This window comes from Scyliorhinus torazame, chromosome 11 (genome assembly GCF_047496885.1).
Source record: "Scyliorhinus torazame isolate Kashiwa2021f chromosome 11, sScyTor2.1, whole genome shotgun sequence".
Taxonomy (NCBI): domain Eukaryota; kingdom Metazoa; phylum Chordata; class Chondrichthyes; order Carcharhiniformes; family Scyliorhinidae; genus Scyliorhinus; species Scyliorhinus torazame.
Window position 1 is genome coordinate 189,520,866 of NC_092717.1, and position 576,716 is coordinate 190,097,581.

At 50.2% G+C, this 576,716-nt stretch overlaps 3 protein-coding genes across 6 annotated transcripts; 1 reads left to right on the forward strand and 2 right to left on the reverse strand.

The window, feature by feature from the left end:
• Nucleotides 1-108,176: 108,176 nt before the first annotated feature.
• snap47 (synaptosome associated protein 47) lies at nucleotides 108,177-152,692 on the reverse strand. Its single transcript, XM_072468186.1, has 5 exons — nucleotides 151,918-152,692; nucleotides 148,251-148,788; nucleotides 136,345-136,844; nucleotides 124,693-124,805; nucleotides 108,177-110,452 (listed from the first exon to the last, which is right to left on the reverse strand). Exons 2-5 carry the CDS (start codon nucleotides 148,748-148,750, stop codon nucleotides 110,306-110,308), a joined length of 1,260 nt encoding a protein of 419 aa, XP_072324287.1. The 5' UTR covers nucleotides 148,751-148,788; nucleotides 151,918-152,692; the 3' UTR covers nucleotides 108,177-110,305.
• A 563-nt stretch (nucleotides 152,693-153,255) lies between these two features.
• On the forward strand, nucleotides 153,256-178,662 carry jmjd4 (jumonji domain containing 4). The gene is made up of 6 exons (XM_072468189.1): nucleotides 153,256-153,820; nucleotides 167,695-167,860; nucleotides 171,604-171,729; nucleotides 173,897-174,164; nucleotides 175,396-175,542; nucleotides 178,303-178,662. The coding sequence occupies exons 1-6, from the start codon at nucleotides 153,565-153,567 to the stop codon at nucleotides 178,612-178,614; spliced, it is 1,275 nt and encodes a 424-aa protein (XP_072324290.1). The 5' UTR covers nucleotides 153,256-153,564; the 3' UTR covers nucleotides 178,615-178,662.
• On the reverse strand, nucleotides 168,527-357,160 carry LOC140385732 (ALS2 C-terminal-like protein). Of its 4 annotated transcripts, none has more exons than XR_011933430.1 (28): nucleotides 357,056-357,160; nucleotides 308,682-308,886; nucleotides 306,589-306,694; nucleotides 293,953-294,139; nucleotides 292,010-292,075; nucleotides 288,523-288,688; nucleotides 285,285-285,413; nucleotides 276,467-276,577; nucleotides 275,230-275,300; nucleotides 269,168-269,234; nucleotides 261,420-261,622; nucleotides 246,182-246,361; nucleotides 244,194-244,289; nucleotides 242,539-242,700; nucleotides 235,038-235,149; nucleotides 229,465-229,542; nucleotides 227,553-227,683; nucleotides 214,157-214,390; nucleotides 199,674-199,758; nucleotides 198,147-198,304; nucleotides 193,157-193,213; nucleotides 192,568-192,744; nucleotides 188,587-188,629; nucleotides 186,570-186,631; nucleotides 186,057-186,206; nucleotides 184,223-184,319; nucleotides 182,371-182,647; nucleotides 168,527-169,288 (listed from the first exon to the last, which is right to left on the reverse strand). XR_011933430.1 is itself a non-coding variant. In XM_072468188.1 (27 exons), the coding sequence occupies exons 2-27, from the start codon at nucleotides 308,820-308,822 to the stop codon at nucleotides 182,591-182,593; spliced, it is 3,012 nt and encodes a 1,003-aa protein (XP_072324289.1). In that variant the 5' UTR covers nucleotides 308,823-308,886; nucleotides 357,056-357,160; the 3' UTR covers nucleotides 179,587-182,590. The 4 variants fall into 4 exon arrangements, 2 of the variants coding, with proteins under 2 accessions (XP_072324289.1, XP_072324288.1); XR_011933431.1 differs by having other exon boundaries at nucleotides 168,527-169,291; XM_072468188.1 differs by lacking the exon at nucleotides 168,527-169,288 and having other exon boundaries at nucleotides 179,587-182,647; nucleotides 246,182-246,247.
• Nucleotides 357,161-576,716: the final 219,556 nt, after the last annotated feature.

The following is a 576,716-nucleotide window of genomic DNA, read 5'->3' on the forward strand; positions in this document are numbered from 1 at the left end:
GATGGGTTCTGAGGCCGAACTTTGTGTGAGCATTTGGCCTCTGCCTCCAGTCACATGTTCCAGACACCTCACTGCTTTCAGATGTTTGATTGACATTTCTTGAACCTTCCCTCTTCTGTTGTGCTTTTGGTTCTCCTCAAAACCTACACCACCATCTTTTAATTTTCCCTTAGTTGTGCTCAATGGTAGTGTCTTAAAAGAAGTGGCTAATGATATAGTTGATGCGTTGGTTTTAATTTATCAAAACTCCCTAGATTCAGGGAAGGTTCCATTAGATTGGAAGATTTATTCAAAAAAGGAGGGAGACAGAATATAGGAAGCTACAGGCCTGTTAGCTTAACATCTATCATGGGGAAAACTTTAGAAGCTATTATTAACAAAGTTATAGTAGGGCATTTGAATAGGTTCAAGGTAATCTGGTAGAGTCAACATGGTGTTGTGAAAGGGAAAACTGGGGCTGGATTCTCTGCTTCCTGACTCCAAAATCGCATTTGGCGAGGGGGCGGAGAATCACTTTCGTGATGCTCCGCCCCCTGAAAAGCGACGTACTCTAGGAATACGCAGTGCCACGTATCCATGGCCTCAGGCCATTGCCTGAGGCCCGCCCGCAATGCTCCGTCCCTGACCGGCCGAGTTCCCGACGGTGTGGGACACGAGCGGTCTCACCCGTCATGAACATAGCGTGGCAGCTGCGGACTCAGTCTGGCACTGCCACAGTCAGGGGAGGGCCGATCCGCGGGCGGGGGGGCTTCATTTGGGGCTGGGGGCACTGTGGGCAGGCGATCCTGGGCGCGTGCGGGGCCGAAGGGGGTACTATTTTTGCGGCCTGGGTCCGGGGGCTGAGTCTGCCATGAAGCGTGGCACGGCAGCTGCAGGCCGCCGCCGTGCGCATGTACAGCCACAGACCTGGAAGTGCTCAGGGCCCTACCGCCAGCTAGAGCTGAGAGCTCTATGCTGCCTCCGTGCTAGCCCCCAGCAAAACGGCGAATCAGTGGCCGTTTTGCACCAATTCTCCTGGCGTAAAACATCACCGTTTTCACGCCTGCATGGGGACTTAGTCTCCCAAACAGAAAATCCAGCCCCACGCTTCACCAATTTATTGGAGTTCTTTGAAGAATTAACATGGTCTGTGGATAAAGGGGAACCAGTTACTAAATTTGCTGATGACACAAAGACAGATAGGAAGGTAATTTGTGAAGAGGACATAAGGAGGCTACAAAAAAGATAGAGAGGTTAAGTGAGTGGGCAAAGATCTGGCAAATGGGGTATAATGTGGGAAAATGTGAAATTGTCCAATATGGCAGGAAGAATAAAAATGAAGCATTTAATCTAAATGGTGGGGCATTGCAGAGCTCTGAGGTGCAGGGGGATCTGGGTGTCCTGGTGTATGAATCACAAAAGGCTAATATTCAGGTACAACAAATGGTTCAGTTGTACAGTGCATGAGTGAGACCACACCTGGTATTGTGTAAAGTATTGGTCACTTTATTTAAGGAGGGATATAAATGTATTGGAAGCTGTTCAGAGAAGGTGTACTAGACTAATACCTGGAATGGGTGGGTTGTCATATGAGGAAAGGCTGGACAGGATAGGCTTGTATCCACTGGAGTTTAGAAAAGTAAGAGGCAACTTGATTGAAACATTTAAGATCCTAAAGTGGAGAGGATGTTCCCTCTTGTGGGTGAATTTGGAAATTGTGGTTACTATTTAAGAACAAGGGTCACCCATTTAAAATGGAGATGAGGTGTATTTCTTTCTCTCAGAGGGTCGTGAGTCTTTGGAACTCTCTTCTTGAACAGGTGGTAGTCTTACAACACCAGGTTAAAGTTTAACAGGTTTATTTGGAATCACTAGCTTTCTGAGAGCAGCTCCTTCATCAGGTGAGTGGCTAACCTTAGGATTCCTATCCACTCACCTGTTGAAGGAGCCCTACATAAGGAGGCTTCTTACTGTGCTCACCCCAGTCCTACGCTGGCATCTGTACAACATGAACAGGTGGTGGAAGCAGAGTCTCAATATTTTTAAGGCAGAGGTGAATAGATTCCTGGTAACCTAGGGGGTGATAAATTCTTGGGGGTAGGCAAGATGCTGACTTCACGGGCGAAATTCTCCAATTTCTCCAAAATGGCGCCAATCAGACGGGCATCGCGCCGCCCCAAAGATGCGGAATGCTCCGCATCTTTGGGGGCCGAGCCCCAACATTGAGGGGCTAGGCTGACGGCGGAGGAATTTCCGCCCCGCCAGCTGGCGGAAACGGCCTTTGTTGCCCCGCCAGCTGGCGCGGAAATGACATCTCCGGGCGGCGCATGCGCAGGAGCGTCAGCGGCCGCTGACAGTTTCCCGCGCATGCACAGTGGAGGGAGTCTCTTCCGCCTCCGCCATGGTGGAGACCGTGGCGGAGGCGGAAGGGAAAGAGTGCCCCCATGGCACAGGCTCGCCCGCGGATCGGTGGGCCCCGATCGCGGGCCTGGCCACCGTGGGGGCACCCCCTGGGGCCAGATCGCCCCGTGCCCCCCCAGGACCCCGGAGCCCGCCCGCGCCGCCTTGTCCCGCCGGTAAGGTAGGTGATTTAATTTACGCCGGCGGGACAGGCAATTTATCGGCGGGACTTCGGCCCGTCCGGGCCGGAGAATCGAGCGGGGGGGCCCGCCAACCGGCGCGGCGTGATTCCCGCCCCTGCCTAATCCCTAGTGCTGGAGACTTCGGCAACCGGCGGGGGCGGGATTCACGCCAGCCCCCGGCGATTCTCCGACCCGGCGGGGGGTCGGAGAATGTCGCCCCAGGTTACTATCAGGTCAGCCATAATCTTATTAAATGGCGGATCAGGCTAGATGGGCTGAATGGTCTAATCCTGCTCCTTGTTCATACAGAATCATTTTGTTTGACAGTATGAAATACTCAGTTACGAGCAACTGAATTAGAGACTGGAATAGGCAATTTAGTGCCACCAGCCTGTTTAGCCATTCGTGGAGTTCATGGCTGACCTGTTTGTGGCCACCAGGTATAATCAAGGTTTACCTGAGGATACCATTTTTTCAGCTGTTCTCAGAATGGGAATGATGCCACCTGGGCTGCATTCATTGCTGATCCCTTGTTGGCCTTGAGCCTATCAAGGGAATGGCATATGTTTGGTCGGCTTCAAGGGAAACAACAGTTAAACATGAGTCACACATAGGCCTGAAACACAGTGGTAAAACACTTGGGATTTCTATCAACAATCCAGAGCTTCTCGATGTCATGTCTGCCGCTGGTACTAGCCCATAAATTACCAGGTGTGATTTCATTTTCACAGCTTGGTTAGTGGCATTTTGAATTCTTGCCCCCTATGATCCGAGTCCTGTTTTACAACCACTACCTTGCTTCCATCAACTGCCCCCTCACTCCCAACCCACCCTCCCCATCCCCCCTTCCACCGCTGCCACCCCACCTTTTATCCTCCAGTAAACAACTTTCACCAGGTTCCAGGATTTTTTTTTTAGCTCTGCACCGGAAGGATTAACAATCTCCACCCCTCACACCTTCCCCGTCTTGTGGCCTCTCAAAGGGAGGCTGCGCCATCTACCCCAGAATTACAACAAGGTCTGTGGTTTGCGCCAGTCTGTTGGGATGCCGGATGGGATGAGGGTTCAAGCTCATTTCACTTAAATTACAGCATCCCTCAGCTGTCTAAGAAGCAATTGTACCATCTCTTTGGGTTGGAGTCAAAACCTAATTCTCAGAGGTGAGAAGGAAAATTGTAACACATTGCATCACCCCAGTTTCCCCTTTCTCCCTCCTCGTAACTAACATTTCTTTTCGAATTGGCTGAAATTTAAGAATGTCATTCTTGAGTTTAGATATCCTTTAAAAAAAAACGAAACTTATGAGTAAGAGCTGGAAAAACCACGGGGTTGGATTCTCCATCAGCCAACGGCAAAATCGGGAAATGCGATTGGGCGGAGAATATCTTCCAACGGCAAAATCGCGGCAGGCACCAACTTGACACCAAATTGCGATTCTCTGTCACCCTGTAAATGGCATAAATGCACCGTGCACTGCGCGGCATTTAAACGCTGTTTGCATCTCATTAGTGGGCCCTCACGCGATTCTCCGCTGCCGATGGGCCGAGTCCACATGCGCCCTCAAAAATCGTGAACTTCGCGTGGTGGCTGCTGAGAGAGAGAGAGAGGAGGTAGGACACAGAGAGGAGGGACTGCGGGCTGCCAGCCCAGACACTGGCCATGATGGCTAGAGTGCGGTGGGGGGAACAGGTCAGGCCCCATGGCACAAGGGTGGTGCCATTATTTAATTTACTTTTTAATAATCTTTATTGTCACAAGTAGGCTTACATTGCAATGAAGTTACTGTAAAATCTTACCAATGACCGAAGTCAGGCTAACTGGCCTATAATGTCCCGTCTTCTGCCTCCTTCCTTTCTCAAACAGCAGTGTTACATTAGCCACTTTCCAGTCCTCTGGGATCGTTCCTGCCTCCAGTGATTCCTGAAAGATCACCACCAATGCCTCCACAATCTCCTCAGCTATCTCTTTTAGAACCCTGGGGTGTAGTCCATCGGGTCCTGTAGGATCTGCAATTCCCAGCGGCATTCCCAATGTGGCACAGAGAGGGACATCTTCAGGGAGTCCTTGAAATGTTTGTGTAGGGTTCCATCTACCACTGGTCAGTTCTTCATACAACATGATATTGGGCTGGCGACTGTCATCCATCTGGGCAACGCGACCTGACCATCGTAGTTGGCTTTGCAGGAGGATGGCCTTGATGTTGGCTTTTCAAGGATTTCAATATTCATGATACAGTCCTGCCAGTGTATCTTAAAGATGCTGTGGATGCAGAGCTGATAGAAGAATTCTAGAAGGTGTACATGATGGCGGTACAGGAGCCAGGACTCAGCGCCGTACAGAAGAGTGATGATGGCTTTATACATTTTGAATTTGGTCTGTGCTCTGAGGCTGTGGTTGTTTTGCGGAGTCTGTAAAATGTGCTATTTGCTGTTACAAGCCTTTTGTCCACTTCCTTGCAAATGGTGGCATCTACTGAGATGATGCTCCCCAAATAAATAAATTGCTTGACAACATGCAGAATTGTTCCCTCAATGACGATACTTGGTGATCTATATTCCTCTTGGGATGCAGGCTGAGGCAGGACTTCAGTTTTTTTAAAGAGTTGTGCTGCCTCAGACAAACATGAAATTAAATTAAATGAAAATCGCTTATTATCACAAGTAGGCTTCAATGAAGATACTGTGAAAAGCCCCTAGTCGCCACATTCCGGCACCTGTTCAGGGAGGCTGGTACGGGAATTGAACCTGCGCTGCTGGCCTGCCTTGGTCTGCTTTAAAAGCCAGCAATTTAGCCCCGTGTGCTAAACCAGCCCCATGCTGTCATAGGCTGCAGGCCTGGCTGAATGTGGGCCAGGAGAGCACCGTCATCAGTGAAGCGATGTTCACAGAGTTTATCTTGTGATTCTGTGTAAGCCTGAAGGTGCTTGAGGTTAAAAAGACCTCCATCAGCCTGGAAGCAAACGTTAACTCCCCCCTCAAGGTCTTCCACTGCCTGCCGCAGCATCATGCAGATCAGGGCCAGGGGACATAGTGAAATGAGTTCCTAACAAAAGCAAGTCCTGCAGTGCTGACTAGTTTCTTCATAAAGGAACTCGATCAGCTCTAATGAAAAATCGGTGTGAAGGTTATAACAATAACAACTTTCATTTATATAGCATCATTAACGTAAAATATCCCAAGGTGCTACACGGGATTGAGATTGGCCAAAACATTGACAGGTGACCAAAAGCTTGTCAAAGGCGTAATGAATTGGTGAAAAGGTAGGGATAATAAGTATGTACTTCAATTGGCAGGATGTGACTAGTGGAGCCCCCAAAGATCTGTACTGGTGCCAGAGCTTTTCACTAGGCCTATAAATGAGTTAAGTAGAGGAATAGAGAGCCATGCATTCCAATTTGCTGACGACACAAAGTTAAGCGGCATAGTGAGTAGACCAGCGGGGAGCAAAAAGTTGAAAAGTAAGATTTTGGATGAAGTAAGTGAGAAAAACTGGCAGATGGAGTCCAACATGGAGGAAGTGCGAGTTCATTCACTGTGAACCGAAGAAAGATACATCAAAGTACCGTCCAAATGGGGAGAAGCTAGGAATTGTGGTGGAGAAGAGAAATTGATACATGTACAGAAATAACTAAAAACCAATGGACAGATACAAAAATAATATTTTAAAAGGCCAACGGAATGTTAGCCCTCATCTCGAAGGCGTCGCAACATAAAGAGGAAGCGATTATGCTACAGTTATATATAGCACAGCAGTTAATTTGGAACACCGCAACACAGGAAAGATATATCAGTCTTAGGGGTGGGGTGCAGTGCAGAATGATATTTAGAGGATTAAGTTATTAGGACAGATTGGGAAGACTAGATTTGTAGTCCCTTGAAATTAGAAGATTAAGGGGTGAGAATTTTAACAAGTTACAAGATACAATAGGTTAGAAAGAGAGAAATAATTCCCTCTCGTGGGGAAGCCCAGGACAAGAGGTCCATAATATTAATATTATAGCCAGGCTGTTCAGCTGTGAGGTCAGGAAGTATTTCTTCACATGAAGGATAGTGGAAATCTGGAATTTGCTCTTCCGAAAAGTTAGGTCAATGGAAAGTCTGAGTGGGGAGATAATCTCCTATGAGGGTCAAGGTTAAGTAATGGAGATGTGAGAATAACTTTGGAATTTTGCTTAACCACCTTTAGCATTTAGAAAAGATTATTCTTTTATTTATACAGGCTTTCATCAAGTCATCCAAAAATATCTGTCACTGCATACTAATGATTTATTTTATAGTGGGAACACAGCCCACAAACAGCAATGAGATAAATGGCTAGCGGATTTATATTATGACGGTGGTTGAGAATACAAAGGTAGGTCAGAACATCAGAGGAACAACTCTCTGCTCTTCTGTAAATAGTGCTGTGTGATCTTGAACAACTATCTGAAACAGCAAACAAGACTTCAGGTCAATGCGTCCTCGCAAAGTGCGCACCACTGGCACGGCAGAAATCCCTTACTGCTGGAGTGTCAACCCTGGATTATATCTTGATATAGAACTCGACCCCACTATTATAGGGAGAGTTCTACTAATTGAACAAGACTGATGCCTCAGGGGATTTATGACAAATTTTTACTCAAGATTAATTGGCTGGAATAGAACATAAGAACAGAAGAAGTAAGGGCAGAAGTAGATCATTCAGCCCTCTCAGGTTGTTCTGCCATTCCACAGACTCATGGCTGATCTTCTATCTCAATTCTACTTAAAAGTTTCAATATACTCAATGAATGAACATCCAGGCTTGCTGGGGTTGTGAATTTCAAAGATTCATAACCCTTTGAGTAAGGAATTTCTCCTCATTTCATCCTACATGGCTGAACCCTCATTTGAGACAGCAATTTCTATTTCTAGACTACGCTGCATTCTTCCAAACTCAAGGAAATATATGGCCAGTCTACTCAATCACTCCTTGTGGAATAATGTCCTTCTTGCAGCAATTAATGTGTTATACAACCTCCAAAGCACATGTATCCTTCCTTAAGCAAGGAGGCCAAACTGCACACAGTGTTCTAGATTGTGGTCTCACCAAGGTTCCATATAGTTGAAGTAAGACTTCATCACTATCATACTCCAACCCTTTGTTGTAAAGGCTAATGTACCATTTGTTTCTGTAACTGCTAGCTATACCTGCATCTTAACGTTCTGTGATTCATGTACAAGGGCACTCAGAATACCAACATTTCACTGAGAGTTCACTAAAGACTAAATTAGTCATAAGAACATAAGAACATAAGAACTAGGAGCAGGAGTAGGCCATCTGGCCCCTCGAGCCTGCTCCACCATTCAATGAGATCATGGCTGATCTTTGTGGACTCAGCTCCACTCTCCGGCCCGTACACCATATCCCCGAATCCCTTTATTCTTTAGAAAGGTATCTATCTTTTTCTTTAAAACGTCTAAAGAAGGAGCCTCAACTGCTTCACTGGGCAAGGAATTCCAGAGATTCACAACCCTTTGGGTGAAGAAGTTCCTCATAAACTCGGTCCTAAATCTACTTCCCTTTATTTTGAGACTATGCCCCCTAGTTCTGCTTTCCCCGACCAGTGGAAACAACCTGCCCGCATCTATCCTATCTATTCCCTTCATAATTTTATATGTTTCAATAAGATCCCCCCGCATCCTTCTAAACTCCAATGAGTGCAGTCCCAGTCTACTCAACCTCTCGTCATAATCTAATCCCCTCAACTCTGGGATCAACCTAGTGAATCTCCTCTGCACTCCCTCCAGTGCCAATATGTCCTTTCTCAGGTAAGGAGACCAAAACTGAACACAATACTCCAGATGTGGCCTCACTAACACCTTATACAATTGCAGCATAACCTCCCTAGTCTTGAACTCCATCCCTCTAGCAATGAAAGACAAAACTCGATTAGCCTTCTTTTTAAAAAAAATATATTTTATTCAAATTTTTTTCCGGCCCCAAAAAAAGTACAAAAATGTTTCCCTTTTACAACAATAAAACAATATAAATAATAATGACCGTTTTTAACAAATAAATAAATAATATATAAACTAAATGGCAACTGCCATAACAAAATATTAACTCTCCCAAATAATAAAGTCAAACAAGCCAATGTACATGTCCAAGTAAAAATATCCATACAAAAACACCCCTGAGGACCCACCCGAGCCCTCCCCCCCCCCAACCCCCCTCCCCCCCTGGGTTGCTGCTGCTACTTTCCCACTTCCTTTATCGTTCTGCGAGATAGTCAATGAACGGTTGCCACCGCCTGGTGAACCCTTGAGCCGAACCTCTTAGTGCGAACTTTATCCGTTCCAGTTTTATAAACCCTGCCATGTCGTTTATCCAGGCCTCCACGCCCGGGGGTTTAGCTTCCTTCCACATTAACAATATCCTTCGCCGGGCTACTCGGGACGCAAAGGCCAAAACATCAGCCTCTCTCGCCTCCTGCACTCCCGGCTCTTCTGCAACCCCAAATATAGCCAACCCCCAGCTTGGCTCGACCCGGACCCCCACCACCTTCGAAAGCACCTTTGCCACCCCCACCCAGAACCCATGCAGTGCCGAGCATGACCAAAACATGTGGGTGTGGTTCGCTGGGCTTCTCGCGCATCTCCCGCACCTATCCTCTACCCCGAAAAATTTACTGAGCCTTGCTCCCGTCATGTGCGCCCTGTGCAAGACCTTGAATTGTATCAGGCTAAGCCTGGCACACGAGGACGAAGAGTTTACCCTGCGTAGGGCATCTGCCCACAGCCCCTCTTCGATCTCTTCCCCCAGCTCTTCTTCCCATTTTCCCTTCAGCTCATCCATCATGATCTTCCCCTCGTCTCTCAATTCCCTGTATATATCTGACACCCTACCATTGGGCAGCACGGTAGCCTTGTGGATAGCACAATTGCTTCACAGCTCCAGGGTCCCAGGTTCGATTCCGGCTTGGGTCACTGTCTGTGCGGAGTCTGCACATCCTCCCCGTGTGTGCGTGGGTTTCCTCCGGGTGCTCCGGTTTCCTCCCACAGTCCAAAGATGTGCAGGTTAGGTGGATTGGCCATGATAAATTGCCCTTAGTGTCCAAAATTGCCCTTAGTGTTGGGGGGGGGGGTTACTGGGTTATGGGGATAGGGTGGCGGTGTTGACCTTGGGTAGGGTGCTCTTTCCAAGAGCCGGTGCAGACTCGATGGGCCGAATGGCCTCCTTCTGCACTGTACATACTACTACTACTATCCCCCACCCATGTTCCCGAAATCATTCTATCCTGAATCTCCTGCGTCGGGAGCTGCGGAAATTCCCTCACCTGTTGCCTCACAAAAGCCCTCAATTGCATATACCGAAATGTATTACCCTGGGGCAACCCGTACTTTTCCGTCAGCGCTCCCAGACTCGCAAACGTCCCATCTAGGAACAGATCCCTCAGTTGCACAATCCCTGCTCTCTGCCATGTTCTAAATCCCCCATCTATTCTCCCCGGGACAAACCTATGATTATTCCTTATCGGGGACCGCACCGTGGCACCCGTCATTCCCTTATGCCATCTCCACTGCCCCCAAATTTTCAGCGTTGCCACCACCACTGGACTTGTGGTGTATTTCTTCGGGGAGAACGGCAACGGCGCCGTCGCCAATGCTTGTAGGCTGGTTCCTTTACAGGACGCCATTTCCAGTCTCTTCCACGCCGCTCCCTCCCCTTCTCCCATCCACTTACACACCATTGAGATATTGGCGGCCCAATAATAATCACTTAAGCTCGGCAGTGCCAGTCCCCCCCTATCCCTGCTACGCTGCAAAAAACCCCTCCTCACTCTCAGGGTCTTCCCAGCCCACACAAAGCTCATAACACTCTTCTCAATTTTTTTGAAAAAAGCCCTCGTAACCATCACCGGGAGGCACTGGAACACAAAAAGAAATCTCGGGAGGACTACCATTTTGACCGCCTGCACCCTGCCCACCAGTGACAGGGACACCATGTCCCATCTCTTAAAATCCTTCTCCATCTGTTCCACCAATCATGTTAAATTAAGCCTATGTAGGGTTCCCCAGTTCCTGGCTATCTGGATCCCTAAGTACCGGAAATCTCTTGTTACCCTCCTCAGCGGTAAATCATCTATTCCCCTGCTCTGCTCCCCCGGATGCACCACAAACAACTCACACTTCCCCATATTCAATTTATACCCCGAAAATTCCCCAAACTCCCTCAGTGTCCACATTATCTCAGGCATCCCCTCCACTGGGTCCGCAACATACAGCAATAGATCATCTGCATACAATGATACCCGGTGTTCTTCTCCTCCCCTGAGTACTCCCCTCCACTTCCTAGAGCCCCTCAGTGCTATGGCCAGCGGCTCAATTGCCAATGCAAACAGTAACGGAGACAGGGGACACCCCTGTCTTGTCCCTCTATAAAGACGGAAGTAGTCGGACCTCTGCCTGTTCGTGATCACACTCGCCACCGGGGCCCTATATAGCAGCTGTACCCATCCAATTAACCCCTCTCCAAAACCAAATCTCTTCAACACTTCCCATAGGTAGTCCCACTCCACTCTGTCAAATGCTTTCTCAGCGTCCATCGCCACCACTATCTCCGCCTCCCCCTCCGGCGGGGGCATCATCATCACCCCTAGCAGTCTCCGTATATTCGTGTTCAGCTGTCTCCCCTTAACGAACCCAGTTTGATCCTCGTGAACCACCCCCAGGACACAATCCTCTATCCTTGTCGCCATCACCTTGGCCAGGAGCTTAGCATCCACGTTCAGGGGGGAAATAGGCCTGTAAGACCCGCACTGCAGCGGGTCTTTTTCCTTCTTTAAGAGTAACGATATCGTCGCCTCCGACATAGTCGGGGGCAACTTCCCCCTTTCCCTGGCCTCATTAAAGGTTCTCGTCAAAAGCGGGGCCAGTAGGTCCATGTATTTCCTATAAAATTCCACCGGGAACCCATCCGGTCCCGGGGCCTTCCCCGCCTGCATGCTCCCAATCCCCTTTACCACCTCCTCCACCTCAATCCGTGCTCCCAGTCCCGCCCTCTCCTGCTCCTCCACCTTCGGGAATTCCAGCCGATCTAGGAAATGCATCACTCCCTCCTTCCCTTCCGGGGGCTGAGCCTTATACAGCCTCTCGTAGAATGCCTTAAACACCCCGTTCACCCTCTCCGCTCCCCGTTCCATCTCACCTTCCTCATCCCTCACCCCACCTATCTCCCTCGCCGCTCCCCTCTTCCTCAGTTGTTGGGCCAGTAACCGGCTCGCCTTCTCTCCATACTCATACTGTACTCCCTGTGCCCTCCTCCACTGTGTTTCTGCCTTGCCCGTGGTCAGCAGGTCAAATTCCATATGTAGCCTTTGTCTTTCCCTGTACAGTCCCTCCTCCGGAGCCTCTGCATATTGCCTGTCTACCCTCAGAAGTTCTCTCAACAGTCGCTCCCTTTCTTTGCTCTCTTGCTTCCCTTTATGGGCCCTTATGGATATCAGTTCCCCTCTGACCACCGCCTTCAGCGCCTCCCAGACCACTCCCACCTGGACCTCTCCGTTATCATTAAGCTCCAGGTACCTTTTGATACACCCCCTCACCCTTAGACATACCCCCTCATCCGCCAACAACCCCATATCCAATCTCCAGAGTGGGTGCTGCTCCTTTTCCTCTCCTACCTCCAGATCTACCCAATGTGGAGTGTGGTCCGAAATGGCTATGGCCATGTACTCCGTCCCTGTCACCTTCGGAATCAGTGCCCTTCCCAGGACAAAAAAGTCTATCCGTGAATACACCTTGTGAACATGGGAGAAAAATTAAAACTCCTTACTCCTAGGCCTAATAAATCTCCAGGGATCTACTCCTCCCATCTGCTCCATGAAGTCCTTAAGCACCTTGGCCGCTGCCGGCCTCCTCCCGGTCTTAGACCTAGACCGGTCCAGCCCTGGATCAAGCACCGTATTGAAGTCTCCCCCCATTACCAGCTTTCCCGCCTCCAGGTCCGGGATACGCCCCAGCATACGCTTCATGAAGTTTACATCATCCCAGTTCGGGGCGTATACGTTCACCAGAACCACCACCTCCCCTTGCAATCTGCCACTCACCATCACGTATCTACCCCCACTGTCCGCCTCTATGGTCTTTGCCTCAAACAGTACCCGTTTCCCCACTAGAATAGCCACCCCCCTATTCTTCGCATCTAAGCCCGAATGGAACACCTGCCCCACCCATCCTTTACGTAGTCTGACCTGATCTGCCAGTTTCAGGTGCGTCTCCTGCAACATGACCACATCTGCCTTTAAGTTCTTTAGGTGTGCGAGTACCCGTGCCCTTTTAATCGGCTCATTCAGCCCTCTCACATTCCACGTGATCAACAGGGTTGGGGGGCTCTTTACCCACCCCCCCCATGTCGACTAGCCATCCCCTTTTCTAACCCAGCTCCTCAACCGGTTCCCACATACCCGTATATCCCACCGACGGTGCTCTCCCGTCCCAACCACCCCGCCCCATAACAGCTCCCTCTTCCCCTTAGCAGCAGCAACCCATTTAACTCCCCCCCCCCCTCCGCTAGATCCCTTTCTAGCGTAGTTGCACCCCCCATGTTGCTCCCAGAAGTCAGCAAACACTGGCTGACCTCAGCTTCCCCGTTTGTCCTCGGCCCCTCATTGTGCGAGGCCCCCTCCTTCCTGCGTCCCCGTTCCCGCCACAATTACCATAGCACGGGAGCAAAGCCCACGTTTCCCACTCGGCCCTGCCCCTGATGGCGCAGTTCCCTTCTCCTCCCCCTTTCCTTCCCACCGGCGCCCACAGTTCCCCATACTACCGCCCCCCCCCCCCCCCCCCCCCCCCCCACGAGGGGAAAAGAGAAAAGTTACAAAATTGAAAAATTGAAAAAATTCCCCCCCCTTCCCTTTCCTCGTCCCACATAATCACCCCACCACTTTATTACAGAAGCTTTTTCTCTCGCCAGACTATTCCAGCTTCTCGTCCACAATGAATGTCCACGCCTCTTCTGCCGTCTCAAAGTAGTGGTGCTTCCCTTGGTGTGTGACCCACAGTCTCGCCAGCTGCAACATTCCAAATTTAACCTTCTTTTTGTGGAGTACCGCCTTGGCCCGGTTGAAACCTGCCCTCCTACTCGCCACCTCCGCACTCCAGTCCTGGTACACGCGGATCACCGCGTTCTCCCACCTGCAGCTCCGAGTTTTCTTCGCCCATCTTAGGACCATCTCTCTGTCATTGTAGCGGTGAAACCTCACCACTATGGCTCGAGGTATTTCTCCTGCCTTTGGTCTTCGCGCCAGAACTCGATAAGCTCCCTCCACCTCCAAAGGGCCCGTCGGGGCCTCCGATCCCATTAGCAAGTGAAGCATCGTGCTCACATATGCCCCGACATCTGCCCCCTCTGTGCCTTCAGGAAGACCCAAGACTCTTAAATTCTTCCTCCTCGAATTATTCTCCAGGGCTTCCAACCTCTCCACACACCTTTTGTGCTGTGCCTCGTGCGTCTCTGTCCTTACCACCAGGCCCTGTATTTCATCCTCATTCTCCGCAGCCTTTGCCTTCACGACCCGAAGCTCCAACTCCTGGGTCCTCTGCGCCTCCTTTAGCCCTTCAATCGCCTGTAGCATCGGGGCCAACACCTCCTTCTTCAGCTCTTCCACACAGCGCCGCAGGAACTCTTGTTGCTCCGGGCCCCATACCAAACAGCCACCTTCCAACGCCATCTTGTTTCGAGCTTCCCTTCCTTGCCGCTGCTCCAGTGGATCCACTGCAATCCGGCCGCTATCCTCTCCTTTATCCATATTTATCCGGGGGGATTCCCTCCTATTTCACCGCACAATGATTTTGGCCGTTAAAAATTGCCGTTGGGGCTCCTAATAAGAGCCCAAAAGTCCGTTTCAACGGGAGGTGCCGAAACGTGCGACTTAGCTGGTCATCGCCGCACCCGGAAGTCCTCGATTAGCCTTCTTAATCACCTGTTGCACCTGCACACCAACTTCATTCGGAGCTGAGGGCAATATGTGTGGGCAGTCCAGGACGCATGAGCGGCCGATGCGAGGCACTATTTCGGCAGCCCAGGTCCACGGGCTGAGTCCACCATGGAGCAAGGCGTGGCCGCTGGAAGCCGCCGGCGTGCGCATGCGTGGCCTCTGACCCGGAAGTGCGGGGCGCTGTATCGGCAGCTAGAGCTGCGAGGTCTATGATAGCTGCTTGCTAGCCCCAAGCACAACGGGGAATCTGTGGCCTTTTGATGCCATTTTTCCTGGCGTTAAAGACCACAGTTTTCCTGATGGCGTGGGGACATAGTCTCAAAAATGGAAAATTCAGCCCCATGTTCTCCTCCTGGTGGATGATCACTGTAAATGCACACTGTCGCTGGGAGCGCCGGTGATGATCTATTCTGGACATGCAAATAGGCCAGCACACAGGCAATGTGCAGATGCACATTTGATGCCCCGTTGACGTCTGATTTGCTGGGGTCAGGATTAGCCCTTGGAGTCTGTCAAGCTGGAGCAGCTTTTCATTCTTCCACTTACACCACTCTCTCATTCCAGCAAAATGATGGCGACATGAAGAGCTGAACCTTGCTTCCTGGATGTTGGGACAGAAAGACTGTTGGTCGCCATCGAGGGGAGGATGGGCACCCTCTTCCCCAGTATGGGGCGGAGACCCAAGCCTACTCTTCCCAATCGGGCTTGGGGTGAGGTGGCCATCAATGCTGCCAGTGTGACCAGGAGGACTGGTACGCAATGCCGTAAAAAGGTGAACTACCTCCTTCGAGCAGGTAGGGTGAGTAGCCAACTCTGTGCCCCAGGCATCACTCCCATCCCTCAGCCTTCACACCTGCCCCTAATCTCCTAGAGGCCAACAAGACCCAATCTGTCTGCATTTCCCTCACGGCCCACCCTCCATGGACGCCCAAAACATGTATTGCCTCCTTGTCTAGGAGCCATGCATGCACATACCAACAGCTACAAACCCCCCATCAAACCTGCATCCCAGCGTCTCAATGTGTCCCTTTGGTGTCTCCAGGGATAAAATGGCTCATAATCGCCGGGAGCAGAAGGAGACCGGAGGGGGCATCCTGGACCTACGAGTCCACAACCGGTTTGAAGAAAGAGAACTCCAAATAGCCAGGGAGGCCGAAGAGAGGGCAGTGGCTGCAATTGAGTTTGGTATGAAGCAAACAAGTGGGAGGTCAATGCAATGCAGATGTCCTGGGAGCAAGTGAGTCTATCATGTCCCATAGACCTGTCCTTCCTAAGACCTTAACCCTTGTGTTTTGCCTTGCAAGATCACCATCAGACCAGGCCAGTCCATCCGGGTTTGCTGCCGCCCATCAAGACCCTCAAGACACCCCGAACATGACTCCGGGGCAGACACCGACATCTCGACACTGCTATCATCTGCACCATCACAGAGACTGTCACCTCGGTGGGTAATGTTAGTGATCAGCTCCTGGGTCACCCTCTGGTAAGCACCACACATATCCTGCAGCATATCAGGTGGAAGCAGGGATTTCCGAGGGCGCAGAGGGATGTGGGGCTCTAGGCCGCCCATGACACAGGACTGTCTCACATGCCTACATTCTCACTGGGAGGTTGCAGGGCATGGGAACAGCAGTGTGAACCCACATTGTATGACAGCATTCCCAGTGATTGAGCCCTAACCAATCACCATCTCCCATCACCAACACCCCCCCCCCCCCACCCCCAATCCCCTCCCCGCTCTTCCCCTGTCATTTTTGTAGACATGGGAAGGAATCGCCAGCGCACATGCAGGGATCACCCAGGGGGACAGTAGACAGGAGTCAGACTCTGTCAGACTCTGTCAGACAATGAGAAGCACCAGAGCTCATCTCACAGCGGGTCGTCATCATCCTCCATCTCACTGATACTGTGATGATGCTGGTATGACCCTTGGAGGGGTGGGGGTGGCCTTGTGGTAGTGGCAAAGAGTGGAAGGCTAGAGGGAAGGGGGAGTGAAGGACTAAGGGAGTGACAGGTGAGAGGTTCAGGGGAAGGTGGATTATGTGTGTGGTTGGGGGAGTGGGTGCATTTCAAGTAGGTGGTGGGGGGAAAGAGGTTGGACAGGGCGGCAGAGCTGTCGATGACCAGGTCTCCGAGTTGGTAAATTGGTAGGTGATACGGCAGCCCTGGGTCACATGTTGGGTGCCCTGCAGTGCCAGCTCCAGCTCCACTCCCAGTTCTTCCTGGAAGCCCTCTTCATTCTCCTTGTCAGATGAGGCCTATCATTCATCCTCCTCCTCCAGCATGTCGCACCTCTACTGTGCGATCCTATGGAGCATGCAGCAAACCACTCTGATGCTCGAGAGCATCTGGGTATATTGGAGTGCCTCACCAGGGCAGTCCAGGCATTGGGAGCACATCTTTAACACAACAATGCACCGCTCAATGATGCTCCTGGTTGCTGACTGAGCCTCATTATGACAGTTCTTCACCTCGGCCTGGGGTCTCCTCAGAGGCATAATTAGCCATGACCTCAGAGGGTAAGGCTTGTTGCCCAATAGCAAACCCCTCACCCAAGGGAGCACCTCGAAAGTGCTGGGAACCAACAAGTGAGCCAGGATGTATGCGTCGTTCACTCTGCCTGGATATCAGGGGTAGACGTGCATGATGTTCAGCTGGTGGTTGCACACCAACTGCACATTCATGGAGTGGAACCACTTCCTATTTATGAAGGGCAACCCCTGTCGTGCCGGTGCTTGGAGGGTAACATGCGTGCCAGCGATCGCCCCCTGGTCCTGGGGCATTCCAGCAATGGAGGCAAATCCTGTAGCCAGGACACACTTGTGGGCCTAGTCCAGGCTGAAGGTGATGTATGTAGGTGCCCGGACGCAAAGGGCATCCGTAACAGCGCCCCATGTGCAAGATCTCACACAGGTCCCTACTCGAGCCCTGGAATGAGCCAGAGGCATAATTCCGGGTGACCATCACCTTGATAGCCATGAGATGCGGGTGTCCTCCTCCATCCCCCCGTCGTGTCAGGTGCGCCACCATCTGGCACAGGTGGTGTATTCTCTCCCTGCTGAGCAGGAGTCGGCAGCAGCACACGTGGTCCAGCAGCTTCTCAAAGGACAGGCGGCAACAGTATACACATGGCCTGATGTGGCACCTCCTTCATTCCTCCTCCTCGGCCTGATGGTCTGCCATCACATGAGGCTGTTACTCTGAGAGGGGTTGTGTGCAACGGAGGGTTCCAGCGGCACTGGTGCATGTGTCCATTGTTTGGGGTGAACTCTGCTGATCCCCTGCTTCCCCTGCTGTGGGGCTGAGCTTCGAAGGGGTGCAGTGAGCAGTGCCAACACCTAATGGGCCAGTGATTGAGCATGGCCCCACCCATCCCCTTGATTATACTGCTGGGATGTGGGTGTGTCCAAATGGGTGGTTTGCAGCTTGATCAATGGCCCTCAGAGCATTTCCAGGACCCTGTGAGCAGTCAGCAGTGTAAACTGCCAGGAGCCTTGAAATTGCAGCTATGGGGTTGGGTTTAAATGAATGTATAGCAGCAATGGGGGTCTCAGCCAGGGCACGCCAGCCCCGAGTGGGGAACCCCAAGTCCACACACAAAGTTGTACCCCACTACACCCAGAGGTCCAGACATACACCCCCCAGAAAGCCCGACAAATTTCCAAAGTTCACTAGCTCCCCTCATCGGCCATGGCGCCTGGTTCACCCTGGTAAATACTTGCAGGGCACCGGAGCATCGGAACGAACGCCAATTCGTTTTTAGCCCATAGCTCGATTCTCTGCTGAATCAGGAAACCCACTGCCGATGGCGGAGAATCCACTCCATGGTCTGTGAAAGGAACTTTATAGGTCTCGTGGAGATGGCTTTTACTCTACCCACCTGGCAGAAACCAGGCAGGTGGTTAAAATTGGCTGAGCCTTACCCAAAGGTGTTGGCTTCGTTCCAGCAGACTTTTATTTTAACCTCCTATTCTGAGCAGCTGTTAAGGATGGCCTCTTTCTTCAAATATGCAGATCGGGGTCATAGAACATAGAACATTACAGCGCAGTACAGGCCCTTCGGCCCTCGATGTTGCGCCGACCTGTGAGACCACTCTAAAGCCCATCTACACTATTCCCTTATTGTCCATATGTCTATCCAATGACCATTTGAATGTCCTTAGTGTTGGCGAGTCAACTACTGTTGCAGGCAAGGCATTCCACGCCCTTACTACTCTCTGAGTAAAGAACCTACCTCTGACATCTGTCTTATATCTATCTCCCCTCAATTTAAAGGTATGTCCCCTCGTGCTAGACATTACCATCCGAGGAAAAAGGCTCTCACTGTCCACCCTATCCAATCCTCTGATCATCTTGTATGCCTCAATTAAGTCACTTCTTAACCTTCTCCTCTCTAACGAAAACAGCCTCAAGTCCCTCAGCCTTTCCTCATAAGATCTTCCCTCCATACCAGGCAACTTTCTGGTAAATCTCCTCTGCACTCTTTCCAAAGCTTCCACATCCTTCCTATAATGCGGCGACCAGAATTGCACGCAATACTCCAAATGCGGCCGCACCAGAGTGTTGTATAGCTGCAACATGACCTCATGGCTCCTAAACTCAATCCCTCGACCAATAAAAGCTAACACACCGTACGCCTTCTTAACAACCCTCTCAACCTGGGTGGCAACTTTCAGGGATCTATGTACATGGACACCAAGATCTCTCTGCTCATCCACACTGCCAAGAATCTTACCATTAGCCCAGTACTCAGTCTTCCTGTTATTCCTTCCAAAATGAATCACCTCACACTTTTCTGCATTAAACTCCATTTGTCACCTCTCTGCCCAGCGCTGCAGCTTATCTATGTCCCTCTGTAACTTGTAACATCCTTCCGCACTGTCCACAACTCCACCGACTTTCGTGTAATCTGCAAATTTACTTACCCATCCTTCTACGCCCTCCTCCAGGTCATATATAAAAATAACATAACAGCAGTGGCCCCAAAGCAGATCCTTGTGGTACACCACTAGTAACTGGACTCCAGTCTGAACATTTCCCATCAACCACCACCCTTTGTCTTCTTCCAGCTAGCCAATTTCTGATCCAAACTGCTAAATCACCCTGAATCCCATGCCTCCGTATTTTCTGCAGTAGCCTGCCGTGGGGAACCTTATCAAACGCTTTACTGAAATCCATACACACCACATCAACTGCTTTACCCTCATCCACCTGTTTGGTCACCTTCTCAAAGAACTCCATAGGGTTTGTGAGGCACGACCTACCCTTCAAAAAACCGTGTTGACTATCTCTAATCAAATTATTCCTTTCCAGATGATTATACATCCTATCTCTTATAAACCTTTCCAAGGTTTTTCCCACAACAGAAGTAAGGCTCACTGGTCTATAGTTACCGGGGTTATCTCTACTCCCCTTCTTGAACAAGGGGACAACATTTGCTATCCTCCAGTCTTCTGGCACTATTCGTGTAGACAAAGATGACTTAAAGATCAAGGCCAAAGGCTCAGCAATCTCCTCCCTAGCTTCCCAGAGAATCCTAGGATAAATCCCATCCGGCCCAGGTGACTTATCTATTTTCACACTTTCCAGAATTGCTAACACCTCCTCCTTATGAACCTCGAGCCCTTCTAGTCTAGTAGCCTGAATCTCAGTATTCTCGTCGACAACATTGTCTTTTTCCTGTGTGAATACGGACAAAAAATATTCATTTAGCACCTCTCCTATCTCCTCGGACTCCAAGCACAACTTCCCACTACTGTCCTTGACTGGCCCTACTCTTACCCTAGTCATTCTTTTATTCCTGACATATCTACAGAAAGCTTTAGGGTTATCCTTGATCCTACCTGCCAAAGACTTCTCATAGGGTCCGATGATGTCTTCAGGCCTCAACTGCAATTTAAGAAAGCATACCTCTGCAACACAGCCCATTGCACTCTAACCTCATCTATTCCATTGATGAAAGCTTTGGCCACGGTTTTGTTTTATCAAGCTATTTCTTGGACACTGGTCTCGCAGTCTCTTGTCTACAACGTCATCACTCCCATTATATCCTATTTTAGAACTTGCTGATCACACACCACTACTGCAACCGCTTCTAATACAATATACTAGCTGTACCCAGTGGTCTGCTTGTATATCATGAACAACCTTCTCATTTTGTGGCAAAGTCATCTACATTCTACTCTCTCCATAAATGCCTCACTTTGCTATTTCTACCCATAAAACCAGAAGACATAGGAGCCGAATTCTGCCACTCAGCCCATCGAGTCTGCTCCATCATTCAATCATGGCTGATATGTTTCTCAACCCTATTCTCCTGCCTTCTCCCCATAACCCCTGATCCCCTTATTAATCAAGAACCTACCTATCTCTTAACAACAATGAATAGGCACTGCCACTTATAAAATTCTGCAGTAACCCCAAGTTTTTTTGAGCACATTTTGAATTATCTCATCTAACTCTCCTAAGCAAACTAGAAAGAGAGGTGGCAAAAGCCAGTGAGGTCCTTATTTAAATATGATAACTGGACACCAATTATTGCACCAGGGCCCCAATGGAATATTAACTGGATGCCTGTGCAAGTGAACGGCCTTAAGTTCCGAACAAGCCAATGTAGCTAGAATAGGAGTTGGGGACTGAAGAGGCACCAGTAGGAAATTCAATTTACTCTGTGTTTCCTTGTGGGGCTGGTGGAACAGGCACCCTGGGTCGCGCGTGGAAGGTTTAGCCCTAGGCTTCTTCCTTCTCTCCCAATCACAGAGTCGTCCTGAAACCCCATTCAACCACTAACCTGACTGTGGGAGATTATTCTTTCAAGTTCTTGGCCTTCTCCAGTTCAAGAGATGGATGGACTCATGCAGATGAAATCTGGGGATTAAAATCTCCCACTATCATGAACTGGACAGTTTGTGGACAGTTCAGTTCCTGTCCACATTCCCCCAGTTAAAGTTGGAGTTCAGGGTCCTCTTCTTACTCTAAAGCACTCAGGCTCCATTTGCTTCTTTTAGACTTTCAATCTTCACTCGCAAGCTCCCTATCTGTACTCTCTCGAGCTGATAGTTGTCACAACACACATGCTCCCTGTGGTAGTCACCACTTGATGCACGATCAATGACCACTAAAGCGAGTTTGTAGTCCAACTGAAGGCTTTAATAAGCTAGATATTTCCCCCAGCAGCTCATGGCATGGCATGGCAACGTGGTAGAGTTAGTTAAGGAGGTACCGTAATACCTCCGTACAGCGTTTTGTAACTATTTACAATTCAAAATCTATTTACAATTAATGATTAAAATTTACAATTTAAATTGAAGCGATCAGTCGATCGGGGGCCCTGGTCGTCCTCTGTTATCGTCGGAGATTCAGTGGTGATTCCGGTGGAGGCTCGGGCGCCTGTGACTCCAGGAACGTGGCTTCGATCTCCGTGGCAGCTTCGACACCCCTAGACGGCGCTGGTGGGGAAAACGGTTGACCTGGGAAGGGAGCGCCTGCGGGGTGCGTCGGTGGGTGGGGGGGCCTAGACGGGGCCGGTGGAAGGACCAATCCTCCTGTAAGGTGCCCTGGTGGAGGGGAGGGTGGGACTGGTGGCTGGGGTGGTCGTGGGGCTCCGGCGGGTGCCAGGTCTTGTAGGAGAACCGTATCTTGTCGGCCGTCGGGGTACGCACGTAGGCGTACTGGGGGTTAGCGTGGAGAAGATGGACCCTCTCGACCAACGGGCCCGACTTGTGCGCCCGCACGTGTTTTCGGAGCAGGATGGGTCCGGGAGCTGCCAGCCAGGTCGGGAGCGAGGTCCCAGAGGAGGACTTCCTGGGGAAGACAAGGAGACGTTCATGAGGTGTCTGGTTAGTTGTGGTACAAAGCAGTGACCGAATGGAGTGGAGGGCATCCGGGAGGACTTCCTGCCAGTGGGGGACTGGGGGATTCCTGGACCGTAGGGCCAGTAGGACGGTCTTCCAGGCTGTTCCGTTCTCCCTCTCTACCTGTCCGTTACACCGGGGGTTGTAACTGGTCGTCCTGCTTGAGGCGATGCCCTTGCTGAGCAGGAATTGACGCAGTTCGTCGCTCATAAAGGAGGACCCCCCCTATCACTATGTATGTAGGCGGGGTACCCAAACAGTGCAAAGATGCTATGGAGGGCCTTGATGACGGTGGTTGCGGTCATGTCGAGGCAGGGGATGGCGAATGGGAACCGGGAGTACTCATCAATCACATTCAGGAAGTACGTGTTGCAGTCGGTGGAGGGGAGGGTGCCTTTGAAGTCCATGCTGTTCAAAGGGACGGGAAGCCTTTATCAGGTGCGCTTTCTCTGGCTGATAGAAGTGCGGTTTGCACTACGCGCAGATTTGGCAGTCCCTGGTGGCTGTCCTGACCTCCTTGATGGAGTAGGGCAGGTTGCGGGTCTTGACAAAGTGGAAAAAGCGAGTGACCCCCGGGTGGCAGAGGTCCTCGTGGAGGGCTCGGAGGCGGTCCACTTGTGCGGTGGCACATGTGCCGCGGGACAGGGCATCAGGAGGCTCGTTTAGCTTCCCGGGACGATACAAGATCTCGTAGTTGTAGGTGGAGAGTTCAATCCTCCACCGCAAGATCTTATTGTTTTTTATATTGCCCCGCTGTGCATTATCGAACATGAAAGCAACCGACCGTTGGTCAGTGAGGAGAATGAATCTCCTGCCGGCCAGGTAATGCCTCCAATGTCGCACAGCTTCTACTATGGCCTGGGCCTCCTTTTCGACTGAGGAGTGGCGGATTCGGAAGCATGGAGGGTACGTGAGAAGAAGGCCACGGGCCTGCCCGCTTGGTTGAGGGTGGCTGCCAGAGCTACGTCGGATGCGTCGCTCTCGACCTGGAAGGGGAGGGACTCGTCGATGGCGTGCATCGTGGCCTTTGCAATGTCTGCTTTGATGCGGCTGAAGGCCTGGCGGGCCTCTTTCGACAGGGGAAAATCTGTGGATTGGATCCGGGGATGGGCCTTGTCTGCATAGTTGGGGACCCACTGGGCATAGTAACTGAAAAACCCTAGGCAGCGCTTCAGGGCCTTGGGGCAGTGAGGGAGGGGGAACTCCATAAGGGGGCGCATGCGTTCAGGGTCGGGGCCTATAACTCCATTTCGCACTCCATAGCCGAGGATGGCTGGGCGGTTGGTGCTAATCACGCATTTATCCTTGTTGTATGTAAGGTTAAGGATCTTTCCGGTCTGGAGGAATTTTCGGAGGTTGGTGTCGTGGTCCTGCTGGTCGTGGCCGCAGATGGTGACATTATTGAGATACGGGAATGTTGCCCATAAACCGCACCGGTCAACCATTCGGTCCATCTCATGCTGGAAGACCGAGACCCCGTTGGTGACACCGAAGGGAACCCTTAAAAAGTGATAGAGCCGCCCATCTGCCTCGAAGGCAGCGTACTTGCGGTCACTAGTGCGGATAGGGAGCTGGTGGTAGGCGGACTCAAGGTCCACCATGGAGAAGACCTTGTAATGCGCAATCCTGTTTACCAGGGCAGATATGTGGGGGAGAGGGTACGCGTCCAGCTGCGTAAACCTGTTGATGGTCTGAATGTAGTCGATGACCATCCTATGCTTCTCCCCGGTGGTCTTTACCACCACTACCTGAGCTCTCCAGGGGCTGTTACTGGCTTCAATGACTCCTTCCCTCAGTAGCCTTTGGACCTCTGACCTAATAAAGATCCGGTCCTGGGCACTGTTCCGTCTGCTTCTGGTGGCGGCGGGTTTGCAATCCGGGGTGAGGTTCACAAACAGGGGAGGCGAATAGACCTTGAGGGTCGCGAGGCCACAGACAGTGAGGGGGGTATAGGGCCGCCGAATTTGAAAGTTAGACTTTGGAGATTACACTGGAAGTCTAAACCTAGGAATGTGGCTGCGCAGAGGTGGGGAAGGATGCAGAGCCGGTAATTTTTAAACTCCCTTCCCTGGACTGTGAGGTTTGCTGCACAAAACCCCTTTATCTCTACTGAGTGGGAACCGGAGGCCAGGGAGATTTTTTGATTAACGGGGTGGACGAGGAGAGAACAGCCACTTACCGTGTTGGGGTGTATGAAGCTCTCCGTGCTCCCAGAGTTGATTTGGCAGGACGTCTCGTGCCCGTTGATAAATACAGTTGTTTTAGCAGTTGAGAGTGTTCGAGGCCGGGACTGATCCAGAGTCACCGAGGCTAATCGCAGCAGTTGAGTGTTCTCTTCAGTCAGTGTGTGGTCAGCCGAGCTGGGGTCCTGGGGGTTCATCCAAGATGGCGGCTCCCATTGGTCGCACATGGCTGGGGTGCACAAAATGGCGGCGCCCATCCCTCTAACGTGGCGTCCGCGGGACAAGATGGCGGCGCCCGGGGGCCGCACGTGGCCCTGGAGTAGGAAGATGGTAGCGCCCGCTGGCCGCCCAGGGACCGTGGAGAGGTTTGTGGTGGCGGTCCACATTCGCCGCCGGAGACCGCGGCAACCGCAAGGGACTGGCATACCCCCACGAAATGGCCCTTTTTACTGTATCCCCTGCAGGTGAATGCGCGGGCCGGGCAGCGTTGGCGGGAGTGCTTGGCTTGCCCGCAAAAGTAGCAGCGGGGCCCCCCGGGGTTGCCAGACCGCCTTGCAGCACAAGCTTGTGGGGGGATGGGGGATGTCTCGGGGCCGGCTGCAAAGGGGTCCCCAGGGGGCTGCCGCGCGGTCGGGAACATAAGCGCGGGCGTTTCTGGAGGCCACATCCAGGGAGCCTGCAAGGACCCGTGCCTCCTAGAGACCTAGTGTGTCTCTTTCTAGCAATCGCTGGCAGATTTGGGAGGATAGCATACCTGCCACGAAAGCGTCCCGGACCAAGAGTTCAGTGTGTTCGCTCGCCGAAACTTGCGGGCAGCTGCAGTTTCTCCCCAACACCAGGAGTGCATGGTAGAATTCTTCCAGCAATTCCCCAGGGGTTTGTCGCCTCATTGCTCGCAGATGTCGGGCGTAGACCTGGTTTACTGGGTGAATATAATGTCCTTTTAGCAGCTCTATTGCTGCATCGAAGTCTTCCGCTTCCTCGATGAGGGTGTAAATCTCCGGGCTCAGCCTTGAGTGCAGGACTTACATTTTCTGTTCTCCCATGGGTGTGTTTTCGGCCGTTCCGAGATAGCCTTTAAAGCATGTCAGCCAGTGCTTGAAGGTTGCCGCTGAGTTCGCCGCATGGAGGCTGAGTTGCAAACACTCCAGCTTGATTCGGAGCTCCATCCTTTTTAAAACTAGCTTATTAAATTGATGCACAATCAATGACCACTAAAGCGAGGTTGTAATCCAACTGAAGGCTTTAATAAGCTGGATGTTGCCCCCAGCAGCTCAGGTACAGAATGAAGGCTGCTGGGGCGGCACGGGCTGTTATACCCCACCTAGCAGGGCGGTGCTACCATAGATCTTGACCAATAGGAAGCATACAGTTTCTACCAATGGTGTTCCAGCATTACCAGCATTCCAGTAATACCTCTACTACCATACCACTGTTGTATTATATTGTATGTATGGGTATTACGGTAAGGCCCCTGTACTACAGGTACGGGGGTAGATCCCTGCCTGCTGGCTCCGCCCAGTAGGCGGAGTATAAATGTGTGTGCTCTCAGAACAACAGCCATTTCATAAGCTGCTGTAGGAGGCCACACATCTCTGTGTAATAAAGCCTTGATTACTTCTACTCTCGTCTTGTCGTAATTGATCGTGCATCAATTTATTACACAGAGATTTTTCAGAGATGGACCTCCGCATCAAGCCGGATCGCCTGCAGCTGCATCCTCAAGCAGACAACGCCAAAAAGGACTTCCAACATTGGCTAGCTTGCTTTGAAGCATACATCGGGTCTGCACCAGACCCAATCTCAGAAGCACAGAAGCTCCAGATTCTATGCACGTGGCTGAGCTCCAACGTTTTTCCCCTCGTCCAGGGCGCGACTACCTACGCAGAGACGATGGCGCTACTGAAGGAGACCAGCAAGATCTACGCCAGGCCTGCGCCACGCGGCCGCCAACCAATCCCGGGGGACCCAAGTGCTACTTCTGCGGACAGACAAAACACCCCAGGCAGCGCTGCCCGGCGTGGAGCGTGCTCTGCAAGGCCTGTGGCAAGAAGGGATATTTTGCTGCAGTATGCGAGGCCCACTCAATCGCTGCTATTGTCCCGGCACCCACCATGTGCGGCCAGTGGGCGTCGCCATCTTGCTTGCCTCAGAACCAATGGGCACCGCCATCTTGCCTGCCCCAGGACACCGGCGGCCAGTGGGTGTGGCCAGCGGCCACTTACCCGCATCAGGGCCCCTGCTCGTCGGGCACCTCATCGGGCTGCTCATCGCCTGCAACTGCCAACGACCAGCCGCGTCTCGCCTCGGTCACAATCGACCAGTCTCGACCGCACAACCTCGTGACCGCTTCAACAAAGGTGAAGGTCGACGGGCACGAGAAATCCTGCCTTCTGGACTCCGGGAACACTGAGAGCTTCATCCGCCCTGATACAGTAAGGCACTGCTCCCTCGCAGTACACCCCGCTAACCAAAGAATTTCCCTGGCCTCCGGATCCCACTCTGTGGCGATCCGGGGGAACAGCATCGCCACCCTCACCGCCCAGGGCATAGAGTTCAGCGGCTTCCGGCTCTACGTCCTCCCCAACCTCTGCGCTGCCTTGCTACTCGGCCTGGACTTCCAGTGCAACCTCCAGAGCCTAACCCTGAAATTTGGCGGGCCCCTACCACCCCTTACTGTTTGCGGCCTCGCGACCCTTAAGGTCGATCCGCCTTCCCTGTTTGCAAACCTCACCCCGGATTGCAAACCCATCACCACCAGGAGCAGACGGTACAGCGCCCAGGACAGGACCTTCATCAGGTCTGAGGTCCAACGGCTGCTGCGGGAAGGTATCATCAAGGCCAGCAACAGCCCCTGGAGAGTATAAGTGGTAGTGGTGTAAACCGGGGAGAAAAACAGGATGGTCGTTGTCTACAGTCAGACCATCAATCAGTACACGCAGCTTGACTCGTACCCCCTCCCATGAATATCTGATATGGTCAATCAGATTGCACAGTACCGGGTCTTCTCGACAGTGGACCTGAAATCTGCCTACCAGCAGCTCCCCATCTGCAAGGCGGATCACCCATACACTGCGTTTGAAGCAGACGGCCGCCTTTCCCATTTCCTTAGGGTTCACTTCGGCATCACCAACAGGGTCTCAGTCTTCCAACGGGAGATGGATCGAATGGTTGACTGGTACGGGCTGCGGGCCACTTTCCCGTACCTGGACAACGTCACCATCTGCAGTCACGACCAGCAGGACCACGACGCCAACCTTTCCAAATTTCTCCACCCCGCCACACTCCTCACCTAACTTACAACAAGGAGAAGTGGGTGTTCAGCACGAACCGATTAGCCATCCTCGGCTATGATGTTCAGAACGGAGTTCTAGGGCCCGACCCCGATCGCATTATGGAACTCCCCCTCCCCCAAGGCCCTCAAACGATGCCTGGGGCTCTTTTCGTATTACGCCCAGTGGGTCCCAAACTATGCGGACAAGGCCCACCACTCATTCAATCCACCGCTTTCCCATTGATGGCCGAGGCTCACCAGGCCTTCAACCGTACCAAGGCCGACATCACCAAGGCCGCGATGCACGCGGTCGACGAGACCTTCCCCTTCCAAGTCGAGAGCGATTCATCAGGCGTCCCTCTGGCCGCCACCCTCAACCAGGCAGGCCCGTGGCATTCTTTTCCCGCACCCTCCATGTCTCCAAAATTCAGCACTCCTCCGTCGAAAAGGAGGCCCAAGCGATCGTTGAAGTGATCATTGGAGGCATTACCTGGCCGGCAGGAGAGTCACTCTCCTCACTGACCAACGGTCGGTTGCCTTCATGTTTAACAACACACAGCGGGGTAAGATCAAAAATGATAAAATCTTGAGGTGGAGGATCAAGTTCTCCACCTATAATTACGAGATTTTGTATCGCCCCGGTAAGCTCAACGAGCCCCCCGGTGCCCTATCCCGAGGTACTTGTGCCAGCGCACAAGTGGACCGACTCCGGACCATGCACGACGATCTCTGTCACCCGGGAGTCACCCGCTTTTACCACTTCATTAAGGCCCGCAATCTGCCCTACTCCATCGAGGAGGTCAGGGTTATCACCCGAGACTGCCAGGTCTGTACGGAGTGTAAACCGCTGATGCACAATCAATAACTCTCGAGACAAGGGGAGTCATATCTAATCGGCTTTAATCAGCTAGAACTGTACCCAGCAGCTTCGATACAGAAAGTGAAGGCTGCTGGGACGGCATGGGTTGTTATACCCCGCCTCTCAGGGCGGGGCTATGTACGTTAGCCAATGGTAGACTCCTAGGTCTAGCCAATGGTCATTCACCTCTCAGGTACTGCAATACCTGGTATTACCACAACCGCACTTCTACCGGCCAGACCGTGCGTGCCTGGAGAAGGCCTCCCGCCCCTTTGAACGCCTCAGCGTGGCCTTCAAAGGACCCCTCCCCTCCACCGACCGCAACACGTACTTTCTTAATGTGGTCAACGAATATTCCCGATTCCCCTTCACCGTCCCATGCCCCGATATGACGTCTGCCACCGTCATCAAAGCCCTCAACACCACCTTCGCTCTGTTCGGTTTCCCCGCCTACGTCCACAACGACAGGGGATCCTCATTTATGAGCGAGAAGCTGCGCCAGTACCTGCTCAACAGGGGCATTGCCTCGAGCTGGACAACCAGCTACAACCCCAGGGGAAACGGGCAGGTGGAGAGGGAGAATGGGATGGTTTGGAGGGCCGTCCAGCTGGCCCTACTGTCCAGAAATCTTCCGCCCTCCCACTGGCAAGAGGTCCTCCCTGACGCACTTCACTCCATTCGGTCGCTCCTGTGCACCGCGACCAACGAAACCCCTCATGAACGTCTCTTTGCCTTCCCCAGGAAGTCCACCTCCAGGGTTTCGCTCCCAACATGGCTGACAGCTCCAGGACCCGTTCTCCTCCGCAAGCTCGTGCGGCTCCACAAGGCGGACCCGTTGGTTGAGAGAGTACAGCTACTCCATGCGAACCCGCAGTACGCCTACGTAGCGTACCCTGACGGCCACCAAGACAGTCTCCCTCAGGGATCTGGCACCAGCTGGGTCCCCACACCACCACCCCCCCCCCCCGCCCCGGCGTACCCCACCACAGCTCCCGCTCCAGGACAATCCGTCCCACCCTTGCTCCCACCCGGGGATAAAGAGGATTTCGACACGCTCCCGGAGTCACCGAAGACCAAGCCGACGCCTGAGTCGCCACCAGCACTGCGGCGCTCTCAACGACAGATCAAGGCGCCCGATCATCTAAATTTGTAACCTTCTCTGTAATTTTAAAACCAATCTGTATGTATATAGTTTCCCACCACCCCCGCTGGACTCATTTTTAACAGGGTGTAAATGTGGTAGTCACCACTGTTGTATTATATTGTATATATGGGTGTTACGGTAAGGCCCCTGCCAGCTGGCTCCGCCCAGTAGGCGGAGTATAAATGTGTGTGCTCTCCGAACAGCAGCCATTTCGTAAGCTGCTGTAGGATGCCACATATCTCTGTGTAATAAAGCCTCGAATACTTCTACCCTCGTCTCGTTGTAACTGATAGTGCATCACTCCCTATCTGCTTTCCTTTCTCACAGGTTCCTGGACCTATTTGCCTCCTTGAAGTCTCTTCTATCCAACATCAAGCTCACTACGCATTCTCCCCACTCCTTTTTTTCACTTCTTTCTTTCAGTCACTCAGTTCTTGGTCTCCTTTTCGCTCAGTCCTGTCTCCCACCGGACTCCAATGCTCTATTTCCCTCTCATGAACCCCATTTGTTTCTACCCTCTCTTGGGCTCCTCAGTACTTCCTTCAGGCTCCCAATCTGTTCTTTTCCCTCTTGAGGCCTAAATCTATTTCAGATTCCACATCCCTTTCCCAAGTTCCCAGTCTCCTGGTCTCTCTTCTGCTCTCATGTTCCCACTCCTCTGTCTAGTTCACAGTTTCCTGGTCCCCTTCTCCAGACCCTCCTCTGCCAATCCCCCCCCAAGATTTCTCTCCCACCTTCCAACTCCTCTCAATCTTCAGGCCTCTTTTTTCCTCTCAGTCTTTTCTTCTCTGTATAGTTTCCAGTCTCTTTGATCAGTACCCCTTTCCCATTGTCTCCTCCCCCCCCCCCCCCCCCCCCCATCCTCCCCTCCAAGCTTCTCTTGGCCTCTGGGTCACTTTTTGCCTCAGTCTTCTCTCCTCCCTCTGGCTCCACTCTTCTGTTTATGTGGAGTAGGCTGTCGAACCAGTCAGCACATATAAAATACTAATTTCCTGCTCCATGGGAATCTGTGATGCTTGGCAATTAGAGGCTTCTTTCCTTTTAAGTGGATCAGTAGGAAAGGCTTTTGCAGGCCCCTAGTTATGTAACTTAGTGAGGTACCAAGTGGCTGCTATGGATGGGGGCCAACAAGCACCAGAGGAAGAAAGGAGAAAACTCCTTTTCGAGCATAATCAATCTTCAAAACACATCTGTGTGAGAAGCAAAAATGAGAAAATAACACCAGCGGTGAAGTGACACAATGTAACATTCTTCACCCCAGTTAACCCTCAATTCATACGCCGTAAAAAGGAAAAGCAATTTCGGACCACAACTGAGATCAGAGGCACCAAATAAAACAAGCCTCTCTTAAGTCGTCACTTCCAAACTGGCTGGGCGTTTTCTTTCCCAGACTTGTCATTTTGTAAGGTGGGAAACACCAGGAGTGGAGGATAGGAAGCTAGGCCCAAGGGTTGAGTTTGGTTTGGCACAGGCTGCGTGCCTCCCATGCTCTCAGGATCAAAGATTTCATCTGGAAAATTTGAAAAGCATGTGGAATCATAGCAAGCATCACCAGGAAATGATGTTGAGGCAGATTTCAAGATTTCCTGTTTCACAGACATAAGGGCTGACCTTTTGGGCGCTGACCGCCTGGGGACAAACGTATCTTTACATGTTTAAGTGTTGAGATATCCGACCTCTAGAGGGTTTCATCTCACTGTTTCCACTTCGCACAGAGACAACTAAGATATTTTTCCATCCAAGTGTTCACTGACTATAACATAATTTAAAAGGAAATTAGACAAGTATTTGAAAAGGAAGGATACAAAAAGGATATGGAGAAAGGGCAGGGGAATAGGATTACTAATATTAGTAAGTGGGATATTAAAGATTATGAAGAGTGACAAGGAGAGTGAGATATGTATGAAAGGGTCTGGGGAGTTAGCAGAAGAAAAGGAATAGATTAGGTGTGATAGTATAGTGTATGGGAAGTGAGTAGGAAATGGAATTTTACTGGGTGGGATATCGAAGTGAATGTGGAGTGAACAGGGGAACAGATTAAATTGGGCGGTGAGTTTAAGAAAGACACCGGCACAGACTTTACATGCCGCTGTTTCTATATGGTTTTGAAGATTTTTTTTAAATTGGGGAGATGGCAAGACAGGAATCTAGAGAATTCAGGGGTCAGGACTGTAGTAGCTGCATGATGGTAAAGCAGAGTCAGTGGGAGAAAATGAGAAGCCCTGTGTTTTGGAGCAGAGAACCCTTCTAGGCATAATAACTTCAGAAACATTGGAATAAGTAAAGGCCATTTGGCCCTTCAAACCCCGTCCTTGCACAGTCCACATGGACTTCCCCATCCTCCCCACCTTAACAGTCTTCTCCTACCCACTTCAGGGGCAGTTAAGAATAAATCATATTAGTGTGGGATTGTAGTCGCACAGAGGCCATACTAGTGAGGATTGAGTGGACAGCTGGGTTTTTACAAAAATATCACAGTTCATAGATATCATAGAACATACAGTGCAGAAGGAGGCCATTCGGCCCATCGAGTCTGCACCGACCCATTTAAGCCCTCACTTCCACCCTATCCCCATAACCAAATAACTCCTCCGAACCTTTTGTTTTGGACACTAAGGGCAATTTAGAATGACCAATTCACCTAACCTGCACGTCTTTTGGACTGTGGGAGGAAACCGGAGCACCCGGAGGAATCCCAGGCAGACACGGGGAGAACGTGCAGACTCCACACAGACAGTGACTCAGGCAGACAGTTGCAGGATCACTTTTACCGAGATCAATTTTTCATTTTCAGATATTTTTTAAACTGAATTAGAATTGTCAATTTCTCATGGTGGGAACTGAACTCATGTCCTCTGGATTAGTAGGGGGCAGGTCAATCTATTAATGTTCACCGTACTGTACCCATCAGAATTTGAAAACTATTCTGGAGTCTCCACTGAAACTCCTCAGGCTGGGTTTTCCGAGCCTCCGCGCCAAAATCGCGTTCGGCGTTGGGGCGGAGAATGAGCATTCGCACGGAAACCGTGACCAGCATGCGCAATCTACGCGGCGCAGGTAGGGGGCCAATGACAGAGCCCCCCCCAGCGATTCTCCACACGCAGGCCGAGTTCCCAATGGCGTGGTTCAAACCACGTACCGGCCGTCGGGAACCTCGGTGGCAGCTGCGGACTCAGCCTGTGGCTGCCCTGGTTTTGGGGGGGGGGGGGGGGGATCATTCACCGGGGGAGCGATCGGGCGGCACTGATCCGCCGGCGCACGCGATTTCGGGGGGGGTCTACATTTTCCATGACGGTCCGCGGTGCAAGTCCGACATGCCGCACGGGGCCGCCACCGCATGCTGCCGCCATGCGCATGCACGAACTCCCGACCGGAAGTGTGGGGCTCCGTATCCGCAGCCAGAGCTGCGCGAAAGACTCCAGGGCCCTTCTATTCTCCTGCAAGTAGGAGAATCGCTCAGGACTTTCTTAACGAAAGTCCAGAGTGAAACGCCAGCGTTTTGATGCTGACGTGGGGTCATAGCCCCATTTTTGGAGAATCCAGCCCCATGTCTTCGTTCTCAGTTCCTTAAGTCTCCCCCTGTAGCCCTGTTGCCTAACCCTTGGTTTTGGTTTGGTTACCCTTCGGTGTACCCTCTCTAAACCCGGGTTTTTTCACATTATGAACATAAGAAATAGGAGCAGGATTAGGCCATTCGGCCCCTCGTGCTTGCTCCACCATTCAATATGATCATCTCACTTTTTGTGTTTCGAATTTCCCAGTCCCAACTATCTCTGATAACCTTTGATTCTCTTGCCTAACAAGTACCTATGTACCTCTGAGGTAAAAATATTTTACCTCAGATACGTGGTTTGAACCACGCCGTCTGTCATATGCGCTCTAAACCTGGGCAGTGACCTCTCCATTAAGACACAAAATCAGTCAGAACGTTACGGCTATCTATTCACTAATATTAGTCATGCTTCAGTAGAAACTCCACACTGTTCCGTCAAACATTCCCAGGGAAGGTACAGCATTGGATTAGATACAGAGTAAAGCTTCCTCTACACTGTCTCCATCAAACCCTCCCAAGACAAGTACAACACAGGGTTAGATACAGATGGAAGCTTCCTCTATACTGTCTCATCAAAGACCCCCGGGCGGCTACAGCATGGCGTTAGATATAGAGTAAAGTTCTCTCTACACTGATTCCATCAAACATTTCCAGGGCAGGTACAGCACGGGGCTAGATATAGAGTAAAGCTCCTGTCATAATATCCACTCATGTATATAATGAGATACAGACAGGCAGTGACTGCCACACAGAATAACCAATAAACACACAGGACAACAATCACCAGACAGGACACTGCAGGGGACACCACCACTATAAAACACACGAGGCATCAAGATTCTGCCTCTTCTCACTGGATACAGCTACAGAGATAGGGTGCACAGTGCAGTGAGCACCGTCTCCATGTGACAGAGAGCCAGACTGGTCAAGCCAGATAGAGGTTAGCAGTTTAGATTAATAGAGTGTCAACCACAGCAGATTATGTACAGCAATCAGCAGGTTCAATAAAACAGTGTTGAATCATCTCCTGTGTCGGAAGCCTGTTCCTCGTCTTACTGCATCCAGTTGCAGTCAGTGTTAAACCAACTCATATAACACATCAGCTCCCTCTACACGATAGAACAGTGGTTAACGCTGTTGCTTCACAGCGCCAGGGTCCCAGGTTCGATTTCCTGCTTGCGACGCTGTCTGTGCGAAGTCTGCACATTCTCCCCGTGTCTGTGTGTGTTTCCTTCAGGTTCTCCGGTTTCCTCCCACAGGTTCCGAAAGACATGCTGTTAGGTGAATTGGACATTCTGAATTCTCCCTCAGTGTACCCAAACAGGCGCAGGCGTGTGGCGACTAGGGGATTTTCACAGTAACTTCACTGTAATGTAAGCTTACTTGTGACACTAATGAAGATTATTATTATTATTACACTGATTCCATCAAACATTTCCAGCGCAGGTACAGCACGGGGTTAGATATAGAGTAAAGCTCCCTCTACACTGCCCCCATTAAACACTCCGAGGAGGTGGCTACAGCATAGAGTTAGATACAGAATTAGATGCAGAGTTAAAATCAGTCTACACTGTCTCAATCAAACACTTCAAGGACAGGTTATAAACAGAATAAAGCTCCCTTCATACAATTCAAATGGTTCAATTTTTACTGAGAGTACTGCACAGGAGTATTGCAATTCTGTGAACACACTCTCAGGCTAGCAGTCATTTATCCAATCATGTAAAATGATACATTTATCTGTATCGGAATCACTCCTGAATGGAATGCAACAAATACACACTGTTGAAATGGGAAGAGCTTTACAGTTCATCTCATCTCACTCCACCTTCTTGTCAATGTCCACCACACCCTTTTTTTATCTCATGGAATGCAGGTGTCGCTGCCAAGGATAGCATTAGTTGCCCACCGTTAATCACCTTTAAACTAAGTGGCTTGCTAGGTCATTTCAGAGGGCACATTGCTGTGGGTCTGGAATCGCTTGTATGCCAGACCGGGCAGTAAGTATGGCAGATTTCCTTCCCTAAAGGACATTAGTGAACCAGATGGGTATTTGCAAAAATTTGATGATAGTTTCATGGTCATCATTACAGAGGCTAGCTTGCAGCCACTATCTCTACAGCATTGTTGAAGAAAGAGACATGTCGAAGCCCCTTGACCTGCACCCACCAGGACACCATTAGTTGGAAAATTTGGTACTAATCAAAACAGTTATGGTAAGATGATATCAGACCAATTGTTAAACTGGTTCGAACTGGTATAAGCCAAAAAATATTTCCCACAGGATGAGTGATACCGAGTCTGCTGATCTAGGCGAGTTGGGTCACTGTCATTTTTGATGGGTTAAAGTAAAAGTTGGTCAATTAAGGCAACAAGTCTCTTCTGTACACAAACTAGACATTCACCTAATCATAACAAAGTTTTGCCAATGCTAGAAATCTGAAATACAACCTCGGTCACATTCCTGAAATTTGGGTTGGATTCATGTCACAAAAAAGTTGGGAATGGGTCCAGGACTTGGCAAAATTGAGACTGCAGTACCCAAAATTTGTATTTATCGCTCTGAAAGATCCCCATACAATGTCCCACAGGCGAAAATAACGTTGGTTGAGGTTTCGGTCACAAGCACGTCCTGTGATGTTGCGGTCACCATTAATATGCCTGGGGTAATTTGCATTTAATGTCACACAGTATTTTTGTTGATTCAGGTGGGTTTTGGAAGATTTTGGGATGCCCCCCGTAAAAGAGACTTCAGGATTTTGAGGGGAAACCTGCTGAAGATTCAGGAACATTCTGACAGGTAAGTGTGAACTGTTTTGATGTTCAAATGTCATTATTATACGTTGTCTTATGAGTTAGATGTGTTTTGACTACTGTGATTGATCATAGAGCTCTGTGTTGAAAAGTTAAGTTGACTATTACATTGACCAGCATCATGCAAGTGTTGAGATGCGTTAGAGTACTTTTTACATGGGGAAAGGTACTACTATGCATTTTAACCAGTATAAAACAGTGCTTAGGAACCCTCCTGTCATGTTCAGCACAGTTATTCAAATGACCAGAGTGCTTTCACTTAGAAATAAAAAATTATGGTGCTTAAATTTGGAAAAAAAGCAGCTCCACTCATTTGATTGACAGGCCATCTGCTGTGAAATAGAAAACAGACCATCTGTTCTTTGAGTTTCAATAGGCCCCACAGTCTGGAGTTACAATGCTTTGTTTTGGGAGCTGATCCCATTATGAATGTGTGGCTGAGTTTTAAATGGTGTTGAAGGTCTTAGCTCAGCAGCTTGTTGTTTAGACAGGAGGATTGAGAGCGTGGTTGATTTGACAGTTTAAAGAGCTTATAATGGATTTATCTGTATTTGACGTGGTTTCGGAATAGATGTTTGTTTTCAAACTTAATGACCACGTAAAGGGGTCTATTTTTCAGAGGTACTGGAGTTTTGATTCTGCGCAGCGTGAATAGCCTTGTGTTTGATTGAAATTATTTTTAAATTGTAAGAGCTTAAATTGAACTTAGGCAAGAGCGAATGTTTCCCAGTTAACCCCCCTGGGAGGCGAGCTCTATTCAGGACGTTAACGTTTCACCTTTCTAAGACACGTTTTTCACTATCTGGGGGCCCAGGTAGCCCACAATTTGGCCTCAATTCATAAGTTATTCTGAATTCTCCCTCTGTGTACCCGACCAGGCGCCAGAATGTGGTGAGTTGGGGCTTTTCACAGTAACTTCATTGCAGTGTTAATGTAAGCCTACTTGTGGCAATAAAGATTATTAAAATTAAAAGTTGAACTACACAAGTCTGGTTAATAGTATCGAAACAGATTTGCAGAGTGGAATGGCCTACTAAAATGAATGTGCTCCCAAGGTTTTTAGTTTTCTTTCAGTGACTTCCCATTTTTTTCCCTTAGTCCTTTTTTTTAATGAAGGTCAATAAATTGATATCCTCTTTTATTTGGGCGGATAAAAATTCTAGAATCTGCAGCATTCTGCTACAAAGGGACAGACAGTTGGGGGATTGGCCCTCCCCAATTTACAGGTTTGCTAAAATTCAAAAAATACTGTTGTGGTCCCGAATCTATCTGGGGACAGATGGAGGCTTGGTCCTGCTCTACTTCTACTCTTCTTGCCATAGTCACTGCACCGTTGCCCTTTTCTCCTGCTAGATTTTGGTCAAACCCAGTGGTGGTGTCCTCTCTTAAGATTTGGAAACAGTTTAGACTGCATTTTAAGTTCCTTTTCCTTTCTTCACTAGCCCCTATTTGCAACAATCACCTTTTCCTGCCATCTGGGTTGAACCCAACGTTTAAATCTTTGGAAGTGAAGGTCTGGAGCAGTTTGGGGACTTGTTTGTGGAGGGGAGGTTTGCCATGTTTTAGGGAGTTAGCTAATAAATTCCAGTTGCCCAACCCAAGTCTGTTTCGGTATTTTCAAGTTTGCAATTTTTCGCATAAGGCTTTTTCTTCCTTGTCTCTGGCGCCACGTTCTTCCTTGATGAGGAGGATTCTGTCTCTCTAGCTCGGCCTGGTTAGGGGTCTGTTTTGGATCTGTATGGCCACATTTTTTCATTGGATTCTGCTCAGTTAAGTGGCATGAGGGTGAAATGGAAAGTGATAGGTGCCCCATTCTTACTGATAGTATTTGGAGTGACGCCCTTCACAGGGTTAACTCCACATCATCATGTGCCTGGCTGAGCCTAATTCAGTTTAGGGTCCCACACAGGACACACTTGACTAGGGCAAGGAGAGTGTTTTTTTTCCAGATGTAGAGGGTAGGTGTGACCACTGTTCTCTTGGCCTGGTTAGTCATACGCATATGTTCTGGTCCTGCCCCAAACCCGTAGACTCTGTGCTTCATTTTTTAATACCAAGTCGGAGATGCTCCATGTAGATTTAAACCCGTGTCCACTGGTGGCCATATTTGGTGTGTCGGTTTTGCGAGTGATTCGGTTTCGGGTCGAGACAAATGGTGTCACCTTTGCTTTGATGAAAGCCCGGACGCTTCGTTGGAGGACTCCCACTCCACCCAGTGCCTCTGCTTGATTGGGTGACTTAATGTAATTTTTGCATTTGGAGAAGGTCAAATTCACCATCAGGGGGTCAGTGGAGGTGCTTTATCTAAGACGGCAGCCATTTATTTCCTTTTTTAAGGAGTTAGTCACCGTCAGTTGTTAGTGGATTTAGGTTTAGTGTTTAAGTTAATTATGGGTTGTGTGTGTTTGTTTTACCTTTATATTTGATTGTGCTTTTTTCTGCCTTTTGTATTCGTTTGTTCTAGTTTGTATTGTTTATTGTGAAAATATTTGAATAAACATTTTTTTTTTAAAGATTGTAAGAGTTTTTGTAAGTGCCAATTTCAAAGGCTTTCCATTGCTAATACATGGCTGTTGAGATCACACAGACTGGATACTGGGTGAGTGGTTATGCAGGACACTTGGTGGATATGGAGTATAAGGGACGTGGGATTGTGTGGAGTGCTTGAGGATTAGGGGGCATAAATATAATCTGGAGACCATGAACGATGTCCCATGGCATTATGTTGGGCCCTCTAACCAGCCTACCTCAGTGCTTGCAAGGCTTCCTTTGTGTCTCGGGTCTACCTAGAGAGACAGTAGGCCCAGGCCGTTCACACCCATGTCTCTAGGAGATGTAAATATGGTGGGATGGGGAGAGGTGATGGTTTCGGGTTGGTGAAGTCGGGAACTATCGTGACTCGTATTTTCCAAACCAGAAATGAAAATCCAGGCCTTTAACTCTGTTTTTCTCTCCACATATGCCACCAGACTTACTGAATTTTTTCAGTATTATCTGTGTTTATGTTTACTTTATCTCCTGTTGTGTCAATTAATTTAGTCTTAGAGGTTTTGGGGGGGGGGGAGTTAGTATTTCATAGAATGCCTGCAGTGCAGAAGGAGGCCATTCGGTCCATCGAGTCTGCACTGACCAGTCGAAGGACCACCGTATCAAGTCCAAGTCTCCTGCCCTTTTCCTGTACCCTCACCCAACCTTTGAACGTTAACGGGTACTTTTTAGCACGGCCAATCCACCTGACCTGCACATCTTTGGACTGTGGGAGGAAACCGCGCACACACGGAGAGTAAGTACAAACACCACACAGACAGTCACGCGAGGTCGGAATTGAACCCACATCCCTGGTGCTGTGAGACAGAAGTGCTAACCATTGTGCCACCATGCCGCCGGTCAGATTTGTCAGCTTAGTGCCAACAGCACAGGTTTTGACCCAATTCCAGCTGAAGTAAACTCAGGGCCTAGCCTCCTCACCCTACATGTAGTAAAACTCATGGCACTTTTCTGAGACTCAGCAAATAATCACCAAGAATTTGGGCAGAGAGAACTCAAGATGAAGAACGAGTTTTAAGGCAAATATACATAATTTTAAAATGACCAAAATAGAAAACTATGGTACGAAACTATTAATTCAATAGTCTACCGCAGATTGTGCCTCATTTGACCAAAGCATGCTTTGCCAATAGAGGGCATTAAACACAACTGGGGTTCCTGCATCCTGATCAAGCACACTGTTAGGGGGGGGAAGAGAGAGAGAGCTTTAAGCATGAGTTCCAACAGGATACATCAGTGCAGTACTCAGTGCCAACATTGTTGGAAATTATGTCAACTGAGAGTTAAATCCTTACTGTCTGTTTGAGTGAACGTGAAAGATCCCCATGGCTTTTCTTCATAGGAAAACAGTGGAGTTTTCCAAATATCCCAGGCAGTATTCAGCCCTCAACCCATGCACCAAAAACAGACTAACAGATTATTCATGGAGTCATAATGCAAAGTAAGTTCTTCATCTTAAATCTCTATGATTCATAATGTCAAACAGTTGGTTATAAAAATAATCAGTTGCACATTGCTTTAAAAGTGTTTTCAAAATTCTTTCTAAAATGGCCTGCCTAACATTTATCCCTAAAGCAAAACCACTGAAAAAAAACAGATTATCTAGTCATTATCCCATTACGGTCTGTGGGAACATGCTATGTGTAAATTGGCTGCCACATCTCCCTACATGACACTTCAAAATACTTTATTCGCTACATGGTGCTTTGAAATGTCCTGAGGCCATAAAAGGTGTCACAGACGTGCAAGTCTTTATTTTTAAATCTAAACAGCTTCCTTACAAGCAAATAGTGGGAGTGAAAGGAATAAATTTGGTCTACGCCAGGAATCAAACAGGGGAGCAGTCTGTTTTACATTGTGATCCATTTTTCTTTCCTTCGATGGACAAGTAGCTACAATACCTGATTCTCTTATTGTGGGCCTCATTCAATTTGATGTGATTATACAGTAAATGAAGAGATAACTGCACCTTGAGTCCCCTATCCTTCCCATCCAAGTCCTCTGTTTATTGCATCAGAGATGCTGCTCAACAGCTCCACTAACAGCAGAAACATTTCTGCTGATTATTTTTATCCTGACATCTGTTATGGTGACAGATTAAGCAGTATTACTGTACAGGATTAGGCCACCCCCTCAGTGAATAAGTGTAAGATTTTCTCGGTAAAGCATTCAGACATAATGTTGGATCACAGCTGGTCCTAACAGTTTCACTGGTGATTGCACTACCCAGTTCAGTGCTGAGCCATGTTCAATATCTGGTCTGAACTGAATTATCTGATCTCAGTTAAGGAGGGAGTTGGGACACGGCCAACTGGCACACACCTTTTTGAACTGAAAAGTGGTGTGCGGGAAAAGTTAGCTAGGATCCCTCTCCCCCGAGTACTATGATGTAGGCCCCCTACATAAGATGGGAAGATAAAGTCCTGTTTCAATTCCATCCATCCCAGCTCACCCTTCCAACAATAGACTCCCGATGTTCATTGACTGTCGCATTTCAGAGATGGAACTTACTCCCATGGAGTCTTCTCCCAGCACAAGCTAGGACCACCAGTAGAAGAGGGAAGAAAATTGAAGATAGAAAATGTGAGAAAACTATGGCTGTTATGTGGTGATAAAACACAAGAAGTTGTACAATGTGGGAAGAATGTCATATTTCAACAGAGAGTTTTTACAGTTAAGCGTTGAGTCATAAATGCAATGGGTGTAGCTGGAAATACAGGGCTGTTTGTGCGGAGGGAAAGGGAAGGTTTGAGTCGGGGAGCTGATAATTATATGAGTTCAATCAATCCAAGGGTGTTGGCTTCCAGCATGATATCATCAAGTTTATGTAACCATGGTGGTCTGATACCTTCTACCCTTAAAATAATGATGTTATCATCAATTAACATTGTTTCTCGTGTTTCTGTTAACTTGATACTGTGTTTAATTCCAACCATGCTACCTAATGACGAAGGGTCTGTCTGGAAACAGTGCAGCTGTGGCTGGGAAGCCACTGTGATTCCTCAGTCCCAGATGTTAATGTGGTCAGTTAAGAGTTCCATAGTTTCTCAGAGTTCCCTAAAGCAGTTCCTATGGGATGTGTTGGTTATCTCCGTTTCCTTTTCCCATTTTCCCTGCCCCTCTCTTGAATGTGTCAGTTGCATTGCAGAACAATTCCACAAGTGCCAGTCCTCGAGAGTCTTACATTTTGCGATAAAGTATAGGAGTAATTTGGGGCAGGGCATATGTGTTTGGAAGGACCAGGTGACTTTAAACCTTTGGTTTCCAAAGCTGTCCACCACTGACATCACCTCTGGGTCGGTCGTAGACTTAATTGTTAGAGGGTGATTGCAATAATTAGTCAACAACTCCATTACTGCATCATGCACACACCAAGATAGTAAAAGCTGATGATCTCAGTGTCATTTGTCTCAGTGGCAACACTCTGTGCCCTGAGGCAGAAGCTGTGTGTTCAAATCCCACTTTAGAGATGTCAGCACATAATATTGGCTGATATTCCTATACAGTACTGAGGGAGTGTTGAAGGTGCCACTATTGGATGAGGCCCCATCTGCCTTCTCAGGTGTACTTAAAAGATCCCATGGCAGCATTTCACAGGGGAATCCACCCCAGTATTCTGGCCAATATTTATTCTTCAATCACCATTAAAAAAAACAGACTATCTGGTCATTATCAAGTTCCTATTGATAGAATCTTACAGAATTTGGTTAGATCTAAGCAGAGGTTATATTTTAAAGATACCGCATTGATTGTGAAGTGCTTTGGGGTATCCTGAGGTCATGAAAGGAATTAAATAAATACAAGTTATTTATTTTCCTTCACGCTGCCCAGGGGAGGGTTGAACAGTTGATAGATATTCATTGGCAGCCTGCCGACACCTCACTGTGAAGCTTCCACTCACAACAGGCCTACCTCTCCAAGTTCCAACAAAGAACCTGGTCATTTTTCAATAGCAACCCGGTAATTACCTGACTTAGAAAAATAAAGCACAGGTCTTAATTTTGAACAACACAAATAATTTTATGAAGCAACGTAGCTCTGCAGAAGGTGCTGTGGGTTTAAGTAACTTGAGCACTTTCCAATTCAAGGACCTCATGTCAACATGAAGTGCTCACAAGAAAGAGATAGGTTTTGAGGAGAGTTTTGAGGGAAAGAACACATAAGGCAGAAGAGTTTAAGGATGGAATTGGACCAAATAGGATGAAGGTGGATAAATGTAATTTCCACTTGGGGAGGGGAACATACAGGCTGCTAGCATCAGAGAAGAAGAAGGGTTTGGAACTTAGGGGAAAACATAGTAAAGATATTCCCAATTGTTCCATTTTAGGAACAATGCAAAACCTTCTCATGGTAAAACAGCAGTAGACAATGCATGCACTAAATGCCCACTGTTACGTTTTTCAGCATTGCTGTGTTCAATATTCAAGACAATGAATAGAATAAAGATACATGAAGAGAGAACACAAAGGCACATACAATATAATATTTTCTAAATTGCCAGAAGTAGTGTAGGTTCAAAAAAACTCAGGAACCCATGTACATAGGTAAAATGTCATAGCTGGGTACCAAAAATAATCATGAAGGGTAATACAGAGGAAGAGAAATTATGCTATAGTTATACAAAACCCGGGTTAGACCACACCTGGAGTACTGTGAATAATGCTGGGCACCACTCATTAAGAATGTGGTCCAAATGTGCCCAAAGATCCGCGGGCTAGGTGGATTGGCCATGCTAAATTGTCCCGTAATGTCCAGGGATGTGCAGGTTCATTATGGGGTGATGGGGATAGGGTGGGGTGGACGGGGAAGTGGACATGAGTAGAGTGCTCTTTCGAAGAGTCGGTGCAGACTCGATGGGTCAAATGGCCTCCTTCTGAACTGTAGGGATTCTATGATAACATTTTGAAGAGATTTATAGACAGATATTTTAAATTCTCTGTGACAGGGAGCAATTAAAGATCAGCAAACTAAGAGGCGATAGGTGACCAGGACTGGGTCTTGCACAGGAATCAGGCTGCAGAATGTTGGATGGGTTTGGACATGTATAAAGTGGGGATTGTGGGGGAGGGGGCTCTAGGAGACCAATGATGAAACTAAGCCACGGTGACAAAAGTGCAGTTAAAAGTTTAAGCTGCAGGAGGGATGAGAAAGGGCAGAACAGGGCATGTTTGCAGACGTAAGCAGACTTGGTAGTGGATAGGATATGAAGTTTGAAGCTCAGTTTAGGATACCAGGAAGCAGCAGGCGTGGTGAAAGCGTACATGGGAATAGACGCAGAATTAATGTCAGAAACAATAATAGTTGATAGTTGGATTCTATTTTCTCAAAGGTCAATTTGGGAACAAATAAAAAAGAAAATTACAACACAGGAACAGGCCCTACGGCCCTCCAAGCCTGTGCTGAGGGGTGTCCTGAGTCTCGGGCAGGGGCTAGTGTTCGGGCTACTCTCCCCATCAGTGCTTGGCTGTCTGGGGGACACCGGCTCTGGCACTGGCTGGGGCACAGCGCTCCGGATGGACTGGCCTCATCTCCGGCAGGTCCTGTCAGACACAAGACGACATGTATGATTAGACAGTGGGCTGGGGGATGGGGGGGGGGGGACCCTGGAGTGAGGGAGATGGGTGGGGTGGGGAGTGACGAGGCTGAAGGGAGTGAGGGGTGTGTGGGTGGTGGGGGGGGTGAGGAGTGAGGGGGGTGTGGGTGGCCTTGTCCTGGGGGGGGGGGATGTGACAAGCGGAGCTCCCCAGTGCAGGACGGGATCGGGATGTCATTTGTAAATGGAATCGCGATCTCCCGACCCCCCGATGCAACCCCCCAATGCACCCACTCACCTGCTGGGGGGTCTTCAGGGCCCCCCACATCCCACCACATATGGGGAGGGTACCTCAGGAACGATCCCCAGCACGGGCACAATGTCAGCTTGGCACTTCCGGCAGGAAACTGATTCTATGGTGTCAAATCTCAGAGGTATACCATGTATATGAGGAAAAGGAGAGGGTAAATAGTGAAACTGTGGGTATAGGAAAGGGCACAAATCATTGGGGACGGAAGGGGACCAAGCCATTGTTGGCAGAGGTAAAGGTGGAAGGGGGACCTGCAAATCTATCATAGAGATGAGGGCATATTGTAAAATAATGTTGAATGTCAGGCAAAGGCAAAAGAAAGAGAAAAAGCAAGAGTAATATACCATAGTCTTAGAGTATGCTCCTAGTGACTTTGACTAGGACAGTTTCAATCCTGTGCATCAACCAGAGGTGATATTGAAAGAATTCATAAAAATCATCCAGCCGTCCAGCCCTGTGGTATAGAACACTTAATGGAAAATAAACAGATCCTTATTTGAAAGGAGAAAAGAAAGACTTGCATTTATATAACCACCATTCATGTTTACAGGATGTCCCAAAGCACTTTACAGCCAATGAAATACTCCTGGAGTGAAATGACTGGGTAGGAAATACAGCAGCTAACTTGTGCCCGGCACATTCCCACAAAGACCAATGTGACAATAACCAGCTAATCTGTTTTGTGATGTTGATTGATCGATAAATATAACCAGGACACCAGGCATGTCCCCTGCTCTTCTTTGAATTGGTACCATGGGATGTTTTGTCTTCATTCTAAAGAAGCAGGCAGGACTTTGCTTTAATGTCTCATCTGAAAGCTGGCACTTCCAGTAGTCCAGCACTTCCTTGGCGCTACTGGATTGTTAGCATTTTCGCTGAAGTCCTGGAGTGGGGCTAGAACCCACAACCTTCTGGATAATGGGTGAGAGGTCTACCAGCAGTGCAGTGGTTAGCACTGCACAATTGGCTAATTTTAGACTATCAACCATCAGCCTGTGTTCCTTTCTCCAATATTATCACAAACAATTGGATTGGATTTCTTTATTGTCACAATTACCGATGTACAGTGAAAAGTATTGTTCTGCGTGCAGCTCAAACAGATCATTCCGTACATGAATTGAAAATACATAGGGCATACATAAAATACACAATGTAAGTACATAGACAGAGGAAACGGGTGAAGCATACAGGAGTGTATTATTACTCGGTAGAGAAGATGTGTGAAGAGATCAGATTAGTCCATAAGAGGGTTGTTTAGGAGTCCGGTAACAGTGGGGAAGAAGCTGTTTTTCAATCTGTTCGTGCGTGTTCTCAGACTTTTGTATCTCCTGCCCGATGGAAGAAATAGGAAGAGTGAGTAAGCCAGGTGGGAGGGGTCTTTGATTATACTGCCCGCTTTCTCAAGGCAGAAGGAGGTGTAGACAGAGTCCATAAGACTATAAGACATATGAGCAGAATTAGGCCACTCGGCCCATCAAGTCTGCTCCGCCATGCAATCATGGCTGATATTTTTCTCATCCCCATTCTCCTGCCTTCTCCCCATAACACCTAATCCCATTATTAATCAAGAATTTATCTATCTCTGTCTTAAAGACACTCAATGATTTGGCCTCCACAGTCTTCTGCGGCAAAGAGTTCCCCAGATTCACCACCCTCTGGCTGAAGAAATTCCTCCCCATCTCTGTTTTAAAGGATCGTCCCTTTAGTCTGAGATTGTGTCCTCTGCTTCCAGTTTTTCCTACAAGTGGAAACATCCTCTCCACGTCCACTCTATCCAGGCCTCGCAGTATCCTGTCAGTTTCAATAAGATGCCCCCTCATCCTTCTAAACTCCGAGTACAGACCCAGAGTCTTCAAACGTTCCTCATACAACAAGTTCTTCATTCCAGGATCATTCTTGTGAACCTCCCCTGGACCCTTTCCAAGGCCAGCACATCCTTCCTTAGATACGGGGCCCAAAACTGGTCACAATACTTCAAATGGGGTCTGACCAGAGCCTTATACAGCCTCAGAGGAACATCCCTGGTCTTGTATTCTAGCCCTCTCGACATGAATGCTAACAATGCATTTGCCTTCCTAACTGTCGACTGAACCTGTACGTTAACCTTAAGGGAATCGTGAACAAGGACTCCCAAATCCCTTTGTGCTTCTGATTTCCTAAGCATTTCCCCATTTAGAAAATAGTCTATGCCTAAATTCCTCCTTCCAAAGTGCATACTCACTCTTTTCCACATCCCCATTCTCTGCCTTCTGCCAGTCAGCCAATTCTCTATCCATGCCAGGATCTTTCCCTGAACATCATGGGCTCTTAACTTATTTAACAATCTCCAATGCAGCACCTTGTCAAAGGCCTTTTGAAAATCTAAATAAATCACATCCACTGGGTCTCCTTTGTCTAACTTTCTTGTTGCCTCCTCAAAGAACTCCAACAGATTTGCCAGACATGGCCTCCCTTTGATGAAACCGTGCTGACTCAGTCCTATTTTACCATGCACTTCCAAGTACTCTGTGATCTCATCTTTAATAACGGACTCTAAAATCTTACCAATGATCGAAGTCAGGCTAAACGGCCTATAATTTCCTGTCTTCTGCCTCCCTTCCTTCTCAAACAATGGTGTTACATTAGCCACTTTCCAGTCCTCTGGGACCCTTCCTGCCTCCAGTGATTCCTGAAAGATCACCACCAATGCCTCCACAATCTCCTCAGCTATCTCTTTTAGAACCCTGGGGTGTAGTCCATCCGGTCCAAGTGACTTATCCACCTTCAGACCTTTCAGTTTCCCCAGAACCTTCTCTTTAGTGATGACCACTGCATTCACCTCTGCCCCCTGATTCTCCCGGAGCTCTGGCATCCCACTGGTGTCTTCTATCGTGAAGACTGATAGAAAGTAATTATTTAGTTCATCTGCCATTTCTTTGTTTCCTATTATTACTTCTCCAGCCATGTTTTCCAGTGGTCCAATGTCTATTTTTGCCTCTCTCTTACCTTTTATGTATTGAAAAAATCTCTTCCTATCTTCTTTGATATTACTAGCTCGCTTGCACTCATATTTCATCTTCTCTCCCCTTATTGCTTTTTTAGTTGTCCTCTGCTCGCTTTCAAAGGCTTCCCAATCCTTTGGCTTCCCACTAATCTTCACCACTTCGTATGCTTTTTCTTTTGCTTTTATGCTATCCTTGACTTCCCTCTTCAACCATGGATGCCTTGTCCTCCCCTTAGCACGTTTCCTGCTCCTTGGGATGAATTTCTGCTGTGTCTCCTAAATAACCTCCCAAAACTCCTGCCATTGCTGTTCCACTGTCTTCCTTCTTGGCTCCTTTTCCAATCAACTCTGGCCAGCTCCTCCTTCATGTCTTTGTAGTTACCCTTATTTAATTGGAATACCGTTACATCTGATTCCAGCTTCTCCGTCTCAAACTTCAGGGTAAATTCTATCATGTTGTATCGCTGCTCCCTAAGGGTTCCTTCACCTTAAGATCCCTAATCAAGTCTGCCTCATTACACATCACCAAATCCAGAATTGCCTTTCCCTAATGGGCTCTACCACAAGCTGCTCCAAAAAAAACATCTCTTAAACATTCCACAAATTCCTTTTGTTGTGTTATGTACTCTGGGATAACACAGGCTGCAACTGGATGCAGCTTTAACCAAAAGATACTCCAGACCTTGAAGTTAGTTCAATCTGATTTATTGAACCAGTAGCACAGTTAGCACAGTTCTCTATGAGTTCGACTCTCTGCTAACCTAAGTGTGGTTACTGTGTCTGACTGGACCAGACTAGCTCTTAGCCACGTGCTGGAGGTGTGATACTGTAAATACACCCTGACTCACTCTGTAAATGTTCATCAGTGGAAAGAGGCGGAGTGTGAGTGCCTCGTGCCTTTTATAGTGAGATACCACCCCTAAGTGTCCTGCCTGCTCATTGGTCATGTCTGTGCTCTGTGTTCATTAGCTGCCTGTCTGAGCCTGTCTGTATATCATTATCTGCATATCTGCATATGATGACACCTTTTCTTGGGATCCACTACCAACCTGATTTTCCCAGTCCACCTGCATACAGAAGTTCCCCCATTTTTATTGTGATATTGCCTTTTTTACATGCTTTCTCTATCTCCTGATTTATTTTCTGCCCCACATCCTGATTACTGCTAGGGGGCCTGTACATAACTTCCATCAGGGTCTTTTTACCTTTGCAATTCCTTCACTCTACCCACAGAGCTTCTGTACCTTCTGTCAATGGATGGGAGGTGGGTTTGTGTGATGGACTTGACGGTATTCATGACTCTCTGTAGTTTTGTACAGTCTTGGGCCGAGCAGTTGCCACACCAGGCTGTGATGCAACCAGATAGGATGCTTTCTGTGGTACACCTGTAAAAGTTGGTAAGAGTCAATCTGGACATGCCAAATTTCCTTGGTTGCCTGAGGAAGCATAGGCGCTGTTGTGCTTTCTTGGTCGTAGCATCGACATGGGTGGAATCAGGGCAGATTTTTGGTGATGCGCACACCTAGGAATTTGAAGCTGTCAGCCATCTCCACCTCGGCCCCATTGATGAAGACAGGGGTGTGTACAATATTTTGCTTCCTGAAGTCAATGACCAGCTTTTTAGTTTTGCTGACATTGAGGGAGAGATTGTTGTTGTTACACCACTCTACTAGGTTCTCTATCTCCCTCATGTATTCTGACTCATCGTTGTTTGAGATCCAACCTACCACGGTTGTGTCATCAGCAAACTTGTGGATGGAGTTGGTGCCAGATTTTGCCACGCAGTCGTGTGTGTATAGGGAGTATAGTAGGGGGCTAAGTACACAGCCTTGCGGGGCCCCTGTATTCAAGACTATCGTGGAGGATTTGTTTTTGTTTATCCTTATTCATTGTGGTCTATGGGTCAGAAAGTCGAGGATCCAGCTGCAGAGTGAGGAGCCAAGTCCTAGGTTTTGGAGCTTTAGAGCATAGAACATAGAAAAATACAGCACAGAACAGGCCCTTCGCCCACGATGTTGTGCCAAACTTTTGTCCTAGATTAAGAACAAATTAATCTACACCCCATCATTCTACCGTAATCCATGTACCTATCCAATAGCCGCTTGAAGGTCCCTAATGTTTCTGACTCAACTACATCCACAGGCAGTGCATTCCATGCCCCCACTACTCTCTGGGTAAAGAACCTACCTCTGACATCCCCCCCTATATCTTCCACCATTCACCTTAAATTTATGTCCCCTTGTAATGATTTGTTCCACCCGGGGGAAAAGTCTCTGACTGTCTACTCTATCTATTCCCCTGATCATCTTATAAACCTCTATCAAGTCGCCCCTCATCCTTCTCTGTTCTAATGAGAAAAGGCCGAGCACCCTCAACCTTTCCTCATAAGACCTACTCTCCATTCCAGGCAACATCCTGGTAAATCTCATTTGCAACTTTTCCAAAGCTTCCACATCCTTCCTAAAATGAGGCGACCAGAACTGCACACAGTACTCCAAATGTGGCCTTACCAAGATTTTGTACAGCTGCATCATCACCTCACGGCTCTTAAATTCAATCTGCTAATGAACGCTATCACACCATAGGCCTTCTTCACAGCTCTATCCATTTGATGGACAACTTTCAAACATCTATGAACATAGACCCCAAGATCTCTCTGCTCCTCCACATTGCCAAGAACCCTACCGTTAACCCTGTATTCCGCATTCATATTTGTCCTTCCAAAATGGACAACCCCACACTTTTCAGGGTTAAACTCCATCTGCCACTTCTCAGCCCAGCTCTGCATGCTATCTATGTCTCTTTGCAGCCGACAACAGCCCTCCTCACTATCCACAACTCCACCAATTTTCGTATCGTCTGCAAATTTACTGATCCACCCTTCAACTCCCTCATCCAAGTCATTAATGAAAATCACAAACAAAAAAAACAAACAAAAAAAATAAAAAAATCACAAACAGCAGACGACCCAGAACTGATCCTTGCGGTACGCTACTGGTAACTGGGCTCCAGGCTGAATATTTGCCATCCACCACCACTCTGACTTCTATCGGTTAGCCAGTTCGTTATCCAACTGGCCAACTTTCCCACTATCCCATGCTTCCTTACTTTCTGCATAAGACTACCATGGGGAACCTTATTAAATGCCTTACTAAAATCCATGTACACTACATCCACTGCTTTACCTTAATCCACATGCTTGGTCACCTCCTCAAAGAATTCAATAAGACTTGTGAGGCAAGACCTACCCCTCACAAATCCGTGCTGACTATCCCTAATCAACCAGTGTCTTTCCAGATGCTCAGAAATCCTATCCCTCAGTACCCTTTCCATTACTTTGCCTACCACCGAATTAAGACTAATTGGCCTGTAATTCCCAGGGTTATCCCTATTCCCTTTTTTGAACAGGGGCACGACATTCGGCACTCTCCAATCCCCTGGTACCACCCCTGTTGACAGTGAGGATGAAAAGATCATTGCCAACGGCTCTGCAATTTCATCTTTTGCTTCCCATAGAATCCTTGGATATATCCCATCAGGCCCAGGGCACTTGTCTATCCTCAAGTTTTTCAAAATGCCCAACACATCTTCCTTCCTAACAAGTATCTCCTCTAGCTTACCAGTCTGTTTCACACTGTCCTCTCCAACAATTTGGCCCCTTTCATTTGTATATACTGAAGAAAAGTACTCGTTCAAGACCTCTCCTATATCTTCAGACCCAATACATAATCTCCCGCTGCTGTCCTTGATCGGACCTACCCTTGCTCTAGTCATTCTCATAATTCTCACATATGTGTAAAAGGCCTTGGGGTTTTCCTTGATCCTACCCGCCAAAGATTTTCATGCCCTCTCTTAGCTCTCCTAATCTCTTTCTTCAGTTCCCTCCTGGCTATCTTGTATCCCTCCAGCGCCCTGTCTGAACCTTGTTTCCTCAGCCTTACATAAGTCTCCTTCTTCCTCTTAACAAGACATTCAACCTCTCTTGTCAACCATGATTCCCTCACTTGACCATCTCTTCTCTGCCTGACAGGGACATATATATCAAGGACATGTAGTATCTGTTCCTGGAACAAATTCCACATTTCACTTGTGTCCTTCCTTGACAGCCTGTGTTCCCAACTTATGTACTTCAGTTCTTGTCTGACATCGTATTTACCTTTCCCCCAATTGTAAACCTTGCCCTGTTGTATGCACCTATCCCTCTCCATTACTAAAGTGAAAGTCACAGAATTGTGGTCACTATCTCCAAAATGCTCCCCCACTAACAAATCTATCACTTGCCGTGGTTCATTACCAAGTACCAAATCCAATATGGCCTCCCCTCTGGTCGGACAATCTACATACTGTGTTAGAAAAGCTTCCTGGACACACTGCACAAACACCACCCCATCCAAACTATTTGATCTAAAGAGTTTCCACTCAATGTTTGGGAAGTTGAAGTCACCTATGACTACTACCCTGTGACTTCGGCACCTTTCCAAAATCTGTTTCTCAATCTGTTCCTCCACATCTCTGCTGCTATTGGGGGGCCTACAGAAAACTTTGATATGAGCAATAAATAAAAGTGTTCAAAAGAAAATAGAAAACATAGACAATTGACTTTAATGACCCTATGATTTTTCTTCCTCTTTGTTTGCAGTAAAGTTATAAGATTACATTCAATTCCAGGAGAATCCTCAAGGTTTGTAACCCTTGCTTGGGTGCAAAGAAAGACAGTGAGCAGATAATTGGGGGGAGGGAGGGCAAAATTCTGGCCAGATCTTGATGTTCCAAGGTGGGTGGTGTGTAGATCAGAGTCATATGTCTTGGAGGCCCAGCTGGGAACCGTCACTTGAAACAAATTTTGAAATGAATGTCATGAGAAAGTCGCTTTAAGAAATGTTTGACTGCTCATGTTACTGCAGTGATGTCAGAGAGTGGGTGGAGCTGAGCTCTGGTTCTGCTTTTTAGTTTCACTTTGAGAAAAGCTTGGGTGTATCTGTCTTTTTGGTTTTGATTTTCAGTGTGTTGCAGCTGAAGTCAGAAAAAGCAACTGTACTGTTGATCTCTCTCTGCCATGTAGGACTATCTCTTAATCATTTGGTGAATTCAGAATTATAATTGTTTTCAGCTCGTCCGGGATAAAAGTCTATCTATTGGATTGGCTTAGTGAACTTAATGACAGTGAGGGGTGAGCATATTGTGGTTGCATTTCAGGTATGGTATTCTAGTTTAAGAAGGGTGTGTGTTGTGGACAATGGCTCTTTCAGAGGCTCTGAAGTTTATTGGAGTGGAGACGGTCACACACAGTACCTTACGGACAGAGACTAAAAGCAGACTGTTAGATTTGGCAAAAACATTGCAGTTAACATTACCTGACAAAATGCTAAAATGTGAGATAATTATGGCGGTGGCTAAGCATTTAAAGTTGCCTGAGATACAGTTTGACTCATTGAAAATGGCAAAAATTCAGTTACAACTTAAACAAATGGAACATGAGAAAGAATTAAAGCAGCTTAAATACGAAAGAGATAGAGAGGAAAAAGAAAGAGAAAGGGAGATACAGATCAGGGAAGAAGATAAAGAGAGAGGGTTTGAACTTCAGAAAATGACCATGAAATATGACAGTCAGTTGAAATTGGCGGGCATAAAGGGAAACGTACAGTTGGATGATAGTGATGAGGATAGTGAGAAAGAGCATCTAAATCAAAGGCGTGGTGGGGATCTATTTAAATATGTCCAAGCATTGCCAAGGTTTCACGAGAAGGAGGTAGAAGCCTTTTTCATTTCATTTGAGAAGGTGGCTTAACAAATGAAATGGCCACAGGACATGAGGGTATTACTGATTCAAACAAAGCTGGTAGGTAGGGCTAGTGAAATGTTTGCATCACTGCCGGAGGAGATATCTGGGACGCATATGAACTAGTGCCTGAAGCCTGCAGAAACAAAGGTTTAGAAATTTAAGGAAAGAATTTGGTCAAACATACATGGAGTTTGAAAGGCTCAAACAGAGTCATTTTGAGAGGTGGATAAGGGCTTTGAAAATAGACCAAATGTATGAAACTCTCAGAGAAATTATGATTTTGGAGGAGTTTAAAAATTCAATTCCTGATGTAGTGAGAACTCATGTGGAAGAGCAGAGAGTTAAAACTGCGAGAGTAGCAGCAGAAATGGCAGATGATTATGAATTAGTCCATAAATCAAAGCTTGCTTTCAGACATCAGTTTCAGCCTATGAGGGATAGAAACTGGGGACATGAGATATACTCAAGTGGTAGAGGTAAAGGTGATCTGATGGGAGATAATAAGGAGAGTGTACCTCAGACTAAAAATGAAATCCAGGAGGGTGGAAAAGAAATGAAAAGTTTCAAATGTTTTCACTGTAATAAACTAGGCCATGTAAAGTCACAGTGTTGGTTGAAGAAAAGCACTGGGAAGGCTGACATGGTAAAACAGGATAAGATAGTGGGGTTTGTTAAAGTGGTGAAGGAAAGCCCAAGTGAAGCGAAGGAGGTGCAAAAGATTGTACAGCCTGATCAAGAGGTGATTGATAAGAAGGTGCCAGATGTCTTTAAAGAATTTACTTATGTGGGTAACGTTTACTCATGTGTATCAGGAGGAGCAGGTAAAGAAGTCACAATTTTAAGAGATACGGGAGCTGGTCAGTCTTTAACGGTAAGAGATGAGGAGTTATGTAGTTTGGGACGAATGTTGCCAGAAAAGGTGGTAATATGTGGAATTCAGGGTGAGAGGAATAGCGTTCCATTATATAAGGTAAGGTTGGAAAGTCCAGTGAAGAGTGGTGAAGTGGTAGTAGGAGTAATAGAGAAACTATCTTGTCCAGGAATTCAGTTTATCTTGGGTAATGATATAGCTGGATTGTAGGTGGGAGTGATGCCCACTGTGGTTGATAAACCAGTGGAAAATCAGACAACTGAAGTGTTGAAGGATGAATATCCTGGGATTTTCCAGATTGTGTAGTAATAAGGTCAAAAAGTTACAGGTTAAAACAAGAGGAGAAATCAAAGAGTGAAGATGAAGTTGAAGTGCAACTATTAGAAATGATTTTTGATCAGATGGTTCAAAAAGAACAAGAATGGTTGGAGGATGAGGCGGATATTTTTAGTTCAGGAAAATTGGCGGAGTTACAACAGAAAGATATAAAAATAAAACGGAGGTCTCAGACAGCATACACGGAAGAGGAATCTGAGTGTATACCAGTGTTATTACCGTAAAAGTGATGTCTTGATGAGAAAATGGAGACCTTTACATATGCAGGCGGATGAAAAGTGGGCAGACGTTCATCAAGTAGTATTGCCGGTAGGGTTTAGAAAGGAGGTGTTGCGAGTTGCACATGAGGCACCAGTGGGAGGTCATTTGGGAATAAGGAAAACTCAAGCTAAAATCCAAAAACATTTTTATTGGCCTGGACTACATAAAGATGTAGTTAAATTTTGTCAATCATGTCACACACGTCAAGTGATAGGGAAACCTCAAGCAGTGATAAAACCAGCGCCCTTAATACCCATTCCAGCATTTGAGGAACCTTTTACAAGGGTCCTAATTGATTGCGTAGGACCGCTTCCTAAAATGAAAAGTGGGAATCAATATCTTTTGACTATAATGGATATGTCTACTAGGTTTCCAGAGGTCATTCCAGTACATAATATTACAGCTAAAAAGATTGTGGAGGAGTTACTTAAATTCTTTACTAGATATGGACTACCCACAGAAATACAATCGGATCAAGGATCAAATTTTACCTCAAGGTTATTCAAAGAAGTTATGGATAGCTTAGGAGTAAAACAATTTAAATCAATTGCATACCATCCAGAATCACAGGGAGCATTAAAAAGGTGGCATCAGACATTAAAGACAATGTTGAGGGCTTATTGTCATGATTATCCAGAGGATTGGGATAAAGGAATTGCATACTGTTTGCAATTAGGGATGCTCCTAATGAGTCAACCAAATTTAGTCCTTTTGAACTGCAAAAAACTGGGCACAGGTGACAGAGGCGGGCAGCATCTTGGGCAACATTGTCCGGACAGGCATGCAGTGTCTGAAGAAACTCCACAACCTCCTCAGGGGGCCAGGGTGAGTTGGCTGCTTCGTGCTCCTGGCACTAACCCCGCTCCCCACACACACCTGTAATCCGGCCCCTCCCTGTAATCCGGCCCCTCCCCCCTGGGAGACGGCTGAACCCCCACCCTGCCCCACAACCATTGTGGGTGGGATTCTCCTTGCAATGTCTCGCAGTGAGCTGCTTTTCCAGCACTGCATGGCCAGAAGATCGGGGCCGAAGTCAGTTAGTATTATATTCATGGAGTTTAGAAATTCAAACAGGATTAGACAGGATAGATTCCGAAAGAATGTTCCGATCGTGGGGGAGTCCCGAAATAGTGGTCACAGTTTGTGGATAAAGGGTAGATCTTTTAGGACTGAGGTGAGGAGAAATTGTTTCACCCAGAGAGTGGTGAATCTGTAGAATTCGCTACCACAGAAAGTAGTTGAGGCCAAAATGTTGTTTAATTTCAAGAAGGAATTAAATATAGCTCTTAGGGTTAAAGGGATCAAGGGATCTGGGGGGAAGGCAGAACCAGGGTACTGAACCTGAAGATCAGTCATGATCATAATGAATGGCAGAGCAGGTTTGAAAGGCCGAATGGCCTCTTCCTGCTTCTAACTTCTATGTATATAAAATCATAGAATTTACAGTGCAGAAGGAGGACATTCGATATATCGAGTCTGCACAGGCCCTTGGAAAGAGCACCCTCCACCATATCCCCATACCCAGCAACTCCACCTAACCTTTTGAACACTAAGGGGCAATTTAGCACGGCCAATCCACCTAATCTGCACATCTTTGGACTGTGGGAGGAAACCGGAGTACCCGGAGGAAACCCACGCACACACAGGGAGAAGTGCAAACTCCACAGACAGTCACCCGATGCCGGAATTTAACCCAGGTCTCTGGAGCTGTGAGGCAGCAGTGCTAACCACTGTGCCACCGTGCCGCCCATGTTGATGAAAATTCTGGAATTGTTTAAGGACAGTTTGATGCTGTAATTAGATGAATGTAAACATTCCTGGACATATGACCTAGTGTGGGCCAAATGCCACTTTCCCATCTAACTACCACATAATCACAGATAGGAGCCAATTTTAACTTTGAGAATGGGGGTTTTTGAGCGAGTTTAAATCTTGACCATCAGGTCTGAGAGGCCAGGAAGGGATAAACAAGAAAGAGTTAGAGGAACTGGAAAATAAACATCACTATAAACAATTAGAAAAAAAGGTTAAATGTTAAATGCAAATCACAAAAGCAAACTCCACAAATGTAAATGAAAATACAAGGCAGTACGAGGGTAAAGCAAACAGAGATAAAAGGAATAAATACTCAACAGGGGTGATTGAATGGAAAGGTTTCTAAGTGGGGTAGCGAGCGGAGTGGAAGCCCTTCACTGTTGATGTCGGGCACTCCCAACCTGCCCGATGAGCACAAGGTGACGCGTGCCATCCACTACCCACATACCTGGGGCATCCCGGCAATTTGGAGAATCCTGCTGCCTGGGAATCCTGTTGGGTATGGTCCATGTCAAAGTTTATAGGGTTGGCTGCTCGGGCAAACAGGACATCCATAACCTCATGGATGCACTTGTGGGCTGTGGCTTGTTGAATGCCGCACAAGTGATCTATTTAGATTTCCAGAAGACCTTTGACAAGATGCCGCATAGGAAACTGTTAAATAAGTTAAAAGCCCATGGTGTTAAGGGTAAGATCCTGGCATGGATAGAGGATTGGTTGACTGGCAGAAGGCAGAGATTGGTGATAACGGGGTCTTTTTCAGGATGGCAGCCGGTGACTAGTGGTGTGCCTCGGGGTCTGTGCTGGGACATCAACTTTTCACAATATATATTAATGATCTGGAAGAAGATATTGAACGCACTGTTGCTAAGTTTGCAGATGATACAAAGATTTGTAGAGGGACATGTAGTATTGAGCAGGCAAGGGGGCTGCAGAAGGACTTGGACAAGCTAGGGGAGTGGGCAATGAAGTGGCAAATGAAATACAATGTGAAAAAGTGTGAGGTTATGCACTTTGGAAGGAGGAATTTAGGCAGAGACAATTTTCTAAATGGGGAAATGCTTCGGAAATCAGAAGCTCAAAGGGACTTGGGAGTCCTTGTTCACGATTCCCATAAGGCTAATGTGCAGGTTCAGTCGGCAGTTAAGAAGGCAAATGCAATGTTAGCATTCATGTCAAGAGGGCTAGAATACAAGACCAGGGATGTACCTCTGAGGCTGTATAAGGCTCTGGTCAGACCCCATTTGAAGTATTGTGAGCAGTTTTGGGCCCCGTATCTAAGGAAGGATGTGCTGGCCTTGGAAAGGGTCCAGAGGAGGTTCACAAGAATGATCCTGGAATGAAGAACTTGTTGTATGTGGAACGTTTGAGGACTCTGGGTCTGTACTTGTTGGATACTAGAAGGATGAGAGGGGATCTTATTGAAACTTACAATATACTGCGAGGCCTGGATAGAATGGGCGAGGAGAGGATGTTTCCACTTATAGGAAAAACTAGAACCAGAGGACAGCATCTCAGACTAAAGGGCCGATTCTTTAAAACAGAGATGAGGAGGAATTTCTTCAGGTGGTGAATCTGTGGAACTCTTTGCTGCAGAAGGCTGTGGAGGCCAATTCACTGAGTGTCTTTGAGACAGAGATAGATAGGTTCTTGATTAATAAGGGGATCAGGGGTTATTGGGAGGAGGCAGTGGAATGGGGGTGAGAAAATATCTGCCATGATTGAATGGCGGAGCTGACTCGATGGGCCGAGTGGCCTAATTCTGCACCTATGTCTTATGGTCTTATGGTCTAAGTCCCCACTCAAGCCCTGGAATGATCCCAAGGCATCATGGGCTGACGGGCACCAGGAGTGGCTATCCTCCTCCTCCACATGGTTCCATGTCTGCAAGACATGGCACAGGTGCCGCAACATCCCCTTGTTGAGGCAGAGCATCCTGCAGCACACGCTGTCCATAATCTGTTTGAAAGACCAGTGAAGCCTCTACACCCTGGGCCATTGCTTGCTTCCCCCTCTGGGTCCCTCCCTGGCCTGATGGGCGGCCGGCACCTCAGGGTGCGGGTTGGGGCCCTGCACATGGCCCGCTGTCTCGCGTCTCTGCCGCTGCTTTCTCCGGCATCTGGTCGCCTGGTCTGCCAGCAGCACTGCGAGTGCAGCTTCTGCAGGGTCCAAGATATCATCCATTCGGCGTAATATCTGTAAGGAATTGGAGAGGGTGTAAGACTGACAACCAGCGGTATCTTCCACTGCGCCGCTCCGTTCCCACATTCCCCCAACCCCAACGTCTTCTAACTTGAAGGTGGTTTGTGGAGGAGCTCTTGTCAAGTGACACTTAAACCCGAAACACTTCTTCAGTGTTTCCCTCTTTCCTCCTCTAACCAAAAAAACAAACAACCGCTGTAAAGATCAAGAGGAAGGCTCAAGGGCAGGTAGAAGTAGAAATAAGTTGAACCGTGACGTCACAGCCTGCAGGTAAGGGATTGGCTGGTGACTGGTAAGTAGTTTTTATTTTATTTTCCCTCAGGTGTTATCGTGCGGGGCGCAGAGGTTGCTGAGTGAGTGCTTGCTGAGAAGGGGAGTGAATAACAGGTAAGCTCTTTCTTTTTCTTTTTTTATCTATATGGGGATGGCAGGGAAGGTAGTGCAATGTTCCCCCTGCAGAATGTTTGAGGTGAGGGACGCCGTCAGTGTCCCTGCTGATTTCATCTGTGGGAAGTGCACCCATCTCCAGCTCCTCAGAAACCGCATTAGGGAACTGGAGCTGGATGAACTTCGGGTCATTCGGGAGGCACAGGTGGTCATAGATATAAGCTTCAGGAATGTAGTTACTCTGAAGAATAAAGATAGATGGCTGACGGTGAGAGGGGCTGGGAGGAAGTAGTCAGTATAGGGATCCCCTGTGGTCGTTCTCCTTAGGAACAAGTATACCGCTTTGGATACTGTTGGAGGGGGGGACTTACCAGGGGTAAGCCATGGGGTACAGGTCTCTGGCACAGAGTCTGTCCCTGTTGCTCAGAAGGGCAGGGGGGAGAGGAGCAGAGCATTAGTCATTGGAGACTCCATAGTTAGGGGGATAGATAGGAGATTCTGTGGGAACGAGAGAGACTCGTGGTTGGCGTGTTGCCTCCCAGGTGCCAGGGTCCGTGATGTCTCGGATCGTGTTTTCGGGATCCTTAAGGGGGAGGGGGAGCAGCCCCAAGTCGTGGTCCACATAGGTACCAACGACATAGGTAGGAAAAGGGATCGGGATGTAAGGTAGGAATTCAGGGAGCTAGGATGGAAACTTAGATCTAGGACAAACAGAGTTATTATCTCTGGGTTGTTACCCGTGCCACGTGCTAGCGAGATGAGGAATAGGGAGAGAGAGGAGTTGAACACATGGCTATAGGGATGGTGCAGGAGGGAGGGTTTCAGATTTCTGGATAATTGGGGCTCATTCTGGGGTCGGTGGGACCTCTACAAAAGGGATGGTCTACACCTGGACCAGAGGGGTACCAATATTCTGGGGGGGGAAATTTGCTAATGCTCTTCGGGAGGGTTTAAACTAGTTCAGCAGGGGCTTGGGAACCTGAATTGTAGCTCCAGTATACAGGAGGTTGAGAGTAGTGAGGTCATGAATAAGGTTTCAGAGTTGCAGGAGTGTACCGGCAGGCAGGAAGGTGGTTTAAAGTGTGTCTTCTTCAATGCCAGGAGCATCCAGAATAAGGTGGGTGAACTTGCGGCATGGGTTGGTACCTGGGACTTCAATGTTGTGGCCATTTCGGAGACATGGATAGAGCAGGGACAGGAATGGTTGTTGCAGGTGCCGGAGTTTAGATATTTCAGTAAGCTCAGGGAAGGTGGTAAAAGAGGGGGAGGGGTGGCATTGTTAGTCAAGGACAGTATTACGGTGGCAGAAAGGACTTTTGATGAGGACTCGTCAATTGAGGTAGTATGGACTGAGGTTAGAAACAGGAAAGGAGAGGTCACACTGTTAGGGGTTTTCTATAGGCCTGCGAAAAGTTCCAGAGATGTAGAGGAAAGGATTGCAAAGATTCTTCTGAATAGGAGCGAAAGCAACAGGGTAGTTGTTATGGGGGACTTTAACTTTCCAAATATTAACTGGAAACGCTATAGTTCGAGTACTTTAGATGGGTCCGTTTTTGTCCAATGGGTACAGGAGGGTTTCCTGACACAGTATGTAGATAGGCCAACGAGAGGCAAGGCCATTTTGGATTTGGTATGGGTAATGAACCAGGACAGGCGTTAGATTTGGAGGTACGTGAGCACTTTGGCGATCGTGACCACAATTCGATTACGTTTACTTTAGTGATGGAAAGGGATAGTTTTCAGGGCAAGAGTTATATCTGGGGGAAAGGCAATTATTATGCGATGAGGCAAGACCTAGGATGCATCGGATGGAGAGGAAAACTGCAGGGTATGGGCACAATGGAAATGTGGAGCTTGTTCAAGGAACAGTTACTGCGTGTCCTTGATAAGTATGTACCTGTCAGGCAGGAAGGAAGTGGTCGAGCAAGGGAACCATGGTTTACTAAAGCAGTCGAAACACTTGTCAAGAGGAAGAAGGAGGCTTATGTAAAGATGAGACATGAAGGTTCAGTTAGGGCGCTCGAGAGTTACAAGTTAGCTAGGAAGGACCTAAAGAGAGAGCTAAGAAGAACCAGGAGGGGACATGAGAAGTCTTTGGCAGGTAGGATCAAGGATAACCCAAAAGCTTGCAATAGATATGTCAGGAATAAAAGAAAGACTAGGGTAAGAGTAGGGCCAGTCAAGGACAGTAGCGGGAAGTTGTGTGTGGAGTCCGAGGAGATAGGAAAGGTGCTAAATGAATATTTTCTGTCCGTATTCACACAGGAAAAAGATAATGTTGTCGAGGAGAATACTGAGATTCAGGCTACTAGACTAGAACGGCTTGAGGTTCATAAGGAGGAGGTGTTAGCAATTCTGGAAAGTGTAAAAATAGATAAGTCCCCTGGGCCAGATGGGATTTATCCTAGGACTCTCTGGGAAGCTAGGGAGGAGATTGCTGAGCCTTTGGCTTTGATCTTTAAGTCATCTTCGTCTACAGGAATAGTGCCAGAAGACTGGAGGATAGCAAATGTTGTCCCCTTCTTGAACAAGGGGAGTAGAGACAACCCCGGTAACTATAGACCAGTGAGCCTTACTTCTGTTGTGGGCAAAATCTTGGAAAGGTTTATAAGAGATAGGATATATAATCATCTGGAAAGGAATAATTTGATTAGAGATAGTTAACACGGTATTGTGAAGGGTAGGTCGTGCCTCACAGACCTCATTGAGTTCTTTGAGAAGGTGACCAAACAGGTGGATGAGGGTAAAGCAGTTGATGTGGTGTATATGGATTTCAGTAAAGCGTTTGATAAGTTTCCCCACAGTAGGCTACTGCAGAAAATACAGAGGCATGGGATTCAGGGTGATTTAGCAATTTGGGTCAGAAATTGGCTAGCTGGAAGAAGACAAAGGGTGGTGATTAATGGGAAATGTTCAGACTGGAATCCAGTTACTAGTGGTGTACCACAAGGATCTGTTTTGGGGCCACTGCTGTTTGTAATTTTTATAAATGATCTGGAGGAGGGCGTAGAAGGATGGGTGAGTAAATATGCAGATGATACTAAAGTCGGTGGAGTTGTGGACAGTGCTGAAGGATGTTACAAGTTACAGAGGGACATAGATAAGCTGCAGCGCTGGGCTGAGAGGTGGTAAATGGAGTTTAATGCAGAAAAGTGTGAGGTGATTCATTTTGGAAAGAATAACAGGAAGACAGAGTACTGGGCTAATGGTAAGATTCTTGGCAATGTGGATGAGCAGAGAGATCTCGGTGTCCATGTACATAGATCCCTGAAAGTTGCCACCCAGGTTGAGAGGGTTGTTAGGAAGGCATATGGTGTGTTAGCTTTTATTGGTAGAGGGATTGAGATTCGGAGCCATGAGGTCATGTTGCAGCTGTACAAAACTCTAGTGCGGCTGCATTTGGAGTATTGCGTGCAATTCTGGTCGCCGCATTATAGGAAGGATGTGGAAGCATTGGAAAGGGTGCAGAGGAGATTTACCAGAATATTGCCTGGTATGGAGGGAAGATCTTATGAGGAAAGGCTGAGGGACTTGAGGCTGTTTTCATTAGAGAGAAGAAGGTTAAGAGGTCACTTAATTGAGGCATACAAGATGATCAGAGGATTGGATAGGGTGGACAGTGAAAGCCTTTTTCCTTGGATGATGATGTCTAGCACGAGGGGTCATAGCTTTAAATTGAGGGGAGATAGATATAGGACAGATGTCAGAGGTAGGTTCTTTACTCAGAGAGTAGTAAGGGTGAGGAATGCCCTGCCTGCAACAGTAATGGACTCGCCAACACTAAGGGCATTCAAATGGTCATTGGATAGACATATGGATGATAAGGGAATAGTGTAGATGGGCTTTAGAGTGGTTTCACAGGTCGGCGCAACATCGAGGGCCGAAAGGCCAGTACTGCGCTGTAATGTTCTATGTTCTGCCATCCGACACGTCCTACCCAAACACCCCCCCGCTACAACGGGAGCCCCTGCTCACCAGATCCCATATCTTGTACCCCAGACACCACACGTAATGTTACTGAACCGGGCACTGGTCCCCTCCCTGGTGCATATACAAACCCTCTGTTCACCAAAGTGTCCCCGGTGCTGGGGCCCAACCCCTGGCTATTCAGATGTTGGTCGATGCATCCATGGTGTTGCCTCCTGCAGTGTTCAGACACAGTTGTCCAGGCATCACGGTCTGATGGGGATGCCAGGCAATAACTGCCATATACTTCATGGCACACACGCCTGCGCACGGGAATTCTCTTGGGAGCTGTGAAGTGCTCACTTAACTACGATTGCCAATTCCCAATTATCATTAGCCTGCAGCCACGCGGCCAGAGGCCTCCGCAGTCAATGGTAGTTCTGGGTGGTCAGTGGGGCAGACAGCCAGTGGCTGGGATTGCCCCCGGAACAGGAACACAGGATCCAGGGGGTGGCATAGCGGACCCGTGGGTGCTGAGACACCCATAGCCCCTCACCACTGGCTATGGACAGGCACCACCCTCCGGATCCGCACTCCCCTACCATGGATGCTGGGACGTCCCGACCTAGAACCCCCCCTCCCCCTATCCCCCAACCCTCCACCCCACCCCCTAGCCTCCCCGAGCACCGAGACAGCTACCCTAGTACCCCTGGGCTCAGTACCTGGGAGCGAAGATAGCTACTCATCTCCTTGGATCCCCAGAGCAGCCCTTCCACCAGCTTCACGTTTTTAAAAAGGTGTTCTAATCAGCGCCCGCGTGACCACTTGCTGGGGAAACGGCTAGATCACGGGAGGCCATTAGCTAGGGGGTCGCTCCCATTAATTGTATAGAGATTGGCTTTAAGTGGTGATTACTGGTTTCTTGCCACGCCAAAGCAGGTTCTTGATTTCGGCAATGGGAGTGGGCCGGTTAGATCGCAAACCGATTGGCTCCCAGTCCGGCGACCTAACAGCCCCATTGCGCTCTCGCTTAAGCGTAACATTGCCACTAAATCACACCCAATAATTGTGCCTACACTCACATTATCTGGTCATTATCACATTGCTGTTTGTTGGACCTTGCTGTGCACAAATTGGATACACCATTTCCTACATTACAACAATACCTACACTTAAAAAGTGCTTACTTAGATGTAGTGTTTTGAGGTGTCTGGCAGTCGTAAAAGACCCTCGACAAATGCAAGTTTTTGTTTTTCTTTACAAGCACCCGGTAGGACACAGGGAGATTGAAACTGATTTATGCCAGTAACATGGAACAAAGCTGATAATGAATTGGCACATGGTATGCCTTGAAGTTGTGAAAGGTGCCATATAAATACAAATGCTCCTTTTATCAAAGACTTTTCCATTGGTTTTGCAAGTCACAAGATGAATGCTTGATCTGTGCTGGATCACTGATCTCTTAGGAGCAGGAGGTTGGTGTTCAGTTGGCCTCAGTGCGAAGAGGGGAAAATATCTACCTGGTTTTCTTGATCATTTCAGAATGACAGTAACTTAAAAGCAAATGTGTGCATGACATAGAGGTGGGATCAGCCTTGGTTGTGATTCTCTTCACAGTCGAATAGTCTGTACACACTAACAATTTAGGTTCATGAATTAAAAGTGCCCACTTTGTGAGGTATGCGAGGGGTCGTAGAACCTGTGGTGCTGTACCCTGATAAAAAAAAAGGAAGCCACACCTTCAGGAGAAAAGATTGGAAAAGTTGTAAAATGTTCTTACTTAAATGAAAGAGAAGGAACTTATAAAACAAGAGAAAGCCTGTTATAAATTTGAGTCTGCTGTAGATACATTCTCGGAATCAGTGGTGTCACTTTCGCCAGTGTCTGAGTGTTTTACTTTCATGGGAGTTGATTCATAGTGACCTATATACACTTATACAATAGTGAGGCCCAGGGGTGTAACAATGAGCCTCCCTCATGGTCTGAAACAGATATCCGTGCCTTTTACGCATTTATTCCTTCAATCTCTTCGAAGGCAGAGCAAGTTAATACTAGGTGAAGCGAAGCTTGCATTCGGGTTCCTTATTCCACAGTAAGGTGTACAGTCAGAACAATAGTTATAATCCGATTCCCTGAGATCAATCAGGAAAAAACTATTTTTCTGAATGATATCAAGATAACTAACATGCCATGCCACACATAGTACTTAACCTAAACAAAGTAACTACACGGCATCCTGACTTCCGTGAGCCTGCTATCACACCTCAAGCTGTTATTTCTGGTGCAAAAACCCGACTGACTCCCAAGTGACTGACATTCTGCTTTATTTTCTAATCCCTTCCAACACCTCAAATGAGCTGAATTTTACCACGATGGTTGAGAATCCAATGGCGGGACCATTTTTGGGGCCCATTTCCCACCTGTTTCTGGAGCAGGCCCACAACAGGTGAGAACAGTGAAGAATGGCAAGAGTGGAGACTAATCATTAATCTAACAATTACCAAACTGTCCTAATGCCCCTGCAGAGCCTGTACATTCTGGGTCAAAATGTTGCTGATTTTGGGGCTGAGCTGATGGGCATAGTGTAAAATGAAGTGTTTGTTAACCACTTAAACCTCATCACCAGGAACCCTTCATGCAAACCTTGGCATACGTGTTTTCACATCTGTTTGGTGTAAACTGGTCAGTGGGAAAGAGTGGACATGCTCTCTATTTAATTCTCTATTCAAAATATTTAATTAAATTGCAATTTTGCGGTGTTTAGAAGATTTTGATATATATCTGACGGTTTTGTTAAAATAAAATGTAACAAATTATTTAACAAAATATTGAATGGTTTTATCATAATGAACTTTATTAAAAAAAGTTAATCTGAAAATTATTGACTGCAAACCAGCAATGGTCTGACCTGGAGGTGGATGGGTGCGGACTGGTCTTATATATGGCTTCTCTGGGTCTGTTTATTTTCTTTTTAAAAAACAGTCTTGATCTGTTGCTGAGCTTGTTCCAGATTGAGGGCTTTCCCTGAAGTGAAAGATCCAGCAAGACAAGACACCGGTGCCCCCTCGTGGAAAAGAAATGCATTTGAGCAGAGAGTGCACTTCTTTTTTTTTAATTTTAGAGTACCCAATTCATTTTTTCCAATTAAGGGGCAATTTAGCCACCTAGCCTGCACATCTTTGAGTTGTGGGGGCGAAACCCACGCAAACACGGGGAGAATGTGCAAACTCCACACGGACAGTGACCTAGAGCCGGGATCGAACCTGGGACCTCGGCGCCGTGAGGCTGCAGGGCTAACCCTCTGTGCCACCGTGCTGCCCTGAGAGTGCGCTTATCTACCGACTCAAATGATGTGCTTAATGGATGGAAACAGTGATTGAGGACAAGTGGATTGTTACTACAGTTTGAAACCGTGGAAGAAAGGCAAGTATGAAGAATGAGTCTACAGGTTAAGTATTGCGCCAGCAAGGTAAAGACAGGTGTACTATTTGAAATAAAGAACGGAATGAGGGCAAATGAAACACAGATTAATGAGAGAGATTTCTTCCTTTGAGACACCTTTCGAAGGTCAAGTCTTAAACAGTAGAATGAAGAAAGGCTTAATTACGTGCCTATTGATAGATTATTTGAGTTTGGCAGATTGGAGAGAACCAGTAATGGTGCATGTAAAAATAAATAAACTTCGAGTACCCAGTTCATTTTTCCAATTAAGGGGCAATTTAGCGTGGCCAATCCACCTACTCTGCACATCTTTAGGTTGTGCGGGTGAAACCCACGCAAACACGGGGAGAATGTGAAAACGCCACATGGACAGTGACCCGTGGTCGGGATTGAACCTGGGAGCTCGGTGCCGTCAGGCAGCATTGCTAACCACTGTGCCACCGTGTTGCCTGTGTATTTTTTTTATTCACAGGATATGGGTGTCGCTTCTAGGCCAGCATTTATTGCTCAGCCCTATTTGCCCTTGAGAAGGCTGCCTTCGTGAATCAGTGCAGTCCATGTGAAATGAAAAATGAAATGAAATGAAATGAAAATTGCTTATTGTCACGAGTAGACTTCAATGAAGTTACTGTGAAAAGCCCCTAGTCGCCACATTCCGGCGCCTGTTCGGGGAGGCTGGTACGAGAAGAGGAACATGTGGCAGAGGAACACCCACAGTGCTGTTAGGAAGGGAGTTCCAAGATTTTTCCCGAGTGACAGTGACAGAACAGTGAGTTGATTCCAAGTCAGGGTGGTGAGTGACTTCGAGGGAAACTTGCAGGTGCTGGTCCTCCCATGCATCTGCTGCTGTTGCCCTTCTGGATGGCAGAGATTGCAGATTTGGAAGGTGCTGTCAAAGGAGCCGGAGGCAGTTGCTGCGGTGCATAATGTAGATGATACACACTGCTGCCACTGTGCATCAATAAATGTTTACGTTGGTGCAAAGGGTGCCAATCAAGCAGGCTGCATTCCCCCGGGTGGTGTCAAGCTTATTGAGTGTTATTGAAGCTGTGCTCATCCAGTCAAATGGAGACTATTCCATCACAATCCTGACTTATACTTTGAAGATGGTGGTCAGGCTTTTGAGAGTCAGAAGGTGAGTTACTCACCGCAAGATTCCTAGTCCCTAACCTGCGCTTGTAGCCATCATATTTACATGGCTCATCCAGTTCAGTTTCTGGTCAGTGGTAACTCCCAAGACTGTCTGTTCAAAATCTATCCTATTTAACATAGTGATTAGTGCCACACAACACAATGGAGGATATCCTTACTCTGAAGATAGGACTTTGTCTCCACAAGAACTGCACAGTGGTAACACCTACCACTACTGCTGGATAAATGCATCTGTGACAGGTAGATTGGTGAGGACAAAGTCAAGTAAGTTTTCCCCTTTGTTGGTTCCCTCAACACCCGCTGAAGATCCAGTCTAACAGCTATGTCCTTTAAAAACTGGCCAGCTCGTTCAGTAGTGGTGCCAGCGAGACAGTTTTGGTGATGGACGTGGAAGTTCCCCACCCAGAGTACATTCTGCATACTTGCCACCCTCAATGCTCCCTCCAAATGATGTTAAACTTGGAGGTGTACTGATTCATTAGCTAAGGGGGGGTGTCAGTGCGTGGTAGCCAGCAGGTTTCCTTACAAGTGTTTGACCTGATGTCGTGAGGCCTCATGGTGTCCGGAGTCAATGTTGAGATCCCCAGAGCAACTCCCTCCTGGGTGTATGCCACTGAGTCTTCACCCCTGGTGGGTCTGTCCTGTTGGTGGGACAAGACATACCCAGGGATGGTGATAGTGGTCTCTGGGACATTATCGGTACAGTATGATTCTGTGTGTATGACTATGTAAGGCTGTTGCTTTACTAGTCTGTGGGAGAGTTCTCCCAATTTTGACACAAGCCCTCAGATGTTAGTAAGGAGGACTTTCCAGGGTCGACAGTGTTGGGTTTGCCATTGCGTTTCTGGTGCCTTGGTCGATCCGGGTCGTCCGTCCGGTTTCATTCCTTTTAGACTATGTAGCTGTAGCTGTTTGATACAAATGAGTGACTTGTTAGGCCATTTCAGAGGGCATTTAAGAGTCAACCATATTGCTGTTGATCTGGAGTCACATGTAGGTTGGGCTAGATAAAGACGCAGATTTCCTTCTCTAAATAGCACTAGTGAACCAGAGGGATTTTGATGACAATAGTTTTGTGGTCATTATTAGATTAGCTTTTAATTCCAGATTTTTTTATTGAATTAAGTTAAATTCTACTAGCTGCCATGGTAAGATTCGACCTTTGTCTCCTGGTCCTCTGTATAACTAGTCCAATGAAGTTACCACAATGCTAACAGCTCCCCCAACTAATCAAATTTATGAATAGGCTCAATGTTACACAGCTCTTCTTTTCCGAGAGAATAGTGAGCCTCAGGAATGGGTTGTTTGTTGCTCCAATGTTTGTTGACTTCAAGAGGGAGCTGGACTGGTTCATGGCAGGGGAAGAGACCACATCACATGAAAGATAAATGGATTACCAGTTAACAATATGTTTTCCTGGAATGTGTTTGATTACCTGAGGATGTCAGAGGAGAATTTTCCTGAGGTTTTTCTCCACCCCTCACCAGCCCCAACTTAATGGCTCTGTTTTTAGTCTCACCCACGAGATCACGTGGTTGGGGTGACAAGGTTTAGATAGTTGTCTTGTGATGCTCCAGGCAAGTGTAGAGCAGGCTTGATTGGTCCCCAGCTGGTCTTTTCTTGCCTGTTGTTTCCATCAATTAGGAAATCTGAAGAATAAACCAAGTCAAGTCATGCTTAAGTGAAGCCATGGCTGGGTTCAAAACCCTGTAAACGTCTAAGCGGAAGGCCATCAAGAGTTCTGTAGCCTAGGTGGCTAAATCAAACTGAAGAATAAGACAGTGGGCCTGGTATTGTACAATAACTCTTCCTTTGAAGAAAGTGAAGATAGAGTAAAGAGCATGAATGTGCACAGGTTAGGGTCAATCTACAGGATTAACATCAGAAATTAAGAAGTAGGTCTATTTATTTTGGCACTTAAAGAAAGATGTATTTATTTATTTTTTGTTAATGTTTAATCAGCACTGGCACACACCCCTACCACTGAGCGCCTGTGGTAAAAGTGCTTTTCCCCAACTGAGTTCATTCCTGCCAATTTTAAGTATCTGTTTATATTTACAGGGTCAATAAAATGCAGAGGCAGAAGTTTCGACTCAGCAGTGAACAGAGGTCATCATTGGTTCCTTTGCATCTGGATAAGACTAGAGGATCCACTCAACAACCTTATTTTCTATAAGTTGTGCCTGTGCCACCAAGAAATAAGGTGTGTGTATGTGTGTGTGTGGGGGGGGGGGGGGGGGGGGGGCAGGGGGGGGTGGAGAGAGGAGGAGGGGGGCTACAGAAGCATAGTGTTTTAAATAATAAATCTGGAATAAAATTCTAGCCTCAGTAATGATGATCACAAAACTACTAAAAAAAAATCCTATCTGGTTCACTAAATGCCGTTTAGTGGAGGGAATGTACCCCCCTTACCCAGTCTGGCCTATGTGTGAATCTAGATCCACAGCAATGTGGTTGACTCTTAACTATCCTCTGAAATAGCCAAGCAAGCTGCTGGAACTGGGCAACCAATGCTGGCCTTGCTGGTGACACGCACATCCCAAGGCTGAATTACAAACAGTAATCTTACACGTTATTTCAGTACATTTTCTGCCTCAAGTCATTTCAATTCCTGAACGGAATGAGCTGTTCCTTCCAGACAAACAAGGTTTTCTTTTACTCTCGCTCTGTGCTGGTGCATTTTGTGCTCATCAAGGTTAACACCGGGAAATACCGCACTTTCCCACTTCATCCACAGAGTGTCAGGAGCAACCACTCCTGGGTCAGGTAGGAGGGAATATTGGAAGCTCCGTGACGGCTGTGTTTGAGAGAAAGGAAGGCTGCTGGTGTAATACAGACAACTGAGGATCTCTTTAAGGTGGATCGCCAACACCCGCATGCAAAGGTTGTTGGGGCAGAGAGGATTGGGTAGGAGCTTGTGGAGGGGTCCCACACTCAATTTGGGCCTGGGTCCTAGAAATAGAATCAACATTTCTTTTCAATTCTAAATGTTCGAAAGTGGAAGATCAGATTGTCTTGGGCAATGTGCCCAACTGCCCTTTGCCATTTTATAAATTTTTCTGAAGTTAAAAGGTTTAAAAGCCCCATGTATCAGCCCTGGGCTCAATTAATGGGCTGGGATACAAACACATTTATTTTTAAGTTTGATTTTCCAACCTTACCCTCCAACTATGCCAGTTCTAGTAATTTGTTGAATCGGTGCATTTTAATATAATGTTCTACAAGATTCTTGGTGGTGATTGAATTTAAAACTGCACTGTGCTCAGAGCAGATTTTGTTAAATGGCGAAAAGGCTGGTTTGCGGGTTGGAGACATGGGGCGAAATTCTCCCCCAACGGCGGGATGCCCGCCGACTGGCGCCAAAGCTGGCGCAAATCAGACGGGCATCGCGCCGGCAAAAAGGTGCGGAAGTCTCCGCATCTTTGGCGGCCTAGCCCCAACATTGAGGGGCTAGGCCGACGCCGGAGGGATTTCCGCCCCGCCAGCTGGCGGAAATGGCGTTTGTTGCCCCGCCAGCTGGCGCGGAAATGCGGCGCATGCGCGGGAGCGTCAGCGGCCGCTGTCAGTTTCCCCGCGCATGCGCGGGAGCGTCAGCGGCCGCTGAAAGTTTCCCGCGCATGCGCAGTGGGGAGAGTCTCTTCCGCCTCCGCCATGGTGGAGGCCGTAGCGGAGGCGGAAGGGAAAGAGTGCCCCCACGGCACAGGCCCGCCCGCGGATCGGTGGGCCCCGATCGCGGGCCAGGCCACCGTGGGGGCACCCCCCGGGGTCAGATCGCCCCGCGCCCCCCCCCAGGACCCCGGAGCCCGCCCACGCTGCCTGGTCCCGCCGGTAAATACCAGCTTTGATTTACGTCGGCGGGACAGGCAATTCCTGGGCGGGACTTCGGCCCATCCGGGCCGGAGAATCCAGCGGGGGGTCCCGCCAACCGGCGCGGCTGGATTCCCGCCCCCGCCCAATCTCCGGGAGCGGAGACTTCGGCGGGGGCGGGGGCGGGATTCACGGCGGCCAACGGCCATTCTCCGACCCGGCGGGGGGTCGGAGAATGACGCCCATGATTGAAGTCTCCATTATTTTTTTTAAATAAATTTAGAGTACCCAATTCATTTTTCCTATTAAGGGGCAATTTAACGTGGCCAAACCACCTAGCTTGCACATCTTTGGGTTGTGGGGGCAAAACCCACGCTAACACGGGGAGAATGTGCAAACTCCACATGGACAGTGACCCAGAGCCGGGATCGAACCTGGGACCTCGGTGCCATGAGGCAGCAATGCTAACAACTGCGCCACCGTGTTGCCACTGAAGTCTCTATTCTTGAACCAGTTTTGGGCTGTTTAAAGTGCTGGCCATGATCAGATGCAGTGCTGCAGTACAGTCTTGTTCCCAGAGGTTGAGAGTTCAGATCACACTGTGGAATTGAGTAAATCTGGTGATTTGTGGACCAACCTTGACCAAAGTTCTACATGGTTCACCAATACCTTTCAGGGAATCAGAGAATCCCTGCAGTGCAGGAGGTCATTTGGCACATTGAGCCTGCACCAACCCTCTGAACGAGCACCCTACCTAGGCCCAAACCCCTCCCCCCACAATCCCCGTAATCCCACCTGGAGGCAATTTAGCATGGCCAATCCATCTAACCTGCACATCTTTGGTCTGTGGGAGGAAACCGGAGCACCCAGAGAAAATTCACACAGACGTGGGAAGAAAGTGCAAACTCCACACAGACAGTCAAACGAGGTCGGAATCGAACCCGGGTCTCTGGCGCTGTGAGGCAGCAGTGCCACCGTGCCGCCCTGGGAAGGGAGTATGACACCTCGAGCTGGTCTGGCTTGCAAATGATTCTTGTCCCACATGAATTCCCTCACTCTCAAGAAGAGGCCTTACTCTGCCTTCTTAAAGCAATTGTAAATGGTCAGTAAAAATATGGATTTTACCAGAGTGTCAACCAAGAACAAATAAAAAATAATGCACTAATATTATAACCAGAGGCACAGACTAAAGATTTAATTGGGATGGTGAATGAATTTAAACAAAAAATATTGAATGTGTGGGACAGCACGGTAGCACAGTGATTAGCACAATTGCTTCACAGCTCCAGGGTCCCAGGTTCGATTCCCGGCTTGGGTCACTGTCTGTGCGGAGTCTGCACATCCTCCCTGTGTGTGCGTGGGTTTCCTCCAGGTGCTCCGGTTTCCTCCCACAGTCCAAAGATGTGCAGGTTAGCTCGATTGGCCATGCTAAATTGCCCTTAGTGTCCAAAATTGCCCTTAGTGTTGGGTTGGGTTATGGGGATATGGTGATGTGAGGTGTGGGCTTGGGTGGGGTGCTCTTTCCACTGGCCGGTGCAGACTCAACAGGGCGAATGGCTGCCTTCTGCACTGTATATTCTATGATTCTATGAGCAGAGTGTAAATGTAAATGCCATAATCCGAGACGGCTGTAGGCTGCTCTCCTTTTTGAAGTTGACCGGTGGTCATTTAACCTGCAGGTCACCTCACCTCAGACTAGGGGCAAGGTTGAGAAGGCAGGGCCTTCATGAATAACCTCAGCTGGTACAGGGATTGAACCCGCAGTGTTGGCGTCGCTGCGCATCATAAACCCGCCGTCCAGCCAACTGAGTTAACTGATCCCCCCCTCGAAGAGTGAGCAGAGCACTGAAGTAGATAGCAACAATAAATAGAGGATGGAATTAGATATTTGGCAGCAAAAGGGATTGATGGGTTGACGTGATAGTGTGATCTGCAGGTTTTCTGAAACTTTGGGAGCCGGCAAATGGACAACACAAATTTCTCAGAGTCCTGAACATTCCTGTGACTCCAGTTGGAAGATTGAGATACAAGAAATTAAAAGTGACAGAATTAGAAAAATGATTTCCTTCCAGGGATGGGTGGAGCCATTGACTCAAACCATGCGAATGGATGCATGGGCCATTTCTAGACAAAGAGAAAGAAGGAAATGGATGGATAAGTGGTACTCAAAACCATTGAAAAGAGACAGGCTTTGTCAAACTAGCAGTATTTTCTTGTTACCAAAAACATCTCATGAATACAGGAAATAGTTCCCAATAAAATATAAATCCTCAACCTGACCAATATCTAATTATGAAACTTTAATAAAAGAGGTTCTGCAATAGGAATTCAGCTCTCCATCTACTCTGGGAACTGCTTCGATACTCCTACCAGGGCAGGCTACATTTTCCAGAGCAGGGGCGTCATTCTCCGACCCCCCAGCGGGTCGGAGAATGATGAGGGGGATGGGGGGGTCCGTGCCGGGGAGGGGGATGGGGGGTCCGTGGCGGGGAGGGGGATGGGGGGGTCCGTGCTGGGGAGGAGGATGGGGGGGGGGTCCGTGCCGGGGAGGAGGTTGGGGTCCGTGCCGGGGAGGCGGATGGGGGGTCCGTGCCGGGGAGGGGGATGGGGGGTCCGTGCCGGGGAGGGGGATGGGGGATCCGTGCCGGGGAGGGGGATGGGGGGTCCGTGCCGGGGAGGGGGATGGGGGGTCCGTGCCGGGGAGGGGGATCCGTGCCGGGGAGGGGGATGGGGGGTCCGTGCCGGGGAGGGGGATGGGGGGTCTGTGCCGGGGAGGGGGATGGGGGGGTCCGTGCCGGGGAGGAGGATGGGGGGGGGTCCGTGCCGGGGAGGAGGTTGGGGTCCGTGCCGGGGAGGGGGATGGGGGGTCCGTGCCGGGGAGGGGGATGGGGGGTCCGTGCCGGGGAGGGGGATGGGGGATCCGTGCCGGGGAGGGGGATGGGGGGTCCGTGCCGGGGAGGGGGATGGGGGGGTCCGTGCCGGGGAGGAGGATGGGGGGGGGTCCGTGCCGGGGAGGAGGTTGGGGTCCATGCCGGGGAGGGGGATGGGGGTCCGTGCCGGGGAGGGGGATGGGGGGTCCGTGCCGGGGAGGGGGATGGGGGATCCGTGCCGGGGAGGGGGATGGGGGGTCCATGCCGGGGAGGGGGATGGGGGGTCCGTGCCGGGGAGGGGGGTGGGGGGTCCGTGCCGGGGAGGGGGATGGGGGGGGGTCCGTGCCAGGGAGGAGGAAGGGGGGGGGCCCGTGCCGGGGAGGAGGTTGGGGTCCGTGCCGGGGAGGGGGATGGGGGGTCCGTGCCGGGGAGGGGGATGGGGGGTCCGTGCCGGGGAGGGGGATGGGGGGGTCCGTGCCGGGGAGGATGATGGGGGGGGGCCAGTGCCGGGGAGGAGGTTGGGGTCCGTGCCGGGGAGGGGGATGGGGGGGGGTCCGTGCCGGGGAGGGGGATGGGGGGGTCCGTGCCGGGGAGGGGGATGGGTGGTCCGTGCCGGGGAGGGGAATGGGGGGGTCCGTGCCGGGGAGGGGGGTGGGTGGTCCGTGCCGGGGAGGAGAATGGGGGGGGCCTATGCCGGGGAGGAGGTTGGGGTCCGTGCCGGGGAGGGGGATGGGGGGGTCCGTGCCGGGGGGTGGGATGGGTGGTCCGTGCCGGGGAGGGGTTGGGGGGTCCGTGACGGGGAGGGGGATGGGGGGTCTGTGCCGGGGAGGGGGATGGGGGGTCCGTGCCGGGGAGGGGGATGGGAGATCCGTGCCGGGGAGGGGGATGGGGGGTCCGTGCCGGGGAGGGGGATGGGGGGTCTGTGCCGGGGAGGGGGATGGGGGGGTCCGTGCCGGGGAGGAGAATGGGGGGGGGGGGTCCGTGCCGGGGAGGAGGTTGGGGTCCGTGCCGGGGAGGGGGATGGGGGGTCCGTGCCGGGGAGGGGGATGGGTGGTCCGTGCCGGAGAGGGGGATGGGGATCCGTGCCGGGGAGGGGGATGGGCGGTCCATGCCGGGGAGGGGGATGGGGGGTCCATGCCGGGGAGGGGGATGGGGGGTCCGTGCCGGGGAGGGGGATGGGGGGTCCGTGCCGGGGAGGGGGATGGGGGGGTCCGTGCCGGGGAGGAGGATGGGGGGGGGGGGTCCGTGCCGGGGAGGAGGTTGTGGTCCGTGCCGGGGAGGGGGATGGGGGGGGTCCGTGCCGGGGAGGGGGATGGGGGGTCCGTGCTGGGGAGGGGGATGGGGGATCCGTGCCGGGGAAGGGGAGGGGGGTCCATGCCGGGGAGGGGGATGGGGGGTCCGTGCCGGGGAGGGGGATGGGGGGGGTCCGTGCGAGGGAGGAGGATGGGGGGGGGTCCGTGCCGGGGAGGGGGATGGGGGGTCCGTGCCGGGGAGGGGGATGGGGGGGTCCGTGCCGGGGTGGATGATGGGGGGGGGCCCGTGCCGGGGAGGAGGTTGGGGTCCGTGCCGGTGAGGGAGATGGGGGGGTCCGTGCCGGGGAGGGGGATGGGGGGGGGTCCGTGCCGGGGAGGGGGATGGGTGGTCCGTGCCGGGGAGGGGAATGGGGGGGTCCGTGCCGGGGAGGGGGATGGGGGGTCCGTGCCGGGGAGGAGAATGGGGGGGCCTATGCCGGGGAGGAGGTTGGGGTCCGTGCCGGGGAGGGGGATGGGGGTGTCCGTGCCGGGGAGGGGGATGGGTGGTCCGTGCCGGGGAGGGGTTGGGGGGTCCGTGACGGTGAGGGGGATGGGGGGGTCTGTGCCGGTGAGGGGGATGGGGGGTCCGTGCCGGGGAGGGGAATGGGGGGGTCCGTGCCGGGGAGGAGGATGGGGGGGGGTCCGTGCCAGGGAGGAGGAAGGGGGGGGGCCCGTGCCGGGGAGGAGTTTGGGGTCCGTGCCGGGGAGGGGGATGGGGGGTCCGTGCCGGGGAGGGGGATGGGGGGTCCGTGCCGGGGAGGGGGATGGGGGGGTCCGTGCCGGGGAGGATGATGGGGGGGGGGCCAGTGCCGGGGAGGAGGTTGGGGTCCGTGCCGGGGAGGGGGATGGGGGGGGGTCCGTGCCGGGGAGGGGGATGGGGGGGGTCCGTGCCGGGGAGGGGGATGGGTGGTCCGTGCCGGGGAGGGGAATGGGGGGGGTCCGTGCCGGGGAGGGGGGTGGGTGGTCCGTGCCGGGGAGGAGAATGGGGGGGGCCTATGCCGGGGAGGAGGTTGGGGTCCGTGCCGGGGAGGGGGATGGGGGGGTCCGTGCCGGGGGGTGGGATGGGTGGTCCGTGCCGGGGAGGGGTTGGGGGGTCCGTGACGGGGAGGGGGATGGGGGGTATATGCCGGGGAGGGGGATGGGGGGTCCGTGCCGGGGAGGGGGATGGGAGATCCGTGCCGGGGAGGGGGATGGGGGGTCCGTGCCGGGGAGGGGGATGGGGGGTCTGTGCCGGGGAGGGGGATGGGGGGGTCCGTGCCGGGGAGGAGAATGGGGGGGGGGGTCCGTGCCGGGGAGGAGGTTGGGGTCCGTGCCGGGGAGGGGGATGGGGGGTCCGTGCCGGGGAGGGGGATGGGGGGTCCGTGCCGGAGAGGGGGATGGGGGATCCGTGCCGGGGAGGGGGATGGGGGGTCCATGCCGGGGAGGGGGATGGGGGGTCCGTGCCGGGGAGGGGGATGGGGGGTCCGTGCCGGGGAGGGGGATGGGGGGTCCGTGCCGGGGAGGGGGATGGGGGGGTCCGTGCCGGGGAGGAGGATGGGGGGGGGGGGTCCGTGCCGGGGAGGAGGTTGTGGTCCGTGCCGGGGAGGGGGATGGTGGGGGTCCGTGCCGGGGAGGGGGATGGGGGGTCCGTGCTGGGGAGGGGGATGGGGGATCCGTGCCGGGGAAGGGGAGGGGGGTCCATGCCGGGGAGGGGGATGGGGGGTCCGTGCCGGGGAGGGGGATGGGGGGGGTCCGTGCGAGGGAGGAGGATGGGGGGGGGTCCGTGCCGGGGAGGGGGATGGGGGGTCCGTGCCGGGGAGGGGGATGGGGGGGTCCGTGCCGGGGTGGATGATGGGGGGGGGCCCGTGCCGGGGAGGAGGTTGGGGTCCGTGCCGGGGAGGGAGATGGGGGGGGTCCGTGCCGGGGAGGGGGATGGGGGGGGGTCCGTGCCGGGGAGGGGGATGGGTGGTCCGTGCCGGGGAGGGGAATGGGGGGGTCCGTGCCGGGGAGGGGGATGGGGGGTCCGTGCCGGGGAGGAGAATGGGGGGGCCTATGCCGGGGAGGAGGTTGGGGTCCGTGCCGGGGAGGGGGATGGGGGTGTCCGTGCCGGGGAGGGGGATGGGTGGTCCGTGCCGGGGAGGGGTTGGGGGGGTCCGTGACGGTGAGGGGGATGGGGGGGTCTGTGCCGGTGAGGGGGATGGGGGGTCCGTGCCGGGGAGGGGAATGGGGGGGTCCGTGCCGGGGAGGAGGATGGGGGGGGGTCCGTGCCGGGGAGGAGGTTGGGGTCCGTGCCGGGGAGGGGGATGGGGGGTCCGTGCCGGGGAGGGGGATGGGGGGTCCGTGCCGGGGAGGGGGATGGGGGGTCCGTGCCGCGGAGGGGGATGGGGGGTCTGTGCCGGGGAGGGGGATGGGGGGGTCCGTGCCGGGGAGGAGGATGGGGGGGGGTTCCGTGCCGGGGAGGAGGTTGGGGTCCGTGCCGGGGAGTGGGATGGGGGGTCCGTGCCGGGGAGGGGGATGGGGGGTCCGTGCCGGGGAGGGGGATGGGGGATCCGTGCCGGGGAGGGGGATGGGGAAACCGTGCCGGGGAGGGGGATGGGGGGCCCGTGCCGGGGAGGGGGATGGGGGGTCCGTGCCGGGGAGGGGGATGGGGGGGTCCGTGCCGCGGAGGAGGATGGGGGGGTCCGTGCCAGGGAGGAGGATGGGGGGGGCCCCGTGCCGGGGAGGAGGTTGGGGTCCGTGCCGGGGAGGGGGTTGGGGGGTCCGTGCCGGGGAGGGGGATGGGGGGTCCGTGCCGGGGAGGGGGATGGGGGGGGGGTCCGTGCCGGGGAGGATGATGGGGGGGGGCCCGTGCCGGGGAGGGGGATGGGGGGGGGTCCGTGCCGGGGAGGGGGATGGGGGGGGTCCGTGCCGGGGAGGGAGATGGGTGGTCCGTGCCGGGGAGGGGAATGGGGGGGGTCCGTGCCGGGGAGGGGGATGGGGGGGTCCGTGCCGGGGAGGAGAATGGGGGGGGCCTTTGCCGGGGAGGAGGTTGGGGTCCGTGCCGGGGAGGGAGATGGGTGGTCCGTGCCGGGGAGGGGTCGGGGGGTCCGTGCCAGGGAGGAGGTTGGGGGGGGGGGGCCCGTGCCGGGGAGGAGGTTGGGGTCCGTGCCGGGGAGGGGGATGGGGGGTCCGTGCCGGGGAGGGGAATGGGGGGTCCGTGCCGGGGAGGGGGATGGGGGGTCCGTGCCGGGGAGGGGGATGGGGGGACCATGCCGGGGAGGGGGATGGGGGGTCCGTGCCGGGGAGGGGGATAGGAGGTGCGTGCCGGGGAGGGGGATGGGGGGGGTCCGTGCCAGGGAGGAGGTTGGGGGGGGGGCCCGTGCCGGGGAGGAGGTTGGGGTCCGTGCCGGGGAGGGGGTTGGGGGGTCCGTGCCGGGGAGGGGAATGGGGGGTCCGTGCCGGGGAGGGGGATGGGGCGGACCGTGCCGGGGAGGAGGATGGGGGGGGGCCCGTGCCGGGGAGGAGGTTGGGGTCCGTGCTGGGGAGGGGGGGGTCCGTGCCAGGGAGGGGGATGGGGGGGTCCGTGCCGGGGAGGGGGATGGGAGGTCCGTGCCGGGAAGGGGGATGGGGGGGTCCGTGCCGGGGAGGGGGATGGGGGGTCCGTGCCGGGGAGGGGTTGGGGGGTCCGTGGCGGGGAGGGGGATGGGGGGTCTGTGCCGGGGAGGGGGATGGGGGGGTCCGTGCCGGTGAGGAGGATGGGGGGGGGGGCCATGCCGGGGAGGAGGTTGGGGTCCGTGCCGGGGAGGGGGATGGGGGGGGGGGTTCCTGCCGGGGAGGGTGATGGGGGGGGTTCCATGCCGGGGATGGGGATGGGGGTTCCGTGCCGGGAAGGGGGATGGGGGGGGCCCGTGCCGGGGAGGGGAATGGGGGGGGGGATCCATGCCGGGGAGGAGGTTGGGGTCCGTGCCGGGCAGGGGGATGGGGGAGGGGGGTCCGTGCCGGGGAGGGGGATGGGGGGGTGGGGGTGGGCCGTGCCGGGGAGGGGGATGGGGGGTCCGTGCCGGGGAGGGGGATGGGGGGAGGTCCCTGCCGGGGAGGGGGATGGGGGGGTCCGTGCCGGGGAGGAGGATGGGGGGTCCGTGCCGGGGAGGGGGATGGGGGGGTCCGTGCCGGGGAGGAGGATGGGGGGGGGAGGGTCCGTGCCGGGGAGGGGGATGGGGGGTCCGTGCCGGGGAGGGGGATATGGGGGGGGTCCGTGCCGGGGAGGGGGATGGGGGGGTCCATGCCGGGGAGGGGGATGGGGGGTCCATGCCGGGGAGGGGGATGGGGGGTCCGTGCCGGGGAGGGGGATGGTGGATCCGTGCCGGGGAGGGGAATGGGGGGTCCGAGCTGGGGAGGGGGATGGGGGGTCTGTGCCGGGGAGGGGGATGGGGGGGTCCGTGCCGGGGAGGAGGTTGGGGTCCGTGCCGGGGAGGGGGATGGGAGGTCCGTGCCGGGGAGGGGGATGGGGGGTCCGTGCCGGGGAGGGGGATGGGGGATCCGTGCCGGGGAGGGGGATGGGGGGTCCATGCCGGGGAGGGGGATGGGGGGTCCGTGCCGGGGAGGGGGATGGGGGGGTCCGTGCCGGGGAGGAGGATGGGGGGGGGGTCCGTGCCGGGGAGGAGGTTGGGGTCCGTGCCGGGGAGGGGGATGGGGGGTCCGTGCCGGGGAGGGGGATGGGTGGTCCGTGCCGGGGAGCGGGATGGGGGGTCCGTGCCGGGGAGGGGGATGGGGGATCCGTGCCGGGGAGGGGGATGGGGGGTCCATGCCGGGGAGGGGGATGGGGGGTCCGTGCCGGGGAGGGGGATGGTGGGTCCGTGCCGGGGAGGGGGATGTGGGGGGTCCGTGCCAGGGAGGAGGATGGGGGGGGGGGCCCGTGCCCTGGAGGAGGTTGGGGTCCGTGCCGGGGAGGGGGATGGGGGGTCCGTGCCGGGGAGGGGGATGGGGGGTCCGTGCCGGGGAGGGGGATTGGGGGGGGTCCGTGCCGGGGAGGAGGATGGGGGGTCCGTGCCGGGGAGGGGGATAGGAGGTCCGTGCCGGGGAGGGGGATGGGGGGGGGTCCGTGCCAGGGAGGAGGTTGGGGGGGGGGGGGCCCGTGCAGGGGAGGAGGTTGGGGTCCGTGCCGGGGAGGGGGATGGGGGGTCCGTGCCGGGGAGGGGAATGGGGGGTCCGTGCCGGGGAGGGGGATGGGGGGGACCGTGCCGGGGAGGAGGATGGGGGGGGGGCCGTGCCGGGGAGGAGGTTGGGGTCCGTGCTGGGGAGGGGGGGGTCCGTGCCGGGGAGGGGGATGGGGGTCCGTGCCGGGGAGGGGGATGGGAGGTCCGTGCCGGGAAAGGGGATGGGGGGGTCCGTGCCGGGGAGGGGGATGGGGGGTCTGTGCCGGGGAGGGGTTGGGGGGTCCGTGCCGGGGAGGGGGATGGGGGGTCTGTGCCGGGGAGGGGGATGGGGGGGTCCGTGCCGGGGAGGAGGATGGGGGGGGGGCCATGCCGGGGAGGAGGTTGGGGTCCGTGCCGGGGAGGGGGATGGGGGGGGGGGTTCCTGCCGGGGAGGGTGATGGGGGGGGTTCCATGCCGGGGATGGGGATGGGGGGTCCGTGCCGGGGAGGGTGATGGGGGGGGCCCGTGCCGGGGAGGGGGAATGGGGGTGGGGATCCATGCCGGGGAGGAGGTTGGGGTCCGTGCCGGGCAGGGGGATGGGGGAGGGGGGTCCGTGCCGGGGAGGGGGATGGGGGGGTGGGGGTGGGCCGTGCCGGGGAGGGGGATGGGGGGTCCGTGCCGGGGAGGGGGATGGGGGAAGGTCCCTGCCGGGGAGGGGGATGGGGGGGTCCGTGCCGGGGAGGAGGATGGGGGGTCCGTGCCGGGGAGGGGGATGGGGGGGTCCGTGCCGGGGAGGAGGATGGGGGGGGGGAGGGTCCGTGCCGGGGAGGGGGATGGGGGGGTCCGTGCCGGGGAGGGGGATATGGGGGGGTCCGTGCCGGGGAGGGGGATGGGGGGGTCCGTGCCGGGGAGGGGGATGGGGGGTCCATGCCGGGGAGGGGGATGGGGGGTCCGTGCCGGGGAGGGGGATGGTGGATCCGTGCCGGGGAGGGGGATGGGGGGTCCGTGCTGGGGAGGGGGATGGGGGGTCTGTGCCGGGGAGGGGGATGGGGGGGTCCGTGCCGGGGAGGAGGTTGGGGTCCGTGCCGGGGAGGGGGATGGGAGGTCCGTGCCGGCGAGGGGGATGGGGGGTCCGTGCCGGGGAGGGGGATGGGGGATCCGTGCCGGGGAGGGGGATGGGGGGTCCATGCCGGGGAGGGGGATGGGGGGTCCGTGCCGGGGAGGGGGATGGGGGGGTCCGTGCCGGGGAGGAGGATGGGGGGGGGTCCGTGCCGGGGAGGAGGTTGGGGTCCGTGCCGGGGAGGGGGATGGGGGGTCCGTGCCGGGGAGGGGGATGGGTGGTCCGTGCCGGGGACACATCTGCCACTTGCTGGCACACCTGTCACCGCGTGGCACTGGCGGGGGACACCCTCTCCCCGTGTCCATCAAGGTTACGGTGGCCCTGAACTTTTATGCAACGGGGTAATTCCAGGCACCGAGTGGGAACCTGTCCGGCATATCGCAGACATCGGTGCATCGGTGCATCCGGGCAGTGACAGATGCCCTATATGCCATGGCGCACCGCTACATCCGCTTCCCTGTGGACTGGGCCAGCCAAGATGCCCGGGCCGTGGGCTTCTCTGCCGTGGCCGGGTTCCCCATGGTCCAGGGCGCGATCGATGGGATGCACGTCGCCGTGCGGCCACCTGCAGATAACAGTGCCGTGTTCACCAATAGGAAGGAGACCTATTCAATGAACGTACAGGTGGTCTGCGACCACCGCATGATGATCCTGCAAGTCTGCGCCCATTACCCAGGCAGTGTACACGACTCATACGTGTTGTCGCGGTCATCCATCCCCAGCATGTACGAGGGACGCCATCCCCGGCTGAGGGGCTGGTTGCTGGGCGACAGGGGCTACCCATTGCGATCGTGGCTGATGACGCCTATACGGAGGCCACGCAATGAGGCGGAGAACCGCTACAATGATGCCCATGTAGCGACAAGGGGAGTGATAGAGAGGTGCTTTGGCGTGCTGAAGATGCGTTTCAGGTGCCTGGACCTCTCTGGGGGCGCCCTCCAGTGTCCGTCAGATAGGGTCGGCCGCATCATTGTGGTGTGCTGCGTCCTACACAACATAGCCCAGCAGAGGGGCGATGTGCCGCAGGCAGAGGAGGGCGGGGTGGAGGAGCAGCAGGAAGAGGCGCAGTCCTCCCCAGATGAGGGGGATGGGGGCAATGATCAGGGCAGACGGGGTAGACACAGGCGAGTGGCTGTCCACCGTTACCGGCTGGCCCAGCGGGCACGGGACAGACTGATAGCCGCCCGCTTCACTGACTAGATGGGCGTGGGAATCGGGTAGTATGGCCACAGACCGCACACCATGGCAACAGCCAACCACCCACACCCCCCACCCATCCACCCACCCAGCACCCTCACCCCCCTCCCCAACCCCACCCACCCCACCCGCATGCACACCACCCCCCCCACCATTGCCGATCCACCTGCGGCACAACGGGCCGGGCTCACACAGTTGCGGGTGGACGCGTGTCTATTGCAGGCCATGGAGGATGATGACAACCCGCCCTGCGGTGAGCTCCTGGCTCCACATCGTTGGACTATGTCTGACCCATGGCCACAGTACCAGCATCCACCCGGACCATCCCTGCATGCGGCTGTGACACTGCAGCGCACGGTCCCGTCCTCTGCCCGGGGGGATGTTGATGGCGGCCCAGGGGGAACGGGGCAGACTCACCTGGGGCTGAGGTAAGACCACCCCTCACACACACACTTGCGCTCAACGTACATGACACCCCCGCACGCTTTGGACAGAGCACAAAGGCAGCTTCTGTAGGTGTAACATTGACTTTAATAACCAAACGAGTTCATGCACGTGCCCTAGCCCCTAAAACTCATCTGTGCCCTGCACCCGTGCCAACTTACTCAGTGTCTAATTGTTTGGCCTTACGGGCCCTTTGACTACGTCTACGTGGTTCCCCAGACGGTACAGCAGAACTGGAGGTGGACTCCTGTGATTCCTGCCCTCTGACACTGGATCCCTTTGGCGGCCGTTTCCTGGGGCGTCCTGGCCTAGATGGGCCAGGCTGCGGCCCGGGCGACTGGGATGGCGAGCTGCCAGCCTGTCCTGCCCGTTGCCCACCCGATGCACCTGGGACGGAAGGGGGGAGTCCGAGGTGTCGCGGTGTTCCGGGACCTCCCCTACAGGGGGAGCCGGGACGGACCACCCAACCTCCTCCTCCCTCGGGGTGCCCGATGGCCCCCAGGCCTCTACATGGGTGGGGGATGCGAACGGACTGGCAATCCGACGCCCCCCCGACATCTGGCGCTGCCAGTCCTGGAGGCCCGTGCTGGTATCGACAGGGGTCTGCAGGTTTGCAGCCATGGAGTCCAGGGGGTTGGCAAACCCTGTCTGTGACAGTGCGACGCCGGCTCGCACATGTACACTGGCGCCGATGCCCACAGCGATGGCCTGCAGAGACTGGGCCATGGCCTGCAGAGACTGGGCCATGGCCTGCTGAGACTGGGCTATGGTGTTGAGCGCCTCTGCCATCTGGCGCTGGCACTGGCTCATGGCCTCCTGTGAGAGGGCAGCACGGAAAGCACCAGGCCTCGCAAACCGTTCCCCATGTCTGACACCATCGCACCCATTGCCTCCACCGCGGACGCCACCCGTGCGGTGTCGGCCTGGGTGGCACGCATGACCGGCACCACTTCCAGCTCCTGGACGTGGGTGGACTCCTCCACCTGTGACTGCAGCCGCCGCAAGCCGGCCGTCACCCTCTTCGCTCGTCTCCGGGTCGGTGGTTGCATCGGATCTATGTGTGGGTGTGGAAACTCCAGGAGCCCGGGATCCAACTGGGCGGCAGATGTTCGCTTGGGCTGGGCTGCCCTCCGACCGCCCGGTCCCTCTGCTGCTCCTACCTCCACCTGCTGTACCGGGACGACTGTGTTGTGCGCACCAGTGAGTGTACCAGACGCCTCATCACTAAAGTGCCCAACCGAGGTGAGTGATTCTGCGATGGTGGAGGGTGTTGGTGACAGCAGTGGCGTTGTGTCGTGCTCTTCGTCCCACTCTGAGTCTATGGCACTTTGGGGTGGGGGTTCGTCTCCACCCATCCACTCTGAGTCACTGTCCGGTATTTCGTCTTCCTGGGTAGAGCTGTCCCGGGTAGGGGTGTCCTGGGCAGTGCTGTCCCGGGTAGTGGTGTCCTGGGTAGTGGTGTCCTGGGTAGTGGTGTCCTGGGTAGTGGTGTCCTGGCTCAGATGTGACGGGGGCCTGTGGCTGCCCCCCTCGTCGCTGGGTCGTCGCTCCTGCACGTGACGGGGGTGTCGTCTCCCTGTTGCTCCAGGTCTCTCCGTCTCCCGTGGTGTGCGAGGGGCATCCTGCGGGCGTCGCATGCTGGAGGGTCCGGGTCTCTCTGTCTCCTGTGGCCTCCGAGGGGCATCCTGCGGGCGTCGCATGCTGGAGGGTCCGGGTCTCTCTGTCTCCCGTGGTCTCCGAGGGGCATCCTGCGGGCGTTGCATGCTGGAGGGTGCGGGTCTCTCTGTCTCCCGTAGCCTCCGAGGGGCATCCTGCGGGCGGCCTGCATCTGCGGGGATGGGTACCTGGGCTTTTGGTCCTGCGATACACAATGAAGCATGCATGGTTAGACACGCAGGCAGTGATCAAGTGATATGGGGGAGGGGGGATATGGGGACGGGCTGTCGGTGGCTCACTTGTTAGTACGCCCCCGACCTCTGCATCAGCAACCTCCCGGTCGTCAGGTCCGCCAGCCAGTTCCAGGGCCCTTTCCTCGTGTTCGGTCAGTGGCCTCATTAGCGGGGCCTCCTCCAGTCCTCACATGCTCCCTGGTGTTGTGTGCGCGTTTCTCCTGTGGCGGGGGGGTGGGTGGGGGTGGTGGCAGGGGTAAAAGGCAACACTGTTAGGCAGGTATATGAATGCACGCCATCGGTTGCGTGTGCATTGCAGAGGTTAAGGTTAGGGCTGGATTCACTTGGGGATATGGGGGAGGGGGGATATGGGGAGGGGGATATGGGGAGGTGGATATGGGGGAGGGGGGTATGGGGGAGGGTGGATATGGGGGAGGGGGCATATGGGGAGGGGGGATATTGGGGAAGTGGGATATGGGGGAGGGGGGATATGGGGGTGGGGGGGATATGGGGGAGGGGGATATGGGGGAGGGGGATATGGGGAGGGGGGATATGGGGGATATGGGGGAGGGGGGATATGGGGGAGGGGGGATATGTGGAGGGGGGATATGGGGAGGGGGGATATGGGGAGGGGGGATATGGGGAGGGGGGATATGGGGGAGTGGGTGATATGTGGGATATGGGGAGGGGGGATATGGGGCAGGGAGGGATATGGGGGAGGGGGGATATGGGGGAGGGGGGATATGGGGGAGGGGGGATATGGGGGAGGGGGGATATGGGGAGGCTCACCCTGCCTGCTCTGACTAGGTCGTTCACCTTCTTGTGGCACTGGGTGCCTGTCCGTGGTGTCAGGGCCACAGCGGTGACGGCCTCTGCCACTTCCCTCCACAGACGCCAAAGGCCTTTCTCGCCAGCCAGCGGAGTTGAAACCACTCCGGCGCGGGCCTAGCCCCTCAAGGTGAGGGCTTGGCCCCGAAAGGTGCGGAGAATTCCGCATCTTTGGGGCGGCCCGACGCCGGAGTGGTTCCCGCATCTCCATTACGCTGGAACCCCCCCGCCCCGCCGGGTAGGGGAGAATCCCGCCCCTGATCATGAAATATCGGGCGCGATTCTCCGGCAAGATTTCTCATTGTGGGAGCGAGCGGGATCTGCCGCGAGCTTCCCGGCACTCGGCCTGGAGAGGCCGGCAACTGTATTCAACATTAATTGGTTCACTTAACAAGGTCTCACTGGCTACACGCCGCAAATAAAGGTTCGCTAACTGATTCACTGAGACTGCGCTCGCCAGCCACCCCCTCCCCCACTAACAAAGTTGAGCAGCACTTAAACAGCACTTGCCCAATTCAGTTCGCAGCCGAGATGACAGGCCCCTAGGTTTGGAGACACTGACCTGGGGAGGCTCCTAGATGCGGTGGAGGCCAAAAGGGATGTCCTGTTTCCCAAGGGTCCCAAAGGGTGAGCCACAAGGCAGCCAGTTCCACCTGGGATGAAGTGGCAGCGTCCATAAGCTCAGGCAGCGAGACCAGGAGGACTGGCCTCCAGTGCCGCAAGTAGGTCAACAGCCTACCCCAGGCAGCGCTGCTAATGTGGTAAATCACTGAACATACATTACATGTATTATGGTGCACTGCCATTGTACTACAGCTATTACGGTAAATCCCAGCCTGCTGGCTCCACCCAGAAGCTCTGTGTAAAAGTGTACGCTCTCCTGCACTGCCCCCATTCTTGGGTTCAGCTACAGGAGGCTTTACATCTAGCACAATAAAGCCACAATAGTTCACCATTCGTCTCGTGGTCACTGATGGTATATCAATTTATTGTGCTAGAATTTTGAAGGTGAACGTCTTACTCAAGCCGGATCGCCTGGAGCTGAACCCACATACAGCCGACGCCACAGCGACTTTCGAGCACTGGCTAGCCTGCTTTGAAGGATATCTCGGTGCATCCACAGAAGTCATCTCAGACCCACAGAAGCTCCAACTACTCTACGCATGGGTGAGCCCACAAGTCTTCCTCTTCATTCGGGACGCTCCCACCTACACGGAGGCGATAGAACTACTGAAAGGACAGCATATCAGGACTGTAAACCAAGTGTTCGCCAGGCACCTCCTGGCCACGAGACGGCAACTCCTGGGGCGGTCTCAGGACGATTTCCTGGGTGCCTTGCGGCTACTTGGCATAAACTGTAGTAGCCAGGCGGTGTCGGCAGTCCAACACACGGAGGTGCTGATCAGGGACGCCTATGTCACGGGCATTAAGCACAACTACGTCTGCCAGCGCTTATTAGAAGGGGGTACACTCGGCCTCACAGAGACAGTACAGCTCGCGAACTCCCTAGAAGTGGCCTCCCGCAACCTGGAGTCCTACACCTCCGACCGTGCGGCACCCTCGTGGGCGTCATGGGCCCTGCCATCATCCGACCCGGGTGCACCGCACAGCTGTGCCGCACGGCAGCCAGCTAACTCCGGAGGCCCCAAATGCTACTTTTGCGGCCAGAACAAACACCCCAGACAACGCTGCCCAGCACAGAGCGCAACCTGCAACAGGTGTGGCAAGAAGGGCCACTTCGTCACTGTCTGCCAGGCCCTATCGGTCGCTGCCGTTTCTAGGCCCAACATCGCTACCGCAACATCCCCCATGTGCGATCCAGGGGCGCCGCCATCTTCGCTGCCGCCCACCACGTGCGGCCTGTGGACGCCGCCATCTTGGATGTCGCCCGCCATGTGCGCCCCGTCAGCGCCATCTTGGAACGCACCCCAGGACCCCTGCTCGCTTGGCCATACACTGGCCGCCGATAACCTCCGCCACCGCCGACCAGCCCTCCCACCACCTTCCGCAGCTCGCCTGCATCACCCTCGACCAGTCTCGGCCCCGCAACCTCGCGACCGCTACAACGACCGTACGGATCAACGGGCACGAGACAACCTGCCTCTTCAATTCTGGGAGCACGGAGAGTTTCATACACCCAGCTACGGTATGGCGCTGCTCCCTCCCGGTTCTCCCCGTGACCCAGAAAATCTCTCTGGCCTCCGGATCCCATTCCGTACAGATCCGGGGGTACTGCGTCGTGACCCTCTCGGTACAGGGCGTAGAGTACAGTAACTTCAGACTCTACGTCCTCCTCATCTCTGCGCTGCCCTGTTACTGGGTCTCGATTTCCAGTGCCACCTCCAGAGCCTCACCCTAAAGTTCGACGGACCCCTGCCCCCCCTCACCGTCTGTGGCCTCACGACCCTTAAGTTCGATCCACCCTCACTCTTCGCGAATCTCATCCCGGACAGTAAGCCCGTCGCCACGAGGAGCAGATGGTACAGTGCACAGGACAGGTCGGAAGTCCCAACGACTTCTGCGGGAGGAGGTCATTGAGGCCAGTAACAGCCCCTGGAGAGCTCAAGTGGTGGTCGTTAAAACTGTGGAGATGCACCGGATGGGCATCGACTACAGTCAGACGATCAACCGGTACACACACCTCGATGCGTACCCCCTTCCCCGCATATCTGACATGGTCAACCAGATTGCGCAGTATCGAGTCTTCTCCACCGTGGACTTGAAATCCACGTACCGCCAGCTCCCCATCCGCCCAGAGGACCGCCAATACACAGCATTCGAAGCAGATGGCTGCCTCTACCATTTCCTTAGGGTTCCCTTCGGCGTCACCAATGTGGTCTCGGTCTTCCAGCGAGAGATGGACCAGTACGGCTGCGGGCCACGTTCCCGTATCTGGATAACGTCACCATCTGCGGCCATGGCCAGCAGGACCACGACGCGAATCTCCAGAAATTCCTCCACACCACTAAACTCCTGAACCTTACCTATAATAAGGAGAAATGCATTTTCCGCACAACCCGCCTAGCCATCCTTGGCTTCGTCGTGGAAAATGGAGTCCTAGGGCCCGACCCCGACCGCATGCGCCCCCTCCTGGAACTCCCCCTCCCCCACTGTCCCAAGGCCCTGAAGCGATGCCTGGGATTCTTTTCATATTACGCCCAGTGGGTCCCTAATTATGCGGACAAGGCCCACCCACTCATCAAGTCCACCATTTTCCCCTTGACGGCTGAGGCCCACTGGGCCTTCAACCACATTAAGGCGGACATTGGCAAAACCACAATGCACGCAATCGATGAGTCCCTTCCATTTCAGGTGGAGAGCGATGCATCGGACGTGGCCCTGGCCGCCACCCTCAACCAGGCGGGCAGACCCGTGGCTTTCTTTTCCCGCACCCTCCATGCCTCCGTAATTCGACACTCCTCTGTCGAAAAGGAGGCCCAAGCCATTGTGAAAGCTGTGCGACATTGGAGGCATTACCTGGCCGGCAGGCGATTCACTCTCCTCACTGACCAACACCCGGTTGTCTTCATGTTTAGTAACACACAGCGGGGCAAGATTAAGAATGACAAGATCTTGAGGTGGAGGATCGAACTCTCCACCTATAAGTACAAGATCTTGTATCGTCCTGGGAAGCTCAATGAGCCCCCAGATGCCCTGTCCCATGGTACATGTGCCAGCGCACAAGTAGACCGACTTCGGGCCCTCCACAATGACCTCCGTCACCTGAGGGTCGCCCGGTTCTTCCACTTTATCAAGGCCCGCAACCTGCCATACTCCATCGAGGAGGTCAGGACCTTGACCAGGGACTGCCAGGTCTGCGCAGAGTGCAAACCGCCCTTCTACCGGCTGGACAGAGCGCACCTGGTGAAGGCCTCTCGCCCCTTTGAGCGCCTCGGCATCGATTTTAAAGGGCCCCTCCCCTCCACTGACCGCAACGTGTACTTCCTCAACATCATTGATGAGTACTCCCGTTTCCCTTTCGCTATCCCATGCCCTGACATGACTTCTGCCACTGTCATCAAGGCCCTACACAGTCTGTTCGGTTTCCCCACCTACATGCACAGTGATCGGGGCTCCTCCTTCATGAGTGATGAACTGCGTCAGTTCCTGCTCAGCAAAGGCATCGTCTCAAGCAGGACTACCAGCTACAACCCCCGGGGAAACGGACAGGTGGAGAGGGAGAACGCGACGGTCTGGAAGGCGGTCCTGCTGGCCCTTCGGTCTAGGAGTCTCCCAGTCTCCTGCTGGCAGGAGGTCCTCCCCGATGTGCTCCACTCCATCCGGTCGCTCCTGTGCATTTCTACTAATGAGACCCCTCATGAACGTCTGTTTGCCTTCCCCAGGAAGTCCACCTCTGGGGTCTCACTCCCGACCTGGCTGACAGTTCCTGGGCCCGTCCTCCTCTGGAAGCATGCGAGGACCCATAAGTCAGACTCCCTCGTCGGAAAAGTCCTCCTCCTCCATGCCAACCCACAGTACACCTACATGGCACACCATGACGGGCGGCAGGACACTGTCTCCCTCCGGGACCTGGCACCCGCTGGTTCCCCATCCACCATCACCGCCACCCCCGCCTTTGCACCGTTTCCTCCCCCACCAGCGACTATCACCGCCACCCCCCGCCCCGGCGGCGCCCATCCCCCCACCGGCTCATCTACTGGGTGAAGAAGGAGAGGACAACACGCACCCGGAGTCGCAGGTACTCACATCAGCACCCACACCATAGCCGGGGCTGAGGCGATCGAGGTGGAAGGTCAAAGCCCCCGACAGACACGACCTGTAACTTCGCTTCACCCCCCGCTGGACTCTTTTATTTAAACAGGGGATGAATGTGGTAAACCACTGAACATACATTACATGTATTATGGTACACTGCCATTGTACTACAGTTATTGTGGTAAATCCCAGCCTGTTGGCTCCACCCAGCAGGCTCTGTATAAAAGTGTACACTCTCCTGCACTGCCCCCATTCTTGGGTCCAGCTCCAGGAGGTTTTACATCTAGCACAATAAAGCCAAAATAGTTCACCATTCGTCTCGTGGTCATTGATGGTATACCAGGTAAGTTGACATCACCCCTCCCTGGAACTTTCCCTCCCCTGTGACCAGCACTCCCTCCCACAACCCTCTATCTGCCTCCCAACCCACTCTTCACACCTCCCCTCCCTTCACCCAACCCTCCCATTACTCCAACCCTCCCTTCACATGCCCCCCCCCATCACTGTGAAACATGCGTGTGGCTATTGATGCTCTCTCTGTGTCTCTGCAGGAGAAGATCTCCCACAATCGTCAGGAGAGGGCCCAGACTGGCAGAGGGATGCCGGACATAAGAATCCTCATGACATTCGAGGAATGGGCCTGGAGGTGATGGGGTGGTCGAGGACTGAGCGCTCATCAATACGGAGGTCAATAAGGACGAACCTTGGTGGGAACCGTTAGTGGACAGGTGTCTGGGGAACAACCTGGTGAGCACCACACTGCTGTTGATGCACATCAGGTGGAGGCAGGAACACACAGGCAAGACAGCATTCGGAAGACTGCTGAATCCCAGGACCAAGCTGGGTCCCAGTCAGATGCTGAGCATGTGGAACAGGTTTAGCTGGAGCTGATGGAGACGATAGGGCGCAGCCTGGACATTCAGAGGGAAATGTCAGTGACACTCCAGCAGGTCCATAGCCAATTGGAGGAGTCCCAGAAGCTACGGACAAGGTGTGACACTGAGGCCAACACTGCTAGGGTGGCGACCGCAGTGGAGAGCCTGGTGCACAACGTCGGCACCATTAGTGAAGATGTCCATGGCGTGGCGCAGTCGGTGCCGGCCATGGCCTCGGGCCTCGGTCGACTGTCCGACTCGATGGGGGCATAACCCAATACTAGACTGACCTTGATGAGGTGCTGCGAGACATGTCCTGCTCTCAGATGGGAATGGCTGAAGCGCTGCGGAGCTGTCCCAGTCACAGCTGGGCATTGCCAAGGCGCTGCAGAGCATGTCCCAATCATTGAGAAGCCGAGGGAGTTGACACCTAGGAGCCGACATTGGGGAGCCGCCAGGGCTGGCAGAGCCAGATGATGCAGGAGCAGCCGGGACTCGGTCCAGCTTTCTCTCCATCCTGAGGTGAGCCCCATGGCCCAATGGGCACTGGCCAGGAGGAGGGGGCACTGGGTGGCAACATGGGCCCATCCGGTGAATCCTGTGAACTGGCGAAGGTGGCCACCAGCTCCCCCGAGTGCCACCCCTCTGATCAGGCCATGTCTCGCAGCCAGCACCCGGAACAGGGTGGGACGGCATGCTCCATCGACAATTACGCCCTCCGGCCCCAGATCCCCCATGGGACGCCCGTCATGGACATCAAAGTCATGGGACAAGATAAGCAGCTGGCTGCCTCCACCTCTGATGTGTATCCTGGGGACACTTAGACCTAGCGTTAGAGCAAGGAAGACAAAACATTGAGAGCACTGCGGGGGCGAGGGTGGGGGGTAAGGAGTGTTGTGTGCTTTGGGGCAGACGGGCAGGGACAGGGGTTACCCCCGGTACGACAACACATGGTGCATGGCAGACCCGCACACGTCTGCCCCTCCCCTGTGCCAGCCCAATACCCCTAACCCTTCTTGGCAAGCCCACCCCCAACCGTGCCTGCACCCTCGGTTGCCTCCCTCTCCCCCCCACCAAGCGCAGGAACAGCATGTCCAGTGCCCCCAGGCTCATTGCCTGTGAATGGAGATGGCTACTCAGCTCCTCAGGCCCCCCGCCCCCCCCCCCCCCCCCCCCCCCCCAGCAGCCCATCTGCAGGTTCATGTTTTTCATAAGGAGTACTAATCAGCACCAGCATGACCACTTGCTGGGGAGGCCGCTGAAGGACGGGACGCCGTTGCATATGGGGTGGTTCATTAAATGGAAATAGGGCTTAAGTGGTGATATTTGGTTTCTCGTTACGCCATGGCGAGATCCCAATTTCGTCTACGGGAGAGGGCCAGTTGCAAACGGCTTGCTGCCCAATGCGGTTCTCGTTTTCCGTTTCTCCCACTATTCACCAGTCTTGTTTTGCTCGAGTGAGAGCGCAACAAGGCGAGAGAATCGCGGCCATAGAGTCAGACAGGGAATTGCACATCCAACTAAAGAAGGGAAGATATACAGGGCTTTAGGGAGAGTATGGGTGGCTGGACAGGTCATTCAAAGAGCCAGCATATGAACAATTGGCAGAATGGCTAACTTCTGTGCCAGCAGATACCACGGCGGGCCGGCGAATCGCCGGGCAGGGTGCGAATTGAGCGACGCCGGTCGGCCGATTCTCCGGTGAGCGGAGAATCGGTGCCATTGGCGCGGGCATGGCACCGGTCGGAGGCCACTCTACGCGGCCCCCCCCCCCGCATTTCTCCGCCTGGAGTGGGCCGAGTGCCGCAAAGAAAATACAAGTCCTGGCGGCGCCGTCCACGTGGGGTCTTAGTCGGTGGGACCTCGGCGTGCATCCTTTCGGGGGCGGCCTGGTGGGGGAGGAGGGAGGGTCTGACCCCCGGGGGGGCCCTCCGTTGTGGCCTGGTCCGCGATTGGGGCCTACTGATCGGCGGGCCGGTCTCTCGGGCTGGGGGCCTATTTTGCTCCGCGCCGGCCCCTGTAGCCCTACGCTATGTTGCGTCGGGGCCGGAGTGGGGAAGGACGCCACCGCGCATACGCACAATCGCGCCGGTCGCAGCGCGCATGCGCAGACCCGCGGCTCCCAGTTGAGGCTGGTATCGGCAGCTGGAGCAGCGTGGGTCGCTCCAGTGCCGTGCTGGCCTCCTGTAGGGCTCAGAATAGCTGCTCCTGGGGGCCTGTTGACGCCGTCGTAAAACGCGACGGTGTCAACACTTAGCCTCAGGATCAGAGAATCCCACCCTATGATTCTGCGAAGAAAGGCCAAAGATTCCTTCAAGAACTCCCCAATAAGAAGTCCTCTGACATTAGCTGGAAGTTTATTCCATGTCCTGGTAAGTCTGTTCCTGGCATAGGTCCTCTATTGATATCAATGGAGATATCCTCAATGTTTGAAAAACACCGTACACTACTCTAGCTCTTATTCCCCCTCATTCACTTTCTCCACCAAATATCCACCCAATTCCCTGTTGAAGTTGTTAACACTATCCACCTCCACTGCTTCTTTGCATTAACCACCCTCTGTTTCAAGTCCAAATTGTATTTTCTTCCTTGTTTGGGTCCAGGACGAAAGAGTACAGTTTTAAAATAAGGCAGTAATGTAGCACAGTGGGCAGCACTGTTGCTTCACAGCTCCATAGTCCCAGGTTCGATTCCCGGCGTGGGTCACTGTCTGTGCGGAGTCTGCAAGTTGTCTGCGTGGGTTTCCTCCGGGTGCTCCGGCTTCCTCCCACAAATGCCGAAAGACGTGCTGTTGGGTAATTTGGACATTCTGAATTCTCCCTTCCTCTACCCGAACAGGCACCGGGGTGTGGCGACTAGATTTTCACAGTAACTTCATTGCAGTGTTAATGTAAGCCTACTAATGACAATAAAGATTATTATTATAAGATGGAGATGATGAGGTGTTTATTCTTTCCTGGAGTCACAATTGTATGGAATTCACCTCCTAGGTGAGCAGTGGAGACTGGGCCATTGTACACATTCAAGGCTGAATTAGACAGATTTTTAGTTACACAAAGGAGTCAAGAGCAATGGGGGGGGGGGCAGGATTTTAAGACCACAATTAGATTAGACATGATTTTATTGAAAAGCGAAGCAGGCTCAAGAATGGGCTACTCCTGCTACTATTTCTTATATGTTGGAGTCTGTGTTTCCTTTGAGGATTCTGCGCATTTATAATAGGATTCAGTTTACATTTAGCATGGAGAGTCTTGTACATCTTATTAAGATTTGAACCTTCTTTCCATCAGCATAAACATACACAATTTTCCAGGTTGTGGCATAATCCGAGATGAGTGGAGAGCGGATGTGGTGGCCTGGATGGGAATGGAAAATGTGCAAACAGAAGCTTTCTCCTTCTGGCGTGAATTTTAAAACTATATACAAAACACACTCCTCCCACGCTCCTCTCCTTTCACCATTCCTCAAGACTTTCCATCGTCTTTAAGCCAACTCTAGCATTTATGCCAAGACCATGAGCTTCAGGAACTGTTATTTGAGGTGGGTGCGATCTACCTACCGACTGAAGTAGCTCTGGTGCAAAGTCTGAATTTCCAAAGATACAGTGGCTAATCAGGTGACCATTTCCTGGAAGGAAATTTCAGGTAATAAGTTGCACCACAGACCTGTATAGCTTCAGGGAGCCTTTTTCCTGTCTCCGGAGCTCTCTGCTAGGCGGTTATAATCCTCACTCCATTCTTTGTGTGCTGACCAGTCAGTGGTTAAACACTCTGGGTTGGATTCTCCGCACCCTCGCGCCGAAACCGTGGCTGGCGCAGGGGTTGTGAATCCAGTTTGACGCCGTAATCGGGCCCGGCTCCTGTTCGGCGATTCTCCGGGCACCAAAAACCGGTGTCACCGCGGAGTACGCCACGCCGCTGGGGGGCCATTGCCAGAGGCCCACCCAGTAATCCTCCGCTCCCAACCGGCTGAGTTCCCACGGTGTGCAACTAACCACCTATTACCGGTTGGGATGCTCGCGTGGTGGCTGCGAACTCAGTCCGCGGCCGCCCTGGTCGGGGACGGGCGGATCGGAGACCAGGGGGAGCCTTATAGGCAGCCGGGGATTTAGTGTGCAGGAGTTGAGGCTCGGGCGCGCAGTTGATTGGAGGGGTCTCGCTTTCTTCAGTCTGGCTCCACGATCAGAGTCCGCCATGGAGCACGGCGCAGCCACTGGAGACTGCCGCCGTGTGCATGGCCCGGAAGTGCTGGGGCCCATATCTGCAGCAAAAGCTGTGAGATTCACTCCGGGTCCCTGCTAATCCCCTTCAGGGCTTGGAATTTGTTTAACTCTTTTGCAGGAATTTCAGGAGTAAAACTCCTCCGTTTGTACACTATCGTGGGGATCTCATCTCCAGAACGGAAAATTCAGCCCACTGTTCCTTACGATACTGGATCACAAAGGATAGACACGTCCCGGGTTTCATCCTGAAGTAACTTATCAGCTACATGAGAGCTCAGTGTCTCGGGATGCAGGGTCATAAACTCCTGGGTTTTTTTGCTCTCCAGTGATTTCTGCTGAAAAGTGCTAGTGTGTGGAAGTGAGGCAATGCCAGGATCAGGCTCAGGGTTTAATGGCCCTCCTAACATCATTGTGCAGGCTTGGAGATACAGAATGGTCACCTGGCCAAGTATCAGAGGATGGTCAGCCCTCCTAAATAGAGTTAGTCATGCAACGGCTTCGTCGACGTTAATAGTGTGTTACTACATATGAACTAGGAACAAGAGTAGGTCGCTCAGCCCTTCACACCTGCTCCACCATCCAATAAGATCAAGGCCGATCTGATTATAACCTCAACTTCTGGTCTAGCAAACTTGATACAGGGGCTAATAATCCACTAAGTTTAAATCCCACCACTGTAGTTTAAGAAATTGTATTCAATTTGAAAAGCAGAAAAGCTATATCTGTAAAAGTGACGGCAAAGCTGTCAGATTGTTGGAAAAACCCAACTGGTTGGAAAAACCCAACTGGTTCAATAACGTCCTTTAGGGAAAGAATACTGCCATCCTTACCCAGTCTGGCCTGTACGTGACACCAGCCCCATTATTTATTCTGCTTGATGCTAGCCCCATAAATTACTTGCTCTCTGAGGTGACCTAGGAAGTCACTCATTTGGATTAAACCTCTGCTCCGTGGGTCAAGAAGCCAACCCACCACCACCTTCACAAGGCAACTTCAGAGGGGCAATAAATGTTAGCCGTGCCAGCAATGAGAATAAATAATATTTCCTAAAACTCTCTTCCTTACAAACAGAAACACCAGAATGAACCTGCTAGACCAAGGTTGAAGGGGAGTGCCTGGGGCTCGCAGGGCATGGCTCCGAGGCTACCCTTGGGAGCATCTAATAAATCTTCCAACTATTTCTGTGTTCTCGAGACAGAGATGGAGTCAGCAGCCTTCCGCTGTACCCTGTTGCTATGCCACCCAGAACACAACACAGGGAAACTGTGTAAACACATGGGCAAGGCAGCCAGAGCAGCGACATTTAAAAACTTCCAATGCAACCTCTGTAATGTGGTTTGTAGATTTATTTCAGTATTTATTGTACAAAGCAAACACGGCACAGGCAGAGTGTACATTTCCATATAGCAAATCAGTAATACAGTACTGAAAGTAAGAGATTTAATAATGCCTGCTTCCCATTACAAACCTTTTCCTAAACAGAGAGAGTCTGTAGACAATTACCTGAAACCACTTGAAATTTGACTTCCCCTATCGTTATAATCAACGGTTGATCTTAAAGACCACACAAACAAAAAAAAAATTGACTGCGTATATATTTCCAGCTGAAAATCAGTGCTATAATTTGCAGAATGACCCTGTTTGGCAGGAGTTCTGTTTCCTTCATTGGTCTGCAGTACACTTCTCAGGAGCATCGAATACAAGTTAAGTCAGGGGTGTCCAAACTTTTATTTTTGCGGGCTGTATAGCATAGAGTCCGTTAGGCCACACAATAAGACTTAGAAAACAAAATGCCAAATCCAAGGAATAGGCATAAAATCAATCTCCCAGCAGCTTAGACTCAGGAAAGGGATTTTAAAACATTTCATTTTGTAATTAACCTTAACAAATGCTAATCTACCTCTGCGTACAAGATAAGTTACTGACTTAAGCTGTCTGAATTTGGTATGCTGCCTCAGGATTGCAGGTGAAACAGCATCAGATAGCCAGCGACCTTGGAGCAGAGACTCGCAGCCAGAAGAGCCAGGTGCCATGGGCCAGAGACTAGTGATTAGATAACCAGGGACCATGATGTAAAGAATCGTGGGGATATAACCAGGGACCATGGAGCAGAGAATCGTGGCCAGAAAACCAGGGACCATGGAACTGAGAATCGTGGCAGATAACCAGTGACCATGGAGAGAGAATCGTGGCCAGATAACCAGTGACTATGGAGCAGACAATCGTGGCCAGATAACCAGGGACCATGGAGCGGAGAATCATGGCCAGATAACCAGGGACCATGGAGCGGAGAATCATGGCCAGATAACCAGGGACCATGACATAGAGAATCGTGGCCAGATAACCAGGGACCATGGAGCAGAGAATTGTGGCCAGATAACCAGGGACCATGACATAGAGAATCGTGGCCAGATAACCAGGGACCATGGAGTGGAGAACCATGGCCAGATAACCAGGGACCATGGAGCGGAGAATTGTGGCCAGATAACCAGGGACCAAGGAGCAGAGAATTGTGGCCAGATAACTAGGGACCATGGAACAGAGAATCATGGCCAGATAACCAGGGATCACGGAGCGGAGAATTGTGGTCAGTCAACCAGGAACGATGGAGCGGAGAATCATGGCCAGGGGCGTCATTCTCCGACCCCCCGCCGGGTCGGAGAATGGCCGTTGGCCGCCGTGAATCCCGCCCCCGCCCCCGCCGAAGTCTCCGAAGGGAGAAAAGTCGGCGGGGCGTTAATGGCGCCGCTGCCGCGGAGAATGTCACGGGTCTGCGCAAGGCAGCCGATTTTCGGCCTGCCGATATTCTCCCTTCCGGATGGGCCGAAGTCCCGTCGACGTGATGACCGTTCACGTCGACGTGAATCAAACCTCCTTTTCATCGGCGTGACCCGGTGCTCCAGGCTCACGCCGACCAGCGAGGAGGTGAGTGACGGCCTGGGGGGTTGGCTCTGGGCAGGAAATGGTGTGGCCGCAGACTGATTGCCTGAGGAGAGGTGTGTCTCGGCTTGTGTGTGTGTGCGGCGGGGGGGGGGGGGGGGGTGGTTAGAGTAGGCTGGGCTCCGGGGGAGTGCCGGGAGGGGGTCCGTGCCGGGGTGGAGGTTGGGGGTTGTGGAGGGCGTCCGTGCCGGGGTGGAGGTTGGGGGTTGGGGAGGGGGTCCGTGCCGGGGTGGAGGTTGGGGGTTGGGGAGGGGGTCCGTGCCGGGGTGGAGGTTGGGGGTTGGGGAGGGGGTCCGTGCCGGTGTGGAGGTTGGGGGTTGGGGAGGGGGTCCGTGCCGGGGTGGAGGTTGGGGGTTGGGGAGGGGGTCCGTGCCGGGGTGGAGGTTGGGGGTTGGGGAGGGGGTCCGTGCCGGGGTGGAGGTTGGGGGTTGGGGAGGGGGTCCGTGCCGGGGTGGAGGTTGGGGGTTGGGGAGGGGGTCCGTGCCGGGGTGGAGGTTGGGGGTTGGGGAGGGGGTCCATGCCGGGGTGGAGGTTGGGGAGGGGGTCCGTGCCGGGGTGGAGGTTGGGGAGGGGGTCCGTGCTGGGGTGGAGGTTGGGGAGGGGGTCCGTGCCGGGGTGGAGGTTGGGGGTTGGGGAGGGGGTCCGTGCCGGGGTGGAGGTTGGGGAGGGGGTCCGTGCTGGGGTGGAGGTTGGGGGTTGGGGAGGGGGTCCGTGCCGGGGTGGAGGTTGGGGAGGGGGTCCGTGCTGGGGTGGAGGTTGGGGGTTGGGGAGGGGGTCCGTGCCGGGGTGGAGGTTGGGGAGGGGGTCCGTGCCGGGGTGGAGGTTGGGGAGGGGGTCCGTGCCGGGGTGGAGGTTGGGGGTTGGGGAGGGGGTCCGTGCCGGGGTGGAGGTTGGGGAGGGGGTCCGTGCTGGGGTGGAGGTTGGGGGTTGGGGAGGGGGTCCGTGCCGGGGTGGAGGTTGGGGGTTGGGGAGGGGGTCCGTGCCGGGGTGGAGGTTGGGGAGGGGGTCCGTGCTGGGGTGGAGGTTGGGGGTTGGGGAGGGGGTCCGTGCCGGGGTGGAGGTTGGGGGTTGGGGAGGGGGTCCGTGCCGGGGTGGAGGTTGGGGGTTGGGGAGGGGGTCCGTGCCGGGGTGGAGGTTGGGGGGGTAAGTCCGTGCCGGGGTGGGTGATGGGAGGGCAAATGAGTTGGTCCACCTGGCCAGGTGCCAGCCTCCAACAGTTGGACCCATGCGGTCCATGCCACCTGGCTGGGGGGAGGAGGGGATATGGGCAATGATGACATGTCGTCGTTCCCCTCCCCCCCACCAGGTCGTCATGTTTTCAGATCATCCAGCGATGTTGGCCGCCGTGGTGGCAGCCGCTCATGTCTATGTTGCCCTGGATGAGGAGGAGGAGGAGGAGGAGGAGGAGGAGGAGCGTGCCAGAGAGGCGGCGCAGGCTGCCGCAGAGGGGCAGGCGGCAGCCGCCCAGGCTGGAGGGACACCTGACCGACAGGACGAGGAGGGGGAGGAGGACGTCGCGGCCCCACGGCAACGGAGGTACCCGAGGGCGCCCCGTGTGTACCGGCCCCGGCAGTCATACCAGGACCTCACGGATCGGGAATGCAGGAGGAGACTCCGGATGAGCCGGGAAACCGTGGCACACATCTGCCACCTGCTGGCACACCTGTCACCGCGTGGCACTGGCGGGGGACACCCTCTCCCCGTGTCCGTCAAGGTTACGGTGGCCCTGAACTTTTATGCAACGGGGTCATTCCAGGCACCGAGTGGGGACCTGTCCGGCATATCGCAGACATCGGTGCACCGGTGCATCCGGGCAGTGACAGATGCCCTTTATGCCATGGCGCACCGCTACATCCGCTTCCCCGTGGACCGGGCCAGCCAAGATGCCCGGGCCGTGGGCTTCTCTGCCATTGCCGGGTTCCCCATGGTCCAGGGCGCGATCGATGGGATGCACGTCGCCGTGCGGCCACCTGCAGATAACAGGGCCGTGTTCACTAATAGGAAGGGGACCTATTGGATGAACGTACAGGTGGTCTGCGACCACCGCATGATGATCCTGCACGTCTGCGCCCGTCACCCAGGCAGTGTACACGACTCATTCGTGTTGTCGCGGTCATCCATCCCCGGCATGTACGAGGGACGCCATCCCCGGCTGAGGGGCTGGTTGCTGGGCGACAGGGGCTACCCATTGCGATCGTGGCTGATGACGCCTATACGGAGGCCACGCAATGAGGCGGAGAACCGCTACAATGATGCCCAAGTAGCGACAAGGGGAGTGATCGAAAGGTGCTTTGGCGTGCTGAAGATGCGTTTCAGGTGCCTGGACCTCTCTGGGGGCGCCCTCCAGTATCGGTCAGATAGGGTCGGCCGCATCATTGTGGTGTGCTGCGTCCTGCACAACATAGCCCAGCAGAGGGGCGATGTGCCGCAGGCAGAGGAGGGCGGAGTGGAGGAGCAGCAGGAAGAGGCCCAGTCCTCCCCAGATGAGGGGGATGGGGGCAATGGTCAGGGCAGACGGGGTAGACACAGACGGGTGGCTGTCCACCGTTACCGGCTGGCCCAGCGGGCACGGGACAGACTGATAGACGCCCGCTTCACTGACTAGATGGGCGTGGGAATCGGGTAGTATGGCCACAGACCGCACACCATGACAACAGCCGACCACCCACACCCCCCACCCATCCACCCACCCAGCACCCTCACCCCCCTCCCCAACCCCACACACCCCACCCGCATGCACACCACCCCCCCACCCCCAATTGCCGATCCACCGGCGGCACAACGGGCCGGGCTCACCCAGTTGCGGGTGGACGAGTGTCTATCGCAGGCCATGGAGAATGATGACAACCCGCCTCCGATGAGCTCCTGGCTCTACATCGTTGGACTGTGTCTGACCCATGGCCACAGTACCACCATCCACCCGGACCATCCCTGCATGCGGCTGTGACACTGCAGCGCACGGTCCCGTCCTCTGCCCGGGGGATGTTGATGGCGGCCCAGGGGGAAGGGGGCAGACTCACCTGGGGCTGAGGTAAGACCACCCCTCACACACACACTTGCGCTCAACGTACATGACACCCCCGCACACTTTGGACAGAGCACAAAGGCAGCTTCGGTAGGTGTAACATTGACTTTAATAACCAAAGGAGTTCATGCACGTGCCCTAGCGCCTAAAACTCATCTGTGCCCTGCACCCGTGCCAACTTACTCAGTGTCTAATTGTTTGGCCTTACGGGCCCTTTGACTACGTCTACGTGGTTCCCCAGACGGTACAGCAGAACTGGAGGTGGACTCCTGTGATTCCTGCCCTCTGACACTGGATCCCTTTGGCGGCCGTTTCCTGGGGCGTCCTGGCCTAGATGGGCCAGGCTGCGGACCGGGCGACTGGGATGGCGAGCTGCCAGCCTGTCCTGCCCGTTGCCCACCCGATGCACCTGGGACGGAAGGGGGGGAGTCCGAGGTGTCGCGGTGTACCGGGACCTCCCCTACAGAGGGAGCCGGGACGGACCACACCACCTCCTCCTCCCTCGGGGTGCCCGATGGCCCCCAGGCCTCTACATGGGTGGGGGATGCGAACGGACTGGCCATCCGACGCGCCCCCGACATCTGGCGCTGCCAGTCCTGGAGGCCCGTGCTGGTATCGACAGGGGTCTGCAGGTTTGCAGCCATGGAGCCCAGGGGGTTGTCGAACCCTGTCTGCGACAGTGCGACGCCAGCTCGCACATGGCCACTGGCGCCGATGCCCTCAGCGATGACCTGCTGAGACTGGGCCATGGCCTGCAGAGACTGGGCCATGGCCTGCAGAGACTGGGCTATGGCGTTGAGCGCCTCTGCCATCTGGCGCTGGCACTGGCTCATGGCCTCCTGTGAGAGGGCAGCCATTTCCTGGGCCACAGACGCCGCCTGCACGGAAGGCCCCAGGCCTCGCAAACCGTTCCCCATGTCTGACACCGTCGCACCCATTGCCTCCACCGCGGACGCCACCCGTGCGGTGTCAGCCTGGGTGGCACGCATGACCGGGACCACTCCCAGCTCCTGGACGCGGGTGGACTCCTCCACCTGCGACCGCAGCCGCCGCAAGCCACCCGTCACCCTATTCGCTCGTCTCCGTGTCGGTGGTTGCATCGGATCTATGTGTGGGTGTGGTAACTGCAGGAACCCGGGATCCATCTGGGCGGCAGATGTTCGCTTGGCCTGGGCTGCCCTCCGACCGCCCGGTCCCTCTGCTGCTCCTACCTCCACCTGCTGTACCGGGACGGCTGTGTTGTGCGCACCAGTGTGTGTACCAGACGCCTCATCACTAAAGTGCCCAACCGTGGTGAGTGTTTCTGCGATGGTGGAGGGTGTTGGTGACAGCAGTGGCGTTGTGTCGTGCTCTTCGTCCCACTCTGAGTCCATGGCACTTTGGGGTGGGGGTTCGTCTCCACCCATCCACTCTGAGTCACTGTCCGGTATTTCGTCTTCCCGGGTAGGGGTGTCCTGGGTAGTGCTGTCCCGGGTAGGGGTGTCCTGGGTAGTGGTGTCCTGGGTAGTGGTGTCCTGGCTCGGATGTGACGGGGGCCTGTGGCTGCCCCCCTCATCGCTGGGTGGTCGCTCCCGCACGTGACGGGGGTGTCGTCTCCCTGTTGCTCCAGGTCTCTCCGTCTCCCGTGGTCTCCGAGGGGCATCCTGCGGGCGTCGCATGCTGGAGGGTTCGGGTCTCTCCGTCTCCCGTGGTCTCCGAGGGGCATCCTGCGGGCGTCGCATGCTGGAGGGTTCGGGTCTCTCCGTCTCCCGTGGTCTCCGAGGGGCATCCTGCGGGCGTCGCATGCTGGAGGGTGCGGGTCTCTCCGTCTCCCGTGGTCTCCGAGGGGCATCCTGCGGGCGTCGCATGCTGGAGGGTGCGGGTCTCTCCGTCTCCCGTGGTCTCGGAGGGACATCCTGCGGGCGTCGCATGCTGGAGGGTGCGGGTCTCTCCGTCTCCCGTGGTCTCGGAGGGGCATCCTGCGGGCGGTCTGCATCTGCGGGGATGGGTGCCTGGACGTTTGGTCCTGCGATACACAATGAAGCATGCATGGTTAGACATCAGGCAGTGATCAGGTGATACGGGAGAGGGGGATATAGGGGAGGGGGGATATGGGGACGGGCTGTTGGTGGCTCACTTGCTCGTGGGGCCCCGACCTCTGCATCAGCAACCTCCCGGTCGTCAGGTCCGCCAGCCAGTTCCAGGGCCCTTTCCTCGTGTACGGTCAGTGGCCTCTCATCAGCGGGCCCTCCTCCAGTCCTCACATGCTCCCTATTGTTGTGTGCGCGCTTCTCCTGGGGGGGGGGGGGGGTGGTGGCAGGGGTAAAAGGCAACAGTGTTAGGCAGGTATATGAATGCACGCCATCGGTTGCGCGTGCATTGCAGAGGTTAAGGTTAGGGCTGGATTCACTTGGGGATATGGGGGAGGGGGGATATGGGGGAGGGGGGATATGGGGGAGGGGGGAATATGGGGGATATGGGGGAGGGGGGGATATGGGGGAGTGGGGGATATGGGGGAGGGGGGATATGGGGGAGGGGGGATATGGGGGAGGGGGGATATGGGGGAGGGGGGAATATGGGGGAGGGGGGATATGGGGGAGGGGGGGATATGGGGGAGGGGGGGATATGGGGGAGGGGGGGATATGGGGGAGGGGGGATATGGGGGAGGGGGGATATGGGGGAGGGGGGATATGGGGGAGGGGGGATATGGGGGAGGGGGGGATTTGGGGGAGAGGGGATATGGGGGAGGGGGGATATGGGGGAGGGGGGATATGGGGGAGGGGGGATATGGGGGAGGGGGGATATGGGGGAGGGGGGATATGGGGGAGGGGGGATATGGGGGAGGGGGGATATGGGGGAGGGGGGATATGGGGGAGGGGGATATGGGGAGGGGGGATATGGGGGAGGGGGATATGGGGAGGGGGGATATGGGGGAGGGGGGATATGGGGGAGGGGGGATATGGGGGAGGGGGGGATATGGGGGAGGGGGGGATATGGGGGAGGGGGGATATGGGGGATATGGGGGAGGGGGGATATGGGGGAGGGGGGGAATATGGGGGATATGGGGGAGGGGGGATATGGGGGAGGGGGGATATGGGGGAGGGGGGATATGGGGGAGGGGGGGATATGGGGGAGGGGGGATATGGGGGAGGGGGGATATGGGGGGGGATATGGGGGGGGATATGGGGGGGGGATATGGGGGAGGGGGATATGGGGGAGGGGGGATATGGGGGAGGGGGGATATGGGGGAGGGGGGATATGGGGGAGGGGGGATATGGGGGAGGGGGGGATTTGCGGGAGAGGGGATATGGGGGATATGGGGGACGCTCACCCTGGCTGCTCTGACGAGGTCGTTCACCTTCTTGTGGCACTGGGTGCCTGTCCGTGGTGTCAGGGCCACAGCGGTGACGGCCTCTGCCACCTCCCTCCACAGACGCCGGCTGTGGCGTGGGGCAACTCTGCGGCCGTGCCCGGGATACAGGGCGTCCCTCCTCTGCTCCACCGCATCCAGGAGCGCCTCCACATCGCGTGACTCGAACCTCGGGGCTGAGCGACGGCCAGCCATCAAGTCGGGTGTTGCGGTCGGCTGTTCCGGTCGGGTGGGGGGGGAGCTGCGCGGCCTTATGAGCCGTCACGCCGTGCAGCGCGTATGACGCTGCACGGCGTGAACCACTGCGCAAGCGCGGATCCCGTTACGTCGCTGCTGGCCCATTTCGGGCCGCAGACTATCGGCCCATTTTTATGACGTGACGCAAGTGGGATTTGCGCCATTTTTTGCGCCGATCGGCGGAGTTTCCGCCGATAACGGAGAATTTCGCCCCAGATAACCATGGACGATGGAGTGGAGAATCATGGCCAGATAACTATGGATGATGGAGCGGAGAATTGTGTCCGGATAACCAGCGACCATGGAGCGGAGAATCGTGGCCAGATAACCAGCGACCATGGGGTGGAGATTCGTGTCCGGATAACCATGGTCCATGGAGCAGAGAATCGTGTCCAGATAACCATGGCTGATGGAGCGGAGAATCGTGGCCAGATAACCAGTGACCAAGGAGCAGAGAATCGTAGCCAGATAACTAGTGACCGTGGAGCAGAGAATCGTGGCCAGATAACCAGGGACTGTGGAGTGGAGAATCGTGGCAGATAACCAGTGACCATGGAGCGGAGAATCGTGGCCAGATAACCAGGGACCATGGAATGGAGAAACGTGACTGGACAGCCAGGGACCATGGTGTGGAGGAGGATCATGGCCAGATTACTGTGGGCTTTCATGACTAGTGATCCCAGGATCCATAGGTTATGATTTATACTATGAACATGACCAAACTAACCCCAACTTTTAAATTGGATATTTCAACAATGATGTTCACAAGAATAGAAATGTGAACTGTGAGGAAACTTGTGTAGGTGCGCCCTGAACTCAAATATTTGGTTTAAACCAGGATTATTGGAGCTTCTCGCTTCACTGGACAGGTTCTAAATGAAAGGAGACTGGACAGCTATTAAGTTTCCCAGTGGCTGCTAGTCTACAATATGCTATCCCCATACAGCATAAATTGGCAATCTCACTCACTAAGGCCACAGGGTGTGGGGATATTGAAATGTCACAGTTGGTGCAAGGTGAAAGGATTCTTCTGAAAGTAGGAGTAAGGCACTTTGTTGGGCAGTGGTGGAAGCTTTACATATAAACTCTGTTATATATACAGGAAGGCCCACAGGCTGGACGTTTTACACTGCACAAGCATGTTGAGAACTAAAAATACAAAAAAAAAAAAAAGAGGTATTGCTATATGAATTCAAGAAGCTTGAGAAAAGCTTGCCTTTCCCCTTACTGTTGTGGCTAATTCTGTCGCTCAACAGATGACATACATAATAGACAAAATGGAAACATGGCTCTGGAGTTAGAAACAGGACTTATGAGGATTGAGATAGGCTGCCATCTTCATTCTTAAAGATAGATGGCTCTGAGGGAACATTATGTATCCCATGTAAAGTGGGAAAAAGAGTAAGCCTGGAACAATAATTTCACATAAGCTGGCTGCAGGACAAGACAGCACAGCAATAACATTCTGAACAAGGAGGTTAGGAACAACATCATGACATTTTTAAAAAAAATTTTTTTAGAAACAACAGTTTGTAATGGGTCCTCTGGGAAGTTGTCAGGGCTAGGACACAAGATCCATGATACACTGCCAGATGCTTTAATGCAAGTTAGTATTTATGAAGGCGGAGATCAATGGGGAAATAAGGTGCTATATCTATTGAATAAAGTGCTGTTGAAGACCAATTGGTCTTAAAAGTGAGTAAGACCCATGTATGTCAGTGGCACTTTCAGTAATAAAGACCTGAAATAATGGCACTGTAATATTTGCATGGGAATCCACTGGGAACTATTGCCAGTGGCAACTTTCTAGTGCACTTTGCAGAGTTGAAAAGCATAACCTCAGTGTAAATGTCCTGCTGCTCCAGGGAGAATGAAAAAAAAACTACAAGCTCTGCCAGGATCACATCATTATCCACTTTAGCAGAGAAGCTTTAGTGCCTCCCACTAGAAAACCTGACTTTTATATCCATGTTGTCTCTCTCTGGCTGCTCCATGCCTTCAGTCAAACCAAACAGTGCCTAAGAACACAAGTTTCCAGGGCTTCACCTATTTCAGTCAAAATCTGCAGTCTTTTCTCCCATCTGCAACTCCTTCTTCTCTCAAGACTTGTGTGGAGGGTAAAACCAATAAGAGCAATTGGTCCTCACTCTGAGCCTAACTACCCACACTCATTCATGATCAGACTCAACACATTGCAATGAATGAATAAGCAACGGATTCAATGCCAATTAATCAGTGTTCTATTCCATCTTCCAATTTGGAAGGGAATGAGAAAACGTTAATCTCAGAAAGGAAGAATATCAAGTGCAGCACACTTGAATCCCTGTTTAAAAAAAAAATGCCAATACAACAAACTAAAATTAAGCATTTCTATCTGTTGAACATTTCTGACATATCCTAGTATATTATGATTCACAACAAGCAGTCAGTTAAGAAAAGACACTTTAAAGTTATATAGGAGATCCCGCCAAATAGGTCATGCCAATGTATGTACATCCTCTCAGCATAGAAAAGTGATCCATTTATACTTGCTAAATTCAAAGTGGGCATTTTCAAAGACTGGGATACGTAGCCATCCCCGTCGGTTTTACTTCTTTTTCCTTTATATCTCCAAAGCATAGCTTCATGCACTCAAAGCAGTAGCTACATATCCATGCACAAAAGTATTATCGAGGATAATTATCAAAAGGATAAGATGTTAACTAGCATTACATTATATTGGGGTGTGAACATTATGCTTACAGCTTCATCAGTAAATCTTCTATGTATTGGCAACTTAGTTAAGCTTTTTAGAGGTTATGCACCATCCTAATGTTGCATTTGCAGCTAATGAGTGGTAAGAATAGGCAGCAAATTAACCCTATAAATAGAGAGTTCAAATATAGAGAAAATTCCCAAGAATATTAGACCAAAATTCAAATTCAGTGCTATAGAAAATACCCAAGCTGCCTTGGTGAGACTGTTGTTGATGCAGTATTAATATTCTGACCCTAGATATCACTAACATGCCAAGTAAATACTGCAGTGCTTAATTAGCATATTGGCACCCAATATATATGCTTGAAGCAATACATTTTAACTTTGTGGTACACTCAATTTTTCACGTTAAATTACCTACCTACTACTGTTGCCAGTGGCAGAGCTTTAATCATTAGTACTTCACCCTTGTGCTATACACCTCAAAACTCTCTCTACAGGTACAAACCAAGTTTCAAAAGGACACAATTGATAATTTTATTTTTGTTTTTCCCCCCCCCCCCCCACTCAGGTGGATAGTATGAAACTCGCAGATCATTTTCCGAAACCCTGGAAGCATTATGCTCACAGACCAGAGATATCTTGGGAAAGATAAGCATTATTAATACATTAATTGTTTGCTGCCAATAATCCATTGATGGTTGGCTGCTGAGGCTGGACCAGATTGCTTGTTCGATTTTCCTTGGTGAGGAGCATGCAAGTTAGGCACAGACTTGCACAAACTGCAACTGACAGGATGGCCAACAAACAGAACTCACCATATATTTGTGCTATCGTTCTTTCACACAAATTGTGTCCGTTACGACGGACTTAAACAAGATCCTCTGCCGATGCAGTCAGATTTTAAATCTAGTTATTGTCTTTCTCTCTTGAGCACACTTCCCATTATTCTAGCCCTGATCCTTCGCAATTCTAGTTCCGCCCACTATGCATGTAGCAATGACCAAAATTTCAAATCTCTCTTCCCTAGCCCCCTAAACGCAAGTCTTGCGACAGCCCCAATTGAAACTGCCCTCCAGGGATGAAATAAAAGAAACCACAAATGCAGGAAACCCGAAGTTAAAAGCAGTTCCATCAGAAACATTTTGGTTGATGTGTCTCATCAGAAAAATTAACCTCCTTTTCTCTTTAACAAACTGCTTGACCAACTGTGCATTACTGGCATGTTCTATTGATCTCTGGTGGATAGGATTCACCAGGAAACGCCTGAGGAAGAAGCAACAATATAGCATGTAGCAGTAGAATCTTTCCATGCTTTAAGCTGTAAGAAGACACTTTGCGGCTTTGCATGACTTTCCCTGCATGCTAAAGCTATGCCGTGTCAGCTGTAAATTTACAAGCAACCAGGAAAGGCATTCTCAATACAGAAGTAAACTGGCTCAGGGGCACTTCTATCTCTATTCCTTAAATAAAAGCCCATATTATTGCACTAATAAAGTTTTTACATTCAATTATGTTTTTAAACAAGCAATGTTTTACAGATTGCAAAGAATAGTGGCTGAATTTGAAAGTTTCTTGCAAGCTTTCCTACCATTGGCTCCACTTTTAGAGCTCGAAAGCAAGATGAGCATTATATTCTCAGACAGCTGCCATAGAAATGGTCTCCGATCGACAAGAGCATTTTCCTAGCCACTCTATGGATGTTGACATGTTAGTGGCGACGCCTTTCTAAGGCCAAGACAACAGAACTGCAGACTGGCCACAAGATTGTTGTAACAATTTATATGAAGTTTGTCAACTGCCCTATGCCAAGTCCAGACAAACATATCTTTCTCTTAAATCTAAAACAAACTGGCAAACCCAATTCACCACCATGTTGTTCCAGTTGCTTGAAGAATTCTCTCCAAATGCTGAGGTTCTGACAAAGAACGAGCCGCATTGTATATGACTGAGGGTTAATATTTGGTCAGCTCAAGTCCTACAGGAGTTTCCGCATTCGCCTGTGACTCGTGTTTATCCGGGATGTTGCCTGGTCCGTGGAGGAACTGATAACATCCAGCACTTCGTCTTGGCGTTCCAACTCAGTCTCAGTGTCCAGCGCAATACTCTTCAGCTTCCGCAGGATCTATAATGAAAGCAGGATGGAAGTGAGTTAATCCTGGTGTGCACTACTGACTGATTCAAGTTCTGTACACTCCCTTTCATTCCCTTCATACCCTACAGGAGCTGGCAGCTTAGTCTAATGCACTTAATGAGAAAACTACATGAGTTGGGGGTATTTAACTAAACATACAGTTGACAAGATGAGATTGGAAGAGGTTTCTAGAAGGTGGGGGAAAAATGAAGCCAGGTTTAGGAAGGCAATTCTAGAATGCAAGGCCTCGATGTTTAACAGAGAGAAAATACTCCAGACTGAGAAATGCAGTGTGTGCAAGCTGGAGCATAGATCTGGAGCTCCACATAAGCTGTACAGTGCCAGAGAGGGAGGAGCATTTTCCCAATATTTGCTACATTGATACAGGAACTCAGTGAGACTCAAAAGCTGCATAATTCCAGACAGTGAATAAACTGTTCACTTTTCCTACTATGCCTGAACGCCATAATATTCCAAAGCCGGTACGTTCAGTAGCAATTTGCATTTATCTGACATAAAAATAACTGTGACAAGGCACACCACAAAAACTAGGGAGCCAAAATGGATTCTAAAGCAAAGAACAAAATGATAGAAGGGCAGTGAAGTTATGAGTCCAATATGACGCCTCCTCGGAACTTACTCAATACTGCATCGCTTTCAATGGTTTTAGCAGTTTCAGAGTCATGTGTTCTGGAGCAGCCTTTCTCAATTATACTTTTCATTGTTATAATCAACATAATATAGGGTACAGCTCCAAATGGTGTTTGATATGGGGCCATACATATTTCAGATATTTCAAATTCCATTGGGGATTACTTCAGTAATTAGTTTCCAAGCAAGCATTGGCATACATACAAAAATATGACATGGCGCCGGATGTTTTTTGGGATTTTTTTATTGTCACGTGTACCGAGGTACAGTGAAAAGTATTTTCTGTGTGCAGCTCAAACAGATCATTCAGTACATGAAAACAAAATACATAATGGGGCAACACAAGGTACACAATGTAAATACAGAGTTGGAAAGACTCCGCAGACCTTTAAAAATGGTGGATGGGAATTGGATGCTGATGTCTCACCCCACTTTTTCAACAGCTGCAATTTTTGCACGTGAAAGGGGCTGGGCTTAGATCACACAGGAGAAAAGCCAAAACTCAGCAGGGCCATTCAAACTTTGTGCAAAGTTCAAGCATATCCCATTTTGGCTGTTGCAAATGACTTGAGTGTTGGAGTCACAAATAAATGCTATTGCAGCACAGAAAAGGCTGAACTGTCTTAGTCCGTTAGATGTCCAAGTTTTAAAAAAAAAATCTCCCACTTTTTAAACTGTAAATTAAAATTGACTCCCGCTGTTAAAAGAAAAGCCTGCTGATTTGACAGGCCAGCTGGTGAGTGGTTTTAATATATTTATTTGTTGACATGTCCTCAATGAAATTCATTATGAATGCTTGGTTGAATTTCAAAAGCTTTAATTATTGCAGCCGGGTGTTCTGAATCAGTTTGAATGATAGCTTAAATAGGTTGTTAAATGGTGTGAACCGAATAACCACTTTAGGAGATTTAAAAGGTTTCATGTTTTCATGAATCAGAGTTTTTTTTCACCTTCAGGTCTCTGTAGTGAGGGGTGGATTAGATTTTTAGAATTTTATTATTTTTATCTCCACATAACTCGACATAAGTATCTGCCCATGATGGATGCTGAATAAGTGACAAGTAGGCATGAGGAGTATAAGGGATCACAGGGATGGGAGGGTGACAGGTATTGGCATAGAAAGTAGAAGAGGCCAAAAGGACTCGGTGTGTGTGTGTGGTGGGGCTACAGGGCCTAAAATCTTCTCAACAATTGGGTCCAAGTCCCAGAGAATGGAGATATACCTTCTAACCAGCCCACCTCATCACCGACACATGCCCTCCCTCCCCACTTTCTCTCCCAAGCAAAAATCTCATGAATTGGGGCCCTTTTTACTGAGGGGAGTCCAGTGAGTTCGATAATTCCCAACTTGAACTACCCACCAAAATCCAAACCATAGGTATGGTTTTTTTGCTGCTTGCTGTCCAAATAAACACCTGCATTAAAATTCTATAATAGCATCTTAACAATAATTTGGGTAAGGTCCAGGATGTTTCAACAAGGAGGAGTAGAATTTAATTCCATAATTGAATATAATACGTTTGGTATCGAGCTTCATCACTGTACTGGAGGCACGGCTTGCTTTCTTAAGCAATGCAAAACCACTTGGAGTCAAGCCAGCATGTCATAACTTACTACGGTTTCAGTCAAGTGCAGGGTTCTGTTCACTTAAACTGCGCAAAGTATAATTATAAATTGTCTCTTGTCAAACTTCACTTGTGTCCTAATTCTATTTCAAATAGATTTTAGAGTGGAGTCATGTGAGAAAATATGAACTGAGAGAGCAAAGACCTACGTGAGGACATGAATGCCTAGTTCATCTGCTTTCAGTGGCAGTGTTCAGGGCACTGCGAGAATTCCGTGCAAAATGGCACCTGAATATCAAACTCAACCACTTGGACAGGTAGGTGGGGGTTTCTTCTCCAAAGGACAACATTCCTTTAGCACTACACGTGCCTTTAAATCAGAAGATGCAGGAGTTTAATCCGCAGTGCAAGATGTGATGTCGGCTGACACATGGCAGTGCTGCACGGAGAGAGGTACCATACATCTATCAGCCCCTTAGCTGTCGGATCCAGTGGTTCCGGTAGATGAAAAAGGACCCCACACTTGAAAACGAGAAGTTTCCCCAAAACCCTGGCCAACATTTCTCCGTAAAACAATACTATGAAAGAAAAGAGATTTGCTCGATAGTCTCTTTGTTGTTTATGGGTTCTCCTGCTATTGACAATAGCTGTCACATTTGCTTTCATAACAGTTACTAAACCTCAAAGTAATTCAAAGTAAGTCAAGTACTCGGGATATATTTCGGAGAAACAAGACTATAGAAATTTACAGAACAGGAGCCAATTTGGCACATCATGCATATGCTGACTCTTCGCTAGCACAATGAAAGACTAATCACTGCCTTGCTCTCTGCCTTTGCTTCAAATATTTGTTCTTTTCCAATAAAAACAACATCATGTTCTTTTCCTCAAATACTCGCTTTGGCAAATAATTCAATGCTCCAAGAGCACCATGTCAAAAATGTATAAATCTATTCTGCTTCATTAGCAATGGAAATATTAAATTAATGACCCTTCATCACTGCCTTCCCCAGTCAGATAGTATTTCCCAATTCACCTTATAAAAACTTTCAAAATCTTATTCAATCTCCTCCTAATCTTACTTGCCCCCCCAGTAATGCAGTAACAAACTTGAGGTCATCTATATTTTGGAATTTTGTCTGCCTGTAATATGGATGGCACGGTAGCACAGTGGTTAGCACTGATGCGTCACAGTGTCAGGGTCCCAGGTTAGATTTCCAGCTTGGGTCACTGGCTGTGCGGAGTCTGCATGTTCTCCCTGTGTCTGCGTGGGTTTCCTCCGGGTGCTCCAGTTTCCTCCCACAAGTCCTAAATTTGGACATTCTGAATTCTCCCTCCGTGTACCCAAACAGGCGCCGGAATGTGGCGACTAGGAGCTTTTTGCAGTGTTAATGTAAGCCTATTTGTGACAATAAAGATTATTATTATAAGTTAGCGCCTGTGGGGGTGACCTTTGGTTGACTGGAGACTGTTACATTTAGTCCAAAAAGTGCAGGTTAGGTGGATTTGCCATGTTAAAATTACCCCTTCGTGCCCAAAAGGTTGGGTGGGGTTACTGGGTTATGTGGATGAGGTGGAGGCGTGGGCTTAAGTAAGTGCTCTTTCCAAGGGCCGGTGCAGACACAATGGCCCGAATGGCCTCCCCCTGCACTGTAAATTCTAGAATTCTGTAAATTTTAGGATTCTCCAGAAAAGCTGCTATATTTCAGAAACTGCAGAGACCAGAATGAATCTACAATGAAAATCATTACAGACTGGAAAGCAGAAATCTTGACCTGAAAGCCTGGTTTGAAGAACAGCGTGCTGGAAAAAACATCTGAAACAAAGACTCTTATCTTTTACTTATTATTTGCACCCCTCTTTTCCCTTGAGCTGCGAGTCAGGGGAGCTGCGAGTCAGAGCGGAGATTTTAAAAGATCGCGGCCTAGTTTCGGGAGCCGTTCGGAGGAGGGGGAGCAGTCTCTGTCAGGGAGAGAACCTGAGAACATCTAAGACCCTCAGAAGGGAAGAAGGGAAGTAAGTGATTTTTACTCATTTTTACTTTTATACCTTTTTCAAATTGTGTGTGTCGGGGGGAAACTGAAGTGACATCACAGAAAAGCTGTGACCTGAGTGGCTGGTTGGGAATCTACACTAAATTAAAAAAATTAAGCATTGGTAACTAATTAAACATAATTACTTAATTATAATTTAGAGGAGTATCTAAGCCAGAGATCGGAGAGTACTATATTTAGCTTTCGCATTTATATTAGAAATCTAGTGCTAGGAAACAGATAGTTAACAGTAACTTTAAAAAATATATATATTTTTTAAAAATTTAAATTTAAATTTTAATTAATTGACGCAATGTCAGTTCGAGGGGTGTAGTGCTCTGACTGTGAGATGTGGCAGGTCCGGGAGGCTTCCAGCGTCCCGGATGGCTTCATCTGCAGAAAGTGCACCCAACTGGAGCTCCTCACAGACCGCATGGTTCGGTTGGAGCAGCAATTGGATGCACTTAGGAGCATGCAGGTGGCGGAAAGCGTCATAGATCGCAGTTATATAAATGTGGTCACACCCAAGGTGCAGGCAGAGAAATGGGTGACCACCAGAAAGGGCAGGCAGTCAGTGCAGGAATCCCCTGTGGTTGTCCCCCTCGCGAACAGGTATACCCCTTTGGATACTGTCGGGGGGGATAGCCTATCAGGGGAAAACAGCAGCAGCCAGAGCAGTGGCACCACGGCTGGCTCCGATGTTCAGAAGGGAGGGTCAAAGCGCAGAAGAGCAATAGTAATAGGGGACTCTATAGTCAGGGGCACAGATAGGCGCTTCTGTGGACGTGAAAGAGACTCCAGGATGGTATGTTGCCTCCCAATTGCCAGGGTCCAGGATGTCTCCGAACGGGTAGAGGGCATCCTGAAGGGGGAGGGCAAACAGGCAGAGGTCGTTGTACATATTGGTACTAACGACATAGGCAGGAAGGGGCATGAGGTCCTGCAGCAGGAGTTCAGGGAGCTAGGCAGAAAGTTAAAAGACAGGACCTCTAGGGTTGTAATCTCGGGATTACTCCCTGTGCCACGTGCCAGTGAGGCTAGAAATAGGAAGATAGAGCAGCTAAACACGTGGCTAAACAGCTGGTGTAGGAGGGAGGGTTTCCGTTATCCGGACCACTGGGAGCTCTTCCGGGGCAGGTGTGACCTATATAAGGACGGGTTGCATCTAAGCCGGAGAGGCATAAATATCCTGGCCGCGAGGTTTGCTAGTGTCACACGGGAGGGTTTAAACTAGTATGGCAGGGGGTGGGCACGGGAGCAATAGGTCAGAAGGTGAGAGCATTGAGGGAGAACTAGGGAATAGGGACAGTGGGGCTCTGAGGCAGAGCAGACAGGGAGAAGTTGCTGAACACAGCGGGTCTGGTGGCCTGAAGTGCATATGTTTTAATGCAAGAAGTATTACGGGTAGGGCAGATGAACTTAGAGCTTGGATTAGTACTTGGAACTATGATGTTGTTGCCATTACAGAGACCTGGTTGAGGGAAGGGCAGGATTGGCAGCTAAACATTCCAGGATTTAGATGTTTCAGGCGGGATAGAGGGGGATGTAAAAGGGGTGGCGGAGTTGCGCTACTGGTTAGGGAGAATATCACAGCTGTACTGCGGGAGGACACCTCAGAGGGCAGTGAGGCTATATGGGTAGAGATCAGGAATAAAAAGGGTGCAGTCACAATGTTGGGGGTTTACTACAGGCCTCCCAACAGCCAGCGGGAGATAGAGGAGCAGATAGGTAGACAGATTTTGGAAAAGAGTAAAAACAACAGGGTTGTGGTGATGGGAGACTTCAACTTCCCCAATATTGACTGGGACTCACTTAGTGCCAGGGGCTTAGACGGGGCGGAGTTTATAAGGAGCATCCAGGAGGGCTTCTTAAAACAATATGTGGACAGTCCAACTAGGGAAGGGGCGGTACTGGACCTGGTATTAGGGAACGAGCCCGGTCAGGTGGTAGATGTTTCAGTAGGGGAGCATTTCGGGAACAGTGACCACAATTCAGTAAGTTTTAAAGTGCTGGTGGACAAGGATAAGAGTGGTCCTCGGGTGAATGTGCCAAATTGGGGGAAGGCTAATTATAACAATATTAGGCGGGAACTGAAGAACATAGATTGGGGGCGGATGTTTGAGGGCAAATCAACATCTGACATGTGGGAGGCTTTCAAGTGTCAGTTGAAAGGAATTCAGGACCGGCACGTTCCTGTGAGGAAGAAGGATAAATACGGCAATTTTCAGGAACCTTGGATAACGAGAGATATTGTAGGCCTCGTCAATAAGAAAAACGAGGCATTTGTCAGGGCTAAAAGGCTGGGAACAGATGAAGCCTGTGTGGAATATAAGGAAAGTAGGAAGGAACTTAAGCAAGGAGTCAGGAGGGCTAGAAGGGGTCGCGAAAAGTCATTGGCAAATAGGGTTAAGGAAAATCCCAAGGCTTTTTACACGTACATAAAAAGCAAGAGGGTAGCCAGGGAAAGGGTTGGCCCACTGAAGGATAGGCAAGGGAATCTGTGTGTGGAGCCAGAGGAAATGGGCGAGGTACTAAATGAATACTTTGCATCAGTATTCACCAAAGAGAAGAAATTGGTAGATGTTGAGTCTGGAGAAGGGTGTGTAGATAGCCTGGGTCACATTGAGATCCAAAAAGACGAGGTGTTGGGTGTCTTAAAAAATATTAAGGTAGATAAGTCCCCAGGGCCTGATGGGATCTACCCCAGAATACTGAAGGAGGCTGGAGAGGAAAATGCTGAGGCCTTAACAGAAATCTTTGGATCCTCACTGTCTTCAGGTGATGTCCCAGAGGACTGGAGAATAGCCAATGTTGTTCCTCTGTTTAAGAAGGGTAGCAAGGATAATCCAGGGAACTACAGGCCGGTGAGCCTTACTTCAGTGATAGGGAAAGTACTGGAGAGAATTCTTCGAGACAGGATCTACTCCCATTTGGAAGCAAATGGACGTATTAGTGAGAGGCAGCATGGTTTTGTGAAGGGGAGGTCGTGTCTCACTAACTTGATAGAGTTTTTCGAGGAGGTCACCAAGATGATTGATGCAGGTAGGGCAGTGGATGTTGTCTATATGGACTTCAGTAAGGCCTTTGACAAGGTCCCTCATGGTAGACTAGTACAAAATGTGAAGTCACACGGGATCAGGGGTGAGCTGGCAAGGTGGATACAGAACTGGCTAGGTCATAGAAAGCAGAGAGTAGCAATGGAAGGATGCTTTTCTAATTGGAGGGCTGTGACCAGTGGTGTTCCACAGGGATCAGTGCTGGGACCTTTGCTCTTTGTAGTATATATAAATGATTTGGAGGAAAATGTAACTGGTCTGATTAGTAAGTTTGCAGACGACACAAAGGCTGGTGGAATTGCGGATAGCGATGAGGACTGTCGGAGGATACAGCAGGATTTAGATTGTTTGGAGACTTGGGCGGAGAGATGGCAGATGGAGTTTAATCCGGACAAATGTGAGGTAATGCATTTTGGAAGGTCTAATGCAGGTAGGGAATATACAGTGAATGGTAGAACCCTCAAGAGTATTGAAAGTCAAAGAGATCTAGGAGTACAGGTCCACAGGTCACTGAAAGGGGCAACACAGGTTGTCAAGAAGGCATACGGCATGCTTGCCTTCATTGGCCAGGGCATTGAGTATAAGAATTGGCAAGTCATGTTGCAGCTGTATAGAACCTTAGTTAGGCCACACTTGGAGTATAGTGTTCAATTCTGGTCGCCACACTACCAGAAGGATGTGGAGGCTTTTGAGAGGGTGCAGAAGAGATTTACCAGAATGTTGCCTGGTATGGAGGGCATTAGCTATGAGGAGCAGTTGAATAAACTCGGTTTGTTCTCACTGGAATGAAGGAGGTTGAGAGGCGACCTGATAGAGGTCTACAAAATTATGAGGGGCATAGACAGAGTGGATAGCCAGAGGCTTTTCCCCAGGGTAGAGGGCTCAATTACTAGGGGGCATAGGTTTAAGGTGAGAGGGGCAAGGTTTAGAGTAGATGTACGAGGCAAGTTTTTTACGCAGAGGGTAGTGGGTGCCTGGAACTCGCTACCGGAGGAGGTGGTGGAAGCAGGGACGATAGTGACATTTAAGGGGCATCTTGACAAATACATGAATAGGATGGGAATAGAGGGATACGGACCCAGGAAGTGTAGAAGATTTTAGTTTAGGCGGGCAGCATGGTCGGCACGGGCTTGGAGGGTCGAAGGGCCTGTTCCTGTGCTGTACATTTCTTTGTTCTTGTTCTTTGTGTTTGTTTATCGTGTATGTGTGTGTGTGTGTGTGTGTGTATTATAATATATATATATATGTATATTTATATATATAGGGCAAGGGTAAGTTGAAGGAACTAGGAATTCGATAATAGTTAACAGTTGTATTTGCTGCATATTTCATTATAGTTCTTGTTATTGATAAAAAGTAATTGTATTTAAATTTACAAACCTGGTGACTATAATTATTGGGCAACCAAGGGCAAAAGACTTTGGGTATTTTTATGAGAATTATTGGTTAAATCAATTGTGTTGTAACTCTGGGTGAAGGGGAGCTGGAATTGACCACGTCCTAACCTAAGGTGTCACAAGAGTAGTCCTTATGCTGGGTTTGCAGAAGTGTCCCACTTAAATACAAGACTCCAGTTTTAAATGGAGGTGAAGAGTGCTTCTCTCCATAATGAGGTCTGGTGTATCTAATGATTCTGAAAACTTGACAACTCTTGTAATCCTTCAATTATTCCGTGAGAGGAATAATTTACTGCAGCTCATCCCAAGATTTACAGCATATTAACAAAGTTTAGTATTGCAGCAGGTCTGCTTACAGAATGCATTTGGAGCCCCCTGGTGTCTGGTTTTAACGATTGCTTCTCCACAAGAGACGGATGTACTTCAGTGGTAAGAGGGGATGACACAGCTCAAAAGGGAATCAAAGAGCTGAACGGAAAGAATTAACTTGCATATATGAAGAAGCACCTTTCACCATCTCAAAGCACTTCACAACAAATGAAGTATAGTCACCGTTGTAATGTAGAGAAATACACAACATCTGCAGCCAGTTTGAATATTGCAAAGTGCCAGAAACTGCAATGAAATAAATCACTATCTAATCAATTTTGTTTATTTAAAAACCAAAGAGGTGTTGGTTGACATGTTTGCTGGAGACTTGACGAATGCTACTACTCTTATAGAAGCTTACAGCATAGAAGGAGGCCATTCAGACCTTTGAGGCTGTGCCAGCTCTTTGAAAGTACGATTTAATTATTTGCACTACCTGGTTCCTCTTGGAGTAATATCATAGAATCTTGCGCATTTTTCTGAGAGGCCAGATAATGTCTCATCTTTTAAGCAGCACGGTAGCACAGTGGTTAGCACAGTTGCTTCACAGCTCCAGGGTCCCGGGTTCGATTCCTGGTTTGGGTCACTGTCTGTGTGGAGTCTGTACGTTGTCCCAGTGTCTGGGTGGGTTTCCTCCGGGTGCTCCGGTTTCCTCCCACAGTCCAACGACGTGCAGGTTAGGTGCATTGGCCGTGCTAAATTGCCGTTAGTGTCCAAAAAGGTTGGGTGGGGTTACTGGGTTACGGGATAGGTTGGAAGTGTGGGCTTAAATGGGGTGCTCTTTCAAAGAGCTGGTGCAGACTCACTGGGCCGAATGGCCTCCTTCTGCACTGTAAATACTATGAGTTTTACCCAATGGCCTTTTGCTTAAAAATCACTCTCTGCTAGAATAAAAGAGGAAATGCACTTGTGACCAGTGATTTGTAAAAAAAAGAAACTCATATCAGCAGAATATCAGACATAGCTCACTGGTAATTCTTGCACCAAAGTCAAAATGTTGTCAGTTCAAGCCCCACAACAGAGACTTGAGCAAATAATCTAGGTTGACACTTAGATCAACAGTGACAGAATGCTGCTTTTGGATGAAATATTAAACTGGGGGCACTGGCAGCCCCATGATGGTATTAGGAAATCCTGGCCAATATTTATCCCCAGCCAGCCTCACTAAAAATGTTAACTTCACTGTTGCTTGTGATAACCTTGTTGGACACAAATTGGCTTCTGCCGTTTTATATAATACAACAGTGACTATGGCATGGTGGCACAGGGGTTAGCACTGCTGCCAGAGACCCTGGTTCGAGTCCGATTTTGGGTGACTGTCTGCGTGCAGTTTGCACTTTCTCCCCATGCCTGCTTGGGTTTCCTCTGGGTGCTCTGGTTTCCTCCCACAGTCTAAAGATGTGCAGGTTAGGTGGATTGGTCATGCTAAATTGCCTCAAGGTGGAGTTATAGGTACTGGGTGGGGGATTGGGCCTAGGTAGGTGCTCTTTCAAAGGGTCAGTGCAGATTTGATGGGCCGAATGTCTCCTTCTGCACTGTAGGGGTTCTATGATTTCAAAAGTCTTCATTGGCTGTAAAATGTTTTGAACGTGTTGAAGTCGTGAAAAGATGAAAGTTGTTTCTCGCTCAACTGAAGGAACAAGGCACATAGGATATCTATGGGGATTTTAACTGTTATCAGGTGTTCATTTGGTGCAGCAGCAATAGTCAAACTGAGTTAATAGATAGAAATGAGCGTGGCAGCAGGAGACTACTCGTACAGCATAGTACCTTTGTCACTCACTATCTAGAATCTCAGATGAAGCATGGCCACTTAAAAATGGTTTGAGAAGACAGTTCATACTTTAGGAGTCAATATCTTGAGGAGAAAGGTCAAATCACCAGGAACTCGTCACTGTCAACAAAAATTATTTTGAATAGGACGCAAGTTTGCACAAAACAAAAAACTAAGCACGAGTACAAAACACAGTCACACAAGAACAGCAACACATGGAGAGAAGGAACAGATGTTCAAGGATAGAAAAAGAGAATAGACAAGACAAAGAGCTCACATACTCTCTAAATCCACATTTGAAATTCTACAAGGGCGATGATCCTGTACGAGAATGAAAGGAAGCATACATGAAAAGTGACGAGCTGGTCATATACCTCGTTGTTTTCAAGATGCTGATGCACAATAGCTGCTGTATTTGTCTCCACATCAGGTCGCTTCCCATGAAGAATGTTTTTTTAAATTCATTCATGTGAATTGGACATCACTGGTTTGGCCAGTACTTATTGCCCATTCCCAATTGCCCATGAGGAGGTATGGTGAGTTGCCTCCTTGAATCGTTGCATTCCATGTGGTTAAGGTGCACCCACAGTGCTATTAGAGAGGGAATTCCAGAATTTTGACCCAGCGACAGTGAAGGAACAGCGATATATGTCAAAGTCAGGATGGGGAGCAGCTTGGGAGGGAAACTGCAGGAGTTGGTGTTCCCAGGTATCTGCTGCTCTTGTCCCAATGATAGCATTCATGCGTTTGGAAGGTGCTGTCTAAGGCACCTTGGTGAGTTCCTGCAGTGCATCTTGTATATGGTACACACAGCTGCTACCACTCTGCATCAGTGGTGGAGTGAGTAAATGTTTGCGGCTGGGGTGCCAATCAAGCGGGCTGCTTTGTCCTGGATGGTGTCAAACTTCTCATGTTTGCTGGAACTGTATAATCCAGGCAAGTGGGGAATATTCCATCACACTCCTAGTTTGTGCCTTGTAGTGTACAGGCTTTGGGAAGTAGGAGATGAGTTATTCGCCGCAAGATTCCTAGCCTCTGACCTGCTGTTGTAGCCACAATATTTATATAACTGGTCCAGTTCAGTTTCTGGTCAATGGTAACCCCCAGGCTATTGATAGTGGGGGGATTCATAATAGTAATGCCATTGAATGTCAAGGGCCAATGGTTAGATTCTCTCATGTTGGTTATTGCCTGGCACTTGTGTGGCACGAATGTTACTTGCCAACCCGAGCCAGGATATTGTCTATGTCTTGCTGCATTTGAACATGGTCAGTCTGAGGAGTCACAAATGGTGCTGAACATTGCAAAATCATCAGGGAATATTCCCACTTCTGACCTCATGTGGAAAAAAAAGGTCATCAACAAAACATTTGAAGATGGTTGGACCTGGGTCACTACCGAGGAACTCCGACAGTCATACCCTGGAACTGAGATGATTGACTTCCAAAAATCATAACCATCTTCCTTTGTGCTAAGTTTACCCCAATTCCCATTGACTCCAGTGTTGCTAGGCATTCTTGATGCCACACACTGTCAATTGCTGCCTTGATGTTAAGGGAAGTCACTCTCACCTCTAGAGTTCAGCTCTTTTGTCCATATTTGAACCACGGCTGTAATGAAGTCAGGGGCTGAGTGGCCCTGGCAGAACCCAAACTGAGTGTCAGTGAGCAGATTATTGCTAATTAAGTGTACTTGATAGCACTGTTGATGGCACCTTCCATCATTTCACTGATGTTCGAGAGTAGACTGTTTGAGCAGTAAATGGTCAGTTTGGATTTGTCCTGCTTTTTATGCACAGGAGATACTCGGGCAAATTTCCACATTAACGGTTGGTTGCCAGTGTTGTAGCTGTACTGGAACAGCTTCGCTCAGGACATGGAAAATTCTGGAGCACTATCAGCACTACTGCCGAAATATTGTCAGGGCATTTGCAGTATCCAGTTCCTTCAGCGGTTTCTTGATTTTGTGCAAAGTGAATCGAATTGACAGAAGACTGATATCTGTAATGTTGGGAACTCTGGAGGAGGCCAAGATGGATCATCCACTTTTCACCTTTGGCTGAAGATTGTTGAAAATGCTTCAGCCTTTATCTTTTGCACTGATGTGCTGGGCTTCCCACATCATTTGAGGATTGCAATATTTGTGCAGCCTCCTCCTCCTGTGAGTTGTTTAATTGGATAGCACTGGGTAGCACTGTTGCTTCACAGATCCATGGTCCCAGGTTCGATTCACGGCTTGGGTCACTGTCTGTGTGGAATCTGCACATTCTCCCAGTGTCTGCGTGGGTTTCCTCCGGGTGCTCTGGTTTCCACCTACAAGTCCCGAAAGACGTGCTGTTAGGTGAATTAGATATTCTGAATTCTCCCTCTGTGTACCTGAACAGGCGCCAGAATGTGGCGACTAGTGGCTTTCCATTGTAACTTCATTGCAGTGTTAATGTAAGCCTACTTGTGACAATAAAGATTATTATTATTGACTATAACATTCACGACTGAACGTTGCAGGACTGCAGAACATAGATCTTATCCGTTGCCTGTGTAATTGCTTGGATGTCTGTCTCTTGCTGCTTATGTTGTTTGGCACAAAATAGTCCTTTGATGTTGCTTCACCAGGTTGACACCTCATTTTTAGATATGCCTGATGCTTCCCCTGGCAGGACTCCCTGCACTCCTCATGTGAAGAATAAAGAGATGTTTTGATGTCCAAATAAAGTGCTATCTGAATATATGTATTTTAATATTTCATACGAGAAACATCATACAACTTTTGCCCTTTTGATCCAATGAAAGAGAGTGTGAGTGTGCAAGAGTTAGAGAGAGATTGAGACAGACTAAATGCATAAGCAGAAGAATGAAATAGTCTGCATAGGGGATGGAATATAGTGGTGAGGACTTTCCACTTATTGAAGAAACAAAATCACAGAAACACAAGCAGAGAGAACAAGTAGCGGGGAATCACACCTGCATTTCATCTGGTCACGGTCCATTACCTGGTTTATTTTGCCGTCACCTCTTTCTTATCTGGGTTAAATGTACATTTCTGAAAATTAATTACCACCAAAATTCTTTGAAAAAGTAACAATGAATGTACAATGCATCCAGTTACTTAATCACTAGAATCTTCACAAGCAATGAAGAGCCTGTCTATCATATTGCCCCTTAGTGACCAAAGATATGCAGGTTAGGTGGATTGGTCAGATAAATTGCCCCTTAGTGTCCAAAAGGTTAGGTGGGGTTACTGGGATAGGGTGGAGGCATGGGCTTAAGTAGTGCGGCCTTTCCAAGGGCCTGTGCCAACTCGATGGGTCGAATGGCTTCCTTCTGCACTGTAAATTCTATATAGTATTAAGCCCATGAATGAAAAATATCCATGTGGAATCCACTCACCTGTCTCAGCTCTTGGGCCTCAGCCTCTGAAACTGTCTGCTCAGACACTTGTTGGGATATCTGACCACCGCTCGCTGAAACAGGATGCATAACTCTATCCAGGAAACCAGTTGCTGCAGATATAAATGCAAACACAAGTCAGCTGCTGCATTTTATTGGGGTCAGAGTGTATCTGCATCACTCACTTAGACACAAGGAAGACAACCAAGTCCTGAAAGCCATGCAAAGAAAAACCAGGAGAACATATTCATAGTACTGATTTATGAGGAAAGGTGAAGACATTTGAAAGATAGTTAAGATTTGTGAGATAGTTAATATAATAGGAAGGTATTTATGAAACACCACTTCAGGTGAAACCATGGCAGGAGGATAGGAAGCAGTCTCAATCTCAGTCAATTTGCCTGTCACTGGTTTGAGTAGGGTTTACATAAAAATGTGATTGATGTACAATGGACAACTAGTCCACTGAATTCATGGAACTAAAACTCAAGAGATGTAAATTTGGCTGTCAGTTCACTTACCTATTTTGCACTTTCAGTCAAAATCTACCTCTATAGATACGCTCATGGTGTGATTGTACCTTTGAAAGTTAATGTTAAGAAGCAGTGTAAAAATGTCAAGGTTCTATTTAATTGCTCATAAGAGTATTAACATTTTTTCTTCAAACTTCACATTTTGTGCATTATCAAGGCTATCTCTACCAACAATATTCTCTCCATCTCTGTTTGGTATCTCCAGCCCCTACTGCTCTAAAATTCCCTTTCCCAGTTCCTTCCCACACAAACTCCAACTCACCCACTTCCTCACTCCTTGCTGATTTCTATTGGCATTGTAGTAAAATCGCAATCCTCACCTTCTATAATTTCATCCAGAGACTCCTTCTGCAACCGCCTTTGGTCCAACATGATCCTCCACCATTGGACATTGTGATGAATACCAGAAATTGTCATACTTTATAGTTTGTATTTTTGTAGGATTACTATTAAAACCTGGGTTAAAATGCTTACAAACAGTATGTCGGCCAGAGGTGCGATTTAAAGTAAGATAAACAATGATTTTTGCAGGGAAGTGTTTTGTTAATAGATATTAAAAAGAATATTACCTGTTTGTAGATAGAGAGCTAATGTAATATTGTAACAGTTTGAGCCTGGCTAAACAAATCAAGGCACATCTTGTAACAAGAGATACAAGAATGCTGTGAGCTTTGAGTGCAGCTGGTGTGTAGCTAATAGGAGGCGCCAGATCTGTCTGGACAAAGGACTCCCTCCTTCCAAGACTCAAAACTGAGCAGAAGGTTTTCAGCTTGGTCCCAAAGACAAGTCTCTCTCTCAAAGGACTCTGCACCAAGATAAGCAAGTAAAACCTGGTTGTTAACTTTATACATAAGTGGCATGGATTGCTTAAGTGAAATGTAGAGGCAGGTTTTAGGAAGCAAGTTAAGATATTTTACCTGTTAACCTGTAAAACTATTTCCTTATTTTTAAAGTGCTTAATTCTGTATTAAAATTAAAGTTTGTTTTAATATAAAAGCGGTCTACCGGTCAGTGTTATCACTGCAGTAGTGCAGTAACATTTTCTGAGTATTATCAAATGCAAATAGTTGGGTTCTAATCCAGGATCTTAACCAAAACAGGTTCTGGTCTGGACCTATAACACATCTATGCATTGTTCCTCTTTGCTAACTTTCTTGGTCTTGATGCATCTTACCCATTTTCAAAGTTCCACTGCTTCTATAACTAAGTTTTCAGTTACTCTTTCTCTTTCATGGATAGGCTCAAAGAGAACATGGCTTTATAGAAGATATGAATATGTAGAAGATATCATATGTATAATATGGAAGATATTATCCAGGATTCTTGAAACAATGGAAAAATCAAATCCTGGTCATGTTTTGAGATTGCCACAAACTCTAGAGCCAACAGACAAGTTAGAAAAGTGAAGATATACAGACAGTTTAGGTGACAACTTTACACTAAGTGTGGAAAGTGTGCATCTGGGAAACAGATTGTGCAGAAACATTCGAGGAAGCTGGGATACATGACATTATCTGCAGTTCAGCAAAATAGTTTTTTGGGGACAGAATACCTGGACTACAGAGTATTTCCTGATCCTGTATTTTCCCATGTACACTGGTTCCGAATGGCTCATCTCATAAGTCAATTTATGAAATTATCCGAATAAATGGCCCATATCTGTAGCCACCTCACAAAGAAAATTGATACCAATGGTTATAACTTCCCAAATCTATCCAGTAAGGGTTGTTTCTACAAATTCAAATCTATCCAATCCTGATACAAAGTCAGAGACAAAATTTCAGGGAAAGATTTTCCACCGAGAAATACAGGCGAGCCTCTGGCTTATCCCTCATTATTATGAGCAACTGCTTTGACAAAGATGTATCAGAGCAATACAATGACAAATTTTATTCTTCCAAACACTAATTGTGCTTGGAGAGAGTTTTTTTTGAGCGAGGTATGAAAGGTGAATTACCAGGTCTATTACTAAAGATGTTGATGATTATAAAAGCAATCTGAAATGAAGGTATATAAGCATCAACCAAAAAGTGATGTAGGTGATGTTTTCCCTTTGACAGTGAAACAATGATCACAACTGATGGGAGGAGGTGGAGGAAGGCAAGATGAACCTGATCTTCATAAACAAGTTTATCATTTCATAATCTTTCCCCAGATGACAGGTCACAGTCTACATACATACATACATTAGTCTCTCCCTGGGAAAGGATGTGCTTTACTCTAAAATACACTTTATAGACACTAATATGTTGATCCACAGATGCTAGGCATCCTTCAATAGAGTCTGAGCACCCTTTCTTCAGGTATCAACCCAAACAGTGACAATATTTTTTGCAAAAGAAAATTGGTCCCGACAACCTAATTCTCCACCTCCCTCAATGCAGGTCTGCCCGCATGCTTAAGTATGAGACAACAGTAGCAAAAAAGTGCATTGATTTTAAATCCTTGTGGTGTAATGAGTTAGATGGATAGAGAGTGCCTTGTTGAAAAAAGCCTACATTTAAACATTGCCACTCTCTGTTCTCCACTGCTTCCTTCCTGCCAATGGGCAGCACGGTAGCACAGTGGGTAGCATTGCTGCTTCACAGCTCCAGGATGGGTTTGATTCCCGGCTTGGGTCACTGTTTGTGTGGAGTCCGTCCTTGTGTGCGTGGGTTTCCTCCGGGTGTCCTGGTTTCCTCCCTCAAGTCCCTAAAGACGTGCTGTTCGGTAATTTGAACATTCTGAATTTTCCGTGTACCCAAACAGGTGCTGGAATGTGGCGACCAGGGGCTTTTTAACAGTAACTTCATTGCAGTGTCAATGTAAGTCTACTTGTGACAATAAAGGTTAGTATATTTATTATTATAAATGACCCCTCCCTCCAATATCAAAAAACTGGCCATCCCAGTACAAGTTTTATCAATATTTTATCAAAAATTGAACCTCAATGAGAAACAAAATATGGTCACAGAAGCTACTCTTCATTACTTTCAAAAATATACACTAAACCTTCTGGATCAGAAGGCTGTGCATTCAAGCCCAACTCCAGACATAACATTTTGGCACAGTACTGAGGCCTTTTCATTAAATATTAAACTGATGTCCATATGCCCTCTCAGGTGGATCCTATCACACTATTTCAGAGAAGAGCAGGAAAGTTCTCCCCATTGTCTTGGGCAATACCTGTCCCTCAACCAAGAGCACTGAAGCAAATTATCCAGTCATTACCGCATTGCCGCTTGTGGGAACTTGCTATTGACACATTGGCTTCCCTATTTCCTACAGTACAGCATTGGCTATACATCAAGAGTACTTAACTGGCTGTAGCCTTGATACATACCGAGGTTGTGAAAGGTACTACATAAATGCACATTCTTGCTTTCTCTTTATACTCCCCTACAGGATCATGTCTACTCAATGTGAACCAAACTCCTTTACTATAGAGTGGATTAAAAATGGAGTAACGAATGCGTGGCCTTCAAAGAGGAGATGTTTTGGGTATAGTGTAGACACATTTCCATGAAAGAATGGGCATCGAAAGCTAGAAGCCCCTGGATGATTAAAGATTGGGGGCGCGATTCTCTGGCCACGCTGTGCCGGAAAAGCATCTTGCTGCGGCGCAGTGTGGCCATTGAACAAAAGAAGAACAAAGAAAATTACAGCACAGGAACAGGCCCTTCGGCTCTCCCAGCCTGTGCCGATCCAGATCCTTTATCTAAACCTGTCACTATTTTCCAAGGATCTACTTCCCTCTGTTCCCCGCCCGTTCATATATCTGTCTAGATGCATCTTAAATGATGCTACTGTGCCCGCCTCTACCACCACCGCTGGAAAAGCGTTCCAGGCACCCACCACCTTCTGCGTAAAAAACTTTCCACGCGCATCTCCCTTAAACTTTCCCCCTCTCACCTTGAAATCGTGACCACTTGTAATTGACACCGCCACTCTTGGAAAAAGCGTGTTGCTATCCACCCTGTCCATACCTCTCATAATTTTGTAGACCTCAAACAGGTCCCCCCTCAACCTCCGTCTTTCCAACAAAAACAATCCTAATCTACTCAACCTTTCTTCATAGCTAGCACCCTGCATACCAGGCAACATCCTGGTGAACCTCCTCTGCACCCTCTCGAAAGCATCCACATCCTTCTGGTAATGTGGCGACCAGATCTGCATGCAGTATTCCAAATGTGGCCTAACCAAAGTCCTATACAACTGTAACATGACCTGCCGACTCTTGTACTCAATACCCCGTCCGATGAAGGCAAGCATGCTGTATGCCTTCTTGACCACTCTATCGACCTGCGTTGCCACCTTCAGGGTACAATGGACCTGAACTCCCAGATCTCTCTGTACATCAATTTTCCCTAGGACTCTTCCTTTGACCGTATAGTCCGCTCTGGAATTAGATCTTCCAAAATGCATCACCTCGCATTTGCCTGGATTGAACTCCATCTGCCATTTCTCTGCCCAACTCTCCAATCTATTTATATTTTGCTGTATTCTCTGACAGTCCTCCTCGCTATCTGCAGCTCCACCAATCTTAGTATCATCTGCAAACTTGCTAATCAGACGACCTATACCTTCGTCCAGATCATTTATGTATATCACAAACAACAATGGTCCAAGCACGGATCCCTGTGGAACACCACTAGTCACCTTTCTCCATTTTGAGACACTCCCTTCCACCACTACTCTCTCCTGTTGCCCAGTCAGTTCTTTATCCATCTAGCTAGTACTGCCTGAACCCCATACGACTTCACATTTTCCATCAACCTGCCATGGGAAACTTTATCAAACGCCTTACTGAAGTCCATGTATATGACATCTACAACCCTTCCCTCATCAATTAACGTTGTCACTTCCTCAAAGAATTCGATTAGGTTTGTAAGACATGACCTTCCCTGCAGAAAACCATGCTGCCTATCACTGATAAGTCTATTTTCTTCCAAATGTGAATAGATCCTATCCCTCAGTATCTTCTCCAACAGTTTGCCTACCACTGACGTCAAGCTCACAGGTCTATAATTCCCTGGAATATCCCTGCTACCCTTCTTAAACAAAGGGACAACATTAGCAATTCTCCAGTCCTCCAGGATCTCACCCGTGCTCAAGGATGCTGCAAAGATATCTGTTAAGGCCCCAGCTATTTCTTCCCTCGCTTCCCTCAGTAACCAGGGATAGATCCCATCCGGACCTGGGGACTTGTCCACCTTAATGTCTTTTAGAATACCTGAAACTTCCCCCTTCCTTATGCCGACTTGACCTAGAGTATTTAAACATCCATCCTTAGCCTCAACATCCGTCATGTCCCTCTCCTTGGTGAATACTGATGCAAAGTACTCATTAAGAATCTCACCCATTTCCTCTGACTCCACGCATAAATTCCCTCTTTTGCCTTTGAGTGGGCCAATCCTTTCTCTAGTTACCCTCTTGCTCCTTATATACGAATAAAAGGCTTTGGGGTTTTCCTTAACCCTGTTAGCCAAAGATATTTCATGACCCCTTTTAGCCCTCTTTATTGCGCGTTTGAGATTTGTCCTACTTTCCCGATATTCCTCCAAAGCTTCATCAGATTTAAGTCACCTAGATCTTAAATATGCTTCCTTTTTCACCTTAGCTAGTCTCACAATTCCACCCGTCATCCATGGTTCCCTAATCTTGCCATTTCTATCCCTCATTTTCACAGGGACATGTCTGTCCTGCACTCTAATCAATCTTTCCTTAAAAGACTCCCACATTTCAAATGTGGATTTACCCTTAAAGAGCTGCTCCCAATCCACATTCCCTAGCTCCTGCCGAATTTTGATATACTTGGCCTTTCCCCAATTTAGCACTCTTTCTTTAGGACCACTCTCGTCTTTGTCCATGAGTATTCCAAAATTTACGGAATTGTGATCGCTATTCCCAAAGTAATCACCGACTGAAACTTTAACCACCTGGCCGGGATCATTCCCCAATACCAGGTGCAGTATGGCCCCTTCCCGAGTTGGACTATTTACATACTGCTCTAAAAAACTCTCCTGGATGCTCCTTACAAATTCTGCTCCATCTACGCCTCCAACACTACATGAGTCCCATTCAATGTTGGGGAAGTTAAAATCTCCCATCACGACCACCCTATTGCTCCTACATTTTTCTATAATCTGTCTACATATTTGTACCTCTACTTCACGCTTGCTTTTGGGAGGCCTGTAGTAAAGTCCCAACAATGTTAGTGCACCCTTCCTATTTCTTAGCTCTACCCATATTGCCTCAGTGCTCGAATCCTCCATCGTGCCCTCCTTAATCATAGCTGTGATATAATCTCTGACCAGTAATGCAACTCCTCCACCTTTTTTACCTCCCTCTCTATCCCTCCTGAAGCACCTATACCCTGGGATCTGTAGTTGCCAGTCTTGCCCTTCCCTCAACCAAGTCTCCGTAATACCAATATCATATTCCCAGGTACTAATCAAAGCCCTAAATCCATCTGCCTTACCTGCTACACTTCTCGCATTGAGACAAATGCACCTCAGACCACCTGTCCTTTTGCATTCTTCATCTCTTCCCTGTCTACTCTCCCCCTTAGTCACATTGAATTTATTATCTAGTACCTTACTGGCTTTAGTTGCTGCCTCTTTACTGACCTCTGATTTCCTAATCTGGTTCCTATCCCCCTGCCACATTAGTTTAAAACCTCCCCAACAGTGTTAGCAAAAGCACCCCCTTAGACATTGGTCCGGGAAAGCCGGGAGACCCTGCTCCCGGGATCTACCTGGCTCGCAACACCTCGCAAAATTAAACGTAATCTCGCGAGATGATGCAAGTGGAATCCCACCCACAACGGGCAGGATCAGTTTTTGGCAAATCTGCATATTAGATCGAGGCTGTAAGCCTTACTCTAATCTGCAGATTCCCAGGTACCTGATGCTGTGGAATTCAATGCCTTTGCCATGGTTACCTTGGGCAAGCGCTGTTTGGTACTGGTCCCCACAAACAGGGACCACATGGAACAGCAATCGTGGGGGTCTCCAAGGGGATCATAGGTCCCCAGCTGCGTGCCCTTTGGGCAGGGTGGTGCCCTGGCACTACTGGCGCCACCTGAGTATCCTGGCACTGCCAAGGTGTTAAGCTGGCATTTTCTGCACGCGTACGATTGTGCCGGAGTTGCCCAGCTTGGAGGGGGTCTCAGGGATTATTTTGGGGGCCTTGGAGATTGGGTGCCATTTAAAAATGGTGTTCCGATCTTTTGCTACATCGGGGAATTCTGGCGAATGGGGCTCCTTATTGTAAAAAAACGGGGCTGTGTGTAGCCTTTGCCACGCTTTCCCCGTTCAGGCCCCTTATTCAACACGAGTCGCATGGAACAGCCATGTGTTTCTCGGGACTGCAAGTGCCAGGAAACAAATGGCTAAACGTGCACGCTCAAGGGCTTTGTTCCCTTTTGGGAAGATCGCGCCCGGAGAGATTAAAATGGAACAGAAAAAGATAGCTTATGATAATAGTAAGGATCCGATTTCAAAGATAAATATAAAAGCACAGACAATATCTAAAAGAGAAAATAAGAGGGCCAAGGGGAAGTGGGCAGTTAGATTAGACATGATGTGGAGATGCCGGTGTTGGACTGGGCTGGGTACAATAAGAAGTCTTACAACACCAGGTTAAAGCCCAACAGGTTAGTTTGGAATCACTAGCTTTTTGAGCTCAGCTCATTCCTCAGGTGAGTGACTCACCTGATGAAGGAGCTGCACTCCAAAAGCTAGTGATTCCAAACTAACCTGTTGGGACTTTAACCTGGTATTGTAAGACTTCTTACGGAGTTAATTAGTGGCCAACATAAAATGGAACAAAAATCCTTTAATAAACATTAAAATAGTAACAGGATAGTGGAAGGAAAGTGGAGGGGGAAGGGAAGAGATTGGAGGGGTAAGTTTTGGGATTAAAAAATAAAACTACTTTTGAAGGCCATTGGATATTACTAAGTAGAAAAGTCACGTGCTTGCTGGGAAAATCTTAAGGGAAGTAAATTTGTGTATGCCCACAATCCTCCAGCTATCCTTGGATATGGTGTGGTAGCAGAGGACTTGAGAACTGCGTTAATTATACCCCTGTTTACAATGGGGAGGGTTACACCCAGCCACTTCAGGCCACTCAGTGTAATGCCAGTGGCGGGGAAGCTTTCAGGGGCAACAATTCAGGGAAATATTAATTGGCATTTGGAAAAGAATGGGCCAATAAATGAAATTTATTAGAGCCGTGCTAAAGGCAAATCATATTTGGCTAACTTGATCAAATGTTTTGATGAAACAGTGGGGAGGTTGGATAAGGGTATTAAATTAAGGTTGTGTATACTGACTTTCAAAAGGTGTTTGACAAAGTACAGGAACCTCCCAGCTTTCGTGACTTCCTTGTTTGCGATTCATTCACCCGCACTAAAGCCTTTGTACACTTTATCACCAATTGCGTGAGCAATTGATCGCTTATTCACATTGTCTTTCCCCTCTCTCATTAAAGACACTTTATTCTAAATGAAATTTATTTTAATTTATTAATTCTATTCTGGATGAATGTGGCCGTGGTTGATGTCAGAGACATGGCAGCCATGGAGGAGCAGAGACCTTGGCACGTTTTAACAGGGAGATGATGTTAAAGTCTCTAGAACGGGACTCCTTCCATTAGTCCTGGCCGAGGACATTTAATTCTCTATTTTTAAGCACCTTTCCGAAAGGGAAGTGGTGCCTGCAATGGTTAAAGCTGAAGTGCACATCAAACTGAAAAATTCAACTGAAAATGTCTAAATCTCTTGGTAAAGAGTTGCAATGATGGCTTTGTTCAATTTTGAAATATTCACCGATTTGATTGTCTTTTTTTTTTTTAAATGTGACAACATCTGATTCAGTCGAACTTGGGTATGAGAGGAGGGATAATGCACAGTAGCCAGAGTGAAAGAGAATGTGCGAGATTCTCCGGACGCCCAGCTGCGTGGTTCTCGGTGGTGCGCTGCTCGCTGGCAGAGACAATGGGATTTTCCATTGAAGCCATCCCACACCACCAGGAAACCCACGAGCAGGGTTACATTGCCGGCAGAAAAAGAGAATCCCAACTGCTGGAGAATTCTGGCCAATGTTACTTTATCATTTTAAAATAAAAATATTTTGCAATTATCTGTTTTTAAATTTTACGTTTGTTTGCAACTTTGAGGCGATTCTGTTTTTCTGAAATGAGGACCATCTCTTTTTAAAATTTTCAATGCATATCTTCGATGTTAAAAGAGCTGACAAGTCCATAGTTGGATTCTTTTGTTACAAATCGGAGCTTAGTGGGCTCTCCCTGTCTGTCACATACTATAACTTTCTGTACAGCGACTGCACAAAGCAATGCTGCCTCACATTGCTGGAACCGATCTAATTTGACTTCGATTGTAAAGCATGTTCATCGTTTCTGATTTTGCCTTTTAAGCAGTTTCGCGTGAGACTTTATTGCACCACATGCTACACTTGTTAGCAAAATTAAAGCCCCTGGAATTAAAGGGCAGCGGTTGCTAAACTATCTAGGGATGGAAAGCAGAGTTATAGTGAACAAGTATTTCAGACTGAGGGGAGGTATATAGTGTTGTCCCTTTGTGGTCAGTATTAGGACCACGGCTCTTTTTGATCTATATTAATGACCCAAACTCCTCTTGCTTTAGGTACCTTGCGCTAATAGGCGGTTGCCGACCATAGACTTCCATTGGATTGGTCCAGGCAAAGTACTGCAATGGCTTGTCATTGCCTTTTGCAGATTGGCTGAGCAGGACTCTCTCCCTCACTTACCACCTCCCTGGACCCAGGTGTACAAAGCATAATTTCAAAGCTTGTAGCTTGTACAAAACTCAAAACTACAGACTTCAGGAGGGAGAGAGGGAGTGAGAGTGAGAGATGTGTGAAGTGATACATTTTGGTGTGAAGAATAAGGAGAGGTAAATATGAACTAAGTGGTACAATGTCAAGATGGTCCAGAAACAGAACCTTGGACAGGTGTGCACAGAAATCGTTAAAAGGTGATGGAGTTGAGAAGGCCGTTAAAAAAAAGCATATTGGATCCTTGGCTTTATAAATAAATGTATAAGAGTACAAAAGCACGCAAATTAATCGAAACTTTATGAAACATTGGTTCGCCCTCAGCTGGAGTAGCATGCTAAATTCTGGGCACCACACTTAGGAAGCGTGACAAGATCTTGGAGAGGGTGCAGAAGAGATTTACCAGAATGGTACCAGGGGTGAAGGATTTCAATCATGTGGAGAGGCTGGAGGTGAAGATTGGATTCCCTACAGCAGAGGAAATTTGATCAACGTGGCAGAAAGGTCACAAAAAGAGAGATTAGAAAAAGACAGATTAGAAAAAAAAGAATTAGATAAAAACGCTCTACCAAAGAGCCAACAGAGGCATGATGGGTAAAAGGGCCTCCTTTTATGCTGTATCATTTTATCATTCTGGGAATTTAAGCAACTGATAACACAATCTAAAAAATTAAAGTTAGAAGTATGAGGTGATGTTAGATGGTGCTTTTTCCATAGAAATAATCAAATTGTGGAATCAGTTGCCTTGGGAAGGCTGTTGATGAGGACAACATACAAGTTCAACTGACTACTTTTAGTCCAGGAAGAGCACAGTGGCCCAGTGGTTAGCATTGCTGCCTTAATACGCCAGACACCCAGGTTCGATTCCCATCTTGGTGACTGTGTGGAGTTTGCCTGTTCTCCCCATGTCTGCGTGGGTTTCCTCCAGGTTCTCTGATTTCCTCCCACAGTCCAAAGATGTGTAGGTTAGGTAGATTGGACATGCTAAATTACCCCTTAGGGTAAGGTTACAGGGCAGAGGATTGGGCCTAAGTAGGGCGGTTTTTCAAAGGATTGGTGCAGACTCGATGTGCCGAATGGACTCTCAGTACTGTAGGGATTCTTGTACTGTAGGGATTCTATGAATAAGGTAGAAGATCAATGGACTTTTTTCATATAAAATAGGTATACAGGATTAAGTCCAAGAGCTTTTTCCTTCTCCAAATATTCTCACATGTTCCTAGTTTGATAGTTACCTTTTATTCAGAAGTGCTATTGCACTGTGTGAACCTTTATACACGCAAGCAGAGTGATTCTGGCCCTTATGAACAGAAATTTACCTGCATTCCATATGGAACCGCCCATTCCGAGATTCTCTGAAACAGGGGAGTCCTCTGGTTTGAAGAGCCCCAACAAATCCTCTCTGAATTGCACTTTTTTGGAGTATTGTATTTCTACAATGGAAACAACATCAGTCATCCTCGCGGACTGCAGGGTAAAGGAGATGTCGGGCTTCCCTATGAACCTCTGGCGGACAACTATCTCATAAGGGCTCTGCACTTTAACATCGTCGACCTCCTCCCGTCGATACTTGTGCACAAGCTGCTCGTTTGAATCACTGATTTCCAGACCCGAGCAAAGGACTGCGAGTGTGCCCTGTTTGAGGTTGGGGTCCGGACCCTGGGAGTAAAGTACCGGGACTTTTAATATTAAGCCTTCCTTCCCGAAAGCCTTTGAAGCAGACGCTGGATATTCTGGCTGCTCCTTTGTTTCCCGTTGAGTCTTTCGGAGACGACTGCTGAATGGCCACCACGGCGGAGACTCCAGCTCGGTTAACAGTCTGTCACAAGGAAATCAAAGAAAGATATTTCTTGGTCATCGCTTGACAGCAGTTTTAATTTATAGAGCTGTTACAGAGGCCTAGAGGGGCAGAGTTGTTACAGAGGCATGGAGAGGCAAAGGGCAGATTTCAGGCATATGTTTAAAACAAGCCAATCTCCTCAGAATGTTGAAGCAATGTTTGTTAACTTAACTTAAACATTCATTAAAATTAGGAATTGAGGATGAACTTGTAATCCTTCACCTAGGTACAAGACAAAATCCTGACAGAAATATCTTGGGGCATTCATTAACCAATTAATTTTAACCAAGTGGTTATGGTACCAGGCTAGCAAGGTCATGTTGGAGCATTGAGTAAATCTGCGGGTTTGCACCAAAATGAAACTGTGTGAATTTGTCAGTTTGTTTTAAAACCCAACTGGATCACTTCAGGAAAGGAAGCCTACAACGCCTGCCTGAACTCGGCGTACATATAGCTCCAGACCCACATAATTATCTCAGGGTAACAAGGGGTGGGGCATAATTGCTGACTTGACAGTATCATCCACTTCCCCAAAACACAAAAAATAAAATTTAACACCGACTGGACTTGCGTGACGATGCTTTACATGTAGGCACTGCAAGATCATGGACTGAAAAATCTATCTGCAAATGTATTAAGAGTGAATCCAAATTCAGAATCACATCTTTTTCTTATTTCATTTTTCTATCCATTCTTGGAATGTGGGAATTCTGGCAAAGCTGATATTTAGTTGCCCTGATGTGGTGATCCTTCTCAAATTGTTGCAGTCCATGCAGAGGGTGAAGGTGTCCCTACAATGTTGGTGTTCTTTGCACAGCTGACTGGTGCGCTAAGCCACTTCAGCATCTATAAGAATGATGTGGGACACGACTCACATTTATGCTCAATCCTGCCCAAACTGACTTTAGTTGTTATTTATTTGCAAGATCTGGGCGTCCCTGATAAAGTCATCATTTATTTCCCATCCCTAACTGCCCTGGTGGTGGGCTTTCTTTGCTGCTGTTTGATTTGACTTCCGCTGTCAATATCACACATTGATGTGGGACTGGAGTCACATGTAGGCCAGACTGGGCAAGGACAAAAGATTTTCTTCCCCAAAAGGACGTGGAGACAGCCGTTTGGATTTTCATGGCAATCCAACAGCTTCATGATACCAGTTTATTTCTAATTTTTTCTTAAAACTGCTTTCATATTCTTACACTGCCATGCTGCGATTTGAGCACGTTTTCTAGATTAATAGCTGAGTAACATAAACATTTCAGCTTCCTTACATGCAGTTTAAATGTGGAAAACGAAATCTAATTTGTTTTGGCTAATGGGAATAAATATATTAAAATTGAAAACCTTAAGCAAACTTTAACTAAATCTCAAGGTCCAGACTCAAAGTCAAATCTCACATTTTTAGGTACGAAGCACCACTAGACTGAATTTAGAACACAGTGCGACAGTGTGAGCATCTTCAGGTAAAAGAGCAAAAGGTCGATATAAAATTTTCTCAAACACCTTGTGAAAAATTACTGCTGCTTAACGTACAGTTTTTACCTCTATTTCTCAGGTTCCTTGTATGGCGGCCATCATCTTAGGTTTCCGACTCCACTGTGCACACTCCCCCACCCCACTTGCCCCTGCCCCACACATTCACTATTGACAACATCCTGATCCTGACTTTCATACTGCCATTGGCTGCCTTCAGTGCAATCTGCACACCGTCAACCCTGTTTTATTTTTTAAAAAATCACTCTCAGGGTGTGCCTGTTGCTGGAAATCCCTGGTAGATGACTGAGTGGCTTAAAAGGCCACCACAGAGGGAAATTAAGAGTCAATTATATTAATGTGGGACTGAAGTCGTATATAGGCCAGCCATGGTGGATTTTGAACTCTCAGCATCTGGACTACGAGTCCAGTAATATACCACACTACCATATCTCCTCTCCATCAGTATTATTTTCTCATGTACTCCTCTCCCATTGGAATTCTCTTCCTGCTCTCAGAAAACCTCTTAACTTTTTGACTGCACTTTGCATCCCGTCATTTTGTCCCAACTGTTCGGGTCTATTTTGTTTCCCCTGCCCCATGGGGTGCTCATATATATTTCTGTACTGCGAGGAGTGCTACAGATGTGTAAGCTGTTGTCCTGTGTGCCCCTTAATGTGCACTGGACAGGACAAAGGTTTGCACAGTAACTACTTCTTTCCCACATTTCTTTCAATCGGCACAGAACTAGCTACACAAAGAAAAACAAATTAGAGACAGGGAGATTGCATTAAGGGATCATTAAAGTGAAATAGTAGTTACAGAAAATAAAAAAAAAATAAAAAATCCAGATGCATACAGCAAATTGCCCTCTGCTCATCCTCATTTTCATTATGTAAAGCCCAGTAAAGCAAACCTTTTCACATTTATCTAGGTCATGAAATTTTGTACCCATAAGGTTCCAATTGTAGGGTGGTTATAGGATAATCAGTTGTCCATTCTCCATGCACAGCCCCTGTAACTTGCAACAGCCCATGTCTCCTAGAGCAAGACCTGGACAACATTCAGTCAAGCACGATTAGATTACAATCATGCCACATGGGCATCTGCAATTGACTATCACTAACAAGAAAAGATCCAACTCCAGTAGCACCGTTATTACGGAGTTCATCACAGTCAACATTCTGGCTGACCAAAAGTTGAACTGGGCCAGCCAGATCAGCAGCTGAGAGTGTATGGCAGTCTGCGGAGTGTGGCTCAGCTACTGTCCTCTCAAAGCCTCTCCGTCATCTACAAAGCTCATATTAGGAACATGATGGAATACTCACCATTCCCTTGGATGAATGGATGTAGCTCGATACTATCCAGGATAACCAGTATACTAGGTTAGTAGCCATGCTACTCACAGGTATGTAGCATCTATAGTGGAAGCTTACCTTGATAGAACCTCCCAGCCCTCCACCACTAAGGGCAAGAGCAGCAATGTCATGGGAAAACCATCATCTCCAAACCATACACAATTCTGCCATGAATTTCATTGCTCCTTCATCATTGCTACCCAGCACTAACATCTTCATGGAGCCTGTCAACGCATGGACTGCAACGATTCAAGGATCAGCTCACCTTCTTACGACTGATATGGACAGGGACTGAAACTGGAAACACCATCCTCATCCCGAAAACAAGCAACATAATATCCAGGGGATTAATTCTGAACAAAAAAAAAAAAAATCACACCAGTAGATTGTTCTCCACTCCACAGCTCTCTTGCTCTCACTCCTTATACAATATGTCCCCCAGACTCAGAAAGACCTGGGTTTGTCTGTCATCAATAGATTTTACATAGTCCGGAAAAAGAAAACATATCAGGGAAAAGAATACATAACTCCCTTTAGTAAGCTATCCCGGGGCAGTTGTCTCCACGTAAACCTTAGGGACAGAGTACAAGTTGGGTCTGAGAGCTGACAAATCTCCAGGTCTGGATGAATGTCACCCTAAGGTATTGAAAGAAGTGGCTAATAAGATAGTCGATGTCTTGGTTTTAATTTTCCAAAATGTGTTTGATTCGGAGAAGGCTCCATTAGATTAGAAGATAGCAAATATAACTCCTTTATCCAAAAAGGGGTTCAAAAAGCAGGAAAGTATCAGCCAGTTAGCCTGTCACTGTTACAGGGACAATGTTAGGAGCCGTTATTAAAGATGTCATAGCAGGGAGGAGCCACCTTATGCGAGCGCAGGAATAGTTCTGTTTCCGTGAGCTCTGCCGCTATTTAGCCTATATTCCTTTCATTTATCGTGCTCATATGCCTCTTGCTTCACTAATCTGGGAGTGATAACTCCATATTATGTACCTGGCTGACAAAATGCCAAGAAATATTCAGAAAATTGGCAAAAAAAAGAGCAGTCAGAAGTGACTGGGGTGGAGTGGACTCCTCACCATGCCGAATTAAGTGAGCGAACAGGCTCTCGGTGCGGCACTCTCAAAGGCACTACAACTGATGACTACTAATATTATTAAGGGCATTGACGAGAAACCTGGTCTGATCGACAAAATATCAGTGCTCTTACTATAGAACTGCAGAACATTGGTAAAAGTCTTGACGAAGCAAAAGAGAGAATTGGTGTTGTCAAAAATGCAACTTTCGCGGTAGTGGAATCTGAGAGATTTTATTCTTAATAAGACATCTCTGCAATATTATGCTAGTGTCTCTACATAGAAAAAAATCCTGTCATCTATAGAACAAAAGTAATTATAGAGTTAGAGTTTTACAGCATGGAAAGAGGCCTTCAGCTCATCGCATCCACACCGACCATTAGTACCTAACAATTCTAATCTTAATTAGCAACTTTATGACACATGATGTTTTAAATCCTGTATGAGTGTACTAGAGACTCTACGGTGTTGGGGAAAAGATCTCACAGTGAATATTGATGAGGAGACCTGGGGCACTATCTGGGAAAATTAGAATCTCAGTCCATACTAGAACGGAGACCCAATTTAAAAGATTGCACCGTCTGTATGTTACACCAAGCTTAAGACACAGGATAGACCCCACTATATCCTCACTGTGCCAAAAATGCGAACTAGAGAGAGGAGACTATGTGTCTGACCTTGTGGAAGAATTAAATCCTACTGACTGGACATACTTCAAGAGCTTGAGAGGATATTAGACACAGCCTTAGAGTTTGATCCTTTCTTCTTGGTTCTGGGGCTCCCAGACAAAAAGATAATTGATGCCAATGAAAAAGGCTGCACAATATCCTAACATATGCAGCACAGAAGAATATCCTTTGTTCATGGATTAGTAATTCGCTTCAGAATTAGCAATAAAATTATTATGGATTGCATCTCAATGGAATTTCTAACCTGTATACAGTGATCCAAATCGGATACATTCCAGAAGTATGCGGCCCCTATCTCAAATACTCAGACTCCGTAGTGTCTTACTTACTTTACAAGGTTTCTGTAGGTTATGTAGCACCACCTCTAACATACTAGAAGAGAGGATGGGCATCACTTTGCAATGTTTTCATAGCTTTATCCTTTTTTACCCTACCCTATTATTTGTCCTCTCTACTTTCTGCACATGTGGAAGGACTAGGTTTACTGAACCAACTGCACTGGTTTCCTCCTGACACTGATCACGCTGTACTGCACCAGTTTTGAGGGTGTGTTATATTGTATTGCTCTGGAACAGGTAAGTTGTTTGAGGACTTTTATAGGGGTTTATAAAAGTTGGAGCGTCCAGATGATGAGTCGGAGATGAGGGAGTTTCTGGAGCAACTGGAGTGGCCGGAGGTGGGAGTAGAGAAGAGGGCTGGATTAGAGGAGCCATTGGGGGTGGAGGAAGTGCAGGCAGCGAAAAGAAAGATGCAGTCAGGTAAGGCTTCACGGTCGGATGGGTTCCAGGTGGAGTTTTATATGAAGTTTAAGGACAATTTGGTGCCACTGATGGTAGAAATGTTTGACGACTCAATGGTAAAGGGAGGGTTCTCAGAGACACTGACGCAGGCATCCATTTCACGGTTACTTAAAAAAGAAGGATTTGGTGCAGTGTGGGTTATATAGGCCCATTTCTCTACTGAACGTGGATGCCAAGACACTGGCGAAGGTGTAGGCGGTGAGCCTGGAGGAGTGTCTTCCGAAGGTGGTGGGGGATGTTCAGACGGGATTCGACAAAGGCAGGCAATTGTCATTGAACATGTGGCAGCTGCTGAATGTGGTGCATTCTCCGGCAGAGGGGAGAGAGTTAGAGGTGATGGTGGTGTAAGATGCGGAGAAGGTGTTAGACAGAGTGGAGTGGAGTTATTTGTTTGGAGAGCTGGAGAAGTTTGGGATTGGGCCTAAGTTTGTGGCTTGTTAAGATCCGACAGCATGTGTGTGGATGAATGACACGCAGTTGGAGTGCTTCCTACTATTCCAGGGAACAAGCAGGGGTGCCCCATGTCCCTCCCTATTGTTCACGTTGGCGATTGAGTACTTAGCTATTCCGCCGTGGGCCTATGGAGGGGACAGTGGTGTGTGTGTGGTGGTGGTGGGGGGGGGGGGGGGGGGGGGGGGTGAAGCACAGGGCATGTCTGTATAGTGATGATTTGCTGTACATTTTGGATTTGGGTTCATCGGTGAAGGGCATAAGGGCTTTTTAGAGGGTTTAAGTTGAATTTAGAGCAGAGTGAGTATTCTGTTGTGTCTTCTCCAGGTGCTGGGACGAGAGTGGAAGGGTTGCCATTTAGGGTAGCGACAACTCACTTCAGGTACTTGGGGTGCAGGTAGAGCTGGGCTGGGCACTGCTCCGTAAGCTAAATTTCATGAGCCTAGTGAGAAGGCAAAAAAGGATTTATGACGGTGGGACAGTCTCTCTTTTGTGATTGGCTGGCTGGGTGCAGGCAGTCAAAATGAATATTTTGCCACAGTTTCTGTTTTTGTTCCCGTGTCGACCGTTTTTTCAAGGGGTGGCTAGCTGGTCTCATCATTTGTGTGGGCAGGGAAGTTGGTGAGGATAAAGGAGGCGGTGCAACAAAATGGGTGGTAGTTGGGAGGCTTGACCCTTCCGAACTTGTTGCATTCTTACTGGGTGGCAAATGCAGAGAAGGTGCGGGGCTGGAATAAGAAGTGTAAGGCTCTATGGGCGTGGATGGAGGAAAGAGTCAGGGGTGTGGGAGCTGGTAACGGCACCACTACTGTTCACCCCGGGGAAGTATTTGGAGAATCCTTTAGTGTTAGCCAAGCTGAAGATTTGGGGGCAATTCCGACAGCACTTCAAGTTGAGGGTAGGGTCGAGGGTGAAGCCAATAAGAGGGAATCATGGATTTGAGCCAGGGAGGATGGATCCGAGGTTCTGGGGATGGAAGGAGAAAGGGGTAAAAGAGATGAAAGCTCTGTTTCTGGAGGAGAGATTTGCAAGTTTGGAGGAGCTGGGGATGGAGAATGGGCTCCAGCGGGAGGAGGGCTTCAGGTATATGCAGGAGTGGAATTTCGCTCAAAAGGTTTTCCAAGCTTCCTGGTGGCTCCGTAATCCTCGTTGTTGGAGGTAGTGATGTTGGTGGGGGGCGCTGGAGAGTGGGGACATTTCGGCGATCTATGGATCAGGATTATGGAGGGGGATAAGAAGACCATGGAAGGGATTAAGGCCAAGTGGGAGGAAGAGTTGGGGATGGGTCTGGAAGAAGGATTATGGTGAAGTGCTGCGAAGGGTCAGTGCTTCAACCTTGTGTGTGAAGCTGGGGTGATTCAGTTAAAAGTAGTGTATATGGCACTTAATGAAGGCAAGGATAAACTGGCTGTTTGAGGGGCTGGACAATAGTTACAAGCGGTGTGAGAGGTGCTCAGCCAATCATATCCATATGCCCTGGTTCTGTCCGAAGTTGGAGAAATATTGGGGGTTCCGCGCATGAGCCCTTGCATCAAGCTACCTGACAAGCTCCAAAGGTTCCTCTCAACAACCGTCCAGCTCCAGCCGTAGCTGCCACGAGTGCTGCGTTCAAAATCCGTTCTCTTCCCAACAGCAGGAACCCACCCCCGTTAGCATAGCAACAATCCCTCAGTGATATTTTTACTCTAAGCATAAAGGAATCTTTGGTTGAAAACCAGGTAGAAAGAGCTTTCATTCCTTGTCCTTGCAACTGCTCCGGACTTTGGGCCCGAATATCAAATTCAAGGACAGTCAGTGGTTTTTCACTTGGTCACAGGTTTGCCTGACAGTGAGCAACTTATTTTGTCATTGGCAAGTTTTTTTCACATGTTTCACTTGCACCAATTCAAACGAAATAACATTTTCACAGAATGTTTCTTTTTTGGTGCTTTGAATGAGCTTTGTTCTAATCTATATAATTGGAAAGTCTTCTGAAAAGTAATTCCGATGGGCAATATACACTGGTCATGTCATGAGGTGACGGCACAAGTTCCCCACGTATTGATGAAAATAATGCAGCTGGTGGCTTGACTTGGACAGAATGTTTTCAACAAGCAGGAGTATGGAGCTGATGTTGAGGTGCTTTGTGAAAATCGGGTCATTGTAAAACCTAGACAGGTATGGAGAAAGAAATATTGGTGTCGCTGGTGAACTGAATCTTTGACTTTGAAAAGATGAATGTTCTCATACTCCTGTTTGTGCAGGAGTGGAGGGACTGGCCAAGGTTATTGCCATGAAGTCAGGCTTCGGGCGAGGCAGCCAAATCCTCAACGGAGAAAATACGGCTGCTCCTCTGCTTCGTGGGAATCGTCGCCCATCACTTTTACTCCTGGATTTTACAAGAGGCAATGTATACTTGGTGCCCAAGGACCCAGTGAAAATAGGCCATTCATTGAACGTATATAAAACGTCCTTCACGCAAGGCTTGTATCCACTGGAGCTTATAAGTGTAAGATGCAACTTGATCAAAACCTTTAAGATCCTGAGGGGTATTGACAGGGTGGATGTGGAGGGGATGTTTCCTCTTGTCAAGATAATCTAGATCTAGGGGGTCACTGTTTAAAATGAATGGGTCACCCATTTCAGACAATGATAGAATTGTTTTGCTCTAAGAAGGTTGACAGTCTCTGGAACTCTTGAGGAACACAAGTCTTTGAATATTTTTAAGGCTGAGCTAGATGGAGTCAACATTAACAAGGGAGTAAAAGGTTATCGGGGTTGGGAGGAATGTGTAGTTGAGATTCATAGAATCATATATTACAGAAGAGGCCCTTCGGCCCATCACGCCTGCACCAACAAATACCTATCTAAATCTATATTATAATAAGATCAGCCATACCATCACTGAATGGCAGAACAGGCTCGAGAAGCCAAGTGGCTTACTCCTGTTCCTAATTCATATGTTTGTAGGAGTTAAGCTGGTCTTTCCTTATAGAATGTAATCCCTAGAAAACTAGGTTAGACTGTGGATGGAAGAGAATGCAGGTGGTCCTGTAGCAAGTCCGTAGCTAATCTACCACCATCAGGAATACTTTCATAAAACAAAATAACATTTCCATAACTCCCACAGTAACCCACTGAGCTGCAAGATACTAACCCATCCAAAGAAAGTCAAGGTACAATCTTTTGTACTGGTCAGATAGTGCAGGAGCATGGCAATTACGATTACCCTAACACTCCTTTGCAAAACAAAAAAATCAGCTTTGACCACTATAATGTGGTATAATCTGCTGGAGACAACATTACTCCAATAGAAAGTTATTTAAATGACAAAATGCGTAGAATATTAAAATGTAATAAGGATAGTGGAAAGGGTCAAGCCGTTACAATTTGAAAGCACAATTTTCACTTCCAATCAATTGTAAGTTGTATTTTAGATAAAAGTGACATCTTGCAGTTTCTTGTCTTGCATTCATCAGGACAAATTTGTGAATACTAGATTTCAAACTACACAAAACAGAAAATACTAAACAATCTCAGCATGTCTGACAGCATCGAAGGAGAGAGACGGGAGCTAACCGTGTCTGGATGTCTGTGTCAAATCGTTTACACAAAAGAAATGGGTGCTGAATGGTTGGAAAGTCAACTCCGATTGGCTCAGATCATAGAATCATAGAATTTACAGTGCAGAAGGAGGCCATTCGGCCCATCGAGTTTGCACCGGCTCTTTGAAAGAGCACCCTACCCAAGCCCACACCTCCACCCTATCCCCATAACCCAGTAACCCCACCCAACACTAAGGACAATTTTGGACACCAAGGGCAATTTAGCATGGCCAATCCACCTGACCTGCACATCTTTGGACTGTGGGAGGAAACCAGAGCACCCGGAGGAAACTCACGCACACACGGGGAGAACGTGCAGACTCCGCACAGACAGTGACCCAAGCCAGGAATCAAACCTGGGATCCTGGAGCTGTGAAGCAATTGTGCTAACCACCATGCTACCGTGATGTTGGCATAAAGAAAGCAACAGAGACCCAATCTCCCCAACAATTCAAAAGGCGCAAGGCTTGAACGTATTTATTTTGTTTGCAGAGAACAAGTCCTTGTCTATGAACATATGTCATAAGAATGCATATTGTCGAGATCACTTGAAATTTTGCATTCTCCTGTTTGCCCTGATGAGTACGAGACGAAAAACTTCAGCAACATCTCTGCTTTCAGCAATGTTCAAGTTCTGTACTTACCAAGCGACTGTTAGATACAAGTATAGTATATGATAAAGCACAAACAAAGGGCTGTTTTTTGAACTTGCACAGCTGCTATCGCAGGCTCCCTGGTGACATCCCATCACTGGGGAATTTCCATTATAGCTAGACCCAGCTCTGCTAGTGCAGAGGTTACCGATTCAGAATCCCGTTGTCCCAATAGGTTCACATGCAAAAGAAAACATAAAAATTTAAACTCACTGGCAAGGTAATTTTTTAATTGACTGTGAACCAGTGAAAGTATTCAGTCAACCTCTTAGGCTCTTATCTAGCACTGGAATGCAAGTCTGAACCTATCTATCGAATCCGGCTGTATTCCCAAATACCAGCGTCTTCATTCTGACATAAACGTTGTCCACAAGGTCCATATACCAAGTTGCACACAAGTGGGTAGACAGAAAATTGTTCCTTTTTAATCCCACTGTGTGTTGTACAAGTGCAGGAACCAACACAGAAAATCACCACAATTTGTTCAGTGCCAGACAACAACGTCAAAGAATTGTTACAGCAACGTCAACCATTCGGCCCATAATGGATTCAAGAATTTACAATGCAGAAGGAAGTCATTTGGCCCATCGAGTCTGCACCGGCCCTTGGAAAGAGCACCCTACTAAACCCAGTCAGATTTACCAATGGGTGAATAAAGCAGTTATGCAGCAGATAATTTCAAGGGTACAAACTTGAGGGAGTTAATCGAAGGCCAAACCTGGGGAATGACCAGAATGGAAAGTTTAATGGTTTTACTGGGGACAATGGACATTAAAGATGGAGCTGAAGGAATAGCTAAGCAGATTGACAGCTGCAGGAATATGGTGAAAATGAAGGATCAAAGGTTAGACATTTGCCAGTTGAAAGTATTATTTCAAATGACTTGGTGGAGATTTTATTCTGGGGCAGACATATAATTAAGGGGTAGGAGGAGTGAACTATTCCTATTTATCCCAACAAGATTGTAGGAGCTGGCACAGAGACACACTCCCTATGCAGCAGCACACTGAACTGTCCCTTTAATGTGGAGATGCCGGTGTTGGACTGGGGTGGGCACAGTAAGAGGTCTCACAACACCAGGTTAATGATTCACCTGAGGAAGGAGCTGTGCTCCGTAAGCTAGTGATTCGAATCAAAGCTGTAAGACCTGGTGTTGTAAGACTTCTTACTGTTCATCTAACTTAGTGTACATCATATTGGATAAAGTACTGCCTCTTTAGCTACCCTTTCTGAGGGGCTTCCTCCCTCCTGTTTCTTTTTAAATTCATACATTTTAAGTGTATCACCGCATGACTCCAATACCTGTTTGCCACATCCATGTCCGACTCGATCTTGTCCAGTCCCTTCATGATGCGATCAAACTGCTCCCCCTGATGGTGTAGTACCTTGGCTGTGTCTTCCAAGCGTTGGTGAGAGCTGGAGGCCAAACTGATCAGCTGCCTCCCCTTCGACGTGCGATCGGGACCTGCCTCTAACTCCACCCCCTCAGATGAAAGCAGCTGTGCTTGCCAGAAATGCTCGATGACGTTGAACACCACTGTCCGATTGGGTTGCAGTGAGCTGAACCAGTGCTTCTCATTGCCGCCCACCAGGACGGTGAGTGAGCTGAAAATGAAGCTGGATGCCTCCTTCTTGATGCCAGTGATAGCCGAGAGCTTGAAGCTGGTCAGTGTGAGCCCCTCTTTGTCGGACGTGAACGACAACTGGCACGGTGTGAGCGACAGTTTGCCGTATACCCATCGTTTCTCATTGTCTAGATAGTAAGAACCAGGCCAGGAATGGATGCACAAGTCTTTATTCATCACAGCAGCACTTGGCCCTCACAGGAATATAGGCAAATCTAGGGATGGATTGGGTGAGTGAAATAGGAAAAGTTAGTGTTCAGCAGAAAAAAAACCACAGATCACTTTAAAAGATGCAATCTTAAAATCAGGACCCTTTTTACAAGGATTTGATCAACAAGATTATATAACCCTCTTTAAAAAAATGTGTTGATCAGGAGTATTTTACTGCAGTGAAAAAGCGGTTTACTAAAGTTGCAATTTAATTAAATTTAATTACCTTGGAATCAGGTAGTTTGCAAATTCAATGAGGTTAATAAAACAGAATGTTTCCACATACCAATCTGACAGATCTCTTTCTCGCCAGAAGTCACAAGAGACCAAAGAACAATTGCATATTAAACATTATCAGAAATATCAAAAAACTAACACAACAACTTTGCCCCATTTTTGGCAGATTTACCTCACTTTCCTGCCATGAAAACACATCAAAATTGTCTCAAACTTATTTATGCTGTCCACTCCAATGACTCTAATAATCTTGATGTTTCTTGTGGCATAACCGCTCCCTATGTCTAATTTTCACCAGCTCATCAACCCTGCGCTAATTTGTGTTCCTCCAATTGTGGCCGCTCGGGCATCTCTCCCCACCCTTCATCCCATCTTTACTGGCTATGTCCTGAGAGAGGATTTCCTTCCCTAAATTGCTCTGTTTCACCCTCAACTCAAACGTCCTCTTTAAACAAGCCTCTGACAAACTTTTAACCTCCCTTACTATTAGTTCCTTCACACATAGTGGAATTTAGTACATAAATCAACAACAGTTGGTATTTATTTCGCACTTCAGCATAATAAAACATCCCAAACTGCTTCACAGCAGTGTTAAAAAGCCAAATCTCAATTAAGACCATGTTGGGTCACATGGCCAATGGCTTGAGGTAGGTTATCAGAAGTGTTTTAAAGCAGAAAAAAGGAGGTGGAGGAAGTGTGAGAACTTAGGGCCTAAAAGATGAAGGCACAACCACCAATAGTTGTGTAATTAAAATCAGGGATCAAGAGTTAGAGGAGTGCAAATATCTCAGGGAGTTGTGGGGCTGAGATTACAGAGCCTGGGAAGAGGTGATGCAAAGGAATGATTTGAAAACAAGAACGAGAATTTTGAAATCAAGACATTGCTTAACCGTCAGCAAGCATGGGGGGTGATGGGTGAACAGAACTTTATGCAAGTTAAGACCCAGGCAGCAGAGTTTGGATAATGTCAAATTTACGATGGGTAGAATGAGGGAGGCTGACCGGAAATAGTTAAGTCTAGAGGTAGCAAAGGTATGAATGAGAGATTCAGCAGCAGATCAGAAACATATCTTGGGCACCAAGATTGTGAATGGTCAGGCTCAGCCTCAAACAGTTGCCAGGGAGAGGGGTGCAGTTCATGTTTAAGCTTCGGAGCTTATAGTGTGGATCAAAAGCAAAGACTTTAGTATTCCCAATATTTAGTTGGCAGAAATTTCTGCTCATCCACTACTGGATATCTGACAGTCGTATAATAATTTAGTGGGAGTGGAAGAGTGGCAGTGGTGAGGTAGAACTGGATTTTGTCGATGCATGTGAAAAATGGCATCCTGTTTTCAGACAATATTGCCAAGGAATGGAGGTGGCCAAGGACAGGTCCTTGGGGGACACAAGAGCAGGAAAATACATCATTGCTGATGATACTGATTAAAAAGGTGGAGTTGAGGTAGAAAATCAGTCATTGTTGAATAGTGGAATAGACTCAAAGGCCCAAATGGCTGACTGCAGCTCCTGCTTATGGTCTTATGGTTAAACAGATGGAACCAGTTGAGCGCAGTCCCACCCAGCTGAACAAGTGGAGAGCCATTGGAGGAGGATGCTATGGTCAACTGTATCAAAAGCTGCAAACAGGTCAAGAAGGAAGAGAAGGGATTGTGCATCTTCATCACAGTCGCACAGGACGTCATTTATGACTTTTATGAAAGCTGTTTTGGTGCTGTGGCAGGGGTTGAAACCAGACTGAAGGGATTCAAAGATGGTATTCCATGAAAGATGGGCACAGAGTTGGGAAGTGGCAACACATTAAAGCATCTTGGAGAGGAATGGAAGGTTGAAGCTAGGGCAGTACTTTTCAAGGACTGTAGGGTCAGGAGTTGGCATTTTGAGGATGGGGTAATGATGGTAGATATGAAGGACAGTGGGATAATACCTGAAAAGACAGAACCATTAACAATATCAGCTAGCATAAAACGTTTTGTTTTTTTTAAACTTGCAATCATACAGTGTTTTTCCTGATGTCTCAAAATGCGTTACAGTCAATGGAATACTCTTGAAGTGTGGTCATTGTTGTAATGTAGAAAATGCAGAAGCCAATTTGCACAAAACAAACCCCAACAAACAGAAGTGGAATAATGATAAACAGATATTCTGTTTATGTGATTTGATCAAGGGATACATATTGGCTAGGATACCAGGGATAAGCCCTTGTTCTTCTTCGAAATAGGGTCATAGAATTTTTTACATGCACCCAGGCAGTCAGATTGGGCCTCGGTTTGACATCTCATCCAAAAGATAGCACCTCTGACAGTGTCCCTCAGTCCTGCAATGGTGTATCAGCCGTGTGTTTTGTGCTCAACCCCTGGAGTGGGACTTTGAACCGGGAACCTTGTGACTCATTTGCAAGACTGCAAACAACTGAGCCAAACTGACACAATAATACAGCACATAAAAGTTAACCACAAACATACGGCATCAAGAAATTAAATCTACACTTCGCTTGTTTCTCTTAACAATCCTTCTCACTAGTACAGCGCCATTAAAACTTCCCTTTGCTATTCCACAATAGCAAAAGTCCAGGATCTTTTAGTGCAATCAAAATACTTAAAATCAGTTCCCAAGGACTGAGCCATACCCACCCTACCATTGCCCCTCTCCCCTTCTTTAGGCCGTACAGCATATTAAATTAGTTCCCTAGTCTAAAAGTATTACCAGTTTCCTAGTGATTACAGTGGTGAGGTCAAGCATCTGTTTCTTGTCAGTGAATTATCAGGATGGCCATCTGTTATAATGCGTACACATGTCTACAGATACGTTGTCAGGGTTGATACCCCTTTGGAAATTCTCAGTCTGTAATGCAACACTTCTCACATCAAGCTCCTCACATTTTAAAGTCTGCTTACCTGAATGCGTCTCGACCGGTTTGTCTAAACGGTGTTGTCTTTCCAACTCATTGTCATTCCTGTATGTCTCTGCACATTGTGCATCACTAACTTAACTTCTGAATATTTCCTGTTTTTTAATCTTCCTCTGCTTCTTTCTGTGGTTGCTTTATGACGCTCCCTTTATTTGCTCTAGCTTCTGTGCACTCCTGTCAGCAGACTCCCTGTTTTCTTCCCTGATTCCCAGTACTATGGCTATTTGCCTGTCAGGCTATTCCATTTTGTTCTCTTCAGCCAGTAAGTCTCTGCAACCTTCTTCTCTCCAAGATGTTTCCCTCTCACTGCAGGATTTATTTATCTCAGGATGTTCTCCTCTTCCTTGCATGATGTATTTATCCAGGATGTTCTCTCTCCTGCGAGATTTATCTCAGGATATTATTTCCATCCTGCGGAATTTATCAGTTTCCTCACTCCTGCAAGATTTTCCCAAAATATTCTGCTTCCCCCTGCAGGGTTTCCCCCAGGAGATTCTCTACCCCTGCGGAACTGGCAGCCTGCCTCTCCAGGGTGTCCCCTGTCTTTCTGTCGCTGAACCTGACACTCCTGTTCCCTCACGGTGTAAGTTGACGGTGGGCCGGAGCCCAGGCCCTCTCTGCCGACCTGCAGTACTCGCCCCGTTGCCTCCGTATCCCACTCAGGCCCTCGCCATCTCTGTGTGGCTGTTTAGCGTCTCCCGTTGCTCTCCATCCAGGGTTTGTCTCACAACCCGGCTCCCGTTCCACCTCCTGCCGGCCCCTTCAGGCCTGCTCCGCCTACCCGCTCCCCAGACCCCGCCCCTTCTCTGTCAGTCTCGCATTGATCCCACCTGTCAATCACCAGGCCCCGCCCCTCTCGCCCAGACCCCGCCCCCTCTGCTTATCACCCAAAGCCGCTGATTTCCCAGCTTCTTTCAGTCAACCGAACCCCCCTCTCCTCGTCAATCATTTAAACCCCACCCCTCTCCCTGTCACTCACCCAGACCCCGGCCCGGATACTCTCTATCGCCTAGATCCCGCCCATTCGCTTTGTCAGTCACTCAGACCCCGCCCATTCGCCCTGTCAGTCATCCAGACTCCGCCCATTCGTCCTGTCAGTCACCCAGACTCCTCCCATTCGTCCTGTCAGTCACTCAAAGAGGCCCATCCGTCCTGTCAGTCAGCCAGACCCCGCCCATTCGTCTTGTGAGTCACTCAGAACCGCCCATTCGTCCTGTCAGTCACTCAGACCCCGCCCACTCGTCCTGTCAGTCACCCAGTCCCCGCCCCTTCCCCTGTCAGTCACCAGTCCCCGCCCCTTCCGCTGTCAGTCACCCAGACTCCGCCGCTCTCTCCCAGCCCCTCCCCCCACGCTGCTCAGCCGGTACCCGGTGCTCGGTTTATTCTGTCCGCCGGCTCTGCGGTCGCTGTCTGACTGAGGATTGGGTATTGGAGTCAGCCTGACTAACGGAGGGAGGCCTTGGCCATTACAAAGGGACGGCCCCGGGCCGGGCTCACTGACCAGCCGAGGCCGCTGTTGGTGCAGTTTGTGCCGATTTGATTAACTTCAAACCGGACCAGCAGCGGCAGAGCCGTGAGGAATGAAACGCACAGGATGGAGTCTGATCATTTAATGTGGGATTCCTGACTCAACATGGACGAGGAGACTTTGAAGAGCGCCCTGGTGTTTTTCCAGGGTGACAGGCCTTCCTATGAAGAGTTTCACAAGGGCCCGAAACTAGATTACCTCCGGGAAAGTGACCTGACTTACTCTGAGTTCTTCAGGGGCTTTCTGCTTCCTAATTACCCGTGCATTCTGTCTCCTGAGTTCACGGAAAGCTGGAGAAGCCGGCAGCACTGGGTGAAAGGGGATGGCAAGCCTGATTATGAACACTTGCTGGAACATTTGGGTCAGTGTCCTTTTTTGTGTCTTGGGCTGTGTGTCGCTGAAGGGCCTGCGGAGGGGTGGACACAATCCTGGACTGTCAAAGTGGGAGACGTTGTATGTGTGGTTTGTGGGCGAGGGGAGGATTGCGTTTAGCTTGTGATATTTCCCATTCCTGCATCATTGCAATCCTTCCTGGTGTCTTCGGGAATTAAAGAATCATTTCCAGGGACACTGCTGAGAGAAACCAAGCAGAAAACCGAATGTTTGACCACAAACTCAACTGGACTAGCCTTATAAATACTGTGGCTACCAGAGCAAGTCAGAGGCTAGGAAACCGACGGCGAGTAACTCAGCTCCTGACTCCCTAAAGCCTGCCCACCATCTACAAGACCCAAGCCAGGAGTGTCATGGAATACTCTCTATTTGCCTAACGGCACAGTAGGTGTACCGACACCACATGAACTGCAGTGTTTCAAGAAGGCAGCTCACCACCACCAAGGGCAGTTAGGGATGGGCAACAAATAATGGCCTAGCCAGCGAAGCCACAACCAGTAAAAAGAATATTCAAAACAAATATCTAAAAACACAAAATTCAATGCACACATTTGCTATTGGCAATAGAATATCTGCAAAGGGGATAGAAGCTGTCTGACGATCAATTATTCAGTTAAATAATAAAGATTTACTGTGTGATAGCAGGGTGCTAGAGTGTTGACATAGTCGATGTTCAAGGCAGAAGTGTGGAGGCGAGGTGATTGATGACGGGTGATGACAATATGGGTTGCCCAGGGAATGTTATTCCAGCACGAGTCCGTGCCTTTCGGAGAGAAAAAGAAAGAAGGACTTGCATTTACATACTGCCTTCGTCCCAAAACACTGTGCAGCCAGTGAAGCAAATTTGAAGTGTAACTACTGTCATAATGTCTGGAATTTGTTCATAGTTATGTCTCACAGAGAGCAATATGATGACTAGATAATAGCCTGAGGTGCAGACTCCATGGAGAATTGCTTATTTTTATTCTTTCATGGAATGTGGATGTCACTGGCGAGGCCAGCATTTGTCCATTCATAATTGCACTTGAGAAGGTGGTGGTGAGCTACCTTGAACCGCTGAAATCCCTAAGGTGTAGGCACAACCACAGTGCTATTAAGGAGGGACTTCTGGGATTTTGATTTGGCGATGTGAAGGAATAGTGATATAGTTCCAAGTCATGAACGTATGTGGTTTGGAGGGAAACTTGCAGATATGCTGTTCCCATGCATCTGCTGCTCTTGTCCTTCCAGGTGGTAGAGATTGCGTGTTTGGAAGGTGCTGTCAAAGGAGGCTTGACGAGTTGCTATAGTGCATCTCAGAGATGGTACACACTGCTGCCTCTGTATATCAGTGGTGGAGGGAGTGAATGTTTAAGGTGGTGAATTGGTACGATTAAAGCTTTGACTGGATGGTGTTGAGGTTCTCGAATGTTGGTGGACCTGCACTCATCCAGACAGGTGGAGTGTATTCCACCAAACTCCTGACTTATGCCTTGTAAATTTTGGACAGGCTTTGGGGAGTCAGGAGGTGAGTTATTCACCAGAGGATTCCGAGGTTCTAAACTGCTCTTTAGCCTCAGTACTTATATGACTGGACCCGTTCAGTTTCTGATCAATGGTAATCCCAGCCTCTTGCTAGTGAGATAGTGATATGATCCAGATAATGTCCCCCCTGAGAAATCTGACAAGGCTTTAGTTTAACGTCTCTTCGGAAAAAATGCATCTCCACTATTGCAGTATTGTTTCAGTCAGGATTTTGTGCTCCAGGAATGAGACTTAAACCCACACCTTTCTAACTTAGAGGTGAGCATTCTGCAGATTGGGTCATAGTCAGATGAGCCAGCATTTATCGTCCATCCCAATTTGCTCTGGCTTGCCAAACCATTTAAGAGTCTGCCATTATGGGTCTGGAGTCACATGTAGTTCAGACCAGGTAAGGATGACAGATTTCCTTCCCTATAGTTAGGATGATGTGGAGATGCAGGCACTTGATTGGGATTTGCACAGTAAGAAGCCTCACAACACCAGGTTAAAGACAACAGGTTTATTTGAAATCACAAGCTTTCGGAGGGCTTCTCTTTCATCAGGTGAAGGAGCAGCACTCCCAAAGCTTGTGATTTTAAATAAACCTGTTGGACTTTAACCTGGCGTTGTGAGACTTCTTAAAGTTAGGATGTGTGGTAGTCACCACTGTTGTATGTACCGCATATGAGGTGTATTACGGTAAGGCCCCTGTATTACAGGTACGGGGGTAGATCCCTGCCTGCTGGCTCCACCCAGTAGGCGGAGTATAAATGTGTGGGCTCTCCGAGCTGCAGCCATTTTGACAACAGATGCGGGAGGCTACACATCTGTGTAATAAAGCCTCGAGTACACTCTACTGTCGTCTCGTCGTAATTGATAGTGCATCAATTTATTACGCAGAGATTTTACAACGATGGATCTCCGCATCAAGCCTGATCGCCTGCAGCTGCACCCTCAAGCAGACAATGCCAAGTCAACCTTCGCACATTGGCTAGCTTGCTTCGAAGCATACATCGGTTCTGCGACAGAACCACCCTCAGTGGCACAGAAGCTCCAGATCCTGTACACGCGGCTGAGCTCCGATATCTTTCCCCTCATCCGGGACGCACCTACCTACGCTGAAGCCATGGCGCTACTGAAGGAGAACTACGCTCAGCAGACTAACAAAATCTACGCCGGACACCTCCTGTCCACGCGGCATCAACTCCCCGGTGAGTCTGTGGACGATTTCTGGCATGCCCTGCACGTCCTGGTGAGAGACTGCGATTGCCAGGCCGTTTCGGCCGTTGAACATTCTGAACTTCTAATTATAGATGCGTTCGTTATGAGCACAGGGTCAGCTTACATCCGCCGGCGCCCCTTAGAAGGGGCTAACCTTGACCTTGCGGCGACCAAGAAACTAGCGATCTCACTCACAGTCGCCTCACGCAATGTACAGACATATGCCTCCGACCGCACAGCCCACCCCTCCTGGGCATCGTGGACCCCACCAGCGATCGCCCCCAGCCAACCACAGACCTGTGCCGCGCGGCAGACAACCAACCCTGGGGGACCCAAGTGCTACTTCTGCGGACAGTCAAAACACCCCCGGCAGCACTGCCCAGCGCGGAGCGCACTATGCAAGGCCTGTGGGAAGAAAGGCCATTTCGCTGCTGTGTGCCAGGCCCGCTCGGTTGCTGCTATTGTCCCTGCACCCCCCCACCTGCGACCCGTGGGCGCCGCCATCTTCCTCGCCTCAGACCACGTGCGGCCCGTGGGTGCCGCTATTTTGCTTGCCCCACAACACATGCGGCCCGTGGGTGCCGCCATCTTTAACGCCGCCCGCCGCATGCGCCCTGTGGGCGCCGCCATTTTCCCACCTCCGGACCCCTGCTTGTCGGGCACCTCATTGGGCCGCTCATCGCCTGCAACCGCCACCGACCAGCTGCGTCTCGCCTCCATCACGATCAACCAGTCCCGACCGCACAACCTCATGCCTGCGTCGACGACAGTAAAGGTCGACGGGCACGAGACATCCTGCCTTCTGGACTCCGGGAGCACTGAGCTTCATCCACCCCGATACGATAAAGCTTCATCAGGTCTGAGGTCCAGCGGCTGCTGCGGGAAGGTATTATCGAGGCCAGCAACAGCCCCTGGAGAGCCCAAGTGGTAGTTGTGAAAACTGGGGAGGAAAACAGGATGGTCATTGACTACAGTCAGACCATCAATCGGTACACGCAGCTCGATGGATACCCCCTCCCACACATATCTGATATGGTCAATCAGATTGCACAGTACCGGGTCTTCTCGACAGTGGACCTGAAATCTGTCTACCACCAGCTCCCCATTCGCAAGGCGGACTGCCCCTACACCGCGTTTGAAGTAGACGGCCACCTTTATCACTTCCTTAGGGTTCCCTTCGGCGTCCCTAACGGGGTCTCGGTCTTCCAACGGGAGATGGACCGAATGGTTGACCGGTACGGACTGCGGGATACCATCCCCTACCTGGATAACATCACCATCTGCAGTCACGACCAGCAGGACCATGACGCTAACCTTTCCAAATTCCTCCACACCGCCAAACTCCTCAACCTAACCTACAACAAGGAGAAGTGCGTGTTCAGCATGAACCGATTAGCCATCCTCGGCTATGTGGTTCAAAACGGAGTCCTAGGGCCCGACCCCGATCGTATGCGGCCCCCTCATGGAATTCCCCACTGCCCCAAGGCCCTCAAACGATGCCTGGGGTTCTTCTCATACTATGCCCAGTGGGTCCCTAACTATGCGGACAAGGCCAGCCCACTCATCCACTCCACCGTTTCCCACGAACGGCCGAGGCTCACCAGGCCTTCGACCGTATCAAGGCCGACATCTCCAAGGCCGCGATGCACGCGGTCGACGAGACGCTTCCCTTCCAAGTCGAGAGCGATGCATCAGACGTCGCTCTGGCCGCCAGCCTCAACCAGGCAGGCAGGCCCGTGGCATTCTTTTCCCGCACCCTCCATGCCTCCGAAATTCGACACTCCTCCGTCGAGAAAGAGGCCCAAGCCATAGTAGAAGCTGTGCAGCATTGGAGGCATTACCTGGCCGGCAGCAGATTCACTCCTCACTGACCAACGGTCGGTTGCCTTCATGTTCAACAACACACAGCGGGGTAAGATCAAAAATGATAAGATCTTGAGGTGGAGGATCGAGCTCTCCACCTACAATTACGAGATTTTGTAACGCCCCGGTAAGCTCAACGAGCTCCCCCGATGCCCTATACCGAGGTACGTGTGCCAGCCCACAAGTGGACCGACTCCGGACCCTGCACGACGATCTCTGTCACCCGTTTTTATCACTTCATAAAGGCCCGCAATCTGCCCCCTCAGAAGTCAGGGCTATCACCAGAGACTGCCAGGTCTGCACGGAGTGTAAACCGCACTTCTACCGGCCAGACAGAGCGCACCTGGTGAAGGTCTCCCGCCCCTTTGAACGCCTCAGCGTGGATTTCAAAGGGCCCCTCCCCTCCACTGACCGAAACACGTACTTTCTTAACGTGGTTGACGAATAGTCCAGATTCCCCTTCGCCGTCCCATGCCCTGATATGTCTGCCACCGTCATCAAAGCCCTCAACACCATCTTCGCTCTGTTCGATTTCCCCGTCTACGTCCACAGCGACCGGGGATCCTCATTTATGAGCGATGAGTTGCGTCAGTACCTGCTCAGCAGGGGCATTGCCTCGAGCAGGACGACCAGCTACGACCCCCGGGGAAACGGGCAGGTGGAGCGGGAGAATGGGATGGTGTGGAATGTTAGACGTTTTAGTTGCTGTGAAATGAAGAGTCTAAAGTTCTTGTTCCTTTTCACCAAACACCATTTATTTCACTTCCACAGCCTCTGCACAAAACTCTTAACAACACACCACCTGACAGAGGCCACCTGAAGCCCCTTTACATATCAGTGTCAATTAATGGATACTTAACATAAATGAGACAACAAATTGCAATGTCTCTAACCCATTACTTAACAGTCTCCTCTTCCTTGGAGAAAAAAATTAATTAGGTGAAAACAAAATTTAAAGAAACTCAAAAACACACACATGATGTTCCCCCTCCCTTTTTTTTTGGACGAGAAAGAAAAAAAAGTCACAGAAACAAAAGCCCTTTATTAACAATATCCCAAAGTTTCTGTGAACTCGCCCCTCTTTTCGTAAAACAGTCTGACAGTTGATAGCTCCTGTCGACCCATTAAATTTTTGTTATTTCCCCTCTGTCCAACATCTGCTTCAAACTTGCGATGTTTATCCGTAACCTCTTTTCATTGACACTTTTTGTAGAGTGCTCATTTTCCCACAGAGATTTATTGTCAATGTGACAGTCAATAGGTATATTACCCAAATCCCAAAATTTCTGTCAATATCATACTTGTATAAAAAGCCATATTCACTGCCTCTACGAGGTTTAACGTCTCAGCAGCCAAAGTGCTTTTTACCACTCTCCTTATTTTCTTTATTTCCCACACAAGTGGGCAACATTTACCATTGTTCCCCAAAGGAAAATTATAAAACCTCCTGCGCTTGAAACCCCATCACATAAATTTGCGTAGGACGCATCACTATAAACTATGAGTTTCAAGTGCTTAAGGTCACCTAAAACCGGGAACTTCAAAACACACTCCTGCATTTTTAGTTTGGCCAACACTTTATTTGCTCTTATGTCTTCCACTTTGGGATCATTCATTTTTGTACTCAACTCTAAGACATCAAAACTCACGTCCGGTCTAGTGTCTGCCTAACCAGTTCAGTTGCCCAATTAAACTTCGCAGTTGCTCTTTTTCTATCTTTGAAACCATTGCGTCTTTTTGTGAAACTCGGCCACGACTAATTGCTATTGGGGTGATGCTTTCTAAATAAGATTGCTGACGTAAAGTTGCCCCTAACTTAGTCTGTCCAATTTCCAGCCCAATATATTTAAATGCACCGGAAACCTGACTTCCAACCCTGAATTCTTTCCTCAAACCAGAGATTACAATAGCTTCAAAATCACTAGTCCCTCCCCACAAAGAATCATCGACATGCATCATAAAAATGCCAGAAAGATTTCCTTTATAGTGCCAGTAAAACATTGCAGGATCTACTTTCAACTGGCAACAGCCTAACTTTAACAAAACTGACCTTACTGAAAAATACCAGACTCTAGATGCATCATTTAATCCATATACACATTTGTTCAACTTCCAGAGTACCCCTTCTGTGTTAGCTGCTTCTTTAGGAGGACGGAGAAAAATGTCTCTCTTGAGCTGATGCCCCTGCAAAAAGGCAGCTTTTATATCTATAGATTTGCATTCCCATGCCTTTGTGGCTAATAGAGCCAAGAAGATCTTTAAAATAACCTTTCCTGCTGTAGGTGAATCTACCCTTAAATCCTGATCTTCTACGTTTTCTTCAAATCCCCTTGCCACGAGCCTGGCCTTTGCCTTATAAGTTTCATCCGGAAGAACCTTTTCCGTGCAAATCAATCTGTGGGATAGAGCTCTTTGTCCCCAATCCGGTACTTCCGTGTATACAATACAATCTGGACAAATGTGAGGTAATGCATTTTGGAAGGTCTAATGCAGGTAGGGAATATACAGTGAATGGTAGAACCCTCAAGAGTATTGAAAGTCAAAGAGATCTAGGAGTACAGGTCCACAGGTCATTGAAAGGGGCAACACAGGTGGAGAAGGTAGTCAAGAAGGCATACGGCATGCTTGCCTTCATTGGCCGGGGCATTGAGTATAAGAATTGGCAAGTCATGTTGCAGCTGTATAGAACCTTAGTTAGGCCACACTTGGAGTATAGTGTTCAATTCTGGTCGCCACACTACCAGAAGGATGTGGAGGCTTTAGAGAGGGTGCAGAAGAGATTTACCAGAATGTTGCCTGGTATGGAGGGCATTAGCTATGAGGAGCGGTTGAATAAACTCGGTTTGTTCTCACTGGAACGAAGGAGTTTGAGGGGAGACCTGATAGAGGTATACAAAATTATGAGGGGCATAGACAGAGTGGATAGTCAGAGGCTTTTCCCCAGGGTAGAGGGGTCAATTACTAGGGGGCATAGGTTTAAGGTGAGAGGGGCAAGGTTTAGAGTAGATGTACGAGGCAAGTTTTTTACGCAGAGGGTAGTGGGTGCCTGGAACTCGCTACCGGAGGAGGTGGTGGAAGCAGGGACAATAGTGACATTTAAGGGGCATCTTGACAAATACATGAATAGGATGGGAATAGAGGGATACGGACCCAGGAAGTGTAGAAGATTGTAGTTTAGTCGGGGAGCACGGGCTTGGAGGGCCGAAGGGCCGGTTCCTGTGCTGTACATTTCTTTGTTCTTTGTATCCCAAATTCACTCCAACTATGCAATTCTTGCTGTTTAGCTTCTTTAATAACTTTTTCATCTAATTTATTTGAAGCCACCAAAATCTCACGTGCATGTGGGCTTCTACTCCTGTTAGTATTCGTAGTCTTACTCATGTTCCGAGATCTTGACAAACTACGTCCCCTCTCCCGCCTGGTATCTCGTTCTGTACTGCTACTGCTTGATCTTTCCCTTCTGCTGTGGGATGTCCTTTCAATAGTTCTCGACCTTTTCCTGCGGACCTGTTCACTATCCGATGTACTATCTGAACTGGCACTGCGTTTCTGTGCCCTCCATTTTTAAACTTAGTTTTCCCAATCCATTGTCTCGATTCCTTCCCCTGAATGCTGTACATTCAACCAATGTTTATACTTTCCAGTGGCCTTCCCTGCTCTACTAATAACAGTTGCATCCTTCCATTGACTAGACCCTTCAGGCAAGTATGTCACTTTTGTACCAACGTTTGGCAGTTGCCCTTTCGAAAAAATGGCCTGTTTTAATTCACCAGAAGTGTTGTGTTCCTCCACAGAAACCCTGTCTATATCAGTTAATTGGTCCTCATAGTTCTGTAACACATGCGTACCAGATGACTGGTTCCTCGTCATGTCTGTCTGCTCTGTCTAAATTTGAAAATTTGTAATCTGTACTCATTATCCTTGATGAATGGACCCTAACAGTTTGATTACCACGTTGCAAAATAATGGTTTTGCCATCTATGCCTATGATCTTCCCTGGGTCTTTCCTTTCATTAGAATTGTCTCTTGTAGTATACCATGTCTCCTTGCTGAAAAACGGCATCTGATGGCCGTACGTTATACCTTAAAGCTCTGCGAATTCTTTCAGAGACTTCTTCCAAAAAAGCTTTTCTACTGCTATGTAATGCATTTAAATGTTCAGCAAAACCAGAGCTAATTGTAGTCCCCTCCCAAGCTGGAGGCTGGTCATCCAAAATGGACGGAAGTTTAGGATTTCTACCAAACACTAATTGATAAGGACTATAGCCCCCAACCACCTGCAATGAATTCTTTGCATGTACCGCCCATGCTAAAGCTGAATTTAGCCTGCAATTTGGTCGATCTGCCAAATTTTCCGAAGCATGTCATCGATGACAGCATGATTTCTTTCATAGACACCATTACTAAATGGGCTTTCTGCAGCTGTATTCATAACTCTGATATTCACATTTTCACACACATCCCTAAACTCATCATTAGCAAATTCACCCCGATTGTCCGGAAGGAATTTTGCCGGTGGACCCATTCCTGTCCCTATCCATTTTTCCACGATTTGATCCAGAATTACTGTCTCTTCTTTACTTTGTACAATCATTGACTGACTAAATCTGGTTGCTAAGTCTACAAAATGCAAAATAAATATATTATTTGCTTTATCCCAGATCTTAAGGTCCATGGCCACAATGTCGTTAAAATCCCTGGCCAACGGTAGGGTTACTATCAGTCGTGTTGGTGTCCTTCTGTACTTCCTACAAACTTCACAGCGGTCACTAACCTGTTCTATCAGTTTAGTATAGTCGTCATCCCTTACCCCTGCATCCTTGAATAAATTTTTTAGCCTCCGAGGAGACGGATGTGCAAATTGCCTATGCAGTTTTAATACCACAAGCTTTTTATCAGCTAAAGTCCCATTTTCAACTGCCATTAACACATCCTTAACCACCCTACTTGAAATATTATTTGTCAGTAATGGAATACAATAGTGTCCCGACTGTGTAAATTGTAAGTCCACCGTCTTTCCAAAAACTGTTGCCTTATCCTGTTCCATATCCAGTTTCATGTGTGCTTTCTTCATCGATGGTCTGCTCAGAAGCAAAGGTATCTCACTTGATACAACATCCGTGCTAATGAAATGATTCACTCCGGCAATATTGCAAGGGATCACCACTCTTTTCAGCGACTTCAGAGCATTATCATCCCCAAACCTGAAACTTGTGGAACTTTCAAATTCCTTAACCTTGTTACGATTTTCAGCATTCAAAGAGTCCAGGTAACATTTTAACCAGTCAATTCCACACACAGTAGATGTTCAGCCACTGTCCAATACAGCACAGTTGGAAGGATTCTGCAACCAACACCCTCATTGCCAGAGTAAAACTGCTTGTCAATAGGACAATGCCTTCTTTCTGGTCACTATCTTTTTCCTCTTCTGACTCTTCCGTGTCTTATGTCGCTTCAAACACTCTATCATAACGAGTTGGACAGTTGAAAGCATAATGGTATTGAGGGTCACATCAAAAACATCAATTTTTCATGCCCTGTGCATTTCTGGGGTTCATCTTCCTATTGTAGGTTCTAACTGGGTTTCTGGCTTCATAATTTCCTTGTCTCGGTCTCCATCTATAGTCTTGAGCCCTGTTCGTAGCCATACGATTTCACCATCCTGTTACTAGTGTATCTTCCATATTCTGCCTTATTGCAGGCTGACCTATTTGGATCATCCGAGCCATCGGAATCGAATGTTTCCCCAGAAACCTTTGTAAAGCTTTTGTCATCTGTTCGAATAAGGTATCCTTATCAGTAAACTGAACTCCTGTCAAAACCAGGAGCCTATCCATGTTGCTCACTCTAGCACAGTCAAGTAATTTAAAGGCCAACACAGACTGTGGAAATTCCAGCTTGTGTTTCTGCAGCCTTTTATATAGTCTGCCAAATTCCATTATATAGTCTTCCATGGAGATATCCTCCATTTTCCGGAACTGATCAAAATCCGACCATGCTTCATACGCACTTAACAAGTCATCTTTTTTATAAATCTTATCCATATAATGTAATAAAGTCTCCAGACCTTCTTCTGAGTCTAACTCTTCCAATTCCAGCTCAGAAAGCACTGTTTCGGATTTTACTGCCATACCTTGTTTTCTCTTTCCCAAAACAGTTACTTTAGTCCACATAACTACTGCACTTCTCCATTGGTCGTACGATTCCCTTTCAGAAAATAAGGGAGGATAGTCATATCCAGCCATCTTTATCCTGGGTTCAGCCATGTATCTTTTTTTTTTTCCCTTCTCACTCACTCCTTGGTTTGATCAGGAAAAGTTGTATCTTTCAAACCTTCACATTTGCACAGCAACCATCCTCTGCTACCATTGTTAGATGTTTTAGTTGCTGTGAAATGAAGAGTCTAAAGTTCTTGTTCCTTTTCACCAAACACCATTTATTTCACTTCCACAGCCTCTGCACAAAACTCTTAACACACCACCTGACAGAGGCCACCTGAAGCCCCTTTACATATCAGTGTCAATTAATGGATACTTAACAAATGAGACAACTAATTGCAATGTCTCTTAACCCATTATTTAACATGGAAGGCCCTCCAGCTGGCCCTACGGTCCAGAAATCTCCCGGCCTCCCGCTGGCAGGAGGTCCTCCCCAACGCCCTCCACTCCATTCAGTCGCTCCTTTGCACTGCGACTAACGAAACTCCCCATGAACGTCTCTTTGCCTTCCCCAGGAAGTCCACCTCCGGGGTTTCGCTCCCAAAGTGACTGGCAGCTCCAGGACCCGTTCTCCGCAAGCACGTGCAGCTCCACAAGGCGGACCCGTTGGTTGAGAGGGTACAGCTACTTCACGCGAACCCGCAGTACACCTACGTAGCATACCCCGACGGCCGCCAAGACACAGTCTCCCTCAGGGACCTGGCGCCAGCGGGGTCCCCACACCACCCCCCCCGCCCTGGCGCCACCCTTCCTCCCCCCAGCGCACCCCATCACAGTCCCCGCTCCAGGATGACCCGTCCTCCCCTTGGTCCCGCCCGGGGATGAAGATGAGGGTCGACATGCTCCCGGAGTCACTGACGCCTGAATCGCCACTGAGACGGCGTGCTCACAACGACGGATCAAGGCGCCTAATCGTCTGAATTTGTAAACTTTTCCTAAAATGTTAAACGCCTACATGTAAATAGCCTTCCACCACCCGCGCCGGACTCTTTTTTTCAACAGGGGGTGAATGTGGTAGTCACCACTGTTGTATGACCGCACATGAGGTGTACTACAAGTACGGGGTAGATCCCTGCCTGCTGGCTCCGCCCAGTAGGCGGAGTATAAATGTGTGGGCTCTCTGAGCTGTAGCCATTTCGTCAGCAGCTGCGGGAGGCTACACATCTCTGCGTAATAAAGCCTCGATTACACTTTACTCTCGTCTCGTAATTAATAGTGCATCAGGATGTTAGTGAACCGGATAGGTTTTTATGATAATTGACAATGGTTTCATGGTCATCATTAATTCCAGATTTTTAAAAATGAATTAAAATTTCATCATTTGCCATAGTGGGATTTGACCCCAGAGCATTACCCTGGGTGTCTGGATTCCTAATCGAGCGATAATACCACCACCTCCCCAGAAATTTCCAGAGGTTAAAACGTGGGAGGCTGCCCAGGATTATGGTGAAATAGTCGTGAGGTAACGAAGGCATAGATGAGGATTCCAGCTGCAGTTGAACTGAATGTAGTCAGGCAACGCTGCAGAGGTAGAAATAAGTGGTGGTAATGATGCCATGTACTATGGTTGGAAGCTCACCTCAAGGTTTGATATGACACAAAGGTTGCAAGCGGTTTGATACATCCTGAAACAGTTGCCAAGCAAAAGAATGTCGGTGACTAGGCAATGTGGTTTGTGATTGAGACCAAGGAATATTAATTTCTGCCAATGGTAAGTGACTGGATTCTGCTGTTCCTCTCCCCTTGATAGCACAAGGCCAAAATTACGAATTGACCAAGTGGACTTCTTTAAACATAAGAGCAGTCACAGATTCTCTGACCCCCCCCCGCCAGGTCGGAGAATCCCTGGGGGGGCGGTGCGAATCCTGCCCCGCCGCCGGCTGCCGTATTCTCCGGCGGCGGGGGCAGGATTCACGCCACGCCGGTCAGAGGCCGTTGGTAGCGGCCCCCCGCCGATTCTCCAGGCCCCGATGGGCCGAGCGGCTGTCCGTTTTTGGCCAGTCTCACCGGCATGAATCACTCATCTCACGTACCGGCGGGACCAGGCAGGTAAGTCGGCAGGGATGGTCCTCGGGGGCGGGTGGGCGCGGGGATCTGACCCGGGCGGGGGGACGGGGGCCACCATGGTGTTCTGGCCCCCAATCGGGGCCCACCGATCTGCGGGCGGGCCTGTTCTGTGGGGGCACTTCTTCTGTGCCGGCCCCTGTAGGGCTCCGCCGTGGCCAGCGCGGAGGAGTGAACCCCCTGCGCATGTGCCAAAATACGCTGGCGGTTCCGCTCATGCACGCGATCACACCGGTCCTACGGCGCATGCGCGAACTCTCGCCGGATGGAGCGGCGCCAACCCCTCCATGGTCCACCTAGCCCCCGAAAATGGGGACCATTCCGCACTTTCGTGGGCTGTTGACGCCGGTTCTCCTGCTGGCATGGGGACTTGGTCTCCAGAAGGGTGAAACCCGAATTTCAGAAGTATGTCATTCATTGTGAAATGCTTTGGGGTGATTTGAGATCATGGAAAGTGCAATATAAATGAACTTTTTTTTTCTTTAAAACTCCAATCAGACTACATATACTGTTATTGGCTGTCACCATGAGCTATGCCACCTTGGGTGCCAGTAGTGTACCAGTCTGATTCTCCAGCAGCATGTTGTTCTGTGGCCCCAAGGACAAGCAAGCAAAAATCTGTTTCAATGCATAATTACTGCAAGTGTTTGAAGTTGGAATAAGCCTAACCTTTAGCACATCTGAGTAGCAGCAGGACAATGAGTCAATCTCAGTATCTTGTTGATTGGGTCGAGTAACAATTGTATTGGAAAGTGGGGCCACCATTCACATGTTTTGGAGTTGTGTGGCTATCTAAGGCTGAGTAACTCATTACGGGATACACTGCTGAGGTTTAGTCATACCACTTCTATACAGGTCCAAACTTCAAACTTATTATTACACATGGTTCTTAAATTGCATCCTTTCTTCATATGCATTCCTTGTAACTCTGCTATATTGCACTATTTAAACTATTCCCCTTTGATATTTGCAGGTGATTTCATTGTCCCCGTGGCCAACTGCGATGTGAAGGAATACAATGCAAATCCAAAGCACAATATCCCTTTCAGGGACTACCTTAGTTACTGGAGAGAGCACAGGGAGAATGGCTATTCATCTCTGCAGGGCTGCTTGTATATGAAAGACTGGCACATGCACAGGTTAGTGCAGAACAGAATTATTCCTGCATTACTCCGTTTCAAACAAACAAATCATTTTTCTGAGCCCTACAATAACCTATTATTAGCAGATGCCGTGAGTTAGCTAAAAATCTAGCTGAGATCAGTGGAATGAAATTCCCCCTAAGTCTCTTGGCTGTAATGGTCCCAAATGAAATGAGTGGGTCCAGTCAAGCTGGTTCCCGTAGATGAGGGTCCTCAACAGAAAACTACCCCGTCCTTGCCTAAAAAAGATCTGTGACTGCACTTGATTAATTCATTGTACAGGAAACATTTTGATGCTTCCAGTGGGGTACGAAATAAATGCAAGTTCTCATTTGGCACTAAGCTAGCAAACTTACTCGGGGAAGTCACAAGGATCATTAGCTTTGGAAATTGAAAAGCTATTCTTACGACACCTTGGGCTAGATGCAGTCAATGCCAGCCCCACTTGACCCAGAGTCGCACCACAGGTGAAATTAGATTTTATTTCAAATTCCCGAGGTCCTTGGTTGAGCCCAATAAACTGCAGTCATCAGGTTTGTAACTTTAACACAAGTAACGTTTTATTATGTACAGTAATATAATTAAATGGACAGAAAATGTAACTATCTACAACACCTTTCCCAACCCTCCCAACTCACCCCATTCTCTACACACACAGACAAAGAACACAGAGGGACAAGGGTGGTGTAAAAGAAAGAAAATATTAATAAAAATAAAAGGATAAAGATCTTTGATGCAGTGGGATGATTTCCAATCAACGTCTTTGCAAAGTTCAGCTTTTGTTCTGATACTTCTTCCTTCTAGGCTGGAGATGGTTTCCTCTGGCAAGGTTGTCTACCTTCTCTGCAGACTCTGCATCATTCCAGGTTCACAGCAAAAGATGTATTGCTTTCAGAAAAATGGAGCAATTTTTTCATTGCAGCAAACAGGAGGAAGAGAGATAGCATTCCTTTCACCAAGATCTAAACACTTCTGCCCAGTTCTCTCGGAAAGCATCACACAGGAACCAATCACTGACTGTTGTCAGGCAGAACGCTGTCCCTGGTCAACCCATCAGTTGCCAATTAACTAATCAATTAGACTCCCTCCAAACCTGGTTCCTGAGATCCACTTTTGCCTTCTCCTCTCCAAAACAAAACCTGGGAAGGAAGCTGCTTCAACTTTGAGTCATCTGCTTAAAGGCGCTTTCCGATTCTGGGTCCACGGACAAAAATAATAAAATAACATAAAAGAAATGAGGACAAAGGAAATAAGCAGGAAGGACTTTTACACCATTTTAATGCAATAAGGGATTGAGGCAGAGTATTGGGATATCTTGCATCTAATTCCAGCTGCATCTGAGGCTGAGGTGCTGATATTCTGCAATATGGAGGATGTTTTCACCAGGTCGGATTTATTCGCTTTTTGACACAGAAGTGCTTGATGCTGCTGAGATGAAAATAAATTGGAGATTAGAGAAAAGTAAACGGAAAACATGTCCGATGTGGTAAGGTTAAGATAGCACGGTATTCAACTAGGACAATGAACATTATTCAAGATGGCAGTTAGGGAAAAACAGATAATTATAGGCCAGTGAGTCCATGTCAGTTGTTGGGAAATTATTGGAAAATATCCTGAGGGACAGAATTAATCTCCACTCGGAGAGACAAGAATTAATCAAGGAGAGACAGCATGGCTTTGTCAGGTGGAGATCATGGGCGAGATTCTCCGACCCCCCACCGGGTCGGAGAATCTCCGGGGGCTGGCGTGAATTCCGCCCCTGCCGGTTGCCGAAGTCTCCGGCACCGGATATTCGGCGGGGGCAGGAATCGCGCCGCGCCGGTTGGCAGGCCCCCCCGCTCGATTCTCCGGCCCGGATGGGCCGAAGTCCCGCCGCTAACGTGCCTGTCCCGCCGGCATAAATTAAACCACCTACCTTACCGGCGGGACAAGACGGTGCGGGCGGGCTCCGGGGTCCTGGGGGGGCGCGGGGCGATCTGGCCCCAGGGGTGCCCCCACGGTGGCCTGGCCCGCAATCCGGGCCCACCGATCCGCGGGCGGGCCTGTGCCGTGGGGGCACTCTTTCCCTTCCGCCACGGTCTCCACCATGGCGGAGGCGGAAGAGACTCTCTCCATTGCGCATGCGCGGGAATGCCGTCAGCGGCCGCTAACGTTCCCCGCATGCGCCGTGCAGAGATGTCATTTCCGCGCCAGCTGGCGGGGCACCAAAGGCCTTTTCCGTCAGCTGGCGGGGCGGAAATTCGTCCGGCGCCGACCTAGCCCCTCAAGGTTGGGGCTCGGCCCCCAAAGATGCGGAGCATTCCGCACCTTTGAGGCGGCGCGATGCCCATCTGATTTGCGCCGTTTTGGGCGCCAGTCGGCGGACATCGCGCCGTTTCCGGAGAATTTCGCCCCTTGTCTAACAAATTTGATTGAATTTTCCGAGGAGGTGATCTTGGGTGTATAGAGGAGGGCAGTGCAAGTTGAAGTAGTGTACATGGACTTCAATAAGACTTTTGACAAGGTCCCACATGGGAGACTGGTACAGAAGGTAAGCATCCATGGGATCCAGGGCAATTTGGAAATTGCAGGAGGCAGAAAGTAATGGTTTTGTGACTGGAAATCTGTGTCCAGTGGTGTACCACAGGGTTCAGTGCTGGGTCCCTTGCTGTTTGTAGTGTACAATAATCATCTAGATGTGAATATGGGGACTTTGATTAGCAAGTTTGCAGATGACACAAAGATTTATGGTGTGATAAATAGCGAGGAGGAAAGCCTCAGTATATAGGGCAACATAGATGGACTAGTCAGATGGGCAGAACAGTGGTAAATGTAATTGTCCCCAGAAAAGTGCAAAGTGATGGATTTTGGGATGCATTTAAAAAGGCAAGGGAATATACAATGAATGGTAGGACGCTAGGAAGTACAGAGGACCAGAGGGAGCTTGGGATTCATGTCCAAAGATCCCTGAAGGCAGTAGGACAGGTAGATAAGGTGGTTAAGAAGGCGTATGGGATCCTTGCCTTTATTCGGCGAGGTATAGAATACAAGAGCAGAGAGGTTATGAATAGAGATGTATAAAATACTCGTTGGGCCACAGCTGGAGTATTGTATGCAGTTCTGGTCGCTACACTATAGGAAGGATGTGATTGCACTAGAAAGCGTGCAGAGGAGATTCACCAAGATGTTGCCTGTGCTGGAACGTTCCAGCTGTGAAGAGAGGCTTGATAGACTGTGGTGGTTTTCCATGGAGCAAAGAAGGCTGAGGGGGGGCTTCATTGAGGTGTACAAAATTATGAGGGATATAGACTGGGTAGATCAGAATACTTTTTTCCCTTAGTAAAGGGGTCAATAAGCAGGAATTAAGGTAAGGAGCAGGACATTTAGAGAGCATTTGAGGAAAAATGTTTTGACCCAGAGGGTGCAGGGAATCTGGAACTCACTGCCTGAAAGGGTGGTAGAGGCGGGAACCCTTGCAACATTTAAGAAGCTTTTAATTGAACATTTGAAACACCACTGCATACATCGTTATGAACCAAGTACTGGAAAATGGGATTAGAATAGATAGGGGATTGATGGCCAACACAGGCAAGATGGGTCGAAGGGCCGCTTCCTGTGCTGTAAAACTCTATGATTCTAACAAAGCACTATAGGATACAAGGATAAAGTTTGCAAGCCGTGACCAGATGGGCAGATTATATAGTGTGGAAGGAACAGGTTTGATGGATGTTTCTTACACTATTGTAATTTTTGGGTTTTAGGGTTTTCCCTGATCATGGAGTTTACAATACTCCTCTCTTCTTCCAGTCTGACTGGCTGAATGAATACTGGGACACTATGGAATTGGACGATTATCGATTTGTTTACATGGGTCCCAAAGGATCATGGTAAGTGTATCCTGTATCAGAAAGAGTTTGCTCCTCTAAAAAGGACATAGAGGATCGTCCATGAATGGAGATAATGCAGTGCATGCAAAACTCTGACAGAGTTACATAGAGTTATATCCAATCTACAGCACAGAATCAGACCATTCAACCGAGCTGATCTATGCTAGAATTTATACTCCACACGAGCCTCTTCCTATCCATTCAACCATATCGGCATATCCATCTTTTGTCCCATCATTTTTCTTTCTAGCTTTCTCTTCAATGCAGCTATGCTGCCTGTCCCCACTACTCCTTGTGGCTGCCAGTTTCACATTAGTTTGAGATGTTTCCTGAATTCGTATTGGATTTATTCCCTTTCTGGTATATTTAATTCCCTTTTGAAAGTTACTATTGAAACTGCTTCCCTCACCCTGTGGGGCAGTGTATTTCGGATTATAATAAACTATGTAAACAAAATCTTCATCTCCCACCTGTTTCTTTTGTTAATGATCTAAAATTTGTATCCTTTGGTTACTGATTCTCACACAGGTGGAAACAGATTGTCCTTTAAATTCTTCTAACTTTGAGTGGTGGCTAATCCCTCTTTCAGATGAGACATTAAAATGTGGCCTGTCTTCTCTCGAAACTGAATGTTAGAAATTCTAAATCCCAGAATCTGTTTTCAAAAAGTGTTGGGAGCTATCCCACATATCTTGGCCAATATTTATCCCTCACCAACAGCATTAAAGCTGTTCCCGTACCAGCCTCCCTGAACAGGCGCCGGAATGTGGCGACTAGGTGCTTTTCACAGTAACTTCATTTGAAGCCTACTTGTGACAATAAGCGATTTTCATTTTCATTTAATTCATAAAGCAGATTATTTAATCATTCACACATTGCTTTTTGTGGACACTTGCTATGCATACATTTCCTACATTACAAGCGATACTTCAAAAAGTACTTAATTGGTTTAAAGTGTTTTAGGATGTCCTGAGGTAGTGACAGATGCTTTATAAATATACATTTCTGTTATATGTACTATCAAAAGCTAAAGTAGCTGGGAGTCAAAATTATAGAGCCGAAAATTGAACAATATTGAAGATCTGAGATACAGTAAAAACAAAACCAATCACATTTATACAGCTTATTTAATGTGGAAATGTCACAAGGCACTTCACGGAAGAGAAACAGAAACAGCAGCAAGAGTTGAAGAGGAAACCAAAAGCCTGGTTTAATAGATATGTTTAAGACAGGTAGCCAAGTGGAGGAGGAGTTTGCTCATTTGTTCTCGAGATGCAAGGCCACATTCATTGCCAATCTCTGTGTCCTGAGAAGATGGTTGTGACCCTTCTTGAATTACCAGTGTTTCTGATGATGGTAACTCCCACAATGAAGGCACATGGGAAATTCTAGAATTTTGACCCAGCTGTGAATTCAGGTGGGAGTTCTAAAGAATATAGTAGGAACTGCTGACCACTTTGTCAGAACTGGAATGGAGAGAAGAGTGTGTAGGCAGAAAGCCAGAATCTGAAGATATGTAATGGCACATTTAACTCTAAATTGTGGAGGTAGAATGGGTGAAACCATGCCTGATAGGCAAGGGTGTGATTTGGAATTCGATGTATTTTGTGGATAGGGAACTCAGTGAAGGTTAGGAAGGGCGAGTGATTTGTGAGTTAACCTTGTTAATGTTGTTCCCAATATACTGTGGAAAAATCACAACTCTGGTATATGCCTCCTGTAATACATAAACTCCCACCTAGGAAACTCCAATCCCCATTAGTTGATTGTACATTAATACTTGATTACAAATTGTGATGTCTTCTGCCCTGTTAATCTCTTGTTCTGTTAAACAGGTTCCTGGTTGCAGTGCGTACGACGTCGTCATTTAAAATATCAGAAGAGAACATTTTTATTCATCTGCCAATCTCTCAAGTTTAAAAATTCCACGCATTACCGTTTTTCACTTCCCTCCAACATTGTCACAGCTGATTAGATATCCAAATCCCTGAATTTGCAATGTGGCTGTACTGTCTTCCTGAGCAGATATATTCTGGATATAATTCTTGGTTGATCCCTCCTTGAGGCGGAAAATGATTACATTCGGTGAAGCGAAAAGCAAATCTTGTGAATGAATTCTGATTTCATACTGGCATGATGCATTTCTCTTTCCTCTTCCCAATTGCAGGACACCATTTCACGCCGACGTATTCCGGTCGTACAGCTGGTCAGCCAACATCTGCGGGCGGAAGAAGTGGCTGCTGTTCCCACCTGGTCAGGAGGAACATTTGAAGGACTGCAGTGGTAACCTTGTTTATGATGCCCAGTCTCTAATCCTGCAAGACAGGGACCGTTACCCAAAGTACAGCCAGTGCTGTCAACCCATCGAGGTAGTGCAGGAGGTTGGAGAGATCATCTTTGTTCCCAGCAGTTGGCACCATCAAGTATACAATTTGGTATGGAATACATCATTGTCATTTTTTAGTGTTGGTTTCACTGGCCATATATTAAGAGCAACTGATTTGTAAGAGTTAAAAATATGAGGAGTGTTGGACAATTACAATGTAGCTCACTCTTGATCTGTTGATGTCATGGAATTTTTTAAAAATCAGCTCAAAAGGATTCTACTGTAAAATCAGGGCAAATACGAAAGGTGCCTGGGAGGTAGGTAATCCGAGTAAGTAATGTATTGCTTCACAAGGGACTTCTGAGGCATCAATCTTTGAGATGCAAAAGGCCACGGCCTCCAGGATACCTGGTAAAACGAGAACAAAGAACAATACAGCACAGGAACAGGCCCTTCAGCCCTCCAAGCCTGTACCGGTCATGATACCAACCTTTGCCAAAACCCTCAGCATTTTCTTGTGCTGTATCCCTCTGTACCCATCCTATCCAAGTGTTTGTCAAGATGCCTTTTGAACGCCGTTAATGTATCTGCTTCCATAACCTCCCTTGGCAACACATACCAGGCACTCACCACCCTCTGAGTAAAAAACCTGCCTCGCACATCTCCTCTAAACTTTGCCCCATGGATCTTAAATCAATGCCCCCTGGTGACTGACCCCTCCACCCTAGGAAAGAGTGTCTGCCCATCCACTCTCTCCATGCCCCTCATAATCTTGTAGACCTCTATCAGGTCACCCCTCAACCTCTGTCTTTTTAATGAAAATAGTCCAAGTCTATTAAGCCTTTCCACATAGCTAACACCCTCCAGACCAGGCAACATCCTGGTAGACCTCCTTTGCACCCTCTCCAAAGCCTCCACATCCTTCTGGTAGTGTGGCGACCAGAATTGTGCGCAATATTCCAAGTGCGGCCGTACTAAGGTTTTATACAACTGTAGCATGACTAGCCAGTTTTTATACTCGATGCCCCGTCCAATGAAGGCAAGCATTCCGTATGCTTGTGTTGCCATCCTCAAAGATCAGTGGACCTGCACGCTCAGATCTCTGACTTTCTACTTTCTATATTCCACAGAGTTTTACCATTTACGGTATATTTCCCCTCTGTTAGACCTACCAAAATGCATTACCTCACATTTGTCCAGATTAAACTCCATGCTTTGATTTTCATGGCTTGATTTGTGGAGTTGGAATTTTAAATTTTGCCCTCATGATTGCCAGACTAGTAATTACCCTATCTTTTGAAGTAGTATAATCTATAATCATTTCATATTCTTCTGTTCAGGAAGACACCATCTCCATCAATCACAACTGGCTAAATGGCTGCAACATAGACACCATGTGGCAATTCCTACAGGGGGAGCTGACAGCAGTTCAGGAGGAGATCGGCGAGTGGAAGAACTGTATGGAGGACTGGCACCAACATTGTCAGGTATTGGTGGAGAGAGTAATCTTTTTGTTTATTCCTTTGCCTTCATGAGTGAATTTCAATGTAAATTAGAGAAGCACAGCAAAATGGCTAGTTTGGGAAATGGAACACAATACAGTAATACAAGTTTTATTCATTTTCAGTATGCAGGCATCGCTGGCAAGGCTACCATTCATAGTCTACTGCTCCTTGCCCTGTAAAGATATGGGCTACCTTCTCGGATCAGTTAAATCTGCGTGATGTTCTTTGTGGATATTTGATGCTTGGCTTGTTAGATAATTCAGAGCCAACCACATTGCTGTAGATCTGGAGATGCGCTTAAGAATAGCATGTTTCCTTCCCTAAAGGTATTAGAGAACCAATTAGATTTTTAAGGTAATTAATAGCAAGTGCAGAATGACTTGCTTCAACTCCAGTTCGATGGGTTCGGAGGTGGCTCATAAGTCTAATACATGATTTACAAATTCTGCCACATGCGGGGCAGGCGGTGAAGAATTGGCTAGATGAGTTATTTGGAGGTGTGTGCACTCCTGACACTTGATGTTTCCTCTGCACTTTCCCAATTGTTATGGGCGAGGCGTTTTCAGAACCCCAAAATGTATCATGGAGTTCAGCCAACCTCTCCCTTTAATGGATTTGTTGCTTTTCCTAGCACACGGCTTTTTCCTTAGGTGTGGGATTACAATTATGGACACGTGGGTTTTTAAACACAAAACACTGTTTATTCCATGAACTCAACTTAACATCTTAAATAAACATTGGATCTCTTAACACCCCTTACTTCAAAGATAACTCAGAAAATATTGCAACAGTAAATAATTCCTTAAAATGTTCCATCAAACTTCGAAGAGACTTAGCACCTTTAAACAAAATCACATCAGGTTAAAGGTTTTACTATTGTGAGTTTAAATCACCCAAATGATCCAGAGATGGTCTTTTATGGCAGAGATCCAGTTCACTGCAAAACACACACACTCCCCAAGCTCTTTTCCTCCAAACTGCAAAATGAACCTGCAAAATGGCTGACCTGACCTCAGCTCCACCAACTCTCTGACATCACTGTTTTCTTAAAGGTACATTGCTTAAACATCCATGTCTTAAAGGCACTCTCACATGACACAATGAAGTATATTGATGTATTCAGTTCCTTCCCTGATGAGTTTTCTCCATATGGTCATAAGCCAGAGACTTCCATGAGTCAGCAGTTATGTTTGACTTTTCAGGGATGCTTTGAAGACATCGCTAAAACATTTCCGCTGTCCTGCCCAACATTACTGTGGCTGTGATGTGAGTAGAGCAGTTGGTAGTCTGGTGTCAGGCATATGAATGGCATGTGCTGCTCCCTGGACTGGTTTTGAATGATTAGCACCTTGATGCCAATGATACTCTCCATTGCATTGTGGTGCGTGCTGTAGGTCGCCGGAACATATAGGAGTGTAGGAATTACTGCTGCTCTGCAAAATCCTCCTTGCTAACATCTGGGACTGTGGCAAAAGTGGGAGAGCAGTCTCACATACTTGTCAAGCAACAGCCTGACATAGACCTTCTCACAGAATCTACCTTAGACAATATCCCAGATACCACCATCACTATTCCTGGGTACGCCCTGTCTCACACAGGACAGACCCAGCAGAGGTGGTAGCACATTGGTATACAGTCGGGAGGGAATTGCCCTGGAGTCCTCAACACTGACTCTGGGCCCCATGAAGCTTTGTGGTACCATGGGCAAGGAAATCCTCTGCTGATTGCCACGCTCCGTTCCCCCCTCAGCAGATAAATCAGCACTCTTCCATGTTGAACACCACTTGGAGGAATCATTGAGGGTGGCAAGGGCGCAAAATGTACTTTGGGTGGGGGACTTAATTCCCATCACCAAGAGTGGCTCGGTCGTACCATCACAGACCAAGGTGGCCAGGTCCTAAAGGACATAGCTGCTAGACTAGGACTGTGGCAGGTGGTGAGGGAACCAACAAGAGGGAAAAACATACTTAACCTCATCCTTACCAACCTGCCTGCTGCAGATGCATCTCAAGATCTCATATATTATGCTGTGTTCTCCTCTTTGTTATCTGTTGGTTATGGTTTTATTTGATGTTTATTTATAAATGTCTTAAATCTACCACTATCATTTGGACATTGAGAAAAGCAGGGCAGTATTTGCAGGAGTCCCAACATAGGAAAGGTTTGAAAACGTTTTGCCAATAGCACAGTATATGTAGGCCTACTGTGACATGAATTCTGTGGATAGTCTTGAGGGCTTGGATACAATTATTCTTTTCCTCCTCATTGCTTTTTCTGTGCAAGGGATTGGTGCTGGTGCAAACAGCCAACTTCTAAAAGTCTTTGGTTATGTTAGTTTTTATTCACATGCTGAATTTTAGTGCCATACTTAGCAAGTAAAATAGCTTGAATGTCACATTAAAATTCAACTATGAATGAAATACCAGCAGAGAAGGTGGTATAGGGAGTGTTCTTCATAGAAAGGTGTTAAATCAGATTGTTGATGTCATTGCAAAAGCTGACCTGGGAAATTCTTACTTAACAGATTATTCTGCATCTAACCCTGCTACTGGGAGATTGAGGAGACTGGGAATTATTTTGTGACCCATTAATTCCATCCCTTACCTTGGAGAGTTTCATGTGACAGGGTAGAAAAAGGTTTACTCAGATTGGGACAGAATTTATATGACCTGAAAATTTAAAAAATCATACAATTTTTATTCTCACTGGTGAGCTGGTGTGTTCTGTTCCTTTTTGATGCAGCTCCTCTTGAAATCATGCACTGGAATCAACTACTGTGAATTCTACAGGTTTCTGAAAATAATCGCCAAAAACAGGATTGCAGTACTGGAGGCTACTTCAGGAGACTCAGCAGCCCTCCATAGTACACTTCCTGCAGAACTCTCTGCTCTCGGACCGTGTCATTCAGTGTTCGATTTACACCGGACTGAAGATGTGCTGACTGCAATGCTCGCCAATGAGGACTTTAGTAGGCTAGACCCAGATTTGTTGGGTCCTCATCCAGAGAACCTGCTGCATGAGATTAAAGAAATGACACATTCTGTCTTGTCGTAATATTGTACTCCTCGTCAACCAAATTAAATGACAACTTTTGTTTCTTCAGTTCAAGGAAAAGCTGGAATTCTGAATTACCCTCCGGATTACGAGTAGACGACTCAGCAGCCCTATTTCTTAGCCACATAAGATAAAGGGGAAAACCATAACGACTACGATAGTGCAGTGATTCTCACTTATAATAATTTTTATTGTCACAAGTAGGCTTACATTAATAATGCAATGAAGTTACTGTGAAAAACCCCTAGTCGTCATATTCCGGCGCGTGTTCAGGTACACTGAGGGAGAATTCAGAATGTCCAAGTTACCTAACAGCACGTCTTTTGGGACTTGTGGGAGCAAACCGGAGGAAACCCACACAGGCACACAGGGAGAATGTGCAGACTCCGCACAGTGACCCAAGCCGGGAATCGCACCTAGGTCCCTGGCGTTGTGAAGCAACAGGGCTAACCACTGTGCTACCGTGCCACCCATGAAGATCTCAAGTACAATTCCTGGAGGTTCCATCTCTTTCTTGCAATATAGATGGCACATAGAGGAAAATAAGCCCATGGTCATGGGATTCATAGGTCTTATCCCTGGCAGAGGGGAGCCTTCAACAGTCAGTGGCAAGGAGAGTGTGATGTGTGAACGATTCATCGTTGGAAAACAGCATGGATATCAGTTGTGGAGAAGAGTGAACTTGGCTTAGATTCCCTCCAGTATCAAATACTCCAATAATAGCATTACAGATTGTTCCTTGATTACAGGAATGAAATGAAAGAACTGATTACCAACCGTTCAGGATTGACCTGGAGGAATTTCCAGGGTACTGCTGCATGCAAGGGAAATATATATTAAAAACTCTGAGAGTTATGGAGCAGTTAAGAATCAAGAAACATTTGCTCCAATTTAACTTTGGAGGGTGGAGGAATCCTGTGTACCGTTAAACACAAAGTGATATACTGTTTAAATATGAAGAACAAACCTGGCTAAAAGTGAAAAAAATTTATTCAAGATAGTTATAATCTGCAATATCTCAAACATTAAAATATTTGGTTACAAAAGCATAATATACAAACATAGTCATTCATCGATTCCCTTAGCTTTGAGTTTGTTCCAATTGCCGGCAGAAACATACCCCACCGCAGTGAAGTGTCTGAGCTACACCCACTAATGACTTTGATGTGAAATTGCAATAATGGGTCCGACAAACCAACATGTTTTCCGGTTTCACCCCAGTGATAGGAACGCAACAGAGCAGAGGAGTGTGTAGAAATACATGTGACATTCCACACATACAAATTCAATATTATATTTGTGGCAAAGGGAAATTCATTTATACAAAGTCTTACAAATATTTTGACCCAAAGGGCCAACTTTGTCTGGGTGCAGAGTCGAGTTTTGGTACGCAAATGGCCACAATTCTTTTGTAAGAACTCTGATGTTTCTCTAGATTCCCCTGTCCCATGCCATTTTCCTCTGGCCTTTTTGCAGGTCGGAGACACCTATTGTGCAAATTGTACACCCACCCCCGCTGATATCAGATTCCCCATTATAAGTGGGGGACAAAACTTGGATTGCCTTCCACACACCACTTTCGTATGGTGGAAGCTCAGTAAAAGCTTGCCAGGTTTGAGAATTCATGAAGACAATGGAAAGCCTGCTAAGAAATTGGGAATATTCTGAAAGGTAAGTATAAAATGCTCACATTTATTCATCTTTATTTCCTCCCACAAGATGCAGTTTTGTGACTGACTTGGGTGACTGACTGTGTGGAGTTTGTATATTCTCCCTGTGTCTGCATGAGTTCCCTCTGGATGCTCCGGTTTCCTCCCACAGTCCAAAGATGAGCAGGTTAGGTGGCTTGCCTATGCTAAAATGCCCAGTAATTTCCAAAGACTAGGTGGGGTTACGGGGATAGGGCAGGGATGGCACCTTGGTGGCTGCTCTTCCAGGGGCTCAGTGCAGACTCGGGCTGAATGACCTCCTTCTGTACTGTAGGGATTCTATAACAGTCCTTCCAGAAAAACACTGGTGTGTGGCACCAAGGCTGAGGACACCCCTGTACTTCCCAACCCCAGGTGCAGCACTGATCCAACTCGGTGACACAGGAGGATCTATTGGTCCAGTGGCACGGTGCGATCCATGAAAACCAGCATGGAAATGGAGGCAGGAATTGGTCTGCTCTGGTAGAGTGGCGAACAGCGCTTCAGGAGCAGCACAACACAATGGCAGTGTTGTCATCAACCCGAAGTCTTTTGCAAATTGTGGACTGCCTTGTGCATGCCACTCATTAGCCACCGGGTTTAAGCAAATGTAATTTCATGCTGGAATGACAAGATTTAAAGGCCGGACGGCATGCCAGCGGGCAGTTGTACTAATAAACATTCATGAGATGCAACTGAATGCAAATTGGCTTTGTCATCATCATCAAGCGGAAGACCGACCCACCATTAACATGCTATTGGAAGAATTGCTACATCATTTTATGCAGGCGGGTATCTGAGTTTTTGGCTCCCGCTTGATTCTCCACGCCGCCCACCACCAAACCTGCCCCAGGGGGATGGCAGAATTCCGCCCCAAGCTTCTCTAATATGCATTTGTATAATCATAGTTTTTTATTAATTTTTTCTCCAGGACCTCTAAACTATGGAACTTCTCACCTTCCTCCCATAAGCGAGGCTTAGCTACTTGATTTGTCTCATCATCTCTTTCAGTCTTCAATCTGACTGATCTGCAGCATTGGTATTAGCCATTCATTTAGGATTCCCAAGATGGTGAACACTGGCCATCTTAATTAGATCAGAACAGAGCATCTCCCCTAGGCCCAAGTCTGTTCCCTAAATGTCCCCCACCCCCCACCTTTACTTTCTGCAAACTGCCATCACTTTTGTTGAAGGAACCAGCATCCTTCCATAATGCCATCAGCATAGAAAAATAATTGACAGCAACTGCAATACATTTTTGTCATTGCCAGATAGTGCCGATCATGCAGAAGGCAACTGAACAGGATTTCAGCTCAATTGATGGGTTCAGATATCAAAATCAAAACTGCAAACATTGAAAAGTGTATGATGTTCATTAGAACTCCCTATTTCAATGAAGATATACTCATAAATCAAACAAAATTCACAAAAAATTAATTGCATGGCTAGATAATGGGCATTCTTCAGTGCTATACAGAATTATTTTGCGATGATAGTGCACCATTGGTCTAACAGTGTTTATAATGCAGAGTGTGAATTGCACCCAATTGTAGCCAGAAGATAAGTGCCAGATTATTTTATTTATTCATCCTCAGGAAGCTGGCAGGGTTAGAATATATTGTCCGCCTCCGCTTGCTGACCCACTATATTCTTATCGGCACCAGGGATGGGCAATCCGTGCCCATATCCCAAGGTTAAATTTGAAGGGCAATGAATTTTCAATCACATTGGTGTGGGACTGGAAATGTATTCAGGCTAGACTAGTTAAAGATGGCAGGTTTCCTTCCTTGAAGTAGTGAACCAGTGGGGTTTGAGTTTTAAATGTCAAGCCATATCATTTATTGGTCCAAAGCACTCATTACTCATTCAGTAACATATTCCTTCTCGGGTGGGGAAACTCTGGAGCTGATGCTTTAGTTCCTAGTGGTTACAGCTGCTGAATCACTTCTTTACAAATTAAAATGGAAGACTTTAGTGTTGCCATTTTTGAATTAATTATTGCCCCACTTCTTTCTGTCACCTAGCCATTCTCTTTTTTTTTGGTAACCTATCCCCACCGTATACTTACAGTTGAGTCTTTTCTGCCACTAAGGAGAGACCATGCACTTTAAGAGAAACTTCAATTTTGAGGGATCTCCCAGCAGCAAGTCAGATTTTTCCTGATTCTATTTACACGTCGTGTGAAGAGGTGTGGAGAAACCGCTCTCCTCCAATTGCATTCAATTTTCACACTGTTCTATGTTTCTGTAGTGTTGCTCTTCTGAGTATTCCCTTTGTGTTGTTAGACATCATTTAGGCAAACTCCTGGACCGTAGTTCCTCTTTTTGAATGTGCTGGTAGCACGACTGCAATGAAACAAGATTATGTAGTTAGAAGATGGTCTGTGTATCAGGCTAGAGCAACAACTATCTACTTTAACTAAAATGACTTTCATACAGACCCCCTGAGAAATGCCCCCAAGTTTAGCTTTTGCTCCGTGATAACACTCACCTCAGTGGATATTTGTGTGTTCAATTTCCAATCCTGAGACTTGAACACAAATTAATCTGGCACTTCAGAGTGCTGTGTTGGTGGAGATGCTATGAAGCTAAGGCACCATTTGGCCCCTTAGATGGATATAAAAGATACCAGGGCACTGTCCGAAGAACAGTGGAGTTCTCCATGTCCTGGCCAATATCTATCCCTCAAACACACAAAACAGTTGATCTGACATTTATCATCTCACTACATTTATGGGACCTTGCTGAGTGCAAACTGGCTGCGACCTTTTCTACAACAAGTGGCTTCAATTTAAAAATATACTTTGGAACATCCCGAGGTCATGAAAATATCTATACAAGAGCAATTTTTTTTTTCTTATATCCGCAACGTGCAAGAGAAATTACTTTGAAATGTAGTGATTGGGGACAAATACTGTATTCATCTGCAGCATAGCAACAGCCAAGAAAAAGGAACAAAATGAATGATCACCAATCAGCTATTGGTAGTGTTTGTTGGCCATATAAAAAAATAAAATTCATAATTTTTCTCATTGTCATTCCTTTTGAATCATAAATGGTGTAGGACACTGTTCCAGAGGCTAGCTCCTCGAATAACACAGTACATGCTCTGTATCAAATTGCAGACTGTTGTTCTACATTATCCACTTGAGCTCTGCAACAAGACTTTCACCTACAATCTTGAGGAGAGACATTGGAGATTAGCAGTTTTGCCTCTACAGCTCCCAATGTGTGTATGTGCATCATATTCTGACATCAACATGACTCACTTTGGCTCGGTTCAAATTCTACTCCCCAGCTCAACATGCAATCTAGCGACAGGAGTGGAAAATATCAAGAAGACCAAAGTCATGCTTCACAATGACATCCAAGCCAGGACGTGATTGTTCCCCGCCTCGCCCCTCCATCCTCTGTCAGTGACAGGCCGTGCTTCCTGAGGCTGAAGGTTGGGAACCAGATAATTGTGTGTGAATTTATTCTAATCAGGCCCATATGCCAGAATCATCCCACCACGTCGAAAAATCCATGCACAGCGGCATGATGCCAAAACAGCGTGAAGAACAACTGGTCTCCAAAGGCACGCGTCTGCCGAGCAGTACTCCCAGGGCGAGCTCGGAGGTGAGTGCAACGCGCAGGGGAGAGAGGGTTGGGGTACACCTGGGTGGATTGATTCCTGGTTTGCTCATTAGGCACTGGGATGGACTTTACAAATGGCATCCGGATCACAAGAGTGTCTAATTTGGTGCTGCCCAGCAGTGCATGGCCTTTGCTGGTATCAGAAAATTCCAGCCTAAGAATAGGTTGCCCCTCATTTCACACGGGACATTATTCAACTTCAGGTCAAGAGACTACTAATTACATCTAGCTTCATACCACCAGAAAGGATTGCTAACAGAGGCTATACGTTCTATACTAACTCACATCAAGAGCAGTAAGCAGGAAGTCATTCATCCCACCCTCAGTGGAAGGATCCATCATGTCTCGTATTAAATGGAGTTCTGCACCCAAGTGCAGAATTCTATAGTGAAGAGAAAACAAAAGTCAAATTTGAATCATTTTTGTGTTAGGCGATTGGAATGCTTAAAAACTTATTTCAATAAAACAGCCATTTATTCTTGCTGAACAATCCCAGGTTAGCTAAAGCATGGAAGAGACACTGATTAAGTATTCCTAGATCAGGTCCAGAGTAAAAAATCCACTCCTGTCCCAAACACTTTCAAGTTATTTGCATCAAGGGTTATATACAAAGCAAATTTCCCTCGACATTACTTCAACTTCCCAGAGCAGGTGGAACATAGATCAGACAGAGTAAAGCTCCCTCTATACTGCCTCATCAAACTTTCAGGTAACAAAGGAGGAAACTGCAAAGGGGAGCCTATAGAATAAAAGAAATAGGCGTGCAACCCTTTAAGCCTGCTCTGTCATTTAATATGATCATGGTTGATCTATGGCCACAAATCCACTTTCCTTTCTGCTGACCATACAACTTCTTTCCCCCAGAGAACAGAAATTTATCTCAATCTTAAATGTAATCAATGATGGAGCATTCATAATCCTCTGAGCAAAAGAATTTCTCATCTAATTCTAAATGGTGGACCCCTTTTGTAGCCCCATGTTTGCGATTGCCCAGTCAGTGAAATATCCTCAACGTCTACCCTGTCAAGCTCCTTCAGATTCTTGTATGTTTCAATGAGTTTGCCTCTCATTCTTTTAAACTCCAGAATATAGGCCCAATTTACTCTGCCTCTTACCATAGGACAATCATCTCATCCCAGGAACTAAACTAGTCAACATTCGCCGTACTGCCTCCAATGCAAACGCATGCTTCCATAGGTACGGACACCAAGTCTGCAGCATAGAAATGTTATTCTGGAACATTGTTTCCAATTAAAATGGGGAAATAGGACAAGATACACAGGTTAAAATAGGTAAAAGATCATTTTCAAAGCTACTGGGCGGGATTCTCCAATCGCGTCCGGCGTTCGGCCAGAGAATCCACATTTGCGCTGGAATCGGGGGCGGCGCTGTTTTTGCGATGCTCTGCCCCCTCAAAAATGGCATACTCGGAGAGTACGACGCACGTCGTATGGGTGGCCTTAAGACGTCACTTCCCCTGATGCTTTGCCCCCGATGGACCGAGACCCGGCGGCATGGGGCACATGTCCTCACAACGTTCAGGGACCTCGCTTGGCGGCTGCAGACTGTGTCCAGCGCTGCCACAGTCGGGGGGGGGGGCTGTTCCGCTGGCAGTGGGGCTTTGGCAGGGGCTGGGGGTGGCGAGGGGGGGGGCACTGTCGCAGTGAGCATGCGCGGACACGGACCCGGCCATATCCACAGGTAAGAGGCTTTACGCTGCGCAGTTGCTAGCCCGCTACTGGGCAGAGGATTGGTGCGGGGACGGCGCCGACTTTCTGGTCGTAAGACCAGACGGATCCTGCGGACATAGCCACAGAATCGGACAATCCAGCCCATTACGTCTCAGCAGTGGTTAATGGATGGAAGTGACTTCTGGATAAGGAAATTGGTGTGAAAGTCCAGGAATCATTTTACAAGTGGTTGGATACTTATGGGGAAGGCCATTCAGCCCATCATGAAAATAGTTTCCCCTATCTCATCATCTAATGTTAATGCTTCATCCTACATTCTTAGAGTAATACCCCAATTTAAAAAAAATGTTACCTAGTCAATGGTATCTCAAAGCGATGCTTTCTTTTCAAATGACATTACAAGTCATACAGCCCATCCATGCTCTTACCTTGCCCTCGAAACCACGTAAACAAGCAGCGGCAGCAGGTCATCCATGGAGAGATTGTACTCCCTCTTTAACACTCGGGTCACCGTGCTTTCAATCTCAAGATATGTTTTCATGAGGGTGTCCAGCTTATCCTGAGGGTCTGCCGTAGTACTAGATAGATAGATAGATAGAGTGTTTTATTTTTGCCAACGTATTATATTTTTGACAGCATTTTCACAACGGACCCAAGAGGCATTACGGCCTACCCTTGCTCCTATTTTTTAATACGAGGTTACAGAGCTTAGTTTATGTTCAATTCTCAGATGCCAACCATTATGGGGATAGAAACACTCGGGTACATGAATTTGGTGAAATTGTTGGAACAGTAACATGCAAAGATTACTAAAGGTGATACTAAAGGAATGCAAAGATATTTCTCTGAATGGTATGAAGCTGTACCTCATGGTATCACTTCAGCATTGTTCTTTTGACGCACCCATTCAATAAAACCACACTTCGCTTCTCACCACTCACCTTATTTTTTGGAAACACAAGATGGCAGAAGTGAAGCAGACATCTTTCACAACGGAGAGTCTCTGTATACAAAACACAAGATTTTCCACACTTAGTGTTGTACAAATACGTACTGTTGATCCACCATCATGTTTATTCTCCATTACAATCCCAGATGCTGTCAAACAAAATGCTCCAGCTGGAACGTGAAGTGGATCGGGGAGGGCAACAAAACTGCCTCACAGCTTTACCAGCCACTGTATGCAACTGGATCCTTCTCTCCACACCCCAATTATACCATAAGGCATAGGAGCAGAATCGGGTCTGCTCCACCATTCAATCATGGTTGATATGTTTCTCATCCCTATTCTCAGGCATTCTTCCCATAACTCCTGATCCCCTTATCAATCAAGAATCTATCTATCTCTGTCTTAAAGACACTCAGTGATTTGGCCTCCTTCTGAGGCAAAGGGTTCCACAGATTTACCACCTTCGAGCTGAAACAATTCCTCCTCATCTCTGTTCTAAAGGATCGTCCCTTCAGTATGAGGCTGTGCCCTCAGGTTCTAGTTTCTCCTACTAGTGGAAACATCCTCTTCATGTTCATTCTATCTAGGCCTCTCACTATTTGTAAGTTTCAATGAGAACCCCCTCATCCTTCTAAACACCACCGAGTTTGAGCCAGAGTCCTCAACAGGTCCTCGTATGTGAAATCAAGGGGAGGGGGGGGCGTGATGCGCAATCAATTACACTCAAGACGCAGTGATTTCATAACTGAAGGCTTTAATTTGCTAGAACCTTTTCCCCAGCAGCTTCGATACAGAAAGTGAAGGCGGCTGGGACGGCACCATCTCTTATAGCCTGCCTTCAGGGCGGAGCTACGTAATACAGCCAATGGTAGACTCCTGGGTCTAAGCAATGGTCATCAGCCTCTCAGGTACCGCAATACTGGTACTACCACAGGGGGCATGGTAGCGCAGTGGATAGCACAATTGCTTCACAGCTCCAGGGTCCCAGGTTCGATTCCCGGCTTGGCTCACTCTCTGCGAAGTCTGCACGTTCTCCCCGTGTCTGCGTGGGTTTCTTCCGGGTGTTCCAGTTTCCTCCCACAGTCCAAAGATGTGCAGGTTAGGTGGATTGGCCATGATCAATTGCCCTTAGGTTAGCTGGGATTACTGGTTAATGGGGATAGGCTGGAGGTATGGGCTTAAGTGGGGTGCTCTTTCCAACAGCCAGTGCAGATTCGATGGGCCAAATGGCCCCCTTCTGCACTGTAAATTCTATGATTATAAGTCCTTCATTCCCGGGATCATTCTGGTGAACCTCTTCTGGACCCTCTCCAAGGCAAGTCAATCACTTACCAGTGACAGCAGCCGTGTAGTGCAATGTCTGATCATTTACCAAGTGGATGTGCATTCGTCTGAGTGTCGGCTCCAGTGTGACATAACTTACACTCGCTATAATGCAACATACTGCACAAATGTGACATTTATTTCCATCACCATTGACTATCTGCACCTCCTGCTGCCTCGGGAAAGCGGACAGCATAATCAAAGACCCCTCCCACCCGGCTTACCCACTCTTCCAACTTCTTCCATCCGGCAGGAGATACAAAAGTCTGAGAACACGCACGAACAGAATCAAAAACACCTTCTTCCCCCCTGTTACCAGACTCCTAAACGACCCCCTTATGGACTGACCTGATTAATACTACACTACTGTATGCTTCACCCAATGCCGGTGTCTATGTATACATTGTGTACCTCGTGTTGCCCTGTTATGTATTTTCTTTTTGTTTTATTTTCTGTTCTGTTTGAGCTGCTGACCTCGGTACACGTGACAATGAACAAATCCATCTATCAGCCATCCACATGGCCATTATGAATAAGTACAAGAGTGAGTGTGTGCGCGCGCGCTGCAGGTCTGCAGTCAGCAGGAACAAGATCGAGATTGACCCAAACTTGTTTTAGTCAGAATATTTGCATCCAATTCTCTCAAACCCAGGTCTCAGAGGTAAAAAGAAAGTTTACATTCCAACCTGTTTGTTTGTCAGATGGATGTCTTGAAGAGGCCACAGGTCCCTGTGAAATAAACAAGAATACAACAATAAAGATAGTCAGGACAAGATCATTTTTATTTCTGATTACTTTTTATTCTTGATATCAAACATTATCAGGGCCAGTATTTATTATCCATCCCTAGTTTCCCTTGAGAAGATGCTTGATTGCCCTTCTTCTTGAGTTACTATATTCTATGTGGTGAAGATTCTGCCACAATGCTATTGGGTACAAGGTTCAGGGTTTTGACCTCAGTGATGATGCAAGAAGCAGCAATACATGTCTTATGTTCTTATTTCAGATAATCCAGCAAACTAAGTATTTTGCTTCTGTATGTCTATGTCAAACTGTTTGTGACTTAACAAGTAGAACAAGGTGGTGATCTTATTCCTTTGCTGCTCTTGTCCTTTTGTGTGGTGGAGGTCACAGGTTTGAGAGGTACTGCCAAAGGAACCTCGGTGAGTTGCCTCAGTGCATCTCACCGATACACTGCAGGAGCAAATAGATGTTTACTGGGTCAAGCTTTAATTCAAGCAGGTTGCTTTGTCTTAAATGGTGCTGCTACAGCTGTAACCGGCCACCACACCCCTGGCTTGCGCCTTATAGGCTGGGGAATCAGGAGATGTGCTATGCTCACCACACCATATGTAGCACTTCTTACTGGCTCTAGTTTTGTCAGGAGGTAATTCCATGTTCATCCTCACAATCATATTGAACAATGTGTCCTGATAATAAAAGTAACACTTGCATTTAGATCGTTTGGAGACTTGGGCGGAGAGATGGCAGATGGAGTTTAATCCGGACAAATGTGAGGTAATGCATTTTGGAAGGTCTAATGCAGGTAGGGAATATACAGTGAATGGTAGAACCCTCAAGAGTATTGACAGTCAGAGAGATCTAGGTGTTCAGGTCACTGAAAGGGGCAACACAGGTGGAGAAGGTAGTCAAGAAGGCATACGGCATGCTTGCCTTCATTGGCCGGGGCATTGAGTATAAAAATTGGCAGGTCATGTTGCAGCTGTATAGAACCTTACTTAGGCCACACTTGGAGTATAGTGTTCAATTCTGGTCTCCACACTACCAGAAGGATGTGGAGGCTTTAGAGAGGATGCAGAAGAGATTTACCAGGATGTTGCCTGGTATGGAGGGCATTAGCTATGAGGAGGGGTTGAATAAACTCGGTTTGTTCTCACTGGAACGACAGAGGTTGAGGGACGACTTGATTGAGGTCTACAAAATTGAGGGGCATAGACAGGATGGATAGTCAGAGACTTTTTCCCAGGGTATAGGGCTCAATTACTAGGAGGCATAGGTTTAAGGTGCGAGGGGCAAGGTTTAGAGGAGATATACGAGGCAGGTTTTTTACGTTGAGGGTAGTGGGTGCCTGGAACTCGCTGCCGGAGGTGGTGGTGGAAGCAGGGACGATAGTGACGTTTAAGGGGCATCTTGACAAATACATGAATAGGATAGAAATAGAAGGATATGGACCCCGGAAGTGTAGAAGATTTTAGTTTAGGCGGGCAGCATGGTCGGCGCAGGCTTGGAGGGCCGAAGGGCTTGTTCCTGTGCTGTACTTTTCTTTGTTCTTTGTTATTTGCATAGCCGCACTTCACATCATTTCTCAAGATGTTGCACACAATGAATGACTTCTGAAGTGTAGTGATTTATGTTGGTAATCATGGCAGACATTCTCTGCCACATTATCCCATAAACAGATGTGACAAAATAAACAGGGAGTTTTTATTTACTGTATTTTATTTCACACCGTTCTGAAATAGCTGCAGTTAAAGTGAAGTTGTTCTAATCTAAGTTTCACTCGAGTTGTCTACAGAATCCAGCCAAATTGTTGGACTAGAATTTTTTTTTATTTCGTTCATGGGATGTGGGCGTTGCTGGCTGGACCAACATTTATTGCCCATCTCTGAGGGCATTTAAGAGTCAACCACATTGCTGTGGGTCTGGAGTCACATGTAGGCCAGACCGGGTAAGAACGACAGATTTCCTTCCCTAAATGACATTAGTGAACCAGGTGGGTTTTTACGACAATCGACAATCGACCAATTGCCACCTTTAGATTTTTAAGTCCAGATTTTTATTTAGTTCAAATTTCACCATCTGCATGGCGGGATTCGAACCCAGGTCCCTGGAGCATGATTCTGGGTCTCTGGATTACTAGTCCAGCGACAATACCACTACGCCACTACCTGGGGGGTATGAGAACTTAGTTCTGTGCACACATTATACTGTCTCAAAGTTTTGTTAGATATTGAATGCCTTAATGATGTGTGATCTTCAATCAGAATTTTATATGCAACCCTAACATTGTATCCTTAACTACAGGTAAACTGACAGCTTTAACTTCAGAAGCTTTGGACTTGGGATAAAATATTAAAACAGAGGCCTAATTCTCTTCCCGGAATCACAGAATTGTTACGGCATAGGAGTAGGCCATTTGACCAGTGTCTGTACCGGCTCTCCAAACAAGCATCATGACTGAGTGCCATTCCCTTGCCTTTTCCCCATATTCCTGCACATTGTTACTATTCAAGTAATCATATAATGCCCTCTTGAATGGCTCGATTGAACCTGCCTTCACCACACTTCCAGGCAGTACATTCCAGGCCCAAACCACTCGCTGTGTGAAAAAGTTTTTTCTCACATCACATTTGCTTCTTTTGTAAATCACTTTTAATCTGTGCTCTCTGGGCTTGGTCCTTTTATGAACTGGAACAGTTTCTCCCCATATACTCTATGCAGCCCCCTCATGATTTTGAACATCTCTCTCACATCAGCTCTTGGCCTTCTTCTCTCCAAGGAGAACAGTTCCAACCTCTTCAATCTGTCCTCATAACTGAAGTTTCTCATCCCTGGAACCATTCTTGTAAACCTCTTCTGCATTTTCTCGAATGTGTTCATATCTTTCCTATAGTGTGGTGCCCAGAACAAGCCACAGTATTCCAGCTGAGGACTAACTGATGCCTTTTTTTGTAAAAGTTTGTTTTCCCCCAGGAACAGCAAGCCGAGTCCTGCATTAGCCCTTTGAGGGGCAGTGTCTTTCAACACACACCTGCTTCCAGAATATATATTTTTTTTAATTTAGAGTACCCAATTCATTTTTTCCAATTAAGGGGCAATTTAGCATGTCCAATCCACCTACCCTGCACATCTTTGTGTTGTGGGGGTGAAACCCATGCAAACATGGGGAGAATGTGCAAACTCCACGCGGACAGTGACCCAGAGCCGGGATCAAACCTGGAATCTTGGTGTCGTGAGGCAGCAATGCTAACCACTGTGCCACCGTGCTGCCCCTGCTTCCAGAATATTTAGACCTTGAAGGTGAACCATTTTCTATGATTACAGTGTCCATCACATGGTAGGAAAGACTTTGCATTCAGATTGCATCTTTTGCAACCTCAGAACATCCTAAAACACTTCACAGGCAAGTACGTTGAAGTAGCCACCATTGTAATGTAGGGGAATGTGGCAGCCAATCTTTTTTAGCAAGTTGTCACAAACCAGAATGAGATAAATGATCAGGTAATCTGTCTCAGTGATATTGATTGAGGGATAAATATGGGACAATTAACAGCCCTGCCTTGCTCTTCGAGTACTATCACTGAATCCGTCACATCCACCTGAGGGTAGTGGAGCCCAGGTTTGACTTCAGCCACAATATATCACCTCCGAGTCCAACTCAAGTAATAAAGGTCTATTGTTGATTTGGCAATACGTTTGTTGTATGTTTAAAGAAGCTTGGTTAAAGTCTCTTTTATTCTGGGGAACAGGAGCGCAGATAAACAATTGGTCATTTCATGAATGAATCAAACATTTAAACTAATGGTGCGCCTTGTGGATTAGTGGGGTTAGATAAACCGCACACTCCTTTGTTCCCAGTCATAACACCCAAAAGTGACTTTGTTGAGCATTTAAGAGAAAGATCACTTGCAGTTTTCCACACTTACTTTTGCACCTCGAGGAATTCCAGCAGCTTGGTATCAGAGAGAAGTTCTAGGTACAGTATTCCCTTCCAGTACATAGAATCCTCGACCTCATGGTACAGCATGTACAACATGAAGAGGTCGGGGTAGAACCGTGGCAGGATCAGGGGAAGAGTCACTGTGTAAGCATTTAAGTTATCTCTGTAGGCATAAAAAGAGTCAAAAGCAAACAGAAATGTCACCCTCTCTCAGAATATGCCTACTCTTTAAACCATTACTGGTGGGAATTAACCCTTCAAGCTGAAATCATTATTGAAATTTAATACATCACAATACAAACTTTGTTACAAAACATATCTTCAGAATGCACAATTTCTGACAAAGGCAGTAAAAGTAAAAATGAGAAATTATTCAAGAGGCAGCTAGATTCTGTTTACTATTTATCGGGTTATTTCTTGCCGGGAGCAGTGTACAATTTTATTAGCCATGTATTGAAGAGGTGAATTTACATTCCACTGTGCGAGTAGGTAGGTACAAAAAGACACACACAATGGTATTTTTCCCCATCCGATCGGTTTACCAATTAAAGACAGAATGTTAAAATCTGGTTTACCTGATTGCAGCTTCAGTGGAAGGATCACCTATCTCCAGTGACTTGGGCAAGAAATATCTGGAAAACAATTCATAGAAAGGCTGGCTAAGATCTTGTTCAGTCAAGCCAATAGTTTAGAACTGTCAGTCCATCAGAATTACACAACGTCCACGGCTGGAATTTCCCAGCCCAGCCGCAGAAAAACCCGTCGCTGATCTGACGATCCATTCAAATTTCCATGGACTTCAGCGGGATCGGATGATCCTGCCTGCAGGAGGAGCTGCAAAATTCCACTCTCCACCACGGAATCAAACAGCCCAACTAATTTATGCTGACGTTTAAGCTCCATACAAAGTTCAGCCATTTGTCTTTATTTAACTATCAGCATATCTGCTATTGCTTTCTCCCTCATGTGCTAATCTAACTTCCCCTTGAGTGTACCCGTATTATTTGCCTCAACCATTCGTTATAGCAGGGCCCACATTCTGACCACTCTCTGGGTAAAGAAGTTCCTCCTAAATTTCCTATTTGATTTATTAGTAATCATCTTATATTTATAAACTCTAGTTTTGGTTCCATTACAAGTGGAAACATTTTCTGCGTGTCAGCTCTGTTAAATTAAATACCTTTATATCAAATCACCCAAGTCTTCCCTTTTCTGAACAAAGACCATCAGTTTGTTCAGCTTTTCCTGACATTTATTTTTCAGTTAGGGTATTATCCTTGTGAATCATTTTATGTACCTCTGTAACCTTCTTAAAATATGGAGACCAGAACGGAGTATAACGGAGTATAAGTGTGGTCTAATCAATGCAAATATAATTTAACTTCAATTGTGAAGGTAAAGTCGCCATAGTCCCAGATGACTATAGGCTGCTTTCCCCCTTTGAGGGGGAGAGCCAATTGATAGTGATATTACCCAAGGATCACCACATCTCAGGCAAAGGGGGCAAGGTTGAGAATGCAGGGCCTTCATGAACAACCTCAGCCGGTACGGGAACTGAACCCATGCTGTTGGCCTTGCCCTGGATCATGAACCAGCTGTCCAGCCAACTGAGCTAAACCTCGTGTTTGAAGGAGCATGATTGAACAAAAAAGTATTCCAGTGTTTAGTCTGCTTATTTTTCTGAACATATCAAGCAGCAAGTAGCCCCCAATTCCTCCTACCAAAATTTACCATGTCCACTTATTTATATTGAATGTGATTTGACAATTAGCTGTTCATTCTGTAAATTTATTCAAGTCATTTATATTTTGTCATATTCTCCCTCAGTACTAATTATTTGCTCCAATTTGATATAATTATCAAATTCTGAAATTGTACTTCCCCAAGTCCACGTGTGGGAAGGTAGTAGCTTCATGGCATTGTCACACGATTCAGAGACCCAGAGCAATGCAACAGGGCAGGTGGTGATATTTGAATTCAATAAAAATCTGAATTAAAAGTCTACTGTCCATCGGGGGTGATTTTCCGCCCCTATTTTTGGCAGGTAGGAATGGTGGTGGGTTGGAGAACTAAATGAGTCCCCAAACGGCTTTTATACAGTCAGGATTACCTGTTTTGATTGTCCCCACCAATGATGGAATGGGGTTCCCGCCACAAAAGTTCGGGAACCCAATTACCATATATTTTAATATCAGGGCAGGGGCCCCCCTACTCGATTGGCCCCCCACCCTTCAAACCCTGCCAACAGCTTTTGACAAGCAGGCACCTGGCAAAGCAGCCTTCACTATCCCTTTTGATTAAGTGTCAAAAATATATGGCGGGAAAAGCCATCAGTGAAGCCGGTGGGTTACACCCCACTTTCCTGCCCGAATTGACACTTAGTCAAAAAAATGGACCCATCTCATGGTCAATTGTCTATGAGCTATGGTCAATTGTCATAAAATCTGCTCCTTTAGGGAAGGAAATCTGCCATTCTTATCTAGTCTAGTGTACACGTGACTCCAGATCCACAGCAATAAATCCACTCAGTTGAAGGGTAATTGGGGATGGGAAATAAATGCTGGTTTAGCCAATGAATAATATTTCTACAAATATATAAAACAAAAAAAGAGTGGCGAAGGTAAATATTGGTCCTTTAGAGGATGAGAAGGGAGATTTAATAATGGGAGATGAGGAAATGGCTGAGGAACTGAACAGGTTTTTTGGGTCGGTCTTCACAGTAGAAGGCACAAATAACATGCCAGTGACTGAGGAAATGAGGCTATGACAGGTGAGGACCTTGAGAGGATTGTTATCACTAAGGAAGTAGTGATGGGCAAGCTAATGGGGCTAAAGGTAGACAAGTCTCCTGGCCCTGATGGAATGCATCCCAGAGTGCTAAAAGAGATGGATATGGCTAGGGAAATTGCAAATGCACTAGTGATAATTTACCAAAATTCACTAGGCTCTGGGGTGGTCCCGGCAGATTGGAAATTAGCAAACGTGACACCACTGTTTAAAAAAGGAGGCAGGCAGAATTATAGGCCAGTGAGCTTAACTTCGGTAGTAGGGAAGATGCTGGAATCTTATCATCAAGGAAGAAATAGCGAGGCATCTGGATGGAAATTGTCCCATTGGGCAGACGCAGCATGGGTTCATAAAGGGCAAGTCGTGCCTAACAAATTTAGTGGAATTTTTTGAGGACATTACCAGTGCAGTAGATAACGGGGAGCCAATGGATGTGGTATATCTGGATTTCCAGAAACCCTTTGACAAGGTGCCACACAAAAGGTTGCTGCATAAGATAAAGATGCATGGCATTAAGGGTAAAGTAGTAGCATGGACAGAGGATTGGTTAATTAATAGAAAGCAAAGAGTGGGGATTAATGGGTGTTTCTCTGGTTGGCAATCAGTAGCTAGTGGTGTCCCTCAGGGATCAGTGTTGGGCCCACAACTGTTCACAATTTACATAGATGATTTGGAGTTGGGGACCAAGGGCAATGTGTCCAAGTTTGCAGACGACACTAAGATGAGTGGTAAAGCAAAAAGTGCAGAGGCTACTGGAAGTCTGCAGAGGGATTTGGATAGGCTAAGTGAATGGGCTAGGGTCTGGCAGATGGAATACAATGTTGACAAATGTGAGGTTATCCATTTTGGTAGGAATAACAGCAAAAGGGATTATTATTTAAATGATAAAATATTAAAACATGCTGCTCTGCAGAGAGACCTGGGTGTGCTAGTGCATGAGTCGCAAAAAGTTGGTTTACAGGTGCAACAGGTGATTAAGAAGGCGAATGAAATTTTGTCCTTCATTGCTAGAGGGATAGAGTTTAAGACTAGGGAGGTTATGCTGCAATTGTATAAGGTGTTAGTGAGGCCACACCTGGAGTATTGTGTTCAGTTTTGGTCTCCTTACTTGAGAAAGGACGTACTGGCACTGGAGGGTGTGCAGAGGAGATTCACTAGGTTAATCCCAGAGCTGAAGGGGTTGGATTATGAGGAGAGGCTGAGTAGACTGGGACTGTACTCGTTGGAATTTAGAAGGATGAGGGGCGATCTTATAGAAACATATAAAATTATGAAGGGAATAGATAGGATAGATGCGGGCAGGTTGTTTCCACTGGCGGGTGTAAGCAGAACTAGGGGGCATAGCCTCAAAATAAGGGGAAGCAGATTTGGGAAAAAAATAATTGGCCACTTTAAATTTTTTTTAAACTATCCAATCTCTACAGTTTCCTTGACTTCATATGTCTTTATGATCTTAGTCATGAGTCTACTTTCTGTACCTTCAAAGCCTAATATTCAAGTTCATCGAATGAGGACAGAAACATATTCCTCTGGTTATGCTGTCTTATGATAGTGTGACTTGGAGAATGGATATCATGTCTGCAATTGAAGGAACCATCACTAACAGGAAAGATAAGATAGCAAAATAAATTTGGGGGATCTTTTCCTAAAAGGAATGGGTCCCCCTCACCATATGGATTTTCAACAGAAGTCACTACATAACAATTTGTATCATTTGCCCCACTGATTGCTTGTCACAACCTTGCACTGTCCCCCAGCATCAAACAGCAAGCTCAGGATCTCAGAGAACCCTTCACCATTGCTTACTAATGCCACTAATAGACCATGGATTAAACACAGGGCATTTCCATACCACACCAATTATTCTATTTACCCTCAAGCCACCAGAGGAGCCTTATTGATGATTCATGAAGCCTTCTCCCTTCCCTTCCACTGACCACATCAAACACATATTCCTTCTTAGCTAGAACCTGTTGCGCTCTGGAGATCGGTTGTCAGGCTGCTCTACAATGTCAATCCTTTAGCAATGTTTCTGAGCTGGGAAACGTATATCCATCTAGTTTCTGCTGCAGAAATCATAATGATCTTGCTGATTTCACCTTACTGCCATTCCTCTTAGCAAAGCCATTCCACATGTGCAACACACACCCTAGGTCTCCTCTTCCCAAGTCCTCTGGTGCCAACATTGAACTTGCTGCGAGAAATCCTATTTCCCAACATAGGATGATTGGATCTCAAAGTAACCAATAGTTAGCTGCCTTTATTAGTGAGCAATCTATGCTTATACTTGAGATTGACTTTTTTTTTTAAAATAATAATTCGGTCTGCCTAATCAATGAAATATTATAGAAGGTTTAACACTGATCTGGCCAGTTAAAACATTTAGAACTGGTTGGCACTGCTGCCTCACAGTGCCAGGGACTCTGGTTCAATTCCGACCTTGCATGACTGTCTGTGTGGAGTTTGCACATTTGCCCCGTGTCTGTGTGGGTTTCCTTCAGGTACTCCGGTTTCCTCCCACAGTCCAAAGATGTGCAGGTTAGGTAGATTGGCCACGCTAAATTGTCCCTTAGGGTAGGGTTGCAGGAATAGGATAGAGAGCGTGAGCCTAGGTAGAGTGGTCTTTCGAAGAGTCGGTGCAAACTCGATGGGCCGAATAGCCTCCTTATGCACTGTAGGATTCTCTGATTTAGCAAGGGACAAGCACTCCCAGTTTCAAGCATTGACTGCAGAATGATTAATACCACTACATTAGTCCAGTAAAATTTTAATACTGACCTGGCTAGCTCAAAGAGTTCCTTGGCATGGGAAACAACTTCCTGCTGTGCCATTGAGAGTAACCGTTTGTGCATACAAATCCCAGAAAACGTGCCCTGAAAAACCAGAATCAATGTCTGGAGTAGCTTACCAAGAGGATGATGGGAAGACGCAAAGGCCTAGAACAGAATTCAAACAGAACTTCCTTTTACAACTCATTCTCTACTTTTGTCACTTCCTTTTAGGATAATCTTGCAAGGAAATAGGGCAAACAATACAACGGTTTAAAAAAAAATTCACGTCGGATCCTTAGCCTCATTGTCGGACCTTGCAAATTGCCTGCAGCATTTCCTAAATTAAAAAAATCTGGAGCACAAAAGCAAAGAGATTATCATACACCTTTAAAAACCATTAGTTAGGTCTTCGATGGAGAATGAAATGTTTGATTCTGGTCATCATGCTTTCAGCAAGATGTCAAGGCTTTGGAAAGGATGCAGAGATTTACTAGAATAATGCCAGGACTTCAGATATTTGGAGAGATGAGAGAGGCTGGGATTTTTCTCTTTTAAGAAAAAAAATTACGGGAAGATTTAATAAGCATGTTTAAAAATGATGATGAATTTTGATAAAATAAATAAGGGCAACTAATCTGATAGTTCTTTGAAAGAGCTTGCTACAGGCACAATGGGTTGACTGACAACCTACTGTGTTGTAACATTCTATTGTTCTACGTGATCATATGCACTAGCTGAGGTAATAGTTCACTGATAATGGCAATATGCAGCTCTCTGGAGACGTGGTCACATTATCCAGGATTACACAGGTTAACAATTCAGTGTGGTACTGTGAATGTTGGAGGTACCATTTAATAAAACCCCTCGTATCCTTTCTGGTGGATGCAAAAGGTCCTGCAGCACTTTTTGAAGAACAGGAAATTTCTCCTGGACTAATATTATTCCCTCAAACAACATCATTGAAAAAGGCTATCCGGTTATTGTGACCCTGTTATTTGTGCGAGCTTGAAAATTGTCTGCAGCATTTCCTAAATTTAGAAAAAAGTATTGTAGTCAGATATCAGCTTTCACAACCACCACTATAGATCTCAAAGTCCTCTGGAGCTAATTAAGTACTTTCTGAAGTCTGGTCATTGCTGCAATGTAGGAAACATGGCAACCAGTTTGGGTACAGTAAGAACCCACAAACAGCAATATGCTAATGACCAAATAACCTGTTTAAGTGATATTGATTGTGGGATAAATATCGGCGAGGATACCAGGTAAAACTCTTCTCTTAAATAGTGCCACAGGATCTTGTATGTCCACCTGAGACGGCAGGTGGCACCTCCAACAGTGCAGCACTCCCCCAGTGTCAGCCTATATTGCTGTCCTGGAGTCGGACTTGCACCCACAATCTCATGGCTCAGAGTTGAGAGTTCTACCAGCTTGAGTTGTGGTTGACATTTGCATTATCTGTGATTACACTTAAAAAAAGTCATTGTGAAAGGTGCCATAAAAATGCAAGTTGATTGCATAATTCTCCATACTTTACCTTACTCAGATACTCTTTCAACTGCTGCCCCTTAGCCAAGATACACTGGTTTGACGCGAGTTTCTCAGAGGTAGCACCATCTGGCCTAGAAGATGGGGAAATAAGTGATTAAAAAGAAGGCCTGGGTAGAGGGAGAAGAGAACTGATGTGCTATTCTCAGGTCTTGGCTCTTCCATCGGAATCCAACCCAGGGCTACATTCAGCAATACACACATACATTTTGCTTTTCTCATCTCATTATCAGCATTCAGGTGCTTACTCTTACTCATTTACAATTGTTTCTAGTATTCTAAATGTTCTCTGATCAGTGGCATGCGGCATTACACCTGATCTTGCCAGGGATCCATGGGCCCACACTACACCAGATCTGCTTGGATTCACAGATTGTAGTAGTCCATTATTTCTGCTAACCAATTTATGGATATTCTGTCAAGCAATGCAGGGAAGAGTGACATAATATCATAGAATTTTGTATGAAGTTTGAAAGTGATTAAACTAGGTCTGTGAATCTAAACAAAGTAGGTATGAGGAACAAGTTGTCAAATATAGCCAGGAGACTACATTAAAATATACAATGACAGATATGCATGATGTAGGAGCTGCTGGATCCCATTGTGGTTCCCAGTGAGCACATTTGTCATAAGTGTTGGTCGCATGAAGAACGCCGGCTCAGAGTTGATGAGCTGGATTCTGAGCTTCGGATGCTGCAACACATCAGGTCGGGAGTGAGATACCTGGACACTACGTTCCAGGAGGCAGTCACGTCCCTTAGATTAAATACCTTGAATTCGGCCAGTATTCAGGGACAGGAGGGTGTGGCTGAGAGTGAGGGATCCAGGAGGTACGATCCAGGATCCAGGAGGTAGGATCCAGGATCCAGGAGGTAGGTTTGCAGGAGCCTCAGTACCTGAACTTGTCCAACAGGTTTGAGATTCTTGCTCCCTGTGTGGACAGGAAGTGGGACTGCAGGGAGGTTGAGCAAACTGACCACGGCACCGTGGTACAGGGAGCCGTTCAAGTGGGGATAGAAAAAAGAAATGTAATCGTAATCAGGGATAGTATAATTAGGGGCATTGACGCTGTTCTCTGTGACCAGGATCGAGAATCCCGAAGGTTGTGTTGCCTGCCTGGTGCTTGGGTTTGCGATATCTCATATGGGCTGCAGAGGAACTTGGAGTGGGAGGGTAAAGATCCTGTTGTCGTAGTCCATGTAGGTACCAATGATATAGGTAGAACAAGGACAGAGGTTCTGCTAAGGGAGTATGAACAGTTAGGAGCTAAATTAAGAAGCAGAACCAAAAAGGTAATAATCTCTGGATTACTACCTGATCACAAACTAATTGGCACAGGTTCAATAAGATTAAGGAGGTAAATACGTGGCTCAAAGATTGGTGTGAGAGAAATGGGTTTGAATTCATGGGACATTCGCACCAGTACTGAGGAAGAGGGGACATGTTCCGATGGGATTGTCTTCATCTGAATCATGCTGGGACAGAGTCCTGGCGAATCGTATAGCTAAGGCTGTAGATAGGGCTTTAACCTATGGGGGGGGGGGGGGCTTCAGTTGTCTGGAGATCTAGAAAATCAAAGTTAAAGGAAGGACAGAAGTACAGGTTAATGATGAGGACTTTCAACCAGTTAAAGGAGCCGAGGGCTCAGGAGAGGTTAGTAAAGTTTCCAGACCACGTAATAGAACAGAGAGTATAGAAAGTGGTAGTGATCTAACCTCAGGCACAGCAAAAAAGGTGGCAAGCATGAGAAAGGGGGTGGTCAATGCAGGACTGAGGGTGTTGTACCTAAATGCGCGCAGTATACAGAACAAGGCAAATTAGCTTGTTGTGCACATTGAAATTGGCCGGTATGATGTTGTGGGCATCACAGAAACATGGCTGCAAGGTGATCAGGGCTGGGATCTAAATATCCAAGGATGTGTGTCCTATTGAAAGGACAGGCAGATAGGGAGAGGGGGTGGGGTTGCATTGAGAGGGGGTGGGGTTGCATTGATAGAAAGGAATGAAGTTAAATCGATAGCAAGAAGCGATATAGGATCAGAAGGCATAGAATCTCTGTGGGTAGAGTTGAGGAATCGCAAAGGTAAAAAGACCCTGATAGGAGTTATGTACAGGTCCTCTAGCAGTAGTCAGGATGTGGGGCAGAAAATACACCAGGAGATAGAAAAGGCATACAAGAAAGGCAATATTACAATAATCATGGGGGACTTCAATATGCAGGTGGACTGGGAAAATCAGGTTGATCGTGGATCCCAAGAAAAGGAATTTGTGGAATGTCTAAGAGATGATTTTTTTCGAGCAGCTTGTGACAGAGCCTACTAGGGAACAGACAATTCTGGATTTAGTGATGTGTAATGAGGCAGACTTAATTAGGAAACTTAAGGTGAAGGAACCCTTGGGGAGCAGTGACCACAATATGATAGAATTTACCCTGCAGTTTGAGGGGGAGAAGCTGCAATCAGACGTAACGGTATTGCAATTAAATAAGGGTAACAACAAAAACATGAGGGAGGTGTAAGTTTTTCGGGCAACTCAGGCTTTTCTCTGAGCTGGGAGAGGATTGAAATCAAGGAACTGTGAAAGTTGGCCACGTTTGGCTGCAAAACCTGACCAAATCTCCCAGTAGGCTCAGCATGCCGGTACCGGGGTGTGTGTGTGTGTGTGTGTGTGTGTGTGTGAGAAACCCCAGCCTTTGAATTGACAAACTGCAAGATGCCAGACAGCCACTGATTAGTTCAACCAACAGAACAATGGAATGAATGATGTCACCAGACTCAACCAGCAGGAGGTCAGAGCACAGAAACTGGACTTCAATATAGGTGCTAACGGCCTTATCTCAGGGTAAGGAGATACCCATTACCATGATGGGGAAGTAAGTTCAGAATCTCCGGAGAAACAAGGAACGGCTGTTAAGAAGTCCTTTTATCTTGCAGATAAAGAGATAGTGGCTTTTGTCATAGGAACTTTGCCTGTTGGAGAGTGGGCGGAGACTGCGGGAGCTTTGAAATCATATTATAAAGTAAGGGGCCAGGACAGCCATTTTTCAGTTCAATCAAGTGGTTCCAGTGACTCAAGTTTAGCAGTTCAGCTAAGTAACTCAAGTTCAGTTGAGCTAACAGTTCAGCTCTAAATGCTCCTGATTCTACGCTCCTGCCGTTTTTGTGTCTACAGTCTGCTGAGAAATCGGACCTTTTAAACTGTGAGTACCTCAAGCAGCTTGCGAAGTTTCCCGAGAGATTCATAGGTGTTGAGAATCTGGGAAAAGGGGGTTTGACTTGTTTATTAATTGTTTTGAAACATTGCTAAGAAATTGTGTAACAGTAAGCTTTTACGTGGTGTCCGTTATAGCAATTTCTTGATAGACATAGTTTTGGTAGAGTTTACGGTTTTTAGTGTATCTTCTTCTGTTTTGGTGATTTTGACCTGGGTTTTTCAATAAACCTCGATTTGTTTGTAATTGGAGTCCGTTTCAATTCTTCGATCTCTCACCAGCGATCTCTGACCAAGTCCCATTTAAAATACTCCTCACCCTAATTCCGGGGTCGAGAACCTAGGGTAATCTTGGAACAATTCGAACCCGTTCACTCAGGACAGGCTGCTGGTTAGGTGATAAACAGCAGTGTCCTATTCTCTCTCTTGGGAAAGCTACTCCAGCGAAGTAGGAACAGGGTGGGTGTTTTACCACCGGCAAGAGAGAGTATCACCTGGGCATTGGTGGGGGTCTGGATATCTGTGCGATATAAGCCTCAGGCTTCCAGTTAGGGATAAACGGCAGGCTTGATTCAGTGCTCTCTCCCGCGGAGGTGTCCCAGTGCGGCATCCCCTGGTCTCTGAAGTTTCAGTGCCAGCTGGAGAGAGACACACAGATATACAAACCCCAGACATCGGCCCAGTAGTGGAGTAAAGCAAGAATGGAACCCGCTACAGAGGAGCGAGCCAGAGTTGATTGGAAAGGGAGCCTAGCAGGGAAGACAGTGAAACAGCAATGGCAGGAGTTTTGGGGGGTTATTCAGGAGGCGCAACAGAAATTCATCCCATACAGGAGAAAGCATGTGGAGGGGAGGACGAGGCATCATGGCTGATGAGGGAGTCAAGGATAGCATAAAAGCTAAAGAAAAAGCATACAAAATGGCGAGGATAAGTGGGAAACCAGAGGATTGGGAAGTTTTTAAAAGCAAGGACAACTAAAAAAAACAATAAGGGGGGTGGGGAAGAGACGATGAAATAGGAGTGTAAGCTAGCTAGTAATATAAAAGAAAATAGGAAGAGTTTTTTGCAATATATAAAAGGTAAGAGAGTGCGGATAAAGTGGTATTTTTCAGGATGTCAGCCAGTGACTAGTGGTGTGCCTCAGGGGGTGGTGCTGGGACCACAACTAAACCTGCTGGAGTTAGTGGCTCAGGAGAATCCACACCAGGACAAAGCAGTGCTGGTGTGAGTTGTCAGGAGAGCCCACAACAGGACAAAGCAGTGCTGGTGTGAGCTGTTCAGGAGAATCCACAACAGGACAAAGCAGTGCTGGTGTGAGCTGTTCAGGAGAATTCACACCAGGACAAAGCAGTGCTGGTGTGAGCTGTTCAGGAGAGTCCACAACAGGACAAAGCAGTGCTGGTGTGAGCTGTTCAGGAGGGTCCACACCAGGACAAAGCAGCGCTGGTGTGAGCTGTTCAGGAGAATCCACAACAGGACACAGCAGTGCTGGTGTGAGCTGTTCAGGAGGGTCCACAACAGGACACAGCAGTGCTGGTGTGAGCTGTTCAGGAGAATCCACAACAGGACAAAGCACTCCTGGTGTGAGCTGTTCAGGAGAATCCACACCAGGACAAAGCAGTGCTGGTGTGAGCTGTTCAGGAGAATCCACAACAGGACAAAGCAGTGTTGGTGTGAGCTGTTCAGGAGGATCCACAACAGGACAAAGCAGTGTTGGTGTGAGCTGTTCAGGAGGATCCACAACAGGACAAAGCAGTGTTGGTGTGAGCTGTTCAGGAGAGTCCACAACAGGACAAAGCAGTGTTGGTGTGAGCTGTTCAGGAGGATCCACAACAGGACAAAGCAGTGTTGGTGTGAGCTGTTCAGGAGAGTCCACAACAGGACAAAGCAGTGTTGGTGTGAGCTGTTCAGGAGGATCCACAACAGGACAAAGCAGTGTTGGTGTGAGCTGTTCAGGAGGATCCACAACAGGACAAAGCAGTGTTGGTGTGAGCTGTTCAGGAGAGTCCACAACAGGACAAAGCAGAGCTGGTGTGAGCTGTTCAGGAGGGTCCACAACAGGACACAGCAGTGCTGGAGTGAGCTGTTCAGGAGAGTCCACACCAGGACAAAGCAGTGCTGGTGTGAGCTGTTCAGGAGAATCCACAACAGGACAAAGCAGTGCTGGTGTGAGCTGTTCAGGAGAATCCACACCAGGACAAAGCAGAGCTGGTGTGAGCTGTTCAGGAGGGTCCACAACAGGACAAAGCAGTGCTGGTGTGAGCTGTTCAGGAGAATCCACACCAGGACAAAGCAGTGCTGGTGTGAGCTGTTCAGGGGAATCCACAACAGGACAAAGCAGTGGTGGTGTGAGCTGTTCAGGGGAATCCACACCAGGACAAAGCAGTGCTGGTGTGAGCTGTTCAGGAGAATCCACACCAGGACAAAGCAGTGCTGGTGTGAGCTGTTCAGGGGAATCCACAACAGGACAAAGCAGTGCTGGTGTGAGCTGTTCAGGAAAGTCCACAACAGGACAAAGCAGTGCTGGTGTGAGCTGTTCAGGGGAATCCACAACAGGACAAAGCAGTGCTGGTGTGAGCTGTTCAGGAGGGTCCACAACAGGACACAGCAGTGCTGGAGTGAGCTGTTCAGGAGAATCCACACCAGGACAAAGCAGTGGTGGTGTGAGCTGTTCAGGAGGGTCCACAACAGGACAAAGCAGAGCTGGTGTGAGCTGTTCAGGAGGGTCCACAACAGGACAAAGCAGTGCTGGTGTGAGCTGTTCAGGAGGGTCCACAGCAGGACAAAACAGTGCTGGTGTGAGCTGCTCAGGAGAATCCACAACAGGACAAAGCAGTGATGGCGTGAGCTGTTCAGGAGAATCCACACCAGGACAAAGCAGAGCTGGTGTGAGCTGTTCAGGAGGGTCCACAACAGAACAAAGCAGTGCTGGTGTGAGCTGTTCAGGAGAATCCACAACAGGACAAAGCAGAGCTGGTATGAGCTGTTCAGGAGAATCCACAGCAGGACAAAGCAGAGCTGGTGTGAGCTGTTCAGGAGAATCCACAACAGGACAAAGCAGTGGTGGAGTGAGCTGTTCAGTAGAGTCCACAACAGGACAAAGCAGAGCTGGTGTGAGCTGTTCAGGAGGGTCCACAACAGGACAAAGCAGTGCTGGTGTGAGCTGTTCAGGAGAATCCACACCAGGACAAAGCAGTGCTGGTGTGAGCTGTTCAGGAGGGTCCACAACAGGACAAAGCAGTGCTGGTGTGAGCTGTTCAGGAGGGTCCACAACAGGACAAAGCAGAGATGGTGTGAGCTGTTCAGGAGAGTCCACACCAGGACAAAGCAGTGCTGGTGTGAGCTGTTCAGGAGAATCCACAACAGGACAAAGCAGTGGTGGTGTGAGCTGTTCAGGAGAGTCCACAACAGGACACAGCAGTGCTGGTGTGAGCTGTTCAGGAGGGTCCACACCAGGACAAAGCAGTGCTGGAGTGAGCTGTTCAGGAGGGTCCACACCAGGACAAAGCAGTGCTGGTGTGAGCTGTTCAGGAGAATCCACAGCAGGACAAAGCAGAGCTGGTGTGAGCTGTTCAGGAGGGTCCACAGCAGGACAAAGCAGTGCTGGTGTGAGCTGTTCAGGAGAGTCCACAGCAGGACAAAGCAGAGATGGTGTGAGCTGTTCAGGAGAGTCCACAACAGGACAAAGCAGTGCTGGAGTGAGCTGTTCAGGAGGGTCCACACCAGGACAAAGCAGAGATGGTGTGAGCTGTTCAGTAGAGTCCACAACAGGACAAAGCAGTGCTGTTGTGAGCTGTTCAGGAGAATCCACAACAGGACAAAGCAGTGGTGGTGTGAGCTGTTCAGGAGAATTCACAACAGGACAAAGCAGTGGTGGTGTGAGCTGTTCAGGAGAATTCACACCAGGACAAAGCAGTGCTGTTGTGAGCTGTTCAGGAGAATCCACAACAGGACAAAGCAGTGGTGGTGTGAGCTGTTCAGGAGAGTCCACAACAGGACAAAGCAGTGCTGGTGTGAGCTGTTCAGGAGAATCCACAACAGGACAAAGCAGTGCTGGTGTGAGCTGTTCAGGGGAATCCACAACAGGACAAAGCAGTGGTGGTGTGAGCTGTTCAGGAGAGTCCACACCAGGACAAAGCAGTGGTGGTGTGAGCTGTTCAGGAGAGTCCACAACAGGACAAAGCAGTGCTGGTGTGAGCTGTTCAGGAGAGTCCACAACAGGACAAAGCAGAGCTGGTGTGAGCTGTTCAGGAGAATCCACAGCAGGACACAGCAGTGCTGGTGTGAGCTGTTCAGGGGAATCCACAACAGGACAAAGCAGTGGTGGTGTGAGCTGTTCAGGAGAATTCACAACAGGACAAAGCAGTGCTGTTGTGAGCTGTTCAGGAGAATCCACAACAGGACAAAGCAGAGCTGGTGTGAGCTGTTCAGGACAATCCACACCAGGACAAAGCAGTGCTGGTGTGAGCTGTTCAGGAGAATCCACACCAGGACAAAGCAGTGCTGGTGTGAGCTGTTCAGGAGGGTCCACAACAGGACAAAGCAGTGCTGGTGTGAGCTGTTCAGGAGAATCCACACCAGGACAAAGCAGTGCTGGTGTGAGCTGTTCAGGAGGGTCCACAGCAGGACAAAGCAGAGATGGTGTGAGCTGTTCAGGAGAGTCCACAACAGGACAAAGCAGTGGTGGTGTGAGCTGTTCAGGAGAATCCACAACAGGACAAAGCAGTGCTGGTGTGAGCTGTTCAGGAGGGTCCACACCAGGACAAAGCAGTGCTGGTGTGAGCTGTTCAGGAGGGTCCACAGCAGGACAAAGCAGAGATGGTGTGAGCTGTTCAGGAGAGTCCACAACAGGACAAAGCAGTGGTGGTGTGAGCTGTTCAGGAGAATCCACAACAGGACAAAGCAGTGCTGGTGTGAGCTGTTCAGGAGGGTCCACAACAGGACAAAGCAGTGCTGGTGTGAGCTGTTCAGGAGGGTCCACACCAGGACACAGCAGAGCTGGTGTGAGCTGTTCAGGAGAATCCACACCAGGACAAAGCAGTGCTGTTGTGAGCTGTTCAGGAGAATCCACAACAGGACAAAGCAGTGGTGGTGTGAGCTGTTCAGGAGAGTCCACAACAGGACAAAGCAGTGCTGGTGTGAGCTGTTCAGGAGGGTCCACACCAGGACAAAGCAGAGCTGGTGTGAGCTGTTCAGGAGGGTCCACACCAGGACAAAGCAGAGCTGGTGTGAGCTGTTCAGGAGAGTCCACAACAGGACAAAGCAGTGCTGGTGTGAGCTGTTCAGGAGGGTCCACACCAGGACAAAGCAGAGCTGGTGTGAGCTGTTCAGGAGAGTCCACAACAGGACAAAGCAGTGCTGGTGTGAGCTGTTCAGGAGGGTCCACACCAGAACAAAGCAGTGCTGGTGTGAGCTGTTCAGGAGAGTCCACAACAGGACAAAGCAGTGCTGGTGTGAGCTGTTCAGGAGGGTCCACAACAGGACAAAGCAGTGCTGGTGTGAGCTGTTCAGGAGACTTCACAACAGGACAAAGCAGAGCTGGTGTGAGCTGTTCAGGAGAATCCACACCAGGACAAAGCAGTGCTGGTGTGAGCTGTTCAGGAGGGTCCACACCAGGACAAAGCAGTGCTGGTGTGAGCTGTTCAGGAGAATTCACAACAGGACAAAGCAGAGCTGGTGTGAGCTGTTCAGGAGAATCCACAACAGGACAAAGCAGTGCTGGTGTGAGCTGTTCAGGAGAGTCCACAACAGGACAAAGCAGTGCTGGTGTGAGCTGTTCAGGAGCGTCCACACCAGGACAAAGCAGTGGTGGTGTGAGCTGTTCAGGAGAGTTCACAACAGGACAAAGCAGAGCTGGTGTGAGCTGTTCAGGAGAATCCACACCAGGACAAAGCAGTGCTGGTGTGAGCTGTTCAGGAGGGTCCACACCAGGACAAAGCAGTGCTGGTGTGAGCTGTTCAGGAGAATTCACAACAGGACAAAGCAGAGCTGGTGTGAGCTGTTCAGGAGAATCCACAACAGGACAAAGCAGTGGTGGTGTGAGCTGTTCAGGAGAGTCCACAACAGGACACAGCAGTGCTGGTGTGAGCTGTTCAGGAGGGTCCACACCAGGACAAAGCAGTGGTGGTGTGAGCTGTTCAGGAGGGTCCACACCAGGACAAAGCAGTGCTGGAGTGAGCTGTTCAGGAGAATCCACAACAGGACAAAGCAGTGGTGGTGTGAGCTGTTCAGGAGAATCCACAACAGGACAAAGCAGTGGTGGTGTGAGCTGTTCAGGGGAGTCCACAACAGGACAAAGCAGTGCTGGTGTGAGCTGTTCAGGAGGGTCCACAACAGGACAAAGCAGTGGTGGTGTGAGCTGTTCAGGAGAGTCCACAACAGGACAAAGCAGTGGTGGTGTGAGCTGTTCAGGAGGGTCCACAGCAGGACAAAGCAGTGCTGGTGTGAGCTGTTCAGGAGAATCCACAACAGGACAATGCAGTGCTGGTGTGAGCTGTTCAGGAGAGTCCACAACAGGACAAAGCAGTGCTGGTGTGAGCTGTTCAGGAGGGTCCACAACAGGACACAGCAGTGCTGGTGTGAGCTGTTCAGGAGAATCCACACCAGGACAAAGCAGTGCTGGTGTGAGCTGTTCAGGAGGGTCCACAGCAGGACAAAGCAGTGGTGGTGTGAGCTGTTCAGGAGAGTCCACAACAGGACAAAGCAGTGCTGGTGTGAGCTGTTCAGGAGAATCCACACCAGGACACAGCAGTGCTGGTGTGAGCTGTTCAGGAGAGTCCACAACAGGACAAAGCAGTGGTGGTGTGAGCTGTTCAGGAGAATTCACAACAGGACAAAGCAGTGGTGGTGTGAGCTGTTCAGGAGAGTCCACAACAGGACAAAGCAGTGCTGGTGTGAGCTGTTCAGGAGAATCCACACCAGGACAAAGCAGAGCTGGTGTGAGCTGTTCAGGAGGGTCCACAACAGGACAAAGCAGTGCTGGTGTGAGCTGTTCAGGAGGGTCCACACCAGGACAAAGCAGTGGTGGTGTGAGCTGTTCAGGAGGGTCCACACCAGGACAAAGCAGAGCTGGTGTGAGCTGTTCAGGAGAATCCACAACAGGACAAAGCAGTGGTGATGTGAGCTGTTCAGGAGAATCCACAACAGGACAAAGCAGTGCTGGTGTGAGCTGTTCAGGAGGGTCCACACCAGGACAAAGCAGTGCTGGTGTGAGCTGTTCAGGAGGGTCCACAACAGGACAAAGCAGTGCTGGTGTGAGCTGTTCAGGAGGGTCCACACCAGGACAAAGCAGTGCTGGTGTGAGCTGTTCAGGAGAATCCACACCAGGACAAAGCAGTGCTGGAGTGAGCTGTTCAGGAGAGTCCACAACAGGACAAAGCAGTGCTGGTGTGAGCTGTTCAGGAGGGTCCACACCAGAACAAAGCAGTGCTGGTGTGAGCTGTTCAGGAGGGTCCACAACAGGACAAAGCAGTGCTGGTGTGAGCTGTTCAGGAGAATCCACAACAGGACAAAGCAGTGCTGGTGTGAGCTGTTCAGGAGGGTCCACAGCAGAACAAAGCAGTGCTGGTGTGAGCTGTTCAGGAGAGTCCACAACAGGACAAAGCCGTGCTGGTGTGAGCTGTTCAGGAGAGTCCACGACAGGACAAAGCAGTGCTGGTGTGAGCTGTTCAGGAGAGTCCACAACAGGACAAAGCAGTGCTGGTGTGAGCTGTTCAGGAGGGTCCACACCAGGACAAAGCAGTGCTGGTGTGAGCTGTTCAGGAGGGTCCACACCAGAACAAAGCAGTGCTGGTGTGAGCTGTTCAGGAGAGTCCACAACAGGACAAAGCAGTGCTGGTGTGAGCTGTTCAGGAGAATTCACAACAGGACACAGCAGTGCTGGTGTGAGCTGTTCAGGAGAATCCACACCAGGACAAAGCAGTGCTGGTGTGAGCTGTTCAGGAGAGTCCACAACGGGACAAAGCAGTGCTGTTGTGAGCTGTTCAGGAGAATCCACAACAGGACAAAGCAGAGCTGGTGTGAGCTGCTCAGGAGAATTCACAACAGGACAAAGCAGTGGTGGTGTGAGCTGTTCAGGAGAATCCACACCAGGACACAGCAGTGCTGGTGTGAGCTGTTCAGGAGAATCCACAACAGGACAAAGCAGTGGTGGTGTGAGCTGTTCAGGAGAATCCACAGCAGGACAAAGCAGTGGTGGTGTGAGCTGTTCAGGAGAATCCACACCAGGACACAGCAGTGCTGGTGTGAGCTGTTCAGGAGGGTCCACAACAGGACAAAGCAGTGGTGGTGTGAGCTGTTCAGGAGAATCCACAGCAGGACAATGCAGTGCTGGTGTGAGCTGTTCAGGAGAGTCCACAACAGGACAAAGCAGTGCTGGTGTGAGCTGTTCAGGAGAGTCCACAACAGGACAAAGCAGTGCTGGTGTGAGCTGTTCAGGAGGGTCCACACCAGGACAAAGCAGTGCTGGTGTGAGCTGATCAGGAGGGTCCACAACAGGACAAAGCAGTGGTGGTGTGAGCTGTTCAGGAGGGTCCACACCAGGACAAAGCAGAGATGGTGTGAGCTGTTCAGGAGAATCCACACCAGGACAAAGCAGTGCTGGTGTGAGCTGTTCAGGAGAATCCACAACAGGACAAAGCAGTGCTGGTGTGAGCTGTTCAGGAGAATCCACACCAGGACAAAGCAGTGCTGGTGTGAGCTGTTCAGGAGGGTCCACAACAGGACAAAGCAGAGCTGGTGTGAGCTGTTCAGGAGAATCCACACCAGGACAAAGCAGTGCTGGTGTGAGCTGTTCAGGAGGGTCCACAACAGGACAAAGCAGTGCTGGTGTGAGCTGTTCAGGAGGGTCCACAACAGGACAAAGCAGTGCTGGAGTGAGCTGTTCAGGAGGATCCACACCAGGACAAAGCAGTGCTGGTGTGAGCTGTTCAGGAGGGTCAACAGGAGGACAAAGCAGTGCTGGTGTGAGCTGTTCAGGAGAGTCCACAACAGGACAAAGCAGTGCTGGTGTGAGCTGTTCAGGAGGGTCCACTGCAGGACAAAACAGAGCTGGTGTGAGCTGTTCAGGAGGGTCCACAACAGGACACAGCAGAGCTGGTGTGAGCTGTTCAGGAGGGTCCACAACAGGACAAAGCAGAGCTGGTGTGAGCTGTTCAGACGAGTCCACAACAGGACAAAGCAGAGCTGGTGTGAGCTGTTCAGGAGAGTCCACAACAGGACAAAGCAGTGCTGGTGTGAGCTGTTCAGGAGGGTCCACACCAGGACAAAGCAGTGCTGGTGTGAGCTGTTCAGGAGGGTCCACAACAGGACAAAACAGAGCTGGTGTGAGCTGTTCAGGAGGGTCCACACCAGGACAAAGCAGTGCTGGTGTGAGCTGTTCAGGAGAATCCACACCAGGACAAAGCAGAGCTGGTGTGAGCTGCTCAGGAGGGTCCACAGCAGGACAAAGCAGTGCTGGTGTGAGCTGTTCAGGAGAATTCACAGCAGGACAAAGCAGTGCTGGTGTGAGCTCCAGGGCCTCTGGTCAACAGCCCATTAAGAAGAAGCTGAAATCAGCCACAAAGCAGTATAAAGACAATTTTTTAAGGTATTGATTCATTAATTGTGCCAATGTCGGCCGGCATGGGCCGCGAAGGTCGGCCGCGAAAGTCGGCCGGCGTGGACCGCGAAAGTCGGCCGGCGTGGGCCGCGAAAGTCGGCCGGCGTGGGTCGCGAAAGTCGGCCTGCGTGGGCCGCGAAAGTCGGCCGGCGTGGGCCGCGAAAGTCGGCCGGCGGGGGCCGCGAAAGTCGGCCGGCGTGGGCCGCGAAAGTCGGCCGGCGTGGGCCGCGAAAGTCGGCCGGCCGGCGTGGGTCCCGAAGGTCGGCCGGCGTGGGTCCCGAAGGTCGGCCAGCGTGGGTCCCGAAGGTCGGCCAGCGTGGGTCCCGAAGGTCGGCCAGCGTGGGTCCCGAAGGTCGGCCGGCATGGGTCCCGAAGGTTGGCCGGCGTGTGTCCCGAAGGTCGGCCGGTTGGTAAATTAGGGTCCCCGGAAAAAAAGTTTGAAAAACGCTGGACTAAAGGGTTACCATTTGAAGAGTTAACAGATAATTTGTGAAAAGAAATGCATTCCACAGAATAAGTAGCTTCATTGTAACAAGAGGAGTTAAGCTTAGATTTAGCTCGATGGAGGAGTCTTATAATGTTGCCAAAAAATGTAGCAAACCTAAGGGTTCAGAGGATTTGAGAGCTCAGCTAAAGTGGACCAAGAAATGATCAGGAAAGGCAAAATGAGAGTAAACTAGCAAAAGATAAGCAGCTTGAAAACATTTCTGCAGATATGTAAATAGGAAGAGATCAGTGAAAATAAATGTAGGCCATTAAATACAGAGAAGAAATAATGGGGAATAAGGAAATGGGGGAGACATTACACAAATACGTGGGGTGGAATTTCCCATGCTCGAGACGAAGTGCGGTGGCGAGTGAGAAAAGTCAGCAGATCGTCCACTTTTCAGCACATTATGTATATATAAATGAGAACATCTCATGGTGGGGCGGGCTGGGATTTGTCCACACCGCCTTTACGTCATTGGTGGTATTTCTGGGTGCCATATTTAAACAGCACTGGCGCACACACACACACACACTCACTCTCTGCAGCCCAGGATTTGTTGTGCAAGGATGGCAGATTTCCCCAAAGTATACAATTGAACTATAATAACCTTCATGGTATATTTTTACTTCCAGATTTATTTTTACTAACTGAATTCTAATTTTCAAACTAACATGATTTGAACTCAAATTCTCTTGACTATTACCCAGGCTCTTGGATTGCTAGGGCAGTGAACATAACCACTCCAATGCCTGGGCAACCATCACAACTGACTAACACTGGCCACCTTGGGATGCCTACATATTTATTGAACGTAAGAAATTGGAGGTGAAGTTGGCCATTTGGCCCCTTGAATGTGCTCTGCCACTCAACAAGATTAGGCTGATCTTCAAACTCAACTTCTTCCTACACTACCCCATGTGCCCAAAACTCTATCAATCTTTCTCTTGAATATAAGGAGGGAGGGAATCTGGAACTCGTGACCATTGTTCAGTGACCACTGCTGAAATGTACAGGGTTATCAGGCAAGAACAAGATCAGGCTAAGCTGTGATGTATTCCACAGTTAAATAGCCTAGCAACACACTGCCTGGCCAGATATTATAACAGAGGTCATACCCCAATACCTTCAGTGAACGAGAGAGAAAAGTATTGGTGGACAAGGGAAACAGTCTTACCTGTTGCAAGTTAGAAAATCTAGAGAGTCTTCGGTAGAATGTGGCATAGCAATTTCCACCTTCTTGGTTATTGTCATGCTCTTCAAACTTTTCTGTTTTTCTCTCTTCTTTGAATAAAACCCAAGGAAGGACTCTACTGAAGTTTCATCAGAACCAGAGTTCAGGAAATCCATAAACTGGTCATAGATTCCCTGCCATCGCTCTTTAGCTGGAATTATATGGCTGCCCAATTGCCTAGAATGAAAATGAATTGTCACATGAGATAGCCTCCTACATTTCATACGAATATAAAAACAAAATGCTGCAGATGCTAGAAATCTGAAATGAAAATGCAAAAGTCTCAGATCAGATGGCGTCTCTGGAGAGAAACAGAGATGACGGCTGGAATATTTCCCTTCCGTTCTAATCCTTCCACCTTTGCCCAGCCACTGCTCCACCCCTCCCCGCTAACCCATCCTCCATTCCTTGGTCATCCACCACACAAGTTGCACTTCCACCACCCAGTCTCAAGCAAAGGCTAGCATTTATAGACCCTTTCCAAAGGAAGCAATGAAGTGGCATCTCAGCATTTATTATGGAAGAAGTCTACCTCACCAGTCATACATGTGAATGTTCTAATTTCTCACTGCTGGGGAACTTTATTTGGAGAGCGAACTTAATTCTGGCGAAATTAGTTTTCAATGAGTATGCACGATTTACTAACAAGTCTATTACGTGGTACTTTATCAAATGCCTTTTGAAATTCTAATGGACATTGCCGACATAAACCCCTTTCATTATTTCATCAAAGAATTCAATTTTAACAAATCTGTGCTGGCTTCCATTTATTAACCTGTTTGCATTTTCAATTGCCAATTAATTTTTTCCTGGGATATTGTCTTTAAGAGATACCCCACTATCCCTGTGAGGCTAACTGGCCTGTACTTGCCAGGTTTATCCCTAATTTTCTTTTGAACAGTGGTGCACCAAATTCAATTCTCCAGTCCTCTGACAGCACTATAAATTTAAGGAGGATTGGAAGGTTGTGACCAGACCCTCTGAAATTTCCACCCACGCGTTCTTCAATACCCGAGGATACATCCCATCTGGGCTGCGTGATGTTTCTACGTTCATCACTGCCAAGCTTTTATGTACTTCCTCTTTATCTATTATATCCTATCCAATTTCTTTGCTACCGCTTTTGCTGTGACATTGGCCACATCCTTTTCTTTAGTGAAGACATTTGAAGCGTACTTATTTGAAACCTCAGCCTTCACAAGATGATTTCCACTTTGGTTCCCTAATTGGCCTCATCTCTCCTTTGATTATCCTTTTGCTATTTATGTTTATAAATGAAGCTTATGGGCAGCACGGTGGCGCAGTGGTTAGCATTGCTGCCTCACAGCGCCAAGGTCCCAGGTTCGATCCCGGCTCTGGGTCACTGTCCGTGTGGTGTTTGCACATTCTCCCAGTGTTTGCATGGGTTTCGCCCCCAAAACCCAAAGAAGTGCAGGGTAGGTGGATTGGGCCACACTAAATAGCCCCTTAATTGGAAAAAATGAATTGGATACTCTAAATTTATTTAAAAAAATAAAAGCTTGGATTCCCTTGTATGTTACCTGCTAATAGTCTCATAGTTAGCCACCCATTCACTTTTTTCAGTTTCCCACTCTACTTGCTGTATTTTTTGTAGTTTTACACTGAATTATGAGCCCGACATTTATGATAAACCTTTTGTTTCATTTTAATCTATATATATTTAGTTATCCAAGAAGCTGTAGAGTTTAATATCCTTCCTTATGGGCCTGTACCCAGAACAGCACGGTAGCACTGCTGCCTCACAGCAGCAGGGACCCCGGGTCAATTCTGGTCTCGGGTGACCGTCAGTGTGGAGTTTGCACGATCTACCCGTGACCGTGTGGGTTTCCTCTGGATGCTCCAGTTTCCTCCCATAATCCAAAAATGTGCAGATTAGGTGGTGTTACAGTGATGGGGAGGGAGAGTGGTCCTAGGTGGAGTGTTCTTTCCAAGGGTGCAGATCCAATGGACCGAATGGCCCCTTTCTGCAATGTAGAGATTCTATGATTTACTTCACTTGCCAATCTTTGATGCCAATCCCCCTGGGCCACATACATCTTCAACTCAATGAAAAGAACTCTCGCTGAGCTGAGTATTTTTGCATTTGGCTAGTCATAGATCATAGAATTTACAGTGCAGAAGGAGGCCATTCGGCCCATCGAGTCTGCTCCGGCTCTTGGAAAGAGCACCCTACCCAAGGTCAACACCTCCACCCTATCCCCATAACCCAGTAACCCCACCCAACACTAAGGGCAATTTTGGACACTAAGGGCAATTTACCATGGCCAATCCACCTAACCTGCACATCTTTGGACTGTGGGAGGAAACCGGAGCACCCGGAGGAAACCCACGCACACACAGGGAGGATGTGCAGACTCCGCACAGACAGTGACCCAAGCCCGAATCGAACCTGGGACCCTGGAGCTGTGAAGCAATTGTGCTATCCACAATGCTACCGTGCTGCCCTTAAGAACAAATTAATCTACACTTTATCATTCTACAGTGATCCATGTACCTATCCAATAGCTGCTTGAAGGTCCCTAATGTTTCCGACTCAACTACTTCCACAGGCAGTGCATTCCATGCCCCCACTACTCTCTAGGTAAAGAACCTACCTCTGATATCCCTCCTATATCTTCCACCTTTCACCTTAAATTTATGTCCCCTTGTAATGGTTTGTTCCACCTGGAGAAAAGGTTCTGACTGTCTACTCTATCTATTCCCCTGATCATCTGATAAACCTCTATCAAGTCGCCCCTCATCCTTCTCCGTTCTAATGAGAAAAGGCCTAGCACCCTCAACCTTTCCTCGTAAGACCTACTCTCCATTCCAGGCAACATCCTGGTAAATCTTCTTTGCACCTTTTCCAAAGCTTCCACATCCTTCCTAAAATGAGGCGACCAGAACTGTACACAGTACTCCAAATGTGGCCTTACCAAAGTTTTGTACAGCTGCATCATCACCTCACGGCTCTTAAATTCAATCCCTCTGTTAATGAACGCGAGCACACCATAGGCCTTCTTCACAACTCTATCCACTTGAGTGGCAACTTTCAAAGATGTATGAACATATGAACATAGACCCCAAGATCTCTCTGCTCCTCCACATTGCCAAGAACTCTACCGTTAACCCTGTATTCCGCATTCATATTTGTCCTTCCAAAATGGACAACCTCACACTTTTCAGGGTTAAACTCCATCTGCCACTTCTCAGCCCAGCTCTGCATCCTATCTATGTCTCTTTGCAGCCGACAACAGCCCTCCTTACTATCCACAACTCCACCAATCTTCGTATCGTCTGCAAATTTACTGACCCACCCTTCAACTCCCTCATCCAAGTCATTAATGAAAATCACAAACAGCAGAGGACCCAGAACTGATCCCTGCGGTACGCCACTGGTAACTGGGATGCAGGCTGAATATTTGCCATCCACCACCACTCTCTGACTTCTATCGGTTAGCCAGTTCGTTATCCAACTGGCCAAATTTCCCACTATCCCATGCCTCCTTACTTTCTGCATAAGCCTACCGTGGGGAACCTTATCAAATGCCTTACTAAAATCCATGTACACTACATCCACTGCTTTACCTTCATCCACATGCTTGGTCACCTCCTCAAAGAATTCAATAAGACTTGTAAGGCAAGACCTACCCCTCACAAATCCGTGCTGACTATCCCTAATCAAGGAGTGTCTTTCCAGATGCTCAGAAATCCTATCCTTCAGTACCCTTTCCATTACTTTGCCTACCACCGAAGGAAGACTAACTGGCCTGTAATTCCCAGGGTTTACCCCTATTCCCTTTTTTGAACAGGGGCATGACATTCGCCACTCTCCAATCCCCTGGTACCACCCCTGTTGACAGTGAGGATGAAAAGATCATTGCCAACGGCTCTGCAATTTCATCTCTTGCTTCCCTTAGAATCCTTGGATATATCCCGTCAGGCCCGGGGGACTGGTCTATCCTCAAGTTTTTCAAAATGCCCAACACAGCTTCCTTCCTAACAAATATTTCCCCGAGCTTACCTGTCTATTTCACACTGTCCTCTCCAATAAAATGGCCCCTCTCATTTGTAAATACAGAAGAAAAGTACTCGTTCAAGACATAAGAACTAGAAGCAGGAGTAGGCCATCTGGCCCCTCGTGCCTGCTCCATCATTCAATGAGATCATGGCTGATCTTTTGTGGACTCAGCTCCACTTTCCGGCCGAAACACCATAACCCTTAATCCCTTTATTCTTCAAAAAACTATCTATCTTTATCTTAAAAACATTTAATGAAGGAGCCTCTACTGCTTCACTGGGCAAGGAATTCCATAGATTCACAACCCTTTGGGTGAAGAAGTTCCTCCTAAACTCAGTCCTAAATCTCCTTCCCCTTATTTTGAGGCTATGCCCCCTAGTTCTGCTTTCACCCGCCAGTGGAAACAACCTGCCCGCATCTATCCTATCTATTTCCTTCATAATCTTATATGTTTCTATAAGATCCCCCCTCATCCTTCTAAATTCCAACGAGTACAGTCTCAGTCTACTCAACCTCTCCTCTTAATCCAACCCCTTCAGCTCTGGGGTTAACCTTTGTGCGCCCTCCGTTCAGAGCGTCCAGAATCGACCGTCTTTATATTTCCAAGATGTACTTGCCCAGCGTTCTGACGGCCTCCATGTAGCAGGTGCCGTGCTCAGACCACCACCTGGTGTGGGCGGGGCTCGTCCCGTCCCACGCTCAGACACGGTCCGCGTACTGGCACTTTAACAACCTGCTGCTGGAGGACGAGCGGTTCCTGGACTTGTTTTGCCATTTCTGGGCCGGCTGGAGAAGAAAGTAGGGTGGCTTCCCCTCCTTGAGGCTATAGTGGGACGTGGGCAAGACTCACATCCGCGCCTCCTGCCAGGGGTACACAAAGGGGTCTACGGCGGGGCGGAACTCCACGATTGCCAAATTGGCCGAGGAACTCTTCGATCTGGAGTCATGTCTTTGTAGCACCGTCAATTTGATGCGAGGCAGGTTGAGGTAATGTCAATTGAAGGCTTTATTAAGCAGAACTTTATCCCCAGCAGCGTGGTTACAGAATGCAGCTGCTGGGGGAAATGGAGAGAAAACTGGGTTCTGATACCGGCATTTCTGGGTGGAGTCCAGTAGGTGGCAGATCCTATCAGGACCTGGCATCGCTCCACCAATAGCCTGTCGACACGTGGTGTACCGTATTACCCCTAATACATACCACCACATTCACCCCTTGTTGAAAAAAAACCCGGCGGGATGGTGGTTCGCATGGTGGTAGGGGTTTACAGAGTCGGTACTGTGCCGTAACTTTGAACAAAACACAAAATTATCGCTTCAACTGGGCCAACGGGCCAAACAGGGTCGGAATGATGCCATAACTATAACAAGACTCAATAATTGAAAACGTTGAGAGTTAAAGTGATTCGATGAGCCGGATGGGCGCCCTGGTCGTCCTTTCCGATCGTCTCAGGCGTGGTGGTGATGGCGCTGGCTCGGGTCCCATCGACTCTGGGAGCGTAGCGCTGTCCCGTGTCCTTACTCCTGAGCGGGTCTGGGAGGAGAACCCAACCCCCCGGGAAGGGGTTGGCTGCGGGATGAACCGGCGGGAGTGAGGAGGTGGTGATTGGCTTTGGGGGGGTGTGGGTAGCTCCGGCGGGTGCCAGATCTCGCAGGGAGACCGTGTCCTGTCGGCCATCGGGGTACTCCACATAGGCGTATTGCGGGTTGGCGTGAAGGAGATGCACCCGTTCCACCAACGGATCTGACTTGTGCGCCCGCACATGTTTCCGGAGCAGAATGGGTCCCGGAGCTGCTAGCCAGGTCGGAAGTGGTGTTCCAGAGGAGGACTTCCTAGGAAAGAGGAGGAGGCACTCGTGAGGCGTTTGATTCGTGGTGGTGCACAGCAGGGACCGGATAGAGTGAAGGGCATCCGGGAGGACTTCCTGCCAGCGGGAAATTGGGAGGCTCCTAGACCGGAGGGCCAGCAGGACGGCCTTCCAGACCGTTCCATTCTCCCTTTTTACCTGCCCGTTCCCCCGGGGGTTGTAACTGGTCGTCCTGCTCGAGGCTATGCCCCTGCTGAGCAGGAATTGATGCAGTTCGTCATTCATAAAGGAGGACCGCCTGTCACTATGGATATAGTTGGGCAAACCGAACAGTGTAAAAATGGTACCGAGGGCTTTAATGACCGTGGACGCTGTCATGTCGGGGCAGGGGATGGTGAAAGGGAAACGGGAGTATTCGTCAACGACGTTCAGGAAGTACGCGTTACGATCGGTGGAGGGGAAGGGGCCTTTGAAATCCAAACTGAGGCATTCAAAGGGTCGAGAGGCCTTAACCAGGTGCGCTCTATCTGGCCTGAAAAAGTGCAGTTTGCACTCAGCGCAGATCTGGCAGTTTCTGGTGACTGTTCGGACGTCCTCGACGGAGTAAGGGAGGTTGCGGGCCTTAAGGAAGTGGTAGAAACGAGTGACCCCTGGGTGGCAGAGGTCCTCATGGAGGGCTTGTAGACGGTCCACTTGTACATTGGCACATGTGCCGCGAGGTAGGGCATCGGATGGCTCGTTCAGCTTTCCGGGACGATACAAGATCTCATAATTGAAGGTGGAGAGTTCGATCCTCCACCGCAAGATCTTGTCGTTCTTGATCTTGCCCCGCTGTGCATTATCGAACATGAAGGCAACCGACCATTGGTCAGTGAGGAGAGTGAATCTCCTACCGGCCAGGTAATGCCTCCAGTGTCGCACAGCTTCCACTATGGCTTGTGCCTCCTTTTCCACTGAGGAGTGGCGGATTCCTGAAGCGTGGAGGGTTCGGGAGAAGAAGGCCATGGGTCTGCCCGCTTGGTTGAGGGTGGACGCCAGAGCTACATCCGATGCGTCGTTCTCGACCTGGAAGGGGAGGGACTCGTCGATGGCGCGCATCGTGGCCTTTGCGATATCCGTTTTGATGCGGCTAAAGGCCTGGCATGCCTCTGTCGTCAGGGAAAAAGTAGAGAACTGGATTAGTGCACGGGCCTTGTCTGAGTACTGGGGGACCCACTGGGCGGAATAAGAAAAGAAGCCCAGGCAACGTTTCAGGGCTTTGGCACAGTGGGGGAGAGGGAACTTCATGAGGGGGCGCATGCGTTCAGGGTCGGGGCCTATCACTCCATTACGCACTATGTAGCCCAGGATGGCTAGATGATCGGTGCGGAACACGCATTTTTCTTTGTTGTAAGTGAGGTTCAGGGCGTGAGCGGTCTGGAGGAATTTTTGGAGATTGGCGTCGTGGTCCTGCTGGTCGTGGCCGCAGATGGTGATGTTGTCGAGATACGGGAACATGCCCGTAAACCGTGCTGGTCAACCATTCGGTCCATCTCTCGTTGGAAGACCGCGACTCTGTTCGTGACGCCGAATGGAACCCTTAAAAAGTGGTATAACCGCCCGTCTTCTTCGAAGGCAGTATAGTTGCGGTCACCGGGACGGATGGGGAGCTGGTGGTAGGCGGACTTGAGGTCCACGGTGGAAAAGACCTTGTACTGTGCAATCCGATTGACCATGTCGGATAAGCGGGGGAGATGGTACGCATCTAGCTGAGTGTACCTGTTGATGGTCTGACTATAGTCGATGACCATCCTCCGTTTCTCCCCGGTCTTAACAACTACCACCTGGGCTCTCCAGGGACTGTTGCTAGCCTGGATGATGCCTTCCTTCAGCAGCCTCTGGACTTCGGACCCGATAAATGCTCGGTCCTGGGCGCTGTACCGTCTGCTCCTTGTGGCGACGGGTTTGCAATCCGGGGTGAGGTTCGCAAACAAGGAAGGCGGTTCAACCGTGGGCAGCACGGTAGCATTGTGGATAGCACAATTGCTTCACAGCTCCAGGGGTCCCAGGTTCGATTCCGGCTTGGGTCACTGTCTGTGCGGAGTCTGCACATCCTCCCCGTGTGTGCGTGGGTTTCCTCCGGGTGCTCCGGTTTCCTCCCACAGTCCAAAGATGTGCAGGTTAGGTGGATTGGCCATGATAAATTGCCCTTCGTGTCCAAAATTGCCCTTAGTGTTGGGTGGGGTTACTGGGTTATGGGGATAGGGTGGAGGTGTTGACCTTGGGTAGGGTGCTCTTTCAAAGAGACTGTGCAGACTCGATGGGCCGAATGGCCTCCTTCTGCATTGTAAATTCTATGATCTATGAACCTTGAGGGTCGCGAGGCCGCAGACAGTCAGTGGGGGTATAGGGCCGCCAAATTTAAATGTTAAACTCTGGAGGTTGCATTGGAAGTCCAACCCTAGGAGTGTGGGCGCACAGAGATGGGGGAGGACATACAGCCGGTAATTTCGGAACTCCCTCCCCTGCACCGTTAGGTTAGCGATGCAGAACCCCGTGATCTGAACGGAGTGGGATCCCGGCGCCAGGAAAATTTTCTGGGTGCTTGGCCGAATTACGAGGAACAGCGCCTTACCGTGTCCGGATGAATGAAGCTCTCCGTGCTCCCAGAGTCGATAAGACACGGCGTCTCGTAGCCATTCACTTGGACTGTAGTGGTTGCAGTCTGGAGCGTCCGGGGTCGCGACTGGTCGAGGGTCGTCGAAGCCAGACGTGGTTGTTGAAGTTGAGCATCGTAATCAGGCAGTATGTGGCCGTCTGTGTCGGGGTCCTTCAGCCAAGATGGCGGCGTCCACGGATCGAGCGTGGTCGGGGGTGGACAAAATGGCGGCGCCCATCTCTCCCTCGTGGCGTCCGGGGTCCAAAATGGCAGCGTCCGTTGGTCACATGTGGATCGCTGGGGGGGCTGGGTCTGTGGTCCCGTTTCTTCCCCGGAGATAGCGGCGACCCCGCGGGACTTGCGCACCGTCGCGTAGTGGCCCTTCTTCCCGCAGCTTTTGCAGGTAGCCGTGCGGGCCGGGCAGCGCTGCCGAGGGTGTTTCGGCTGGCCGCAAAAATAGCAGCGGGGCCCCCCCGGTTGGTCTGGTGTTTTGGCCGCGCAGGTTTGCGGGGGTGGGGGGGGGTGTCGGAGAGTCAACCGCAGCGGGGGTCCACGGGGCCCAAGGGGCTGTAGTGCAGTCGGGGGCGTAGGCGCGGGCGTTACACGAGGCCACATCGAGGGATGCCACCAGGGCCCGAGCTTCTGTAAGTCCCAGAGATTCTTTCTCCAGAAGCCTCTGGCGGATCTGGGAAGAGGCCAAACCTGCCACATTCGCATCGCGGCCCAGGAGCTCTGTGTGTTCACTCGCTGTTACTGCCGGGCAGTTGCAGTTTCGACCCAGGATCTGCAGGGCGTTATAAAACTCGTCCAGCGATTCCCCCGGAAATTGCCGTCGTGTGGCGAGCTGGTAGCGAGCAAAAACCTGGTTGGCGGGCCGGATGTAGATATCCTTCAGCGCGGCGATGGCACTGGTGAAACCGTCCTCGTCCTCGATAAGGGAGTAGACGTCAGGACTCACCCTGGAATAGAGGACCTACATCTTTTGTTCGTCTGTCGGTGTGCCGGGGCCGTTCGGAGGTAGCCCTCAAAGCATGCCATCCAGTGCTTGAAGATAGAGGCCGAGTTAGCTGCTTGGGGTGCGATGTGCAGGCACTCCGGGGTGATTCGGAGCTCGATGTTCCCACATTGTTTTCTTCAATTTAAATTCTGCTTAATAAATTGTAGCACCGTCAATATGACGCGAGGCAGGTTGAGGTAATGTCAATTGAAGGCTTTATTAAGCAGAACTTTATCCCCAGCAGCGTGGTTACAGAATGCAGCTGCTGAGGGAAATGGAGGGAAAACTGGGTTCTTATACCGGCATTTCTGGGTGGAGTCCAGTAGGTGGCAGATCCTATCAGGACCTGGCATCCCTCCACCAATAGCCTGTCGACACGTGGTGTACCGTATTACCCCTAATACATACCACCATAGTCTTGCTCAGCCCGATGAGGACCCGGCACTGGGGCGGATGTACAGAGAGAAGAAGGGCGCGCTGCGGGAACTGCAACTTGCCGGGCCCCAGGGTGCGTACGTGCGGTCGCGGATCCGTTTCCTGACGCACATGGACCACAGCTCCCCCTTCTTCTACTCGCTGGAAAGAGAACGTGGGGCCATTCGGCAGATTTCTACACTGCTGGCCGACGATGGGTCCCTCGTCTCGGATCCGGAGGGGGTCAGCACCCTGATTAGGGACTTTTATTCCGACCTCTTCTCTCCGGATCTGTCCAGCGAGGATGCTTGCAGAATTCTGTGGGAGGACCTGCCGCAGGTCGGCCCGGGGGACGCCGGGAGGCTCGACCAAATCATAAACCTCCAAGAGCTGACCGGCGCCCTGGACAGCTTGTCACGGGGCAAAACTTCAGGGCTGGACAGGCTGACCATGGAGTTCTTCAGGGCATGCTGGGACATCCTGGGGAGCAACTATGCGGGGATCCTGGGGGAATGTATTGCGACCGGGGAGATGCTCCTTTCGTGTTGCAGGGCCGTCATTGCCCTGCTGCCCAAGAAAGGGGATCTCTGCTTGCTTAAAAACTGGCGACCGGTCTCCCTCCTCAGCAGGGACTACAAAATCTTTGCCAAGGCGATGTCTTTACGCCTTGGCCCCGTGCTGGACCACATGATTCACCCTGACCAGTCCTACACAGTCCCGGAACAAACTATTTACGATAACATCCATTTGGTCCGGGACGTTATTCATTTTACCCAGAGGACTGGTGTGTCGAGCGCCTTCCTGTCTCTTGACCAGGAGAAGGCGTTCGACAGGGTGGGGCACAAGTATTTACTCGGGACTCTGCGAGCATTCGGGTTCGGGACGCACTTCGTCGCCCGGATCCGATAATTGTACGCCGCCTCAGAGTGTCTGATTAAGGTTAACGGGTCCCTGACGGCGCCCCTTCGCTTTGGGAGAGGGGTGCGTCAGGGCTGCCCCTTGTCCGGCCAACTTTATTCTGTGTGCGTGGAGCCTTTCCTGCGCCTCCTGCGGAGGAGGTTGTCGGGGCTGGTTCTGCGTGAGCCGGATATGGAGGTGGTCCTCTAGGCTTACGCTGATGACGTGCTCCTCATGTTCACTGACCCTGGTGACCTGCGGAGGATGCGAGAGTGCCAGGCTGTGTACTCCGCCGCGTCCTCTGCTAGGATCAACTGGGCTAAATGTTCCGGACTCCTGGTCTCCCCCCCCCCCCCCCCCCCCCCCCCGGGAGGAGCTCAGGCCCTTTAGCTGGAGTCGGACCAACATCATCTACTTGAGAGTCCATCTTTGCCCGGCAGAGGAAGCCTGGCCGGCGAACTGGCAGGAGCTGGAGACCAAGGTCACCACTCGCCTGGGATGCTGGACAGGACTGCTCCGAGTGCTGTCCCACTGGGGTCGAGTTCTCGTCATAAACCAGCTGATCGCCTCTATGCTGTGCTATTGGCTGGTCACTTTGGCCCCTCCCCCTGACTTTGTCACACGCATCCAGAGAACCCTGCTTCGGTTCTTCTGGGACAAAGGATTGCATTGGGCCGCTGCGGAGGTCTTGAGTCTCCCGATTGCGGAGGGCGGTTTGGCGCTGGTGTGCCTTCGCACTCAGATTGCGACTTTCCGCCTTCAGACTCTGCAGCGATACCTGTACGTTGAGCCTCCTCCACAATGGTGTGCCCTGGCGACGTATTTCTTCCGCCAGGTGCACGGCCTGAACTACAACGTGCAGCTTCTGTTCATTGACCGGAACGGTCTTCGGAACTCTTTGTTGGCGCTGCCCATCTTGTACCAGGACCTTCTCAAAGTCTGGAACAGGGTTGCCAGCTCTCTGGCCGTCAGGAGTAGTGGCTGTCGTAAGAGAGCCGCTGTTCAGGAATCCGCACCTCCGCCAACATCCATTCAGGTGGCTGGCGGAGTGGAGGGCTGTGGATGCCGGAGTGACCAGGATCGGGGACGTGCTGGGTGGCGGAGGGGCGGGCTGGATGACACCCTACGAGCTAGCCAGGCGTGGAGCGGTGTTTGTCCGGTGCACGGTCAATGCTATCCAAGGCCTCAAAACGGTCGTGCTCGGCCCCGTAAGCACACTTGGACTTGAAACGCGGTTGTGCGGTGGTATCCCGTCTGAGCGGACCCCTGCTTGGACGGAATTCCACATTGGTCCCAAACCCCGGAACCATCCCCGGGTGCTGGGGCCCCACAGCCCCAGCTGCCTCGCGGAAATACCCTCCGTGCCCTTTCGCACTGCGCGGAGGGGTTTCCTGTACGGCCTGCTGTTGCACACTTTCCACCTCCTTGCCCTCGCCCGCCGCCCGGACACGCCTTGGCGTGCCCTGTTGCCATCCGGCGGCGGTGGTCCCCACTGGAGATCCCTCTACGGAGGTGGCCTCCCCATAAAACTAGGGGACCTGTGGTGGAGGGTGTTGCGCATGGCAGTGCCGTGCAACTATCGTTTAAATCACTTCACGGCTCTGCCAGAGACCTGCCACTTTTGCGGCCTGGTGGAGACCGTGGAGCACGTTTATGTTGTCTGTCCTAGGCTGCACTCCCTTTTTGGTTTCTTGACAACGTTGTTGTTGAGGTTTTCTCTGCACTTCAGCCCCACGCTCCTGATCTACAGGCATCCGGTGCGGAGTGGGGCGGGAAAGGCGGAGGACTTCCTCGTGAACCTGCTCCTGGGCCTGTCCAAACTTGCCATTTATAGGTCCAGGCAGCGGGCGACTGAGGGGGTTGTCCAGCCTGACTGTCTGCCCATCTTCCGCGGCCTTGTTCGCGGCCGGGTGTCCCTGGAGCGGGAGCATGCGGTGTCCACAGGCACACTCGAGGCCTTCCGTGCTCGGTGGGCACCGCAGGGGTTGGATTGCCTCATCAACCCCTATACTCGCGCTTTAATTTGACGGGTTTTTGTTTCCTTTCTCATTCTTTTTGGGCTGTGCTCCACTCGTTGTTTTGGGGCACTCCCCTCTTTTGTTTTATCCATCAGTTCCTTTATGTTCTTTTGCTTGGTTTTCACACCTGGCATCACGCCAGTGTCAGTGGTGGATGCTGGCCTAATCCTGCACGTGTAGATAAATGTGCAGGTCATAAACTCACAAAAAACACAGAAAAACCAAAAAAATAAAAAAAGGCAAAAACACATATACAAAAATATTTCCCTATTTGTTTGTAGTGAGACCACATAAAAGGTCTAAACCAAACAGCAACTTTTAAGTTAATTAACTAAATAAAAGACTAGACTTTAGATAAAAATGAACCCTTATACTCCCTCAGTCACCAAATTCTCACTAGCACTCAAATGCACCAAATTCAGCACTCGGTGTTGTGGATGTTGACGTGGGTGTTGTTGCAACGCAAGGGAATTTCTTCCAATTGATTTTGTTACTTACAAGTTATGAAAGTTTGTCACTTCATGATAAGTTTGGACAGTTCACACTCACATTTTGCTGGTGGTCAAAGGGTTTAACTCCTCAGTGGGTTTGCAGAATGTTCCATTGGTCTTCAAGCCACTTCCCCATTTGTTGCTGAACAATCCCTCTATGACATATCCATTACTAAAGGTGAGCTTCCCCTGAAACATAACAATTGCAGATTAATGCATTTACTAAGAGGCCTGGAATTTTTTTCTAGCACCAATTCTATTTTGAATTCTTCTTGTTGGCTGCCCCAGCTCCGTCAATCTTTTTATCCCTCAATCCCCAGGCTTTTAAAACGCAAGCTTGATACTGCCTAATCACTGCTTCTTCCATTCATACCCTTAGCAGTGTCATTGAAGGTCACCAGCTCTGTGGAGCACAAACTTTGAAGTTGGCTTGCACAAAAAATACAAATGGCCGGCATAGAACTTCATGGTCAGGTACAGATGAATCACTCAATGAATCTAAAGTCAGACTGTAGCAAGGTCATGCAAACAGGCTCATCAAGCCTCTATATTTAGTTGAGGGAGTAGAAGATAGAAAGCCACTAATTTGGGTGTGGGAGACTGAGAAAGGTAGTCACATCTGCCACAGAAAAAAAACAGGTAGGCAGCATCTGTACTGAAAACCACCTTCATCCCAACACAAATGTTGAGGCAAAGGAATGCCAGCCAATTACTCACTCCAGGCTGGCACCCCAATTTGATTAATCCATAAACTTGAGCTCATCCAAAACTCTGTTGCCGGTATCCTGACCCATATCAAGTCCCTTTCGTTCACTTACCTGTCAGGGGCTGTTTAGCACAGGGCTAAATCGCTGGCTTTGAAAGCATACCAAGGCAGACCAGCAGCACGGTTCGATTCCCGCAACAGCCTCCCCGAACAGGCGCCGGAATGTGGCGACTATGGGCTTTTCACAGTAACTTCATTTGAAGCCTACTTGTGACAATAAGCGATTTTCATTTTCAGAATGCTCCTGTTCCTCAGCAGGCTTCTCTCAGTGCTCATGAACTCTTCAAGGAGGTTTGCTTTTATTTTTAGGGCTTTCAAAAGCCACACCATCACACCGTAGGGGTGTGCGGAACAAATAACAATTTTCCTTTGGCCCTCGTAATGGGGCCTCTGGCCTAGCCTTGGAACAGCTGCATTTTATTTCCCCACCCAAAGTCTTCCCAACTCACAAAAATGTCACAAGGTCAGAAAGACACAGGAAACTGTTCAACATTTTGTGAAGCAATTCCCATTTCTATCAGAGACAGAAATCTGGTCCAGGGAGTGCATATTGTAGATTAGAGCACAGAGGTCAGCAAATGTCACAGAGCACAAGGATCTCCAAATCCAAATTCCCAGTATGTATTTCTTATACACAAAGATGTGCTAGTTTATAAGAGCCTCCCTGTACGTAAACTACTTCCTCTACACATTAGACACTTGTCTTTTTTGTTCATTCCATACAGGATGTGGGCTTCGCTGGCTAGGCCAGCATTTGTTGCCCTTGAGAAGATGGTGGTCAGCTGCCTTCTTGAACCGCTGCAGTCCATGTGGTGTTGGTGCACCTACTGTGCATTAGGGAGGGAATTCCAGGATTTTGACCCAGTGATGTTGAAGGAACAACAATATATTTCCAGTCAGCATGGTGAGTGATTTGGAGGGGAACTTCCAAGTGGTGGTGGTGTTTCCATGTATCTGCTACCCTTGTCCTTCTAGATGGTGGTGGTCATGGATTTGGAAGGTGCAGCCTAAGGAGCCTTGGTAAGTTCCTGCAGTGCCTCTTGTAAATGGTACACACTGCTGCTACTTTACATCGGTGGTGGAGGAATGAATGCTTGAGGAAGAGGTGCCAATCAATCTTTTGTTATATTCCAGTCCTGGTATGTCATATTATTCAGTATACCATTAAACAACCTGTTTACAGCATGGATACTGAAGCTCCTACCTTTCCAGTTAGAACCAGCTCTTCTGTGAATTCTCCTTCATAGGCAGAATCATCCTCTGACAGAATTGTTCCAGAACCCTGGTGATTGTATAAAAAGTAAATAATATTTTGGTCACTGAGCAGCTGAGAAAAGGCATTTGAAGAAATTGAAGTAAAGTGAATTGATACTCAAAGTGTGCATTAAGCCTTAGCATTATTTTTAGACAAAGAATAGTCTGATCAGATTAGAACAAAGATCAAAGAAAAGTACAGCACAGGAACAGGCCCTTCAGTCCTCCAAGGCTGTGCCGATCATGATGACCTAACTAAAAAAAAAACTACTGCCCTTGCTCAGTCCTCATCCATCTATTTCCTCCCTATTCATGTACCCATCCAGATGCCTCTTAAATGTTGCTAATGTGCCTCTTTCCACCACATCCTCTGGCAGTGCATTCCAGGAACCCACCATTCTGCGTGAAAAACTTACCCCACACATCTCCCTTAAACATTTCCCCTCTCACCTGGAACCTGTGCCCCCTTGTAATTGACACTTCCACCCTTGGAAAAAGCCTCTGACTATCCAACCTGTCTATGCCTTTCATAATTTTGTCGACCTCTATCAGGTCACCCGTCAGCTTCTGCCTTACCAGTGAAAGGGCAAAGTTCTTCTCCACTGTCCCAAATACTCTGACAAGTTGGATATAGAGAAAAACCCTGCCTACATTGCCCCAGGTCTGCCAGATCAAGAATAGCATGAATAGTAGGAGTTATTCATTCTGTCTGAGCTTAACATTACTGATACATTAAGTGTGTCAGTTGCAAGCAAAGGGCCACCTTGCCATCTATAAAATGCTGAGGACTTTCGATGCATGGGAGAGGCATCAGGCAGAGGGGTCTGAATTTATTTGCAAATGTTACTGTGGCCTCCCCATCGTCCATGTACCAAACAGTTGATGGTCAGCTTGGTGCTACTCAGGGGCTCAAGCACATTGTGCGACTAAATGAGCTCATTGGGCAATATGTGCATTGGTACCTCTGCCTGGTGCCCAATGAACATCTCAGCCTTGGACCTTGGTGTCTGATTTTCTGTGGCTCAATATGTTTCAGTCGCTCACCATTATTTTATCATGCCTGAAGATGAATGTTTTCCCAAATGTCTTTAACATTTGCTTCCGCCCAGCTTCCAATGTCCAAACCTTCTGGTGTGCTGCACCTTGAAGATTTGCTTTCTATGATCTAGCGAGCAATGCTGGTGGAAATATAACCCCTGGTAGGCCCACAACAGCAAGATAGAAGCCAAAGTAAAATCAGTCCATTAGCCCCTCTTAGAGGATCTTGAGAGTCAAACTCTCTTTTTGTTACAGAAAGTACCCAGTCTGTTTACAGATTTACAAACATAATCTGTGGAGATCCACAAGGTGTTGGATTACAGGCAAAATTCTACTCCAATTAGAGACACTATCTTGCTCTGGACAGACAGCAATGGAAGAAAAGGGTTTGTTCCACTAGATTTGGGAGACTAACTAACTGCCTCCAAAGCAAATCTTCTATTGCATTAGTGTGTTTTTGCTGTGTACCTTTTGAACCACCCGAAAACATTGTACTCAATGAATTACTCTTTGAAGTGTTGTGACAGTTCCTAACAAATATGAATGCCAGTTTCCATGAGGAGATGAACATAGAACATAGAACATAGAAAATACAGCACAGAACAGGCCCTTTGGCCCACAATGTTGTGCCGAATCTTTGTCCTAGATTAATCATAGATTATCATTGAATTTACAGTGCAGAAGGAGGCCATTCGGACCCCCCGAGTCTGTACCGGCTCTTGGAAAGAGCACCCTACCCAAACTCAACACCTCCACCCAACATTAAGGGCAATTTATCATTGGCCAATTCACCTAACCCGCACATCTTTGGACTGTGGGAGGAAACCGGAGCACCCGGAGGAAACCCACGCAGACACGGGGAGGACGTGCAGACTCCGCACAGACAGTGACCCAAGCCGGAATCGAACCTGGGACCCTGGAGCTGTGAAGCAATTGTGCTATCCACAATGCTACCGTGCTGCCCTTAAGAACAAATTAATCTACACTACATCATTTTACCGTAAGGTCCCTAATGTTTCCGACTCAACTACTTCCACAGGCAGTGCATTCCACGCCCCCACTACTCTCTGGGTAAAGAACCTACCTCTGATATCCCTCCTATATCTTCCACCTTTCACCTTAAATTTATGTCCCCTTGTAATGGTTTGTTCCACCTGGAGAAAAAGTTTCTGACTGTCTACTCTATCTATTCCCCTGATCATCTTATAAACCTCTATCAAGTCGCCCCTCATCCTTCTCCGTTCTAATGAGAAAAGGCCTAGCACCCTCAACCTTTCATCGTAAGACCTACTCTCCATTCCAGGCAACATCCTGGTAAATCTTCTTTGCACCTTTTCCAAAGCTTCCACATCCTTCCTAAAATGAGGCGACCAGAACTGTATGTACACAGTCCTCCAAATGTGGCCTTACCAAAGTTTTGTACAGCTGCATCATCACCTCACGGCTCTTAAATTCAATCCCTCTGTTAATGAACGCGAGCACACCATAGGCCTTCTTCACAACTCTATCCACTTGAGTGGCAACTTTCAAAGATGTATGAACATAGACCCCAAGATCTCTCTGCTCCTCCACATTGTCAAGAACTCTACCATTAACCCTGTATTCCTCATTCATATTTGTCCTTCCAAACACGTAGCACCTGTTCCTTGAACAAGTTCCACATTTCACTTGTGTCCTTCCCTGCCAGCCTATGTTCCCAACTTATGCACTTCAATTCTTGTCTGACAACATCATATTTACCCTTCCCCCAATTGTAAACCTTGCCCTGTTGCACGTACCTATCCCTCTCCATTACTAAAGTGAAAGTCACAGAATTGTGGTCACTATCTCCAAAATGCTCCCCCACTAACAAATCTATCACTTGCCCTGGTTCATTACCCAGTACTAAATCCAATATTGCCCCTCCTCTGGTCGGACAATCTACATACTGTGTTAGAAAAGCTTCCTGGACACACTGCACAAACACCACCCCATCCAAACTATTTGATCTAAAGAGTTTCCACTCAATATTTGGGAAGTTAAAGTCGCCCATGACTACTACCCTATGACTTCTGCACCTTTCCAAAATCTGTTTCCCAATCGGTTTCTCCACATCTCTGCTACTATTGGGGGGCCTATAGAAAACTCCTAACAAGGTGACTGCTCCTTTCCTATTTCTGACTTCAACCCATACTACCTCAATAGGGTGATACTCCTCGAACTGCCTTTCTGCAGCTGTTATACTATCTCTAATTAATAATGCCACCCCCCCCCCCCATCTCTTTTACCACCCTCCCTAATCTTATTGAAACATCTATAACCAGGGACCTCCAACAACCATTTCTGCCCCTCTTCTATCCAAGTTTCCGTGATGGCCACCACATCGTAGTCCCAAGTACCGATCCATGCCTTAAGTTCACCCACCTTATTCCTGATGCTTCTTGCGTTGAAGTATACACACTTCAACCCATCTCCGTGCCTGCAAGTACTCTCCTTTGTTAGTGTTCCCTTCCCCACTGCCTCATTATACGCTTTGGCGTCCTGAATATCGGCTACCTTAGTTGTTGGACTACAAATCCGGTTCCCATTCCCCTGCCAAATTAGTTTAAACCCTCCCGAAGAGTACTAGAAAACCTCCCTCCCAGGATATTGGTGCCCCTCTGGTTCAGATGCAACCCGTCCTGCTTGTACAGGTCCCACCTTCCCCAGAATGCGCTCCAATTATCCAAATACCTGAAGCCCTCCCTCCTACACCATTCCTGCAGCCACGTGTTCAGCTGCACGCTCTCCCTATTCCTAGCCTCGCTATCACGTGGCACCGGCAACAAACCAGAGATGACAACTCTGTCTGTCCTGGCTTTTAACTTCCAGCCTAACTCCCTAAACTTGTTTATTACCTCCACACCCCTTTTCCTACCTATGTCATTGGGACCAATGTGCACCACGACTTCTGGCTGCTCCCCCTCCCCCTTAAGGATCCTGAAGACACGATCCGAGACATCCCTACCCTGGCACCCGGGAGGCAACATACCTTCCGGGAGTCTGGCTCGCGACCACAGAATCTCCTATCTATTCCCCTAACCATTGAATCTCCTACAACTATTGCTTTTCTATTCTCCCACCTTCCCTTCTGAGCCCCAGAGCCAGACTCAGTGCCAGAGACCTGGCCGCTAGGGCCTTCCCCCGGTAGGTCATCCCCCCCAACAGCATCCAAAACGGTATACTTGTTTTGAAGGGGAACGGCCACGAGGGATCCCTGCACTGTCTGCCTGTTTGTTTGTTTTCCCCCTGACTGTAACCCAGCTATTCTTGTCCTGTACCTTGGGTGTGGTTACCTCCTTGTAACTCTTCTCAATCACCCCCTCTGCCTCCCGGATGATCCGAAGTTCATCCAGCTTCAGCTCCAGTTCCCTAACACGGTCTTTGAGGAGCTGAAGTTGGGTGCACTTCCCGCAGGTATAGTCAGTGGGGACACCAGTGGTATCCCTCACCACCCACATCCTACAGGAGGAGCATGTAACTGGCCTAGCTTCCATCCCCTCTTACCTTACAGAATATAGCTGCCGTGTGGACTAACTAGATCTCCGCCCTCCGACTCTGCTCCCAGTCAGCTACACTTTCTGTAAACTCCTGGCTCTCTTCGCACTCTTTGCGGAAATGTCGGAAAGAAAATGAAAGGAGCACCTTACTCCCTCCTCACCTAACTCCCTCGGTCACCAAACTCACTATCGCACTCAAATGCACCAAATTCAGCACTCAGTGAAAACCTCACTTAATCTGGTAGAAAACCAGGTCCTTAAACGTTTCTGGCCTCTCTTTGACAAAGCAAGTACAGCGTAACAGGGCATCCAGTTACTGACCATCTCCAAAACAGATCCCACCTCAAAAATGCCAGGCTCAGCTCTGTTGCATATTGCTGGTTGGGACAAAGATACGAGTCTGGCTAGAAACTGATCATGTGGACTGTTTCCTATGTGGAGAAAAATCTTTGTGGAGAGAGCGCAGAGCAGATTTGCAGCCGCTTCAGGGGCGAAAACCCAGAAGCCATGCTGTCTGCAAACGGAATCACACAAACAGCATAATGTGGAGGCGTTTCTGGAGTGGAGGAAGGAAATTCAGCTGTTCATATGTCAGTGAGCACAGCATCATGTCAAATGTACCAAGTATGGAGGAAGAAGCAAAGGCAGCAAAGGTCAAGAGAGAAAGAACTTGCATTTACGTAACAATCACAGGATGAAAGTGCTCACAGCCAATGGCACACATTTGGAATGCAGTCCCTAGGCATTGCTTTGAGCAATAAGCAACTTGACAATAACCAGATCACCTATTTTAGTCATGTTCTTTGATGGAAAACATTAGCCAGACACCAGGGAAAACTCCCCTGCTCTTCTTCAAACTGCACCATCAGATATTCTATCTCTGTCCGAGAGCAGACAGGGCCACTGTCTAACAAGGCAAGGAGAGGGTTGGCACTATACCGGGTCAACAAAACTACTTTCTACTCACCGTAATCTTGTTGTATTGAAAGTTTCCCTCGTAGCAGAGCCCAGATTGCGTGATAACAACACCATTCCCATGCTTGCAGTCTTCCAGCCATGTGCCAAGGTACCTCTCTTCCCTATACATTACCAGGGAATTTTTTTATTGAATATTTAGCTAAAATCATAAAAATGAAGCAAAGCCCCATTGAAGAGAGAAAAGCAACTGCGTTATTTGACCGTTTACTCTCATTTCCCCTTTCCTTCTACTGTGGTTTTCACCCCCCTTCTCTTGAACTATTAAGCTATTTTTCTGGTCGTGCCAGATTGGCTTCAGCTTTCACAGGATGTGGAATTTTACACTCGTGGTGAGTTCAGGTACAGATTGGATGAATTGTCCCAGATTTGGTGTCCCATCAAACACTCTCAAGTCTGGTATAAACATAGAGTAAACCTCTCTCTATATGATTCAAGCACTTCCTCTTTCACCTCCTGTTCAGCATAGGTCAGATGCAAATCAAAATTTGCTTTGTAACTGACTCCCGAGCAGCTCTTGCAATTTTGGCTAATCATTTCTGCTCACAATTCAGAAATCTGACCAACCAGAAAGGAAACATATAGCATGGCTGGGCTGAAAATTGATTGTGGGTGACAAATTGAAACCAACCGGAGGACAAAGATTTAAAGTGCTTGGTTAAAGATCCAGAGATGACAGGAGGAAAATGTTTTTCTTACAGTGAGTTGATAGGATCTGGAATACACTGCCTGAGAGGATGGTGGAGGCAGATTCAGTTGTGGCTTTCAAAGGGAATTGGATAAGCGCCTGAGGGAAAGCATTTGCAGTATAAAAACCCCGGCCTGCACCAGGTGGCCCTTCGGGGAGAGGAGTTGTTGCAATTATTGTGTATACAGTAATAAACCTTTGTTCATTCCTATCCTACTGTGCGTTCCTGCATCTCTTCCGTTTGATTTTACACTGGCGACGAGGGTGAAGTGGAGCTGCCTCAGCCATCGTGCATTATATCACCAATCCACTTTGTCCAGGCCCAGAGAGGCCTCCACTCCGAACGGAGAGATGCTGCACATCGAAAAGCTTGAACAGTTTGATGCTGGTACCGATGACTGGATCCAGTATGTCAAGTGGGTACAGTATTTTTTCCGGTCTAACGCAATTATTGGGGATGACCAACAAACCGTCACCCTGCTGACCGCAGTCGGTGGAGCCACCTATGTGCTCATCAAAAGCCTCACCAATCCAGACTCAAGTCTTTTCCACGTTGGTGGTCCTGATCAAGGCACATCTGAACCCACAGAACCCAATAATGGTCTGTCGGTTCCATTTCCACATGGCCTTGCGGGCCCAAGGGGAATCCAAACAAAGAACAAAGAACAAAGAAATGTACAGCACAGGAACAGGCCCTTCGGCCCTCCAAGCCCGTGCCGACCATACTGCCCGACTAAACTACAATCTTCTACACTTCCTGGGTCCGTATCCTTCTATTCCCATCCTATTCATATATTTGTCAAGATGCCCCTTAAATGTCCCTATCGTCCCTGCTTCCACTACCTCCTCCGGTAGCAAGTTCCAGGTACCCACTACCCTCTGCGTAAATAACTTGCCTCGTACATCTACTCTAAACCTTGCCCCTCTCACCTTAAACCTATGCCCCCTAGTAATTGACCCCTCTACCCTGGGGAAAAGCCTCTGACTATCCACTCTGTCTATGCCCCTCATAATTTTGTATACCTCTATCAGGTCGCCCCTCAACCTCCTTCGTTCCAGTGAAAACAAACCGAGTTTATTCAATCGCTCCTCATAGCTTATGCCCTCCATACCAGGCAACATTCTGGTAAATCTCTTCTGCACCCTCTCTAAAGCCTCCACATCCTTCTGGTAGTGTGGCGACCAGAATTGAACACTATACTCCAAGTGTGGCCTAACTAAGGTTCTGTACAGCTGCAACATGACTTGCCAATTCTTATACTCAATGCCCCGGCCAATGAAGGCAAGCATGCCGTATGCCTTCTTGACTACCTTCTCCACCTGTGTTGCCCCTTTCAATGACCTGTGGACCTGTGGTGACTTTTTGGCGCACTTGATGACGCTCACCACCTCACATGAGTTTGAGGCTATACTGTCTGAATCACTACGGGACCGTTTTGTCTGTGGACTCCGAGACGCCGACACTCTGAGGAAACTCCATACGGAGGCCCACCAAACCCTCCAATAGGCAATAGGCATCACCATTTCCCAGGAGAGCACGGAGTCCAAGAATTGCAGGGCCTTGTGGTCCTGAACCTGGTTGTCGGAGAGACCGCCAACTGGCTGTGACCAGACCGAGAGACGCAAGCCTCTGCAAAGCGGGACCGATCGCAAGAACCAAGGTGGTCACCATGACACACCCGACCGCAACCGAGATGACTCCCGAGGGCAGCCGCAAGCAGCAGGATGGGCACCACGACCAAGGCAGACAGACACCAGACAGACCCGTGAATGTGCCATTCCTTGCCAACCCCCCAGGCGTTACTGCTCCCCAGGGACCAAGCATATTATGCCAAGGTCCAGGAGGACATGTCTTTGCAGGGGCAGGCCAGTCGATTTCGGCGGGAGAACAGCTGGTGAGTCAGTTTCAGCGGGAGCAGTGCGGAAGTGGCTGCTGGGAGGTAAGTCTGTCCTTTAAAAGCACTTGTCTTTGCAGGGGCAGGCCAGTCGATTTCGGCGGGAGTGGAGCTGGCTGGTTAGTCAATTTCAGCAGGAGCTGTTTTAGGCGGGAACAGGAAGTCGACCCGCGGACGTCTGGGAAGACCCTCACCAATAAATTCTGGTGGAGAGGAAACCCGAGACACTACACGTGTAGTGTCTCCCACCCGCCCTCCTCCTCTAACCTAATAATAAAACCCATTGGTCTGAGGTAAGTACCATATTTTATTATATTATTATTTTTTATAAAAAATTTAATTTAGTTGTTAGCCAGATCTTGGTAGAAAGTTAGAGGAATGGCAGGGAAGGGAGTGCAATGTTCCTCCTGCAGGATGTTTGAGGTGAGGGATGCCGTTAGTGTCCCTGCTGATTTTACCTGCAGGAAGTGCTGCCATCTCCAGCTCCTCCAAGACCGAGTTAGGGAACTGGAGCTGGAGTTGGAAGAACTTCGGATCATTCGGGAGGCAGAAGGGGTCATAGATAGCAGCTTCAGGGAATTAGTTACACCAAAGATTGGAGATAGGTGGGTAACTGTAAGAGGGGCTGGGAAAAAGCAGTCAGTGCAGGGATCCCCTGCGGTCGTTCCCCTGAGAAACAAGTATACCGCTTTGGATACTTGTGGGGGGGACGACTTACCAGGGGTAAGCCATGGGGTACGGGCCTCTGGCACGGAGTCTGTCCCTGTTGCTCAGAAGGGAAGGGGGAGAGGAGCAGAGCATTAGTAATTGGGGACTCTATAGTCAGGGGCACAGATAGGAGATTTTGTGGCAGCGTGAGAGACTCACGTTTGGTATGTTGCCTCCCAGGTGCAAGGGTACGTGATGTCTCGGATCGTGTTTTCCGGGTCCTTAGGGGGGAGGGGGAGCAGCCCCAAGTCGTGGTCCACATTGGCACTAACGACATAGGTCGGAAAGGGGACAAGGATGTCAGGCAGGCTTTCAGGGAGCTAGGATGGAAGCTCAGAACTAGAACAAACAGAGTTGTTATCTCTGGGTTGTTGCCCGTGCCACGTGATAGTGAGATGAGGAATAGGGAGAGAGAGCATTTAAACACGTGGCTACAGGGATGGTGCAGGCGGGAGGGATTCAGATTTCTGGATAACTAGGAAAGGTAGGACCCCTACAGACAGCATGGTCTACATCTGAACCTGAGGGGCACAAATATCCAGGGGGGGAGATTTGTTAGTGCTCTTTGGGGGGGTTTAAACTATTGCAGCAGGGGCATGGGAACCTGGATTGTAGTTTTAGGGTAAGGGAGAATGAGAGTATAGAGGTCAGGAGCACAGATTTGACGTCGCAGGAGGGGGCCAGTGTTCAGGTAGGTGGTTTGAAGTGTGTCTACTTCAATGCCAGGAGTATACGAAACAAGGTAGGGGAACTGGCAGCATGGGTTGGTACCTGGGACTTCGATGTTGTGGCCATTTCGGAGACATGGATAGAGCAGGGACAGGAATGGATGTTGCAGGTTCCGGGGTTTAGGTGTTTTAGTAAGCTCAGAGAAGGAGGCAAAAGAGGGGGAGGTGTGGCGCTGCTAGTCAAGAGCAGTATTACGGTGGCGGAGAGGATGCTAGATGGGGATTCTTCTTCCAAGGTAGTATGGGCTGAAGTTAGAAACAGGAAAGGAGAGGTCACCCTGTTGGGAGTTTTTTATAGGCCTCCTAATCGTTCTAGGGATGTAGAGGAAAGGATGGCGAAGATGATTCTGGATAAGAGCGAAAGTAACAGGGTAGTTATTATGGGAGACTTTAACTTTCCAAATATTGACTGGAAAAGATATAGTTCGAGTACAATAGATGGGTCGTTTTTTGTACAGTGTGTGCAGGAGGGTTTCCTGAAACAATATGTTGACAGGCCAACAAGAAGCGAGGCCACGTTGGATTTGGTTTTGGGTAATGAACCAGGCCAGGTGTTGGATTTGGAGATAGGAGAGCACTTTGGGGACAGTGACCACAATTCGGTGACGTTTACGTTAATGATGGAAAGGGATAAGTATACACCGCAGGGCAAGAGTTATAGCTGGGGGAAGGGCAATTATGATGCCATTAGACGTGACTTGGGGGGGATAAGGTGGAGAAGTAGGCTGCAAGTGTTGGGCACACTGGATAAGTGGGGCTTGTTCAAGGATCAGCTACTGCGTGTTCTTGATAAGTATGTACCGGTCAGGCAGGGAGGAAGGCGTCGAGCGAGGGAACCGTGGTTTACCAAGGAAGTGGAATCTCTTGTTAAGAGGAAGAAGGAGGCCTATGTGAAGATGAGGTGTGAAGTTTCAGTTGGGGCGATGGATAGTTACAAGGTAGCGAGGAAGGATCTAAAGAGAGAGCTAAGACGAGCAAGGAGGGGGCATGAGAAGTATTTGGCAGGAAGGATCAAGGAAAACCCAAAAGCTTTCTATAGGTATGTCAGGAATAAGCGAATGACTAGGGAAAGAGTAGGACCAGTCAAGGACAGGGATGGGAAATTGTGTGTGGAGTCTGAAGAGATAGGCGAGATACTAAATGAATATTTTTCGTCAGTATTCACTCAGGAAAAAGATAATGTTGTGGAGGAGAATGCTGAGCCCCAGGCTAATAGAATAGATGGCATTGAGGTACGTAGGGAAGAGGTGTTGGCAATTCTGGACAGGCTGAAAATAGATAAGTCCCCGGGACCTGATGGGATTTATCCTAGGATTCTCTGGGAGGCCAGGGAAGAGATTGCTGGACCTTTGGCTTTGATTTTTATGTCATCATTGGCTACAGGAATAGTGCCAGAGGACTGGAGGACAGCAAATGTGGTCCCTTTGTTCAAAAAGGGGAGCAGAGACAACCCCGGCAACTATAGACCGGTGAGCCTCACGTCTGTAGTGGGTAAAGTCTTGGAGGGGATTATAAGAGACAAGATTTATAATCATCTAGATAGGAATAATATGATCAGGGATAGTCAGCATGGCTTTGTGAAGGGTAGGTCATGCCTCACAAACCTTATTGAGTTCTTTGAGAAGGTGACTGAACAGGTAGATGAGGGTAGAGCAGTTGATGTGGTGTATATGGATTTCAGCAAAGCGTTTGATAAGGTTCCCCACGGTAGGCTATTGCAGAAAATACGGAGGCTGGGGATTGAGGGTGATTTAGAGATGTGGATCAGAAATTGGCTAGCTGAAAGACAGAGGGTGTTGGTTGATGGGAAATGTTCAGAATGGAGTACAGTCACAAGTGGAGTACCACAAGGATTTGTTCTGGGGCCGTTGCTGTTTGTCATTTTTATCAATGACCTAGAGGAAGGCGCAAAAGGGTGGGTGAGTAAATTTGCAGACGATACTAAAGTCGGTGGTGTTGTCGATAGTGTGGAAGGATGTAGCAGGTTACAGAGGGATATGGATAAGCTGCAGAGCTGGGCTGAGAGGTGGCAAATGGAGTTTAATGTAGAGAAGTGTGAGGTGATTCACTTTGGAAGGAATAACAGGAATGCGGAATATTTGGCTAATGGTAAAGTTCTTGAAAGTGTGGATGAGCAGAGGGATCTAGGTGTCCATGTACATAGATCCCTGAAAGTTGCCACCCAGGTTGATAGGGTTGTGAAGAAGGCCTATGGAGTGTTGGCCTTTATTGGTAGAGGGATTGAGTTCCGGAGTCGGGAGGTCATGTTGCAGCTGTACAGAACTCTGGTACGGCCGCATTTGGAGTATTGCGTACAGTTCTGGTCACCGCATTATAGGAAGGAAGTGGAGGCTTTGGAGCGGGTGCAGAGGAGATTTACCAGGATGTTGCCTGGTATGGAGGGAAAATCTTATGAGGAAAGGCTGATGGACTTGAGGTTGTTTTCGTTGGAGAGAAGAAGGTTAAGAGGAGACTTAATAGAGGCATACAAAATGATCAGGGGGTTGGATAGGGTGGACAGTGAGAGCCTTCTCCCGCGGATGGAAATGGCTGGCACGAGGGGACATAACTTTAAACTGAGGGGTAATAGATATAGGACAGAGGTCAGAGGTAGGTTCTTTACGCAAAGAGTAGAGAGGCCGTGGAATGCCCTACCTGCTACAGTAGTGAACTCGCCAACATTGAGAGCATTTTAAAAGTTTATTGGATAAACATATGGATGATAATGGCATAGTGTAGGTTAGATGGCTTTTGTTTCGGTGCAACATCGTGGGCCGAAGGGCCTGTACTGCGCTGTATTGTTCTATGTTCTATGTATCAGCAGTTGCGGGCACCAGCCACATGACCTTGACATATGGGGACCAGTCGGCATGTTGTCCTTGGTGGTAGTCCGCTGTGGAGGACCCTGCTTACTGGGCTGCGACTGGCTGCGCCATTAAAACTTGGATTGGCAACATGTTTGCTGTATGAACCCCCACGGCCTGGAAGGAGTGCTTTTTAAAATCAATTTAGAGTATCCAATTATTTTTTCCAATTTAGGGGCAATTTAACATGGCCAATTCACCTACCCTGCACATCTTTTGGGTTGTGGGGATATGCAAGCTCCCCGTAGGAGTGACCCGGGGCCAGGATCGAACCCGGGTCCTCGACGCCTACCCAGACTGGCTCCTCAACCCCATCTAGTCCAGGAACTACTGCTACCCAAACTTATATTGCATGCTTGTGACGTCCAGGCAAAACTCTCTCAGCCATCAAGGGAGCCCAGAGTTTTAGGAGGCATCACTTAATAAGGTACATGATAATCAAATGTTTGTTTATTACAGCTTGTTTTGCATTATCATCCAAAAACATAGGGTGCAGACTGGCCTAAATTTGGGGGTTTCTTGTTTTGCGAGGAACAAGGAAGAATTAAGCTGATCATTTCTCCTTCCTGCCGATTGATTCAGTGTCATAACTGATTAGATTGTCTCATACCTGTCAAGGTCATCAAATACACCATATCCAGACTTCTTATCATTCTCCCAATGTCCAAAGTATTTAAACGGAAGCTTTTCCAATTGCGAGCTGTGTAGAATTCCAAATCCATGCCGTTGGTTGTCTTGAAAATATCCCTTGTAAGTCATTCCAATTCCATACCTAGAAACATATTAATTTTATTTATGTTTTCAGACTGAGCAGCGTAGTGCCAACCAGCCTATGAAGCACCCAGATTCAATGCATAGCATTGCCGAGTTAACTCAGCCAGGACGATGACAGGAGTCAGAGGGTCTGGAATCCTAGGCACTGTTTCTGGTCCGTATCCAGTGATTCATGCTAGAAATCGAGAGAGAGACCAGGAAAAGCTAGAATCAGCTCAGTTACAAATGATAAAGTAACAAGATGTAATAATTGGTTGCCAGTGAAGAGCCACTTGTAGGGGGCACCAGAGAGCCAGCAGCATTTGCACAACTGTAACTCAACATGACTCGTCTTCTGGATTGTAGCAAAGCGAATGAGGAGAAAACTCTTCCAGTAGCCTTGGTCATTACAAAGGGTCTAATTGTAATGCTACCTGTCAGTATGATAATAGGATATTTTGCCAAAACCCTTCCTACAATCTCCCACTTTGGACTTCTATCCTTTGCTACAGCCTCAATCCAAACTCTCCCTTCCCTATCAGATGAGATGGGCGACCGTTTTGCAGAACACCTCTGTTCAGTCAAGAATGACCCCGACCTTCCGGATGCTTATAATTTCAATTCACCACCTTGCTCTCATGCTCATATCATTACAATCTTTCAGTGAAGCCCAACCAACGCAAGCTTGAGGAGCAGCAGCTCATCCTCTAATAAGGCACTTCCCAGCCTTGTGGACTTAACATCGAGTTCAACAACTTTAGCCATGAACTCTCTCTCCTCCATTTTGCATTTGCGCTGACCTTTATTCTGTTATTTGCACCTCCCCTTAGCCAATGCCTTGTTCCTTTATGACTACAATTCCCACTCTCTTTGCCTTTTTTTCCATGCCATCTTTGTCATCACTAAGCTCCCCCCGCCCTCAAACCTACCCACGACTTTCCCTTTTTGCTCCACCCAACCCTCCCCCTTTTTCAACAGCATAAAACCCATCACATTCATGCCTATCTTCAGATCCGAAGAGGAGTCACATTGGACTTGAAACGTTAACTCTGTTTCCCTCGCCACAGATGCTGTGTTCTTCCAGCACATTTTTTCATTAAAATGGGAAAGAATATTTCACAAAGAAAATAAGTGGACCAATATTTAGAGAAATAATTGGTTCTGCAAATAATTAGCAGACCCATGATGGTTAAATCATTGGGTTGGCAGAGAGGAGATGAAGGTTCTCACCAGCTCTTGAAAATGCCAATTTTGTTGGAGGACTAGAAGATAGAGAATTAAGAAATCCTTTCAAGGAGAGGGAGGAGGATAGACCGGGCAATTATAAACCGGTTAGTATAATGGCAACATTTTACATCTAGAATTAAGGATAAAAATTAGTGGATACGTGGAGGGTCCATGGGTTAATCAAGGACAGGTAGCATGAATCAGGTCAAGTTGTTAAAACAGATCCTTTAGTTTCAAAGACTGAGAGCTGACCACCTAGTCGAATCTATGATCTGATATACTTACTCACAGATTCCATAGCCATGCATCTTCCCACTTTTCCAGTGACACTTATAACAGTCAAAGATTTCTGGACCTGCAGGCATAACATACACACCAAAGCTGGAACAAAGCACAAGTTGGTAATAGTTTTTATAGATGTATGGTATTGTCAATTACCTAGGGGTCTCTTGTGCCCCTCCTTCTCCCATCCACCTGTGACCATCACTAGCCTTGCTGTACTTCTGATCAAAGCTGTATGCTGATCACACCAGGTTTCAATGCTGTTCTCTCCCCTTATCTAAAGGAATACTACAAAGAGGCAGGGATATCCCAGTTTTGTGTTAAACCATTCAGAAAGGATGCCTGGCATCCATGATGGTAGAATGAACGAGGAGGGTTTCCACTTGTTTTGTGCACACCAGCTTCTTCCCACTCCTCCAAGCAATAAATCAGCATTGAATTCTGCCGTACACATTAGGAGGCCGGTTTAGCTCAGTTGGACAGTTGGTTTGTGATTGCAGAGCTAGGCCAGCAGTGCGGGATCAATTTCCGTATCGGCTGAGGTTATTCATGAAGACCCTGCCCCCCCCCCCCTGCCTGAGGTGTGGTGATCCTCAGGTTTAATCACCACCAGTCAGCTCTCCCCTCAGAGGGGAAAGTAGCCTATGGCCAACTGGGACTCTGGTGACTTTACACATTTAAGTAACGGCTTGCATTAAAAGCAGCTTTAACAAAGCAAAAATGTCCCAAAGCTCACCAGAAGAGCATAATCTGACAAAAATGGCACAGCCGAAGGAGCAGATTTTAGGATGGGTGACTTAAAAAATGATCAAAGAGGGTGTATAAGGAGGAGGATGCTCAGAGTGGGAGGCATCATGGGGATGGTGGTTACCCCACTGTGAAGACTGAACAGACTTTGATCTCATGTGCAATGGTCAATTAGGTGTCAATCTTGCATCTAAACCATAAAACCATGAGAAATAGGAACAGGAGTAGGTCGTTCAGCCCATCGAGCCGGTTATGCCATTCAATAGGATCATGGTCGATGTGTGAGTGGTTCTTCTTTGAATGGAACTGTAAATTGACCAAACGGCCTTCAATAAGGATCTTGAAAAGATATCAGACAGACTGAATCAGCATCTCATCAGTCTGAGCTGGATTTTAAACCAACTCAAGAATAAAATGGTTCTGTCATTTCACGTTACCATTCGGGCCCTTGTTGGAAAAGTTACAATGCATCATCTTCGCAACTGTTTCAGGTTGAAGACCTTTGATCGGCTACTTCTCTCTCCATAGATGCTGCCAGACCTGCTGACTATTGAAAATTATTTTATTTTACAGAAACATTTGTGGCTAGAGAACACCTCTAATATAGGAAAAAGAAATCCCAAATGTTTCACAAGAAAGTAAATCAGACAGAAGTTAACAATGAACTACATAAGGAGATACTAGGACAGATGACCAAAAGCTTGGTCAGAGGTAGGTTTTAAGTGAGTGTCCAAAAGCGTGAAAGGGAGGGAGATACGCAGAGCATTTTGGGTAGGGTCTTCCAGAGATCAGACAGCTGAAGGCATGACCAACAATGGTGGAGCAATGAAAACAGGATATGCAAAAAGTCAGAATTGTTGGAGCGCAGATGATTGTCGGGTTTAAGGAGATTACATAGATAGGAGAATCAATTATACTTAATTTTATTTAAAAATAAGGATGGGAATTTTGAAATTAAGCTTTGCTGGTCTGGGAGCTTGTAGGTCAATGTAGGTCAGCAAACAAAAGGATGATAGGTCAACATGCCTGAGTGCAAGTTAAGATACGGGCAGCAAGAGTTTGGGATGAACTCAAACTTCTAGAGGTTGGAAGATGGCAGGCTAGCCAAGAGCTCGTTGGAACAGTCAAGATTAGAGGGTTAAAAAAAAGGCTTGGATGAGAGTTTCAGCATCAGATACAGCGAGGCAGTGGCAGAGTCAGGCAATGTTGCGGAGGTGGAACTCGGCAGTCTTGACATTTCTTACCCATGTTCCTGACCTTCTTCATAAGTGCCAGCGTAATTTCGTCCATCTGGCCATTTCATGATTCCGCTAAAGCAATGAAAATACCAGTTACTGACTGCTGCCATCTGCATCCTTAGTCCCAGAGAATTCAAGATTGTGCCCAAGTTGGAATGAATGGAGTGATTGTGCAGCCGGGCCCATCTGACAATAAACAGCATTAGCAGGAAGCACAGGTCAGAAAATGCAGATCCACAACCCGCAGGTTTCTATCCATCAGAGCTCAGAAGCCCACGATGTATAGACTTGCATACCTTGGGAGTGAAAGCTTTTCACTGGGTGGATCCACTCGTATATAAACATCGAATCTTACAGCACAGAAGGCATCATGCAACCATCACGCCTGTGCGAACTCTTGGAAAAATATCCCCAAGGCCTCGTGGTGGCAGTGGTTAGCACTGCTGCCTCACAGCACCAGGGGCCCGGGTTTAATTCGAGCCTTGGGTCACTGTCTGCGTGGAGTTTGAACGTTGTTCCTGTGTCTGCGTGGGTTTCCTCCGGATGCTGCAGTTTCCTCCCACAGTCCAAAGATGTGCAGATTAGGTGGATTGGCCATGCTAAATTGCCCCTTAGTGTCAAAAGGTTAAGTGGGTTTACGGGGATAGGGTGGGGAGCGGGCCCAGGTAGGGTGCTCTTTTCGAGGGTTGGCGCAGACGTGATGGGTCAAATGGCCTCCTTCTGCACTGTAGTGATTCTATATGATTCTAAGTTATTTCCACTATCCATATTGCCCTGAAAATGTTTACCTTGGCAAGTCACTATCCAGTTGCCTTTCAAAATTACGACTGAACCTGAATCCATCAACCTTCTAGGCAGTGCCTTCCACTGTCTGCACCTGCTCCAGAGACTTGTTCACCTTCCTCAAGTAAGGCAACCAAACTGGACAATGTTCTAACTGGCCAAACCAGTCTTTTTTTTTTACAGTAAAGTTAACTTTTGCTGTTGCATGCCACAGCCATATTTATAAAAACTTTTGCGAACATAAAAAGAAATTTGTAAACAAAACAAGATTCTCTCTGTCATATTACATTTGTCAGTACAAAATTTATCAATACTCCTGCGGACTGGCCAGTTCCGGAGTCAGGAATCACACTGGCAGAATGCAGTCAAAACTGTCTGAAAGATAGCTCCAAAAGACGATGTTCCTACCATTCAGTGTCCCCACTTGATCAAATCACAAAGATCAGTGATAGAAGATATTTTCCTCAACCTGTGACCAAAACCTGTGAGTGGAGTCTGCACTTTCTCCCCGTGTCTGTGTGGTTTTCCTCCGGGTGCTTCGGTTTCCTCGCACAAGTCCCAAAAGACGTGCTTGTTAGGTGAATTGGACATTCTGAATTCTCCCGCAGTGTACCCAAACAGGCGGCGGAGTGTGGCGACTAGAGATTTTCACAGTAACTCCATTGCAGTGTTAATGTTAAGTCTACTTGTGACACTAATAAAAATTATTCTTAGAATACATTTCACCCAACAAGATATGAAATATGTAGCTATGGGCACGGGACAGACCATGAGGCAATGTAGCTGGAGAGAAAGAAGCTTCATTAACCACTGAGAAACTTTTCAGACTATTTTTCAATCTTGTGCCTTACTCCATAAAGAAAGAAAACAGTTGGTGAAGCATAATGCAGGTACCAATGTTACAGCTGATCAAAGCTCCTCTCTCACTGCTCGCTACAGCCGATCTAAGGTCAGATCATATATATAAAAATTATTGCAAACATAACAATAAATCTGTAACTTGACTTGATCAAGTGAGGACACACTGTTTTCAGATGAAAGCATCCAACCTGTCGAAGGATAGCTGTGTAAAATATCAGTAAACAGCTGGAATAATTGTTTTAACTCCCAGTAAACCGTGTCAGCAAAGTAAGCCTGCCTTGAAAAATCAGTTGTTTTGATCAAAAGTAACCCCATTGAGATATAATTGCCTGGTACTGGATTTTGTTCATAGTTTTTTAAAATCCTTTAAGATGTTGTGGCAGTTTGTGGAGATTTAGCTCTGAAGAAAATGAAATAAAGGTGCTTGGAAATGGATAAAGTTCGCTGTCCATCACCACTGTTGTAGTTAAGTGTACATCTAGTTGACTTTATTGTTTAATGAACGTTTAGTTTATGTAAAATCACCACAAAACATCTGGGATGTCGTTCTCTGGTTATCAAAACTTTCTCACATTATAACAAATTGCAAATTACAGTTGAGGGCAGTTGTTTCCTCTGGGATTTGAAATAACCAGACGTTTACCATCAGCCATGTTCTTAACATTACAGCTGATCGAAGCTATTCTCTTATTGCTCCCTATAGCTGATCAAAGCGACTCTCTCCCTGCTCCCTCCAGCTGATCAAAGCTCCTCCCTCACTGCTCCCTACAGCTGATCAAAGCTTCTCCTCACTGCTCCCTACAGCTGATCAAAGCTCCTCCCTCACTGCTCCCTACATCTGATCAAAGCCCCCCTCACACTGCTCCCTACAGCTGATCAAAGCGACTCTCACTGCTCCGTACTGCTGATCAAAGTGACTCTCTCACTGCTCCCTACAGCTGATCAAAGCGACTCTCTCACTGCTCCCTACAGCTGATTAAAGCTCGCCTCTCACTACAGCTGATCAAAGCTCCTTTCTCCCTGCTCCCTACAGCTGACAAAAGCGACTCTCACTGCTCCCTACAGCTGATGAAAGCGACTCTCTCACTGGTCCCTACAGCTGATCAAAGCGACTCTCTCTCTGCTCCCTACAGCTGATCAAAGCTCCTCTCACTGCTCCCTACAGCTGATCAAAGCGACTCTCTCACTGCTCCCTACAACTGATCAAAGCTCCTCTGACTGCTCCCTACAGCTGATCAAAGCGACTCTCTCACTGCTCCCTACAGCTGATCAAAGCGACTCTCTCACTGCTCCGTACTGCTGATCAAAGCGACTCTCTCACTGCTCCCTACAGCTGATCAAAGCGACTCTCTCACTGCTCCCTACCGCTGATTAAAGATCGCCTCTCACTACAGCTGATCAAAGCTCCTTTCTCCCTGCTCCCTACAGCTGACAAAAGCGACTCTCACTGCTCCTTACAGCTGATGAAAGCGACTCTCTCACTGGTCCCTACAGCTGATCAAAGCGACTCTCTCACTGCTCCCTACAGCTGATCAAAGCTCCTCTCACCGCTCCCTACAGCTGATCAAAGCGACTCTCTCCCTGCTCCCTACAGCTGATCAAAGCTCCTCTCACTGCTCCCTACAACTGATCAAAGCTCCTCTGACTGCTCCCTACAGCTGATCAAAGCGACTCTCTCACTGCTCCCTACAGCTGATCAAAGCTCCTCTCACTGCTCCCTACAGCTGATCAAAGCGACTCTCTCACTGCTCCCTACAGCTGATCAAAGCGACTCTCTCACTGCTCCCTACAACTGATCAAAGCTCCTCTCACTGCTCCCTACACTGATCAAAGCGACTCTCTCACTGCTCCTTACAACTGATCAAAGAGACTCTCTCACTGCTCCTTACAGCGGATGAAAGCTCTTCTCGCTGCTCCCTACAGCTGATCAAAGCCCCTCTCTCCCTACTCTCTCCAGCTGATCAAATCGACTCGCTCAATGCTCCCTCCAGCTGATCAAAACGACTCTCTCCCTGCTCCCTCCAGCTGATCAAAGCTCCTCTCACTGCTCCCTACAGCTGACCAAAGCTTCTCAGTCAGTTCTCTCCAGCTGATCAAAGCTCCTCCCACCCTGCTCACAACAGCTGATCAAAGCGACTCTCTCACTGCTCCCGACAACTGATCAAAGCTCCACTCTCACTGCTCCCTATAGCTGATCAAAGCTCCTCTCTCACTGCTCCGTACAGCTGATCAAAGCGACTCTCTCACTGCTCCCTACAGCTGATCAAAGCTCCTCTCACTGCTCCCTACAGCTGATCAAAGCGACTCTCTCACTGCTCCCTACAGCTGATCAAAGCTCCTCTCACTGCTCCCTACAGCTGATCAAAGCGACTCTCTCACTGCTCCCTACAACTGATCAAAGCGACTCTCTCACTGCTCCCTACAGCTGATCAAAGCGACTCTCTCACTGCTCCCTACAGATGATCAAAGCTCCTCTCACTGCTCCCTACAACTGATCAAAGCGACTCTCTCACTGCTCCCTACAGCTGATCACAGCTCCTCTCATTGCTCCCTACACTGATCAAAGCGACTCTCTCACTGCTCTTTACAGCTGATCAAAGAGACTCTCTCACTGCTCCTTACAGCTGGTGAAAGCTCCTCTCTCCCTACGCCCTCCAGCTAATCAAATCGACTCGCTCAATGCTCCCGCCAGCTGATCAAAGCGACTCTCTCCCTGCTCCCTCCAGCTGATCAAAGCTCCTCTCACTGCTCCCTGTAGCTGATCAAAGCTTCTCAGTCACTGCTCTCTCCAGCTGAACAAATCTCCTCCCTGCCTGCTCCCTACAGCTGACCAAAGCTCCTCCCTCACTGCTCCCTACAGCTGATCAAAGCTGCTCTCTCACTGCTCCCTACAGCTGATCAAAGCTCCTCTCTCACTGCTCCCTACAGCTGATCAAAGCGACTCTCACACTGCTCCCTACAGCTGATCAAAGCGACCCTCTCACTGCTTCCTACAGCCGATCAAAGCTCCTTTCTCACTGCTCCCTAGAGCTGATCAAGGCTCCTTCCTCACTGCTCCCTACAGCTGATCAAAGCCCCCTCACACTACTCCCTACAGCTGATCAAAGCTTCTCAGTCACTGTTCCCTACAGCTGATCAAAGCCACTCTCTCACTGCTCCCTACAGCTGATCAAAGCTTCTCTCTCACTGCTCCCGACAGCTGATCAAAGCTTCTCTCTCAATGCTCCCGACAGCTGATCAAAGCTTCTCTCTCACTGCTCCGTACACTGATCAAAGCGACCCTCTCACTGCTCCTTACAGCTGATCAAAGAGACTCTCTCACTGCTCCTTACAGCTGATGAAAGCTCTTCTCGCTGCTCCCTACAACTGATCAAAGCCCCTCTCTCCCTACTCCCTCCAACTGATCAAATCGACTCGCTCAATGCTCCCTCCAGCTGATCAAAAGTGACTCTCTCGCTGCTCGCTCCAGCTGATCAAAGCTCCTCTCACTGCTCCCTACAGCTGATCAAAGCTTCTCAGTCACTGCTCCCTACAACTGATCAAAGCCCCTCTCTACCTACTCCCTCCAACTGATCAAATCGATTCGCTCAATGCTCCCTCCAGCTGATCAAAGCGACTCTCTCCCTGCGCCCTCCAGCTGATCAAAGCTCCTCTCACTGCTCCCAACAACTGATCAAAGCACTTGACTGCTCCGTACAGCTGATCAAAGCTCCTCTCACTGCTCCCTAAAGCTGATCAAAGCGACTCTCTCACTGCTCCCTCCAGCTGATCAAAACGACTTTCACTGCTCCCTAAGCTGATCAAAGCTCCTCTCTCACTGCTCCCTATAGCTGATCAAAGCTCCTCTCACTGCTCCCTACAGCTGATCAAAGCGACTCTCTCACTGCTCCCTACAGCTGATCAAAGCGACCCTCTCACTGCTTCCTACAGCCGATCAAAGCTCCTTTCTCACTGCTCCCTAGAGCTGATCAAGCCTCCTTCCTCACTGCTCCCTACAGCTGATCAAAGCCCCCTCTCACTGCTCCCTGTAGCTGATCAAAGCTTCTCAGTCACTGCTCTCTCCAGCTGAACAAATCTCCTCCCTGCCTGCTCCCTACAGCTGACCAAAGCTCCTCCCTCACTGCTCCCTACAGCTGATCAAAGCTGCTCTCTCACTGCTCCCTACAGCTGATCAAAGCTCCTCTCTCACTGCTCCCTACAGCTGATCAAAGCGACTCTCACACTGCTCCCTACAGCTGATCAAAGCGACCCTCTCACTGCTTCCTACAGCCGATCAAAGCTCCTTTCTCACTGCTCCCTAGAGCTGATCAAGGCTCCTTCCTCACTGCTCCCTACAGCTGATCAAAGCCCCCTCACACTGCTCCCTACAGCTGATCAAAGCTTCTCAGTCACTGTTCCTTACAGCTGATCAAAGCCACTCTCTCACTGCTCCCTACAGCTGATCAAAGCTTCTCTCTCACTGCTCCCGACAGCTGATCAAAGCTTCTCTCTCAATGCTCCCGACAGCTGATCAAAGCTTCTCTCTCACTGCTCCGTACACTGATCAAAGCGACCCTCTCACTGCTCCTTACAGCTGATCAAAGAGACTCTCTCACTGCTCCTTACAGCTGATGAAAGCTCTTCTCGCTGCTCCCTACAACTGATCAAAGCCCCTCTCTCCCTACTCCCTCCAACTGATCAAATCGACTCGCTCAATGCTCCCTCCAGCTGATCAAAAGTGACTCTCTCGCTGCTCGCTCCAGCTGATCAAAGCTCCTCTCACTGCTCCCTACAGCTGATCAAAGCTTCTCAGTCACTGCTCCCTACAACTGATCAAAGCCCCTCTCTACCTACTCCCTCCAACTGATCAAATCGATTCGCTCAATGCTCCCTCCAGCTGATCAAAGCGACTCTCTCCCTGCGCCCTCCAGCTGATCAAAGCTCCTCTCACTGCTCCCAACAACTGATCAAAGCACTTGACTGCTCCGTACAGCTGATCAAAGCTCCTCTCACTGCTCCCTAAAGCTGATCAAAGCGACTCTCTCACTGCTCCCTCCAGCTGATCAAAACGACTTTCACTGCTCCCTAAGCTGATCAAAGCTCCTCTCTCACTGCTCCCTATAGCTGATCAAAGCTCCTCTCTCACTGCTCCCTACAGCTGATCAAAGCGACTCTCTCACTGCTCCCTACAGCTGATCAAAGCGACCCTCTCACTGCTTCCTACAGCCGATCAAAGCTCCTTTCTCACTGCTCCCTAGAGCTGATCAAGCCTCCTTCCTCACTGCTCCCTACAGCTGATCAAAGCCCCCTCTCACTGCTCCCTGTAGCTGATCAAAGCTTCTCAGTCACTGCTCTCTCCAGCTGAACAAATCTCCTCCCTGCCTGCTCCCTACAGCTGACCAAAGCTCCTCCCTCACTGCTCCCTACAGCTGATCAAAGCTGCTCTCTCACTGCTCCCTACAGCTGATCAAAGCTCCTCTCTCACTGCTCCCTACAGCTGATCAAAGCGACTCTCACACTGCTCCCTACAGCTGATCAAAGCGACCCTCTCACTGCTTCCTACAGCCGATCAAAGCTCCTTTCTCACTGCTCCCTAGAGCTGATCAAGGCTCCTTCCTCACTGCTCCCTACAGCTGATCAAAGCCCCCTCACACTGCTCCCTACAGCTGATCAAAGCTTCTCAGTCACTGTTCCCTACAGCTGATCAAAGCCACTCTCTCACTGCTCCCTACAGCTGATCAAAGCTTCTCTCTCACTGCTCCCGACAGCTGATCAAAGCTTCTCTCTCAATGCTCCCGACAGCTGATCAAAGCTTCTCTCTCACTGCTCCGTACACTGATCAAAGCGACACTCTCACTGCTCCTTACAGCTGATCAAAGAGACTCTCTCACTGCTCCTTACAGCTGATGAAAGCTCTTCTAGCTGCTCCCTACAACTGATCAAAGCCCCTCTCTCCCTACTCCCTCCAACTGATCAAATCGACTCGCTCAATGCTCCCTCCAGCTGATCAAAAGTGACTCTCTCGCTGCTCGCTCCAGCTGATCAAAGCTCCTCTCACTGCTCCCTACAGCTGATCAAAGCTTCTCAGTCACTGCTCCCTACAACTGATCAAAGCCCCTCTCTACCTACTCCCTCCAACTGATCAAATCGATTCGCTCAATGCTCCCTCCAGCTGATCAAAGCGACTCTCTCCCTGCGCCCTCCAGCTGATCAAAGCTCCTCTCACTGCTCCCAACAACTGATCAAAGCTCTTGACTGCTCCGTACAGCTGATCAAAGCTCCTCTCACTGCTCCCTAAAGCTGATCAAAGCGACTCTCTCACTGCTCCCTCCAGCTGATCAAAACGACTTTCACTGCTCCCTAAGCTGATCAAAGCTCCTCTCTCACTGCTCCCTATAGCTGATCAAAGCTCCTCTCTCACTGCTCCCTACAGCTGATCAAAGCGACTCTCTCACTGCTCCCTACAGCTGATCAAAGCGACCCTCTCACTGCTTCCTACAGCCGATCAAAGCTCCTTTCTCACTGCTCCCTAGAGCTGATCAAGGCTCCTTCCTCACTGCTCCCTACAGCTGATCAAAGCCCCCTCACACTGCTCCCTACAGCTGATCAAAGCTTCTCAGTCACTGTTCCCTACAGCTGATCAAAGCCACTCTCTCACTGCTCCCTACAGCTGATCAAAGCTTCTCTCTCACTGCTCCCGACAGCTGATCAAAGCTTCTCTCTCAATGCTCCCGACAGCTGATCAAAGCTTCTCTCTCACTGCTCCGTACACTGATCAAAGCGACACTCTCACTGCTCCTTACAGCTGATCAAAGAGACTCTCTCACTGCTCCTTACAGCTGATGAAAGCTCTTCTCGCTGCTCCGTACAGCTGATCAAAGCTCCTCTCACTGCTCCATACAGCTGATCAAAGCTCCTCTCACTGCTCCCTACACTGATCAAAGCGACTCTCTCACTGCTCCCTACAGCTGATCAAAGCCGCTCTCCCTCCGCCCGCCAGCTTATCAAATCGACTCGCTCAAGGCTCCCTCCAGCTGATCGAAGCGACACTCTCACTGCTCCCTCCAGCTGATCAAAGCTCCTCTCACTGCTCCCTACAGCTGATCAAAGCTTCTCAGTCACTGCTCTCTCCAGCTGAACAAAGCTCCTCCCTGCCTGCTACCTACAGCTAACCAAAGCTCCTCCCTCACTGCTCCCGACAGCTGATCAAAGCGACTCTCTCACTGCTCCCTACAGCTGATCAAAGCTCCTCTCTCACTGCTCCCTACAGCTGATCAAGGCTCCTCCCTCACTGCTCCCTACAGCTGATCAAAGCTTCTCTCTCACTGCTCCCTACAGCTGATCAAAGCTTCTCTCTTACTGCTACTGACAGCTGATCAAAGCGTCTCTCTCACTGCTCCCTACAGCTGATCAAAGCTTCTCTCTCACTGCTCCGTACACTGATCAAAGCGACTCTCTCACTGCTCCTTGCAGCTGATCAAAGAGACTCTCTCACTGCTCCTTACAGCTGATGAAAGCTCTTCTCACTGCTCCCTACAGCTGATCTCAGCCGCTCTGCCTCCGCCCGCCAGCTTATCAAATCGACTCGCTCAATGCTCCCTCCAGCTGATCAAAGCGACACTCTCCCTGCTCCCTCCAGCTGATCAAAGCTCCTCTCACTGCTCCCTACAGCTGATCAAAGCTTCTCAAGTCACTGCTCTCTCCAGCTGAACAAAGCTCCTCCCTGCCTGCTCCCTACAGCTGACCAAAGCTCCTCCCTCAGGGTGCACGACAGCTGATCAAAGCGACTCTCACTGCTCCCTACAGCTGATCAAAGCAACCCTCTCACTGCTCCCTACAGCTGATCAAAACTCCTCCCTCACTGCTCCCTACAGCTGATCAAAGCTTCTCCTCATTGCTCCCTACAGCTGATCAAAGCTCCTCTTACTGCTCCCTAAAGCTGATCAAAGCGACTCTCTCACTGCTCCCTCCAGCTGATCAAAACGACTCTCTCACTGCTCCCTACAGCTGATCAAAGCGACTCTCTCACTGCTCCCTACAGCTGATCAAAGCGACTCTCTCACTGCTCCCTACAGCTGATCAAAGCTCCTCTCACTGCTCCTTACAGCTGATCAAAGCTCCTCTCACTGCTCCCTACAGCTGATCAAAGCTTCTCAGTCACTGCTCTCTCCAGCTGAACAAAGCTCCTCCCTGCCTGCTCCCTACAGCTGACCAAAGCTCCTCCCTCACTGCTCCCTACAGCTGATCAAAGCTCCTCTCTCACTGCTCCCGACAGCTGGTCAAAGCTCCTCTCTCACTGCACCCTACAGCTGATCAAAGCTCCTCTCTCACTGCTCCCTACAGATGATCAAAGCTCCTCCCTCACTGCTCCCTACAGCTGATCAAAGCGACTCTCACTGCTCCCTACAGCTGATCAAAGATCCGCCCTCACTGCTCCCTAAACCTGATCGAACCGCCTCTGACTGCTCCCTACAGCTGCTCAAAGCTCCTCTCTCACTGCTCCCCACAGCTGATCAAAGCTCGTCCCTCACCGCTCCTTACAGCTGATCAAAGCTCCTCTCACTGCTCCCTACATAGAACATAGAACAAAGAAAATACAGCACAGAACAGGCCCTTCGGCCCACGATGTTGTGCCGAACCTTTGTCCTAGATTAATCATAGATTATCATTGAATTTACAGTGCAGAAGGAGGCCAATCGGCCCCTTGAGTCTGCACCGGCTCTTGGAAAGAGCACCCCACCCAAACTCAACACCTCCACCCAACACCAAGGGCAATTTTGGACGCTAAGGGCAATTCATCATGGACAATCCACCCACTGATCAAAGCGACTCTCTCACTGCTCCGTACAGCTGATCAAAGAGACTCTCTCACTGCTCCTTAGAGCTGATCAAAGCTCCTTTCACTGCTCCTTACAGCTGATCAAAGCTCCTCTCACTGCTCCCTACACTGATCAAAGAGACTCTCTCACTGCTCCGTACGGATGATCAAAGAGACTCTCTCACTGCTCCGTACAGCTGATCAAAGCTCCTCTCACTGCTCCCTACACTGATCAAAGCTCCTTTCTCACTGCTCCTTACAGGTGATGAAAGCTCTTCTCACTGCTCCCTACAGCTGATCAAAGCATCTCAGTCACTGCTCTCTCCAGCTGACCAAAGCTCCTCCCTCACTGCTCCCGACAGCTGATCAAAGCGACTCTCTCACTGCTCCCTACAGCTGATCAAGGCTTCTCTCTTACTGCTACCGACAGCTGATCAAAGCGTCTCTCTCACTGCTCCCTACAGCTGATCAAAGCTTCTCTCTCACTGCTCCGTACACTGATCAAAGCGACTCTCTCACTGCTCCTTGCAGCTGATCAAAGAGACTCTCTCACTGCTCCTTACAGCTGATGAAAGCTCTTCTCACTGCTCCCTACAGCTGATCTAAGCCGCTCTGCCTCCGCCCGCCAGCTTATCAAATTGACTCGCTCAATGCTCCCTCCAGCTGATCAAAGCGACACTCTCCCTGCTCCCTCCAGCTGATCAAAGCTCCTCTCACTGCTCCCTACAGCTGATCAAAGCTTCTCAAGTCACTGCTCTCTCCAGCTGAACAAAGCTCCTCCCTGCCTGCTCCCTACAGCTGACCAAAGCTCCTCCCTCAGGGTGCACGACAGCTGATCAAAGCGACTCTCACTGCTCCCTACAGCTGATCAAAGCAACCCTCTCACTGCTCCCTACAGCTGATCAAAACTCCTCCCTCACTGCTCCCTACAGCTGATCAAAGCGACTCTCTCACTGCTCCCTACAGCTGATCAAAGCGACTCTCTCACTGCTCCCTACAGCTGATCAAAGCTCCTCGCACTGCTCCCTACAGCTGATCAAAGCTCCTCTCACTGCTCCCTACAGCTGATCAAAGCTTCTCAGTCACTGCTCTCTCCAGCTGAACAAAGCTCCTCCCTGCCTGCTCCCTCCAGCTGACCAAAGCTCCTCCCTCACTGCTCCCTACAGCTGATCAAAGCTCCTCTCTCACTGCTCCCGACAGCTGATCAAAGCTCCTCTCTCACTGCACCCTACAGCTGATGAAAGCTCCTCTCTCACTGCTCCCTACAGATGATCAAAGCTCCTCCCTCACTGCTCCCTACAGCTGATCAAAGCGACTCTCACTGCTCCCTACAGCTGATCAAAGATCCGCCCTCACTGCTCCCTAAACCTGATCGAACCGCCTCTGACTGCTCCCTACAGCTGCTCAAAGCTCCTCTCTCAATGCTCCCCACAGCTGATCAAAGCTCGTCCCTCACCGCTCCTTACAGCTGATCAAAGCTCCTCTCACTGCTCCCTACATAGAACATAGAACAAAGAAAATACAGCACAGAACAGGCCCTTCGGCCCACGATGTTGTGCCGAACCTTTGTCCTAGATTAATCATAGATTATCATTGAATTTACAGTGCAGAAGGAGGCCAATCGGCCCCTTGAGTCTGCACCGGCTCTTGGAAAGAGCACCCCACCCAAACTCAACACCTCCACCCAACACCAAGGGCAATTTTGGACGCTAAGGGCAATTCATCATGGCCAATCCACCCACTGATCAAAGCGACTCTCTCACTGCTCCGTACAGCTGATCAAAGAGACTCTCTCACTGCTCCTTAGAGCTGATCAAAGCTCCTTTCACTGCTCCTTACAGCTGATCAAAGCTCCTCTCACTGCTCCCTACACTGATCAAAGAGACTCTCTCACTGCTCCGTACGGATGATCAAAGAGACTCTCTCACTGCTCCGTACAGCTGATCAAAGCTCCTCTCACTGCTCCCTACACTGATCAAAGCTCCTTTCTCACTGCTCCTTACAGGTGATGAAAGCTCTTCTCACTGCTCCCTACAGCTGATCAAAGCATCTCAGTCACTGCTCTCTCCAGGTGAACAAAGCTCCTCCCTCCCGGCTCCCTACAGCTGATCAAAGCGACCCTCTCACTGCCCCTTACAGCGGATGAAAGCTCTTCTCGCTGCTCCCTACAGCTGATCAAAGCCCCTCTCTCCCTACTCCCTCCAGCTGATCAAATCGACTCGCTCAATGCTCCCTCCAGCTGATCAAAGCGACTCTCTCCCTGCTCCCTCCAGCTGATCAAAGCTCCTCTCACTGCTCCCTACAGCTGATCAAAGCATCTCAGTCACTGCTCTCTCCAGCTGAACAAAGCTCCTCCCTCCCGGCTCCCTACAGCTGATCAAAGCTGCTCCCTCACTGCTCCCCACAGCTGATCAAAGCTCCTCTCACTGCTCCCTACAGCTGATCAAAGCATCTCAGTCACTGCTCTCTCCAGCTGAACAAAGCTCCTCCCTCCCGGCTCCCTACAGCTGATCAAAGCTCCTCTCTCACTGCTCCCCACAGCTGATCAAAACCCCCTCACACTGCTCCCCACAGCTGATCAAAACCCCCTCACACTGCTCCCTACAGATGATCAAAACGACTCTCACTGCTCTCTACAGCTGATCAAAACTCCTCCCTCACTGCTCCCTACAGCTGATCAAAACGACTCTCTAACTGCTCCCTACAGCTGATCAAAACGACTCTCTAACTGCTCCCTACAGCTGATCAAAACAACTCTCTCACTGCTCCCGACAGCTGATCAAAGCTCCTCCCTCACTGCTCCCTGTAGCTGATCAAAGCCCCCTCACACTGCTCCCTACAGCTGATCAAAGCTCCTCTCTCACTGCTCCCAACAGCTGATCAAAGCTCCTCTGTCACTGCTCCCTACAGCTGATCAAACCGACTCTCTAACTGCTTGCTACAGCTGATCACAGCTTCCCTCTCACTGCTCATTACAACTGAATAACGCTCCTCTGACTGCTCCCTGCAGCTGATCAATGTGACTCTCTCACTGCTCCCTACAGCTGATCAAAGCGATTCTCACTGCTCCCTACAGCTGATCAAAGATCCACCATCACTGCTCCCTAAAGCTGATCAAAGCGACTCTCGAACTACTCCCTACAGCTGATCAAAGCGCCCCGGACTGCTCCCTACAGCTGATCAAAGCGACTCTCTCACTGCTCCCAACAGCTGATCAAAAATCCTCTCTCACTGCTCCCTACAGCTGATCAAAGCGAGTCTCACTGCTCCCTACAGCTGATCAAAGCGACTCTCTAACTGCTCCCTACAGCTGATTAAAGCGACTCTCTCCCTGCTCCCTCCAGCTGATCAAAGCTCCTCTCTCACTGCTCCCTACAGCTGATAAAAGTGACTCTCACTGCTCCCTACAGCTGATCAAAGCTCCTCTCACTGCTCCCTACAGCTGATCAAAGCGACTCTCTCACTGCTCCCTACAGCTGATCAAAGCGACTCTCTCACTGCTCCCTACAACTGATCAATGCTCCTCTGACTGCTCCCTACAGCTGATCAAAGCGACTAACTCACTTCTCCCTACAGCTGATCAAAGCGACTCTCTCACTGCTCCCTACAGCTGATCAAAGCGACTCTCTCACTGCTCCCTACAACTGATCAAATCTCGTCCCTCACTGCTCCTTACAGCTGATCAAAGCTCCTCTCACTGCTCCCTATACTGATCAAAGCGACTCTCTCACTGCTCCTTAGAGCTGATGAAAGCTCCTCTCACTGCTCCGTACTGCTGATCAAAGCTCCTCTCACTGCTCCCTACACTGATCAAAGCGACTCTCTCACTGCTCCTTACAGCTGATCAAAGAGACTCTCTCACTGCTCCTTACAGCTGATGAAAGCTCTTCTCGCTGCTCCCTACAGCTGATCAAAGCCCCTCTCTCCCTACTCCCTCCAGCTGATCAAATCGACTCGCTCAATGCTCCCTCCAGCTGATCAAAGCGACTCTCTCCCCGCTCCCTCCAGGTTATCAAAGCTCCTCTCACTGCTCCCTACAGCTGATCAAAGCTTCTCAGTCACTGCTCTCTCCAGCTGATCAAAGCTCCTCTCTCACTGCTCCCTACAGCTGATCAAAGCCCCTCTCACTGCTCCCTACAACTGATCAAAGCGCCTGACTGCTCCCTACAGCTGATCAAAGCTCCTCTCACTGCTCCCTACAGCTGATCAAAGCTCCGCTCTCACTGCTCCCTGCAGCTGATCAAAGCGACTCTCACTGCTCCCTACAGCTGATCAAAACTCCTCTGACTGCTCCCTACAGCTGATCAAAGATCCGCCCTCACTGCTCCCTCCAGCTGATCAAAGCAACTCTCACTGCTCCCTACAGCTGATCAAGGCTCCTCTCACACTGCTCCCTACAGCTGATCAAAGCTCCTCCCTCACTGCTCCGTACTGCTGATCAAAGCTCCACTCTCATTGCTCCCTACAGCTGATCAAATCAACTCTCTCACTGCTCCCTACAGCTGATCAAAGCTTCTCAGTCACTGCTCCCTACAGCTGACCAACTCGCTCATATTTATTATCATAAATTACTCGCTCTGCTGCCATTTCTCACAGTTTGATATAAATATTCTCAATAGGTGTAAAAGATGTTGCTCTGGACAAATTTACATAATCGGCACAGCCATTTGGCAACAAAGCTTAATTGAGTTCAGGAAACACTGCATTGTGGTAAACCCCATTAATATATCAAGCATATTTTTCAATTTGCTTCTTCAGTTCGGCCTTGGTCGAAAGGCTAAGAAACTCTAAATATACACATACCTGCCCTGGGGTTTTCCCTGATACCAGTCTCCTTCGTAGACTGCATCCTTAAATCGAGGGTTATTGATAAAAGTGTAGGCCGCAAAGCGACAAGCAGGCACACTGCATGAATCTTCAGAACCTTCTTCACCCCACAAAGGGAAATCCAGCTTGCCGTCTAGATGCTGTCGAATGGCTTGTTTCAGCTTCCAAAACCATACCATCTGTGAATCAGAACGGAACACAACAGGGTGAATATGCGAAGATAGTTTGCATTTAAATGGCACTGTTCACAACCTCAGACTATCCCAAAACTCTTTCTAGCAAAGTATGTTGTGAAGTATAATCATTGTTGCAAAATGTAAAACAGCAGCCAAACGGCATACAGCAATGTTGTTCTGTCACATTCATGCAATTCAAACTTCTGAACTATAAATATTAAGTTCTGAAGTATAAACCTGAAATGGACTCTTTCCAAGCACAAAATGAAATTGAGGTGTCAGGTGACCTTTTTTCTTGCCAACAAATGGAACTATAAGAACACTTAACTCATTGTCATGTCCAGTCAAGTCTAGGCAACATCATTAAAATGCTCCTACTTTTGATAACAGCTGCATTTCTCCAACTGGGTTCAAAATACAGATTGCTGCCTCTACTGGAACATAGCATGTTGTCACAAACATAGCAACCAGAAGAAATCCAAAATCAGTGAGTGCGAAAGGATCGATTTTATCACGTTGGCCTGCGGATGAGTGACATCTAGACTCCATTGTCTGACAATGACCTAACCATTGGAACGTTTGATCAGGACCAAGGGAAATGGTGCACTAGTCACATGATAGCGATAAAAGGTGCGATTCTCCGTTTCAGAGACTAAATGCCGGTACTGAATCGTGGGTGTTCTACAGTCCTAGTGGCAGCACCGGTCCCCGAAGCGTGAGAAGACTGGAGGGGGCCCACTGAACCTGCGTCCTTTCACCAACGCAGAGCAGAGGGCAATGGATCTGGTTGGTGGGGTTGGAGAGCTAGCAGTTACAGAGGTAAAGGTTGGCATCGGAGATCCATGTGAGCCCCCAATATCTTGCAGGATTACCTGATAACGCATCAGGTCTATCCGGGATCCCTCATCCCCAGCCACAATCCGGCAACTCGCCTGGCGAGGAGTCAGGACCTGCTGATGACCTACGCCCCAGCCAACCCTGGATCACATGTCCGGGGATGACACGGACATCTCGTCACTGCTGTCACCAACACCCTCCACCATCACAGAGACTCTCACCTAGCTTGGGAACTTTAGTGAAGAGGCTCCTGGGGCACTATCTGGTGCTCAACACACACATGCAGTGAGTGGTACATCAGGTAGAGGTAGGAACCCCCTATGGGGTGGACAGTCGGAGAGCGGACTGCACGGTCCGGAGGAGGTGCCGACAATGCATGTCACCCAGGCCAACACCACACAGGTGGCATCTGCAGTGGAGGCCTTGGTTGCAAAGGTATCTGCCATGGGTCAAGATGTCCAAGGCCGGGGGCATTCTGTGTAAGTGGTGGCCAATGCACAGGACAGAGCGGCCATGTCACAAAGGGCCATAGTTGCGGGTGTCGATGGCATTGGCCTGGTGCTGGCTGGCCTGAGCCAGTCCAGAGGGGTGTCGCACAGTCCCAGAGGGGCGTCGCACAGTCCCAGAGGGGCGTCGCACAGTCCCAGAGGGGCGTCGCACAGTCCCAGAGGGGCGTCGCACAGTCCCAGAGGGGCGTCGCACAGTCCCAGAGGGGCGTCGCACAGTCCCTGTGCTCCATGGCCACGAGCACAGAGACCCTGGTCGAGATGAGAGGGGATCTCTAGCTCTGGCAAGCCAGGTAGCTGCCAACCCCCTGAAGCTCGATCAGGCTGTGCCCCCATCCCAATGAGTAGCTCAGAGCTCATTGGACCACAAGAGATGTACTGGAACACCGCAGCGCCTCTGAAACCCCCCCCCTCCCCACCTACCCCTGTGGCATCTGATGGACAGCAGGCAAATCAGAGTGGCACCACTCCACCGGCAAAACCCGGAAAACTGTCGGGCCTCATGGACTGCCCATCCTGGCCCTCCTCTGAGTTGGCCAAGGCCTGCTGTACATGAAGATGTCGTGCACACTGCTTGGGTATCGGGTGCATGGTGTGCAGCTAGTGGTCACACACCGATTTCGCATGGAGGGTTTGCGAAGGGCACTCCCTCATGCAGTGGTGCTCACAGGGGGACATGAATTCTGCCAATCACCCCTTGGACCTGGGGCATACCAGCGATGGCAGCGATTCCCGCTGTCCGGGCAACCTGGTGGGCTCGGTTCATATTCAATTTGATGCATTGTGCTGCCCGGACATACAGGTCCTCTGTTAAGGCATGGATGCACCTGCGCACGGAGGTCTACAAGAGCCCAGACAGGTCCCCACTGGGTGCCTGCAAGGACCACGTGACATAAACGTTCAGGGCGTGTGTCACCTTGACAGCCACCAGGAGCGGATGTCCTTCCCCGCAGCTCCAGATGCGCCATGATCCGGCAGATTTAGCCGGACTGTTCAGCGACACGCTCGATTCAGTAGGCCCTCGAACGACAGGTGCTGTCGGTATACACGGGGTCTGATGCAATGCCTCCGTCTCACCTCCTCCTCGGCCCATTGGATGGCCGGCTCCCCATCCTTACCAGCTGGCTCCTGCTCCTCTGGGGCAGGCTCCGGTTCTGTAGGGCCCTCCCCAAGCAGCTCCTGCTCATGCAGCCACAGTGCGTCCGCTAGAGCTGCGGTGGCTAGGCAGATGCCAACCACTCCTGGTTGGATATCGAACTCCATTATCTGCTGGGGGTGAAGCTTTTATTGCAAAAGGACTAGAGTACAAAATTAGAGAGAGGTGTTGTTGCAATTATATAGGATGTTGGTGAGACCACAACTGGAGTATTGTGTCCAGCTTTCGTCCCTTTATTTGAGGAACAACATGGTGGCATTAGAAGCAGCTCAGAGGAGGTTCACCAGATTGATTGTGGGGGTGAAAGGCTTGATGTCTAAGGAGAAATTGAACAGTTTGGGTTTAAACTCACTGGAGTATTGAAGAATGAGAGGGGATCTGATCGAGGTATAAAATATACCCAGAGGGATCGATAAAGTAAATGCAGACCAAATGTTCCCCCTTGTAGGGCAATCTAGAATGAGAGGTCACAGATATAGGTTGAGAGGCGGTAGATTTAAAACTGAGATGAGGAGGAATGACCTCTCGCAGAGGGTGGAACTTGCTGCCCCATAGTGCGGTGAAATCTGAAACATTAAAATGGTTTCAAGATAGATAGATATATTTCTGATTTTAAAAATGGATTAAAGGGATATGGGGAACAGGCAGGGAGGTGGATTTGAGACCAGGAAGAGATCAGCCATGATCTGATTGAATAATGCAGCAGGCGTGAAGGGCTCAATTGCCTACTTCTGCTCCTAATTGCTATGTTTCCGTTAGCATGGTGAGTACCCCTGTCCAACGGGCTGCACGGCGGCCCTGGATTGCACTGCAGCCCCTGCCCCGGCATGTTCCCCTCCCCGCCTCCCATTTCCACCCCCGGCCATTCCACCAACTGGCATTATATTGGGTTGCTCAAATAATTACTCCTGTTTTGCCGGGCTCCATAAAAATAAGGATGTGAGGCAACCCGCCCCTACCACCCTCCCAGGCAGTGCATTCCAGACCATCCCCACCCTCTGGGTAAAAAAGTTTTTCTTCACTTCACCCCCTCAACCTCCTGCCCCTCACCTTGAACTTGTATCCCCTTGTGACTGACCTTTCAACTAAGGGGAACAGCTGCTCCCTATACATCCTGTCTAAGCCTCCCATACACCTCGATCAGGTCACCCCCTCAGTCTTCTCTGCTCCAACAAAACAACCCAAGTCTATCCAACCTCTCTTCATATCTGAAATATTTGAAATACAGACCAAGGCAGGCCAGCAGCACGGTTCGATTCCCGTAACAGCCGCCCCGAATGTGGCGACTAGGGGCTTTTCACAGTAACTTCATTTGAAGCCTACTTGTGACAATAAGCGATTTTCATTTCATTTCAAATGTTCCATCCCAGGCAACATCCTGGTGAATTTCCACTGCACCATCTTCCTTTAAATGTGGCCACCAGCTGCGGCCTCACTAAAGTTTTGTACAACTCCAATATGACCCCCATGCTTTTGTAATCTATGCATCAATTGATAAAGGCAGGTGTCCCATTTGCCCTTTTCACCATTCTGTTAACCTTCCCTCCCGCCTTAAGGGACCTATGGACAAGCACACCAACATCCCTTTGTTCCTCGGAAATTCCCAGTGTCAGGCCATTCATTGAATACTTCCTTGTCACATTACTCCTTCCAAAGTGTATCACCGTACACTTTTCACGGTTAAATTCTATCTGCCCACTTTTCTGCCCATTTGACCATCCCATCTATATCCTTCTGTTTCCCAAAACACTCAACACCTCACTGTTAACCACCCTGCCAATCTTTGTGTCATCCGCAAACTTGCTGATCCTACCCCACACATAGTCATCTATGTCATTGAAAAAATGATGAATAACTGGGGACCCTGTGCTATGACACTGGACACTGATTTTGAGTCACTAAAGCAGCCGTCTGTCATCACTCTCTGTCTCTTACAACTAAGCCAATTTTGAATCTACCGTATTAAAGTACCCTGTATCCCATGTGCATTTGCCTTCTTTATATGTCTCCCATGTGGGACCTTGTCAAAGACTTTGCTGAAATCCATGTAAACTACATCAACTGCACTACCCTCACCTCACCCCTGGTTGCAAGCTCAAAAAACTCAATCAAATTCTTTCAGCATGACTTCCCTCTGACAAAACCATGCTGACTATCCCTGATCAAACCTTGTCACTCCCAAGTGTAGATAGATTCTCTCCTTCAGAATTGTCTCCAATAGTTTTCCTACCACTGACGTGAGACTTATTGTCCTGTAGCTCTCTGGCTTATCTCTACAACCATTTTTTAAATTGTGGGTCAACATTGGCTGTTCTCCAGTCCTCACCTCCCCTGAGGCTACAGAGAAATCAGAGCCCCTACAATCTCCTCCCTCGCTTCCCACAGTATCCAGGGACACAATTCATCCAGACCTGGAGATTTTGTCCACTTTTAAGCCCGCCCGCCAAGACCTCCACTACCTTGTCACTCCCTATGACAATTTACTCAAGAACCTCACAATCTCTCTCCCCGAATTCTGTATCTACCCCCTCATTCTCTTGGGTGAAGACAGATATAAAATATTCGTTCAACAACCTACCAATATCCTCTGGCTTCACCCAGAGATTTCCCCGTAGGTCCCTACTCTTTCCCTGGTTATCCTCTTCCCATTGATATACCTACAAAATATCTTGGGATTTTCCCTACTTTTACCAGCCAGAGCTTTCTCATATCCCCTCTTTATTCTCCTAATTGCTTCCTTAAACTCCATCCTGAACTTTCTGTACTCCACTCCTTTGACTTGCTAAAAGCCTCTCGTTTCCTTCTCATCGTGTCCTGATATGTCTCTGGTCATCCATGGTTCTCTGGGCTTGTCACTGCTTCCTATTTCCCTAGAGGGAACATGTTGGGCTTGTACTCTCCCCATTTACTTTTTGAATGCCCCCCCCCCCCCCACTACTCTTCTGTAAATTTCCCCGCTAGCAACTCTTTCCAGTGAACCGTGGCCAGATTCGGATTTATTTTATTAAATTCTGCTCTCCCCCACTCCACAACCTTTTTTTACAACTTGTCCATTTCTTTGTCCATAACAAACTTAAATTGTACCATGTTGTGGTCGCTATCACAAAAATGCTCCCCCACGAACACATCAACCGCCTGTCTAGCTTCCGTCCCTAGAATTAGGTCCAGCACTTGCATCATCTCTTCTTGGACTCTCTACATATTCACCTAAAAAATTCTCCTGCATACTGGTGGGAGTTTGGAATTTGCGACCTGAAAGGGCGGTGGAGGCAGAGATCCTCATAACATTTGATAAGTATTTAGGTGCGCACTTGTGGTCCAGGACATACAAAGCTACGGGCAAAGTGCTGGGAAATGGCATTAGAATGGTTAGGTGGTTGTTTTTCACTGGCACAGACATGGTGGGCCTTTTCTGTGCTATAGGACTGTATGACTTAACTGGGTGGAAGCTACACAGCATACAAAGTCTAATGTTCATGCCACTAGCTCCCTTTTCTTTCCGATGGAGTGTTCAAATTAACCCTGGAGTGAAGTTCCCTCTATTCAAATTAGCATTCTGGGAAGAATTCCTCTGTTCATTATCTCCGAGCGTGTTCTAAAATAATGAATTTAGGATTTCACTTGAAATAGCAAAAATAAATAACTTGTTTTTTTAATTTCGTCCTCAGAACCTCCCAAAGTGCTTCACAGCTAAATAATGAATTTTATGGTCTCGTCACTATTATTACATTGTTATCCAATTTGACCACAGTAACACTGCACAGAGATAATGACCAGCAGTTGCTTTTGGTTGCAATGTAAATGCAGTTAAAGACAACGGGTGAACGTCCTTGCATTCTTCAACTATAATTGGATCTTGAACTATGCAGGTAAAGCCTTGACTTGACATTTGATCCAAAGTACACACTACTTTTATGAAGCATTCCCTTATAACTGTACTGGAGCATTCGGTTAGATCATGTCTCCTTACTTGAGAAAGGACGTACTGGCAGAGGAGTTTCACTAGGTTAATCCCAGAGCTGAAGGGGTTGGATTACGAGGAGAGGTTGAGTAGACTGGGAGTGTACTTGTTGGAATTTAGAAGGATGAGGGGGGGATCTTATAGAAACATATAAAATTATGAAGGGAATAGATAGGATAGATGCGGGCAGGTTGTTTCCACTGGCGGGTGAAAGCAGAAGTAGGGGGCATAGCCTCAAAATAAGGGGAAGTAGATTTAGGACTGAGTTTAGGAGGAACCTCTTCACCCAAAGGGTTGTGAATCTATGGAATTCCTTGCCCAGTGAAGCAGTAGAGGCTCCTTCATTAAGTGTTTTTAAGATAAAGATAGATAGTTATTTGAAGAATAAAGGGATTAAGGGTTATGGTGTTCGGGCCGGAAAGTGGAGCTGAGTCCACAAAAGATCAGCCACGATCTCATTGAATGGTGGTGCAGGCTCGAGGGGCCAGATGGCCTACTCCTGCTCCTAGTTCTTATGTTCTCAAGGCTTGAATGTCTCAAGAGGCCAGAATGATGTCAAAAGATTCAAAGTGGCAACAGTGAGCAAACTCCTAGCATGTTGCCATTAACATAGCAACCAGAAGAAATCTCCCTCAAGTCTCTGCTCGCTTCAATCTCAGAATCACCAGTGAACCTTGATTTCCTACACAGCTATCTGGAATTTAAGTTTGGAGTCAATTAGGAGCAGTTCTGAGATATAATCTTAGGCCAAACAGCAATTCCATTCAGAGCGTCTAGATGCATTTCACAAAGGATCTTAACACAGCCAGAACGGTAGGCATCCATTCCACCTGTCTGAACTGCTTCAGAGTTCAGGGGCTGGATTCTCCGCTGGTGGGCTGCTCCGTTTTGCCGGCAGTCCGCGGGTTTCCCGACAACGTGGGGCTGCCCCACAATGGGAAACCCCATTGAACGGCCGGCGTAACGGAGAATCCCACCGGCAGGGTGAGACAGAAATGTGAAGCGGCAGGGCAGAGAATCCAGTCCCAGAAGGCCCCAAACACTTCCTTCAGCCCTCCCTTTTGTCAGTGTCCAAACCTTTCACTCACCTTATCCTGGGAATCTTCCATGGTGAATATAAATTCTTCCTCTGGGACAAGGACCTTCAATTGATTTCTGAACAAAACAGAAATACATTTTGTCGATATGGTATACAAGAAGAGACTCCAAGCTCCTGAGTGGAAAAGACTTTGAGGCCCATTAGCTAAATTGTTACATTTAGAGATAGACTGTGCAAAACCACAGGCCATGATTTGCTTAGAAGTTAGGTAGAAATTTAAAGAGTGTTCACTCAAACTATCCAGCTACCAACATGGGCTGAGCGCTGACACTTTTCATTCTAAAGTACTGTAAAACAACCAATACAGGAGCTATGCCAAGGATGGGGTAGGGGGTTGGTGGAAGGGTGCTGCTGCTGCAGAGGCGATGAAGCAACACTATTCGCTTACCATTTATCCAAGGTGAACAAATGATTCTAGTGCATGATCCACTCAGATGTGCTGCAGGACATCATTCTGTACTTCAATGGACAACTAACCGTAATCATTGGATGGAGACAAGAGCCGGGATTGTCCCGCAATCGGCGGGGCCGGCTGTACTGGCACCAAAGAGTGGCGTGAACTACTCCGACGTCGGGCCGTCCGGAAGGTGCGAAATCCTCTGAACTTCCGGGGGCTAGGCCGCCGCTGGAGTAGTTGGCGCCGACCCAACTGGCGCCGAAGGGCCTCCGCCGGCCGGCATGAGTTGGCGCATGCGCAGGAGCGCCAGCGTGTTCTGGCGCATGTGCAGAACCGCTGGCGTGTTTCCTGCGCAAGGGCAGGGGGCTTCTTCTCCACGCCGGCCATCGCAGGGCCTTACAGAGACTGGCGCGGAGGGAAAGAGTGCCCCTGTGGCACAGGCCCGCCCGCAGATCGGTGGGCCCCGATCGCGGGCCAGGCCACCGTGGCCCCCCCCCCTCCCCGCACCGAGGACTCCGCAAGCCACCATCTAAGCCCGGTCCCACTGGTATGGACCTCGTCTAATCCACGCCGGCGGGACTGGCCGAAAGCTGGCAGCTGCTCGGCCCATCGGGGCCGGAGAATCGCCAGGGGGGCCGCTGCCAACATCCCCCGACTGGCGCGTCGCGATCCCTGCCCCCGCCCAAAAATTCAACAGCCGGTGTCGGAGCGGCGGGGCGGGATTCATGCCGCCCTCTGGCGATTCTTCGACCCGGCAGGGGATTGGAGGATCCCACCCAAGCTTCTTCCTGGGAAGTAAAGATTGTGCATAAACCTCCTCTCTCACTTTACTCATGATTATCGGGGCACCCAGGAGACAATTCTGGTAAAGCCACAATTTCTTTGAAGATGGCACTTCCCTGCTGTCTTTGCATTGGGTAACACTTGTTATGGCCGAGGCGTTTTCAGAACCACACAATGTATCATGGAGTTCAACCGACCTCTCCCTTTTATGTATTTGTTGCTTTTCCAAGCAAACGGCTTTTCCCTAGGTGTGGGATTACAATTATGGACACTTGAGTTTTTAAACACAAAACACTGTTTATTCCATGAACTCAACTTAACATCTGAAATAAACATTGGATCTCTTAACACCCCTTACTTCAAAGATAACTCAGAAAATATTACAGCAGTAAATAATTCCTTAAAATGTTCCTTCAAACTTCCAAGAGACTTAACACCTTTAAACAGTATCACATTAGGTTAAAGGCTTCACTATTTTAAGTTTAAATCACCCAAATGATCCAGAGATGGTCTTTTATTGCAGAGATCCAGCTCACTGCAAAACACAGACACACACCCACCTCTTTTCCTCCAAACTTGCAGCTCTCTGGAAACACACAGACACTCCCAAGCTCTTTTCAAACTGGCTTTCTCCTTTTAATCACCTCACAGCAAAACAGCCAGGCACTTTGAAGCTGCTCTCAGCAAAACCAGCCAGGCACTTTTCAAAACTGCTTTCAGCAAAACCAGCCAGGCACTTTTTTACACTGAAACTAAAAACCTGCCAAATTAAACTGCAAAATGCTGACCTGACCTCCACCCCACCCACTCTCTGACATCACTGTTTTCTTAAAGGTACATTGCTTAAACATCCATGTCTTAAAAGTACTCTCACATGACACACTACCCAAGGGTCCCTTCTCTAAACTACCAGACGAGTGGTTCCACCGTAATATAACCAGATTACCGCTCATGGCTCATGACAGAAATCAATTGCTGCTGGTAGGTTATGTAGCTCTGATGATTAACAACTAAAAGCCTAACAGAAATTTTTATTAGTTGCTCAGGGTGCAACCTCACCAAAAGCTGTTGCCTTCTGACTTGCGAGGTTACTTCATCTCCAACCACGCAACACTTCACCAGTGCTGCAGCTGTGTGTCAGATTAATTTACAAATTCAAGTCCAAGAGGAGGCCTTGAATCCACAATCTTCTCGAGAGTAAATATGTTGAGATGCTCGTGCCCAAGCTCACCCAATTCCCGGGACCCTCCCTCTGCAGCCAGGCAACGGCAGAGAGGCACATGAGCAATGGGCTTACCTTCTGCCCCCCCCCCACCCGAGGTCCAGCATGCCAGGCTAGGGTGTCACTGCCAGGGTGGTGAAGACAAGGGGCAATGCCAGGGGGGGATGCCTGAGGGGAGAGGGTGGGGGGTCGGATCACTCTCATGCTGGGGGGGGGGGGGGGGGGGGGGGAGGGGAGGGAAGGAGTAACCAGTTATTCCCTTGGTGGGGGGGGGGGGGCGGGAGAGAGAATGCTTCTTCTTGATGAGGGGCTGGGGTACTGCATTTATCAGTTGGGGTTGGGTCACCATTTGTGTTGTGGGGGGACGGGGGTTGGCCTTTCTCTGGCCACTGGTCTCGGGGCATTCATTTAGAATAGCAGCCCGAGACCAGTAAGGGCAGGGAAACCGGCGTGTTTACCGCTATGCATAATTCTGCATTGTAATGGGTGCATGAATACCATCTCGGTAATGCTCCTAATGCGATTCTTCGCAGGTGGCAACACTTTGGGCGGGAAATCACGTCAACGATCGGCCAGGGAATCCACGTTGGCGCCGAAATCGGGGGGTGGCGCTGCTTTTGCAATGCACCACCCCCTCCAAAATGGCATACTCTAGGAGTACGCCGCACGCCGTATGGACGACCTCAGGACATTACCGGAAGCCTTCTCCCCCCCTCGGCCGAGTTCCCGACGGCGTGGGTCTCTCATGCTACTTTTGGGGGGAACTCGACGTGGCGGCTGCATACGGAATCCAGCACCACCACAGAGGGGGGGGGGGGGGGGGGGGGGAGAGCCAATCCGCGGACAGCAGGGGGGGGGGGGGGAGCTTTGGCAGGGGCTGGGGCCACTAGTGTGGGGTGGTCCGGTGGATGGTGAGCCTGGACAAAGAGGGGGAACTATTTGGCAGGACAGGTCCGTGCGTAGCTGGCGCGATGTTGTACGGCGCGGCCACTGTAGGCCCCTGCCATGCACATGCACGGCCATGGACAAGGCAATTCTACGGCCGTATTGGCAGCTAGAGCCGCGTGCTCTACGCTGTGTGCCTGCTGGCTCCCACCAGTCGGTGGCCGTTTTGCGCCAATTTATCCGTCGTAAAATGCCACCGTTCCCACGCCGGCGTCAGGACATAGTCTCCAAATCGGAGAATCCAGCCCATAACTTTCTGAAACAGAGAATCCCGCAAACTAACCTGTCTTTGGAATGATGAGATGAACAAGATAATGAAAGTCAAGGGCAAACCCTCCAGAATGTTGGACGTAATGTCGAATAACTTTTTAGTTGATGATGAAACATGCAACCATTTTGTCAGGAGATTAGTGCCTATGTGACTGCTTGCAAGATGTGGCAGATTTCAGTGAGTAGCTCCATAAAACAGAGATGTTGTGCACACAGTTCTCATTCCGGTTAATGCAAGAGAAATGCTCCCGTAAAGCTCCTGGGTGGATATGCCCTCCTCCAAAAGCCCTTCCCCTCCTCCTATCTGTGAGAGGTTTGTTCTCAAGTTCAACTGCGAGTGTTTAAGAGAGGACACTGAGCATTGTCATCAAAACTTACAATGTTGGTGTCAAGTCAGTGTTGCAGGAGACTGCCATCACAATCTACCTACTCTGTGCACACACAGTACAGTGCACGCTCATAACATCAACTAAAATGAGGTCTGGCACAAAAAAAAATAGCTCCAAGCTAATCTCCCCGTCAGCATTAGCCAACATCATTACTCCAATCAGAGGCCGAAAGTTTTATTGAACTGCAGCAAGCCTCCCCCTCTCATCCCAGCCCATGAGCCTGCAAGCAACCCACATGGTTTTACTTGTGCTTCCCACATGGTGGCACAGTGATTAGCACTGCTGCCTCACAGCACCAGGGACCCTGGTTCAATTCCAGCTTAGGTGACTGTGTGGAGTTTGCACGTTCTCCGTGTCTGCGTGGGTTTCCTCCGGGTGCTCTGGTTTCCTCCCACAATCCAAAGATGTGCAGGTTAGGTGGATTTGCCATGCTAAATTGTCCCTTATAATCTTTATTAGTGTCACAAATAGGCTTACATTAACACTGCAATGAAGTTACAGTGAAAATTCCCCAGTCGCCACACCACTGCGCCTGTTTGGGTACACTGAGAGAGACTTCAGGATGTCCAATTCACCTAATAAGCACGTCTTTTGGGACTTTGGGAAGAAACTGGAGCACCCGGAGGAAACCCATGCAGAAACAGGGAGGTGGTGTGTGGTAGTCACAACTGTTCACTGTTGTATATATCACATACAAGATGTAATATGGTAAGGCTACTGTACTACAAGTACGGGGGGGGGGGGGGTAGATACCTGCCTGCTGGCTCCGCCCACTAGGCGGAGTATAAATGTGTGTGCTCACCGAGCTGCAGCTATTTCAGCAGCAGCTGCAGGAGGCTACACATCTCTGTGTAATAAAGCCTCGATTACACTCTACTCTCGTCTCGGCGTAATTGATAGTGCATCAATTTATTAAGCAGAGGTTTTACAACGATGGACCTCCTCATCAAGTCGGATTGCCTGCAGCTGCACCCTCAAGCAGACAACGCCAAGTCGGCCGTCGCACATTGGCTAGCTTGCTTTGAAGCCTACATCGGATCTCCGACAGAACCACCCTCAGAGGCACAGAAGCTCCAGATCCTGTATACACGGCTGAGCTCCGATATCTTTCCCCTCATCCGGGACGTGCCTACATACGCTGAGGCCATGGCGCTACTGAAAGAGAACTACACTCAGCAGACCAACAAGCTCTAAGCCAGGCACCTCCTGTCCACACGGCACCAACTCCCCGGTGAGTCTGTGGAAGATTTTGGGCGTGCTGTGCACGCCCTGGCGAGGGACTGCGATTGCCAGGCCGTTTCGGCCGTTGAACATTCCGAACTCCTAATTAGGGACTCTTTCGTTACGGGCACAGGGTCGGCTTACATCCGCCAGCGCCTCTTAGAAGGGGCTACCCTCGACCTCGCGGCGACCAAGAAACTCGCGATCTCACTAACGGTCGCCTCCCGTAATGTACAAGCGTATGCCCCCGACCGCACGGCGCCCCCCCTCCTGGACATCGTGGACCCCGCCAGCGAACACCCCATCGTGGACCCCACCAGCAACCGCCCCCCAGCCAGCGCCGCGCGGCAGCCAGCCAACCCCGGTGACAGTGACCCAAGCCAGGATTCGAACCCGGGCCCCTGAATCTGTGAAGCAACTGTGCCGCCGAAAGGTTTGTGTCCCAAAGGTTAGGTGGGGTTACTGGGATAGGATGGGGGCATGGACAAAGGTAGGGTGCTCTTCCAGAGGGTTGGTGCAGACCTGATGGGCGGAATGGCCTGCTTCTGCACTGTAGAGATTCTATGGTTCATGGCCAGCTCTGCTGTTGGGTAAGTGCCAGTGGTGGCTGAATGGGGTCCTTAAATGAGCATTAATTGCTACATTCCTGTCTGATTAAATGTCCCCCACTGCTAAACATGCCATGGGAGAGGGCATTAAATTCTATCCATACTTGTTTGTGTACCATGGAAACATACACCAACTACTGCAGACAGAAGAGGATATGCGTGTGCCCCCCTCCTTTTGGACACACGGAGCAATAATTGAAACCCTTTCCTACTCACCTTTCAAAGCAAATATTATCCAGTGTTTCCACCCAAAGTGTGTCAAGCTTGTAGATGCTACTTTCAGAGCCCTAGGGAGAAAAAGGAAAACGTAACTTAGAGTAAAGTAGGTAAATCTACAACTAATAATGCCAGAGGCACCAAGCTGTTAAAGAAGGATCTGTGTTTATAAACTCAGTTCCCACTTGAGGTCTGGCAGTCTTTGGTCAGTGGCTGTACGCCAACCGTTAAGTAAAAGGTTGCAGGTAATGTCCCGAGCCTTAGAACATATAATTTAGGCTGTTAGTTCAGTACTAAAGGAGATGAGATAACAATCTGAGCCTCTATCTATCTTCTCAGTTAGTTGAACCGCTCAATTGGATTCCAGCATTGAAACGATCCACCCCCACCCCCGCGCAGCACTATTAATTCTGGAGGTCCGCAAGAATTTATTGGCCCTCTATTTCTCATCAACATACTGTCTTTTAGCAACGTCATCAGAGAGCACTGGTCACTGCCTCACCATCGCTTATCTTGGTGACACCAATGCCTTTCTGTCGTCAGACTGCTCATCTGACATTCAGAACTGGCTGGACAGGGATATATTCCAATTTAACATCGAGTCCCAGCCACCAATTCCATTTCCCCTTCTTGGTCACGGCCCAAGGCTGAACAGGAATGTTCTTAGCCTTGCGTTCTATTTGATCAAACTGTGCCCATTCCATATCCTCTCCATCCCTTTCACCTCTGTCATATTGCCCAATACCCACCCTTGTCCAGTCAGCCCTCCGGCTGCTGAAAATCTCATCTATGCCTTTGATCATCTCCAGATTACCATTCCAGCGTTCTCCAGGCGGACCTATCTTCCAACCCTCTCAGAAATCTCAGCTCATCCAAATCCCACATCCTAACTCACATCAAGCCACTTCCATCCATTATTCCTGTACTCGTTGACCTACATTAGCTGCTGGTCCAGCAATCCCCCATTTAAAAAATTCTCATCCTTGTATTCAGACCTCTCTAGAGACTTGTCCTTCTCCATCCCTAACAGCCTCAGACCCTCAGGCCCCCAAGACCTTTGCTTCAGAGCCATCCTAAATTCCCAGAGGAAATCATCTGAAACATTTGATTAGATTCCAGTCTGTAACTTTCTCCCAAGAATTCAATATCCCGTGTATGCATGCATTCTCCATTCCATTATTTGCAAAGCAGATTGACAATGAAACTGTGTTAATTTCCCTGACAGAGAGCCCTTTACCTGAATTATTGCCAGGCTGTCATCAAAGAGCAAGAACCTGCCTTCGGGACACGACAATGGGATATTTTTGCTGTCTTCTCTCAGACGACGTTCTGGAAGAAACAATAGCTCCTAAAACAGAAAATATCTGTGTAAGGTTTTGACAACCACCACATTTGTTTTTGGAACCTGCACTATATTTGGAATTTATTCCTTAACCACGTTTAAAAAAGGTTCAATTTGATTTTGTGTTGGACAATTAACAGTCAAGACAATTGGGGAACAGGAGAGCTGGCAACGGGGGGGGGGGGGGGGGGGGGGGGGGGGGAGATCAGGTCAGTCCTGGGACGGGGTTGTGTCAGACCGGGAAAAGGGAGGGGGGTGTCGGATCGGGTCTGACAGGTGGGAGGGAGGGGCTGTGCGTCCCCTGCCCAAGTGAATCTGGGTCTAGATTTTTAAAATAGTTATTCTGGAGTTAGAAGTGTGCGAAACATGTTATGAAGAACCCTGCATGCAGATGTTGGGGACTCACCTGAACATTACTTGGGGCTGCCTCCAGGGTTCAGGATGGAGGCCGCTGGCAGCCCTGGACTCCAGAATACCACAGCAGTGGGTGGAGGAGCATCTGTAGGTGGACCTTCAGATTCAGTGTCCTGGAGGGGTCCATCCTCCTGACTCAGAATACTCCTGGACATCTATCTTCTTTCTCAGGAGGTATCCTATCTTCATTGGGCAGCACAGTAGAACAGTGGGTAGCACTGTTGCTTCACAGCACCAGGGTGCCAGGTTCAATACACGCTTGGGTCACTGTCTGTGCGGAGTGTGCACCTTCTCCCAGTGTCTGTGGACGTTTCCTCCAGATGCTCCGGTTTCCTCCCATAAGTCCCGAAAGATGTACTGTTAGGTGAATTGGACATTCTGAATTCTCCGTGTACCCGAACAGGCGCTGGAGTGTGGCGACTAGGGTATTTTCACAGTAACTTCATTGCAGTGTTAATGTAAGCCTACTTGTGGCAATAATAATAAAGAAGAAGATTTTCAGGAGGTCAACTTTCTTTCTTCAATAGTGGGTTGGTGACATTAGGCGCCTTTTCGATATGGGAGCCAGATCTGACAGCACATTATGCACCATCAAGCCTTCTCTGCCACGGAATAGGGTGCAAAAGGTGTGCTGCCTTCTTGAACCACTGCAGTCCAGGTGTTGGAGGTACACCCACTGTGCTGTTAGGGTTTTCCAGGATTTTGACCCAGTGACAGCGAAGGAACAGTGATATATAGTTCAGGATGTATTGACATTAGTCGCCTGTTCTCCCAATAATTGTTTCCACTGATGATACGGTCACTTAAAGTCAAAACTTAGGAGACAGCCAGGAGGATATAGTGACCGATCAGAACAATGCAGATTGGTAAAATCGGAAGGTTCATGGAAGATGAAACTTAACACAGTGGAGCATGAACTAATTTATGCAAGAATAAAAGGGAAAATATAAACTAAATGTAGATTTAAAGTGGATGCATGAAATTAAAAACCTGGCGATGTATGTGCATGAATCTGTGATGGTCGCAAGACAAGAAGGATGGTAAATAAAGACAGAGAACAAAGGTAAGGAATTACGTTAAACTTTCATAAAACACTGGCTAGGCCTCAGCTAAACAAATATGGGCATCACAATGTAGATATGATGTGACGGCCTTAAAAGAGGATGCAGAGGAGATTTATTTCAAACATACTCGGGATAAAAGACATCAATTTCATGAATATTCTTCAGAAGCCCGGGTTATACAAGGCCTTGGTGAGGCCACACCTTGAGTATTGTGTGCAGTTTGGTCTCCTAGTTTGAGGAAAGGCATTCTTGCTATTGAGGGTGTCCAGCGAAGGTTCACCAGACTAATTCCCGGGATGGCAGGACTGACATACAAAAAAAGATTGGATTGATTGGGCTTGTACTCACTGGAGTTTAGAAGAATGAGAGGGGATCTCATAGAAATATATAAAATCCTGATGGGACTGGACAGGCTGGATGCAGAAAGAATGTTCCCAATGTTGGGCATGTCCAGAACTAGGGGTCACAGCCTAAGAATAAGGGGTAAGCCATTCAGGACTGAGATGAGGAAGAACTTCTTCTCTCAGAGAGTTGTGGAAATCTCTACCGCACAAAGCTGCTGGGGCCAGCTTGTTGGAGATATTCAAGAGCGAGCTGGACGTGGCCCTTGCGGCAAAGGGATCAAGTGGTATGGAGAGAAAGCAGGTGTGGGACACTGAATTTGCATGATCTGCCATCATCATATTGAATGGTGGTACAGGCTCGAAAGGCCGAACGGCCTACTCCTGCACCTAGTTTCTATGTTGTTCTATTTGGAGAAGAGTAGGCTTAGGAGGGATTTGATAAGGGTGTTCAAAATGGTAAAGAATTTTGATAGAGCAAATAATTTCCATTGGCAGAAGAGCCTCTGACCATAGGACACAGCTTTGAAGCTAATTCATAAATGAACCAGAGGTGACAAGAGAAAACAAAACGCAAAGCCTGCAAGCACGGTGGAAACAGATTTAATAAGAACTTTCAAATAGAATTGGATAAATACTCAAAGGGGAGAAACTTGCAGTAACTCCCACAAAATATGACACAGTGTATGGAAAGGCTCAGTAAACCAAGGTCCACCACACTAAGAAAACAAAAAGGGACGGTCAATAGAGAATTAAAGGTGCTATATTTAAATACGCGCAGTGTACGGAACAAGGTAGATGAGCTTGTGGCCCAGATTGTGACTGGCAGGTATAATGTGGTAGGCATCACAGAGACGTGGTTGCAGGGGGTTCAGGACTGGCATTTAAACATCCAGGGATTCACAACCTATCGAAAAGACAGAGAGGTGGGCAGAGGGGGCGGGGTTGCCTTGTTAATTAGGAATGAAATTAAATCAATAGCACTAAACGACATAGGGTCAGATGATGGAGTCTGTGTGGGTAGAGTTGAGGAACCACAAAGGCAAAAAAAAACAATATGGGAGTTATGTACAGACCTCCTAACAGTGGTCAGGACCAGGGGCACAAAATGCACCACTAAATAGAAAGTGCATGTCAGAAAGGCAAGGTCACAGTGATCATGGGGGACTTCAATATGCAGGTGGACTGGGTAAATAATGCTGCCAGTGGACCCAAGGAAAGGGAATTCATTGAATGTTTACAGGAGGACTTTTTGGAACAGCTTGTGATGGAGCCCATGAGGGAACAGGCCATTCTGGATTTAGTGTTATGTAATGAGCCAGATTGATAAAAGATCTTAAAGTAAGGGAACACTTAGGAGGCAGTGATCATAATATGGTAGAATTCAATCTGCAATTTGAAAGAAAGAAGGTAGAATCAGATATAAAGGTGTTACAGTTCAATAAAGGTAACTACAGGGGTATGAGGGAGGAACTGACGAAAATTGACTGGGAGCAGAGCCTAGTGGGAAAGACAGTAGAACAGCAATGGCAGGAGTTTCTGGGAGTAATTGAGGACACAGTACAGAGGTTCATCCCAAAGAAAAGAAAGGTTATCAGAGGGGGGGACTAGGCAGCCATGGCTGACAAAAGAAGTTAGGGAATGCATCAAAGCAAAAGAGAAAGCCTATAATGTGGCAAAGAGTAGTGGGAAGTCAGAAGATTGGGAAGGCTACAAAAACAGATGGTAACAAAGAGAGAAATAAGGAAAGAGAGGATCAAATATGAAGGTAGGCTAACCAGTAACATTAGGAATGATAGTAAAAGTTTCTTTAAATACATTAAAAACAAATGGGAGGCAAAAGTAGACATTGGGCTGCTCCAAAATGACGCTGGTAATCTAGTGATGGGAGACAAGAATAATAGCTGAGGAACTAAATAAGTACTTTGCGTCAGTCTTCACAGTAGAAGACATGAGTAATATCCCAACAATTCAGGAGAGTCAGGGGGCAGAGTTGAATATGGTAGCCATCACAAAGGAGAAAGTGCTAGAGAAACTAAGAGGTCTAAAAATTGATAAATCTCCAGGCCCAGGTGGGCTACATCCTAGAGTTCTAAAGGAGATAGCTGAAGAAATAGTGGAGGCGTTAGTTATGACCTTTCAAAAGTCACTGGAGTCAGGGAAAGTTCCAGAGGATTGGAAAATCGCTGTTGTAACCACCCTGTTCAAGAAGGGAACAAGGAAAAAGATGGAAAATTATAGGCCAATCAGCCTAACCTCGGTTGTTGGCAAGATTCTAGAATCCATTGTTAAGGATGAGATTTCTAAATTCTTGGAAGTGCAGGGTCGGATTAGGACAAGTCAGCATGGATTCAGTAAGAGGAGATCGTGCCTGACAAACCTGTTAGAGTTCTTTGAAGAGATAACAAATAGGTTAGACCGAGGAGAGCCAATGGATGTTTATCTATCTTGACTTCCAAAAGGCCTTTGATAAGGTGCCTCACGGGAGACTGCTGAGTAAAATAAGGGCCCATGGTATTCGAGGCAAGGTACTAACATGGATTGACGATTGGCTATCAGGCAGAAGGCAGCGAGTTGGGATAAAAGGTTCTTTGTCGGATTGGCAACCGGTGACGAGTGGTGTCCCGCAGGGTTCAGTGTTGGGGCCACAGCTGTTCTCTTTATATATTAACGATCTAGATGACGGGACTGGGGGCATTCTGGCTAAGTTTGCCGATGATACAAAGATAGGTGGAGGGGCAGGTAGTATTGAGGAGGTGGGGAGGCTGCAGAAAGATTTAGACAGTTTAGGAGAGTGGTCCAGGAAATGGCTGATGAAATTCAACGTGGGCAAGTGCGAGGTCTTGCACTTTGGAAAAAAGAATAGAGGCACGGACTATTTTCTAAACGGTGACAAAATTCATAATGCTGAAGTGCAAAGGGGCTTGGGAGTCCTAGTCCAGGATTCTCTAAAGGTAAACTTGCAGGTTGAGTCCGTAATTAAGAAAGCAAATGCAATGTTGTCATTTATCTCAAGAGGCTTGGAATATAAAAGCAGGGATGTACTTTGAAGCTTTATAAAGCATTAGTTAGGCCCCATTTAGAATAATGTGAGCAATTTTGGGCCCCACACCTCAAGGAGGACATACTGGCACTGGAGCGGGTCCAGCGGAGATTCACACGGATGATCCCAGGAATGGTAGGCCTAACATACAATGAACGTCTGAGGATCCTGGGATTATATTCATTGGAATTTAGGAGGTTGAGGGGAGATCGAATAGAAACTTACAAGATAATGAATGGCTTAGATAGGGTGGACGTAGGGAAGTTGTTTCCATTAGCAGGGGAGACTAGGACCCGGGGGCACAGCCTTAGAATAAAAGGGAGTCACTTTAGAACAGAGATGAGGAGAAATTTCTTCAGCCAGAGAGTGGTGGGTCTGTGGAATTCATTGCCACAGAGGGCGGTGGAGGCCGGGACGTTGAGTGTCTTTAAGACAGAAGTTGATAAATTCTTGATTTCTCGAGGAATTAAGGGCTATGGAGAGAGAGCGGGTAAATGGAGTTGAAATCAGCCATGATTGAATGGTGGAGTGGACTCGATGGGCCGAATGGCCTTACTTCTGCTCCTATGTCTTATGGTCTTATTGGAATGAGCATGGACATGGGCTAATTGGATAGCTCCTAAAAGAGCTGGCTCAGGCAGAATTGGCCAAATATCATTCAAGAAATGTGTGTCATGGGTAGCAGTTGAGACCCAGCAATTCCAATTATCAAGAAAGACATCTATTACAAGATTATCTGCCGCCTTCAGTTTCTATTCTTCTCATCCTTTCCTCTGGAGACAACTTTCCCATTAACTTGATTGTGCAATTCCAAACAGCACAGGCCGAGGCCAGGACATGTCTGTACTGGTGACCAGAAAATGGAATGCCGCTTTGCATTACCAAGAAACTCAGTTTTTAAAAAAAGATTTGCATCACTTTAGCGATAAAACAAGTTAATTATTCAGAGAACATTTCAGTAAACTTTAAAGTCAACGGTCTTGGCTGTCATTCAAATGAGCAGGGATTAGATCATTTCATCACTCTGGTGCCTCATCCAAAATGCTGGCAGGAATCAAAGGATACTGTACCCCAGCTAAGAAATTGTTCTGAAAGAACATCAAAACTTCCTCTTTGTTGTTTCAATCTCCTTCGAAGGATAAGCAATATCATATGGGTCCAAATTTAAAGCAATTGTTTTGGGGAAGGCTTCTGCACAACGTATGATCATATGAAATAGGAGCAGAACAGCTGGCCCTTCGAGCCTGCTCCACCATTCAATAATGTCATGGCTGATCTGTTTATGTTGCAAATTCTACATTCCCATCTACTCCGGTAACCTTTGATTCTCTCGTCTAATAAGAATCTCTCTGCCACCTTGGAAGGAGAGTTCCAAAGTCTCACAACCATCAAAAAATATCCACCTCCTTTCTGTCTTAAAAGGCTGACACCTAATTTTTTTAAAAACTAAGTGCCCCTTAGTTCTGGACTCACCCACAAGAGGAAACATCCTTTTCCGTGTCCACCTTGTCAATACTGTTCAGGGTCTTATATGTTTCAATTGAGTCACCCCCTCACTCTTCTAAACTCCAATGGAAACAAGCCTATCGTGTCTAACCTATCCTCATAAGACAACCTGCTCAGTTATCAATCTAGTAAACCTCCTTTCAACTGTCTCCAACCAAGTATAATATCCCTCCTTTTATGTTCAATTCCTCTCATTGTAAAATATAGCATTCCATTAGCCTTCTTAATGACTTGCTATACCCGTAAACTAACGTTTTGTGATTGATGCACTAGAACACCTAGATCCCTCTGTATCTTGGAATTTTGTAGTCATTCTCTGTTTAAATAATACTCTGCTTTTTTATTCTTCATGCCAAAGTGAACAATTTCACACCATAGTTCATTCCATCTGCTAGAATTTTGCCCACTCACTCATCCTATCTATGTCCTCTTCACAACATAATTTCCTACCTACCCTGGTGTGATCTGCAAATTTAGCTACCAAGCCTTCACTTCCCTCGACTAAATCATTGATATAAATTATAGAAACTTGAGGACCCAGCACAGAGTCCCTTCCATCTCCTGATTTACAGCTATAACTGAATGCTTTTTCTGTTCTCTATAGTGAAGACAGAAGCAAAATATTTGTCCATTTCACCATTATCTATTAACCTCCCATTATCAGTCTCCATATAATAAATTAATAAAAGTGAAGGAGATCTTGTACTTCTTCCTGAGGGGGGTTGGGGCCTCAGTTTAACATCTCATTTGAAAAACAGTGCCTTCAACTGCACAGCTCCTCAGTACTGTGTCAGCAAAGAATACATGATCAACGTCTGCATTTTCGCTTCCGAGTCAGGTAGTTGAGAGTCGGGAAATTTTCACCTCAGGAGATACCTGAATGGCGGGATCTTCATTCCCAGGGATGGGTATGGGATGGAGTTGGTCCCACCGTCTCCCTGGACGCAGATGGGAGGTGGCCACAGCGGCTGCCGAGTGCTGAGGCAGGCTGTTGAAAAGGCCCACCTCAGTTCAATAGAACTTTATCCCAGTTGTTCTGCTAAATATTAGGCCATCGAGTCCTCAACATTATCACACACTTGATACATGCCAACCCATGCCCTCTACCTACACCCATGGGCCCTTATAATGCCCATGTCAACTTATTGCCAACTCATGCCAATGCTCATCACCACTTAGAACCCCCATGACAACTTAATGCCATCCCTTTTCCTTGCACATTCCAAGCCAACTCGCCCAGCATCCTCCAAGGGCAGACTTCAAGAGCCAGTTAAGATGAACCAAAATTAGGTCTAAATATTTATTACCATAAGGCATAGGAGCAGATTGGCTATTCAGCCATCGAGCATGGCTTATATCCTTATTAATCAAGAACCTATCTGTCTGAAATACACTCAGTGAATTGGCCTCCGCAGCCATCTACAGCAATGAGTTTCACAGATTCACCAGCCTCTGGCTGAAGAAATTCCTCCTCATCCCAGTTTTAAAGGATCGTCCCTTCAGTCTGAGGCTGTGCCTTTGGGTTTTAGTTTTTCCTACATCGAAGTGGAAACATCGTCTCCTCCACTCTATCTAGGCCTCTCAATATTCTGTAAGTTTCAATGTTTCATTACAGCCTTTATTGTGGTTTGAAAATGCTTTTATGCATTAAAGTCCATTCAAAACATCTAAATTCCCTCAAGTACTTAAATCCTTATATTGACTTGTATTCATAACTGCTCAAAGACAGCTAATCCATTAATAATTTCTGCCATCTGTCAAACTGTGAATTTAGGATCCCCCGAGATAACAATAGGTTGTGGAAATTAGCCATGTAAGCCCTTGAGGTAATGTCAACAAAATATTATTGAATCTGTGAAAACAGATTATTTTCAACTCTCACTGACACAGGAAACTTATTTTTTTTCAATCACGGTTGGGGATTTTAAACTGCTTGACAGTTCTACAGACATTTATGACTACTCTAAATACCAATACAAATTTCCACACTGTTGGTTAAGGTACTTGCAAAAACCCCCGGGTTTGGGTTTCTCTAATGTGAGTCACCTTTCTCCTACTGGTGATAAGGGGGTATGTCAGAAATGGGTGAGGGACTTCTGAATCCAGGTCCAGCCCACCACTTTTAAAGCCCGTGCAGTGAAAATCCGGGCACAAGTCTCGAGTTAGGTGTGGATTGAAGCTTTATTTTAACAATGCTCCCATTGAACCAAAGTAATTTGACTACAATTTTCAGGTCCATTTCAAGTGGCATGAATTAATAGTTTCTGAATTAATGAAGATACTGGAGAAAAGGAAGAGACAATTATGATGAGAAGGACATCAAACATAACATGCTTTCCACTCACGGTTAATTTGCTTCCAAGCGAGTTCCAGAGGGTCTTGGTCAGAGTAGCCACATCCAATGACTGTCGGATCCATTTGTCCAGATCTATAAAAGTCGCAAGTGCATCAGTAATGGGTTTTGTCTCCGGATTCTGGAAATGAAAAGAAAGAGGAAAAACACCTGAGGAGTTAAACTGAACTTTTAACTTACTAATCCATTCCACCCGAGATCACCATATGTAAAACACCCCCAGTCTCCTCTGTACCCCGGGAACCAATCCTGTCCTGGTCTTGCAGCAACAGGCTCTGCCGGAGAGGTTTTAAATTGAAAGTGGATAAATATTTGAAAAATAAGAGTTGAAATATAATGGCGAGAAGCCAGGAGATTAGAACTAAGTTGATAAGCTAACTCATGCAGCCTACATGGTGAGCAAATACTTTTTTATTCTAACTTTGGCTAAAAATGCCCATGTATGGTGTAGGCTTTCAAATAAGTGCTGGAGATTCAGAATTAGTGGCCATGGGGCACAAGATGGGGTTTCACCAGGAGACATTCAATGAAGGAAAGACTGAGATGTAAGGAGTTCTTTAAATAGTGATCCATAAAACATAGACCGCCTCAAAAATAATCTTTTAAAGTCACCTTTCTGAATAAATGTTCACCTTGATCTGTAACATTAACTCTGTTTCTCGAACCTCATATACTGCCAGATCTGCCCAGCATTTTCTGTTTATATTACTTTTAAGGTCTCTGTTCATTTTAAAGGAGCAGATGGTGAAATGTGGAAATTACAGTACAATATGTGTGCATGAGTAGCTGACGCATGTATTTGATTGTCATCTGTTTACTTTTAAATAAAGGATTAATTCATTTTAAACAAATAGGTTAATCTTGGTCAAAACTGAAGGTAGAGGAATGTAATAACAAGTTAAATGTTCATCCTTTAAGATCAAACAGTACTTTCCAGCTTACAAATATGCTGTCATAGACTTGAATCTCTTAATAAATTTACCAACAAAGGTGATTAATGCTTAGAACAAAGAATGTGTCTAGCTGTCACTTTAACATGCTAAGAAACCATAATGCAAAGTATTCTGAAATCGGCAATTTGTCTCATGTTCATTATCAGTCCAGGCAGGCCTCCTGATTATTAATACATTTTATTGTTGTACCATTTAACTCTTATACAGGGTATGAAGGACATCTATAAAGGTCGCAAGTGCATCAGTAATGGGTTTTGTCTGGGCCAACAATTTGTTCATATAACAAGATAACACATACCAGTGTTATAAGCCTACTCAAGGTGACTCAAATAATACTGCCAACACTAAGGATGGAATTTTCCAGCCCTGTGGTCACGGAAAATATGGCGAGCCAGCCAAAAGTCTACCGACATCGGTGGGACTGGAAGATCCCGTCGGCAGGCAGGGCTGGAAAATTCTGACCCTACTCACACTCTGGCCAGGAGCAACAGTTCTTCTCATATTTACCAACACACTTGCATTGCACAGTAAGTTCTGCAGGTGGTTTTTAATATTAAAATACAGATGGGCAAGTTCTCCATCTCTCTCAACATCATGGGTGGGGGGGGGGGGCAGTTCCTGTTGGTCTTCCCAAGAACTTTATATCTGCCTCACTGGTTATGGCTCTGTGGACAGTGCAATGCTGGAGTAGTCTGAGATTTCAGTCTCATCTGGATTTCACCATTTGTCTGAAGCTACTTGCAATCAAGTTCAGATTACTCAATTAGGCAGCATTTCATCTCCTGGTTATATTCAAAAGCTGAAATGGGATAAGCTTCCTTGGAAAAAGATAACTGTAAAATTTCTGCAATTGGTATGCAAACTTCTGGTACAAGACTATTTCCTTTCCCATTGGCTTTTTGCAACATCTACAAGAGAAGTGACTTAACACCTGGATAACATTCAATGCATCCATGTACTAAAGTCCATTAACAATGCCAAGACAAATAAACCTAAAGCTCACTTTTAATCATAAACTCATAACGTTTTACAGCACAGAGAAACGCCCTTCGGCCCATCATATCTGTGCCGGCCGTTAAGCACCTCTATTCTCATCCCATTTTCCAGCACTTGGTCCATATCCTTGTATGCTATGACATTTCAAGTGCTCATCCAAATGCTTCTTAAAAGTGTGAGAATTCCCGCCTCCAAAACCCTTTCAGACAGTGGGCTCCAGATTCCCACCACCCTCTGGTTTTTCCTCCAAATCTCCTGCTCCTCACCTTAAATCCACGTCCCCACGTTATTGACCCCTCGACTAATGGGAAATGTTTCTTCCAATCTACCCTATCTATATCCCTGATAATTTTGTGTATCTTGATGAGGTTCCGCCCTCACACTCTCTGCTCCAAGGAAATCAACCTATCGAGCCTTTCTTCATAGTTGAAATGCTCCAGTCCAGGCAACATTCTGGTAAAGCTCCTCTGCGCCCTTTCCAGCACAATTGCAACCTTCTCACCGAGGCGACCAAAACTGCACACAGTACTCTAGCCGAGGCCTAACGAGCATTTTATACAGCTCCATCATAACCTCCTGCTCTTATATTCTATGCCTCGGCAAGTATCCCATATGCCTTCATAAGCAGCTTGTCTATCTGTCCTGGTATCTTTGGACATGCACCCCAAGCTCCCTCTGGTGCTCTGTACTTCCTAGCATCCTACCATTCATTGTGTATTCCAATGCCTTGTTAGTCCTCTGAAAGTGCATCACCTCACACTTTTAAGGATTAAATTCCATTTGCCGCGGTTCTGCCCATCTGACCAGCCCGTCTATATCATCCTGTAATCTAAGCCTTGCTTCCTCGCTAATTACCACACCGTTAATTTTCATGTTGTCTGTGATCCTACTGATTATACCCTCCACATTCACATCTAGATCTACATTGTACACTAGAAACAAGGGACCCAGCACTGACCCCTGCATTACACCACTAAACACAGGCTTCCAGTCACAAAAACAACCTGTGATCATTACCCACTGCCTCCTGCCACAAAGCCAATTTTGGATCCAATTTGCAAAATTGCCCTGGAACCCATTGGTGGTGGTGGTGGTGGTGGTGGTGGTGGTGGTGGTGGTGGTGGTGGGGGGGGGGGGGGGGGGGGGGGGGGGGGAGGAGGGTACAGTTCTGGGTTGTTTGTTATTCTGCCATTGTTCTGTATAAAACTGAAAATGTTGAATAAAAATATTTGTTTTTAAAATATCCTTTATTGATCAAAGTCACACTGCAATGCAACAGACCTTTTTCAAACACCAGCTGAGTTTTCGGAGGACGTCAATGTATTTTTGGACCTGGAGGCGGATGGGCTCGTGAAAGACTCGGTACAGGCTCACAGAAAGCGAGGCATTTGAGGACAAATCAAGGCGAAATCCCTTCACAATTTTCTTGTTCTTTTTCCAATAGTCACTGCATATATTTCAATGATTGAAGGAAGGAGAAAATACATTAAGGATTGCAGACTTTCCAGTGCCTAATTAATCCACATTTACAATCCAAATCAAAATACTACTTGTTAATGAGGATTTTCCTACTTTCATCGACCCACACTAGATGATTTACCACAAGCCAAAGCCCTTTCATCCTACACTTATACTGGAGACCGAGCCAGAAACAAATACTAACATTATTTAAGTGGGCCCATTGTGGAGGATGGTGGAAGTGGTTGTGTTGACCTATTAAATCCCAAGAGAATAGGGGCACAATCTAATGGGAAGAAAACAGAGTCCCGTTCTGGGCTGCAGTGCCAGACTGGCACCCAGGTGGCACTGCCAAAGTGCCCAGATGCCACTGCCAGGGTGTCTGGGTGGCATCAGCAGTGCCAGGCACCCTGCCCAGAGGCCAACCAACCAGGAGTCTCCAATCACTTGGGAGAATCCCCCCCAAATGCCATTCTGCCTGGTCCCCGTTTGTGAGGACTAGTGCATGGCATCTGGCTGGGGTCTCGTTGGCAAAGTCAGTAGATCCCGGGGGCCGGTTGGATCCGGCTTAAACGTAGTTAAGTGAGGTATAGGATTATGAGCAGCAGATATCTAAATTGAGCATACTCTGACTGGAAAAAGAGAAGAAAATTGAGAAGAAGGAGTTACACGATTGGTGTTTTTAGAATTCTGAAGGGATTAAATAATGTCGACATAGCATCCTTCACCTTGTTCAGAACTGTAGAACCAGTGGACACCATTTGCACTGATAGGGGGTAAATTCAAAACTAATCTGTGAAAGTATTAATTCATTAGCAAGTGGCCAATCTTCATTACAGGCTGTCTAAGGAGATGGTGGAAACAGACAGTACTTATTCATTCAGAAAGGCATTTCAGTGATTGTAAAGCAGCTTAGCACATCCCGAGGACATGAGGAAGCACTATATTAATAGAAGGCCTTTCTTTTTCATAACCAACAGACTTACAATAATGCTTCTCATATCTCCCGTAGCTCTTCTGCTCTGGTCAGTTCTCACCTCCTGACTCAAAAGTGGGTGGGGTACGTTCTATTATTATTTTTGTGCCCCCAAGCGCTATACTAATTGTGCGGAGATCCTGTCTGTTCACCAGGGTTAGTTAAAGAACTGGTCCAACCAATTGTGTGCAGATTTTATTTTTAAGGCAATTTGAGAGACTTTCCTTTTGAATTTCTACACAACTCAATGTGAAGAAAAAAAATGCATAAACATTACAAATTAGAATGCTCTTGTGTGTTCTTAGGGGTTAACTGAAAGTTGTGTTTAATTTCCAGCTCCACTGACCTTGCTAAACGCTGAACACTTTTTTTTTTGTCTATGTTTGCACAGATTGTGTGGGTAAGAGAGGCAACTGAGGAGAGGAAGTGTTATTCTTGCGGAATCATAAATCAACCTTTGATTATGCAACCCTCTTCTCGATAATTTTTCTTTCCTTTCTATCGTGAAGCTGCTGGATCTCATTATGGTGCAGTTCTGTGCACATCTCTCCTGCAGGCCTGTTTGAATCTGGGACTAAAATGACGCTAACCATTCTCACAAAGAATATTTTCAGGTGCCTGGAACTATGGTGCATTATTCCTCCTCATCGTCCATTACCTCTCGATGGCCTTTTACCCAGCAGGTATTCTGTCCTCATCCAACACTACTCCTCCATTGTTTAGCCTGCTACAAGAACACAAGGAACAGGAGCAGACCATATGGCCCATTGAGCCTGCTCTGCCATTCAATAAGATCATGGCTGATGGTGGGTTTCAATTGCGCTTTCCTGCCCACTCCCGATATCCTTCAATTCCCAGGGAGACCAAAGATCTGTCTATTCCAGCCTTAAATGTATTCAACGTCGGAGCATCCAGAACCCTCTGGGGTGGACAATTCCAAAGATTCACAACTCTGAGTGAAGTGGTGAGGAAAGTAATGGAAGTGGTCGGACTACTTTTGCTCATTTCCATTCTGGCCTATCCACGTGCAACCAAAGCTGTTCCGGCAATGGCTCCTCTACCCATATTCTTGCCTTTGGTATAACTCAAAGATCCACCCTTCAGTGCTTTATCTTCCTCACTCGCATTCTTCCCTCTAGGATTATTGAACCAGTTTTAAGTATATTTTAAATATATTTTAAATATAAAACAAAGGAGAGAAAGGAGTTTTACTCTATAACTGACCATGCTGTACCTGAACCTGAATGTTGGTGGGACAGCGTAAAAGATATTTTGTTCCCGTCACATAAAGACTGTTAAGAGTGCTAGACTTTATAAGACAGCTATTTTTGAACTCTTTAAGTAGTGGTTAGCACTGTAGCTTCACAGCTCCAGGGACTTGGGTTCAATTCCCGGCTTGGGTGACTTGGCTGTGTGGAGTCTGCACGTTCTCCCTGTGTCTGTGTGGGTTTCCTCCAGATTCTTCAGTTTCTTCCCACAAAGCCTGAAAGATATGCTGTTAGGTAAATTGGACATTCTGAATTCTCGCTCAGTGTACCCGAACAGGCGCCGGAATGTGGCGGCGAGGGGATTTTCACAGTAACTTTATTGCAGTGTTAATGTAAGCCTACTTGTGACACTAATAAAGATTATTATAAAAATGTCCTATACTGTATAAATATGGGATTGGGTTTTCAGTTGCCTTAGCAAGTCAATAACACTTTCTCTGTTGATTATTCGTGTATAAGTTATTGAAGTAACGTAAATTAATGTTTTTTAAAATAAATTTAGAGTACCCAATTCATTTTTTCCAATTAAAGGGCAATTTAGCGTGGTCAATCCACCTACCCTGCACATCTTTGGGTTGTGGGGGTGAACCCCCCCAAACACAGGGAGAATATGCAAACTCCACACGGACAGTGACCCAGAGCCAGGATCGAACCTGGGACCTCGGCGCCGTGAGGCAGCAGTGCTACTCACTGCGCCACCATGCTGCTCGTGTAAATTAATGTTAATCTTAGTTTACTACAATTAGTCACTGGGAAATGTATCTCTCTGATTAAAAGTGGTTTCTCGATGGGATTGTAGGACTGGTAATTAAAAATTTGCTCAACTAGGTATGGATTAAGGAGTATAGTAAAAAGCGGAAAGAAGGATACTTTGCGTCTAACCTGAACTGTAGTTAATTGTTACCGAGAAGTTTCCCATTCCCCACTCATTCCTGAACTTCAAAACACAAATTCATGCACAGAAGTAAAGCAAAACACAAAGGAATGAATTAACATTCTATGTCTCCAACTGTAAAGTCACCTTAACTCTATCAATGACACGTACTGTTTTCCCTTGAACTCATACCTTGTTTGTTTTGCAATGTGTTCAAAGCCACAGAGAACAACATAGTTTGTGAAGGCTGTGAAGTACCTGAAAATAGAAAAGCAATTACTCAAGGGAGAGAAAACACACAGGCACGGTTCTGGTAGATCATCGAGTAACCAAGAGAGTAGTGGTAAAGTGCAAGAGTAGGAAGAGAAGTGGTGAAAGATGAATGATGAGGACCAATTACTCAATTATGCTGGTTTCAAAACATCTCATAGGTTCAAGAATTGATCGAGTTTGAATCGGTTTGTTTATGTAGATCAACATTACAGTTTGGAATATTTCCAATCAAACCAGATAAGATTGTGCCTTTGACAGTTCAGAGATATAGCTGAGAGGCTCCCTTGCACACCCCTAAGTTCATTTCCATCCTAGGTGACTGCCTAGAATTAGCATTCTAAGTCTTACATCACCAGATTAAAGTCCAACAGGTTTGTTTGGAGTTACTAGCTTTCTGAGCGCAGTTCCTTCATCAGGTGAGTTAAAATTAGCATTGACCTGGTTGCCCATTAATTAAGAGCCGAAGGCCTGTTGAAGGACCCCTCTGGAAAATTTGTCCCTGATGAGCAAAGCCAATGTTCGGCCTCAAATTCTTAAGTCACTGCCTGTGAAAGCAGAGTCTTTTCCCCAAGTACGAAGTCTTACAACACCAGGTTAAAGTCCAACAGGTTTGTTTCGATGTCACTAGCTTTCGGAGCGCTGCTCCTTCCTCAGGTGAATGAAGAGGTCTGTTCCAGAAACATATATATAGGCAGATTCAAAGATGCCGGACAATGCTTGGAATGTGAGCATTAGCAGGTGATTAAATCTTTACAGTTCCAGAGATGGGGTAACCCCAGGTTAAAGAGGTGTGAATTGTGTCAAGCCAGGACAGTTGGTAGGATTTTGCAGGCCAGATGGTGGGGATGAATGTAATGCGACATGAATCCCAGGTCCCGGTTGAGGCCGCACTCATGTGTGCGGAACTTGGCTATAAGCTTCTGCTCGGCGATTCTGCGTTGTCGCGCGGTCCTGAAGGCTGCCTTGGAGAACGCTTACCCGGAGATCAGAGGCTGGATGCCCTTGACTGCTGAAGTGTTCCCCGACTGGAAGGTTAACTTTAAAATAAAAATTCCCATGGCATCCGTGCTACTATTGTGGTGTTGTGGCTACAGCTGAAGTCAGGCAGGCGAGGAGGGCCTCAAAGCCTGCCTGAAATATTGGCCTCCTGGTGCTGCCATGTGGCCACCTCCAGGCAGCTAAATTTCAGACAACTGGCCTGGGATTGGGTTGAGCCAGAGAACCGGCACACTGGCCTACAAAGTGAATTTACATATTTTCCCCACATGCCACCCCCACTAGGGTCTAAAAATCCATTCTTTAATATGGGACCAAAGACATATGTAGTTGAGACCAGATGGAGATTACTGAATCATAAAATCCCTACAGTGCAGAAGTAGGCGGTTCGGGCCAACAAGTCTGCACTGCCCCTCTGAAAGAGCACCCTATCTAGGCCCCCACCTCATCCCCGGAACCACACCTAACCTGCCCATCTTTGGACTGTGGATGGAAACTGGAGCACCCAGAAGAAACCCATGCAGACACGAGGAGAACATGCTAATTCTACACAGTCACTCAAGGCTGGAAATGAACCCAGGTCCTTGGTGCTGTGAGGCAGCAGTGCTAACCACTGTGCTGCAAGGCAAGTTTCCTTCCCTAACATGCAATTCATCTGGTGCCAAACCACCAATTAGCAGATTTGCTGAATGCAATCCTGCCATGCTGAAAGTTGAACTCTCAACCTGCAGGTTGAAAGTCGAATGCGATAGCCACCAGGCTACCCTACCCAGTTAAGTTCAGTTTTGATCATCGCAAACTTTGGCACTAAATATTTAATCATTTTGATTTGCTGGGCACTTGAAACCATTAGCTAGCTCGCTTACCAAATGTAAACTCTCTTGAGCTGTTGTGTGTTTTTGAGTAGGTAGAGCTCCTTTTGGGTCAAAGAATCCAAGGTATCCGCAAGATGCAGGCAGTGTTCTTCTGATTCATTGCAGAGAGCCTCTAAACTCTCCTCCAAGACAAGGAGAGCCTCTTTCAGCTGTGGCCGATTCTTTTGATCGGAACTTTCTGAAGAAAAGTGGACACTGTTACTGGTGTGTACATAAAGAACAGTTAGGGAGGGAAACCAAAAGCTTGGCAGCAGCACAAAGCAAGTGTTATACAGGACAGCCAATATTCGGCCCAAACAAAGTCAATGGAATGAAGGGTGTATAATTGAGCAGACAATTCAGTACCATTCATTTTGTGCATATGCCCAAGACAAATTTCTACACGAGCCAGTTCCAGATTAAATGCACAACTGATACCAATGTGTGGAATTCCAATTAACCAAAAAACTATTATCTTCCCTTGTATAACATTGCAATGGACCTGTCACCTGTCCATTTTAGTTATAGAAAATCAATATAGGTCCTGCTGTATTTAATTTTCAATCCATTAATATAAATGGACAGGCATGGCAGTCGCTCCTTATTAGCACTATTCAATCCCATCAGTGCGAAACTGGGAGTCAACTTGCTGAGGAAGTGAAATGGCTAGTCGAAGGACATTTAGTTATTGGTCTTGCACTATTGAACTCCATCTCTCAGAGTTTTGCCCACTCAGTTAATCCATCCATGGAACTTTCTGCTCTCATCTACACATTTACCATGCCATCTCACTTGGATAGATGGTTCTCTAATTCCTTCATGGAGCCATTGCCAAATATGAAGAAAACCAGAGGTTCTCGAGCAAGTCACTGGGGGACACCACAAGTCACATCCAATTTGAGTATGTAACCATTATACCGACTCTGTCTCCTGCCTCCAAAGCAATTCTCACCCAAGTTTATGGGCTGCCTGAAACTCCATGTACTTTTACTTTTGTTAACTGCATGAAACCTTGTTGAATGCCTTGTCAAATGCCTTCTGGAATCCATATCAATAACATCCATAGACACTTTACCTCCTCAAAAAATTAACTTGGCTTGTTAATGTTCTGTATTTTCCAATGCCCTTCTGCTTAGTATATCACATGATCACCTGACTTCATCAGAGGCACATGGGAGATTTCCCTCTCTCTTGCATCTTAGACTGTGGGCCCGATCCAATGGCCATGCTGGGCCCAAATAGCAGCTCGTCGCAGCGCAGCGTGGCCAATAAAAGTCGGGAGACCCTGCTCTCAACACCTCCCGATTTGGCAAGACGTTGCGATGTAAATCCCGCCCATTTTAGCAAATCTGTATATTAGAGCGAGACTGCTAGGTCAGGGGCTTCAGAGATCAGGACGCCATTTTAAAATGGCACCCCGATCTCGTGCCGCACTGAGTTCCAGCGAGCGGAACTCCTCAGTGCAGAAAACGGGGCGGTGTGGTGCCTCCGTCGCGCATTCCCCGCTGAGCCCCTTATTTAATGTGAGTGGCATTGTACAGACATGTGTTTCTCGCCGCTGTGAGCACTGGAAAACTCACGGCTAAACGCGCTCGCTATGGGACTTTGTTCCCATTTAGTTGAATCACGCCCAGCCAGAAAGCAACAACCCTGCAATAAACTCTCATAACTGGTTAAATAACCTACGGTGTGACAACCTGGTTATCCTTTGTCTATACTGTAAGTTAAAGTAAACCCGCGCAAATATAACATTAAACATAACTTAACTGTTACAAATCCATACTGGTGCTCTCTGATCAACTCATTTTTCCAAATGCTCAGTCCTTCTGTCCATCGCAGCAGATTCTAGTAATGCACATTATTCAACCACAATTACAGTCACAGAGTCAGAGGCTTCCAGCATGAAAAAAGGCCCTTCGGCCAACTTGTCCATGCCACCCAGTTTTTACCACTAAGCTAGTCCCAATTGCCCACATCTGGTCCATATCCATCTATACCCAGCTTTCCCATATAACTGTCTATAGAGACAAAGGAGTAAAAATTGACGAAGGAATAAAAAAAGTTATTCAAATGTGATCCTATCCTAAGTTCAGATCCATCTAGAAAAATCAACTGTTCCCTGATTCGAGAAAATTGTTCCTGTTAGGGGGTGGCACAGTGGTTAGTGTTGCTGCTTCACAGCGCCAGGGACCCGGGTTCAATTCCGGCTTTGAGTGACTGTGTGAAGTTTGTACGTTCTCCATGTGTCTGGGTGGGTTTCCTCCCACAGTCCAAAAATGTGCAGGTTAGGTGGATTGGCCATAATAAATTGCTCCCCAGTGTCCAGGGATGTGCAAGTTAGGTCATGTGGTTACAGGGATAGGGCGGGGTGGACATGGGTAGAATGCTCCTACGAAGGGTCGGTGCAGACTCGATGTGCTGAATGGCCTCATTCTGCACTGTAGGGATTCAATTCTATGAAATAACACCAAGACTTTGTCTCCTGATGCAGTCAGATACATTTCCTGACATCTGTCCTAGATTTGCCGTCACGTCCCTCATTTCACTTACACGGCTTCCAAGATTTTCGACACCATGTTCAATCTTACAGACTTAGACAATTTTCCCTCATAATCACCACATTTTAAGATCGGAGTGACCAGCTTTTTGCTCTTGGTTCTGTTTTGAGACACTCGTGACTTCTATATATAGTCCAGGAATTCAATATTTCCCTTTCTTCCTGTTGAGCAAAACTAGATAGTCGCTGTTGTTAGCCTGCTTACCAACATTTCACGCATCCAGTCTTTGATGATCCAAGATTTCATCCAGCTAAAGATCAGTAAAATCAAAACCATTGTCTTCAGCCCTCGCTACAAAATCTGTATCCAAACCATTAATTCCATTCCCCCTCCTTGGTCACTGTCTCAGACATGGACCAGACTGTTAGTTACCTAATGGTGCAGAATTAAATTCCAATCAAAATAATATGAATACTCACTTCCATCTGTAACACTGCCTGTCTTTGCCTTTATTTGAACTCATCCCATGCCACAACCTTCAACCATGCCTTTGTCACCGTAACACTATTCCAGCCAGGCTCCCAACTTTTGAGCTTAATCAAAACTCTACTGATCATATCTTATCCCTTATCAAGTCCTATTTACATTGTTACAGTCTTCACTGTACAATAGTGGTTATTGTATCCATACACACAGCAATCACCGCACCCCCTCCCATACACGCACCCAGCTTCCCATCCCCCGACACCCCCTCTCCCCAAATCCACCACCTTACATTCCCACACCCGCCTAAACTGAGACTTCCGAATTTCCATCGGGATAGTTTTAATTCCTTCAGGATTTCACTCCTCTTTTTCTTTAGGATCTTTCCACAAAGCATCCCTGCTTCTCTCACACCCCTCACCTCAGCCACTAATACCCCAAACCTGGACCAGAACTCGTCAGTCCTCTGACTCTGATTTCTTCTACATCTTCCGACCCTCTGCCCTAACCCTGGCAGCTGTACCTTCAGCCAGTAAGGGACCAACTTTGAAATTCTCTCCCTAAATCCTATAATGCTCCACCCAAACTAGGAACATAGATCCCTCCCTTGTCTAAGATTTTGGCCTTCCCTCCTAATACCTCTTCCTTTGGGGCAGGATTCATTTTTCTCTTTTGCCTCTAAGAAATGGGGTGTCTACATAAATGCAAGTTATTCAGTATTCTAGGTGCCGTTAGAAAAAGAGCATGGTGAATTTGGTATGGGAATCATAGAATTTACAGTGCAAAAGGAAGCCATGCAGCCCATTGAGTCTGCATTGGCCCTTGGAAAGAGTACCGACTTAATCTTTTTTAAAAAATCTTTATTATTGTCACAAGTAGGCTTACATTAGCACAGCAATGAAGTTACTGTGAAATCCCCTAGTCGCCACACTCCAGCGCCTGTTCAGGTGCACTGAGGGAGAATTCGGAATGATCAAATTACCGAACAGCACGTCTTTCGGGACTTGTGGGAGGAAACCGAAGTGCTTGGAGGAAACGCGCGCAGACACTGGGAGAACGTGCAGACTCCACACAAACAGTGACCCAAGCCAGGAATCGAACCTGGGACCCTGCTGCTGTGAAACAACAGTGCTACCATGCCGCCCACTTAAGCCCACACCTTCACACTATCCCGTAACCCAGTAACCCCACCTAACCTTTTTGGACATTAAAAGGGTTGGAATAGCAGAATACGAGATCAAAGATGTTGGGTTAGAGATCGAGAGTTGGGTGCAGCGAGAACCCCCTGTGACAGAGATTATCTTAATTTAGGAATACAATGTAGCACCCTAACTGTTAACCCACAAATTTTAAGTTTTAATAGGTGACAAATTTATACAGAAGCAAATTTGTGTTGCTGCTGCATGATGTGTTGGGTGCTCTGGATCCGTGGAACACATACAGGCCACCAACACTTAAAATAGTGCAACACTATTTTATTCAGTCAGAAACTGTTGAACATACTTTCACTGTGAGTTAACACGATATTAGATTGAACTAAAGACCTATGCCTTGTCCTAACCAGTCTATGCACTCAGCACATGGTGAAGATCTGTGCTGCAGGCTGTGAGCTCTGTCCTACTAGGAGGCTGCAGCTCGAATGAGCGGGAACTCTGATGCCCCCTGTCTTTATAGTGCGCGTGCTCTAACTGGTGATTGGCTGCGGTGTTGTGTGTGTTGATTGGTCCCGCTGTGTGTCCATCAGTGTGTGCATCTGCACCATGATATACTGGTGTATATTATGACATCCCCCCTTTTATAAAAGAATGTAAATGTGTGGCAATAAATAGTGTATGGTGAGAATGTTCCTAACGACTTCCGGTTGCGGCTATGCCTAGGTAGGTCGCACGTTCGGCAGCTCCCGCCGGGAACGGACTTTTGGGCTCTCCAGAGGGGCCCCAACAGCAATTGTTCGATGGCTTCCAGTGTGGGAAGGTGACAGCAGGGTCCCCCCGACATTATATGGATTGGACCAGGAGTGGAGCGGTGAAAAAAGTGATCTTGGGGCAGCGAAAAGTGCGAGGGAGGAAAAGCAAGATGGCGACGGGTGGAGACCAAGCAGCATGGGCGCTGTGGTCGCAGGAGTTTCTTAAATGCTGCTTTAAGGAGCTGAAGACAGAAATGCTGGTGGCGATTCAGAAGCTTGTGGAGACCCAGAAGGCCCAAGGGGCGGCGATCCGGGAGGTGCGGCAAAAAGCCTCGGAGAACGAGGATGAGATCTTGGGCCTGGAGGTGAAGGTGGAGGCGCACGAGGCGCTGCACAAGAGGTGGGTAGAAAAATTTGAGGTCCTGGAGAATAGGTCGAGGAGGAAGAATCTTCGGATTCTGGGTCTCCCAGGAGTGGAGGGGCCCGATGCCGGGGCATATATGAGCACGATGCTCAATTCGCTGATGGGCGCGGGAGCTTTCCCGAGGCCCCTGGAGCTGGATGGGGCTCACCGGGTCCTGGAAAGGAGACCCAAAGCCAACAAGCCGCCAAGGGCTGTAGTGGTGAGGTTCCACCACTTTATGGACAGAGAGTGTGTCCTGGGATGGGCCAAAAAAGAGCGGAGCAGCAGGTGGGAGAACACAGAGATCCGAATTTACCAAGATTGGAGTGCGGAGGTGGCTAAGAGGAGAGCTGGTTTCAATCGGGCTAAGGCGGTGCTCCATCGGAAGGGGGTGAAGTTCGGTATGCTACAGCCAGCACGATTGTGGGTCACGTTCCAAGATCGGCACCACTATTTTGAAATGCCCGATGAGGCATGGAACTTTATACAGACTGAAAAGTTGGACTCAAATTGAGGGTTTGTCGTGGGAGGATGTTTACTGTGTTCACTGTGTTTATTACATTTGGGGAATGTTCTTTTGGTTTGAGTGCTGGGTGGGGATGGGTGAATGGATTTGATGTGGGAGCTGTGGGAGAGTGTGGGCGTCTGTGTTGGAGGGGCAGGCCCCCGTGGAGGAAGAGGGGGAGCGGAGGCCCGGGGATGGGGAGTTGGGGTAAGGCCGCAAAAAGGAGCTACGCCAGAGGGGGCGGGGCCGGCTCAGGAAAGCGCGGGCTTTTTCCCGCGTTAGGGAAGGACGGGGGTGGGGCCGGTGCTGGAGAGGAGCGCACATTGACTGCCAAGGGGAGGGGGGATTCTCACACTGGGAGGTCGATGGAATGGCGGGAGAGGCCGGGGACAGCAGGAGTCAGCTGACTTACGGGAGTGTTATGGGGGGAGCAAAATGGCTAGATCTGGATCTAGCGGGGGAAGTGGGGGGGGGGGGGGAACAGGGTTGCTGCTGCATTGGCCAAAGGGGAGCTGGAAGTAGGAGAGGTGGTCGGGGCGGGGGTCCGCCGCCTGGGGGACTGGAGGGTGCAGGAGGCGCGGGCCCGTGGCTGGCCTAGAAAAGGAGATGGCTAGTCGGCAGGGGGTGGGGTGGGCGAGAAGCCCCCCAATCCGGCTGATAACTTGGAATATGAGGGGCCTGAATGGGCCGGTCAAGAGGGCCCGGGTGTTCGCGCACTTAAAGGGACTGAAGGTAGACATGGTTATGCTCCAGGAGACACATTTGAAGGTGGCAGATCAGGTTAGGTTGAGAAAGGGATGGGTAGGGCAGGCCTTCCATTCAGAGCTGGATGCGAAGAACAGAGGGGTTGCAATACTGGTGGGGAAGCGGGTGTCGTTTGAGGCAATGAATATTGTAGTGGATAATGGAGGTCGATATGTGATGGTGAGCGGTAGGTTGGAGGGGGTGCGGGTGGTACTGGTGAATGTATATGCCCTGAATTGTGATGATGCCGGATTTATGAAACGCATGCTGGGTCGGATTCCGGATCTGGAGATAGGAAGCTTGATAATGGGGGGGGGGGGGGGGACTTCAACACGGTGCTGGACCCAGCACTGGATCGCTCTAGGTCCAGGACGGGTAAGAGGCCTGCTGCGGCCAAGGTGCTCAGGGGGTTTATGGACCAGATGGGGGGAGTGGATCCATGGAGGTTTGTCAGGCTTCTTTTCCCACGTCCATGGAGCCTACTCCCGGATAGATTTTTTCATTTTGAGTGGGGCTCTAATCCCGAAAGTGGAGGGAACGGAATGTTCGGCCATAGCCATCTCGGACCACGCCCCGCATTGGGTGGAGCTGGAGTTGGGGCAGGAGAGGGACCAGCACCCGCTGTGGCACCTTGATGTGGGACTGTTGGCGGATGAGGAGGTGTGCGGGCGGGTGCGGGGGTGCACTGAAAGATATTTGGAGGCCAATGACAACGGGGAGATGCCAGTGGGGGTAGTCTGGGAGACTTTGAAGGTGGTGGTCAGGGGAGAGCTAATCTCCATTAGGGCCCACAGGGAGAAGAGAGAGGGGAGTGAGAGGGAGAGGTAGGTGGGGGAGATTTTAAGGGTGGACAGGAGGTACGCAGAGGCCCCCCGAGGAGGGGCTACTCAGGGAGCGATGGGACCTCCAGACGGAGTTCGACCTGTTGACCACGGGGAAAGCAGAGGCACAGTGGAGGAAAGCGCAGGGTGTCATGATATTCAAACACACATCACAACACACACATCATGATAGACAGACCAATTAGCACACATAACACGACAGCCAATCACAGACAAGGGCAGAGACAGCATAAGACAAGAAACACGACACCTGGTGGTCAGTCCATCTGGAGACAAGGACAAGGACAGGACCTGATTAACAAGACACTCAGAGAATCACCACATGCGGAGTACCAAGACAGATCTGTAAATAACAAGTTGGAATAAAACTGCGTTGTACCAATTGCAACCGTGTTGGTTCATCTGTACCTCAGAGCACCCAACTCCACATGATACCAGTGAGTGGATCGATACTTGCCGGCAAATCTGCCATCCTGAGCCATGGACATCAACAACAAACCGCAGCCGTTGCAAGTCGCTGGGAACCTGGGCACCAATTGGAAGCTCTTCAAGCAGCGATTTGAACTGTACATGCGAGCCAACGAAAAACAGGGTGCCTCGGACGAAACAAAGATTGCCATGCTCCTCACTACCGCAGGCCAGCACGCCATCGATGTATATAACTCCTTGGTGTTCGCGGAAGGCGAGAACCAATCTAAATATGACACGGTCCTCCTCAAGCTCGACCAGCACTTCAACGTTGAGGTAAATGAAAGCTTTGAGAGGTATATCTTTCAGCAACGCCTGCAAGGTAAGGATGAGCTCTTTCAACCCTTTCTGACGCACCTCCGCATACTCGTGCAGTCCTGCGGTTACGGCAACACCTCAGAGTCCATGATCCGGGACCAGGTCGTTTTTGGCGTTGCCTCCAGTGGCCTACGCCAGCAGCTTCTTAAACGTATGAGTAAGGGGAGAAGGCGAGTCGGATGCTGGCACACCAGCTTCGTAAGAGGGAGGCAGCGAGGGAGTTTGGTGGAGTTAAGGATAGAGGGGGGAATACGGTGCGGAGTGTGGTGAGAAGGTATTTAGGGACTTCTATGGGGATCTGTACAGGTCTGAGCCCCCAGCGGGGGAGGAGGGGATGCGACGATTCTTAGATCAGCTGAGGTTCCCGAGGGTGGAGGAAGAGGAGGTGGCTGGTTTGGGGGCGCCGATTGGGCTGGAGGAGCTGGTTGAAGGATTGGGGAGCATGCAGGCGGGGAAGGCCCCGGGGCCGGATGGGTTCCCGGTTGAATTCTACAGGAAATACGTGGACCTGCTGGGCCCGTTGCTAGTGAGGACTTTCAATAAGGCGAGGGAGGGGGTGACCTTGCCCCCGACAATGTCTAGGGCGCTGATTTCTTTGATGATTAAGCGGGACAAGGATCCACTCCAATGTGGGTCGTATAGACCGATCTCGCTCCTCAATGTTGATGCTAAGTTGCTGGCAAAGGTGCTGGCTACGAGAATTGAGGACTGTGTCCCGGGGTGATCCATGGGGATCAGACGGGATTTGTGAAGGGTAGGCAATTAAATACAAATGTGCGGAGGCTCCTCAATGTGATTATGATGCCCCCGGTGGAGGGGGAAGCGGAGGTAGTGGCAGCTATGGACGCGGAGAAGGCCTTTGACCGGGTGGAGTGGGAGTATCTTTGGGAAGTGTTGCGCAGGTTTGGGTTCGGGGAGGGGTTCATCAGCTGGGTCAGGCTGCTTTATAGAGCCCCAGTGGCGTGTGTGGCTACGAATCGGCGGAGGTCGGAGTACTTTCGGCTATACCAGGGGACAAGGCAGGGGTGCCCCCTGTCCCCCTTGTTGTTTGCACTGGCAATTGAGCCTCTAGCCATGGCACTGAGGGAGTCCAGGAAATGGAGGGGACTGGTCCGAGGGGGGGGGGGGAAGAGGAACACCGGGTGTTGTTGTATGCTGGCGACCTGTTGCTGTATGTGGCAGATCCAGTGGAGGGGATGGCGGAGGTCATGCGGATCCTAAGGGAGTTTGGGGACTTTTCGGGGTATGAACTCAACGTGGGGAAGAGCGAGCTCTTTCTGGTTCATTCAGGGGACCAGGGAAGGGGGATAGACGAGCTACCGCTGAGGAGGGCTAGGAGTTGGGGGGCCCTGCACAAGCTCAATTTGACATGGTTGGTGGAGCAGATGGAGGAGGATTTTAAAAGATGGGATATGCTGCCACTCTCACTAGCGGGTAGGGTGCAGTCGGTCAAAATGACGGTCCTCCCGAGGTTTCTCTTTGTGTTCCAGTGCCTTCCCATTATGATCCCCAAGGCCTTTTTCAAACGGGTAAGCAGATGCATCATGGGTTGTGTGAGCGAATAAGACCCCGAGGGTGAAGAGAGTGTTTCTGGAGCATAGCAGGGACAGGGGGGGGCTGGCGCTGCCGAATTTGTGTGGCTATTATTGGGCAGCCAATGTGGCGATGATCTGTAAGTGGGTAAGGGAGGGAGAGGGGGCGGCGTGGAGGGCGCTGGCGACGGCACCGCTGCCGTTCTCGCCGACAAGGTACACCACGAGTCCGGTGGTGGCGGCGACGTTGAAGATCTGGGGGCAGTGGAGGCGACACAGGGGCGAGGTGGGAGCCTTGGTTTGGTCCCCGATTCGGGAGAATCATCGGTTCGTCCCGGGAAGGATGGATGGGAGGTTTCGGAGCTGGCATCGGGCAGGGATTAGAAGAATGGGGGACCTGTTCATCGATGGGACGTTTGCGAGCCTAGGGGCGCTGGAGGAGAAGTTTGGGCTACCCCCGGGAAATGCTTTCAGGTACATGCAAGTGAGGGCATTTGTGAGGCGGCAGGTGAGGGAATTCCCGCTGCTCCCGGCACAGGGGATTCAGGACAGGGTGATTTCGGGTGTATGGGTTGGAGAAGGCAAAGTTTTGGCGATTTACCAGGAGCTGAAGGAAGAGGAGGAGGCCTCGGTGTAGGAGTTAAAGGGCAAGTGGGAGGAGGAGCTTGGGGAGGAGATAGATGAGAGTCTGTGGGCTGATGCCCTGAGAAGGGTTAATTCTTCCTCCTCTTGCGTCAGGCTCAGCCTAATACAGTTCAAAGTTACTCACAGAGAGCATATGACAGGGGCGAGGTTGAGTAGGTTCTTTGGGATGGAGGACAAGTGTGGGAGGTGCTCAGGAAGCCCGGCAAATCACGTCCATATGTTCTGGTCGTGCCCAGCGCTGGATGGGTTTTGGAGGGGTTTTGCGAGGACTATGTCCAAGGTGGTGAAAGCCCGGGTCAAGCCGAGCTGGGGGTTGGCATTATTTGGGGTAACGGACGAGCCGGGAGTGCAGGAGGCGAAAGAGGCCCGTATTCTGGCCTTTGCGTCCCTGGTAGCCCGGCGGAGGATTTGGCTATTATGGAAAGATGCGAAGCCTCCTAGTGTGGAAGCTTGGATCAATGACATGGCAGTGTTCATCAAGCTGGAGAGGATAAAGTTTGCCTTGCGAGGGTCTGTGCAGGGGTTCCTCAGGCGGTGGCAAACGTTCCTAGACTATCTCGCTAGGAGGAGGTCAGCAGCAGCAGCAGCAGCAGCAGCAGCTCAGGGGCGGGGGAGGGTATTTGGGTGGGTGGGGGGGGGGGGCTTCCCTATTGGTGCTTTTAAATGTCATATGGGGGGTTATTGTATATGGGGGAAATCCAATGTATAATTTTTGATTGTTGTGTTCTTGTTTCTTTCTTTTTGTTGGGGGGGGGCGGTTTGTTGAAAATCTGTTGAAAAATTTGAATAAATATATATATTTTTTTAAAAAGAGAATGTTCCTAACTACGTGTGGGGTGCGAACACATATTTACAGGACTACGTACATGAGAACTAAGCTATTTACATGGGAAGGTGCCTGGTGCAGAGAAGCAGTATGCAACAAGAATAACGAGATCAACACTAGATACAAACCAGTAAACGATCAAATAAAGCAACGAAACAGTTCAGAAAGTCTATAAGTCCGCAAAGTTCAGAAATTAAGTCTCTGAGGTGAGCGACAAATTCTGGTTGACCGTCTCAAGGGTGGCACACCACTCATCGTCTGGATCGATGCTGTATACCGATAGAAGCTGGATTCTTTGCTTCGGGGACACCTTGTTATTTGTAATGATACCGACTCGAAAAGGCGCCTTCGGGTCCTCGGTGTCAATGTTGGGTAGTAGGTCTGCATCGGACTCGGTGACCGTGGGTTGAATGGCCCGGACATTCCTGCGAGGCGGCGGCGGGCAGACGCTGTCCATTTTGCAGGATGACGGTATGCTGGTGGAAGGCAGATCACTTGCAGGTAGGTCTAAGAAGTTCTAATATCCCTCAACTCCTAGTATCATGATGTGTTGGGTGCTCAGGATCCGTGGAACACATACAGGCCACCAACACTTAAAATAGTGCAACACTATTTTATTAAGTCAGAAACTGTTGAACATTATTTCACTGTGGGTTAACACGATATTAGATTGAACTGAAGACCTATGCCTGTCCTAACCAGTCTATGCACTCAGCACATGGTGAAGATCTGTGCTGCAGGCTGTAAGCTCTGTCCTACTAGGAGGCTGCAGCTCGAATGAGCGGGAACTCTGATCTTTATAGTGTCTTTATAGTGTGTGTGCTCTAACTGGTGATTGGCTGCGGTGTTGTGTATGTTGATTGGTCCCGCTGTGTGTCCATCAGTGTGTGTATCTGCACCATGATATACACTGCACATTCTTGTTAAGGATCAACAAAACACCAAAGGCATCTTCCAATTTCATCTCAGTTAACATTAGGCTGAGCCTGACGCAAGAGGAGGAAGAATTAACCCTTCTCAGGGCATCAGCCCACAGACTCTCATCTATCTCCTCCCCAAGCTCCTCCTCCCACTTGCCCTTTAACTCCTACACCGAGGCCTCCTCCTCTTCCTTCAGCTCCTGGTAAATCGCCAAAACTTTGCCTTCTCCAACCCATACACCCGAAATCACCCTGTCCTGAATCCCCTGTGCCGGGAGCAGCGGGAATTCCCTCACCTGCCGCCTCACAAATGCCCTCATAAAAGTATAAACATCACCATTTTTTTCCCCCAACATTATATTACTTTAGTTGCATCCATCATCCTCCTTAAATCGCCTTACCTTTTGGATGCCAGAGTTTTGTTTTTTGTCCCGGTATACGTTTAAAGATTACAGGCTACTAAAGGTTCTGAGCGAATTAAATCTCTCTGGCAACAGGGTTCTCTTTGACTCCATCTTAAATTACTTTAAGCTGACCCAACAACTGACAGTTACTTACCAGTCTTCACAAGAGGCCGCAGAATGTGAGTTTTCAGATCAGTCACTGAGTTTTTGAAGGACTGTTCCAACTTAAATAGGTAGGCGGCTTCCCTTTGGCATTTCTCCTTTAGGTAAAACAAATATCAAGAGTTTCTATTTTCATGGAGAAGATCAAGGTCCAGAGGGCCGAAAATCACACTTAGCCTGAAGAAAGTTAAAATAGTGGTCGAGATAATTCCCAATTTGACATTATATTGTAGACGGTGCTCAGGAGTCCCACTGTTTTGAGGATCTGGGGAAGAACGAGAATACAGGGAGAAGGAAGAGCAAATAGCACTTTTGAGGTTTAGAAGAAACAGAGGAAAGATTAAAGGAGCAGATTGGACACAATCTAAACGGATGGGAACAGAGTCCCATAACGAGCGCTCGGTACCCATTTGGGTAGACTCTGGGCCTCAGCGGGGAACTCACCGACGAGGCCGTACTTAGTCCCGTTTTCTGCACCGAGGAGCTCCGCTCGCCAGAAATTCACAGTACAGAAGGAGATCGGGATGCAAATTTTAAATGGTGCCCGATCTCGATCCCCCGATGCGATCCCCAAATCCCTAACACCTATAAGGGGATCCTCAGGCACCACCCTGCACCCGTGCATGGCACCCCAGGCCCTATCCCTGTCATGGGAAAGATGCCAGCTTGGAACGTTGATACTGCCAGCCTCGTACCCTGGCAGTGCCCTTGCCAGCTATCAGTGCCAACTGGGCATCTTGGCAGTACCAGGGCCAAGGTGCCCAGGTGGCACCAGAGTGCCAGGATGCCACCCTGCCCAGAGGGAAAGCACCCGAGGCGTCTAATCCTGTGGGAGACCCCCACAAGTGCCATCCTGTCTGGTCCCCATTTGTGGAGACCAGCAATGAACCCAAGGTCTCCAAGGGGTTAGATGCCAATGCCTTGGTTAGATCGTGGGAGTGCATTTTAGAGTGAGACGAGCTGTCTCATTCCAATGTGCAGATGTGCTAAAAGGTGAACCGCCCACAATGAGCAAGAATTAACGTCGCAACGTCTTGCGAGAACGCGTTGGATCTTACGAGGCATAGCGAGCAGGGTAGATCCCAGAAGAGGGATCTCCCGGCAGTGTCGCGCCGTGCTGCCTTTTGTGAAGTGGACATGTTAAATGAAACTGCAACCAGTTAACATGCAACTCTTAGTAGGTGAAAACCAGTATGGAGGAAGTCATTTTATTCTCAAGTTAATTTTGAAACACTTCAGTAGTTTCCCCTTATACTCTGCAAAATATCTCGCTATCAGTTATGAAGTCGCCTCACAGGAAGTGTGGGATTAAGCAGATGGACATCAGCAAATGCATAACGGCAGGATTGGTATTTTGATTGGAAAGGTGGAACAAAGGGGGCTGGATTCTCCAAAAATGGGGCTATGTCTCCACGCCAGCGTAAACACACTGGCGTTTCACTCTTGATTTTCCTTAAAAAAGTCAAGGTTATGATTTCCGCGCAATGATTGATTCTCTGCCCCCACGCCAAACGCGATTTCGGCGTGGGGCTGCGGAGTATCCCGCCAGGGTCCTCATAATTTGAGAGATGTTGCAGCATACACAATTTCACTTGAGAAAGTAAAAGGAATAGAGGAATGTAAGTTTCCTTGTTCAGGAGTCAACAAGAACAAAGAGTCATTAAAGTTAGTGCTCGGGAAGGTATAAAACATAATAAAAAGGCAAATGAATGCTTGCTTGTTTCTCACGGTAGTTAGAATGCAAAGTAAGGACTTGCGTTTCAGTTGCACAAAACCCTCGGTCAAACCACATCTGGAATATTACAGTTCTGAGCATCAACCGCAGGGCAGAAATATTTAAAGGGTCACATAGCAGATTCATCAGAATTATACCAGGGCTGAAAGAGTTACATTGAGGGCCAGTTGTCTAAAGAAGTTATGTTTTCCCTCGAGTTTAGCAAGAGTGAGAAGTGGTCAGATCACTAGAATAAAGTCAGATCGGGTCAGGGCCCTTTCCTGTTCTTGCATTCAATTTTTAAAAAAAGTTCAGAAACACCTTCAGATGTGGGACAAATGGTAAGAGTCTTGGATGGTTCTTCAATTTACCTTAATCTCCGGTCCCAATCCGAGGGCTTCTTTGGAGCTTGATGCAGACTTTGAGAAAGATGTACTCCAATTTCTGGAAAATCTGCTCCTCTGTGACAATGTGTCTGAACCGGGCTGCTGGATGGGACAGTTTGAGTCCATTCTGCGGCTCAACTGAATATCAGAATCTCCATCTTCCTCAACAGATTGTTTTCAAGACAGCTTACTGGTTAAATAAAAAAGGAAAACCTAAGTATTGCAAATCAAGCACTATTTTCTCCCTTTTCTCTAAAGGGGTGAGATTCATCGTAATGAGATTCATTGAGAAACTTTCAGACATTTATTAAATTATCCCTAAATGGTGGCATGCATCAGCGCCAGCCAAGCTTTACGCATGTGTTGGTTACCTCAGGGATTTAACTGGCTAACACCACAAAACTTATAATCGCAGCCCTCTGCTTGTCCATCTATTCAATTTCTCAATTTCATGGCATCCGAATCCCAAGTACCGGAGAGTAATTGAAAATTGGCAAGTGCGGCCACAGATGATGAAATGTTTATGTCGCAAGGTGCTTCGCAGCTAAATGGGCCAGACTCAAGTGGGAAGAAGAGAAAAATTGGGAAAGCTTTGTGGAGTGTTATCAAGGATGGAGCTGTAGGAAGAAAAAGGGAGATTGTACACAACTGTAGAGAATATAGAACATAAAACAGTACAGCACAGAACAGGGCCTTCAGCCCTCAATGTTGTGCCGAGCATTGTCCCAAACCAAGATCAAGCTATCCCACTCCCTGTCATTCTGGTGTGCTCCATGTGCCTATCCAATAACCATTTTGAAAGTTCCTAATGTGTCCGACTCCACTATCACAGCAGGCAGTCCATTCCACACCCTAACCACTCTGAGTAAAGAACCTACCTCGGACATCCCTCCTATATCTTCCACCATGAACCTTATAGTTATGCACCCTTGTAACAGCTACATTCACCCGAGGAAATAGTCTCTGAACGTTCACTCTATCTATCCCCCTCATCATCTTATAAACCTCTATTAAGTCGCCTCTCATCCTCCTCCGATCCAAAGAGAAAAGCTCTAGCTCCCTCAACCTTTCCTCATAAGACCTATCCTGCAAACCAGGCAGCATCCTGGTAAATCTCCTTTGCACCCTTTCCAATGCTTCCACATCCTTCCGATAGTGAATTGACCAAAACTGCACACAATACTCCAACCAGGGTCATGTACAGTTGCAGCACAACCCCGCGGCTCTTAAACGCAAGCCCCCCGTTAATAAACGCTAACATACTATAGGCCTTCTTCACGGCTCTATCCACTTAGGTGGCAACTTTCAGAGATCTATGGACATGAACTCCGAGATCTCTCTGCTCCTCCACATTCTTCAGAACCCTGCCGTTAACCCTGTAATCCGCATTCAATTTTTTTCTCCCAAAATAAATCACCTCACACTTATCAGGGTTAAACTCCATCTGCCATTTTTCGGCTCAGCTCTGCATCCTATCAATGTCTCTTTGCAGCCTACAACAGCCCTCCACCTCATCCACTACTCCACCAATCTTGGTGTCATCAGCAAATTTACTGACCCACCCTTCAGCCCCCTACTCCAAGTCATTGTCTAAAATCACAAATAGCAGAGGACCCAGCACTGATCCCTATGGTACACCGCTGTTTAACTGGTCTCCAGTCTGAACATTTTCCACCCACCACCACCCTCTGCCTTCTATGTGATAGCCAGTTACTTATCCAATTGGCCAAATTTCCCACTATCCCACAGCTCCTTACTTTCTTCATGAGCCAACCATGGGGAACCTTATCAAACGCCTTACTAAAGTCCATGTATACGACATCAACTGCTCTACCTTCATCTACACACTTCGCCACCTCCTCAAAGAACTCAATCAAACCTGAGAGAGGAAGATGATTTGATGGGTCTGTCACCAATGGCAAAGCATGGTGGGGAGGGTTAGAAGGGCAGAAGTGTGAGATCCACGATGTTGGGTTAGAGATCACGAGTTGGATGGAGCAAGACCATGGAAGAGACAGAAGCTGAAATAATGGTCAATTAAAATACCTATTTATTTTACCTATGAATCTAGAACATCTTTGCCTTGAAGTTTTAAATTGTCACAAAAGGATCCAAACAACAGGGTTTAAGTAGGAAAGATTACCAAACCTCTGGCCTCAGTCCATATTTAGAAATTCTAGCTATACGCCAATAAGCGAAAGAAAAAAAACGGAATGCAGGAATTTTAGTAATTTTAGCATAAAAGCCTTTCAGCTCCTCGCCTGATCCAACACCAGGGGCTAGATTTTCAGAGAAGAGGTGGGAAGGTCAAGTTGGGAAACTTCCCAACTCAACAGACCTGTGTCCTTTAAATAGGCCCCCACCCTCCCATGTTTTCAATCCTGGGAGGCGGGGCAGGATGAATTCAGATCTACCGCCTCTGAGGCAGTTCAGAGACGGCCATCGAGATGAACGAGCACTGAGGCGGGTTGGTTAGAAGGCCCATCTTGGTTCTCCCAGTTGTGTTAAGGGCTGTTAGGCCCTCTAATCCTCACTCTTCACATATTCTCATCCTTACTTCGCCCTCATGCCCTCCATGCAAGGGCCTCTTAACTACCAGTTACATCCCAGTGTTGGTGACATGGTGGTGGCATTAATTGCAACACTTGAGGGTCTCAATTAGCCTGCTGGCCTTTAAGTTGCCCCTTTCCCTTCAAACCCACCAATGGGAGAAAGTCCAATGATTATTGGCAGAAACACACAAGAGAAGCCGGTTTCCTGTGCACAGTAGATTCCCATCTCAGGTGGAGATAGGCAGAGAAATGCATCCAAGCCAATTTTTAAAATGTGGTAGATAGTGGAAAATAGGGTCTCCCGAGGATCCATACTGGGGCTACTGTTAATGTGAATTGTGAATGATTTAGACTTTGGAATCAAAGTAAGATTTATAAATTTGCAAATGATGCCAAATTAAGGGATAGTTAAAACTGATTGCTGCAACAAAACTTGCAGAATCAGCATATAGTCAGCCAATGATTTCCAACATAGATATAAATAAATAAAAATAAATAATCTTTATTAATGTCAAATGCAGACTTTCATTAACACTACAATGAAGTTACTGTGAAAAGCCCTTAGTCGCCACATTCAGGCACCTGTTCAGGTACACGGAGGGAGAATTCAGAATGTCAAATTCACCTAACAGCACGTCGTTCGGGACTAGTGGGAGGAAACCGGAACACCCGGAGGAAACCCACGCAGATACAGGGAGAACAGGCAGACTCCGCACAGTGACCCAAGCGGGAGTCAAGCCCGGGACCCTAGCGCTGTGAAGCAACAGTGCTAACCGCCGTGCTACCGTGCTGCCCCACGGCAGTGCAAGGTAACGAGCAAATGGATCTGGAGTATAAATCGGTGGAATTAGCAATGCAGGTCAATAAGCATACACACACAAAAACAAGTCAAGCGTGAGAGTTTATTTCTAGAGGGATATAATTGAAAAATAAAGAATTCATGCTCAACTTTCATGAAATTGGTTAGACCACACTTGAGTGCTGTGTACAATTCTGGTCCCTTTATCATATAAAAGGATATAGAGGCATCCGAAGAAAGTACAACATTTTTTTTACAAGAATGATTCCAGAACTGCAAGATTAGCGCTATGAGGAAAGGCTGGATCTGTCTTCTTGAGAAAGACAGGGCTGAGGAGTGATGATCTAACAAAGGTCTTTAAAACAGAAGACAAATGAAGTAGGTTTCCTTTTGGGGGAATTACCTAAAAATAAACTAAGGACCATCAATACAAGATGGACATCAAGAAATTAAATTGGGAATTCTGAAGAATTATTTTGCACAGGGATCAAAAGTTCATGTGGATATTATAGATTTATTAAAGGAAGCTAGCTAAAAATATGAGGGGGCAGCGAGTAGAGGGTTACGTTGATCGAGTTAGCGAAGGATGTGCAAGATTAATATTGTGCAAGAGATTCAAACCAATTGGTTGTAGCAAATCTCTTACTGCCATCCAGCAGAGTTTGAAAAATTAGTATTTAGGCAGCAATTTACATTTCCAAGTAGCTTATATATTATCGGCAAGGATACGAGGCGAAGTAGCTCACATAGTTCTCTTCTTACTTATCTTCGACCCTCATCTTAGTTTTGATAATAAAGCAAAGCAATCATTTGGCTTCAATCAGAATTTGCATTTGTGACTTCCAGTGGCGGCCTTCGAATGGGCGACCGCACACAGGGCGGCCAAGGCCCGAACGTGTTTGTTTTGGCCCTTTTCACCCACATTTTGGGTAGATTTGGCAGAAAAGTGGAGCGGAGAGTGTAAGGGAAAAAGTTCTCCCCTGGATTGGCATGTTTACTGGCTATCAGACCTGACAGAAAACAGTGCGGGATCTGGCTAAGGAGATGGAGGAGATGACTCGTGGCGCAGCACAAATTGTGAAAATGGTGTTGCGGGCAGGGCCATCGTTGACAGGAAAGCCTCAGATGGAGCAATTGATGAGCTTCAACAAGGAGGATTTTCGGCAGCAGAGGAAGGAAATGCAGAGCGACTGGTCAAAGGCGATTGAGGGGGCAGTGGCCCATCTTCATGGGTCTCAGGTTCGGGTGGAAAAGTGTCTCAAAGCACAGGGGGTGATGATCCGTGAGGTGGAAAAGGTGGTGTCCGACCAGAGTGACCGGATTGTGTCCTTGGAGGCGGACGTGGAGATCCTGGGAGACCTATGCCACTGTGGTCGAAGGTGGAGGAGCAGGAGAATAGGCCCGGATGTCAGAACTTGCGGATTGTGTGTCTGCCGGGGGGAGTGGAGGGAACAAGTGCCACAAATTATGTTTCGAGGATGTTGGCCAGGTTGGTGTTGGAGAAAGTGTTGGACAGGGCCCCAGATTTGGGCCTGGCCCATAAGTCCTTGGTGCAGAAGCAGAGAGAAGGGGAGTCGCCGCAGGCGGTGATTGTGCGGGTGCACAGGTTTTTGGACAAGGAGAAGATCCTGAGGTGGGCCTGGGCGAAATGAGTCTGTGAATGGGAGGGCAATCAAATCCGGATCTACCAGGACATTAGAACGGAGCTGGAGAAAAGGCGAGCAGGATTCATCATGGCCAAAGCAGTGCTGTACAAGGCAACAGATTTGGTTTGGTGTGTTGTACCCCCCAGACTCTGGGTGACTTATGACGGCAGGGAATATTACTTTAGGATGCTGGAGGAGGCAAATTACTCTATCAGGGACCATAAGCTGAAAGAGAGCTGAGAGATGGGATGGGATGGAGGAGTTAAGTCCACAAAAGTTGCGATTTGTTGTTCTGGGTTGCCGATGGGGGAATATTCAAAGAAGTTGTAAGTTTGTACGGGGGGGGGGGGGGGGGGCGCAATCACTCTCCACCCCCCCCACCCCCCGACATTTGAGGTTGTGTTGTGTGTTTTTTTGGGTGATTGTCCATGTTAGGGATGTGTTATATGAGGCTTTTTGGGTTGCGTTGTTGGTTTTGATTATTTTAAGGGTTGTTAGTGGTCTGTTGCGTGTGCTAATGTGGGGTTTGTAGGGGGAAAAGGGCGGTGAACTGTGTCAGGGGGCCTTCAGGCTGGAGTCGCCATGTTAGCAAGCAATGCTGGTGAACGGGAATGTGCTGGGGGAGGAGGCCGCAATGGTTGGCCAGTTTTGTTTGGGGGGGGGAGAATGCGACGTGGCAGGTATGGAGGATGAGTGTGGGCATGGGCACGGTGGGGGGTGCCACCTTGGATTGGCCTGGTTCAGTGGGTGGGTGAGGCAGAGCTGAAAGGGGTGTGGGGGTTAATGGTGGTCTTAGAGGGGGGTGGAGGCGTAAGCCTCCGGTAGGAATTGAGACATGGAATGTTCATGGGTTAAGCAGACCAGTCAAAACGTCCCAGGTTTTTGAACACCTGAAATGTTTGAGGCTGGAGGTGATTGTCTTGCAGGAGATACATTTCCGGAGAAGGATCAGATTAGGTTAAGGAAGGGATGGGTGGGACAAGTATTTCACTCGAGGTTTGACTCGAAGTCGAGGGGGGTGGCCATTTTCTGAGCAAGAAAACGGGGTTTGTGGGGGCCAGGGAGGTGAGAGGTACGTGATAGTGAATGGGGTGTTGAAGGGGATGTCACTGGTGTTAGTCAACGTGTATGCATCTAATTGAGACTCTGAGTTTGAAAAGAGGTTACTCGGGGCGATTCCAGACTTAGGTTCTCACCAGCTGATTATGGGAGCAGATTTTAATTGCGTTATGGAGCCAAATGTGAGGGAAGGTCGAGAATGGCAAAAGAGTTGTGAGGGTTCTGGAAAGGTTGGGGATGATGGATCCGTAGAGGTTAGGGAACATGGAAGGAAGGGAGTATTCCTTCTTCTTGCATATGTATAGGGTCTACTCTAGGATTGATTTTTTAATGATGAGCTGGGCGGTGCTGATGGGGATGGGGAGGGTGGAATATGCAGGAATTGTTATCTCAGATCATGCACCGCACTGGTTGGATGCGAGGCTTAGTTCGGGACAGGTGCAAAGGTCGGGGTGGAGGTTGGAGTCGAATCTTCTGGCAAATAAGGCGTTTTGTGAGAAGGTGATGGTGGCGATTAAGGACTATGTGGAACTTAATCAGAATCGTGAAGGTGTCAGCGGCCACGTTTAGGGAGTCATTGAAGGTGGTGGTCCGAGGTGAGATTATTTTGTTCAAGGTCCATAGGGATAGGAGCGCCGGTGGCTATTAGAAGAGATAGTTGAGGTAGATAGAAGATATTCGGTGGCCCCCATTAAGGAGTTGTTGGCGGAGAGGAAGAAGTTGCAGGGGCAGTTTGATCAGTTGAAGGCGGGCAAGAGGGTGGGGCAGCTGCAGAGGGCGAGGGGAGTGCATTAGGAGTATGGGGAGAAGGCGAATCGTATGTTGGCCCACCAGTTGCAGCGTCAGGAAGCATCTAGGGATATTTTGCAGGTAAGCGCAGAGAAGGGGGAGGTGGTGTCGGAGCTGGAAAAGATAAATGAGGTGTTCAGCCCGTTCTACGAAAAGATGTATAAGGCTGAGCCGGTTGGAGAGGCGGGGGATATGTGGTGGTTTCCGGATGGGTTGAAGTTCCCAGAGTTGGTGGAGGGGTAGAGACAGGCACTGGAGCTAAAGGAGGCGATAGATTGTATCAGTAGGATGCAGTCAGGGATGTCCCAGGGGCCGGACGACCTTCTGTGGTGTTTTATATGCAGTTGGCAACAGAGTTGGCCCCACCTTGTTCAGTGAGGCGATGAAGAAGGATGATTTGCCAGCAACGTTATCACAGGTGTCGATCTCTGATCCCGCAAAAGGGGAAGGACGCACTGGAGTGTGGGTCCTACAGACCCATTTTTTGTTGAACACGGACGTGAAAGTCCTGGCGAAGGTGTTGGTATGTAGGTTGGAGGAATGTGTGTCAGAGGTGGTCTCAGAGGATCAAGTGGGCTTTGTGAAGGGTCGGCAGCTCTCCTGCAACATTAGGAGGATGCTGAATGTAGTTATGACTCTGTCATTGGGAGAGCACCTGAGTTTATTGTATCCATGGATGCAGTAAAAGCTTTTGATCAGGTAGAGTGGAGGTATCTGTTTGAAATTCTGGGTAGGTTTGAGTTTGGGCCGAAGCTTGTGGCATGGGTTCGACTTTTGTATGCGTTGCCTGTGATGAGAGTGTGTGTGTGTGTGTGTGTGTGTGTGTGTGTGTGAAGGAGATGGGATCAGCATATTTTGGGCTACATAGGGGAAAGAGGCGCGGATGCCCGTCACCATTATTATTTGTGATGGCGATTGAGCCCTTGGCAACGACCTTTCAGGCATCGGCTGAGTGGTGAGGGATTGCAAGAGGGGTGTAGGGAGCACTGATTGTCACTGTATGCAGACCATCTGCATATTTGCATCGGACCCACTGGGAAGTAAGGGCAGAATTATGGGCCCGTTGGAGAGATTCAGTTACAAGTTGAACGTAATGTAGGACAAGGTGTTTCCGGTGAACACGGCAGGGCAGGGGCAAAACCTGGGGATGCTACCATTTAAGGTGGCAAACGAGTTGTTCAGGTATTTAGGGATTCAGATAGCACATGAGTGGACCACAGGTGGAACTTGACAGGGTTAGTGGAAGAAGTTAAGGGGGATTTCAAGAGGTGGGATACTTTGCACTTGACGTTGGCAGGGAGGATGCAGGTGGTAAAGATGAAGGTGTTGCCAAGGTTCCTGTTTGTCTTTCAAACCTTCCTGATCTTTCTCCCTGTAGCGCACAAAGACTCCGAGAGACGAATAGAGTGAAGTCGATGAGGCTTTATTAAGCGTGACTGTTTCCCCCGCAGTTCGGTAGTAGACTGCCTGCGGGGGAGGACTCCAGGTACTTATACTCCGCCTTCAGGGCGGAGCTAGAGGTCAACGTCCAACCAGGACCCGGGATCTGTCAGCCAATGACATCATGGCTGCACAGTCCCACATGACCCCTAATGCATACTACCACATTCACCCCTTGTTAAAAATGAACCCGGCGGGGTGATGCTTCGCATGGTGGTAAGGGTTTACAAGGCTGGTCCTGGGAGGAAAACTTTCACATGTTATAACAGTATGTACAAGGTTTTTTTTTGTTTCAAACTATTTACAGTAATCGTCAGAAAAAGACAAAAAGTTCTCGTTAAAGTCCACCTTGTACTGTTAGATCGACGCCACGAGTCGGTCGGGCGGTCTGGTCGTCCGTGTCGATCGCCTCGGCCCCGGTGGTGGTGGTGGTGCTTGTTCGGGTGTTGTCTTCTCCGGGAGCCTTACAGTTTCAGCTTGGGCTTTATTCCTGGTCGGGCCTGGGAGGAGGACTGATCCTCCTGGGAAGGGGGTGGTCGCGGGGTGCGGCGGTGGCAGGAAGGGGGGGGTTGGGTGATTGGTGTCGGGGGGGTGTGTGTGTTGCCGGCGGGCGCCAGATCTCGCAGAGAGACCGTGTCCTGTCGGCCGTCGGGGTACTCCACGTAGGCGTACTGCGGGTTCGCGTGAAGGAGGTGAACCCTTTCGACCAACGGATCCGACTTGTGCGCCCGCACGTGCTTTCGGAGCAAGATGGGTCCTGGGGCCGCCAGCCAGGCCGGCAGCGACGTTCCAGTGGAGGACTTCCTGGGGAAGACAAGGAGGCGCTCATGATTAGTGCTAGTACACAGAAGTGACCGGATGGAGTGGAGGGCGTCCGGAAGGACCTCCTGCCACCGGGAAACTGGGAGGTCCCTGGACCGTAGGGCCAGTAGGACGGTCTTCCAGAACGTGCCGTCCTCCCTCTCTACTTGCCCGTTCCCCCGGGGGTTGTAGCTGGTCGTCCTGCTCGAGGCTATCCCGTTGCTGAGCAGGAACTGGCGCAGCTCGTCACTCATGAAAGAGGACCCCCCGTCGCTGTGGACGTATGCGGGGCAACCGAACAGTGTGAATATGGTGTTCAGGGCTTTAATGACTGTGGCCGCGGGCATGTCAGAACAGGGGATGGCGAATGGGAAGCGGGAGTACTCGTCCACCACATTAAGGAAGTATATGTTGCGGTCGGTGGAGGGGAGGGGTCCTTTGAAATCCAGACTAAGGCGTTCAAAGGGGCGGGAAGCCTTAATCAGGTGCGCACCATCCGGCCTGAAAAAATGCGGTTTGCACTCTGCGCAGATGTGGCAGTTCCTTGTGACTGTACGGACCTCCTCTAAGGAGTATGGGAGGTTGCGGGACTTAATAAAGTGGAAAAACCGAGTGACCCCCGGGTGGCAGAGGTCCTCGTGGAGGGTTTGGAGGCGGTTAATTTGTGCATTGGCACATGTGCCGCGGGATAGGGCATCGGACGGCTCGTTCAGCTTTCCGGGACGATACAAGATCTCGTAGTTGAAGGTGGAGAGCTCGATCCTCCACCTTAAGATCTTGTCGTTTTTGATTTTGCCCTGCTGTGCATTATCGAACATGAAGGCTACCGACCGTTGGTCAGTGAGGAGAGTGTGACGAATGTGATATAAAATAGTTACTTTAGAGATATTAGTTAATGTAATGTAGAAATAAGCCACTTTGATTCTGGCAAGTAGAGACAAAGGATTTTAGACCGCATGGAAAAAAGCAGGAAGAGGTGTGTCTATGAGAGTGATGCTGAATTGATAGGGGCCGGAGAAAGGGATTGGAAGTGAGCCAATCAGAATAGATCAAACAAGTCAGAAGGGACATAGGATGACCTATGGGTGTCGAGTATGTGAAACATGATGCCATTTGAATGTATCAGTACTGATCTTTGTCTGGGACATTCACTTAGTTCCCGGGGCTGCAGAGAGCAACATGTTATCTGTATCACTGTGGACTAGGTAGCTTGCAAGCTGAATAAAATAACTAATGTTATACTTGCAAATCCATCTCGACTTTTATTGAGGCCAGACTGACGGATAAAGAAATTTGGGATTCAACAAGTGAATCTCCTGCCGGCCAGGTAATGCCTCCAATGTCGCACAGCTTCCACCATGGCTTGGGCTTCCTTTTCCACTGAGGAGTGGCGGATTTCTGAGGCGTGGAGGGTTCGGGAGAAAAAGGCCACGGGTCTGCCCGCTTGGTTAAGGGTGGCCGCTAGAGCTACATCGGAGGCGTCGCTCTCGACCTGGAAGGGGAGGGACTCGTCGATGACGCGCATCGTGGCCTTTGCGATATCCGCTTTGATGCGGCTGAAGGCCTGGCAAGCCTCTGTCGACAAAGGGAAGATCGTGGTCAGTATTAGGGGGCGGGCTTTGTCTGCATACTGGGGGACCCACTGGGCGTAGTATTAAAAGAACCCCAGGCAGCGTTTTAGGGCTTTTGAGCAGTGCGGGAGGTGAAATTCCATGAGGGCGCGCATACGTTCGGGGTCGGGGCCTATTATCCCATTGCGCACTACGTAGCACAGGATGGCTAGCCGGTTGGTGCTAAAAACGCACTTGTCCTCGTTGTACGTGAGGTTCAAGGCTTTAGCGGTCTGGAGGAATTTTTGGAGGTTGGCGTCGTGGTCCTGCCGGTCGTGGCCGCAGATGGTTACATTGTCGAGATACGGGAACGTGGCCCGCAACCCGTGTTGATCAACCATTCGGTTCATCTCTCGTTGGAAGACCGAGACCCCGTTTGTGACGCCAAATGGGACCCTTAGGAAATGGTATAATCGCCCGTCTGCCTCGAAGGCTGTGTACTTGCGGTCACTTGGGCGGATGGGGAGCTGATGGTAGGCGGACTTGAGGTCCACGGTGGAGAAGACTTTATATTGGGCAATCCGATTGACCATGTCGGATATGCGGGGGAGAGGGTACGCGTCTAGTTGTGTGTACCTGTTGATGGTCTGGCTATAGTCTATGACCATCCTTTGCTTCTCCCCTGTCTTCACTACTACCACCTGTGCTCTCCAGGGACTATTGCTGGCCTGGGTTATGCCTTCCTTTAGTAGCCGCTGGACATCGGACCGAATGAAGGTCCGGTCCTGGGCGTGTACCGTCTGCTCCTAGTGGCGACGGGTTTGCATTCCGGGGTGAGGTTCGCAAACAAGGACGGGGGTTGCACCTTGAGGGTTGCGAGGCCGCAGATAGTGAGTGGGGGTATTGGGCCGCCGAATTTGAAGGTAAGGCTCTGTAGATTGCACTGGAAGTCTAATCCCAGTAATGTGGGGGCGCAGAGTTGGGGAAGGACGTGGAGCCTGTAGTTTTTGAACTCCCTCCCCTGCACCGTTAGGGTAACTACGCAGAAACCTTTGATCTGTACGGAGTGGGATCCTGCAGCTAGGGAAATCTTTTGTGCGCTGGGATGGGTAGTCAAAGAACAGCGTCTTACCGTGTCGGGGTGGATAAAGCTCTCCGTGCTCCCGGAGTCGACTAGGCATGGTGTCTCGTGCCCGTTTATCAGCACCGTTGTCGTCGTCGTCTGGAGTGTCCGGGGCCGAGCTTGGTTCAGCGTTATTGAAGCGAGACGTGGTTGTAGCAGTTGAGCGTCTTCTTCGAACCCCGTGGAGCCGTCGACACTGGGGTCCGTTGTTGCCGTCCAAGATGGCTTCGGGGATGAACAAAATGGCTGCCCCCAAGCATCGCACATGGCTGGGGCGTCACAAGATGGCGGCGGGGTGGACAAAATGGCCACCCCCATGCGTCGTACAGGTCTGGGGTGGTCCAAGATGGCGGCGCCCTTCCTCCCCTCGTGGTGGCCGGGACCCAAAATGGCGGCGACCGCGGGTCGCACATGGGACGCTGGGGAGGTTGGGGAGCGTTAGGAACACGCTGGGGAGGTTGGGGAGCGTTAGGAACGCGCGGGGCTCCCTCATCTCTGGGGACAGCAGTGGTCGGGACCCAAATTGGTAGCGCCGGCGGGTCATACGTGGGGCGCGGGGGGGGGGTTTGGGGGGCGTTAGAGACGCGCAGAACTCCCTCTTCTCCGTGGAGAGCGGTGGTCGGGACTCAAAATGGTAGCGCCGGCGGGTCATACATGGGGCGCGGGGGGGGGGGGGGTTGGGGAGCGTAAGCGGCGTGCAGGGCTCCCTGTTCTCCCGGGACCGCGGTGGTCGGGACCCAGAGTGGCTGCGCCTGCGGGTCGTACATGGGGCGCTGGGGGGGTTGGGGAGCGTAAGCGGCGTGCAGGGCTCCCTGTTCTCCCGGGACTGCGGCGACCTCGCGGGACCGGCACACAACCGCGAAATGGCCCTTTTTCCCGCAGCTCTTGCAGATCGCTGCGCGGGCCGGGCAGCGCTGCTGGGGGTGTTTCGCCTGGCTGCAGAAATAGCAGCGGGCGCCCCCGGTGCGACTTGGCGTTTGGACTGCGCAAGCCTGTGGGGTGTCCGGGGGGGGGGGGGGTGGGTTTGTCGTACAGAGCCCAATGGGCTGCCGCGCGGTCGGGGCCGTAGGCGCGGGTATTTCGCGCGGCCACGTCTAGGGAGGCTGCTAGGGCCCGTGCCGCTGAGAGTCCTCGCGACTCTTTTTCTAGAAGTCTTTGGCGGATTTGGGAGGAGTTCATACCTGCCACAAAAGCATCGCGCATTAACATGTCCGTGTGTTCAATTGCGTTCACCGACGGGCAGCTGCAGGCTCGTCCCAAAATTAGTAGCGCGGCGTAGAATTCATCTATCGATTCTCCGGGACTTTGCCGTCTCGTTGCGAGCTGATAGCGAGCGTAGATCTGGTTTACTGGGCGGACATAGAGACTTTTCAGTGCTGCGAACGCCGTCTGGAAATCCTCTGCGTCTTTGATGAAAGAGAAAATCTCCGTGCTTAACCTCGAGTGCAGGACGTGTAGTTTTTGGTCTTCTGTGACCCGGCCGGTGGCCGTTCTGAGGTAGGCCTCGAAACAAGTCTGCCAATGCTTGAAAGCTGCTGCCGCGTTCACTGCGTGGGGGCTGATCCTCAGGCATTCCGGGATGATCCTGAGCTCCATAGTCCTTTTTAGGCACGCTTAATAAATTGTAGCGCACAAAGACTCCGAGAGACGAATAGAGTGAAGTCGATGAGGCTTTATTAAGCGTGACTGTTTCCCCCGCAGTTCGGTAGTAGACTTCCTGCGGGGGAGGACTCCAGGTACTTATACTCCGCCTTCAGGGCGGAGCTAGAGGTCAACGTCCAACCAGGACCCGGGATCTGTCCGCCAATGACATCATGGCTGCACAGTCCCACATGACCCCTAATGCATACTACCACACTCCCCAAGGCCTTTTTCTGGAGGGAAAGGTACCGATGGTGAGGAGGGTGGTTGGGAGAACAGGGCAAGGCACAGATGGTATTGGATAACGCCTAAGTGGGAGGCGGAGTTGGGGAGGGATAGACGATGGGGACTTTGGTGTGAGGTGATATGGCGAATGAACTCAACTTCCTCCTGTGCTGGAATGAGCTTGATTCAGTTCAAAGTGGTTCACAGAGTACACATGACTTGGGCTAGGATGAGTGGGGTCTTCCAGGGGGTAACAGATGGGTGCGAGTGGTGTGGGCGGGGGCCAGCGAATCGTGTTCACATGTTTTGGAGCTGCGAGAAGTTGGTGAGTTTTTGGGGAGGTACCATTTGGGACATTATCCAGGGTAGACATTAAGCCTGATCCTGTGGTGGCGATCTTTGGGGTTTAGGAGGAGCAGAGCTGTTGAAGTGGAAGGAAGTCGATATCATGGCCCTCGCCTCTCTGATTGCCCGGCGAAGGATCCTATTGAATTGGAGGTCGGATACGCCGCCGCGGGTGGCAGCTTAGCTGGGGGTCATGTACGAATTTCTCCAGCTGGAGAATATTAAATTTGAGTTGAGGGGTCAGAAGAGGGTCTCGAAGTGCAGTGGAGGCCGTTCATGACCTTATTTGAGGAACTGTTTGTCTTGGGGGGCGCGGGGGTTAAAAGTGAAAAAAAAAATTGAGAAATTCTTAATTATGTCTTGGACTATAGTTCTTGCGAATATTGAGTATGTTTCAAATAAAATATCTTTGGAAAAAAAAAGAATTTGCATTAATTTGCCCAAGCGGCGGTATTTGTTCCACTCTCTACCTCTGCACCTTTCATTATAAATAAGTTCTCTCATATATTCCTGTTTCTTGACCACCTTGGATCCAATCATTCTTTCCTCTTGCTCTGCCAACCTGGTTGCACTTACTGTTCTCACATCTCCTTAACTCAATGATACCTTGAAAAGGGAATCCTTCTTTTCCTACACTTTTGAGTCTTGTGTTTTTCTAATTGGACATCATTGGTACTGTTCGACTTTGAAGTTGGTCACAAATACCGACAGCTACTTTTGTGCAACTCAGAAATCCAAGTACCTCTTAAAAATGTCTTGTCTGGGGGGGATTTTTAAAGATCCTGTTCAGGCAGTTTACATGGGAAGCCACTCGAGCAGCTGCATTCTAAAAGTGCGTAAGTTATCATTATCATGTCTTTGGGGGGGTGGGGGGGAACAGTTAGCTTAGATGGCAAACATGTGATTCAGAACAACGTCAAAAGCGTGGGTTCTATTCCTATTCGAAACTTAGAGCTGCTTCCTCATCCTGCTCAAGGGCAATGACAAACCACCACTAAAAGAGAAATTGCCAAGGAAATGATTCAGGATGAAACGTCAGCAGACTATGGGCAGGAAGGAGAGACCCAAGTGGTGCATGTATGGCAGAATGGCCTGTTTCCATACCGTATATTCTATGCAATTCCATGTTAGCTAATTTAATGTAGCCCAAGCCACAGTTGATCATGCTGACAGGTTGGTACATTGAGGGCAAGGCATCATTCCAACGCTGCTGGTGAGCTGCTGAGGTCAAGCTTGTCAGTGCAATATCAGTAGCACAGTGGTTAGCACTGTTGCTTCACATCACCAGGCTCCCAGGTTTGATTCCCGGCTTGGGTCACTGTCTGTGTGGAGTCTGCACATTCTCCCTGTGCCTGTGTGGGTTTCCTCTGGATGCTCCGGTTTTCTCCCACAAGTCCCGAAAGACATGCTGTTAGTTGAATTGGATATTCTGAATACTCCGTGTGTGTACTCGAACAGGCATCGGAATATGGCGACTAGGGGCTTTTCACAGTAACTTCATTGCAGTGTTAATGTAATGTGACAATAAAGATTATTTTTTTTTAAAAGATGGAGATGAGGCCAAGGTGAGTGTCAGCCATGATCGGATTGATAGGCAGAGAAGGCTAAAGGGGCTGAATTGCCTACTCCTAGTTCTTATGTTGGATTATAATGGTAGATTTATGGATGGAAACTAATGCTTGGCAAATCTGTTCGGAGTGTTTTTGAAGCTGTTACAGAATATCATACTTGGATTTTCAGTAGGCTCTTGAGAAAGATCCCACAGGTGGTTCATTAGCAAAATGAAAGTACATGAGGTAATATGCTGGCATGGATCAAGGACTGGCTAACAGGCAGAAAGCAGACTAGGAATAAATGGATTATTCTTGCATTAGCAGGCTGTGACTAGTGGCGTACCACAAGTACCAGTAATTCTCCCCCAGCTATTGCAATCGAGATCAATGATTTGGATATGGGGACCAAACGTAACTTTTCTAAGTTTGTGAATGACGCCATGCTGGGTGGTAATATGTGTTGCGAGGAAGATGCAAAATGGCTTTAAGACGATTTGGACAGATATAGTGAGTGGGCTGGAACATGGCAGATGGAAAAACGAGAGGTTACCCCCCATGAGTAGGTGGAACAAATTTGCAGAGTATTTCTAAAATGGTAAAGAGGTCAGACAGGGTAGATGTACAAAAGGATCCAGGTGTCCTCGCCAAGGTGTAGCAAGAATTTAGGAAGGCTGATGGTATGCTGGACTTTATCGCAAGAGAATTTGAGTAGTCAAGACCTGCTTCAATTGCATAGAGCCTTGGTTAGATCATACGTAGTGGTTAGATCACAGTAGTATTATGTGCAGTTTTGGTCCCTTTAATGGAGGAAGGACATTGTTGCCAGAGGAGTGCAACAAAGGTTCACCAGACTTGTTCCCAGGATGGCAGGATTGTCGTATTACGAGAAATTGGAGAAACTGTGCCTGTACTCTCTGGAGTTTCAAAGAATGGCGAGGTGATCTCATTGAAAACAACACAATACTTGAAAAAAGGAATACACAGGGCAGATGCAGGCAAGATATTTCCTCTAGTTGGGGTGTTCTAGAACCAGCGGACAGTTTCAAAATAAGCGAGAAGACAGCCACTTAGGGCCATGATGAGGAGAATTTGTTTTTCCACTGGGGATTGTGAATATTTGAAATTCTCTACCCCAGAGGGGTATGGAATCTCAGTCATTGAGCATGTTTAAAGTAGAGATTGTCAAATTTTAAATACCAATGAAATAAAGGAATATGGGCATAGTGTGAGGGGAAAAGCCTTAGATGTAGATGATCAGCCATGATCATACTGAATAGTGGGGCTGAATGGCATACTCCTGCTCCTATGCTCCGACATTCCTAGTCTTATGTTAGGACATGAGCACCACCTCCAGTGTGAAACTAAAATGATAAATTCAAATCATCGTGCTCCAAATGCTGACAGAGGCAGAAACAGCACCTTCCAGCCTCAGTAATGTTTCTTAGTAACTATTTCTGTACCATCTACATCACTAAACTAACCGAACTGCTGGTGCCGGGGCAGCCACCCAAAGTGGAGTGTCTATTCTGACTCCCTGTATTTCACAAATTCCCACCAGCTGCATTTTTGTACCTTGTGTGACTTCATATCCCACTTCCTCAATGCAGAGCACACCCTAGTTGTTACAACAGACAATCAACTTCCCTTTCCCCTCACTCCTCTCAGAATAAAAATAAGTCACATTAACCCTTTTGAGGACATTCATGTAAAATTTCTCATCAAAATTGTTTAGGGGAGGAGGGGAAAGAACTGGATTAGCATGCTCCATTCAAGGCGTGTGTGTGTTTAATGTTAACACTTGATGCCAAAAGTGGGAAGGGAGTGCCGTGCCAAGTAGAGACATGCCTCATCGTGATGAGCGCAGAATAAAAAGGGAAGATGCACACAAATTAAATCTAGAAAATAACTAATGGGGCAAAGCAAAACATACAAAAAGTTTTATATTATATTATATTAGCTGAAGTTAAATTTACATTAACGGCACATTAGTTTTACAGCAATCTTGCAGCCGAGACGGTGACTTTCACAGACTCATGCCCCACTCTCCCCGTGGCCTGACTTTGTGACGGTGTCAATAATGTGATGACTCAGTTATTTTGGTTAACACTGAGAGAAGAAGCAAGTTCCACAAGACCATGTCTGAGACAGTTTCTGTCCACATTAACTCGAGTCGATCTCAAGAAAACCTCATTCTAAAAAGCGCTAAGATTCAAACTGCAACTTCTTTTATCCATGGTCAGTGGCTATTAGTTAACTCCATTGTACGGTCCATTTGGAAATTCACAGCACCAGGAGAAAAAAAGGGACAAAGCTGAAAAGAAAGTGTTTTCTCTATGTTCGACTGATAGGTATTTTGAATACATCATGATTTCACATCCTCAGCACTTGCAGTCATTTGCTTTAGAAGCAGAGTCCCTGATCATTTCTCACCATGTGCGAGATCTTGTTGTTCGGTTTGTCTATACAACAATTAGTTTGCGCTGCTGGCTGAGGGGGGAAGGGGACATTGTGTCATGGAGTGTGAAATAGATCCAGCAATGATGGGTTGGTAGGTTCACCTTGGGATGGCAAAATTGTTTGAAGTGGCAATGGAGCCCCACAATCTATTGTAAAATTTCATTTCATAGAATTTACGGTGCAGAATGCCATTCGGCCCATTGAATCTGCACCGGCCCTTGGATACAGCACCCTACCCAAGCCCACACCTCCACCCTATCCCCGTAACCTCTCCCAATCTTTTTGGACACTAAGGGTAATTTAGCATGGCCAATACACCTAACCTGCACATCTTTGGACTGTGGAAGGAAACGGGAGCACCCGGAGAAAACCCACGCAGACACGGGGAGAATGTGCAGACTCCACACAGACAGTGACTTAAGCCAGGAATCAATCCTGGGACCATGGAGCTGTGAAGCAACTGTGCTAACCACTGTGCTCCAATGCTGCCCATTGTGGAGAATTCCATCCGGTTAGGAGTCCAGGATGGCTCCCGCATCATAGAATTCGGCATCTCTGCCTTCCCCATGGTGCTGTTTAAAAACAGGAGGCAACAAAGGAACTGCCCCCCCCCCCTCAATAAGTGGAACATTATCGATCAACTGTGGCTACCTATTGTAAAGTGGCATGAAAGACCTCCAAGAATCCAAAACCGAGCAATCAGCAACTCAGAATAAGGAAAAAAATAACTGAAAACCAACTCACTTACAAATCTGGAATGGCCCCTTTAATTTTGATTGGGTCTCAGCTTGCAGCTGCATGTCTGATCTTTGGTGAGTAATGTACAAACATGTGGCTTGGACTTACAGGAACAACATTTTTAATTCTGACATCGCAACAGCCAGTTTGGCTGCGAGATGTCAGGATAGCCCTGGATCAATCCGTTCTGTTGCACAGAGGCGGCACACACACACCCGAGTGCACGATTCTTCCAATCTCACGCCATGTAGGCAGCACAGGGTCATCAGTGCTAGACCTCTGTAGCTACAGGTGGCTCGACCTGAGGCCTGACTGGCCTAAAATGGGTGACTAATCAGGAGCAGCTATCGATAACAAATACAGAGTCAATTGTCTTTGGAAAGGCTGCCTTAATACGAGTTTAGGCTGAGATAGTCCTTAAGATTGCATGTTTATTTTTCATGAAACAAGGTGCAGCGGAATCTTTTCTTTTTTTGTCATGTTTTTATTAAGGAATTTATATATATAGTATATACACACACACACACACACACACACACACACACACATCAAACACAACCAATACCAGAAAGGGAACAAACAGGAAATCGTATAACAAATAAATAACCAACGTCCCTGCTGTTACCCTCCACCCACTCAGCCTCCTTTTTTTTTTAAACCCGAAGGTGTCCCCCCCCCCCCCCGCTGACTGAACGATTCTGGAAGAAATCGATAAACGGTTTCCATTTCCAGGCAAACCCCTCCATCGATCCTCTCAAGACAAACTTGATTTTATCCAACCTGAGGAATTCTGCGAGGTCGCTCACCCACACCCCCGGGCTCGGAGGCCCGAGTCCCTGCACCCCAATAGGATCCGTCTCCGAGCTACCAAAGAGGCAAAGACCAGAATATCGGCCTCTCACCCCCTGGACTCCCGGATCTTCTGACACTCCAGAAAGTGCCATTTCTGGACTCGGGACCACCTTCACCCTCAGCACCTCAGACATCACATCAGTGAATCCCTGCCAAAATCCCTCCAGCTTCGGACAGGACCAAAACATGTGGACAGGGTTCCTGCCCCCCCCCCCCCCCCCCCCCCGCGCACCCCGACCACACCCATCCTCCACCCCCTCAAAAAACCTGCTCATCCTGGCCAACGTCATAGGCGCCCTGTGAAATACTTTAAATTGGATAAGGCTAAGCCTAGCGCACAAAGAGGATGCATTCGCCCTTTTCAGAGCCTCCGCCCATAACCCAGCCTCCTGCACCCTCTTAGCTCTTCCTCCCACTTCAGCTTAACGTCTCCTATCGGGGTTCCCTCCCAGTCCATTAATTCTTTGTAAATCTCCGACACCCTGTCCTCACCAATCCCTGCTTTCGACATCACCTTGTCCTGTAACCCCGGGGGCGGCAGGTTGGGAAAGGACGGCACCTGTTTCTTCACATAGTCCCGAACCTGTAAGTACCGGAACCCATTCCCGCTGGGCAGTCCATACTCCTCTGTCAATCCATCCCAGGTCGAAAAGCTGTCCCCCACAAACAGGTCCCCAAACCGCTCAATCCCCTCCCGCCGCCACCTCCAGAACCCCATGTTCAACCCCCCCGAAACAAACCTGTGATTCCCACAAATGGGAGCCCAAACCGAGGCTCCTCCAGCCTCAGGTGCCACTGTCCCCACACCCTCAGGGCTGCCACCACTACTGGACTTGTAGAGTACCTGGACAGCGAGAGCGGCAGAGGCGCTATCAACAGTGTTCCCAATCTAGTGCGCTTACACGAGGCTGCCTCCATCCGCTCCCATACTAACCTCTTCCCCACCACCCATTTCCTTACTATAGCTATATCTGCTGCCCAGTAACAGTTCATTAAGTTTGGCAAGACCATCCCCCCAACCCCCCTCAACGTCCCCACTCCAGCAGCACCTTCTTCACCCGAGGGGCTTTCCTCACCCACACAAACCCCAGATCAATGTAGTGACCTTCCTAAAAAAGGCCTTTGAAATAAAAAATCGGAAGGTTCTGAAACAGAAATAAAAACCTCGGGAGTACCGTCATCATCATGGACTGCACCCGTCCCACCAATGACAACGGGAGCACGTCACACCTCTTATAATCCGCCTTCATTTGCACCACCAACCGGGCCAAATTCAGTTTATGTAATTGTTCACACTCCTGCGTCACCTGGATGCCCAGGTAACTGAAGCTTGCCCTCAACTACCTTAAACAGAAGCTAGCCCAATCTCCTCTCTTGCCCCCTCCCCTGGATTGGAAAGACCTCACTCTTCCCCATGTTTAGCTTATACCCAGAGAACCAGCCAAAATCCTCTAAAATGTTGATGATACCTCCAATACTTTCCAGCGGATCCAATATGTAGAATAACAGATTGTCTGCATATATTGAGACACTATGCTCTTCACCCCCCCCCCCTCCCCCACACTATCCCTTGCCAACCCTTGTGCGCTCTAAGCAACAGTGGCTCTATCTCCAAGGCAAAGAGTAATGGGGAGGGTGGGTGTCCCTGCCTCGTCCCACGATGCAGCCCAATATACCCCAAACTCACCCGGTTCGTCCTTACATACGCCGCCAACACCCGACACAACAACCGGACCCAGTCCACAAACCCCTGCCCGAACCCAAACCGTCCCAGTAACTCCCACAAATATTCTCATTCTACCCGATCAAAGGCCTTCTCCGCATCCATAGCGACCACCACCTCCACATTCCGTCCCTTCGAGGGCATCATTATAACATTTAACAGACGCCTAGCGTTAGACAACAATGTCTGGTCTTCCCCTATCAACCCCCGGCACATAGCCCTCAGTCCGTGAGGCCAAGATCTTAGTCAACAACTTGGCATCCAGATTCAGCAGTGATATCGGGCGGTAAGACCCACACTTGACAAATGTTGAATTCTTTACCCGTCAGTCTGGCCTCAATAAAACTCTAGATAGATTTGTAGGCATAGTATTATTTATTTTTAACCAACTAGCAAGTTTGACTCGCTTCTCAGGGACACAGAACACAGAACCAGTCTCCTGGACCCCTTGGAAACGAATGAGGTCAGAGACAAAGGGATCTCTGCAAATACATTAAAATGGCATCAAGTTTCACATACAGATTCCCATAGGTCATCCTATACCCCTCCTGACCTGGCCATACATCCTAATTGGCTCACTTCTCATTCCTTAACACTGGGCCTCTTGTTACCCAGCATCCTTTTCCCATCCTCTACCAGACCCCCCTCCCCCCCTTCCTTGCCATGCTTTCTGAAATCCTTTGTGCTTTGTCTTTTGTGAACTCACTAGAATTAAACTGGCCTACATCTACATTATTGTAACTAATATTTAAACTATTTTATATCACATTCGTCACACTGATCTAGCTACTTGTTCCTCTTCAAAATTAAAGCAATTGTTGATGTGTTAAGTAAGTTGGTTCAACGTTGACTGCAACTGGATGCAGGGAAACTAGAAGCAGGCTTCTGACACAGGAGATGGTCCAACACTGTTTCATTGAACTTCCTAATTGCTGAACATAGAGTGACAACTCACAGCAGACTATCAATCTAACTGATAACCTCCTACTGGCTTGACCAGACTAACTCTCTACGTCATGGTGATAGTGCTCACTGGCTTGTGCACTCTTACTATCTCAGTAGCTATGTCCTGTAGATAGTGGGAGAGTCTTAATGCCCTGTGTGCTTTATAGTGGTGGTGTCCTGTCTGGTGATTGGTTGTTATGTGTTGTGTGTGTTCATTGGTTATCCTGTGTGTCAATCACTGCCTGTCTGCATCTCATTATATACATGAGTGGATATTATGACATCTCCCCTTTCTGAAGTAAATTTTGGAACGCAGCGATATATATACATTCATCATTATATACATGTGGTGAGTGAATTAACATATGTACATGGGAAGGTATCTACCGTGCAGATACAGAGCAAACTGATCAAAATTTGCAAGATTTAAGTCTATAGATTCAGTTTTTGCGGATGGCGATGAATTCTTGTCGATCGCCTCAGAGGTGGAGGGGGGGACGCTGGCACTTGGACAGGCGGGATTGCTGCCATGTCGGTGGCCTCGTGGTGCGAGATGTCCGGAGGAGGCATGATGACATGCGGAGAAGTGCGGCCAGGCGGTAGGCAGATAACGTTTCATAGAGCCCTCCTGTTGCGCCGTAGAATGGAGCCATCAGCCATTTGGACAACGAAGGACCTGGGGGCAGCCTGCCTGACGATAAATAGCTGGGGCTGACCAACCTCCCTCAGGCAACTGGACGCGAACAACATCGCCTGGAGCCAGCGCAGGTAGATCCTTGGCATGAGCATCATACGTGATCTTCTGCTGGTCAGCTGGATCGCTGCACTTTCTGCAGCACCGTGAGGCGGTCAAGGTCTGAAACATGGATGGCTGGAACAGTCGTCCTCAGGTTGCGGTTGATGAGCAGCTGCGCTGGAGACAAACCAGTCGACAGAGGGGTTGCCCTGTAGGCCAACAGTGCCAGGTTGAAGTCCGAGTCTGCAACCTTACACAGCAACCACTTGACCATATGGACCCCTTTTTCGGCCTTCCCGTTTGATTTCGGGTAATAGGGACTGGATGTGATGTGACTGAAGTGGTAGGATCGTGCAAAGTCAAACCTCTCTTGGCTGTAGAAACATGGGCTGTTGTCACTCATTACTGTGAGTGGTATCCCCGTGCCTGGCAAACGTCTCTTTGCAGGCTTTAATCACGGACTTGGACGTGGGGTCCGACAGTTTCACCACTTCCGGGTAGCTGGAGAAGTAGTCGACCAAGTGCACGTAATCACGCCCATTTGCGTGAAAGAGGTCTATCCCCACCTTGGACCACGGAGAAGTCACGATCTCGTGCTATTGCAGTGTTTCCTTGGGCTGAGCTGGTTGAAACTTCTGGCATGTTGTGCAGTTGAGGACCGTGTTGGCAATGTCCTGGCTGATGCCAGGCCAGTAAACTGCCTGCTGAGCTCTGTGTCGACATTTTTCGACCCCAAGGTGACCCTCATGGATCTGTCAGAGCACCATGGCTTGCATGCTTTGGGGAATGACGATCCTATCGAGTTTAAGAAGGATCCCCTCGACAACCGTTAACTCGTCCTTGATGTTGAAGAACTGGGGGCACTGCCCCTTTTGCCAGCCATGGGCAAGGTGTTGCATCACGCACTGCAGTAGAGGATCTTTGGCAGTTTTTTCACGTATCTGGACAACTCGTTCATCAGTGGCTGGGAGGTTGCTGGCACACAACTGCACCTGTGCCTCGATGTGGCGAATGAAATTGCCCGGTTCACACGGCATGGTGATGGATCGGGATAGGGCATCCGCGACGATCAGCTCCTTGCCCGGTGTATAGACGAGTTCGAAGACATATCGGCGGAAACGAAGAAGAATTCGCTGCAGCCGAGGTGTCATGTCATTTAAATCCTTCTGGATTATGTGGACTAAAGGCCTGTGGTCTGTTTCCACCGTGAACCTCGGCAGACCGTATACGTAGTCATGAAACCTGACTATTCCTGTCAGGAGACCCAGACACTCCTTTTCGATCTGGGCATGCCATTGTTCCGTCGGAGTCATGGCCCTGGAGGCATATGCCACTGGAGCCCAGGACGAGGAGTCGTCTCGCTGGAGGAGCACCGCCCGAATGCCGTCCTGGCTTGCGTCTGTGGATATCTTGGTATCCTTGGTTGGGTCAAAGAATGTCAGTACTGGGGCTGTGGTGAGCATCGCCTTCAGCTCAAGCCACTCCGCTTGATGTGCAGGAAGCCACTGGAACATTGTTGACTTTTTAATGAGATGCCGGAGGGACGTGGTGTGGGATGCCATGTTGGGAATGAATTTTCTGAGAAAATTTACCATCCCGAGGAAGCGGAGGACTGCCTTTTTGTCCCCTCGTGTCCTCATGGCATCGATTGCCAGCACCTTGTCGGCGTCAGGTTGCACACCTTGCTGTGAAATGTGGTCACCTAAAAACTTGATAGCGGACCCCCCAAACGAGCATTTGGCCCTGTTGAGCTGGAGGCCATTTTCATGAATCCTCTGGAAAACCTGTTTGAGGTGAGCAATGTGATCCTCGGGCATCGTGGACCAGATGATCACGTCGTCCACATACACTCGCACCCCCTCGATGCCCTCCATTATTTGCTCCATTATGCGATGAAATACTTCAGAAACTGATATGATACCAAAAGGCATGCGGTTGTAGCAATACCTGCCAAACGGAGTGTTAAACGTGCACAGCTTCCGACTGGACTCATCCAGCTGAATTTGCCAGACGCCACGGGAGGCGTCCAGCTTGGTAAAGAATTTGGCGTGAGCCATCTCACAGGTCAATTCTTCACGCTTGGGATCGGGTAGTGCTCTCGCATGATGTGGCGATTCAGGTCTTTGGGATCAATGCAAATGCGGAGTTCGCCAGAGGGTTTCTTGACGCAGACCATGGAGCTGACCCAGTCTGTGGGCTCCACGACCTTTGAGATGATGCCCTGGTCTTGGAGCTCTCGTAGCTGCGTTTTCAGACGATCCTGGAGAGGAGCCGGCACCCGGCGTGGTGCATGGATGACTGGGGTGACATTCGGCTTGAGCAATATCTTATAGCGATATGGGAGCATGCCCATCCCATCAAACACACTGTGGTATTGTGCGAGAATGTCGTCTATCTCAGCCTGGAGATTCGCATTGGGCGAGGCCGTCGCCAGTGTCGAGGACATGGCATGAACTCGCTGTACCAGATTTAGGAGTTTGCATGCCGAGCACCGAGCAGGGATGCCTTGTCAGGCTGGACGATCTCGAATCTCAAAGTCGCCTTGATTGCCTTGTGAGAGACACCTAGCTGACACGACCCACTGGCAGCTATGGCATTACCATTGTAGTCAAGGAGCTGGCAGGCTGGTGGAAGAATGCTAGGTTGGTGTCGGATGATGTCGAGGTCCGACTGTGATATGAGGTTTGCAGACGCGCCAGTGTCCAATTTAAATCGGATGTGAGACTGGTTGACCGTGATGACAGCATACCACTCGTCGTCAGGATCCACACTGAGGATCGAAAGGCGGTTGGCAGGCACGGTAGAGACCAACTCACGTGTGGTGACGATGCCCACCCGACATGGAGACTCGAGGCAGTCAGCATCGGGGTCCGTTGGGCTGTCTGGATCAACAATCCTTGTTGTACGCAGCGGACACGTCTGCGCTGCAGCTGGGATCGCTGGCTGTTGTTCGGTGGAGCGGACCTGCAGAAGGCAGCGTAGTGGCCAGGCTTTCCACACTGTAAACATCGCCTGCCTTTCGGTGGACATTGCCGCTTTAAATGGGCGGAGCCACAATTCCGACACGTCATGACGCTGACGTCAGCACGTTCTGTGCGCCATCGCGCATGCGCTGTGCGGTCGGCCGACGTTCGCGCATGCGCCTCAGGGTCTTCGGCCTCATCGTCCACCCGGTCGTGGCGCGCATGCGTGGGGACCCGAGAAAAGCGCGCGAAACAGCCACTCTCCTCGATGCTCAGGCCTTGCATTTTCGCTATGGCCTGCACCCTTTCTGCCTTGTGGGAGGCCAGTTTTGCAGTTTCCGCCGCCCTGATGCGAGAGTAGCGATTTCTGGCATGCTCATGGACAACGCACGTTTCGATGGCGACGGAGAGGGTCAACGGTTTGATTTTGATGAGCTGCTCCCGCAGGGGGTCAGACTGGAGCTTGAAAACGATCTGATCCCGGATCATGGAATCAGTTGTCGAGTCATAATTACATGACTGCGCTAGGATGCGGAGATGGGTTAAGAAGGACTGAAAAGGTTCATCCTTACCCTGAAGCCTCTGTTGGAAGATGTACCATTCAAAGCTCTCATTCACCTCAATGTCGCAGTGGCTGTCGAATTTCAGCAGAACTGTCTTGAACTTTGTCTTGTCTTCGCCATCGGCAAACGTAAGCGAGTTATAGATGTGGATGGCGTGATCCCCTGCAGTCGACAGGAACAGCTCCATCTTTCTGGCATCCGATGCTGCCTCGAGGTCGGAGGCCTCGATGTACAGGAGGAACTTTTGTTTGAAGACTTTCCAGTTGGCGCCAAGGTTGCCGGAGATCCGGAGTTGCCAAGGAGGCTGGATCTTCTCCATGCCGCTGGATGGCTGCTTGCTGGTCGTCGCAGATGCACTCGAGGTAGGTTCGTTAGAATTAATAGCACTCTGGTACCATGATGTGTTAAGTAAGTTGGTTCAACGTTGACTGTAACTGGATGCAGTGAAACTAGAAACAGGCTTCCAACACAGGAGATGGTCCAACACTGTTTCATTGAACTTCCTAATTGCTGAACATAGAGTGACAACTCGCAGCAGACTATCAATCTAACTGATAACCTCCTACTGGCTTGACCAGACTAACTCTCTCCCTCATGGTGATAGTGCTCACTGGCTTGTGCACTCTTACTATCTCAGTAGCTGTGTCCTGTAGAGAGAGAGAGTCTTAATGCCCTGTGTGCTTTATAGTGGTGGTGTCCTGTCTGGTGATTGGTTGTTATGTGTCGTGTGTGTTCATTGGTTATCCTGTGTGTCAATCACTGCCTGTCTGCATCTCATTATATACACGAGTGGATATTATGACAATTGTGACTTGCGATAACATGCAAGGGGGGGGGGGGCTCATCCTACTCCCTCCCCTCATTTAATGCCCTTACCAGCAGGGGCCCCAAGTCACCCAAAAACGTTTTATAAAATTCTACCGGAAAACCATCGGGGCCAGGTGTCTTCCCTGCCTGCATTGCCCCCATGCCCTCCATCACCTCCATCAGTCCAATGGGTGCTCCCAAACCCTCTTCCAGGTCCTCCTCCACCTTGGGGAACTCCAACCTGTCCAGGAATCGGCACATACCGAGATTTATAAAACCTCCTTTAAAACTCCTCAAATCCGCCGTTTACCCCCCCACCAGGTCCAATACCATTCCACCCCTACCGTCGTTCACCATTCCAATCTCCCTCGCCGCCTCCTGCTTCCTGAGTTGGTGGGCCAGCATCCTGCTAACCTTCTCCCCGTACTCATACACTGCCCCTCTGGCCATCCGCAATTGCCCTCCTGCCTTCTCTTGGACACCAGCCCGAATCTGGAGCTTCTGCCTCTCCATCAACAATCCTGCCTCAGGGGCCACCGAATACCTCCTGTCCACCCGCAGAATCTCACTTACCAGCCTTGCCATCTCTGCTTGCTCCTCCTCCTCCCTATCTGTCTAGATCGATATGAACTTCCCCCTAACCACTGCCTCCCACAGCATGGTGGCCGAGACCTTCCCTGTATCATTGAGTTCCACATACCCCTGAATGGCGATACTCACTCGCTCACATACCTCATCTGCCAGCAACACTACGTCCAGCCCCCACAGTGGATGCTGGGCCCCTCCCCCAGTCCACTTGCAAGTCCAACCAATGCGGCTCGTGGCCTGACACCAGAGGGATGAATTCATGCATGCCATGAGTCTCACCATATCTGTCGAATGACTGAATGAGTTTCTCTTAAACAGTTGCCATGGAGACTCAGACACAAGCTTAATAATTCGATGCAGGAACAATGATATGGCCTTCACAATGTGGCTCAGTAGCCCATTAGAGTGATGAGAGGCAGATGCACAAAAGGTACTGTCACATGCCTTCCCACTCCTGCACAGCACCCAGGTATAGTTGTGCCCTGAAAGAGGCAGACATGACCTCCTCCTGAAGGCATGGGACTCGTCTTAAAGGCATCTCATAGACAACAGCCTACGCTGACCACTCTGGCAGAGTTACATGGACTGCCTCCTGTTCCCATTAATAATAATAATAATCTTTATTTGTGTAACAAGTAGGTTTACATTAACACTGCAATGAAGTTACTGTGAAAATCCCCTAGTCGCCACACTCCAGCGCCTGCTCAGGTACGCTGAGGGAGAATTCAGAATGTCCAATTCACCTAACAAGCACATCTTTCGGGACTTGTGGGAGGAAACTGGAGCACCCGGCGGAAGCCCACACAGTCACGGGGAGAATGTGCAGACTCCGCACAGACAGTGACCCAGGACGGGAATCGAACCTGGGGCCCTGGCGCTGTGAAGCACAGTGCTAACTACTGTGTACCTTGCCGCCTCATCGGTTGAAACTTAAAAGGAACCTCGGCTTGTTCAGCCTGCACCAGGCGCTGCTTCTCTTCATCTGAGGATGCCCAGTACTCATGCCATTCACCTCTCCATCACAGGCAATTGAGATATCTCAATATCCTTCCACATCTAATTTGCATTATCCACGCAAGAAATTGATGTAAATAGGTGCCCTCATATGTAGGGCATATGACCCATGTTATACAGCTGTCTGCAGCCAATTGAGAAACTTTACACCCCCTATTTCTTTCTCTCTGGTTTTTATCCCAATTAGGATTAAGGCAGTTGAACGTCACGAGCAGCATCATCCTATGGTTTCTGCAAGGCTTGGCAATTTGCTGAACATGACCGAGAATGCCTCAGATGATTTAGACACAATTACTTTAATTACAATCACTGCTGTAATGTAGGAGGGAGTAGCGAATTTTCATTTAGCAAGGTGCAATAAAAAAAACACACAGCAATTTGCTTAAACTGCTCAGCTCACTGATGCTCAGGTTGGGCTCCGTCAGGGCCATTCAGCTCCTGACCTCTTTACAGCCTTGATCCAAATATGGACAAAAGAACTGAAATCCAGGAGGTGAGGCAATAGTGCCTGCCCTTGGTCGATTATGGCACCAAGGAGCAAAACTGAAGTCAATGGGAATCGGGGGGAATTTTTCCACTGGTTGGAGTCATACCTAACACAAAGGAGATGGTTGGAGATCAATCACCTCAGTTCCACGACATCACTGCAGGAGTTACTGAAAGAAGTGTCCTCAGCCCAACCATCTTCATCTTCATCATGACCCTCCTTCCATTACAAGGTGAGATATGGGGATGTTTGCACAACATTCAACATCATTTTCAACTTCTCAGCTACTGGAGCAGTTCATGTTCAAATGCAGCAAGACCCGGACAATATCCAATCGTGGGCTGATAAAATCACAGTCACGCCTCACAAGCACCAAGCAATGACCATGCCCAACAAAACCATCACCCCTTGATATTCAATAGCATTGCCATCACTGAATCCCCTATCAACATCCTAGAGATTGCCATTGACTAGAAACTGAACTGGATTAACCATATAAATACTGCGGCTACAAGAGCAGGTCGGAGGTTAGGAATCCTGCAGTGAGTAACTTATCTCCTGATTCCCCAAAGCCTGTCCACAAATCAGGAACGTGATGGAATACTTTCCACTTGCCTGGATGCGAGCAGCTCCAAGAACGCTAGAAGCTCGACACCATCCAGGACAAAGCAGCCCATTTGATTAGCACACCTTCGACAAACATTACCTCCCTCCACCACCAATGCACAGTGGCAGCAGTGTGTACCATCTTTGAGATGCACTGCAGAAACTCACAAAGCCTCCTGAGATATTGGCGCAATTCAACTAATTGGGAACAAAGACCCATAGAAAGCGCATTAAACCACATGTTTCCCAGCGCGCGCATGCCGAGAAACACATGGCTATACAGCGCGACTCGCCTAATATAAGGGCCTCAGCGGGGAATGCGCATCCGTGTTGCACATCGAGGAGCTCCGCTTGCCGATCTCCCAGTGTAGGGAGAGATCGGGCGCCATTTTTAATGGCCCACTTCCCCCCCCCTCCCCCGCACGGCATCCCCAGCCCAATCAGGCGGGGGCAGTAAATGCCAGCTTGGCACCTTGGCAGTGCCAACCTGACACCCTGGCAGTGCCCCTTCCAGGTTGGCACTGCCAGGGGGCCCAGGTAGCACCTGCGGTGGCAGGGCACGACCCATGAGTGCCATCTGGTCCCCGTTTGTGAAGAGCCGTACCAAAGGGCACTCACCCAAGGTCTCAGAGGCCTTGGAAATCTGCACATTAGAGAGAGACTAGCTGTCTCGCTTTAATATGCAGGTTTGCCAAGTGATCCCGCCAAAAATGGGCAGGATTTACATCACAACATCTCACGAGATCGCGTTGGAGCTCGTGAGGTGTTGCCAGCTGGGTAGATCCCAAGAGCGAGTCTCCCAGCTTTTATCGGCCACCCTGCACCATGGCGAGCTGACTTTCAGGTGCAGTGTGGCAATTGGATCGCGCCCATTACCTTCCAAACCCCCCTGGAACTCCCTCCCTAACAGCACTGAGGGTGGACCTACACCACTGACTGCTAAGATTCAAGAAGGCAGCTTATCACCACCTTGTGAATGGAGATTACGAATAGGTAACAAAATACTGGCTGAGTCAGCGACACTCACACCCATAAATGAATAACAGCAACTTGCTTTGTATAATCACCTTTTAATGTAAAAACATCCCAAGGTGTATCACTAGACTAGTGTCATGAGACAAATGAAAATGGACAATGCAAAACTCATTTGCCTGCACTTTCATAATAGCTTTGTAGTTATCTCCGCTTCAAATATTCATTGAATGTTTCCAAAACAAATGCAATTGCTTTCACTGCAACCACCTCGTTTGGCAAAGAATACTCTCTAATAGCTCCCTATGTAAACAAAGTTCTCTTAACCTCGCCATGAAAATTTTAAACCAACGACCCTTAATCTAAATCATCTTTTCTTAGCCTCAATAAATATAATTAAAAATTCTTAACTCCTCAGCCTTCTCTGATCCATTAGAAATAATTTCAAAATCTCTAATTACGAGAAGAGACTTGAGAGGCTGGTTTCCCACCCCTTGCATCATCTCAGTGAATCGATCCTATTTGCTCTCCATGAATTTCAATGTCCTCTCTACAGTTAACTGCCTTTTATTCAACCATACCCTTGATCAACTATTCACTGAAAGTATAATCACAGTTTACCACCGCCCAACTACCATTTCATCTTGAACCATTTCAATATTCCTGGCTGCTTGCCAGGAACATTTCGTTTGTCAGCAAATCCCAAGGTTTGAAAACAATCATCGATATGTACAGAGTGCAAAAATGGGTGCAGCACATACTCCTGGAGTGCATTTAAAAAAATACTAATTCTTGGGATGTGGTGGCAAGGCCAGCATTCATTGCCCACCTCTAATCACCCTCTAAGGTGGTGATGAGATCCCTTCCCAAGCTGCTGCTGTCCCCCAGATACAGCCGCAGTGTTGCGAGGGAGGGAGTTCCAGAATTTTGACTTTGCAGCATTGAAGTAGAGTTTGAAAGCAGTATGGGGTGTGACCTGGAGGGGAAATTGTAGGCAGTGGTGTTCCTATGCACCTGCTGCCCCTTGTCCTTCCAGGAGATAGAGGTCACAAGCCATGAACATTTCATTTATTAATCTCTCCTGCTTGCACCCTATCACAGACGTTCCCTTTTGTTTATTTTCGCCCTCTTGTATTTGATCAAATCTTTTACATTTCTAACTGGATGGGAATAGAGGGATACGGACCGAGGAAGTGTAGAAGATTGTAGTTTAGTCGGGCAGCATGGTCGGCACCGGCTTGGAGGGCATGTTCCTGTGCTGTACATTTTTGTTCTTCCTTGTTCAGGCCCCCCCTTCCAGGACCCCCACCCGTCACCCCCCAAAAAAACCTCCCAGAGACCCGTACTTGTTTCCCTGCCCACTCCCACCCTTCAAAACCCCACCTCCACCCTCCTTTCAACGGTATGGCCACCCCCCCCTTGGAACCTGAACCTTGGCAGTGCCACCCAGGCACCTGGGCACCCTTGCACTGCAACCTTGAGTGCTCCTGCCAGCTTGGCAGTGCTACCAGGGCACCTTGGCAGTGCCAGGGTGGTGTTGACAAGGTGCCAACTGGGCAGTGGCAAGGTGCCCACGTTCCAGGGGGAGGGCCTGGATCAGTTCAGGGTGGCTCCCTGGCCTCCTCAAATTAACACCTGTTCTAGCTTCAACTGCTGTTTGTGGGAGAGATTTCCAAACCTCTGCAACCCTTTGCATGAAGAAGTGCTTCCGAACATCCCTCCTGAACGGTCTGGCCTTAATTTTTAGACTATGCCCCTTAGTTTTAGAATCTCCATCCAGTGGAACTAGTTTATCTTTGCCTACCCTTTCTTTCCCTGTTAATATCTTGAATATTTTGATTAGATCACCCATAACCTTCTAAATGCTTCTGGGGCCTTCTGGGAGGTGAGTAGTGTATTTAAAAACCTTACCTTTACAGGAGCAGCCCTTTGGATTTCGGCGGCAGCGGTGCGCAGGGGCCTTCTGGGAGGTGAGTAGTTAGTTTAAAAAGCCTTGCCTGGTCCCGTGTCTGTTCTTCTTTTCTGTTTTATTTGTTTTTATATAAGGCGGGAACCGGAAGTTCGACCTCTGGCAAGTCCCCCCACCCCCAACCAATAAATTCAGGTGGAGAGGAAACCCGAGACACTACACGTGTAGTGTCTCCCACCCGCCCTCCTCCTCTAACCTAATAATAAGACCCATTGGTGTAAGGTAAGTGCCATATTATATTATTATATTATTAGCATTGTGCAGGTCAAGGATCGGAGGTGGAGGAGCAGTCTCTGTCAGCGAGAGAACCTGAGAACATCTCAGACACTCAGAAGGTAAGAAGGTAGGTAAGTGATTTTTACTTTTATACCTTTTTTCAAATTGTGTGTGTCGGGGGGAAACTGAAGTGACATCACAGAAAAGCTGTGACCTGAGTGGCTGGTTGGGATACTAACCTAAATTTAAAAATTTTTTTTTTTTTTTTTTGAGTATTTGGGAACTAATTAAACATAATAACTTAATTATAATTTAGAGGATATCTAAGCCAGAGATCGGAGAGTATTATAGTTAGCTATCGCATTTCTATTAGAAATCTAGTGCTAGGAAACAGATAGTTGACAGTAACTTTGCAATTAAAAAAAAAAAAAGTATTAAAAAAAAAAGACAAATTTTAATTTTAATTAATTGACGCAATGTCAGTTAGAGGGGTGCTGTGCTCTGACTGTGAGATGTGGCAGGTCCGGGAGGCTTCCAGCGTCCCGGATGGCTTCATCTGCAGAAAGTGCACCCAACTGCAGCTCCTCACAGACCGCATGGTTCGGTTGGAGCAGCAATTGGATGCACTTAGGAGCATGCAGGTGGCGGAAAGCGTCATAGGTCGCAGTTATGTAAATGTGGTCACACCCAAGGTGCAGGCAGAGAAATGGGTGACCACCAGAAAGGGCAGGCAGTCAGTGCAGGAATCCCCTGTGGTTGTCCCCCTCTCGAACAGATATACCCCTTTGGATACTGTCGGGGGGGATAGCCTATCAGGGGAAAACAGCAGCAGCCAGAGCAGTGGCACCACGGCTGGCTCTGATGTTCAGAAGGGAGGGTCAAAGCGCAGAAGAGTAATAGTAATAGGGGACTCTATAGTCAGGGGCACAGATAGGCGCTTCTGTGGACGTGAAAGAGACTCCAGGATGGTATGTTGCCTCCCTGGTGCCAGGGTCCAGGATGTCTCCGAACGGGTAGAGGGAATCCTGAAGGGGGAGGGCAAACAGGCAGAGGTCGTTGTACATATTGGTACTAACGACATAGGCAGGAAGGGGCATGAGGTCCTGCAGCAGGAGTTCAGGGAGCTAGGCAGAAAGTTAAAAGACAGGACCTCGAGGGTTGTAATCTCGGGATTACTCCGTGCCACGTGCCAGTGAGGCTAGAAATAGGAAGATAGAGCAGACAAACACGTGGCTAAACAGCTGGTGTAGGAGGGAGGGTTTCCGTTTTCTGGACCACTGGGAGCTCTTCCGGGGCAGGTGTGACCTGTATAAGATGGACGGGTTGCATCTAAACCGGAGAGGCATAAATATCCTGGCCGCGAGGTTTGCTAGTGTCACACGGGAGGGTTTAAACTAGTATGGCAGGGGGGTGGGCACGGGAGCAATAGGTCAGAAGGTGAGAGCATTGAGGGAGAACTAGGGAATAGGGACAGTGTGGCTCTGAGGCAGAGCAGACGGGGAAAAATTGCTGAACACAGCGGGTCTGGTGGCCTGAAGTGCATATGTTTTAATGCAAGGAGCATTACGGGTAAGGCAGATGAACTTAGAGCTGGGATTACTACTTGGAACTATGATGTTGTTGCCATTACAGAGACCTGGTTGAGGGAAGGGCAGGATTGGCAGCTAAACGTTCCAGGATTTAGATGTTTCAGGCGGGATAGAGGGGGATGTAAAAGGGGAGGCGGAGTTGCGCTACTTGTTCGGGAGAATATCACAGCTATACTGCGAGAGGACACCTCAGAGGGCAGTGAGGCTATATGGGTAGAGATCAGGAATAAGAAGGGTGCAGTCACAATGTTGGGGGTATACTACAGGCCTCCCAACAGCCAGCGGGAGATAGAGGAGCAGATAGGTAGACAGATTTTGGAAAAGAGTAAAAACAACAGGGTTGTGGTGATGGGAGACTTCAACTTCCCCAATATTGACTGGGACTCACTTAGTGCCAGGGGCTTAGACGGGGCGGAGTTTGTAAGGAGCATCCAGGAGGGCTTCTTAAAACAATATGTAAACAGTCCAACTAGGGAAGGGGCAGTACTGGACCTGGTATTGGGGAATGAGCCCGGCCAGGTGGTAGATGTTTCAGTAGGGGAGCATTTCGGTAACAGTGACCACAATTCAGTAAGTTTTAAAGTACTGGTGGACAAGGATAAGAGTGGTCCGAGGATGAATGTGCTAAATTGGGGGAAGGCTAATTATAACAATATTAGGCGGGAACTGAAGAACATAGATTGGGGGCGGATGTTTGAGGGCAAATCAACATCTGACATGTGGGAGGCTTTCAAGTGTCAGTTGAAAGGAATACAGGACAGGCATGTTCCTGTGAGGAAGAAAGATAAATACGGCAATTTTCGGGAACCTTGGATGACGAGTGATATTGTAGGCCTCGTCAAAAAGAAAAAGGAGGCATTTGTCAGGGCTAAAAGGCTGGGAACAGACGAAGCCTGTGTGGCATATAAGGAAAGTAGGAAGGAACTTAAGCAAGGAGTCAGGAGGGCTAGAAGGGGTCATGAAAAGTCATTGGCAAATAGGGTTAAGGAAAATCCCAAGGCTTTTTACACGTACATAAAAAGCAAGAGGGTAGCCAGGGAAAGGGTTGGCCCACTGAAGGATAGGCAAGGGAATCTATGTGTGGAGCCAGAGGAAATGGGCGAGGTACTAAATGAATACTTTGCATCAGTATTCACCAAAGAGAAGGAATTGGTAGATGTTGAGTCTGGAGAAGGGGGTGTAGATAGCCTGGGTCACATTGTGATCCAAAAAGACGAGGTGTTGGGTGTCTTAAAAAATATTAAGGTAGATAAGTCCCCAGGGCCTGATGGGATCTACCCCAGAATACTGAAGGAGGCTGGAGAGGAAATTGCTGAGGCCTTGACAGAAATCTTTGGATCCTCGCTGTCTTCAGGGGGTGTCCCGGAGGACTGGAGAATAGCCAATGTTGTTCCTCTGTTTAAGAAGGGTAGCAAGGATAATCCCGGGAACTACAGGCCGGTGAGCCTTACTTCAGTGGTAGGGAAATTACTGGAGAGAATTCTTCGAGACAGGATCTACTCCCATTTGGAAGCAAATGGACGTATTAGTGAGAGGCAGCACGGTTTCGTGAAGGGGAGGTCGTGTCTCACTAACTTGATAGAGTTTTTCGAGGAGGTCACTAAGATGATTGATGCAGGTAGGGCAGTAGATGTTGTCTATATGGACTTCAGTAAGGCCTTTGACAAGGTCCCTCATGGTAGACTAGTACAAAAGGTGAAGTCACACGGGATCAGGGGTGAACTGGCAAGGTGGATACAGAACTGGCTAGGCCATAGAAGGCAGAGGGTAGCAATGGAGGGATGCTTTTCTAATTGGAGGGCTGTGACCAGTGGTGTTCCACAGGGATCAGTGCTGGGACCGTTGCTCTTTGTAGTATATATAAATGATTTGGAGGAAAATGTAACTGGTCTGATTAGTAAGTTTGCAGACGACACAAAGGTTGGTGGAATTGCGGATAGCGATGAGGACTGTCTGAGGATACAGCAGGATTTAGATTGTCTGGAGACTTGGGCGGAGTGATGGCAGATGGAGTTTGATCCGGACAAATGTGAGGTAATGCATTTTGGAAGGGCTAATGCAGGTAGGGAATATACAGTGAATGGTAGAACCCTCAAGAGTATTGAAAGTCAAAGAGATCTAGGAGTACAGGTCCACAGGTCATTGAAAGGGGCAACACAGGTGGAGAAGGTAGTCAAGAAGGCATACGGCATGCTTGCCTTCATTGGCCGGGGCATTGAGTATGAGAATTGGCAAGTCATGTTGCAGCTGTATAGAACCTTAGTTAGGCCACACTTGGAGTATAGTGTTCAATTCTGGTCGCCACACTACCAGAAGGATGTGGAGGCTTTAGAGAGGGTGCAGAAGAGATTTACCAGAATGTTGCCTGGTATGGAGGGCATAAGCTATGAGGAGCGATTGAATAAACTCGGTTTGTTCTCACTGGAACGAAGGAGGTTGAGGGGCGACCTGATAGAGGTATACAAAATTATGAGGGGCATAGACAGAGTGGATAGTCAGAGGCTTTTCCCCAGGGTAGAGGGGTCAATTACTAGGGGGCATAGGTTTAAGGTGAGAGGGGCAAGGTTTAGAGTAGATGTACGAGGCAAGTTTTTTACGCAGAGGGTAGTGGGTGCCTGGAACTCACTACCGGAGGTGGTAGTGGAAGCAGGGACGATAGGGACATTTAAGGGGCATCTTGACAAATATATGAATAGGATGGGAATAGAAGGATACGGACCCAGGAAGTGTAGAAGATTGTAGTTTAGTCGGGCAGTATGGTCGGCACGGGCTTGGAGGGCCGAAGGGCCTGTTCCTGTGCTGTACTTTTCTTTGTTCTTTGTACTAGCAAAAACAAACAGGGGCAGGATTCTCCAACACCCAGCCAGGTCGGAGAATCGCCGGGAGCTGGCGTGAATCCTGCCCCCGCCGTGTCCCGAAGTCTCCGCCACCAGAGATTCAACGGGGGTGGAAATCGCGCCGGTCGGCGGGCCCACCCCCGCCAATTCTCCGGCCCGCGATGGGCCGAAGTCCCGCTGCTGGAATGCCTGTCCCGCCAGGGTTGATTAAACCACCTTTTGATCAGCGGGACAAGGCGGCGTGGGCGGGCTCCGGGGTCCTGTGTGGGGGGGGGGGGAGAGAGAGGCGGGCCGATCTGGCCCCAGGGTGTGCCCCCACGGTGGCCTGGCTCGCGATTGGGGCCCACCGATCCACAGGCGGGCCTGTGCCTTGGGGGCACTCTTTTTCTTCCGCCTTTGCCATGGTCTTCACTATGGCGGAGGCAGAAGAAACCCCCTCCCCTGCGCATGCGCGGGGATGACGTCAGCAGCCGCTGGCGCTCCCGCGCATGCGCGGACCCGCGTCGCCCGGCGAAGACCTTTCGGCCCCGGCTGGAGTGGCGCCAAAGGCCTTTCCTGCCAGCCAGTGGAGCGGAAACCGCTCCAGCGCGGGCCTAGCCCCTCAAGGTGAGGGTTTGGCCCCTAAAGGTGCGGAGACTTCCACACCTTTGGGGCGGCCCGACGCCGGAGTGGTTCCCGCCGCGACCCCCCACCCCGCCGGGTCTATTTTGAGTAATATCTCCTCGTAACTCAACTATTGTACTCCAGGTGTCATTTTTGTAAACCTACGATGCACTCCCTCCTAAGCCAAAATATCCTTCCCAAGGTTTCGTGCACAGAACTGCTCACAGTACTCCAAGTGGGGCCTAACCAGGGTTTTGTATGGCTGCAGAATTAGCCCTGTGGGCAGCACAGTAGCTCGCACTAATTTCACAGCGCCAGGGTCGCAGGTTCGATTCCCCACTGGGTCACTGTCTGTGCAGAGTCTGTACGTTCTCACCGTGTCCGCATGGGTTTCCTCCGGGTGCTCAGGTTTCCTCTCAGTCCAAAGGTGTGCCGGTTAGGTGGACTAGCCATGCTAAATTGTGCTTAGTGCCCAAAAAAAGGTTAGGAGGGGTTATTGGGTTACAGGGATAGGGTGGAAGTGAGGGTTTAAGTGGGTTGGTGCAGACTCGATGGGCCGAATGGCTTCCTTCTGCACTGTATGTTCTATATTCCAGTCTTGTATATATAAAGGCTAGCATTGCATTAGCCTTTTTGATTATTGTCTGCAGTTGTTCGTGGCATTTTAAGGATCTATGCACCTGAACCCTCAGGTCTCTTTGGCCATCCACTATACCCAACTTCGTTCCATTTAGTAAGTACTCTATTCTATCCTTTTTTGGTCCAAAATGGAAAACCTCACATTTGCTTACATTAAATTCCATCTGCCACAATTTTGCCCATTCACCCAGTCTGTCAATATCTAGGCTGACTACAATGCCACATAATTTTGTATCATCAGCAAATTTGGATATGCCATCATCCAAGTCCTTAATGAATAGTGTGAATAATTGAGGCCCCAACATGTGATACACCACTACTCACCTCCTGCCATTTTGAGTAATTACCCATTATCCCCACTCTGTCATCTGCCACGCAACCAGTTTCCAAACCATGTTAATAATTTGCCCTCAACCCTGTGGGCTTCCACCTTAGTTAACAGACTCTTGTGTGGGACTTTACTTAATGCCTTCTGGACATTCATATAAATGACATCCATCGATATTCCCCTGTTCACTAACTTAGTCACCTGTTCAAATAATTCATTAAGATTAGTCAGGCATAATCTTCCCTTCACGAATCCATGCTGGCTACCCCTGATCGACCAACATTTTTCAAGGTGTTCAGTTAACTCATACCTTATTATAGACTCCAGCAATTTGCCCACCACAGATGTTCGACTAACCAATCTATAATTCCCTGGTTTCCCCCTTCTTAAAAAGTGCAGTGACATGTGGAACTTTCCAATCCAGAGAGACTACTCCTGAATCTGGGGAACTCTGGAAGATTATAGTTAGGGCATCTACAATGTGCTACCCCTACTTCCTTCAACACCCTCGAAAGGACACCGGCAGGTCCTGGGAATTTATCACTCTTTAGTTCGAGTAATTTCCTAGTTAGTGATACTGTACTTGCGTTAATTGTATTAAGTCCCTGACCTCTATCGACTTTTAGTTTTTTGGGACTTCCGGCAAGTTATCCGCCTTTTCTACTGTAAATACGGAGGCAAAGTAATTGTTCAACACGTCTGCCATTTCCCCATTGTCGATGACAATATCACCATTTTTAGCGGGTCTACATTACTCTTGACCACCCCACTTTCCCTTTATATAACTTTGACATTTCTTCTTATTGATTTTGATGTTCCTTGCAAGTTTCCTTTCATAATCTCTTTTATTAACTTTGTGACCCTTTGCTGGTCCTTGTACCTGTCCCTTTCATCCGGATCTGTGCTATGCCTTGCAATTTTGTGAGCCCTTTCTTTTCGTTTTTATGATGTCGCTAACCTCTTTCGTTGCCCATGGCTGTTTTTTTTGTGAAGTGGAGCCTTTTCCTGTCAGGAGATATACTTGCTCTATATCTCATTAAAAGTTTCCTTAAATATTCTCCACTGATTTTCAGTCATTTGACCCATTAACAGATCTTCCCAGTTTAATGTGGACAATCTCTGTCTCATCACATTAGCTTTACTTACCCAAGTCTAAAATTCTAGTACCTGAAACATGCTCTTCACTTTCAAATATTACACTGAATTCAATCATGTTGTGATCATTATTTGATAAATGCCCACGCACAGTTAGGCTACTAATTAAATTGGGCTCATTACTCATAACTAAATCTTGTTGTCCCTCTTGTTGCAACTTGAACATGTTGGTGCAGGAAACTATCCCGGACACATTCCATAAATTCACTACCTTTCTGACAGGTGCCTCTCCCAATCTATGTTTTCGTTGAAATCCCCCATTAATACTACTCTGCCTTTGCTACACACTTGCCCAATTTCTGCCATTATACAATCTAGCACCTCAGAACTGCTACCACGAGGTCGATGCACAACACTCTTTACAGTTTTAGATCCTTTTTGTTCCTCAGTTCCACCCATATGGTATCCATATATGGGAAAGTATGCTTTCCCCTCATTATAACCTTCCTCACCATTGAAGTTGTAGCCATCTAAGATGGCCACCTGCAAAGGACCATGGGAATTATGGCCAACCCAGGACATAGACAAATACACAGCCTGTGTGTATCTAAAACACAGGTAACCAGACCTGATCAAAACCCCCGCTCGTTTACATTTTAATGGCCCATTTTCCCAGGACAATAGGACTCCAATCAAGCAACCGGTCCAGCCACAGACTGATCGGCGCCACTCCCCTTACTCAGAAAGCACAACCGCCAAGGCCAATGACCGCTAAGGACCCGCCCAGCTACCAAGGCATTCGCCCCTTTATTGGCCGAAATCGAAGACACTGATCAGAGCCCTGTCGAACTATTGGGTCCAAGGTTAAGGACCGCCCCAAAGTGCGCGAAATCACAGAGGGATAAAAGAGAGCACAGCCATGTGCTCGGTCTCTTTTGGATCCAGCCTGTGCAAACCCAACTGTAGCAGGAACAGCCAGCCAAGTTCAAGACCAACGATCGCTACTTGACGGATGAGCCCAGCAGAGACAGAGCCACTTTTTTCGAACCAGCTAAGTGAAATCCAGAAAAAGGCCTTATCCATTTGCACAGTGCCGGTCGCTCTGAAGTTGAGTATCGGTTATTGTAGCTGATAGGTGTAGTTTAACTCGTAGTAGATATTGTGTTTGCATGTTGAGATAACTTGTGTGTGTAAATAAACCATCTTTTGAACTAACTAACTGGTTGTGTAGTCATTTGATCAATAGAAGGGAAGGCTTGTGGTTCACTAAGATAAATAGAAATATCCACAGTATTGGCAATGCTGTTGGGACCGAAACAGAGCAAAAGTGATAGTATTTCTAACTCGCATTTGCATCTGGGACAGTACAGTTGCGCAGTGGTTAGCACTGCTGCCTCACGGCACTGAGGACACAGGTTCGATCCCAGCCCTGGGTCACTGTCCGTGTCTGTGTGGGGCTCAAAACTGCCCCTTAATTGGAAAAAAAGAATTGGGTACTCTAAATGTCTTTTTTTTTTTTAAAGTTGCATTTGCGCATGCAGCTACCAGGACAGGTCAAAGGCTAGAAATCCTAAGGTGAGCAGCTCACCTCCTGACAGCACCCCACCCCCCAAATCCTGTCCACCGTCTACAAGGCACAAGTCAGAAGTGTAATGGAAGACTCGCCACTTGAGTGCAGCTCCAACAACACTCAGGAAGCTCAACGCCATCCAGGACACAGCAGTCCGCTTGATTGCTCCTTCTTCCACAAACATTCAAACCCACTGATGAACAGTGACAGCCATGCGTACCATCTAGAAGATCCACTGCAGTAACTCGCCAAGGTTCCTTCACAGCACCATCTAAACCAATGACCACTACCATCCAGAAGGACAAAGCAGCAGATACCTAAGGAACCCCACCACTGGAGGTTCCCCTTCAAGTCACTCACCATCTTGACTTGGAAATATATTGCCATTCCTTCACTATCGCTGGGACCGGATCCTGGAACTCACTCTCCAAAAGCAGTGGGTGTACCTAGACTTCATGGACGACAGCAGTTTAAGAAGGCAACTCACTACCACCTTCTAAAGGGCAACTAGGGATGGGCAACAAATGCTGGTCTAACCAGCGACACCCACATCCAATAAATGAAGGTTTAAAAAGCTCATCTTGTTTATTCATCATATGAATTCACATTTTCTGTTCCATTGATCGTTATTTTTTTTAAAAAATCAATCCTTGCTGGCTGACCTTGATCAAAACGATTCAATTGCTCACTACACTTACAGACCCATTTCAGTTATGTATTATTCTAGATAAGATATTCCCTCACTCACACCAAATGTTTCAAATATATTTAATCAACAAAGCTAAACCAGGGTAATCTGATTACAAGTCAAAATAAATCAGAGTAACCAGTTAGAGACCCTTTATCTGATGTTTGCAAGAGTCTGATACTAGTACCTGCTGGATTGGGAATCCAGAGACCCAGAGTCATGGGGCGGGATTCTCCAAGCCCCCTCTGGGTCAGAGAATCGCTTGGGGGGGGGGGGGGGGGTGAATCCCGCCCGCCGCCAACTGCCGAATTCTCCGGTGCCGGGGTTTTAGCGAGGTTGGGAACCGCACTGCGCCGGTCGATGGCCGCTGGCACCGGTCCCGCCCGGCGATTCTCCGGCCGGCGATGGGCTGAACGGCCGCCCGTTTTCGGCCGGTCCCGCCGTCAAACCAGGTCCATACCTGTGGGACCTGGCTCTACGGGCAGCCTGCGGAGTCCTCGGGGGTGTGCGGGGGGGGGGGATCTGGCCCCGGGGGCTGCCCCCACGGTGGCCTGGCCCGCGATCGGGGCCGACCGATCCGCGGACGGGCCTGTGCTGTGGGGCACTCTTTCCTTCCGTGCCGGCCGGGGTAACGGTCCGCCATGTTCTGCACGGAGAAGAACCACCCTGCGCATGCGCTGGGATGACGCCAGCACCCTTCGGCACCGGCTGGCGTGGCGCCAAGCCCTTCGTTGCCGGCTGGCGCGGCGCCAGCCCCGCCGCCGGCGGCCTAGCTCCTGATGGTGCTGAGGATTCTGCATCTTCCAGGCAGCCCGACACCAGCGTGGTTCACGCAACTCCTCGGCACCGGTACGGCCCGCCCCACCGGGTAGGAGAGAATCCCCCCCATGCTCTGGGGACTGGGATTCGAATCCCGCCATGGCAGATGGTGAAATTTGAATTCAATAAAATAATCTGGAATTAAAAGTCTAACGGTGACCATGTAACCATTGCCGATTGGCGTAAAACCCCATCTGGTTCACAAAAGTCCTTTAGGGAAGGAAATCTGTCGCACTTACCAGATCTGGCCTCCATGTGACTGCAGATCTACAGCAATGTCGCTGACTCTTAAATGCCCTCAGGGATGGGCAATAAATGCTGGCCCAGCCAGTGGCACCCACAGGGCTGCACGGTAGCATTGTGGGTAGCACAATTGCTTCACAGCTCCAGGATCCCAGGTTCGATTCCGGCTTGGGTCACTGTCTGTGCGGAGTCTGCACATCCTCCCAGTGTCTGCATGGGTTTCCTCCGGTTGCTCCAGTTTCCTCCCACAGTCCAAAGATGTGCAGGTTAGGTGGATCGGCCGTGATAAATTGCCCTTCGTGTCCAAAATTGCCCTTAGTGTTGGGTGGGTTACTGGGTTATGGGGATAGGGTGGAAGTGTTGACCTTGGGTAGGGTGCTCTTTCCAAGAGCCGGTGCAGACTCGATGGGCCGAATGGCCTCCTTTTGCACTGTAAATTCTATGATGATAATCCCATGAACGAATAAAAATTAATTTGCAGTAAACCCTCCCTCCAAAGCAAAAATAAACATTTATATTAGTAAATGTAAGGAACAAAGAATACAGCGCAGGAACAGGCCCTTCGGCCCTCCAAGCCTGTACCAGTCATGATACCACCCTTGGCCAAAACCCTCAGCATTTCCTAGTGAAAGAAGAAAGAACAATACATCAAAGAATATGTAAGAATATGTAAAAAAACGTCATTTTTCTTAATGCCAATTTGTTGTTTTCTTTCAAATAATAGTTTTGTTACTTATGCAGGGAACTGGCTAGGAGAGCATCACTACCAAGTTATGCTCCCTTTAAAAAGAGTATTTTTGAAATTTTTGTAGGGATCTCACTACAGAGCACCACTGCATCCAAGAGAATCTGAAGGAAGAAGTATTTGAGAGAGGTCATGCCAAGATGACACTTCAATCAGAATGAATAAGCTTATCGGAAAATCAATGTTTCTCTTCGAGATGTTGATGGCTCTATTTTCACATTTTACTTTCAAATCTTTGAGAGGAGAAATAATTTGCCTCATGCAGCATCTTTCACATCCTCAGGACATCGCAAAATACTTGTTTTTGAAACAGATACTCTTGTAATGAGGGCAATCTTATTGCAGAAGTGACATTTGCCCATTTCATTTCTGTAATGATAGGGCTCCAGGACACCATCTTTATAAGTAAGTGTGTAAAGAAATGTGCATGTTTGTTCAGGGTAGAGAAGTGCATCGCAATGCAATCTTTTAGGTTACGCAATAATATGGTTCAATCCCATTTACGTAATGTCGTTTGTTAAACTGCTGGGAAAAGGGTGGCCAAACAGCAGTTGATTGTTGCAATATGCCTTTACCACAGTTGAAATGGCAAATCCGGCTGGTGTGGGTTAATTTCAAGTCAGGTTCAGTCATTAACACTTCAAAACCAACTTCTCAAAGGTGTTCTAGATATTTGAAATAACCAGATAAACGTAACAAAGTCAAACAAAAAAAGGGAAAGACCTCAAATTTAAATACAGAATACTGCTTGAAACTGTAAATAGAAGGTATCCACTGTGTATGTATCGAGTAGACCATTCAGGGAGGGGAGGCTGGAAAAAACTCGGATTGTTCTCTTTCGAGCAGAGAAGGTCAAAGGAAGGTTTAATGGGTGTTCAAAATTATGAGGGTTTGTAATATGGTAAACATACATAGAGACATTCATAGAAAACAGGAGGTCATTCAGCCCTTCGAGCCTGCTCCGCACCATTCATTATGATCATGACTGATCATCAAATTCAATAACCTGCTCCCGCCTTCCTCTCAAATCCTTAGATCCTTTAGCCCCAAGAGTTATTATCCAATGCCTTCTTGAAATTACAAAAATGTTTTCGCCTCAACTACTTTTTGTGGTGGTGAATTTCACAGATTCACCACTCTGAGTGAAGACATTTTTCCTCACCTCAGTCCTAAAAGATTTACCCCTTATCCTCAAACTGTGATCCCCTAGTACTGGACTCCCCCACCATCGGGAACATTCTTTCTGAATCTACCCTGTCTAATCCTGTTAGAATTTTATAAGTGTCTATGAGATCCCCCCTCACTCTTCTAAACTCCAATGATAAAGAGATAGATATAGAGAAACTGTTTCTACTGGCAGTAAGGTCAGTGTCCGGAGATACAGATGCACTGTGACTGGCAGAAGAACGAAGGCGAAGTTGAGAACTTTTTTTATGGTGCAGAGTGTTGTGAATGGTGGTGAAAGGTGAGGCAGAAGTAATTTCCAAAAGGTACTCGGATAGATAATTGAAAAGGAAAAACGTGCAGGGGTTATGGAGAAAGAGGTGGCAGAAGGGGATGAATCGGATAGCTCCTTCGAAAGAACGAGCACAAACACAAGAGAACTTAACGGCCCCCTTCTATGCCCTATGATTCATTGGCAATCAAAACAGAGTTAACAGCAGAAAAAAGTGCAACACAAAAGAGGAAGATAATGGTTTAATGCCTGCTGTCTGCTTGTTAGAAACGGAGGAAACTGGTAAATTATGTAAAAGATCACCTCACTTGTGCAATGAAATGGAGAAACATTGGAAAATAGAAAAGAGGCTTGGAGGGGAGCCTCGCACGAAGTAAACAATGAGTTTATATAGCACCGCTAACATAAGTGCTTTAACAGGAGCACACGAGATGAAAATGGAGAATGAGTCAAAGAAGGTGCCTTATATAGATGACAAAAATCTTACTCGATGGTAGATTTTAAAGTGTTGCATAAAAGAGGGAATCTTAAAGGACAGGATTTGGATAGCTAAAGGTATGGCCAACCATAAAGGAGCGGGAAACGTACAACAGACAAAGTTGAAGGAAAACAGTGGGGCTGTAGGGCTGAAGGAGGGTACACAAGGCCAAAAGAGAAGTTGTGCAAATGAAAGGGAATCAGAAATTAAAACAGTGACTGTTGGAAATGCTGGGCAAGTCCATTCACACCTCAACGGGAGAGGTGAACAATCAACATCAAGAATATGGACAGAAAAGTTAGGCATCCAAAAGATGTGCAGGTTAGGTGGGTTGGCCATGCTAAATTGCCCCTTAGTGTCCAAAAAGGTTGGGTGGGGTTACTGGGTTGTGGGGGTGGGGTGGAGACGTGGGCTTGGGTGGGGTGATCTGTCCGGGTGCCAGTGCGGACTCAATGGGCCGGATGGTCTCCTTCTGCACTATGGATTCGGTGAAAATATCAAAACCAAGTGCCTCAATTTAGCACGCCCACTCGCACTTTTTCTTTTCTAATTTATAGAAAAAGGGATGGAGTCTTGAGTAACTGAAATGAAACAGAGGTTGCACTGAGTCCTCGTAATCTGATAGCTTGGAATATTTGAACAAGCAGCACTTTGAGTTATGTAAAGGATTTTCATGTAAATTTAAAATATTGTAAAAGAAAACCCCAGTTCTCTTCCTGTATTGATGCCAATATCATTTAAAAGCGTAACACATTTTACAGTTGTTTGCCAAACAAGTCTATACACAGCACTTTGCAGTGTGGGTGTTCTGGTTAATTTTGGAAAGAAAGGAGGATTACAGTCAGCAGAGAGCTTTTGAAGTGCAGGAAACACAAGCAGCTAATTTGTGCACAGCAAGGGCCCAAAAACAATGCAACAATGAGCCGATCATATGAAATGATATTGGTAGAGGGATAAATTAGGGGGCCTGAACACCAGGGGCAATGCCCCTGCTGCTCTTCAAAATAGTGCCAGATCTATTATGACAACCTGGGGCAGAATGTGCCCTCTGATTAATGTCTCACCAAAAAGGCAATACCTCCAACAGTAAGACCACCTCAGAATTGCACTTCAGGTGCCAATCTAAATGGCGTACACAAGTTTCTGGAGTCTTGAACCCATAAACTACTGGCTCATTCAGAGACTAGAATGTCGAACTGAACCTAATCTATTATGGTAGCCTGTCCTGTGCGATTGCACTCAAATTAATTTCTTTCACTTTGAAGACCACACATGGTTTGGAAACATGAATCTGCATGGAATCAGACTGTAACAGTGAGTAGGAGAAGTTCCTTATTCAAGGGAAACACTTCCCTGCCAGATTCAACTGGTTAATATAACAGGAGCTAAATATAATGGGTGCATACTTTTTTCCAGCACCGCGCACAGAACTGTGCACTGAGCATTTTTACCATTTTTTGAGACTGTTCCAGACTCTTTTGCTACTGCTGGATGCATTCCAACATCTCACTGCAGCACTGAATTATGTCCACAATGCAGCTTTGCATGTTTCATACAAAAAAGGTCAAATACAATTGCTGAACACACACCCTTATTTTCATGGATTGTGGGGAAAGTTCCATCGATCGAGTGCCCAATTTATGTACAGGGGAAATGTGGGAAGCAGGAAATAAATCTGTATGATAGATGGATAGTGATTCTTCTCCTACCCTTAACTTTCCATTGTAGTCATAACACTGGTTTGCAAATCTCAGCATTCTTCACAAAGTTACATTGCAACAAGTTTTAATCATCACAGCTCAATTATTAAGAGAGAGAGAGTGAGAGAGAAAAAAACAAATTAAAAAAAAAACAGGAGGGCTGATTCAGCAGCATGCAATGCTTGCCAAGAACAGACTATAAGAGCAAGTGATAGACTCAGTGAGCCAGGGCAAAGATCTTTAAATCCAAAACAGCTCCAATTGGATTTAGTTTCTTCCCTCTCAGAAGAACCAGACGAGATTAGCTCCTTTTGGAATAAATCGGTTAACTACTTTTCAAAAAACGTCCTTTGCAGAATTATTTGTCGTACAATAACAAGCATTTTTATAAGAAAGCCCAATTGTGTTACCTGGAGTTGTGCGACTTCTGAGTTGGCCTGTTTAAACCAGTGCTTCACATCAACCCTGTCAGACAGCAAAGCGAGGTTGTGAAACCAGAATTATTCATGTGTAGCGTAAACTACATCAGTAAGGAAGTACAGTTCAGCAATCAGGCTCCTCCTCTCCCATGTTGCTTTGCATGAATTCCTAGTAACCATAGTGATGACTGCTGCACCTTCCCAGAATCTGAAACCCTCCCTGCAATATGTTTTACCAATCAAATAAGATCCCCATTTAGGCCATTACATAATTACCATTGCATCCTTTATATTGTTGGGTGCACATAATATGCACTGCACATGGACCAAAACAAAAGCGCACAGAACATACTAAACAAAGAGGTACGTTGTCAGTGTTACTTTGTCAGTTTAGGTGTGGTCCTCACAAAAGCACACCACAAATAATTTCTTATTCAAGTTACAAAGAAATCTGCATGGATAGAAGTTCCTTTTGCCTAATGTGGAGTCTCTACACACTGTCCACATAAGACACACAGGAGCCTGATGTCAAAAGGCAATTGTATGCCAATGACCTGCTTCTGTACATTACGGATCCAGTCTCCCCTATGGATGAAATAATGAAGCTACTCAGAAACTGCGACTCTTTTCGGGTACAAACTGAACCTGGAGAAGAGTAAATTTTTTCGGGTTAACCCCCGGAATGGGGAGGAAATCTGGGGGTATTATCTTTTCATCTTGCCACAGGTAACTTTCATTATCTTGGTATCCGGGTGAATCAGAATTGGCCATCGCTCCATAGATTGAATGACGCTATTCTGGTGAGCAGGGTGAGGTCCAACTTGCAGAAGTGGGATAACCTTCCTCTGTCCTTGGTGAGCAGGATCCAGACTATACAAATGACTATCCTCCCAAGGTTTGTATTTCTTTTTCAGTGTCTCACTATTTTTCTCCCCAAATCCTTTTTTGTTATGATTAATAAGTTAGTGACCTCTTTTATTTGGGCAAGGAAGACCCTAAGAATCTGCAGGGATTCCTTCAGGAGGGACCGGCAGTTTGGGGGAGGGGGTCTAGCATCACCCAACTTTCTCTTTTATAACCAATATTGAGAAGGTGTTGGAGTGGATTGGGGAGCGGAGCTCCATATGGGGGATAGATTAAAATGAGCTCTTGTAGGGGCTCTAGTTTAGGTCTTTGGCAATAGTTTTGCTCCCGTTCTCTCCAGTGAAGTATTTTCTAACCTGGTGGTGGTGTTGACTCTAAGGATATGGAGGCAATTTAGACAACATTATAAATTGTGTTCCATGTCATTGCTGGCCCCTTTGTGTGACAACCACTATTTGTACTGTTGAGTCTGGGCATGACGATCAGGTCATGGAAGGGAAAGAGCCGAGAGAGTTTGTGGAGGGATGGTTTGCTAGTTTGGAGGAGCTACCGACGAAGTTTCAACTTTGAGGGCGGACTTATTCTGTTACCTCCAAATACGTGATTTTGGCCAGAATTCTTTTCCTACATGTCCCTTCGCTCTGCAACCCTTCTTGTTGAAAAGGAACCAATCACTGGCAGGGTCGGGTGGGGGAAGCACTTCCAGTTTTTATGGCCATATCCTGTCACTGGAGGTATCCCCACTAGATGAGGCGCGAGTAAAATTGGAGGGGGAACTGGGACCTACTTTAGATGAGCCCATGTGGTGTGAGGCCCTCCGCAGGGTAAACTCCCCGTCCTCCTGAGCTCGACTCAGCCTAATTCAGCTCAAGGTGGTACATGGGGCTCACCTAACTAAATCGAGGATGAGTGGTTTCTTTTCAGGAGTGGAGGACAGGTGTGAGAGGTGTTCTCTGGGGCTGGCTAATCACACCCATATATTTTGGTCGTACCCCAAGATGGTAAGATTTTGGGTCTCCTTCTATAGTACCATGTCAGCGATTCGTAACATTGATCTGGAACCTTGTCCTTCAGTGGCCATTTTCGGGGTATCGAGCTCGCTGGGGTTGCAGATGGGGATGAAGGCAGATATTCTCACCTTTGCCTCGCTAATAGCCTGGAGGAGAGTTCTGCTGGGATGGAGTTCTCCTACTCTACCCAGTGCCTCAGTCTGGTTCGGTGTCCTCATGGAATTTCTACATCTGGAAACGGTGAAGTACACAGCCAGGGTTTCGACCCGAGGTGTCAGCCATTCATTTTCCTACTCGGCTGTGAAGGTGGGTGGGGGAGGGGGTTAGTTCTTATTGTTGGAGCAAGGGTTGTTCTCTCTTGGCTGGTTGTTTTTTTAATAATATTGCATTATGTAACATCCGCTTTCTGTGTTGATATTATGTTTCCTGTAAATGAAATTTTTTTAAATAAAAAAATATTTTTTAAAGTATTAGATTGGGCACATGAAGCCAATGTTCTGGTGGTGACACAGGCTTCAGGGCAAGTCAAGCCAGTAGGTTTTGTGGAAGTAGAGAAGAAAGCAGTTATTAGCTGAAGGTGCAAACATGTGCTCACAGTCGATCCAAAGGAATGTTGAAAGGCAGGTTACAGCATTTACAGATTTCATATGTGAGGAGCATGTGTGCAGAGTGGAATTGGAAAGGGTGTCAAAACGTTGAGGAATATGGGGACTAATCAGTCCTTAATGTTATTGGACAGTGCTATTTGTTGTCCAGAGGTGTTATGTCAGGAAACATTATTAATAGGTGGAGTTCATGAAGAAACAAAACATATCCCATTGTACAAGGTCAATTTAAAACTTAGTTTGCAAACAGGCTAGGTGGTTGCATGGGTAGTGGGAAAATTGCCTATTTTCGGGGTTCAAATTATCCTCAAAAATGATATAGGTGAGTCTCAAAAGTTGGCGATGCCTTCTGTGGATGAACAGCCTGTGGAAATGCAAAGATATTGCAGAAAGAACATCCTGGATTGTTTCCAGACTGTGTGGTAACACGACCACAGACTCAAGTTGAGACAGGAAGTGTTGTACAGAAGACAGGGCAAAGAGACTGAAGTTAAGTTAGTGGAGACTGTCTTTGACAACACTATTCAGGAAGAGAAACTTGAGGAGACAGAGGCTGACGTGCTTATCACAGTGAAATTGATAGAGTTTCAGCAGAAAGACAGGCAAATAAGGCAATTATACCGGAGAGGGTGCATTCCAGAGTGTTATTACCTCAAGAATAATGTTTAACGAGGAAGTGGAGACCAGCTCATATTTTGGCAGATGAGTGGGCAATGATACTTCAGATAGTAATACCATTCAGAAACAAGACGGAAACTCAGAAAATAGCTCACAAAGCTCCATTATTGGGGCATTTGGGAATCAAGAAAATTCAGCTTAATATACAAAAATATTTCTACTGGCTAGGACTGTGTAAAGGTGTAGTCAGGTTGTTGGACATATCAGGTGACGGAAAAACCTCAAACAGTAATTAAACCTACACCCCAAATTCCTATTCTGGCACTTGAGGAATCTTTTACTTGGGTCCTAATTTACTGTGTATGGTCCCACCCCTAACAAAAAGTTGAAATCAGTACTTCTACCTTCTGCTGGGGGCTGGTTTCTTGTGGGGGGTTTCTGGTAAGGGTCTCTCTTATGGTGGGGTGGACAGGATTTGCATTGTGGGAATGGAGGGGGGTCATCCAATGAACTTTGGGGGGCAACTCCCCAAAAGGGTTACCCCCTCTGTCCACCGTGCTAGGACCACGCTGGGAAATACCTGCACCAATTCCCACCCACGTGAATCTCGGCCTAGAGATTCACGCAGGCCTAGAGAATCCAGTGCGCAGCCTATTAGCAGGATACCTGCAGATGTGGGGCTCAAACCTGGATGCCGCCGCAAGCGAGGACCAGAAAATCGGAACCGCTAATCTCATTTTTTGGCCGATGCTGCATTCTCTGCCGCATCAAGTACCCCACTAACGGCAGTGGGTGGCAGAGAATCAAGCCCCATATTTATTTTTAAATCATGGATTCACAGGAGTCTGCTATTGGCTTGTTAAACAAAAAAGATAAATATTTGGGAAACATGGGGCGAAATTCTCCGTTATCGGCGCAAAGTCCGCCGATCGGCGCCAAAAATGGTGCAAATCCGACCTTCACCATGCCGCCCCAAACGTCGCAAAGTCTCCGGCCCGGAATGGGCTAGCAGCGACGTGACGGGATCCGCGCTTGCGCACGTGCTTCACGCCGTGCGGCGTCATACATGCCGCACGGCGTGACGGCTCATCAGGACGCGCTGCTCCCCCCCACCCGACCGGAACACCCGACCGGAACACCCGACTGGATGGCTGGCCGCCGCTCAGCCCCGAGGTTCGAGTCACGCGATGTGGAGGCGCTCCTGGACGCAGTGGAGCAGAGGAGGGAGGCCCTGTATCCCGGACACGGCCGCAGAGTTGCCCCACGCCACAGCCGGCGTCTGTGGAGGGAGGTGGCAGAGGCCGTCACCGCTGTGGCCCTGACACCACGGACAGGCACCCAGTGCCACAAGGTGAACGACCTCGTCAGAGCAGCCAGGGTGAGCCTCCCCCCCCCGTGCCCGATATCCATACCCCCCATATCCCCCCCTCCCCCCATATTCGCCTTCCCCCATTTCCCCAAGTGAATCCAGCCCTAACCTTAACCTCTGCAATACACGCGCAACCGATGGCGTGCATTCATATACCTGTCTAACACTGGTGCCTTTTACCCCTGCCACCACCCCCCACAGGAGAAGCGCGCACACCAGGGAGCATGTGAGGACTGGAGGAGGCCCCGCTGATGAGAGGCCACTGACCGAACACGAGGAAAGGGCCCTGGAACTGGTTGGCGGACCAGAGGACCGGGAGGCTGCTGATGCAGAGGTCAGGGGCGTACTAGCAAGTGAGCCACCGACAGTCCATCCCCATATCCCCCCTCCCCTATATCCCCCTCCCCCATATCACCTGATCACTGCCTGCGTGTCTAACCATGCATGCTTCATTGTGTATCGCAGGAGCAAACGTCGAGGCACCCATCCCCGCAGATGCAGACCGCCCGCAGGATGCCCCTCGGAGGCCACGGGAGGCGGAGAGACCCGGACCCTCCGGCATGCGACGCCCGCAGGATGCCCCTTGCACACCACGGGCGACGGAGAGACCCGGACCCTCCGGCATGCGACGCCCACAGGATGTCCCTTGGAGACCACTGGAGACGGAGAGACCTGGAGCAACAGGGAGACGACGCTCCCGTCTCATGCGGGTGCGGCGACGCAGGCGTGTGCCACCCAGGACATCACTCCCCAGGACACCACTACCCAGGACACCCCTACCCGGGACAGCACTACCCAGGAAGACGAAATACCGGACAGTGACACAGAGTGGATGGGTGGAGACAAACCCCCACCCCAAAGTGCCATGGACTCAGAGTGGGACGAAGAGCACGACACAACGCCACTGCGGTCACCAACACCCTCCACCATCGCAGAAACACTCACCTCGGTTGGGCACTTTAGTGATGATGCGTCTGGTACACTCACTGGTGTGCACAACACAGCCGTCCCGGTACAGCAGGTGGAGGTAGGAGCAGCAGAGAGGCCGGGCGGTCGGAGGGCAGCCCAGCCCAAGTGAACATCTGCCGCCCAGATGGAGCCCGGGTTCCTGGAGTTACCAGACCCACCGATGCAACCACCGAACCGGAGACGAGCGAAGAGGGTGACGGCCGGCTTGCGGCGGCTGCAGTCGCAGGTGGAGGAGTCCACCCGCGTCCAGGAGCTGGGAGTGGTGCCGGTCATGCGTGCCACCCAGGCCGACACCGCACGGGTGGGGTCCGCGGTGGAGGCAATGGGTGCGACGGTGTCAGACATGGGGAACGATTTGCGAGGCCTGGGGCTTTCCGTGCAGGCGGCGTCTGTGGCCCAGGACATGGCTGCCCTCTCACAGGAGGCCATGAGCCAGTGCCAGCGCCAGATGCGCTCAACGCCATGGCCCAGTCTCAGCAGTCCATAGCCCAGTCTCTGCAGGCCATCGCTGATGACATTGGCGCCATTGGCCATGTGCGAGCCGGCGTCGCACAGTCACAGACAGGGTTTGCCAATCCCCTGAGCTCCATGGCTGCAAACCTGCAGACCCCTGTCGATACCAGCACGGGTCTCCAGGACTGGCAGCGCCAGATGTCGGGGGGGCGTCGGATGGCCAGTCCGTTCGCATCCCCCACCCATGTAGAGGCCTGGGGGCCATCGGGCACCCCGAGGGAGGAGGAGGTGCTGTGGTCCGTCCTGGGTCCCCCTGTAGGGGAGGTCCCGGAACACCGCAACACCTCGGACTCCCCCCCCCCCCCCCCCTTCCGTCCCAGGTGCATCGGGTGGGCAATGGGCAGGACAGGCTGGCAGCTCGCCATCCCAGTCGCCCCAGGAAACGGCCGCCAAAGGGATCCCGTGTCAGAGGGCAGGAATCACAGGAGTCCACCTCCAGTTCTGCTGTGCCGTCTGGGGAACCACGTAGACGTAGTCAAAGCGCCCGTAAGGCCAAACAATTAGACACTGAGTAAGTTGGCACGGGTGCAGGGCACAGATGTGTTTTAGGGGCTAGGGCACGTGCATGAGCTCCTTTGGTTATTAAAGTCAATGTTACACCTACAGAAGCTGCCTTTGTGCTCTGTCCAAAGCGTGCGGGGGTGTCATGTACGTTGAGCGCAAGTGTGTGTGTGAGGGGTGGTCTTACCTCAGCCCCAGGTGAGTCTGCCCCCTTCCCCCTGGGCCGCCATCAACATCCGCCCGGGCAGAGGACGGGACCGTGCGCTGCAGTGTCACAGCCGCATGCAGGGATGGTCCGGGTGGATGGTGGTACTGTGGCCATGGGTCAGACATAGTCCAACGATGTGGAGCCAGGAGCTCATCGCAGGGCGGGTTGTCATCATCCTCCATGGCCTGCAATAGACACGCGTCCACCGGCAACTGTGTGAGCCCGGCCGTTGTGCCGCAGGTGGATCGGCAATGGTGGGGGGGGTGGTGTGCATGCGGGTGGGGTGGGTGGGGTTGGGGAGGGGGGTGAGGGTGCTGGGTGGGTGGATGGGTGGTGGGTGTGGGTGGTCGGCTGTTGCCATGGTGTGCGGTCTGTGGCCATACTACCCGATTCCCACGCCCATCTAATCAGTAAAACTGGCGGCTATCAGCCTGTCCCGTGCCCGCTGGCCTAGCCGGTAACGGTGGACAGCCACCCGCCCGTGTCTAGCCCGTCTGCCCTGACCATTGCCCCCATCCCCCTCATCTGGGGAGGACTGCGCCTCTTCCTGCTGCTCCTCCACTCCGCCCTCCTCTGCCTGCGGCACATCGCCCCTCTGCTGGGCTATATTGTGCAGGACACAGCACACCACAATGATACGGCCGACCCTATCTGACCGATACTGGAGGGCGCCCCCAGAGAGGTCCAGGCACCTGAAACGCATCTTCAGCACACCAAAGCACCTCTCTATCACTCCCCTTGTCACTACATGGGCATCATTGCAGCGGTTCTCCGCCTCATTGCGTGGCCTCCGTATAGGCGTCATCAGCCACGATCGCAATGGGTAGCCCCCGTCGCCCAGCAACCAGCCCCTCAGCCGGGGATGGCGTCCCTCGTACATGCCGGTGATGTATGACCGCGACAACACGTATGAGTCGTGTACACTGCCCGGGTAACGGGCGCAGACGTGCAGGATCATCATGCGGTGGTCGCAGACCACCTGTATGTTCATCGAATAGGTCCCCTTCCTATTAGTGAACACGGCCCTGTTATCTACAGGTGGCCGCACGGCGACGTGCATCCCATCAATCGCACCCTGGACCATGGGGAACCCGGCCACGGCAGAGAAGCCCACGGCCCGGGCATCTTGGCTGGCCCGGTCCACGGGGAAGCGGATGTAGCGGTGCGCCATGGCATATAGGGCGTCTGTCATTGCCCGGATGCACCGGTGCACTGATGTCTGCGATATGCCGGACAGGTCCCCACTCGGTGCCTGGAATGACTCCGTTGCATAAAAGTTCAGGGCCACCGTAACCTTGACGGACACGGGGAGAGGGTGTCTCCCGCCAGTGCCACGCGGTGACAGGTGTGCCAGCAGGTGGCAGATGTGTGCCACGGTTTGCCGCCTCATCCGGAGTCTCCTCCTGCATTCCCGGTCCGTGAGGTCCTGGTATGACTGCCGGGGCCGGTATACACGGGGCGCCCTCGGGTGCCTCCGTTGCCGTGGGGCCGCGACGTCCTCCTCCCCCTCCTCGTCCTGTCGGTCAGGTGTCCCTCCAGCCTGGGCGGCTGCCGCCTGTCCCTCTGCGGCAGCCTGTGCCGCCTCTCTGGCACGCTCCTCCTCCTCCTCCTCATCCAGGGCAACATAGACATTCGCGGCTGCTGCCACGGCGACGAACATCGCTGGATGATCGGAAAACATGACAGCCTGGTTGGGGGGGGGAACGACGACATGTCATCATTGCCCATACCCCCTCCTCCCCCCAGCCAGGTGGCATGGACCGCATGGGTCCAACTGTTGGAGGCTGGCACCTGGCCAGGTGGACCAACTCACTTGCCCTCGCACCCCCCCATCCTCCTCCCCGGCACGGACCCCCCCCATCCTCCTCCTCCCCGGCACGGACCACCCCATCCTCCTCCTCCCCGGCACGGACCCCCCCATCCTCCTCCTCCCCGGCACGGACTCCATCTTCCTCCCCGGCACGGACCCCCCCCCCCCCCCCATCTTCCTCCCCGGCATGGACCCCCCCATCCCCGGCACGGACCCCATCCTCCTCCTCCTCCTCCCCGGCACAGCCCCGGAGCCCAGCCCACTCTAACCACCCCCGCCCCCCCCCCCCCCCCCGCCACACACACACAAAACCCTACACACACCTCTTCCCCACACATTCCGACTGCGGCCACGCCATCGTCTGTCCAGCGGCCAACCCCCCAGGCCGTCACCTCCCCGCTGGTCGGCGTAAACCTTGAGCACAGGTTGACGCCGATTGAAAGGTTTGATTTACGCCGACGTGACCCGTCAGCACGTCGACGGGACTTCGGCCCATCCGGCCGGGAGAATATCGGCAGGCCCAAAATCGATTGCCTTGCGCCCACCCGTGCCATTCTCCGAGGTCTGCAGCGCCATTGACGCCCCGCCGACTTTTCTCCCTTCGGAGACTTCGGCGGGCGGCGGGGGCGGAATTCACGGCGGCCAACGGCCATTCTCCGACCCGCTGGGGGGGTCGGAGAATGACGCCCATGAACTCTATTACTCTAGACAACGAGGTTGGACAGATTTCAACACATTGTCAAGGGAAAATGATTCAAACTCAAGCTATCCCTTTTACCCCAAAAATACCCTGAAAGACCCAACACTTCAGTGAAAAGGTGTCACTACTTCCACATTGTAGCGCACAAAGACTCCGTGAGACGAATAGAGTGAAGTCGATGAGGCTTTATTAAGCGTGTCTGTTCCCCAGCAGCTCGATAGTAGAATGACCTGCGGGGGGGACTCCGGCTTCTTATACTCCGCCTTCGGGGCGGAGCTAGAGGTCAACGGCCAACCAGGACCCGGGATCTGTCAGCCAATGACATTAGGGCTTCCAGTCCCACATGACCCCTAATACATACTACCACATTCACCCCTTGTCAAAAATGAACCCAGCGGGGTGATGCTTCGCATGGTGGTAAGGGTTTACAGGGCTGGTCCTGGGAGGAAAACATTCACATGGCAATACAGTATATACAATTTTGTCCTGTTTCAACTATTTACAGAAGGTATCGGGAGAAAAGCAAAATGTTCTTGTGAAAAGTCCATATATTGATTTAGATCGACGCCACGAGTCGGTCGGGCGGTCTGGTCGTCCGTGTCGATCGCCTCGGCCCCGGTGGTGGTGGTGGTGCTTGTACCGGTGTTGTCGTCTCCGGGAGCCTTACGGTTTAAGCTTGGGCTTTATTCTTGGTCGGGCCTGAGGGGAGGGGAACCGATCCTCCTGGGAAGGGGGCGGTCGCGGGGTGCGGCGGTGGCAGGAAGGTGGGGGGGGGGGGTTGGCTAAATGATGTCGGGGGGGGTGTGTGTGTTGCCGGTGGGAGCCAGATCCCGCAGGGAGACCGTGTCCTGTCGGCCGTCGGGGTACTCCACGTAAGCGTACTGCGGGTTCGCGTGGAGGAGGTGAACCCTTTCGACCAACGGGTCCGCCTTGTGTGCCCGCACATGCTTTCGGAGCAAGATGGGTCCTGGGGCCGCCAGCCAGGTCGACAGCGACGTTCCAAAGGAGGACCTCCTAGGGAAGGCAAGGAGACGCTCATGAGGCGTTTGATTAGTGCTCGTACATAATAGCGACCGGATGGAGTGGAGAGCGTCCGGGAGGACCTCCTGCCACCGTGAAACTGGGAGGTCCCTGGACCGTAGGGCCAGTAGGACGGTCTTCCAGACCGTGCCGTTCTCCCTCTCTACTTGCCCGTTCCCCCGGGGGTTGTAGCTGGTCGTCCTGCTTGAGGCTATGCCCTTGCTGAGCAGGAACTGGCGCAGCTCGTCACTCATGAAAGAGGACCCCCTGTCGCTGTGGACATATGCGGGGCAACCGAAGAGTGTGAAGATGCTGTTCAGGGCTTTAATGACTGTGGCCGCGGTCATGTCAGAGCAGGGAATGGCGAATGGGAAGCGGGAGTATTCGTTCACCACATTAAGAAAGTATGTGTTGCGGTCGGTGGAGAGGAGGGGCCCTTTGAAATCGAGACTAAGGCGTTCAAAGGGGCGGGAAGCCTTAATCAGGTGTGCACAATCCGGCCTGAAAAAATGCGGTTTGCATTCCGCGCAGATGTGGCAGTCCCTTGTGACTGTACGGACCTCCTCTAAAGAGTATGGGAGATTGCGGGACTTGATAAAGTGGAAAAACCGAGTGACCCCCGGGTGGCAGAGGTCCTCGTGGAGGGTTTGGAGGCGGTTAATTTGTGCGTTGGCACATCTGCCACGGGATAGGGCATCGGACGGCTCGTTCAGCTTTCCGGGACGATACAAAATCTCGTAGTTGAAGGTGGAGAGCTCGATCCTCCACCTTAAGATCTTGTCGTTTTTGATTTTGCCCCGCAGTGCATTATCGAACATGAAGGCTACCGACCGTTGGTCGGTGAGGAGAGTAAATCTCCTGCCGGCCAGGTAATGCCTCCAATGTCGCACAGCTTCCACTATGGCTTGGGCTTCCTTTTCCACTGAGGAGTGGCGGATTTCTGAAGCGTGGAGGGTCCGGTAGAAAAAGGTCACGGGTCTGCCCGCTTGGTTAAGGGTGGCCGCTAGAGCTACGGAGGCGTCGCTCTCGACCTGGAAGGGGAGGGACTCGTCGATGGCGCGCATCGTGGCCTTTGCGATATCCGCTTTGATGCGGCTGAAGGCCTGGCAAGCCTCTGTCGACAGAGGGAAGGTCGTGGTCTGTATTAGGGGGCGGGCCTTGTCTGCGTACTGGGGGACCCACTGGGCGTAGTATGAAAAAAACCCCAGGCAGCGTTTCAGGGCTTTTGAGCAGTGCGGGAGGGGAAATTCCATGAGGGCGCGCATACGTTCGGGGTCGGGGCCTATTATCCCATTGCGCACTACGTAGCCCAGAATGGCTAGCCGGTTGGTGCTAAAAACGCACTTGTCCTCGTTGTACGTGAGGTTCAAGGCTTTGGCGGTCTGGAGGAATTTTGGGAGGTTGGCGTCGTGGTCCTGCTGGTCGTGGCCGCAGATGGTTACATTGTCGAGATACGGGAACGTGGCCCGCAACCCATGTTGATCAACCATTCGGTCCATCTCCCGTTGGAAGACCGAGACCCCGTTTGTGACGCCAAATGGGACCCTTAGGAAATGGTATAATCGCCCGTCTGCCTCGAAGGCTGTGTACTTGTGGTCACTTGGGCGGATGGGGAGCTGATGGTAGGCGGACTTGAGGTCCACGGTGGAGAAGACTTTATATTGGGCAATCCGATTGACCATGTCGGATATGCGGGGGAGAGGGTACGCGTCTAGTTCTGTGTACCTGTTGATGGTCTGGCTGTAGTCTATGACCATCCTTTGTTTCTCCCCTGTCTTCACTACTACCACCTGTGCTCTCCAGGGACTATTGCTGGCCTGAATTTTGCCTTCCTTTAGTAGCCGCTGGACTTTGGACCGAATGAAGGTCCAGTCCTGGGCGCTGTACCGTCTGCTCCTAGTGGCGACGGGTTTGCAATCCGGGGTGAGGTTCGCAAACAAGGACGGTGGTTGCACCTTGAGGGTTGCGAGGCCGCAGATAGTGAGTGGGGGTATTGGGCCGCCAAATTTGAACGTAAGGCTCTGTAGATTGCACTGGAAATCTAATCCCAGTAAAGTGGGGGCGCAGAGTTGGGGAAGGACGTGTAGTTTGTAGTTTTTGAACTCCCTCCCCTGCACCGTTAGGGTAACTATGCAGAAACCTTGGATCTATACGGAGTGGGATCCTGCAGCTAGGGAAATCTTTTGTGCGCTGGGATAGGTGGTCAAGGAACAGCGTCTTACCGTGTCGGTAAATGGCAACCGAGTCCCCATTTTCCTGGGGGCTAGCAGGACGGCATAGAGCACCCGGCTTTACCTGTCGATATGGTCTGCAGAATTGCTGGATCCGTGGCTGCGCATGCACACGGAGGCGGCCTGCAGCTGTTTTGGATATGGATGTGGAGCCTGGTCCCCAGAAGCCATTTTGGGGGTGTAGAGTTGCAGGCGGAAGCAGGGGCAGATGCTCTAGTCTTCACCTCGTTGATTGCTCTTAGACGGTTCTTGTTGGGGTGGAGGTCAGCTTCTCCACCCTGTTCCTCGGCATTGCGGGGGGACCAGCTGGATGAGGTGAAGTTTGAGCTGAGGGGGCGGGGGGCGAAGGAGGGGTTCTACAATTCTTGGGGTTTGTTTATTATGCACTTTCAGGAGCTGGTTGCCGTTGAATGCTAAAGGAGGGCGTCTGTTTTTGTTCTACGAGTCTATGTTTTAGGTTTTATATTGCTGGGGTTTTCTTTGTTGTTTTCTTTCTTTGGCAAAAATGCTGAATAAAATGTAAAAAAAAAATTTTTTTAAAGGAATGGAAAATTTGATATAGTTCAGTCTTGAGGTGTGGATCGCGCAACTCTTATGAATAGTTTGGCCCGAAGGTAATTGTGCCGGGGTCCGAGATTCTTCACCTACCAAAACTGTTTGTTGGAGCGTTTCATTCCCTATCACAAATACTACTGCCCATACGATTAAAGCTATGACGACAAGGATTAAAAGTAATTCTATTGTACAACGTCAACAAAAACCTTGACATCCTTTTTTTACTGAGCCATCTTCCTAGGGTAGGGCATGTCTTATGCCTCTCAGGTGGCTTTTCAGGATTCAATTTATCAGGTGCTACTGATCGGTTTAAATTCTCAAGAATCAATTCCACAGAAGTACGTTCTGAGATGACTGAGCTATCCCTCCACCGTTAGGACGGACTGGCTGCAGTTGTTATGGATTCTCGTAAGGGTTGATCTTATTAATTGCAATGAGTTCCTGAGTCAATCCGCTTAAGGACTTTAGTTTCTTTTGAGTCATAATAATATTTATTCGCGTCACAAGTAGGCTTACATTAACACTGCAATGACTTTACTGTGGAAAGCCCCTAGTCACCACACTCCGGCGCTTGTTCAGGTAACACTGAGGGAGAATTCAGAAAGTCAAATTCACCCAACAAGCACGTCTTGCGGGACTTGTGGGAGGAAACGGGTGCGCCCGGAGAAAACCCACGCAGATACGGAGAGAACGTGCAGACTCCGCACAAACAGTGACCCAAGCCTGCAATCGAACCCGGGTCCATGGCGCCGTGAAGCAACAGTGCTAGCCACTGTGCTACCAAATTTGGTGAGGAATTTGTTCGATGTGGGTTCCATACCGATTTAATATGGATTATCATGGTCCATTTAGAAGGTTCAACGTTCCTGGGTGCTGGTTTTAAATTAGCCACATATACTGTTCTGAATGGTTTGGTTCCCCCTTTCTGTTTCAATCACCACAGTTCTCTCATTGAGTACCTGTGTGATGACACACGGGGGTTTCCATTTAGCTCTTAAACCTGATTAATTTGACCGTCTTTTCTCCTGGACCTACTTGGGAGAGTCCAAGTGTCTGGTGGGGGAATTGTCACTTAAGGGATTTCAGAGATTAGTGATCTCAGTTCTCCAGTGAGTTCTGAGTCAGGGTCTAGAAGGGGTATCGGAGAATGTTGGGATAAAGGGGTATTCATGTGTATCCCATATATTAATCGGTAGGGTGTTATGTTCTGATGCAAGCCTAACTTGGCTAAAGGCATGTTATTCAGACACATTTGCACCTCAGGTACCAGGATCGTCCACCTTGATCCCCTGATAATTAGCAGTTTCGCCCGGCCTCTCTAACTTCTTGGCTCCTACGCTCCACGATCCCACTGGATCTGGGATGGTACGGAATACTGAATTGCAATTGTATGCCTGATTGTTCATACATATCCTCGAAGCCCTTACCCAATGGATACCACCCTCAAATCTCGCTCTGTCCTCTCGCTCCATCCATTCCCTATGTGCCTGAATCAAGATAAATTTGCCCGATTGCCGCCTTAAGTGCCTGCCACAGCGTGGAGGACGTGACCTCTCCAGTGTCATTCCGCTCTACATAACCTCAGATGGCTGTCTTCACCCTCGTACACACACCCTCATCTGCCAACAAGCCCATATCTAACCTGCACTGGTGGGCCTCCTCCCAAACCACCCGCAAATTCACCCCATGGGACACGGGGTCAGAGACAATCATCGCCAAATACTCCGAGTCGGCTACATCTGCCAACAGCACTTTATCCATCACAAAAAAAAAAATCAATCTGGGAGTACACCTAGTGCATATGACAGAAGTACGAGAACTCCTTTGCCTTCGACCTCTCAAACCTCCACCGTTCTGCACCCCCCACCCCTCCCAATACGGTCCATGAACCCCTTCAGCTCCCTCGCCACCACCGATGCCTTCAACGTTCAATGACCTGGGACACGAGTAGTCCAACCTCGGATCCAGAACGGTGTTAAAATCATCCCCAATCATCAGCTGGTGCATGCACAGATCTGGGATCTTCCCTAAAACCTGCCTTATGAGGTCCACACCGTCCCAATTTGCGGCAGAGACGTTCACCAGGACCACAGGCATCCCCCCCCCCCCACCAAGCACTCCCATTAACCATCGCGCATCTGCCCCCAAGGTTGGCTACAATACTGCCAACCTCGAAGGCCACTTTCTTGTTGACCAACATTACCACTCCACTCGGCTTTATGACCAACCCAAAGTGGAACACTTGCCCCACCATCCCTTCCTCAGCCTCGCCTGATCTCCCAGCTTCAGGTGCATCTCCAGAAGAAATACAACGTCCGTCTTCAAACTCCTCAAATGTTGCAAAATGGGTAAGAGGGCCAATCCATGGCTTACAAAGGAAATTAGAGATAATATGTGATCCAAGAAAAAAGCATACAGATTGGCCAAGAAAAATAATAGGTCTGAGGACTGGGAGAAGTTTAGAATTCAGCAAAAAAGGACCAAGGGATTGATTAAGGGGAAAATACAGTACGAAAGTAAGTTGCAGGGAACATACAGACCTATACTAAGAGTTTCTGCAAGCACGTGATGAGAAAGAGATTGGTGAAGTCGAATGCACACTATGTTCTGCTACGGACAGAAATGAGGGAATGTATAATAGTGGACAAAGAAATGTCTAAACAACTGAATACATACTTAACTATTGAGTTGGACAATCAGCCATGTTCGTGACGAATGGCGGAGCAGGCTCGATGGGCTGAATGGCCTCCTCCTGCTCCTATATATCTATGTAAACCAATGCAGCCTCACCACCATCGCCCTCGGAAGCTTTCCCACCTGCGACCGCCTCCTCAGTGCCCTGTGCGTGCGATCAACCTGAAGGGGATGGTCAAAGACACCCTCCTCCATCAGTTTCTCAGCATGTTCGCCACATATTTGGCAGCCTCCACACCTTCAATGCCCTCAGGTACCCCACAATCCGAAGATTTTGCCACCTAGAGTGGTTCTCGAGATCCTCCAGCTTCTCCCTCAGCCTTTTCTGACTGCTTGTCACCATCCCCATCTCCGCCTCCAGCAAGGTCAACCGATCCTTATGTTCCCCCACTGTCTTCTCCATCTTTTGGATCGCCAGGCTCCAAGTGTCCTGTCTCTGCTCCAGGCACTCAATCGCCACCTTAAGTGGCTCCAACACCGTGGCCAGGTCCTGTAAGGCCTCTTTCCTTTACTGCTCGAACCTGCTGTTGAGGAATTCCACCAGCTGCTCCGTACACCTCTGGGTGGCAGTGCTGCCCCCTACTCTCCGCCATCTTCTCCTGCGTTGCACCACAAATACCCTTTTGCTCAAGTTGCTGTTCTTTCTCGTTGCACTTCTCATCCGATGAGCCATAAATCAGTCCAACCAGAGGAGTTCGACATTCCCTCAGTGATCATGCTCCTCTTGCCATCCAACACCACACAATTTGGGTGGGGAAGGACGAAAAAGTTAACTTGAGTGGGACCCACCAAATGTGCGACCACTCATTTCATGGCTGCCAACAGAAGTCGATTATTTATAAGTGAACATAGGTTTGGCTAATTGTTTTAAATCTGTGAAACAATTTAAATCTTTGGTATATTATTATATAATTTTACGTGTGGCATTGCTGAAAAATGTTTGCATGTTTTAATTTAGATTATGATAAGATTTTGAAAATGCCCCAGGGCTTTTTGCTGTCACTGTCCATGAAATATTTGATTTTTGAAATTTCTGTTTATAGGATCAATGCAGTACAGTAAGAGGCCATTCGTCTGCACAACACTCCAATCGAGCACCACACCAAGGCCCCTGTCCATGCCCTATCCCCATAACCCCACCTATCCTTTGGACTCCAAGAGCTAATCCATCTAACCTGCACATCTTTGGATTTGGGAAGAAACGAGAGCACCAGTAGGAAACACATGCAGACACAGGGAGAACGTACAAAGTCCACACAGACAGTCACCCAAAGCCAGAATTGAACCCGGGTCCTGGCACTGTGAGGCAACAGTGATAACTACTGTGCGCCGCTGCCGTTTCCACCCCAGTGTTTGCATTTCTTCCCAGTTCAAAAATGTGCAGGTTCGGTGGATTAGCTTTGATAAATTGCCCACTGGAGGCCCGAGCTGCCGCAGAGAAAGGAAGATTTGACGCATCATCGGAGCACAGTTTCCCCTATTAAAATCGGCGGCCCGTGGCTTCTTGCCACTATCCGGGCCATCATTTGAGGATATCCTTTGGTAGCACTCTTAGGGGTGGGTGATTTATTCACTGCAATACCCTTCATACAGATAGTTCACACAAGCTTACAGGAGGCTTGCATATATCAACTAAGGCATTAAACATTGTGAAAACAGTTGAAGTAATTACTGAGGCTTCTAAGGATGAACATTTCACCAGGAAGACACTAAATCCAAAGCCTACAACAAAATGGCTGGAAGCAGCCAGACAGAGAAATACACATCACAAGATCATTCCAGAAAGAACAAAGGGGACAATGGGCTAGTGCAAGGCCAACAGAAAAATTATGCCAGGTATGTGGATGGCTCAAAGTGAGTTGAGGAAGACAATGACTATGGAAATGAGTTTCTGCCCAAACCAGACAGAAACCTATTCCACTAACGGCATACTAATTCAAACTGTCCCAGTATCTCCTAGGAGCCATTTGCGAGCAATCAGGCAAGCTCCGGCGATGTCATCAACTAATGTAGAGAAACTGATAAGGTTAACTTCTTCCTGAGGGTGATTAGCGCGCCTTTTGACTTTGAAATCGATCAGTGGGAGGAGCCAGCCGGCTCCATTGAAACATGTGCACTTAAAGATACAGGACACAGACAAGTGAGAGAGCGATCTTGGGTAGATTTTACTCAGAAGTTCCGATTGAGAAGTTTTGCACAGAAGTTTGGGCTGGAGGCGATTTGAAAAGTAAGAAGAAGAAACTCTAAAAACCTACGAAGGGACCACCACAAGCTAGAACTACGGGCCCAACAGGAGAAGCAAGTCACAACGAACCAGGTGCAGAGGCAGACCGTAATGAATTAGGACCCAAGAATCCAGATGAGAGCCTGAAGGTTTTGTGTCCCTGATGGCTCCTGCCTCTGCTAGACAGAAAAATAAAAGCACAAAAAAAAAAGTGTAAAATCTCACCTAAAATCCGGGCAAGTGGTCCAAGTTAATGCTGCAGCTGGAATTTTCATTCAGCAGCTCCAGCGCAGCGCAAGGCTTCAAGCAGGGGAAAAAAAGCCATGCCTTTAAACGCCACACGCTTCCAGCACACAGGCATGTGCGGCGAACCAGCAACAAGTCGCGAATCCTCAGGAAGTTACGGGCACATGTTTACGAGAGTTCTTCGAAGATGTAACAAGCGAAGTGGATATTGGGCATCCTGAAGATGTCATATATCTGGACTTCCAGAAGTCAATTGGTAAGGTGCCGCACAAAAGGTTAATACACAAGCTAAGATCACATGGGGTTAGGGGTAATTTATTAGCTTGGATAGAGGATTGACCAACCGACAGAAGGCAGCGATTGGATTAAATGGGTCTTTGTCTGGTTGAAAAGATGCAACTAGTGGGGTGCCACCGAGTTCGGGTCTCGGGTCCCAACTATATACAATATAAACTAATGACTTGGAGATAGGGATAGAAGGTACTGTAGCCAATTTTGCAGATGACATTAAAATAGATAGATAGTAACTTACAATGATGAAATAAGAAATTTACAAATAGATATAGATAGATTAGGTGAGTGGGCCAAGATCTGGCAGATGTAATTTAAAGTTGATAAGTCGGAGGTTATCCATTTTGGGCTGAAAAGGCAATTATCAAAATGGAGAATGTTTGGGTGCAGAGGGAAATGGGTGCCCTCATGCATGAATCACTAAACTAGTGTGCAGATACAGCGGATAACAAGGAAGGCACGTGGAATTTTGGCATTTATAGCTATAGGAACAAATTATAAAAAGTAGGGAAGTGTTGCTGCAACTGTACAAGGCATTGGTGAGCCCACATCTGGAGTACTGTGTATAGTTTTGGTCCCCTAATTTGAGGGATGTTGTTGCATTAGAGGCAGTGCAGATGAGTGTGGGTGTTCTACCAGGGCCTTGCTTTTAGGCCAGATTAAAATTGGATATTTTAAATTAAACAATTGGGCACTTTAAAACTAGCCAGTGTCACTCACTCCAGCACATAGCCGCATGAAAATTCAAACTGGCCAAGTTCGAACGCACTGAAGGCCAAGACATGACCAGACCTGCTCTATCAATTGGTCATCAAGATATAATCGACCCGATTGATGTGCATCAATCTATTATTGCAAGCCCAGATCGGGCCAGACTCTCACCCGCTGTCACCTTATTTGGTAAAGGTGTACGTGCGAATAATGCCACTGGATATGGACATCTGGGTCAGGCCCAGGTGACTTGTCTATCGGGCATCAATCGGACGCTAAAAGCTCCTCTCGATACCCAACTGGCAAAAGGCCACAGGAAGTGGAAAAAAGGTGAGAAACCAAGGGGGGATAAAAATCGACACTCCGGACCCCTTGGCAGTGAAGACTCAACGTGGGAGGTGACCTTGACCAGACCAAACCAGAGAAAGGAGGAGTTTGACTGTTGCTGTTTCCCCCCCCCCCCGCCCCCCCCGAGAGGATACTGTTGAGGGTAATGACCTCTCTAGGGAAAACAGCAACAGCCAAACTTGTGGCACCATGGTTGGTTCTGCTGCCGAAGGGAAAACAGCAACAGCCAAACTCGTGGCACCATGGTTGGTTCTGCTGCAGAAGGGAGGGGTAATAAGTGTGCCAGTGCAATAGTTATAGGGGAATAGACAGGTGTTTCTGTGGTCGCAATTGAGACTCCAGGATGGTACGTTGCCTCCCTGGTACTAGGGTCAAGGATGTCTCGTAGCGGGTACAGGGCATTCTGGAGGGGGAGGGCGAATAGCCAGTGGCCGTGGTACAAATTGGAACAAACGACATAGTTGAAAAAAAGGAATGAGGTCCTGAAAGCAGGATACAGGGAGCTAGGAAGGAAGTTAAGAAATCGGACCTCGAAGGTAGTGATCTCAGGACTACTACCGGTGCCACGTGCTAGTCAGAGTAGAAATGACAGGATGTATAAGATGACTAGGTGGCTGAAGAGATGGTGTCAGGGGGAGGGTTTCAGATTCTTGGGGCATTGGGACAAGTTCTGGGGGAGGTGGGACCTGTACAAACTGGACGGGTCACACCTGGGCAGGACTGGAACTGAAGTCCTGGGGGGCTATTTGCGAGAGTGGTTGGGGAGGGTTTAAACTAAAATGCCAGGGGGGTGGGAACCTATACAAGGAGTCAGAGAAAGAGGGAGCAAGAACAAAAGCAAAAGGTAGAAAAGTGTATCAGAAAAGTGGTATTCTCCCTCCCACGCCGAGTGGGAGAATCGCCAGGGCGCCACGCCACGCCGACACCCGCACGCGATTCTCTCCCCCCCCCCCCCCCCCCCCCGAAACCAGCGCCACAAGAATTGCGCCAGGCCGCTTGGAGAATCGCTGCAAACGGCGCGCAACGATTTTCCGGCCCAAATGAGCCGAGCGGCCGGCGAAAAAAATAACAGTGCCGCCAGTGCCGGTCATCCCTGGTTATATGGTGGAGAAACCAGGGGCAAAATTCAAACAGGTCAAAAGAGAAAAATATTGGGAGCAAGACGAACAATATGAAAAAGATAAAAAACAGGAAAAAGACAAACTTAAAGGCTCTGTGGCTTAATGCACGGAGCTATTGCAATAAAGTGGATGAACTAATCGCGCAAAGTAGATGTAAATGGGTATGATATAATGGGGATTACGGAGACAAGGCTGTAGGGTGACCAGGGATGGGAACTGAATGTCCCAGTGTTTTCAGTATTTAGGAAGGACAGGCGTAAAAGAAAAAGGCGGTGGCGTGGCACTGCTGGTTAAAGAGGAAATTAGCTCTGACAATGTGGAGTCTGTATGGGGAGAGTTGAGAAATACCAAGGGGCAAAAAACATTAGTGGGTGTCATATACAGACCCCAAAATGCAGTAATGTTGGGAATGGCATTAAACAAGAAATTAGAGATGCATGTAATAACGGAATATCGGTGATCATGGGTGATTTTAATCTTCACAGATTGGGCAAATCAAATTAGCCACAATGCCGTAGAGGAGGAATTCCTGGAGTGTATGCGGGATGGTTTTCTTGACCAATATGTGGTGGAACCAACTAGAGAGCAAGCCATCTTAGACTGTGTAATGAGAAGGGAATCATTGCTAATCTGGCTGTGCGTGACCCCTTGGGGATGAGCGATCATAACATGATTTTTATCAAGAGAGTAAAGTAGTCGATTTGGAGACTAGGGTGCTGAATCTTAATAAAGGGAACTATGAAGATATGAGGCACGAGTTGGCATTGATAGATCGGGGAGAGTTATACTTAAAGGGATGACAGTGGATAGGCAATGGCAAACATTCAAGCAACGCATGAGGGAACTACAACAACTGTTCATTGATTCAGAAGGGGAAAGTACAGCACAAAAAGAAGCTTGCAGGGAACATATAGGGCGAGATTCTCCGCTCCCGGGACTAAGTGCCCGCGCAGTCGTGAACGGCGTCGCGTTTCACAACGGCGCGAACAGGTTCCGGGCAAGACCTATTCTGGCCCCCACAGGGGCCGCACCATTCTGGCCACCAAATGGGGCCGCACCAACCCGCGCATGCGCAGTTGGGGCAGCTCATTCCTGCGCATGCGCAGTTGGGCCGCGCCACCCTGCGCATGCGTGGGGAACTTCTTACGCACGCCGGGGTTCTGGGGCCTTCTGCAGGAGGAGGTAAGCCGGGGGGGGGGGGGGGAGAAGAGAAGAGGCGGGCCCCGATCGCGGGCCAGACCCCATCGGAGGCACCCCCCCCCCCCCCCCGCCGAGAAGGAGCCCCCCTCCCCCCCAACAGGCCAACCCCCCAGCGTTCCCGCACAGTTCCGCCGGCAGTGACCAAAGGTGAATGGCACCGGCGGGACTGTCATTTTTTTCTACGGCCGCTCGGTCCATTTGGGCCGGAGATTCGCCGCGCGCCGTTTGCGGCGATTCTTGTGGTGCTGGTTTCGGAGGGGGTGGGAGAATTGCGTGCAGGTGTCGGGGCGGCGCCCCGGCGATTCTCCCACCCGCCGTGGGGGGGGGGGGGGGGGGGGGGGGGGGAGGAGAGGAGAATACCGCCCTAAGAGTTTCTATAGTCATGTGAAGAGAAAGAGATTGGTAAAGAGAAATGCAGGCCCCCTACAGATGGAAACAGGGGAATGCATAATAAGGAACAAAGAAAAGGCTGAGGAATTGAATACATAATTTGGTTCCGGCTTCACAAATGAGGACACAAATCCGATACCAGAAATGTTGGAGAATGAAAGGTTTAGTGACAGTAAAGAACTGAGGGAGATCAACATTAGTAGAGGCATGGTGCTGGGAAAACTGCTGAGATTGAAGGGGGATAAATCCCCAGGGCCTGAGAATCGGCATCCCAGAGTGCTTAAGGAGGTGGCTCTGGAAATAGTGGATGCATTGGTGGTCATCTTCCGGGATTCTATAGACTCTGGAACTGTCCCTGCAGATTGGAGGGTAGCTCACGTCACTCCAATATTTAAAAAGGGAGGTAGAGAGAAAGCAGGGAATTATAAACCAGAAAGCCTAACAGCGGTAGTGGGGAAAAGGCTTGAATCTGTTATCAAAGATTTTATGGAAAGCAGTGGCAGGATCAGTCAGAGTCAGCATGGATTTATGAAGGGAAAATCATGCTTGACAAATCTCTCGGAATTCTTTGAAGATGCAACCAGTACAGTTGACAAATGGTATATTTGGGCTTTCACAAGGCGCCTGACAAAGTCCCAGATAAGAGATTATTGTGCAAAATTACAGCGCATGGGATTGGGGGAAATGTATTGAGGTGGATAGAAAGCTGGTTGGCAGAGAGGAAACAAAGAGGAGGGATTAATGGGTCCTTTTCAAACTGGCAGGCAGAACCAGTGGGGTACTACAGGGATTGGTGCTGGGATTACAGCTATTCACAATATATATTAATGATTTGGATGAAGGAACAAAATGTAACATCTCAGTCTGCAGATGATATACCGAGTTAGGTGGGAGGGTGAATTGTGACGTGGATGCAGGGATCCTACAGCATGATCTGGACAAGTTGGGCGAGTGGGCAAATCAATGGCAGATGCAATATAATTTTGATAAGTGTGAGGTTATTCACTTTGGAAGCAAAAACAGGAAGGCAGATTACTACCTGAATGGTTGTAAATTGGGAGCGGGGAGTGTGCAGCGGGACCTGGGTGTCCTTGTGCATCGTTCGCTGGGGGTAAGCATGCAGGTGCAGCAGGCGGTAAAGAAGGCTAATGGTATGTTGGCCTTCATTGCGAGAGGTTTCGAGTATAGAAACAGGGATGTGTTGCTGCAATTATACAGGGCCTTGGTGAGGCCACACCTGGAGTATTGTGTACAGTTTAGGTCTCCTTCTCTGAGGAAGGATGTTGTTGCTCTCGAGGGAGTGCAGCGAAGGTTTACCAGACTAATTCCAGGGATGGTGGGACTGTCATATGAGGAGAGATTGACTAGGTTGGGATTGTTCTCGCTGGAGTTCAGAAGAATGAGGGGGATCTCATAGAGACTTATAAAATTTTAACGCAACTAGACAGGGTAGGGCAAGATGTCCTCCCTGATGCATTACATTCCATTCGCTCATTACTTTGCACTGCTACTAACAGTATACTGCGTGAAGGTCTTTTTGCCTGCCCCAGGAAGTCCACATCCGGGATATCACTCCCAACTTGGCTCACAACTCCGGGAACCGTGCTTCTCCATAAACCTGTGCGGCTCCACAAGGCGGACCCGTTGGTGGAAAGGGTGCACCTGCTCCACGCAAACACACAGTACGCCTACGTGGCATTCCCCGATGGCCGCCAGGATACCATCTCCCTCAGGGACCTGGCACCAGCAGGTTCCGCCCCCACACCACCCGTTGCCCCCGGTGCCACCCTTCCCTCCCCCGCCGCCCCCATCACACCTCCCAGGACTGTCCGTCCTCCCTCTGCCCACCCCCGTTGATGAAGAGGATTTTGGCACGCTCCCGGAGTCAACTTCGACCACGACAGCACCAACATCGCCGGCTCCACTTCGTCGATCCCAGAGGGCGATCAAGGCGCCGGACCAGCTGAACCTCTGACCGGCCCACCGGATGACCAGAGACATTTTTCTTTAACTGTTATGTAAATATTAAAGATTGCGAATTGTATATAGTTCTCCACCACCCCCGTCGGACTCAATTTTAACAGGGTGTGAATGTGGTAAACCACTGTGTTCCTATATTAAGGGTTGTACGGTAGAACCTGCACTACAGGTTCACCTGGGCCCCTGCATGATAGCTCCGCCCAGGAGCCGGGTTATAACTATGCGTGGCCTTCAGCTCACAGCCATTTCATCAGCTGCTGTAGGAGGCCACACTTCAGATATTAATGAAGCCTCAGTTTGAATTCAACTTCGTCTCCAGCCAAATTGATCGTGCCTCAGGGTCTTCCATGTTCCGGAGTGGGGGGGGGGGGGGAAAAGAGGGTGGGGGTACGACGACATGCCAGCCGCCATGCCATTGCAGGGCGTTACCAGAGCTACTTCCGCCAGTACGGCGGCCAGGCTGATGGGCCCGCATGGCCCCACGCCTTGCCCATGGTTGTGGCACCCACCCAGGGGCAGATCTCCCAGCAGCCGGCATCCATCGGTGGGAAGGGACAGGTCCGCCCGCACCCATGGCAGCCCCCAGTGAGGGCATCGCCATCCAGCAATGGCGCTATCAGGAGGGACGGGCAATACTGGGCGAAGCACGGAGGGTGTGCGCAGGGGTCTGGGTGCATGTGTGGCTGTGGCGCATTCAGCGTACCGGGACAGACATGCAGACCGTAGCACCTGGCTGTAGAGTAGACCAATGCGCCATCGTTAAACATGTTGTATACCCCCTGCAGATCACAATGTTTGGGCACCAGCCAGCGATGTTGGCCACCGTGGCAGGAGCCGCTGCCCTGCATGTGGCCCTGTGGCAGCGTCGGCTCAGAGCGGCTCTGGCCGAGGGACGGGCTGCGGCCGAGGGACGGGCTGCGGCCGGGACAGGGGCTGCGGCCGGGACAGGGGCTGCGGCCGGGACAGGGGCTGCGGCAGGGGGACGGGCTGCGGCAGGGGGACGGGCTGCGGCAGGGGGACGGGCTGCGGCAGAGGGACGGCCTGCGGCAGAGGGACAGGGGCTGCGGCAGAGGGACAGGGGCTGCGGCAGAGGGACAGGGGCTGCGGCAGAGGGACAGGGGCTGTGGCAGAGGGACAGGGGCTGCGGCAGGGGGACAGGGGCTGTGGCAGGGGGACAGGGGCTGTGGCAGAGGGACAGGGGCTGCGGCAGGGGGACGGGCTGCGGCAGGGGGACGGGCTGCGGCAGAGGGACAGGGGCTGCGGCAGAGGGACAGGGGCTGTGGCAGAGGGACGGCCTGCGGCAGAGGGAAGGGCTGTGGCAGAGGGACAGGGGCTGCGGCAGGGGGACGGGCTGCGGCAGGGACAGGGGCTGCGGCAGGGGGACGGGCTGCGGCAGAGGGACAGGGGCTGCGGCAGAGGGACGGGCTGCGGCAGAGGGAAGGGCTGCGGCAGAGGGACAGGGGCTGTGGCAGAGGGACAGGGGCTGTGGCAGAGGGACAGGGGCTGCGGCAGAGGGACGGCCTGCGGCAGAGGGAAGGGCTGCGGCAGAGGGACAGGGGCTGTGGCAGAGGGACGGGCTGCGGCAGGGGGATGGGCTGCGGCCGGGACAGGGGCTGCGGCAGGGGGATGGGCTGCGGCCGGGACAGGGGCTGCGGCAGGGGGACGGGCTGCGGCAGGGACAGGGGCTGCGGCAGAGGGACAGGGGCTGCGGCCGGGGGACGGGCTGCGGCAGAGGGACAGGGGCTGCGGCCGGGACAGGGGCTGCGGCAGAGGGACAGGGGCTGCGGCAGAGGGACAGGGGCTGCGGCAGAGGGACGGGCTGCGGCCGGGACAGGGGCTGCGGCAGAGGGACAGGGGCTGCGGCAGAGGGACAGGGGCTGCGGCAGAGGGACAGTGGCTGCGGCAGAGGGACAGGGGCTGCGGCAGAGGGACAGGGGCTGCGGCAGAGGGACAGGGGCTGCGGCAGGGGGACGGGCTGCGGCAGAGGGACGGACTGCGGCAGGGACAGGGGCTGCGGCAGGGGGACGGGCTGCGGCAGGGGGACGGGCTGCGGCAGAGGGACAGGGGCTGCGGCAGGGGGACGGGCTGCGGCAGAGGGACAGGGGCTGCGGCAGGGGGACGGGCTGCGGCAGAGGGACAGGGGCTGCGGCAGAGGGACAGGGGCTGCGGCAGAGGGACAGGGGCTGCGGCAGAGGGACAGGGGCTGCGGCAGAGGGACAGGGGCTGCGGCAGAGGGACAGGGGCTGCGGCAGAGGGACAGGGGCTGCGGCAGAGGGACAGGGGCTGCGGCAGAGGGACAGGGGCTGCGGCAGAGGGACAGGGGCTGCGGCAGAGGGACAGGGGCTGCGGCAGAGGGACAGGGGCTGCGGCAGAGGGACAGGGGCTGCGGCAGAGGGACAGGGGCTGCGGCAGAGGGACAGGGGCTGCGGCAGAGGGACGGGCTGCGGCAGAGGGACAGGGGCTGCGGCAGAGGGACAGGGGCTGCGGCAGAGGGACAGGGGCTGCGGCAGAGGGACAGGGGCTGCGGCAGAGGGACAGGGGCTGCGGCAGAGGGACAGGGGCTGCGGCAGAGGGACAGGGGCTGCGGCAGAGGGACAGGGGCTGCGGCAGGGGGACGGGCTGCGGCCGGGACAGGGGCTGCGGCCGGGACAGGGGCTGCGGCCGGGACAGGGGCTGCGGCAGGGGGACGGGCTGCGGCAGGGGGACGGGCTGTGGCAGGGGGACGGGCTGCGGCAGAGGGACGGGCTGCGGCAGAGGGACGGGCTGCGGCAGAGGGACAGGGGCTGCGGCCGAGGGACAGGGGCTGCGGCCGAGGGACAGGGGCTGCGGCAGAGGGACGGGGCTGCGGCAGAGGGACGGGGCTGTGGCAGAGGGACAGGGGCTGCGGCAGAGGGACAGGGGCTGCGGCAGAGGGACGGGCTGCGGCAGAGGGACGGGCTGCGGCAGAGGGACGGGCTGCGGCAGAGGGACGGGCTGCGGCAGAGGGACGGGCTGCGGCAGAGGGACGGGCTGCGGCAGAGGGACGGGCTGCGGCAGGGGGACAGGGGCTGCGGCAGGCCAGGTGACACCCGCTCAGGCTGCAGGGCCTCTTGCCCAACAGGCGCAGAAGGCCGAGGCGGACAACGACCAGAACAACGAGGAGGATGCTCAGGATGACGACACCGATGTGGATGAGGAGCACGGGAGCAGGGGCTGGTGCTGCCAAATCGCCGGAGGCGCCTGACGAGGCCACAAGTCTACCGCCGACGCATGTCCTTCGAGGACCTGCTGGACAGGGCATGCAGGAGGAGACTCAGGATGAGTCACGAAATGGTTGCTCATATCTGCCACCTGATGGCACACCTGGCACCGCGAGGCACTGGGGGAGGGCATGCTCTTCCGGTGGACGTCAAGGTTACGGTGGCCCTGAACTTCTATATGACGGGGTCGTTCCAGTCGCCGAGTGGGGACCTGTCCGGCATCTCCCAGCGAATGGTGCAGTGACTGACGCCCTGTATGACATCGCGGACTGCTACATCCAGTTCCCAGTGGACCGCGCCCAACAGAATGCCCGGGCAGCGGGATTCGCTGCTGTGGCTGGGATACCCATGGTACAGGGGGCGATCGATGGGGTGCACGTCGCCATGCGGCCTCCAGCTGAGAACAGGGAGGGACGTGTTCGTGAACAGGAAGGGGATCTACTCCATGAACATTCAGGTGGTCTGCGGCCACCACATGAAGATCCTGCACGTCTGCGCACAGTACCCGGGCAGTGTACATGATGCGTTTATCCTGGCACAATCGTTCATCCCCACCATGTTCGAGGAATTGCCCCCCCCCCGGCTGCGGGGCTGGTTGCTGGGTGACAAGGGTTACCCGTTGTGGTCATGGCTGATGATGCCTATACGGAGGCCACAGACTGATGCGGAGAACCGCTACAACGATGCCCATGCAGCGACCAGGGGTGTGATCGAGAGGTGCTTCGGTCTGTTGAAGATGCGCTTCAGGTGTCTGGTCCACTCTGGAGGGGCCCTCCAGTACCATTCGGAGAGAATCAGCTGCATCTTTGTTGTCTGCTGCGTCCTCCACAATATAGCCCAGCAGAGGGGCGATGTGCTGGAGGAGGAGGGGGGGGCAGAGGGGGGGGCCGCAGGAGGAGATGCCTTTCCAGATGAGGAGGATGGGGACGAGGAGGGCAACAGATGCGACATGGGGGCTGGATATGGACGGGAGGTTGCACGACACCACCGGCTTGGCCAGCGAACAAGCAAGGCGTACGTTTCACCAACAAGGGGGTTAGGGGTTCTCTGAGCAGGGACACTGGCACCACCGTACCATCCCACCTCACCACCCAGCACCCTCACCTCCCACACCACCACATGCACAGCACCCTCCAACTGCGGCACAACAGGCTGGTCTCACACGATTGCCTGTGGAAGCGGGTGTGATCAGTGCCATGATGAATGATGACAACCCACTCTGCGATGAGCTGTGAGCTCCAAATCATTAGCCAATGTCTGACTCATGGCCACAGCTACACCCTTCACATGGGTCGTCCTTGTACGCGTTACGGACACTCCATCACATGGACATGTTGGGTAGCTGATGGCTGGGTGCAGAGTACGGCGGGGGGAATATTTAGACCCACCTGGGCTCACCGTTCAACTGATCTTTGTACACAGTGCCAATCAGTTCAGTTCACAACCACCAGACATAGGACAGAGGCATCTTGCATTGGTATAACAGTGAGTTTCATTTAGGGGCCCTAGCCCCTAAAACTATACTGTGCCCTGCACCCATGCCAACTTACTAGGTGTCAAACTTGTTGGGCTTACGGGCCCTACCACTACATCTAGATGTTTCCCCAGACAGCAGGAGTGGAGGCGGACTGCTGAGACGCCTGCCCTGCGACTTGGCTCAACATTGGCATGAGTTTCCTGGAGCAGCCCAGTTTGAATGGGCCAGGCTGCTCCGCAGGCGTGCTGGATGGTTTAGTGCCACCCTGTTCTGCCCACCAGATGCAGCAGGGACGCAAGGGGGGAGTCTGAGGATCCGGGGTGTTCCGGGACCTCAGGGTGCCTGGTGGCCCCCAGGCCTCTCTATGGGACTGGGTGAGAGCGGAGACAAGCCCTAAGGCACCCCCGACACCTGGCGCTGCCAGTCCTGGAGGCCCGCTGCGGTATCGACCAGGGTCTGAATGTTAGCAGCGATGGAGCTCAGGGAGTGGGCTATTCCTGTCTGGGACTGCGCCACCTCCCTCTGTGCTTGTGCGACGCCATCCAGCTTCTGGGTGAGGCTGCCAATGCTCTCAGCAATGGCCTGCCGAGACTGAGCCATCTCCTGGGCAATGCCGCCAATGCTCTCAGCGGTGGCCTGCTGAGATTCGGCCAGACTGCGGAGCATGGCTGAGATGTCCAGTTGACTCTGGCACATGGCTGCCTGTGAGAGGGCAGCCCTGACCTGGGCCACGGATGACGCATCACATTAAGCCCCAAACCTTGCATAACCTGACCAGCATGGTAGCATAGTGGTTAGCACAATTGCTTCACAGCTCCAGGGTCCCAGGTTTGATTCCCGCTTGGTCACTGTCTGTGCGGAGTCTGCACGTTCTCCCAGTGTGTGCGTGGATTTCCTCCGGGTGCTCCGGTTTCCTCCCACAGTCCAAAGATGTGCAGGTTAGGTGGATTGGCCATGCTAAATTGCCCTTAGTGCCCAAAATTGCCCTTAGTGTTGGGTGGGGTTACTGGGTAATGGGGATAGGGTGGAGATGTGTGCTTAGGTAGGGTGCTCTTTCAAAGAGCCGGTGCAGACTCGATGGGCCGAATGGCCTCCTACTGCACTGTAAATTCCATGATTCTATGACCCATTGCCTCCACGGTCGACACCACCTATGCGTTGTCGGCCTGGGTGGCAGCCATGACCGGCACCACTCCCTGCTCCTGGACACGGATGGACTCCTCCATCTGCGTCTGCAGTTGCTCGAAGCTGGCCGTCATCCCGTCGTCTAGTCCCTGTGTTTCTAACTGCATCAGGTGTATGGATGGGACTGGAAAATCCAGGAACCGTCTGGGCGGCAGCTGGTTGCTGGGGCTGGGCTGCTCTCCAGCCCCTCAGCTGCTCCTACCTCCACCTGCTGTACCGTTCCGGCTGTGTGGTGCGCACCAGTCTGTGTCCCAGAAGCCTCATCACTAAATTGCCCAACCGAGGTGCGAGTCTCTGCGATAGTGGGGGGTGTGTGGATGAGTGCAGTGACACCAAGTCTGGGTCGTCATCGGACCAAAGTCTGGGGGCTCCTGCGTCGAGCCCGGGGCCGGTGTTCTTTCTGTCGCCCCGATCTGAGGGGCACTGTCGTCTGTCTGTCATCTTTCTGTGTGTCAGTGCCCTGGCTTGACGTCCTCAGTGCGTCACTGTCCTGACTGTCATGCACATCAGTGTCCATCGTCTCCATTTCGGGGCTGTCGCTGTCCTGGGTGTCCGTCCTCTGTTCATCATGGTCCTGGGTCTCACTCCTCTGTGCATCCGGTTCCTGTGTCACAGTAACGGGGGAAGGCCTTCCTTGCTGTCTGCCCTCCCCGCCGAGGCATGCGTCCCTGGGAGCATCTGGACCTGGCACTTGTTGGGGCCGAGCAGCGCCAGAAGATCCGGGACGATCGGAGGCAGGTCCTGCAACACACAATGCAGCATGTATCGTTACACACGCGGACTGGGTTGAGGGGGTGTAGTGGGGGGGGGGAAATGAGGCGAGGGTGTGTAGTGGGGGGGGAAAATGAGGCGAGGGTGTGTAGTGGGGGGGGGAGAAAATGAGGTGAGGGTGTGTAGTGGGGGGGGGAATGAGGCGAGGGTGTGTAGTGGGGGGGGGGAAAATGAGGCGAGGGTGTGTAGTGGGGGGGAAAATGAGGCGAGGGTGTGTAGTGGGGGGGAAAATGAGGTGAGGGTGTGTAGTGGGGGGGGAAAATGAGGCGAGGGTGTGTCGTGGGGGGGGAAGACGCAAGGGTGTGTAGTGGCGGGGTAATGGGGTGAGGGTTGTAATGGGGGGGCGATGGGGCGAGGGTGTGTACTGAGGAGTTGGGGGGTGGGGGGGGGAAAAGAGGGGGTCACAGGCAGGCAGGTGTCGCATGTGTGGCTGGTAGGGGTTGGATGGTGCCAGGGCACATCTTGGTATACCCACCCTGGCTGTCCTAGTCAGGTCGTGCATCTTCTTACGGCACTGCTCGGCTGTCCATGGGGTGTGCCCTACTGCGCTCACCGCATCACCCACCTCACGCCAATTCCTCCGCGCTGTGCTGGCAGGGTGCCGGTGGCCACGTCTACTGCACAGGATCGCCCTCCTCTCTTTGACCGCGTCCTGGGATCATGGTCACGGAACCTCGGGGCAGCACGGCGGGCCATCTCGCCGGTCTCGGGATTTTGCGGCGTGCGCACACTTTGTGCAACGCGGTGCCGCGTCATCGGGGCGTCGCACGAATGACACCGGCATGGCGCCACGCCCCCTGCGCTTCTCGCCGCATCCCTGCTGCGGGCCAGAATTTAGTCGTTGGGACGGGCCGTTGACACCGTCGTAAGACGCGACGCCGTTTACGGCGGCGCAGACACTGCCGTGGGATGAGAGAATCCCACCCATCGTGTTTACATGTCCCCCTACTATGATAGTAGGGTGCCCGTTACTATACTCCCTGTGAGGGGAGATATGTAAGAAAGAACTTCTTTATGACCTTCACTTTCTGTCCATGAGAGGTGATGGAAGTAGAGAAAATCAATGATTTCAAAAGGAATTTGGATAGGTACTTGAGAGAAATAAACCTATCGGGCTACAGGGCTTGAACAGAGGACTGACTCGATGGGCTAATAGCTTCCTTCTGTGCTGTAAATGACTATGACTCAAGTCCGATCTGATTCTGTATCCACCCCTGAAAATAACCACCCTGTTCACTTGCAACGGCACTTAAAATCTCAATTGTCCAGCCTTTAGTCCTCCACCTACCAATCTGCGCTTGCCTTCAACTTCAGTGACTTCATCCTCATGAACACCATTGCTTTCCCGCTCAGGGGCTGCTCTCCCAGTACAGCTTCATCCCTGTTCTCTTAAATTTAAAGGATGCAATATTGGACGGAAAACTGTTTTAGCAATTCATTGACCGATCTGGTGGAACCAAAGAAAAAGCACAATCAGGTTGTGGTTTCTTCACCCAAAACTGCTCACTATTCCATACTCATTCTGTAATGCTTTCTCCTTTACTATAAATCTTGTTAAAACCCTCGCCCCAATCTCTGCCACCCTAACCTCAAACAAATGCGAGGAGCACATTGATACATGTCACCAAGATTAAAACCATCACCCATCCTTCCCCTCAATCAACAGGCTGACCTTACTCTAACACTCAACCTGCCCTAGCTTGGACTTGGCCTTTTTCTCTCATTTCCCGAACAATTGCCCCTTATAATCCCTCCAGCCTAGGGCAATGGATTTGCCTAGCAACAGCAGGAACATGAATCTAACAAGACATAATAAGATGCATTATGCACAGCAACAGATAGAAATCTGTCCAGCAACAGCAGTAGTCAGCATACAAAAGGCAGGAGAAGATGCATCTTTCCCAGCACCGAGATCAGCAGGCACCTGGAGAGAATCGGGTGTGAATCACCTATTAGTAGAAGGTTTACCGAGGCAATTGGAAGATCAGTGAGCCATGCACATGTTAATATCTAGAGTCAAGGAATTGGAGGGAGGTAGACAGCCAAATACACAGAATCAAAGGGAAACCAAGTATAATTGCCAGGACCCTCAGAGGCCGAGACCAGTTTCCATCCAGCAGCTAAGTCTCAGAGCCAAGGCAGTGCAGAAACCTTTGTAAAGGGAGCTTAAATAGGTTCGCTGGAACAGGAAAAGAAATTTCACAGACTTGATCAACAACCCTGTATTGGTAGTAATAAGCTGGATTTAATTTATCGACTTATTTCTTTGTGCTTTTGGGGAAAGTGAAAGTCTTAAAGAGTTCAGGTATCATAGATATATTTTGGAACAAGGGGTACGTTCTGCATAAATTGTGTATTTAATGATTCATATATTTAATTGTCTGAAGAACAGTGTAGTCCTGTTTGTGGCTATTTGTCCTTTCTTTAATGAATAGACTTTAATGACTGTTACATGAAGACTGGCTGATTTTTCTCACTGGGGTTTTCACTTGACTCCTCATACCATTCCAAAAACAAAACTCTACACCCGCATGAACCGGTGTTCCAAATTGGGATACCCTTGCAGATAACAACAGCATGCTTTGTCCATGAGACCAACCTCCTGTTCTCTCAATCATGGTCGAACAAAAATACGGACCATCCTTTCTGGCTCCTATGCTGGCTGATATTTCTCTCCTCAGATTTTGTCCCACTCACTTTCAAAAGCAGAAGCTTCTCAGTGCTGCTTTTGCATTGCGAGTGCTGCTTTGGCTGACTGAGGGTGCATTTTGGAGTTGGGTGAAAACAGGGAGTTTGAGGAGAGTTATAAAGGGGTACCTTTTATTGGGCCCATCAACTATTTCGAATAAAGTAAATGAACAGGTGGACAAATTAAAAGGGGCCGTTCCCAAAGAACAACCGGAGCACAGCCCAAAAAGACCAAAGAGGAAAGGGAAGCTTTAAAACCATCAAACCAAGATATGAAAATCGGGGTCTATAAAACTGTCCAACCCCTGCGGTGCCCACTGACCACACAAGGCCTCGAGTGTGCCCGTGGACACCGCATGCTCCTTTCCAGGGATACCCGCCCGCGAATGAGGCCACGGAAGAGAGGCAGACAGTACGGTTGGATGGCTCCTTGTTCACCCGCTGCCTGGATCTTTTGATGGCGAGTTTGGCCAGGCTCAGGAGCAGGTTCACGAGGAGGTCCTCCGCCTACCCCATCCCCCTCCATACCGGATGCCCGTAGATCAAGAGCATGAAGCTGCAGTGCAAACAAAACCTCAACAAAGTTGTCAAGAAGCCAAAAAGGGAATTCAACCTAGGACACACAATATAAACATGCTGCACGGACTCCACCAGGCCGCAAACTTGGCAACCCCCCCCCACTCTCGCCCCTGGCTGAGGGGCTGGTTGCTGGGCGACAGGGGTTACCCGTTGCAGTCGTGGCTGATGACACCTATACGGAGGCCACAGACCCAATGCGGAGACCCGCTATAATGAGGCCCATGCAGCAACCATGGGTGTTGTGGAGAGGTGCTTTGGCCTCCTGAAGATGAGATTCTGGTGCCTGGACCGCTCTGGAGGGGCCCTGCAGTACCACCCGGACATAGTTGTGGTCTGCTGTGTGTTGCACAACATTGCCCAACAGAGGGCGATGTCCTGGAGGAAGATGCACAGGGTGAGCCCGATGAGGGCGGCGCCTCTGCACATGAGGAGGAGGATGGGGGGTGGCACAGACATGACCTGGGGGCAGGATATGGTCGGGAGGCTGCACGACGACACCGGCTATGAGAGCGAGCACGCGAGGCATTGATCGGCGCACGTTTCACTAACTAGGGGGAGGGCATCGCTGAGCAAGGCACTTGCACCACGGATCGCGCACAACCGCACCACCCAGCACCCCCCACACCATCGCACAACCCTACCGCCCACACCACCACTTTCACACCACCTTACACCTGCGGCACATCGTGAATGTTTTAACACAGTTGCTTGTGTCAGCGGGTGTGATCAGTGCCATGTTGAATGATGACAACCCGCTCTGCGATGAGCTGAGAGCTACGGATCATTAGACAATGTCTGACTCATGGCCATATCTAAACCCTCCACCTCGCTGGTCCCTGTATGTGTCACGGACACGCCATCACATGTCCATGTTGGGCAGCTGGTGTCGGTGTGCTTAGGGCAACAGGGTGTTTTGGGGGGGGGGGGGGGGGGGGGAGAAATAGAAACACACACCTGGCCTCACTGTTGCACAGAACTTCGACCCCCAGCGTCACTCGGTCCCCCTCACGACCCCTCAGGCACCAGACATAGTGGCATCTAGGTTTGGTGCAACAGTGACTTTAATCGTGACATTCACATACAAGTGTCCTAGCCCCTACAACTAAGCTGTGCCCCGATCCTGTGCCAACTTCCTACGTGTCTAACTTCTTGGCCTTCAGGGCCCTACCACTACGTCTTGGGTGTTTCCCCAGACGGTACAGCAGGAGTGGAGGCGGACTGCTGAGACTCCTGCCCTGCGATATTGGTCCCCGTCGGCGCGTGTTTCCTGGGGCGTCCCGGCTTGGATGGGCCAGGATGCTCGGCAGGCGTGCTGGATGGCATGGTGCCACCCTGCTCTGCCCGCTGCCCACCAGATGCACCAGGGACGGAACAGGAGGAGTTCGAGTGTACCGGGACCTCCCTTGCTGGAGTAACCGGGACGGGCACCAGAACCTCCTCCCCCGGAGAGCCCGGGGGGCCCCCGGGCCTCACAATGTGATGGTGGTGCGTGCGGAGACAGGCGCCGTGGCACCACCAACACCTAGCGCTGCCAGTCCTGGAGGCCCGTTGTGGATTCGACTCGGGTCTGAACATTCCCAGCGCTGGAGCTCAGGGAGAGCGCCATCCCTGTCAGGGACTGCGCAACCCCCTGCTGGGATTCTGCGATGCCATCCCGCACGTGGGCTCTCAGCGATGGCCTGCTGGGACAGGGCCATGGCCTGCTGAGACTGGGCCAGACCCTGGAGCGCGGCGGCAATGTCCAGCTGGCTCTGGAGCATGGCTGCCTGTGAGAGGGCAGCCCTGTCCTGGGCCACGGATGACGCGTGCACATCAAGCCCACGCCTTGCAGAACCTGATCCATGGCCGAAACCGTTGCCCCCATTGCCTCCACCACGGACACCATTCGTGCGGTGTCAGCCTGGGTTGCAGCCATGACCGGCACCACTCCCTGCTCCTGGACGCGGATGGAGTCCTCCAACTCAGTCTGCAGATGCTAGCAGACGGCCGTCATCCCGTTGTTCACTCCCTGGGTTTCCAAATGCATCGGGTCTGTGGGTGGGTCTAGTAAGTCTGGGAACCGTCTGGGAGGCAGCTGGGCCTGGGCTGCCCTCCAACCGTCCAGCCCCTCGGCTGCTCCAACCGACACCTACTGTACTGTCTGTGTGGTGCACACCAGTCAGTGATCCCGAAGCCTCATCACTAAAATGGCCAACCTAGGGGAGTGTATCTGCGATGGTGGATGTTGTGGGTGACAGCGGTGCCGCAAACCCGAGGTCCTCATTTGTCCCGAGGTCTGGGGTCTCCTGTGTCGATCCTTGGGCCGATGCAAGTAGTCCGCGCGCATGTTAGGTGCCATGTCCGGTGTGTCCGTCGACTGTCTGGCCGTCCTCCATGCATCACTGTCCAGAGTCCCCGTCCTCTCTCCGTCACTGTCCTGGCTCGCAGCCCTCTTCTCGTCCGACTCACGGCCATCAGTGTCCTGATTGTCCGTCCTGTGTTCGTCCGTGTGGTAGTCAGTATTAGAGGTATTACGGTACTCTGTAATGCCGGAAGACCATTGGTGTAGAAGGTACTCTGTTCTCATTGGTTAAGTCTGTCTGCTGGCTCCGCCCAGCAAGGCGGGGTATAAGAGCCCGTGTCCCCCCAGCAGCTGCCTTCTGTACCTGCGCTGCTGGGGGAAACATCTAGTGTAATAAAGCCTTCAATTGTCTCCAATCTCGCTTCTGGAGTTATTGATCGAGCATCAATTTATTACACTAGATTTTAAAGAATGGAGCTCCGAATCAAGCCGGATTGTCTGCAACTCAGCCCCCACGCGGCAAACTCAGCGGCAACCTTCAAGCACTGGCTGGCGTGCTTCAACGGATATCTCAGGACAGCCGAAAACACACCCACGGGAGAACAGAAACCACAAATTCTGCACTCGAGGGTGAGCCCAGAGATCGACACCCTCATCGAGGATGCGGACGATTTCGAGGCCGCAATGGATCTGCTGAAAGGACGTTATATTCGCCCTGTAAACCAGGTCTACGCCCGACATCTACTAGCGACGAGGCGCCAAATCCCCGGGGAATCACTGGAGGAATTCTACCATGCGCTCCTGGTGTTGGGGAGAAGCTGCAGCGGCCTGCAAGTTTCAGCAAGCGACCAGACAGGACTTTTGATTTGGGACGCTTTCGTTGCAGGTATGCTGTCCTCCCAAATCCGCCAGCAATTGCTGGAGAGACACTAGGCCTCAAGGAGGCACGGGCCCTTGCCAGCTCCCTGGATGTGGCCTCCCGCGCGCCTATGTCCCCAACCGCACCGCAGCCCCCTGGGCAGCGTAGAACCCCCCCCACCCCCGGCGGTGCATCTCCCACCACCCCCACCCCCCACAAGCCTGTGCTGCGAGATGGCTTGGCAACCCCCCGCTGCTATTTCTGCGGGCAAGCCAAGCATCCCCGACAGCGCTGTCCGGCCCGCTCATTCTTCTGCAAAGGAGGTGGCAAAATGGGCCACTTCATGGCGGTATGCCAGGCCCGGGCAGTCGCTGCAGTCCCAGGAGGCGAATACGGACCGCCACCACAACCCTCTCCACGGGCCCCGTGCGGCCAGCGGGCGCCGCCATCTTGTCTCTCGGACACCACGTCCGATGGATGGGCGCCGCCAGCCATATGCGTTCAGTGGGCGCCACCATCTTGGCTGGACTCTCAGGACCCCAATTCGGATGACCACACACCACCACCCGAAGAGAACATCCAACTGCTGCCACGACTGGCCTCGGTGACCCTGGACCAGTCGCAGCCCCGAACACACTCGACTGCAATGAAAACGGTGCTCATCCATGGGCATGAGACGTCCTGTCTGATCGACTCTGGGAGCACCGAGAGCTTCATACACCCAGACACGGTAAGACACTGTTCTCCCCCTGTTCACCCAGTTAACCAAAAAATCTCCCTGGCCTCCGGGTCTCTTTCAGTAGAAATCAAGGTGTTTTGCCAGTGAATCTCACAGTCCTGGGAAGGGAGTTTAAAAACTACCGGCTCTACGTCCTTCCCCACCTCTGCGCTGCCACACTCCTAGGGTTAGATTTTCAGTGCAACCTCCAAAGCCTAACTTTCAAATTCGGCGGCCCTATACACCCCCTCACTGTCTGCGGCTTCGCTACCCTCAAGGTCAATCCGCCTTCCGTTTGCGAACGTCACCCCGGATTGCAAACCCGTCGCCACCAGGAGCAGACGGTATAGTGCCCAGGACCGGACCTTTATTAGGTCGGAGGTCCAGCGATTACTGAGGGAAGGTGTCATCGAGGCTAGCAACAGCCCCTAGAGAGCTCAAGTAGTGGTTGTAAAGACCGGGGAGAAGCGTAGGATGGTCATAGACTATAGCCAGACCATCAACAGATATACGCAGCTTGACGTGTACCATTTCCCCTGCATCTCCGACCTAGTCAACAGGATCGCGCAATACAAGGTCTTTTCCATGGTGGATCTAAAGTCCGCCTACCACCAGCTCCCCATCCGCCCGAGCGACCGCAAATACACTGCTTTTGAAGCAGACGGGCGGCTCTACCACTTCCTAAGGGTCCCCTTCGGTGTCACTAATGGAGTCTCGGTCTTCCAATGAGTGATGGACCGAATGGTTGACCGGTACGGTTTGCGGGCCACATTCCCGTACCTTGGTAATGTCACCATCTGCGGCCACGACCAGCAGGACCACGACACCAAGCTCCGAAAATTCCTCCATACCGCAAAAATCCTTAACCTCACGTATAACAAGGATAAATGCGTGTTCAGCACCGACCGCCTAGCCATCCTCGGCTACGTAGTGCATAATGGAGTTATAGGCCCAGATCCTGAATGCATGCGCCCCCTCATGGAGTTCCCCCTCCCTCCTGCTCCAAGGCCCTGAAACGCTGCCTCGGGTTTTTTTCTTATTATGCCCAGTGCGTCCCCAACTATGCGGACAAGGCCTGCCCCGCTGATCCAATCCACGGTTTTTCTCGTCGACAGAGGCCCGCTAGGCCTTCAGCCGCATCAAAGCAGACATGACAACGGCCACGATGCACACCATCGACGAGTCCCTCCCCTTCCAGGTCGAGAGTGACGCGTCCGACGTAGCTCTGGCGGCCACCCTCAACCAAGCGGGCAGACCCATGGCCTTCTTCTCACGCACCCTCCACGCGTCAGAAATCCGCCACTCCTCAGTCGAAAAGGAGGCCCAGGCCATAGTAGAAGCTGTGTGGCACTGGAGGCGTTACTTGGCTGGCAGGAGATTCACTCTCCTCACTGACCAACGGTCGGTTGCTTTCATGTTCGCTAATGCACAGCGGGGCAAGATAAACAACAACAAGATCTTACGGTGGAGGATCGAACTCTCCAACTACAACTATGAGATCTTGTATCGTCCCGGGAAGCTAAATGAGCCTCCTGATGCCCTATCCCGAGGCACCTGTGCCAACGCACAAGTGGACCACCTCCGAGCCCTCCACGAGGACCTCTGTCACCCGGGCGTCACTCGATTCCTCCATTTCATCAAGACCCGCAACCTGCCCTACTCCATCGAGGAGGTCAGGAAAGCCACCAGGAACTGCCAAATCTGCGCAGAGTGCAAGCCGCACTTTTGCAGGCCAGAGAAAGGGCACCTGATAAAGGCTTCCCGTCCCTTTGAACGCCTCAGTATGGACTTCAAAGGCCCCCTCCCTTCCACCGACCGCAACACGTACTTCCTGAACGTGATTGACGAATACTCCCGGTTCCCATTCACCATCCCCTGCCCCGACATGACCGCAACCACCGTCATAAAAGCCCTCCACAGTATCTTTACGCTGTTTGGTTTCCCCGCCTACATACAATGATAGGCGGTCCTCCTTTATGAGCGACGAACTACGAAAATTCCTGCCTCGAGCAGGACGACCAGTTACAACCCCCGGGGAAACTGACAGGTAGAGAGGGAGAACGGAACGGTCGGGAAGACCGTCCCACTGGCCCCACGGTCCAGGAATCTCCCAGTCTCCCACTGGCAGGAGGTCCTCCCGGATGCCCTCCACTCCATCCGGTCACTGCTGTGTACCATGACCAACCAAACACCTCACGAACGTCTCCTTGTCTTCTCTAGGAAGTCCTCCTCTGGGACCTCGCTCCCGACCTGGCTGGCAGCTCCTGGACCCATCCTGCTCCGCAAACACGCGTGGGCGCACAAATCGGACCCATTGGTCGAGAGGGTCCATCTCCTCCACGCTAACCCCCAGTATGCCGACGTGGTGTACCCCGACGGCCGACACGATACAGTCTCCCTACGGGACCTGGCACCCGCTGGATCCCCACACACACCCCCACCACCAGTCCCACCCTCCTTCCCGCCGGCGCACCCCACAGCCGCCCCCTTCCCAGGTGGATCGGTTCTCCCACCGGTCCCGTCGAGGGGTGATGAAGCAGCTGCCGAAGAAGCCAAAGCCACGCTCCCAGAGCCACAGACGGCCGAGCCGCTGCCTGCATCACCACCAAAGCTACGACGATCGCAGAGGACGACCAGGGCCCTCGATCGACCAATTGCTTCATTCTGAAATGTAAATAAAGTTTGCAAATAGTTGCGATGTGACGAGGCGAAACACTGTACGGAGGTATACCAGGTACCTTCATACCTGAACTTCTACCACTCTGTAATGCGAGGCCACCACCCAGCCGGACTTTTTTTTTTTTTTTTTAAAACAGGGGGTGTAGGTGGTAGTCAGTATTAGAGATATTAAGGTACTCTGTAATGCCGGAAGACTATTGGTGTAGAAGGCACTCAGTTCTCATTGGTTAAGCCTGTCTGCTGGCTCCACCCAGCAAGGCGGGGTATAAGAGCCCGTGTCGCCCCAGCATCTGCCTTCTGTACCTGCGAGGCTGGGGGAAACATCTAGTGTAATAAAGCCTTCAATTGTCTCCAATCTCGCTTCTGGAGTTATTGATCGAGCATCAGTCCGTGTCGTGTCTGTCCGTCCCCCTCCAGTACCCCGGCCTCAGAGGAGTGCCCTCCTGTCCATCTTCCTTCCCCCCCTCTGCCGTGCGTCCATGGGGGCGGATGAGCTTGCAGCTGGACAGCGGGGGCTTGTCAGAGACGTCTCTGGATGATCGGCTCCTGGCCCTGAGGAAGACAATGAGGCATGTATCGTTAGACATGCGGAGTCGGGTGTGAGGGGGTGGAGGGGGCAGTGTGAGGGGGTGGAGTGTCGGGGGGGGTTAGGGTATGGAGGGGGGCAGTGTGAGGGGGTGGAGTGTCAGGGGGGTTAGGGGTTGGAGGGGGCATTGTGAGGGGTGTGTGTCACGGGGTGGGTTGAAAGGGGGGTGCGGGAGGTGACGGAGTGTAGCCAGGCAGGGGAGTCTCACTTGGTCCTGCGCCTTCGATCTGGCATGGCGCTATCTCCCGGGTGGCAGCTTCCCTGCTCGTGGATGGCGAGGGGGTGCAGCACAGGTGATCCCCCTCCGGTTCTTGTATGCTCACGTTGGTTGTGAGCAGTCTTATCCTGTGGGGGGGGGGGGGGTCCGGGAGTGTTGGGGGGATTGGGGCATCAGGGGCGGTGGTGGGAGGTCAGGGGGGTTTTTGTGTGGGGTCACGGTGCCCAACGATCTACTCGACCCACGAGACCCGGGAACCCCCCTGGAGCGGTGCCGGGGGGGGGGGGGAAGAGCATCAGAGTTTGGCGGCAGCATCAAGACGTGCAGATGTTGGCAACATTATGACTGGGTGGGGGACACTGGGCACCACACCATGGCAGCTCTCAAGGCGGGTGGGGGGGGTTGCCCATGTGGGTAGAGTACAACGTGGTGTGCCCAACAACCCCTCCTCCTGCGTGGGTGGTGGGGGGGGGTGGAGGTCCCGCGAGACGTGGGGGGTGGAGGTCCCGCGAGACGTGGTGGCCCGGGGAACCCTTGGGGTACTTACCCTGGCAGCCCTCGTGAGGTCGTAGAGTTTCTTTCGGCACTGATCTCCAGAGCGCGCGGGGGGGGGGGGGGGGGGGGGTGCCCCACAGCGCTATCTGCGGTGCCCACCTCACGCCAGCCACGCTTCACAGTGCTGGATGGTTGCCAGTGCCCACGATGGCCCTGCACTTCTCTGCAGCGTCTCGAGATCACTGTCCCGGTACCTGGGAGTGGCACGGCGGGGCTCAGCCATCTCAATCCTTCGGGTCCTGTGTGCGAATCGTGCACTTATGACGCGACACGGCGTCAGCCGGCGTCGCGCGATGATGCCGCTGCTCTGGGACCACGCCCACCGCGTTCCTCACGGCCCCGCTGCTGGCCCCTTTTCGGGGCCTGAATCGATCGTGCCCACAGCCGTTTTACTCCGTCGTGAAACGCGGCAGCGTTCACAACGGCGCGGACACTCTGCCTCAATATCGGAGAATCCCGCCCAAGGGGTTTGTCTCATGAGGGGGAGATTGAACGTATAGGCCTATTCTCTCTATGCTTTAGAAGGATGAGGGGAGATCAAATCGAGATATGCCAAGATGCTAAAAGGTATGGATAAAGTAGACGTGGAGCGGATGCTTCCGCTTGTGGGACATTCTAAAGTGAGAGGTCACAGTCTTAGAATAAGAGGAGCTAATTTTAAACAGATTTGAGGATAAACTACTTCTCAAAGGGTTGTGAATCTGTGGAATTTGCTACACCAGAGTGCGGTGGATACAAGGACAGTGAGTAAATTTGAGGAGTGAGACAGATTTTTAATTGGTAATGAGTTGAAGGGTTATGGAGAACAGGAAGTTCAGTGGAGTTGAGGCCAGGATGGGAGCAGCCATTATCACATTGAAGGTGTTTAGGCTTGGGAGGTTGAATTGCCTATTCCTGTTCCTGGGTCATATGTTCTCGGAAGGAGATGCTCTGGCTGATTTTTGCAATCCAGCTCTTGGTCTGTAACATTGTAGGTAGCAGATGAGGATGATATCAACCATGATAGAATGGTAGAGCAGGCTTGATGGGCTGAATGGCCTAATTCTGCTCATATCTTAAGAATTTATGAAATGGCCAACCCTCGAGTCCCCAGTCTTTGCAAGCTATTGCCCATCTTCAACCCACTGTCCTCTTCCAAGTCATACTTTATAATGCCTCCTAAATTCATACTCATCTTTCCCAGGATACAATTCAAATCCATCCAAACAAATTTCTGCCCCTCGCACAGTTCTGAAATAGTTTATCAAAGTCGCAAATGACAACCTTTGACAGGTAAATCATCCTCGCCCTTCTCTACCTGTCTGCAATCATTGACACGATTGACCAATCCATTCTCCGTCAAAGCTTTTCCACTGTAGTTAAGCTGAGGGACTGCATTTGCCAAGTTTTATTCTTTGCACTGAGTGCTGAATTTAGTGCATTTGAGTGCTATAGTGAGAGTTTGGTGACTGAGGGAGTATAAGGCTTCATTTTTATCTAAAGTCTAGTCTTTTTTTTGTTTAGTTAATTAACTTAAAAGTTGCTGTTTGGTTTAGAAGGTGAATTTTCAATCAGCTTTAAACAAAGTTTCTACTTGTAGGCACTTGCAGCTGGAGCTTGTTAATTAGTAATTGGATTAGGCCAGTTTTCAGATGCTAGATTCACAGTATAAAAGTGATCCCCTACAGTGCAGACTTTGTTTTCATTGAGTGCTGAATTTGGTGCATTTGAGTGCTATAGTGAGAGTTTGGTGACTGAGGGAGTGCTGAATTTGGTGCATTTGAGTGCTATAGTGAGAGTTTGGTGACTGAGGGAGTGCTGAATTTGGTGCATTTGAGTGCTATAGTGAGAGTTTGGTGACTGAGGGAGTGCTGAATTTGGTGCATTTGAGTGCTATAGTGAGAGTTTGGTGACTGAGGGAGTTAGGTGAGGAGGGAGTAAGATGCTCCTTTCATTTTGTTTCCTACATTTCCGCAAAGAGTGAGAAGAGAGCCAGGAGGTTACAGAGAGTGCAGTTGACTGGGAGCAGAGTCGGAGGGCGGAGATCTAGTTAGTCCACAGGGCAGCTATATTCTGGAAGGTAAGTGGGGATGGAGGCTAGGCCAGTTGCATGCTCCTCCTGCAGGATGTGGGTGGTGAGGGATACCACCGGTGTCCCCGCTGTGGGGAGTGCACCCAACTCCACCTCCTCAGAGACCGTGTTGGGGAACTGGAGCTGAAGCTGGTTGAACTTCGGATCATCCAGGAGGCAGAGGGAGTGATAGAGAAGAGTTACAGGGAGGTAACCACACCCAAGGTACAGGACAAGAATAGCTGGGTTACAGTCAGGGGGAAAAAAAAAAAAACAGGCAGACAGTGCAGGGATCCCTCGTGGCCATTCCCCTTCAAAACAAGTATACCGTTTTGGATGCTGTTGGGGGGGGGGATGACCTACCAGGCGAAGGCCCGAGCGGCCAGGTCTCTGGCACTGAGTCTGGCTCTGGGGCTCAGAAGGGAAGGGGGCAGAATAGAAAAGCAATAGTTGTAGGAGATTCAATGGTTAGGGGAATAGATAGGAGATTCTGTGGTCGCGAGAGAGACTCCCGGAAGGTATGTTGCCTCCCGGGTGCCAGGGATGTCTCGGATCGTGTCTTCAGGATCCTTAAGGGGGGGGGGGGGGGGGGGAGCAGCCAGAAGTCGTGCTGCACATTGGTACCAACGACGTAGGTAGGAAAAGGGGTGTGGAGGTAATAAACGAGTTTAGGGCGTTAGGCTGGAAGTTAAAAGCCAGGACAGACAGAGTTGTCATCTCTGGTTTGTTGCCAGTGCCACGTGATAGCGAGGCTAGGAATAGGGAGAGCGTGCAGCTGAACACGTGGCTGCAGGAATGGTGTAGGAGGGAGGGCTTCAGGTATTTGGATAATTGGAGCGCATTCTGGGGAAGGTGGGACCTGTATAAGCAGGACAGGTTGCATCTGAACCAGAGGGACACCAATATCCTGGGAGGGAGGTTTTCTAGTACTCTTCGGGAGGGTTTAAACTAATTTGGCAGGGGAATGGGAAACGGATTTGTAGTCCAGCAACTAAGGTAGCTGATAGTCAGGATGTCAAAGTGTGTAGTGAGGGAGTGGGGAAGGGAACACTGACAAAGGAGAGTACTTGCAGGCACAGAGATGGGTTGAAGTGTGTATACTTCAACGCAAGAAGCATCAGGAATAAGGTGGGTGAACCTAAGGCATGGATCGGTACTTGGGACTATGATGTGGTGGCCATCACGGAAACCTGGATAGAAGAGGGGCAGAAATGATTGTTGGAGGTCCCTGGTTATAGATGTTTCAATAAGATTAGGGAGGGTGGTAAAAGAGGTGGGGGGGGGGGGGTGGCATTGTTAATTAGAGATAGTATAACAGCTGCAGAAAGGCAGTTCGAGGAGTATCAGCCTACTGAGGTAGTATGGATTGAAGTCAGAAATAGGAAAGAAGCAGTCACCTTGTTATGAGTTTTCTATAGGCCCCCCAATAGTAGCAGAGATGTGGAGGAACAGATTGGGAAACAGATTTTTGAAAGGTGCAGAAGTCACAGGGTAGTAGTCATGGGGGACTTTAACTTCCCAAACATTGAGTGGAAACTCTTTAGATCAAATAGTTTGGATGGGGTGGTGTTTGTGCCGTGTCCAGGAAGCTTTTCTAACACAGTATGTAGATTGTCCGACCAGAGGAGGGGCAATATTGGATTTAGTACATGGTAATGAACCAGGGCAAGTGATAGATTTGTTAGTGGGGGAGCATTTTGGAGATAGTGACCACAATTCTGTGACTTTCACTTTAGTAATGGAGAGGGATAGGTGCGTGCAACAGGGCAAGGTTTACAATTGGGGGAAGGGTAAATACGATGTTGTCAGACAAGAATTGAAGTGCATAAGTTGGGAACATAGGCTGGCAGGGAAGGACACAAGTGAAATGTGGAACTTGTTCAAGGATCAGGTACCACACAGATAGAGCTGTGAAGAAGGCCTATGGTGTGCTCGCGTTCATTAACAGAGGGATTGAATTTAAGAGCCATGAGGTGATGATGCAGCTGTACAAAACTTTGGTAAGGCCACATTTGGAGTACTGTGTACAGTTCTGGTCACCTCATTTTAGGAAGGATGTGGAAGCTTTGGAAAAGGTGCAAAGGAGATTTACCAGGATGTTGCCTGGAATGGAGAGTAGGTCTTACGAGGAAAGGTTGAGGGTGCTAGGCCTTTTCTCATTAGAGCGGAGAAGGATGAGGGACGACTTGATAGAGGTTTATAAGATGATCAGGGGAATAGTTAGAGTAGACAGTCGCAGACTTTTCCCCGGGTGGAACAAACCATTACAAGGGGACATGAATTTAAGGTGAAAGGTGGAAGATATAGGAGGGATATCAGAGGTAGGTTCTTCACCCAGAGAGTAGTGGGGGCATGGAATGCACTGCCTGTGGAAGTCGTTGAGTCGGAAACATTAGGGACCTTCAAGCAGCTATTGGATAGGTACATGGATTACGGTAAAATGATATAGTGTAGATTTATTTGTTCTTAAGGGCAGCACGGTAGCATTGTGGATAGCACAATTGCTTCACAGCTCCAGGGTCCCAGATTCGATTCCGGCTTGGGTCACTTGTCTGTGCGGAGTCTGCACATCCTCCCCGTGTGTGCGTGGGTTTCCTCCGGGTGCTCCGGTTTCCTCCCACAGTCCAAAGATGTGCAAGTTAGGTGGATTGGCCATGATAAATTGCCCTTAGTGTTGGATTGAGGTGTTGACTTTGGGTAGGGTGCTCTTTCCAAGAGCCGGTGCAGACTCAATGGGCCGAATGGCCTCCTTCTGCACTATAAATTCAATGATAATCTATGATTAATCCAGGACAAAGGTTCGGCACAACATCGTGGGCCGAAGGGTCTGTTCTGTGCTGTATTTTTTCTATGTTCTTTCTTTCTTTCTAAGATTTGGATTTGTGCTACTGAGGTAGGTAGCTCAGGTCAGGGAAATTTCACCATCAACATCAGTCCATGTTGCACCAGAGAATCAGATCCCTGCATACTGTGATGAGCCCCGCTGATGCTCAATGTGAGGGCATCCCAAATCCCAGAAAGGAAACTTGGTTTATTTTTGTGATTTAGAAACATGAGAGAAGAGAGATTAAACCTGGTGAAGAAAGGGGGGTCAAATCTTGTTTATTAAAATTTAAAACACAAAGAAGGCAAGAGTGAGGAACATTTACAATTAACTACAATAACAATTAATAGTATGCTTGGTAGTGAACAATATACTTGATTTACCCCTCCCCCTCCAATCTAAACCAATCGACTTTCCTACCTTAGAGAATAGATCTTCCCCAAACATCCCATAGGTTTTAACACTGAGCCAAATCCAGAAAATAATTGCCACACAGGACGTGTAGCGCGATGTGAGGGGGGGGGGGGGGGAGAGATGCACACAAGGTGGTTCCCATTGGAAACCTGGGGCGGGATTCTCCGACACCCCGCCGGGTCGGACAATCGCTTGGGGGCGGCGTTAATCCCACCCCGCCGCTCGCCGAATTCTCCGAAGGGTGAAAAGTCGGCGGGGTGTCAATCGAGCCGCCCGCCTCGGAGAATGGCAGGGGCGGGAGCGAGACAATGGACTCTGGGGCTGCCCATATTCTCCCGGCCGGATGGGCCGAAGTCCCGCCGACGGGACAACGGGTCCCGTCGGCGTAAATCAAAACACCTTTTTAACGGTGTCAACCAGTGCTGATGGTTGATCATGAGTGCCTGGGGGGGGGGGGGGGGGGGGAAAGAGAGAGAGAGAATGAGTGCCGGGGGGGGGGGGGGGGGGGGAGAAGAGAGAAGGGTGCTGGGGATGGGGGGGGGGGGGGGGGAAATGAGAGTGCCGGGGACAGGGGGTGCAAGGGCAAGGGAGTTTGTCCGCCTGGCCAGATGCCATCCTCCAACAGTCACGCCCATGCCACCTGGCTGGGGGTAGGGGGGGTACGGGCAACCGTGTCGTCGTTCCCCCTCCCCCACCCCACCCGCAGGCCTTCATGTTTTCTGATCAGCCAGCGATATTGGCCACCGTGGCGGAAGCCGCTATTCTCCATGTTGCCGAGGAGGAGGAGCGTGCCAGAGAGGCGGCGCAGGCTGCCGCTGAGGAGCACGCTGCAGAGGGGCAGGCGGCAACCGCCCAGGCTGGAGGGACACCCGCCCGACAGGACGAGGAGCAGGCGGAGCACGTAGTGGAGGAGGAGGACGTTACAGCGCCACCACAACGGAGGCACCCGAGAAGGCCCCGTGTGTACTGGCCCCGGCTGTCGTACCAGGACCTCACGGACCGGGAATGCAGGAGAAGACTCCGGATGAGCTTGGAAACCATGGCACACATCTGCCACCTGCTGGCACATCTGGCATCACGTGGCACTGGGGGGGGGGACACCCACTCCCCGTGTCCGTCAAGGTTACGGTGGCCCTGAACCTTTATGCCACGGGGTCATTCCAGACGCCAGGTGGGGTCCTGTCCGGCATCTCGCAGACATACGTGCACCGGTACATCCGGGCAGTGACAGGCGCCCTATATGCCATTGCGGACTGCTACATCCGCTTCCCTGTGGACCGGGCCAGACAGGACGCCCGGGCCGTTGGTTTCCCATGGTCCAGGGCGCGATCGATGGGATGCACGTCGCCGTGTGGCCAGCTGCAGATAACAGGGCCGTGTTCACCAATAGGAAGGGGTCCTATTCCATGAACATCCAGGTGGTCTGCGATCACCGCATAATTATCCTGCGCGCCAGCGCCCGTGAAGTGTACATGACTCATGCGTGTTGTCGCGGTCTTAAATCCCCGGGCGAGACATGGGCGGGTGGCTGTCCACCGCTACCGGCTGGGCCAGCGGGCACGGGACAGGCTGATAGCCACCCGCTTCACTGACTAGGCAGTATGGGAATCGGCGAGTATGGCCACATACCGCACACCATGGCAACACCCGAACACCCTGACCCCCCTACCCATCCAGCCCCCCCCAACCACACCCACCCCACCCGCATGCACATTGCACGGTAGCACAAGTTGCTTAAGGATGGCATCCGGGCAATAGTAAGGGATGATATTGGTGCTATGGAGGACAAGGTTGAATCAATTTGGGTGGAAATCAGGAATAGTAAGGCGAAAAAGTCACTGATAGGAGTAGTCTAGTCTATAGGCCACCAAATAGTAACGGGATGGTAGGGCAGGCAATAAGCAAAGAAATAACGGATGCATGTAGAAATGGTACAGCGGTTATCATGGGAGATTTTAATCTGCATATCGATTGGTTTAACCAGGTTGGTAAAGACAGCCGTGAGGAGGAGTTTATGAAATGTGCCCGGGATAATTTCCTGGAACAATATGTAATGGAACCTACGAGGGAACAAGCGGTCCTAGATCTGGTCCTGTGTAATGAGGCAGGATTGATTAATGATCTCATAGTTCGGGATCCTCTTGGAAGGAGCGACCACAATATGGTGGAATTTAAAATACATTTGGAGGATGACAAGGTAAAATCAAACACTAGTGTTTTGTGCTTAAACAAAGGCGATTACAATGGGATGAGAGAAGAACTAGCTAAGGTAGACTGGGAGCAAAGACTTCATGGTGAAGCAGTTGAGGAACAGTGGAGAACCTTCCGAGCGATCTTTCACAGTGTTCAGAAAAGGTTCATACCGACAAAAAAGACGGTAGAAAGGGGAAAAATCAACCGTGGATATCTAAGGAGGTGAGGGAGAGTATCAAATTGAAGGAAAAAACATACAAAGTGGCAAAAATTAGTGGGAGACTAGAGGACTGGGAAGTCTTTAGGGGACAACAGAAAGCTACTAAAAAAGCTGTAAAGAAGAGTAAGGTATACTATGAAAGTAAACTTGCTCAGAACATAAAAGCAGATAGTAAAAGCTTCTACAAATATATAAGACAAAAAAGAGTGGCTAAGGTAAATATTGGTCCTTTGGAAGATGAGAAGGGAGATTTAATAATAGGAGACGGGTAAATGGCTGAGGAGCTGAACAGGGTTTTTGGGTCAGTCTTCACAGTGGAGGACACAAATAACATGCCAGTGACTGATATAAATAAAGATATGATAGGTGAGGACCTTGAGATGATTGTAATCACTAAGGAGGCAGTATTGGGCAAGCTAATGGGGCTAAAGGTGGACAAGTCTCCTGGCCCTGATGGGATGCATCCCAGAGTGTTAAAAGAGATGGCTAGGGAAATTGTAAACGCAGTGATAATTTATCAAAATTCACTAGACTCCGGGGTGGTCCCAGAGGATTGGAAAGTAGCAAATGTGACACCACTGTTTAAAAAAGGAGGTCGGCAGAAAGCGGGTAATTATAGGCCGGTAAGCTTAACTTCGGTTGTAGGGAAAATGCTGGAATCTATCATTAAGAAGGAAATAGCGGGGCACCTGGAGGGAAATTGTCCCATTGGGCAGACGCAGCATGGGTTCATAAAGGGTAGGTCATGTCTGACTAATTTGGTAGAATTTTTTGAGGACGTTACCAGTGCAGTAGATAACGGGGAGCCAATGGATGTGGTATATCTGGATTTCCAGAAAGCTTTTGACAAGGTGCCACACAAAAGGTTGCTGCATAAACTAAAGATGCATGGCATTGAGGATAAAGTGGTAGCATGGGTAGGGGATTGGTTAACTAACAGAAAGCAGAGAGTGGGGATAAATGGGTGTTTCTCCGTGTTATCACCTGCCGACTTACCATTGGCTGGGGACTAATGACTATCCCACAATCCTGTGGGAGTATGAGCTACCCCAATGAGGGGGGCGGAGAAACCACTAGTAAACTCCTAGTATAAATAAAGCTGGCCAGTTCAGGAACCAGCAGGAAGGAGTATGTAGCAAGGGAAATTACTGCTACTGTTATGTATATATGTTATAGTAAATAAATGTTATTACTTTGTATCCTTAAAATTCGTGCTGGATTCTTCGTGGCCCTTACAAAACTCTGGTTGGCAACCTGTAACTAGTGGGGTCCCTCAAGGATCAGTGTTGGGCCCGCAGTTGTTCACAATTTACATAGACGATTTAGAGTTGGCGACCAAGTGCAATGTGTCAAAGTTTGCAGACGACACTAAGATGAGTGTGTAGCGCACAAAGACTCAGTGAGACGAATAGAGTGAAGTCGATGAGGCTTTATTAAGCGTGTCTGTTCCCCCGCAGCTCGATAGTAAACTGGCCTGCGGGGGAAGACTCCGGCTTCTTGTACTCCACCTTCAGGGCGGAGCTAGAGGTCAACGGCCAACCAGGACCCGGGATCTGTCAGCCAATGACATTAGGGCTTCCAGTCCCACATGACCCCCAATACATACTACCACATTCACCCCTTGTCAAAAATGAACCCGGCAGGGTGACGCTTCGTATGGTGTTAAGGGTTTACAGGGCTGGTCCTGGGAGGGAAAAAAAAAAACATTCACAAGGCAATACAGTATTGTACAATTTTGTCCTGTTGCAACTATTTACAGAGGGTATGGGAAGAAAAGCAAAATGTTCTTGTGAAAAGTCCATATTTAGTTTTAGATCGACGCCACGAGTCGGTCGGGTGGTCTGGTCGATCGCCCCGGTGGTGGTGGTGCTTGTACCGGTGTTGTCGCCTCAAGGCGCCTTACGGTTTCAGCTTGGGCTTTATTCTTGGTCGGTGCTGAGGGGAGGGGAACCGATCCTCCTGGGAAGGGGGCGGTCGCGGGGTGCGGTGGTGGCAGGAAGGGGGTGGTTGGGTTGATGGTGTCGGGGGGTTGTGAGTGTTGCCGGCGGGCGCCAGATCACGCAGGGAGACCGTGTCCTGTCGGCCGTCGGGGTACTCCACGTAGGCGTACTGGGGGTTCGCGTGCAGGAGGTGAACCCTTTCGACCAACGGGTCCGCCTTATGTGCCCGCACATGCTTTCGGAGCAGGATGGGTCCTGGGGCCGCCAGCCAGGTTGGCAGCGACGTTCCAGAGGAGGACCTCCAAGGGAAAACAAGGAGACGCTCATGAGGCGTTTGATTAGTGCTCGTACATAATAACGACTGGATGGAGTGGAGAGCGTCCGGGAGGACCTCCTGCCACCGTGAAACTGGGAGGTCCCTGGACCGTAGGGCCAGTAGGACGGCCTTCCAGACCGTGCCGTTCTCCCTCTCTACTTGCCCGTTCCCCCGGGGGTTGTAGCTGGTCGTCCTGCTTGAGGCTATGCCCTTGCTGAGCAGGAACTGGCGCAGCTCGTCACTCATGAAAGGGGACCCCCTGTCGCTGTGGACGTATGCGGGGTAACCGAACAATGTGAAGATGCTGTTCAGGGCTTTAATGACTGTGGCCGCGGTCATGTCAGAACAGGGAATGGCAAAAGGGAAGCGGGAGTATTCGTCCACCACATTAAGAAAGTATGTGTTGCGGTCGGTGGAGGGGAGGGGCCCTTTGAAATCAAAACTGAGGCGTTCAAAGGGGCGGGAAGCCTTAATCAGGTGCGCTCCATCTGGCCTGAAAATGCGGCTTGCATTCCGCGCAGATGTGGCAGTCCCTTGTGACTGTACGGACCTCCTCTAAAGAGTATGGGAGATTGCGGGACTTGATGAAGTGGTAAAACCGAGTGACCCCCGGGTGGCAGAGGTCCTCGTGGAGGGTTTGGAGGCGGTTAATTTGTGCGTTGGCACATGTGCCGCGGGATAAGGCATCGGACGGCTCGTTCAGCTTTCCGGGACGATACAAAATCTCATAGTTGAAGGTGGAGAGCTCGATCCTCCACCTTAAGATCTTGTCGTTTTTAATTTTGCCCCGCTGTGCATTATCGAACATGAAGGCTACCGACCGTTGGTCCGTGAGGAGAGTGAATCTCCTGCCGGCCAGGTAATGCCTCCAATGTCGCACAGCTTCCACTATGGCTTGGGCTTCCTTTTCGACTGAAGAGTGGCGGATTTCTGTGGCGTGGAGGGTCCGGGAGAAAAAGGCCACGGGTCTGCCCGCTTGGTTAAGGGTGGCCGCTAGAGCTACGTCGGCGGCGTCGCTCTCGACCTGGAAGGGGAGGTACTCGTCGATGGCGCACATCGTGGCCTTTGCGATATCCGCTTTGATGCGGCTGAAGGCCTGGCAAGCCTCTGTCGACAGAGGGAAGGTCGTGGTCTGTATTAGGGGGCGGGCCTTGTCTGCGTACTGGGGGACCCACTGGGCGTAGTATGAAAAGAACCCCAAGCAGCGTTTCAGGGCTTTTGGGCAGTGCGGGAGGGGAAATTCCATGAGTGCGCGCATACGTTCGGGGTCGGGGCCTATTATCCCATTGCGCACTACGTAGCCCAGAATGGCTAGCCGATCGGTGCTAAAAACGCACTTGTCCTCGTTGTACGCGAGGTTCAAGGCTTTGGCGGTCTGGAGGAATTTTTGGAGGTTGGCGTCGTGGTCCTGCTGATCGTAGCCGCAGATGGTTACATTGTCGAGATACGGGAACGTGGCCCGCAACCCATGTTGATCAACCATTCGGTCCATCTCCCATTGGAAGACCGAGACCCTGTTTGTGACGCCAAAAGGGGCCCTTAGGAAATGGTATAATCGCCCGTCTGCCTCGAAGGCTGTGTACTTGCGGTCACTTGGGCGGATGGGGAGCTGATGGTAGGCGGACTGGAGGTCCACGGTGGAGAAGACTTTATATTGGGCAATCCGGTTGACCATGTCGGATATGCGGGGGAGAGGGTACGCGTCTAGTTGTGTGTACCTGTTGATGGTCTGGCTATAGTCAATGACCATCCTTTGTTTCTCCCCTGTCTTCACTACTACCACCTGCGCTCTCCAGGGACTGTTGCTGGCCTGGATTATGCCCTCCTTTAGTAGCCGCTGGACTTAGGACCGAATCAAGGTCCGGTCCTGGGCGCTGTACCGTCTGCTCCGAGTGGCGACGGGTTTGCAATCCGGGGTGAGGTTCGCAAACAAGGACGGGGGGTGCACCTTGAGGGTTGCGAGGCCGCAGATAGTGAGTGGGGGTATTGGGCCGCCGAATTTGAACATAAGTCTCTGTAGATTGCATTGGAAATCTAATCCCAGCAAGGTGGGGGCACAGAGTTGGGGAAGGACGTTTAGTTTGTAGTTTTTGAACTCCCTCCCCTGCACCGTTAGGGTAACTATGCAGAATCCCTGGATCTGTACGGAGTGGGATCCTGCAGCTAGGGAAATCTTTTGTGCGCTGGGATAGGTGGTCAAGGAACAGCGTCTTACCGTGTCGGGGTGTATAAAGCTCTCCGTGCTCCCGGAGTCGACTAGGCATGGCGTCTCGTGGCCGTTTATTAGCACCGTTGTCGTCGTCGTTGTCTGGAGTGTCCGGGGCCGAGCTTGATCGAGCGTAATTGAAGCGAGACGTGGTTGTAGTAGTGGAGTGGGGTCCGTTGTTGCCGTCCAAGATGGCGTCGGGGATGGACAAAATGGCCGCCCCCATACATCGCACGTGGCTGGGGGGTCACAAGATGGCGGCGGGGGTGGACAAAATGGCCGCCCCCACGCGTCGTACAGGTCTGGGGCGGTCCAAGATGGCGGCGCCCCTCCTCCCCTCGTGGTGGCCGGGACCCAAAATGGCGACGTCTGCGGGTCGCACATCGGCGCCCCTCCTCCCCTCGTGGTGGCCGGGACCCAAAATGGCGGCGTCTGCGGGTCGCACATGGTGTGCTGGGGAGCGCTAGGACCGCGCGGAGCTCCCTCACCGGGGACAGCGGTGGTTGGGGCCCATGTAGGTGGCGCCGGCGGGTCAGGCGTGGGGTGGGGGTTAGGGTGGCATTAGGGACGCGCAAAACTCCCTCCTCTCCGTGGAGTGTTGGCCGGGACCAAAAGCGGTAGCGCCGGCGGCGGGTCATACATGGGCTGCGGGGAGGGGGGTTGGGGAGCATAAGTGGCGTGCAGTGCTCCCAGTTCTCCCGGGACCGCGGTGGTCGGGACCCAGAGCGGCTGCGCCTGCGGGTCGTACATGGCGTGCTGGGGGGGTTGGGGCGCGTAAACTGCTTGCAGGGCTCCCTGTGCTCCCGGGACAGCGGCGACCTCGCGGGACCGGCACACAACCGCATAATGGCCCTTTTTCCCGCAGCTTTTGCAGATAGCTGGCGCGGGCCGGGCAGCGCTGTCGGGGGTGTTTCGCCTGGCCGCAGAAATAACAGCGGGCGCCCCCGGTGCGACTCGGCGTTTGGACCGGGCAAGCCTGTGGGGTGTCCGGGGGGGGGGGGGTTGGGGGTTTGCCGCGACGGGTACGTACGGGGCCCAATGGGTTGCCCCGCGGTCGGGGCCGTAGGCGCGGGTATTACGCGCTGCCACGTCTCGGGAGGCTGCTAGGGCCCGTGCCTCGGAGAGTCCTAGCGACTCTTTTTCTAGAAGTCTTTGGCGGATTTGGGAGGATTGCATACCTGCCACAAAAGCATCGCGCATTAACATGTCCGTGTGTTCGTTTGCGTTCACCGACGGGCAGCTGCAGGCTCGTCCCAAAATCAGCAGCGCGGCGTAGAATTCGTCCATCGATTCTCCGGGAGCTTGCCGTCTCGTCGCGAGCTGGTAGCGAGCGTAGATTTGGTTAACTGGGCGGACATAGAGACTTTTCAGTGCTGCGAACGCCGTCTGGAAATCCTCCGAGTCTTCGATGAGGGAAAAGATCTCCGTGCTCACCCTCGAGTGCAGGACCTGTAGTTTTTGGTCTTCTGTGACCCGGCCGGTGGTCGTTCTGAGGTAGGCCTCGAAGCAAGTCTGCCAGTGCTTGAAGGCTGCTGCCGCGTTCACTGCGTGGGGGCTGATCCTCAGGCATTCCGGAATGATCCTGAGCTCCATAGTCCTTTTTAGGCACGCTTAATAAATTGTAGCGCACAAAGACTCCGTGAGACGAATAGAGTGAAGTCGATGAGGCTTTATTAAGCGTGTCTGTTCCCCCGCAGCGCGATAGTAAACTGGCCTGCGGGGGAAGACTCCGGCTTCTGGGTCAACGGCCAACCAGGACCCGGGATCTGTCAGCCAATGACATTAGGGCTTCCAGTCCCACATGACCCCCAATACATACTACCACAGAGTGGTAAAGCAAAAAGTGCAGAGGATACCGGAAGTCTGCAGAAGGATTTGGATAGGTTAGGTGAATGGGCTAGGGTCTGGCAGATGGAATTCAATGTTGCCAAGTGTGAGACTATCCATTTTGGGAGGAATAACAGCAGAATGGATTATTATTTAAACGGTAAGATGTTAAAACATGCTGCTGTGCAGAGGGACCTGGGTGTGCTGGTGCACGAGTCGCAACAAGTTGGTGTGCAGGTGCAACAGGTGATTAAGAAGGCTAATCGAGTTTTGTCTTTCATTGCCAGAGGGATGGGGTTCAAGACTAGTGAGGTTATGCTGCAATTGTATAGGGTGTTGGTGAGGCCGCATCTGGAGTAGTGTGTTCAGTTTTGGTCTCCTTTCCTGAGAAAGGACATATTGGCACTGGAGGGAGTGCAGTGGAGATTCACTAGGTTGATCCCAGAGTTGAGAGGATTAGATTATGACGAGAGGTTGAGTAGACTTGGACTGTACTCACTGGAGTTTAGAAGGATGTGGGGGGATTTTATTGAAACATATAAAATTATGAAGGGAATAAGATGCGGGCAGGTTGTTTCCACTGGTCGGGGAAAGCAGAACTAGGGGGCATAGCCTCAAAATAAGGAGAAGTAGATTTGGGACTGGGTTTAGGAGGAACTTCTTCACCCAAAGGGTTGTGAATCTCTGGAATTCCTTGCCCAGTGAACCGATGAGGCTCCTTCTTTAAACGTTTTAAAGAAAAAGATAGATACCTTTCTAAAGAATAAAGGGATTCGGGGATATGGTGTACGGGCCAGAGAGTGGAGCTGAGTCCACAAAGATCAGCCATGATCTCATTAAATGGCGGAGCAGGCTCGAGGGGCCAGATGGCCTACTCCTGTTCCTAGTTCGTGTGTCCTGGGCAGGGCCGTCCTGGGTAGTGGTTTTGTGGCTCGGCTGCGACGGGGGCCTGTGGCTGCCCCCCTCGTCGTGGGTGGCACACGCCTGCGCTGCCGCACCCGCACGAGACGGGCGCATCGTCTCCCTATTGCTCCAGGTCTCTCCGTATCCCGTGGTCGACCTGGGGCATCCTGCGGGCGTCGCGTGCCAGAGAGTTCGGGTCTTTCCGTATCCCATGGTCGCCCTGGAGCATTCTGCGGGCGTCACGTGCCAGAGGGTTCGGGTCCCTCCGTATCCCGTGGTCGTCCTGGGACATCCTGCGGGTGTCGCGTGCCAGAGGGTTCGGGTCTCTCCGTATCCTGTGGTCGCCCTGGGGCATCCTGTGGACATCGCATGCCAGAGGGTTCGGGTCTTTCCGTATCCCGTGGTCGCCCTGGAGCATTCTGTGGGCGTCGCGTACCAGAGGGTTCGGGTCTTTCCGTATCCCATGGTCACCCTGGGCATCCTGCGGGTGTCGCGTGCCAGAGGGTCCGGGTCTCTCCGTATACCAAGGTCGCCCTGAGGCATCCTGCAGGCGGTCGGCATCTGCGGGGATGGATGCCTCGACATTTGCTCCCGCGATACACAATGAAGCATGCATGGTTAGACGCGCAGGTGGTGATCAGGTGATATGGGGGAGGGGGGGGGGATATGGGGAAGAGGGGATATGGGGGCGGGCTGTCAGTGGCTCACTTGCTGGTGGGCCCCCAACCTCTGCATCAGCAACCCCCCCCCCTCAGGTCTGCCACCCAGTTCCAGAGCCCTTTCCTCATGTACGGTGAGTGGCCTCTCATCAGCTGGGCCCCCTCCAGTCCTCTCATGCTCCCTATTGTTGTCTGCGCATTTCTCCTGTGGGGGGCGGGTGGGTGGCAGGGGTAAAAGGCAACACTGAGAAAGGTTGTGAATGCACGCCATCGGTTGCGCGTATAGTGCAGAGGTTAGGGTTGGTTTCACCTGGGGGCGTGCCGCACATCCGGCAGGGAGTGGGGGTGAACTCACCTTTGCTGCCCTGATGAGGTTGTTCGCCTTCTTGTGGCACTGGGTGCCTGTCTGTGGTGTCAGAGCCACAGCGCTGACGGCCTCTGCCATCTCCCTCCACAGACGCCGGCTGAAGCGTGGGGCGAACCTGCGGCCGTGTCCGGGGTACAGGGACTCCCTCTTCTCCTCTACTGCGTCCAGGAGCGCCTCAATGTCGCGATCCTGGAACCTCGGGGCTGCGCGTCGGGCGGCCATCTTGTCGGGTGGGGGGGGGGGGGGGGTGCGCGTCTTTTGAGCCGTCAAGCCATGCGGCGGCAATGATGCCGCACGGTGTCACCGTCCACCACTTCTAGCCCTTTCGGGGCCGGAGAATTTGCGTTGTTTGGGGGGGCCCGACGCCGGAGTGATCCGCGCCATTTTTGGCGCCGGGTCCCGGACAATCCCGCCCCTGATCTTTTTTCATTTTTTTCCAGTGCCAGTATCGACAAAGCTTGCCTGCGGAGATCAGTAGTGGCGGCCTTGGCCCCCAGTCGTTATGTTCTCGAGACGGCCAGCAAGATCGCCGAAGCTCATGGAGCTACAATCAAGAGCATGGAGACGGCATTGTCTGACCACAGTGATAGAATCACCTCCTTGGAGTGCGACCTTGCTTCTGTGATTGAAGATAACAGAACACCTAAACTGAACGACCTGGGGAACAGGTCCAGAAGACAATGTTAATCTTGTGGTGTTACTACAGGGGATCGAGGGCCACACCCCTACTCAGTATTTCTCGGACTTGTTCTACAGGATGGTGGGTAAGGATGCACATTTCAGCCCCCCCCAGAATTAGACCAAGCCCACCGCTCGCTTCGACCAAGCTTTTCTCTGGAGATCCTCCTCGTGAGGTGGATCGCAAGATTTCACAGTTTTAAAGAGGAGTTGGTACTTTGATGGGCAAGACAGCACTGGGATCTTAACTGGAACTGCCACTCTATTAGGCTATACCGGGGCATGAATGTAGACCTAGGCAAGAGCCACTATTAATAGAGTGAAATCCACCCTGTTCAAGAGCAGAGTCAGGTTCCGGATGATTTATTCAGCTCACCCTTCAAGTAACATTGAGAAAATTCTATTTTTTTTTTACTTGTTGGGAGATGCTGACTCTTTTGTCCAGAAGCACAATTTGTGCTCCGTTTAATCTGTTATATGGCTCGGTGTACTTCGCATTTAGTTTCTTTTCAGGATTGTTGTTTGAATGTACTTTTAAACTCGTTCCTTACATTAACCTATTTTTTCCTTCATCTTTTCATTATCATTTGGTGCGATTGTTAATCGTCAGCATGGCGTTGCAAGTTAAATAAGCTTTTGCTCTCTAGTTGGGAGTCTCCCTTCGAACAAGATGTATTAATTAATGGGAGCAGTATTAAAGGCTCCTTTACAGCTCACAACAACAGTTCTTAAAAGGAGCTCAGAGTTTGTGTTTAGTTTTGTTATTTTTAGGTTTTAGGTTGTTATTGTTTGGGTGTAGTTATGCTCGACTACGATGGCACCTTAGGGTTGGGGGTTTAATTTGAATTTGCTGACGATGTCAGCTGGTCTCGCTTTGTTGAGTCACCTGACTTGGTTCGGTGGATCTTCTTGCTTTGTCATATCTGAGTGTCTTGTTTAATATCTCTCCTTGGGAATGATTCTAGTTTTCGGGTGGTGGGAGACCTCCAATTTGACTGATTAGCTGGAGTGTTAGGGGTTTGAATTGCCCTGCAAAATGGTCAAGAGCATTCGCTGATCTTAAACTCTGATATTTTCTTTTTCCCCCGGGGTGGGGGGGTGAAACCCTCTGTTGCTTTTTGCACCAAAATTACAGGAATTTCTCCTTCTTTTCTCATGTTCACCATGTGTACTCCCCATTGACTTTTTAAAATTTTAGATAGGGCTTCCATCGATGGTGGCGGCTGATTGTAATCAGTAATTGTAATCTCTGACCATGCCCAACATTTTGTTGATCTGTTGCTGGAGTCTGGTCCCCTCCAGGAGGATGGATAGCGAGTGCCTATCCACCTCTATAGACGACGACATCAAATTAAATAGGTCTGACTGAATCTTCCCTTCCATATTGTGGGAGACCAAGGCTGTCCTCAGGGGGTAAATTATTTGTTGTAGCGTAGATGTGCTAAAGATGAAGTTGGTACTTTGATGGGCAAGAGAGCACCGGGATCTTATGTGGAATGGCCATTCTATTAGACTGTTACGGGACATTAGTGCAGACCTAGCTAAGAGGCGCTTTGAGTGAAATTCACCCAGTATGAATATGGGAAGGCCAGTCATCCTCTAGCTCACCAACTTAATGCCAAGCGGCCTTCCGTGGGATGCCCCAGATACACAACTCGGGAGGTAACCTCGTTTCCATCCCTCCCCAGGCCAATGCGGCTTTTAAATCCTATTACTGTGACCTGCATAAATCAGATCTTCCCTCAGACAAGTTGGTCATAGAATCATAGAAATGTTACAGCACAGAAGGAGGCCATTCAGCCCATCTTGCCAATGCAAGCCCTAGGGCATCTATGTGCCCTTTATAATCCAACCTTCCTGCACCCAGCACTAAAGGTGCAGATCCAGGTACCTTTTTTTAAAAAAAAAGAGTTTAGGGTCTCTTATGTCTGATTTTCTGGACAATCTGCTCATCCCAGCTGTTGAGGTGAGAGGAGCTCGGAGTTACACCTCAATAAGATTTTAAAATGTATTGGGCTGATGCAGGCTGGCGAGGACCCGAGCCCAGATAGCATTCCGATTGAATTTTATACAAAGTTCCCAGAACAGTTTGCACCTTTGTTATTAGCTATGTTTAATGACTCCCTACCCAGGAACTCATTACTTCCGATCCTCAATCAAGCCTCTATTTCCTTGGCCCTGAAGAGAGACAAGGACCCAACCAAGTGGTATGAAGACGGAAGACGTCTTGGATATTCAGGCAGAATACAAAGATAAATTACCCCAGTTACTTACCGTGGTTGAAATCAGGCTCCATACCCATGGCTCTCAGAAAGAGCCACACTGCGCTGCTCCCTAAGATGGAGGATGCAAAGATGTTAAAGAACATGGACAACTTAACAATTGGCCCCTTGTTATTGAGGCTCTACACAAAGATCCTAGCGAAGAGGTTGAGTGAGAGAGTGGGGATAAACTCCAGACAAAAGGAATTCCTTGAAGTTACCCAGTTGTAACAAAAACATTGGGATCTTGAAGAATATTATGAGAGGGGCTGAAAGAAATAAGGAAGAGCCAGCAGTCATTTTGGTTTTGGCCAAGGCATTTGATTCAGTTGAGCATATGATGCTCAAAGGCTCTACAGCGAGTAGGGTTGCCAAAGTGCTTCATATCATTAACTGAAGACTCGTATACAGATAATTATAGGATGCAAAAATGGTCAAACGGAGCCAATTCATATTAAGAGGAGTTAAGCAGGAAGATCCATTATTGCTAATTTTATTCAATATCGCATTGGACCCATTGACATGCTCTCTGTAGGACGTGGATTTGGGAATTCAACTGCCAGTGAATGGACAGGACATCAATTGTGCAGCGCTTGCCTTCACAGATTACATCGTGCTCCTGGCAAACTTATATGAGAATATGGAGAAGAACTTCGGAATTGTACAGGAATACTGTAAATGTAGGGGAGTGGTTTTGAATGCGAACAAGACCAAAGGTTTCACTTCATCCCTAAATTTCCTGTAGAACACCAGAGTTAATTGGCAATCGGAGGGAGGAGCACTTGGTCACTTATAGCCTCCTGAATCTTATTCTGGGGACAATTAGTTACCCCATGACTCTTGGGGAGTATGAGCTCCCCCAATGAAGAAGGGCAAGGTAATCATTATTAGTTCCAACTGTGCAAATAGAGCTGGCCAGTGTGGTACCTGCTAGAGAAGGAAGCTGTGGTGAATTACTGTACACATTGTTGCAAATAAAGTTACTTTCTATTTGACGCAACAAACTCGAGCTGTAACAAAAGTTACAGAACACCAGGTAAAATTGAGAAATATCTTGGGAGCTAGGATTGATCGCTAGGCGGGGGTGACAGAGGATCAGCAGGAAAATAAACTATTGCGACAGGCGGAGAGTTTATAGGAGCCTGACCTCCAACCAAATCAGATAATAGAGATGTTGAAGACCCATATGATACTGAGAATGCACTTCCATCTAATACTGGCAGAGGTATCACAAAACACTCTGATCAAATTGGACACTATCATTCATAATGTAGTTAAGGTCATTCTTCCCCTTCCCCCAGATGTAGCTGATGGTATACTCGACAGCAGTAACTGGAATGGGGGTTTGGGTTAACCCAAAGAGGTTCAAATTCCATCAGCAATCATCCATAACTTTGAATCTATGGACCTGTCACTTGGCCCAGTAATATGGCCGTCTAGGAGTTACAGCAGCAATGACATCAAAGCAAAAGTACAAAATCTTAGGGACCTTAGAGGCCCTAAAGGAAAAATGTGACGAAAGGGTGTTGCAGTCAACGATGACCCGCAGGGTTTTATTGACATGAATGGGCAGGGGTTGACTACTTGTAAATGTAAAGCCACTAGAAAGATATGCAGCGCGGAGGAAGGCGAGGCAGTTATCTTTTCAATATCAAGGAATTGAGGTGCCACATTATAATAACAAGGAAATATCACACCAGTATGGCTTCCATATAAAACCATGATTTTGTCAAAATCTTTTGCTCTGCTGTAACATGTATCCAACTAGGTGCCCTCTGTCCAGGGAGCGGCACAATATAAACAAGACATGAAGATGCAAGGCACCATTTGAGACGTTATCCCATATTTCTGGGCATGTGCATTTGTGAAAGATTGCTAATATAAAGAGACATAACAAAATTATTGACCAACTTCCAAGTTCCATCGTCAAATTCGTATGGATGTTATATCTCAAGCCAAGGATTATAGACCAGAAGGGAGGTTCAATGAAACCGGAAACGATCCTCATTAAAGAGGAGGCAATGGCCATAGTTGATGTAACCGTCGGCTGGGCGGACAACGATCACCCGTTAGAAAAAGCATGGTTGGAAATGAAATAACACGTATCAACACCTCCGTGAAGAGATCGTCCATTTGATGGGCGGCATCATCGTCAGCTTTATCGGTTTTGTCGTGGGAGCCCGAGGTATGAGACTGAAGGAGACTAACAATCGAATGCAGTTCCTCGGTGTGGAGACACTCGCTCGCTCAGCTTATCTCGAGACTCACCCTCTCTCTAATTATTCAAATTTTTGGAGACCACTAAGAGACGTCTGCGTTGATATCCTTGTGGTGCCACTATTAGGATATAGACCATCAACGACATTTAAAGTCACCTGAACCCAGTCAGCAGGTATGGTGCGTCACTTATTTTGGGTGTTATGGGTTTAATGGTAAATAACGTTCATTTTAATTTCATTGGGGGTTAATTGATTATCGGCTATTGGCAAATTTAATTGTAATTAATAAATCAATGAGTCTTGTGTTAATAGGAAGGGTCATTAAGACCACTAATGAGACTTCCAGTGACAGGGATTTGCTGAGCATTCGCATATCAGGTGGCTATCCTCCCACCTGTAGTGATCTTTTTATGTGCATGTACATAAGGGGTTAATGGGAAATTGGAAGATCACTACATGGCAGCAGTGGCGGGTATAAAAGCCACATGCAAGCTGTTTTCTCCTTCTTCGTGATTAGACTGTGACGAGAGCAGGAGCATTGATCTAGCTCAGGGTGATAGTGTGGTCAGACATAGCTACTGTATATAAACTTTAACTGCCCGCCGGACCCACTGACCGACCGATCAAACCCCAGAAAGGGGAGAAAGATTGGTATGGCTAGGCAACCAGGAGCTTTCATGGAGCAGATGGGGGCAGTGGACCCATGGAGGTTGCTGCACCCGGGAGAAAAGGAATTCCCATACTTTTCACAAGTACACAAGGTAGGCACAGCGACTTCTTTGCAGTGGGAAAATCGGTGCTTCCAGGGATCACAGGAACGGAATATTCCGCAATTGTTATCTCCGACCACCCTCCACACTATATGGATGTGAGATTGGAGACAGGCCGAGCCCTGCGCCCCACGTGGAGGCTGGACACAGACCTCCTGGCCGACAAGGCATTCTGCCAAAAAAACAGGGCGGGCCATAGGCGACTAGGTGAGTAACAACCAAAACGGGGAGGTCTCACCCAGGTAAAGGAAAGCAGAGGCAAACTGGTAACAGAACCAAAGGAGGTCAATCGGGCATTTGAGACCTTCTACCGGGGACTGTACACCTCCGAGCCCCCCAACGGGGACGCAGGGATGACTGTTTCGGACTGGAACTAGGAGTTGTGTGGGAAGACAGACTGGTGGAGCTCGAAGTGTAGTGATCTGCATATCTGTATGTACACAAGGGGTTAATGTATAGATATCTCAGCCAAATAATCTCTAGAGGGCAGCACTAGAGATGGGCATAAGAGGCAGACTCAAGCCAAGATCCACCTCTTCGCAAAGAGGGAAAAACATCAGGGAAAAAGGGACTAGTGACCACAAGCAGACAAAGACAGCTCAGCACAGGTGTAGCTAATCATAAGTATTTCTTATTTAATCTTGTTCATGTAACATCTAATTTAAGCATTGGAGAGAGAACGAACGCAGTTAATTTGTCAACGTTGCTCAATGAAGTATTTGCTCTAATTGGAAGACTACGAATGTTAATCAACATCGAGTTAAAGATCATTCTGGAAGAAGCACGTGAGTAACTTATATTGCACAAAGCAATACAACATTACTATCCAGAAGTAGTAATACAACAGGAAGCACCAATAGATCTGGGAGAAATCACGGAGAGCATCAGCTCCATGCAGGCAGGGAAGGCACCTGGACCCGATGGATTTCTACAAAACATTTGCACCATTCCTGGCCCCACATATGTTCGCAGACTCACTGGTAAAGGGCACGCTGTCTCCCACGCTAGCATGGGCCACAATTTCACTGATACACAAAAAAGATAAAGACCTGACGGAATGTGGATCTCACAGACCCATTTCACTGCTGAATGAGGACGCAAAAATAGTCAAAGGTCCTGGACAAAAGGCTGAAGTGCTGCGTACAAGAGGTGGTCACAGAGGAACAAACGGGCTTTGTCAAGGGTAGGCAGCTCAGTGATCATCAGGCGGCTGCTGAACGTAATAATGACCCCCCCCCCGCCCCGAAGAGAAAACACCAGAGGTGATCGTCTCCCTGGAAAAGGTCTTCGACAGAGTCGAATGGAACTACCTCCTCAAGGTACTGGAACGGCTTGGGTTAGGAGCGGGGTTCACCACCTGGGTGAGGCTCCTGTACAACGCTCCCGAAGCGAGTGTCCGAACTAACACCACCAGCGCTGAATATTTCCAGCTACAGAGAGGAACAAGACAGGGCTGCCCTGTCCCCACTCTTGTTCGCTTTAACGGTGATAGCCCTGCGGAGTGCAAAAAGCTGGAAGGGAATCCGGAGAGGAGACAGAGAGCACAGTCTCACTCTATGCAGATAACCTGCTCCTCTACGTCTCAAAGGCACAGGAGGGACTGAAGGCAATACTGCAAATGCTGAAAGAGTTTGGAACCTTTTCGGGCTACAAACATAACCTGGGCAAAAGTGAGACATTCCCAGTGAACCCAAACGGGGGAGGGGAGAGCTGGACGGACACCAGTTTAAAACAACCCAGAACCCGAGAACTCCCAAACCGACACTGCAAAGGAAAATCAAAGGGGGCTTGGCTTTACCAAACCTACAATACTACCACTGGGCAGCAAAGGCAGAGTGAGGGGATGGGTACAAGAACCTGACACAGAACACAGATTGGGTACAAATGGAGGAGGCATCCTGTAAAGGAACGACCCTCTGGGCCCTGGCTACAGCAGCACTCCCATCCCCCTCAACAAGATACACAACAAGTCCAGTGGTAGCTGCCATGCTGAGAATGTGGACTCAGCTGAGACAACACTTGAGGATACCTAAAATGTCCCCCATGGCCCACATCTTCTGCAATCACAGATTCCCCCCCAGCCGTGCCAGATACCACCTTGAAAAGATGGAGGCGGGACAGGGGCACATGGGACTTCTACATAGGGCACAGACAGTCGACACTGGACGAACTGACGAGAAAGTGGAAACTAGCAAAAGGACAGCAAATGAGACACCTCCAAATAAAACACTTCCTCCGCAAAGAGACAGAAGGGTACCCCGGGTCCCCAGAAACCACACTACTAGAGGACCCGACAGGCACATGCAGCAAGAATATACGGACAGTTACTGGACAGAGCTCTAACACCACTGGATGAGACCAGACAGAAATGGGAGGATGAACTGGGGATAGAGGTAGGGTGCGGACTCTGGAGCGAAGCACTGAGCAGGGCTAACTCCACCTCCTCCTGAGCAAGGCTAAGCCTAATGCAGCTCAGTGGTGCACAGAGCGCACCTGACCAGAACCCGAATGAGCAGATTCTTCCTGGAGGTGGAGGATAAATGTGAACGGTACCAGAGGGCCCAGCTAACCAAACCCACATGCTCTGGGCTCGTCAGATGAGAAACACTGCATAGCGTCAACTCCACCTCCACTTGCACCTGGCTAAGCCGAATGATGAAGCTGAAAGTGGTACACAGAGCCCACTTAACCAGACCCCGAATGAGCAGATTCTTCTCAGAACTAGAGGACAAATGCAAACGGTTCCAAGGAGGCCCGGCTAACCACACCCACAACTTCCAGTCTTGCCCTGTTGGGTTTTGGACAGTCTTCTTCGAGGCAATGTTCAAGGTGGTGGCGATGAGGGTGGAGTCATGGCCTAGAGTGGCAGTCTTCAGGGTATCAGAACAGCCAGATGTCTTCTTCAGGAGAAGGGCCGATGCCCTTGCCTCACTAATCGCCCACCAGCTCGGCTGGCGGTCAGCAGCACCAGCCAAAGGTGCAGACTGGCTGTCCGACCTATCTCCAGATTTCTCCAGATGGAGAAAATTTAACTCGCCATTGGGGGGTCGGAAGGAAGCTTCAACAAAACACGGGAGCCATTCACCCAGTTGTTACAAGACCTGTTTGTAGCAACAGCCAATTAGCCAGAGAAAGGAATCTGCACTTTGTAAGTGTATGATAAAAGCACGGCTTCGTCAAGGGGAGGTCATGTCTGACAAATCTTTGAAGTAACAAGGAAATTAGACAAAGGAGAACCAATGGACATGATTTATTTAAATTTCCAGAAGGCCTTTGGCAAGTTGTCGCATAGGAGACTGTTAAATAAGTTCAGAGCCAATGGCATTAAGGGTAAGATCCTGGCATGGATAGAGGATTGGCTGACTGGCAGAAGGAAGAGTGGAGTTAAAGGGGTATTTTTCAGGATGGCAGCCGGTGACTAGTGGTGTACCTCAGGGGTCGGTGCTGGGACCACAACTTTTCACAATATACATTAATGATCTGGAGGAAGGAACTGAAGGCATTGTTGCTAAGTTTGCAGATGATATCAGTTTGTTTGCACTGAGTGCTGAATTTGGTGCATTTGAGTGTGATAGTGAGAGTTTGGTGACCAAGGGAGTATAAGGCTTCATTTTTATCTAAAGTTTAGTCTTTCTTTTATTTAGTTAATTAACTTAAAAGTTGCTGTTTGGTTTAGAAGAAGGTGAATTTTCAATAAGCTTTAAACCGGCTTCTACTTGTAGGCACTTGCAGCTGGAGCTTGTTAATTAGTTAATTGGATTAGGCCAGGTTTTCAGAGGCTAGATTCACAGTATAAAAGTGATCCCCTACAGTGCAGACTTTGTTTGCACTGAGTGCTAATTTGGTGCATTTGAGTGTGATAGTGAGAGTTTGGTGACCAAGGGAGTTGGGTGAGGAGGGAGTAAGGCGCTCCTTTCATTTTGTTTCCGACATTTCCGCAAAGAGTGCGAAGAGAGCCAGGAGTTTACAGAAAGTGTAGCTGACTGGGAGCAGGGTCGGTGGGCGGAGATCTAGTTAGTCCACAGGGCAGCTATATTCTGTCAGGTAAGAGGGGATGGAGGCTAGGCCAGTTACATGCTCCTCCTGTAGGATGTGGGTGGTGAGGGATACCACCGGTGTCCCCGCTGACTATACCTGCGGGAAGTGCACCCAACTTCAGCTCCTCAAAGACCGTGTTAGGGAACTGGAGCTGAAGCTGGATGAACTTCGGATCATCCGGGAGGCAGAGGGGGTGATTGAGAAGAGTTACAAGGAGGTAACCACACCCAAGGTACAGGACAAGAATAGCTGGGTTACAGTCAGGGGGAAAAAAACAAACAGGCAGAAAGTGCAGGGATCCCTCGTGGCCGTTCCCCTTCAAAACAAGTATACCGTTTTGGATGCTGTTGGGGGGGATGACCTACCGGGGGAAGGCCCTAGCGGCCAGGTCTCTGGCACTGAGTCTGGCTCTGGGGCTCAGAAGGGAAGGGGGGAGAATAGTAAAGCAATAGTTGTAGGAGATTCAATGGTTAGGGGAATAGATAGGAGATTCTGTGGTCGCGAGCGAGACTCCCGGAAGGTATGTTGCCTTCCGGGTGCCAGGGCCAGGGATGTCTCGGATCGTGTCTTCAGGATCCTTAAGGGGGAGGGTGAGCTGCCAGAAGTCGTGGTGCACATTGGTACCAACGACATAGGTAGGAAAAGGGGTGTGGAGGTAATAAACAAGTTTAGGGAGTTAGGCTGGAAGTTAAAAGCCAGGACAGACAGAGTTGTCATCTCTGGTTTGTTGCCGGTGCCACATGATAGCGAGGCTAGGAATAGGGAGAGAGTGCAGTTGAACACGTGGTTGCAGGAATGGTGTAGGAGGGAAGGCTTCAGGTATTTGGATAATTGGAGCGCATTCTGGGGAAGGTGGGACCTGTACAAGCAGGACGGGTTGCATCTGAACCAGAGGGGCACCAATATCCTGGGAGGGAGGTTTTCTAGTACTCTTCGGGAGGGTTTAAACTAATTTGGCAGGGGAATGGGAACCGGATTTGTAGTCCAGCAACTAAGGTAGCCGATATTCAGGACGCGAAAGTGTGTAATGAGGCAGTGGGGAAGGGAACACTGACAAAGGAGAGTACTTGCAGGCACGGAGAGGGGTTGAAGTGTGTATACTTCAACGCAAGAAGCATCAGGAATAAGGTGGGTGAACTTAAGGCATGGATCGGTACTTGGGACTACGATGTGGTGGCCATCACGGAAACTTGGATAGAAGAGGGGCAGAAATGGTTGTTGGAGGTCCCTGGTTATAGATGTTTCAATAAGATTAGGGAGGGTGGTAAAAGAGGTGGGGGGGTGGCATTATTAATTAGAGATAGTATAACAGCTGCAGAAAGGCAGTTCGAGGAGTATCAGCCTACTGAGGTAGTATGGGTTGAAGTCAGAAATAGGAAAGGAGCAGTCACCTTGTTAGGAGTTTTCTATAGGCCCCCCAATAGTAGCAGAGATGTGGAGGAACAGATTGGGAAACAGATTTTGGAAAGGTGCAGAAGTCATAGGGTAGTAGTCATGGGCGACTTTAACTTCCCAAATATTGAGTGGAAACTCTTTAGATCAAATAGTTTGGATGGGGTGGTGTTTGTGCAGTGTGTCCAGGAAGCTTTTCTAACGCAGTATGTAGACTGTCCGACCAGAGGAGGGGCAATATTGGATTTAGTACTGGGTAATGAGCCAGGGCAAGTGATAGATTTGTTAGTGGGGGAGCATTTTGGAGATAGTGACCACAATTCTGTGACTTTCACTTTAGTAATGGAGAGGGATAGGTACGTGCAACAGGGCAAGGTTTACAATTGGGGGAAGGGTAAATACGATGTTGTCAGACAAGAATTGAAGTGCATAAGTTGGGAACATAGGCTGGCAGGGAAGGACACAAATGAAATGTGGAACTTGTTCAAGGAACAGGTGCTACGTGTCCTTGATATGTATGTCCCTGTCAGGCAGGGAAGAGATGGTCGAGTGAGGGAACCATGGTTGACAAGAGAGGTTGAATGTCTTGTTAAGAGGAAAAAGGTGACTTATGTAAGGCTGAGGAAACAAGGTTCAGACAGGGCATTGGAGGGATACAAGATAGCCAGGAGGGAACTGAAGAAAGGGATTAGGAGAGCTAAGAGAGGGCATGAACAATCTTTGGCGGGTAGGATCAAGGAAAACCCCAAGGCCTTTTACACATATGTGAGAAATATGAGAATGACTAGAGCGAGGGTAGGTCCGATCAAGGACAGTAGCGGGAGATTGTGTATTGAGTCTGAAGAGATAGGAGAGGTCTTGAACGAGTACTTTTCTTCTGTATTTACAAATGAGAGGGGCGATATTGTTGGAGAGGACAGTGTGAAACAGATTGGTAAGCTCGAGGAAATACTTGTTAGGAAGGAAGATGTGTTGGGCATTTTGAAAAACTTGAGGATAGACAAGTCCCCCGGGCCTGACGGGATATATCCAAGGATTCTATGGGAAGCAAGAGATGAAATTGCAGAGCCGTTGGCAATTATCTTTTCGTCCTCACTGTCAACAGGGGTGGTATGCAGAAACTAAGGAGGCATGGGATAGTGGGAAATTTGGTCAGTTGGATAACGAACTGGCTAACCGATAGAAGTCAGAGAGTGGTGGTGGATGGCAAATATTCAGCCTGGATCCCAGTTACCAGTGGCGTACCGCAGGGATCAGTTCTGGGTCCTCTGCTGTTTGTGATTTTCATTAATGACTTGGATGAGGGAGTTGAAGGGTGGGTCAGTAAATTTGCAGATGATACGAAGATTGGTGGAGTTGTGGATAGTAAGGAGGGCTGTTGTCGGCTGCAAAGAGACATAGATAGGATGCAGAGCTGGGCTGAGAAGTGGCAGATGGAGTTTAACCCTGAAAAGTGTGAGGTTGTCCATTTTGGAAGGACAAATATGAATGCGGAATACAGGGTTAACGGTAGAGTTCTTGGCAATGTGGAGGAGCAGAGAGATCTTGGGGTCTATGTTCATACATCTTTGAAAGTTGCCACTCAAGTGGATAGAGCTGTGAAGAAGGCCTATGGTGTGCTCGCGTTCATTAACAGAGGGATTGAATTTAAGAGCCGTGAGGTGATGATGCAGCTGTACAAAACTTTGGTAAGGCCACATTTGGAGTACTGTGTACAGTTCTGGTCGCCTCATTTTAGGAAGGATGTGGAAGCTTTGGAAAAGGTGCAAAGAAGATTTACCAGGATGTTGCCTGGAATGGAGAGTAGGTCTTACGAGGAAAGGTTGAGGGTGCTAGGCCTTTTCTCATTAGAACGGAGAAGGATGAGGGGCGACTTGATAGAGGTTTATAAGATGATCAGGGGAATAGATAGAGTAGACAGTCAGAGACTTTTTCCCCGGGTGGAACAAACCATTACAAGGGGACATAAATTTAAGGTGAAAGGTGGAAGATATAGGAGGGATATCAGAGGTAGGTTCTTTACCCAGAGAGTAGTGGGGGCATGGAATGCACTGCCTGTGGAAGTAGTTGAGTCGGAAACATTAGGGACCTTCAAGCAGCTATTGGATAGGTACATGGATTACGGTTAAATGATATAGTGTAGATTTATTTGTTCTCAAGGGCAGCACGGTAGCATTGTGGATAGCACAATTGCTTCACAGCTCCAGGGTCCCAGGTTCGATTCCGGCTTGGGTCACTGACTGTGCGGAGTCTGCACGTCCTCCCCGTGTCTGCGTGGGTTTCCTCCGGGTGCTCCGGTTTCCTCCCACAATCCAAAGATGTGCAGGTTAGGTGAATTGGCCAATGATAAATTGCCCTTAATGTCCAAATTGCCCTTGGTGTTGGGTGAAGGTGTTGAGTTTGGGTAGGGTGCTCTTTCCAAGAGCCGGTGCAGACTCAAAGGGCCGAATGGCCTCCTTCTGCACTGTAAATTCAATGATAATCTATGATTAATCTAGGACAAAGGTTCGGCACAACATCGTGGGCCGAAGGGCCTGTTCTGTGCTGTATTTTCTATGTTAACTATGTTAACTATGCTAGATGAAGATCTGTAGAGGGGCAGGTAATATGGAGGAAGCAGGTGACGAATGTGATATAAAATAGTTACTTTAGAGATATTAGTTACTGTAATGTAGAGATAGGCCAGTCTCATTCTGGTGAGTTCACAGACAAATGATTTCAGACCGCATGGCAAAGCAAGGAGGAGGTGTGTCCACCAAAGGAGGAGAAAAGGATGCTGGGTAATAGGGGCCAGAGGAAGGGATTGGAAGTGAGCCAATCAATGTATGACCAGGTCAGGAGGGGTATAGGATGACCTATGGGAATCGTGTATGTGAAGACTGGATGTGTCTTATGCCTCTGTGAAATGAATCAAGCTTGCAAGCCAAGAAGGACTTGGACAGGCTAGGAGAGTGGGCAAAGAAGTGGCAGGTGGAATACACAGTGGAAAGGTGTGAGGTTATGCACTTTAGAAGGAGAAATGGAGGCATAGACTATTTTCTAAATGGGAAGATACTTCGGTAAACAGAAGCACAAAGGCACTTGGGAGTCCTGGTTCATGATTCTCTTAAGGTTACCATGCAGGTTCAGTCAGCAGTTAGGAAGGCAAATGCAATGTTAGCTTTCATGTCGAGAGGGCTAGAATACAAGACCAGGGATGTACTTCTGAGGCTATACAAAACTCTGGTTAGAGCCCATTTGGAGTATTGTGAGCAGTTTTGGACCCCGTATCTAAGGAAGGAAGTGTTGGCCTTGGAAAGGGTCCAGAGGAGCTTCACAATAATGATCCCTGGAATGAAGAGCTTGTCATGTGAGAAATAATTGAGGACTCTGGGTCTGTACTCGTTGGGAGTTTAGAAGGATGAGAAGAGATTAAAACTTGACTAATCTCAGACAAAATCATTAAAGAGATCAATTTCCAAAACCTTAAAAGATGCACACACAGGAGGTACAAACTTGAATAAAATGTCATACTGCAGCAAATTCCATCCAATCTACACTGAACCTCATCAGCTAACTGACAGACATCTAGCTGGGAAACCAAAAACAGGGTCCTCCGGGCAAGGAGCCAATCAGAGACAAAGTAAGGGTTAACCCAAAGACAAAGTCTTTTGTCGAAAAGAGGCCTGAACAATTCCCATTCACCACCCTCCTCCGCCTGACTGAACTGAGTCCATCTCTCAACAACTTCACAAGAGGTGCTCAGCAAGTTTGTTCTAAGTTTATTATGTTTTGTACTGGCCAGTTGCCTGAATGTAGTATCAGACCGAACTGCCTAACATTAAAGTCAAAAGTGGAATTTTACCATTGCATGGAATCGGGCCTTTCATTGAGAGAAAATTAATCGATTCATTAATATTAGGATTCCATCAGGTTACTATTGATTGGCAGAAACTTGAATTGTTATTTCTTATTTCCACAATTCCCCAAACTCAAGCATTGGTGACATTTGAACTGTTTTAAAGAATCCAATGTCATTTATGCTGCGAGAAGGAACGCTATTTCAACAAGGTGTTTCTCGCCTCTTGGAAGAACTGTGTTTATATCAAAATGTAGGGGCTGTAATCAGGTCAACGAGACAAATCGCCCACATTATAGCATATTGCTCTTCAGTCCAAAAACATGAGAATCTTTACACATAACAAAGTGCTGAACTTGTTTCATGAATTTGTTTCAAAGAAGGGCTATGCAGTTTACAAAGGAACCATAGATCAGGACTAAAAGGAATCAGCATTTCACACCAGACAGTGATTTGCAATGGTGATGAAGTGGCTGTTGCGAAAGTGACCATTCGATATGAAGATAATGAAGTATCTCTGGAAAGAGGTCAGTAAATGCGAAGGTTCGAAGGATAACACCTTGGAGCTGACTCACGCCAAAATTGTGAAATATTTTGGTCTTGTGCTCGGTGGACGAGAAAAGTAATTTAAGAACTTTGCAGAGTAATGCTGCAGATTGACACTTTTGCAAGCCATAACAATCGTACTGATATTCATGGACGATTAATTTCACCTGTTTACATTATTAATTTAACAGAATTTTAACAGTTTGTTTTTAATTGTTTAACAAATTGTTTTTAATTATTTTTATTGTTAAAAATGTCTTCAACATTATCAAATGATGAGGGCTTGTAATCATATGTCCTCGTACACTGCAATATTCTACAGCTACAATGAATTTTATTATTTGCTGCAAGAGTTCTTTTCTGCCTGCGGTAAACTGGGATTAGCAGAATTTTGTGGACGCACCACAAATACACGGAAAATGCACCAGATAATGGTTGCCCCAATAGCAGGGGAGGTGGATAGTGGTTAAGAAGGAATATTGCAGATGTTATAGAATGCAAGCTTCAACAACACGTCAACATCTCTGCTCAGCCTGGACCCTCCACCAGTCCCAATCCCTCGTAACCCATTTCTTCCAGCCCCAGCCCTTGTTGCGAGTCCACCATACCTTCCAACCTTCCCCTCTGAGGCCGAGCGTGCTGTTCTCAGCAAAGGATTCAGCTTTGCACCATTAAGTCCCCACCTCAATAAATTTGAGGCTCAACATGATGTTGAACTCTTCTTTCGTTGCCTTCATCTCCATGCCCACTTCTTGGCCCAGTCGCCTTCATCTCCATGCCCACTTCTTGGCCCAGTCGCCTTCATCTCCATGCCCACTTCTTGGCCCAGTCGCCTTCATCTCCATGCCCACTTCTTGGCCCAGTCGCCTTCATCTCCATGCCCACTTCTTGGCCCAGTCGCCTTCATCTCCATGCCCACTTCTTGGCCCCGTCGCCTTCATCTCCATGCCCACTTCTTGGCCCCGTCACCTTCATCTCCATGCCCACTTCTTGGCCCCATCACCTTCATCTCCGTGCCCACTTCTTGGCCCTGTTCCACACCTTCATCTCCATGCCCACTTCTTGGCCCCGTCGCCTTCATCTCCGTGCCCACTTCTTGGCCCCATTCCACACCTTCATCTCCATGTCCACTTCTTGGCCCCGTTCCACACCTTCATCTCCATGCCCACTTCTTGGCCCCGTTCCACACCTTCATCTCCGTGCCCACTTCTTGGCCCCATTCCACACCTTCACCTCAGTGCCCACTTCTTGGCCCCGTTCCCCACCTTCATCTCCGTGCCCACTTCTTGGCCCCGTTCCACACCTTCATCTCCGTGCCCACTTCTTGGTCCCGTTCCAGAGATCTTTTTATGTGCCTCCAACATTCTGCCTCCAATTGTCCCCCGCCAGGACAATTACCTGCCCTCAATCTTTTCATTGAGAACTGTCAACGGGACTTTGGCAGTCTTAATTTTTCTGTCCCCCTCACCCATTGCAACCTATTTTCTTCCGAACTTCCCACTCTTCCATTGGTCAGGTCCATCCCAGACTTTGTCATCAAACCTGCCAACAAAGGGGGTGCTGCCATCTGGCGTATTGACCTCTACCTCACAGAAGCTGAGCGCCAACTCTCAGATACTTCCTCCTACCTCCCCCTACAGCTTCCAACCTCATTAGTCTCTCAACTCGGAAAGCCCACTTTTACCTCCTTCCCAAAATCCACATAAAGGACTGTCCCGGTAGGCCCATTGTGTCAGCATGCTCCTGCCCCGCTGAGCTTATTTCCTCTTATCCCCATCCTCACTCCTCTGGTCCATTCCCTCCCCACCTACATCCAGGATTCCTCTGAAGCCCTGCATCATATTGACAGCGGGCCCTAACCGCCTATTCACCATGGGATGTGCAATCTCTCTATAGCTCCATTCCACATCGGCCCGAGAGCTCTCCGCTTCTTTGTCGAAAAGAGGCCTGACAATTCCCATTCACCACCCTCCTCCGTCTGACTAAACTCATTCCATCTCTCAACAACTTCTCCTTTAACTCAGGAGTTGCGACTTCGGTCAGCGCAACATCGAGGGCCAAAGGACCTGTACTGTGCTGTAATGTTCTATGTTCATCCCACTTTATCCAAATCAAAGGTGTAGCAATGGGTGCCCGCATGGGTCCTAGCTACGCTTGCCTTTATGGGTATGTGGAACATTCCTTGTTCCAGGCCTACCCAGGTCCCCTCCCACAACTCCTTTACCGGTACATTGATGACTATTTTGATGTTGCTTCATGCTCTTGTCCGGACCTGGAAAAATTCATCAACTTCACTTCCAGTTTCCACCCATCCATCTCGTTCCCCTGGTCCATCTCAGACACTTCTCTTCACTTCCTTGATCTTCCTGTCTCCATTTCCAGCAAGACAAATATCTATTACAAGCCCATTGACTCCCACAGCTATCTGGACTACAGCTCTTCGCATCCTACATCCTGTAAGGACTCCATCCCTTTCTCTCAGCTCCATCGCATTTGTTCCAATGATGCCACTTTCCAAAGTGGTGCTTCGAAAATATGTTCATTCTTCCTCAACCGTAGGTTTCTCACCTACAGTTGCTGACAGGGCCCTCAACAACATGCAGTCCATCTCCCGCACCATTACCCTCGCCTCCTTCCCAGAATAAGGATAAGAGTCCCCTCATTCTCACATTTCACCCCACCAGCCTCCGGATGCAAAGCATAATCCTCCGCCATTTTTGCCAACTCCAGCGTGATGCCACCAAACACAGCTTCCCTTCACTCCCTCTGTCAGCATTCCGCAGAGACCATTCCCTCCGGGATAATCTCATCCACTCCTCCACCATACCCAACACCTCTCCCCTCACCTATTGCACCTTCCCTTGCAATCGCAGAAGGTCTAACACCTGCCCCTTTACCTCTTCCATGCTTAACATCCCAGGCCCAAAACACTCATTCCAGGTTGAGCAGCCTTTCGTGTGCACCTCTTTCAATTTGGTCTATTGCATTCGCTGCTTCCAAAGTGATCTCCCCTATATCAGAGAGACCAAATGTAGACTGGGTGATTGCATTGCTGAGCACCTTCAGTCTGTGCGCATTCAGGACCCTGACTTCCCGCTGCTTGCCATTTTAACACAAGACCCTGCTCCCATGTCCACATGTCTGTCCTTGGCCTGCTGCAATATTCCAGTGAAGCTCAACGCAAACTGGAGGAACAACATCTCACCTTGTGGTTAGGCACGCTACAGCCTTCCGTTCTCAACATCGAATTTATCAACTTCAGATGATTAGCTCTACCCCACCTCGACTCATTGGTTGTCATTCCATTTCATTTTAACTGTCTTTTAGCTTTTATTTCTTGCTTGTCTTTCTTTATATACAATTTCCCCCACTCTTTCCCCCTTCGGTTTCCTCCCCTTTGCTTCCCCTTCCCCCCCTCCCCACCTTTTTCTCATTTTACCTCTCTCCCACCCATCTCCCCCCTTGACCCACATCTACATTGGTCACAGCTTACCCTCTGATCTTAGTTTCTCTGCTGTTTGGCCTATCACATTTTTTATTCTCTCTGGGGACTACCATTAGCACTCTTTCCCCTTGGTTTCTATGGCTATGACTCATCTTTCATTCCCTCACCCTCCAGTATAAATATATCCCACTTTCTATGCCTTTTAGCTAAAGGGTCACCTGAACTCATAACGTTAGCACTTTTTTCTCCTTACAGCTGCTGCCACACCTACTGAGCTTTTCCAGCATTTTCTCTTTTGGTTTAAGACACATGGTATACTTGCCTTTATTAGCCGAGGCCCCGAGGCATAGAGTTTAATAGCAGGGGGGTTATTCTGGAACTGTATAAAATGTTGGTTAGGCCACAGCTAGAGCAGTGAGCGCAGGTCTGGAATCCACATTACAGGAGGGATATGATAGCACTGGAAGGGATGCCGAGGAAATTTACCAGGATGTTGCCTGGGCTGAAGAGAGTTAGCATTGAAGAGAGATTGGTAGACTGGGGTTGTTTTCCTTGGAGCAGAGGTGTCTGGGGTGGGGGGGGGGGGGGGGAAATGTATAAAATTGAGGGGCATTGATAGAGGAGGCAGGAAGAAACTTTTCCCCTTGTGGAGGTGGAGGGCTCAATGATCAGGGGGCATAGATTTTTAAGTAAGGAGCAGGCGGTTTAGAGTGAGAGTCTGGAACTCACTGCCTGAAAAGGGTGGTGGAGGCAGAGACCCTCTGTGGTATTATAGGTATTACAGTACCTGACAGGCTAAAGCACCATTGGTGGAAACTGTATGCATTCTATTGGTAGAATGTATGATAGCTCCGCCCTGATAGGCGGGGAATAAGAACCCGTGCCGCCCCAGCAGCCTTCATTCTGTACCTGAGCTGCTGGGGGAAACATCTAGCTTATTAAAGCCTTCAGTTGGACTACAACCTCGCTTTAGTGGTCATTGATTGTGCATCACCCTCATAACATCTAAGCATATAGATATGCACTTGAAATGTCAAGGCATAAAGGCTTGCTGGAAAATGGGATTAGAATAGTTTGAGTGATTGTTTTTTGACCCTCGCAGGCGTGATGGGCCTTCTGTGCTGTAGAACTCTACAAATCGAATTGGTATTATAAAGGGGAGTGCAGAAATCACCAATTTTAATCCTGCCAACTCTGCTCTTCCCTTATGCAGTGATAGTGCCTAGTCTTCTTCCAATTTCACCTCTTCTCACCAAAGCAGCTTTCACTCGGACAACTCTGCATTGTGGCAACAGTCACAAACTTCTTCATGCCAGGCAAGCACCCGTTACACATGGACGTGTGGACTCACTCCAAAATTTTGGGATAAATCTTCAAAACCCACAGCATAGCCTCAATATGGGAACAAAGTGGTATTATAAAGGCGATTGTGGAAATAGACATTTAACAAAGGGATCTTCTTGAAGGAACGATTTAGTAAAGGAGTGCGAGTCAGCATCTGGTGAGAAAGATAAAAAGGAAAAGAGTACCAGGTATTAAAGGAATAACAGATGCTACCCTGATCTCTCTATAGAACGTATTACGTGCTTGTGACATGCTTCATGGGATTCTTCGCCGCGGATTGGACACATGAAAATAGACCCTTGGAAGAAAGGATCGACAGCAGCAAGTTAAAAATAATGTTACATGTGGTTCGCCCCACTGGACGTGGGCGAATGGAAGGATGGTATCCTATGGGTGACCCCAATAAAACTATCACATATGGGTGCAACAACCAAAGTGTGGTGTGGAGGAAAGTGAATGGGAGCTCAGAGTAGTGTTCCCGGAGGGCGACCCCCACAAGTGATTAGTGGGGATTCACCAACCATGGGCGTATGGGGCTGACATGTTTAGCATAAGGCCTGGAAAAGGGGCTGGAGTTAGGACAGAGATGCCCCAGGAAGGTCATTAAGAGTATTATTTCATGAAATTAGGAATGGGCTTGTGGTAGTCACCACTGTTGTATTATATTGTATATATGGATATTACGGTAAAGCCCCTGTACTACAGATACGGGGGTAGATCCCTGCCTGCTGGCTCCGCAGAGTATAAGTGTGTGCGCTCTCCGAACAGCAGCCATTTCATCAGCTGCTCTAGGAGGCCACACATCTGTGTAATAAAAGCCTCAATTACATTCTACTCTCGTCTCGTTGTAATTGATAGTGCATCAAGGCTGAGGCTGACTGTCGGTGCTCCCTGCCCCACTTGTCCTGAGGCCACGACAGGGTCCTAAAACGGTGTGTACTCAAACCTGCAGGGAAGATAGCCTATGACACCACCCACGAAGAATTGGTGCTTTGAGTGGTGGATCTAGCCAGGACACAGCTGCCAGACTGGTGTCCTTCCCCGGCCCAATTGAACCGTAGGCTACTGGGCAGTTCCCCGCCCCAATTGAACCGTAGGCTACTGGGTAGTAAAAGAGGAAATCGATGAGGCCGAGGATAGGCTCAAGCCCAAGAGGTGCAAGAGGAGGAAAATCCTGGGGGCTTCCGGGTGCGGCGATGACCAGCTAACTCACACGTTTCGGCAGCTCCCGGTGGAACGGACTTTTGGGCTCTTAATAGGAGCCCCATCGGCAATTTTAACAGCAAATAACACTGTGCGGTAATCCAGAAGGGAATCCCCCCTGGACACGGATGGAAAAAAAGAGGGGAAAGTAGCCGGATTGCGGTGGATCCTCAAGAGCAGCGGCCAGGAAGGCAGGCACAAAGCAAGATGGCGTCGGAAGGAGGCAGTTTAATATGGGGCCCTGACCAACAAGAGTTCCTGCGGCGTTGCGTGGAAGAACTCAAAAAGGAGATGAAGAAGGAGCTGTTGGCCCCGACATTACAAGCGATTGAGGGGCTAAAGGAGGAGCAAAAGACCCAGGAACAGGAGCTTCGGGTCGTGAAGGCAAAGGCTGCTGAGAATGAGGACGACATACAGGGCCTGGTGGTGAAAACGGAGATCCACGAGGCACAACACAAAAGATGTGTGGAAAGGCTGGAGGTGCTGGAGAACAATGCGAGGGGGAAGAACTTAAGGATTCTTGGTCTTCCCGAAGGTGCAGAAGGGGCAGACGTCGGGGCACGATGCTGCATTCGTTAATGGGATCGGAGGCCCCGACGGGTCCGCTGGAGGTGGAGGGAGCCTATCGGGTTATGGCGTGAAGACAGAGGGCTGGAGAAATTCCTCGAGCAATAGTTGTGAGATTTCTCCGATACAAGGACAGAGAGATGGTCCTCAGATGGGCAAAGAAAACTCGGAACAGTAGGTGGGAGAATGCGGTGATCCGCGTGTATCAAGATTGGAGTGGGGAGGTGGCGAGAAGGAGGGCAAGCTTTAATCGGGCCAAGGCGGTGTTGCATAAAAGGAAGGTCAAATTCGGAATGTTGCAACCGGCAAGGCTGTGGGCCACACATCTAGGGAAACACCACTATTTCGAAACGGCAGACGAGGCGTGGACATTTATTGTCGAGGAGAAGCTGGAGTGAGCGGGCCAGAAAAAGAACGTTTGGGACAAAAGTGGGGGGGTGAATTTGTGGGATGAAGGGGGGAAAAAAGGGGGAAGAGAGGACTTCCCAGATTGTTAAACCTGCGACCCTGTAACTACTCTCTCTTCCCCATGTCGTGGGGGAGGGGGTGAGGGAGGATGAGGAGCTGTGGGCGCTGGCCATTGGGGGCGGGGCCAATAGGGGAAGCGCGGGCTTTGTTCCCGCGCTATGGTAATCACGGCGGGAACAGGGAAGCAGGAAGGAGGGGGCCTCGCACAGTGTGAGCCGAGGTCACGGGGGGGAAGCCGAGGTCGGCCAGAGTTTGCTGACTTCTGGGAGCAACATGGGGGGTGCAATTACGCTAGCTTGGGATCTAGCGGGGGGGGGGGGGGTAACTGGGTTGCTGCTGCTGGGGTGAAGGGGGAGCTGGTATGGGAGGGGGGGGGTCGGGGCGGGCGCCGCCTGGGCGGATACGGCTACGTGGGAACCGGGTGAGGAGCTGGATTGAAAAAGGAAATGGCTAGTCGTCAAGGGGGGGGGGGGGAAAAAGAGCCCCCCATCCCGGTTGATCACGTGGAATGTGAGAGGGCTGAACGGGCCGATTAAGAGGGCATGGGTACTCGCACACCTAAAGAAACTTAAGGCAGATGTGGTTATGCGTCAGGAGACGCATCTGAAGCTGACAGACCAGGTTAGACTTCGCAAAGGATGGGTGGGGCAGGTGTTTCATTCGGGGCTAGATGCAAATAACAGGGGGGTGGCCATACTAGTGGGGAAGCGGGTAATGTTTGAGGCAAAGACTATAGTGGCGGATAGTGGGGGCAGATAAGTGATGGTGAGTGGCAAACTGCAAGGGGAGGCGGTGGTATTAGTGAACGTGTATGCCCCGAACTGGGATGATGCCAATTTTATGAGGCGTATGTTAGGACGAATCCCGGACCTAGAAGTGGGGAAGTTGGTAATGGGTGGAGACATTAATACGGTGCTGGACCCAGGGCTGGGCAGATCAAGGTCCAGGACCGGAGGGAGGCCGGCTGCAGCTAGGGTGCTTAAGGACTTTATGGAGCAGATGGGAGGAATAGACCCCTGGAGATTTAGTAGACCTATGAGTCAGGAGTTTTCGTTTTTCTCCTATGTACATAAAGTATTTTCACGAATAGATTTTTGTGTTTTGGGAAGGGCACTGATCCCAAAAGGTGACGGGGACGGAGTACATGGCTATAGCCATCTCGGATCATGCTCCACACTGGGTGGACCTGGAGATAGGGGAAGAAAAAACAACAGCTTCCACCCTGGAGAATGGACATGGGATTATTGGCAGATGAGGGGGTGTGTTTAAGGGTGAGGGGGTGTATTGAAAGGTACTTGGAAATTAATGATAATGGGGAGGTACAGGTGGGAGTGGTCTGGGAGGCACTGAAGGCAGTGGTTAGAGGGGAGCTGATATCTATTAGGGCACATAAAGGAAAGCAGGAGGGTAGGGAAAGGGAGTGGTTGTTGAAAGAACTGCTGAGGGTGGACAGACAATACGCGAAGGCACCGGAGGAGGGACTATACAGGGAAAGGCAAAGGCTACATGTAGAATTTGACTTGTTCACTACGGGTAAGGCAGAGGCACAATGGAGGAAGGCACAGGGTGTACAGAACGAATATGGGGAGAAGGCGAGTAGGCTGTTGGCCCACCAACTGAGGAAAAGGGGAGCAGCGAGGGAGATAGGGGGGGGTGAGAGATGAGGAGGGAGAGATGGAGCGGGGAGCGGAGAGTGTGAATGGAGTGTTCAAGGCATTTTATGAAAGATTATATGAAGCGCAGCCCCCGGACGGGAAGGAGAGAATGTTGTGCTTTCTGGATCAGCTGGAATTTCCTAAGGTGGAGGAGCAGGAGAGAGTGGGGCTGGGAGCACAGATTGAGACTGAGGAAGTAGTGAAAGGGATTGGAAGCATGCAGGCGGGGAAGGCCCCGGGACCAGACGGATTCCCAGTTGAATTCTATAAGAAATATTTGGACTTGCTGGCCCCGCTACTGATGAGAACCTTTAATGAGGCGAGGGAAAGGGGGCAGCTGCCCCAGACTATGTTAGAGGCAACGATATCGCTCCTCCGAAAGGAGGAAAAAGACCCGCTGCAACGCGGGTCATACAGGCCCATTTCCCTCCTGAATGTGGATGCTAAGATTCTGGCCAAGGTAATGGCAATGAGGATAGAGGATTGTGTCCCGGGGGTGGTCCATGAGGACCAAACCGGGTTTGTGAAGGGGAGACAGCTAAATACAAATATACGGAGGCTGCTAGGGGTAATGATGATGCCCCCACCAGAGGGGGAAGCAGAGATAGTGGTGGCGATGGATGCCGAGAAAGCATTTGACAGAGTGGAGTGGGATTATTTGTGGGAGGTGTTGAGGAGATTTGGCTTTGGGGACGGGTATATCAGGTGGGTACAGTTGCTGTATAGGACCCCGATGGCGAGCGTGGTCACGAATGGACGGGGGTCTGACTATTTTCGGCTTCATAGAGGGACGAGGCAGCAATGTCCTCTGTCCCCGTTATTGTTTGCATTGGCAATTGAACCCCTGGCCATGGCACTGAGGGGTTCCAGGAAGTGGAGGGGAGTACTTAGGAGGGGGGGGGGGGGGGGGAAGAACACCGGGTATCTCTGTATGCGGATGATTTGTTGCTATATGTGGCGGACCCGGCGGAGGGGATGCCAGAGATAATGCGGATACTTGGGGAGTTTGGGGATTTTTCAGGGTATAAACTGAACATGGGGAAAAGTGAGCTATTTGTGGTGCATCCGGGAGAGCAGAGCAGAGAGATAGAGGATTTACCGTTGAGGAAGGTAACAAGGGACTTCCGGTACCTGGGGATCCAGATAGCCAAGAATTGGGCTTAATTTAACACGGTTGGTGGAACAGATGGAGGAGGATTTCAAGAGATGGGACATGGTGTCCCTGTCATTGGCAGGTAGGGTGCTGGCGGTTAAAATGGTGTTCCTCCCGAGATTCCTTTTTGTGTTCCAGTGCCTCCCGGTGGTGATCACGAAGGCTTTTTTCAAAAGAATTGAGAAGAGCATTGAGTTTTGTGTGGGCTGGGAAGACCCCGAGAGTGAGGCGGGGATTCTTGCAGCGTAATAGGGACAGGGGGGGGGGGGACTGGCACTACCGAGCCTAAGTGAGTACTACTGGGCCACCAATGTTTCAATGGTGTGTAAGTGGATGGGAGAAGGGGAGGGAGCGGCGTGGAAGAGATTGGAGAGGGCGTCCTGCAGGGGGACTAGCCTGCAAGCAATGGTGACGGCGCCGTTGCCGTTCTCACCAAAGAAATACACCACAAGCCCGGTGGTGGTGGCTACATTGAAAAGTTGGGGGCAGTGGAGACGGCATAGGGGAGGGACGGGAGCTTCGGTGCGGTCCCCGATAAGAAACAATCATAGGTTCGTTCCGGGGAGAATGGATGGGGGATTTGGAGCATGGCAAAGAGCTGGGGTAGTACAATTAAGAGATCTATTTGTAGATGGGACGTTTGCTAGTCTGGGAGCGCTGACGGAGAAATATGGGTTGCCCCAAGGGAATGCATTTCGATATATGCAATTGAGGGCTTTTGTGAGGCAACAGGTGAGGGAATTCCCGCAGCTCCCGACGCAGGAAGTGCAGGATAGAGTGATCTCAGAGACATGGGTGGGGGACGGTAAGGTGGCGGACATATACAGGGAGATGAGGGACGAGGGGGAGATCATGGTAGATGAGCTGAAAGGGAAATGGGAAGTAGAACTGGGGGAGGAGATTGAGGAGGGGCTGTGGGCTGATGCCCTACGTAGGGTAAACTCATCGTCCTCGTGTGCCAGGCTAAGCCTGATACAATTTAAGGTGCTACACAGGGCGCATATGACTGGAGCACGGCTTAGTAAATTTTTGGGGGTAGAGGATAGGTGTGCGAGATGCTCGAGGCGCCCAGCGAATCACACCCACATGTTCTGGTCATGCCCGGCACTACAGGGGTTCTGGGTGGGGGTGGCAAAGGTGCTTTCGAAGGTGGTGGGGGTCCGGGTCGAACCAAGCTGGGGTTGGCTATATTTGGGGTTGCAGAAGAGCCGGGAGTGCAGGAGGCGAGAGAGGCTGACGTGTTGGCCTTTGCGTCCCTTGTAGCCCGGCGCAGGATATTGTTAATGTGGAAGGAAGCCAAACCCCCCGGGGGTGGAGACCTGGATAAACGATATGGCAGGGTTCATAAAGTTAGAACGGATTAAGTTCGTGTTAAGGGGTTCGGCTCAGGGGTTCACCAGGGGGTGGCAACCGTTCGTCGACTACCTCACAGAAAGATAGAGGGAATGGAAAAGAAGTAGATAACAGCAGCAACCCAGGGGGGGGGGGGGGGGGGGGGGGGGGGAAGGAATCGGACGGACTCTCAGGGATGTTGTTGTATATGTATAGGTATTTGGTATATGTAATTGTATATTGGATTGTTGGATTCTATTTTTGGAGAGTATTTATTTTGGACAAGGCAGTTGCCATTTAGTTTTGTTTTTTGTTTTTATTTATATATTACTTATTTATCTGTTTAAAACTGGCCATGGTTATTTATATTGCTTTATTGTTGTGTAAAAGAAACACTATGTACTGTTATGTTTGGCCAAAAAACTTGAATAAAATATATTTTTTTTAAAAAAGGAGGGAAATCCTGAACGACTTAGCAACCACATACGGCGCAGGGTTATCCACAGGTAACACGTTCAATTTGGATGACTTTGGATAAAAAGCTCAGGAGCTTTGGCCCCACAATTTAAACAGACCTTGGATAGTTTAATTGAGGACACTCGGCAGGCCGCGGAGGGAAATTTGGCTGGGAACAAAGCCATCAGTCTTCTGGTTGCTGTGCTAGAGCGGCACACCCAAACCATTATTCAGATTCTTACGAGGAGAGTGAAAGATGCCAGGAAGCAGAACTGAACCCTGTGCAGCATAGACAGACAGTGGATGGTCGAGCAGTTGAGGGAAAGCCTCGACCTAACCAGGTTAGGAGGGAGGGTTCTGTCCAGTGTAGCCATCTGGAATGGCCACTTTCAACTAAGCACAGAGCAACTCGCAAAGACTGATGGGTAAAATGGACAAGCCAAGAGTTAGGCAGGTTCTGAGCCTGAAATGCATATTCGTCATGGCGGTGAGATTTCATCGCTTCTCGGACAAGGAACTTGTCTTGCGGTGGGCAAAAAAAGAACGGAGCAGCAGGTGGGAGAACAGCGTGATACGCACCTACCAGGACCTGGGTGCGGAACTGGCCAAGAGGCGTGCTGGATTCAACCGGGTGAAGGCGACCCTCTTCAGCAAGGGGGTGACATTTGGGATGCTACACCCAGCGAGGCTATGGACGAGACAAGGAACGGCATCACTATTTTGAGACTCCGGACGAGGCGTGGTTATTCGTCAAACAAGAAAAGCTGGACTCGAATTAAAGGACAGTTAAGCTTAGGTGGAATGCGGCAGCGGGGCTGGGTAACACGGTACCGTTTCTAATATAAGATTGTATACAATGTTGTGTGCGTGTAAGGGCTGTGGTGGTGGCTGAAGGGTGCAGTGTATTCGGCAAAGTTGAAATACGGAGGGGGGAGGGCGCCCTGTACTTAGTGCGATTTTTCGGGAAGTTGGAGCCTTGGTTCAACATGTGTCTCCTCACGGGGCAATGTCAGTGTCTTCAGTTTATTTTTCGTTTCGTATTACTATTTACTCACTGGGGCTGGAGAGGTAGTTTAATTGGTTTATTCATGTGGGTAGAGGGGTCCGGACAATGAGGCAACAGTCTGATCGGCGCCAGGGGCGGGAGCTGCCGGGGTCAGCATGGGTCAGCTGACTCGCGGGAGCGTAGTGGAAGGTGAGCAAGTGCTCAGCTGGTGCTTGGCAGGGGGTTTTGGGTCGTGGGGCTCTTGTGGGTGGGGGGAGGGGAGGATGCTGCTTTGCTGACAGAGGTGGTATCAATTTCAGGGTACCAATTGAGGGTCAGGAGCAGTGGCTCCCTGTGTGGGCGCTCGAGGAAGCGAAGAGTGCGGGCTAGAGGTTGTCCAAGAAAGGGCGATGGCTAGTCGGGGGGGGGGGTTAGCCCCCCGTCCAGGCAGATCACATGGAATGTGAAGGGTTTAAATGGGCCGGTCAAAAGAGCGCGGGGGTTCGCGAATCTAAAGGGGTTAAACACAGACGTAGCAATGCATGTTTTAATATTTTATCATTTAAATAATAATCCCTTTTGCTGTTATTCCTACCAAAATGGATAACCTCACATTTGTCAACAATGTATTCCATCTGCCAGACCCTAGCCCATTCACTTAACCTATCCAAATCCCTCTGCAGACTTCCAGTATCCTCTGCACTTTTTGCTTTACCACTCATCTTAGTGTCGTCTGCAAACTTGGACACATTGCCCTTGGTCCCCAACTCCAAATCATCTATGTAAATTGTGAACAGTTGTGGGCCCAACACTGATCCCTGAGGGACACCACTAGCTACTGATTGCCAACCAGAGAAACACCCATTAATCCCCCCTCTTTGCTTTCTATTAATTAACCAATCCTCTATCCATGCTACTACTTTCCCCTTAATGCCATGCATCTCTATCTTATGCAACAACCTTTTGTGTGGCACCTTGTCAAAGGCTTTCTGGAAATCCAGATATACCACATCCATTGGCTCCCTGTTAACTACCGCACTGTTAATGTCCTCAAAAAATTCTACTAAATTAGTTAGGCACAACCTGCCCTTTATGAACCCATGCTGCGTCTGCCCAATGGGACAATTTCCATCCAGATGCCTCGCTATTTCTTCCTTGATGATAGATTCCAGCATCTTCCCTACTACCGAAGTTAAGCTCATGGCTTATAATTACCCGCTTTCTGCCTACCTCCTTTTTTAAACAGTGGTGTCACGTTTACTAATTTCCAATCCGCCGGGACCACCCCAGAGTCTAGTGAATTTTGGTAAATTATCACAAGTGCATTTGCAATTTCCCTAGCCATCTCTTTTAGCACTCTGAAATGCATTCCATCAGGGCCAGGAGACTTGTCTACCTTTAGCCCCATTAGCTTGCCCATCACTACCTCCTTGGTGATAACAATCCTCTCAAGGTCCTCACCTGTCATAGCCTCATTTCCATCAGTCACTGGCATGTTATTTGTGTCTTCCACTGTTATATATTTGTAGAAATTTTTACTATCTGTTTTTATATTCTAAGTTTACTCTCATAATCTATCTTACTCTTCTTTATAGCTTTTTTAGTAGCTTTCTGTTGCCCCCTAAAGATTTCCCAGTCCTCTAGTCTCCCACTGATCTTTGCTACTTTGTGTTTTTTCCTTCAATTTGATACTCTCCCTTATTTCCTGAGATATCCACGGTCGATTTTCCCTCTTTTTACCGTCCTTCCTTTTTGTTGGTATAAAGCTTTGCTGAGCACTGTGAAAAATCACTTGGAAGGTTCTCCACTGTTCCTCAACTGCTTCACTATAAAGTCTTTGCGCCGAGTTTACCTCAGCTAGTTCTTCTCTCATCCCATTGTAATCTCCTTTGTTTAAGCACAAAACACTAGCGCTTGATTTTACCTTCTCACCCTCCATCTGTATTTTAAATTCCACCATATTGTGATCGCTCCTTCCGAGAGGATCCCTAACTATGAGATCCTGAACCAATCCTGTCTCATTACACAGGACCAGATCTAGGACTGCTTGTTCCCTCGTAGGTTCCATTACATACTGTTCTAGGAAACTATCGCGGATACATTCTATAAACTCCTCAAGGCTGCCTTGACCGACCTGGTTAAACCAATCAACATGTAGATTAAAATCCCCCATGATAACAGCTGTACCATTTCTACGTGCATCTGTTATTTCTTTGCTTATTGCCTGCCCCACCATACTGTTACTATTTGGTGGCCTATAGACTACTCCTATCAGTGACTTTTTCGCCTTACTATTCCTGATTTCCACCCAAATGGATTCAACCTTATCCTCCATAGCACCGATGTCATCCCTTACTGTTGCCCGGCTGTCATCCTTAAATAACAGAGCTACACCACCTCCCTTACCATCCACTCTGTCCTTCCGAAAAGTTTGATACCCTCGGATATTTAACTCCCAGTCGTGACCATCCTTTAACCATGTTTCAGTAATGGCCACTAAATCATAGTCATTCACGATGATTTGCGCCATCAACTCATTTACCTTATTCTGAATACTACGAGCATTCAGGTAAAGTACACTTATGTTGGCTTTTTTACCTCTGTTCTGAATCTTACCACCTCGATCAGTAACCTCTCCTAAATTATATTTCCTCTTAACCTTTCTCCTAATTTTCCTTGTCGTTGAACCCATATCTTCATGGAACAACCTGCCGCGTCGCTTACCATTAATATTTTCACTTCCCGTTTTATTTCTTTTAGTATTCCTGGTCCTATTCACTGAACTCCCCTCAGTCACTGTACCTTGTACTGTCGCCGTTTTTGATTTTAGACTATGGCTTCTCTGCCTTACACTTTCCCCCTTACTGCCTTTTATTTCTGTCCCTGTTTTACTACCTTCCAACTTCCTGCATCGGTTCCCATCCCCCTGCCACATTAGTTTAAACTCTCGCCAACAGCTCTAGCCAATACCCCCCCCTAGGACATCGGTTCCAGTCCTGCCCAGGTGCAGACCGTCCGGTTTGTACTGGTTCCACCTCTACCAGAACCGGTTCCAATGTCCCAGGAATAGGAATCCCTCCCTCTTGCACCATCTCTTGAGCCACGCATTCATCCTCTCTATCCTGACATTTCTACTCTGACTAGCTCATGGCACTGGGAGCAATCCTGAGATTACTACCTTTGAGGTCTACTTTTTAGTTTAACTCCTAGCTCCCTAAGTTCAGCTTGTAGGACCTCGTCCCGTTTTGTACCTATATCGTTGGTGCCTATGTGCACCACGACAGCTGGCTGTTCACCCTCCACCCTCTCCCCTCCCCCCCCCCCCCCCCCCCCCCCCGAATGTCCTGCAGCCGCTCCGAGACATCCTTGACCCTTGCACCAGGGAGGCAACATACCATCCTGCAGTCTCGATTGCATCCACAGAACCGCCTGTCTATTCCCCTTACAATTGAGTCCCCTATCACTATAGCCCTGCCATTCTTCTTCCTGCCCAGCTGCGCAGCAGAGCCAGCCACGGTGCCATGAACCTGGCTGCTGCTGCCTTCCCCTGGTGAGCCATCTCCCTCAACAGTATCCAAAGCGGTATATCTGTTTTGCAGGGAGATGACCGCAGGGGACACCTGCACTGCCTTCCTACTCTTGCTCTGTCTTTTGGTCACCCATTTTCTATCTCCCTCAGGACCTTTCACCTGCGGTGTGACCAACTCGCTAAACGTGCTAGCCACAAAGTCTTCAGCATCGCGGATGCTCCAAAGTGAGTTCATCCGCAGCTCCAGAGCCGTCAAGCGGTCTAACAGGAGCTGCAACTGGACACACTTCTTGCACGCGAAGGAGCCAGGGACAGTGGACGTCGCACACGAGGAGCATGACACGGGTCTGAGATCTCCTGCCATGTCTTAAACCTTCGGTTAGCTTCAACAACTACAATTACAACAAAAAAAAAAAAGAAAAAATAAATAAATATACCAATGAAAAGAAACAGAAAACCAGAAACACTACTTACCAGGGATAAAAAGCACTTCCTCCCCACCCAGCTTCGCATTCCCACATAGATTCAAATTCCCAAACTCACTCTTAGCTGTGTCTCACTCCTGGCTCTGTCTTCTCTGGCTCACTGGGAGAACTCACTAAGGAACTGAAGGGTTTTATGGAGCAGATGTGTGTGTGTGTGGGGGGGGGGGGGGGGGGGGGGTTGATCCCTGGAGGTTCGTGCGGCCGAGAGCCAAGGAGTTCTTTATTTTCTCCCACTTTCTAAGGTTTATTCCCGCATAGACTTCTTTGTCTTGAGCAAGGCGTTAATCCCAAAGGTGGCGGGGACAGAATACTCAGCAATCACAGTCTCGGACCATGCCCCACACTGGGTGGACCTGCGGCTTAGTGAGGAGAGAGGGCAGCGCCCACTCTGGAGACTGGATGTGGGGCTGCTGGCGAACAAAGAGGTTTGCGGGCGGATTAGCAGGAACATGCAGGATTACCTGGAAACAAACGATACGGGTGAGGTAGCAGCGGCAATGGTCTGGGAGGCTCTGAAGGCAGTTGTCAGAGAGGAGTTCATCTCAATCCGATGCCATAGGGAAAAGAGAGAAAGAGCGGAGAGGGAGAGACTGTTGGAGGAGATACTCAGAGTGAACAGGAGATACGCGGAGGCCCCCGAGGCGGGGCTATTGAGGGAGCGGCGGAGTCCGCAGGCGGAGTTTGAACTGCTGACCACAGGGAAAGCGGTAGCACAGCTGAGGAAGGCAAGAGTGGCAGTCTAGGAGTACGGGGAGAAAGCAAATAGAATGCTGGCACACCAACTGCGAAAGAGGGAGGCGGCCAGGGTAATCGGGAGAGTAAAGAATAAGGAGGGTAACATGGTCTTGGATCCAGGGGGGTAAACGGAGTCTTTAAGGAGTTCTATAGTACACTATACGAGTCGGAGCCCCCGACGGGAGCGGAAGGGATGAGGCAATTTTTGGACCAGTTGAGGTTTAGAAAGGTGGAAGAGGACCTGGTGGAGGGGCTGGGGAACCCGATTGAATTGGAGGAGATTGTCAAGGGTATAGAGGGCATGCAATCGGGTAAAGCCCCGGAGCCAGATGGTTACCAGGTAGAATTCTATAAGGAATTTTCAGAAATACTGAGCCCACTCCTGATGAGGACCTTCAATGAGGCTAGAGAGAAAGGAACCCTCCCCCCAACAATGTCACAGGCCTTGATCTCACTCATTCTTAAACGAGGGAAGGACCCGGAACATTGCGGGTCATACAGGCCGATTTCACTTTTAAACGTGGATGCCAAATTGCTAGCTAAGATTTTGGCCTCAAGAATTGAGGATTGCGTCCCAGGGGTGATAGAGGAAGACCAGACTGGGTTTGTTAAAGGCAGACAACTCAATGCCAATGTCCGGAGACTTTTGAATATTATGATGCCCTCAGAGGGACGGGAGGCGGAGGTGGTAACAGCGACGGACGCAGAGAAAGCCTTTGATCGGGTGGAGTGGGAGTACCTGTGGGGAACGCTGGGGAGGTTCGGGTTTGGCGAGGGCTTTATTGGCTGGGTGAAATTGCTGTACCAGGCACCTGTAGCAAGTGTATGTACAAACCGGCTGAGGTCGGGGTATGTCGAGCTTCACCAGGGAACGAGGCAGGGGTGTTTCCTCTCCCCATTACTATTTGCCCCAGCTATAGAACCGCTAGCTATGGCGCTGAGAGCCTCGAGGAACTGGTTCGGGGGGGAACATCGGGTCTCGCTATGCGCGGATGATTTGCTCATGTACATTTCGGACCCTGTGCAGGGTGTCATGATATTCAAGTGAACATCACAGCACATACACACATACATAATGATAGACAGAGCAACGGACCAATTAGCACACATAACACGACAGCCAATCACAGACGAGCATACACAGTACAAAACAAGAAACACGACACTTCCTGGGCAGTCCATCAGGAGACGGCACAGGGCAAGGACCTCAAAGCCAAACACTGTCACCACGTGCTGAGTACCACGTTTGTTATATAAATAGTTTAAAGGAATAAAACTGCGTTGTACCAATCGCAACCGTGTTGGTTCGTCTGTATCTCAAGAGCACCCATGGTACCAGAAGTGAATCAAAACCTACCCACAAATCTGCCATCCTGCGCCAGGGACACCGTCAACACACCGCAGCCGTTGCAAGTCACTGGGAACCTCGGCATAAATTGGACTCTGTTCAAGCAGCGCTTCGAACTCTTTATGGAAGCCAACGAAAAACAGGCACCTCGGACAAAAGGAAGATCGCCATCGTCCTCACCACCGCAGGTCAGCACGCCATCCATGTATACAACTCCCTGGTGTTCACGGAAGGAGAGGACAAATCTAAATATGACACGGTCCTCCTCAAGCTCGCGAATACTTCAATGTTGAGGTCAACGAGAGCTTGGAGAGATATGTCTTCCAGCAGCGCCTGCAAGGTAAGGATGAGCTCTTTCAGTCCTTCCTGACGCATCTCCGCATACTCACGCAGTCCTGCGGTTACGGCACCACCTCAGAGTCCATGATCCGGGACCAGATCGTTTTTGGGGTTGCCTCCGGCAGCCTACGCCAGCAGCTTCTAAAAATGAAAGGCCTGACCTTAGCATCTGCAGTTGAAGCCTGTGTCCTGCACGGGAACGCGACTAGCCGCTATGCCCAATTTCAGGCGACCGAATCGGTGCGGAGGGGGTCCGACGCAACCGGGTCGGCGAGCCAGGTGCCCCACGAGGCCGAACGGGTCCAGGCGATCGAGTTTCTCCCGGCCCGCGGCCCGAATGAGGGCGGCTGTTTCGCACGCTTTGAGGCCTCCCGCGCTTGTGCGCGCCAAAACCTACGGCAACACTAAGGGACGTGATGCGCAGGCGTGCTCAACGCAAGACCGAACTGCGCATGCGCAGTGGCGTAACGAACGCCATGACGTCACGACGTGCGGCAACTGTGGAGCTGCACATTTAAAAGGGCAGTGTCCCACAAAAACCCGACAATACCTACGCTGTGGCAAGGTGAGCCACTACGCTGCCTACTGTCGAGCGGCTCAACCTGTTGATCTTCCACATCCCCAACAACCTTGCAGGAACGTGCGGACCATTCAGCCTCCACATTACGACATCCAAACCGACGACACAGATGACCAAGACGCCTTCCGGGTTGCGGTCATTGATGGGAACCGGGTCAACGCAATCAATCTGGGTGATGAATGGTGTGCCACCCTGATGGTCAACCGATCGCCGATCACTTTCCGCCTGGACACCGGTACCTCCGCCAACCTCATAGCATGGTCCGCCTTCTACGCCATGAAGGTCAGACCACCAATCCGGCCGTCCCGGTGCAGGATGGTCGACTACAATGGGAACGTTATCCCGGCCATAGGATCCTGCCAGCTCCAGGTGACACACAACACACACACGGCCACACTCTTGTTTGAGATAGTCGGCTCATCGAAGGACTCCCTGCTGGGCGCACAGGCATGCAAGGCTCTCCACCTCGTGCAACGAGTCTACTCTCTCTCTCCAGACGGCACATCTGACTTCCCGGATGCAAAGTTCAACGCACAGCTCCAATCGCTCCTCGCCCACAACCAGGAGGCATTCGAAGGCATGGGAACACTGCCATACACCTACCGAATTCGCCTCAAACCGGACGCCATCCTGGTCATTCACGCACCTCGCAGGGTTCCTGCGCCACTTAAAGACCGCCTCAAGCAGCAGCTGCAGGATCTCTAGGACCAATCCTATCCAGGGTCATGGAGCCCACGCCGTGGGTCAGGTGTGTGTCAAGAAGCCCTCCGGCGAGCTCCGCATCTGTATTGACCCCAAAGACCTCAATAATAATATCATGAGGGAACATTATCCCATACCCAAACAGGAGGAGATCACCAGTGAAATGGCCCAGGTGAAAATATTTACGAAACTGGATGCTTCCAAGGGGTTTTGGCAGATCCAACTCGATCCCTCCAGTCCAAAGCTATGCACCTTCAACACCCCTTTCGGCAGGTTCTGCTACAACCGGATGCCATTTGGCACCATCTCGGCATCCGAGGTCTTTCATAGCATCATGGAACAGATGATGGAAGGCATCGAAGGGGTGCGCGTATATGTGGACGACGTCATCATCTGGTCCACCACACCACAGGAGCACATATAGTCTCCAACGCGTTTTTGCCCGCATACGGGAAAACTGCCTGCGCCTCAACCGAGCCAAGTGTTCCTTTGGCCAGACTGAGTTGAAGTTCCTGGGGGACCATATCTCCCGGTCAGGGGTCCGTCCGGATGCAGACAAGGTGAGCGCCATCACAGCCATGCCGCAGCCGGCCGACAAGAAAGCAGTGCCAAGCTTCCTTGGCATGGTCAACTTCCTGGGGAAGTTCATTCCCAACCTTGTCTCCCACACGACGGCTCTGCGCCACCTCGTCAAAAAGTCCACAGAGTTCCAGTGGCAGCACACACACCAGCTGGAATGGGAGGAGCTCAAACGCAAACTCACCATGGCACCAGTGTTAGCGTTCTTTGACACGTCTCGTGCCACCAAAATCTCGACTGACGCTAGCCAATCCGGCATTGGAGCAGTGCTCCTGCAGCGGGATGACACGGCATCATGGGCCCCAGTTGCCTATGCATCGCGAGCCATGACCCCCACAGAGCAGCGCTACGCGCAGATCGAAAAGGAGTGCCTGGGCTTGCTAACCGGTTTAGACAAGTTCCATGATTATGTATATGGTCTTCCCTGGTTCACTGTCGAAACTGACCACCGCCCCCTGGTCAGCATAATAAACAAGGACCTGAACAACATGACCCCTCACCTCCAGCGCATCCTACTTAAACTCAGGAGGTACGACTTCCAACTGGTCTACACTCCAGGGAAGGAACTCATCGTTGCAGATGCCCTATCCAGAGCAGTGAGCACGCCGCCAGATGCAGAGGGGTTCGTATGTCAGGTCGAGGCACAGGTGGCCTTGACAGTGGCAAATCTGCCGGCTGACGACTCCAGTCTGGCCCGTATTCACCGAGAGACTGCGGCCGACCCCTTCTACAGCATGTGACGCGCCACATGACGGGAGGGTGGCTCAAAGGGCAGTGCCCGCAGTTCTACAATGTACGAGACGACCTAGTGGTGTCCTTCTGAAGCAGGACCGGATTGTGATTCCGCACAGCATGCACAAGCTGGTTCTCGACCAACTACACGAAGGCCACTTGGGGGTCGAGAAGTGCAGACGGAGGGCCCGAGTGGCGGTATACTGGCCGGGCATCAGTGACGATATTGCCAACATGGTGCTCAACTGTACAACCTGCCAAAGGTTTCAGCCGGCGCAACCTCCTGAAACGCTTCTGCCCCATGAGCTGGTGACGTCCCCCTGGGCGAAGGTGGGTGTGGACCCATTTCACGTGCTCGGCAGGGACTATGTCATCATAGTTGACTACTTCTCCAACTACCCAGAAGTCATACGCCTGCACGATTTGACGTCGTCTGCTGTCATCAGGGCCTGCAAAGACACCTTTGCTTGCCACGGCATTCCGATAACCGTCATGTCGGACAATGGGCCCCGTTTCCCCAGCCAGGAATGGTCATTGTTTGCCGCCTCATATGGCTTCACACGTGACGTCCAGCCCTCTGCACCCCTAGTCAAATGGAAAGGCGGAGAAGGGCGTTCACATTGCCAAGCGGCTCCTCTGCAAGGCTGCTGCTGCCGGGTCGGACTTCTGCCTTGCCCTGCTGGCTTATCGCTCAGCCCCACTAGCCACTGGTCTCTCACCAGCACAGCTGCTGATGGGTCGCACCCTCAGGACCACTGTGCCTTCCATCCTGGCACCAACAATAGACCATGCTCCGGTACTGCATAGGATGCAACTGCAGCGCGGTCACCAGAAGGTCATATAACACACGGGCAACTGATCTTCCCGCCCTGGCCCCTGAAGACAACGTCCGCATCCACCTACCAGAAGGTGGCTGGTCAGCACCTGCCGAAGTTCTCCGACGCGTGGCTCCCCGCTCGTTCCTGGTACGCATGCCTGATGGTCCGTGTGTAGGCGCAATCGCCGGGCTCTTCGCCTACTTACACACGCGCAACGAGACCTTACACTGACGCCGTGTCCTCCTGTGGTTCCTGATAGCGACTTTGTGGATCTGTTGCTACCATGCCCCTTCCGTCGCCGCCCGTGGCCAGGCCCGCACCTTAGCCGGTGGTTCTCGACCCACCCTTGAGGCGGTCAACCCGAATCCGTCGCCCACCTACTAGACTGGACTTATGAGACTGTTTACACGTTGAACTCATGCAACCACTGTTTTAACATGTCTATGTTCTTCTCGTTACAGGCATTCATTTTATCGTTCCACATTTACACGTTTGTGTGTTATGGTACAACCTCGTTGTTATGTTGCACCCGACATCGCCCCTTGTATATAGTTAAGCCCCATGTACATGCTGTAAATATTACACACACACATTTAGCTGCACTCAGTACACATTTCTATTTATAACCACGTAGGCACATAATCTTGTAAAAAAAGAGGGATGTCATGATATTCAAGTGAACATCACAGCACATACACACATACATGATAGACAGAGCAACGGACCAATTAGCACATAACACGACAGCCAATCACAGACGAGCATACACAGTACAAAACAAGAAACACGACACTTCCTGGGCAGTCCATCAGGAGACGGCACAGGGCAAGGACCTCAAAGGCAGACACTCTCAGTCACCACGTGCTGGGTAATGAGTTTGTTATATAAATATTTTAAAGGAATAAAACTGCGTTGTACCAATCGCAATTGTGTTGGTTCGTCTGTATCTCAGAGCACCCAACACTTCAGAGGGGACGGGGGTGGTTCTGCGGATCCGGAGGGATTTTGGTAGTTTTTCTGGGTACAAACTGAACATGGGAAAGTGCAAGTTGTTTGTGATCCAGGCCAAGGGGCAGGAGGAGAGACTGAAAGAGCTGCCGCTCAGGATGGTAGAGGAAAGTTTTCATTACCTGGGTACACAGGTGGCCAAGAAATGGGATGCCCTGCACAGGCTCAACCTGCCCCAGTTGGTGGAGCAAATGGAAGGGGGCTTTAAAAGGTGGGACATGCTCCCGCTGTCACTGGCAGGGAGGGTGCAGACCGTGAAAATGACTGTCCTCCCCAGATTTCTGTTTGTCTTTCAGTGCCTCCCCATCTTCATCTCCAAGGCCTTTTTTAAGCGGGTGAGTAGGATCATTTTGGTCTTTGTGTGGGCGAATAAGACCCCACGAGTAAGGAGATCGCTGTTGGAGCGCAGTCGGTGGGGGGGGGGGGGGGGGGGGGGGGGGGGGGTTGGCGGAGCTGAACTTTCACAACTACTACTGGGTAGGAAGTGGGCGATTGGGGGGGGGGGGCGCGGCGGCGACGACGTGGGAGCAGCTGGAGGCGGCGTCATGTAAAGGTACTAGTCTGGGAGCTTTGATAACGGCTCCTTTGCCATTCTCGCCGACCCGTTACTCCACAAGTCCGGTGGTGGTGGCGACACTGCGGATCTGGGGACAGTGGAGGAGGTACAAGAAGGTGGAGGGAGCGTCGGTCTGGACCCCGATATGTAACAACCACAGGTTTGTCCCGGGTAGGATGGATGGTGGGTTCCAGAGCTGGCAAAGGGCAGGCATCAGAAGGATGGGAGATCTGTTCATAGACGGAAACTTTCCCAGTTTGAAGGCGCGAGAGGACAAATTTAATCTGTCGCCAGGAAACGCCTTAAACTATCTGGAAGTACGAGCCTTCCTGAAAAAACAGGTAGTGGCCTTTCCAACGCTGCCGCCACTGAGGATACAGGACAGGGTGGTCTCCGGCACCTGGATAGGGGAGGGGAACGTGTCGGATATCGACCAGAAACTACAGGAGGCGGAGGAAACCCCGGTGGAGGAGCTCAAGAGTAAGTGGGAGGAGGAGCTAGGTGAGGTGTTGGAAGTGGGTGTGGGCAGAGGTCCTGGGCAGTGTTAATTCCTCCTCATCATGTGCCAGGCTCAGTCTAATTCAAATTAAGGTGGTCCACCGGGCACACATGACGGCAGCGAGAATGAGCAAGTTTTTTGGGGTAGAAGACAGTTGTCTGAGGTGCAAGGGCAGCCCGCAAACCATGTCCACATGTTTTGGGCATGCCTGGAGCTTAGAGAGTTCAGGCAAGGGTTCGCGAGGGCAATGTCCAAGGTGCTTAACACACGGGTGGTGCCGAGTCCAGAGATAGCGATCTTTGGAGTGTCAGAAGACCCGGGAGTTCAGGGGGCGAAAGAGGCCGACGTCATGGCCTTTGCCTCCCTAGTAGCCCGGAGACGGATTTTATTAATGTGGAGGGACTCGGAGCCCCCGAGTGTAGAGACTTGGGTTAACGACATGGCTGGGTTTCTCAGCCTCGAGAAAATAAAGTTTGCCTTAAGATGGTCAATGCTGGGGTTCGCTCGGAGGTGGCAGCCGTTCCTCGACTTTCTCGGGGGAAATTAAAATGTCAGCAGCAGCAATCCGTAGAGGGGTGGGGGTGAGTGCTTCATTGGGATGGTGTGGGAAGACTGAGTCGCGTGGGGTAATGATAATTTAATTGTTATTGTATATTCTCTTTTTGCACTATGTTAATGTTCACTCTGGTTTGTTTTGTTATTATTTACTTCTGTTTTATTATGAAAAATTCTGCAAAACCTTAATAAAAATATATATTTTTAAAAAACGACAGGCGCCACTCCCTTCACTGACCGTCAATGACCGCTAAGGATCCGCCCAGCCACCCGCCCCTTTATTGGCCGAAATCAAAAGGCAGTGATCAGAGCCCTGTCAAACTATTGGGTCCAAGATCAAGGACCGCCCCAAAGAGTGCGAAATCCCAGAGGGATAAAAGGCCATGTGTTCTGCCTCTTTTTGACCCGGCCTGTGCCCACATCAACTGCAGCATAACAACCAGACAGCCAAGTTCAAGACCAACGATCTCTACCTGACGGATGAGCCCAGTAGAGACACAGCCACTTCTTCAAACCAGCCACATGAGATCAAGATAAAGGCCTTATCCATCTGCACAGTGCCGGTCACCCTGAAGTTAAGTATAAGTTATTGTAGCTGATAGGTGTAGTTTAACTCTTAGTAGATATTGTGTTTGCATGTCAAAGTAATCCTTGTGTGCGTAAATAAACCATCTTTTGAATTGACTAACTGGTTATGTGGTCATTTGACCGATATAAGGGAAAGACTTGTGGTTCACAGAGATAAATAGAAATACCCACAGTATTGGCGATGCTGTTGGGACATAACATCATATTATAAATAGAGCTTCATTATTAAAAAGGGCAACACAGGGCAAGCCCCAGGAGTTGCGTTTGGGAGGACTCAACCCTGGCCGTATTTGGCAGATGGTTTGTATATTCCCTTGTATTGGCCAAACTGTCTGGTGCCTTGGATTCCCACCACAACCTTATTGGGAAGGAGCTATGTGGAATATGCATACCAGGCGATGGCCATCTATGGTGCATCGAGCATCCTCCAAAGAAGCAACCTCATTGGGTGCTGTGACCTCCACCCAGAGCCCACATTGACTGGAAGCCAGGGAAGCTTCCAGAAGGATGCAGAGGAAGGGGATAAGAGGAAACACGGGGAAATCATCAGCAGCAAAGACAAAGCATGACCTACAGCGAAGACTGCAGACAAGACTCGGGGGCAACCCAGAGATGGATGGATGGAAGAGGGTGTATGAGAATCACTTTCGAAGACTGGATCCCTGAGACAGCAGAAGCTCAGAGAAGTGGTTTTGTGGCTCAATCTAATTCATTGGCACAGGCATTAGAATCATAGGCAAATAGGGTTAAGGTAATTCGGGAATAGTAACTATGTTTTAACATGTGAACTTGTTAATAAAATTGGGTTGACCTGCAAACCGGTTTCTGTCTTTTGTTCCTTTATAATGTTAGAGGTGAAAATATTCACATGCAGGCCTTTGAATGAGTAAAGAAGCAGTTTATTATATCAGAGCTCTGGGAGAAAGATTGGAAGCTCCGCAACCTCGCAGCACTCTTACTCGAGCTAAGGTTCACATTGGGTCAATGTACAGATTCAAGGGGCGGATTTAGTTTCATTCTCATTTACATACAATCAATCAACTCTATTCGCATCACAATTCATTACATGTAGTCAATCAATTTTCTTAGCATCCCAGTTATCACATATATGGTTAAAGTGGGTGTTGTCTCACCAGCCCCTAACTTCATGCAAAAGTCTCTCAAGACTAATGCAAGGATATGTCTTGTCTGCATCTGGAGACCTTGAGCTGTTGTGTGAAGCTGTTATCAACGGCTGTTAACATACTCTCTAGAAATACCCACATCGAGTTCTCATAGGGTAGTTTAACTTAACCCAGCCAATGTTTGTTCAGGAATGTGGCTAGTTCAGCTAACATCCATTGTGTCTTAATATTGCTAGCTCAGCTAACAGCCATTTTGTGTCCCCTGATATTAGTAACTCTTAGGTTACTGAAAAACAAGCATTGTGCATACACTATCTATTCCTACAAATTGCCTCTTATACAGACACCTAAGCCAATGAGTATCTTTTGTCCAAAAACCTTCTTTCTTTTTTGCAACATAGTTAATCATCCGGTATACATTTTAAAACAAAAATTCCCACAACAATTAGGAGCAGAAGTAGGCCATCGGGCCCCTCGAGCCTGCTCTGCCATTCAATAAGATCATGGCTGATCGTTTTGTGGACTCAGCTCCATTTACCCACCTGCTCACGTTAAACTTTTATTCCTTTTACTTTGCCTTAAAAACATTAACGAGGTAGCTGATGTGTTGGGTACTCTGCTACACAGACGAACCAACACGGTTGCGAATGGTACAACTCAGTTTTATTCCTAGCATTTATTTAAAGTGGTAAACTGGTTACGGAGGTTCGATCATAACCTTTGAATCTGTGGACCTATTCCTAATACTATCTAGTAGTGGCACTCAGCACATGGTGGATGTCTGAATGGCTTGTTATGAGCTCTGTGCCCGGAGCTGTCTCCTGCTGAAATGCCCAGGAAGTGTCGTGTTCCCTGTTTTGTACTGTGTATGCTCTTGCCTGTGATTGGTTGTCATGTTGTGTGTTGATTGGTCCGTTGATCTGTCCATCAGCATGTGTGTATGTATGTGCTATGATGTTTACCTGAATATCATGGCATCCCCCCTTTTTTACAAGAACATGTGCCTAAGTGGTTATAAATAGAGATGTGTACTGAGTGCAGCTGAATTTGTGTGTGCGCAATATCTACAGCATGTACATGGGGCTAAACTATATACAAGGGGCGATGTCGGGTGCGACATAACAACGAGGTTGTACCATAAACAAAGAACGAAGAAATGTTGAATGACAAAACGAACTCCTGTAACGACAAGAACAGAAACATATTAACACAGTGGCAGTATGAGTTCAATGTACAAACAGGCTCATAAGTCCAGTCTAGTAGGTGGGCGACGAATTTGGGTTGACCGTTAGGGTGGCACACCATTCATCACCCAGATTGACAATGTTCACTTGCATCGGCTGGTGGATCCTGGCTGGAGACGTTTTTTTCCAATCAATGACCGCAACACGGAAGGCGTCCCGGTCGTCTGTGTCACTGGTCTGGATATCGTCTGGGCACGACTAGTAGTAAGGAGGCTGAATGGTCCGCACGTCCCTGCAATGTTGTCCGAGTTAGGGAACATTGGCAGGTTGAGCTGCTGAACAGCAGGCAGCGTAGTGGCCCACCTTGCCACAGCGGAGGCATTGTTGGGTTCTTGCGTGACATTGCCGCTTTAAATGTGCGGCTCCGCAGTTGCCGCACGTCGTGACGTCATGGCGTTCGTTGCGCCACAGCACATGCGCAATTCGGTCTTGCGTTGAGCGTGCCTGCGCATCATGTCCCTCAGTGTCGACGTCGTTTTTGGCGCGCACAAACGTGAGAGGCCTCGAAAAGCGCGCAAAATGGCCGCCCTCATCCGGGCCGCGGGCCGGGAGGGACTCGATTGCCTGGACAGCAAATTTGAAACTCCATCTTCAGAGGGAAGCACAGGTTACAGGGAGAGAACAGACAGAGGGCAGAATGTTTCGGTCACGTCCACCCAGCGACCGGAAATACCCACCCGCGTGTGATGTTCTTTGTTTTGCTGGTCTGGATGTCTTGAATGCATTGTGTTCATATGTGACTGCTCTTCATCACCATCTGGTGGTAAGAAATATTAACATTAAATTGTTAACTCGTTAACTACCATACATTTTGCTACATCCCCCTTCCTTTGAAGAGGTTTGGAGACTATGGTAATCACAATGTTCGATACATGTTAATGATTATTGTTAATTGTGAACAATTTTGTATTTTACAGTTCACAAATTGAGTCTGTCCAGCTTCTTTTTGATGCGAGTAGACCTTCTTAATTGTGGTCTTTCAGCTGATGTCTGTGTCTTTTCTGGTGTGACAATATCTCGCTGTTTTGTAGACTTTGCAGTACTTGACATGAGTAGCTCTGGTCAAACTCTGTAGAAATACATGTTACATGTTGAGCTGCCTTTTTGAGAAGCGATCTATGATTCCTACGTAGGATAGAACCTTCACTTGTCAGAACGACGCAAGTGTGGAGCTGCTTGACGAATTACACGAGCCATGGAGAACCATCCTCCAGTTGGAATCTGTACCCGCATATTATCACCTGGTTCTAGCGTTGCTAGATCCCTAGCTGGCCTGTTGTAGTAATGCTGTTTCATCTTCTTCACAGCATCATGATCAGGATCTGCTATTGCGACGTATGGTAACGTTGTACGTAGCTGTCAATTCATCAGCAGCTGAGCTGGTGACAAACCGGTTGCTAATGGTGTAGCTCTGCAGCTGAGTAGAGCTAAAAACGTATTGCTCCCTGAACCAACAATTTCTTTAACAGTTGCTTTGCTATGTGAACACCATTTTCAGCTTTCCCATTCAGCTGTGGATGTAATGGGCTTGACGTAATATGCCGAAAGTTGTACTTTTCTGAAGATCCTGTCCAATCGCAGCTGTCAAAACATAGACCATTCTGTCATTCCAGTGAATGGAATCCCATATCCGGCAACTACTACTTTGGTTGCTTTTGACTGCTTTTGAACTATAATTGGGCAATTTGAACACCGAGGTAGTTCGATAAGTAATCTATGATTAGTAGATATAGGTGTTAGTGATAGACATAGTTTAGCCTGTAGTGTTTTTGTGCATGAGTACACCATACTGTGTGTAAATAAAGTACCATTGACTTTGAACTAACTAACTGGTGTATTGGCTCTTTGATCGATATTCGGTTGAACCTTGTGGCGGTATCAAGAGATACCTGGCGACTCTGAAAGCATATTCATAATTAAGATTAAGAAAGGCAACCTTATTAACCGCCATATTTATAGCCACAAAAGAGAGCAACATTACTGGCAACTCAGGTGGGATTCGACCTAGAAGTGACTTTGTCACTCCAAGAGAACCCGACTTTGAATTAGAAACCCAATTGGAAAAAGTAAAAACCACAAGCATAATACCAGTATCGATCAACCTCCAAGATTCGGAAGTGTGTAATTTGCATGCGTACTAACAAGGGATATAAGGTAATCTCGATAGATTTTGTTGCGTAAAACTGTCGGGAGTTTTGTAGACCAGAAAATAGCTTAAGCCGTACCCGTGTTTGCATCACCGTTTTAATCCCCCTGTTCCAAATTTAAGGTAGAAACCAGAGATTACAGTAGGGATGGCAATGAAGGCAATGGAACCTTATTCAGCCCCAGGAATTCGAGGTTGCAGCGACAATAGAACAGAGCAGTGTCCCATATGGGAAGAGGAGATTCGGAAGTATCTAAAAGGGAAAGGATGGCCCCTTTGGAACGGATTTTGCAAATGAGCAAACAGGTCCCGGGAGTATCGGACAGATTTGGTGGGATAACCTGACCGAGATTCATAAGAAGCGTTTAGGAAAAGTTCATAAGCCGATGGCAATCGTGTCTTGCTTGGCACAATTACAAGGCACAGAGAAGGTCGTGAAGATGCTCCGCAGCGAGATTAGAGACAGAGAGAAGAATAGTGAGGGTGATGTCAGGGAGTGCGAGAAAGTTAATAAGCAACTCAGAAAGCAGTTAGCAGCGAAGGACAATGAGATGGCTGATGTCAAACAGGCACATCAATCTTGTCTCGCTCACCTCAGCAGCTTTCAGTCCCAGTACGATCAGGCCTACCAAGACACACAACGCATGGTCTTGGTAAGAGAAGAGACAGAACTTCAAGACAAACAATTAAAGAAGCAATGTTAGTGTGGTAGTATGTATTGGGGGTCATGTGGGACTGGAAGCCCTAATGTCATTGGCTGACAGATCCCGGGTCCTGTGCCGTTGACCTCAAGCTCCGCCCTGAAGGCGAAGTATAAGAAGCCGGTGCCTTCCCCCGCAGGCCAGTTTACTATCGGGCTGCTGGGGAACAGACACGCTTAATAAAGCCTCATCGACTTCACTCTATTCGTCTCACTGAGTCTTTGTGCGCTACAATTTATTAAGCGTGCCTAAAAAGGACTATGGAGCTCAGGATCATTCCAGAATGCCTGAGGATCAGCCCCCACGCAGTGAACGCGGCAGCAGCCTTCAAACACTGGCAGACTTGCTTCGAGGCCTACATCAGATCGACCACAGGCCGAGTCTCAGACGAACAAAAACTGCAGGTCCTGCACTCGAGGGTGAGCACGGAGACCTTCACCCTCATTGAGGACACCGACGATTTCCAGACGGCGTTCACAGCACTGAGAAATCTCTACGTTCGCCCAGTTAACCAAATCTACGCTCGCGACCAGCTCGCGACAAGACGGCAAGCTCCCGGAGAATCGATGGACGAGTTCTACGCCGCCCTGCTGATTTTGGGACGAGCCTGCAGCTGCCCGTCGGTGAATGCAAACGAACATACGGACATGTTAATGCGCGACGCTTTTGTGGCAGGTATGCAATCCTCCCAAATCCACCAAAGACTTCTAGAAAAAGAGTCGCTAGGACTCTGAGGCACGGGCCCTAGCAGCCTCCCTAGACGTGGCCGCGCGTAATACCCGCGCCTACGGCCCCGACCGCGGGGCAACCCATTGGGCCCCGTACGTACCCGTCGCGGCAAACCCCCTACCCCCCCCACCCCCGGACACCCCACAGGCTTGCGCAGTCCAAACGCCGAGTCGCACCGGGGGCGCCCGCTGTTATTTCTGCGGCCAGGCGAAACACCCCCGACAACGCTGTCCGGCCCGCGCAGCCATCTGCAAAAGCTGCGGGAAAAAGGGCCATTATGCGGTTGTGTGCCGGTCCCGCGAGGTCGCCGCTGTCCCGGGGCCACAGGGAGCCCTACAAGCAGTCTATGCCTCCCAACCCCCCCAGCACGCCATGTGCGACCCGCAGGCGCAGCCGCTCTGGGTCCCGACCACCGCGGCCCCGTGAGAACTGGGAGCCCTGCACGCCGCCTACGCTCCCCAACCCCCCTCCCCGCAGTCCATATACGACCCGCCGCCGGCGCTCCCGATTTGGGTGCCGGCCAACACACTCCACGGAGAGGAAGGGGTTTTTCGCGTCCCGAACGCCACACTCACCCCCGTCCCGCGCCCCACGCCTGACCCGCCGGCGCCACCTACCTGGACCCCGACCACCGCTGTCCCCGGCAAGGGAGCTCCGCGTGGTCCTAGCGCCCGCGGCCCTGGCGCTCGCAGTGAAGGAACTCCGCGCGGTCCTAGCGCTCCCCAGGCCCCCCAGCGCACCACGTGCGACCCGCAGACGCCGCCATTTTGGGTCCCGACCACCACGAGGGGAGGAGAGGCGCCGTTGTGCGACCCGCAGACGCCGCCATTTTGGGTCCCGATCACCACGAGGGGAGGGGTGCCGCCATCTTGGACCGCCCCCGACCTGTACGACGCATGGGGCGGCCATTTTGTCCACCCCCGACACCATCTTGTGACCCCTCAGCCACGTGCGATGTATGGGGCGGCCATTTTGTCCACCCCGACGCCATCTTGGATGGCAACAACGGACCCCACCCCACTACTACAACCACGGCTCGCTTCGGTTACACCCGATCAGGCTCGGCCCTGGACTCTCCAGACGACGACGACGACAACGGTCCTAATTAACGGCCACGAGACGCCATGCCTAGTCGACTCCGGGAGCACGGAAAGTTTTATACATCCCGACACGGTAAGACGCTGTTCCTTAACTACCGACCCCAGCGCACAAAAGATTTGCCTAGCTGCAGGATCCCACTCCGTACAGATCCAGGGATTCTGCATAGTTACCCTAACGGTGCAAGGGAGGGAGTTCAAAAACTACAAACATAACGTCCTTCCCCAACTCTGTGCCCCCACCTTGCTGGGCTTAGATTTCCAATGTAACCTACAGAGCCTTACGTTTAAAATCGGCGGCCCCATACCCCCACTCACTATCTGCGGCCTCGCTACCCTCAAGGTGCAACCCCCGTCCTTGTTTGCGAACCTCACCCCGGATTGCAAACCCGTCGCCACTAGGAGCAGACGGTACAGCGCCCAGGACCGGACCTTGATTCGGTCCAAAGTCCAGCGGCTACTAAAGGAAGGCATCATCCAGGCCAGCAATAGTCCCTGGAGAGCACAGGTGGTAGTAGTGAAGACAGGGGAGAAACAAAGGATGGTCATTGACTATAGCCAGACCATCAACAGGTACACACAACTAGACGCCTACCCTCTCCCCCGCATATCCGACATGGTCAACCGGATTGCCCAATATAAAGTCTTCTCCACCGTGGACCTCAAGTCCGCCTACCATCAGCTCCCCATCCGCCCAAGTGACCGCAAGTACACAGCCTTCGAGGCAGACGGGCGATTATACCATTTCCTACGGGTCCCTTTTGGCGTCACAAACGGGGTCTCGGTCTTCCAACGGGAGATGGACCGAATGGTTGATCAACATGGGTTACGGGCCACGTTCCCGTACCTCGACAATGTAACCATCTGCGGCCACGATCAGCAGGACCACGACTCCAACCTCCAAAAATTCCTCCAGACCGCCAAAGCCTTGAACCTCACGTACAATGAGGACAGGTGCGTTTTTAGCACCGATCGGCTAGACATTCTGGGCTACATAGTGCGCAATGGGATAATAGGCCCCGACCCCGAACGTATGCGCGCACTCATGGAATTTCCCCTCCCGCACTGCCCAAAAGCCCTGAAACGCAGCCTGGGGTTCTTTCCGTACTATGCCCAGTGGGTCCCCCAGTACGCAGACAAGGCCCGCCCCCTAATACAGACCACGACCTTCCCTCTGTCGACAGAGGCTTGCCAGGCCTTCAGCCGCATCAAAGCGGACATCGCAAAAGTCACGATGCGCGCCATCGACGAGTCCCTCCCCTTCCAGGTCGAGAGCGACGCCTCCGACGTAGCTCTAGCGGCTACCCTTAACCAAGCGGGCAGACCCGTGGCCTTCTGCTCCCGAACCCTCCACGCCTCAGAAATCCGCCACTCCTCAGTGGAAAAGGAAGCCCAAGCCATAGTGGAAGCTGTGCGACATTGGAGGCATTACCTGGCCGGCAGGAGATTCACTCTCCTCACTGACCAACGGTCGGTAGCCTTCATGTTCGATAATGCACAGCGGGGCAAGATTAAAAATGACAAGATCTTAAGGTGGAGGATCGAGCTCTCCACCTTCAACTATGAGATCTTGTACCGGCCCGGAAAGCTGAACGAGCCGTCCGATGCCCTATCCCGCGGCACATGTGCCAACGCACAAATTGACCGCCTCCAAACCCTCCACGAGGACCTCTGCCACCCGGGGGTCACTCGGTTCTACCACTTCATCAAGTCCCGCAATCTCCCATACTCTTTAGAGGAGGTCCGTACAGTCACAAGGGACTGCCACATCTGCGCAGAATGCAAACCGCATTTTTTCAGGCCAGATGGAGCGCACCTGATTAAGGCTTCCCACCCCTTTGAACGCCTCAGTCTCGATTTCAAAGGGCCCCTCCCCTCCACCGACCGCAATGCGTATTTCCTTAATGTAGTGGACGAATACTCCCGCTTCCCTTTTGCCATTCCCTGCTCCGACATGACCGCGGCCACAGTCATTAAAGCCCTGAACAGCATCTTCACGCTGTTCGGTTACCCCGCATACGTCCACAGCGACAGGGGGTCCTCTTTCATGAGTGACGAGCTGCGCCAGTTCCTGCTCAGCAAGGGCATAGCCTCAAGCAGGACGACCAGCTACAACCCCCGGGGGAACGGGCAAATAGAAAGGGAGAACGGCACTGTCTGGAAGGCCGTCCTACTGGCCCTACGGTCCAGGGATCTCCCAGTTTCACGGTGGCAGGAGGTCCTCCCGGACGCTCTCCATTCCATCCGGTCGTTATTATGTACAAGCGCTAATCAAACGCCTCACGAGCGTCTCCTTGTCTTCCCTAGGAGGTCCTCCTCTGGAACGTCGCTACCGACCTGGCTGGCGGCCCCAGGACCCATCCTGCTCCGAAAGCACGTGCGGGCACATAAGGCGGACCCGTTGGTCGAAAGGGTTCACCTCCTCCACGCAAACCCCCAGTACGCCTACGTGGAGTACCCCGACGGCCGACAGGACACGGTCTCCCTGCGGGATCTGGCGCCCGCCGGCACACCCCCCCCGACACCATCAACCCAACCGCCCCCCCTTCCTGCCACCGCCGCACCCCGCGACCGCCCCCTTCCCAGGAGGATCAGTCCCCCTCCCCTTTGCACCGACAGCTGAAACCGTGCGGCTCCCGGAGGCGACAACACTGGTACAAGCACCACCACCACCGCCGGGGCCGAGGCGATCGACACGGACGACCAGACCGCCCGACCGACTCGTGGCGTCGATGTAAAACAAAGATGGACTGTCCAATGAACATTTTGTTTTTCCTATACCCTCTGTAAATAGTTGTAACAGGACCATACTGTCCAATACTGTACTACCATGTAACTGTTCTATCTTCCCAGGACCAGCCCTGTAAACCCTTACCATACGAAGCATCACCCCGCCGGGTTCATTTTTGACAAGGGGTGAATGTGGTAGTATGTACTGGGGGTCATGTGGGACTGGAAGCCCTAATGTCATTGGCTGACAGATCCCGGGTCCTGGTTGGCCGTTGACCTCAAGCTCCGCCCTGAAGGCGAAGTATAAGAAGCCGGTGCCTTCCCCCGCAGGCCAGTTTACTATCGGGCTGCTGGGGAACAGACACGCTTAATAAAGCCTCATCGACTTCACTCTATGCGTCTCACGGAGTCTTTGTGCGCGACAGTTAGGATTTAAAGGCAGCCCTACGAGCACTCCAGGTTCCACCACGGAACAAAGGCAGAGTTCGGTGGACCACGCCAAATGCCGAAAGCAAATTGCAGACCTGCAATCCCTGCTCTCAGTACAAAATGGTTTCCAAGATACATTCGGACCCCAGTTAGATCAGGAAAATGGCCCCGATTGGCCATTGGAAATGAAACTGCCCATCGCTATGTGCATGGACTCAAGATAAAACCCCCGACTGCACAGGTAGAGCACAATCCCATGAACCCTGTCACCACACAGTCCGTAGAAAGACTCAATAAATGCAGGCAGAAAAAGGCCGAGCACCCAACACCGTTTGCTGGACGCCTTTGGACCCACTTTACAGCAGTATTTGGAGAGCTAGCCTGCGCCCATTTGACACCAGAAAATATGACCAAATGGACTTGTATTGTAAGGTTTTCGGGCAATTCGGCCCTTTTTGGACTGTGTTCAACTCTAGAAGTTTTTCGGGCAACTCAGGCTTTTCTCGGAGCTGGGAGAGGATTGAAATCAAGGAACTGTGAAAGTTGGCCACGTTTGGCTGCAAAACCTGACCAAATCTCCCAGTAGGCTCAGCATGCCGGTGTGTGTGTGTGTGTGAGAAACCCCAGCCTTTGAATTGACAAACTGCAAGATGCCAGACAGCCACTGATTAGTTCAACCAACAGAACAATGGAGTGAATGATGTCACCAGACTCAACCAGCAGGAGGTCAGAGCACAGAAACTGGACTTCAATACAGGTGATAATGGCCCTGGACCCAACCAGCAGGAGGTCACAGCACAGAAACTGGACTTCAAAACAGGTGCTAACGGCCTTATCTCAGGGTAAGGAGATACCCAGAACCATAGATTATCATAGAATTTACAGTGCAGAAGGAGGCCATTCGGCCCATCGAGTCTGCACCGGCTCTTGGAAAGAGCACCCTACTCAAGGTCAACGCCTCCACCCTATCCCCATAACCCAGTACCCCCACCCAACACTCTGGGCAATTTTGGACACTAAGGGCAATTTATCATGGCCAATCCACCTAACCTGCACATCTTTGGACTGTGGGAGGAAACCGGAGCACCCGGAGGAAACCCACGCGGATGTGCAGACTCCGCACAGACAGTGACCCAAGCCGGAATCGAACCTGGGACCCTGTTGCTGTGAAGCAATTGTGCTATCCACAATGCTATCGTGCTACCCATGATGGGGAAGCAAGTTCAGAATCTCCGGAGAAACAAGGAACAGCTGTTAAGAAGTCCTTTTATCTTGCAGATAAAGAGATAGTGGCTTTTGTCATCGGAACTTTGCCTGTTGGAGAGTGGGCGGAGACTGCGGGAGCTTTGAAATCATATTATAAAGTAAGGGGCCAGGACAGCCATTTTTCAGTTCAATCAACTGGTTCCAGTGACTCAAGTTCAGCAGTTCAGCTAAGTAACTCAAGTTCAGTTGAGCTAACAGTTCAGCTCTAAATGCTCCTGATTCTACGCTCCTGCCGTTTATGTGTCTACAGTCTGCTGAGAAATCGGACCTTTTAAACTGTGAGTACCTCAAGCAGCTTGCGAAGTTTCCCGAGAGATTCATAGGTGTTGAGAATCTGGGGAAAGGGGGTTTTGACTTGTTTATTAATTGTTTTGAAACAATGCTAAGAAATTGTGTAACAGTAAGCTTTTACGTTGTGTCCGTTATAGCAATTTGTTTATAGACATAGTTTTGGTAGAGTTTAAGGTTTTTATTGTATTTTCTTCTGTTTTGGTGATTTTGACCTGGGTTTTGCAATAAACCTCGATTTGTTTGTAATTGGAGTCCGTTTCAATTCTTCGATCTCTCACCAGCGATCTCTGACCAAGTCCCATTTAAAATACTCCTCACCCTAATTCCGGGGTCGAGAACCTAGGGTAATCTTGGAACGATTCGAACCTGTTCACTCAGGACAGGCTGCTGGTTAGGTGATAAACAGCAGTGTCCTATTCTCTCTCTTGGGAAAGCTACTCCAGTGAAGTAGGAACCGGGTGGGTCTTTTCCCACCGGCAAGAGAGAGAATCACCTGGGCATTGGTGGGGGTTTGGATATCTGTGCGATATAAGCCTCAGGCTTCCAGTTAGGGATAAACGGCAGGCTTGATTCAGTGCTCTCTCCCGCGGAGGTGTCCCAGTGCGGCATCCCCTGGTCTCTGAAGTTTCAGTGCCAGCTGGAGAGAGACACACACAGATATACAAACCCCAGATATCGGCCCATCAGTGGAGTAAAGCAAGAATGGAACCCGCTACAGTATCCTTAGTCTCCCACACGACCGAAGCAGGACAGACAGCTTGCGCCAATTATGACCCCTCAGATGACACACATGAGAAATGGGTATTAAAGAGATTATCCCGAGCTTGCGAACAATCCCTTCAGGGCAAGTCAGAACAAGGAAAAGTAGAGGAAGAGCAGGCAGATGCTAACATGCATCCAGTCAGGACACATCAGAACCCCGCACGGGTAAACGAGGGAAGAAACAGCCCACAGCAGCCTAAATCACAAGAATGCTACAATTGTGGACACGAGGGACATTACACCCGAGAGTGAAATGCCCCCCAGAAACAGCAGCGAAACCAGCAGGCAAATGCCCTAAGAACAGAGCCAAGCCCATTCAGTGTTAGCGCCCGTTCGGAGAACGCAGACATGAACGGCACCGATTGACTGTATTGGGGCTCCCCAACTTGGGTTTGGGACAAGTCCGGAAGACCGGTAGTAGCAGGACACCCCGTAGAATTGCTTTGGGATATAGGAGGGTCCCGTATCACGTTAAATTCCTCCACAATGTTTCAACGGGATACATGGGGTCAGGGGGGGTTGGGGGGGTCACTGTGCCCAACGATCTACTCGACCCACATGAGCCCCAGGACCCCCCTTGGAGCGATGCCATGGCGTGCTGACTCCTAAACCAGCAACAATGTTGTCAATATCTGCACGCCCTGATGATACCCGCCTAATTGTGATGCTTTATCCAACCCCCCCCAGGACAAGACAGCTCACAACCAGCGTGAGCGCATGAGAACCGGAGGGGGTTCTCCTGTCCTGCACCCCCTAACCGTTCACGGGCAGAGGGTCCTCGACCTCGCTGGGGGATCCGCCACCCGGGAGGTCGCGCCATGCCAGGTCGGAGGCGCAGAAGCAAGTGAGAGAACCCTGCATGTCCTCTCCACCCCCAACCCGTCATCGCCCCCCCTCACACTCTGGCCACTGCACCCCAGATCCCATCCCCCCCTCACACTCTGGCCACTGCACCCCCGATCCCATCCCCCCTCACACTCTGGCCATTGCACCCTCGATCCCCTCCCCCCTCACACTGTGCACCCACCACCACCACGGGCCACCGTGTCTAACGAACTCCGAATCTTTATGTTCCCCAGGGCCACCCGGCGAACGTCCAGGGAAGTCTCGCCCAGGAAACAGCGGAACATCGGCAACCGCAACTGCACCCAGGGACGCACGCCAGAGGTTGGCAGTCGGTCGGACAGGAGGGCAGACCTCTGTCTGGGACGCAGGACAGGGACGCTCAGACAACCGAGACAGACAATAGTGAGGGGCACAGGGTGGACATTCATGTTGAAGCCCACATCACGGCCACACATCTGCGGGATTCACCTGGAGGTTTAGACGACATGGCCCGCATGGAGCTTGCGCCGGGCCATGAGGGGGACGGACCAGTACACACCAGACTTCCTGACGGACGATGACCTCGAGCTTGCAGCACTGCTGTCTCCCACACCATTCACCATCGCAGAGACACTCACCTCGGTTGGATACAAGTGATGAGGCTCCCGGGTCACAGTCTGGTGCGCACCCCACAGCCGAGCCGGTACAGCAGCTGGAGTTTGGAGCAGCCGTGGGTTTGGGCGGTTGGAGGGCAGCCCAGGCCAAGCAACCAGCTGCCACCCAGACGGTTCCCGGATTCCTGGATGTAATTGACTCATCCGGACAACCGATGCATGTGGACACCGAGGGACTGAATAACGGGATGAGGGCCATCTTCCAGGACCTGCACACGCTGTTGGGGGAAGTCTATCCGCGTCCAGGAGCAGGGAGTGGTGCCGCTCATCGCAGCCACCCAGGCTGACACTGGACGGGTGGCGTCCGCGGTGGAGGCAATGGGTGAAAGGGTTTCGGCCATGGGTCAGGTTCTGCAAGGCGTTGGGCTTAACGTGCACACGTCATCCATGGCCCAGGAGAGGGCTGCCCTCTCACAGGCAGCCATCTCACAGAGCCAACAGGACATTGCCGCCGCTCTCGGGGCCCTGGCTGAGTCTCACCATGCCATGGCCCGGTCCCAGCATATAATAGAGGCAACGCAAGATTGGAAGAGGCGTCAGTGTGGTCACCGATTTGTAACAATCACCGGTTTGCCCCGGGGGGGGGGGGGGGGGGGGGGGGCAGGGATTGAGAGATTTGGGGACCTATTCATTGAGACCTTGGAGGCACTGGAGGAGGAGTTTGAGTTGCCGGGTGGCAACGGGTTTCAGTACCTCGCCTCCGAGGTTACAAGAGAAGGTGATGTCAAAAACAGGTTGGAAAGGGGAGGGTCTCGGAGATATACAAGCAGTTGGAATGGGAAGGGGTCCCTATCAGGGAGGTACAGAGGAAGTGGGAAGAGGAGCTGGGTGAGAAGATAAAATTCAAGCTGTGGGAAAAAACCTTGGGAGAGTCAATTCATTCTCGTCGTGTTCCAGACGTTTACCAAGATGGCGCCAGAGCGAGGCAACTTGCGAGCTCACACAAACAGATCCACTTTTTACTTAACTTATACTCGTTCTAATCTTTTATAAATTAATTCTAAACCTAACTGTGGTAATACCAGTTATTGCGGTACCAGAGAGAGGAATAACCAGTGGCTAGACCGCGGGGTCTACAATTGGGCAATGTACATAGCCCCGCCCTGAGAGGTGGGGTATAAGAACCAATGCCGTCCCAGCAGCCTTCACTTCTGTAACTTCGCTGCTGGGTACAGTTCTATCTGATTAAAGCTGAATCGATATGACTCCACGTGGACTCAAGAGTATTGATTGTGTATCAGTCAGCTCGCTGGTGGTGGTTAAAAAACCCTCTGGAGACCTGCGCATCTGCATTGATCCCAAGGATCTCAACTAGAATATAATGCGTGAACACTACCCCATCCTGAAGTGGGAGGAACTCACCAGTGAGATGGGCACATACAGTTTTTCACGAATTTAGATGCATCACATGGATTCTGGCAAATCCAGCTGAATGAGTCCAGCAGAAGGTTCTGTACCTTCAACACACCGTTTGGCAGGTACTGCTGTAACCGTATGCCGTTCGGCATCGGAGATATTTAATCGCATCATGGAACAGATTGATGGAGGGCATCGAAGGGGTTCGTGTGTACGTGGACGACGTCATCATATGGTCCATGACCCCTGAGGAGCATGTTTCTCATCTCCAGCAGGTATTCCGCCATGTCCACACCAATGGCCTGTAGCTGAACAGGGCCAAATGTTGCTTTGGCATGTCGCCACTCAAGTTCCCAGGAGACCAGATCTCTTAGCAGGACGTGCACCCGGACACAGACAAGGTCAAGGCCATCGCAGCCATGAAGGTCCCGAAAGACAACAAGGCAGCATTGCGCTTGCGGTCCTGCTGCAACGCGATGACACCTCATCCTGGGCATCGGTTGCCTACGCATCAAGGGCAATGACGCCCACCGAACAAAGGTATGCACAAATCGAGAAGGAATGCCTGAGCCTTCTGCCATTCTCAAGTTACACGACTATGTCTACTGCCTGCCGACATTCACAGTCGAGACGGATCACAGGCCCCTGGTCCACATTATCCACAAGGACCATGACATGACGCCTCGGTTGCAGTGTATCCTCCTCAAACTCAGAAGGTACGACTTAAATCTAGTCTACATGCCTGGCAAAGAGTTCGTCATTGCCGATACACTGTCCCACTCCATCACCATGCCTAGCTAACCACTGTAAGGTTTTCGGGCAATTCGGCCTTTTTTGGAACTGCCCAAGAATAAAACTCAGACTGTAAACTGACTTTTCAGCCAAGAGAACGTAACCAGTTTTCCCAGCAGGCCTGGTCCGCTGAGCTGAGTAGGGACATAAGTATTTACAAACCCCCCCCTAGGAGCTACAAGGAAGAAGGAGCCAGACAACGAGATAAGATCAAAACACAGACCAAGGGGCACGGGAATACACAGGGGGCCTGCCTGCAAGCAGGACAATGGGATGGTCTTAGCCCCATGCAAATGTAAATGACCTGGCCTCCACCAGAGCAGAATCCAATCAACACCCCATCAACATAGCAACTATCTCCGGAGCAGATGGAAGTCTTTGAAAATCTTCAAGGGAGCTCAACCTCGTTATCTCAAAAAACAGACTGGAGGCGGACCTAGGGGAGGTACTCCCATCTCGACAGGTCTGACCGGCTCAAAGGGGGCGGGACCAGCGGGAACTTTAAATCTTACCTTTTTCAATGCAAAAGGGGCTGGCCGATCACAGGACAAAGCCAGGTAAAACAATATAAAAGGGGCTGTGTTTTCGATTGGGGGTCTCTTCGTTCTTGGCTCGACCTCTGCACCCCTGACTTGACCTCTGCAGCCTGTGACCGTAAGTACCCTGCAGCAGCTTGCGAAACTCCCTTGACTTTAATAGTGGTTGAGGCTTTGGGGAAGGGAACTTGTTTTGTGCCTTGTGATATTGCTAAAAACTGTGTAATCATAAGAATTTTCGTTGTGTCCGCTATATTACTTTTGAATAGACTTAGTTTGTATTAGAGCATAAGATTTTATTGTGTTTCTTCTGTTGATGATTTTGACCTGGGTTTTGCAATAAACCTTGATTTGATGATAATTGGAGTCGTTTAAATTCTTCAATCTTTCACCAGCGATCTCTGACCAAGTCATTGTTAAAATACTCCTCACCTTAATTCCGGGTTCAAGAATCGAGGGTCATCTTGAGCGATTCACTCAGGACAGACTGCTGGTTAGGAAATAAACAGCAGTGTCCTATTCTCTCTCTTGGGAAAGCTACTCTAGTGGAGTAGGAACCGGGTGGGTGTTGCACCACCGGCAAGAGAGAGAATCACCTGGGTATTGGTAGGGGTCTGGAGATCTGTGTGATATAAGTCTCAGGCTGTCGGGTAGGAATAAACGGCAGGCTTGAATCAGTGCTCTCTTCAGTGGAAGTGTCCCAGTGCGACATCCCCTGGCCTCTGAAGTTTCAGTGCCAGCTGGAGAGAGACACACACAGATATTCAAACCCCAGATATCGGCCCAGTCGTGGAGTAGCGGAGATGGCACCTTCTACAATGGCGACCACGAAGGGACCCCGGTGGTTTGGAGTATGTGACTTGGCAGAGGGGGTGAGGGAACGAAGCAAAATGGAGGAGAGAATATCCTCGTATTTGTGGCAAAAGGTCAACCTCACCAAACCTTGGGTCTCAGAATTAATCAATGCGGAGCAACCGGTAATGGCAGCGGCTGCATGGACAGAAAGTAAGGCGCACAAAAAGCACTTGGAGAAGGCAGTTTGGCTGGTTTGCCTGTCTCAGCAGGTAGTCAAAACAGAGCAAAGGATCGAAGAGTTAGAGCAGGAGGCTAGCGCAGCGGAACGACTGCGGGAGGAATTGACAGAAATGAAACAGGAAAGCGAGTCTAAGCGGTGCGAGAAGGACTATCTCCACTGCCAGGTAGTGGAGGGTAAAGAAAAGGAACGGAGGCTCCAGGAACTCTATGCTCGGAGTACAGAGCAGTGTAGGAAGCTGGAGTAAAGTTCCGGGACATCCAGGCAGCGTACCGAGTGGCTCGCGAGGAAGTAGGGGACTGTGTCCATGGGCCGTGCCAGGCACGAATAACGGAGTTGGAGGAGACCTTGTCCAAGTTCAGGGGACAGATACACCTGGTAGGTCCAGGGGGGTTCCCTAGGGGCAAGGTGCTCCTCGCAGCGGATGATTCCCCAAAGGCCAAGGGGAATAGACCGCCTCCTGAGGCACCGAGATTGTGTCCGGGTCGGCAGGGGGGGATCGGACTGCACGTTCAGGGGCAAGTCCAAGGGGGGTCGGCAGGGTACCCCCAGCTGGAGGCGTGTCCGCCTGGTTTCGTATGTGGGTCCCCATGGGATGGGGACAGACCGCTGCCTGGGATGCCGGTGATGGGGCCGGGTCAGCAGGTAGGGTTTGGACCGCCCGGTCAGGGGCAGGTCCAAGGGGGGTCAGTGGTGTATCCCCAGATAGCGGCGTCTCCTATATGGGTAGTTAGCCCGGGGACAGGGGGGCTACCCAACGGGGCAGGAGAGCTGGACAGTGGGGAGGAGGAGCAGGAACCCCAGGTAGGGCAGATGTGCCCTGTCAGACAAAGAAGGTATGGTCCCCCGGCGGGGCTGGCGAATAGGGGACCGGTTGAGGGCGACATTATCATTCCTCATGGGGCATCCGCGCTCAGGGGGATGGTGGCCCACGTTCCCAGGCTAACTCCAAAAGGGGATCCGTCGCTTCATTTTATAGAGGTGGAACAGGCAGCCAGCATTAATGACTGCGATGAGGGGGAGCAAATAAGGATGCTCCTGATGACCCTAGATGCACAGCTATGCAGGACAGTGACCTCTGGGAATGGGGGAAGACCTGACACATGGGCGGCAGCACAGACTGCTGTTCTGGAGGCGATGGGCTTGAATCTGGGGAGCCCTTTCATGAGAGTGGGGGAAACCAAGCAGCAACCAGGGGAATCTCCCACCATGTTCGCAGACAGGCTGTGGATTGTTTATATGGAGGCATGCGGGATTCAAGCGGATAGACGGAATTTAGGGGAAAGAACTGCCCACTGGCTGAAGACCCTCGTAGCTAACTGTCTCCCTCACGTTAGGGCAAAGGCCGAACACTGGTTCGACCCGCAGAGTCCGGACCTTAATGAGGAAGAGGTCCTTAGGAAACTTACCCTCGCATATCGTAATGGGGAGAGGGGTGAGGACAAGCCCCTTAAGGGTAGGGTGCATGAAATCGCGCCAGCAGCCCCTAAGAGAGAGTGGAAGCATGAGGGCACCCGGACCTCCGACAAGAAACCGGTATGCTACGGGTGTGGGAAGGCCGGGCATTTCAAGAGTGAATGTAAAAACCCTAGCAAGCAGGAGAGGGCTCCCGCAGTAGAGAGTCAGACCCCGGCGGTAGGAGCAGCTGCCCCGGGAACCATCGAGATAAGTAAAATTTTAGCCCTTTTGCAAGGCTCAGGACAGGTGGCAATGGCAACGGGCCAGGGCCTGCCCGCACCCACACCACAAGAACCCGTATGACTACCCAGGGAGCAGCCTCAGGAAAAAGGGAGCGCAGGGGTAGTTCGAGCCCCAGACCCTGGTCCGGTCCAGGTGCAGGGTCCCATTCTGGAGGCTGCCTCAGGGGCTATTTGCAGTTTAAATCCCTTAAGGTGGGACCCATGCGAACGCCACATCAGTCAATTTAAATTGTTCCACCCCATAAGGACAAGAAAGAGCAAGGTGGGGGGAAGACTGGGGGTGGTAGTGGAGAAACCCCCCGTAGAATTAACGACGGTGGGGGAGGTCCCTGACTCCACGGTCACACAACCGGTGACAAGGTGCTGTCCCGAAGGGGCAGTCCCAAAGAGACCGACAGTGCTGCAAGCACCCAGCCCAGGGACAGTAACGATTCCCAAGCCCTTACCTGTGGGTCAGGTGGCCTGCCTTAGTATAGAGGCTAAGGAGGCGGAGGAAGTGGAGGTATCACCTTGGGTTTGGGAACCAGTCAGGGGACGAAGGAGCAATCGGGTCTCCAAGCCCCCTCTAAGATGGTCCCCATCACACCTCCCTAGAACCCGGTCCCACAGTAAGGGGGCCCGAGTAGAAGGGAACGCTGAGGGATCCCCGAACCCTGTTGGGGAAGGAGAGGCAAGGGGCAGCCCGAACCCCCGGGAGGGGACGGTCTGGCCCGAGCCGTTGGACCAAACAGGTGAACTGCCCCAGTTTAGTGGGGCACAGTTTTAATTTGGCCACCCGGAGACGGGTGGCATTGTATATAGCATTTCCCCCCCTGTTAGTTCTAATTAGTGTGTAGTTGTGTGTGAAGTATTTAGGATCGTGGGAACACAGAAGCGCCTGGTGCAATGGTAAAATGATGAAGCACCAGGCACTAGGACCCTGGTGCAGCCGGGCTGTAAACACAGAATCACAGACAGGCTGCGGCAACTTCAAAGCGGGAGCTGCTGCTGCCGCCGGATAGCAGCAGGCACTAGGACCCTGGGGAGCCGGGCTGTGGACACAGAATCACAGACAGGCTGCGGCAACTTCAAAGCGGGAGCTGCTGCTGCCGCTGGATAGAACCCATGCACTTTAAGGTAGGTAGGGCTGTAGAGGCAAGGATGTGTTTTGTTTTTTACAGATGGGGCACCCGACGATGTGGAGTTTGATGATCTTGGCGATGGTGGGACCGGGAGAACTCCGCAGAGGCGAGACAGAAGAGTCCTTCGACTGACCGGGTTAGGGTGACTGAGGGCAGGCGGGTGTGTTTAACCTGTGAGGGGGACGTTCCTTTGGGGAGATGGTGGTGGCCCAGGAAGCTGAGGCTGGACATGAGGGATCGGTCCTCGGACTGGGAACGCCTGGACACCAACACCTAACGGACCATCACGGGGTCACCGGGTAGGATCACCGTTTGCTGGGATAAGTGGTGGGCTTCTGACCAGGGCATTTATTTGTGTTCATGGGGATCTACCAAGGCATGTCCACAAGGGGCATTAATCACTTTTGTAAGGTGGTGGCAGAACCCAGGGAACGGGATAAATTGACCGCAGTGGGGAGGGATGTGTAACGCCCAGGGAAGGGATGACTGTAGAAGCTACCGAACTGCTGGTTCAGGTAAAGCGACCCCTGCCCACAGCCCAACCGATCGACCCTCACAACTGTCCGATCACCACCAGGCCTGAGAATGGTTTAGTGTTTTCCCCCACAAAGGAAATGTTGTACAGGGGGTACATTATGCTGTCGCCTCAGTTGGACTAAACCTCTCAGCTGCAGGTATCGACGATGGAGGATAAATGAAGAGCCCTCAACGGGAAGAAGCGAAGTGCAGCCAAGAAAGGAGGATCCTTGGTGAAATAAACAGATGCAATTGTAAATAGTTGTATGGATTCGCGGGTTTCAGTTACTTGATTGTGATATATGTACAGGGACCCTTACGTTTGGGGTTCCGGTGAAATGTGTACTTGATTGTGATATATGTACAGGGACCCTTACGTTTGGGGTTCCGGTGAAATGTGTACTTGATTGTGATATATGTACAGGGACCCTTACGTTTGGGGTTCCGGTGAAATGTGTATATGTTACTGTGTGTTTGAATTAAGTATGGTCTTGTCTTTCCCTTTCATTGAAATCAGGGGTAGCCTAGATTAAGGGAACTGTCTTGGGACTTGTAGTTTCGCATGTTGTTGAGGGGGGGGCCTACGGTCCACACAAAAGGAAATAATTGCCCTTCACCTGTGTCGATACGGTCCAAGCAGGTAGGGACGTATCGAAGGGGCATCTGTAAGGTTTTCGGGCAATTCGGCCTTTTTTGGAACTGCCCAAGAATAAAACTCAGAGACTGTAAACTGACTTTTCAGCCAAGAGAACGTAACCAGTTTTCCCAGCAGGCCTGGTCCGCTGAGCTGAGTAGGGACATAAGTATTTACAAACCCCCCCCTAGGAGCTACAAGGAAGAAGGAGCCAGACAACGAGATAAGATCAAAACACAGACCAAGGGGCACGGGAATACACAGGGGGCCTGCCTGCAAGCAGGACAATGGGATGGTCATAGCCCCATGCAAATGTAAATGACCTGGCCTCCACCAGAGCAGAATCCAATCAACACCCCATCAACATAGCAACTATCTCCGGAGCAGATGGAAGTCTTTGAAAATCTTCAAGGGAGCTCAACCTCGTTATCTCAAAAAACAGACTGGAGGCGGACCTAGGGGAGGTACTCCCATCTCGACAGGTCTGACCGGCTCAAAGGGGGCGGGACCAGCGGGAACTTTAAATCTTACCTTTTTCAATGCAAAAGGGGCTGGCCGATCACAGGACAAAGCCAGGTAAAACAATATAAAAGGGGCTGTGTTTTCGATTGGGGGTCTCTTCGTTCTTGGCTCGACCTCTGCACCCCTGACTTGACCTCTGCAGCCTGTGACCGTAAGTACCCTGCAGCAGCTTGCGAAACTCCCTTGACTTTAATAGTGGTTGAGGCTTTGGGGAAGGGAACTTGTTTTGTGCCTTGTGATATTGCTAAAAACTGTGTAATCATAAGAATTTTCGTTGTGTCCGCTATATTACTTTTGAATAGACTTAGTTTGTATTAGAGCATAAGATTTTATTGTGTTTCTTCTGTTGATGATTTTGACCTGGGTTTTGCAATAAACCTTGATTTGATGATAATTGGAGTCGTTTAAATTCTTCAATCTTTCACCAGCGATCTCTGACCAAGTCATTGTTAAAATACTCCTCACCTTAATTCCGGGTTCAAGAATCGAGGGTCATCTTGAGCGATTCACTCAGGACAGACTGCTGGTTAGGAAATAAACAGCAGTGTCCTATTCTCTCTCTTGGGAAAGCTACTCTAGTGGAGTAGGAACCGGGTGGGTGTTGCACCACCGGCAAGAGAGAGAATCACCTGGGTATTGGTAGGGGTCTGGAGATCTGTGTGATATAAGTCTCAGGCTGTCGGGTAGGAATAAACGGCAGGCTTGAATCAGTGCTCTCTTCAGTGGAAGTGTCCCAGTGCGACATCCCCTGGCCTCTGAAGTTTCAGTGCCAGCTGGAGAGACACACACACAGATATTCAAACCCCAGATATCGGCCCAGTAGTGGAGTAGCGGAGATGGCACCTTCTACACCACTGAAAGTCATCCGGCAAATTGAGTCATAGGTTGAGTCACAGGTGCAGCTGTGTGCCAGCACCCTCCCGGCATCTGATGAGAAGGTGAATCGTATCCATGAGGAGACAGCCAAAGGCCCCCTCTTGCTGTGTGTTATGCAACACCTAGCCAATGGCTGGCAAAAAGGGCAGTGCCCTTAATTTTTCAATGTAAAGGACGACCTGACGGTGGTTGATGGTATCCTCCTCAAACTGGACCGGATTGTAATTCCACACAGTCTCCAGAGCTTGGTGCTCCGTCAAATCCATGAGGGACACCTGGAGGTGGAAAAGTGCAGACGCAGAGCCAGGCAGGCTGTCTATTGGCCCGGGATAAGACAGGACATCGTGAATATGGTCCTTAACTGTGTGACCTGTCAACACTTCGAGCCAGCGCAGAGTAAGGAGACACTTCAGCAGCATGAAATCGAAACCTCTCCGTGGTCCAAGGTTTGCATCGACCTCTTTCATGCAAATTGTCGCAATTACGTGTTAATCATTGATTACTTTTCCAATTACCCTGAAGTCGTGAAGCTCTCAGACATCACATCACGGACCGTCATCAAAGCCTGTAGGAGACGGTCTCCAGGCATGGTATCCCACTCACAGTCATGAGTGACAATGGCCCGTGCTTCAGCAGCCATGAATGTTCTGTTTGCCCAGTCGTATCAGTTCAAACACGTCACTTCCAGCCCCCACTATCCGCAGTCAAACGGAAAAGTTGAGAAAGGGGTGCACATAGTGAAGCAGTACATCTGCAAAGCCTCGGATTCTGTGTTTGACATTCACCTTGCGCTGCTTGCGTACAGAGTGACCCCACTGTCCACTGGCATGTTGCCGGCTCAACTCCTGATGAACAGGGACCTGCGAACGACACTTCCAGCCATACACTTGCCCAACCTGGATCACCTCGTGGTGCTGCAGAAGGTGCAGCTACTCAGAGACTGGCAAAAACAGGGCTATGATGCTCATGCCGCCGATTTGCCAGTGTTATCCCCGTTAGACACTGTTCGGGTCAAGATCCCTGATGGAGGCTGGTCGTTGAATAAACCCCGCTGCACCAGCTTTAGCTTTTTTGCAGGCATGCGCGCCCAGTAGGGATGCCCTGTCCGGCTTGACAATTTCAAACCTTAGCCATGCATGGGTACTCCGGTTGGAGACGAGTAGATGGCAGGACCCCAGCGCCGTGATGGCATTACCGTTATAGTCCAGGAGATGGCAGGCTGCTGGAAGGACCTTGGGGGGCTTCTTGATGCGTTTGAAGTCTGCCTGTGAGAGGAGGTTGGCAGAAGCACCGTGTCCAGCTTGAACTGGACGGAGCAGCGGTTGACCTGCATCACCGCACGCCATTTGTCCTCTGAATCCACAGCGAGGATGGAATGCAAGATGAATTAGGTGTGGCATGTTCACATGTGGTAATGATCAGCTCCTTGTTCGACAGGCTGCCCCCCGCTCGTATGTTGTGCGCCTGGCTGATGGTTCTGTTCTGCGATGAAACAGACAGGCACTGCGCAAAGTTGCCTGCCCGCAACCACATTCCTCTCCGTTTCGATCGGTTGTTTTGCCACCTCCTGATACCTCAACTCATGAGGCCACCAGTCAGGCTTTAATCCCGCCCATCAAGGTGCTGTCGTGCCCACCACCACCGCTCCGGCGGTCGACCAGGATCAGACGCAGGCCAGAGACTGGACTTATGAACATTTGTTTTGTTTGCTATGTTCTGTGTTCTCGCATTTGACAGCTGTTTTCACATCCACTGCACTGCATGTATACATGTTAATATTGGTCTATTCTTCTAAATACATTCACATATGTCATCCAAACATGAAAAAGGGGAGATGTCATGATATGCAGACAAGCAGCTAATAGACACAGAACAGGACATGACCAATAAGCAGGCAGGACACTCGGGGGTGGGATCTGACTATAAAAGACACGAGGCACTCACACTCCGCCTCTTTCCATGGATGAACATCTAGAGAGTCAGTCAAGGGTGTTGTTACAATCTCACATCTCCACCACGTGGCTAAGAGCAAGTCTGGTTCAGTCAGACAGAGTAGCCACACTTAAGTTGGCAGAGAGTCAAACTCAGAACTGTGCTAACTGTGCTATTGGTTCAATAAACCTGATTGAACTAACTTCAAGGTCTGGAGTATCTTTCTGGTCTAAGCTGCAGTGTTAGACCAGTGTACCTAACACGACAGAATCCTTGATTAAATTGGAGATTTTATGTATAAAAGGGAGAGGCATTTTAGCAAAAGGTATCTTCTCATTCAGCTCTGAAGTGAGTTTAAAGGTCTGTTCAAGCAGCTTGCCTCATCACACAAAGACCCCGTGCTTTTTTGTAAGTATGTTTCTGTTAAACTCCTTAGAAATGTATTAGAAATTGATAGGATTTTCCATGTTTTAGATATATCCGTCTCTTTAGAAGTTAGTTTGTGAGGAGATAACAAAGGACTGTTAAGTTTTATATTCTTAACAGATAACTTAGGACTAATCAATCAATTTATATTTTTAACTCTGCAATTCTCTATGTATCAATTGAGTATTTTATAATAAAAATACTTTTATTAAAAATTAAACTGTGTAGACTTACTCTCAAAGTTTAAATCTTAAACACATTTAGGAAGTCGAAATGACTAGGGCTCATGACCGACAGAGGTAACCATTTAGTTTTGAGTGAAGCATCTAAACTTTTTCACGAGAAAGTAACTGAAATCCTTGTCATAATATACATCTATGTATACAAAGGAGTGCAGACAGGCAATGATTAACACAGAGTAAGCACAGGACAGAGCAGCCAATCACCAGACAGGACACAACCACTATAAAGCCAGAGGGCACCAGTTTTCCCGCTCTCTCGGGACCCAGCCTCTGAGACAGTCAGAGCTCGTGAGCTAGCCAGTGCCTACACCATGTGGTAGCAAGGTTTGTCTGGTCAGACTAGTGTCAGATCTCCAGTCAAGTCAGCATTGTGTCGACCCACAGTTGAACATGTATAGTAGTTTGGATGTTGAATAAAATAGTGTTGCATTTTATCAAGTGTTGGAGGTCCGTCTCTCGCTACACTGCATAAAGTGCAGTTCACATCGACCCAGCCTACCCAACACATCAATCCTGTTTAATTTTTTGAGACCCAGAAAAGCATACTCTGCTCGTGAGAACTATCGGAGTCTTAGGAGAGAAACAGATTTCCCTCTTTTGGTGGCTTAACCTAAATGAGAGGTTAGTGAGAAGGTATTATCAGGTCGGAATGACCTAAATCAGTCACAGACGTAAATGTATGGCTTAAAGATTGGTGTGGGAAGGGGAATTCCGCATGTGCTGAGTGAACGCACAAAAGGTGGCTTCTGCTACTGGAAACTTGAAATTGGGCACTCCAGCCAAATCCCAAGAACGGGAAGCAGCCGCCCATCACGAAACTGCACCAGTACCAAGTCCACCAGACTGGAAAAGGATCCTGAACTGGGCAAGGCATACACGGTCCTGTAATTGGAAGGGACACTCACTCCGGGTACACCAGAACATTGGGGTAGACCCGGGCAGACCTGGCCAAGCGCCAAGCAGAATTTAACACAGCCAAGGAACACAAGAACAGTGTGCGGTTCAGGATTCTGTACCCCGCCAAACTCTAGGTGACTTTCCAGGGTAAGGAGGACTATTTCGCCGCATCTGGAGAAGCGGATAACATTGTGCACAAGCACATGTTGGGAAGGCAATGGTACCAGCAATGAACTGGAGCTCTAGCCTCATTGGTTTACAAAAAGGAGAGACTAGTGGCGTGGGACTGATCTGTCTAGTCTTCAATAGGACAATGAGTCTTAGAAAGAAGGGGGTGAGAGCAATAGGATGCAGAAGAGGGATGAGGAGGGTGGGAAGAGAAATGCAATGGTCGGGGGGGAATGTATGGATTGATCGGGGTGGGGGTGGGGGAACTAGCGGGATGAGCTAGTACAGGGAAGTACAAGTGGCACAACTCCAAACAACCAGGGTGGGAGTGGGATTCTCAGGGGTCTGTGTAGTGCTGGGCCCCTCCACGGCTGAAGACCTTGCCCTGCAATCTGGCCTCCCACCCCAACATTAGAGGTGGGAATGGGAGTCCGGCAGCACTGTTACTGGGCTCCTCCAGGACTGAAGATTCTTCCCCGCCCACAGTCCTCCCATCCAAGATGGGAGAAGGACAGTCCTGAAATTTCCTTGCTGGGTCCCTTTTAGGCTGAAGATTTTGCCCTCAGTCCTCCCACCCACTGCCAAAGCCAATTGGGTTGGGTGTAGCCAGTGCCCCCGAAAGCGACAACAGCTCCGCCAGAGGCGGCACCTTCGACACGCCCCCAGGCAGCCTCTAGGCCCTCCACCACACCACTACCCCCACAGCCTCTAAAACATTATGGCTGCTCACCCGATAGCTGTGAGTGAAGTGCTACGTTCACCCCACAATGACCATCAAGGTGTGCGTATGCGTAACACACCGAGGGAGTTGGCCCCTCAGCTACTGTGGCCGGCTCACAGATGTATGGTTAGACCATGTTATTTCTTCGGGCTGAGTGGGCAGCCCACCTTGCCCTAGAAAAGGGGCTCATGGTGGGCAGGACCCACATTGCTGTTGACCCTCGAGGTCATTGCCAAATGTGTTATTTTATTGACCATCCCGCCCTACCTCCCCACAGAGCTCCTGCTCCCCCACCTCCCATCTATCGGGGGAGGTCAGGTCCGGGGGTGGTGTCGTTTTCACACTGCCTCCGAGACACCCCACCCCTCACCCACATCACATCTACTCCTTCCGATGCCAGGTTTTCAAATGCCTAGCCCGGACGGACGTCGTGGAGGGGGGTTTTGAAGTCCCATTTGAAGGGTAGACCGTAAAGGTCTTCTGCCCACGAATGGCATGGGGTGCCGGTGGGCATATATGCTGCAATTGCACCGCCTCCACCTGTCTCTGTTGGTGAGGGTGAGGGAGGGGGGGGGGGGGGGCGGGAAGACCCCAGCCACCAGCACCCAAGAACACGGTGGCTGCTGGGCCCCAAAGGCAGCATGGTGATCGGCCTAGGACACTCCTGACCAAGTTCAATTAGGAATGAAGACAGTCCACCCGGCATCAGAAATGACAGCCCCAGCCCTGTCGACTCTACAAAATCCTCCTGATTAACATCTGGGGGCTTGTGCCAAAATTGAGAGAGCTGTCTCACGGACTACTCAAGCAACAGCCTGACCTAGTCATACTCCGAATCATATAGAATGTGTCAGACACCACCGTCACCATTCCGGTCCTGCCGGTGGGACCACAAAGACCCAGCAGAGGTGGCAGCACAATAGTATACACTTGGGAGGTAGTTGCCCTGTCAGTCCTCAACATCAACTCTGTTCCCATCAAGTCTCATGGCACCAGGTTAAACATTGGAAAAGGAACCATGCTGCTGATTACCACATACCGTCTGCCATCAGCTGATGAATCAGTACTCCATATTGAACACCACCTGGAGGAAGCACCGAGGGTGGCAAGGGCGCAGAATGTATTCTGTATGGGGGACTTCAAAGTTCATAACCAATAGCCACTCAGTGGTACCACCACAGACCGAGCTGGCCGGGTCCTAAAGGACACAGCTCCTAGGCTGGGTCAGCGGCAGGTGGTGAGGGATGCAACAGGAGGGAAAGACATACTTGACCTCATCCTCACCAACCTGTCTGCCACAGATGCACCCAATTCATGACAGCATGAGTGCCCACTGCACTGTCCTTGTGTAAACAAAGTCCCATCTTCACAGAAGTTACCCGCTATGGTGTTATCTCGCAGTGCTACCCGTAGACTTACGAGCAGATCTAGCAACTTAAAACTTGCACCCATGGGGTGCTATGGACCATCAGCAGCAGAATTGTACTCAATCACAATCTGTAACCTCATAGCAGGTATATCCCTCACCCTACCATTGGCCCCAAGCCAGGAGATCAACCCTGGTTCAATGAAGAGTGCAGGAGAGCATGTCAGGAGCAACGTGTGATGGAGGTCACATTGTCCGCAAAATTTGGTTTAGAATAAGGACATGTATAAGCAGCAGAAATTAATACGTCAATTTTTAAGTAGAATAAAACCACTTCAGCCAAGGTCTTTCAAAAATCAGTACCAGCTGAAAACTTAGCCGGCCCCTAGGACCATTAAGCCATCCCAGATAAATGCAGGGATAAGGAAGATCCTTGAATTGACAGTCCATAAATTCTTCAATTATAACCACAAGCTAGATCGCGGGAAGGTATATAGAGATAAGTCATAAATTAAGCAAACTTCCTTCTTAGCTCTATAACCTTTGACACTTAACGCCATTTTGGAATAGTGGCTATCTCTCTACATATTTCAGAATCATTGACACATTAAAAATAGACAAACTTAGAACGGTGTCTTCAACAACTTCCTGTCCGACCATATATCTTAGACACTCGCCGAGATTCAAGCAGACACTAAGATTATTAAATCACATTGTTAATAAGCCATAAGCTTGGTATTGAGCTATAGGAAATTGCCCAGGGGAGATCACACACCTAAATAGGAAGAAATATGTATAAAAGACTAGCAGATTTGCAGAATCAGCACTCACTCTCTCCTGCTATGAGTGCGTCAAAGTTCTGTTCCTCAGCCTGCTTCGTCAAACAAAGCCATTGTGGTTTTTAAGTATGTTTTTATTAAACTTCTTAGAAATGTATTAGAAATTGATGAGATACTTCAGGATTTTCCATGTTTTGATGTATCCTTCTCAGAGAAGTTAGCTTGTTAGCAGAAACAAGGACTGTTAATCAATTCATATTTAACTCTGCAACTCTATGTATCAATTGAGAGTGTGCGTCCTACTCGCAATACGTTTTAGACCCGAGACACTCATTTAGGAAGTCTTAAATGTCAAGGATCAGCGACGGACAGAGGTAGGGGGTTTAGTTATGAGTGACATACCAGAGCATTGCCCATTAGAAAGTAACTAAAATCCCGTTGAACTGTTTGAGACACAGTAAGGTAATCTCCCCTCGTGAGAGGTATTTGGAGCCTTAACAGAGAAACAGGGGCGGGATTCTCCGATGTTACGACAGAGTCCCCATGCCATCATGAATGCCGTCGAGTTTCACGACGGTGCGAAACGGCCCCGATCGCGATCAATTCAGGCCCCGAAAATGGGCTAGGAGCAGGGCCGCGAGGAACTCGGGGGAGCATGGCGCGAAAGCAGTGTCGTAAGCGCGCGGCACCCGAATGACACTGCGCAGTGCCATAAATGGCGCGATCCACGCTCGGAAAGACCCAGGAGGAGGAGAGATGGCTGAGCCCCGACGAGCCGCACCGAGGTTCCGGGACACGGACCTGGACGCCCTCCTCGATGAGGTTGAACCATGAAGGGGCACCCTCTGCCCAAGACGTGGGCATCGCCAGCCGTCCAGCACGGTGAGGCGCGGCTGGTGTGACGTTGGCACCGCTGTAAGTGCTGTGGGGCACCCCCCCGGGATCAGACTAGGAAGCTGCACAACCTCACTAGGGCTGCCAGGATAAGTGCCACGAGGGTGCCCCCGGGTCACAACCAACCCCCCCCCCCCCCCCCCCGGGCACGAAGGGGGGAGGAAGTGGGTCAGGGGGCACAATGTTGTACTCGACCCACATGAACATCGTGACCCCCTGGAGAGATGCCATGACGTGGCTCCAACTGTCCCCCCACCCAGCATTAATATAGCCGATATCTGCACGCCCTGATGATACCCACCTAATTGTGATGCTTTATCCAACCCCTCCCCCCCCCACCACAGGACAAGAGAGCGCACAACCACCGTGAGCGTATGAGAACCGGAGGGGGTTCGCCTGTGCTGCACCCGCTAAACGTTTCCGAGCAGAGGGCCCTGGACCTCGCTGGGGGATCCGCCACCCGGGAGGTCGCGACATGCCAGGTCGGAGGCGCAGAAGCAAGTGAGACAACCCTGCATGTCCTCCCCCACCTCAGCCCGTCATCGCCCCCCTCACACTCTGGCCACTGCACCCCCCATCCCCTTCCCCCCTCACACTGGTCACTGCACCCCCGATCCCCTCCACCCTCACACACTGCCCCCATCACCACCATACACCCGGACCAGCGTGTCTAATGAACCCCGTATCGTTGTGTTCCCCAGGGCCAGCCGCCGAACGTCCAGGGTCGTCTCGGCCAAGATACAGCCGACCATCTGCAACCTCAACCGCACCCAGGGACGCACGCCAGAGGGTGGCAGGAGGTCGGACAGGCGGGCCATCCTCAGTCCGGGACGCTGGGGGGGGGGCGGACACAGACAATACTGAGGGGCACAGGATGGACAGTGACGAAAGTGATGCCCGTGCCTTGCCCGTAGGTAGGGCCATGAGCCACGACAGTGACGGGGCAGGACGGGGACAGTGGACAGTGACGCACAGAGTACGGCCACGCAGTCCACGGAATCACCTGGAGCGGAACATGACATGGGCCGCATGCGCCCGGCGCCGGGCCATGAGGGGGACCAGGACACACCAGACTTCCTAACGGATGATGACCTAGAGCTAGCGGCTTGCTATCTCCCACACCATCCACCATCACAGAGACACTCACCTCGGTTGGGCAAGTAAGTGATGAGATTCCCGGGTCACGGTTTGGTGCGCACCCCACAGCCGAGCCGGTACAGCAGGTAGAGTTTGGAGCAGCCGAGGGGCTGGACGGTCGGAGGGCAGCCCAGGCCCAGCAACCAGCTGCCGCCCAGATGGTTCTCGGGTTCCTGGATGTACTTGACCCACCCGGACACCCGATGCATGAGGACACCCAGGGACTGAATAACAGGATGAGGGCCATCTTCCAGGACCTGCACACGCAGTTGGAGGAGTCCATTCGCATCCAGGAGAAGGGAGTGGTGCCGCTCATCGCAGCGGGTGGCGTCCACGGTGAAGGCAATGGGTGAAACGGTTTCGCCAATTGGTCAGGTACTGCTAGGCGCTGGGCTTCACGTGCATGCGTCATCCATGGCCCAGTAGAAGGCTGCCCTCTCACAGGTAGCCATGCGCCAGAGTCAACACTACATTGCCGCCACTCTCCGGGCCCTGGCCGAGTCTCACCATGCCATGGCCCGGTCCCAGCAGGTCATGGCACAGTCCCAGCAGTCAGTCGTGGAGAGCATCGACCACCTGGCGCACGTGATGGATGGCGTAGCGCACTCACAGGTTGAGGTAGTACAGTCCCTGGCAGGAATGTCGCACTCCCTGGGCTCCGTCTCCGCGAACATTCGGACCATGATCGATACCGCTGCAGGCCGCCAGGTCTGGCAGCGTCAGGTGTCGGTGGTGCGATGAGGCATGTCTCCGATCGCAGCTCCATCCCAGTGAGGCCTGGGGGCCACCGGGCTCCCCGAGGGAGGTGGTGGTTCTGGGGCCCGTCCCGGTACCTCCAGCAAGGGGCGTCCCTGAACACTTGGCCTCCCCCTGTTCCGTCCCTGGCGCATCTGGTGGGCAGCGGGCAGGACAGGGTGGCACCATGCCATCCAGCACGCACGCCGAGCAGCCTGGCCCATCGAAGCCGGGTCATCACAGGAAATGCGTGCCGACGGGGAGCCATGTTGCAGGGCGTGATTCTCAGCATTCTGCCTCCACTCCTGCTGTACCATCTGGGAACACACCTAGACGTAGTGGTAGGGCCCGTAAGGCAAAGAAGTTAGAAACATAATAAGTTGGCACGGGTTGTAGCCCCCTGGGTTGGCCGCATCCCGACTTAAAATGCGCAAAGACTGAAGGGAAATTCAGCCAGCACAGGCAAAATTGAGCAAGTGCAGAAATCAGGGGTGTCATTCTCCGACCCCCCAGCAAGTCGGAGAATGGCCGTTGGCCGCCGTGAATCCCGCCCCCGCCGGTTGCCGAAGTCTCCGAAGGGAGTAAAGTCGGCGGAGCGTTAATGGCGCCGCAGACGTCGGAGAATGGCACGGGTGTGCGCAAGGCAGCCGATTTTGGGCCTGCCGATATTCTCCCTTCCGGATGGGCCGAAGTCCCGTCGACGTGATGACCGTTCACGTCGACGTAAATTAAACCTCCTTTTTAATCGGCGTGAACCTGTGCTCCAGGTTCACGCCGACCAGCGTGGAGGTGAGCGACGGCCTGGGGGTTGGCCGCTGGGCAGGCGATGGCGTGACCGCAATTTGAATGTGTGGGGAGAGGTGTGTCTCAGGTTGTGTGCGCGCGCGCGGCGGGGGTTAGAGTGGGCTGGGCTCCGGGGGAGTGCCGGGAGGGGGATGGGAGGTCCGTGCCGGGGAGGAGGATGGGAGGTCCGTGCCGGATAGGGGGATGGGGGGGGTGCATGCCGGGGAGGAGGATGGGGGGTCCGTGCCGGGGAGGGGGATGGGTCCATGCCAGGGAGGGAGAGGGTCCGTGCCGGGGGGGGGGGGGGGGGTGGGGGGGGGGGGGTCCATGCCAGGGAGGGGGATGGGGGGGGGGGGGTCCGTGCCGGGGAGGGGGATGCGAGGGCAAGTGAGTTGGTCCACCTGGCCAGGTGCCAGCCTCCAACAGTTGGACCCATGCGGTCCATGCCACCTGGCTGGGGGGATGGAGGGGATATGGGCAATGATATGTCGTCGTTCCCACCCCACCAACCAGGCCGTCATGTTTTCCGATCATCCAGCGGTGTTGGCCGCCGTGGCGGCAGCCGCTAATGTCTATGTTGCCCTGGATGAGGAGGAGGAGGAGGAGCCTGCCAGAGAGGCGGCGCAGGCTGCCGCAGAGGGGAAGGCGGCAGCCGCCCAGGCTGGAGGGACACCTGACCGACAGGACGAGGAGGGGGAGGAGGACGTCGCGGCCCCAAGGCAACGGAGGCACCCGAGGGCGCCCCGTGTGCACCAGCCCCGGCAGTGTAAGGTTTTCGGGCAATTCGGCCCTTTTTGGACTGCCCAAGAATAAAACCCAGAGACTGTAAACTGACTTTTCAGCCAAGAGAAGGTAACCAGATTTCCCAGCAGGCTTGGTCCGCTGAGCTGAGTAGGGGCATAGGTATTTACAAACCCCCCCCTAGGAGCTACAAGGAAGAAGGAGCCAGACAACGAGATAAGATTAACACACAGACAAAGGGGCACGGGAATACACAGGGGGCCTGCCTGCAAGCAGGACAATGGGATGGTCATAGCCCCATGCAGATGTAAATGACCTGGCCTCCACCAGAGCAGAATCCAATTAACACCCCATCAACATAGCAAGGTGAGAATAGCAGCCATCTCCGGAACAGCTGGAAGACCTTTTGAAAATCTTCACAAGAGAGCCTAACCTTGTTATCCTAAAAAGCAGACTGTCTGGGCTCAGTACATTGCGCTGGAAAAGCCCCTTGAAGATAAGCGGTAGAAAAAAACCAAGTTGGAGGCGGACCTGGGGGAGGTACGCCAATCTTGACAGAAGCCACCGGCAGGAACTCACTGGAAGGAGGGGGCGGAGTCGGCGCCAAATTCAAATCGCGGCAGGTCTGCCTGGCTGGAAGGAGCGGACCTGCGAGGAATACCCGGAAGCAAACAGCTCTGACCGGCTCAAAGGGGGCGGGACCAGCGGGAACTTTAAACTTGGACGGATACAACGCGAAGGAGCGGACCTGCGAGGAATACCCGGAAGCAAACAGCTCTGACCGGCTCAAAGGGGGCGGGACCAGCGGGAACTTTAAACCTTACCAATTCAATGCAAAAGGGGCTGGCCGAACCCAGGAAAGGGCCAGGTAAAACAATATAAAAGGGGCTGTGTTTCGATTGAGGGTCTCTTGGCTCGACCTCTCCACCTTTGACTTGACCTCTGCAGCCTGTGACCGTAAGTACCCTGCAGCAGCTTGCGAAGCTCCCTTGACTTTGGTAGTGGTTGAGGCTTTGGGGAAGGAGACTTGATTTGTGTTCTGTGTCATTGCTAAAACTGTGTAACAATAAGATTTTCGTTGTGTCCGTTATAGTACTTTCTGAATAGACTTAGTTTGTGTTAGAGTTTAAGATTTTATTATAATTTCTTCTGTTTGATGATTTTGACCTGGGTTTTGCAATAAACCTTGATTTGCTGATAATTGGAGTCGTTTTAAATTCTTCAATCTCTCACCAGCGATCTCTGACCAAGTCATTGTTAAAATATTCCTCACCTTAATTCCGGGTTCAAGAATCTAGGGTCATCTTGAGCGATTCACTCAGGACAGACTGCTGGTTAGGTAATAAACAGCAGTGTCCTATTCTCTCTCTTGGGAAAGCTACTCCAGCGAAGTAGGAACCGGGTGGGTGTTGCACCACCGGCAAGAGAGAGAATCACCTGGGCATTGGTGGGGGTCTGGATATCTGTGTGATATAAGCCTCAGGCTTCCGGTTAGGGATAAACGGCAGGCTTGATTCAGTGCTCTCTTCCGTGGAGGTGTCCCAGTGCGGCATCCCCTGGCCTCTGAAGTTTCAGTGCCAGCTGGAGAGAGACACGCACAGATACTCAAACCCCAGATATCGGCCCAGTAGTGGAGTAGCAGAGATGGCACCCTCTACAGCAGTCATACCAGGACCTCACGGACCTGGAATGCAGGAGGAGACTCCGGATGAGGCGGGAAACCGTGGCACACATCTGCCACCTGCTGGCACACCTGTCACCGCGTGGCACTGGCGGGGGACACCCTCTCCCAGTGTCCGTCAAGGTTACGGTTGCCCTGACCTTTTATGCAACGGGGTCATTCCAGGCACCAAGTGGGGACCTGTCCGGCATATCGTAGACATCGGTGCATCCGGGCAGTGACAGATGCCCTATATGCCATGGCGCACCGCTACATCCGCTTCCCTGTGGACCAGGCCAGCCAAGATGCCCAGGCCGTGGGCTGCTCTGCCGTGGCCGGGTTCCCCATGGTCCAGGGCGCGATCGATGGGATGCACGTCGCCGTGCGGCCACCTGCAGATAACAGGGCCGTGTTCACCAATAGGAAGGGGACCTATTCGATGAACATACAGGTGGTCTGCGACCACCGCATGATGATCCTGCACGTCTGCGACCGTTACCCAGGCAGTGTACACGACTCATACGTGTTTTCGCAGTCATCCATCCCCGGCATGTACGAGGGACGCCATCCCCGGCTGAGGGGCTGGTTGCTGGGCGACAGGGGCTACCCATTGCGATCGTGGCTGATGACGCCTATACGGAGGCCACACAATGAGGTGGAGAACCGCTACAATGATGCCCATGTAGCGACAAGGGGAGTGATAGAGAGGTGCTTTGGCGTGCTGAAGATGCGTTTCAGGTGCCTGGACCTCTCTGGGGGCGCCCTCCAGTATCGGTCAGATAGGGTCAGCCGCATCATTGTGGTGTGCTGCATCCTGCACAACATAGCCCAACAGAGGGGCGATGTGCCGCAGGCAGAGGAGGGAGGAGTGGAGGAGCAGCAGGAAGAGGCGCAGTCCTCCCCAGATGAGGGGGATGGGGGCAATGGTCAGGGCAGACGGGCTAGACACAGGCGGGTGGCTGTCCACCGTTACCGGCTGGCCCAGCGGGCACGCGACGGACTGATAGCCGCCCGCTTCACTGACTAGATGGGCGTGGGAATCGGGTAGTACGGCCACAGACCGCATACCATGGCAACAGCCGACTACCCACACCCCCCCACCCATCCAGCACCCTCACCCCCATCCCCAGCCCCACCCACATGCACACCACCCCCCCCCATTGCCGATCCACCTGCGGCACAATGGCCGGGCTCTCACAGTTGCGGGTGGACGCGTGTCTATTGCAGGCCATGGAGGATGATGACAACCCGCACTGCAATGAGCTCCTGGCTCCACATCGTTGGACTATGTCTGACCCATGGCCACAGTACCACCATCCACCCGGACCATCCCTGCATGCGGCTGAGACACTGCAGCGCACGGTCCCGTCCTCTGCCCGGGGGGGATGTTGATGGCGGCCCAGGGGGAAGGGGGCAGACTCACCTGGGGCTGAGGTAAGACCACCCCTCACACACACACTTGCGCTCAACGTACATGACACCCCCGCACGCTTTGGACAGAGCACAAAGGCAGCTTCTGTAGGTGTAACATTGACTATAATAACCAAAGGAGTTCATGCACGTGCCCTAGCCCCTAAAACTCATCTGTGCCCTGCACCCGTGCCAACTTACTCAGTGTCTAATTGTTTGGCCTTACGGGCGCTTTGACTACGTCTACGTGGTTCCCCAGACGGCACAGCAGAACTGGAGGTGGACTCCTGTGATTCCTGCCCTCTGACACTGGATCCCTTTGGCGGCCGTTTCCTGGGGCGTCCTGGCCTAGATGGGCCAGGCTGCGGCCCGGGCGACTGGGATGGCGAGCTGCCAGCCTGTCCTGCCCGTTGCCCACCCGATGCACCTGGGACGGGGGGGGGGGTCCGAGGTGTCGCGGTGTTCCGGGACCTCCCCTACAGGGGGAGCCGGGACGGACCACACCACCTCCTCCTCCCTCGGGGTGCCCGATGGCCCCCAGGCCTCTACATGGGTGGGGGATGCGAACGGACTGGCCATCCAACGCCCCCCCCCCCCGACATCTGGCGCTGCCAGTCCTGGAGGCCTGTGCTGGTATCGACAGGGGTCTGCAGGTTTGCAGCCATGGAGCCCAGGGGGTTGGCAAACCCTGTCTGTGACTGTGCGACGCTGGCTCGCACATGGCCACTGGTGCCGATGCCCTCAGCGATGGCCTGCAGAGACTGGGCCATGGCCTGCAGAGACTGGGCCATGGCCTGCAGAGACTGGGCCATGGCCTGCGGAGACTGGGCCATGGCCTGCGGAGACTGGGCCATGGCCTGCGGAGACTGGGCCATGGCCTGCGGAGACTGGGCCATGGCCTGCGGAGACTGGGCCATGGCCTGCGGAGACTGGGCCATGGCCTGCGGAGACTGGGCCATGGCCTGCGGAGACTGGGCCATGGCCTGCGGAGACTGGGCCATGGCCTGCAGAGACTGGGCCATGGCCTGCAGAGACTGGGCCATGGCCTGCAGAGACTGGGCCATGGCCTGCTGAGACTGGGCCATGGCCTGCTGAGACTGGGCCATGGCCTGCAGAGACTGGGCCATGGCCTGCTGAGACTGGGCCATGGCGTTGAGCGCCTCTGCCATCTGGCGCTGGCACTGGCTCATGGCCTCCTGTGAGAGGGCAGCCATGTCCTGGGCCACAGACGCCGCCTGCACGGAAATCCCCAGGCCTCGCAAACCGTTCCCCATGTCTGACACCGTCGCACCCATTGCCTCCACCGCGGACGCCACCCGTGCGGTGTCGGCCTGGGTGGCACGCATGACCGGCACCACTCCCAGCTCCTGGACGCGGGTGGACTCCTCCACCTGCGACTGCAGCCGCCGCAAGCCGCCCGTCACCCTCTTCGCTCGTCTCCGGGTCGGTGGTTGCATCGGATCCATGTGTGGGTGTGGTAACTCCAGGAACCCGGGATCCATCTGGGCGGCAGATGTTCGCTTGGGCTGGGCTGCCCTCCGACCGCCCGGCCCCTCTGCTGCTCCTACCTCCACCTGCTGTACCGGGACGGCTGTGTTGTGCGCACCAGACGCATCATCACTAAAGTGCCCAACTGAGCTGAGTGTTTCTGCGATGGTGGAGGGTGTTGGTGACCGCAGTGACGTTGTGTCATGCTCTTCGTCCCACTCGGAGTCCATGGCACTTTGGGGTGGGGGGTTCGTCTCCACCCATCCATTGAGTCACTGTCCGGTATTTCGTCGTCCCGGGTAGTGCTGTCCCGGGTAGTGCTGTCCCGGGTAGTGCTGTCCCGGGTAGTGCTGTCCCGGGTAGTGCTGTCCCGGGTAGTGCTGTCCCGGGTAGTGCTGTCCCGGGTAGTGCTGTCCCGGGTAGTGCTGTCCCGGGTAGTGCTGTCCCGGGTAGTGCTGTCCCGGGTAGTGCTGTCCCGGGTAGTGCTGTCCCGGGTAGTGCTGTCCCGGGTAGTGCTGTCCCGGGTAGTGCTGTCCCGGGTAGTGCTGTCCCGGGTAGTGCTGTCCCGGGTAGTGCTGTCCCGGGTAGTGCTGTCCCGGGTAGTGCTGTCCCGGGTAGTGCTGTCCCGGGTAGTGCTGTCCCGGGTAGTGCTGTCCCGGGTAGTGCTGTCCCGGGTAGTGCTGTCCCGGGTAGTGCTGTCCCGGGTAGTGCTGTCCCGGGTAGTGCTGTCCCGGGTAGTGCTGTCCCGGGTAGTGCTGTCCCGGGTAGTGCTGTCCCGGGTAGTGCTGTCCCGGGTAGTGGTGTCCTGGCTTGGCTGTGACGGGGGCCTGTGGCTGCCCCTCTCGTCGCTGGGTGGCACACGCCTGCGTCGTCGCACCCGCACGAGACGGGGGCGTCGTCTCCCTGTTGCTCCAGGTCTCTCCGTCTCCCGTGGTGTGCGAGGGGCATCCTGCGGGTGTCGCATGCCAGAGGGTCCGGGTCTCTCCCTCTCCCGTGGTGTGCAAGGGGCATCCTGCGGGCGTCGCATGCAGGAAGGTCCGGGTCTCTCCATCTCCCGTAGCCTCCAAGGGGCATCATGCGGGCGGTCTGCATCTGCGGGGATGGGTGCCTCGACGTTTGCTCCTGCGATACACAATGAAGCATGCATGGTTAGACACGCAGGCAGTGATCAGATGATATGGGGGAGGGGGATATAGGGGAGGGGGGGGATATGGGGACGGGCTGTCGGTGGCTCACTTGCTAGTACACCCCCGACCTCTGCATCAGCAACCTCCCGGTCCTCGGGTCCGCCAGCCAGTTCCAGGGCCCTTTCCTCGTGTTCGGTCAGTGGCCTCTCATCAGCGGGGCCTCCTCCAGTCCTCACATGCTCCCTATTGTTGTGTGCGCATTTCTCCTGTGGGGGGGGGGGGGGCGGGGGGGCAGGGGTAAAAGGCAACAGTGTTAGGCAGGTATATGAATGCACGCCATCGGTTGCGCGTGTATTGCAGAGGTTGAGGTTAGGGCTGGATTCACTTGGATATGGGGGAGGGGGGATATGGATATCGGGCGGGGGGGGCGGGGGGGGGGGGGGGGGAGGCTCACCCTGGCTGCTCTGACGAGGTCGTTCACCTTCTTGTGGCACTGGGTGCCTGTCCATGGTGTCAGGGCCGCAGCGGTGATGGCCTCTGCCACCTCCCTCCACAGACGCCGGCTGTGGCGTGGGGCAACTCTGCGGCTGTGCCCGGGATACAGGGCCTCCCTCCTCTGCGCCTCTGCGTCCAGGAGCGCCTCCACATCGCGTGACTGTAACCTCGGGGCTGAGCGGCGGTCAGCCATCCAGTCGGGTGTTCCGGTTGGGTGTTCCGGTTGGGTGTTCCGGTCGGGTGTTCCGGTCGGGTGTTCCGGTCGGGTGTTCCGGTCGGGTGTTCCGGTCGGGTGTTCCGGTCGGGTGTTCCGGTCGGGTGGGGGGGGGGGGGAGCAGCGCGTCCTTATGAGCCGTCACGCCGTGCGGCGTGTATGACGCTGCACGGCCTGAACCACGTGCGCAAGCGCGGATCCAGTCACGTCGCTGCTAGCTCATTTCGGGCCGGAGACTTTTCAACCATTTTTCCGGCGTGACGCAAGTCGGATTTGCGCCATTTTTTGCGCCGATCGGCGGACTTTGCGCCGATAACGGAGAATTTCGCCCCATGTGTATTGAAACTTGCAAAAACCAGACAGCACTGAAACCAGCAGCCATCTGCATAGTAATGAGCGATTCCAAGGCACAAACGCAACACTTAAGGTGAATAAAGCCAAGCCAGACTCCTCGGCGCCAGCAGGAGCCAAGACAAAGGAAGGCCAACGGACATTTAGGGAATGCCCAGTGATCAGGGAATGGCTCCACTATTGGAGAAATCGATCCAAATGATCGGGACGCAGTCCAATCACTTGGAACGAGGTACGGGGTCCACCCCGAAGGGCGGGAAGGCCCTGGGGGCTATAAAGTAAAGCCCCCAAGTTCAAATCGTCCTTCTTGGCAGGGTCACTCAACAACGCGAATCAACCCGACTGTGAACTGCCCAAGCGGCCACGCCAACCAAGTAAGTCTCCAGTCAACACTCGCTACGAGATAGGCGCTCCTAGCTATAAGTCCAGACCAGCTATTGAATCCTGCAGACTCAGGACCTGAACGAAAGGCCATTTTTGTTGCCCTGACCTGGCGGGCCAGTCCGAAGCTAAGTATAGGCCTTTTAGTGATAGAGAATAGCCTAGAAAGTAGAGTTTCTGCATGAGTAGTGATTTACTGTGTATAATAAATGTGTTTTGATTTGAATCTTACTAATTGGTGTGTTGAGTTATTGATCATTACTTGAACTTGAACCTCGTGGCGGTATCATAAAGGTACCTGGCGACTCTTAAGCAAAGGTTAAACAAACAGAGCAAATTATGATTTAAGAGCCAACCAAAAGTTAGCAACAGGGTGCTGGGCACAGTTTAATTGTAGGGGGTTAGGACATCTGTATGTGAATTTCACAATTATACTCACTGTTGCACTTGCACTCTGTGCTATGTCCGGTGCCAGGGGGCTAATGAGGGTGACCGAGTGGCACTGGGGTTTACGAGCGGTTCAACGTCCGTGCCGGATGTGCTGTCCCTTTCCCCACCTGCCTCCCAAAATCGGACACCGTAGTCCTCGGCACTCCAACGCCAGCTACCCCACACCGGCACGTGATGAAGTGTCCGTGACGAACGCTGTGACCACCGGGGTGAATGGTTCAGCTATAGCCATGAGTCAGATGTTGGCTGGCGAATCTGAGCTCACCACTCATCGCAGAGCGAGCTGTCATCATTCAACATGGCACTGATCACACCCGCTTACACAATCATCAACGTAGTGCAATCCCGTAGTGCCGCAGTGGTAAGGTGACGTGGAATTGGTGCAGTGTACGCGGTGCGGAGGTACGGGGGTGCAGGGGAGGGTGGTGGGTGCTGTGTGGTGCCCGTGTGCAGGACTGGCAGTGCAAGTGGCAGTGTTCAGCGAATCCCTCCCCCACGGTGCGTGAACCGTGCAGCCACCAACGTGTCGCGTGCCCGCTGTCGTCGACGGTGCCGTTGTGCAGCCTCCTGGACGTAACCAGCACCCGGGCCGTGTCTGTGTCCTGCGCCCCTCCCCCCACCCTGATGCGTCCCACCATCCTCATCCTCTTCGTTTGCGTGGGCTCCGGTGCCATCGGGTCCCCCCTCTGACTCCTCCACCAGGGCATCTCCCCTCTGCATGGCTATGTTGTGCAGCGCACAGCAGACCACAACCATGCGACCGACCCTGTCGGGCCGGTACTGCAGGGCCCCTCCGGAGCGGTCCAGGCATCTGAAGCGCATCTTCAGCAGGCCGAAGCACCGCTCCACCACACCCCAGGTTGCTGCGTGGGCCTCATTGTATAGGCTGTCTGCATTGGTCTCACATTTAAACAAGTCTAGGAGGAGGCTCCACAAATATCCCAATCCTCAATGATGGAGGATTCCAACACATTTCTGCAAAAGACAAGGCTGAAGCATCCGCAACAATCTTCAGCCATAAGTGCCAAGTGGATGCTCTATCTCAATCTCTTCCATAGGTCCCCAGCATTACAGAAATCAGTCTTCAGTAAATTCTAGTCATTGCAAAGTTATCAAAAAAATGCTTGAAGGCACTGGATACTGCAAAGGTTATGGGCCCTGACAATATTCTAGCAATAGTGCTGAACACCTGCGGCCCTAGCCAAGCTGTTTCAGTACAGCTACAAACACTGGCATCTACCCGGCAATGTGGAAATTGCCCAGCTAATTGTTCTGTACACAAGAAAAGGGACAAATCCAATCCCAACCCATTACCACCCCATCAGTCTACTTTCAATCAGCAGTGAAGTGATGGAAGGCATCAACAGTGTCATGTGACACTTGCTCAGCAGCTTTTGAAGGGAGGCAGTGACGTAGTGGTATTGTCACTGGACGAGTAATCCAGAGTCCCAGGGTAATGCTCTGGGGACCTGGTTTCGAATCCCACCCCAAGTCAAGTTTGAATTCAATAAAAATCTTGAATTAAGTCTAATGACCACCATGAAACCATGGTCCACCAACATCCTTACCTGGTCTGGCTTGCATGAACAAAAAAAAAAAAAAAAAAAAAAAAAAAATCCCCGGATTACCATTGAACTGGACTAGCCATATAAATACAATGGCTACAAGAGCAGGTCGGAGGCTAGGAATCGTGCAGTGAGTAACCCACCTGACTCCCCAATGCCTGTCCACCATGTATAGGGCAGGGCACAAGGGTTGTAATGGAATACTCTCCGCCTGGCCTGCATGAGTGCAGCTCCAACAACACTGAAGAAGCTAGACACCATGCAGGACAAGGCAGCCCATTTGATTGCTCCTCCTTCCATAAACATGCTATGCCTCCACCGCTGACCAACAGTGGCAGCTGTGTGTACCATCTACACGATGCACTACAGTAACTCACCAAGGTTACTTAGACAGAACCTTCCAAACCCACAACCACTACCATCTAGAAGGACAAGAGCAGCAGATTCCTGGAAATACCACCACGTGGAGGTTCCCCTCCAAGTCACTCACCATCCAAAATCCTGGGTTTCCCTCCCTAATGGCACTGTGGGTGTACCTAAATCTCAGGCCCTGCAGCGGTTCAAGGAGGCAGCTCACCACCAGCTTCTGAAGGGCAACGAGGGATGGGCAATAAATGTTGGTCCAGCCAGCAACGCCCACATTCCTTAAATGATTTAAGAAAAAAAAAAAAAAATCAGGAGGTGCTGCAACAGCATTTCACGGTACACTTTTGTACTGAACATCACTGATCCCAAATGAAAATCATTGAGAGACTCCTCACACTAGCAAGGGAGCTGGGGGAGCTAAAGTAAAGGCCTGTGGCGATGAGGCAGCAGCTGCAAACAGGCAGAGAGAAGAGTAGGCAGCATCCTGCCAATAGAGACAGCTGCAGTAACAAAGACTCGACTGTCAGAGGGCACAGTTCACAAGAATTCAATGACATACTGGCTGCCGACATTACATCCAATTGTGTAGATGGGCACCCAACACCTGTGGCCTTGATGGTCATGGTGGCCCTGCTGAATTCTTTTGCTACATGGTCCTTATCTGGCGACCTGTGTAGGATCTCACAGCCAGCTACGCACCCCTATTCAGGCATGCACAAGAATTTATTTCATTTACTAATGACATTGCATATCAGGCTAACAGCTATTTCTAGTCAGTTTCCTAAAAAGGTACAGAGCATGCATGCAGCCAATTAATTACCTTCTGGACAGCCTGGGGCTTCCCAAGATCAAGAAAGGTAATTATGCCCTTCACAACCAGCTGGTGTATGACCACACACACAGGATGATGCAGATCTGCACACGAGGCAGCAGCCATACCTACCTACATACTTAAGACATTCCCAGGTGCCAAATATGTTAAACATACCTGGGGGATCGAGGATGCACTCAACTGGTACATGACCCACAAATAGAGATAGAGGGCAATACAAAGAGCCATTGCATTACAGTTACAATATAAACATACCACTAGGTGGCGACCACCGCAGTGTATTGGACATTTGAGGCCAGCATACTTGGATGACAGAGCACATGCAACATGCCAGCAGAGGGAGTCAAAACCAAACAGGCATATTGAAGCCACAGGAAAAAGTCACTATTCCGGATCAATTGAAATCTCACATTGAACCCTCTGGAGCAGCACCGAAGCAGGCAGTGAGGGAAATTAAGGACTAAAAGATTTGCAAAAGAGAGACACCTTCAGTTTTGACCTCCAGTTACCAGATACCACAAATAAAAACAATGCCAAATCCTTGGGCAGGCATTATTGTAAAGCACTGATCAAGATGATGGTTACATTCAAACACTTCAACATGTACTCCAAGGCATCCTTTAAATTCCCACATTGGCAACATTAAGGCGCTTTGCAATTATAGATGACAATTGCCTTATTTTGTTAGGATAAACACATTAATGAGGCCAGAAGCCATCCCCTACAGTCAAGTCCTCTGTACAAACAGGATCTGCCCAGACGAGGAGGATTGCGACAGACACCTCCAGACGCTGAAAGACGCCCTTGTAAGAATGGGATTTGCCGCTCAATTCATCGATTGACAGGTCCGACTCGCCACAGCAAAAAAACAAAAGCACTGATCTCCTCAGAAGACAAACACGGGACACGACCGACAGAGCCCCTTTCGTCATCCCATACTTTCTCAGAGCGGAGAAATTACATGTTCCAAGCCTTCAACTTGTCATCAATGACTACGAACATCTTGCCAAGGCCATCCCCACACCTCCATTACTTGCCTTCAAACAACCGCCTAACCTCAAACAGACCATTGTTGGCAGCACAAAAAAAACACGTACCTTCACAGGAGCAGGCCGTTGGATTTCGGCGGGAGCAGTGCGCAAGGCATTTCTGGGAGCTAAGTTTGTCCTTTCCTTTAAAAAACACTTGCCTTCACAGGAGCAGGCCGTTGGATTTCGGCGGGAGCGGTGCGCAAGGCATTTCTGGGAGGTAAGTTTTTCCTTTAAAAAACACTTCTTTTCTGTTTTATTTTTTTCGACCCGCTGACTTCTGTGAAGGCCCCCCCCCTCAACCAATAAATTCTGGTGGAGAGGAAACCCGAGACACTACACGTGTAGTGTCTCCCACCCACCCTCCTCCTCTAACCTAATAATAAGATCCATTGGTGTGAGGCAAGTGCCATACTATATGATTATTATTAGCATTATTATATTAGATTAGCATTGCGCAGGTCAAGGAGACACAGCCGGAGTGAGAGAGATACAGACAGTGAGAATTTGGTAGTTTGGTGCAGTAAGGTAACTAGGAAAGGCAAGTGGTTAATCTAATTGTGCTGTTTTTCAGTTAAAAGTGCAGGGCAGTGTCTGATTGGCTGAAGTTGCCCCCACCATAAACTTAAATTAAACTAATGAATTAATTAGTGATGGCTGGTCAGGTGATGTGCTTGAGCTGCTTGATGTGGGAGCTGGCAGATCCCATTGCGAGCTGCAGCTACCACATCTGCAGTAAGTGTTGGCTGCTCGAAGAGCTCCGGCTCAGAGTTGATGAGCTGGAGTCTGAGCTTCAAACACTGAGGCACATCAGGGAGGGGGAGACTTACCTAGACACTGTTTCAGGAGGCAGTCACACCTGTCAGAGTAAGTAGTTTAAATCCTGCCAGTGGCCAAGGACAGCAGGGTGTGACTGCAAGTCAGGCAGGTAAAGGGAACCAGCAGTCATGAACTCAGGAGCCTCAGCCCTTGACTCTGTCCAACAGGTATGAGGCACTTGCTCCCTGTGTGGATGGCGAACAGGGCTGCAGGAAGGCTGAGTCAGCTGACCAAGGCACAATGGTTCAGCAGGCCATTCAAGGGGAGGGAGTAAATAGGCAAGTTGTAGTTATAGGGGATTCTATTATCAGGGGGATAGATAGTATCCTTTGTGAGCAGGATAAAGAGTCCCGCATGGTATGTTGCCTGCCCGGTGCTAGGGTGCGGGACATCTCTGACCGGCTTGAAAGGATACTGGAGAGGGAGGGGGAGGATCCAGTTGTTGTGGTCCATGTCGGTACCAACAACATAGGCAAGTCTAGGAAAGAGGACCTGTTTAGAGATTATAAGGAACTACGATTCAAATTAAAAAACAGGTCCACAAGGGTCATAATCTCCGGATTACTGCCCGAGCCACGTGCAAATTGGCATAGGGAGGCAAGAATAAGGGAAGTTAACACGTGGCTGAAAGAGTGGTGTGGGAAAGAGGGGTTCCTTTTCATGGGACACTGGCATCAGTTTTGGGACAGGGGGGACCTATACCGTTGGGATGGTCTCCACCTGAACCGAGCTGGGACCAGTGTTCTGGCGAAAAGAGTAAATAGGGTGGTCAATAGGACTTTAAACAAAAGATTGGGGGGGGGGGGGGGGGAGAAGGGAAAGTCAGTGAACCAAGAGGTGAAGTAATCAGCGGGGAGCGGAGCTGCTTAGGAATACAAAAAAAACACGAACAGGCAAAACTCAAGAGTGGTTACGATTGTCCCCATCCCACAAAATATGACAGTGTATGGAAAGGCTCAGCTCAGTAAACCAAGGTCCACCACACTAAGAAAACAAAAAGTGACGGCCAATAGAGAATTAAAGGTGCTATATTTAAATGCGCGCAGTGTACGGAACAAGGTAGATGAGCTTGTGGCCCAGATTGTGACTGGCAGGTACGATGTGGTAGGCATCACAGAGACGTGGTTGCAGGGGGTTCAGGACTGGCATTTAAACATCCAGGGATTCACAACCTATCGAAAAGACAGAGGTGGGCAGAGGGGGCGGGGTTGCCTTGTTAATTAGGAATGAAATTAAATCAATAGCACTAAACGACACAGGGTCAGATGATGTGGAGTCTGTGTGGGTAGAGTTGAGGAACCACAAAGGCAAAAAAAACCATAATGGGAGTTATGTACAGGCCTCCTAACAGTGGTCAGGACCAGGGGCACAAAATGCACCACGAAATAGAAAGTGCATGTCAGAAAGGCAAGGTCACAGTGATCATGGGGGACTTCAATATGCAGGTGGACTGGGTAAATAATGCTGCCAGTGGACCCAAGGAAAGGGAATTCATTGAATGTTTACAGGAGGGCTTTTTGGAACAGCTTGTGATGGAGCCCACGAGGGAACAGGCCATTCTGGACTTAGTGTTATGTAATGAGCCAGACTTGATTAAAGATCTTCAAGTAAGGGAGCACTTACGAAGCAGTGATCATAATATGGTCGAATTCAATCTCCAATTTGAAAGAAAGAAGGTAGAATCAGATGTAAAGGTGTTACAGTTAAATAAAGGTAACTACAGGGGCATGAGGGAGGAACTGACGAAAATCGACTGGGAGCAGAGCCTAATGGGAAAGACAGTAGAACAGCAATGGCAGGAGTTTCTGGGAGTAATTGAGGACACAGTACGGAGGTTCATCCCAAAGAAAAGGAAGGTTATCAGAGGGGGGATTAGGCAGCCATGGCTGACAAAGGAAGTTAGGGAATGCATCAAAGCAAAAGAGAAAGCCTATAATGTGGCAAAGAGTAGTGGGAAGTCAGAAGATTGGGAAGGCTACAAAAACAAACAGAGGATAACAAAGAGAGAGATAAGGAAAGAGAGGATCAAATTTGAAGGTAGGCTAGCCAGTAACATTAGGAATGATAGTAAAAGTTTCTTTAAATACATTAAAAACAAACAGGAGGCAAAAGTTGACATTGGGCCGCTCCAAAATGACGCTGGTAATTTTGTGATGGGAGACAAGGAAATAGCTGAGGAACTGAAAGTACTTTGCGTCAGTCTTCACAGTAGAAGACATGAGTAATATCCCAACAATTCAGGAGAGTCAGGGGGCAGAGTTGAATATGGTAGCCATCACAAAGGAGAAAGTGCTAGAGAAACTAAGAGGTCTAAAAATTGATAAATCTCCGGGCCCAGATGGGCTACATCCTAGAGTTCTAAAGGAGACAGCTGAAGAAATAGTGGAGGCATTAGTTATGATCTTTCAAAAGTCACTGGAGTCAGGGAAAGTCCCAGAGGATTGGAAAATCGCTGTTGTAACCCCCCTGTTCAAGAAGGGAACAAGGAAAAAGATGGAAAATTATAGGCCAATTAGCCTAACCTCGGTTGTTGGCAAGATTCTAGAATCCATTGTTAAGGATGAGATTTCTAAATTCTTGGAAGTGCAGGGTCGGATTAGGACAAGTCAGCATGGATTTAATAAGGGGAGGTCATGCCTGACAAACCTGTTAAGAGTTCTTTGAAGAGATAACACATAGGTTAGACCAAGGAGAGCCAATGGATGTTATCTATCTTGACTTCCAAAAGGCCTTTGATAAGGTGCCTCACGGGAGACTGCTGAGTAAAATAAGGGCCCATGGTATTCGAGGCAAGGTACTAACATGGATTGACGATTGGCTGTCAGGCAGAAGGCAGAGAGTTGGGATAAAAGGTTCTTTTTCGGAATGGCAACCGGTGACGAGTGGTGTCCCGCAGGGTTCAGTGTTGGGGCCACAGCTGTTCTCTTTATATATTAACGATCTAGATAACGGGACTAAGGGCATTCTGGCTAAGTTTGCCGACGATACAAAGATAGGTGGAGGGGCAGGTAGTATGGAGGAGGTGGGGAGGCTGCAGAAAGATTTAGACAGTTTAGGAGAGTGGTCCAAGAAATGGCTGATGAAATTCAATGTGGGCAAGTGCGAGGTCTTGCACTTTGGAAAAAAGAATAGAGGCGTGAACTATTTTCTAAACGGTGACAAAATTCATAATGCTGAAGTGCAAAGGGACTTGGGAGTCCTAGTCCAGGATTCTCTAAAGGTAAACTTGCAGGTTGAGTCCGTAATTAAGAAAGCAAATGCAATGTTGTCATTCATCTCAAGAGGCTTGGAATATAAAAGCAGGGATGTACTTCTGAAGCTTCATAAAGCATTAGTTAGGTCCCATTTAGAATACTGTGAGCAATTTTGGGCCCCACACCTCAGAAAGGACATACTGGCACTGGAGCAGGTCCAGCGGAGATTCACACGGATGATCCCAGGAATGGTAGGCCTAACATACGATGAATGTCTGAGGATCCTGGGATTACATTCATTCGAGTTTAGGAGGTTGAGGGGAGATCTAATAGAAACTCACAAGATAATGAATGGCTTAGATAGGGTGGACGTAGGGAAGTTGTTTCCATTAGCAGGGGAGACTAGGACCCGGGGGCACAGCCTTAGAATAAAAGGGAGTCACTTTAGAACAGAGATGAGGAGAAATTTCTTCAGCCAGAGAGTGGTGGATATGTGGAATTCATTGCCACAGAGGGCGGTGGAGGCCGGGACCTTGAGTGTCTTTAAGACAGAAGTTGATAAATTCTTGATTTCTCGAGGAATTAAGGGCTATGGAGAGCGGGTAAATGGAGTTGAAATCAGCCATGATTGAATGGTGGAGTGGACTCGATGGGCCGAATGGCCTTACTTCCATTCCTATGTCTTATGGTCTCTCTGCGAGCTCTCCCAAACAGATCCACTTTTTACTTAACTTATGCTCGTTCTAATCTTTTAAAAATTAATTCTAAAACTATTATTACTGACCTCTCTCTTTTATCCTCTCTTGCAGGCTTGAACATCCTCCAAGGCCTTGGAGACCTTTTGACCCGACCTGACCTCCGCAACCTCGAAGTGAAGCCCCGACCTCAATTTGGAGCCGACCCGGACCTCTGAGCTCCCAACCCGGCCTAACTACCGACGCCAGCCCCCGGATCGCCTTGCCCAGTCCCCGGAGCTCCCGACCCCCGACGGCAAGACCCGGCCCAACGCAACCCCCAGAGACTCGCCTAGCGACCCGACCCGGAGAGGCCCACCCAACAACCCGACATACCTGGTGATGGAAGAAAGAAAAATCCACGTGGAGGCCCGACCAGGCCAACTTCAAGATCCGACTCCAGGAGCGCCCAGGGAGGTAACAGACCACAGGATCCAGCCCAACCTGCCTCAGGAAGCCCCTGACCACGACTCCGGACCCCCGAAATGGCGGAGACCCCGCGCGAGGACCCAAACGCGCTGCAAGGTATTCCCGCGCCCGCAGGATGCCGGGACCCATCCGGATCGCAAACATGCCCCCCTAGCAACCCCTCTACCTCAACCAGCGCCCGGGACCCTGCCAGACACGACCCCAGATACGTAAACAGCACCCTGTTCCCCGCCAGCGCCCTGGACCCCGCCAGACGCGACCACCTACCTTCCACAAGAGCTGACATCTGCCATCGCATCCCAGGATCATCCAGCAGCAGCCGCCGACTGAGGAAGCGAGGGAAACGTGGCGGTCTGCAGGTTAGACTGAAGCAATGCTGTTTCAAGACCCCTCTCCCCAGCATACTCCTGGCAAACGTCCAAGCGATCGAAAACAAGCTGGATGAACTTAACGCCAGACTTACCTCTCAGAGGGAAGTAAGAGACTGCTGTGTGCTGTGTTTCACAGAGACATGGCTCACCACCGCCTCACCGGACTGTGCCATACAACCTGAAGGCTTCTCAATTCACCGAGCGGACCGCACAGCATCATCAGGCAAAGCAAAGGGTGGAGGGGTTTGCCTCCTCATCAACTCCTCCTGGTGCTTGGATGTGACGAATCTGGTGACCTACTGCTCCCCAGACCTGGAATACCTGACCGTGAAGTGCCGCCCATATTATCTTCCATGTGAGTTCACTTCAGCCATTATCACAGCGGTCTACATCCCACCCCAGGCAGTAGTGAGGAAGGCGCTGGACGAACTACACACAGTAATAAAGAACTACGAAACAGAACACCCGGAGGCCTTGTTCATCGTGGCCGGAGACTTCAACAAGGCCAACCTCGAGTGTACTGCCAAAATTCCACCAGCACATCTCCTGTCCCACCAGGGGCGACAACACTCTTGACCACTGCTACTCAAAAATCAAGGGCGCCTACCGTTCCATCCCCCGACCGCACTTTGGGAAATCAGACCATAAGACGGTGCTCCTTCTCCCGGCATACAAGCAGAAACTCAAGCGGGAGAATCCAGCTAAGAAGGTCGTGCAGTGCTGGTCCGAGGAGACAGAAGAGCTCTTACGTGACTGCTTAGGAGACAGTGGACTGGTCCATATTTAAGAACTCAGTGACCAACTTAAATGAGTATGCCACCACTGTCACAGACTTTATCAGCAAATGTGTGGACGACTGCGTGCCAAAGAAAGCAGTACATGCGTTCCCCAACCAGAAACCATGGCTCAATTGCGAGATTGACTCCCTACTGAAGGACGGATCTGAGGCGTTCAAGGCAGACGGCCCTGACCTATACAAGCAATCCAGGTACGACCTCCGCAAAGCCATCCGGAATGCCAAGAGAGAATATCCAACCAAGCTCGAGTCACAGACAGACTCTCGGCGGTTGTGGCAAGGACTAAACAACATAACGGGCTACAAAGCAAAGCCAAACAGTATCTCTGGCAGCAGCGCACCCCTCCCCGATGAACTCAATGCATTCTATGCTCGGTTCGAGCAGGTAACCAACAATCCGCTGTCGAGTGCCCCAGCAGCCCATAATCACAGCTTCCAAAGTCAGATTGGCCTTTCTGAAAGTGAACCCTTGGAAGGCGATGGGCCCGGATGGGATCCCTGGTCGTGCACTCAGAGCCTGCGCAGACCAGCTGGCAGAGGTATTCGCGGACATCTGTAACCTGTCCCTACTCCACTCCGAGGTCCCCGCCTGCTTCAAGAAGACCACCATCATACCGGTACCAAAGAAGAACCAGGCAACGTGCCTCAATGACTACCGACCAGTGGCCCTGACTCCAGTCGTAATGAAGTGCTTCGAGAGGTTGATCATGAAGCGCGTCACCTCCATACTCCCAGAACGCCCTGATCCACTGCAATTCGCATACCGCTGCAACTGGTCCACATCAGACACCATTTCCCTGGCCCTACACTCATCCCTAGAGCATCTCGAAAACAAGGACTCCTACATCAGACTCCTATTTATTGACTACAGCTCCGCCTTGAACACCATAATCCCAGCCAAGATCATATCAAAGCTCCAAAACCTAGGACTTGGCTCCCCATTCTGCAACTGGCTCCGCATTAAACACCATAATCCCAGCCAAGCTCATATCAAAGCTCCAAAACCTAGGACTTGGCTCCCCATTCTGCAACTGGATCCTCGATTTTCTGACCAACAGACCACAATCAGTAAGAATGAACAACAACACCTCCTCCACAATAGTCCTCAACACCGGCGCCCCGCAAGGCTACGTACTTAGCCCCCTACTCTACTCCCTGTACACACACGACTGCGTGGCAAAACTTGGTTCCAACTCCATCTACAAGTTTGCTGACGATACGACCATAGTGGGCCGGATCACGAATAACGACGAGGCCGAATACAGGAGGGAGATATAGAACCTAGGAGTGGTGCAGCAACAACAATCTCTCCCTCAATGCCAGAAAACTAAAGAGCTAGTAATTGACTTCAGGAAGCAAAATACTGTACACACCCCTGTCAGCATCAACGGGGCCGAGGTGGAGATGGTTAGCAGTTTCAAATTCCTCGAGGTGCACATCTCCAAAAATCTGTCCTGGTCCACCCACGTCGATGCTACCACCAAGAAAGCACAACAGCGCCTATACTTCCTTGGGAAACTAAGGAAATTTGGCATGTCCACATTAACCCTGACCAACTTTTACAGATGCACCATAGAAAGCATCCTATCGGGCTGCATCACAGCCTGGTATGGCAACTGCTCGGCCCAGGACCGCAAGAAACTTCAGAGAGTCGTGAACACTGCCCAGTCCATCACACGAACCTGCCTCCCATCCATTGATTCCATCTAAACCTCCCGCTGCCTGGGGAAAGCGGGCAGCATAATCAAAGATCCCTCCCTGCCGGCTTACTCACTCTTCCAACTTCTTCCTTCAGGCACGAGATACAGACGTCTGAGAACACGCACGAACAGACTCAAAAACAGCTTCTTCCCCACTGTTACCAGACTCCTAAATGACCCTCTTATGGACTGATTTCATTAACACAACACCCTGTATGTTTCATCCGATGCCAGTGCTTATGTAGTTACATTGTATATGTTGTGTTGCCCTATTATGCATTTTCTTTTATTCCCTTTTCTTCTCATGTACTTTGATCTGTCGAGCTGCTCGCAGAAAAATACTTTTCACTGTACCTCGGTACACGTGACAATAAACAAATCCAATCCAATCCAGACTTAGCTTGATCCAGTTCAAGGTGGTCCACAGGGCTCACATGACGGTAGCCTGGATGAGCAGGTTCTTTGGAGGAGATTGAGGACAGATGTGGGCGGTGTGGGGGTAGCCCGGCGAACCATGTACATACGTTTTGGGTTCGTCCGCGAAATGGAGGGGATTCGCAGATGTTATGTCAGGGGTCTTGGAAAGAAGGGTAACTCTGAGTCCAGTAATATTTGGGGTATCGGAAGATCCGAGGGCTAAGCTGGGGGGGGGGGGGGGCGGGAGTGGCCGATGTTCTGGCCTTCTCCTCCCTGATGGCCCGGAGACAGATTTTGCTGGGATGGAGGGACTCCAAGCCCCCGAAGTCAGGAGTGTGGATCATCGACATGGCAGGCTCTCAGTCTGGAGAAAATTAAATTCGCTTTGAGGGGTCAATTCAAGGGTTCGCCCAGAGATGTCACCATTCATCGGCTACGTCAAAGAAAATTGAACCTCAGGAGGAGGGGGGGGGGGGGGGGGGGGGGGGGGGGGGGGGGGAGGACAACATGGCAATGTTACAACGGGACAAAGAATATACTTTACAGGCAGCTAGGGAATAGAGCGGAGAGTAGGGAGTGCCATCGGCTGGGGGGCACAGCCATCCGAACAGCCGGGGGGCCTGGGCTGGGCCAGCGACCGGGTTGGGTGCCCATCTGCGTGGCAGCCATCATGACATCCGTGGCGTTGGCTCCACTCTGTCATGGCAGGCTGTATGCCCCACCCCACCCTGACCCTGGGGATCCCACACCTGTACAATCTCGCCATCCTGAGGTCCTCCCCACACCGACCCCTACCTCCTCCGGCCGCAGTATAATTGGGGGCCCGGAGTATCGCACGTCCGGCCACCTCTTGCGATTCCCTGGGCCGTGAGGCATCCGCCGCGTTCACGCGGTTTTACCCGGTTCGGAGGATCGAGTGAACGCCAATTCTCCGAGCCCATGCTGGCTCGGAGAAGCCCGGCCATGGATCCTGGGGGGAAATGAGTGCAAAACAGTACTTTAAAGTAGGTCAACAGCAAACAGATGAGACAACCTGTCTGTGGCGTTGTGTGTATCTTCAAAATATAAGTCTGTGGAGAAGCAAAGAGTTGGTCCTGGTCTTGGGAGTGTTTTTGGTCAGTTGGAAGAAATTGTGCAGGGGCAGAGCAAGGAGTCAGAAGCCTTAGCCTTCCTGCCTCCCATTGGAAGCTTGCAGAGGGCTCTGCTGATTCCATCGACAGCAGGATCTGGAGCCTGAAGCCCAAGAGGACATTGTGATATTAGAGATTGTGGTACTGGTACACAGTGCTTCATGGGATCACCTGACCTGGGGCCAGACAGCACATTACAAGTTGTAACCAGGCTGCAAGCCTGCAAATGCATACATCCTGTTCTCAAAAGTTAGTTCACAATAATGATATTGGTTATCGTGAGTTCACAATGATATTGGTTATCGTGCAACATAATGAGGAAATTCTGAATTTTTAGAAAGCAGGACTGAGTACCTGAACAACCAAAGAGTTGTGAATTGTGCTGGCAGGGGGAGTGAAGAATGTGAGCTCAATGGAAGACCCCACGTTCCTTGTTGTCCAAAATTTGCAACAGCTATGACTGCCTTAGAGATTGAACTTAAAACATCTCGTCCTTGTTTGAAGAACGGTGCCGTGGCTGTGTCAGCTGCCTGGGTGAAGACCTACCCCTCCCCTCTGCAGGAAGACTAGAATGTGCCTCATGTCCAAGAATGCTTCCTCCTCCAACCCAGTGGCACCTAGATTCCCTTGCTCCTTTAACCATCCCTCTCTGGTTGTATTGACCGATACATCTGCGGTTCAAGATGGCATTTCACCACCACCTTCTAAAGGGCAACTAGCGATGGGCAATAAATGCTGGCCTAACCAGTGATGCACACATGCCGTAAAACAATTTAAAAAATTTTTTAAAATATAAATCAAGAGGGGATGTGTTTTTCCCCAAATCGATCTCCCAATTCACATCATCACTCAGGGTGGATGCAGCCCAATAGACCGGCGGTGTAGATGTCATGGTTGGTCTGGCTTCTGTTGCAGCCGAATCGCCATTTAGTAGGTGTGGTAGTATGTATTGGGGGTCATGTGGGACTGGAAGCCCTAATGTCATTGGCTGACAGATCCCGGGTCCTGGTTGGCCGTTGACCTCATACTCCGCCCTGAAGGCGAAGTATAAGAAGCCGGTGTCTTCCCCCGCAGGCCAGTTTACTATCGGGCTGCTGGGGAACAGACACGCTTAATAAAGCCTCATCGACTTCACTCTATTCGTCTCACGGAGTCTTTGTGCGCTACAATTTATTAAGCGTGCCTAAAAAGGACTATGGAGCTCAGGATCATTCCAGAATGCCTGAGGATCAGCCCCCACGCAGTGAATGCGGCAGCAGCCTTCAAACACTGGCAGACTTGCTTCGAGGCCTACATCAGATCGAACACAGGCCGAGTCTCAGACGAACAAAAACTGCAGGTCCTGCACTCGAGGGTGAGCACGGAGATTTTCACCCTCATTGAAGACACCGACGATTTCCAGACGGCGTTCACAGCACTCAGAAATCTCTACGTTCGCCCAGTTAACCAAATCTACGCTCGCTACCAGCTCGCGACAAGACGGCAAGCTCCCGGAGAATCGATGGACCAGTTCTACGCCGCGCTGCTGATTTTGGGACGAGCCTGCAGCTGCCCGGTGAATGCAAACGAACATACGGACATGTTAATGCGCGGCGCTTTTGTGGCAGGTATGCAATCCTCCCAAATCCGCCAGAGACTTCTAGAAAAAGAGTCGCCAAGACTCTGAGGCACGGGCCCTAGCAGCCTCCCTAGACGTGGCCGCGCGTAATACCCGCGCCTACGGCCCCGACCGCGCGGCAGGCCATTGGGCCCCGTACGTACCCGTCGCGGCAAACCCCCTACCCCACCCCCCACCCCCTCCCGGACACCCCACAGGCTTGCGCAGTCCAAACGCCGAGTCGCACCGTGGGCGCCCGCTGTTATTTCTGCGGCCAGGCGAAACACCCCCGACAGCGCTGCCCGACCCGCGCAGCCATCTGCAAAAGCTGCGGGAAAAAGGGCCACTATGCGGTGGTGTGCCGATCCCGCGAGGTCGCCGCCGTCCCAGGGCCACAGGGAGCCCTAACAAGCAGTCTATGCCTCCCAACTCCCCCAGCACGCCTTGTACGACCCGCAGCCGCTCTGGGTCCCGACCACAGCGGTCCCGGGAGAACTGGGAGCCCTGCACGCCACCTACGCTCCCCAACCCCCCTCCCCGCAGCCCATGTACGACCCGCCGCCCCCGCTGTGTGTCCCGGCCAACACTCTCCACGGAGAGGAAGGGGTTTTTCGCTTCCCGAACGCCACCCTCACCCCCGTCCGGCGCCGCCGACTTGGGCCCCGACCACCGCTGTCCCCGGCGAGGGAGCTCCGCGCGGTCCTAGCGCTCGCGGCACTGGCGCTCGCGGTGAGGGAGCTCCGCGCGGTCCTAGCGCTCCCCAAACCCCCCAGCACACCATGTGCGACCCGCAGACGCCGCCTTTTTGGGTCCCGACCACCACGAGGGGAGGAGGGGGCGCCGTTGTGCGACCCGCAGACACCGCCATTTTGGGTCCCGACCACCATGAGGGGAGTAGGGGCGCCGCCATCTTGGACCGCCCCTGACCTGTACGACGCATGGGGGCGGCCATTTTGTCCACCCCCGCCGCCTTGTGACCCCCCAGCCACGTGCGATGTATGGGGGCTGCCATTTTGTCCATCCCCGACGCCATCTTGGACGACAACAACGGACCCCACCCCACTATTACAACCACGGCTCGCTTCGGTTACGCTCGATCAGGCTCGGCCCCGGACTCTCCAGACGACGACGACGACAACGGTCCTAATTAACGGCCACGAGACGCCATGCCTAGTCGACTCCGGGAGCACGGAAAGTTTTATACACCCCGACACGGTAAGACGCTGTTCCTTAACCACCTATCCCAACGCACAAAAGATTTGCCTAGCTGCAGGATCCCACTCCGTACAGATCCAGGGATTCTGCATAGTTACCCTATTATGATTTCGGCGGGAGAACAGCTGGTGAGTCAGTGTCAGCGGGAGCAGTGCGGAAGTGGTTGCTGGGAGGTAAGTCTGTCCTTTAAAAGCACTTGTCTTTGCAGGGGCAGGCCAGTCGATTTCGGCGGGAGTGGAGCTGGCTGGTTAGTCAATTTCAGCAGGAGCTGTTTTAGGCGGGAACAGGAAGTCGACCCGCGGACGTCTGGGAAGACCCTCACCAATAAATTCTGGTGGAGAGGAAACCCGAGACACCACACGTGTAGTGTCTCCCACCCGCCCTCCTCCTCTAACCTAATAATAAAACCCATTGGTCTGAGGTAAGTACCATATTTTATTATATTATTATTTTCTATAAAAAATTTAATTTAGTTGTTAGCCAGATCTTGGTAGAAAGTTAGAGGAATGGCAGGGAAGGGAGTGCAATGTTCCTCCTGCAGGATGTTTGAGGTGAGGGATGCAGTTAAGTGTCCCTGCTGATTTTACCTGCAGGAAGTGCTGCCATCTCCAGCTCCTCCAAGACCGAGTTAGGGAACTGGAGCTGGAGTTGGAAGAACTTCGGATCATTCGGGAGGCAGAAGGGGTCATAGATAGCAGCTTCAGGGAATTAGTTACACCAAAGATTGGAGATAGGTGGGTAACTGTAAGAGGGGCTGGGAAAAAGCAGTCAGTGCAGGGATCCCCTGCGGTCGTTCCCCTGAGAAACAAGTATACCGCTTTGGATACTTGTGGGGGGGACGACTTACCAGGGGTAAGCCATGGGGTACGGGCCTCTGGCACGGAGTCTGTCCCTGTTGCTCAGAAGGGAAGGGGGAGAGGAGCAGAGCATTAGTAATTGGGGACTCTATAGTCAGGGGCACAGATAGGAGATTTTGTGGGAGCGTGAGAGACTCACGTTTGGTATGTTGCCTCCCAGGTGCAAGGGTACGTGATGTCTCGGATCGTGTTTTCCGGGTCCTTAGGGGGAGGGGGAGCAGCCCCAAGTCGTGGTCCACATTGGCACTAACGACATAGGTAGGAAAGGGGACAAGGATGTCAGGCAGGCTTTCAGGGAGCTAGGATGGAAGCTCAGAACTAGAACAAACAGAGTTGTTATCTCTGGGTTGTTGCCCGTGCCACGTGATCGTGAGATGAGGAATAGGGAGAGAGAGCATTTAAACACGTGGCTACAGCGATGGTGCAGGCGGGAGGGATTCAGATTTCTGGATAACTGGGGCTCTTTCTGGGGAAGGTGGGACCTCTACAGACAGGATGGTCTACATCTGAACCCGAGGGGCACAAACATCCTGTGGGGGGGGGGGGGGGGGGGAGGAGATTTGTTAGTGCTCTTTGGGGGGGTTTAAACTAATGCAGCAGGGGCATGGGAACCTGGATTGTAGTTTTAGGGTAAGGGAGAATGAGAGTATAAAGGTCAGGAGCACAGATTTGACGTCGCAGGAGGGGGCCAGTGTTCAGGTACGAGGTTTGAAGTGTGTCTACTTCAATGCCAGGAGTATACGAAACAAGGTAGGGGAACTGGCAGCATGGGTTGGTACCTGGGACTTCGATGTTGTGGCCATTTCGGAGACATGGATAGAGCAGGGACAGGAATGGATGTTGCAGGTTCCGGGGTTTAGGTGTTTTAGTAAGCTCAGAGGAGGAGGCAAAAGAGGGGGAGGTGTGGCGCTGCTAGTCAAGAGCAGTATTACGGTGGCGGAGAGGATGCTAGATGGGGACTCTGGGGACTCCTCTTCTGAGGTAGTATGGGCTGAAGTTAGAAACAGGAAAGGAGAGGTCACCCTGTTGGGAGTTTTTTGTAGGCCTCCTAATAGTTCTAGGGATGTAGAGGAAAGGATGGCGAAGATGATTCTGGATAAGAGCGAAAATAACAGGGTAGTTATTATGGGAGGCTTTAACTTTCCAAATATTGACTGGAAAAGATATAGTTAGAGTACAATAGATGGGTCGTTTTTTGTACAGTGCGCGCAGGAGGGTTTCCTGAAACAATATGTTGACAGGCCAACAAGAGGCGAGGCCACGCTGGATTTGGTTTTGGGTAATGAACCAGGCCAGGTGTTGGATTTGGAGGTAGGAGAGCACTTTGGGGACAGTGACCACAATTTGGTGACGTTTACATTAATGATGGAAAGGGATAAGTATACACCGCAGGGCAAGAGTTATAGCTGGGGGAAGGGCAATTATGATGCCATTAGACGTGACTTGGGGGGGGATAAGGTGGAGAAGTAGTCTGCAAGTGTTGGGCACACTGGATAAGTGGGGCTTGTTCAAGGATCAGCTACTGCGTGTTCTTGATAAGTATGCACCGGTCAGACAGGGAGGAAGGCGTCGAGCGAGGGAACCGTGGTTTACCAAGGAAGTGGAATCTCTTGTTAAGAGGAAGAAGGAGGCCTATGTGAAGATGAAGTGTGAAGTTTCGGTTGGGGCGATGGATAGTTACAAGGTAGCGAGGAAGGATCTAAAGAGAGAGCTAAGACGAGCAAGGAGGGGACATGAGAAGTATTTGGCAGGAAGGATCAAGGAAAACCCAAAAGCTTTCTATAGGTATGTCAGGAATAAGCGAATGACTAGTCAAAGAGTAGGACCAGTCAAGGACAGGGATGGGAAATTGTGTGTGGAGTCTGAAGAGATAGGCGAGATACTAAATGAATATTTTTCGTCAGTATTCACTCAGGAAAAAGATAATGTTGTGGAGGAGAATGCTGAGCCCCAGGCTAATAGAATAGATGGCATTGAGGTACGTAGGGAAGAGGTGTTGGCAATTCTGGACAGGCTGAAAATAGATAAGTCCCCGGGACCTGATGGGATTTATCCTAGGATTCTCTGGGAGGCCAGGGAAGAGATTGCTGGACCTTTGGCTTTGATTTTTATGTCATCATTGGCTACAGGAATAGTGCCAGAGGACTGGAGGACAGCAAATGTGGTCCCTTTGTTCAAAAAGGGGAGCAGAGACAACCCCGGCAACTATAGACCGGTGAGCCTCACGTCTGTAGTGGGTAAAGTCTTGGAGGGGATTATAAGAGACAAGATTTATAATCATCTAGATAGGAATAATATGATCAGGGATAGTCAGCATGGCTTTGTGAAGGGTAGGTCATGCCTCACAAACCTTATTGAGTTCTTTGAGAAGGTGACTGAACAGGTAGACGAGGGTAGAGCAGTTGATGTGGTGTATATGGATTTCAGCAAAGCGTTTGATAAGGTTCCCCACGGTAGGCTATTGAAAAAAAATATGGAGGCTGGGGATTGAGGGTGATTTAGAGATGTGGATCAGAAATTGGCTAGCTGAAAGAAGACAGAGGGTGGTGGTTGATGGGAAATGTTCAGAATGGAGTACAGTCACAAGTGGAGTACCACAAGGATCTGTTCTGGGGCCGTTGCTGTTTGTCATTTTTATCAATGACCAAGAGGAAGGCGCAGAAGGGTGGGTGAGTAAATTTGCAGACTTTACTAAAGTCGGTGGTGTTGTTGATAGTGTGGAAGGATGAAGCAGGTTACAGAGGGATATAGATAAGCTGCAGAGATGGGCTGAGAGGTGGCAAATGGAGTTTAATGTAGAGAAGTGTGACGTGATTCACTTTGGAAGGAATAACAGGAATGCGGAATATTTGGCTAATGGTAAAGTTCTTGAAAGTGTGGATGAGCAGAGGGATCTAGGTGTCCATGTACATAGATCCCTGAAAGTTGCCACCCAGGTTGATAGGGTTGTGAAGAAGGCCTATGGAGTGTTGGCCTTTATTGGTAGAGGGATTGAGTTCCGGAGTCAGGAGGTCATGTTGCAGCTGTACAGAACTCTGGTATGGCCGCATTTGGAGTATTGCGTACAGTTCTGGTCACCGCATTATAGGAAGGACGTGGCAGCTTTGGAGCAGGTGCAGAGGAGATTTACCAGGATGTTGCCTGGTATGGAGGGAAAATCTTATGAGGAAAGGCTGATGGACTTGAGGTTGTTTTCGTTGGAGAGAAGAAGGTTAAGAGGAGACTTAATAGAGGCATACAAAATGATCAGGGGGTTGGATAGGGTGGACAGTGAGAGCCTTCTCCCGCGGATGGAAATGGCTGGCACGAGGGGACATAACTTTAAACTGAGGGGTAATAGATATAGGACAGAGGTCAGAGGTAGGTTCTTTACGCAAAGAGTAGAGAGGCCGTGGAATGCCCTACCTGCTACAGTAGTGAACTCGCCAACATTGAGGGCATTTAAACGTTTATTGGATAAACATATGGATGATAATGGCATAGTGTAGGTTAGATGGCTTTTGTTTCGGTGCAACATCGTGGGCCGAAGGGCCTGTACTGCGCTGTATTGTTCTATGTTCTATGTTCTATGTACCCTAACGGTGCAAGGGAGGGAGTTCAAGAACTACAAACTTAACGTCCTTCCCCAACTCTGTGCCCCCACCTTGCTGGGATTAGATCTCCAATGTAATCTACAGAGCCTTACGTTTAAATTCGGCGGCCCCATACCCCCACTCACTATCTGCGGCCTCGCTACCCTCAAGGTGCAACCCCCGTCCTTGTTTGCGAACCTCACCCCGGATTGCAAACCCGTCGCCACTAGGAGCAGACGGTACAGCAACCAGGACCGGACCTTCATTCGGTCCGAAGTCCAGCGGCTACTAAAGGAGGGCATAATCCAGGCCAGCAATAGTCCCTGGAGAGCGCAGGTGGTAGTAGTGAAGACAGGGGAGAAACAAAGGATGGTCATTGACTATAGCCAGACCATCAACAGGTACACACAACTAGACGCGTACCCTCTCCCCCGCATATCCGACATGGTCAATCGGATTGCCCAGTATAAAGTCTTCTCCACCGTGGACCTCAAGTCCGCCTACCATCAGCTCCCCATCCGCCCAAGTGACCGCAAGTACACAGCCTTCGAGGCAGACGGGCGATTATACCACTTCCTACGGGTCCCTTTTGGTGTCACAAACGGGGTCTCGGTCTTCCAACGGGAGATGGACCGGATGGTTGATCAACATGGGTTACGGGCCACGTTCCCGTATCTCGACAATGTAACCATCTGCGGCCACGATCAGCAGGACCACGACGCCAACCTCCAAAAATTCCTCCAGACCGCCAAAGCCTTGAACCTCACGTACAACGAGGACAAGTGCGTTTTTAGCACCGACCGGCTAGCCATTCTGGGCTACATAGTACGCAATGGGATAATAGGCCCCGACCCCGAACGTATGCGCGCACTCATGGAATTTCCCCTCCCGCACTGCCCAAAAGCCCTGAAACGCTGCCTGGGGTTCTTTTCGTACTACGCCCAGTGGGTCCCCCAGTACGCAGACAAGGCCCGCCCCCTAATACAGACCACGACCTTCCCTCTGTCAACAGAGGCTTGCCAGGCCTTCAGCCGCATCAAAGCGGACATCGTAAAGGCCACGATGCGCGCCATCGACGAGTCCCTCCCCTTCCAGGTCGAGAGAGACACCTCCGACGTAGCTCTTGCGGCCACCCTTAACCAAGCGGGCAGACCCGTGGCCTTTTTCTCCCGAACCCTCCACGCCTCAGAAATCCGCCACTCTTCAGTGGAAAAGGAAGCCCAAGCCATAGTGCAAGCTGTGCGACATTGGAGGCATTACCTGGCCGGCAGGAGATTCACTCTCCTCACTGACCAACGGTCGGTAGCTTTCATGTTCGATAATGCACAGCGGGGCAAAATTAAAAATGACAAGATCTTAAGGTGGAGTATCGCGCTCTCCACCTTCAACTATGAGATCTTGTACCGGCCCGGAAAGCTGAACGAGTCGTCCGATGCCCTATCCCGCGGCACATGTGCCAACGCACAAATTGACCGCCTCCAAACCCTCCACGAGGGGGTCACTCGGTTTTATCACTTCATCAAGTCCCGCAATCTCCCATACTCTTTACAAGAGGTCCGTACAGTCACAAGGGACTGCCACATCTGCGCGGAATGCAAGCCGCATTTTCAGGCCAGATGGAGCGCACCTGATTAAGGCTTCCCGCCCCTTTGATCGCCTCAGTCTCGATTTCAAAGGGCCCCTTCCCTCCACTGACCGCAACGCATATTTTCTTAATGTAGTGGACGAATACTCCCGCTTCCCTTTTGCCATTCCCTGCTCCGACATGACCGCGGCCACAGTCATTAAAGCCCTGAACAGCATCTTCACACTGTTCAGTTACCCCGCATACGTCCACAGCGACAGGGGGTCCTCTTTCATGAGTGACGAGCTGCGCCAGTTCCTGCTCAGCAAGGGCATAGCCTCAAGCAGGACGACCAGCTACAACCCCCGGGGGAACGGGCAAGTAGAAAGGGAAAACGGCACGGTCTGGAAGGCCGTCCTACTGGCCCTACGGTCCAGGGATCTCCCAGTTTCACGGTGGCAGGAGGTCCTCCCGGACGCTCTCCATTCCATCCGGTCGTTATTATGTACAAGCACTAATCAAACGCCCCACGAGCGTCTCCTGGTCTTCCCTAGGAGGTCCTCCTCTGGAACGTCGCTGCCGACCTGGCTGGCGGCCCCAGGACCCATCCTGCTCCGAAAGCACGTGCGGGCACATAAGGCGGACCCGTTGGTCGAAAGGGTTTAGCTCCTCCACGCAAACCCCCAGTACGCCTACGTGGAGTACCCCGACGGCCGACAGGACACGGTCTCCCTGCGGGATCTGGCGCCCGCCGGCACCACGCACACACCCCCCCCCCGACACCATCAACCCAACCGCCCCCCACCTGCCACCGCCGCACCCGCCCCCTTCCCAGGAGGATCAGTCCCCCTCCCCTTTGCACCGACAGCTGAAACCGTACGGCTCCTCGAGGCGACAATACCGGTACAAGCACCACCACCACCGCCGGGGCCGAGGCGATCGACACGGACGACCAGACCGCCCGACCGACTCGTGGCGTCGATGTAAAACAAAGATGGACCGTTCAAAGAACATTTTGTTTTTTTCCTATACACTCTGTAAATAGTTGCAACAGGACGAAACTGTCCAATACTGTACTACCATGTGAATGTTCTATCCTCCCAGGACCAGCCCTGTAAACCCTTACCACCATACGAAGCATCACCCCGCCGGGTTCATTTTTGACAAGGGGTGAATGTGGTAGTATGTATTGGGGGTCATGTGGGACTGGAAGCCCTAATGTCATTGGCTGACAGATCCCGGGTCCTGGTTGGCCGTTGACCTCAAGCTCCGCCCTGAAGGCGAAGTATAAGAAGCCGGTGTCTTCCCCCGCAGGCCAGTTTACTATCGAGCTGCTGGGGAACAGACACGCTTAATAAAGCCTCATCGACTTCACTATATTCGTCTCATGGAGTCTTTGTGCGCTACAACGAGTACTCCCGTTTCCCCTTCGCCATCCCCTGCCCCGACATGACAGCGGCCACAGTCATTAAAGCCCTTGGCACCATATTCACACTGTTCGGTTGCCCCGCATACGTCCACAGCGACAGGGGGTCCTCCTTCATGAGTGACGAGCTGCGCCAGTTCCTGCTCAGCAACGGGATAGCCTCGAGCAGGACGACCAGCTACAACCCCCGGGGGAACGGGCAAGTAGAGAGGGAGAACGGCACGGTCTGGAAGACCGTCCTACTGGCCCCACAGTCCAGGGATCTCCCAGTTTCCCGGTGGCAGGAGGTCCTCCCAGACGCTCTCCACTCCATCCGGTTGCTGCTGTGTACCACCACTAACCAAACGCCTCATGAGCGCCTCCTTGTCTTCCCCAGGAAGTCCTCCTCCGGAACATCGCTGCCGACCTGGCTGGCGGCCCCAGGACCCATCTTGCTCCGGAAACATGTGCGGGCGCACAAGTCGGACCCGTTGGTCGAGAGGGTTCACCTCCTCCACGCGAACCCGCAGTACGCCTACGTGGCGTACCCCGACGGCCGACAGGACACGGTCTCCCTGCGAGACCTGACGCCCGCCGGCAACACACACACCCCCCCCCGACACCACTCATCTCCTCCCTGCCACCGGTGCACCCCGCGATCGCCCCCTTCCCTGGAGGATCGGTCCTCCTCCAGTGTCCGCCCAGGAGTGAAACAGGAACAAACACCGAAACACTCCCGGAGATGACAACGCCGGAACAAGCACCTGCACCACCACCGGGGCTGAGGCGATCGACGAAGAAGACCAGACCGCCCGCTCGACTCGTGGTATCGGCGTGACACCAAGAATGTTGTTGGACTGTAACAAAAAAATTTTCTCTTACGAATATTGTAAATAGTTTCACAAACCTTGTACATAGCCCAGTGTAGGGCTCAAACTGTAACGACGTGCCCAAAATTTTCCTCACAGGACCAGCCTTGTAAACCCCTACCACCATGCGAACCACCACCCCGCCGGGTTCATTTTTAACAAGGGGTGAATGTGGTAGTATGTATTAGGGGTCATGTGGGACTGTGAAGCCGTGATGCTATTGGCTGACAGATCCCGGGTCTTGGTTGGCCGTTGACTCCTGTCTCCACCTTGAAGGCGGAGTATAAGAACCCGAGCTTCTCCCCGCCGCTCCATTCTGTTGCTGAACTGCTGGGGACAAGTCTCGCTTAATAAAGCCTCATCGACTTCATCTCTACTCGTCTCTCTCGTAAGTCATTGTGCGCTACAATTGGTCGGAGAGGTATTTTCTAGGTGGGGACTCCCACAGTTTGTGGAGTCAGATCAGGGGAGTCACTTGACGGGACAGGTGATGCAAGCGACCCCAAAAGTCCTGGGGATCAAGGCGAAGTGGCATGTGGCCTATAACCCCCAATCCTCAGGTCCTGTGGAAAGATTAAACAGGACCATAAAGGAGTGGACAAGGAGACGGGCAACTCGCCCAACCGGTGGGTAGAAATCTTACCCCTCACATTAATGGGGATCCGAGCAAGCCAGTCCCGGAGCACAGGGTACTCCCCACACGACCTCATGGCAGCGAGGGTTATGAGAACCCCGATCCATGTCAGGGTACCTTCCCTGACAGAGTGACAGCTTAGGGAGGTAAACAGGGACAGGTTTGCTAAAAATCTGATGGAGCAGCTAAAGGCAATTAAATGGCAGGCAGCTTTTAACATGGGAACACAACACCGGAGGAACAAGCTGCTGCTGGAGCCCCACACTACCCAGGAATGGGCCATAGGGGACCAAGTAATGGTCCAAAATTTTGCACGGGTAGGAGCCTTTGAGCCACTGTACGCGGGACCGTACAATATAGTGGACAAGGCCAGCCCCATGGTTTATGCAGTACAGCTCCCCCGGAAGGTTAAATGGTTCCATGTGAACCAATGCAAACTCTTCGACCCCACCAGGGCCAGTATGAGCAAGTTGGGGGGGGGGGGGGAGAAACTGGGGGTGGTAGTGGAGAAACCCCCCCGTAGAATTAACGACGGTGGGGGAGGTCCCTGACTCCACGGTCACACAACCGGTGGCAAGGTGCTGTCCCGAAGGGGCAGTCCCAAAGAAACCGACGGTGCTGCAAGCACCCAGCCCAGGGACAATAACGATTCCCAAGCCCTTGCCTGTGGGTCAGGTGGCCTGCCTTAGTGTAGAGGCTAGGGAGGCAGAGGAGATGGAGGTATCACCTTGGGCTTGGGAACCATCCAGGGGACGAAGGAGCAATCGGGTCTCCAAGCCCCCGATAAGATGGCCCCCATCACACCTCCCTAGAACCCGGTCCCGCAGTACGAGGGCAGAGTAGAAGGGAACGGTGAGGGATGTAGGACATTACCCAGTGCTGCCACAGGTAGCCCAGTCTCCGGAAGGAGCAGAAAGGGATCCCTGAACCCCTTTGGGGAAGGAGAGGCAAGGGGCAGTCCGGACCCCCGGGAGGGGGAGGTCTGGCCCGAGCCGTTGGTCCAAACAGGTGAACAGCCCCAGTATAGCGGGGTCCAGTTTTAATTTGGCCAACCGGAGACGGGTGGCATTGTATATAGCATTCCCCCCTGTCAGTTCTAATTAGTGTTTAGTGCTGTGAGGGTTATTTAGGTACATGGGATCACAGAAGCGCATAATGCAGTAATATAATGAATGAGAAGCAGGCACTAGGACCCTGGTGGAGCCAGGCTGTGAACACAAAACCACAGACCGGCTGCGGCAATTTCATTTCAACTTTCCAACTTCAAAGCGGTAGCTGCTGCTGCCAGCTGGATAAGAAGCCATGCACTTTAAGTCAGGTTGTGTTCCAGGAAGGGTAGGTAGTTCTGTAGAGGCAAGGATGTGTTTTGTCTGTTTTACAGATGGGGCACCAGACGATGTGGAGCTACCGAACTGCTGGTTCAGGTAAAGAGGCCCCTACCCACAGCCCAATCAAATCGACCCTCACAACTGTCCAATCACCACCCGGGGGCACGAAAATGGTTTGCTGCTCGTCCCCACAAAGCTATTGTATCAGGGGGTACATTACGCTGTTGCCTCTGTGGTGCTAAATATAACCGAAGTGAAGTTACCAGAATGGTGCCCTCACGAGACTGAACTGTTGTATCAGGCGCTGCTGTAGGACATTTTCCAGAAATTCCACAATTTGGATTTTGGGGACATTGATGTAGAAGATTTGTATCGTGGGGAAGGGGAATTTAATGTGGGTTACAGCCGGCAGCGTAGAGGGCTGGTCAATGATGGTTTCACAGCTTTCAATACGGGGACATCCATTGTTAACAGTATGGATACTGTAGAGCTGGCCTTGCACATCAATCAGCCAAAAGGCCAGCTGAGAAAAGGTTGGGGGATGAGAACGCAGTAGTGGGATCTGGTTTGCACGAAGAGGTGGCAATAACCCTCCATCTAAAAGAGATAATCGCGCAATTAGACGATCATGCCAAAACCATTAACGCGCTGATTAGGGAAGACCGAAATTCATCTGATCAGGCTGCCCAGAATGAAGTGTGGGGGCTGTATGGGGCCTGGTTACTAGGGGAGGGGAGGAGTAATCTGGAGGACCTGAGACAGGGTCAGGTCCCCTCTTGGATTAGCAACAGGCACTTGGCAGAGCTGCACCCATTCCACAGGGTTTTGAGTCCTTGCCAGCTCCGTGCAGCCTCGGAGGCATACCCGGTACCGGTTGATTGTGGGAGGTCAAACCACACAATCTTGGGGGTCATTGTAAGAATCCCAGTCTTGGGAAGTTCAGCACAACCAGTGCCGCTGTACCGAGTGGAGAATGTGGGGGTCATTCGTGGGGGGGTACATATTCGTTATGGAAAGGTCCCGCCGTATGTCATAGTGCGGGAGCGAGCTGTGGCAGGCATTGACCTCTCGGGATGTCTGAGCCGGGGAGCGCAGGTGATCCTGTGTCCCCAGCACATGGGCGCTGAGGCGCGACCTCAGTGCGGGTTCAGGACGGTTGGGGCAGAACCCATAAATTGCACCATGGAGGTGATGGCAGCGAGCCATGTCCAGCCCCAGGTGGCATATATAGGAAGATAGGGTTGTGAAGAAGGCTTATGGAGTGTTGGCCTTTATTGGTAGAGGGATTGAGTTCCGGAGTCGGGAGGTCATGTTGCAGCTGTACAGAACTCTGGTACGGCCGCATTTGGAGTATTGCGTACAGTTCTGGTCACCGCATTATAGGAAGGACGTGGAGGCTTTGGAGCGGGTGCAGAGGAGATTTACCAGGATGTTGCCTGGTATGGAGGGAAAATCTTATGAGGAAAGGCTGATGGACTTGAGGTTGTTTTCGTTGGAGAGAAGAAGGTTAAGAGGAGACTTAATAGAGGCATACAAAATGATCAGGGGGTTGGATAGGGTGGACAGTGAGAGCCTTCTCCCGCGGATGGCTATGGCTGGCACGAGGGGACCTAACTTTAAACTGAGGGGTAATAGATATAGGACAGAGGTCAGAGGTAGGTTCTTTACGCAAAGAGTAGAGAGGCCGTGGAATGCCCTACCTGCTACAGTAGTGAACTCGCCAACATTGAGGGCATTTAAAAGTTTATTGGACAAACATATGGATGATAATGGCATAGTGTAGGTTAGATGGCTTTTGTTTTGGTGCAACATCGTGGGCCGAAGGGCCTGTACTGCGCTGTATTGTTCTATGTTCTATGGGACATACTGTGTAACCACTGGAGCCCAGCAGTATCGACATGGGCCACAGCAGTGGTGTCCGATACTGCACAGCAGCTTCTGTTTTAAACCCGAGGCAGAGGTCCAGGTGGCACAGCAACGAATACTGCCCATTCCAGAACCCTCCTCAGTTCACCCCTCGGTACGGGAAAATATCAGTGACTTACAAAAATATGTGGCCCGTTTTGGGTACGATATTCCGCCGGTCAAGGAGGACCTAAAAGTATTACTACAAGCTGTGGAAGTTTCCCAAAGACATTTTTTCTCCTTAGAGCAAAAAACCCACGATATCGATCACAAAATAGCTGATATCAAAGCCCCTGAACTGGTGGAACATGGGATCATGGATTGTGATCCCAGCCTGGATCCGAATAGCCTCCCATCTGTTAGTCGTATTACAAATGTTTGTAGTATTGTATTTATGTTGTCTCAGTTGCAGGTATAAACGACGGAGGAAAATGAAGAGCCTTCAACGGGCTTTTGGGAAGAAGCGAATTACAGCCCAGAAAAGAGGATCATTAGTGTAATAAAGAGATTCAAATGTAAATAGTTGTATGGATTCAGTTTATTTGATTGTGGTGTATGTACAGGGACCCTTACGTTGGGGGTTCCGTTGAAATCTGTGTATGCTACTGTGTGTTTAAGTTAAGTATGGTCTTGTCTTTCCCATTCAATGAAATTAGGGGTAGCCTAGATTAAGGGAACTGTCTTGGGACTTGTAGTTTTGCAGCTTGTTGAGGGGGGCCAACGGTCCACACGAAAGCAAGTGATTGCCCTTCACCTGTGTCGATACGGTCCAAGCAGGTAGGGACGTATCGAAGGGGCATCTGTAAGGTTTTCGGGCAATTCGGCCCTTTTTGGACTGCTCAAGAGTAAAATCCAGAGACTGGAACATAACCAAATTTCCCAGCAGGTTTGGCCCGCTGAGCTGGGTATGTGTATGGATATTTACAAAAAAAAAAAACCCCGGAGCTACAAGGAAGAAGGAGCCAGACAACTAGATAGGATTAAACACAGACAAAGGGGCATGGTAATACAAAGGGGCCTGCCTGCGAGCAGGACAATGGGATGGTCATAGCCCCCGTGCAGATGTAAAATTCTTTGTCTCCACTAGAGCGGAATCCAATCAACACCCCATCAACATAGCGAGGTGAGAATAGCAGCGATCTCCGGAGCAGATGGAAGACCTTGAAAATCTTCAAGAAGGAGCTTGACCTCGTTATCTCAAAAGTAGACTGTCTGGGCTTAGTATATTGCGCTGGAAAAGCCCCGGAAAGATAACCGGTGGAAAAAAAACCAAGTTGGAGGCGGACCTAGGGGAGGTACTCCCATCTTGACAGGTCTGACCGGCTCAAAGGGGGCGGGACCAGCGGGAACTTTAAACCTTTACAGACTCGATGCAAAAGGGGCTGGCCGAACACAGGAAAAAACCCAGGTAAACGGATATAAAAAGGGGCCTGCGTTTCGATTGAGGGTCTCTTGGCTTGACCTCTCCACCTTCGACTTGACCTCCTGCTCGAGCCGCAGCCTTGGACTGTAAGTACCCTGCAGCAGCGTGCGAAACTCCCTTGACTTTGATAGTGGTTGAGGCTTTGGGGCAGGGGGCTTGGTTTGTGTGCTCTTTTACTCAATTTTGTACCGTTGCTAAAATTGCGTACCGATAAGATTTTACTTTGTGTCCGTTAGAATTTCCTTGATAGATATAGTTTTGTTAGAGCTTGGTGATTTTAACCTGGGTTTTTCAATAAACCTCGATTTGAATTGTAATTGGAGTCAGTTTCAATTCTTCGATCTCTCACCAGCGATCTCTGACCAAGTCCCATTTAAAATACACCTCACCCTCATTCCGGGGTCGAGAACCTAGGGTAATCTTGGAACGATTCGAACCCGTTCACTCAGGACAGGCTGCTGGTTAGGTGATAAACAGCAGTGTCCTATTCTCTCTCTTGGGAAAGCTACTCCAGTGAAGTAGGAACCGGGTGGGTCTTTTCCCACCGGCAAGAGAGAGAATCACCTGGGCATTGGTGGGGGTTTGGATATCTGTGCGATATAAGCCTCAGGCTTCCAGTTAGGGATAAACGGCAGGCTTGATTCAGTGCTCTCTCCCGCGGAGGTGTCCCAGTGCGGCATCCCCTGGTCTCTGAAGTTTCAGTGCCAGCTGGAGAGAGACACACAGATATACAAACCCCAGATATCGGCCCAGTAGTGGAGTAAAACAAGAAGGAACCCGCTACAGTGTGGTTACTATGAGTGTAAGAGACAGAAGTCAACACCACCCCATATCTTTATTAGTGTTGTGCTGTCTGTTTGCAGTTAGTTGTCAGTTTGTTAATAAATCACTGTTGTGATTTAACTCTGCCTTTTTTACTTGTGTCACCACAGTCGATTTTCCAAAGTTTCAAAACAGTACTGGAGTTTGTGATCAGATTATTAAATGCCAAATTAAAGTTTGTAAGTATGGCAGGACAGGGGCTGTGTCAAGGCTGCAGCAATTGGGAGCGCTCATGGAAACCGATATTATCCAGGGCAAGCAGATCCACTTCAATGTCTGTAGCTTGAGGAACTTCAGCTCAGTCATTGAGCTGGAGGCCGAGCTGCGGACAGTGACAAATGTGGAGGATTCACATCACATCACCTGGGATATGATCTTCTGGTTTGAAAGTGGTCAGGGACAGGAGGGTGTGACTGCAGCTGAGGCAGATAAGTGGAACCAGAGGGCAGGAGTGTAGGAGTGTGAACCTCTCCAATTGTCTGAGGTTTGAGATTTTTTCAGCTTGTTTGAATGAGAGTAGGGGCTGCAGGGTGGAGGAGCTGACTGATCAGGGCACTCTAGTACCGGATGCCATTCAGGTCAGGCAGCATACAAGAAGAGTGGTACAGGTTGAGCACCCTGTATTCGACATCCATGATTTTTTGAGCGCTGACCCGACACCACGATTGGAAAATTTCACAAGGCTCTGGGAAGGTTCCCAGGCGACATGCAGGTCCAAAGCACCACCGGATGGTTACAAGCCATAGGTGGGGCTGTATTGACACCAACATGTCAGTTTGTTTTCGGTAGTCATCATAGCCAGACGTTAGTGCATTACTCAGTGATGATCGCATATTTTGTGCATTTTTTCTGCACTTGGTGTGACTATACTGTTGAAAGTGTCAAAAAGGCCTGCAGATACCCCTATAGTTCTAGTGAAGAGAAAAAGGAAACATTTGTGCTCATCTAAAGTTACTGCCAAAATCTGAATTTAATCACCATGTAAATTAATTGAAGTTCAAATCATGTCTAGTAAAAAATGACATTGGGCGCGATTCTCCGACACCCCACCGGGTCGGAGAATCGCTGGGGGCGGCCTAAATCCCACACCCGCCGCCCGCCGAATTCTCCGAAGGGTGAAAAGTCGGCGCGCCGTCATTCGCGCGGCCCGCCTCGGAGAATGGCAGGGGCGGGAGCGAGACAATGGACTCCGGGGCTGCCCATATTCTCCGGTCTGGATGAGCTGAAGTCCCGCCGACGGGACAATGGGTCCAGTCGGCATAAATCAAAACACCTTTTGAACGGCGCCAACCAGTGCTGATGGTTGACGCCATCCAGCGTGGAGGTAGGTCACGGCCTGGGGGGGCCGCAGGAGAGGTGATGGTGTGGCCGCAGTCGATGTGTGAGGAGAGGTGTGTGTGGGTGTGCGCGTGGCGCGGGGGGGGGGGGGGGGTGGGGATGGACTTCAGGCGCGGGGGGGGGGGGGATGGACTTCAGGTGAGTGCCGGGTTAAGGGGGGGGGGGTGAGTGCGGGGGAGGGGGACGGTGGGGGTGCATGCAGGGGAGGGGGCTGAGTGCCGGGGTGCGGGGGACAGGGAGTGGCGGGGACGGGGAAGAGTTGGGGGGGGGGGGGGAAGGGGAAAAGTGGCGGGGGGGAAAAAAGAGTGGCGGGGGGGGGGAGAAAGAGTGGCGGGGGGGGAAAAGAGTGGCGGGGGGGGGGAAAGAGTGGCGGGGGGGGGGAAAAGAGTGGCGGGGGGGGAAAAAGAGTGGCGGGGGGGGAAAAAGAGTGGCGGGGGGGAAAAAGAGTGGCGGGGGGGAAAAAGAGTGGCGGGGGGGAAAAAGAGTGGCGGGGGGGGAAAAAGAGTGGCGGGGGGGGAAAAAGAGTGGCGGGGGGGGAAAAAGAGTGGCGGGGGGGAAAAAGAGTGGCGGGGGGGAAAAAGAGTGGCGGGGGGGAAAAAGAGTGGCGGGGGGGGAAAAAGAGTGGCGGGGGGGGAAAAAGAGTGGCGGGGGGGAAAAAGAGTGGCGGGGGGGAAAAAGAGTGGCGGGGGGGAAAAAGAGTGGCGGGGGGGAAAAAGAGTGGCGGGGGGGAAAAAGAGTGGCGGGGGGGAAAAAGAGTGGCGGGGGGGAAAAAGAGTGGCGGGGGGGAAAAAGAGTGGCGGGGGGGAAAAAGAGTGGCGGGGGGGAAAAAGAGTGGCGGGGGGGAAAAAGAGTGGCGGGGGGGAAAAAGAGTGGCGGGGGGGAAAAAGAGTGGCGGGGGGGAAAAAGAGTGGCGGGGGGGAAAAAGAGTGGCGGGGGGGAAAAAGAGTGGCGGGGGGGAAAAAGAGTGGCGGGGGGGAAAAAGAGTGGCGGGGGGGAAAAAGAGTGGCGGGGGGGAAAAAGAGTGGCGGGGGGGAAAAAGAGTGGCGGGGGGGAAAAAGAGTGGCGGGGGGGAAAAAGAGTGGCGGGGGGGAAAAAGAGTGGCGGGGGGGAAAAAGAGTGGCGGGGGGGAAAAAGAGTGGCGGGGGGGAAAAAGAGTGGCGGGGGGGAAAAAGAGTGGCGGGGGGGAAAAAGAGTGGCGGGGGGGAAAAAGAGTGGCGGGGGGGAAAAAAGAGTGGCGGGGGGGAAAAAGAGTGGCGGGGGGGAAAAAGAGTGGCGGGGGGAAAAAGAGTGGCGGGGGGGAAAAAGAGTGGCGGGGGGGAAAAAGAGTGGCGGGGGGGAAAAAGAGTGGCGGGGGGGAAAAAGAGTGGCGGGGGGGAAAAAGAGTGGCGGGGGGGAAAAAGAGTGGCGGGGGGGAAAAAGAGTGGCGGGGGGGAAAAAGAGTGGCGGGGGGGGAAAAGAGTGGCGGGGGGGAAAAAGAGTGGCGGGGGGGAAAAAGAGTGGCGGGGGGGAAAAAGAGTGGCGGGGGGGAAAAAGAGTGGCGGGGGGGAAAAAGAGTGGCGGGGGGGAAAAAGAGTGGCGGGGGGGGGAAAAAAGAGTGGCGGGGGGGGAAAAAAGAGTGGCGGGGGGGGAAAAAAGAGGAGAGAGAGTGCCAGGGACGGAGGGGGTGCGTGCCGGGGACGGGGTGGGGGGGGTGGTGAGTGCCGGGGAGGGGGACGGAGGGCGAGTGCCAGGGACGGGGTGTAGCCACCTGGGTTGGCCACATCCTGATTGAAAACGGAGGTCCGCAAAGAATGCAGGGAAATTCAGTCAAGCCAGGAAAAACTAGCAGGTGCAAATTTTCCTGTCTATTAGAACTTGCAAAACCCAGACAGCACAAACTAGCAACCATCCGCATACTAATCAGCGATCCCCGGGAACAAATTGAAATATGTAAGGTGAATAAGGCCAAGCCAGACTCCTCGGCGCCAGCAGGAGCCAAGACAAAGGAAGGGCAACGGACACTCAGGAACCGTCCAGCGATCAGGGAACGGCTCCAGTATTGGAGAAATCGATCCAGGTGATCGGAACGTAGTCCAATTACTTGGAACCAGGATACGGGGTGTAAGGTTTTCGGGCAATTCGGCCTTTTTGGACTGCCCAAGGATAAAACCCAGAGACTGTAAACTGGACACTTTTCAGCCAAGGGAACGTAACCAAATTTCCCAGCAGGCTTGGTCCGCTGAGCTGAGTAGGGGCATGCATAAGTATTTACAAACCCCCCCCTAGGAGCTACAAGGAAGAAGGAGCCAGACAACGAGATAAGATTAAAACACAGACAAAGGGGCACGGGAATACACAGGGGGCCTGCCTGCAAGCAGGACAATGGGATGGTCATAGCCCCATGCAGATGTAAATGACTTGGCCTCCACCAGAGCAGAATCCAATTAACACCCCATCAACATAGCAAGGTGAGAATAGCAGCCATCTCCGGAGCAGCTGGAAGACTTTGAAAATCTTCACAAGAGAGCTTAACCTTGTTATCCCAAAAAGCAGACTGTCTGGGCTCAGTATATTGCGCTGGAAAAGCCCCTTGAAGATAAACGGTAGAAAAAACCAAGTTGGAGGCGGACCTGGGGGAGGTACTCCAATCCTGACAGAAGCCACCGGCAGGAACTCACTGGGTGGAGGGGGCGGAGTCGGCGCCAAATTCAAATCGCGGCAGGTCTGCCTGGCTGGAAGGAGCGGACCTGCGAGGAGAACCCGGAAGCTAACAGCTCTGACCGGCTCAAAGGGGGCGGGACCAGCGGGAACTTTAAACCTTACAAATTCAATGCAAAAGGGGCTGGCCGAACACAGGAAAAAGCCTGGTAAAACGGATATAAAAGGGGCTGTGTTTCGATTGAGGGTCTCTTGGCTCGACCTCTCCACCTTTGACTTGACCTCTGCAGCCTGTGACTGTAAGTACCCTGCAGCAGCTTGCGAAACTCCCTTGACCTTGATAGTGGTTGAGGCTTTGGGGAAGGGGACTTGATTTGTGTTCTGTGTCATTACTAAAACTGTGTAACAATAAGATTTTTCGTTGTGTCCGTTATAGTACTTTCTGAATAGACTTAGTTTGTGTTAGAGTTTAAGATTTTATTATAATTTCTTCTGTTTGATGATTTTGACCTGGGTTTTGCAATAAACCTTGATTTGCTGATAATTGGAGTCGTTTAAATTCTTCAATCTCTCACCAGCGATCTCTGACCAAGTCATTGTTAAGATATTCCTCACCTTAATTCCGGGTTCAAGAATCTAGGGTCATCTTGAGCGATTCACTCAGGACAGGCTGCTGGTTAGGTAATAAACAGCAGTGTCCTATTCTCTCTCTTGGGAAAGCTACTCTAGCGAAGTAGGAACCGGGTGGGTGTTGCACCACCGGCAAGAGAGAGAATCACCTGGGCATTGGTGGGGGTCTGGATATCTGTGTGATATAAGCCTCAGGCTTCCGGTTAGGGATAAACGGCAGGCTTGATTCAGTGCTCTCTTCCGTGGAGGTGTCCCAGTGCGGCATCCCCTGGCCTCTGAAGTTTCAGTGCCAGCTGGAGAGAGACACACACAGATACTCAAACCCCAGATATCGGCCCAGTAGTGGAGTAGCAGAGATGGCACCCTCTACAGGGGTCTGCCCCAAATGGCACAAAGCCCCTGGGGACTATAAAGTAGAGCTCCCAAGTTCAATTCGTCCTTCTTGGCAAGGTCAGTCAGCAGCTCGAACCAACCCTTGACAGTGACCTGCCTCGCTGCCGCACCAAGTAAGTCTCCAGTCAACGCTCGCTACGAGATAGGCACTCCTAGCTACCAGTCCATACCAGCTTTTGAATCCTCCAGACTCAGAATCGAATGAAAGGCCATTTGTTCCCCTGACCTGGTGGGCCAGTTCCGAAGCTAAGTCTAGGCCTTTTAGTGTTAGAGATAGTCTAGTAGAGTTTTATGCATGAGTAGTGATTGACTGTGTATAATAAATGTGTTTTGATCTGAATCTTACTAATTGGTGCGTCAAGTTATTGATCAGTACTTGAACCTCGTGGCGGTATCATAAAGATACCTGGCGACTCTAGAGCAAAGGTTATAGAAAGAGCAAATTAAGTAAAGACACAACGAGCAACAAATTAAGAACCAACCAAAGGTGGCAACATTTACTGGCGACATTCTGATGGGAACAGACTTAAAAGTGGCCTAACCACTCCGGGAGAAACCAAAATTTGAATTAGAATCCAATTGGGAACAGAAAAACCACAAGTGTTCAAGCAGTTCTGATCAATCCTCATAATTCGGAAGAGTGTTAATGCATGCGTATCTAACAGGGCTGTAAGGTAAAACTGATAAGATTTTTGTTGCGAAAAACTGTCGGGAGTTTGTATTCCGGAAAGTAGCGAACACCATATCCGTGTTTGCAGCACCACCTTAGTACCCCTCGTTCAAAATTTTAAAAGAGCAGAGTAGTCAGAAAGGAAAAATGGCAATGAAGGCAATGGAACGCCTCATGAACCCCCAGGAATTCGAGGTCACAGCGACCAGCAGTAGAGTAGGACAGTGTCCCGTTTGGGAAGAAGAGATCAGAAAATATCTCAAAAGGGAAAGGATGGCCCCTTTGGAGTGAATTCTGCGATAATGAGGAAACAGGACCCGGGACTATAGGACATACTTGGTGGGAGAACCTGTCAGAGATCCATAAGAAAAGCTTGGGAAAAGCTCGCAAGCCGATGGCAATTGTGTCCTGTCTGGCACAATTGCGAGGCACAGAGGAGGTCGTTCGGACGCTCCGCAAAGAGATAGAGGAGAGACATCGAATGAGCAAGGTTGATGTGAGCGAGGTCGAGAGAGAGAATATAGATTTGATAAGGAAGTTGGCAGCAAGGACGGAGAGGTGGATGATGCCAAGTGGGCACACCAGTCTTGTCTAGCGCATCTGAGCAGCTTCCAAACCCAATATGAGAAGGCCCATCAGGACATGCAACGTGCAGTCCTGGTAAGAGAAGAGACAGCGAAATAGGTAGAGGCATTGCAAAGGCAGTGCAGCGATCTAAAAGCAACGTTAAGGGCACTCCATGCTGCCACCATGGAGCACAGACAAAGCTAAGTGGATCATGCGAAATGCAGTAAGCAGATTGCAGAACTGCAGTCTTTGCTTTCAGTGCAAAATGGGTTTAAAAGCACCTTTGGATCCCAATTAGATGAAGACAGCCTTGGACTTCCGGGTGCGGCTATACAGAGCTAAGTCGCATGTTCGGCAGCTCCCGCTTGGAACGGACTTTGGGGCTCTTTACAGGGTATTTTTTCGACATTTCCCAGTGTGGGAAGAAGACTGCAACATTCCCCCGACAGTGGCCCCCAGGAATTGTATGTCTCTTGGTTACCAGACCCGGCAGAAACAGTAAAAGATTTGGCTGGAGCTGCAGGAAGCACAAGCCTCTTCCAGCATGCAGGCGGGGGAAGGGCAAGCTTAAAGGCTGCAAGCTGACTTGAGGGCCTTTATTAAAAGTGAATTCTAGCAGCAGAGGGAACAACTGTGAAAAGATCTACCAAGGCCATTGAAGCAGGAACGAGGCTTCCGGTGCCAGCCATGGAGCAGTAGGTCGCGCATTCGGCAGCTCAGACCTTTTTCAGAAGTTCCCACAGACTTTTTGGGGCAGATTGGTGAAGCGAACACTGCCAAAAGGATTCCCTTTCGAGACTTCCAGTTGCGGCTATGCGAAGCTAAGTCGCACATTTGGTGGCTCCCGCAAAAACTGACTTTTGGGCTCTTTTCAGGGCTCCCAAGGGCACTTTTTCGACATTTCCCGGTGTGGGAAGGAGTTAATAACAGCTCCCCGTCAGTATATGGCTTTAACTAGGAGCGGGGGCGACAAAAAAGGTGGTGGTGGACCCGAAGAAGGGAGGGAAGAAGGACAAAATGGTGGCGGGCGGAGACCAGGCAGTGTGGAGGCAGTGGGCGGAGGAGCAACACAGCGCTGCCTCAGAGAGATTAAAACGGACCTGCTAGAGCCGATGAAGGCTTCTATTGATAAGCTCCTGGAGACACAGACGGCCCAGGGGGTGGCGATCCGAGAGGCTCGACAAAAGATCTTTGACAATGAGGACGAGATCTTAGGCCTGGCGGTGAAGGTGGAGGCGCACGAGGCGCTCCACAAGAAATGGCAGGAGTGGTTCGGGGAGATGGAGAATCGGTCAAGGCGGAAGATTCTGCGGATTCTGGGCCTCCCGGAGCAGTTGGAGGCGTCGGACGTGGGGGCCTATGTGGGTACCATGTTGAACTCGCTGATGGGAGCGGGGTCCTTCCAGGGGCCCCTGGAGCTGGAAGGGGCCCATAGTGTTGGCGAGGATGTCCAAGGATAACGAGCCTCTGCGGGCGGTGCTGGTGTGGTTCCATCGGTTCGTCGATCGGGAGTGTGTGCTCAGGTGGGCCAAGGAGAGGAGCAGCAGGTGGGAGAACGCAGAGGTTCGAATATACCAGGACTGGAGTGCGGAGGTGGCGATGAGAAGGGCCGGGTACAATCGAGTGAAGGCGGTGCTGCACAGGACGGGGGTGAAGTTTGGCATGTTGCAGCCGGCGCGACTGTGGGTTACAAGGACCGGCACCATTATTTTGAGTCTCCGGAGGAGGCTTGGGCCTTTCTTCAGGCCGAGAAGCTGGACACAGACTGAGGGTCGGGGCGGGCGATTGGGGACTGCCGGGGGGGGGGGGGGGGGGGGGGGGGGGAAGAGGAGGATTGTTTCCCGCGCTTGCAACAGAGCGGGAGAGGAGGGTGTGCCTCACAATGGGAGGAGTCGAAGGGGAGGCGGAAGTGGCCGGTGTCATGATATTCAAACACACATCACAACACACACATGATAGACAGACCAACAGACCAATTAGCACACAACACGACAGCCAATCACAGACAAGAGCAGACACAGTATAAGACAAGAAACATGACACCTGCTGGCCAGTGCATCTGGAGACAGGTCAAGGCCAGGACCTCATTAACAAGACACTCATACAGTCACCACGTGCTGAGTACCAAGACAGATGTGTAAATAACTAGTTGGAATAAAACTGCGTTGTACCAATCGCAACCGTGTTGGTTCATCTGTACCTCAGAGCACCCAACACCACAGCCGGGGTCAGCAGGAGTCAGCTGACTTGCGGAAGTGCAATGGGTGGAGTAAACCAGCTAGGATGGGTCCTAGCCAGGGGGAGGGGGGGAATAGAGTTGCTGCTGCCAAGGTCAAGGAGGAGCTGGAGCGAGTGGGGGGGGGGGGGGGGGGTCCGAGACGGGGTATGCCGCTCTTGGGAACGGGCCGGGTGTGGGGTGCGGGCACGTGGCTGGACAAGGAGGGGTGGGTAGCCCCCTGGTCCGGCTGTTAACCTGGAATGTAACGGGACTGAATGGGCCGGTTAAGCGGGCCCGCGTTTTCACGCACCTGAAGGGGCTCAAAGCGGATGTGTTTATGCTCCAGGAGAGACACCTGAAGGTGGTAGACCAGGTAAGACTGAGGAAAGGGTGGGCAGGTCAGGTGTTTCACTCGGGGCTAGATGCCAAAAATCGAGGGGTGGCGATCTTGGTGGGAAAGAAGGTGTCATTTGAAGCGTCGAGCATTGTGGCAGATAATGGCGGTAGGTACATAATGCTAAGTGTTAAGTTGACAGGAAAGAGGGTGGTACTGGTCAATGTGTATGCTCTGAACTGGGACGATGCGGGACGATGCGGGTTTTATGCGGCGCATGTTGGGTCGGATCCCAGACTTGGAAGTGGGGGGCCTGATAATGGGGGGAGACTTTAACACGGTGTTGGATCCGGCACTAGATCGCTCCGGGTCTAGGACAGGTAGGAAGCCGGCGGCGGCTAAAGTGCTGAGGGGGTTTATGGACCAGATGGGAGGGGTGGACCCTTGGAGAATTGCAAGGTCGGGGGCTAGGGAATTTTCATTCTTCTCACATGTCCATAATGCTTATTCTCGAATCGACTTTTTCCTTTTGAGTAGGGCGCTGATAGCGAGAGTAGAGGATACCGAGTATTCGGCAATAGCCATTTCGGACCATGCCCCGCATTGGGTGGACTTGGAGATGGGAGAGGAGAGGGACCAACGCCCGCTGTGGCGCTTGGAGGTGGGGTGTGGTGGTATGTATTAAGGGTAATACGGTACACCATGAATGCAGAGGAGCCATTGGAGGACAGATGCTGGATCCCGATTGGATCCGCCGCCTACTGGGCTCCACCCAGATAGGCGGGGTATAAGAACCTGGGTTAATCCCTGCAGCTGCATTGTGAGACTGAGCTGCTGGGGAATGAGTCTGAACAAGTCTGCTCAATAAATCTGCTCAATAAAGCCTCGATTTAAGTTCTTTACGTCTCGCCTCGTGTGTGATCGATGGTGCTACAATTTATTGAGCAGACTTAAAAAGGAATATGGAGCTCCGGATCGCCCCGGAGTGCCTGCGAATCGGCCCCCAAGCAGCTAACGCAACATCGGCATTTAAGCACTGGCTGGTGTGCTTTGAGGGATACCTCCGAACGTCCCCCGGCAGACCAACAGAAGACCAGAAGATGCAGGTCCTGCATTCCAGGGTGAGTCCCGAAATCTACTCACTCATCGAGGGCGCGGAAGAATTCCCAGCGACGCTCAACTTGCTGAAGGAGATCTACATTAAGCCCATCAACCAGGTCTACGCACGCTACCAGCTCGCGACGAGACGACAAACCCCCGGGGAAATCGCTAGACGATTTCTTCAATGCTCTAACGATCCCGGGACTAAACTGCAACTGCCCAGCGGTTACGGCGAATGAACATACAGACCTCCTGATCAGAGACGCTTACGTAGCAGGTTTGGCATCGTCGCAAATTCGCCAGAGACTTTTTAGAGAAAGACTCTCTCGGAGACTCTCGGACTCAGAGGTACGGGCCCTTGCAGCCTCCCAAAACGCCTGCGCCTGTGCCCCCGACCGCGCTGCAGCCCCTTGGGCTCTGTGGACCCCCGCCGCAACCGACCCCCCAGCAACCCCCACCCCTCCGCAAGCGTGCGCAGCCAGAATCCCAGACCACCCGGGGGGGGGGGGGGGGGGCCACTGCTATTTTTGCGTGCAGCCAAAACACCCCCGCCAGCACTGCCTGGCCCGCTCGGCCACCTGCAAAAGCTGCGGTATAAAGGGGCACTAGGCAGTGGTGTGCCAGTCCCATGGGGTCGCCGCTATCTCCGGGGAACAAATGGGACCACGGGCTCAACCCCCCCAGCGATCCACGGGCGACCAACGGGCGCCGCCATTTTGGACCTCTGACACCACGAGGGGGGGGGGGGGACGGGCGCCGCCATCTTGCTACCCACGGGCTGCGTGCGATCCATGGGAGTGGCCATTTTGTCCACCCCCAGCCGCGTGCGACTCATGGGAGCGGCCATCTTGTCCACCCCCGACCGCGTGCGAGCCATGGACGCCGCCATCTTGGCTGACAGGCAAGGACCCCAGCGTGGACGGCTCCACACTGCCTGACGACAACGATCTGATACACCAACCACGTTTGGCATCGGTGACCCTCGACCAGTCGCGGCCCCGGAAGCTACAGACGACAACGACAAAGGTGCTGGTGAACGGGCACAAGACGCCATGTTTGATCGACTCGGGGAGCACGGAGAGTTTTATTCACCCAGACACGGTAAGACGCTGTTCCCTTGTAATTCGGCCAAGTACCCAAAAGATTTTCCTGCCAGCGGAGTCCCACTCCGTTGAAATCAAAGGGTTCTGCATCGCAAACCTAACGGCGCAGGGGAGAGAGTTCAAAAATTACCGGCTGTACGTCCTTCCCCACCTCTGCGCTCCCACCCTCCTGGGGTTGGACTTCCAATGCAACCTCCAGAGCTTAACATTCAAATTTGGCGGCCCTATACCCCCACTGACCATCTGCGGCCTCGCGACACTCAAGGTCGAAACACCCTCCCCTGTTTGCGAACCTCACCCCGGATTGCAAACCCGTCGCCACTAGGAGCAGATGGTACAGCACCCAGGACCGGACGTTTATCAGGTCCGAAGTCCAGCGGCTGCTGAAGGAAGGCATAATCCAGGCCTGCAATTTTTTTTTTTTTTTTTTTTTTTTTTTTAAATTTTAATTCAAAAAAATATACTTTATTCATAAAATTTATCATAAGCATTACAGAGCATTTCAAATTGTCTTGACTGTACATTTCCGGCAGAGTTACACATTGCTTTGACTTTCTTCCATTCAATTTTGCTATTATTCCAGGTAAAAAACGGGATGAGGTCCTACAAGCTGAATTTAGGGAGTTAGGAGTTAAACTGAAAAGTAGGACCTCAAAGGTAGTAATCTCAGGATTGCTACCAGTGCCACGTGATAGTCAGAGTAGGAATGACAGGATAGCTAGGATGAATACATGGCTTGAGAGATGGTGCAAGAGGGAGGGTTTCAAATTCCTGGGACATTGGGACCGGTTCTGGGGGAGGTGAGACCTGTACCATTCGGACGGTCTGCATCTGGGTGGGACCGGAACCAATGTTCTCGGGGGTGTGTTTGCTAGTGCAGTTGGGGAGGGTTTAAACTAATGTGGCAGGGGGATGGGAACCGATGTAGGAAGTCAGTGGGGACGGAAACAAAAAGGCAGGAAGGGAGAGTGTGTAAAGCATGACCAGAGAAAGCACGGCAGAGAGCAAGGAAAGTCTACATTAAACTGCATTTATTTCAATGCAAGGGGCCTGACGGGCAAAGCGGATGAACTCGGGGCATGGATGGGCACATGGGACTGGGATATTATAGCTATAACTGAAACATGGCTAAGGGAGGGGCAGGACTGGCAGCTCAATGTTCCGGGGTACAGATGCTATAGAAAGGATAGAACAGGAGATGAGAGGAGGGGGAGTGGCGTTTTTGATTAGGGAGAACATCACGGCAGTACTTAGAGGGGATATATCCGAGGGTTCGCCCACTGAGTCTATATGGGTGGAACTGAAAAATAAGAAGGGAGAGATCACCTTGATAGGACTGTACTACAGGCCCCCAAATAGTCAGCGGGAAATTGAGGAGCAAATGTGTCAGGAGATTACAGATAGCTGCAAGAAAAATAGGGTGGTAATAGTAGGGGACTTTAACTTTCCCAACATTGACTGGGACAGCCACAGCATTAGGGGCTTGGATGGAGGCAAATTTATTGAGTGTATTCAGGAGGAATTTCTCATTTCAGTATGTGGATGGACCGACTAGAGAAGGGGCAAAACTTGACCTCGTCTTGGGAAATAAGGAAGGGCAAGTGACAGAAGTGTTAGTGAGGGATCACTTTGGGACAAGTGACCATAACTCCATTAGTTTTAAGATAGCTATGGAGAATGATAGGTCTGGCCCAAGAGTTAAAATTCTTAATTGGGGCAAGGCCAATTTTGATGGTATCAGACAGGAACTTGCAGAGGTAGATTGGGGGAGACTGTTGGCAGGCAAAGGGACGGCTGGTAAATGGGAGGCTTTTAAAAATGTGTTAACCAGGGTGCAGGGTAAGCACATTCCCTTTAGAGTAAAGGGCAAGGCTGGTAGAAGTAGGGGACCCTGGATGACTAGAGATATTGAGACTCTGGTCAAAAAGAAGAAGGAGGCATATGACGTACATAAGCAACTGGGATCAAGTGGATCCCTTGAAGAGTATAGAGATTGTCGAAATAGAGTTAAGAGGGAAATCAGGAGGGCAAAAAGGGGACATGAAATTGCTTTGGCAAATAATGCAAGGGAGAATCCAAAGAGATTCTACAGATACATAAAGGGGAAAAGAGTAACTAGGGACAGAGTAGGGCCTCTTAAGGATCAACAAGGACATCTATGTGCAGAGCCACAAGAGTTGGGTGAGATCCTGAATGAATATTTCTCATCGGTATTCACGGTGGAGAAAGGCATGGATGTTAAGAAACTAAGGGAAATAAATAGTGATGTCTTGAGAAGTGTGCATATTACAGAGGAGGTGGTGCTGGAAGTCTTAAAGCGCATCAAGGTAGATAAATCCCCGGGACCTGATGAAACGTATCCCAGGATGTTGTGGGAGGCTAGGGAGGAAATTGCGGGTCCCCTAACAGATATATTTGAATCATCGGCAGCCACAGGTGAGGTGCCTGAAGATTGGAGAGTGGCCAATGTTGTGCCCTTGTTTAAGAAGGGCAACAGGGAAAAGCCTGGGAACTACAGACCGGTGAGCCTAACGTCTGTAGTAGGTAAGTTGCTGGAAGGTATTCTGAGAGACAGAATCTACAAGCATTGAGAGAGACAAGGACTGATTCGGGACAGTCAGCATGGCTTTGTGCGTGGAAAATCATGTCTCACAAATTTGATTGAGTTTTTTGAGGGGGTGACCAAGAAGGTAGATGAGGGCAGTGCAGTAGACGTTGTCTACATGGACTTTAGCAAAGCCTTTGACAAGGTACCGCATGGTAGGTTGTTGCAGAAGGTTAAAGCTCACGGGATCCAGGGTGAGGTTGCCAATTGGATTCAAAATTGGCTGGACGACAGAAGGCAGAGGGTGGTTGTAGAGGGTTGTTTTTCAAACTGGAGGCCTGTGGCCAGTGGTGTGCCTCAGGGATCGGTGCTGGGTCCACTGCTATTTGTGATTTATATTAATGATTTGGATGAGAATTTAGGAGGCATGGTTAGTAAGTTTGCAGATGACACCAAGATTGGTGGCACAGTGGATAGTGAAGAAGGTTATCTAGGATTGCAACGGGATCTTGATCAATTAGGCCAGTGAGCCGACGAATGGCAGATGGAGTTTAATTTAGATAAATGTGAGGTGATGCATTTTGGCAGATCGAATCAGGCCAGGACCTACTCAGTTAATGGTATGGCGTTGGGGAGAGTTATAGAACAAAGAGATCTAGGAGTACAGGTTCATAGCTCCTTGAAAGTGGAGTCACAGGTGGACAGGGTGGTGAAGAAGGCATTCGGCATGCTTGGTTTCATTGGTCAGAACATTGAATACAGGAGTTGGGACGTCTTGTTGAAGTTGTACAAGACATTGGTATACTGTGTGCAGTTCTGGTCACCCTATTATAGAAAGGATATTATTAAACTAGAAAGAGTGCAGAAAAGATTTACTAGGAGGTTACCGGGACTTGATGGTTCGAGTTATAAGGAGAGGCTGGATAGACTGGGACTTTTTTCCCTGGAGCGTAGGAGGCTTAGGGGTGATCTTAGAGGTCTATAAAATAATGAGGGGCATAGATAAGGTAGATAGTCAACATCTTTTCCCAAAGGTAGGGGAGTCTAAAACTAGAGGGCATAGGTTTAAGGTGAGAGGGGAGAGATTCAGAAGGGCCCAGAGGGGCAATTTCTTCACTCAGAGGGTAGAGAGTGTCTGGAATGTGCTGCCAGAGGTAGTAGTAGAGGCAGGTACAATTGCGTCTTTTAAAAAGCATTTAGATAGTTACATGGGTAAGATGGGTGTAGAGGGTTATGGGCCAAGTGCGGGCAACTGGGACTAGCTTAATGGTAAAAACTGGGCGGCATGGACTGGTTGGGCCGAAGGGCCTGTTTCCATGCTGTAAACTTCTATGATTCTATGATACATATATCACTCTTGACATTACAATTCCTTCTTAATTATTTACATTGTCATGCTTGTTTTATACATTGGAGTGTTGGTGGCCCAGACCGAGGGGGTTTACCCTGTTACCCGCCCCTGTGTACATTTGCTGGAAAGACCTTAGCGGTCTTTCCCCATTGCGTCTTGGCGGCAGCTGCCCCAAGCTTGAGTGCGTCCCTCAGCACGTAGTCCTGGACCTTGGAATGTGCCAGTCTGCAACACTCGGTCGAGGACAATTCTTTGCACTGGAAGATCAGCAGGTTTCGGGCAGACCAAAGAGCGTCTTTCACCGAGTTGATGACCTTCCAGCAGCAGTTGATATTTGTCTCGGTGTGTGTCCCTGGAAACAGTCCATAGAGCACAGAGTCCTGTGTCACAGATCTGTTCGGGATAAACCTTGACAAATACCACTGCATCTCTCCAGACCTTCTTTGCAAAAGCACATTCCACAAGGTGGGGTGTGACCGTCTCATTTCCCCCACTGCCACTCCGAGGGCAGGGTGCATTGGCGCTGAGCCTTCGGGTGTACATGAAGAATCTAGAGGGCCCTTCTCACCACCAGCCAAGCTAGGTCTTGGTGCTTGTTTGAAAGTTCTGGTGATGAGGCGTTCTGCCAGATGACTCTGGCAGTCTGCTCAGGGAACCATCCAACGTCCTCCACGGTCTCCTTTTCCCTGAGGGCCTCGAGGACATTACATGCTGACCACTGCTTCATTGCCTTGTGGTCAAAGGTGTTTTTCTTCAAAAACTTTTCCACGAAGGACAGGTGGTACGGTACGGTCTAACTACTTGGAGCGTTCCGCGGCAATGAGGCCAGGCCCACCCTTCGTAACACCGGGGACAGGTAGATCCTCAATGTGTAGTGACACTTGGTGTTTGCATACTGGGGGTCCACGCACAGCTTGATGCAGCTGGACACAAAAGGTGGCCAACAGGATGAGGGAGGCGTTGGGTACGTTCCGGCCTCCCTTCTCCAGAGGTTTGTACATGGTGTCCCTTCGGACACGGTCCATCTTGGATCTCCAGATGAATTTGAAGATGGCTCGGGTGACTGCTGCGGCGTATGGTCGGGTTATGGGCCAGACCTTCGCTACGTGCAGTAGCACCGAGAGTACCTCACACCTGATGACCAGGGTTTTGCCCGCAATGGAGAGGGAGCGTTGCTCCCACCAGCCAACAATAGTCCCTGGAGAGCCCAGGTGGTGGTAGTGAAGCCAGGGGAGAAGCAAAGGATGGTCGTAGACTACAGTCAGACCATCAACAGGTACACGCAGTTAGATGCATACCCTCTTCCCCGCATATCCGACATGGTCAATCGGATTGCACAGTACAAGGTCTTCTCCACCGTGGACCTTAAGTCCGCCTACCACCAGCTCCCCATTCACCCCAGTGATCGCAAGTACACTGCCTCCGAAGCAGACGGGCGGCTCTACCACTTGTTAATGGTTCCATTCGGCGTCATGAACGGGGTCTCGGTCTTCCAACGGGAGATGGACCGAATGGTCGACCAGCATGGTTTACGGGCCACGTTCCCGTACCTCGACAACGTCACCATCTGCGGCCACGACCAGCAGGACCACGACGCCAACATCCGCAAATTCCTCCAGTCCACTAACACCCTCAACCTCACCTACAACGAGGAAAAATGCGTGTTTAGCACCGACCGTCTAGCCATCCTTGGCTACGTAGTGCGTAATGGAGTGATAGGCCCCGACCTCGATCGCATGCGCCCCTTCATGGAGTTCCCTCACCCCCACTGTACCAAAGCCCTGAAACGCTGCCTGGGCTTCTTTTCTTATTACGCCCAGTGGGTTCCTCAATACGCAGACGAGGCCTGCCCACTAATCCAGTCCACTACTTTTCCCCTGTCGACAGAGGCCCACCAGGCCTTCAGCCGCATCAAAGTGGATATCGCAAAGACCACGATGCACGCCATCGACGAGTCCCTCTCCTTCCACGTAGAGAGCGACGCGTCCGACGTATCTCTGGCGGCCACGCTCAACCAAGCGGGCAGACCCGTGGCCTTTTTCTCCCGGACCCTACACGCTTCAGAAATTCGCCACTCCTCAGTAGAAAAGGAGGCCCAGGCCATAGTAGAAGCTGTGCGACATTGGAGGCATTACCTGGCCGGCAGGAGATTCACTCTCCTCACTGACCAACGGTCGGTAGCCTTCATGTTCGATACTGCACAGCGGGGCAAGATAAAAAAACGACAAGATCCTGCGGAATTATGAGATCTTGTACCGTCCCGGAGGGCTTAACGAGCCGTCTGATGCCTTATCTCGTGGCACTTGTGCCAATGCACAAGTGGACCGTCTCCAAGCCCTCCACGAAGACCTCTGCTACCCGGGAGTCACTCGTTTCTACCACTTCATAAAGGCCCGCAACCTCCCGTACTCCGTCGAGGAGCTCCGAACAAGTCACCAGGAACTGCCAAATCTGCGCAGAATGCAAACCGCATTTTTTCAGGCCAGATAGAGCGCACCTGATAAAGGCTTCCCGTCCCTTTGAACGCCTCAGTTTGGACTTCAAAGGCCCCCTCCCCTCCACCGATCGCAACACGTACTTTCTTAACGTCGTTGACGAATACTCCCGCTTCCTCGTCGCCATCCCCTGCCCCGACATGACCGCGGCCACGGTCTTTAAAGCCCTCAGCACCATCTTCACCCTGTTCAGTTTCCCCGCCTACATCCATAGTGACAGGGGGTCCTCCTTCATGCGTGACGAGCTGCGTCAATTCCTGCTCAGTAAGGGCATAGCCTCGAGCAGGACGACCAGCTACAACTCCCGGGGGCTCGAGCAGGACGACCAGTTACAACCCCCGGGGGAACGGGCAGGGAGTCGAGGAACTGGAGGGGGTTGGTGCGGGGGGGGGGGGGGAAAAGAGAGAAAGAGGAGCTTACGGTGTCGCTTTATGCGGACGACCTGCTGCTGTATGTGGCGGACCCGGTGGGAGGAATGCCAGAGGTAATGAGGATCCTTAGGGAATTCGGGGACTTTTTGGGGTACAAGCTCAATATGGGGAAGAGCGAGCTGTTCGTAGTTCAGCTAGGGGACCAGGAGAGGGGGATTGGCGAGCTCCCACTAAAAAGGGCGGAGCTTCAGATATTTGGGGGTCCAGGTGGCCAGGAGCTGGGGGGCCCTGCATAGGCTTAACTTTACAAGGCTGGTGGAGCAAATGGAGGAGGAGTTCAAGAGGTGGGACACGTTGCCGCTGTCCTGAGGGTGCAGTCAATCAAAATGACAGCGCTCCCCAGGTTTTTGTTCCTGTTCCAGCGCCTCCGTGTTTATCCCGAAGGCTTTTTTTCCAGACAGGTGAACAGGAGTATAATGGGGTTTGTGTGGGCGCGAGGGACTCAGAGGGTTAGAATGATGTTCCTGGAGCGGAGTAGAGATAGGGGGGCTGGCGCTGCCCAACCTCTGTGGGTACTACTGGGCCGCCAATGCGACGATGGTGCGCAAGTGGGTGATGGAGGGGGCTGCATGGAAGAGGCTGGAGATGGCGTCCTGTGTGGGTACGAGTCTGGGGGTGCTGGCAACGGCACCACTGCCGCTCCCTCCAAGGAGGTATACCACGAGCCCGGTGGTGGTGGCGGCCCTCAATTTTGGGGCAGTGGAGGCGGCATATGGGGAAAGTTGGGGCCTCTGCGTGGACCCCATTATGGGGGAACCACCGGTTCGCCCCAGGAAGAACAGGTGGAGGGTTTTCGGGGTGGCACAGGGCAGGGATACGAAGGTTGGGGGACCTGTTTGTGGACGGGAAGTTCGCGAGCTTGGGTGAGCTGGAGGAGAAGTACGGGCTCCCCCCGGGGAACACCTTCAGGTACTTACAGGTAAGGGCGTATGCCAGACAGCAGGCAGTGGAATTCCCGCGGCTACTGCCACACACAGTACAGGACAGGGTGCTCTCGGGTTCCAGGGTCAAGCCGGGCTGGGGTGGCAGAGGAGCCGGGTGTGCAGGAGGCGAAAGAGGCCGGAATTCTGGCCTTTGCGTCCCTGGTAGCCCGGTGAAGGATTCTCCTTCAGTGGAAAGATGCGAGGCCCCCAAGCGTGGAATTCTGGATCAGCGATATGGTGGGGTTTATTCAATTGGAGAGGGTGAAATTCGTCTTGAGGGTTGGTACAAGGGTTCTTTAGGCGGTGGCAACCGTTCTTAGACTTTCTGGCAGAACGATAGACATTGGTCAATGGCAGCAGCAGCTCGCCGGGGGGGGGGGGTTTACTTTATTTTTGTTCATGTTATTTACACTGGAGGGTCTGAGGGGGTGTATACACCTGTTGTGTTAAGTCGGGGTGTAAATGTTAATTTATTATTTATGTACAGGGGGGGTTTGGGTTTTTTTTAAAAGATTTTTAAGATTGTGTTTTGTATTACTCTGTTGGGTTCTTTTTTCTTTCCAAGCACCCCACCCCCCCACAGAGCAGATAGATCAGGCACCCATGAATCCAGTAACCACCCACCGCATAGTCACTTCGGAAGGAGACGCAGAATTCCTTTACACCACCCCCTTAACCGTGACCCAATTACGGGACGCGTGCGAAAAGATCACACTGTTCCTCCCCACCTCAGACCCCCACCACTTCTTTGCTAGAGTAAAGCAGCAGGTGACCATGTACAGCCTGGATGAGCGAGAGCAAGTAAAGCTCACAGTTGAGCTTAGACCCTTCGATTGTAGCAGCCCTTCCCGACCCACAATGTAGAAGGAGGCACCCTTGCAGAGATGCACACGGCGATCCTAGACACGATCGGCTATAACAGAGGTGACCCAGTAGAAGGCCTGAATAAGTGCAGGCAGAAGAAAACCGAACACCCCACAGCGTTTGCTGGACGCCTGTGGATCCATTTTACAGCCGTTTTTGGAAACTTAGACCGCGCCCATTTGTCCCCAGACAACATGGCCAAATGGACCCGCACCTCTATCTCCCATACCAGAGAGGCAGGACAAAAAGCCTGTACCAATTATGACCCCTCGGAAGAAGCGCACAACGGAAAATGGGTTTTAAAGAGGTTGTCCCGCTCCTGGGAGCAATCTGTCCAAAACAAACCCACGATTAGGAAACCCGAAGAACAGCAGGCAGAGGCAGATATCCAAGCAGTTAAAACACACCAGAACCCTGCATGGGTGAACAAAGGCATGAACAGTCCCCTCCAGAAACTACAGGAGTGTTACAACTGTGGACAAAAAGGTCACTTTGCTCAAGATTGCAATGCCCCACGAAAGCCACAGAGAGCCCAGCAGGCAGGCACTCTGGATAGAAACAGGACAAAGCACATACATAGTGTAAGCAACCATTCAGACCAGGCAGACATGAACGGAACTGACTGACGGTGGTCGGGCTTCCCCAATTGGGTCTGCGACAAAGGTGATAGGTCCGGCCGACCAGTCATTGCAGCGAAAATACGGGGACAGCCCATCAAATTTCTTTGGGACACAGGAGGGTCCCGCACCACAATTAATTCCTCCACCATGTTCCAAAAAGACACGTGGCCCACTACAGCCACAATCACCCTCATCGGCTTCACAGGCCACTCACAACAGGGACACATCACAGCCCCTGTACCCATTCAAATTGGCAACATTACAACAAAACACCCCATAGTTTTGGTGGATCTTGACCACACAGCAGAACACATTTTGGGCATTGATTTCATTAACTCCCACAACCTTTCATTTGACCCAGTAAATCAATGTGTCTGGAAAATGACAAAGTCAGCAAGAACCCCCGCAACGCTCACAGTAGGTGAGTATACAACTAAGATTAGCGCAGTCGGCGATTTTTAGTTTGACCCGACCACGATTAGTGCAGACAAACAGGTTAGGGCAGTTATTCAGAAGAACAGGACCACATTTGCAAGTCATAAACATGACTGCGGCAGAATGGCTGGCTCGCTTCAAATAACAGGACCTGACCCTAGACCCCAGAAGCAATATGGCTTTCCCCAAGAGGCAGAGGAAGAAATCTCAAAGGTTATTGACAGCTTATTAGAACAAGGCGTACTTAGATCGGTAGCCTCTACTAATAATGCCCTGATTTGGCCAGTGAGAAAGCCCGATGGATCATGGCGACTGACCATCGTTTACCGGGAACTCAACAAGGTCACCCCCGCAGCAGTACCCATGGTAGCCACAAATCCCGAGACCATGCTCAAACAGGGACTCAACTCGCCATATTACAGAGTTTTGGACATCAGTAATGGATTCTGGTCCATTCCATTGGCAAAAGCGGCCAGTATAAATTTGCCTTCACCTTTAAAGCACAGCAGTGCACGTGGATATGCCTTCCACAAAGATTTCACAACTCCCCCTCCATTTTCCACCGACAGCTGGCAAATGGCTTATCAAAATTTTCTCGCCCCGAATGTCTGGTCCAGTATGTGGATGACCGATTACTGCAGACAGACACCAAGGCAGAGCACATAGAGCTTCTGGCCAAACTCCTGGAACTCCTACAGCAGATTGGATGCAAAGTGAACCCCACAAAGGCCCAAATTTTGAAAGTCAAAGTGGTATATTTGGGAACGATTATCACGCATGGTAAACGCGAGATCGAGCATAAAAGGATTGGCTCGATTGTCAAATTGCCCCTTCCCCAGAATGTTTCAACCCTCCGGTCGTTGTTAGGACTGGTTGGCTACTGCCGAAACCACATTGACGGTTTTGCCACCAAAACAGCAACCCTCTCGGAACTCCTGAAGGAGCCCCTTGGGAATGGTTTCCGCAGCACACGGATGCTGTAGATGTTTTAAAGCGTGCACTCATTGGCAGCCCCTGCACTACAGCTTCCAGACCTGCTTTCCCCCTATGCTATAGAGATAGCTAGAACAGACAGCACCCTTTCAGCCGTGCTCCTCCAGGAACGGCACGAACAATTAAGACTCGTGGCTTACGCCTCCAGAGTTTTAGATCCTGTGGAGCAGGGATTTTCGGTCTGTGAAAGGCACCTGCTCCCAGTTCTGGGCAGTTCAATACTTTTCATACATCACTGGACTAAACCCCATCACAATCCTCACCGAACACCCCCACCCAACTTTTACTAGACGGATGACTTAAGGACGGTACAGTAAGCCAGATCAGAGCAGCCAGGTGGACCCTTCTTTTGCAGGGACGGGACATCCCTGTTAAAAGGACCAAGACCAACACTTTCCTAGCCGACAACCTTCAGTACCCAGGCACCCCCCACTAATGTGAAATCATCTCACCGCACCACAACACAGGCCCCTTTATCGCAAAAACACCACCCAGAAAGATAGGTAGTTCACCCCAGAGCCCCCAGCATACAGACACGTGCGCACCTTTGAGAATATATGTGGATGGTTCGTCCACTGTATTAGACAGGAAGCGCATTACAGGATGCGGCATCTATAATCGAGGATGCGCAGGGATGCGCCCTAGAAGAAATCTCCTTAAAACTACCAGGACACTTGGGCGCGCAGGCGGCAGAACTAGCAGCCATTGCGTACATTATAGATCACCCAGATTCCTTCCCCAGCCCAGCAGACATATACTCGGACAGCCTCTGTCTGTAACTGCCTCACAGAATTCCTACGCCTGTGGAAGGCAAGAGGATTTGTTTCTGCGGACAGAAAACCCCTCCCTTCAGCCCCATTGCTCCGGCACATTTTGGACAAAGCACAGGACAGGATGTTGGACATTGTTAAAGTCCGAAGTCACCACCGTTCGTTCCTCCCCACCTGGAAATGTAAAAGCCGACGCACTGGCTAAAGCAGGTTCTAGACATGGACTTTTTTGGAAACCCCCCGAAAGCGCCCCAGGGAATGCAGTTCAGGTCTCAGACTAATAGAGGATTTAGTGCAGGCCCAGAAGCAAGATAATAATCTCAGAGATTTTAAAAGGAAACTTTCCAGCACCCTATGATAGATTAAAAAATGCACTGACCACACAGGACGGTGTGATCCTTAAAGATTGGATTGGATTTGTTTATAGTCACGTGTACCGAGGTACAGTGAAAAGTATTTTTCTGCGAGCAGCTCAACAGATCATTAAGTACATGAGAAGAAAAGGGAATATAAGAAAATGCATAATAGGGCAACACAACATATACAATGTAACTACATAAGCACTGGCATCGGATGAAGCGTATAGGGTGTAGTGTTAATGAGGACAGTCCATAAGAGGGTCATTTAGGAGTCTGGTGACAGTGGGGAAGAAGCTGTTTTTGAGTCTGTTCGTGCGTGTTCTCTGACTTCTGTATCTCTTGCCTGATGGAAGTTGGAAGAGTGAGTAAGCCAAGTGTGAGGGACCTTGGATTATACTGCCCGCTTTCCCCAGGCAGCGGGAAGTGTAGATGGAGTCAATGGATGGGAGGCAGATTAGTGTGATGGACTGGGCAGTGTTCACGACTCTCTGAAGTTTCTTGCAGTCCTGGGCCGAGCAGTTGCCATACCAGGCTGTGATGCAGCCCGATAGGATGCTTTCTATGGTGCATCTGTAAAAGTTGCTAAGAGTCAATGTGGACATGCCGAATTTCCTTAGTTTCCTGAGGAAGTATAGGTGCTTTTGTGCTTTCTTGGTGGTAGCGTCGACGTGGGTGGACCAGGACAGATTTTTGGAGATGTGCACCCCTAGGAATTTGAATCTGCTAACCATCTCCACCTCGACCCCGTTGATGCTGACAGGGGTGTGTACAGTACTTTGCTTCCTGAAGTCAATTACCAGCTCTTTAGTTTTGCTGGCATTGAGAGAGAGATTGTTGTCGCTACACCACTCCACTAGGTTCTCTATCTCCCTCCTGTATTCGGACTCATCGTTGTTTGAGATCCGGCCCACTATGGTCGTATCGTCAGCAAACTTGTAGATGGCGTTGGAACCAAGTTTTGCCACGCAGTCGTGTGTGTACAGGGAGTAGAGTAGGGGGCTAAGTACATAGCCTTGCGGGGCGCCGGTGTTGAGGACTATTGTGGAGGAGGTGTTGTTGTTCATTCTTACTGATTGTGGTCTGTTGGTCAGAAAATAGAGGATCCAGTTGCAGAGTGGGGAGCCAAGTCCTAGGTTTTGGAGCTTTGATACGAGCTTGGCTGGGATTATGGTGTTGAAGGCGGAGCTGTAGTCAATAAATAGGCGTCTAATGTAGGAGTCCTTTTTTTCGAGATGCTCTAGGGCCAGGGAAATGTGTCTGATGTGGACCGGTTGTAGCGGTATGCAAATTGCAGTGGGTCAAGGCGTTCTGGGAGTATGGAGGTGATGCGCTTCATAATCAACCTCTCGAAGCACTTCATTACGACTGGAGTCAGGGCCACTGGTCGGTAGTCATTGAGGCACTTTGCCTGGTTCTTCTTTGGTACCGGTATGATGGTGGTCTTCTTGAAGCAGGTGGGGACCTCGGAGTGGTGTAGGGACAGGTTAAAGATGTCCGTGAATACCTCTGCCAGTTGGTCCGCGCAGGCTCTGAGTGCATGACCAGGGATCCCGTCTGGGCCTGTCACCTTCCGAGGGTTCACTTTCAGTAAGGCCAATCTGACTTCAGAAGCGGTGATTGTGGGTATGGGTGAATTCTGGGCTGCTGGGGCATTCGACAGGATTGTTGGTTAGCTGCTCAAACCGAGCATAGAATGCATTGAGTTCATCGGGGAGTGTTGTGCTGCTGCCAGAGATACTGTTCGGCTTCGCTTTGTAGCCCGTTATGTTGTTTAGTCCTTGCCACAACTGCCGAGAGTCTGTCTGTGACTCTAGCTTGGTTTGATATTCTCTCTTGGCATTCCGGATGGCTTTGCGGAGGTCATACCTGGATTTCTTGTTTAGGTCAGGGTCGTCTGTCTTGAACGCCTCAGATCTGTCCTTCAGTAGGGAGTCAATCTAGCGATTGAGCCATGGTTTCCGGTTGGGGATCGCACGTACTGCATTCTTTGGCACGCAGTCATCCACACATTTGCTGATGAAGTCTGTGACGGTGGTGGCATACTCATTTAAGTTGGTCACTGAGTTCTTCAATATGGACCAGTCCACTGTCTCCTAAGCAGTCACGTAAGAGCTCTTCTGTCTCCTCGGACCAGCACTGCACAACCTTCTTAGCTGGATTCTCCCGCTTGAGTTTCTGCTTGTATGCCGGGAGAAGGAGCACCGTCTTATGGTCTGATTTCCCAAAGTGCGGTCGGGGGATGGAACGGTTGGCGCCCTTGATTTTTGAATAGCAGTGGTCAAGAGTGTTGTCGCCCCTGGTGGGACAGGAGATGTGCTGGTGGAATTTTGGCAGTACACTCGAGGTTGGCCTTGAAGTCTCCGGCCACGATGAACAAGGCCTCCGGGTGTTCTGTTTCGTAGTTCTTTATTACTGTGTGTAGTTCATCCAGCGCCTTCCTCACTACTGCCTGGGGTGGGATGTAGACCGCTGTGATAATGGCTGAAGTGAACTCACGTGGAAGATAATATGGGCGGCACGTTCGGGTCCTCGTGCGCGGTCTCCGCCGTTTTGGGGGTCCTGAGCCGTGGCCAGGGGCATCCTGAGGCAGGTTGGGCTGGGTCCCGTGGTCTGTTCCTTCCCTGGGTGCTCCTGGGGTCGGATCTTGAAGTAGGCCCGGTCGAGCCTCCACGTGGATTTTTCTTTCTTCCATCACCAGCTAGGTTGGGTTGTTGGATGGGCCTCTCCGGGTTGGGTCGTTGGGCGGGTCTCTGGGGGGGGTCGCCTTGGGCTGGGTCTTGCTGTCGGGAGTCGGAGTGGGAGCTCCGGGGACTGGGCAAGGCGATCCGAGGGCTGGAGTCGGTAGTGAGGCCGGGTTGGGAGCTCCGTGGTCCGGGTCGGCTCCAAATAGGTCAGGGCTTCGCTTCCGGTTTGGGCCTGATCTTCTTCCAGGTTGCAGAGGTCAGGTCGGGTCAAAAGGTCTCCACGGGCCTCGGTGGATGTTCAAGCCCGTAAGAGAACATGGGAGAGAGGTTCGTAATAATGTTAGTTTTAGAGTTAATTTTTAAAAGATTAGAATGAGTATAGGTTAAGTAAAAAGTGGATCTGTTTGGGAGAGCTTGCAGAGAGTCGCCTCGGAGCGCCATCTTGGGGTGCACATAAAGACACCCTTTATGTGGTTCCTGAACAGCACAGGAATCAGCTCATTTGTTTGTTCCATGATAGTCATGGGCATCAGGGAATTGAACCCACTACAGCAGACCTCAGGCAGCTCTGTTGGTGGCCGAATTTAAAGGAAGACGTCACACACTGTTGAAAATTGCCTTATCTGTGCCCAAAACAATCCGGACAGATATGCAAAGAAAGCTCAGCTTAGCCACACCGCCCCGTTAATATCCCCTGGACTAACCTCCAGATCGATCTATTGGACCATTGCCCCCTAGCAGGAATGGTCACAAGTACGTGTTAGTTGTCCTAGACACCTTTACAAAATGAGTAGAAGCATTCCCATCTAGGACAAACATGGCAAAGACTACAGCGAAGATTTTAACCCACCACATCTTTACGAGAACGTCCTCATGATATTTGGCATTACCCAAAAATTCCACATCGCATACCATCCCCAGGTCAAGTGGTATCGTGGAGCGAATGAATCGGATCCTAAAGGCAACCCTCGGGAAAATGGTCCAACAAAACAGCACCACTTGGGATTCAGTCCTCCCTTTTGCATTAATGTTTTTACGTAACACCATTTCAACATCCACAGGATACACCCCACACACACCCACGACCGGACACCCCATGAAAGGCACAGAATTTTTATTAGGACTTGACCAGCCCCAAAGTGACGGCCCTCGCGCACGAGAACGCAGTAAAGCAACTAGTTGAGAATGTTAAAACGGCTCAGCTAGCAGCCGCAGTAAAATTAGGCACCCGAAAGAAAGAGCAAGGCCCGTTTCGACAAAACAGTGCACGCGACCGAGTTTAATGTAGGTCATGCTCTCCATTTACAACCCCAGCACATTCCTGTCACCCAAGTATTCGGGTCCGTACTCCGTTGCAGACAAAGTAAACCCCTCAGTGTATAAAATTAAGTACCCCAACGGGAAGACCGCGTGGTTCCATATTAACCAGCTCAAGACATATGGCTCGCAGTCTAACCACACACACCACGTCATGCTCGATGCAGCAGACCACGCCCCGCCCACAGCCCCACCCTCCCAACACGTCCACCCCATCCACGGACTCCAGACTCCGCCCCGGAACGCCCACCGACAGCAGCATTAGCGACAGCGACTGTGACACAGGCAATAGCCACAGCACGCCTCCCTACTATCCCCACACCCAGCGAATCTGAACACTATTCGAGTGATCCCTTCCTGATCAAATTCCTTAACAAACCTCACCAAAAACCACCGCCCTACCATGACGACCCTGTCCCCACAGAATTCGATACAACGTTTTGGCACTGACAATTCATACAGGCTCGTCCGAAACGACGAGATGGACCCTAAGTCACACCATGCAGCTTTATCAACCCTCATCCATTCCAGAGTATGGCATCTGGGAGAAGAGGATGACATTGAGTCGGACTCCCAAAACGAGAACCCCTTTGCTACCCTGTTCGCAACTGATAATGGAGGTGTCCAGATGATGTTTCAAAGGAACCGCTTGGGAGAAACGGTGTCCTTTCTGATGGAACCTGCAGCATTGCATGTCTGTTCGTGTTATTGTTATGCGTTGTATGCAAAATTGGCAAATTTTCACGGCCCCACGTCACCACCCCCTTTGACAGCCAATGGCAGTTAATGGATCTAGTTTGTCCCAGACATTAGTTCAGAGGAACTAGTCTGTCGACAGAAAATTGTTCAAGATACAGGTTTGTCCCAGACACCATCCTACCCAGGGATTCCATCCAATTCTTACCCGCCGTGGCCCATACGCACCCCATTTTTGGCTCATTATGTTCAAGATTCTTTTGTTTGGTTTTGGCAACGTATGGTTGCTTCCCTCTGCTATTTACATCCTCAAACACTAGGATGGTAAATCTCACAGGCTGCGAGACGGCTCGCAGTACGGCATTATTTTCTTAGACGACTAGTCCAAATTTTCGGTTTAAATAAACGAGGGAGTCACACATGGTGACCAATTATAAAGGGAAATTGGCCTAAAAGACAGCCATGCTAACATTCACGATATTACACAAGATAGTAACAGATATTACGCTCGTGTCCATAGAACTCCAGAACCTCAGGAACTCCAGAGGAAGAAAAAGAGGAGAAGAAAGAGAACAATGAAGACGTCATACGTGGTTTTCGTCGTTATTGTAATTTGTATCCGGTTCCACGCGAATGCGGACCCCCTGACCCCAACACTCCCCGGCCGTCAATGATTCACTTCCCCATAGCACCCAGAGCCCAGTGACAAGCAACAACGCATCATCATGGTGTGATAGGTTTATAACATGGTACTCCCTTTCATACGTAATTGAATCCCTTCTAGTACTGGCGATATTCTGCAGCATAGTGCAGACTATCCGCATGAGGAAATGGCAAAGGAGAGCCTACCGCTCTCGCACCCCGGTATACAGGATGAGATCCCCGATTTCTGGTTTTCACCAGGCCCTCGAACCCCTTGATGTACAATAAAGGATATTCGTTCGACGTCATTGTGAATAAAGACAACGGAGAGAATGTAAACTTCGGTGCTTGACTGCCAAGCCAGACAAACTAGTGTTGCTGCTATTTGTACATTTAAAGTGTTGTAGATTATTTGATTGTTTGAGTGAGTATAGTTTATTGAGGACAGTTAGAGGTACCGTTTTTTTAATGTTGTAATGCATGTCCCTGTTGTGACGTAGCGCCACTTAGAATTTAGTTAAAAATTTTCATACATAGTTATGGTCAGTGTAGAGGCCATGGAAGAGTGCTCGCTGGGACAGGAAGTGAAGACGACGCAATTATGTGATACTTCACGCTTCGTGTTAGGGATCACAAGGAGGGTGTGTAGCCACTTGGGTTGGCCACTTCCCGACTTAAAATGGAGGTCCGCAAAGAATGCAGGGAAATTCAGTCAAGCCAGGAAAAACTAGCAGGTGCAAAGTCTCCTGTGTATTAGAACTTGCAGAAACCCAGACAGCACTGAAACTAGCAACCATCCGCATACTAATCAGCGATCCCCAGGAACAATTGAAACAGTTAAGGTGAGTAAGGCCAAGCCAGACTCCTCGGCGCCAGCAGGAGCCAAGACAAAGGAAGGCCAACGGATACTCAGGAACCGCCCAGCGATCAGGGAACGGCTCCAGTGTTGGAGAAATCGATCCAAGTGATCGGAACATGGTCCAATCACTTGGAACCAGATAAGGGGTCTGCCCCGAATGGCACAAGGCCCCTGGGGACAATAAAGTAGAGTCCCAAAGTTCAATTCGTCCTTCTTTGCAGGGTCACTCAGCAGCGCGAAACAACCCTTGACAGTGACCTGTCTAGCTGCCGCATCAACCAAGTAAGTCTCCAGTCAACGTACGCTACGAGATAGGCGCTCCTAGCTACCAGTCCATACCAGCTTTTGAATCCTGCAGACTCAGAATCGAATGAAAGGCCATTGGTTCCCCTGACCTGCTGGGCCAGTTCCGAAGCTAAGTATAGGCCTTTTAGTGTTAGAGATAAATCTAGTCAGTCGAGTTTTATGCATCAGTAGTGATTGACTGTGTATAATAAAATAATACATGTGTTTTGATCTGAATCTTACTAATTGGTGCATCGAGTTATTGATCAGTACTTGAACCTCGTGACGGTATCATAAAGACACCTGGCGACTCTAGAGCAAAGGTTATAGAAAGAGAGCAACAAATTAAGAGTCAACCAAAGTTAGCAATGGGGGGGGGGTGCGAGGGCAAAGGAGCTTCTCCACCTGGCCAGGTGCCATCCTCCAACAGTCGCGCCCATGAGGTCCATGCCACCTGGCTGAGGGGAGGGTGGGTACGGGCAATGACATGTCCCATTTCCACCCTCTCTTCCCCCCCCCCCCCCCAGGCTGTCATTTTTTCTGATCAGCCAGCAATGTTGCCTGCCGTGACGGCAGCCACTATTCTCCATGTTGCCCTGGAGGAGGAGGAGGAGCGTGCCAGAGAGGCGGCGCAGGCTGCCGCAGAGGGGTAGGCGGCAGCCGCCCAGGCTGGAGGGACACCCGCCCGACAGGACGAGGAGGAGGAGGAGGAGGAGCGCGTAGTGGAGGAGGAACACTAGGACGGGGAGGAGGACGTCGCGGCGCCACGGCAATGGAGGCACCCAAGGAGGCCCAGTGTGTACCGGCCCCGGCTGTCGTACCAGGACCTCATGGACCGGGAATGCAGGACGAGACTCCGGATGAGCCTGGAAACCGTGGCACACATCTGCCACACCTGGCACCGCGTGGCACTGGGGGGGACACCCTCCCCAGTGTCCGTCAAGGTTACAGTGGCCCTGAACCTTTATGCCATGGGGTCATTCCAGGCGGGGACCTGTCCGGCATATCGCAGACATTGGTGTACCCAGGCAGTGACAGACGCCCTATATGCCATTGCGGACCCCTACATCTGCTTCCCTGTGGACCGTGGTGGCCAGCCAGGCTGCCCAGGCCGTGGGCTTCTCTGCCGTGGCCGGGTTTCCCATGGTCCAGGGCGCGATCAATGGGATGCACGTCGCTGTGCGGCCAGCTGCAGATAACAAGGCCGTGTTCACCAATAGGAAGGGGACCTATTCCATGAACACCCAGGTGGTCTGCGATCACCGCATGATTATCCTGCGATGTTTGGGGGGGGGGGGGCCCGATGGCGGAATGATCTGCACCGTTTTTGGCGCCAGGTAGCAGACATTGCGCCGATTGTGGAGAGTCCCGCCCAAGGTGTTCACCCGAGTTCTGCAAGCTGTGTGACGTTTCACAACTATTACCTTTGGAGCTTGCCCACCAAGGTAGTGATATCCAAAGCGATGTGACTACCTCCTGATACAGCTTACCTCTCCGATGGTTCATGGTATATCATTATTTCATGCGCAAAATTAGTTAAAATATTGCAGAAAACTACCTGCCGGCTACATGCATCTATAAGCTGTAAATGAAATAGAAATTAATTTTGTGCTTAAGACTTGGGTCACATCCCCATTGGAAGAGCTACCGCATTATATGATTGTAACATGTATTCAAAATTCCGGAATCCGAGACCGTTTCGGCCCCAAGCATTTTGAACAGTGGATGCTCAATCTGGTCGGGGTCGATGAGCGAGGTTGACATTGTTCTGTTCTCTGTAGCAAGCAGCAAGTGTCCAGGCGGTTTGTTCTTTGCCCGGTGCCAGGGTTCAGGTTACCCTCTCAGAGCCGTAGAAGAACATGCAGTAGGAGAGGGGAGGATCTAGTTGTCCTAGTCCATATAGCTACCGATGACATAGGCAGGATGAGGAGGGAGGTTCTGCGGCTAAGCACTAAATTAACAACTGAAAATGGTGGATTGCCCGAGGTACGGGCAGAGGACAAATAAGATTAGAATCATAGAATTTACAGTACATTCAGCCCAGAGTCTGCACCGGCCCCTGGAAAGAGCACCCTCCCTGAGCTCACACCTCCACTCCACCCCCTTAACCCAGCAACCCCACGTAACCTTTTGAACACCAAGGGACAATTTAACTTAGCCAATCCACCTAACCTGCACATCTTTAGACTGTGGGAGAAAACACGAGCACCTCCAGAGGAAAACCACGCAGACACAGGGAGAAAGTGCAAACTCTACAGTGTCACCCGGGGCTGGAATTGAAATCGGGACCCTGGAGCTATGAGGCAGCAGTGGTAACCACTGTGCCACCATGATGCCCCAGAGAAATGAATGCGTGTCTCAAAGACTGGTGTGGGAGACATGGGTTAGACTATGTTGGTCTAGCTTAGGCGAGAACTATGGGAGATGGAGCGGTATGTTACGATTGAACTATGTTTCTATCTGTACTCGTGTCTTTTATTATTATAAAGCCATAAATGCCTTAATAAAATGTTTTATAAAAAATGAAACTCAGCGCCCATCGACCAGTTGAACCAGGAACATTCCTTGTCACAATGGATGTCTCGGTACTCTACACCAGCATCCCCCATGACAACGAAGAATTGCTGCAACAGCCTCAGTACTCAAAACCAACAACTGCCAATCTCAAGACGCAATTCTTCAGCTCATCCGCTTCATACTGGATCACAACGTCTTCACCTTCGACAAGTTCTTCCCCCAGACACACGGAACAACCACGGGGACCAAATTCGCACCTCAATATGCCAACATCTTCTTGCACAAGTTCGAGCAAGGTCTCTTCACTGCACAGGACCATCAAGTTATGCTATACACCAGATATTTCAATGACATGATTTTCCTTTGGACCCACGGTGAAGAAACACTGAAATGATGACACAATGACATCAATAAGTTCCATCCCACCATCAGACTCACCATGGACTACTCTCCAAAATCAGTTGCATTCTTGGACACTCGTATCCATCAAGGACGGTCACCTCAGCAGTTCGCTTTACCGCAAGCCCACGGATAACCTCACGATGCTCCACTTCTCCAGCTTCCACCCTAAACACATTGAAGAAGCCATCCTCTATCCCCTCTGTATAGCCTTCCCCTATCCTCTGAGGAGGAACACAATGGATATCTACAGATGCTGAAAGACGCCCGCATAAGAATGGGATATGGTGATCGACAGTTCCAACGCACCACAGCAAAAAAACACACCGACCTCCTCAGAAGATAAACACGGAACACAACCAACAGAGTACCCTTCATCATCCAGTAGTTTCCTGGAGTGGAGGAACCTACGACACCTTCTTCCAACCCTTCAACACGTCATCGATGAAGACGAACATCTTGCCAAGGCCATCCCCACACCCTCACCAATTGCCTTCAAAACAACCGCACATCAAACAGACCATTGTTTGCAGCAAACTACCTAGCCTTCAGGAGAACAGCGACCATGACAGCACACAAACCCTACCATGGCAACCTCTGCAGGGCATGCCAGATCGACATGGATACCACCATGAGAACACCACCCACCAGGTACATGATACATACTTGTACGACTCGGCCAACATAGTCTATCTCATACGCTGCAGGAAAGGATGTCCCGAGGTGTGGTACATTGGCAAGACCATGCAGACGCTGCGACAATCACCAGGCAGGAATATTCCCTTCCAGTCAGGGAACACTTCAGCAGTCAAGGGCATTCAGCCTCGGATCTTCAGGTAAGCTAGTGCACAAGTCAATTCCCATAACAGCCTCCCCGAACAGGCGCCAGAATGTGGCGACTAGGGGCTTTTCACAGTAACTTCATTTGAAGCCTACTTGTGACAATAAGCGATTTTCATTTCATTTCAAGTTGCAAAAAGTTGGTTTACAGGTGCAACAGGTGTTTAAGAAGGCAAATGGAATTTTGTCCTTCATTGCTAGAGGGATGGAGTTTAAGACTAGGGAGGTTATGCTGCAATTGTATAAGGTGTTAGTGAGGCCACACCTGGAGTAGTGTGTTCAGTTTTGGTCTCTTTACTTGAGAAAGGACATACTGGCACTGGAGGGTGTGCAGAGGAGATTCACTAGGTTAATCCCAGAGCTGAAGGGGTTGGATTACGAGGAGAGGCTGAGTAGACTGGGACTGTACTCGTTGGAATTTAGAAGGATGAGGGGGGATCTTATAGAAACATATAAGATTATGAAGGGAATAGATAGGATAGATGCGGGCAGGTTGTTTCCACTGGCGGGTGAAAGCAGAACTAGGGGGCATAGCCTCAAAATAAGGGGAAGTAGATTTAGGACTGAGTTTAGGAGAAACTTCTTCACCCAAAGGGTTGTGAATCTAGGGAATTCCTTGCCCAGTGAAGCAGTAGAGGCTCCTTCATTAAATGTTTTCAAGATAAAGATAGATAGTTTTTTGAAGAATAAAGGGATTAAGGGTTATGGTGTTCGGGCCGGAAGTGGAGCTGAGTCCACAAAAGATCAGCCATGATCTCATTGAATGGCGGAGCAGGCTCGAGGGGCCAGATGGCCTAATCCTGCTCCTAGTTCTTATGTTCTCCAAGGCGCCCTTCAGGACGCATGACAAAGCAGAATCGCCGACCAGAAATTGATACCAAGTTCTGCACAAAAGAGTATAGCCTGAACTGGGACCTTGGATTCATGTCTCACTACATTTAACCCCCAGCATCTGGCCTGAGCTTGCAAAATCCTACCAACTGTCCTGGCTTGAGACAATTCACACCTCTTTAACCTGTGATTATCCCTCTCTCCAGTTGCACCATCTGGACCTGTAAAGACTTAAATACCTGCCAAGACTCGCATTCAAAGATTCATCTTGCATCATTGACTTTGTCTTTCTATGCTGTGTTTGTGCAACCTACCTCTTCACTCACCTGATGAAGGAACAGTGCTCTGAAAACTAATGATTCCAAATAAACTTGCTGGACTTAACGTTAAAGATGTAATAGCAGAACACTTGGAAAAATACACAATCAACATGGTTTTGCGAAAGGAAAATCATGTTTAACCTGTTTATTGGAAGCTATTTGAAGGAGTCACGTGTTGTGGATAAAGGGAACCCACTGGATGCACGGTACTTCAAATTCCAGAAAGCATTTGATAAGGTGCCAAGGTCATGTAAATTAAAAGCGCATGGTGCAGGGGGTAACATATTGGCACTCTTTAAAAATAAGCGGTCGCTCATCGAAGACAGATGAGAAATGTTTTCTGGAAGCTCTTCCTCAAAAGGCAATCGAATCAGAGTCTTTCAATATACTTAAGGCAGAGCTAGATAGAATCTTGATAAGGAGTGAAAGGTCATCAGTCGGCAGAAATTTGGGTTACAAGATCAGTCATGATTTTAATGGTGGAATATGCTCGAGGGGCCTTGTGGCCTACTCCTGATTCCTATGTAAGGCAACGGTTTACATCAACCCAAAGCTGCTGCTACACAATGACCTTACCAATCAACCTGCTGCTCGCCTCCCATCACACCAACCTGTATGGTTAAGACAACCGTGCCAAGAGCCCCTGTGGTAGGAATGGAACCGGTATACCATTAACATAACAGTTCTTACAGCCTGCCCACCTGGCTTCCATCTGCCACACTAACATTGGGCTCTCCTCAACCATTTCTACACTGGCCATGTTCATTGTGCAGCAAACGTGGGGCCTTGCAGGGAAGCCAGACTTCAACTGTGGTGCACCCCATTCAGTGACTAATCACTGAAGACTGCCCCCTGACAAAATTCAGCAGAGGGGTCAGAGAGCTCCATTTAGCCACCGTGGAAAAGAAAGCTATTGCCTGGCTTGGTGATTACTGCACAAGCTTAAAAAAAGTATTCAGGGAAGTGCCCATCAAGCAAGAAACCTTACAGGACATACTCTTACGACCTCCTCAGGGGCCAAGCACTAATTTGTATCTGATTCCCCCTCCTACACCATGGGAAAGGAACTCCCCCGGAAAGAGGGGCGGAGCTTCACACTATTTCAACCCCAGCCTGGGTGCAGGTCATGAAGGGTGTTCCTTCGGGGTGAAGAGTTGTGTAGAGTTTAAATAAACCTGGTCTGTTCCATCTTCCTTCCGTCTACAATCAGCATGGCTGAAACCCTGATCAGTATAATCCTTAGGCTTGACCAAGTCCATAAATCCATAGAATCCCTACAATTCAGGAAGTCATTCGGCCCATCTGCACAAACCCTCTGAAAGAGCACCCTAACCTTGGCCCAGTCCCCCACTGCAGCTAACCTTTGGACACCAAGGGGCAATTTAGCACGGCGAATCCACCTAACCTGCACATCTTTGGACTGTGGGAGGAAACCCATGCAGCCATGGGGAGAACAGGCAAGCTCCATACAGGTTACCCAAGGATGGAATCGGACCTGGGTCCCTGGTGTCGTGAGGCAGCAGTGCTAATCACTGCCACTGCATGGTCCTTGACCTGGTGAAGGCCATAAATACATCTGTGCCTACCACATCTTTTGGAGTTTTCCAGTAGTTGGCGCAAAACCAATGAGTACAAGATGAAAAGCACGCAAAAGAGCATTAGGACTGTTAAAGTGTACAAACTCAGCAATAGCATGATGGGAAAATTAGCCAACTTATGTAACGATGTATAAGAAAGCTGTGTCAGCTATTACCACGACCAGACCCTGGCTAACTAGATAAAGCTAAGACTCCACATAATCGTATCATACAAAGCCAGCAGAGGGAAAAGAATGCCTGACCTTAGTAAAACCTGATAACAAAGTCACGACCTAGCAATGTCCTGATAACACAACCCCCTCATGACCTAAGACCAGATGAGTCAAGGCATCATGAGGGCAGAGATGAAAGCAAAATAGGACCACGTCTTAATCCCTCAAAAGCCAAGCTACTGCGAATAAGCCAAGTCAGGGTCTTTCCATGGCAACATGTTTGTTCAGAATTTATGACAGTATTGATGTCCTTACTACTGATTACATTTTTGAACAAGGTCTGTTTTTTTTAAACTGATACAGCTTTTGCATAAATATTGAACGTTTTCTCCATGTCTTTGCAAGCTTGAGGAAGAACCAGCAGTTTTGCATTAACTGCTCTCGGACTTCAAACTGTAGCCGTACTGCATGCAGACTTGTCAATAAAGACCAAGTTATTTTATCGAAACAGAGTTGTAAAGGTGTTTTCTCCTGTAAGGTTTTCGGGCAATTCGGCCTTTTTGGACTGCCCAAGGATAAAACCCAGAGACTGTAAACTGACTTTTCAGCCAAGAGAACGTAACCAGATTTCCCAGCAGGCTTGATCCGCTGAGCTGAGTAGGGGCATAGGTATTTACAAACCCCCCCCTAGGAGCTACAAGGAAGAAGGAGCCAATGAGATAAGATTAAAACACAGACAAAGGGGCACGGGAATACACAGGGGGCCTGCCTGCAAGCAGGACAATGGGATGGTCATAGCCCCATGCAGATGTAAATGACTTGGCCTCCACCAGAGCAGAATCCAATTAACACCCCATCAACATAGCAAGGTGAGAATAGCAGCCATCTCCGGAGCAGCTGGAAGACTTTGAAAATCTTCACAAGAGAGCTTAACCTTGTTATCCCAAAAAGCAGACTGTCTGGGCTCAGTATATTGCGCTGGAAAAGCCCCTTGAAGATAAACGGTAGAAAAAACCAAGTTGGAGGCGGACCTGGGGGAGGTACTCCAATCTTGACAGAAGCCACCGGCAGGAACTCACTGGGTGGAGGGGGCAGAGTCGGCGCCAAATTCAAATCGCGGCAGGTCTGCCTGGCTGGAAGGAGCGGACCTGCGAGGAAAACCCGGAAGTCGACAGCTCTGACCGGCTCAAAGGGGGCGGGACCAGCAGGAACTTTAAACCTTACCAATTCAATGCAAAAGGGGCTGGCCGAACACAGGAAAAAGCCTGGTAAAACGGATATAAAAGGGGCTGTGTTTCGATTGAGGGTCTCTTGGCTTAACCTCTCCACCTTTGACTTGACCTCCTGCAGCCTGTGACTGTAAGTACCCTGCAGCAGCTTGCGAAACTCCCTTGACTTTGATAGTGGTTGAGGCTTTGGGGAAGGGGACTTGATTTGTGTTCTGTGTCATTGCTAAAACTGTGTAACAATAAGATTTTTCGTTGTGTCCGTTATAGTACTTTCTGAATAGACTTAGTTTGTGTTAGAGTTTAAGATTTTATTATAATTTCTTCTGTTTGATGATTTTGACCTGGGTTTTGCAATAAACCTTGATTTGCTGATAATTGGAGTCGTTTAAATTCTTCAATCTCTCACCAGCGATCTCTGACCAAGTCATTGTTAAGATATTCCTCACCTTAATTCCGGGTTCAAGAATCTAGGGTCATCTTGAGCGATTCACTCAGGACAGGCTGCTGGTTAGGTAATAAACAGCAGTGTCCTATTCTCTCTCTTGGGAAAGCTACTCCAGCGAAGTAGGAACCGGGTGGGTGTTGCACCACCGGCAAGAGAGAGAATCACCTGGGCATTGGTGGGGGTCTGGATATCTGTGTGATATAAGCCTCAGGCTTCCGGTTAGGGATAAACGGCAGGCTTGATCCAGTGCTCTCTCCCGTGGAGGTGTCCCAGTGCGGCATCCCCTGGCCTCTGAAGTTTCAGTGCCAGCTGGAGAGAGACACACACAGATACTCAAACCCCAGATATCGGCCCAGTAGTGGAGTAGCAGAGATGGCACCCTCTACAATGGCGACCGCGGCAGGACCCCGGTGGCGTGGAGTATGTGACTTGGCAGAGGGGGTGAGGGAACGAAGTAAAATGGAGGAGAGAATCTTCTCGTATATGTGGCAAAAGGTCAACCTCACCAAACCTTGGGTCTCAGAACTAATCAATGCGGAGCAACCGGTAATGGCAGCGGCTGCATGGACAGAAAGTAAGGCGCACAAAAGGCACTTGGAGAAGGCAGTTTGGCTGGTCTGCCTGTCCCAGCAGGTAGTCAAAACAGAGCAAAGGGTCGAAGAATTAGAGCAGGAGGCTAGCGCAGCGGAACGACTGCGGGAGGAATTGGCAGAAATGAAACAGGAAAGCGAGTCTAACCGGTGCGAGAAGGACCATCTCCACTGCCAGATAGTGGAGGGTAAAGAAAAGGAACGGAGGCTCCAGGAACTCTATGCTCGGAGTACAGAGCAGTGTAGGAAGCTGGAGGGGAAGTTCCGGGACATCCAGGCAGCGTACCGAGTGGCTCGCGAGGAAGTAGGGGACTGTGTCCATGGGCCGTGCCAGGCACGAATAACGGAGTTGGAGGAGACCTTGTCCAAGGTCAGGGGACAGATACACCTGGTAGGTCCAGGGGGGTTCCCTAGGGGCAAGGTGTTCCTCGCAGCGGATGATTCCCCAAAGGCCAAGGGGAATAGACCGCCTCCTGAGGCACCGGGATCGTGCCCGGGTCGGCAGGCGGGGAACGGGGAGTCCAGGAAGGGACGGGCCCAAGGGGGAGCAGAGAGGGATCCCCAGGTAACAGCATCTCCTGTGTGGGTAGTTAACCCAGGGGTGGTAGGGCGAGAGGACACAGGAGAAGAAGAGTCAGACAGTGAGGCGGAGGAGCAGGAACCCCAGGTAGGGCAGATGTGCCCTGTCAGGCAGAGAAGGTATGGTCCCCCGGCGGGGCTGGCAGATAGGGGACTGGTTGAGGGCGACATTATCATTCCTCATGGGGCATCCGCGCTCAGGGGGATGGTGGCCCACGTTCCCAGGCTAACTCCAAAAGGGGATCCGTCGCTTCATTTTATGGAGGTGGAGCAGGCAGCCAGCATTAATGACTGCGACGAGGGGGAGCAAATAAGGATGCTCCTGATGACCCTAGATCCCCAACTATGCAGGGCAGTGACCTCCGGGAATGGGGGAAGACCTGACACATGGGCGGCAGCACAGACTGCTGTTCTGGAGGCGATGGGCTTGAATCTGGGGAGCCCTTTCATGAGGGTGGGGGAAACCAAGCAGCAACCAGGGGAATCTCCCACCATGTTCGCAGACAGGCTGTGGATTGTCTATATGGAGGCATGCGGGGTTCCCGCGGATAGACGGAATTTAGGGGAAAGAACCGCTCACTGGCTGAAGACCCTAGTTGCCAACTGTCTCCCTAACGTTAGGGCAAAAGCCGAACACTGGTTCGACCCGCAGACCCCGGCCCTTAATGAGGAAGAGGTCCTTAGGAAACTTACCCTTGCATATCGTAATGGGGAGAGGGGTGAGGACAAGCCCCTTAAGGGTAGGGTGCATGAAATCGCGCCAGCAGCCCCTAAGAGAGAGTGGAAGCATGAGGGCACCCGGACCTCCGACAAGAAACCGGTATGCTACGGGTGTGGGAAGGCCGGGCATTTCAAGAGGGAATGTAAAAACCCTAGCAAGCAGGAGAGGGCTCACGCAGTAGAGAGTCAGACCCCGGCGGCAGGAGCAGCTGCCCCGGAAACCATCGAGGTAAGTAAAATTTTAGCCCTTTTGCAAAGCTCAGGACAGGTGGCAATGGCAACGGGCCAGGGTCAGCCCGCTCCCGCACCCAGGGAAGCCTCCGAATGACTAGCCCCTCAGCAGCCCACCTTTCTATGCCCACTGGAGTATGGCCCGTGCGGGAGACCCTGGGTCAAGATGGAGGTCCAGGATACGGTCGGGAGTTACCTACTGGACACAGGTGCTTCCAGTACTATAGTCCACATGGACAATCCCCGAGCATCCCCTCTGTCTAGCGGGGTACCCTATAGTCTCATCGGATTTACCGGGAACGAAAAGATCGGTTTTTTCTCTGTTCCCCTGTCTATCAGGTTAGGGGCACTCCAGGCGCACTGGAAATGCGTCCTGATGAGATGGGAACAGGAGGGGAAAGGGATCCTAGGAGCTGATTTTATAGTGGCTCATCGGATCCTGGTGGACCTAAGAAACCACTGCCTGTGGGGTGCAGCAACGGAAGGGACTGAAAGGGAGTTGAGGGTAATTGACAGAGCCCAGGAGAAGGGAGCTTTGTGCGTGGTACAGCCAAAGGAAGGGTACGATTTAGAAGCCCTGGAGAGGAATACCCCGGAAGAGTTCAGGGAGTATGTCCGCAGGAATCTGGCTGCTTTTGCCACCCACAAGCATGATTGTGGGAGAGTTACTGGGACAGAGGTCAGGGTAGATGGGGACCCCATGTCCCAGCCCCAGAAACAGTACCGCTTCCCCCGGGAAGCAGAGGCAGACTTGGAGGTGGCCCTAAACTCACTGGTGCGGCAAGGGGTGTTGAGGACAATTGCCACCCATGTGAACTCACCGCTCTGGCCGGTGAGGAAGCCGGACAACTCCTGGAGGGCCACCGTGGACTACAGAGTCCTGAATAAAAACATCCCGGCCTGCGCCCCAACGGTGGCGGCCGTGGCAGACTTGCTAGGAGAAATTCCAGCATCCGCCTCAATTTTTACGGTGCTGGATATTTCGAATGGATTTTGGTCCGTCCCGGTCAGACGGGAGGACCAATATAAGTTTGCCTTTACCTTTAAGGGGCAACAGTACACCTGGACCTGTCTCCCGCAGGGATTCCACAACAGCCCGAGCATTTTCCATCAATGCATGGCCGAATGCTTAAAGGGGTTCAGTGAGCCACACAAGCTGGTGCAGTATGTGGACGACATCCTGTTGTTCACCAGTAATAGTGAGGAGCATGGGCCCCTGGTGGACGAGCTGTTAGGGTTATTGTACAAAGGAGGGCTGAAAGTTAACCCTAAAAAGGCACAGATCGGGGTAGGAGAGGTGAAGTTCCTGGGGTTAACCCTGAGAGCTGGAGAGAGAGGGATTGACACTGCCAGGAGACAAGCAGTGCAGGAACTCCCAGTCCCCGTAGATGTAAAGGGGATACGGTCCTTTTTAGGAATCACCGGCTACTGCAGGGATTTTTTTGAGGACTATGCCACCACAGCAGCGCCTCTGCTTAGGCTGCTGCACAAGGGGGTGGAGTGGGACTGGGACAGTAAGTGTGAGACGGCGTTCGTCCGACTCAAGGAGGACTTGCAGAAAGCCCCAGCCCTGGGAGCCATTAACCCCCGGGAGGAGTTTTTCCTGGAGGTGGCCGCAGGCAGTGATGGCCTGAGTGCTGTGCTCCTCCAGACCCAGCATGGCAAGTTGAGGCCGGTGGTATACTCCTCTCGGGTCCTCACAGACGTGGAGCGGGCATACTCCAACTGTGAGAGGCATCTGCTGGCCACCCACTGGGCGGTAAAGCGGATGCAGGTATTTGTCAGGATGGGCCCCATCACCCTCCTGACACATCACACCCCGACCCAAATGCTGCTGGACGGCAGGATTAAGGACGGCACGGTCAGCAGCGCCAGAATCACCAGGTGGACCCTCCTGCTGTCACAAATGGCCCTTCAGGTAAAAGGGCTGAATGAGCCACAGCTCGCAGCCAACCTGATATACCCCGGGGAGCCACACCACTGTTCCGTAGAAGGGGTATGGGAGGTAGGGTTCGGACTCCGGGCAGGGCTGCACCCCACAGGGAGGGAGATCTATGTGGATGGGTCCAGTACTGTAGCAGAGGGCGTCAGGTTCACGGGCTGTGGGATCTGGGACCCCGATGCAGAGATAGCCCTGGCCCTTAAACTCCCCCATACACTCAGCGCCCAGCAGGCAGAGCTGGCTGCAGTGATGTATGTGGTGACCCACCCCGACCGTTTTCCCACGCCGTATACCATCTGCTCAGATAGCATGTTTACATGCAACTCCTGCACGGAGTACCTGGCTATCTGGTCCCGCCGAGGATACACCTCCTCGGATGGAAAGCCACTGGCCACAAAACCCCTCCTCGAGAAGATCGTGGCAGCAGTTGGGCAGGGGGAGGACAGGTATATCCTTAAGGTGAAAGCTCACTCCAAAACAGAGCCACGGGGCGAGGGGAACCAGAGAGCAGACGGCCTGGCTCGAGAGGGGGCTAAGAATGGGATAGCGTGGGACCCGTACGAAGAGGGACAGGTAGCGGCCGTTACAAGACAGCCCCAGAGGGGGGATGGAACGAGTTTGGCCCCAGATCTAGCCACTGCCCAGGGACAGGACCCCGAGCTAAAGAAAGTCATAACGGCCATGGGTAGGCAGGAAAGGATAGAGGGGCCCTATGGGGGAAAGGACATCACCCTGAAGGAGGGCATGCTCTTCAGGGGGGACCAGTGGATAGTGCCTTCCCAGCACCATAGGGAATTTATTGAAATGGCCCATGAGAGCCCCGGAGCGGGACATCCCGGCCTGAGACCACCTGGCAACGGGTGGAGAGGGTGGGGTGGTGGCCGAGCCTCCGGGTGGATGCTCGCGATTTCTGCGCGAGCTGTTTGGTGTGTGCTACTAATAACCCGGATCCCAAGAAAAGAAAGGTCTCGTTGGGGCACATCCGCAGGGTGGAGGGGCCCTGGCAGTCGATACAGATAGACTATATTGGACCCCTTCCCCCAGCGGCAGGGGGTTACAAGTACTGTCTGGTGCTGGTGGATATTTTCACAGTGGGTAGAAGCCTTCCCCTGCCGAACAGCCACCGCAGCAGGCACAGCCAGGATATTGGTCAGGGAGGTATTCTCGAGGTGGGGACTCCCACAGTTTGTGGAGTCAGATCAGGGGAGTCACTTCACGGGACAGGTGATGCAAGCGACCCTAAAAGTCCTGGGGATTAAGGCAAAGTGGCATGTGGCCTATAACCCTCAATCCTCAGGTCCTGTGGAAAGGTTAAACAGGACCATAAAGGAGAGGATCAGGAAAGAAACAGGCAACTCGCCCAACCGGTGGGTAGAAATCTTACCCCTAGTTTTAATGGGGATCCGAGCAAGCCAGTCCAGGAGCACAAGAGTACTCCCCGCACAAGCTCATGACAGGGAGGGTTATGAGAACCCCGATCCATGTCAGGGTACCTTCCCTGACAGAGGGACAGCTTAGGGAGGTAAACCGGGACAGGTTCGCTAAGAAGCTGATGGAGCAGCTGAAGGCAATTAATTGGCAGGCAGCATTTAACATGGGAACCCAGCACCGGAGGAACAAGCTGCTGCTCGAGCCCCACACTACCCAGGAATGGGCCATAGGGGACCAAGTAATGGTCCGGAATTTTGCACGGGTAGGAGCCTTTGAGCCACTGTACGCGGGACCGTACAGTATAGTGGACAAGGCCAGCCCCATGGTTTACGCAGTACAGCTCCCCCGGAAGATTAAATGGTTCCACGTGAACCAATGCAAACTTTTCGACCCCACCAGGGCCGGTAAGAGCAAGTTGGGGGGGGGGCTGGGGGTGATAGTGGAGAAGCCGCCTGCAGAATTAACGACGGTGGGGGAGGTCCCTGACTCCACGGTCACACAACCGGTGACAAGGTGCTGTCCCGAAGGGGCAGTCCCAAAGAAAACGACGGTGCTGCAAGCACCCAACCCAGGGACAGTAACGATTCCCAAGCCCTTACCTGTGGGTCAGGTGGCCTGCCTTAGTATAGAGGCTAAGGAGGCGGAGGAAGTGGAGGTATCACCTTGGGCTTGGGAACCATTCAGGGGACGAAGGAGCAATCGGGTCTCCAAGCCCCCGGTAAGATGGTCCCCATCACACCTCCCTAGAACCCGGTCCCGCAGTAAGGGGGCCCGAGTAGAAGGGAGCGCTGAGGGATCACCGAACCCTGTTGGGGAAGGAGAGGCAAGGGGCAGCCCGAACCCCCGGGAGGGGACGGTCTGGCCCGAGCCGTTGGTCCAAACAGGTGAACTGCCCCAGTTTAGCGGGGCCCAGTTTTAATTTGGCCACCCGGAGACGGGTGGCATTGTATATATCATTTTTCCCCCTCCTAGTTCTAATTAGTGTGTAGTGGTGTGTGGGTTATTTAGGATCGTGGGATCACAGAACCGCCTAGTGCGATGGTATAATGATGGAGCAGCAGGCACTAGGACCCTGGTGGAGCCAGGCTGTGGACAGAACCACAGACAGGCTGCGGCAACTTCAAAGCGGGAGCTGCTGCTGCCGCCGGATAGCAGCAGGCACTAGGACCCTGGTGGAGCCGGGCTGTGGACACAGAACCACAGACAGGCTGCGGCAATTTCATGTTGATTTCACAACTTCAAAGCGGAAGCTGCTGCTGCCGCTGGATAGAAGCCATGCACTTTAAGGTAGGTAGTTCTGTAGAGGCAAGGATGTGTTTTGTCTCTTTTACAGATGGGGCACCCGACGATATGGAGTTTGCTGATCTTGGCAATGGTGGGACCGGGAGAACTACGCAGAGGCGAGACAGAAGAGTCCTTTGTCTATGGGTGCTCTGGCGGCAGAGCCCCTCTTGTCACTACCGGACAGGGAAACCAGGTGGCCACAGAGCAGACCCGCTACTCACACCTGGGGAGGTGGCCTGGGTGGCTGGGGTCGAACTCGACCAGGTACTCCAGCCACCAGAGCTTCACCTATGGAGAGGCCTCTGTACTCTGCGAGGAGATACAGGTGGCGACTGACCGGGTTCGGGTGACTGAGGGCAGGCGGGTGTGTTTAACCTGTGAGGGGACGTTCCTTTGGGGAGATGGTGGTGGCTCAGGAAGCTGAGCCTGGACATGAGGGATCGGTCCTCGGACTGGGAACGCCTGGACAACAACACCTACCGGACCATCACGGGGTCACCGGGTAGGATCACCGTTTGCTGGGATAAGTGGTGGGCTTCCGACCAGGGCATTTATTTATGTTTGTGGGGGTCGGCCAAGGCATGTCCACAAGGGGCATCAATCACCTTTGTGAGGTGGTGGCAAGACGCCGGACATGGGATAAATTGGGACCATAATGGGAAGGGATGTGTAACCCCCGGGGGGGAAGAAACCGTGAGAGCTACCGAGCTGCTGGTTCAGGTAAAGAGGCCCCTACCCACAGCCCAACCAATCTACCCTCACAACTGTCCAATCACCACCCGGGGGCCCGAAAATGGTTTGCTGCTCATCCCCACAAAGAAACTATTATATCAGGGGGTACATTACGCGGTTGCCTCGGTGGTGCTAAATCTAACCGAGGTGAAGTTACCAGCGTGGTGCCCTCGCAAGACTGAACTATTGTATCAGGCGCTGCTGAAGGACATGTTCCAGAAATTCCACAATTTGGATTTTGGGGACATTGAAGTGGAAGATTTGTATCATGGGGCAGGGGAATTTAATGGGGACTCCAGCCGGCAACGTAGAGGGCTGGTCAATGATGGTTTCACTGCCTTCAATACGGGGACATCCATTGTCAACAGTATGGATACTGTGGAGCTGGCCTTGCAAATCAATCAGCTAAAAGGCCATCTGAGAAAAGTGTTGAGAGATGAGAACACAGTAGTGCGGTCGGGTTTGCACGAGGAGGTGGCAATGACCCTCCATCTAAAGGAGATAATCGCGCAATTGGAAGAACATGCAAAAGCCATTAACGCGCTAATTAAAGAAGATCGAAATTCATCGGATCAGGCTGCCCAGAATGAAGTGTGTGGGCTGTATGGGGCCTGGTTGCTAGGAGAGGGGAGGAGTAATCTGGAGGACCTGAGACAGGGTCAGGTCCCCTCGTGGATTAGCAACAGGCACTTGGCAGCGCTGCACCCATTCCACAGGGTTTTGAGTACTTGCCAGCTCAGTGCAGCCTCAGAGGCATACCCGGTACCGGTTGATTGTGGGAGATCAAACCACACAATCTTGGGGGTCATCGTAAGAATCCCAATCTTGGGAAGTTCAGCACAGCCGGTGCCGCTGTAGCGAGTGGAGAATGTGGGGGTCATTCGTGGGGGGGGGGGGGTACACATTAGTTTTGGAAAGGTCCCGCCGTATGTCATAGTGCGGGAGCGAGCTGTGGCAGGCATTGACCTCTCGGGCTGTCGGAGCCGGGGAGCGCAGGTGATCCTGTGCCCCCAGCACCTGGGCACTGAGGCACGACCTCAGTGCGGGTTCAGGACTGTTGGGGCAGAACCTATAAACTGCACCATGGAGGCAATGGCAGCGAGCCATGTCCAGCCCCAGGTGGCATATATAGGAAGTGGGACATACTGTGTAACCACTGGAGCCCAGCAGTATCAACATGGGCCACAGCAGTGGTGTCCGATACTGCACAGCAGCTTCTGTTTTAAACCCAAGGCAGAGGTCCAGGTGGCACAGCAACGAATACTGCCCATTCCACAACCCTCCTCAGTTCACCTCGGTACGGGAAAACACTACTAACTTACAAGAATATGTGGCCCGTTTTGGGTACGATATTCCCCCGGTCAAGGAAGACCTAAAGGTATTATTACAAGCTGTGGAAGTTTCACAAAGACACTTTTTCTCCTTAGAACAAAAAACCCACAACATTGATCACGAAATAACAGATATCAAAGCCCCTGACTGGTGGAACATGGGATCATGGATTGTGATCCCAGCCTGGATCCGAATAGCCTCCCACTTGTTAGTGGTATTACAAGTATTCGTAGTTTTATATTTATGTTGCCTCAGCTGCAGGTATCGACGACTGAGGAAAATGAAGAGCCTTCATCGGGCTTTTGGGAAGACGCGGAGTGCAGCCCACAAAAGAGAAGCCGTAGTGTAATAAATAGAGTCACAGGTAAATAATTGTATGGATTCGCGGGTTTCAGTTACTTGATTGTGATATATGTACAGGGACCCTTACGTTTGGGGTTCCGGTGAAATGTGTGTATGTTACTGTGTGTTTGAATTAAGTATGGTCTTGTCTTTCCCTTTCAATGAAATCAGGGGTAGCCTAGATTAAGGGAACTGTCTTGGGACTTGTAGTTTCGCATGTTGTTGAGGGGGGGCCTACGGTCCACACAAAAGGAAATGATTGCCCTTCACCTGTGTCGATACGGTCCAAGCAGGTAGGGACGTATCGAAGGGGCATCTGTAAGGTTTTCGGGCAATTCGGCCTTTTTGGACTGCCCAAGGATAAAACCCAGAGACTGTAAACTGACTTTTCAGCCAAGAGAACGTAACCAGATTTCCCAGCAGGCTTGATCCGCTGAGCTGAGTAGGGGCATAGGTATTTACAAACCCCCCCCCTAGGAGCTACAAGGAAGAAGGAGCCAGACAACGAGATAAGATTAAAACACAGACAAAGGGGCACGGGAATACACAGGGGGCCTGCCTGCAAGCAGGACAATGGGATGGTCATAGCCCCATGCAGATGTAAATGACTTGGCCTCCACCAGAGCAGAATCCAATTAACACCCCATCAACATAGCAAGGTGAGAATAGCAGCCATCTCCAGAGCAGCTGGAAGACTTTGAAAATCTTCACAAGAGAGCTCAACCTTGTTATCCCAAAAAGCAGACTGTCTGGGCTCAGTATATTGCGCTGGAAAAGCCCCTTGAAGATAAACGGTAGAAAAAACCCAGTTGGAGGCGGACCTGGGGGAGGTACTCCAATCCTGACAGAAGCCACCGGCAGGAACTCACTGGGTGGAGGGGGCGGAGTCGGCGCCAAATTCAAATCGCGGCAGGTCTGCCTGGCTGGAAGGAGCGGACCTGCGAGGAGAACCCGGAAGCTAACAGCTCTGACCGGCTCAAAGGGGGCGGGACCAGCGGGAACTTTAAACTTGGACCGATACAACGCAAAAGGGGCTGGCCGAACACAGGAAAAGGCCAGGTAAAACGGATATAAAAGGGGCTGTGTTTCGATTGAGGGGCTCTTGGCTTGACCTCTCCACCTTTGACTTGACCTCCTGCAGCCTGTGACTGTAAGTACCCTGCAGCAGCTTGCGAAACTCCCTTGACCTTGATAGTGGTTGAGGCTTTGGGGAAGGGGACTTGATTTGTGTTCTGTGTCATTGCTAAAACTGTGTAACAATAAGATTTGACGTTGTGTCCGTTATAGTACTTTCTGAATAGACTTAGTTTGTGTTAGAGTTTAAGATTTTATTATAATTTCTTCTGTTTGATGATTTTGACCTGGGTTTTGCAATAAACCTTGATTTGCTGATAATTGGAGTCGTTTAAATTCTTCAATCTCTCACCAGCGATCTCTGACCAAGTCATTGTTAAGATATTCCTCACCTTAA

What these genes read in the sequence shown, in the direction of transcription:
- snap47 (XM_072468186.1), bottom strand. Translation starts at nt 148,750, where the DNA reads ATGAATAAAGACTTGTGCATCCATTCCTGGCCTGGTTCTTACTATCTA. An exon ending in GACATGGATGTGGCAAACAG is followed by an intron (nt 136,845 to 148,250) that starts GTATTGGAGTCA and finishes TCCTTGTGACAG; the next exon opens with ACTGTTAACCGAGCTGGAGT. An exon ending in CGGTTCCATATGGAATGCAG is followed by an intron (nt 124,806 to 136,344) that starts GTAAATTTCTGT and finishes TTATATCTGCAG; the next exon opens with CAACTGGTTTCCTGGATAGA.
- LOC140385732 (XM_072468187.1), bottom strand. Translation starts at nt 308,822, where the DNA reads ATGGACTCAAACTGTCCCATCCAGCAGCCCGGTTCAGACACATTGTCA. An exon ending in CAGGGAAAACCCCAGGGCAG is followed by an intron (nt 246,362 to 261,419) that starts GTATGTGTATAT and finishes GTTTATTGTCAG; the next exon opens with ATGGGCCCGGCTGCACAATC. An exon ending in TACGTGGTTTCGAGGGCAAG is followed by an intron (nt 184,320 to 186,056) that starts GTAAGAGCATGG and finishes TCTTCACTATAG; the next exon opens with AATTCTGCACTTGGGTGCAG.
- jmjd4 (XM_072468189.1), top strand. Translation starts at nt 153,565, where the DNA reads ATGGACGAGGAGACTTTGAAGAGCGCCCTGGTGTTTTTCCAGGGTGAC. An exon ending in ACACTTGCTGGAACATTTGG is followed by an intron (nt 153,821 to 167,694) that starts GTCAGTGTCCTT and finishes TGATATTTGCAG; the next exon opens with GTGATTTCATTGTCCCCGTG. An exon ending in ACCATCAAGTATACAATTTG is followed by an intron (nt 174,165 to 175,395) that starts GTATGGAATACA and finishes TCTTCTGTTCAG; the next exon opens with GAAGACACCATCTCCATCAA.